At 48.6% G+C, this 455,327-nt stretch overlaps 3 protein-coding genes across 6 annotated transcripts; 2 read left to right on the forward strand and 1 right to left on the reverse strand.

The window, feature by feature from the left end:
* The first annotated feature begins 10,846 nt into the window (after window positions 1-10,846).
* On the forward strand, window positions 10,847-15,484 carry klhl26 (kelch-like family member 26). The gene has a single exon (XM_068015949.1). The coding sequence runs from the start codon at window positions 10,847-10,849 to the stop codon at window positions 12,422-12,424; it is 1,578 nt and encodes a 525-aa protein (XP_067872050.1). The 3' UTR covers window positions 12,425-15,484.
* Window positions 15,485-34,328: 18,844 nt separating this feature from the next.
* Window positions 34,329-153,738, forward strand: LOC137351499 (CREB-regulated transcription coactivator 1-like). 4 transcript variants are annotated; one of them, XM_068015950.1, is made up of 14 exons: window positions 34,334-34,532; window positions 57,882-57,998; window positions 59,319-59,399; window positions 60,423-60,560; window positions 62,224-62,285; window positions 63,818-63,918; window positions 76,821-76,906; window positions 96,519-96,562; window positions 96,793-97,013; window positions 99,717-99,871; window positions 106,681-106,893; window positions 133,751-133,831; window positions 134,157-134,334; window positions 141,438-153,738. In XM_068015950.1, the coding sequence occupies exons 1-14, from the start codon at window positions 34,407-34,409 to the stop codon at window positions 141,647-141,649; spliced, it is 1,815 nt and encodes a 604-aa protein (XP_067872051.1). In that variant the 5' UTR covers window positions 34,334-34,406; the 3' UTR covers window positions 141,650-153,738. The 4 variants fall into 4 exon arrangements, with proteins under 4 accessions (XP_067872054.1, XP_067872051.1, XP_067872052.1 ...); XM_068015953.1 differs by lacking the exon at window positions 106,681-106,893 and having other exon boundaries at window positions 34,329-34,532; XM_068015951.1 differs by lacking the exon at window positions 59,319-59,399 and having other exon boundaries at window positions 34,338-34,532.
* A 14,503-nt stretch (window positions 153,739-168,241) lies between these two features.
* On the reverse strand, window positions 168,242-311,519 carry comp (cartilage oligomeric matrix protein). Its single transcript, XM_068015956.1, has 19 exons — window positions 311,154-311,519; window positions 262,904-262,983; window positions 254,022-254,073; window positions 252,903-253,075; window positions 252,401-252,538; window positions 244,629-244,706; window positions 230,349-230,501; window positions 228,268-228,372; window positions 228,038-228,145; window positions 226,749-226,908; window positions 225,724-225,842; window positions 225,076-225,128; window positions 215,650-215,843; window positions 203,272-203,450; window positions 196,701-196,749; window positions 179,307-179,503; window positions 174,642-174,814; window positions 173,869-174,008; window positions 168,242-171,645 (listed from the first exon to the last, which is right to left on the reverse strand). The coding sequence occupies exons 1-19, from the start codon at window positions 311,233-311,235 to the stop codon at window positions 171,596-171,598; spliced, it is 2,283 nt and encodes a 760-aa protein (XP_067872057.1). The 5' UTR covers window positions 311,236-311,519; the 3' UTR covers window positions 168,242-171,595.
* Between the last annotated feature and the right edge of the window lie 143,808 nt (window positions 311,520-455,327).

Genomic DNA, 455,327 nt, shown 5'->3' on the forward strand with positions numbered 1-455,327 from the left:
ACAACAGCACTTCTGATATGTCTTTTTCCTCAAACCGAGATTGACAAGGCCCTCGACTGTGTCCAACCCATTTCCCGCGCATCTTCCCTTCCCTTTCCGCGTTCCAAAGGGACCATTCCCTCCTGAACACTCTGGTTCACTCCTCCATCGTCCCCGACACATCATCCCGTTCTCACGGAACCTTCCATACAAGCGTAGGAGGTGTAATACCTGCCCATTTACCTCCTCTCTCTTCACCATCCAAGGCCCCAAACACTCCTTCCAGGTAAAGCAGCAATTTACTTGTACTTTCAATTTAGTCTCCTGTATTTGCTGCTGACAATGTGGTCGTCTCTACACTGGGGAGACCAAACACAGATTGGGTGACCGTTTTGCAGAACACCTCCGCTCAGTCTGCAAGCATGACCCCAAGCTTCCGGTTGCTTGCCATTTTAATTCAGCACCTTGGTCTCACACCCACATTTCTGTCCTTGGCCTGCTGCAGTGTTCCAGTGAAGCTCAGCTTGAGGAACAGCATCTCATCTTCTGCTTAGGCACTTTACAGCCTTCTGCACTCAACATTGAGTTCAAAGCTTTCAGACCATGACCCCATTTTGATGGTTAAAAACAAACAATGTGCCAGTCTTAGACTTGTTTTTCATGTTTTTACTTTCAGACAGAGCTGTTCATTATTGTGCCATTAATGCGCTCTCTGGAGAAATGCTTTGTCTTTTACTACAGCTATTACCACTCCTTTTGCCTTGTCTTTCATGACACCTTTGTCATTTAATCTCTCCTGCCCTATCACAGACCTTCCCTTTTGTTCTTCCTCCCCCACGTCCCTTTGGCATAAAACTCATCACGTTTCTACCTTTGGTTCCGAAGAAGAGTCATGTCCAACTCGAAACGTCAACTCTGCTTCTCTCTCCACAGATCCTGCCAGACATGTTGAGTGTTTCCAGCACTTCCTGTTTATATTTCAGATTTCCAGCATCCACAGTATTTTGCTTTTACTTCAGCTTTGAGATGGACCTGCTCACTGATGCTCCATTTGGGTTTTAGTGCCGCTCGCAACTCCTCAGATAATGAAGCAGTCCATGCCATTATGCAGCAAGACCTGGACAACATTCAGGCTGAGGTTGATAGGTAGCTAAGGACATGTGTGCCACGCAACAACCATCTCCAACAAGAGGGACTCTAGCCATCTCCCCCACTTTCAAAGGCATTACCATCATCGACTCACCCACCATCAATATCCTGGGGGTTACCATTAACAGAAACTGAACGGCACGAGTCACATAAGTACCATGGCGACAAGATCACATCAGAGGCTGGGAATTCTGTGATGAGTAACTCACCTCCTGACTTCCCAAAACCTTTCCACCATTTAGAAGGCACAAGTGGTGCAATGGTTAGCACCGCAGCCTCGCAGCTCCAGCAACCCGGGTTCGATTCTGGGTACTGCCTGTGTGGAGTTACGAAGAACAAAGAACAGCACAGGAACAGGCCATTCGGCCCTCCAAGCCTGCGCCGATCTTGATGCCTGCCTAAACTAAAACCTTCTGCACTTCTGGGGACTGAATCCCTCTATTCCCATCCTATTCATGTATTTGTCAAGATGCCTCTTAAACGTCGCTATCGTACCTGCTTCCACCACCTCCCCTGGCAGCATGTTCCAGGCACTCACCACCCTCTGTGTAAAGAACTTGCCTCGCACATCCCCTCTAAACTTTGCCCCTCTCACCTTAAACCTATGTCCCCCAGTAACTGACTCTTCCACCCTGGGAAAAAACTTCTGACTATCCACTCTGTCCATGCTGCTCATAACTTTGTAAACCCCGATCATGTCGCCCCTCCACCTCCGTCGTTTCAGTGAAAACAATCCGAGTTTATCCAACCTCTCCTCATAGCTAATGCCCTCCAGACCAGGCAACATCCTGGTAAACCTCTTCTGTACCCTCTCCAAAGCCTCCACGACCTTCTGGTAGTGTGGCAACCAGAATTGCACGCAATATTCTAAGTGTGGCCTAACTAAGGTTCTGTACAGCTGCAACATGACTTGCCAATTTTTATACTCTATGCCCCAACTGATGAAGGCAAGCATGCCGTATGCCTTCTTGACTATCTTATCCACCTGCGTTGCCACTTTCAGTGACCTGTGGACCTGTACGCCCAGATCTCTGAGCCTGTCAATACTCCTAAGGGTTCTGCCATTTACTGTATACTTCCTACCTGCGTTAGACCTTCCAAAATGCATTACCTCACATTTGTCCGGATTAAACTCCATCTGCCACTTCTCCGCCCAAGTCTCCAACCGATCTATATCCTGCTGTATCCTCTGACAATCCTCATCACTATCCGCAACTCCACCAACCTTTGTGTCGTCCGCAAACTTACTAATCAGACCAGCTACATTTTCCTCCAAATCATTTATATATACTACAAAGAGCAAAGGTCCCAGCACTGATCCCTGCGGAACACCACTAGTCACAGCCCTCCATTCAGAAAAACACCCTTCCTTCCACTGCTACCCTCTGTCTTCCATGACCGAGCCAGTTCTGTATCCATCTTGCCAGCTCACCTCTGATCCCGTGTGACTTCACCTTTTGTACCAGTCTGCCATGAGGGACTTTGTCAAAGGCTTTACTGAAGACCGTATAGATAACATCCACTGCCCTTCCTTCATCACTCATCTTTGTCACTTCCTCAAAAAACTCAATCAAATTAGTGAGACACGACCTCCCCTTCACAAAACCATGCTGCCTCTCACTAATAAGACCATTTGTTTCCAAATGGGAGTAAATCCTGTCCCGAATAATCCTCTCTAATAATTTCCCTACCACTGACGTAAGGCTCACCGGCCTATAATTTCTTGGATTATCCTTGCTACCCTTCTTAAACAAAGGAACAACATTGGCTATTCTCCAGTCCTCTGGGACCTCACCTGTAGCCAATGAGGATACAAAGATTTCTGTCAAGGCCCCAGCAATTTCTTCCCTTGACTCCCTCAGTATTCTGGGGTAGATCCCATCAGGCCCTGGGGACTTATCTACTTTAATGCTTTGCAAGACACCCAACACCTCCTCCTTTTTGATAATGAGATGACAGACTATCTGCACTCCTTTCCCTAGACTCATCATCCACCAAGTCCTTCTCTTTGGTGAATACTGATGCAAAGTACTCATTTAGTACCTCGCCCATTTCCTCTGGTTCAACACATAGATTCCCTTCTCTGTCCTTGAGTGGGCCAACCCTTTCTCTAGTTATATACGTATAAAAAGCCTTGGGATTCTCCTTAATCCTGTTTGCCAATGACTTTTCATGATTCCTTTTAGCCCTCCTGACTCCTTGCTTAAGTTCCTTCCTACTGTCTTTATATTCCTCAAGGGATTCGTCTGTTCCTAGCCTTCCAGCCCTTACGAATGCTTCCTTTTTCTTTTTGACTAGGCTCACAATATCCCGCGTTATCAGTGACCCGAAACGTTAACTCTGCTCTTTCCACAGATGCTGCCAGACCTGCTGAGTGGTTCCAGCATTTCTTGTTTTTATTACCAATTTAGTAAATCTTGGCTGCACCGTCTCCAAAGCATGTATATCCTTTCATAAATGTGGAGACCAACACTACGCTCCGTATTCCATATGTGGCCTCACCAAAGCCCTACACTTGTAGCAAGACTTCCTTATTCCTGTACTCCAATCCCCTTGCAATAAAGGCCAACATGTCATTTGCCTTCCTAATTGCTTGCTGCACCTGTCTCTGCAGCTATCTCTTTTAGAACCCTAGGGTGTAGGCCATCAGGTCTCGGGAATGTCAGATTTTAGTCCCTTAAGTCTCTCCAATACTTTTTCTCTGCTGATATGAATTTCCTTAATTTCTTCACTCTTTTTAGCCCCTAGGTTACTGACTATTTCTGGTATGGAACTTGTGTCTTCTACTGTGAAGACATTCACAAAATATTTGTTCAATGCCTCTGCCATTTCCTCATTCCCCATGATAAGTAAACTAAAGCGTAAATATCTCTATATATGTCTCACGGATCCCACTGTGTGCTGCTGGGTTAATGCTGGTGTCTTTCGGAAGTGGAATTGTTATTCGACTGCCTTACTGGGTTTAAAATGGAGCAGATTAAACGTAACTGAGCCACTGCGCAATTCTGTAGATGCAGCACTGGGTGGAGGGGTGGGGGGGTGGTAGAATGGGATTGAAAGCAAGAATAACTTGCATTTGTAAAGTGGCTTTCATGACTTCAGGACATCCCAAAGAACTTTACAGCCAATGAAGTGCTTTTAAAGTGCAGTCAGTGCTGTAATATTAGAAATGCAGCAGGCAATTTGTGCACAGAAAGCTCCCACAAACAGCAATGTGATAATGACCAGATAATCTGTTTTCAAGTGTTGATTGATTGAGGGATAGATATTGACCAGGACACTGGAGAGAACTCCCTGGCTCTTCAAAATAGTGCTATGGGACCTTTTACATCCACCTGAGACAGCAGACAGGACCTCAGTTTAACACCTTGTTCAAAAGACAGTACCTCCAACAGTGCAGCTCTCCCTTGGCACTGCACTGGGATTGTCAACCTGGATTATGTGCTCAAGTCTCTGGTTTGGGAGTTTTGACTCGGAGGCAAGAGTGCTACCCACTGAGCCACAGCTGATGCTGAGGTCAATGCCTGGTTCATCTGAGCGTTTCACTTCTTAACTTCAAGTGTTTGCTGCTACTCAGGATAGAGTTGACCATTAATCTGCTGTGTTGCGTGTTGGTGAGACAGAATTACCCTGACGTCTGTTGACACGAAATCACAGCAGCATCGGAAATACGACTGAGCATTGAGCAATCCCTGTCAGTGTCACTGACCTTCAGTCCTGTGTCTTCACCGGGCCAGTGTCTCCGCTACTTGCCATTGATCCTGTGTTTCCGCCACTGACCATTGCACTGGCACGATCTCTGTCACTGAGCAGTCAGTCTCCTTCCTACAGCAGGGATATCTGATCATTTGTGTTAAATAGTTTGAGAGGCGATCAACTTTCTATAGAAAAGAGATCAGCAAGTTCTGAAAACAAACCGATTTCTGCTAGCAGTATATTTTGAAGAGTTAGATTAAGTTCTGATTTTTATTGTTTTAGGAAGAGAGCAAGCCAGAGAAGGCATGGCAGGTCTGGTTGAACAGTAAGCTTGTAGCCGAGGCAGGGAATGCTGGAGGTGATTCGTGTAGGCAGTGTTTACAGAACGTATTGGTATCAGTATCACAGATTATGTGTCACGCACCTCTAAATCAAGGCCACAGGGGGAGTCGGATTGAAGACACCGGTGATGGACATTAAAGGTCTGTGGTACCCCGGGAAGTGGGAGGGGAATTAAACACAAATAAATGATGCATGGCAGGTCAGAGGCATTACAAAAAGCAAGATGTAACATCAGTGTTGGGAAAATTACTGGAGTTGAAGGGCAAAATTAATTCTCATTCGGGAAGCATGGGTTAATAAGGGGCAGCCAGCATGGAGTGCAGTCCACAGAAATTGGTATTGGCAGCATTGTTTTTAAGTAATAAATGGATTTGGGTATAAGGAGTAAAATTACAAAATTTGTGAATAATATGAAATTTGACAATGTAGTAATTAGTGAACAGCATAGTAGCAAACAACAGAAGGACGGAGACTGATGGAATGGGCAAACACAAGGCAAATGCAAATCAATGCAGATAAGTGTGAAATGATGTACTTTGGGAGAAACAATATGGAGAGGCAGTAGAATGTAAATGGTATTATTTTGAAAGGGGTGCAAAAGCAGAGGGAACTGGGGGTGCATATTCATAAATCTTTGAAGGTGGCCGAGCAAGCTGATAAGGTGATTAAGAAAGCATGTGGGATACTTAGCTTTGTAAATAGGGGCACTGAATACAGAAACAAGGAAGTCATGCTCAACCTTTACAAATCTCTGGTTAAGCCTCAACAACTTGTATTTATGTAGCGCGTTTAACGTAACAGAACATCCCAAGGTGCTTCTCAGAGGCATTAAAAAACAAAATATGACACCGAGCCAAATGAGATATTAGGTCGGATGACTAAAACCTTGGTCAAGGAGGTAGATTTTAAGGAGTGTCTTAAAGGAGAAAAACAAGGTAGAGAGGTGAAGGTTTAGGGAGAGAATTCCAGAGCTTAGGGCCTAGACGGCTGAAGGCACGGCCACCAATGGTGGAGTGATTAAAATCGGGCATGTTCAAAAGACCAGAATTAGAGCAGTGCAGATATCTGGAGGGTTGTAGGACTGGAGGAGATTATAGAGGATATCCCGGGGGGAACGTCCAGCGAGGCCAAATGGGTAGAACTTCGAAATAAGAAAGGGGTGATCACTTTGATGGGATTATACTATAGGCCCCCCAATAGTCAGAGGGAATTGGAGGAGCATATATGTAGGGAAATCACAGATAGGTGTAGGAATTATAAGGTTGTAATAGTAGGTGATTTTAACTTCCCTAATATTGACTGGGACTGCCTTAGTGCTAAGGGATCAGATGGAAAAGAATTTGTTATGTGTGTCCAGGATAGTTTTCTGAAGCAGTATGTGGATGGCCCTACTAGAGAAGGGGCTACACTCGACCTCCTGTTAGGAAATGAGGATGGGCAGGTGGTTGATGTGTCAGTGGGGGAGCACTTTGGGACCAGTGACCATAACTCTATTAGCTTCAAGATAGTTATGGAAAAGGATAGGACTGGTCCTCCGGTTGAAGTCCTAAATTGGGGGAAAGCTGATTTTGATGGCATCAGACAGGAACTCTCAAAAGTTGAATGGGAGAGGCTGTTTACAGGTAAAGGGATGTCTGGCAAGTGGGAGGCTTTTAAAAGTGAGATAGGAAGAGTTCAGGGCCGGCATGTTCCTGTTAGATGGAAGGGCAAGGCTGGCAAGTTTAGGGAACCTTGGTTGACGAGGGATATTGAGGGTCTGGTCAGGACAAAGAAGGAGGCATATGTCAGGTATAGGCAGCTGGGATCGAGCGTGTCCCTCGAGTATAGGGGATGAAGGACTACACTTACAGGAAATTAGGAGGGCGAAAAGGGGCCATGAGATTTCCCTGGCAGATAAGATAAAGGAGAATCCTAAAAGATTCCATAAGTATATTAAGAGTAAAAGGGTAGCTAGGGAGAGAGTAGGTCCCCTTAAGGATCAGTGTGGCAATCTATGTGTGGAGTCACGGGAAATGGGCGAGGTCTTAAATGAATACTTCTTGTCTGTATTTACCGTGGAGAAGGTCATGGAAGCTAGTGAGTTTAAGGGAGGGAACAGTGATATCCTGGAGCATATCAACATTACAAAGGAGGAGGTGTTGGAGGTTTTGAAGTGCATTAAGGTGGATAAATCCCCAGGGCCTGACCAGGTGTATCCTAGGATGCTATGGGAAGCAAGGGAGGAGATTGCTGGGGCCCTGGCAGTGATTTTTGTATCATCGTTAGCCACGGGTGAGGTACCGGAAGACTGGAGGATAGCTAATGTTGTGCCTTTATTTAAGAAGGGCAGCAGGGATAAGCCAGGGAACGACAGGCCGGTGAGCCTGACGTCAGTGGTGGGAAAGTTATTGGAAGGGATTCTGAGAGACAGGATTTATATGCATTTGGAAAGGCAAGGTCTGATTAGGGATAGTCAGCATGGCTTTGTGTGTGGGAAATCATGTCTCACGAATTTGACTTTTTTGAGGAGGTGACCAAGAGGATTGATGAGGGCAGGGCGATGGACGTTGTCTACATGGACTTTAGCAAGGCCTTTGACAAGGTCCCACATGGTAGGCTGATCCAGAAGGTTCGAACACATGGGATCCAGGGTGAGCTAGCAAATTGGATACAAAATTGGCTTGGTGATAGGAGGCAGAGGGTGGTAGTGGAGGGTTGTTTTTCAGATTGGAGGCTGGTGACCAGTGGTGTGCCGCAGGGATCAGTGCTGGGACCTCTGTTATTTGTCATATATATTAATGACTTGGATGTGAATGTAGGGAGCATGATTAGTAAGTTTGCAGATGACACCAAAATTGGTGGTATAGTGGACAGTGAAGAAGATTGTCTAAGGTTACAACAGGATATAGATCAACTGGGAAAGTGGGCAAGAGATTGGCAAATGGAATTTAACGCAGACAAGTGTGAAGTGATGCATTTTGGAAGTTAAACCAGGGCAGGACATATACAGTGAATGGCAGGGCCCTGGGGAGTGTTGTTGAGCAGAGAGACCTTGGGGTGCAAGTACATAGTTCCCTGAAAGTGGCAACACAGGTAGACAGGGTGGTGAAGAAGGCGTATGGCATGCTTGCCTTCATCGGCCGAGGCATTGGGTACAAGAGTTGGGATGTCATGTTACAGTTGTACATAACGTTGGTTAGGCCGCATTTGGAGTACCGTGTGCAGTCCTGGTCACCGCACTACAGGAAAGATGTGATTAATCTAGAGAGGGTGCAGAAAAGATTCACAAGGAAGTTGCCTGGTTTGGAGGGCCTGAGTTATAAAGAGAGAATGGATAGGCTGGGTCTGTTTTCCCTGGAGAGAAGGAGGCTGAGAGGGGACATGATAGAGGTATATAAAATTATGAGAGGCATAGATAGGGTAGATAGCCAGAGTCTGTTTCCCATGGTAGGGGTGACTAAAACTAGAAGGCATAGATTTAAGGTGAGAGGGAGGAGGTTTAAAGGGGATCAAAGGGGTAAATTTTTCACACAAAGAATAGTGGGTATCTGGAATGAGCTGCCTGAGGAAGTGTTGGAGGCAGGAACAGTAGCAACATTTAAGAGGCATCTGGACAGGTACTTGAATGAGCAAGGCATAGAGGGATATGGAATTAATGCAGGCAGGTGGGATTAGTATAGATAAGCATTATGGTCGGCATGGACGCGGTGGGCCGAAGGGCCTGTTTCTTTAAAGATCTCAGCCAGGTTTCCGTCAAGGCAGTGATGTTGCATCATCCACAATAAGCTCATTGATGGCAAAGGCCTTGTTCATGAGTGAACGGACATTCTGGAGGGAGATGTGGAGAGAGACAGTGAGAGCCGATGCATTGGCAGAGTCCACAGGGTCAGATCTGAAAAGGGTGAGTTGGACAGGGAGGAGATTAGTAAGATTAATCCCCATTTTGTGCACTGGGTGGGAAGGTCGAACAGAGAGTGGCATGAGGCAGTTACGGTTGCTGCTCGGGAGGTAGTGATGAGTGCTTCGATGGGCCCCTTAGGTGGAATGCAAGAGAGGCGCAGAAGGAAGCTGCAGGCTTATCTAAGAGGGATTCAAGGCTGGGACAGTGGCAGGAGAGTAGAAGGTCAAGGAGTACTGAAGAGTTGCGATAGGGATTTGGGAAGGCAAAGTGCCTGAGAACGGAGGAATGAAAGGAATAACAATAGAAAAGAAAGCTCTAGAAGGGGTTGAGACAAAAGAAGCAAAAAGAGAGTGGAAAATAATAAAGTGGAAATGGAAGTGATGGGTTCGGGTCTGGAAAGGCAGCCAAAGTGTAAATGGACTTGGGGAAAGCTTGTTACATAGGGGTGGTAATGTAGCATTAATTAGAATGCATATATCTTAGTAGTAAATGGAGAATGAAGACGAGACAATAGGAGAGAGTTCAGAGTTAAGTCATAATCCCTGTATCTCATAACTCAGCTGGTGTATTGTGTACGATTCTTGGGACCGAACTTTAGGAATTATGTCAAGGTCCTGGAGAGTAAAGGCCTGCTCAAATCACAAAAAAAATCCCGACCCGAACCACATGGGACTTGAGCCCGACCCTGCCCGAGTCCCTCCATTTCCCCCCCTGAGCCCGACCCGGCCCGAGTCCCTCCATTTTCCCCCCTGAACCCGACCCCGCCCGAGTCCCTCCATTTTACCCCCTGAGCCCGGCCCGAGTCCCTCCATTTCCCCCCCTGAGCCCGACCCGGCCCGAGTCCCTCCATTTTAACCCCCGAGCCCGACCCGAGTCCCTCCATTTTCCCCCCGAGCCCGACCCGAGTCCCTCCATTTTCCCCCCGAGCCCGACCCGAGTCCCTCCATTTTCCCCCCGAGCCCGACCCGAGTCCCTCCATTTTCCCCCCGAGCCCGACCCGAGTCCCTCCATTTTCCCCCCGAGCCCGACCCGAGTCCCTCCATTTTCCCCCCGAGCCCGACCCGAGTCCCTCCATTTTCCCCCCGAGCCCGACCCGACCACCGCAATGTTCCCTTCACTTATCTTCTGACTCCCAATCTGCCGGAAGCTGCAGCATGAGCGTGATGACGTCATAGAGATGCTCACTGCGCAGACTCAGTTTCCCTGCTTCACGTCCCCGACTCGCAGCTCAAGTAAGTTTTTAACAACACTTACCTTGCTGTGTGTGTCTGACCCAGACCTGACCCTAGCCCGACAGGGTCCCGTCAGGTTTGGGTCGGGTAGCAGACCTTTACTGGAGAGGGTGCAGAGGAGGCTTCCCAAGAATTGAGGGATTGAGAGGAAAAATTCTGGAAATACTCAGCTAGTCCACCATCGTCTGTGGAGCGAGAACTTTTCAGGAGTTAACTTTTCAGGTCTGTGATTTTTCTGAGAGCTCTGATAAACGGACACGGACCTGAAGTGTTAATTCTGTTTATCTCCACAGATGCTACCAGACCTGCTGAGTATTTCCATCATTTTCTGTTTTTATTTCAGATTTCCAGCACACATGCTATTTTACTTTTGTAACAGGAGTGAGGGAGTGCAGAGACTGGGATTATTCTGTTTAGAGCAGAAGAGGTTTGGAGGAGTTACGAGTAATAATACAGGAAACGTGGAGCCAGTTTGTGGGATCCCACATAGGCAATGTGATAATGACAGGGTCATACATCTGCATGTGTTTGGTTGATTTCTTGTATGTATTTCTTCTTTTGTAGGGCAATGTTCACCGGGGGAATGCGGGAAGCAGTCCAGGATGTCATTGAGTTGAAGGGTGTGTCTGCCAAGGGCTTGAAACACATCATTGATTTTGCGTACAGTGCTGAGGTGACCTTGGACCTCGACTGTATCCAAGATGTGCTGGGAGCTGCCGTCTTCCTGCAGATTGTGCCTGTGGTGGAATTGTGTGAGCAGTTCCTGAAGTCAGCCATGAGTGTGGAGACCTGCCTCAACATTGGGCAGATGGCCACCACATTTAGCCTTTCCTCCCTGAAAGAGTCAGTGGATGTCTTCACCTTTGCTCACTTTCTGCAAATCGCAGAGGAGGAGGATTTTCTGCACCTTCCCCTCGAGCGACTTGTCTTCTTTCTGAAGAGCAACAAGCTGAAGAACTGCAGTGAGGTCGACCTGTTTCACGCTGCCATCCGCTGGTTGCAGTATGATGAGTCACGACGAGCTAGTGCCAACCTGGTCCTCTGCCACATCCGCTTCCCCCTGATGAAATCCACTGAACTAGTGGACAATGTCCAGACGCAGGCTGTGATGGTGGAAGATGCTATGTGTCGTCACTATCTGCTGGAAGCCTTCAACTACCAGATCCTACCATTCCGACAACATGAGATGCAGTCTGCCCGCTCCAGAATCCGCTCAGACACCGTCTCCCTCGTCGCCTTTGGTGGCACTCCCTACACTGACAACGACCGGACGGTCAGCCGCAAAGTCTTTGCTCTTGCCGATGGGAATGCACGTCAGTTCGTAGAGAGACCAGAGATGGAGGTAGGATGCAGTCATGCCTGCGTCGCTGTCTTGGATAACTTTGTATATGTGGTGGGAGGTCAGCACCTACAGTACAGGAGTGGGGAAGGGGCAGTCAGCTGGTGTTTCCGCTACGACCCCCACCTCAATCACTGGCTACGGATTCGGTCCATGCAGGAGGCTCGCATTCAGTTCCAGCTGGACGTGCTGCAGGGAATGTTGTTTGCCACTGGAGGCCGCAATCGGTCTGGGAGCCTCTCCACAGTCGAGCGTTACTCTCCGCGAAGAAATGAATGGACGAGCGTGTGCTGCCTGAAACGTCGCACTTGGGGACATGCGGGAACGTCCGACGGGAGCAAGCTCTATATCTCTGGGGGCTATGGCATCACCATTGAGGATAAGAAATCTCTACACTGCTATACTCCCGAAAGCGACCTGTGGGAATTCAAAGCTCCAATGAACGAGCCACGGGTCCTACACTCAATGGTCGGAGCCAATGGGCGGATTTACGCAATAGGCGGCCGTATGGACCATGTTGATCACTGCTTCGATGTTCTGGCTGTTGAATATTACATCCCTGAGACTGATCAGTGGACCAGCGTCAGTCCGATGAGGACCGGCCAGTCTGAGGCTGGTTGCTGTGTGTTACAGAGAAAGATTTATGTGGTGGGAGGTTATAACTGGCACTTGAACAACGTGACCAGTATCGTGCAGGTTTATAACATCGGCACAGACGAGTGGGAGAGGGACCTACATTTCCCTGAATCCTTTGCAGGGATCGCCTGTGCTCCGCTCATCCTCCCACAGCTCTTGGTGCAGAGATAGCAGTGACACTGCCCGCATGACGGGACAGAAGAGTAGGGAGCCCTTGCCCACAGGATGGGAGGGAGGACCGGGGGAACCCATTGGTATCTCCACTTCCACTTGTCGCACACAGTAGAGAGTCAGGATAAAGATAAGGTCAAGTTAATAGAAATACGTAAAAGTTTTAATAACCCTTAACTACCTATAGGAGAAGGAGCTGATTGGTGATTGAGGGTCTGTAATTTTACATTCTACTAGTGACTAGTTTAAAAGTAAGATTAAAGTACGGCAGGGCCGTTCGGCCGAGTGGAATGTGCTTCCTGTGGTATGTGGGAGATCGTGGACGCTTCAGGTGGTCTTAACAAACACGTCTGCAGGAAGTGCCACCAGTTGCAGAAACTTGAGGTCCAGGTTTCGGAACTCGAGCGGCGGCTGGAGTCACTGGCGCATCCGCAAGGCAGAGGAGTACGTGGATAGCACGTTTAAGGAGGTGGTCTTTTATATTCGTTCAGGGTATGTGGGCATTGCTGGCTAGGCTGGCATTTATTGACCATCCCTAATTGCCCTTGAGAAGGTGGTGGTGAGCTGCCTTCCTGAACCGCTGCAGTCCATGTGGGGTAGGTACACCCACAGTGCTGTTCGGAAGGGAGTTCCAGGATTTTGACCCAGCGGCAGTGAAGGACGGCGATATAGTTCCAAGTCAGGATGGTGTGTGGTTTGGAGGGGAACTTGCAGGTGGTGGTGTTCCCATGCACCTGCTGCTCTTGTCCTTCTAGTTGGTAGAGGTAGCAGGTTTGGAGGGTGCTTTCGAAGAAGCCTTGGTGCATTGCTGCAGTGCATCTTGTAGATGGTACACACTGCTGCCACTGTGCGTCGGTGGTGGAGGGAGTGAATGTTTGTGGATGGGGTGCCAGTCAAGTGGGCTGCTTTGTCCTGGTTGGTGTCGAGCTTCTTAAATGTTGTTGGAGCTGCACTCATCCAGGCAAGTGGAGAATTTCCATCGCACTCCTGACTTGTGCCTTGTAGATGGTGGACAGGCTTTGGGGAGTCCGGAGGTGAGTTACTCGCCGCAGAATTCCCAGCCTCTGACCTGCTCTCGTAGCCACAGCATTTATGTGGTTGGTCCAGTTTAGTTTCTGGTCAATGGTGACCCCCAGGATTTTGATAATGGGGATTTAGCGATCGTAATGCCATTGACTGTCAAGGGGAGATGGTTTGATTCTCTCTTGTTTGAGATGGTCATTGCCTGGCACTTGTGTGGTGCGAATGTTACTTACCACTTATCAGCCCAGGCCTGGATGTTATCCAGGTCTTGCTGCATATGGACATGGGCTGCTTCAGTATCTGAGGAGTCATGAATGCTGCTGAACATTGTGCAATCATCAGTGAACATACCCACTTGTGACCTTATGATGGAGGGAAGGTCATTGATGAAGCAGCTGAAGATGGTTGGGCCTGGGACACTACCCTGAGGAACTCCTGCAGTGATGTCCTGGGACTGAGATGATTGACCTCCAATAATCACAACCATCTTCCTTTGTCATGCCGCAAGTTAGGAGCATGCAGGCATAGAGGGAATGGGTGACCACCAGAAAGTCTAGGAGGACCAGGCAGGTAGTGCAGCAGTCCTGTGAGTCTATCTCGCTTACGAACAGGTTTTCCATTTTGTATGCTGGTGAGGGAGATGATTCCTCAAATGTGTAGCATGAGCCAGGTTTGGGGCACCATGAGTGGCTCAACTACATGGGTGGGAAGGAAGAAGAATCGAAGAGAAGTAATGGTTGGGATTAGATAATTAGGGGAACAGACCAGCATTTCTGCAGCCATCGACGTGGACTCCAGGATGGTATGTTGCCTCCCTGGTGCCAGGGTCAAGGATGTCACAGAGCAGCTGCAGAACATTTGTAAGGGGAAGGGTGAACAGTCAGAAGTTGCAGAAAAGCAGTTCCTCGGAGGTAATAATCTCTGGATTACTCTCAGTGCCACACGCTAGTGAGCATAGAAATAGGAGGATGAATGCGTGCCTGGAGAGATGGTGCAGGAGGGAGGGCTTTAAATTCCTGGGGTATTGGAACCAGCTCTAGGGGAGGTGAGATCTGTACAAGCTAGACGGTTTGCACCTCAATAGGGCCGAGACCAATATCCTTGCCGTGAGGTTTGCTACTGCTGTTGGGCAGGGTTGAAACTAGTTTGGCAGGGGGTTGGGAGCCCTTGGGTAGACTGATGGGCCAAAATCAGAAATGGAAATGGAAGGCAGAAAATTAATGGATGAGTCTGGAAGACAGAGGAAACAAAGGATAGAAAATTTAAAAAAAAAACGAGTTTGGCAGTGCTCAAGTATATATATATTTCAGTGCAAGGAGTGTCACAAATAAAGCAGACAAGCTGAGGGCATAGAGAGAAACGTGGCAGTATGATATCATAGCTGTTACAGAAACATGGCTTAAAGAGGGACAGGAATGGCAGCTCAATGTTCCTGGTTATAGGGTTTTCAGACGAGATAGAGAGGGGGATTAAAAAGGGAGGGGGAGTGCCAATTTTGGTTAGAGAAGCAAATACAGCTGTGAGGAGGGATAATATCATAGAAGGATCATCAAATGAGGCCATCTGGATTGAGCTTAGGAACATTCACCTAACCTATCCATATGTAAATTTATTATTTCTTTATTGCAGCTTACTATCCCACCTATTTTAGTGTCATCTGCAAATTTGGCTATAGTACCTTCTATCCCTGCATCCAAGCCATTAATATAGATTGTAAATAGTTGGGGCCCGAGGACTGAACCCTGTGGCACCCCACTAGTTACATCTTGCCAACCAGAAAAGGACCCATTTATCCCAATTCTCTGTTTTCTGTTGGTTAGTCAATCCTCTATTCAAGCTAAAAAATTGCCCCTAACCCCATGTGATCTTACCTTGTGTATTAACCTTTTGTGCGACACCTTATCATATGCCTTCTGGAAGTCCAGATATACTACATCTACAGAATCCCCATTATCCACTTTACTTGTGACATCTTCGAAGAACTCTCGCAAATTAGTCAAATGTGATTTACCGTTCATAAAACCATGCTGACTCTGATGGATTGCGTTTTGATTTTCTAAATGTCCTGTTATTACTTTCTTAATAATGGATTCTAACAATTTCTCAACGACAGATGTTGAACTAACTGGTCTGTAGTTTCCTCTTTCTGCCTCCCTCCCTTTTTGAATAAGGGCGTTATATTAGCATTTTTCCAATCCACTGGAACCTTCCCCGCATCCAGGGAATTTTGGAATATTATAACCAATGGATCCACTATCTCCTCTGCCACTTCCTTTAAGACCCTAGGATGTAGGCCATCAGGCCCTGGGGACTTGTCTGCCTTCAAGCGAGAGTAACAGGGTAGTTGTTATGGGGGACTTTAACTTTCCAAATATTGACCGGAAATACTATAGTTCGAGTACTTTAGATGGGTCAGTTTTTGTCCAGTGTGTGCAGGAGGGTTTTCTGACACAGTATGTAGACAGGTCAACCAGGGGCGATGCCACATTGGATTTGGTACTGGGTAATGAACCCGGCCAGGTGTTAGATTTAGATGTAGGTGAGCACTTTGGTGATAGTGATCACAATTTGGTTAGGTTTACCTTAGCGATGGGCAGGGACAGGTATATACCGCAGGGCAAGAATTATAGCTGGGGGAAAGGAAATTATGATGCGATTAGGCAAGATTTAGGATGCGTAGGATGGGGAAGGAAACTGCAGGGGATGGGCACAATTGAAATGTGGAGCTTATTCAAGGAGCAGCTACTGCGTGTCCTTGATAAGTATGTACCTGTCAGGCAGGGAGGAAGTTGCGAGCGAGGGAGCCGTGGTTTACTAAAGAAGTTGAAGCGCTTGTCAAGAGGAAGAAGAAGGCTTATGTTAGGATGAGACGTGAAGGCTCAGTTAGGGCGCTTGAGAGCTACAAGCTAGCCAGGAAGGATCTAAAGGGAGAGCTAAGAAGAGCAAGGAGAGGACACGAGAAGTCATTGGCGGATAGGATCAAGGAAAACCCTAAGGCTTTCTATAGGTATATCAGGAATAAAAGAATGACTAGAGTTAGATTAGGGCCAATCAAGGATAGTAGTGGGAAGTTGTGTGTGGAATCAGAGGAGATAGGGGAAGCATTAAATGAATATTTTTCGTCAGTATTTACAGTAGAGAAAGAAAATGTTGTCGAGGAGAATACTGAGATTCAGGCTACTAGGCTAGATGGGATTGAGGTTCACAAGGAGGAGGTGTTAGCAATTTTGGAAAGTGTGAAAATAGATAAGTCCCCTGGGCCAGATGGTATTTATCCTAGGATTCTCTGGGAAGCCAGGGAGGAGATTGCAGAGCCTTTGTCCTTGATCTTTATGTCGTCATTGTCGACAGGAATAGTGCCGGAAGACTGGAGGATAGCAAATGTTGTCCCCTTGTTCAAGAAGGGGAGTAGAGACAGCCCTGGTAATTATAGACCTGTGAGCCTTACTTCGGTTGTGGGTAAAATGTTGGAAAAGGTTATAAGAGATAGGATTTATAATCATCTTGAAAAGAATAAGTTCATTAGCGATAGTCAGCACGGTTTTGTGAAGGGTAGGTCGTGCCTCACAAACCTTATTGAGTTTTTCGAGAAGGTGACCAAACAGGTGGATGAGGGTAAAGCAGTGGATGTGGTGTATATGGATTTAAGTAAGGCGTTTGATAAGGTTCCCCACGGTAGGCTATTGCAGAAAATACGGAAGTATGGGGTTGAAGGTGATTTAGAGCTTTGGATCAGAAATTGGCTAGCTGAAAGAAGACAGAGGCTGGTGGTTGATGGCAAATGTTCATCCTGGAGTTTAGTTACTAGTGGTGTACTGCAAGGATCTGTTTTGGGGCCACTGCTGTTTGTCATTTTTATAAATGACCTGGATGAGGGTGTAGAAGGGTGGGTTAGTAAATTTGCGGATGACACGAAGGTCGGTGGAGTTGTGGATAGTGCCGAAGGATGTTGTAGGGTACAGAGGGACATAGATAGGCTGCAGAGCTGGGCTGAGAGATGGCAAATGGAGTTTAATGCGGAAAAGTGTGAGGTGATTCACTTTGGAAGGAGTAACAGGAATGCAGAGTACTGGGCTAATGGGAAGATTCTTGGCAGTGTAGATGAGCAGAGAGATCTTGGTGTCCAGGTACATAAATCCCTGAAAGTTACTACCCAGGTTAATAGGGCTGTTAAGAAGGCATATGGTGTGTTAGCTTTTATTAGTAGGGGGATTGAGTTTCGGAGCCACGAGGTCATGCTGCAGCTGTACAAAACTCTGGTGAGGCCGCACCTGGAGTATTGCGTGCAGTTCTGGTCACCGCATTATAGGAAGGATGTGGAAGCTTTGGAAAGGGTGCAGAGGAGATTTACTAGGATGTTGCCTGGTATGGAGGGAAGGTCTTACGAGGAAAGGCTGAGGGACTTGAGGTTGTTTTCGTTGGAGAGAAGGAGGAGGAGAGGTGACTTAATAGAGACATATAAGATAATCAGAGGGTTAGATAGGGTGGATAGTGAGAGTCTTTTTCCTCGGATGGTGATGGCAAACACGAGGGGACATAGCTTTAAGTTGAGGCGTGATAGATATAGGACAGATGTTAGAGGTAGTTTCTTTACTCAGAGAGTAGTAGGGGCGTGGAACGCCCTGCCTGCAACAGTAGTAGACTCGCCAACTTTAAGGGCATTTAAGTGGTCATTGGATAGACATATAGATGAAAATGGAATAGTGTAGGTCAGATGTTTTCACAGGTCGGCGCAACATCGAGGGCCGAAGGGCCTGTACTGCGCTGTAATGTTCTAATTCTAATCCCAATAGTTTGCTCAGTACTTTTTCCCTAGTGATGATTGTTCTAAATTCCTCCCTTTTTATAACCTCTGCATTACCATTTACTATTGGGATGGTACTAGTGTCCTCCACCGTGAAAACTGAGGCAAAATACTGATTTAATGTCTCTGCCATTTCTGTGTTCCTCACTATTAACCCCCCAGTCACCTCCTCCAAGGGACCAACATTCACTTTAGCTACTCTCTTCCCTTTTATATACTTGTAGAAGCTTTTGCTATCCGTTTTTATATTTTGCATTAGTTTTCTTTCATAATTTACCTTTGCTCTTTTTATTACATTTTTAGTAACCGTTTGTTGATCTTTCTAAGTTTCCCAATCTTCCAGCCTGCCACTGGCCTTTGCAACATGGTATGCCTTAATTTTTGTCTTTATGTTATCCTTAACTTCCTTGCTTAGCCATGGCTGCTTTCCCACCCCCACCCCCGCCTTAGAATCTTTCTTCCTCTCTGCAATGTATTTTAGTTGGGAGGAATTGAATATCTCCTTAAACATCTGCCACTGCTCATCAACTGTCCTACCTTTTAGTCTTCCTGCCCAGTCCACTAGGGCCAAATCTGTCCTCGTGCCTATGCAATTACCTTTGTTTAACTCCAGAAGGCTAGTCTGGGGCTCTAGTTTCTCGCCCTCAAGCTGAATTTGAAATTCTAGCATGCTATGATTACTCTTCCCTAGAGGATCCTTAACTATGAGATCATTAATTAATCCCACCTCATTACATAATACCAAATCTAGAATAGCCTGCTCCCTGGTTGGTTCCACAACATATTGCTCCAAAAAACAATCTCTAATACATTCAATGACTCTCCCTTGAGGCTACCCTTGCCAATTTGATTAATCCAGTCTACATGCATATTAAAATCATCTATGATTATTGCCGTACCTTTCTTACAAGCCCCCAGTATTTTCTGGTTTCTACTGTTTGGGGACCTGTAGATTACTCCCACCAGGGATTTCTTTCCCTTGCTATTTCTTACTTCTAGGCAGACTGATTCTAGGCCCTGATCTCCAGTGCCGATATCGTTTCTCACTACTGCACTGATCTCTTCCTTTACTAACAAAGATACACCTCCTCCTTTTCCTTCCTGCCTATCCTTCCAAAATACTGAGTACCTTTGGATATTCAATTCCCAAACCTGGTTTCCCTGCAACCACGTCTCAGTAATCGCCACTAAATCATATCCATTCGTCTCTATTTGTGCTGTTAACTCATTTATTTTATTCCGAATGCTTCGTGCATTCAGATACAAAGCCTTTAAGTTTGTTCTATTATCAAATTTCCCACTCTGGGACGATTCCTTGGTGGAATATGACATTCACATGTTCTGTCCCTACCTTTTTTCTGGTAACAATCAGCCTCATCACTAACCTGCACTCCTACCTTCTCGAACTTTAACCCTGTTTTTCCATGCAACTGAACCCTCCCCCCCCCACTATTTAGTTTAAAGCCCTATCTATAGCCTTAGTTATGCGATTCACCAGGACTCTGGTCCCAGCAGGATTCAGGTGGAGCCTGTCCCATCGGAACAGCTCCCTCCTTCCCCAGTACTGGTGCTAATGCCCCATGAATTCGAACCCCTCTTTAATCTTATTGACCCTGTGCCAATTAGCTCGTGGCTCAGGTAGTAAACTGGAGATTATTACCTTTTTGGTTCTGCTTTTTAATTTAGCCCCTAGTTGCTCATATTCCCTCAGCAGAACCTCTATCCTCGTTCTACCTATATTATTGGTACCTACGTGGACTATGACAACTGGATCTTTCCCCTCCCACTCCATGTTCCTCTGCAGCCTAGATGAGATATCCTGAACCCTGGCACCAGGTAGGCAACAGAGCCTTCGGGACTCTCGATCCTGGCCACAGAGAACAGTGTCTATGCCCCTAACTATACTATCCCCAGTTACAACTACATTTCTCTTTTCTCCCTCCACTTGAATGGCTCCCTGTACCACGGTGCTGTGGTCAGTTTGCTCATCCTCCCTACAGTCCTTGCTCTCGTCCACACAGGGAGCAAGAATCTCAAACCTGTTGGACAAGGACAATGGCTGAGGCTCCTGCAGCACTACCTCCTGGATCCCTCTACTTGCCTCACTCATAATCACACCCTCCTGCCCCTAACCACTGGCCAAATTCAAGGTAGTTAATCTAAGGGGTGTGACTGTCTCCTGAAACACAGCATCCAGGTAACATTCCCCCTCCCTGATGTGTCGCAGTGTCCGAAGCTCAGACTCCAGATCATAAACTCTGAGCCGGAGTTCCTTGAGCAGCCAACACTCGCTACAGATGTGGTCACTAGGTACCACAATGGGGTCCACTAGCTCCCACATCATGCAGGTACAACACGTCACCTGGCCCTGCATCTCTATTTAATTAGATTTTAATTTGTTTTTCAAATTTCTGACTGGTCTTTAGTTTTTAATCTGTAAAAATATTTCTCCTATTCACCTTTAATCTGAAATCAATTTAGAATAGGTAATTTAAATTAGCAGTTACTTGCCAACCAATGAACTTATGATTTTCCTGTGATGTTACTCTGTTTTTACTCCCTTAAAATACCTTCTCTCTCTCTCTCTCTCTCTCTCTCTCTGTGGTGTCCGACTGTTGCTTTTGGTGTGCTTTTTAAAGCTCTGCTCCCCTGGTGTTTTCTGTCTCTCTCTCTCTCTGATCGATAAGGTCATTAAGAAGGCATATGCAATCCTTTCCTTTGTTAGCCGAGGCATAGAATATAAGAGTAGGGAGGTTATACTGGAACTGTTCTGGTCACCTCATTACAGGAAGGATGTAATTGCACTAGAGAGGGTACAGAGGAGATTTACGAGGATGTTGCCAGGACTGGAAAAATGCAGCTATGAGGAAAGATTGGATAGGCTGGGAACAGAGGTGACTGAGGGGAGATTTGATGGAGATGTACAAAATTGAGAGGGGCCTGGATAAAGTGAATGTGAACGGCCTATTTACCTTATCAGTGACTCGGGGACATGGATTTAAAATGATTGGTAGAAGGATTAGAGGGGAGATGAGGGAAATCTTTTTCATCCAGAGGCTGGTGGGGATCTGGAACTCGCTGGTAAGGGGTCTGGATCTCACTGCCGAAAAGGGTGGTAGAGGCAGAAAACCTCATCTCATTTAAAAGGTGCCACGATATGCACCTGAAGTGCTGTAACCTGTAGGGTTACGGACCAAATGCTGGAAAGCGGAATTAGACTCGGTGACTCTTTTTTTCGGCTGGCACAGACACGATGTGCCAAGTGGCTTCTTTCTGTGCCGTAAACTTTCAATGATTCTATGAAAGAGCGAGTTTTACGCAGCAGCCCACAAAGCTCCGCAACTGCAGCCATTTTTCAGTAGGGCCCCCTGAGTGGTTGCAGAGAGGTGAAAGAGGACTGGCAGCTACCAGTCTGACCCTTCAATGATTTGTTTTATTTAGAGTCATAACTGCATGGATGGAGGCTGTTTGGCCAGAGAATCCATGCTGGCTCTCTGTAGATCAATCCATTCAGTCCCACTCCCCGACTATATCCCTGTAGCCCTGTAAGTTTTTTCCTTCAAGTTAGCATCCAATTTCCTGTTGAAATCATTCATTGTCTCAGTTTCCACCACCCTTGTAGGCAGCGAGTTCCAGCTCATTACCACTTGCTGTGTAAAAAAAATTCTTCCCCGCATGCCCCCCTGCATCTCTTGCCCAAAACCTTCAATCTGTATCCCTTAGTCCTTGTGCCATCAACTATTGGGCTCAGCTTTTCTTGGTCTACCCGATTCAAACCTCTCAGAATCTTCTACACCTCTCTAAAATCTCCCCTCGATCTCCTTTGCTCCAAGGAGAACAACCCCAGCTTCTCCAACCTAACCTTGTAATTAAAATCCCCCATCCCTGGAACCATTCTGGTAAATCTCCTCTGCACCCTCTCAAGGATCCTCACATCCTTGCTAAGTGTAGTGACCAGAACTGGACGCAGTACTCTAGTTGTGGTCTAACCAGAGGTTTATAAAGGTTCAGCATAACTTACCTGCTTTTGTACTCACTATCTCTGTTTATGAAGCCCAAGATCCCATATGTTTAACTAATCATTCTCTCAATATGTCCTGCCACCTTCAAAGATTTATGCAGATGAACCCCCTGGTCCTTCTGTCCCTGTACACTCTTTAAAACTGTACCATTTAGTCGATATTGCCTCCCCCTATCCCCTTTGCCAAAATGCATCACCTCACATTTCTCTATTAAATTCCATCTCTTACTTGTCTGCCCATTCTGCTAGCCTATCTGGCCTGTTGCAATTGATTGGTATCATCCTCACTGTTTGTCACACCTCTGAGTTTGATATCATTGGTAAATTTTGAAATGTTACTTTGTATTCCAGTATCCTAGTCATTTATATATATATATGAAAAAAAGCAGTGGACCCAGCACTGACCCTTGGGGAACACCACTGTCTACCATCCTCCAGTCTGAAAAGCAACCAGTTACCGTGACTCGCTGTTTTCTGTCCTTAAGCCAATTTTTATCCAAGCTATCACTAACCCTCCTATTCCATGAGCCTCAATTTTGTTAACCAGCCTTTTATGTGGTACTTTGTCAAAGGTTTCCTTAAAATCCATATAGGCAATATCCATTGCTCTCCCTCAACAGCATTGCAGCATATTTAAATTCAGCTATTCCGCCATGCTCCCTCCTCTTCTTTGGCCTCCTTATCTCGAGAGACAATGGGTAAGCGCCTGGAGGTGGTCAGTGGTGTGTGGAGCAGCGCCTGGAGTGGCTATAAAGGCCAATTCTAGAGTGACAGACTCTTCCACAGGTGCTGCAGAAAAATTTGTCGGGGCTGTTACACAGTTGACTCTCTCCTTGTGCTTCTGTCTTTTTTCCTGCCAACTGCTAAGTCTCTTTGACTCGCCACACTTTAGCCCCGCCTTTATGGCTGCCCGCCAGCTCTGGCGAACGCTGGCAACTGACCCCCACGACTTGTGATCAATGTCACAGGACTTCATGTCGTGTTTGCAGATGTCTTTAAAGCGGAGACATGGACAGCCGGTGGGTCAGATACCAGTGGCGAGCTCGCTGTACAATGTGTCTTTGGGGATCCTGCCATCTTCCATGCGGCTCACATGGCCAAGCCATCTCAAGTGCCGCTGACTCAGTAGTGTGTATAAGCTGGGGGTGTTGGCCGCCTCGAGGACTTCTGTGTTGGAGATACGGTCCTGCCACCTGATGCCAAGTATTCTCCGGAGGCAGCGAAGATGGAATGAATTGAGACATCGCTCTTGGCTGACATAGGTTGTCCAGGCCTCGCTGCCATAGAGCAAGGTACTGAGGACACAGGCTTGATACAATCGGACTTTTGTGTTCCGTGTCAGTGCGCCATTTTCCCACACTCTCTTGGCCAGTCTGGACATAGCAGTGGAAGCCTTTCCCATGCGCTTGTTGATTTCTGCATCTAGAGATAGGTTACTGATGATAGTTGAGCCTAGGTAGGTGAACTCTTGAACCACTTCCAGAGCGTGGTCGCCAATATTGATGGATGGAGCATTTCTGACGTCCTGTCCCATGATGTTCGTTTTCTTGAGGCTGATGGTTAGGCCAAATTCGTTGCAGGCAGCCGCAAACCTGTCGATGAGTCTCTGCAGACACTCTTCAGTGTGAGATGTTAAAGCAGCATCGTCAGCAAAGAGGAGTTCCCTGATGAGGACTTTCCGTACTTTGGTCTTCGCTCTTAGACGGGCAAGGTTGAACAACCTGCCCCCTGATCTTATGTGGAGGAAAATTCCTCCTTCTTTAGACTTGAACGCATGTGAGAGCAGCAGGGAGAAGAAAATCCCAAAAAGTGTGGGTGCGAAAACACAGCCCTGTTTCACGCCACTCAGGATAGGAAAGGGGTCTGATGAGGCGCCGCTATGTTGAATTGTGACTTTCATATTGTCATGGAATGAGGTGATGATGGACATGATGATAGCTTTGGTGGACATCCAATCTTATCTAGTAGTCTGAAGAGACCACGTCTGCTGACGAGGTCAAAGGCTTTGGTGAGATCAATGTGAGCAATGTAGAGGGGCATCTGTTGTTCGCGGTATTTCTCCTGTATCTGACGAAGGGAGAACAGCATGTCAACGGTCGATCTCTCTGCACGAAAGCCACACTGTTCCTCAGGGTAGATGCGCTCGGCCAGCTTCTGGAGCCTGTTTAGAGCGACTCGAGCAAAGACTTTCCCCACTATGCTGAGCAGGGAGATTCCACGGTAGTTGTTGCAGTCACCGCGGTCACCTCTGTTTTTATAGAGGGTGATGATGTTGGCATCGCGCATGTCCTGGGGTACTGCTCCCTCATCCCAGCACAGGCATAGCAGTTCATGTATTGCTGAGAGTATAGCAGGCTTGGCACTCTTGATTATTTCAGGGGTAATGTTGTCCTTCCCAGGGGCTTTTCCGCTGGCTCGAGAATCAATGGCATCACTGAGTTCCGATTTTGTTGGCTGTACGTCCAGCTCATCCATGACTGGTAGAGGCTGCGCTGCATTGAGGGCAGTGACAACATTCTCCTTGGAGTACAGTTCTAGGTAGTGCTGAACCCAGCGGTCCATTTGCTTGCGTTGGTCAGTGATTATGTCCCCTGATTTAGATTTGAGGGGGGTAAACTTCTTGATGGTTGGCCCAAAAGCTCTCTTAATGCCATCATACATTCCTCTGATGTTTCCGGTGTCGGAGGCCAGCTGAATATGACTGCATAGGTGTTGCCAGTAGTCATTTGCTCAGCGCCTGGCTGTTCTTTCTGCAGCGCTTCTGGCTGCTTTATGTGCTACGGATGTTAACTCGCTGGGGGCTTTCTTGTATTTCAACAGTGCAATGCGCTTAGCAGCTATGACAGGTTCCAGCTCTTCAAAGTGAGATTGAAACCAGTCTGCATTCCTCTTCGCACGTTTGCCGTAGGTGGTCAAAGCTGACTCCTAGATGGCGTCTCTGATGTGGGCCCACTTGGTCTCAGCATCCCCTGTGGGAGTGTTTTGAAGGGCTGTTACAAGTGAATTTAGAAATTTTTGTAACAGCTGTGGATGAGAAATTCTGCTCGTGTTGATGTGCGGGCGGCCCTTCTGCTTGGAATGATGCAACTTCTTTGGTCTGAGTCTAACCTTGCTGCACACCAGGGAGTGGTTGGTGTTGCAGTCTGCACTGCGGAAGCTGCGTGTGATTTGAACACTGTTTAAGGAGGCTCGCCTTGTGACGATGAGGTCTAGCTGGTGCCAACGATGCGATCTTATGTGCCTCCATGAAACCTGGTGACAGGGTTTAGTGTGAAAGAACGAGTTGGTGATGCAGAGGTTATGATAGGTACACAACTCAAGCAGTCTCTGCCCATTCTCATTCATCCTTCCAACGCCATAGTGCCCAAGGCAGGAGAGCCATGAGTCATGGTGGGCCCCAACCCTGGCATTAAAGTCCCCCAGCAGGAACAGGTGTTGGGGATGCTACTAATGATATTATGGAGTTCCTCGTAGAACTGGTCTTTAGCTTCAGGTGGGGAGCAGAGTGTTGGAGCATCGATGCTGAGTAGGTGTACTGGACCAGAGGTGGTGAGCAGTCGGATGGACAGTATGCATTCCGAGCCATTTGAGGGAGGCTCTATCATGCTGAGCAAGGAGTTTCTGATGGCGAAGCCCACTCCATGCTGTCTTGGTTCTTCAGGATCCCTGCCCTGCCAGAAGAAGGTGTAGTCTTGCTCTGCTAGAGATCCACTCGCAGGGAGGTGTGTCTCCTGAAGTGCTGCAATGTCTACATTGAGTCTACTGAGCTCATTGTTAATGATGGCGGTCTTCCGAGAATCGTTGATTTGTGTAAGGTCTTCCGACAGGCCAGGACACACGGTTCTGACGTTCCAGCTTGCAAAGCGAAGGGCTGGTACCTTCTTTACTTTTTTCATGTTGTTTGGTGCGGTGTATCAGTCCACCTTTCGGGCAATGACCCTGAGCTCCAAGCACCCATTGAAGCAGGTGGACTGTGGCGGGATGTATGGAGGTTGAGAGTTGCCCAAGCGTCAAAACGCCCTCTCGGCCTTTCTGGTGGGGTCCAAAGGAGTGTAGAGCATGACGTTTGGCACCGGTATGGCTGCAGGAACTGCCGGAAACATGCCAAAGGTGACACATGACCGCCTACGGGGTTCTGCTCCGGATTTTCTGTTAGGGTTTACTCCCTGAGCCTTGGTCTCTCCCGAGACGCCCACAAGGCAGTGGGGTTGTTAGGGCCCCTACACAGGTGTAGGAGGATGCCAGTGGGAGGAGGGGGTGCGAGGGGGAGGGGTGGAGGGAAGGGGGCTGTAAGGGGGTGGGTGCAGGGGGAAGATGGTGCGAGGGGGGTGCTGGGAAGGGGTTGTGAGGGGGGATGGGGGTGGTTGGTGAGCTGAGAGTGTGGAGAGGGGAAGGGGGGGTGGAAAGTGGGTGCAGGTAATAAGCCATTTCCTCAGTTCCCACCATTGACGCCTGGAAATCTCGTCCGCGTCCTTCGGGAGGTGAGTGACATCCTCGGGTGCCGGTACCAGCATTGCCGACAGTGTGCTGCAGATGCTCTCCGAGCCATCTCCCGTGGGCACTTTGAAGTTGCAGCCGAGGAGCCGTTCGTGGCTTTTTGCGTGTTCGGGGCTTCCCCTCTGTGATAGACTTATTTCCCTAGGGTCCCGCTGCTCCTTCTTCTCTACAATGGACTTACCGCACGCCGTGGCCGCGGACACTCTGGACGGTGAAGACAGCAGGATCGGAGATCAAAGTATCACCAGCTGTACTTTGCAGTTTTGTCCGGGTTACATTCAATTTCATTGAGAAAACAAAGAGCAGGTATGGCTAGGGGAGGGCAGTGGGCCCAGGTAACATAAACTAGCTGTTAGCTTGTAGTTAGGGCTAAAATGAACTGATTAAAGAGCCAGGAGAGTTTAAACAGTTTAAGAGGGTAGATTGGGGGAGAAAACACTTAAGAATGGGAGCAGATGGCCATGGATAGAGTTGAAAAGCAAGGGAACTTCCTAGGGAGCTTACAGACCAGGAGCCATCTATATGCAATTAGGCAATATAAAATAAAGAATACAATTCTAAAGTGGGCACAGGAACAGAGAGACCTGAGGGTATATGTGCACAAATCTTTGAATTCCCTCCACATTCACCTTGTCAAGTCTGTTCAGGATCTTGTATACTTCAATCAAGTCTCCCCTCACTCTTCCAAACTCCAGTGAAAACAAGCCCAGTCTGTCCAACCTTTCCTCATAAGACAACCTGCTCATTCCAGGTATCAATCTAGTAAACTTCCTCTGAACCGCTTCCAACGCATTCACATCCTTCCTTAAATAAGGAGACCAAAACTGCAAATAGCTCTGTATAACTGAAGCATAACATCCTTACTTTGATTTTCAATTCCTCTCGTAATAAAGGATAGCATTCTATTAGCCTTCTTTATTACTTGCTGTACCTGCATACTAATCTTTTGTGACTCATGCACTAGAACACCGAGATCCCTCAGCACCTCGGAATTCTGCAGCTGTTCTCTGCTTTTTTTATTCTTCCTGCCAAAGTGAGATACTTCACATTTTCCCACATTCTACTCCATCAGCCAAATTTTTGCCCACTCACTCAACCTATCTATATCGGTCTGCAACCTCCTTGTGTCCTCTTCACTGCATACTTTCCTACCTATCTTTGTGTCATCTGCAAATTTAACTACCATGCCATTGCTCCCCTCATCTAAGTCATTGATATAAATTGTAAAAAGTTGAGGCCCCAGCACAGACCCCTGCGGGACTCTGCTTGTCACATCCTGCCAATCGGAAAAGGACCCATTTATGCATACTCTCTCTTTTCTGCCAGCCAGCCAATCTTCTATCCATGCTAATATTTTATCTCCTACACCATGAGCTCCTACTTTGCACAATAACCTTTTATGTGAGACCTTGTCAAATGCCTTCTGGAAATCGAAGTACAGTACGTCAACGGGCTCCCCTTTATCCACAGTGCATGTTACTCCTTCAAAGAACTCCAATAAATTGGTTAAACATGATTTCCCATTCACAAAACCATGCTGACTATTCCCGATTACCGTGAGTTTTTCTAAGTGCCCAGCTGTAGCCTCCTTAATGATCGATTCTAACACCTTCCTCACGACAGACGTCAAGCTAACTGGCCAATAGTTACCTGTTTTCTGCCTCCCCCCACATCTTGAATAGCGGGGTTATATTTCCTACTTTCCAGTCTAATGGACCCTTTCCAGAATCTACCGAATTTTGAAAAATTAACACCCAACGCATATACTATCTCATTAGCCACCTCTTTTAAGACCCCAGGATGAAGCCCATCAGGACCCGGGGACTTATCAGCCCGCAGCTCCATCAGTTTGGTCAGTACCGCTTCCCTGGTGATTGTAATTTCACCAAGTTCCTCTCCTTTCCACCTCCTGATTTGCAGCTATTACTGGAATGTTTTTAGTATCCTCTATAGTGGAGACAGAAGCAAAATATTTGTTCATTTCATCCGCCATTTCCTTATTATCTACTATTAATTCCCCATTCTCACTTTCTAGAGGATCAACACTCACTTTACTTAGTCTTTTCCTTTTTAAATACCTGTAGAAACTTGCTATCCATTTTTACATTTCCAGCTAGCTTCCTCTCATACTCTAATTTCTTTCTCCTGCCATTCTTGATATTCTCACCAATCATCTGACCTGCCACTCATCTTTGCACAATTGCGTGGCTTTTTCCTTAAGTTTGATGCTTTCCTTAACTTCTTTAATTAACCATGGATGGTGGGTCCTCCCCTTAGAATTTTTCTTTATAGTAGGAATATACTTATTCTGAGTTTTCTGAAATATCATCAATGCTTCTCTCTTGATCTATCTCCTAGCCTAGTAACCCAGTTCACTTTAGCTAGCTCAGCTCTCATGCCTACATAGTTGCCCTTATTTAAGTTTAAAATACTAGTCTTAGACTCACTCTTCCCTCTTTCAGACTGGATGTAAAATTCAATCATATTGTGGTCGCTGCTACCTAGAGGTGCCTTTACTCTGAGGTCATTAATTAATCCTGTCACGTTACACCATACCAAGGCTAATATAACCTGCTCTCTGGTTGGTTCCAGAATGTGCTGCTCTAAGAAACTATGTCAAAAGCATTCTATGAACTCTTCATCCAGGCTACTATTGCCAATCTGATTTTTCCAGTTTATATTTAGATTAAAATCACCCATGATTATTGCCATCCCTTTATCACAAGCACCCAATATTTTTCTTGGATACTTCGTTCTACATTGTGGTTACTGTTTTGGGGCCTGTAGACCACTCCCACTAGAGACTTCTTTCCCCTACTATTCCTGATCTTCACCGAAATCAATCCTACGTCCAGATCTCCTGAACCAAGGTCATCTCTAACTATTTGCACCAATGCCATCGTTGATTTAGCAGTGCAACCCTTCCACCTTTACCTAACTTCCTATTCTTCTTGAATGTCATATACCCCTCACTATTCAGGACCCAATCCTTGTCATCCTGCAGCCATGTCTCCTTAATGGCTATCAGATCATATTTATTTATTTCAATGTGCGCAATCAGTTTGTCTACTTTGTTATGAATACTACGTGCATTCAGATACAGAGCCTTTAGGTTTATCTTTTTGTTATCTTGGTAACATCTAGTATTGACTGTTGGTGTGGTCTTAGTTTTTTTTCTCTGTCCCTTCCTGCCATTCTCTGACCTTCATTTCCCATATTACTATTCTGCTCTCCTGCCTTGACTCTACCCCTTGATCTGCTACATCTACCCTATTTTGATCCCTCTTTCTCCCCCCCCCCCCCCCCCCCTTGTTTAGTTTAAAGCCCTCTCTACTTCCCTAGTTATATGGTTTGCAAGAAGACTGGTCCCAGTGGCACAGCCCCCACTTTCCCCACTACTGGTGCCAGTGCCTCACGAACCGAAACCCACTTCTCCCACACCAGTCTTTGAGCCACGTATTCATTTCACTAATCTTATGTGCCCTCTGCCAATTGACATGTGGCTCAGGTAATAATCCAGAGATTATTACCCTTGAGGTTCTGCTCTTCAATTTGGTGCCTAGATCCTCATACTGTCTAAGCAGAACCTCTTTCCGAGTCCTACCTATGACATTGGTACCTACTTGGACCGTGACAACTGGATCCTCCCCCTCCCATTCCAATTCCTGTCCAGACCGGAGCAGATGACCCGAACCCTGGCACCAGGCAGGCAACACAGCCTTCTGAACTCACGCTCCCGGCTGCACAGAACAGTGTCGATCCCCCTCACTATACTATCCCCTACTACCACTGCATTCCTTTTAGCTCCCCCCACTTGAATGGCTTCCTACCACAGTGCCATGGCCAGTCTGCTCATCAACCCTGCAGACCTCGCTTTATCCTCACAGGTTGAGAGCACCTCAAACCTGTTTGACAATTGTAAAGTTTGAGGCTCCTCCACTGCTGTCTGCTCAGTCCCTTTATCTGCCTCACTCACGGTCACATTCTCCTGTCCCTCACTGCAGACCAAAACAGATGACCTGTTCTAAGAGGTGTGACTGTCCTCCAGAACAAAGTGTCCAGGTATTTCTCCCCCCTCCCTTATGTTGCGCAGTGTTTGCAGTTTGGCTTCCAGATTAATAATCCTGATCTGGAATTCCTCTAGCTGCTCACACTTTCTCCAGATGTTTGTCCTGGATCACCTTGGCATCCAGGTGCTCCCGTATACCACAGCTGCAACCTATTACCTGTCCTGCCATTGTTAATTATGCTATTAGTTAATTTACTTTAATTACTTTCTTAATTAACTTCGAATAATTCCTACGTATCGTAGAATTTACTGTGCTTATTAAATGTTAGTACCACCTTCAACTAAAGTTATACTTTTCTTGATTACACAGATATGTAGACGTTCCTACTCGTAATAGACCTTCCCAATGCGAATAAAGCTTGCCAATTCTAATAAACCTTACTACTAATAGTAAACTTTACGAATACTGATAAACCCTAATAATACTTAATAGAGCTAATGTATTTTGAATGAATATACTCCCTGCTGGTCTGTCTCTCTCTCACTCTGATAAATTATCAAGTCCGCTTTAGTTTTTAGTTTATATATTAATGAATCGATCAAGTCTTATTTTATATTTGATTGCTTTAGATGAAATTAAAAGCTTACCTGTATACTCACAGCTTTCTGTTTCCCTGCTCTCTCTCTTGGCTGTGACGTAACTCTGATGTCACTTTTCAATTTATTTATTTTTTCCCCCGCTTTGCTTCCGCTGTGTTCTCTCTCTCTCTCTCTCTTTCTCTCTGATCTCCGATTTATCGGCCGCTTTTTAAATCTCTGCTCCCGCTGTGTTCTCTCTCTCTCCTGCCACCTTCAATGACTTTTGCACATATACCCCCAGGTCTCTCTCCTCTTGCACCCACTTTAGAGTTGTACCCTTTATGTTATATTCTCTGTCCATGTTCTTCCTACCAAAATGAATGACATTACATTTCCCCGCATTGAACTTCATCTGTCACCTGTCCGCCCACTCCACCGACTAGTCTGTGTTCTACACTATCTTCCTTGCAGTTCACAATGCTTCCAAGTTGCATATCCATAGAGTCATACAGCACAGAAATAGGCCCTTTGGCCCATCGTGTCCGTACCAGCCATCAAGCACCTATCCAATCTAATCCCATTTTCTAGCACTTGGCCCGTAACCTTGTATGCTATGGCATTTCAAGTGCTCATCTAAATACTTCTCAAATGTTGTGAGGGTTCCTGCCTCTACCACCCCTTCAGGCAGTGCGTTCCTGATTCCAACCACCCTCTGGGTGAAAAATGTTTTCCTCAAATCTTCTTTAAACCTCCTGCCCCTTACCTTAAATCCATGCCCCCTGATTATTGAAACCTCAGCTAAGAGAAAAAATGTCTTCCTATCTATGTCCCTCATAACTTTGTATACCTCAAATCATGTCCCCCCTCAGCCTTCTCTGCTCTAAGGAAAACAATCCAGTCTTTTCAGTCTCTCTTCATAGCTGAAATGCTCCAACCCAGGCAACAGTGGCGCAGTGGTTAGCACCGCAGCCTCACAGCTCCAATGACCCGGGTTCAATTCCAGGTACTGCCTGTGTGGAGTTTGCAAGTTCTCCCTGTGTCTGCGTGGGTTTTCTCCGGGTGCTCCGGTTTCCTCCCACAAGCCAAAAGACTTGCAGGTTGGTCGGTAAATTGGACATTATAAATTGCCACTAGTATAGGTAGGTGGTAGGGAAATATAGGGACAGGTGGGGATGTGGTAGGAATATGGGATCAGTATAGATTAGTGTAAAATGGGTGGTTGATGGTCGGCACAGACTCGGTGGGCCGAAGGACCTGTTTCAGTGCTGTATCTCTAAACTAAACTAAACATCCTGGTGAATCTCCTCTGCACCCTCTCCAGTGCAATCACATCCTTCCTATAGTGTGGTGCCCAGAACTGTACACAGTATTCCAGCTGTGGCCTAACTAGTGTTTTATACAGCTCCATCATAACCTCCCTTCTCTTATATTCTATGCCTCGGCTAATAAAGGCAAGTATCCCATATGTCTTCCTAACCACCTCATCTACCTGTGCTGCTGCCTTCAGTGATCTATGGACAAGTACACCAAGGTCCCTCTGACCCTCTGTACTTCCGAGGGTCCTACCATCCATTGTATTTTCCCTTGCCTTGTTAGTCCTCCCAAAATGCATCACATCACACTTTACAGGATTCTATTCCATTTGCCACTGCTCTGCCCATCTTACCAGCCCATCTATATCGTCCTGTAATCTAAAGCTTTCCTCCTCACTATTTACGACATCACCAATTTTCATGTCATCTGCGAACTTACTGATCATACCTCCTATATTCACATCTAAATCATTAATGTACACTACAAACAGCAAGGGTCCCAGCACCGATCCCTGTGGTACACCACTGGTCACAGGCTTTCACTCACAAAAACAACCCTTGACCATCACCCTTTGCCTCCTGCCACTAAGCCAATTTTGGATCCAATTTGCCAAATTGCCCTGGATCCCATGGGCTCTTACCTTCTTAACCAATCTCCCATGTGGGACCTTGTCAAAAGCCTTGCTGAAGTCCCTGTAGACTACATCAACTGCTTTACCCTCATCTACACACCTAGTCACCACCTCGAAAAATTCAATCAAATTAGTTAGACATGATCTCCCCCGACAAAGCCATGCTGAGTATCCTTGATTAATGCCTGCCTCTCCAAGTGGAGATTAAACCTGTCCCACAGAATCTTTTCCAATAGTTTCCCAACCACTGATGTTCGACTCACCAGCCTGTAATTACCTGGTTTATCCCTGCTACCCTTGAATAATGGTACCACATTCGCTGTCCTCCAGTCCTCTGGCACCTCTCCTGTGGCCAGAAAGGATTTTCAAATTTGTGTCAGAGCCCCTGCAATCTCCTCCCTTGCCTCACATAACAACCTGGGATACATCTCACCTGGGCCTGGGGTTTTGCCCACTAAAACTACCAATACCTCCCCCCTTTCAATGCTAATATGTTCAAGTATATCATAATCCCCCTCCCTGATCTCTCCACCTACATCGTCCTTCTCCATAGTATCATCCACAAATTTTGAAATTGTGCCCTGTATGCCAAGGTCTGGGTCATTAATATATCAGGAAGAGCAAGGCTCCCAATACTGACCCCTGAGAAACTCCACTACAAACCTTTCTCCAGCCTGAAGCACATCCATTAACCACTACTCTCTGTTTCCTGTCACTCAGCATATTTCGTATCCATGCTGCTACTGTCCTTTTTATTCCATGAGCGATAATTTTACTCACAACTCTGTTGTACGACATTGTATAAAATGCTTTTTGACAGTCTATGTACACCACATCAACAGCATTGCCCTCATCAACCCTCACTGCTACCTCCTCAAAAAAAGTCCAACAAATTAGTTAAATGTAATTTTGCCTTAATGAACCTGCATTTGTCCATGTGAGAATTAATGTTGACCCAAATTAATCTTTCTGAAGTTCCCCTGCCCAAGTTAAACTGACTCGCCGATTGTGTGGCACAACTGGGGGCGGGGCCACAGCCCTACGTGCTGACGCAAGGGACGCTCCGTGCGTGCTGACGTACGATGAAGGTGGCGATTCAGGAAAATGGCGGCGTCGAACAACCCGCGGAAATTCAGCGAGAAGATCGCGCTCCACACCCAGAAACAGGCTGAGGAGACGGCGGCTTTCGAGGAGGTGATGAAGGACCTGAGCATCACCCGGGCGGCCAGGGTGAGTGAGCGCGGCTGTGGGCCGATCCGCGGCCTCTCCTGTCAGCGGGAGGCTGCAGCCGGGGGTCGGGATGCTGCAGGGCCCAGGCCTAGGCCTCTGGAGTGTGGGGCAGGAACGGAGTGTCCACGGACCCCGGCATCTGTCCACCTGAAGGTGCTGAGCCGCTGGGACAATTGCAGGAAAGCCGGTCATTGGACTCTGTCCCAGTGCTGGTATCTATTCAACTGCAGAAGGCAGCACATCCTAGGCACCCCCACGAGTCCTCCCACCCCCCAGACCCCCCGAGTCCTCCCACCCCCCCACCCGAGTCCCCCCACCCCCCCACCCGAGTCCCCCCACCCCCCCACCCGAGTCCCCCCACCCCCCCCCCGAGTCCCCCCACCCCCCCCCCGAGTCCCCCCACCCCCCCCCCGAGTCCCCCCACCCCCCCCCCGAGTCCCCCCACCCCCCCCCCGAGTCCCCCCACCCCCCCCCGAGTCCCCCCACCCCCCCCCCGAGTCCCCCCACCCCCCCCCCGAGTCCCCCCACCCCCCCCCCGAGTCCCCCCACCCCCCCCCCGAGTCCCCCCACCCCCCCCCAGTCCTCCCACCCCCCCCCGAGTCCTCCCACCCCCCCCCCCGAGTCCTCCCACCCCCCCCCCCGAGTCCTCCCACCCCCCCCCCCGAGTCCTCCCACCCCCCCCCCCCGAGTCCTCCCACCCCCCCCCCGAGTCCTCCCACCCCCCCCCCGAGTCCTCCCACCCCCCCCCCCGAGTCCTCCCACCCCCCCCCCCGAGTCCTCCCACCCCCCCCCCCGAGTCCTCCCACCCCCCCCCCCGAGTCCTCCCACCCCCCCCCCCGAGTCCTCCCACCCCCCCCCCGAGTCCTCCCACCCCCCCCCCCGAGTCCTCCCACCCCCCCCCCGAGTCCTCCCACCCCCCCCCCGAGTCCTCCCACCCCCCCCCCGAGTCCTCCCACCCCCCCCCGAGTCCTCCCACCCCCCCCCGAGTCCTCCCAGACCCCCTGAGTACTCCCACCCCCCCTGAGTACTCCCACCCCCCACACCCCCTACACCCCCTGAGTACTCCCACCCCCCACACCCCCTGAGTACTCCCACCCCCCACACCCCCTGAGTACTCCCACCCCCCACACCCCCTGAGTACTCCCACCCCCCACACCCCCTGAGTACTCCCACCCCCCACACCCCCTGAGTACTCCCACCCCCCACACCCCCTGAGTACTCCCACCCCCCAGACCCCCTGAGTACTCCCACCCCCCAGACCCCCTGAGTACTCCCACCCCCCAGACCCCCTGAGTACTCCCACCCCCCAGACCCCCTGAGTACTCCCACCCCCCAGACCCCCTGAGTACTCCCACCCCCCAGACCCCCTGAGTACTCCCACCCTCCAGACCCCCTGAGTACTCCTCCCACCCTCCAGACCCCCTGAGTACTCCTCCCACCCTCCAGACCCCCTGAGTACTCCTCCCACCCCCCAGACCCCCTGAGTACTCCTCCCACCCCCCAGACCCCCTGAGTACTCCTCCCACCCCCCAGACCCCCTGAGTACTCCTCCCACCCCCCAGATCCCCTGAGTACTCCTCCCACCCTCCAGACCCCCTGAGTACTCCTCCCACCCCATTCCTTTCGCTCCATCATTGGTGGCCGTGCTTTCAGCTGCCTAGGCCCTAAACTCTGGAATTCCCTTCCTCTCTCCACCTCTCCCAAGCTGCTTATTAAAGCCTTCCTGTTTAACCGAGCTTTTTGATCGTCTGCCCTAATATCTCGTGTGGTTCAGCTTCAGATTTTGTTTGACGCTCCTGTGAAACATCTTAGGACATTTTGCTACTGTAAAGATGTTATACAGCGAGATAAATGCAAGTTGCTGTTATCTGCCTGCCGGCTGTTTCATTCAGTCACTGTTCAGTGAGGGTCTAAACGCTCAATTTACTCACCCTAGTGTAAGTGACTGACATTGTGCTGATCGTGATGCTTTAAAAAAAAACTTAAGTTCTCAAGATTTTACATTCTAAACTCATTGTATATTTAGTTACACAGTGATTACAATTGATGTATTTGAATTTCTTGGTGTGGTAATTGTTTCATTATACTGAGTGAAACAGGCTGTTTTATCTCCAGATGGAGGAATATAGTGAGATGTGTAAACAGATTCCCAGATCTAGTCATTAAATGAGTTGGTAGTTTGTTGACAGTAAAAGAGCTTGTGCTGTTTTCCTGCAAACCTGCCACCCAGCGAGCTAACAGATTTTGTTTGTGTCAGACATTAGTTGGACTTTTGGCTTTGTGTTTTGGGAAATATAAAATTTCTCAACAGAACATTGATTCCCTGTGAATGGCCAATTATATTTCAGCAACCAACTAAATTGTCAAGAACAAAATTGATGATTTTCAGTGTGCAGTGTATCTAGTGTGATCACAGGTGCTTAATTTGAAGTCTTGATGGGCCGCGATGGGTGTGGAGAGCGGGATAGACAGAGTGGTTTGATCCATATTGGATTAAAGGACAAACTGTTTACACTGGGAGATGGGTTGGTAACCAGAGGAGACAGTTTTAAAACAATTAGCTGAAGGAGAGAAACAGGGGGAGGCATTTCAGCCTCTCTAACCTTTCCTGCCTTTCAACTAAATCACAGCTCATCTGTATCTTTACATCCATTTACCTGACTTGTTTCTGTAACACTTAATACCATTGCGCAACAAAAATCAATCAATCCCAATTTTAACATTTTTAATTGGCCCCCAGCCTCAGCAGCTTCTTTGGGAACAGAGTTCCAGACTTCCACTACCTTTTGTGTGAAGAAATGCTTCCTGACTTCACCCCTGAATGGCCTGGCTCTAATGTTAGGGTTGTGTCCCTTTGTTCCATGCTTTCCCCACCAGAGGAAATACTTTCTATCCATCTACCCTTTAATCATCTAAGCATCTCAGTTAGATCACATTCTATCTTCTATACCATGAACAGAAATAGGCCATTCAACCCTTCAAGCCTTTTTTGTCATTTATACAATGATACAATCTAAGAGGAGGCCATTTGACCCATCGTACTGTGAATTTTTTCCTTCAAGTATTTAGCCACTTCCCTTTTGAAAGTTACTATTAAATCATCTTCCCCTGCCCTTTCAGGCAGCGCATTCCAGATCATAACTTGTGCAATTAAAAAGTTTCCTCAAGTTACTGCTGGTTCTTTTGCCCATCACCTTGTACTGGCGTCTTCTGGTTACCCTCCTGCCACTGGAAACAGAGTAAATAAGGAGAAACTATTAAAACCATTCATGATTTTGAATATGTCTGTCAATCTCCTTGTAACTTTCTGTACTCTAAGGAGTACAACCACACCTTGTCCAGTACCTCCACATAACTGAAGACCCTCATCTCTGGTATCATTCTAGGAAATCTCTTCAATACTCCAGCTGAGGCCTAACCAGCATTGAAAGATTTCAGTTTATATACCCCTAGTTCCTGCATTCCCATGAAAATGGTACCGTTTCTTTTAGAATAAAAAGAGAAAATGCTGGCACTTCTCAACAGGTCTGGCAACATCTGTGGAGAGAGAAACAGCATTTCAGGTCGATGTCCATTCATTGGAACCTGTTGAATATTTCCAGCATTTTCTGTTCTTATTTCTGATTTACAGTATTTGCAGTATTTTGCTTTTGTACCATTTGGTTTATATTGCCTCATTCCGACCAAAATGTATCAAAGAACAGTACAGCACAGGAACAAGCCATTCGGCCCTCCAAGCCTGCGCCGATCTTGATGCCTGCCTAAACTAAAACGTGATCACTTCACAATTCTCTGCATTAAGTTAATCTGTCGCATTTTACCAGTCTTTCTTTGTTCTCCTGAAGTTTGTTATTCTTCACAATGTTCACTATATTTTTGAGTTTCATATCATCTGCAGACTTTGAAATGTTGCCCTGTATGTTCAAGTCCAGGTCATTCATATATATCAGAAAGACCAGTGGTCCTAATACTAACCTCTGGGAACACCACTGTATACTTCCCTCCAGTCTGAAAAACAACCATTCACCACTACTCTCTGCTTTCTGCCCCTTAACCAATTTTGGAAGCCAGAGCCTCCGCAATTTCCATCCTAACTTCCTTGAGTAAATAAGAATGTATCCCATCAGAACACGAGAAATAGGAGCAAGACCCATTGAGCCTGCTCCACCATTCAGTACGGTCATGGCTGATCTTGGGCTTCAATTCCATTTTCCTGCTCGCTCCCCATATTCCTTGATTCCCTGAGAGACCAAAAATCTGCCTATCCCAGCTTTAAATGTATTCAATGATGGAGCCTCCACAACCCTCTGGGGTAGCGAATTCCAAAGATTTGCAACCCTTTGAGTGAAGTAATTTCTCCTCATATCAGTCCTAAACGATCTATGTCTATTTTTATCCTATCCAATATTGCTACTGTCTCCTCCTTTACTGCTGCATTGGCAGCATAATCTTGTCTAGTAAAGACAGATGCAAAGTATACATGTACTACCTCAGCCATACCCTCTGTCTTCAAAAGAAGATCTCCCTAATCAGCTCCACCCTTCATTTGATTACCTTTTTATTATTTGTTTATAAAAAAACTTTTTAGTTACTTTTGTGTTAGCCACTAACCTATTCTCATACTCTTTGTCCCTTTTATTCCCTTTTTTTAGGTCTCCTCTGTACAATTCTGTATTATGAACCTTATAAGAACATAAGAAATAGGAGCAGGAGTAGGCCATTCAGCCCCTCAAGCCTGCCCCGCCATTCAGCAAGATCATGACTGATCTGTCCCAGGCCTCAACTCCTCTTTCGGGCCTGCTCTGCCTAGCCCTCGACTCCCCGAGATTTCAAAAATCTATCTACCTCCTCCTTAAATACAGTTAGTGACCTAACCTCCACAACTCTGAGGCAGAGAATTCCAGAAATTCACCACCCTCAGAGAGAAGAAATTCCTTTGCATCTCAATTTTAAATGTGTGCCTCCTTATTCTGTAACTATGTCCCCTAGTTTGAGATTCCCTCACTAGTGGAAACATCTTCTCAACATCTACCCTGTCGAGCCCCCTTAAAATCTTATGTTTCTATAAGATCACCTCTCATTCTTCTAAACTCCAATGAATAAAGGCTTAACCTGTTTAGCCGTTCTTGATCAGACAGCCCCTTCATCCCAGGAATCAACCTAGTGAACCTTTTCTGAACTGCCTCCAATGCTAGTATATCCTTCTTTAAATACGGGGACCAAAACTGTATGCAGTACTCCAGGTGTGGCCTCACCAACACCCTGTACAATTGTAACAAGACTTCCCTATTTTTAAACTCTAACCCCCCAGCAATAAAGTCCAAAATTCCATCTGCCTTCCTAATTACTTGCTGCACCTGCAGGCTAACTTTTTGTGTTTCCTGTACAGGAACACCCAGATCCCTCTGTACTGCAGTATTTTGTAGTCTTTCTCCATCTAAATAATCTGCCTTTTTATTCTTCCTACCAAAGTGGATGACCTCACACTTTCCCACATTGAACACCATCTGCCAAGTTTTTGCCCACTCACTTAACCTATCTATATCCCTTTGCAGATTCTTTGTGTCCTCATCACTACATGCCTTCCTTCCCACCTATTTTTGTATCGTCAGCAAATTTGGATACACAACACTCTGTCCCTTCCTCTAAGTCATTAATGTAGATAGTAAATAGCTGAGGCCCTAGGACCGATCCTTGTGGCACCCCACTAATGATGACTTTCCAGCCTGAAAAAGACCCATTGATCCCGACTCTCTGCCTTCTGTGTGTTAGACAATCCTCAAATCATGCCAACACACAATCCCCAATACCTTATCGACTCCTGATTCCAATCCACCTTTGCCAGATTCTTTTTCAACTCACTGAAATTAGCCCCCGCTTCAGTTAAGTATTTTAACATTTGATTGCACCTTCTCCTTTTCCATAACTATTCTAAACCTGCTGTCTTGTTCATGAGACCCACCTCCTATTCCCTCAACCCTATTCTCAATAAACAGTTGACCACCCAGTTTCCGTGTTTAGTCCCTATGTTAGCTGATATAGTTAACAGTTCTTTCTTTTCAGGTGTTGTCCCGTTCTCCTTGAAATCTGCCATCAAATTTAACATGGTGCTTGAAAGGGACAAACATGAAACAGCTACTAAGATTCTAGATTTTGGTAAGGCAGACTTTAATGTGATGACACAGTGGCGCAGTGGTTAGCACCGCAGCCTCACAGCTCCAGGGACTCTGGTTCGATTCCGGGTACTGCCTGTGTGGAGTTTGCAAGTTCTCCCTGTGTCTGCGTGGGTTTTCTCCGGGTGCTCCGGTTTCCTCCCACAAGCCAAAAGACTTGCAGGTTGATAGGTAAATTGGCCATTATAAATTGTCACTAGTATAGGTAGGTGGTAGGGAAATATAGGGACAGGTGGGGATGTTTGGTAGGAATATGGGATTAGTGTAGGATTAGAATAAATGGGTGGTTGATGTTTGGCACAGACTCGGTGGGCCGAAGGGCCTGTTTCAGTGCTGTATCTCTAATCTAATCTAATCTAATCATCACCCCATCCTCAAAAAAACAACACTTGACCCCACTGCCCTTGAAAGCTACCGTCTCATCTCCAACCTCCCGTTCCTCTCCACATCCATGCCCATCTTTCCCCGAACTCCATGTTTGAATCCTTTCAGTTAGGTTTCCACCCCTGCCACAGTACTGAAAAGACTCTTATCAAAGTCACATAACATCCTGTGTGACTGTGACGAGGGTAAACTTTACCTTCTCGTTCTCCTCAAACTGTCTGCAGCCTTTGTCTTTTAAAGGGATAGTATTCCCAATAGCAACTAATTAGTTGCTGGACAAACGGAAAATGTGGCCCGGTATGGGGGGGGGGGGGGGGGAGGTGCTGCGTCCCACATACGGTTGAGGTGGTGTTGCCCTTGGGTTTCAGGCCCCCTGCCACTCCGACAAAATTCCAGTCAATATGTGCAAGCCCACTATAAGTGCACTGATTCTCACGACTACGTCCATTACACTGCTCACACCCGACTTCTTGTAAGGACTCCATTCCATTCTCCCAGTTTCTCTGCCTCCGTTGCATCTGTTATGATGCAACCTTCCATACCAGTGCTTCTGATATGTCTTCCTTTTCCCTCAGCCGAGGATTTCCCCTCTTTCGCCCCCCCCCCACCCCTGTGGTTCACAAGGCACTCAATCATGTCCATCCCATTTCCCGTATTTCTGCTCTCGCCCCTTCCCCTTAAAGGCCGGCTCGGGTCTGCAAATGAAAACCGACCCGAGTTCGGCGGAACCACATCCGACCCAGCCTGAATCCTTTCATTTTTTCCCGCGCCCGACCAGACCATTAGTTAACCTACCTTCTGTTTTTCACTTTGTTACTTATCTGCACAAGCTTAAAAAAACTAACTAAACAACCTTTCTATTTCTAGTCCAAAAAGTACATTAACATTGGAGCCGCTTACCGGAGATAGTGTGTGTTCGACCCGAGCCCGAATGCCGGACCCGGAAGAGCGACCTGACCCGATCCTGACACATGTCATCGAGTCCCTTCGGGTCAGGTATCCATGCTCTACTTCCCCTCCCCCCAGAACCATGATAGGATTCCCCTTTTCCTCACCTTCCACCACAACAGCGTCCGTGTTCAATCGATCATCCAATGCAATTTCTGCCACCTCCTTCATGACAACACCACCAAACACCTCTTCCCCTCCGCTCTTTCAGTATTCTTAAGGGACCATTCCCTCTGCAACATTCTGGTCCACTCCTCGATTACTCCCAACACCTCCTCCCCTTCCCACGACACCTTTCCATGTAAACATAAGAGTTGTAACATCTGCCCTTTCACCACCGCTCTCTTCACCAACCTAAGCCCCAAACATTCATTCCAGGTGAAACAGTGATTTCTGTGCACTTCTTTGAATTTATTATAATGTATTCACTGTTCGCAGTGTGATCTGCTGTACACTGGGGAGACCAAACACGGACTGAGTGACCGCTTTGCAGAACACCTCCATTCAGTCCTCAAGGTGAAGTCTAGCTTTCGGCCGCCTGTCATTTTAATTCTGCACCTTGCTTTCACTCTGCCCTCTCTCCTTGTCCTACTGCAGTGTTCCAATAAAGCTCAAGGTAAGCGCGAGAAACAGTCTTCTGGACTCAACACTGAGTTCAACAATTTCAGACTGTAACCTCTCCCCATTTTCTTGGCCTTTGCAGGTTTTAGTTTTTACTCTCATTTTTGCTTTTGGAAGCCAACTGTTCTTCATTCTGCCATTCACACCTCTTCCAGACACATCTTATGTTTCAGAGGAGCATAGGAAGCAGGAGCAGACCATTAGGCTCCTCGAGCCTGCTCTGCCATTCATCTAGATCATGGCTGATCTTGTACCTCAATGCCATTTTCCTGCACCAGAACAAGAACAAAGAACAGTACAGCAAATTATAGGCCAGTGAGCCTTACGTCAGTGGTAGGGAAACTATTAGAGAGGATTCTTCGGGACAGGATTTACTCCCATTTGGAAACAAACGAACTTATTAGCGAGTGACAGCATGGTTTTGTGAAGGGGAGGTCGTGTCTTACTAATTTGATTGAGTTTTTTGAGGAAGTGACGAAGATGATTGATGAAGGAAGGGCAGTGGATGTTATCTATATGGACTTCAGTAAAGCCTTTGACAAGGTCCCTCATGGCAGACTGGTACAAAAGGTGAAGTCACATGGGATCGGAGGTGAGCTGGCAAGATGGATACAGAACTGGCTCGGTCATAGAAGACAGAGGGTATCAGTGGATGGGTGTTTTTCTGAATGGAGGGCTGTGACTAGCGGTGTTCCGCAGGGATCAGTGCTGGGATCTTTGTTGTTTGTAGTATATATAAATGATTTGGAGGAAAATGTAGCTGGTCTGATTAGTAAGTTTGCGGATGACACAAAGGTTGGTGGAGTTGCGGATAATGATGAGGATTGTCAGAGGATACAGCAGGATATAGATCGGTTGGAGACTTGGGCGGAGAAATGGCAGATGGAGTTTAATCCGGACAAATGTGAGGTAATGCATTTTGGAAGATCTAATGCAGGTGGGAGGTATACAGTAAATGGCAGAACCCTTAGGAGTTGTGGATAAGGTAGTCAAGAAGGCATACGGCATGCTTGCCTTCATCGGTCGGGGCATAGCGTATAAAAATTGGCAAGTCATGTTGCAGCTGTACAGAACCTTAGTTAGGCCGCACTTAGAATATTGCGTGCAATTCTGGTTGCCACACTACCAGAAGGACGTGGAGGCTTTGGAGAGGGTACAGAAGAGGTTTACCAGGACGTTGCCTGGTCTGGAGGGCATTAGCTGTGAGGAGAGGTTGGAAAAACTCAGATTGTTTTCACTGGAACGACAGAGGTGGAGGGGCACATGATAGAGGTTTACAAAGTTATGAGCGGTATGGACAGAGTGGATAGTCAGAAGCTTTTTCCCAGGGTGGAAGAGTCAGTTACTAGGGGACATAGGTTTAAGGTGAGAGGGGCAAAGTTTAGAGGGGATGTGCGAGGCAAGTTCTTTACACAGAGGGTGGTGAGTGCCTGGAACTTGCTGCCGGGGGAGGTGGTGGAAGCAGATACGATAGCGACGTTTAAGAGACATCTTGACAAATACATGAATAGGATGGGAATAGAGGGATACGGTCCCCGGAAGTGCAGACGGTTTTAGTTTCAGCAGGCATCAAGATCGGCGCAGGCTTGGAGGGCCGAATGGCCTGTTCCTATGCTGTACTGTTCTTTGTTTGTTGATTTGTTGATACACAGGAACAGGCCATTCGGCCCTCCAAGCCTGCGCCAATCTTGATGCCTGCCTAAACTAAAACCGTCTGCACTTCCAGGGACCGTATCCCTCTATTCCCATCCTATTCATGTATTTGTCAAGATGTCTCTTAAATGTCGCTATCGTACCTGCTTCCACCACCTCCCCTGGCAGCAATTTTCAGGCACTCACCACCCTCTGTGTAAAGAACTTGCCTCACACTTCCCCTCTAAACTTTGCCCCCTCGCACTTTACACCTATGTCCTCTGGTAACTGACTCTTCCACCCTGGGAAAAAGCTTCTGACTATCCACTCTGTCCATGCCGCTCATAACTTTGTAAACCTCTATCAATACGCCCCTCCACTTCCGTCGTTCCAGTGAAAACAATCAGAGTTTATCCAACCTCTCCTCATAGCTAATGTCCTCCAGACCAGGCAACATCCTAGTAAACCTCTTCTGTACCCTCTCCAAAGCCTCCACATCCTTCTGGTAGTGTGGCGACCAGAATTGCACGCAATATTCTAAGTGTGGCCTAACTAAAGTTATGTACAGCTACAGCATGACTTGCCAATTTTTATACTCTCTGTCCCGACTGATGAAGGCAAGCATGCCGTATGCCTTCTTGACTACCTTATCCACCTGCGTTGCCACTTTCAGTGACCTGTGGACCTGTACGCCCAGATCTCTCTGCCTGTCAATACTCCTAAGGGTTCTGCCATTTACTGTATACTTCCCACCTGCATTAGACCTTCCAAAATGCATTACCTCACATTTGTCCGGATTAAACTCCATCTGCCACTTCTCCGCCCAAGTCTCCAACCGATCTATACCCTGCTGTATCTCTGACAATCCTCATCACTATCCGCAACTCCACCAACCTTTGTGTCGTCCGCAAACCTACTAATCAGACCAGCTACATTTTCCTCCAAATCATTTATATATACTACAAACAGCAAAGATCCCAGCACTGATCCCTGTGGAACACCACTAGTCACATCCCTCCATTCAGAAAAGCACCCTTCCACTGCTACCCTCTGCCTTCTATGACCGAGCCAGTTCTGCATCCATCTTGCCAGCTCACCTCTGATCCCGTGTGACTTCACCTTTTGTACCAGTCTGCCATGAGGGATCTTGTCATGGACTTCAGTAAAGCCTTTATAGACAACATCCACCGCCCTTCCTTCATCAATCATCTTCGTCACTTCCTCAAAAAACTCAATCAAGTTAGTGAGACACGACCTCCCCTTCACAAAACCATGCTACCTCTCGCTAATAAGTTCGTTTGTTTCCAAATGGGAGTAAATCCTGTCCCTAAGAATTCTCTCTAATAGTTTCCCCACCACTGACGTAAGGCTCACCGGCCTATAATTACCTGGATTATCCTTGCTACCCTTAAACAAAGGAACAACATTGGCTATTCTCCAGTCCTCTGGGACCTCACCTGTAGCCAATGAGGATACAAAGATTTCTGTCAAGGCCCCAGCAATTTCTTCCCTTGCCTCCCTCAGTATTCTGGGGTAGATTCCATCAGGCCCTGGGGACTTATCTACCTTAATGCTCTGCAAGACGCCCAACACCACCTCCTTTTTGATAACAACATGACCCAGACTATCTGCACTTCCTTCCCTAGACTCATCATCCACCAAGTCCTTCTCTTTGGTGAATACTGATGCAAAGTACTCATTTAGTACCTCGCCCATTTCCTCTGGCTCCACACATATATTCCCTCCTCTGTCCTTGAGTGGGCCAACCCTTTCCCTGGTTACCCTCTTGCTCTTTATTAACGTATAAAAAGCCTTGGGATTTTCCTTAATCCTGTTTGCCAATGACTTTTCATGAACCTTTTTAGCCCTCCTGACTCCTTGCTTAAGTTCCTTCCTACTGTCTTTATATTCCTCAAGGGCTTCGTCTGTTCCCAGCCTTCCAGCCCTTACGAATGCTTCCTTTTTCATTTTAACTAGGCTCACAATATCCCGCGTTATCCAAGGTTCCCGTTCCTTCCTACTGTCTTTATATTCCTCAAGGGCTTCGTCTGTTCCCAGCCTTCCAGCCCTTACGAATGCTTCCTTTTTCATTTTAACTAGGCTCACAATATCCCGCGTTATCCAAGGTTCCCAAAACTTGCCAAACTTATCCTTCTTCCTCACAGGAACATGCTGGTCTTGGATTCTAATCAACTGGCATTTGAAAGACTCCCACATGTCAGATGTTGATTTACCCTCAAACAGCCGCCCCCAATCTAAATTCTTCAGTTCCTGCCTAATATTGTTATAATTAGCCTTCCCCCAATTTAGCACCTTCACCCGAGGACTACTCTTATCCTTGTCCACAAGTACCTTAAAACTTATGGAATTATGGTCACTGTTCCTGAAATGCTCCCCTACTGAAACTTCGACCACCTGGCCGGGCTCATTCCCCATTACCAGGTCCAGTACGGCCCCATCCCTAGTTGGACTATCTACATATTGTTTCAAGAAGGCCTCTTGGATGCTCCTTACAAATTCTGCCCCATCCAAGCCCCTAGCACTAAGTGAGTCCCAGTCAATATAGGGGAAGTTAAAATCACCCACCACTACAACCCTGTTACCTTTACATCTTTCCAAATTCTGTCTGCATATCTGCTCCTCTACCTCCCGCAAGCTGTTGGGAGGCCTGTAGTAAACCCCCAACATCGTGACTGCACCCTTCCTATTCCTGAGCTCCATCCATATTGCCTCGCTGCTTGACCCCTCCGAGGTGTCCTCCCTCAGTACAGCTGTGATATTCTCCTTAACCAGTAATGCAACTCCCCCACCTCTTTTACATCCCCCTCTATCCCACCTGAAGCTTCTAAATCCCGGAACATTTAGCTGCCAATATTGTCCTTCCCTCAACTAAGTCTCTGTAATAGCAACAACATCATATCCTATCCCCATATCCCTTGATATCTTTAATATCTAGAAATCTGTCGATCACTGTCTTGAACATAATAACTGAACCTCCACAGCCCTCTGGGGTACAGAATTCCACAGATTCACCACCCTCTGAGTGAAGAGATTCCTCCTCATCTCGGTCCTACCTCTTATTCTGAGACTCTGTCCCTGGTTCTAGACCCCCCCCCAAGCCAGGGGAAACATCTTTCCTGCATCAACCGCATCAAGCCCTGTAAGAATTTTGTATGATTCATGAGATCACCTCTCATTCTTCTAAACTCTAAAGAATATAGGCCCACTCTCCTCATAGGACAATACCACCATACCAGGAATCAGTCTGGTGAACCTTCGTTGCACTCCCTCTATGGCAAGTATATCTTTCCTTGGGTAAGGAGACCAAAATTGTACACACTACTCCAGGTGCAGTCTCACCAAGGCTCTGTACAGTTGCAGCAAGACATCTTTACTCCTGTATTCAAATCCTCTTGCAATAAAGGCCAACATTCCATTTGCCTTTCTAATTGCTTGTTGCACCGCATGTTAGCTTTCAGTGACTTATGAACAAGGACACCCAGGTCCCTTTGGACGTCAACACTTCCCAGTCTCTCACCATTTAAGAAATGCTCTGCATTTCTGTTTTTCCTACCAAAGTGGATAACTTCACATTTTTACACATCATATTCCATCTGACATGTTGTTACTCACTCACTTAGCCTGTCTAAATCCCCTTGAAGCCTCTCTGTATCCAGCTCACAACTCACATTCTCACCTAGTTTTGTGTCATCAGCAAACTTGGAAATATTACATTTGGCCCCCACATCAAAACATTGATATATATTGTGAATAGCTGGGGCCCCAGCACTGATCCTTGTGATACCGCACTAGTCACAGTCTGCCAACCTGAGAATGACCCTTTATTCCTACTCTCTGTTTTCTGTCCATTAACCAATTCTCAATCCATACCATTATATTATACCCAGTCTCATGTGTTCTAATTTTGCTTACTAACCATTTGTGTGGGACCTTATTGAAAGACTTCTGATAATCCAAATACGCCACCACCACTGGTTCCCCCTTCTATTTTGCTAATTACATCCTCAAAAAACCCTAACAGGTTTCTCAAACATGATTTCCCTTTCATAAATCCATGTTGACTCTGTCCAATCCTACCATTATTTTCTAAGTGTTCAGTTATAACATCCTTTATAATAGATTCTAGCATTTTCCCTACCACTGATGTTGGGCTAACAGATCTGTAGTTCCCTGTTTTCTCTCTCCCTCCTTTCTTAAATAGTGGGGTTACATTTGCTACCTTCCAACCTTTAGGAACCATTCCAGAATCTATAGAATTTTGGAAGTTGGTCACCAATGGATCCACAGTCACGACAGCCACCTCTTTTGACACTCTGAGATGTTAATCATCAGGTCCAGGGATTTGTCAACTTTCAGTCCCATTAATTTCTCCAGTACTACTTTTTTACTAATACTAATTTCTTTCAGTTCCTCATTCTTGCTAGTCCTTTGGTTCTCTAGTATTCCCGGAGGTTTTTTGTTTCCTCCGTGAAGACAGACACAAAGTATTTGTTTAGTTTTTCTGCTATTTCCTTATTCCCCATTATAAATTTCCCTGTCTCTGTCTGTAATTGGCCCACATTTGTCTTTGCTAATCTTTTTCCTTTTTGCATACCTATAGAAGCTTTTGCTGTCCATTTTTGTATTTCTGGCTAGTTTACTTCCATATTCCATTTTCTCTTTTCTTTATAAGTTTCTTGGTCCTCCTTTGCTGAATTCTAAAATGCTCCCAAACCTCAGGTTTACTACTTTTTTGGCATCTTTATAAGCCTGTTCCTTTGATCTAATACAATCTTTAACTTCTCTTGTTAGCCATAGTTGTATCACCTTTCCTGTAGGGTATTTGTGCCTCAAATGAATGTAAATTTGTTGTAAACCATGTATTCTTTAAATGCTAGCCATTGCCTGTCTAACATCATACATTTTAATGTTGTTTTCCAATCTACCGCAGCCAACTTGCCCCTCGTACCTTCGTAGTTTCCTTTGTTTAGATTTAATACCCTTGTCGCGGATTGAACTGCATCACTTTCAAACTTAAAGTAAAATTCTATCATGTTATGGTCAGTCTTCCCTAGAGGCTCCTTTACAATGAGATTATTAATTAGCCCTTTCACATTGCAAATATGTTGTCCCATTGCCACTCCCTTTATTTCTAACTTTTCCCATTTCTGATGAAAGGTCATCGACATGAAACGTTAACTCTGTTTCTCTTTCCACAGATGCCGCCTGTCCTGCTGAATAATTCCAGCATTTTCTGTTTTTATTTGATTTCCAGCATTCGCAGTATTTTGCTTTCGTATTATGTGCAAGAAAAGTGTTCCTCCTGATGCTTTTGCTGTTTATTTTATTGAACAAGAAAAATGTTGCACGCCATTGGGAAGAGGTGGGGGAGTGGGACTAGATGAGTTGCTCTTGCAGAGAGCTGGCACAGATAAAATGGGCCAAATGGCCTCCTGTGCTGTAACCATTCTATGATTCTATGAAATTCTGGAACATTGGAAGGTCCCAAACTGTCTGAACCAAACTTCAACCATTAAAGCATAATTGCATCAATCGTCCAGTGGTTGATTTAACCATATATGACCTGGAAGCTGTACTGGACGATGCCCACAAACTCTAGGAGAATACATGCATCAACCGTTCACAGTTCAATGCCGATGAGATTCCTACTCTTGTTATTGACACAAAAAATGACGAAGAGAAAACCAAGACCTTTGGATTCAATACATGCGAACCAAAAGTCTCTATTGCCAGTGTCAATGACCAAACTAACTTCTTGGGTAGACCTCAGAACATTTGTCATTTCCAGGGTACAAATGGCCTGATATAAGCCACCACATTTGTGGCTGCCAGCTTAGGAAGCTAATCATTGCTTGTATAGGCAGACAAAGAGTGTAATATATGTTTAGAGGCATAGGGCAAGGCGAGAATACCTAATGAGTGCTTTGTATCAGTGTTTACTAAGGAGGTTGAATCCGACAAATATTGGTCGAAGCAGAGTGGGTAGAGGCAATGGATAAGATAAAATTGAGAGTGAGGAGGCACTGGAAAGACTGGCTATGTTTAGGGTAGATAAGTCACCTGGTCTGGATGGTTTGCATCCCAGGTTGCCAAAGGAAGTAGGGATGGAGATAGCAGAACGGCTTGCCATAATCTTCCAATCTTCCCTAGATACGGGGGAGATGCCAAAGGATTGAAGAGTGGCAGATGTGAAACCCTTATTCAAGAAAGGGTGTAAGGAAATTCCTAGCAACTACAAGCCAGTTAGTTTAACATCAGTGATGGATAAGGTTTTGGAAACAATGATCAAGGAAAAAAATCAACAGGCACTTGGAGAGGTTTGAGTTAATTAAGGATAGCCAGCATAGATTTATAAAAGGCAACTCATGCTTGATTAATCTAATTGAATTTTTTGATGAAGTAACAGCGAAGGTTGATGAAGGGAATGCAGTGGATGTTGTCAAAATGGATTTTAAGAAAACCTTTGATAAAGTACCACATAAAAGGCTGGTTAACAAAATTGGGGCTAATGGAATAGGAAGGTCGGTGTCCAATTGGATAAAAAAAAATGGCTCAAGGACAGAAAACAGCGAGTTGTGTTAAATGGTTGTTTTTCAGGGTGGAGGATGGGAAACATTATTTTCCCTAAGGATTAGTGCTGGGACCACTCCTTTTTTTGCTGTATATAAATGACATGGATCTTGGAATACAGAGGAGAATTTCATAATTTGCCAATGATGCCAAACTTGTAGAAGTGGCAAACAATACGAACCGCCTACAATGGGGCACAGATTGGCTAGCGAAATGGGCAGACAAGTGGCAGATGGAATTTAATACAGACAAGTGTGAGGTGATGCATTTTGGCAGAAAGGATAGAGTGAGACAATATATACTTAATGGCACAGTTCTAAAGAGTGTGCAGGAACAGAGGGACTTGGGGTGCATATGCATTGATCTTTGAAGGTGGCAGGACAGATTGAAAGAGTGGTTAGTAAAGCATATGGGATCTTGGGCTTCATAAATAGCAGCATAGAGTACAAAAACAAGGAAGTTATGCTGAACCTTTATAAAGCTCTGGTTAGGCCCCAACTAGAATATTGCATCCAGTTCTGGTCACCACACTTTAGGAAGGATGTGAGGGTCCTTGAGAAGGTGCAGAGAAGTTTTTTTTTTTAACTCATTCATGGGATGTGGGCATCGCTGGCTAGGACAGCATTTATTGCCCATCCCTAATTGCCCTTGAAATGGTGGTGGTGAGCCGCCTTCTTGAACCGCTGCAGTCCATGTCGGTTAGGTACACCCACAGTGCTGTTAGGAAGGGAGTTCCAGGATTTTGACCCAGCGACAGTGAAGGAACGGCGATATAGTTCCAAGTCAGGATGATGTGTGACTTGGACGGGAACTTGCAGGTGGTGGTGTTTCCATGCATCTGCTGCCGTTGTTCTTCTAGGTGGTAGAGGTCGTGGGTTTGGAAGGTGCTGTCTAAGGAGTCTTGGTGCGTTGCTGCTACGCATCTTGTAGATGGTACACACTGTGGGTCAGTGGAGGGAGTGAATGTTCGTGGATGGGGTGTCTGTCAAGTGGGCTGCTTTGTCCTGGATGATGTCGAGCTTCTTGAGTGTTGTTGGAGCTGCACGCATCCAGGCAAGTGGAGAGTATTCCATCACACTCCTGACCTATTCCATGTAGATGGTGAACAGACTTTGGAGAGTCAGGAGGTGAGTTACTCGCCGTAGGATTCTTAGCCTGGAATCTGAGATACTGGGGCCCTCAGGAGAGACCGAAATGGATCATCTGCTCGGCACTTCTGGCTGAAGATGGTTGAAAATGCTTCAGCCTTGTCTTTTGCACTGGCACGCTGGGCTTCCCTAACGTTGAGGATGGGAATATTTGTGGAGCCACCTCCTCCTGTTAATTGTTTAATTGTTCACTATTCATGACTTGATGTAGCAGGACTGCAGAACTTAGATCTGATCCGTTGGTTGTAGGATTACTTAGCTCTGTCTGTCGCATGCTGCTTCCATTGTTTAGCATGCATATAAACCTGTTATAGCTTCACCAGGTTGCTATCTGTTTCAGGTACACCTGGTGCTGCTCCTAGCATGCTGTCCTACACTGCTCTTTGAACCCGGGTTGGTCCCTCGGCTTGATTTTTTTAAAAATTCATTTTTTTATGGGATGTGGGCTTCACTGGCCAGGCCAGCATTTATTGCCCATCCCTAATTGCTGTTGAGAAAGTGATGGTGAGCTGCCTTCTTGAACCGCAGCAGTCCATGTGAGGTAGGTACACTCACAGTGCTGTTAGGAAGGGAGTTCCAGGATTTTGACCCGGCGACAGTGAAGGAACGGCGATCTGGGTTTGCTGTTGTCGTTGCCGGGTGGTCCGTCCGGTTTCATTCCTTTTTATTGACCTCGTAGCGGTTAGGTACAACTGAGTGGCTTGCTGTGCCATTTCAGAGGGCATGTAAGAGTTTATTTTATTTTTATTTAGAGATACAGCACTGAAACAGGCCCTTCGGCCCACCGAATCTGTGTCGACCATCAACCACCTATTTAAACTAATCCTACATTAATCCCATTACCCTCTCACGTCCCCACCTTTCCTCAATTCCCCTACCACCTGCCTGTACTAGGGGCAATTTGTAATTTACCTATCAACCTGCAAGTCTTTGGCTGTGGGAGGAAACCGGAGCACCCGGTGAAAACCCACGCGGTCACAGGAAGAACTTGCAAACTCCGCACAGGCAGTACCCAGAATCAAACCCAGGTCGCTGGAGCTGTGAGGCTAACCACTGCGCCGCCCTCCCAGACCAGGTAAGGACAGCAGATTTCCTTCCCTAAAGGACCTTGGTGAACCAGATGGGTTTTTACAACAATCGACAATGGTTTCATGGCCATCATTAGACTAGCTTTTAATTCCAGTTTTATTAATTAAATTCAAATTCCACCTTCTGCTGTGGTGGGATTCGAACCCATGTCCCCAGACAGTACCCTGGATCTCTGAGTTACTAGTCCAGTGATAATACCACTGCGCCACCTTCTCCCCTGATGATGGTATTGAGGGATATGCCGGGCTATGAGGATACAGATTGTGGTTGAATACAATTCTGCTGCTGCTGATGGTCCACAGGGCCTCATGGATGCCCAGTTTTGAGCTGCTAAATCTTTTCTGAATCTATCCCATTTGGCACAGTGGAAGTGCCATACAACATGATGGAAGGTATCCTCAGTGTGAAGATGGGACTTTGTCTCCACAAGGACTAAATGGTGGTAACTTGTACCAATACTGCCATGGACAGATGCATTCTGACAGGTAGATTGGTGAGGACAAGGTTGAGTAGGTTTTCGCCTCGTGTTGGTTCACTCACCCCCTGCTGCAGGCTCAGTCTGGCAGATATGTCCTTCAAGATTCAGCCAGCTCGGCCAGTGGTGGTGCTACTGAGCCACTTTTGGTGATGGACATTGAAGTATCCTATCCAGAGTACATTCTGTGCCCTTGCTACCGTCAGTGCTTCTTCCAAGTGGTGTTCAACATAGAGAAGTACTGATTCATCAGCTGAGGGAGGGTGGTAGGTGGAACACATAGGACTACGGTGTAGGCATTTCGGCCCTTCGAGCCTGCTGTGCCTTTCGGTAAGATCCTGGCTGATCTAATTGTGGTCACAACTCTACTTTCTTGTCTAACCCCCGTAACCCTTGACTGTCTTGTCTATCAAAAATCTAACCTTCAAGCCTTGAATAAATGTAATGACCCAGCCTCCACTGCTTTCTGGGGAAGAGAATTCCACAGATTAATGACCCTTTGAGAAAAAAATTCTCCTCATCTCCGTCTTAAAAGGGAGACCCTTTATTCTTAACCTGTGTCCCCTAGTTGTAGTCTCCCCCACAAGGGGAAACATCCTCTTGGTATCCAGTCTTTCCAGTCCCCTCAGGATCTTGTATGTTTCAATACGATCACCTTTCATTCCTCTTAACTGCAGCGAGTATAGGACCCACCTGTTCAACCTTTCTTCATAAGGTAAGCTCTTCATCCCCAGAATTAGTCGAGTGAATCTTCTCTGAACTGCTAACGCAATTATATCCTTTTTCAAATAAGGAGTCCAAAACTGAACAGAGTACTCCAGATGTGGTCTCACCAAGGGCCTGAACAGCTGCAGTATAAAACATCCCTACTTTCATATTTGATTCCTCTTGCAATAAATGCCAGGATTCCATTTGCCTTCCTAATTGCTTGCTGTAGCTGCATACTAACCTTTTGTGACATGTACCGGAACACGCAGATCCCTCTGTAGTACCGCGTTCTGCAATATCTCTCTCCATTTAAATAGTATACAGCTTTTCTATTCTTCCTGCCAGAGTGGACAAGTTCACATTTTTCCACGTTATACTCCATCTGCCAAATTTTTGCCTAGTCACTTAACCTATCTATATCTTTTTGTAGACTCTTAACCTCCTCTTGACAACTTACTTTCCTTCCTCTCCTGGTGTCATTGGCAAATTAAGCTACCATATATTCGGTACCATCATCCAGATCATTGATATAATTTGTAAATAGTTGAGGCCCCAGCACTGATCCCTGTAGCACTCCACTAGTTATAACTTGCCAACCCAAAAATGATGCATTTATCCCTATTCTCTGCTTCCTGTTAGCTAACCAGTCCTCTATCCATGCTAATATGTTACCCCTACACCATGTGCTCTTATCTTGTGTAGTAACCTTTGATGTGGCACCTTATCAAATGCCTTTTGGAAATCTTAAGTACATCACATCTACAGGTTTTCCTTTATCCACCTTGCTATCTTGCTTGTTACTTCCTTCAAGAACTCTAATAAATTAGTTAAACGTGATTTCCCTTTCACAAAACCATGTTGGCTCTGCCTGATTGCGTTATGATTTTATGAGTATCCTGCTATAACCTCAATAGTGGATTCTAATAATTTCCCTATGACAGATATTAGGCTAACTGGCCCATAGTTTCCTGCTTTCTGTCCCCTTCCTTTCTTGAATATAGGTGTTAGATCAGCAGGAGGTTTCCTTGCTCGTGTTTGACCTGATGCCATGAGACTTTATATGGTCCAGAGTCAGTGTTGAGGACTCCCAGGGCCACTCCTTTCTGATTGTATACCACTGTGCCGGCACCAGGAATGGTGTTAAAGGAGTCTGGGACATTGGCTGTAAGGTATGATTCGGTGAGTATGACTATGTCGGGCTGTTGCTTGACTAGTCTGTGGGACAGCTCTCCCAACTTTGGCACAACTGCCCAGATGTTAATGAGGAGGACTTTGCAGGTTCGATTGGGCCTTTGTTCCCGTATCTAGGTCGATGCTGGGCGGTCCATCCAGTTTTAGTCTTGTTTGACTTTTCTGTAGCGGTTTGATACAACTGAGTGGCTTGTTAGGCCATTTCAGAGGGCAGTTAAGAGTCAACCACATTACTGTGGGTTTGGAGTCTCATGTTGGCCAGACCGGGTAAGGAGGCAGATTTCCTCCCCTGAAGGAGATCAGTGAATCAAATGGGTTTTTAATGACAATCTGGTAGTTTCATGATTATTAATGAGACTCACATTTTATTCTAGATTTTATTAATTAATTGAATTTTAAATTCCCCCAGTTGCCATGTTGGGATTTGAACTCATGTCTCCGGAGCATTAGACTGGGCCTCTGGGATTATTCGTCCAGTAAAATTATCACTACACTACTGTCCCCTACTCACCTTTTCCCTCTCACTTAATCTCTCATTGTCTTTGTAATTTTTGCTCCCATCTGCACTACTTGCCATGCCACCCACCAGTACTGCAGAAAATACAGGCCTAGTCTATGGAAGAGCTGGAAACTGGAAATCTGAAATAAAAACAGAAAATGCTGGAAATACTCAGGTTTGGCAGCATCTGTGGAGAAACCGAATTAATGTTTCCCGTCAATGTCCGTTCGTCAGAACTGACTACTTAGAGATGTAACAGTTTTTAAGCGAGGCAGGAGAAAGAGGGAGGGCGGAAATAACAAAAGGGAAGGTCTGTGATAGTGTGGAAGCCAGAAAGAGATGACAAAAAGGACGATGGCACAAGACAAAAGGAGATGGTAATGGGGCAAGTAAAGAAACAGAAAATGTGCCTAGAGGAGGTGTAAATGGGAATAGCAAAATCATCACCAACAGCTGCTGTTCGAAAAAATGGGAGTGGTGATTATCTGAAATTGTTGAGCTCATTGAGTCAGGAAGGCTGAAAAGTGCCTCATCGAAAGATGAGGTGCTGTTCCTCGAGCTTACGTTGTGCTTTATTGGAACAGTGTAGGAGGCCAAGGTCTGTGGGAGTTGGAGGAGAATTAAAATGACAGGTGGCTGGAAGCTTGGGGTCACATTGGACTGAACAGACGTGCAGCCACCCAATCTGCATTTGATCTCCCTGATGTAGAGACCACATCGTGAGTAGTGAATACAGTATATTAAATTGAAAGAATTATGAGTAAATTGCTATTTAATCTGGAAGAAGAGTTTGGGGCCTTGAATGGTGAGAAAGGAGGAGGTAAAAGAAGGCATCCCAAATGACTCTTTCCCCCGCAACACTCTGGTCCATTCCTCAATCACTTCTGGCAACCCCTCCCCTTCTCACGATGTCTTTCCAGGCACAGGAGATGCAACACCTGCCCTTTTACCTCCTCTCCTCACTGTCCGAGGCCCCAAACGTTTCTTGCAGGTGAAACAGCGATTTACTTGTACATCTTTCAATTTAGTATACTGTATTCGCTGCTCACGATGTGGTCTCGGGCAGACCAAATGCAGATTGGGTGACTGCTTTGTGGGATACCTGATCAGTCCAGTCCGCAACGTGAACCCGAGCTTTCGTTCGCCTGTCACTTTAATTCTCTGCCTCACTCTCATTCTTACCTCTGTGCTTGGCCTCCTACACTGTTTCAGTGAAACTCAATGTAAGCTCAAGGAATGACACCTCATCTTTCGATTAGGCACTTCACAGCCTTCTGGACTGAACAGTGAGTTCAACAGTTTCAGGTCTCAGCCTCTGTCCCCATTTTTTGGACTACAGCTGTTGATGATTATTTCCCATTTCCACCTCCTCTAGATCTTTTGTTTCTCTACTTGTCCCATTAGCATCACCTTTTGCCTTGTACCATCATCCCTTTTGTCATTTAATCTCTCCCTTTCACAGGCCTTTTTTTTTGTTCACTCCTACCCCCACTCCCTTTCTCAGCCTTGCTTAAAAACTGTCACATCTCTAAGAATTCTCAATTCTGATAAACGGTCATCATCTTGAAACATTAACTCTGATTCTATCTCCACAGATGTTGCCTGACTGGCTGAGTATTTCCAGCATGTTATGTTTTTATTCTAGTCTATACAACCTGCCCTCGTTATTTAATCTTTTAGTTCAGTTATCTTTCCAGGTGCCTGTTTTTATGCTGTCCACTATTGTGCGAGTTTTTGTGCGAGCAATAGCTGTCTGGAGACCAGCCGCTGTTGGTATGTGATAGTGATGGTGCTGTCGTACTTTGCTAGAGAGGTTTTAGAAGGTTCTGTGGCCGGTGTCTCGGCTCCTGTTAGTTTGTTTGTAACAGGCCTGTTTTTCTTTGTTCTCAGTTACAGTTGCAGAAATCTCAGTATTTACAGTTGGGACAGGGCCGGGGTCAGTACTATGGAGGCTCCCTTCCCAACGTCAACCAGATTGGGAGCACCACTCTGGACCTCCCTTTTCAGGTGAGTTTATCTTTAGGTTTAAAAATCAGTACAATAAATACTGGAAATAAAACAGGGGAAGTAGAGTAAATACACAGCAGGTCCCTCAACATTGTAAAGGAGAAAGAGCAAAGAATAGGGCTAATGCTTCACAGAAGCTGTTGTCCTGATCATTAGACCAAGCTTACACTTGATTTGAATTCACAGAATTCATCCACATGGATTAAATAATGAGGTAGAGATCAAATCAGGATTTAATTTTTTTTCAATTCAACATGTATGGAAATTCTTATAAAGAGCCCCATATAAAGTCCTCTTTTGTTCTCACTCAGTGCTAATACAAGAGGGGCTAAAGACCACTGTTTATCTGTTGATGATCTCTACAGATCTGTGGCAGATCCAGTGTGTCTCAGCAAAATTAAAGTTGGGGTTAGGGTTCAGATGCCAGTATCCTGGATCACCTGCAGCATCTGTGCTCCCTTCTGACCCAGTGGATCATGAGCATCAGGTAATAGAGTTGCCTATACAACCATTGCGAGGGGCAGCCCATTGTGAATCTCTGTTCGCTTGTTAGTGGTATACTTTCTAGAGGTTGGAGCTTTGTCTGTGATAAGATTTACTCTTAGGGAGGAGAGAAGGGATTTTATTAAGAATTAACAAAACCGTTCACAGCAAGCAATTAAAGAGTAAATGAGAACTGAGGAACTGGTCCATTCTGTGTTGGTCACAAGCTGTGTATGTGTGTGTGTGTGTGTGTCCCTAATTCCTTCAATGCAATATAAAATAAGGGAGATATATATTGTCTTTTTAAAAACAAAAGCTCCACAATTTTCTGTGTTGTGCCTCCCACCCACATTCAACCAACACACCGTCATCCCCCTTTACCACCTATCACCCGTCAGGTAAGCTAAATCCAGGTCTGTGTCAGTGCTGCTCTTGATTAAGTTGAGAGTCTTGGGGATTCTCAGCTACTGATTGCTCCCACCTACAGGCCTGAGTGTTCTTTGCTCAGCACCTGCCCTGGGATTGCGTTGTGATGTAGCAGAGTAGGATTACTGATCCACCCAAATATAGTGCAACTCATTAATGAGCTGATTATTGCTTATTCACTAAATTGGTAACTGTTAAAATCGACTGACTACAAAGTTCAGTTTTCAAGCAGAATTTGAACTCAGAATGAGCATCTCACATACAGGAGAGCACAGAGTTGGAATAGTGTTGTGAGGGAGTGAGTGAATTTCCCTGTGTTACAGATGCTGTTTGTAAGTGCATTATTGCTTTTTATTTATACAAGTGAATACTTTTCCCTCTCTTTCTTGACATGTTTCTTGGGCCACGCAGCACCCAGTGCCAGTGAAGGGAGTCAACACCATCTTCCCAACAAGAAGATGCCCAAGAATTTGGGCTGTCCCATTATGCATGGTATGAGTGAGAAAGGGGCCACTGTTTGTAGATTTAATTGGATCTCTTCAGTTGCACTGTGGAGGATGCAACAAACTTGCCTCTTCACTGAAGAGTAACTGAGGAGTAGCAGTGAGCAGACGCAGTGGAGTAGAGGCTGGTGTGGGAGGCCGGGAACAAAATGAAACAGCCCCTGTTTGTGTTGAATTCCTGTTTGATAGTCGACTTGGAAACAAGTAAGCTTGACTACATGAAAGCAAAATACTGCAGAACATGGAAATCTGAAATAAACACAAAATGCTGGAAACACTGGTCAGGCAGCATCTTTGGAGAGAGAAACTGATTATTGCTCAGTTAATGTTTCATGTCATTGAGCTTGACTACAGCTGAGATCTGGGTTTATGTTGTAGATCCTTCAATACTCAAGAGTTATTCTCAATCTCCTCTTTAGTCCCTCCTTCCATTCCAGACGTAAGTGCAGCAGGCAAGGGGCCTCAATTCAATTCCATTCTGTGTCTGAATACTGGCAGTCTGCTCATATGGCTTGTAGAAACTTTGCCACGAGTGCAGAGGTTCCTGCTCCATCTGCCATTAGTCAATCTTGGCAGCTACTTCAATCAATTTCAGTGTCCCTGGGTTGACTGGAGAAATAGTCAATGTTAATGTTACTGATCATGATGTAGTGCTTGCTCCATGTGTTAACCTCCCCTGTTAGACTTGTCTAAATGTGCACTATATAGGACCCAACATTGACTGAAGATGTGCTATAGCAATCTACCTGGTTTTATAGTAAACTGTCAGGTTAAAACAAACTCCTAACTTCCACAGGTGGGGCCCATCATCAGGTGAAACCTAAAACTAATTGCTATGGGGCAGATTCTGGGCTAAGTACTTGATGCATAAAAGACTAAACCCTGCACTGTCAGTCTTTCTAACAAAGTGGAAAATAAACGGCAATTCTGAATTAGTACTGGACATGCAGAGTGCAGCATGTCTGAACCAGGTGTGCACAATACTGAAGGACTCATCCTGTTTGTGTTGCAGACTCCGTTCCAGTCATCTGCCTTGGACACGAGTAGATCGACCAGGCATCATGGCTTGGTCGATCGGGTCTACAGGGACAGAAACCGACTGGGATCACCACACCGCCGTGCCATTCCTGTTGACAAACATGGGCGTCAGATATCCTTCCTTTGTCAGTGTGGTGTGGATGCTGAAATGTGGTCCAGAGCATGAAGCATAGAGGAAAAAGACCTGTGGTGAGGATCTCTCACCAAGAGTGCCAGGTAAAGCCTCACAAGACGGATTAGAAAATCCACGTTGCTTCGATGTGTTGGGGTCTACTCATGAAGACCCCTTTGACAATGTTTTCAAGCAAAGTATTCGTGCCATTTCCTGACCAACCTTTTGTTCTCAAAGAAACATAAGTGGCTGTGCTCCTCAGTATCAGCACACACTCATTTCAGTGTGTCTTTAATATGCACTATATAATTAAGGATTATTGGTGATGTCTTGTATTATAAATGTACGGTATTGAGTTATGCACATGAAATTGTCAGGATATTGTCAAATCAGTAATCATTAGATTTATATAATATAAATTTGATATGTATGTACATGTGTGTATATATAGGTATGTGTGGGTGTACAAACACCACGTGGACTGCAGCAGTTCAAGAAGGTGGCTCACTACCACCTTCTCGAGGGAAATTCGGGATGGGCAACAAATGCTGGCCTTGCCAGTGATGCTCACATCTCAGGAACAAATAGAAAAATAGTAAGGATTATTGATTTGACGACAAAAACTTGCATTTAGATAGTTTAAGGTAGTAGCCCAAGGTGCTTCACAGGCATTAGCAAACAAAATTTGACACCGAGCCACAAAAAGAGGTGTTAGGACCAGTGACCAAAAACTTGGTCAACAAAGCAGGTTTTAAGGAGCATCTTAAAAGGAGGAGGGAGAGATGGAGAGGTTTGAGACAATGCAAGCTAATGGTACCGTTTTAAAGGAGGTGCAAGGAGAGTACAAAAAGCAGGACATTAAACTAAATCTATCTAAAATACTCGTACAGCCTCAGCTGGAGTATTGTGTCCAATTCTGGGCACCACGCTTTAGGAAGGATGTGAAGGCTTTGGAGAGGGTTCAGAAGAGATTTACTAGAATGGTTCCAGGAATGAGGGATTACAGTAAAGTGGATAGACTGGAGAAGCTGGGGTTGCAAAGAGGAGATTTGATAGACACGTTTAAAATCATGAGTGGTTTAGATAAAGCAAATAAGGAGTCAATAGAGTGCACAGATTTAAGGTAATTGGCAAAAGAATCAGGTGGCGTGAAAAAATAAATTTTTACACACTACGCTGTTAGGATATGGATTGCACTGCTGGATAGAGTGGTGAATACAGATTCAACAGGAGCCTTCAAAAGGGAATTGGATAAATACTTGGAGGAAAAAATATAGGGATATGGGAAAAGAGTGAGGAAATGGGACTAACTAGATTATTCTTTGAAAGAACAGATGCAGTCTCGATGGGCTGAATGGCCTCCTGTGCTGTATCATTCTATAAAGCCATGGATGAGGATTTCAGCAGCAGATGAGCTGAGACAGTGACAGAGTCAGGGAGTGATACAGCGGTGGAAGTAGACGTTCTTGGTGATGGAGAGAAAATGGAGTTGGAAGATTAGTTCAGGGTCAAGTGAGACATGAAGGTTTTAATTGGATTATTACTACAGTAGGTGTTGCTCCACAGGACAGGAGCTCTGTGTAAAATATTAATTTTCTGCACAGTTTAACAGTTTGTTGCAGAATCCGTTCTGTTCTCTGAAGTTTCCTTGACTCCGTAGCACGCAGACAGCTGTCCATATGGTTCGGTCTATCTGTCGCCCCCAGCTGACACCAGCTGGAGAAGGTGAGTGACACTTTTCCTAAATGAAATCTCCAATCTCAGTGTATCTGTTGGAACCCATTCATTGTAACAACAAAAGGCTCACGTGATCTGTGTTAAGAATTTAAGAGATCAGCGTGTTTAGACCTTGTGCCACCTGGGAGATGGGGAGTGAGGCCGCTCCCAGACGCAGTGAGGGGAGGGACAGGAGGGAGCTAAGCTGTCCTCGGGGAGCAAGGGCAGGTGGGTGGGCAAGGGGCAGTGGGATGAGGTTTGGTAGGGAGCGGGTGAGGAGGGGGCAGTTGGGTGGGCTGGGGCATTGGAGAGGGAGTGTTGGGGCAAGGGCAGTGAGGTGGGAGTGGGTAGGTGAGGACGGTTGGGAAGGGGCAGCTGGGAACTGTGTGCAAAAGCAGGCAATGCTCACAAGACAGATAGACGTAAATGATCTATTGATTTTACAAGCACATAAATAGTGTAGATTATTTAATAATTTTGTACTTTTTCTCATCCACCTTTTCAATGTCGAGTCGGCACTGGACATTAAATTGAGCACCCCTCCTCCCAAAATAAAGTACATAGACAGAATTTGTTGGGTGTTTGAAAAGGAATGATAAAGTGGTAGCAGGACTGTTATTGTTCTGTAATACATGCTCAGGGATTGTCATTGTCCTCTAATATGTACATGGGGAGTCAATAAGTCACTGAAACCTCACATGCAGATGCAGCAAGCAACTAGGAAGGCAAATGTTAGCCTTTATTGCAAGAAGATTTGAGTACAGGAGTAGTGAAGTTTTGCTTCAATTGTATCGGACCTTGGTTAGACTGCACCTGGAGTACTGTGTGCAGTTTTGGTCCCCTTACCTTAGGAAGGATATTATTGCCATAGAGGGAATGTAACAAAGGTTCACCAGACTAGTTCCCGGGATGGCGGGACTGTCCTATGAAGAGAGATTGGGGAAACTGGGCCTGTATTTGCTAGAGTTCCAAAGAATGAGAGCTGATTTCATTGAAACCTGCAAAATACTGAAAGGGATAGACAGGGGAGATGCAGGTAAGATGCTTCCTGTGGCTGGGGAGTCTAGAACCAGGGGACACAATTTCAAAATAAGGGGGAAGCCACTTGGGACCGAAATGAGGAGAAATTTCTTTACTCAGAGGGTTGTGAATCTTTGGAATTCTCTACCCCAGAGGGCTGTGGAAGCTCAGTCATTGAGTATGTTTAAAGCAGAGATTGACAGATTTCTAAATATCAATGACATAAAGGGAAAAAAAAAAGGGATAGTGTGGGGGGAAAAGGCATTGAAGTGGATGCCATGAATATATTGAATGGCAGAGCACGCTCAATGGGCTGAATGGCCTACTCATGCTGCTATGTTTCTTGCTGACCTGTAATACATGGACTGTACAGAAGTGTTTCACAGTTTTTAGGATTAAGCCCTTTTAACCTTTTTTCACTGAACTGTTTTATAATCTGTCTTGTTTGCTGTCAGTCTGCCACACTTGTGGCTGGTGATTATCACAAGGTTGAGTAAATGATGCGTATATTTTGATTTCAGGACCAATTCAGACTCTGCTCTGCACCAGAGTACGATGAATCCCACCGCACAGGATCCATTTAACGGGGCTTCCCAAGAAACACAAGAGCAGCACAAACGAGGTGAGAAGAGTGATTAAACAGAGGGTGCTAACCCTTCAATCATGAGCTGAAACTCACTCGAGTTACCCTGACGGGCCTGTCATGCAGAAAGTTAATGCACTCAATATTTCTAACAATTTGTCTCGGATACACACACTGGCAAACACATTCCCTGCATTCAAAACCACAGAATCATGAAAGCAGCACCTCCAAGGAGGAGGAGATGGTTGTGTTTTTATTACGAATACTACTGCTGTGTTTTGTGTAGTGATAATATCACTGGACTAGTAATCCAGAGACCCAGGCCAATTCCTGGGGACATGCATTCAAATCCCACCATGGCAGCTGGTGGAATTTAAATTCAATTCATTAATAATTCACAAAATTTTAAATTGAAAGCTGGTCTTGGTAACGGTGCCATAAAACTATCAGCAATTGTCATAAAAACCCGTCTGGTTCACTTATGTCCTTTAGGGAAGGAAATCTGCTGTCCTTACCTGGTCTGGCCTACATGTGGTTCAAGACCCACAGTAATGTGGCTGACTCTTAACTGCCCTCTAAAATGGCTGAGCAAGCCAATCAGTTGTCAAGGGCAATTAGGGGTGGGCAACAAATACTGGCCTTGCCAGCAACGCCCACATCCCATGAAAGAATAATTCCTTAAAAGCATTAGCAGCGGTCCCAGTGTTTGTATCATTACCATTTTTTACCCAGGGAAGTAGCGCCAGCAAATGGATTCCATTAAGAATTCGACTGTAGGAGTTTGCCGGCCAGTCAATGTGGATCAGTATGGCTGGATTGTACATGGAGCAGATGTTGATCGGGTTTGTTTTTATTTGTTCATGGGATTTATTGCCCATCACTAATTGTCCTTGAGAACGTGGTGGTGAGTTGGGGGTGGAAGGTTATCGGGGTAGGTGGAAATGTAGAGTAATCAGTTCAGCCATGAACTTATTGAATGGTGGAGCAGGCTCAAAGGGCCGAGTGACCTACTCCTGCTCCTAATTCAGATGTTCTCGAACCACTGCAGTCCATGTGATGTAGGTAGATAGAAGGTTCAGGGGGAAGTAAAAAAGTAAATAAGAGAAGCAAAGTGAGAGTATGAAAAGAGATTGGCAGCTAACATAAAAACGAAGCCAAAAGTCTTCTATAGGCTTATAAATAGTAAAACGGTGGTAAAAGGAGGAGTGGGGCCAATTAGGGACCAAAAAAGGCATTTATGCATGGAGGCAAGGGGCATAGCTGAGGTATTAAATTAATACTTTGCATCTGTCTTCATCAAGGAAGAAGGTACTGCACAGGTCATGGTGATAGAGGAGGTAATTCTGACATTTTAAGGATTTAAAATTGATGAGGTATTGGATAGGCTGTCTGTACTTGGCCCCATTCAACCTTTTACCATCCTTTTACTATTTATATGCCTCTAGTAGACTTTTGGAAACCCTTCTGTGTTAACTGCCACTCTCTTTTCATACTCTCTAGCACAAAGGAAGATGGTTTTTGTAGTTGTTAGAGGTCAATCATCTCAATCCCAGGACGTCACTGCCGGTGTTCCTCAGGGTAGTGTCCTAGGCCCAGACATTTTCAGCTGCTTCATCAATGACCTTCATAAAGTCAGAGGTCGGGATGTTCGCTGATGGTTGCACGATGTTCACCATTAATGACTCCTCAGATACTGATGCAGCCCATGTCTAGATGCAGCAAGACTTGCACAACATCCAGGCTTGGGTTGATAAGTGGCAAGTAACATTCATGCCACATAAGTGTCAGGCAATGACCATCTGATACAAGAGAGAACCTAACCATAGAATAATTACAGCATAGAAGGTGGCCATTCAGCCCATCGTGTCTGCACCAGCTGAAAAAACTAGCCGCCTCATCTAATCCCACCTTTCAGCACCTGGTCCATAGCCTTGCAGGTTACAGCACTTCAGGTGCATGTCCAGGTACCTTTTAAATGAGTTGAGGGTTTCTGCCTCCACCGCCGTTCCTGGCAGTGAATTCCAGACACTCACCACCCTCTGGATGAAAAAGTTTTTCCTCATGTCCCCTCTAATTTTCTACCAATCACCTTAAATCTGTGCTCCTGGTAATTGACCTCTCCACTAGGGGAAACAGGTCCTTCCTGTCTATCTAGGCCCCTCATAATTTTGTATACCTCAATTAAGTCACCCCTCAGCCTCCTCTGTTCTAAGGAAAACAACCCTAGCCGATCCAATCTTTCCTCATAGCTGCCACTTGCAAGCCCTGGCAACATTTTTGTAAATCTCCTCTGTACTCTCTCCAGAGAAATATATCCTTCCTGTAATGTGACCAGATCTGTATGCAATACTCCAGCTGTGGCCTAACCAGTGTTTTATACAGTTCCAGCATTACATCCCTGCTTTTGTATTCTATACCTCGGCCAATAAAGGAAAGCATTCCATATGCTTTCTTCATCGCTCTGTCTACCTGTACCTGCCGTCTTCAGGGACCTGTGGACATGCACTCCAAGGTCTCTCACTTCTTCTACCCCTGTCAATATCCTCCCGTTTATTGTGTATTCCTTTGCTTTATTGTCCTTCCCCAAATGCATTACCTCACACTTTTCTGGATTGAATTCCATTTGCCACTTTTCTGCCCACTCAACCAAATCATTGATATCATTCTGGAGTCTGCGGCTATCCTCTTCACTATCAACTAATTGGCAAATTTTTCTGTCATCAGCAAATTTCCCAATCATGCCTCCCACATTTAAGTCCAAATCATTAATATATACCACAAACAGCAAGGGACCCAACACTGAGCCCTGTGGAATGCCACTGGAAACAGCTTTCCATTCACAAAAACATTGGTCGACTACTGCCCTTTGTTTCCTGTCACTGAGCCAATTTTGGTTCACATTCCTGCCACATTCCCCTGTATCCCATGGGCTTTTATTTTACTGACCAGTCTGCCATGCGGTACCTTGTCAAATGCCTTACTAAAATCCACGTAGACCACATCCACTGCACTACCCTCATCAATCCTCGTTACTTCCTCAAAAAACTCAATCAAGTTAGTAAGACATGACCTTTCCTTAACAAATCTATGCTGACTATCCCTGATTAATCTGTGCTTTTCTAAGTGGCAGTTTATCCTGTCTCTCAGAATAGATTCTAACAATTTACCCACCACCGAGGTCAGACTGACTGCCTATAATTATTTGGCCTATCCCTCGCACCCTTTTTAAACAATGGTATAACGTTTGCAGCCCTCCAATCCTCTGGCTTCTCGCCCGTATCCAGTGAGGATTTGAAGATGATCCTCAGTGCAATTTCCTCCCTGGCTACATTTAACAACCTGGGATGTAATTCATCCGGCCCTGGCGATTTATCCACTTTCAAGGATGTCATACAGGAGCAGGTCAGAGGCTAGGAATTCTGCAGTGAGTAACTCAGCTGTTGTCTCCCCAGTGCCTGTCCACCATCTACAAAGCACAAGTCAGACGTGTGATGGAATACTCTCCACTTGGCTGGATGGGTGCGGCTCCAGTAACACTCAAGAAGCTCCATATCATCCAGGACAAAGCAGTCCACTTGATTGATACCCCATCCACCACCTTTAACATTCACTTTCCACCACCAATGCACAGTGGCAGCAGTGTGTACCATCCACAAAATGCACTGCAGCAACTCACCAAAGGCTCCTTCAACAGCACCTTCCAATCCCGCGACCTCTACCGCCTAGAAGGACAAGGGCAGCAGATGCATGGGAACACCACCACCCGCAAGTTCCCCTCCAAACCACACACCACCCTGATTTGGAACTATATCACCATTCCTTCACTGTCAGTGGGTCAAAATCCTGGAACTTCCTTCTTAACAGCACTGTTGGTGTACCTACCCCCCAGGACTGTCGTAGTTCAGGAAGGCAGCTCACCACCACCTTCTCGAGGGCAATTAGGGATGGTCATAAATTCTGGCCTAGCCAGCGACACCAACCTTCCACGAACGAATAAAAAAATAGTTGATACAGTATCAGGACCGGATGAGATGCATCCGAGCATACTGAGGGAGGAGAGAGTGAAACTTGTAGAGGCGTTGGCAATAAGTTTCCAGACTTCCTTAGACTCGGGTTGGGAGAGAACTGGAGAATTGTAAATGTTATACCCCTGTTCAAAAAAGGGTGTAAAACTAAGCTCAGCAACTACCGGCCAGCCAGTTTAACCTCAGTGGTGGGGGAAGCTTCTTGAAATGATAATTTGGGACAAAATTAATAGTCACTTGGGCAAATGCAGGTTAATTAAGGAAAGTCAACGTGGAGTTGTTGAGGGAAAATAGTGTTTAACTATCTTGCTTGAATTTTTGATGAGGTAACAGAGGGTTGATGAGGGTAACGCTGTTGATGTGGTGTACATGGACTTTGAAAAGGCATTTGATAAAGTGCTGCACAACAGACTTGTGAGCAAAGTTTTAGCTCATGGAATAAAAGGGACGGTACAACATGGATAGGAAATTGACTGAGTGACAGGAAGCAGAAAGTAGTGGTTAATGGATGTTTTTTGGACTGGAGGAAGTTTTGTAGTGGAGTTCCCCAGGGAGCAGTATTTTGGACCCTTGCTTTTTTTGATATATTAATGACCTTGGTGTACAGGGCACAATTTCAAAATATGCGAATGATGCAAAACTTTAAAGCATTATGAACAATGAAGAGGATAGTGTAGAACTTCATAAGGACATAGAAAGTTGGTGGAAAGTGGCAGATGAAATTTAATGCAGTGAAATGTGAAGTGATTCATTTTGGTAGGAAGAGCATGGAGGGACAATATAAAATAAAGGGTACAATTCTAAAGGGGGTGCAGGAGCAGAGTGACCTAGGTGTATATGTACATAAGTCATTGAAGGTGGCAGGAGAGGTTGAGAGCACAGTTAATAAAGCATACGGCATCCTAGGCTTTATTATTAGGGGCATAGAGTACAAAAGCAAGCAAGAACACAAGAAGCAGGAGTAGACCATTTGGCTCATTGAGCCTGCTCGACCATGCAATACGATCATGGCTGATCTAAGGCTTCAACTCCACTTTGCCGCCCGCTCGCCATATTCCTTGATTCCCGGAGGTAGCAAAATCTCAGCCTTAAATATACTCACCGATGGAGCAGCAACAACCCTCTGGGGTAGAGAATTCCAAAGATTCATAATCCTCTGAGTGAAGAACTTTCTCCTCATCTCAGCCCTAAATGATTGACCCCTTATCCTGTGCCTCCATGTTCTAGATCCACCAGCCAGCAGAATTAATCTCAGTGTCTACCTCGTCAAGCCACTTCAGAATCTTGTATGTTTCAATGAGATCACCTCTCATTCTTCTTAACGCCAGAGAGTATAGGCCTAATTTACGCAGCCTGTCATCATAGGACAACCCTCTCAACCCAAGAACCAATCTAATGAACCTTCGCTGTACCGCCTCCAATACAGGGGCGGCACAGTGGTACAGTGGTTAGCACCGCAGCCTCACAGCTCCAGCGACCCGGGTTCAATCCTGGGTACTGCCTGTGTGGAGTTTGCAAGTTCTCCCTGTGTCTGCGTGGGTTTCCTCCGGGTGCTCTGGTTTCCTCCCACATGCCAAAGACTTGCAGGTTGATAGGTAACTTGGCCTTTATAAAAATTGCCCCTAGTATAGGTAGGTGGTAGGGAAATATAGGGACAGGTGGGGATGTGGTAGGAATATGGAATTAGTGTAGGATTAGTATAAATGGGTGGTTGATGGTCGGCACAGACTCGGTGGGCCGAAGGGCCTGTTTCAGTGCTGTATCTCTAAAAAAAAAAACAAGTATATCCTTCCTTAGATATGGAGACCAAAACTGCACACAGTATTCCAGGTGTGATCTCACCAAAGCCCTACAATTGTAGCAAGACTTCCTTATTCTTTTACTCCAATCCCCTTGCGATAAAGGCCAACATGCTATTTGCCTCCAAATTGTTTGCTGTATCTGCATGCTAACTTTCTGTGTTCCTTGTACGAGTACACCCAAGTCACTCTGAGCATCAACATTTACAAGTTGCATGCCATTTGAAAAAATTCTGCTTTTCTGTTCTAAGTACCAAAGTGAATAACCTCACTTTTCCCCACATTACACAGTGGCGCAGTGGTTAGCACCGCAGCCTCACAGCTCCAGCGACCCGGGTTCAATTCTGGGTACTGCCTGTGTGGAGTTTGCAAGTTCTCCCTGTGTCTGCGTGGGTTTCCTCCGGGTGCTCCGGTTTCCTCCCACATGCCAAAGACTTGCTGGTTGATAGGTTAATTGGCCTTTATAAAATTGCCCCTAGTATAGGTAGGTGGTAGGGAAATATAGGGACAGGTGGGGATGTGGTAGGAATATGGAATTAGTGTAGGATTAGTATAAATGGGTGGTTGATGGTCGGCACAGACTTGGTGGGCCGAAGGGCCTGTTTCAGTGCTGTATCTCTAAACTAAAAAAAAATTAAACATTATACTCCATTTGCCACCTTGTTATCCACTCACTTAACCTGTCTATATCTCTTTACAGCCTCTTTGTGTCCTCCTCACAGTTTATATTCCCACCCCTGCTGATTACCAGCTACTGCCCCCCCTCAGCTGATGAATCAGTACTTCTCCATGTTGAACACCAATTGGAAGAAGTACTGAAGGTAGCAAGGGCACAGGACTCTGGGTGGGAGTCTACAATGTCCATCACCAAAAATGGCTCGGTAGCACCACTGCTGACCGAGCTGTCTGAGTCATAAAGGACACAGGTGCTAGACTGGGTCTGCGGCAGGTGGTGAGGGAACCAACAATAGGGAAAAACCTACTTGAACTCGTCCTCACCAGTCTACCTGTTGAGATGCATCTGTCCATGACAGTGTTGGTAGGAGTGATCACCACACAGTTCTTGTGAAGACAAAGTCCCGTCTTCACATTGAGGATACCTACCATCATCTTGTGTGGCAATACCACCGGGCCAAATGGGATAGATTTCAAACAGATCTAGCGGCTCAAAACTGGGCATCCATGAGGTGCTGTGGGCCATCAGCTGCAGCAGAATTGTCTGTAACCTCATGCCCGGCATATCCGCCACTTTACCATTACCATCAAGCTGAGGGAGCAACCCTGGTTCAATGAAGAGTGCAGTAGGGCATGCCAGGGGCAGCACCAGGCATGCCTAAAAATGAGGTGTCAGCCTGGTGAAGCTACAACACAGAACTACAGGCGTGCCAGACAGTGAAAACTGCATGCGATAGACAGGACTAAGCAATCCCACAACCAATGAGTCAGGTCTAAGCTCTGCAGTCCCACCGCATCCAGTCGTGAATGGTGGTGGACAGTTAAACAACAAACAGGAGGAGTTGGCTGCACAAATATTCCCATCTTCAATGATGGGGGAGCTCAGCACATCAGTGCAAAAGAAAAGGCTGAAGCATTTGCATCCATCTTTACCTAGCAGTGCCAAGTGAATGATCCATCTTGGCCTCCTCTGAGGTCCCCAGCATCACAGATACCAGCCAGTCTGATTCATTCCATGTGATATCAAGAAATGGCTGAAGGCACCGGATACTGCAAAAGCTATGGGTCCAGACAACATTCTGGCAATAGTACTAAAGACTTGTGCTCCAGAACACGCCGGGCCCCTAGCCAAGCTGTTCCAAGACAACTACAACACAGGCACCTACCCGGCAGTATGGAAAATTTTCCAGATCCATTCCACCAAAAGCAGGTCAAATCCAACCCGGCCAATTACTGATCTATCAGCCTACTCATGATCATCAGTAAAGTGATGGAAGGGGTTGTTAACAGTGCTATCAAGCAGTCCTAGCTCAGCAATAACCTGCTCACTGATGCTCAGTTTGGGTTCCGCCAGGTCGACTCAACTCCTGACCTCATTACAGCCTTTGTCCAAACATGTAAAAAAGAGCTGAACGTCAGAGGTGAGGTGAGAGTGACTGCCCTTGACATCAAAGCAGCATTTGACTGAATATGGCATCAAGGAGCCCAGCAAAACTGGAGTCAATGGGAATCAGGGAAACTCTCCACTGGTTGGAGTAAAATCTAGCACAAAGGAAGATGGTTGTGGTTATTGGAGGTCAATCATTTCAATCCCAGGACATCACTGCAGGAGTTCCTCAGGGTAGTGTCCCAGGCCCAACCATCTTCAGTTGCTTCATCAGTGACCTTCCCCCGCCCCATCATAAGGTCAGAAGTGGGGATGTTCACTGATAATTGCACAATGTTCAGCACCATTCGCCACTCTTCAGATACTAAAGCAGCACCTCTCCAGGTGCAGCAAGACCTGGACAACATCCAGGCTTGGGCTGATGTGTGGTGCGAATGTTACTTGCCACTTAAGTGCCGGGCAATAACCATCTCAAATAAGAGAGAATCTAACCATCTCCAGTTGATGTTCAATGGCATTACCATCACTGAATTCCCCACTATCAATAGCCATGGGGTTATCATTGACCAAAAACTGAACGGGACCAGCCACTTTAATGCTGTGGCTACAAGAGCAGATCAGAGGCTAGGAATTCTGCAGCAAGTAACTCCGCTCCTGTCTCCCCAATGCCTGTCCACCATCTATAAGGCAGAAGTCAGGAATGTGATGGAATACTCTCCATTCGCCTGGATGAGTGTGGCCCCACCAACACTCGAGAAGCTCAATGCCATCCAGGACAAAGCAGCCCGCTTGATTGGCACCCCACCTTCAACATTCACTCCCTTCACCACCGACTCACATTGGCAGCAGTGTGTACCATCTACAAGATGTACTGCAACAACTCACCAAAGGCTCCTTCGGCAGCACCTTCCAAACCCCCGACCTCTACCACCTAGAAGGGCAAGAACAGCAGATGCATGGGAGTACCACCACCTGCAAGTTCCCCGCCAAGCCGCACACCATCCTGACTTGGAACTATATGGCCGGCCGTTCCTTCACTGTCACTGGGTCAAAATCCTGGAACTGCCCCCACCCCCCCCAACAGCACTGTGGGTGTACTTACACCCCAGGGCCTGCAGCTGTTCAAGAAGGCAGCTCACCACCATCTTCTCAAGGGCATTTAGGGATGGGCAATAAATGCTGGCCTGACCAGTGACTCCCACATCCCATGAATGACTTAAAAAAAATTATACCATCAGCAATTTTGATACATTACTTTCTGTCTCTTCATCTAAGTTGCTAATATAAATTGCTGATCCTTGTGGCCACTAGATATGGCATTCCAACTTGAAAATGCCCTGTTTATCCCTAATAAAAACAAGAAATGCTAGAAATACTCAGCAGGTCTGGTAGCATCTATGGAGAGAGAAGCAGAGTTAATGTTTCAGGTCAGTGACCCTTCATCAGAACTGGCAAATGTTAGAAATGTAAAAGGTTTTAAGCAAGTAAAGCAGGGGTGGGGCAAGAGATAACAAAAGAGAGGGTGTTGATGGGGCAAGGTCACAGAGAATAACTGACCAGAAGGTCTTGGAGCAAAGGCAAATGGTATGTTAATGTTGTGGTGGAAGACAAAGCGTTAGTACAGAGAGGGTGTTAATTGTCATACAAATGAACAGCCTGGCCCCAAGCACAAACATGAAAAAAACAGTGGGTAGGCACAGTAGAAACAAACTAAATAAATTAAAATAAACTATTATTAGCCCCTTGGTTACCCTCTTTCTGGTATATGATTTGTGTCTTCTACTGTGAAGACAGACACAAATTATTTGTTCACCGTCTTCCCCCATTTCCTTATACCCCATGATAATTTCTTCTGTCTCTGCCTATAAGGGACCAATGTTTGCTTTAGCTACTTTCTTCCTTTTTATATGCTTGCCAAACCTCTTGCAATCTGTTTTTACATTCCTGGCTAGTTTACACTCATACAATTTTTTCCCTTATCAACTTTTTGATGGCCCTTTGCTCGTTACTAAAACACTCCCAATCCGCCGGCTTACTCTTGTTCTTGGCAACATTATTTCTCTTCCTTTAATCTAATATTATTGTTCCAGCCAGGCGTGGAGGTTAAAATTATTAAAATATGCTATGCATTCACGCGCACATTTACACAAGAGTCACACACACCCAAATAGAGTACAAAGGGAAAACAGCTTTGGTGGTTGGAGTAGAGTCTGGAATAAGTGGAATTTAAATACAGTTTTAAACCTCAAGTCCCCAGCTAAAGTTGTATTCCTGAAGTACTCGCTGGGCCACATACACAGTGGTGGGCTTGTTTTTCTCCGGGATCCTGAAAGCAGAAGAGGGGTTGGATCCTTGTCTCCTAGTTGCTGCCTGTGGCGGTCTGTAGGCTTGACAGCCTTTACCAACCAGTTGCAGCTGGGGCCCCTCTTGATCTTTACTTGGGGTGGTGGGGGGGGGGGGCGCGGGGTGTGGAGTGGAGCAGAGAGAGAGAGAGTTGCTTCATTGATGGCTTTTCAGTTACACTTGTCTGCTTTCTGTCTGACAAAGCTTCAAGTCTCTCCAGAGCTATGCAGGCAGTCACATGACACCATCAGGCCCCCTTGGTGTTGTAATGAGGTCTTTCTGGGATCTTCTCTGAGATTCAAGGCGCTACACCTCAAGCTGTCCAGTCACACTCGGAGGGGGTTGGCTCTTTCAAAGTCAGTGGATGTAGATGGCCCGACGATCGTGCTGATAAGGCCATTCCAGGTAATTTAATCAGAGAGCACCCCTTTACTCTGGCTAGGTTGAGTCAGACGTGTCGTCTCCAGTCTGATGTTTTGGTGTTTCAGATGTAAATTGCAGTAGCCATCTTGGCTGCCAGTTTACTTTTTTTAAAAAGTTACTTGTAAGCATTTCCAGTAGAAATCTAATGCAAGGTTCCAACTGTTAAAATTAATATTTCCCATTTGGCATATAGGGTTTTCATGAGAATTATCCTTAATTTCCCAAGGAACATAGAAAATAGAAACAGGAGTAGGCCATTCAGCCCTTCGAGCCTGCTCCGCCATTCATTATGATCATGGCTGATCATCCAACTTCCTGCTTTCCCCCATATCCTTTGATCCCTTTCGCCCCAAGAGCTATATCTAACTCCTTCTTGAAAATATACAATGTTTTGGCCTCGACTGCTTTCTGTGGTAGTAAATTCCACAGGCTCGACACACTCTGGGTGAAGTAATTTCTCTTCATCGCAGTCCTGAAAGAGTAAGCCACAGATAAATCTTTCTTGCTGTGTTTTTATTTTTGAATGGAATATTTGTTGTAACATTTTGAATGTTTCTTTAAATGTTTCGCACTGTTTATTTATTAGTGCTTTTTTTTTTAGTCTATTTAGCACCCAACCTTAGCCAGCTTTCCACCTATTTCATACCTATTTAATTGACTTTAAGTTCAAGATTCTTGTTTTGAGCTGGAGTATGTCACTCTCAAACTTAAATGGAATTCAGTTGTATTATGATCACACTCCTCACTGAACCAGAGTAGGTCCCTGGCTTGAAGGTAATGGTAGCGTGAAGGATATGCTGGGTCATGAGGTTACAGATTGTGGTAGAATATAATTCTGCTGACGGTTCGTATCACCTTATGAATGCCCACTTTTGAGTTTCTAGATCTGTTTTGAATCTATTCCATTAGCAAGGGGGTCGTCAGTGTGAAGATGGGGCAACATCTCCACATGGACTGTGCGGTGGTCACTTCAACAAATACTGTCATGGACAGATGCATCTGCAACAATTGGTGAGGACGACCGGATTGAGGGTGAAGTTGGCAGACTTACACATGAGCGGACAATGATCAGTTTGGCAGGGTTACATACGGAGCCGATATTGTGTATATGCCTCAATATTTCTAATGTTCCTGTAGTGCAGGAGGTGATTTGGAGAGCTGGTGCAGACACGATGGGCTGAATGGCCGCCTTCTGCGCTGTAACAATTCTGTGTTTCTGTGATCTGTCTGAGTTGCACCACCTGGTTTATTGAGAGTGGAGCTATGCTGGGCTCACTCCTGACAGCGTAAGTACAGCGTTAGCATTTTGTTAAGTGGTACTCAGTATGTAACTCTCTAACATGCCTTGGACAAAGCTCACAGTTTAGTTCCATTTGGATTTCTCACCTAAACTTAAATTCAGGAGACCAGGCTCTTGAATTGTTCTTGGATTCACAATATCCTAACAGATGTACTTGATACAGATCTGAATAATGCAAGTTTGTCCCTCTCAGCCTTTGCCTCCTGTTAAAGAGCCTGATATTTAAGTTGTCGTGAAAGAGCAGAAATCACAGTGGATCAGGGTAAATGTGCTGCCACCCAGGAGAGTCCCAGTTTCCTCTCTGGTTTGTGCCTTTAGGACACTAAAATTAACCTCAACCCCTGCACTAGGAAGGGGGGGAAATTTAATTCATATTCTTATCCAGTCACCCTTGCTGAAAAGTGCACATGAGGACTGGATTAGCCTCGGCTGTGATGTACCCTCACTGCCTTGGCTGGAGGAAGAGTTAGATTAGAGACTGAGAGGAAGAGTTATTGTGCTGCAGTTGTCAGGGGCCAGGTGCAGGATGTGGAGGGAACATAAAGCCAACAGACAAAACTAAATTGATGACACAATATATGAACAAGGGAGAGTTCCCAGTGCTTGGAGTAGCAGCATGATGTGCCCTATTGGACCGAGGAATTTTCTGGATTCAGTCCTTTCCTGGCCGCAATGTTCTCTTTATAACTTTATTTTGATTTGAAACAAGAGACCTCAATCCCAGCTCCTGCCATTGCTGGCTCCTAGCTGGCATTGTTCATTGGGCTACAATGGCCATGCCTCCAGCACCAATGCCCCTCCCTCCAGTAGGATCAGCCAATGATAAGCGGGTCCAAAAACATCTGGCAGTGTTTTAAGTATGCTAGAGACACCTGGTGGTACTGGGAGCAGTGCATCATTTCCCTGATTTTTTTTTTTGTCTTTCCAGTTCTTGAACCATTTATTGTGTGTGTATCTCTCTCTCTCTCTCTCTCTCTCACACCTCTCAGTGTTACTGTTAACGGTTCCCGGGATGGAGGAAAATACGTCTGAGACTGATAAATCCCTAACCAAACAGCTGTGGGACAACAAAAAGGTACTGTCGGACATTTAATGACTAATTTGTCTTAGGTGGGTGTGGAATTCGTGAAAGTGACCTGCTCGCCCATCTCATGTCACGTGTAGGTCCATTAGACATCCTGCTTCTGTTCGGATACATTGTGTAACCTCTTCATCTTCAATTGCAGTGCCTGTCACAACTTCTCATCCTTAATTAAGCCCCTTTTGTTCCTTTTCTTCCTACTGTTTTTGATGCGCATCAATCTTTGTAATATTTTTGTGTCAATCTTAAATGAGATATTCTAATTTTCTCCCTCCTCACTGAAAATGCTGCCTGCTGCACTGGCATGTGCTTCAGGAAGGAAGAAAACATTTGTGTTTTTATAATGCCTGTCACAGCCTCAGGACATCCAAAACACATGGCCATTGATTTAATTTTAGAATTGTAATAGGTGTTGTGATGTAGGGAACTGTGGCAGCCAAATTGCACACAGCAAGATTCCTCAAACAGCAATGAGATAAATAATCACTTAGTAATGTTGGTTGAAACTTTGACCTGAACTCGGAGAACTGCACTGCTGTTTGAATAGTGCCTTGGCCTCTGAAGGATAGTACCTCTGGCAGTGCAGCACTCCCTCGATACTGCACCAAAGTAGCAGCCTGGATTCTGTGCTCAAGAATCTAGAGGGAAGTGGTTAGCACCGCAGCCTCACAGCTCCAGCGACCCGGGTTCAATTCTGGGTACTGCCTGTGTGGAGTTTGCAAGTTCTCCCTGTGTCTGTGTGGGTTTTCTCTGGGTGCTCTGGTTTCCTCCCACAAGCCAAAAGACTTGCAGGTTGGTAGGTAAATTGGCCATTATAAATTGCCCCTAGTATATAGGTAGGTGGTAGGGAAATATAGGGACAGGTGGGGATGTGGTAGGAATATGGGATTAGTGTAGGATTAGTATAAATGGGTGGTTGATGGTCGGCACAGACTCGGTGGGCCGAAGGGCCTGTTTCAGTGCTGTATCTCTAAAACTAAAAAAAAACTAAACTGCCTTAAATCTTGCAGAGTTATGGTCACTATCCCTGAAATGTTCCCCCACTGACACTTCTACCACTTGTCCAGCTTCATTCCCTAGGATTAAGTCCAGTACCGCCCCTTCTTTAGTAGGACTCTCTACATACTGGCTCAACAGGCTCTCCTGTATTCGTTTTAAGAATTCCGCCCCCTTTAAGCCTTTTGCACCAAGACTATCCCCTCTAATATTGGGGAAGTTGAAATCCCCTACTATTATTACCCTATTATTTTTACACCTCTCTGAGATTTGAGTACATATCTGCTCCTCTATCTCTCCCTGACTGTTTGGAGGCCTTTAGTACACTCCCAGCCAAGTGATTGTCCCCTTTTTGTTTTTAAGTTCTACCCATATGGTCTCATTTGAGGAACCTTCTAAGATATCATCCCTCCTTACTGCAGTAATTGACTCCTTAATCAACAGTGCAATGTCACATCCTCTTTTACTCCCTGCCTGATCACGTCTGAAGATTCTATGCCCTGGTATATTGAGCTGCCAGTCCTGCCCTTCCCTCAACCATGTCTCAGTGATAGCAATAATATCATATTCCCATGTGTTAATCAATGCCCTCAATTCATCTGCCTTACTAGTAAGACTCCTTATATTAAAATAGATAAATCCAGCCTTGCATTATTTGCTTGAGCCTTAACAGGTCTATATTTACTTTGCCCTCCAGACTGACTTAGCTTCTCTTCCATATTTGATTGGATATCACCGCCCACTGTGTATCCCATCCCCCTGCCAAGTTAGTTTAAACCCCCCCGCCCCAACAGCACTAGCAAACCTCCCAACAAGGTTGTTGGTCCCATTCCGGTTCAGGTGCAACCCGTCCAACTTGTACAGATCCCACCTTTGCCAGAAACAGACCCAGTGATCCAGGAAACTAAAGCCCTCCCTCCTGCACTATTTCTTCAGCCATGCATTCATCTACTCGATCCTCCTATTCATTTACTCGCTAGCACGAGGCACCAGAAGAAACCCAGCGATTACAATCTTTGAGGTCCTAGCTCCCTAAATTCTTTTTGCAGGACCTCATCCCTCTTTCTACCTTTGTCATTGGTACCAATGTGGACCACGACCTCTGGCTGTGCGCCCTCACCCTCCAGAATACTCTGTAACTGCTCGGTGATATTCACGGTCCTTGCACAAGGGAGGCAACATACCATCCTGGAATCACGTCTGCGACCACAGAAACGCCTATCTGTTCCTGTAACCATAGAATTCCCTACCACTATTGTCCTCTTGTCCCTTTTTCTCCATCCCAGTACAGCTGAGTCACCCATGATGTTCCAGTTGTGACTCTCAGTGTATTCTCTAGAGGAACCCTCTTTCCCATCGGTACTTAGAACTGAATACCGGTTAGAAAGTGGGATGCCCTCTGGGAACTCCTGCACTACCTGCCCTGACTTCTTTGTCCGTCTGGCAGCCACCCAGTCCCCCTCCATCTGCGACTGTGCTTGCCTAGGCACCCGGTTGACTACCTCCTGAAACGTGCCATTCGTGTAGTTCTCCAACTTGCGGACACGCCACAGTCTTGACGGAGGAAAGCAAGGTGGAGAGGTGTAGGGAGGGAATTCTAGAGCTTAGGGCCTAGGCAGCTGAAGGCATGGACACCAATGATGGAGTGATTCAAATCAGGGATGCTCAAGAGACCAAAGTTAGAGGAGTGTAGATATCTTGGAGGGTTCTGGCCTGGAGGAGATTACAGAGATAAGGAGGGGCAAGGCCAAGGAGGGATTTGAAAAGAAGGATGAGAATTTTAAAGTCAAGAAATAAAAACAGAAAGTGCTGGAAATAATCAGCATATCAGGCAGCATCTGTGGAGAGAGAAGCAGAGTTAACATACCAGTTCATCAGAACTGGCACAGGTTAGAAAAGTCAGGTTTTAAGCAAATGAAGGGGGTGGTGTGGTTTGGTGGGGAAAGAGAACAAAAGGGAAGGTGTATGATAGGGCAGGAGAGATTAAATAACAAAGCTGTCATGGGACAAAGGCAAAGAGTGTGTTCATGCTTGTGGTGAAAGACAAAGCATTAGCGTGTGTTAATGGCCGAATAATGAGCGGTTCTGTCCACATGAAAACCAGGCACATGGTTAAAAAATAAAATAATCAAAAATAGAAAAATATAAAGAAAGGCCAGTCATGCTCTGAAATATATTTTTTTAGTTTTGATTATTTTATTTTTAACTATGTGCTTGGTTTTCATGTGGACAGAGCTGCTCATTATTCAGCCATTAACACACGCTAATGCTTTGTCTTTCACCACAAGCATTAACATGCTTTTTGCCTTTGTCCCATAACAGTTTTGTCATTTAATCTCTCCTGCCATCTGCCTTATCACACACCTTCCCTTTTGTTCTCTTCCCTGTCAAACCTCTTCACTTGTTTAAAACCTAATTCTTTTGTAACCTGTGCCAGTTCTGATGAAAGGTCACAGACCTGAAATGTTAACTCTGCTTCTCTCTCCATAGATGCTGCCTGACCTGCTGAGTATTTCCAGCACTTTCTGTTTTATTTCAGATTTCCAGCACCTGTAGTATTCTTTTTATTTTAAAGTCAAGAAGTTGCTTGACCGGGAGCCAATGTAGGTCAGTGAGCACAGGGGTGATAATGAAACAGTTGAACATGACTTGGTGTGAGTTAAGACACAGGAAGCTGAGTTTTGGATGACCTCAAGTTTACTGAGAGTAGAGTGTGGGAGACCAGCCAGGCATGCATTGGAATAGTCAAGTCGATAGGTAACAAAGGCATGAATGAGCGTTTCAGCAACAGATATGCTGAGGCAGGGGTGAGGTCAGGCAACGTTACGGATGTGAAAATAGGTGGTCTTAGTGATGGGAAGCTCATCTCGGTGTCAAATGTGACACCAAGAATGCAAACAGACAGGCTTAGTTGCAGACTGTTGCCAGGGAAAGGGATAGATTCGGGGAGACGATGGCGTAGTGATAATATCACTGAATTAGTAATCTGGAGGCCCAGGCTAATGCCCTGGGACATTGGTTCACATCCCACCACTGCAGCTGGGGGAATTTAAATACACTTAATAAATTCAATTAATAACAATCTGGAATTGAAAGCTAGTCTCAGTGATGGTGCCATGAAACGATCATCGATTGTCGTTAAAAAAAAAAAATTGGTTCACTAATGTCCTTTTTGGAGGGAAATCTTCGTGTTTACCGAGTCCTGCCTGCATGTGACTGCAGGCCCACAGCAATGTGGTTGACCACAATATAGAATTCTTCATCAAGATGGAGTGTGACGTAGTTGATTCTGAGACTAGGGTTCTGAATCTTAGTAAAGGAAACTCCGAAGGTATGAGGAGCGAGTTGGCTATGACGAATTGGGAAACATTACTTAAAGGGATGATAGGCAGTGGCGCAGTGGTTAGCACCGCAGCCTCACAGCTCCAGCGACCCGGGTTCAATTCTGGGTACTGCCTGTGTGGAGTTTGCAAGTTCTCCCTGTGTCTGCGTGGGTTTCCTCCGGGTGCTCCGGTTTCCTCCCACATGCCAAAGACTTGCAGGTTGATAGGTAAATTGGCCATTAGCAATTGCCCCTAGTATAGGTAGGTGGTAGGGGAATATAGGGACAGGTGGGGATGTGGTAGGAATATGGAATTAGTGTAGGATTAGTATAAATGGGTGGTTGATGGTCGCACAGACTCGGTGGGCCGAAGGGCCTGTTTCAGTGCTGTATCTCTAAATTAAACTAAACTAAACATTTAAAGAGCGCATGGGTGAACTGCAACAATTGTTTATCCCTGTCTGACGCAAAAGTAAAATGGGAAAGGTAGCCAAACCATGGCTTACAAGGGAAATTAGAGATAGCATTAGATCCAAGGAAGAGGCATATAAATCTGCCAGAAAAAACAACAGACCTGAGGATTGAGAGCAGTTTAGAATTCAGCAAAGGAGGACCAAGGGATTGATTAAGAAGAGGAAAAGAGAGTACGAGAGCAAGCTTGCGGGGAACATAAAAACTGACTGTAAAAGTTTCTATCGGTATGTGAAGAGAAAAAGATTGGTGAAGACAAATGTTAGGTCCCTTACAGTCAAACAGGGGAATTTATTATGGGGAACAAAGAAATGGCTGACTAACTAAATGCATACTTTGGTTCTGTCTTCTCAAAGGAGGACACAAATATCATACCAGAAATGCTGGGGAACGCAGGGCTTAGTGAGAGAGAGGAACTGAAGGAAATCAATATTAGTAGAGAATTGGTGTTGGGGACATTGATGGGATTGAAGGCTGACAAATTCCCAGGGCCTGATGGTATGCATCCAGAGTACTTAAGGAAGTGACCCTAGAATTAGTGGATGCATTGGTGGTCATCGTTCAAGATTCTATAGACTCTGGAACAGTTCCTACAGATTGGAGGGTAGCTAATGTAACCCCACTATTTAAAAAGGGAGGTTGAGAGAAAGCAGGGAATTATAGACCAGTCAGCCTGACTTCAGTAGTGGGGAAAATTCTAGAGTCCATTATCAAAGATTTTATAGCAGAGCACTTAGAGAACAGTGGTAGAATCGGGCAGAGTCAGCATGGATTTACGAAAGGGAAATCATGCTTGACAAATCTGCTAGAATTGTAGAGTTGATGAGGGGGAGCCAGTGGATGTGGTTTATTTGGACTTTCAGAAGGCTTTCGACAAAGTCCCACATAAGAGATTAGCGTGTAAAATTAAAGCGCATGGGATTGGGGGTAGTGTATTGCGATGGATAGAAAATTGGTTGGCAGACAGGAAACAAAGAGTAGGGATAAATGGGTCTTTTTCCAAATGGCAGGCAGTGACTAGTGGGGTACCGCAGGGATCGGTGCTAGGATCCCAGCTATTCACAATATATATTAATGATTTAGATGAGGGAACTAAATGTAATATCTCCAAATTTGCAGATGACACAAAACTGGGTGGGAGGGTGAGTTGTGAGGGGGATGCAGAGAGGCTTCAGGGTGATTTGGACAAGTTGAGTGAGTGGGCTAATGCATGGCAGATGCAGTATAATGTGGATAAATGTGAGGTTATCCACTTTGGTAGCAAAAACAGGAAGGCAGATTATTATCTGAACGGCTATAAACTGAGAGAGGGGAATATGCAGTGAGACCTGGGTGTTCTCGTACACCAGTCGCTGAAGGTAAGCATGCAGGTCCAACAGGCGGTAAAAAAGGCAAATGGTATGTTGGCCTTCATAGCGAGAGGATTCGAGTACAGGAGCAGGGACATCTTGCTGCAATTATACAGGGCCTTGGTGAGGCCACACCTGGAATATTGTGTGCAGTTTTGGTCTCCTTATCTGAGGAAGGATGTTCTTGCTATAGAGGGAGTGCAGCGAAGGTTTACCAGACTGATTCCTGGGATGGCGGGACTGACGTATGAGGAAATATTGAGTCGGTTAGGATTATATTCACTGGAGTTCAGTAGAGTGGGGGGGGATCTCATAGAAACCTATAAAATTCTAACAGGACTTGACAGGGTAGATGCAAGAAGGATGTTCCCAATGGTGGGGGAGTCCAGAACCAGGGGTCATAGTCTAAGGATACGGGGTAAACCTTTCAGGACTGAGATGAGGAGAAATATCTTCACCCAGAGAGTGGTGAGCCTGTGGAATTCGCTACCACAGAAAGCAGTTGTGGCCAAAACATTGTATGTTTTCAAGGAGTTAGATATAGCTCTTGGGTCTAAAGGGATAAAAGGGTATGGGGCGAAAGCGGGAACAGGTTACTGAGTTGGATGATCAGCCATGATCATAATGAATGGCGGAGCAGGCTCGAAGGGCCGAATGGCCGCCTCCTGCTCCTATTTTCTATGTCTATGACTCTTAACTGCCCTCTGAAATGGCCTAGCAAGCCACTTAGTTGTCAAGGGCAATTAGGGATGGGCAACAGATGCTGGCCTTGCCAGCGATGCTCACATCCCACGAAAGGATAGACAAAAAGCTAGGGAACAGAGTTTGGAGGGGGGACCAAAAACAATGGCTTCAGTCTTCCTAATATCTAATTGGAGGAAATTTCTGCTCATCCAGTACTAGATGCCAGTTAAGCAGTCTGATAATTTAGCAACAGCGGAAGCGTCGAGAGAAGTAGTGGTGATGCAGCGCTGGGCGTCGTCAATATACAGGTGAAAACTGATGCTGTGCTTTCAGATGATATTGCCGAGGGGCAGCATGTAGATGAGAAATAAGAAGGGACCAGGTATAGATCCTTGGGGGGCACCAGCGGTAATGGTGCAGGAGCAGGAAGAGAAACCAATGATTCTCTGGCTACGATTAGATAGATAAGAATGGAACAAGGTGAGAGCAGCCTCACCCAGTTGATGACAGTGGAGAGGTGATGTAGGTGGATGGTGTCAGTCGTGTCAAAGACTGCAGACAGATTGAGAAGGACGAAGCAAAAGTTTGTTTACCTTTGTCACAGTCACACAGGATGCCATTTGTGACTTTGATAAGAGCTGTTTCAGTACTGTGGCAGGGACGGAAACCTGATTGGAGGGATTCAAGCATAGAGTTTCGGGAAAGATGGGAACAGATTTAGTAGGTGACAACACATTTTTGGAGAGAAAAAGGTTAGAGATGGGTCAAGGGTTTTTTTTTGAGGATATGGGTGATGACGGCAGATTTGAAGGAGAGAGAGAGAAAACCTAAAGAGAGCGAACCGTTTACAATATCAACTAATGTGGGCACCAGGACATGAAGTTGTGTGATCAGTTTAGTGGAAATAGGATCGAGGGAATCCTCACCCGATGTTCACATGCACCCATTCAACAGTGGTCACAGGAACAGGGAGCCTCTCTCCAACTCAGGAACAGCATCACCTGCAAGTCACACACCATCCGGACTTGGAAATATATCTCCTTCCTTCATCACTGGGTCAAAATCCTGGAACTCCCTCCCTGGTGGCATTGTGTGTGTACCTATAGCACACAATTCAAGAAGGCAGCTCAGCAGTACTTTCTCAAGGGTAAATAAAGTTGGGCAACAAATAATGGCCTTAAAAAAAAGACTTCTATTGGGTCTCCCCTCAACCTTTTCTAGAAAGGAGGTTCAGCCTGTTCAATCTTTCCTGATTGGTATAACCTCTCAGTTCTGGTATTGTTTCAATAAATGTGTTTTGCACCTTTTCCAGTGCCTTAATATCCTTTTTATAATATGGAGACCAGAACTGATACCAGAATCACAGAATAATACAGTGCAGAAGAGGCCCATCGAGTCTGCACCGATGCATTAAAACACCTGACCTGTCTACCTAATCCCATTTGCCAGCACTTGGCCCATAGCCTTGAATGTTATGACGTGCCAAGTGCTCATCCAGGTACTTTTTAAAGGATGTGAGGCAACCTGCATCTACCACCCTCCCAGGCAGGGCATTCCAGACCGTCACCACCCTCTGGGTAAAAAAGTTCTTCCTCAAGTCCCCCTTAAACCTCCCGCCCCTCACCTTAAACTTGTGAACCCTCATAACTGACCCTTCAACTAAGGGGAACAGCTGCTCCCTGTCCATGCTCCTCATAATCTTGTACACCTCGATCAGGTCACCCCTCAGTCGTCTTTGCTCCAGTGAAAACAATCCAAGCCTATCCAACCTCTCTTCATAGCTTAAATGTTCCATCCCAGGCAACATCCTGGTGAATCGTCTCTGCACCCCTTCCAATGCAATCACATCCTTCCTATAATGTGGCGACCAGAATTGAACACAGTACTCCAGCTGTGGCCTTACCAAAGTTCTGTACAACTCCAACATGACCTCCCTGCTTTTGTAATCTATGCCTCGATTCATAAAGGCAAGTGTCCCATATGCCTTTTTCACCACCCTATTAACCTGCCCTTCTGCCTTCAGAGATCTATGGACAAACACGCCAAGGTCCCTTTGTTCCTCAGAACTTCCCAGTGTCAGGCCATTCGTTGAATATTTCCGTGTCACATTACTCCTTCCAAAGTGTATCACCTCACACTTTTCAGCGTTAAATTCCATCTGCCACTTTTCTGCCCATTTGACCATCCCGTCTATATCGTCCTGTAACCCAAGACACATAACCTCACTGTTAACCACTCGGTCAATCTTTGTGTCATCCGCGAACTTACTGATCCTACCCCCCACATAGTCATCTATGTCGTTTATATAAATGACAAACAATAGGGGACCCAGCACAGATCCCTGTGGTACGCCACTGGACACTGGCTTCCAGTCACTAAAACAGCCATCTGTCGTCACTCTCTGTCTCCTACAGCTAAGCCAATTTTGAATCCACCTTACCAAGTTACCTTGTATCCCATGTGCATTTGCTTTCTTGATAAGTCTCCAATGTGGGACCTTGTCAAAGGCTTTGCTGAAATCCATGTAAACTACATCAACTGCACTACCCTCATCTACACACCTGGTCACATGCTCAAAAAATTCAATCAAATTTGTTAGGCATGACCTCCCTCTGACAAAGCCATGCTGACTATTCCTAATCAAATTTTGCCTCTCCAAGTGGAGATAGATTCTCTCCTTCAGAATTTCTCCAATAGTTTCCCTACCGCTGACGTGAGACTCACTGGTCTATAGTTCCCTGGCTTATCTCTACAACCTTTCTTAAATAGTGGGACCACATTAGCTGTTCTCCAGTCCTCTGGCACCTCCCCTGTGGCCAGAGAGGAATTAAAAATTAGGGTCAGAGCCCCTGCAATCTCCACCCTCGCCTCCCACAGCATCCTGGGACACAAAACCTCCAATACCTTGTCACTCCCTGTGACAATTTGCTCAAGTACCTCACAGTCTCTCTCTCTAAGTTCCATATCTACATCCTCCTTCTCTTGGGTGTAGACAGATGTGAAGTATTCATTCAACACCCTACCAATGTCCTCTGGCTCCACCCACAAATTTACCCCTTGGTCCCTAATGGGTCCTACTCTTTCCCTGGTTATCCTCTTCCCATTGATATACTTATAGAATATCTTGGGATTTTCTGATACCAGAACTGATACTGTGGTCTAACCCAGGTTTGATACAAGTTTAACATAATTTCCCTGCTTGGTTTGTTTTTTCAATGACCTTGCTAACCTGCATCACTACTTTTAGTGATTTGTGTATCCGTACCCCTCCAGATCGCTGTGCTTCTCTACCACGTTCATTCTTATTTTCCTAGGAATATGTGGCCTCCTTATTCTTCCTACCAAAATGTATTACCTATATTGAAATTTATTTACCAATTACATGCGCACTCTGCAAACTTATTAATGTTTTCCTGTATTCTTTCACAGTTCTCCTCTATGTTAACTACACTCTCCCCCACTCCGCCCCCCCCCCCCCCCCCCCGCCCCCACTATGGTATGTACAAATTTTGGAAGCGTACCTTCGGTTCCCAAGCCCAAATCATTTATGTAGATGACAAACAACAGTGGTCCCAGCACTGATCCTTGTAGAACACCACTTTCCACTTTTTGCCAGTCTGAGTAGCTACCCTTAACCCCTACTCTCTTTTGTTTTGTAGCTAACTTTCTATCCATTCTGCTAATTGTCCCCTGACTCATCATCGGAACATAGGAGCAGGAGTAGGCCATTCAGCCCATCGCACCTGCTCCGCCGTTCATCTGAATCATGGCTGATCATCTACCTCAAAGCCACTTTCCCGTGCTGTCCCCATATGCGTTAATGTCATTAGTATCCAGATATCCATCGATTTCTGTCTTGAACGTGCTCAATGATCGAGCTTCCATAGCCCCCTCGGGTAGAGAATTCCAAAGATTCACCACCCTTTGAGTGAAGAAATTCCTCCTCATCGCAGTCTTAAATGGCCGACATCTTATTAGACTATGTCCCTGGTTCTAGACTCGCCAGCCAGGAGAAACATCCTATCTACATCCAACCTGTCATGCCTTTGTAAGTTTCAATGAGATCACCTCTCATTCTTTGAAACTAGCGAATACAGGCCCAGTTTCCTCAATCTCTCCTTATAAGACAATCCTGCTATCCCAGGGATTAGTTTGGTGAAACTCTGTTGTACTCCCTGTATGGCAGGTATATCCTACCTTTGCTGAGGTGACCAAATTGTACACAATACTCCAGGTGCAGTCTCACCAAGGTGCTATACAATTGCAGCAAGACTTCTTTACTCCTGTACTCAAAACCCCTTGTGGTGAAGGCCAACATACCATTTGCCTTCCTAATTGCTTGCTGCACCTGCATGCTAGCTTTTAGTGATTCATGAACAAGGACACTCTTTGGACAGCAACACTTCCCAACCTCTCACCATTTAAGAAATGCTCTGTCTTTCTGTTTTTCTACTGAAGTGGATAACTTCACACTTATTCACATTCTGTTCCATCTGTCATGTTCTTGCCCATTTACTTCGGCTGTCCATGTCCCCTTGAAGCCTCCTTGCATCTTCGTCACAACTTACATTCCCACCTAATTTTGTGTCATCAAATTTGGAAATATTGCATTTGGTCCCCACATCCAAATCATTTATATGAATTGTGAACAGCTGTGGCCCCAGCACTGATCCTTGTGATACCCCACCAGTAACAGCCTGCCATCCTGAGAATGACCTGTTTATTCCTACTTCTCTGTCTGTTAGCCAGTTCTCAATCTATACCAGTATATTACCCCCAATCCCATGTTCTGACCATATTCTTGAGTCTACTATTGTGGTACCTTATCAGTGGCTTTTTGGAAATGCAAATATATATCTACAACATTACCCTTGTCTGCCCTTTGTGTTACTTGATGGTAGTGATCACTCTGCTCCTTTTATAAAGGCCAAACTTTAACAAATAGTTCTGACTTTATCTTTCTTTCCCCTCCTAGCTCTTCCTGGGATACAATGCCACAGGACTGGAAGCCCTCTGATAGCTTGCCCAAGTGGCTAAGCACTGTGTGTCACCCTAGATGGTGAGTGCTGGCAGGCAGTTTGATTGTGGGGCATCATAAACAAGCCTGTCCTGTTGTGTCTCAGCTTCCAAACACACACACATTCCATTAGAGGTCGAAGGACAGTGACCTCCAGGGGCAGTAGAGTAGATTAAAGCCCCACAGTTGCTGCCCCCTGCCCTCCCGCTTGATCAGCTGATTAGTGCAGGGACAAAACCTGGCTCCTCCTTGTCTATGGTTCTCAATGCTGTACTGGACCAATTGGATCAGTGAGGGCCATAGAGTTTGATTGCCTGAATAAAAACAGCCTTTAAATCTTTAAACTCCAATGTGCAAGCAGCAGCATGGGGCCCAGAAAGGATAAAGCAACAGATTCAGCATTACAATTTTATTACACTGGAGCTAAACTCCAAAAGAAAGAAATATTCACCAAACAGAACAAAATAAATAGATAGATATACTAAAATAATTTTTCAAGAAGTATTTGCTGAAGAGGAAACTTAACTCCCCAACCGCTTCTCCACACACAGGAACTAACTCCCCAACCGATTCTCCACACACACAGGAACTAACTCCCCAACCGATTCTCCACACACAGGAACAAACTCCCCATCCGATTCTCCACACACAGAGGAACTAACTCCCCAACCGATTCTCCACACACAGGAACTAACTCCCCATCCGATTCTCCACACACAGGAACTAACTCCCCATCCGATTCTCCACACACAGGAACTAACTCCCCAACCGATTCTCCACACACAGGAACTAACTCCCCATCCGATTCTCCACACACACAGGAACTAACTCCCCAACCGATTCTCCACACACAGGAACTAACTCCCCATCCGATTCTCCACACACAGGAACTAACTCCCCATCCGATTCTCCACACACAGGAACTAACTCCCCAACCGATTCTCCACACACACAGGAACTAACTCCCCAACCGATTCTCCACACACATGAACTAACTCCCCATCCGATTCTCCACACACAGGAACTAACTCCCCATCCGATTCTCCACACACACAGGAACTAACGTCCCATCCGCTTCTCCACACACACAGGAACTAACTCCCCAACCGATTCTCCACACACAGGAACTAACTCCCCATCCGATTCTCCGCACACAGGAACTAACTCCCCATCCGATTCTCCGCACACAGGAACTAACTCTCCATCCGATTCTCCACACACACAGGAACTAACTCCCCATCCGATTCTCCACACACACAGGAACTAACGCCCCATCCGATTCTCCGCACACAGGAACTAACTCTCCATCCGATTCTCCACACACACAGGAACTAACTCCCCATCCGATTCTCCACACACACAGGAACTAACTCCCCATCCGATTCTCCACACACACAGGAATTAACTCCCCAACCGATTCTCCCCACACAGGAACTAACTCCCCATCCGATTCTCCGCACACACAGGAACTAACTCCCCATCCGATTCTCCACACACAGGAACTAACTCCCCATCCGATTCTCCACACACAGGAACAAACTCCACATCCGATTCTCCACACACAGGAACTAACTCCCCATCCGATTCTCCACACACAGAGGAACTAACTCCCCATCCGATTCTCCACACACAGGAACTAACTCCCCATCCGATTCTCCACACACAGGAACTAACTCCCCATCCGATTCTCCACACACAGGAACTAACTCCCCATCCGATTCTCCACACACAGGAACTAACTCCCCATCCGATTCTCCACACACAGGAACTAACTCCCCATCCGATTCTCCACACACAGGAACAAACTCCCCATCCGATTCTCCACACACAGGAACAAACTCCCCATCCGATTCTCCACACACAGGAACTAACTCCCCATCCGATTCTCCACACACACAGGAACTAACTCCCCATCCGATTCTCCACACACAGGAACTAACTCCCCATCCGATTCTCCACACACAGGAACTAACTCCCCATCCGATTCTCCACACACACAGGAACTAACTCCCCATCCGATTCTCCACACACACAGGAACTAACGTCCCATCCGATTCTCCACACACAGGAACTAACTCCCCATCCGATTCTCCACACACACAGGAACTAACTCCCCATCCGATTCTCCACACACAGGAACTAACTCCCCATCCGATTCTCCACACACACAGGAACTAACGTCCCATCCGATTCTCCACACACACAGGAACTAACTCCCCATCCGATTCTCCACACACACAGGAACTAACGTCCCATCCGATTCTCCACACACACAGGAACTAACGTCCCATCCGATTCTCCACACACAGGAACTAACTCCCCATCCGATTCTCCACACACACAGGAACTAACGTCCCATCCGATTCTCCACACACACAGGAACTAACTCCCCATCCGATTCTCCACACACACAGGAACTAACGTCCCATCCGATTCTCCACACACAGGAACTAACTCCCCATCCGATTCTCCACACACACAGGAACTAACGTCCCATCCGATTCTCCACACACACAGGAACTAACGTCCCATCCGATTCTCCACACACAGGAACTAACTCCCCATCCGATTCTCCACACACACAGGAACTAACGTCCCATCCGATTCTCCACACACACAGGAACTAACTCCCCATCCGATTCTCCACACACACAGGAACTAACTCCCCATCCGATTCTCCACACACACAGGAACTAACGTCCCATCCGATTCTCCACACACACAGGAACTAACTCCCCATCCGATTCTCCACACACACAGGAACTAACGTCCCATCCGATTCTCCACACACACAGGAACTAACGTCCCATCCGATTCTCCACACACACAGGAACTAACGTCCCATCCGATTCTCCACACACAGGAACTAACTCCCCATCCGATTCTCCACACACACAGGAACTAACTCCCCATCCGATTCTCCACACACACAGGAACTAACGTCCCATCCGATTCTCCACACACACAGGAACTAACTCCCCATCCGATTCTCCACACACACAGGAACTAACGTCCCATCCGATTCTCCACACACACAGGAACTAACGTCCCATCCGATTCTCCACACACAGGAACTAACTCCCCATCCGATTCTCCACACACACAGGAACTAACGTCCCATCCGATTCTCCACACACAGAGGAACTAACGTCCCATCCGATTCTCCACACACACAGGAACTAACTCCCCATCCGATTCTCCACACACACAGGAACTAACGTCCCATCCGATTCTCCACACACACAGGAACTAACTCCCCATCCGATTCTCCACACACACAGGAACTAACTCCCCATCCGATTCTCCACACACACAGGAACTAACGTCCCATCCGATTCTCCACACACACAGGAACTAACTCCCCATCCGATTCTCCGCACACAGGAACTAAATCCCATCCAATTCTCCACACACAGGAACTAACTCCCCATCCGATTCTCCACACACAGAGGAACTAACTCCCCATCCGATTCTCCACACACAGAGGAACTAACGTCCCATCCGATTCTCCACACACACAGGAACTAACGTCCCATCCGATTCTCCACACACACAGGAACTAACGTCCCATCCGATTCTCCACACACACAGGAACTAACTCCCCATCCAATTCTCCACACACAGGAACTAACTCCCCATCCGATTCTCCGCACACAGGAACTAAATCCCATCCAATTCTCCACACACACAGGAACTAACTCCCCATCCGATTCTCCACACACAGGAACTAACTCCCCATCCGATTCTCCGCACACAGGAACTAAATCCCATCCAATTCTCCACACACAGGAACTAACTCCCCATCCGATTCTCCACACACACAGAGGAACTAACTCCCCATCCGATTCTCCACACACAGAGGAACTAACTCCCCATCCGATTCTCCCCACACAGGAACTAACGTCCCATCCGATTCTCCACACACACAGGAACTAACGTCCCATCCGATTCTCCACACACACAGGAACTAACTCCCCATCCAATTCTCCACACACAGGAACTAACTCCCCATCCGATTCTCCGCACACAGGAACTAAATCCCATCCAATTCTCCACACACAGGAACTAACTCCCCATCCGATTCTCCGCACACACAGGAACTAACTCCCCATCCAATTCTCCACACACACAGGAACTAACTCCCCATCCGATTCTCCACACACACAGGAACTAACTCCCCATCCGATTCTCCACACACACAGGAACTAACTCCCATCCGATTCTCCACACACACAGGAACTAACTCCCCATCCGATTCTCCGCACACAGGAACTAAATCCCATCCAATTCTCCACACACAGGAACTAACTCCCCATCCGATTCTCCGCACACACAGGAACTAACTCCCCATCCAATTCTCCACACACACAGGAACTAACTCCCCATCCGATTCTCCACACACACAGGAACTAACTCCCCATCCGATTCTCCACACACACAGGAACTAACTCCCATCCGATTCTCCACACACACAGGAACTAACTCCCATCCGATTCTCCACACACACAGGAACTAACTCCCCATCCGATTCTCCACACACACAGAGGAACTAACTCCCCATCCGATTCTCCACACACACAGAGGAACTAACTCCCCATCCGATTCTCCACACACACAGAGGAACTAACTCCCCATCCGATTCTCCACACACACAGGAACTAACTCCCCATCCGATTCTCCACACACAGGAACTAACTCCCCATCCGATTCTCCGCACACAGGAACTAACTCCCCATCCGATTCTCCGCACACAGGAACTAACTCCCCATCCGATTCTCCGCACACAGGAACTAACTCCCCATCCGATTCTCCACACACAGGAACAAACTCCCCATCCGATTCTCCGCACACAGGAACTAACTCCCCATCCGATTCTCCGCACACAGGAACTAACTCCCCATCCGATTCTCCACACACAGGAACTAACTCCCCATCCGATTCTCCACACACACAGGAACTAACTCCCCATCCGATTCTCCACACACAGAGGAACTAACTCCCCATCCGATTCTCCGCACACAGGAACTAACTCCCCATCCGATTCTCCGCACACAGGAACTAACTCCCCATCCGATTCTCCGCACACAGGAACTAACTCTCCATCCGATTCTCCACACACACAGGAACTAACTCCCCATCCGATTCTCCACACACACAGGAACTAACTCCCCATCCGATTCTCCGCACACAGGAACTAACTCTCCATCCGATTCTCCACACACACAGGAACTAACTCCCCATCCGATTCTCCACACACACAGGAACTAACTCCCCATCCGATTCTCCACACACACAGGAACTAACTCCCCATCCGATTCTCCCCACACAGGAACTAACTCCCCATCCGATTCTCCGCACACACAGGAACTAACTCCCCATCCGATTCTCCACACACAGGAACTAACTCCCCATCCGATTCTCCACACACAGGAACAAACTCCACATCCGATTCTCCACACACAGGAACTAACTCCCCATCCGATTCTCCACACACACAGGAACTAACTCCCCATCCGATTCTCCACACACAGGAACTAACTCCACATCCGATTCTCCACACACAGGAACTAACTCCCCATCCGATTCTCCACACACACAGGAACTAACTCCCCATCCGATTCTCCACACACAGGAACTAACTCCCCATCCGATTCTCCACACACGGGAACTAACTCCCCATCCGATTCTCCACACACACAGGAACTAACGTCCCATCCGATTCTCCACACACACAGGAACAAACGTCCCATCCGATTCTCCACACACAGGAACTAACTCCCCATCCGATTCTCCACACACACAGGAACTAACGTCCCATCCGATTCTCCACACACACAGGAACTAACTCCCCATCCGATTCTCCACACACACAGGAACTAACGTCCCATCCGATTCTCCACACACACAGGAACTAACTCCCCATCCGATTCTCCGCACACAGGAACTAAATCCCATCCAATTCTCCACACACAGGAACTAACTCCCCATCCGATTCTCCACACACAGAGGAACTAACTCCCCATCCGATTCTCCACACACACAGGAACTAATTCCCCATCCGATTCTCCGCACACAGGAACTAACTCTCCATCCGATTCTCCACACACACAGGAACTAACTCCCCATCCGATTCTCCACACACACAGGAACTAACTCCCCATCCGATTCTCCACACACACAGGAACTAACTCCCCATCCGATTCTCCACACACAGGAACTAACTCCCCATCCGATTCTCCACACACACAGGAACTAACGTCCCATCCGATTCTCCACACACACAGGAACTAACGTCCCATCCGATTCTCCACACACACAGGAACTAACTCCCCATCCGATTCTCCGCACACAGGAACTAAATCCCATCCAATTCTCCACACACAGGAACTAACTCCCCATCCGATTCTCCACACACAGAGGAACTAACTCCCCATCCGATTCTCCACACACACAGGAACTAACTCCCCATCCGATTCTCCGCACACAGGAACTAACTCTCCATCCGATTCTCCACACACACAGGAACTAACTCCCCATCCGATTCTCCACACACAGGAACTAACTCCCCATCCGATTCTCCACACACAGGAACTAACTCCCCATCCGATTCTCCACGCACAGGAACTAACTCCCCATCCGATTCTCCACACACAGGAACTAACTCCCCATCCGATTCTCCACACACAGGAACTAACTCCCCATCCGATTCTCCACACACACAGGAATTAACTCCCCAACCGATTCTCCCCACACAGGAACTAACTCCCCATCCGATTCTCCGCACACACAGGAACTAACTCCCCATCCGATTCTCCACACACAGGAACTAACTCCCCATCCGATTCTCCACACACAGGAACAAACTCCACATCCGATTCTCCACACACACAGGAACTAACTCCCCATCCGATTCTCCACACACAGGAACTAACTCCCCATCCGATTCTCCACACACAGGAACTAACTCCCCATCCGATTCTCCACACACAGGAACTAACTCCCCATCCGATTCTCCACACACAGGAACTAACTCCCCATCCGATTCTCCACACACAGGAACTAACTCCCCATCCGATTCTCCACACACAGGAACAAACTCCCCATCCGATTCTCCACACACACAGGAACTAACTCCCCATCCGATTCTCCACACACAGGAACTAACTCCCCATCCGATTCTCCACACACAGGAACTAACTCCCCATCCGATTCTCCACACACAGGAACTAACTCCCCATCCGATTCTCCACACACACAGGAACTAACTCCCCATCCGATTCTCCACACACACAGGAACTAACGTCCCATCCGATTCTCCACACACAGGAACTAACTCCCCATCCGATTCTCCACACACACAGGAACTAACTCCCCATCCGATTCTCCACACACAGGAACTAACGCCCCATCCGATTCTCCACACACACAGGAACTAACGTCCCATCCGATTCTCCACACACACAGGAACTAACTCCCCATCCGATTCTCCACACACAGGAACTAACTCCCATCCGATTCTCCACACTGAGAATAATGCAGAGACTGGACATAATTTACTAACAATCTTTTTTCATTCAGAGGGTGATAAGTGTTAGCATCACCTTTGCAAGGTATTGGAGAGAAAAACACTGGGACACTCCAAACACCGAGAGTTTAAGTACTGGAGGAATAAGGATTGATGGGTTGTATGGCTTTCCTCATAACAGATTTTTCCATAGTAATGCATGTTTTAATTTGCTTCTCATTTTAACCTGTTTCTGTTCACAGTCTGCACCATCACGGCCTAAATCATGTGAAGTCCCAGGAATCAAGTGAGTAGACTTTTGGAATGTGTTGGCTATGTATCTAAGAGAGAGAAGCAGGTGAGTGCATGAATGGGTGGTGGGGCAGGGCATTGGTATGTTTGTATATAGTCTCAATATTTAAAACCTGCTGAACTCCTGGTCTTGCCCAACTACGTGTGTAGAAGAACTGTGAGGTTGTGAGCTGGCTCTATCGTATTATACAAGTCAAAGCTTACATTTTCCTTTTTATTTTACAGTATATTCCCATCTGCAGAGCAGGAAAGTAACACATCACTGATTCCTGTTGCCCACAACACTGGAGGATCCCTGCCAGACCTCACAAACATCCACTTCCCACCGCCCCTCCCTACCCCACTAGATCCAGAGGAGTCGACATTCCCGACCCTGGGCAGCGCAAACAGCACTGGAAACCTGGCAGCAAATATGAACCACCTGGGCCTCAACACCAACAGTCAGGGTATTTATTTTTATTTTTCATTTTATTTAGAGATACAGCACTGAAACAGGCGCTTCGGCCCACCGAGTCTGTGCCGACCAACAACCACCCATTTGTACTAACCCTGCAGTAATCCCATATTCCCTACCACCTACCTATACGAGGGGCAATTTACAATGGCCATTTTACCCATCAACCTGCAAGTCTTTGGCTATGGGAGGAAACCGGAGCACCCGGAAAACCCACGCAGTCACAGGGAGAATTTGCAAACTCCGCACAGGCAGTACCCAGAATTGAACCCGGGTCCCTGAAGCTGTGAGGCTGCGGTGCTAACCACTGTGCCGCCCTATGTGAAGGGACATTAACACCAACAGCCAATGTATGTGAGGGGGCATTAGTACCAACAGCCAGGGTATGTGAGGGGGCATTAGTACCAACAGCCAGGGTATGTGAGGGGGCATTAGTACCAACAGCCAGATTATGTGAGGGGTCATTAATACCAACAGCCAGGGTATGTGAGGGGTCATTAGTACCAACAGCCAGGGTATGTGAGGGGGCATTAGTACCAACAGCCAGGGTATGTGAGGGGGCATTAGTACCTTCAACCAGGGTATGTGAGAGGGCATTAACACCTTCAACCAGGGTATGTGAGGGAGCATTAGTAACTACAGCCAGGGTATGTGAGGGAGCATTCGTACCAACAGCCAGGGTATGTGAGGGGGCATCAACACCTTCAACCAGGGTATGTGAGGGAGCCTTAAGACCTATGGCCAGGGTATGTGAGGGGGCATTAGTGCTTAAAACCAGGGTATGTGAGGGGGGCATTAGTACCTACAGCCAGGGTATGTGAGGGGGCATTAGTACCAACAGCCTGGGTATGTGAGGGGGCATTAACACCGACAACCAGGGTATCTGAGGGCGCATTAGTACCAACAGCCAGGGTATGTGAGGGAGCATTAACACCTACAGCCAGGGTATGTGAGGGAGCATTAGTACCAGCAACCTGGGTATGTGAGGGGGCATTAACACCTACAGCCAGGGTATGTGAGGGAGCATTAGTACCAACAGCCAGGGTATGTGAGGGGGCATTAACACCTGCAGCCAGGGTATGTGAGGGGGCATTAGTACCAACAGCCAGGGTATGTGAGGGGGCATTAACACCTGCAGCCAGGGTATGTGAGGGAGCATTAGTACCAACAGCCAGGGTATGTGAGGGGGCATTAACACCTACAGCCAGGGTATGTGAGGGGGCATTAGTACCAACAGCCAGGGTATGTGAGGGGGCATTAACACCTACAGCCAGGGTATGTGAGGGAGCATTAGTACCAACAGCCAGGGTATGTGAGGGGGCATTAACACCTACAGCCAGGGTATGTGAGGGGGCATTAGTACCAACAGCCAGGGTATGTGAGGGGGCATTAACACCTGCAGCCAGGGTATGTGAGGGGGCATTAGTACCAACCGCCAGGGTATGTGAGGGGGCATTAGTACAACAGCCAGGGTATGTGAGGGAGCATTAGTACCAACCGCCAGGGTATGTGAGGGGGCATTAGTACCAACAGCCAGGGTATGTGAGGGGGCATTAGTACCAACCGCCAGGGTATGTGAGGGGGCATTAGTACAACAGCCAGGGTATGTGAGGGAGCATTAGTACCAACCGCCAGGGTATGTGAGGGGGCATGAACATCTACAGCCAGGGTATGTGAGGGGGCATTAGTACCTGCAGCCAGGGTATGTGAGGGGGCATTAACACCTGCAGCCAGGGTGTATGAGGGGGCATTAGTACCTACAGCCAGGGTATGTGAGTGGGGCATTAGTACCAACAGCCAGGTATGTGAGGGGGCTTTTACACCTACAACCAGGGTATGTGAGAGGGCTTTAACACCTAAAGCTCGGATGTGTGAGGGGGCATTAGTACCAACAGCCAGGGTATGTGAGGGGACATTAGTACCGACAGCCAGGGTATGTGAGGGGGCATTAGTACCGACAGCCAGGGTATGTGAGGGGGCATGAACACCTACAGCCAGGGTATGTGAGGGGGCATGAACACCTACAGCCAGGGTATGTGAGGGGGCATGAACACCTACAGCCAGGGTATGTGAGGGGGCATTAACACCTACAGCCAGGGTATGTGAGGGGGCATTAGTACAAACAGCCAGGGTATGTGAGGGGGCATTAACACCTACAGCCAGGGTATGTGAGGGGGCATTAGTACAAACAGCCAGGGTATGTGAGGGGGCATTAACACCTACAGCCAGGGTATGTGAGGGGGCATTAGTACTAACAGCCAGGGTATGTGAGGGGGCAATAGTACACAGAGCCTGGTTGTGTTCAAGGACATCACGTAGAACCAGGATTCTTGAGGTGGAATTCGTATAACCAGGGTCTGTGCAGAGGCCTGCATCGGGAGAATGATTTTCTGGAAGAGCAGCTCGTGAAGGCTTTAGAGGGATGTGAGTTAGTGGAAGACCGATTTCTGTTTTGAGGCATCCTGATGACCCTTGATTGTTGGGCAGTTATTATTTGTACTGTTTGCAAATGCAAAGAGATCTGGTACCTGATTTGCGACCCCTCACTCACTGAGAAGCCGCTGAGGAACAGCCTGTGATTGGGCAGCTTGCTTCTATTTGAGCAGGGGATAGAGACACGGACAGAAATCCCACAAAATGATTCTGATCGCTCCATCAATTTTCCAAACTCAGCGACGTCTTGGATTGTTTGCAGGCTTGACATCATCACAGGGGTCACTGACAGCGTCCCTCCAGAGCCGGCAACCAACTGTGACACCCCTTACCTTACCAGTCAGCACGGACTCGCGAAGACAGCAGCAACAACTTCAGCTATCACCAGCTCTCTCCCCGCTCTCTCCAATCACACAGGTACTGCCAGCAAACAATGAGATCCTATGCCTGAAATATAACATGCTTTTAAAATGGATATGTTAATAGGACAATTAGATGTACACAGCCCAAGCAGCTAGAGTTTAAACTATTCAGAAACTTAATTGACTTAATCTCATGAGGTCAGTCATTAAAGGGTCAGTGTTACACGCCTGTAACACTCACTCCCAGTGCTGCATTCTACCACAGTATTGAGTCAATGTTACATTCCTGTTCATGCTCGCTCCCAGTGGTGCTTATCCGCTATCCAGTTATAGAGAAGTTGTATTTTCCTTCAGCTAACATTGGGCAGATTGAATTATTGTCTTCAGGCCCCACCAAAAATTCTGTCCCTCATCACCAACTCCATCCCTCTCCCTGGCCACTGTCTGTCTGGACCAGACTGTTGGAAACTTGGCGTCCTATTTGGCCTGAGTTGAGCTTCCGACTCCATATCCGCTCCATCACAAGACCACTTACCTCTACCTCCGCTCACCTCTGCCTCTGCCCATCTGCTGCTGAAACCTTCATCTGTGCCTTTCTCACCTCTAGACCTAACTATTATAATGCTCTCCTGGCCATTCTCCCATCTTCACTCTATAAGCTTCAGCCAAAACTCTCTTGCCTGGATCTTACCTTGCACCAAGTCCCATTCGCCCATTACCCCTGTGCTTGCTGACCTGCATAGGTTTCTGATCCAGCAACACCTTCAATTTAAAAATTCTGATCCTTGTGTTTAAATCCCTCCATGACTTGCCCCTTCCTATCACTATTTTCCTCTTGCCCTACAGTGCTCTCCTCCCTCAAGAATCTAGCAAAGGCAGAGTGGTTTTAATGGGGGATTTTAACTTTCATATAGATTAGGATAAGCAGACTAGCTCATATCATACAGATAGTGAATTTCATGAGTGTGCCTGGGATAGTTTCCTATAACAATATGTTCTAGAACCAACAAGGGAACATGCCATCTTAGATTTAGTAATGAGCTAGATTTAGTTAACAGCCTAATGACGTGAACATTTATCCAATAGTGATCATAATGTGATGGAGCTCAATGTAGTATTTGAAAGGGAGAGACACAAAACAGTTACTAAGAATCTAGATTTAGGTAAGGCTGATTTCATTGCAATGCGACGGAGACTGTTCACTGTAAATTGGGCAAGTCCGTTAATGGGTAAGAAGAGGAGATCAGTGGGAGGTGTTCAAAAAATATGCAGAAGTATTTCATACTCCTAACGGAAAAGATTTCCTCCTGCTTAAAAAAAAAAGACATGGACAACTAAAGAGGTAAAACTAAAAGAAAAATCATACAAAAATGCAAAAGATAGCACAGATGCTGGTGAAAGGGAAAGATGCAAAGAACAGTAAAGGTGACAAAGCAGATCGAAAAAGCTACAGAAAGGGAGTGTGAAAAGAAACTTGCAAGGAATATCAAAATCAACACAAAATTTTTACAATTCGTAAGTGCAAATGTGGACTGCTTGAAAACTGATATTGTCAGTGAAAATAAGGAAATGGTGGACATGTGGAATTAATACTTGCCTCAATATTTACAGTTGAGGAAGAAGTCAGCATGGCAGACATCCCAAAGAAACTAATATTGAATCAGAGATAGGGACCCACCAAAATTAATGTAAGCAAAACAACAGTAATGAAGAAAATAATTACTCTGAATGTGTTGAATCCCCAGAACCAGATAGTTTCCATCTCAGTATTTTAAAGGAAGTAAGTGTTGTAAATTTTCTGTGTAACTATAATCTTCCAAAGTTCCCTTGATTTGGGATCTGTTCCTTTAGATTAGAAAATTGCACAAGTCACTAGCCTATTTAAGAAAGGTGAGGGGGTAAAACTAAGGATAGGATAGCTTAGCACAGAGCTAAGCGATATAATGCTGCAGTGCAAATATCTATGGCTTCCTTAAGTGATACATTGGTGAATAGGCTAGCAATGTCAATTGAGCACATGGACAGGGCATTGCTATTGATATGCAAATCCTGAATGGCCTTTGCAAATGTGAATCCTTCACCGTGTACATGGAGAACTTGCTCAAAACTGGTTGTAACAATTCGCCCAACCATTTGGACAATTTGGAAGGGTAACGTATCACAAAAATTTGAGCAACAGGTGAAGCTATCTGTTTCATGCTGCTACTATGCAGTAGCAACACATGTGGTGTTCACCACTAACAGGATGCTGCTGTCAAGCCAAAAGAATGTTCTGTCTATTACACAAATGATTAATGTGATTATGAATTTCAATGCCAGTGTGATGCTAGGTATATAGGCCGTACACCCCAAAGACTGGCGGATCGTATCAAACGACATGTTCACAACAGGCATGGTGCAGCCAACCCGCCCATGTTTGCAAAACTCAAAACAGTGTCTAACATTAGACGTGATTCTGCGATTGGATAACATATTCTAAATAATCCTCAGTGTGCTAAGAATTACAATGACAACCAATTTAAGATTGTCAGTAGGGCTCGCAATGTGGCACACTTGTGCATACTGGAAACTACATATATTAATACACAGGGCCCTATTCTTTGCAGACAGAAAGAACATGTACAAACATTGTGCCTGTTTCAGCTGAACAAAATAAGTGAGAGCCATTCACTGGTTCGTTCCTCAGGGCAATGCCTTAAGCAATCAGAGTCAAGCTGCCTGGTTTAAATTTCAAACAAAGCTTGGCAGTTAACTGTCAGTCACCGTAAACTGGTGCGTTCTCCATGACAACATCTCTACCAATCAGAGTTCACTTGCCAACCAATCAACACTTTCTTCTCGTACAGTATAAAGTTGTTGTTTTCCCTTACATTGGCATTCTTGCGGATTGTCCTGATGAGTATAAGACGAAAAGCTTCGACATGTCTCTATTTTCGGCAATATTTATTAACGCCTTAGATGATGAGATAGAAAGCTACATATCCAAACTTAGCAATAACACAAAGATAGGTGGCATTGTAAGCAGTGTAAATGGAAGCATAAAATTACAAAGAGAAATTGATAGATTAATTGGAGAGGCAAAACTGTGACACATTGGATTTCAAAGTCGGCAAATATGAGGTTATCCACTTTGGACCTTAAAAGGATAGAGCAGGGTACTTTCTAAATGGTGAAAAGGGAGAAACAGTGGAAGTCCAAAGAGACTTGGATGTCCAGGTACAAAGGTCATTAAAATGTCATGAACAAGTAGAGAAAATAATCAAAAAGGCTAATGGAATGCTGGCCTTTTATATATTTTGCTATCCTGTTAGGGACCATTAACTTTTAAAAAGAGAATGTTGAATTCCCAGTTATTACTGAAAGAATTATGCCACAAAATTTCATGTTTTAAACAAAAAACCTTACTGTATGAGTGTTAAAGCAAACACTACTAACAACAGCACAACTTGGCAAAACATATTTTAAACTTAAAATGTTAATAGAACATGAAAATGTATACTTCGAACTCTTAACTCTCAATCGAACACTCCTATTTGACTATTACTTCCACCCCAAGAGTGTCCCTATACGTTACAGGATCTTGGCAGTTTGTTCACTTCGATTTCCTTAAGCTACCTTCTGAGGTATCAGATCTCCCAGATCTGGACTTCCCAGTTTGAACACGGGCCTTACTTAAAACAGAAACACTCCTGGTTCCCGATGACTTCTTTGCTCCTGAGTCCAACTGACCTCTAAAAGCCAACTGAAACACTTTGTCAGCGAGCACACAGATTAAAAACCCAACAGGCATCCCCTGCATCATTTATCTCCATAGCAATGTGGTACATATGGGTTATGCCAGAGAGTAATTTAAACTAATTATTTCCAACTCTAAATCTTTGTTCTGCAAGATCATATGAATAATTTAAACCCCTGACTGAGGTGGCTGCAGACACATTGTCTCCATCAAGACGTTCAAAAAGGTTCCCATTGTGTAGGGTCGTCACGCTTCCCATTATGACCTTACTAAATAAACATGGGCCACCCTTTGATTTGTAACCACCCTAGGTTTGTTTGCCAGTTTCTGAAACTGTGTGTTTTTGTTTGTCTTAAATTTTTAAAAAATTCAATTCCCAAATTAAAAGTTACCTTTAGAAAATCAATACAAACCATGAACCAGGTGATCGTAACAATCTAGAGAACCTAGAATACAAAGCAGTCAAAGTCATGTTTCAGCTATACAAAGCCCTGGTTACACCACACCTGGAGTACTGTAAGCAGATATAGACACCACATCTTAGGAAGAGATACTGGTCTTCAAGGGAGTGCAACGTAGATTTACCAGAATGATACCCAGACTCCAAGGGTTAAATTATCTGGGGAGATTACATAAACTAGTGTTGTATTCCCTGGAATTTAGACGATTAAGGGACTATTTAATTGACACTTTCATGATATTAAGGGGAATAGCGGGTCGATAGAGAGAAACTATTTCTGCTACTTGGTGAGTCTAGGACAAGGGTACGTAGGTCTGGCTTTAATTTTTAAACTTTCAGGAGTGAAGTTAGAAAACACTTCTGCACACAAAGGGTAGTAGAAGTTCGGAACTCTCTTCCACAAAAGGAAATTGGTGCTAGATCAATTTTTAATTTTAACCCTGATAGATTTTTGTTACCTGAAGGTATTAAGGGATATGAGGCAAAGGTGGCTATATGCTATATGTTAGGCTGTCGGCTGTGGCTCAGTTGGTAGCACTGTCACCTCTGAGTCACAAGGTTCCAGGTTCAAATCCCACTCTGGGGCTTGAGCACAATAATCAAGGCTGGCACTCCAGTGCAGTACTGAGGGAGTGCTAGAGAACCATAGAAAAATTACGGCACAGAAGGAGGCCATTCAGCCTGTTGTGTCCGTGCCGGCCGAGAAAACTAGCCACCCAGTCATAGAGAGATACAGCACTGAAACAGGCCCTTCGGCCCAACGAGTCCGTGCCAACCATCAACCGCCCATTTATACTAATCCTACGTTAATCCCATTTCCCTCTCGCATTCCCACCTTCCCTCAATTCTCATACCACCTACCTACACTAGGGGCAATTTACAATAGCCAATTTACCTATCAACCCGCAAGTCTTTGGCAGTCTAATCCCACTTTCCAGCACCTGGTCCATAGCCTTGCTGGTAACAGCAGTTCAGGTACCTTTTAAAAGAATTGAGGGTTTCTGCCTCCGCCACCGTTCCTGGCAGTGAATTCCAGACACCCACCACCCTCTGGGTGAAAAGTTTTTTCCTCGTGCCCTATATAACCATACACTGTTGGAGTTGCTGTCTTTTGGATGAGCCATTAAACCAAAGCCCCATCTGCTTGCTCCGGTGGATGTAAAAGATCCCCCATGGCACTATTTCAGAGAGGAACAGGGGAGTTCTCCCTGGTGTCCTGGTCAATATTTATCGCTCAATCAACATCACCAAAACAGATTATCTGGTCATTATCAAATTGCTGTTTTTGGAAGTTTGCAGTGCGTATCCTTGCTGTCACGTTTCCTGTGTTACAACAGTGACTACACTTCAAAAAGTACTTCATTGGCTGTAAAGCGCTTTGCGACATCCAGTGGTCGTGAAAGGCACTATATAAATGCAAGTCTGTCTTTTCTTTTTACGGAGGTAAATCACAGCTTAGCCATGAACTCTTAAATGGCAGAACAGGCTCAAGGGGCTAAATGGACTCCTGTTACTAAGTTCCTCCCTATCTCTGTAACCTCCTCCAGACCTCCACCCCTCTCCCCTCCCACCCATCTCTATAACCTCCTCCAGACCTACACCCCTCTCCCCTCCCCCCAATCTCTGTAACCCCCTCCAAACCTACACCCTTCACCCCCTCCCCCTATCTCTGTAACCTCCTCCAGCCTTCTGAGAACTCTCTGTTCCTCTTATTTTGTTTTTATACATCCCATTGGTAGACTTAATTCTCCCTTCCTCATCTCTCCTTATGTCTCAACGCAGCACTTTCAGGCAAGATTTCTGTACAAGTTGTCGTATCAAATCAAAGTGATCAAACTCATCCCATTTACTCCCATGATATATCATTAGCACAAAAACATACCCAAGCTAAGAGTAAAACCTTTATAAAATGAAACTACAGATTGGGAATTATAGCATTCTATTTTGCTTGGACCAAGATACGTTACTTTTGACCGAGTATTTATCCCTTTGAAATTTATTATTGAATCTGCTTCTACCAACTTTTCAGGCAGCACATTCCAGATTACAACATCTCGCTGCATTAAAAAAAAAATCCTTATTTACCCTTTTTGCCAATCACCGTAAATCTGTGTCCTCTGGCTGCTTACCCATCTGTCACTGGAAACAATTTCAATTCATTTACTCATCAAAACTATTTTATTAAATCTCCCCTTAACCTTCTATTTAAGGGCAGCAACCCCAGTTTATCCAGTCTCTTAACATAACTAAAGCCCCTCAACCATGGTACCATTCTAGTAAATCTCATCTACACTCTCTCCAAGGCCTTGACATCCTTCCTAAAGGGTGGTGCCCAGAACTGAAAACACTTTTTCAGCTCGCCTGACATCTGCGCATGTACCTCTCAGCAGGAGTCTCTCTATTGGTTAGATCCTGTCTGGTTTTCTTTCTGTAGCCAGAGGCCTCAAGACCAGCAGTCAGCTTCCCAAGCACTTCCCAGTGAAATCAACTAACTCAAAACAGATCAGCAATGAAACTTGTAAGCTTTCCGGTGAGTGACTTAGTACCATACCAATCAGAGTATTCACTCTCTGAGCTACCTTGTAAAAGCTGCTCCTTATATCTTCTTATGTGTAATGTGGCAGTTTGTGCAAAGAGCTAGCTAATAGGGATGTGATTTTTATTGTAGGCTGTTGCTATGGATGCATTGGCATTGGAGCAGCATCTTCCTGCATATCCATTTTTCACGCAGCAGACCTCGCAGCCACAGTCCCAGAGCTCCAGCAACCTGGCTCAGAGCTCACAGGCACAGCAGAGTAGTAGCCAGCAACAGGCAGTCACAATGCCACAGTCCCCTCCAATGAACCAAACGCAGGCATCGATGGGAATGGATATCAGCACGGTAAGTGGGCAAGGGATATGGCAGAGCCAGTAAAATCATCATTTCAAGACCTTTGACTGACTAACCTGTTCTTTGTGCATGTGCATATTGAAAAGTGTTTCAATGAAAGTGGGATACTTATAAAAAGTTCAGTCAAAAGCAGCATTTAATTGTCCGTACGTTTTGCAGGTCATTGCTCATTGGATACCTCGTGAACTGAATAAAAATCCATAATCATTCTTCGTCTCAGCTGGAGTAATTCACAGGCACAGTGAGTCCTATCTCACTGCAGAGGCATCACTTTCATAGTGCAGGTTGATAGGTAAATTGGCCACTATAAATTGCCCCTAGTGTAGATAGGAGAATGGTGGAGATGTGGTAGAGAATTGGGGTTAATGTAGGATTAGTATAAATGGGTGGTTGTTGGTCGGCACAGACTCGGTGGGCTGAAGGGCCTGTTTCGGTGCTGCATCTCTTTTTTTAAAAAAAAAATATTCTGGAGCTCTGCTCTACTACCTTGGGCAATCAAGCAATATATTCATGTAGAGACCGTCCCTCCGCAGTCCGATAGAGTCTTTGACCTGCCTTCCATTTTGGGAGTGCCTTCAAAGGACTCCGAGTTGCTTGGTTCCCACCCATGGGTCTGGAGTGCAAGAGGAAGCCTCATAAAGGCTGTCGACACAGGGAGTAAGTTCTGCTCTAGGTCGTATTGTGATGTTTTCTTCCTGTGGCTCTGTTGCTTGGGTACTTTGGGACTGTAATGGGCTGCTGTTCTAGTCTCTAGTTATGGTTATTTTTGGGAATTAATTTTTCCCGAGATTCTCTATTGTGTGTTGTGGTTTGGCGGGTTGATACTGATTTCCTTTAAGAACAAAGAACAAAGATAATTACAGCACAGGAACAGGCCCTTCGGCCCTCCAAGCCTGCGCCGATCCAGATCCTCTCTCTACACATGTCGCCTATTTTCTAAGGTTCTGTATCTCTTTTCTTCCTGCCCATTCATGTATCTGTCTAGATACATCTTAAAAGACTCCATCGTGCCCGCGTCTACCACCTCCGCTGGCAACGCGTTCCAGGTGCCCACCACCCTCTGCGTAAAGAACTTTCCACGCATATCCCCCCTAAACATTTCCCCTTTCACTTTGAACTCGTGTCCTCTCGTAATTGAAACCCCCACTCTGGGAAAAAGCCTCTTGCTGTCCACCCTGTCTATACCTCTCATGATTTTGTACACCTCAATCAGGTCCCCCCTCAACCTCCGTCTTTCTAATGAAAATAATCCTAATCTGCTCAACCTCTCTTCATAGCTAGCGCCCTCCATACCAGGCAACATCCTGGTGAACCTCCTCTGCACCCTCTCCAAAGCATCCACATCCTTTTGATAATGTGGCGACCAGAACTGTACGCAGTATTCCAAATGTGGCCGAACCAAAGTCCTATACAACTGTAACATGACCTGCCAACTCTTGTACTCAATGCCCCGTCCGATGAAGGAAAGCATGCCGTATGCCTTCTTGACCACTCTATTTACCTGCGTTGCCACCTTCAGGGAACAGTGGACCTGAACACCCAAATCTCTCTGGACATCAATTTTCCCCAGGACTTTTCCATTTACTGTATAGTTCACTCTTGAATTGGATCTTCCAAAATGCATCACCTCGCATTTGCCCTGATTGAACTCCATCTGCCATTTCTCTGCCCAACTCTCTAATCTATCTATATTCTGCTGTATTCTCTGACAGTCCCCTTCACTATCTGCTACTCCACCAATCTTAGTGTCGTCTGCAAACTTGCTAATCAGACCACCTATACTTTCCTCCAAATCATTAATGTATATCACAAACAACAGTGGTCCCAGCACGGATCCCTGTGGAACACCACTGGTCACACGTCTCCATTTTGAGAAACTCCCCTCTACTGCTACTCTCTGTCTCCTGTTGCCCAGCCAGTTCTTTATCCATCTAGCTAGTACACCTTGGATCCCAAGCGCCTTCACTTTCTCCATCAGCCTGCCATGGGGAACCTTATCAAACGCCTTACTGAAGTCCATGTATATGACATCGACAGCCCTTCCCTCATCAATCAACTTTAGATCTGTAACATCAACTTGCGAGGTTGCTTGGTGAGTGTGCCTCATTACTGCTTCACTTAGCTATTTGCTTTGTGGTTAAGTGAGGCTACATCAGAATGAAAATAAAAGAAGAACCTTCAGCTTCCAAAATCTGTTACATACAACACACCAACTTAACAAAATTTTATTTTCTCACTAACTTTATAAGAACTAACTGTGATTTCAGTGCAGAAATATTTCATACAGAGGAAATTCTCTCCCTTTTGAAGATTTTAGCTTGGGCCTGTGTCAAGGAATCTACCCAATGAGGAAGAGAAGCCAACCTTGGGGGAGAGCAAGGGAACACTACTTGTGACTGAAGTATTGAATCACTTGAATTTTATAGCACAGGAGAAAGCCATTCAGCCATTGCATTTGTGTTGACTCTCTGAAAGGACTCTGCCTTCAGTCCCATACCCCTGCTCTTTCCCCTTATGCTTATAAGTTTGTCTTTTTCACATATTTCTTCAGTTCCCTTTTTAAAACCTATTATTACAAAAAAGGACATAGAGACACTGGAGAAGGTGCAAAAAATATTTTCAACAATGATACCAGAACTGAGAAGTTATATCTATCAGGAAAGACTGAACAGGCTGGGGCTCTTTTCTCTAGAAAAGAGGCTGAGGGTTGGCCTGATAGACTCTTTCATAATCTTAAAGACCTCTAATAGGATAGATGTAAAGAAGATGTTTCCACTTATGAGGGAGACCAGAATGAGGAGTCATAAACAGATAGTCAACAATAAATCTAAGAGAGTGGTGAGAAGATGGAACTTGCCACCACAGGGGGTTGTTGAGATGAAAAGCATAGTTACGAGAGCAGAGTGGGGCATAAAGAGCCCAGGAGCGAGTGAGACTTCACTCAGAGAGTGGCGGGAAGGACCGAGAGCGGGGCTTAAAAATAGCGCAGAGGGGGTGAGACTACACACGAAGAGTGGCGGGAAACAGCGGGAGTGGGGCTGGGCTAACCGCTGCCAGTCTATAAGTTCATAACTGGCATTCGGACAGAAAAATAGAGTTGTAACATCACAGGGAAGCAGGTAGGTGATTGGCTTGTGAGTATTTCCTATTTATCTTGTCTAAACTAGGGAATAAACTGGTGACTCCTATTTTTGTTTTAAAGTAAGTTTTATTACTACTAGTAAGGTGTATTACTTATTAGAATTTATCAGTATTAATAAGGTTTATTAGCATTAGTAAGGTTATTAACTAATAGAGGAATGGCAGGGCTGCTCCAACCTCTAGAGTGCATGTCTTGTACTATGTGGGAACTCCAGGACACTCCTCATGTCCTACATAACCATATGTGCAGGAAGTGTAGTCAGTTGCAGCAGCTTGAGCTCCAGGTTTCGGAACTCGAGCAACAGCTGCGCGTCACGTCGGAGCATCTGTAAGGTCAAGAGCTTTGTGGACAGTGCATTTATAGATGTGGTCGCCTCGCAGCTTAAGAGTATGCAGGGAGAGAGCGAATAGGTGACTGCCAGTCGAGAAGAAACGGGCAGGTAGTGCAGGAGACCCCCGAATGCATTTCACTGTCCAACCAGTATTCAATTCTGAATACTGAGGAAAGTAATGGTTCATCTGGGGAGTGCAGCTACAGTCAGGGCCATGGCACCACGGATGGCTCAGCTGCATAGGGGGACACAAAGAATACTGGAAGATTGAGAGTGATAGGAGGTTCAATAGTCAAGGGAACGGACAGGCATTTTTGTTGCCGCAGACGTGAATCCAGGATGGTGTGTTGCCTCCCTGGTGCCAGGGTCAAGGATATCACTGAGCGGCTGCAGAGCACCCTGAGGGGGGAGGGTGGCCAGCAGTTGTGGTCCACGTTGGTACCAACGACATAGGTAGGAAGAGGGATGTGGTAAGAAATTAGCAAGCAGGACCTCAAAAGTAGTAATCTCCAGATTACTCCCAGTATCACGTGCAAGTGAGAATAGAAATAGAAGGATAGTGCAGAGATGAATGCTTGGCTGAAAAGATGGTGCAGGAGGGAGGGCTTTAGATTCCTGGGACACTGGGACCAGTTCTAGAGAAAGTGGGACCTGTACAGAGCTGGGACAAAAGTCCTTGCAGGATGATTTGCAAGTGCTGTTGGGAGGGTTTAATCTAACTTGGAAGGGGGTGGGAACCAAGAGAAAATATCAGGGAGGAATACTAAGATGCACAGAATATTGGGCGAGATAGATAGCACTAGAGTAGGGAATAGTAAGTTATCAGGTGGGGTCAGAGTAAGGGAGAAAGTAATAAAGTCTAAATCAAGGTTAATGTGAATGCACAGAGTGTTGTTAATAAGGTTGGTGAGTTACAGGCGCAGATTGACATGTGGAAATATGATGATGTGGCTATAACAGAGACCTGGCTCAAAGAAGGGTAGGACTGGGTGTTAAATATTCCTGGATACAAGGCATTCAGGAAAGATAGAAAAGGGGGAGGAGTGGCAGTATTGATTAAGGAGAGCATTGCAGTGCTGGAGAGAGAGGATATCCCTGAGGAATCGAGGACGGAATCTATTTGGCAAGAGCTAACGAACAAAAAGGGTGCAATTACAGTGCTCGGTGTAGTCTATAGGCCACCAACTAGTGAAAGGATAAGAAGGAACAAATTCGCAAGGAAATTAGAGAGATGCAAGAATTATAGAGTAGTTATAATGGGGGACTTTAATTATTCAGATATAGCCTGGGATAGAAGTACTGCAAAGGGCAAAGAAAGGCAAGCTTTTCCAGCGTGTGTTCAGGAAAATTTTCTACAGTATGTTTCCAGTTCAACGAGAGGGGAGGCACTGCTGGACCTGGTTCTTGGGAATGAGATGGGCCAAGTGGGTCACACATCGGTAGGAGAGCATTTAGAGGACTGTGACCATTGTATCATAAGGTTTAGGTTGGTTATGGAAAATTACAAAGAGCAATCTGGAGTAAGAATAATTAACTGGGAGAAAGCCAACTTCAATGGGGTAAGAATGTATCTGGGCCAACTAAATTGAATCAAAGATTGAAAGGAAAAACAGTAGTTTTTCAGTGGGCTACCTTCAAAGGAGAGAGAGTTCGGGCACAGTCAACGTATATTTCCTTGAAGGGGAAAGGTAGAGCAAATAAATCTAGAATTCCCTGGATGACAAAAGAGATAGAGATGAACAAGAAACATAGGAAGATAGGAACAGGAGTAGGCCATTCAGCCCCTCGAGCCTGTCCCACCATTTAATGAGATCATGGCTGATCCGTGGCCTAACTCCATATACCTGCCTTTGGCCCATATCCCTTAATAACTTTGCTTAACAAAAATCTATCGATCTCAGATTTAAAATTAACAACTGTTCTAGCTTCAACTGCTGTTTGTGGGAGAGAGTTCCAAACCTCTACCACCCTTTGCATGAAGAAGTGCTTCCTAACAACTCTCCTGAACGGTTTGGTCCTAATTTTTAGACTATGCCTCCTAGTTTTAGAATCTCCAACCAGTGGAAATAGTTTATCTTTATCTAGCCTGTCTTTTCCTGTTAATATTTTGAAGACTTCGATCAGATCACCCCTTAACCTTCTAAATTCTAGCGAAAACAGGCGTAATTTGTGTAATCTCTCCTCGTAACTTAACCCCTGTAGTCCAGGTATCATTCTTGTAAACCTACGTTGCACTCCCTCCAAGGCCAATATATCCTTCCTAAGGTGTGGTGCCCAGAACTGCTCACAGTATTCCAAGTGGGGTCTAACCAGGGTTTTGTACAGCTACAGCATAACCTCTGTGTCTTTATACTCCAATCCTCTAGATATAAAGGCTAGCATTCCATTAGCCTTTTTGATTATTTTCTGCACTTGCTCGTGGCATTTTAAAGATCTATGCACCTGAACCCCCAAGTCTCTTTGGACATCCACTGTACTTAACCTCTTCCCATTTAGAAAGTACCCTGCTCTATCCTTTTTTGGTCCAAAATGGATAATTTCACACTTGCCCACATTGAAATCCATCTACCACAGTTTTGCCCACTCACCTTGTCTGTCAATATCTCTTTGCAATTTTATGCTATCATCTAGACTGTCTACAATGCCGCCTAACTTTGTATCATCAGCAAATTTGGATATATGACTTACTATGTCATCATCCAAGTCGTTAATGAATAATGTGAATAATTGAGGCCCCAACACAGATCCCTGCGGGACACCACTAGTCACATCCTGCCAATCAGAGTACTTACCCATTATCCCCACTCTGGCGCCTACCACTCAACCAACTTACTAACCATGTCAATAATTTGCCCTCAACCCCATGGGCTTCTACCTTAGTTAACAATCTCTTATGTGGGACTTTATCAAATGCCTTCTAGAAGTCCATATAAATAACATCCATAGACATTCCCCTGTCCACTACCTTCGTCACCTCTTCAAAAAATTCAATGAGATTTGTCAAGCCTGACCTTCCAGTCATGAATCCATGCTGGCTGTCCCTGATTCACTGAAATTTTTCTAGGTGTTCAGTCACCCTATCCTTGATTATAGACTCCAGTAACTTGCCCACCACAGATGTCAGGCTAACTGGTCTGTAATTTCCTTGGTTCCCCCTTTCACCCTTCTTAAAAAGTGGAGTGACATGTGCAACTTTCCAATCCAGAGGGACCACTCCTGAATCTAGGGAACTCTGAAAGACTATAGTTAGGGCATCTACGATGTACTCCCCTACTTCCTTTAACACCCTCGGATGGAAACTGTCAGGTCCTGGGGATTTCTCTGTCTTTAGTTCCATTAATTTCCTTGTTACTGATATTTTACTTACCTTAATTGTATTAAGTCCCTGTCCCCTATCGGCTATTAATTTTTTCAGGACTTCAGGCAAGTTATCTTCCTTTTCAACTGTAAATACTGAGGCAAAGTAATTGTTCAACATGTCTGCCATTTCCCCATTATCAATGACAATATCTCCATTTTCACGTCTGACCACTGGTCGAATTCATGGTAGTTAATCTAAGGGGTGTGACTGCCTCCTGAAACACAGCGTCCAGGTAACTCTCCCCATCCCTGATGTGTCGGTGTCTGAAGCTCAGACTTCAGATCATCAACTCTGAGCCGGAGTTCCTCGAGCAGCCAACACTTGCTACAGATGTGGTCACCAGGAACCACAATGGGGTCCACTAGCTCCCACATCATGCAGGTACAACACATTGCCTGGCCCTGCATCTCTATTTTATTTAATTAGATTTTAATTTGTTTTTTTATTTTCCGACTGGTCTTTAGTTTTTAATCTGTAAAATATTTCTCCTATTCATCTTTGATCTGAAATCAACTTCGAATAGGTAATTCAAAGAATAAGAAAAAGTGTGCTTATTACAGATGTCAGGTAGATAATACAACGGAAAACCAGGCTGAATATAGAAGGTTCAGAGGGGAAGTGAAAAAGCAAAGAAAGAGTATGAAAAGAGACTGACAGCTAACATAAAAGTGAATCCCAAAGTCTTCTATAGGCATATAAATAGTAAAAAGGTGGAGTAAGGCCAATTAGAAAGGGGGATTTACACACGGAGGCAGGCAGAACATCTGAGATATTAAATGAATATTTTGCATCTGTCTTTACCCAGCAAGAAGATGCTACCCTGGTCACAGTGAAAGAGAAGGTAATTAATACACTAGAAGGTTTTAAACTTGATGATGAGGTATTAGATAGGCTGTTTATACTTAAAGTTGATAAAGCACCAGGGCCAGATGAGATGCATCCAAGGATACTGAGGGAAGTGAGAGTGGAAATTGTGGAAGTACTGGCCATAATTTTCCAGTCTTCCTTAGACGCAGGGATGATGCCAGAGGACTGGAGAATTGCAAATGTTGCACTTTGTTCAAAAAAGGATGTAAAGATAAGCCCAGGAATTACAGGCCAGTCAGTTTAACTTTAGTGGTGGGGAAACTTCTAGAAACAATAATTCAGGACCAAATTAATAATCACATGGACAAATGCAGGTTAATTAAAGAAAGATGGCATGGATTTGTTAAGGGAAAATCGTGTTTAACTAACGTGCTAGAGTTTTTTGAAGAGGTAACAGAGAGGATTGATGAGGGCAATGCTGTTGATGTGGTGTACATGGACATCCAAAAGGCATTTGATACAGTGCCGCACAACAGACTTGTGAGCAAAATTATAGCTCATGGAATAAAAGGGACACGAGCAACATGGATATGAAATTAGCTGAGTGACGGGAAACAGAAAGTAGTGGTTAATGGATGTTCTTCGGTCTGGAGGAAGGTTTGTATTGGAGCTCCTCAGGAGTCAGTGTTGGGACCCTTGCTTTTCCTGATATGTTAATAACCTGGACCTTGGTGTACAGGACACAATTTCAAAATTTGCAGTTGATACGAAACTTGGAAGCATTGTGAACTGTGTAGAGAATAATGTAGAACCTCAAAAGGACATAGAGAAGTTGGTGGAATGGGTAGACAGGTGACAGATGAAGTTCAATGCGTAGAAATGTGAAGTCATTCATTTTGGTCGGAAGAACATGGACAGACAATATAACATAAAGGGTACAACTCTAAAGGGGGTGCAAGAGCAGAGGGACCCATTTGTGCATAAGTCATTGAATGTGGCAGGACAGATTGAGAGCGCAGTTAAAAAAGCATACAGTATCCTGGGCTTTACTAATAGGGGCATAGAGTACAAGAATAAGGAGGTTATGTTAAACTTGTATAAGACACTAGTTTGGCCTCAGGTGGAGTATTACTTCCAGTTTTGGGTGCTGCCCAGTTTAGGAAAGATGTAAAGGCATTGGAGAGAGTACAGAAAAGATTCATGAGAATGGTTCCAGGGATGAGGAACTCAGTTATGAAGACAGATTGGAGAAGTTGGGACTGTTTTCCTTGGAGAAGCGAAGGCTGAGAGGAGATTTGATAAAGGTATTAAAAATTATGAGGGGTCTGGACAGAGTAGATAGAGAAAAACTGTTCCCACTCGTGAAAGGATTGAGAACAAGAGGGCACAGATTTAAAGTGATTGGCAAAAGAAGCAAAAGCGACATAAGGAAAAACTTCTTCACGCAGTGAGTTGTTAGGATCTACACTGCCGGAGAGTGGTGGAGGCAGGTTCAATCGAGGCATTCAAAAGGGAATTAGACTTTTATCTAAAAAGGAAGAGTGGCGCAGTGGTTAGCACCGCAGCCTCACAGCTCCAGGGAACCATGTTCAATGCTGGGTACTGCCTGTGCGGAGTTTACAAGTTCTCCCTGTGACCGTGTGGGTTTTCGCCGGGTGCTCCAGTTTCCTCCCACTGCCAAAGACTTGCAGGTGATAGGTAAATTGGCCATTGTAAATTGCCCCTAGTGTAGGTAGGTGGTAGGGAATATGGGATTACTGTAGGGTTAGTATAAATGGGTGGTTCTTGGTCGGCACAGACTAGGTGGGCCGAAGGGCCTGTTTCAGTGCTGTACCTCTAAATAAATAAAAAGACAGGGTTACGGGGAGCAGGCAGGGGAATGGCATTAAGTGAATTGCTCTTTCCGAGAGCTGGTGCAGACACGATGGGCCAAATGCGCTGCAACAATTCTGTGATTCTGTGCATTTAAGGGGAAGCTAGATAAATGCGTGAGTGAGAAAGGCATAGAAGGATATGTTGATAGAGTGAGATGAATGGGAAGAGTGGAACGTAAACACTGGGCCAGTTTTGCCAGATGGCCTGATTGTGTGCTGTATATTTTATGTAATTCTGGTCTGTCCTCATAACTAAAACCTCTCATTCCAACTATCCTCTCCGAGAATATATTCTATGTTGTCTAGAACTGCACACAGTATTCTCACTGCATCACATCTCTCTCTCTCTTTCTCACTCCCTCTCTCTGTCTTTTGGCTGCACAGCTAACTGCTGGTCTTCGTTTCTTCCTTTCAACCTCCAGATCTAGGAAAGCCTTTTGAATTTATCCAGCTCACAATTCAATAGTCATTTGCCTTTTATAATTCTCAGAGACCATAAAGTCTAACTATAGCAAAACCACCTGGGGCTTCTTTTGTTTCCAGGTGTTAAAAATTGAAACTCGAGTTTGCATTTTAGAGCCCCTGGCTCCCTGTTTACAATCTGAGGGTCCAGGAGAACGAAACCCATTTCCTCTAGGTGTTACAACCTTACACCCTGCTTTCAAAAGGGTTTTTGATTTGGGTTCCTAGTTCTCATAGTAACCAAAACCCCCTGGTTTGTCTCTGGGCAGATTTTACACTGCATTAAAGATCACTGTTTTTAAAACATAACCATGCTACAAAGTCCCGTGTTCATAATACTAATGAAAACAGAAATTGCTGGAAATACATAAGAACATAAGAAGTAGGAGTTGGGAGTAGGCCATTCAGCCCCTCAAGCCTGCCCCGCCATTCAATAAGATCATGGCTGATCTGCCCCAGACCTCAACTCCTCTTTCATGCCAACTCCTCATAGCCCTCTACTCCCCGATATTTCAAAAATCTATCAACCTCCTGTTTAAATACTTTCAGTGATCTAGCCTCCACAACTCTCTGGGGTAGCGAATTCCAGACATTCACTACCCTCTGAGAGAAGAAATTCCTTCGCATCTCAGTTTTAAATGAGTGTCCCCTTATTCTGTAACTATGTCCCCTAGTTCCAGATTCCCCTACTAGTGGAAACATCTTCTCAACAGCTACCCTGTCAAGCCCCTTCAGAATCAGTACATTTCAATAAGATCACCCCTCATTCTTCTAAACTCTAATGAATTAAGGCCTAACCCATTTAGCCATTCTTAATAAGTCAACCCCTTCATCCCAGGAATCAGCCTAGTGAATCTCTTTTGAACTGCCTTCAATGCCAGTATATCCTTTCTTAAATACGGGGACCAAAACTGTACACAGTACTCCAGGTGTGGCCTCATGAGCACCATGTATTGTTGTAACAAGACTTCCCTATTTTTAAACTTGCCTTCTTCCATTTGCCTTCTTAATTACTTGCTGCACCTGCATGCTAATTTTTGTGTTTCATGCACAAGAACACCCAGGTCCCTCTGTGCTGCACTTTTTTGGAGTCTTTCTCCATTTAAATAATAGTCTACCTTTTGATTCTTCCTACCAAAGTGCATGACCTCAAACTTTCCTACATTAAACTCCATCTGCCAAGTTTTTGCCCATTCACTCAGCCTATCTATATCCCCTTGCACATTCCTTATTGCACATGCCCTCCCACCTATTTTTGTATCGTCAGCAAATTTGGATATATTACACTCTGCCCCCTCCTCCAAGTCATTAATATAGATAGTAAATAATTGAGGCCCTAGGACTGATCCTTGTGGCACTCCACTAGTTACGTCTTTCCAACCTGAAAAAGACTCATTAACCAATCCTCAATCCATGCTAATACATTACTCCCAATACCGTAAGCTCCTATCTTGTGCAATAATTTTTTATGTGGTACCTTATCGAATGCCTTCTGGAAATCTAAATACACTACATCTACCGGTTCCCCTTTATCAACTCTGCTTGTTATATCCTCAAAGAACTCTAGCAAATTTGTCAAACATGATTTCCCTTTCACAAAACCATGTTGACTCTGTTTGATTGTGTTAAGCTTTTCTAAATGTCTTGCTATTTCTTCCTTAATAATGGACCCTAGCATTTTCCCAACGACCGATGTTAGTCTGACTGGTCTATAGTTTCCTGCTTTTTGTCTCCCATCCTTCTTGAACAGGGATGTCACATTAGCGGTTTTCCAATCCACTGGGGCCCTCCCGGAATCCAAGGAGTTCTGGAATATTTCAACCAATGCCTCCACTATCTCTGCAGCCACTTCCTTTAAAACCCTTGGATGTAGGCCATCAGGTCCTGGTGACTTGTCTGCCTTTAGTCCCATTTAGTTTGTCAAATACTTTGTCCCTCGTGATAGAGACTGTTACAAGATCTTTCCTCCCATTAGCTCCTTGCTTATCTGATATCTGTGGGATGTTTATAGTGTCCTCCACCGTGAAGACCAAAGCAAAATATTGGTTAAATTATCTGCCATTTCCCTGTTCACTGTTAACAGTTCGCCAGTCGCATCCTCCCAGGGTCCCTCGCTCACTTTAGCTATTCTCTTTTTATTAACCCGTAGAAGCTCTTGCTGTTTGTTTTTATATTATATGCCAATTTACTTTCATAATCAGTTTTCTCCCTCTTTATTAGCTTTTTAGTCATCTACTGCTGGTTCCTAAAAAAAAAATTCCCAATCCTCTGGCCTGCCACTAGTTTTCGCTGCTTTGTATGCCTTAGTTTTTGATTGGATACTCTTCTTGACCGCCTTTGTTAACCACGGGTGGTTCATCCTCCTCATCAAGTCCTTTTTGACCGGGATAAATTTTTGCTGAGCATTATGAAATATCTGTTTAAGTGTCTGCCACTGCTCATCCACTGACCTTCCCCTTAGTCTATTTTCCCAGCCCACTTTAGACAACTCGTTCTTCATACCTCCGTAATTGCCCTTGTTTAAGTTGAGGACATTGGTTTGAGACCAGAGCTGCTCGCCCTCAAACTGAATTTGTAATTCTACCATGTTGTGATCGCTACCCCATAGAGGATCCTTAACTATGATATCGCTTATTAATCCGACCTCATTACACATTACTAGATCTAAAATAGCCTGTTTCCAGGTAGGTTCTGCAATGTATTGCTCTAAGTAACCATCCCTGATGCACTCTACAAATTTGTCTTCCATGTTACCTCTGCCAATCTGATTTGTCCAGTCAATATGCAGATTAAAATCACCCATGACAATTGTAGCGCCTTTCTTACACGCCTCCATTATTTCCCGATTTATACTTTGCCCTACAGTGAGACAACTCTTTGGGGACCTATAGACAACTCCCACCCGTGACTTCTCCCCTTTGCTATTCCTTATTTCCACCCAAACTGATGCCACATCACGATCTATTGCACCTATATCACTACTCACCACCACACTGATACCTTCCTTTATTAACAAAGCCACCCCACCTCCTTTTTCCTTGTTGCCTATTTTTCCGGAACATCGAATACCCTTGAATATTGAGTTCCAGTCTTTGTCACCCTGCAACCATGTCTCTGTGATAGCTATCAAGTCATATTCATTTCTATTTGTGCCGCCAACTCATCTATCTTGTTATAAATGCTGTGTCTATTCAAATAAAGAGCTTTAAGCTTTGACATTTTACTGTTATTACTCATTCTGGTTCTAATTTCTGCTGCACTCTTCTCATATTTTCTGCCCCTTCCTGTCACACTTTGATTACCGTTTGCCTCTTCACTACCCTGCACCTCTGTTCTCTTTTTTCTTTTTGATTTTTTTTAAACTTCCCTTCAATTGAACCCTCCCCCCCCCCCCCCCAAAACTAATAAGCAGATCTGGCAATATCTGAGAGATACAGAGTTAACTTTTCAGATTGATGAGCTTTCATCAGAACTGGATTAGAGATGTGACTGATTTAAAGCAAGAATAGAGACAAGGGAAGGGCAGGAAAGAACAAAAGGAAAGGTCTGTGATCAGCTGGAATACAGGAGAGATTAAATGACACGAGGGATGATAATGCAAGGCGAAAAGGGGTGATAAAGAATTTGTATGGAGGAGGTGTAAATGGCAAGGCAGAATCATTGCCAACTTCTGCTGTGCAGAAACAAAACCAAATAACACAGAACAAAATGGGGCAAAGGTTATCATCTGAAATTGTTGAACCCAGTGTTGAGTCCAGAGGGCTGTAAAGTGCTCAGTTGAAAGAAAAGGTGCTGTTCTTCGAGCTTACGTCAAACTTCATTGGAATGGTGTAGGAGCCAAGGTCAGAGTGGGACGGGGGCTGAGAAATAAAATGACAGGCGACGGGCAGTTCAGGGTTATGTTGTGGACTGAACAGAGGTGCTCTGCAAAGTGGTCGTTCAATCTGCGTTTAGTCTCCCTGATGCAGAGGAGACAGCAACATGAGCAGTGAATACAGTATACTAAATTGAAAGTAGTGCAGGCACATTTCTGTTTCACCTGGAAGGATTGTTTGGGGCCTTAGATGGTAAGAAAGGAAGAGGTCAAAGGGCAGCTATTGCATCTCCTACGCTTGTATTGCAAAATGCCATGCGAAACGGATGTTGGAGATGATAGAGGAGTGAACCAATTACTTGATTTAGTTTTAAGCTATTGGTAGATTAAATTAAATACTTATCTGTAACACACACCACTACAAGTACTGGAGGCAAAAAGCAACACCACCTTCCCCCTCCGAACCAAATTCCCACTTCTGCCAAGTTTCCATCTTTTACACACTGTTTCCGATGCACTCTTCTGCAATCACTCTGTGTCCACTCCCTTGAGTATTGAAGATTAAGCAGTGATCTAATCAAGGTGTTTAAGTTAATTAAAAGAGTTATAGAATGGTTACAGTCATTTGGCCTGTGTTGTCCGTGCCGGCTCTCTGCAAGAGCATTTCGGCTAGTCCCACTCCCCTGCCTTTTCCCCATAGCCTGTAAATTTTTTCTCTTCAGATAACTATCCAGTTCCATTTTGAAATCCACATTTCAATCTGCCTCCACCACACACTCAGACAGTGCATTGCAGATCCTAACCACTTGCTACGTAAAAAAATTTCCTCATGTCGCCACAGGTTCTTTTGTCAATTAACTTAAATCTGTATCCTCTGGTTCTCGATCCTTCTGCCAATGGGAACAGTTTCTCTTTATCTACTCTGGCCAGACCCTCATGATTTTGAACACCTCTATCAAATCTCCTCTCCACCTTTAAGACGAACAGTCCCAGCTTCTCCAATCTATGCCCGTAACTGAAGTCCTTCATCCCTGATAACATGGTAAGTCTCCTCTGCATCCTCTCCAAGGGCTTGACATCCTTCCTAAGTGGTCCTCAGTATTGGGCACAATACTCCAGTTGGGGTCGAACTAGTGTTTTGTAAAGGTTCACCATAACGTCCATGCTTTCGTACTCTGTGCCTCAATTTATACAGCCCACGATCCCATATATCTTTTTAACTGCTTCGTCAACCTCCCCTGCCACCTTCAACAATTTGTGCACATTGCCTCTCCTCGTTCTTCCGACCAAAATGTATCACTTCACACTTCTCTACATTAAATTTCATCAGGTACATAGCTGCCCATTTCACCAGCCTGTCTGTCCTCCTGAAGTCTATCACCATCCTCCTCACAGTTCACAATGCTTCCAAGTTTTGTGTCATCTGCTGATTTTGAAAGTGTGCCCTGCACACCCAAGTCTAGGTCATTAATATAGATCAAGTTAATGGGGTAGATAGAGAGAAACTATTTCCTCTGGTGTGGAGTTCAGATCAAGGGGGCATAACCTTAAAATTAGGGCTAGGTGTTTAGGGATGATGTCAGGAAGCACTTCTTCACAAATGGTGGTGGAAATCTGGAAACCTCTCTTTCAAAAAGCTGTTGAGACTGGGATCTGTTGCAAAAACTAAGATTAATAGGTTTTTGTTAGGTGAGGATATTAAGGGTTATGGAACCAAGGCAAGTGGATGGAGTTGAGGTACAGAACAGCCATGATCTGATTGGTGGAACTGGCTTGAGTGACCTCCTCTTGTTCATAACTAGAGCCTAGTTAATATGATGCCAGTTGTTGAAAAACTTGCAGAATCTGTAATACGGGGGTGAATTCAGTGAATGTTTAGAGATGCGTGGGTAATCTAGGACAGCCGGCATGAATTTGTTAAAGGCAAGTTGTGTTTGACATAAGTTTTTTTGTGAAGAAGCAAGTGATGGGAAGCAGAGCCATGACGGTGGTTGGCGAGGTGGGTGGGGTGGTGGGAGAGGGAGGGGATATTAGTGCGGTGGGCAGTGCCTGGTAAGGGAGCGTTGGAGCATGGCCTGTGTAGGGTCAGTGCCAGGTGGGGTACTTCTGTACTCAGGAGATAGGCATGATTTTGACATAGGGAGCAGAATCTCAACTAAAGACATAAAAACAATGGGTTTGGCAAAGCTTTAGGAAGTCAGTGATAAGCACAGGCAGGTTTGTAAAGTGGTAAGGCAGACCACAGCTGGTGCTACACCTTGGGAAATAAAGCAAAGGATAGAACATAAACCCAGATGTTGATTACAACTGTGTCATTTCCCAAGAGAACAGGTAATTAACCATAAAATAAAATCAGGAACATTTTGGGTTTATAATCAGGGGCATGGAGTACAAGAGAAAATCAATTCCCCTCCAAAACCCCTCCACCCCTCTCCTCCTTTAAGATACTCCTTAAAACCTCCTTTGACTAATCGTTTGGCCACCTTTCCTTATGTGGCTTGGTGTTAAATTTTGTTTGATAATCACTCCCGTAAAGCATCTTGGCATTTTTTTTAACCACATTAATTGGCACTATGTAAATGAGTCATAGAGTCTTTATGACTGTGACTCTATGACTATAAATGCAAGTTACTGTTATTGCAGAGAGGTAATAAATTTGTACACAACAGTGGTTAGACCAGTATAGATTCACCAGAATTGTTACAGCACAGAAGCAGGCCGTTTGGCCCATCGTGTCTGCACCGGCTCTATGAATGAGCAATTCACCTGATGTCATTCCCCTGCCTGCTGCTGCTAACTGCTACTCTGTTTCCTGTCACTCAGCCAATTTCATATCCGTGTTGCTACTGTACCTTTTATTCCATGAGCTATAATTTTGCTCACAGGTCTGTTGTACAACATTGTATCAGATGCCTTTTGGAAGTCCATGTACACCACATCAACTGCATTGCCCTCATCAACCCTCTCTGTTACCTCCTCAAAAAACTCCAGCGCGTTAGTTAAACATGATTTTCCTTTAACGAATCTGTACTAGCTTTCCTTAATTAACCTGCATTTGTCCATGTGACTATTATTTTGGTCCGGAAGTATTGTTTCTAGAAGTTTCCCCACCACCAAAGTTAAACTGACTGGCCTTTAGTTGCTGGGCTTATCTTTACATCCTTTTTTGAACAAGGGTGTAACATTTGCAATTCTCCAGTCCTCTGGCACCACTCTGAGTCTGAGGACTGAAAAATTATCGCCCAGGACCATTTCTAAAATGGAAATACTAAACCTGAGGAGAGATACTGGAACTGTTGCCACTGGTACAGATATTGTCAAGGAGATTTCACAGTTTTTGAAATGATGATGGGTTCTGATGGTCTTTTCCAATTCACTCTATTTTCTTTGGTTGGGGAGTCAGCAGTGGGTCATTAATTTAAAATTGAGTGACCAGCAAAAGCTTGACATATATGATTCTGTGCTTTTTTTTTATTCATTCATGGGATGTGGCGTCTCTGGCCAGGCCAGCATTTATTGCCCATCCCTAATTGCCCTTGAGAAGGTGGTGGTGAGCTGTCTTCTTGAACCGCTGCAGTCCATGTGAGGTCGGTACATCCACAGTGCTGTTAAGAAGGGAGTCCCAGGATTTTGACCCAGCGACAGTGAAGGAACAGTGATATAGTTCCAAGTCAGGATGATGTATGACTTGGAGGGGAACTTGCAGGTGTGGTGTTCCCATGCATTTGCTGCCCTTGTCCTTCTAGTTGGTAGAGGTCGTGGGTTTGGAAGGTGCTGTCTAAGGAGCCTTGGTGCGTTGCTGCGGTGCATCTTATAGATGGTACACACTGCTGCCACTGTGCGTCGGTGGTGGAGGGAGTGAATGTTTGTGGATGGGGTGCCAATCAAGCGGGCTGTTTTGTCCTGGATGGTGTTGAGCATCTTGAGTGTCGTTGGAGCTGCACCCATCCAGGCAAGTGGAGAGTATTCCATCACGCTCCTGACTTGTGTGTTGTAGATGGTGGACAGGCTTTGGGGAGTCAGGAGGTGAGTTACTCGCCGCAGGATTCCTAGCCTGCAACCTGCTCTTGTAGCCACGGTATTTATATGGCTATTGCAGTTCAGTTTCTGGTCAGGATGTTGATAGTGGGGGATTCAGTGATAGTAATGCCATTGAATGTCAAGGAGAGATGGTTAGGTTCTCTCTTGTTGGAGATGGTCATTGTCTGGCACTTGCGTGGCGCAAATGTTACTTGCCACTTATCAGCCCAAGCCTGGATATTGTCCAGGTCCTGCTGCATTTCTACACGGACTGCTTCAGTATCTGAGGAGTCATGAATGGTGCTGAACATTGTGCAGTCATCAGTGCACATCACCACTTCTGACCTTATGATTGAAGGAAGGTCATTGATGAAGCAGCTGAAGATGGTTGGGCCTAGGATACTACCCTGCGGAATTCCTGCAGTGATGTCCTGGGACTGAGATGATTGACCTCCAACAACCACAACCATCTTCCTTTGCGCTAGGTATGACTTCAGTCAGCGGAGAGTTTTCCCCCTGATTCCCATTAACTCCAGTTTTGCTAGGGCTCCTTGATGCCATACTCGGTCAAATGCTGCCTTGATGTCAAGGGCAGTCTCTCTCACCTGTTGTAAACTTCTATAGTGCTGTGCCTCTTTATATTTCTCTCTCTTCCCCTCCCCCTCTTGATCTCTCTGCCCCCTCTCTTTCATCCTGTCTCCCTTAACCTCCCCCTCATACACACACTCGCTCTCTTTCTCTGTCCTGTTTGTTCCCCCTCATTGTATACTGTCGTACCCAAATATTTTTCTTTCTTATAGATTTGTTGTTTGAAAATTCCAAATGGATAGAGTTGATAGTGTAGTTACTGCCATATCATATACCAACTGGTGGTGGCACTTTCGGAACAATCATCCATAATAACCCTCAAATGGAGCATTGTGCTGGGTCTGTTGTAATGTGTGAAATATAATCCACAGGGTCAGCACCCCCAAGTGTTTGGTCCTTTGCCATGTACTTGGGATTGAAAGCATCTCTTATTGTGCAGGTGGCTTATTTGGAAAGTGGCTTAAACTATTGATGAGACCAGGAGTTTTGTGGCAATAGGATAGTGATGCCATTCCAGGAGCCATTGTACTAGATATCCATTGTAGTAACGGCTGTGCCCCTTGGGTACTGCACTTCTTTATTGATATTGTGAGTGTTCCTGAATTCTGATCGGTAATACTTCGGAGAGTTTCTCTCCCTTGGCAGGCTTGTTTATTAAATCTCTATGTAAAGAGAACAGTAACTCTGCAATAACAGGCCCTGAATGTAAACAAGTGCCTACAAAATAGCTGAAGTGTTCCTGTCTGGTTCTTGGGTTGCAGGCTGATAAACTGTGAAAACAGAAACACAATTGTTAGTGCAGAAGGAGGCCATACGGCCCGTCGTGTCTGCACCAGCTCTCCAAATGAGCAATTTACCTAGTGCCACTCCCCCGTCTTCTCCCCGTAACCCTGCACGTTCTTCCTTTTCAGATAAGTCTAATTCCCTATTTGAATGTTTCAATTGAACCTGCCTCCACAACACTCTCAGACAACGCATTCCAGATCTTAGCCACACGCTGCGTGAAAAAGTTTTTCCTCACGTTGCTTTTGGTTCTTTTACCAATTACTTTAAATCTGTGCCCTTTCATTCCCGATCCTTTCACGAGTGGGAACAGTTTCTCTCTATCCGCTGTGTCCAGACCCCTCATGATTTTGAATACCTCTATCCAATCATCTCTCAGCCTTCTCTTCTCCAAGGGAAACAGTCCCAACTTCTCCAATCTATCTTCATAACTGAAATTCCTCATCCCTGGAACCATTCTCGTGAATCTTTTCTGCACCTTGTCTAAAGCCTTCATATCCTTCCGAAGGCGCAGCACCCAGAACTGGACGCAGCACTCCAGCTGAGGCTGAGCTAGTGTCTTATACAAGTTCAAGGTACTCTATGCCCCTATTAATAAAGCCCAGGATACTTTATGCTTTATTAACCGTGCTCTCAACCTGTCCTGCCACCTTCAATGCACATATACACCCAGGTCCCTCACATCTGCACCCCCATTAGAGTTGTACCCTTTATTTAATATTGTCTCTCCATGTTCTTCCTACCAAAATGTATCACACCAGATTTCTCCACATTGAACTTCATCTGCCACCTGTCTGCCCATTCCACCAACTTGTCTATATCCTTTTGAAGTTCTACACTATCTTCCTCACAGTTCACGATGCTTCCAAGTTTTGTATCATCCGCAAACTTTGAAATTGTGCCCTGTACACCAAGGTCTAGGTCATTAATATATATCAGGAAAAGCAAGGGTCCCAACACTGACCCTGGGGAACAACACTGCAAACACTCCTCCAGCCTGAAAAACATCCGTTAACCAATACTCCTTGTTTCCTGTCACTCAGTCAATTCTGTATCCATATTGTTACTGTCCTGTTTATTCCATGGGCTATAACTTTGCTCACAAATCTGCACTGTATCAAACGCCTTTTGGAAGTCCATGTACACTATATCAGCTGCATGCCCTCATCAACCCTCTCTGTTACTACCTCAAAAAACTCCAGCAAGTTAGTTAAACATGATTTTCCCTTAAGAAAGCCATGTTGGCTTTCTTTAATTAACCTTCATTTGTCAATGTAACTGTTAATTTTGTCCCGAATTATTCTTTCTAGAATTTTCCCCAGCACCGAAGTTAAACTGACTGGCCTGTAGTTGCTGGGCTTAATTTACACCCTTTTTTGAACAAGGGCGTAACGTTTGCAGTTCTCCAGTCCTCTGGCACCTCCCCTGAGTCTAAGGAAGGCATAAAAATTATAGCCAGTGCCTCCACAATTTCCACTCTCACTTCCCTCAGTGTCCTTCGATGCATCTCATCCGGCCTTGGCGTCTTGACTGCCTATCTAATACTTCCTCATCAATTTTAAACCCTTCTAATGTTTGAATTATTCCCTCTTTCACCATTGCCTGGGTTGCATCTTCCTTGGTAGAGACAGCTAAAGGCCTGCTCAGGTCTGCAAATGAGACCCACCCAAGCCCGAGCCCAACCCGGCACGAGTCCTTCTATTTTTCCTGTGCCCAACCCGACCCGACCATCAGTTAACCTACTTTCCGTGTTTTACTTTGTTCCTTACCTGCATAAGCTTAAAATAACTGTAGCAAAACCCCCTTTAAAGTCCAAAAAGTAAATTAACATTAAAGTCACTTATCTGAGGTTGTGATAGATCCGATCCAACCCGACCCGAGCCCCAATGCCGGACCCGGAAGTGCGACCCGACCCGAACCCGGCACATCGTCGGGTCCTGTCGAGTAGCAGGCCTTTAAAGACAGATGCCAAGTATTTATTTAATACCTCAGCTATGCCCTCTGCCTCCATGCACAAATCCCCTTTTTAGTCCCTAATCGGCCCCACTCCTCCTTTTACCACCTTTTTACTATTTATATGTCTATAGAAAACTTTGGGATTCCCTTTTATGCTAGCTGCCAGTCTCATTTCATGCTCTCTTAGTTTCTCTTATTTGCTTTATCACTTCCTCTCTGAACCTTCTATATTCAGCCTGGTTCTCAATAGTGTTTTCTCTCTGGCATCTGTAAGCACATGTTTTTTCTTCTTTATCTATCTCTTTTGTCATTCAGGGGGCTCTGGATTTGTTTACCCTACCTTTCCCCTTCGAGGGAACATACCTTGACTGTGCCCGAATTATCTCCTCTTTTAAGGTAGCCCATTGTTCAGCTACCATTTTACCCCATTGAAGTTGACCTTCCCCCAGTTAATTAATCTTACTCTGGATCGTTCTTTATCCTTTTCCATAATCAGCCTAAAGCTTATGATACAATGATCACTGACCCCTAAATGTTCTCCCGCTGATACCTGATCCACTTGGCCCACCTCATTCCCAAGAACCAGGTCGAGCAGTGCCTCCTTTCTCATTAGACTAGCAACATACTGCTGTAGAAAATTTTCATGAGCACACTCTAGGAACTCTTGCCCCTCACTGCCCATTACACGATTATCCCAGTCTATGTTTGGATAATTCAAGTTCCCTATTATAACTGCCCTTAATTTTTGCAGACTGGTTCTTCACAAGGCCTGGATAGCATTAAAAAACTCCCATTTACATAGCTTCTATCACAACCTCAGGATGCCCCAAAGCACTTTACAACCAATTAAAGAAAGAAAGACTTGCATTTATATAGTGCCTTTCACAATCAATCATGAAGCACTTTACAGCCAGTGAAGTACTTTTGAAGTGTAGTCACTCCAATTTGCACACAACAGGTTCCCACAAACATCAGTGTAATAATGGCCAGATAATCTGTTTATATGATCATTGAGGGATAAGTATTGCCCAGGGCATTGGGAATAACTCCCTGCTCCTCTTCGAAATAGTGCCATGGGATCTTTTACATACACCTGGGGCCTCGGTTTAACATCTGATCTGAAAGATGGCACCTCCAACAGTGCAGCACTCCCTCGGTACTGCATTGGAGTGTAAACCTAGATTTTTGTGCTTAAGTCCTGAAGTGGAACTTGAACCTGGAACCTTCTGATTCAGTTGGAAATGCTCCCAACTGAGACTCAGCATTTTTGAAGTGTAGTCACTACTGTAAAGTAGGAAAGCAGCAGCCAATTTGCACACTGCAAACTCCCACACACGGTAATGAGGTAAATAACCAGATAATCTGCTTTAGTGAAGTTTATTGAGGGATAAGTTTGTCCCAGGACAGACCTCGCCTGCTCTTCTTGGAATAGTGTCCTGGAAGTGTGGGAAAGCGGGAGTGAGCAGGCAGGAACCCTACAGGAGCAAGAGTATGAGTGGGAAGAAGCCCCAAAGGGGTGAGAGGGAGCAAGCACAGGTGAACATTGGGTGGGGAGGCTGCAAAGGAGGGGCGAAGGGGAGATCGGAAGTGAGCAGCGGAGTAAGTGGGAACCAGGGTTGATGAGCAGAAGAGAACGGAGAGTGGGAGTGAGAAGGACAGAGGGGGCAAGTGGGAGAGAACAAGGGAGAGACAGCAGGAGATGGGGAGTGAGCAAGCAGAGAGACAGAGAGAGACTGCAAATGGGAGGAGAGGGAACAAGTAAGTGGGGGAGAGGAGAGTGGAGAGCAATTAAGTTACACGTGAATGAGGGGGAGATCGAGTAAAGAGTGATTAAGTGAGTGGGGAAGGGAACAAATGTGGAGAGTGAGCGCAGAGGGAGGGCGCATGTGCGGGGTGAGAACAAATGAGCAGAGCGAGTAAGAGGGTGGGTGTGAGCATGAGGAGTGAGTGAGGAAGAGAGGGAGCAAGGGCCACGAGCGTGGAGATCGAACAAGCCAGGGGAGAGAGAGCTCGAGATCATTGCACCAGATTGTTCCACAGCTGACCTGTTAGTGCACTTGGGATCTTGGAATCCAACCTCTGACACCTTCACAAAAAAAGGACTTGGCATCCCAAGTATCTCCTAGTTTCAGCATCTTGGATCCAGCATTGGTCTCAGCCGTGAACTGATTTGAGTGGAAACGAGAGTTGAAATAGTTAGAACGGCATTGTTACCTGCATCCACTCAGAGCCTCCCAAGTTGCTATGCTCTGCAGTTGCTCTTAACTCTGTGTTGTTCTGTAGGCTTCCCTCCAGCAGTACCGCAGTAATGCTGGGTCTCCAGCCAACCAGTCTCCCACCTCCCCAGGCTCCAATCAAGGCTTCTCTCCAGGCAGCTCCCCTCAAGTAAGGGAACCTTTGCTTCCAGTGCTTGTCTTGTTGTTGTGACTAATTCATGGTCTGCAATGGCCCTATCCCATCCTTGCCCGTGTCATACTTTGCTTCATCACCTGACATCGCCACATGCCTCTCTGTTTAACCAATAACTGTTGCTGAGCCTTTTTAATGCTTCCATTACCACCGTCTGTTAGTGTGTGTTTGTGTATCTGCATGCTGCTGCTTAGTTGTGTGTGTGCATGCATGTCACTGTGCATGTGTCTGTGTGAGTTTTGATCAGTCTGTGTTTAATTGATTGCTGGTTCTCGGGTGTATGGCAAAATGTCGCAATCTCTTCAAATCAGGAGATGGGTTATGCCAAGGGGATGACCTTAAGAATTGGGAGCCTGGAATTTATTGTAACTTTATCTGTTTCACTTCTGAAGGAAGCATTCCCTGGGAGGAGAGAGTGTGAGCGGGAAAGAGCAGAATGCATTAGCTGCGAGAGAGTAGAGTGAGCAGGAGGCATCAGCTTTGGGTGTGATTAAGTTGAGAAGCAAGAAATGTATGAACATGCTAATTGGGGTATTCTCTAGACCTCCAAATAGTGAGAGAGAGATGGAGGAACAAATCTGCAGGGAAATCAGAGATGTGCACGAACTATAGAGTGATGATACTGGGGGACTTGAATTATCCAAATATCGATTGGGATAATTTTAGAGTAAAGGGAAAGGAGGGGAGGAATTTCTGAAATCTGTTCAGGAGAGTTCCCTTGACCTGTATATTCTCGGTCCAACTAGGAAGGAGGTATTGCTGGATCTGGTGCTAGGGAATGAGTTGGGCCGATGGTCTGTGCGGCAGCACTTGCATAAGAGTGATCATCGGATCATAAGGTTTAGATTAGTGATGGAGCAAAGGAAGGAACTTGCTTCATAGGATGAGAAGGGATCTAGCCAGGGTAAAATGGAACAAGGACTGAGGAAAAACTGTAACGGAACAATGAGTGATCTTTAAGGAGGAAATGATTCAGGTACAGACTAGGTACATTCCAGCAAGGGCGAAAGCCAGGGCTCCTTGGATGACGAGGGAGATGGGGAATATGATGAAACAAAAAAAACAGTATTATGCATGTTGGGTGAATTCTTCAAGCGAGAACATAAGAAATAGGAGCAGGAGTGGCCATTCGGGCCCTCGAGCCTGCTCCGCCATTCAATAAGATCATGGCTGATCTGATTAACTCCACTTTCCTGCCATTCCCCCCCACGCCCATAATCCTTGACTCCCTTGTAGATCAAAAATCTGTCTGACTCAACCTTGAATATATTCAATGCTCTCTGAGGCAGAGAATTCCAAAAATTAATGACCCAGTGAGAAAAGAAATTCCTTCTCATCTCTGCCTTAAAAGAGAGACCCCCTTATTCTGAAACTGTGCCCCCTAGTTCTAGATTCCCCCACGAGGGGGCACATCCTCTCAGCATCTACCCTGGCAAGCCCCTTCAGAATCTTACATATTACATAATAAGGTCACCTCTCATTCTTCTAAATTCCAATGAGTATAGGACCAACCTTTCCTCATAAGAGAACCAGGCTAGATATAATAAGTTGAGAGGGGAAGTGAAGAGGAAAATAAGACTGACAAAGAGAGAATATAATGGCAGGTAACATAAAAGGGAACCCAAAAATCTTCTACCGGCATATAAATAGCAGGTAGTAAGAGGCAGGGTCGGTCCTATTAGTGACAAATAGGATGATATATACTTGCAGGTGCAGGGCAAGGCTGGAATATTTTGTATCGGTGTTTGCTAAGAAAGAGGATGCTGACAAACTATTGGTAGAAGGTGAGATGGTAGAGGTAATGGATGGGGTGAAAATTGATACTGGAAAGGCTGGCTATGTTTAGACTGGATAAGTCACCTGGTCCGGATGGCTTGCGTCCCAGGTTGCCCCAGGATGTGGGGAAGGAGATAGTGGAAAGGCTTGCCAGAATCTTCCAATCTTCCCTAGATATAGGGGGAGATGCCAGAGAATTTGAGAATGAGCAGATATGACAGCCTTACTCAAGAAAGGGTGTAAGGATAGTCCTAGTAACTATAGGCTGGTCAGTTTAACATCTGTGGTGGGAAAGGGTTTAGAATCAATAACCAGGGGAAAAAATCAACAGGCACTTGGAGAGATTTGCGTTAAAGGAGAGTAAAAGGCAGATCATGCTTGACTAATCTAATTGAATTTTTGATGAAGTAACAGAGAAGGTTGATGAGAATGCACTGTATGTTGTCTATATGGATTTTAGGAAAATATTTGACAAAGTACCACATAAAAGGCTGATAAAATTGAGGCTCATGGTATAGGAGGGTCAGTGTCAGCTTGGATTAAAAAAAAGTCGTGGTAAATGCTTGTCTTTCAGACTGGAGGATAGTAGACAGTGGAGTTCCCCAGGGGTCAGTGCTAGGACCATATACAAATTTGGAGATGTGGCAGGCATTGAGGATGATGATACGATTCAACTGCAACAGGACATTGATAGGCTAGCAGAATGAGCAGACAAGTGGCAAGCGGTGAGGAGAGCAGGCCCGGGACGGTGGTGGAGGGAGGAGAGCAGGCCCTGGCAGGGAGAGGAGAGCAGACATGATGGTGAAGCTGGATTAAGTGCTTGCTGTTTGGACCCAGTCTGTTTAGTCCTGTACATGTTGGAGGTGCTGTTCCTGGTGTTGTGCCCTGCAGCTAATGTATGGCGTGTTTTCACTGTGAATCCTGTTTTGAAATTCAAGCTTAACCTGACAAAGCCTTTCCGAAAGCTGGACCAGCAAGCTTTGCCACCTGATAATACACCATGGGTGAAAGCTCAGTGGCAGCCTCTGCTTGGTGCAGCATCATAAATATACATGGAAGTTACAACATGGAAGCAGGCCATTTAGCCCAACCAGTCCATGTTGACATTTACCCTCCACACAAGAAACTAGTTCTCATCACATTTACCCTCCCTTTCCTGTCCCATCTAACATTTTAGGAGTGGAGGATGTGATATCCAGGGAGGGGCAAAATAAGTGTCCCTCCCTGACCAGCTCCATGTCCTGTCCAGTGGCCAAGTACAGAGTCAATGAGGCCAGAAACTGGATGCAGGTGAGAAATGATTGGTCCACCGGGCACAGAGCGCTAGGTGGTGTGAAGAGGAGGTCTGGGACACCACAGTACAGCTTCTTGCCCGAGGATTGCATTTGCAGACTGTAACTGAATGAAGCAGTGTCGGGGAAGAAGAGAAGCATTTGTGTATGCATGTGCTGTCAGTCACAGGAAGATCAGTCTACGCTAAATGTCGCATCTCTGAGCAATAAACTTTCTGCGCTCTTTCCAACAGACATCCATACTTGGGACTGTTTTTGGGGATTATTACGATCAGCAGATGACAAACAGACAGGCCAACTCCCTGTCACACCAGGTAAGGACCCAGGCCTAACTCCTTGTCACAGTGGGAGAGCAGGGTGTCAAACTGCAAAGTTTTAAAAATTGGCCCAATATTTGGAACTTCTGTCTTTTACCTTTATTATTCAGTTTTGTTCTGTATTTAACATTAATTTAATTTAATGTTTAGATTAGTTCCCACTGGGTTGCAGGTGTGATGTCTGGATATGTATTGTGGCTGAAATCTTGCTGCTGCAAGATTGGTCTGGAGCAGAGGATCTAGGGCCCCCAGAAGGATGGGCCTAGGGCTGCAGGAGGATGGGTCCAGGGTAAGCTCCTAACTATTATGTTTTTTATTTTAGCTTGAACAATTTAATATGATTGAGAGCCCGAACAGCACCAACAGCCTGTACAACCAAATCTCAACTCTGAACTACTCGCAGGCAGCAATGATGGGACTGACAGGGAGCCACGGGAGTCTGCAGGACTCACAGCTTAGTTATACCAACCACGGAAATATCCCCAACATCATTCTGACCGGTGAGCATCTCACAACATCACTGTACTAAACCTTTCCTCACACTGCCCATCCCATCACTTCATTACATCACCATGTAACCGGGTCATAGTTGGAACATGAGCCACAGCAATAACTTTGCAAACATGGCCCAGGCACAATGGACCGATTGGCCACGTTCTATGCTGTATCACTATATGATTCCATGATCTGTTACTCTGCTTGTCTTGTGTAGAAAATGAAATGTCGCAGTGGAGTGCAGGCACACTGCTAGGCAGTATAAAGGGAAAGTGGGAAGGACCCCTGTGCCCCATACTGCCATCTTGCCATGTTAACCTACCTTCCTCCCGCAATCACTCCCTGATGCTATTCCCCAGTGTAAATCTGACTCACCGGTGTAAGATGCTGCCTCCCCAGTATAGTGATTGCTGGAAACAGCTCTATCCCTCTGAATTTATAAAGCACCTTTAATGTAGCAAAACATTCCAAGGCACCCATAGAAGGGTAGGAATGGCAGTTCAACATTCCTGGTTACAGGATTTTCAGATGAGATAGAGGGGGGATAAAAAAGGAGGGGGAATGTTCACAATCTTGATTAATGAAACAGTTAAAGCTGTGAAGAGGGATGATATGTTAGAAGGATTGTTAAGTGAGGCCAAAACAAAAAGTGCTGGAAATACTCAGGTCTGGTAGCCTCTGGAGAGAGAAACTGAGTTAAATGTTTCAGGTTGATGACCCTTCATTAGAAGTGGAAAAGCTTAAGAAAGGTAAGGTGTTTTAAACAATTACAGAGGCAGGGAAGAGAAGGTGGAGGAGAACAAAAGGAAAGGCCTGTGATAGGATGGAAGGCAGGAGTGATTAAGTGACAAAAGGATGATGGTGCAAGGCAAAAAGAGGGTGGTAAAGGATAGGTAAAGAAACAAAAGATGTATCCAGAGGGGTTGTAAATGGGGAAAGCAGAATCCAAAAACAAAAGAACACATAAAAGGGGGCAGAGGTTATGATCTGAAATTGTTGAATTCAGTATTGATTCCGGAAGGTTGTTAAATGACCAGTCGAAAAATGAGGTGCTGTTCCCCTAGCTTATGCTGAGATTAATTAGAACACAGGCAGGAGGCTAAGGACAGAGAGATCAGTGAGAGTAGAATAGACAACAAAAGAGTTAATCAGTGATTAATGGTATATACTTCATTGGAAAAGTCTAGTGAATAAGCCAAATGAGCTGAGGGCACATAGACACTTGGAAGTATATCATAGCTATTACTGAAACATGTCTTAAAGAAGGACAGGAATGGCAGCTCGATATTCCTGGTTCCAGGGTTTTCGGGTGGATAGAGAGCGGGATAAAAAGGAGGGTGTCATAATATTGGAGGGATGACATGCTAGAATGATCATCAGTGAGGCCACATGGATCGAACTGAGATTGAAAAGGAGCAGTCACACTGCTGGGAGTATACTATAGACCCCAAACAGGCAACGGGTGATAGAGCAAATAAGTAGGCAAATTGCTGAGGACAGCAGGATCAGTAGGGCAGTAATAGGGGATTTCAACTACTCTAAAAACTGGGATAAAATCAGTGTAAGAGATATAAAGGGCACAGAGTTCTTAAAATGCATTCAGGAGGGGTGGCGCAGTGGTGAGCACCGCAGCCTCACAGCTCCAGCGACCCGGGTTCAGTTCTGGGTACTGCCTGTGTGGAGTTTGCAAGTTCTCCCTGTGTCTGCGTGGGTTTTTGCCGGGTGCTCCGGTTTCCTCCCACAAGCCAAAAGACTTGCAGGTTGGTAGGTAAATTGGCCATTATAAATTGCCCCTAGTATAGGTAGGTGGTAGGGAAATATAGGGACAGGTGGGGATGTGGTAGGAATATGGGATTAGTGTAGGATTAGTATAAATGGGTGGTTGATGGTCGGCACAGACTCGGTGGGCCGAAGGGCCTGTTTCAGTGCTGTATCACTAAACTAAACTAAAGAACTTTTTTATGTAGCAAGCCCAACAAGAGAAGGGGCAGTTCTGGACATAGTTTCAGGGATTGAAGCTGAGCAGGTGGAAGGGGTATCAGTGAGAGTGTATCTTGGTGGTCGTGATCATAATTCAATTAGACTTCGAGTAGTTGCGGAAAAGGATAAAGGCAGACCAAGAGTATAAGTTTTAAGTTGGGGAAAGACCAGTATTACCAAGCTGAGATGTGATTTGGCAAAAGTGGACTGGAAACAGCTATTTGAAGGTGATCAGTGTCAGAGCATTCGGAGGCATTTGAGTTGGGGATAGCGAGGGTGCTGTATTTAGAGTTGATAAATCACCAGGACTGGATGGGATGAATTGAGGAGACTGAGGGAAGTAAGGAAGGAAATTGCGGCGACACTGACCTTAATCTTCCAATCCCCCTCATATAGGGGTGGCGTTAGAGGACTAGAGAGTTGCAAATGTTACACCCTTGTTCAAAAGGTGTAAGGATAAACCCAGCAACGACAGGCCAGTCAGTTTAACCTTAGTGGTGGGAAAGCTTTTGGAAATGATAATCCAAGACAAAATTAACAGTAACCTGGACAAATTTGGATTAATTAAGGAAAGCCAGCACGGATTTGTTAAAGGCCGATCATGTTTAACTAACTTGATTTTTTTTGTTGAGGCAACAGAGAGGGTTGATGAGGGTAATGCAGTTGATGCGTACATGGACTTCCAAAAGGTGTTTGATAAAGTGCAGTATAGTAGATTTGCCAACGACGTCTAAGCCTATAGAATAAAAGGGACAGTAACAATATGGATATTGTTGGCTGAGAGAGAACGGTTGATTTACAGACTGGAGGCAGATGTACAGTGGGGTTCCCCAGGGGTCAGTACTAGGACCATCACTTTTCCTGATCTGTATTAAAGACCTAGACTTGGGTGTACAGCGTACAATTTCAACATTTTCAGATGACACAAAAGTTGGAAGTACTGTGAGGAGTGTAATGATAGACTTCAACAGGACATAGACTGGCTGGTGGAATGGGCGTACATGTGGCAGATGGAATTTAATGCTAAGAAGTGTGCAGTGATATATTTTGGTAAGAAGTGCAAGGAGAGGCCATATAAAATAAAGGATACAATTCTAAAGTGAGCACAGGAGCAGAAGGACATGGGGGTATATAGAATCATAGAGATATACAGCACCGAAACAGGCCCTTCGGCCCACCGAGTCCACACCGATCATCAACCACCCATTTATACCAATCCTACATTAATCCCATTTTCCCTCTCACATCCCCACCTTCCCTCAATTCTCCTACCACCTACCTACACTAGGGCCAATTTTTTTTTTTACAATGGCCAATTTACCTATCAACCTGCAAGTCTTTGGCATGTGGGAGGAAACAGGAGCACCCGGAGGAAACCCACGCAGTCACAGGGAGAAGATGCGAACTCCGCACAGGCAGCACCCAGAACCGAACCCGGGTCGCTGGAGCTGTGAGGCTGCAGTGCTAACCACTGCGCCACTGTACCAACCACTGCGCCACTGTACCAACCACTGCGCCACTGTACCATTTGTTCACAACTCATTGAAGGTGGCAGGGCAGATTAAGGCATTCGGGATAAATTGAGGCATAGAGTACAAAAGCAAGGAAGTTATAATGAACCTTTATAAAACACTGGTGCGGCCTTAACTGGAATATTGTGTGCAATTCTGAGCACCAGTAGGAAGGATGTGAAGGCATTGGAAAGGGTGCAGAAAAGATTTACAGGAATAGTTCCAGAAAAGAGGGACTTCAGTTACTTGGATAGATTGGAGAAGCTGGAGCTGTTCTCCTTAGAGAAGAGAAAGTTGAGAGGAGATTTGATAGAGGTGTTCAAAATCATGAGGGGTCTGGACAGAGTCAATAGAGAGAAAGTGCTCTCATTGGCAGAAGGGTCGGAAATCAGAGGGCACCGATTTAATATTTCTCTTTTGAAAGGGGAAGCTGTCTAAGTATATATACCAGGGGGCATAGATTTAAGGTAAGGTGCAGGAGGTTTAGAGGGGATTTGAGGAAAAGTTTTTTCACCCAGAGTGTGTTTGGAATCTGGAACACACTGCCTGAAGAAGTGGTAGAGGTAGGAACCCTCACAACATTTAAGAAGTATTTAGATGAGCACTTGAAACGCCATCGCATACAAGGCTACGGGCCAAGTGCTGGAAAATGGGATGAGAATAGTTAGGTGCTTGATGGCCAGCACAGACACGATGGGCCGAAGAGCCTGTTTCTGTGCTGTATGACTCGATGACAACACGAGGGAAATTTTTTTACGCAGCGAGTGGTTAGGATCTGGAATGCACTGCCTGAGTGTGTGGTGGAAGCAGATTCAATCATGGCTTTCAAAAGGGAATTAGATAAGCACCTGAAGGGAAAAAAAGTTTGCAGGACTACAGGGAAAGAATGGGAGAGTGGGACTAGCTGATTTGCTCTTGCAGAAAGCCAGCACAGACATGACTGGCTGAATGGCCTCCTTCTGTTCTATAACCATTCTATAATTCTATTATATGTTCCCAGCAAGAAAGAGTGGATCTCCCAAATCTGGATCCCCTGGATGTCCGAGCATACAGGGTAGGATAAGGCAAAAACGGGAAACTGATGTCACATACTGAGAGTTCACAACTGTAGACAGCCTGGAAGAGTATTGAAAGTGTAGGTGTGAAATTAACAAGGATATTAGGAAAACAAAGAGGGGGCATGAAAAATTATTGGCCAGTAAAATCAAGGAAAATCTGAAGATGCTTTTTTTAAATACAAAAAGAGCAAGAGGATAACAACGCAAAGAGTAGGGGTGATTAGAGAACAAAAAGATAACTTCTTTGTAGAAGCGGAAGATGTGGGTATGATTCTTGATGAATACTTTGCTTCTGTCTTCACAAAAGGTGGGTGGGGGTGTTGTTGCAGACATTGTAGTTAAGGAGGAGTGAAATATTAGATGGGGTGAACATAGTTAAAGAAGAAATATTAAACAAATTAGCATCTATGAAACTAGATAAATCTCCAGGCCTGGATAAAATGTATCCCAGACTATGAAGAGGTCTGAGGGAGGAAATAGCAATGGCTCTGACTAACATGTGCCAATCCTCTCTGCTACAACATGGTGATGGAAGGCTGCTAACGTTGTACTGTTGTTTAAAAAGGGAGGAAGGGATAGACTGAGTAATTATTGGCCAGTCAGCCTAACCTCAGTGGTGGGAAAATTATTTGAAAAATTCGAGTGACGGCGTGGATTTGTTAAGGAAAGGTCGTGTCTTACTAACTTGATTTGAATTTTTTGAGGAGGTGACGAGGAGGGTCAATGAGAGAAGCACATTTGATGTATTCTACATGGATTTTAACAGGCTTTTGACAAGATCCCATATGGCAGACTAGTCAGAAAAGTAAAAGTCCATGGGATCCAAGGTAAAGTGGCATTTTGGATCCAAAATTGGCTCAGTGGCAGGAAACAAAGGGTAATGGCTGATGGGTGTTTTTATGACTGGAAGGCTCTTTCCAGTGTGGTTCTGCAGGGCTCAGTATTTGGTCTGTTGCTTTTCATGATATATATCAATGATTTAAACTTAAATGTTGTGGGTATGATTAAGAAGTTTGATGATGCAAACGTTGGTACTGTGGTTATGGTGAAAAAGAAAGCTGCAGACTGCAGGAAGATATCAATGGACTGGTCAGGTGGGCAGAAAAGTGAGTGAAGTGAGAGATAATACATTTGGGGAGGACAAAAATAGCAAGGAATACACAATAAATGGTAGGATACTGATATGTGTAGAGGAATAGAAGGACTTGGATTGCATATTCACAGATCCGTGAAGGTAGCATGGAAACACAAAAATATACAGCATAGAAGGAGGTCATTCGACCAATCATTATTCAGTGTGAATGGAGGCGCAAACAATGCAGAAGTCCCTGATTCAGCGGGGAGTAGAGTGCGGCAGGGTTTGGAGCAGAGAAAGTGGCTGGTCAGGTGACAAACAGTGGCAAGTAGTGCTCCGATATGGTCCAGTGGAATAGAAGGAATGTAAAATAGGAGAAATGTTAACCTGGGGCACTGCAGCACTCTGGCAGAGATCAGTAATGATGAGGCTTCTCCCCAGCTGCCTGCTAAACAGCCCTTCCAGACGCTGTATAGGCCTCTTACAGCAACCTATTTGACAGCCCTCCGCACTGAACACTTCCATCTACAAGGCGCATCAGGAGTGTGCTGGAATAATCTCCATTTGCCTGGATGAGTGCAGCTCCAACAATGCTCAAGAAGCTCAACACCATACAGGACAAAACAGCCGTTTGATCAACATCCCATCCCCCACCTTAAACGTTCACTCCATTCACCACCAACGCACAGTGGCAGCAGTATGTACCATCTACAAGATGCACTGCAACACCTCACCAAGGCTCCTTCAACAGCACCTTCCAAACCCACGACCTCTACCACCTAGAAGGGCAAGGGAAGCAGATACATGGGAACACCATCGCCTGGAAAGTTCCCCTCCAAGCCACACACCATCCTGACTTGTAACTATATCGCCGTTCCTTCACTGATGCTGGATCAAAATCCTGGAACTCCCTCCCTAATAGCACTGTGGATGAACCTATACCAGATGGACGACAGCAGTTCAAGAAGGCGGATCATGCATATTAATTGTGTTTAATTAATTGTATGCAGCTGGTGCGCATTAACTGGGGTTTCACTTGAGCCCATATAAATAGACACCTATTGAAACTGGTGTGGTTGGGTTAGGAAGTGGTCCTTGTAATGTTTAGCTTTGTAAATAAATATAAGACTGAGTAAAGATTGGCTCCAGTACTATCCTTCACCAACTGGCTTTCCAGAGTATAACACTCACCACCACATTGTCAAGAGCAATTAGGGGTGGGCAATAAATGCTGCTCTTACTAGCGACGCTCACATCCCATGAATTGACATCAGTGGTCTTACTACAGTCCTTCAAAGTCTTGGAGAGGGAAAAACTCAGAGCAGTGTGAATTATTCAGTAAGAAATCTAAACTATTTTTAAAAATAAAGCTGGTTGGCTGAAGCCTGGAGAAGAGATTAAAGGGGGTGTTTGATACTGATGCCTGTGTACAGCTGCTGTATGTTATGTTAACCTGGCCTGCCTTTTCTGTCTTTCCCACCCAGTGACAGGAGAGTCTCCCCCGACTCTGTCCAAGGAGCTGACCAATTCACTCGCGGGTGTTGGAGATGTGACCTTTGACACCGACTCCCAGTTTCCTCTCGATGAACTGAAAATTGACCCCTTAACGCTGGATGGTCTGCACATGCTGAATGACCCGGACATGGTGCTGACAGATCCCGCTACAGAGGATACTTTCCGCATGGATCGTCTGTAGAAGGGGACACTCGGACCCAAGACAAATCGGGGAAGCCGGCCAAAAACCCGCCAGGGAGCGGAAATTGAGCGACCGAGTGTGATTGATGGAATGATGTTAGCGTGAGAGCGTAACGTGCAATGAATTCCGCTTCTTGTTCCGAGCTTGCAACTCTGCAATCCTGAATGAACCAAGTATAGCGCTTGCAGCTATGTGGCGCACTTCTCCATTGCTGCGTTTCATTGACTCCATCACATCCCTGGGCCTCTTGTTTAATTTTCCGTTTTCCTGTTAATATTGTCCTCATGACTCTGGTGGGCTGTCAGTGTGTCATTATCATTGGCAGATTTACAAGTAGTTTGGAATCTTCCTGTGAGGTAACAATTGACAGCAACACTCTGTAGCTGCAGGCCAACAGTATGGTGACATTCTCGTTTAGCCTGAAGTCACCTCTTCGAGACTCCCCTCAGTGCGCTGTTGCCATTGTATTTCTTATGCTGCTCAATTCTTATTTATATTTTTATATTTGTCTGTGATTTCTTTCTCCTGCCCAATTCCCTTCACTGTGCTTGTGTTCAGCAAAAGCCACTGCCTTGTATGATGCTGAGAAAGTGAACAAGAGACTGAACTGACACAAGAGCTAAGTGCATGGACTGAAATTGTATTGCAGCCGATGTTTAACAGGGGCGAGTTCTTGCTCCCGTTTATGTCCCTTTCATTTTTATCCAGCAGCTTTTAAAAAAAGAATCTTGACATTTTGTGCTGGTTGGAGATCAGTCTTTGCTGCCAAGTCCCTCAGTGAGAACCAGAGTGCTCGCACCCTCGCTCCAACCAGCTGTACCCATTCTCATTCAGTCCCTGCAGTTAAGTCTAACTTCAGGTGGCTCTGTAATCATCCCTTTTCCTAACAGAGACACACCCTTCTCTCCAGTGCTTGTGAAGTATGTGTGCTGTAAGCTGCTTAGATGCCTCTCATTCTGTGTGAGTGAAACATTCTCAGTCCTGCAGCCAGTTGTTACTGTGACCAGCAACACTTACTACATTTCAAAGCTCGTCACAGGCCATTGAAATGAGACAGAAGGCAGAAATAGTCATTTGGTGTTCCTGGGAGGGAGAGGTTCAATGGCAGCTGCTGGAGGGGTGTGCAGTAATGGTGCTGCCCACGTCAAGGGGAACCTATGTAGCTTTTCAGAATCTTTGTTATGGTTTTCATACCTGTGTATGGGCAGGAAGGGCTGTCACTAACACTACACGTCGTGGGACCTGCTCCCAACACGCCCACTACAAGTTAAAACTTTTTGTATCAAACTTTATCTGTGCAAGTGAATTATCTTTCACAACAGAATCACAAATATTAGTTCAAGATGCTAAGCTGTACTGGTCTGTCTAGCCACGTGTCACTTCTGGCATATCTGACTCCAGTTAATGTCTCTTAGAGAGAACACTAAATTGCCACTATCTCCTAGCACTAAAGTACAAACTTTATATAAAGTCCCGAGACTGTTTTATCAGCAGTTGCTGGGCAGTTTAATGCTGTAGCAAGTTTCTATCAGTACTGGGAGACACTGCGCGCGGCAAGAAACACCAATTTAGTGTGCAGGTACAGCAAGCAATTAGGAAGCAAATGGATTTTATTGCAAGGGGATTGGAGTACAAGAATAAGGAAATCTTGGTTCAATTGTACAGAGCTTTGGTGAGACCACACCTGGAATACTGTGTGTCGTTTTGGTCTCCATATTTAAGGAAGGAGGTACTTTCATTGGAGGTGGTACAGTGAAGGTTTACTAGATTGGTTTCTGGGATGAGAGGGTTGTCCTATGACATGATGAGTAAATTAGGTCTATACTCTCTGGAATTTAGAAGAATGAGAGATGATATCATTGAAATATACAAGATTCTGAAGGCACTTTACAGAGTAGATACTAAGAGGTTGTTGGGGAATCTTGAACGGGGGCACAGACCCAGGATAGCAGCTCAATCATTTAGGACTGAAATGGTGAGAAATTTCTTCACTCTCAGGGTTGTCAGTCTTAACTGTCCACCCAAGAGGGTTGTGGATGCTCCATCTTTGTGTATATTTAAGGTTGAGATAGACAGATTTTATCCCTCAGGGAATCAAGGGATATGGGGAGCAGGCAGGAAAGTGGAGTTGAGGCAGAAGATCAGTCATGATCATATTGAATGGCGGAACAGGTTCGAGGGGCTGAATGGTCTACTCCTGCTGCTATTTCTTATATTCTCTTTCTCTGCCCCACTTGAAGCAAGGGCAGTATGTTAATCCTCCACCGCACACACTCTTAACACATCTGTGTTAATCCTCTGTCACACCCCACTATGTGGCAGCAACGCTGTAGAATACATTCACCTAAATACTCATTTTTTTTCAATAGTTTCTCCCCAGTGATGTATTCTGGGGCCTCAACTTCTCACCATATTTATTAATCTGTTTGAAGGCATCGGTGCAGACTCGATGGGCCGAAGGGCATCTTCTGCACTGTATTATTCTGTGATGGAGAGTCTGATGGCACAGTAAAGAGTGTAGATTTAGAAGCAGAAAGTTGTGAAGAGACATTGATAGACTAAGTGAATGGGAAAAGCTGTGGCAACTGGAATTCATTGTGGGGGAAAGTGTGAGGTCATCCATCCACATTGGACCTAAGAAAGATAGATCAGAGTATTTTCTAAATGGTGCGAAGCTAGGAATTGTGCAGCAGCAGAGATTTAGGAGTCCACTAAATCAGTAAAAGCTAGTGAACAGGTACAAAAAGCAATCATAAAGGCTAATGGAATGTTAAGCTTTATCTCAAGGGAGCTGGATTATAGAGGGTGGAAATTATGTTACAGTTATACACCATCTTGGTGAGACCCCATGAGGAGTAACTGCATACACGCCTGGGTACCGCACCTCAGGAAGGATATATGCGCCTTGGAGGGGGTGCAGCGCAGATTCACCAGAATGATACTAGGGCTGAAAGGGTTAAATTATGAGGACAGGTTATACAAACCTGGTTTGTATTCCCATAAATTTGGAGTATTAAGCTGTGATCTGATTGAGGTGTTCAAAATGTTTTAAGAAATTGATGAGGTAGATAGAAACTATTTCCTCTGATTGGGGGGAAACTAGAACAAACACCTTAAATGTTTAACCAATTTATTGGAGTTCTTTGAAGGAGTAACATGTGCTGTGGATAAAGGGGAACTGGTGGATGTATTGTACTTAGATTTCCAGAAGGCATTTGATAAGGTGCCACATCAAAGGTTATTGCAGAAAATAAAAGCTTGTGGTGTGGGGGTAACATTTTGGCATGGATAGAAGATTGGCTAGCTAACAGGAATCGGAAAGTAGATATAAATGGGTCATTTTCTAGTTGGCAAGATGTAACGAGTGGTGTGCCACAGGAATCTGTGCTGAGGCCGCAACGTTTTACAATTTATATAAATGACTTGGATGAAAGGACCCTAGGTATGGTTGCTAAGTTTGCTGATAACACAAAGATAGGTAGGAAAGTAACTTGTGAAGAGGACCTAAGGAGGCTACAAAGGGATATGGATAGGTTGTGAGTGGGCAAAGACCTGGCAAATGGAGTATAATGTGGGAAAATGTGAAATTGTCCATTTCGGCAGGAAGAATAAAAGAGAAGCATATTATCTAAGTGGTGAGAGATTGCAGAGCTCGGAGATGCAGAGGGATCTGGATGTCCTAGTGCATGAATCGCAAAAGATTAGTATGCAGGTACAGCACGTAATTAGGAAAGCTAATAGAATGTTATTGTTTATCACGAGGGGAATTGAATACAAAAGAAGGGAGATTATGCTTCAGTTATACAGGGCATTGGTGAGACCATATCTGCAGTACTGTGTACAGTACTGGTCTCCTTATTTAAGGAAGGATGTAAATGCATTGCAAGTAGTTCAGAGAAGGTTTACTAGATTAATACCTGGAATGGGTGGGTTGTCTTATGAGGAACGGTTGGACAGCCCAGGCTTGTATCCGCTGGAGTTTAGGAGAGTGAAAGGTGACTTGATTGAAACATATAAGATCCTGAGGGGTCTTGATAGGGTGGATGTGGAAAGGATATTTCCCCTGTGGGAGAATGTAGAACTCAGGGTCACTGTTTAAAAATAAAGGGTCTCCCATTTAAGACAGAGATGAGGGGAAATTTTTTCTCGGAGGGTCATGAGTCTTTGGAATTCTCTTCCTCAAAAGGCAGTGGAAGCAGTCTTTGAATATTTTTAAGGCAGAGGAAGATAGATTCTTGATAAGCAAGGGGGTGAAAGGTTATTTGGGGGTAGGTGGGAATGTGGAGTTGAGGTTACAATCAGATCAGCCATGATCTTGTTGAATGGCAGAGCAGGCTCGAGGGGCTGAGTGGCCTACTGCTGCTCCTAATTCATATATTCGTAAAATTCAAACTAGGTCATTCAAGGGTGATATCAGGAAGCACTTCATCACACAAAGGCTAGTGGAATCTGGAATTCTCTTCTCCAAAAAGCTGAATGTTAATTGGAGCTTCAAGACTGAGATTGATAGATTCAAGGATCTAGAGCAAATAGGTAAATGGATTTGAGAAACAGATCAGCCATGATCTAATTGAAATGGTGGAGCAGGCTTGAGGGGCTCAAAGTGACTTCTCCTGTTCCACTGTGCTGTGTTAGCAACAAGGCAGGTTTTTCAATGATTTGACTGCTATTTGTGTGTCTGGACTAGTGTGTGGTGAAAAATCTGGTCAGAACCACACAAGCAGAAGCTGGGTCTCCTGAGTGTCAGGGTCCAGTGACACCTTGGGGTGTTGAATGTTTCTGCCCCAGCACAATATCTAGAAACATACTGAGAACTGAACCCAATAGTGCGCCACCTTATTCCAGCCAGGGGAGTCTCCCCAACTTCGCTTCTTCTGGTATCTGCCCTAAAGCCCACACACTACTCCAGCTATAGGAGATGCAGCATGTGCAAACAGCTCTGTGTTTGCATGCTGCCCAGTGTTGGAGCCGTGCCTGAAAGGCTGAGTGAACCTTACAAATCACAGCCAGAGTTACTCTGAGCTCTGTAATATGCAGAATGCTTTTTTAAAATTTATTAGGCTCTTGATATTTGCCTCATTTGATATCAATCAAGTGTTAATTCACTGCCAGTTTCTTTTATGTCAATTCCCTGATCCATTCCCCATAGAAAAGGGAGAGAGGGAGCATGAGTGGAATGTTCCGAGCCCTTTGGGAACAAGCTGGGAGGCAGGAAGACTAGCAAAATGGTACAGGAAGGCGTCGGGAGATATCTCCAATGTCTTCCTACACCATGCCATTTTGCCAGCTGTGGAAAGGTTAGTGGCTTGGAAATAGCCAGGAAGCCAGTAGAGCCACTTACGTGGCCAGTTAAGGGCTATTTCCCCCTCCATAGGCATATTGTCCAAGTTGGGAGGGCTTGTCGCCATGTGGGGAACCCGCTGGCTGACACCTGGTGGGGGGGGGGTGCCCTCCTTTATGGGCACTCCATGGCCCACAGAGGCCCCTGGCGGCAATAGCACCATCAACACTCTGTGACCCCCACCCACCCCGATTGCCAGAGCCTGCCTGCCTGTCTCTGGCATCCCCCAACCCCACTTGCCAGCCCTTTAGACCGCCTGGCCATTGGGGAACCCTCCTTTCAGCTGCTTATTTGGCTGCCACCGGCAAAATATTGCCCCAGGTCCCGCAGCCTGCCAAAGCCGGGTCACTTCCCACTTTCAGTCCCGGTGGCAGGACTTCAACCATCTCCATAACATTGGTCTGTGTTGCAGCTTAACTGCCAATCCTGAAGCTATTGTTTGAACTGTGACCTGACCAGGCTTGCCCAGAATCTCAGTGCTGTTTGCTGCAGATCACAAGAGCCATGTGCTGCTTGAGCAGGACCTTGCTGTACCTCACACTGTCCTACATTACTGCAGTATTTCTCTGCCTGGCATGTTCTGCATTACTGCACAAAGAAAATAAATTAAGTGAATTTCGAAGTTTGTGATGGGAAAATCCAACTCAACAGTATGTGTCATGAGGGTTTCATTTCTAGACCTTTATCAGTTTTCAGTTTAAAATAAAATCAAGTGGTTAGTAGTTATTTCATTATAATTGAGCATAATATTCTGATAATTTATCATTTAAAGTAGAATTCAGAATTTGAAATCTCTGTGGTTTATCATGAACAACTTAATATTCCCACTTGATACAGTAAACAAGAAGTTAGGATGTGAGGTGTGGGTTTGAGAAAAGGTGAAAAATGGTTAGATCAGATTCTGAAACTGCCCAAGCATAGTTATATCAGACTCCGCACAGGTGTTACTACACTGTCAATCTTCAAACCCCTCACCCCCTCAAATAATGTACAGACACACGAGTAAAGTTTAAACAATATGTTTCACATCACTTCTAGTGCACCAACATCATGTACATTTCCATGATGAACTGTGTCTATCAGCCCGATGATTTCACTCTGGACTTTCCTCATTGCAAGGAGCCTGAATCAGTTATAATGTGTTGAAGATAAAGTTGCTGTTTAATTCAGTTCTTTGAAGCCAGATGTTTCTGGTAGCATTTGAAGATGAAATATTGTCCAGGACAGGAATATCGGGAATGCAGCCCTAGGGGAACACACTCGGCATTGGCGCATACGCTGTGAGGGAGCTGAATTAACCCCTACCTGTGTAAGGAGTTATTGAGTTTACTGTTAGTATATTTTTGGATGCCTGTAGTCTGCCTAGGATTTTGCACAAGGGTTAATCCAGAGCCATTGAGTATTAAGGTATCTTCATGTGTTTGTGGGCACGATGCAGGCTTGTGTTGATTGCTGCTGTAGTCAGTTGGGCTCTTAGAAATCATAGAAGGTTGACGGCACAGAAAGAGGCCACTTGGCCCATTGTGTCTGTGCCAGCTGAAAAACGAGCTACCCAGTCTAATCCCATCTTCCAACATTTGGAACGTAACCCTGCAGGTTATGGCACTTGAGGTGCATATCCAAACACCTTTTAAATGAGTTGAGGGTTTCTGCCTCTACTCCCCTTTCAAGCAGTGAGTTCTAGACTCCCATCCTTTGGGTGTAAAATCTTTCCTCATCTCCCCTCTAATCTTTCTACCAATCACTTTAAATCTATGCCCCCCTCATCACTGATCTCTCTGCTAAGGTGAATAGACCCTTCACCTCCACTCTATCCAGGCCTCTCAAAATGTTGTACATTTCAATCACATCTCACCTCAGCCTTCTCTGTTCCAAGGAGAACAACTCCAGCCTATCCAATCTTTCCTCATAGCTGCATTTTTCCAGTCCCAACAACATCCTCATAAATCTCCTCTGTACCCTCTCTAGTGCAATTACATCCTTTCTGTAATGAGATGACCAAAACTGCACACAGTACTCAAGTTTTGGCCTAACCAATGAGTTATACAGTTCCAGCATAACCTCCTTGCTCTTGTATTCTATACCTCAGCTAATAAAGAAAAGGATTCCATATGCCTTCTTAACCACCTTATCGACCTGTCCTGCTACCTTCAGGAATCTGTGGGCATTCACTCCAAGGTCATAAGAACACAAGAAGTAGGAGCAGGGGTAGGCCATTCAGCCCCTCAAGCCTGCCCCACCATTCAATAAGATTGTGGCTGATCTGTCCCAGGCCTCACCTCCTCTACACCTCTCTGTATCCTCCCATTAATCATATATTCCTTTGCCTTGTTTGACCTCCCCAAATGCATCACCTTACACTTCGGGTTGAATTCCATTTGCCACTTTTCTGTGCACCTGACCAGTCCATTGATATCTTCCTGCAGCCGACAGCTATCCTCATCGCTATGTACCACACGGCCAATCTTTGTGTCGTCCGCTGACTTCTTTACCATGCCCACTACATTTATGTCCAAATCGTTATTTGCCACAAAAAGCAGGGGACCCTGCACTGAGCCCTGCGGAACACCATTGGAAACAGCCCTCCAGTCGCAAAAACACCCGTCAACAATTACCCTTAGTTTCCTGCCACTGAGCCAATTTTGTATCCACCTTGCTATATTTCCCTGGATCCCATGGGCTTTTATTTTTTTAACCAGTCTGCCAAGTGGGACCTTGTCAAAAGCCTTGCTAAAATCCATGTAGACCATACTAACTGCACAACCCTCATCTATCTTCCTTGTTACTTCTTCAAAAGATTCAATCAAGTTGGTCAAACAAGATCTTCCCTGAACAAATCCATGCAGACAATCCTTGATTAATCTCTGCCCTTCTAAGTGACAGTTTATCCTGTCTGTCAGAATTGATTCCAATAATTTGCCCGCTACTGAGATTAGACTGACTGGCCTGTAATTATTCGATCTATCCCTCGCTCCCTTTTTAAACAAAGGTTCCTGCTCATCCTGGAGTTGATGAACTGGGTTATTGTCTGACGCACAGTCCACTCAGGCTGTGACACTTCCAGTGAGGTCATGAGTCTTAGGTACCCCTTGTAACTATAAATTGCTGTATTATTCAAAGTAATCTTGGTGTGCAAATGCTTTATTCAGAAGTTCTGCTCATTTATCTTTAGTGAGCAATTTGGTGAGCGTAAAAATCTGATCTTAGGTGTTTGTGGAGGAGTTGAGATCGTGACAAGGTCAAGCTTTTGCTCATAGATATCCAGTATCCTATTTGTAATCTTTTAGTTAGTTAGTTAGCGATACAGCACTGAAACAGGCCCTCCGGCCCACCAAGTCTGTGCCGACCATCAACCACCCATTTATACTAATCCTACACTAATTCCATATTCCTACCACATCCCCACCTGTCACTATATTTCCCTACCACCTACCTATACTAGTGACAATTTTTAATGGCCAATTTACCTATCAACCTGCAAGTCTTTGGCATGTGGGAGGAAACCAGAGCACCCGGAGAAAACCCATGCAGACACAGGGAGAACTTGCAAACGCCACACAGGCAGCACCCAGAATTGAACCCGGGTCGCTGGAGTTGTGAGGTTGCGGTGCTAACCACTGTGCCGCCCTTTCTTCAGGGAGGGGTGGGAGAGGTCGTTTGTGTAATCAGCAAAGGGCTATAATCAGAAGCTAAGGGCTTAACCCACAAGGGGAATATTGAGAGCTGTGTGTATAATCGAGTAAATAGTTTACTGGGGCCAAACTACAGTGCTTGAAATTGTTGATGTGACATCTGGAATATTCTGAAATGGGTGTCAACACAAACATTATGTACAAGGATGAGGGGGCACAGATTTCAGATTTTAGCCAAAAGATGCAGGGGGCTGTGAGGAAGAAGATTTTTACTCTTCAAGTGGTAATGACCTGGAACTTGTTGCCTGTGAGGGTGGTGATGAATGATTTCAAAAGGCAATTCAATGGACACTTGAGCGAAATAAATAAATGACTATAACTGTATAAGAACATCATCTCACAAACAAGCATTTAAAAAGACAAATCCGAGTGAGTGTCCTAGCACTGTGTTGGTCAAATACATTGCACTGGGAAATGAAGAAAAGAACTTGCGTGATCTCAGGATGGTCCAAAATGTTTTCCAATCAATGGATTTCTTTTACATTGCAGTGGCTGTTGTGTAGGCACTGGGGAGTGGGATGGATCACTGAACACCCTCTATAGCAAGTGTCCTCTTTGGATATGGGAGTGGCGGCAGAGGAAAGAGTAATTCTGGTAACTACAGACCAGTCATCCTAGCATCAGTGATGGGGAAACTTAAGAGACAATAACCTGAGATAAACTTAATTGACATTTAGAAAAGTATGGGCTAATACGTGAAACCCAGCACAGATTTGGTAAATGAAAATAATGTTTGATTAACTTGGTTGTGTTCTTTGAAGTAAGGGAGAGAGTTATTGAGGGTATGGCTGATGTGTGTATGGGCTTTCAGAAGGTGTTTGATAAAGTACCACTTAATAGACTTGTCAGCAAAATTAAATCCCATGGGATTAAAGGACAGTGCGTACAGACATGATCACCACAGTATAGGAAAGATGTGATTGCACTAGAAAGGGTACAGAGCAGATTTACGAGGATGTTGCCTGGACTGGAATATTAGTTATCAGGAAAGATTGGATAGACTTTGGAACAGAGGAGGCTGAAAGGAGACATAATTGAAGTGTATAAAATGAAGAGGGGTCTAGATAAAGTGGATAGGAAAGCCCTGTTCCCCTTGATTTGAAGGGTCCATAACCAGGAGGCATGGATTTATGGTAAGAGGTAGGAGGTTCAGAGGCAATTTGAGGGGAAACTTGTTCACCCAGAGAGTGATGGGGATCTGGAAAACTCTGCCTGAAAGGATGGTGAGGGCAGAAACCCTTATAACATTTAAAAAGTCCTTAGATATGCACCTGAAGTGCTGTAACCTACAAGGCTTTGCACCAAGAGTTGGAAAGTGGGATTAGGCTGGATGGCTCCTTGTCCGCCAGCACAGACACAATGGACCAAATGGCCTCCTCCTGTACTGTAAATTTCTTATGATTCATGGCAGCTTGGATACAAAATTGGCTAAGGGACAGAAAGCAGAGAGTAGTTGTGAATGGTTGTTTTTCAGACTAGAGGAAAGTCATAGTTATTTACGGCACAGAAGGAGGCCATTCGGCCTATCAAGTCCAAGATGTGGTATACACAGTGCTGTTCTCCAGGCGTCGGTGTTGGGATCACTGCTCCCTTTGATTTATTTTAATGACCTGTTCTTGGGTGTACAGGGTATAATTTCAGAGATTTGCAGATGACACAAAACTCAGAAATATAGCAAATGGTAAGGAGGACAGTAACAAACTTCCGGAGGACATAGTCTGGTGAAATGGGCAGACACATGGCAGGTGAAATTTAACAGAGAAGTGTGTAGGGACACCTTTTGGTAGGAAGATTGAGGAGCGACCGTACTAAATGGTACCATTTTAATGGGTGCAGGGACAGAGGCGCCTGGGGGTATATGTACTGTTATGAACAGGTGAGAAAGCGGCCTAGGGGTCCCTCTCGGCCTTCACCTGGTCTTACTGTAACAGGATTTAATTTTTAAAACACCGTGTTTTTAGCTCCCCTTGGTGAATCCTTGTTCACCGCTTTCCAATTATAAGGCAAAGAAACCAGCACAAACAGGCTTTCTTAGGTTTAAAGAAAACAGGTTGAAATTTATTAAACTTAAACTCTAATTCGGTTAACGCCTACAGATACACGACACGCCCACACTAGCATGCATACGCGATACACTAATGCAGATAGAGACAGAAAAAAGAAGAAAAATAGTGGAAAAGTTTGAGGCAATCTCTGAAGAGGGTTTTTATTATGGTTCTTAGAGCTCACTGTAGAGTCCTTAATTGTAGGTAGATTTTGCTCTTCGTTGGGGCCTAGTATTCTTCTTAAACCTTGTTTGCTGTAGGAGACCTTTCTTGGAGTTCATGTGTTTTCAGTGGATTTGGAGTTCCATGAGAAAGAGATGGGAGCAGACAGACAGGAGAGGCTGTGCTGAGCCAGTCAGCAGAGGGCTTTCCAGTTCTGATGAAGGGTCATTGACCAGAAACGTTAACTCTGCTTCTCTCTCCACAGATGCTGCCAGACCTGCTGAGTATTTCCAGCATTACTTGTTATTATTTCAGATTTCCAGCATCTGCAGTATTTTGCTTTTATGAAAGGGCTTTTCAATCCAGGAGCAAACAGACAGTCTGAGTTCAAAACGTTTGTACAATTCAGAAAAACCCAGGTTGCCAAGCTGGTTAGTCATGTGACTAACTGGTCTGACCATATCTTGGCTCTGTGGATTGTATCATCTAGTAGGGCGTGGAATGCGCTTCCCTGCCTTCATTGTCTGGTGCTCAAAGTCCATTGTGGGTTCAATGGATAAGGGGAGGAACCTTTCTTGTCCCTATTGGTATGTAAATGTCTTCCAGCCAAGTGTCTGGCAGCCCTTGTAACAGGCCCTTTCTTCTTCCCAGCAACAATTTGAAACTTACTGTCCATGTGGTGAAATTAATATTCCTCATTCTTGGCAGGTGGGGGTCTAGCATGACAGTACACACATTTTCAAGTTCACAAGTCAAGTTGACAAGACTGTTTAAAAAAAAACATAGATTGGTACCCTTGGCTTTATTAACAGAGCAATAGAGTACAAAAGCAAATAAGTTATTACTAAACCTTTATAGATCAGTGGTTTGGTCTAGCTGAAGTATTCTGGACACCACATTTTAGGAAGGATGTAAAGACCTTGGAGAGAGAGCAGAGTAGATTTAGTAGAATGATACCAGGGATGAGGGACTTCAGTTATGTGGAGAGACTGGAGAAGCTGGGACTGTTCTTAGAGCAGAGAAGGTTGAGGGGAAATTTGATAGAGGTGTTCAAAATCATGAATGGTTTTGATAGAGTGAATAAGGAGAAATTGCCAATGACAGAAAGCAGCTCACTACCACCTTCTCAAGGGCAATTATGAATGGGCAATAAATGCTGGCCTTGCCAGCGATACATCCTATGAACAAATGGGGAAAAAAGGGTCAGTCACTAGGGGACACAGATTTAAGGTAATTGATAAAAATCAGAGGTGAAACAAGGAAACATCTTTTATGCAACAAGTTCAAAAGAGAATTGGTTAAATACTTGAAGGGGGAGAAATTACAGGGCAATGGGGAAAGAGCAGGAAGAGTGGGATTAATGGGATTGCTCTGCCATAAAAAATAGGAGCAGGAGAGTAGGCCATTCGGGCCTGTTACGCCATTCAAAAAACATCTGATCATCTAATTCAGTTCCCTGTTCCTGCTTTTTCCCCATATCCCTTGATCCCTTTGGCAGTAAGAAATACATCTATCCCCTTCTTGAATATATTTAATGACTTGGCCTCCACTGCCTTTTGCGGTAGAGAATTCCACAGGTTCACCACCCTCTGAGTGAAGAAATGTCTCCTCATCTTGGTTCTAAATGGCATAGCCCGTATCCTGAGACTGTGACCCCTGGTTCTGGACTCCCCAGCCATCGGGAACATCCTCCCTGCACCTAGCCTGTCTAGTCCTGTTAGAATTTTATAGGTTTCAATGAGATCCTCCCTCATTCTTCTAAACTCTAGTGACGTAGGTACAATGGGCCGAATGCCCTGTGCTGTATCATTCTACCAAAAACTGGCTGCTGATTACTGAATTAGCAAACTGCTTGCTGATGTGCTGCTTGCATTTGGTTGTAATTCTCCCTGCTCCATCCAGCCAATACCTAAATGTGTCGTACCTGTCAGCGCAGAAGCTGGCAGATTGATGTGTCACACCAGCTTTTCCCCTCTTCACACACACCTGGTTACAATGTGCTGTACAAAACTGCCTCCCTGGAACTGTATTCTTTACAGTGACTGACTGGTGCAGTCAGACATCAGCTGGGCTGCTACTCTCACCTTCTGTGAGAGTTTGTTGTAGAGACTGTCACTTTGTAGTTTATCCAGAAAATATTTCTGTGTATCCACTGGCAGGGTGATACAGTACTGCCTGTATTGTACTGCACTGCCAGAGGTTCAGCTATGCAGAGCACTACCTTGCACTGCATTTCCTCAAGAGCCAATATGATATGTACCATACAACATAGAGCAGAGCAGCGTGTGCCTTTAACCCAGATGCTGTGGATAATACCGCAGTATCCAGTTAGAAATAGTGGAAGTGTGATTAATTTCTCACCCTTCCTGTGGTATTTTTGTATTTCTTTCCTTTCAGCCGTTTTGAGTTCACTGCAGTCCCAACGTGTAATGCTGATTTCATTTGTACAGTTTAGACCTATCATTGTAAGTTATTTGATCTGCAGAGGATTGATCTAAATTCAGGGGCCTTTATCAATAAATGATCATTGCTACAAACAATCCTAAGCCACAGTTAGAAATCCACAGTGGAATTCTGTCCCTAAAATACCAAATGAGATTGCTTCTGTTTGCTGAGTGTTGAGAATTGGAAAAGATTCTTGTGCTGATATCTCTGAATTGTTTACAGGGAGTATTTTTTAAAACTGTTCAAAGGATTACAATAAAGGAATCATGAGGCAGCCTTGAATAGAAGGTTTAACATCATGTGGTGTTAATTTTTGATCCAGATTTACTTTAGGTTGTGGGAAGACATGAGGAGATTTACAGATAGCCTAGAATTGAATAATTTAAAAGCTTTTTTCCATCTCCATCTCATTATAAGAAAAAAACATTAGTACCAAACTTGTCACTAGAACTTATGATCTTTGTGAAAGGATGTTTATGAAAATGGAGCAGAACAGTTCAAACCTCACACAGATGCTCAGGTATTAGAAGGTGATTCATTAACCTCCAGTTTCCTCCCCTTAAGTCTAAATGTATTCCTTAATTTAACCTTTTTGAACCATTTGTACTTTCAGGATTCAGTATAATCACTTTTATCCTGAGAAATCTCAAGAAAAGAGTCTTGATAATAAAGGCTAAACGAGCGGCACTTTACAATTACATCACATTGAAATAATTCTGTGAGTTAGCAGAGGCCGAAGCTGGGATCTCCTTGTCCCCTTGCTGAATAATGGGTGTATGCACCAGAGCCTGATTGGTTCACATACTCACTCCCACCATACATACTCAGAAAATTAATTGGCAGCAAAACCTTTTTCTTTTTATAGAGATGCAGCAAAGCAGCTTCCCCCAGACTGTCATTTTAATCAGATTCCTGTCTGCAAACTTGTCAACATTTATTTATTTTTCAATGTCTTGGTTTTTATAAATAAACTTGGAAATTTTGAAGTGGATTTCAGGTATAATGCAAACCATAACTTGTACTGACCGACTGTCAAAGGATCTTCATTTTAAATTGTAAATGTTTTTTAAAGTTTATGTTTGTGTGAGGCTTCTGTCTTTGTAAATGAAATGTAATAAAAGTTCAACGGTTTTCTGCTCGCAGTCCTTTGCACCTTATTCTCACTTCCTTTCTCAAGTCTGAAAGCTGATTCTGGTGTCACATTATGACCACATACAGGTGAGCCCAGAGCAGCAAGTTTTCAGAACATAAAAGACGCAAAGAACAAAAATTTCACAATGTGGGAGCAGTCTTCGGGCACGCCTGAAGAAGATTGTTATGGACAGTGTAGAGGGAACTTTACTGATTTTTATTTCTTTGTTTAGATGAATGCCTTTATACCCCAGGCGGCTTTTATATATTATTTTTCAAGTGGGCCTTTATTCCCCAAACCCCCCTTTATATACATTTTAAATAAATAACTTTATTAAAAGTGAAGAAATTTTTTAAAAACTCAAATTAAAAATGCCATTCTGGGCATCGAGGATGCACTCCAGTCCTCGCGGTGCCCACCGCTGGCAGCAGGGCTCAAGTGTACCAACGGATACTGCATGCTCCTTCGCCAGGGCCACCCGGGCGTGAACGTAACCTCGGAAGAGGGACAGGAAATCAGGGCGGACGGATCCCTGGCCCGCAGCATGGACCTGTGAATTGCCACCCTGGCCAGGCCCAGGAGCAGACTGACAAGGAGGTTTCTTCACAGACCTCCGCACCGGGTGCCCAAAGATCAGTAGCGTGGGGCTGAGGTGCAACCAAATCTTGAGCAGCCCTTTTAAATACTCAAAGAGGGGCTGCAACCTCAGGCATTCCGTATAAACATGAAACACGGACTCCTCCAAGCTGCAGAAACTTCAGGCGCCCTGGGAGTCTGTGAACCTACTTGACAGTCTATTGCACGGGACCCTCCACTCCAGGTCCCCGATGTAAAGGGGGAGGACTTCTGCGTAGACCTTCACTGGGGTTTCCTCTCGCCGCCAGATGGTGACGCAGACCACCAGGGCATGTCCGGGTGGCAGACGAGGGCAAGGAAGTGGAGAGTGTGCAGGAGCAGCCTGTACAGGAAACCCCCTGCGTGCCGTGTGGGATGGCACAGAGGGGAATTGCTGAGAGGTGGCTCAAGTTGTGTGGGACTGGCTCCTGAGGAGGGTTTCGGGGCATAAGTCCAATAATCAGTTCCAGCTGAGCGGTGGTCAGCTCGGCCAGGTGTGTTCCACACTCCCGAGTCCCATCATCTGCAGTGAGGGACGTCCTGGGGGGTTTCAGCTACTCCTCCGCCCATCGGTCCGTTCCCAGAGCCGGACGCCCAGATTGTCGCGGTGGTCTCCTCCACCGGTGGGGAGCACCCGGACTGGAGGTGACCATGTTGCAGACGCTAAATAGATCCCAGTAAAAGACAGGCAATCCCTCAGAGAGGTACAGCTAACATTTTCCGCCAGGAGCTGCGTGTCGTCTTGGAGGCAGTGCCCCGGTGGGAAAAATACATCGCCAGCGCACGCCATCTGGGAGGACGCTCAATGTACAGGTATCTTTGCAGGGTCCGAAGGCGGAGAGTCGCAGCTTGGGTGCGGATGCACACCAGCAACTGACTGCCCTCCTCAGTCGGGAGACTCAGGACTGTGGCAGAGACCCAGTGTTTCCTCTTGCCCCAGGAGAAATCAACGAGCTTCTTCTGGATCTTGGTGGCAAATGCAGGGGGTGGGGCCAAAGTGACCAACTGGTATCACAGTCCTGGTCCAGCACCCCAGCCAAGTGATAGCTTTCGGCTCCCACTCCTGCCAGTTTGCCGACCAGCCTTCCTCAGCGGGGCTTCAGGTCACCCTTAGTGCTAAGGGATCAGATGGAGAAGAATTTGTTAAGTTTGTCCAGGATAGTTTTCTGAAGCAGTGTGTGGATGGCCCTACTAGAGAAGGGGCTACACTCGACCTCCTCTTAGGAAATGAGGATGGGCAGGTGGTTGATGTGTCAGTGGGGGAGCACTTTGGGACCAGTGACCATAACTCTATTAGCTTCAAGATAGTTATGGAAAAGGATAGGACTGGTCCTCAGGTTAAATTGGGGGAAAGCTGATTTCGATGTCATCAGACAGGAACTCCCAAAAGTTGAATGGGAGAGGCTGTTTACAGGTAAAGGGACGTCTGGCAAGTGGGAGGCTTTTAAAAGTGAGATAGGAAGAGTTCAGGGCCGGCATGTTCCTGTTAGATGGAAGGGCAAGGCTGGCAAGTTTAGGGAACCTTGGTTGACGAGGGATATTGAGGGTCTGGTCAGGACAAAGAAGGAGGCATATGTCGGGTAGACGCAGCTGGGATCAAGTGAGTCCCTCGAGGAGTATAGAGGATGAAGGACTACACTTAAGAAGGAAATTAGGAGGGCGAAAAGGGGCCATGAGATTTCCCTGGCAGATAAGGTAAAGGAGAATCCGAAAAGATTCGATAAGTATATTAAGAGTAAAAGGGTAGCTAGGGAGAGAGTAGGTCCCCTTAAGGATCAGTGTGGCAATCTATGTGTGGAGTCATGGGAAATGGGCGAGGTCTTAAATGAATACTTCTCGTCCGTATTTACCGTGGAGAAGGTCATGGAAGCTAGTGAGTTCAAGGGAGGGAACACTGATATCCTGGAGCATATCAACATTACAAAGGAGGAGGTGTTGGAGGTTTTGAAGCACACTAAGGTGGATAAATCCCCAGGGCCTGGCCAGGTGTATCCTAGGATGCAATGGGAAGCAAGGGAGGAGATTGCTGGGGCCCTGGCAGAGATTTTTGTATCATCGTTAGCCACGGGTGAGGTACCGGAAGACTGGAGGATAGCTAATGTTGTGCCTTTATTTAAGGGCAGCAGGGATAAGCCAGGGAACTACAGGCCGGTGAGCCTTACATCAGTGGTGGGAAAGTTATTGGAAGGGATTCTGAGAGATAGGATTTATATGCATCTGGAAAGGCTTGGTCTGACTAGGGATAGTCAGCATAGCTTTGTGCGTGGGAAATCATGTCTCACGAATTTGATTGAGTTTTTTGAGGAGGTGACCAAGAGGATTGACGAGGGCAGGGCAATGGACGTTGTCTACATGGACTTTAGCAAGGCCTTCGACAAGGTCCCACATGGTAGGCTGGTCCAGAAGGTTTGAACACATGGGATCCAGGGTGAGCTAGCAAATTGGATACAAACTTGGCTCGGTGATGGGAGGCCGAGGGTGGTAGTGGAGGGTTGTTGTACAGATTGGAGGCCGGTGACCAGTGGTGTGCTGCAGGGATCAGTGCTGGGCCCTCTGTTTGTCATATATATTAATGACTTGGATGTGAATGTAGGGGGCATGATTAGTAAGTTTGCAGATGACACCAAAATTAGTGGTATAGTGGACAGTGAAGAAGGTTGTCTAAGGTTACAACAGGATATAGATCAACTGGGAAAGTGGGCAAGGGATTGGCAAATGGAATTTAATGCAGACAAGTGTGAAGTGATGCATTTTCGGAAGTTAAACCAGGGTAGGACATATACAGTGAATGGCAGGGCCCTGGGGAGTGTTGTTGAGCAGAGAGACCTTGGGGTGCAAGTACATAGTTCCCTGAAAGTGGCAACACAGGTAGACAGGGTGGTGAAGAAGGCGTATGGCATGCTTGCCTTCATCGGCCGAGGCATTGAGTACAAGAGTTGGGACGTCATGTTACAGTTGTACATAACAGGTATGTCCTGTACACAGAAAGCAGGACATATCCAACCCGGCCAACTACCGCCCCATCAGCCTACTCTCAATCATCAGTAAAGTGATGGAAGGTGTCATCAACAGTGCCATCAAGCGGCACTTGCTTAGCAATAACCTGCTCAGTGATGCTCAGTTTGGGCTCCGCCAGGGCCACTCAGCTCCTGACCTCATTACAGCCTTGGTTCAAACATGGACAAAAGAGCTGAACTCAAGAGGTGAGGTGAGAATGACTGCCCTTGACATCAAGGCAGCATTTGACCGAGTATGGCATCAAGGAGCCCGAGCAAGACTGGAGTCAATGGGAATCAGGGGGAAAACCCTCCGCTGGCCGGAGTCATACCTAGCGCAAAGGAAGATGGTTGTGGCTGTTGGAGATCAATCATCTGAGCTCCAGGACATCACTGCAGGAGTTCCTCAGGGTAGTGTCCTAGGCCCAACTATCTTCAGCTGCTTCATCAATGGCCTTCCTTCAATCATAAGGTCAGAAGTCGGGATGTTCGCTGATGATTGCACAATGTTCAACACCATTCGCGACTCCTCAGATACTGAAGCAGTCCGTGTAGAAATGCAGCAAGACCTGGACAATATCCAGGCTTGGGCTGATAAGTGGCAAGTAACATTCGCGCCACACAAGTGCCAGGCAATGACCATCTCCAACAAGAGAGAATCTAACCATCTCCCCTTAACATTCAATGGCATTACCATCGCTGAATCCCCCACTATCAACATCCTGGGGGCTACCATTGACCGAAAACTGAACTGGAGTAGCCATATAAATACCGTGGCTACAAGAGCAGGTCAGAGGCTAGGAATCCTGAGGCGAGTAACTCACCTCCTGACTCCCAAAAACCTGTCCACAATCTACAAGGCACAAGTCAGGAGTGTGATGGAATACTCTCCACTTGCCTGGATGGGTGCAGCTCCAACAACACTCAAGAAGCTCGACACCATCCAGGACAAAGCAGCCCGCTTGATTGGGACCCCATCTACAAACATTCACTCCCTCCACCACTGACGCACAGTGGCAGCAGTGTGTACCATCTACAAGATGCACTGCAGCAACGCACCAAGGCTCCTTAGACAGCACCTTCCAAACCCGTGACCTCTACCAACTAGAAGGACAAGGACAGCAGATGCATGGGAACATCACCACCTGAAAGTTCCCGTCCAAGTCACACACCATCCTGACTTGAAACTATGTCACTGTTCCTTCACTGTCACTGGGTCAAAATCCTGGAACTCCCTTCCTAACAGCACTGTGGGTGTACCTACCTCACATGGACTGCAGCGGTTCAAGAAGGCAGCTCACCACCACCTTCTCCAGGGCAATTAGGGATGGGCAATAAATGCTGGCCTGGCCAGTGACGCCCACATCCCATGAATGAATTTTAAAAAAACTTTGGTTAGGCCACATTTGGAGTACTGTGTGCAGTTCTGGTCGCCGCACTACAGGAAAGATGTGATTAAGCTAGAGAGGGTGCAGAAAAGATTCACAAGGATGTTGCCTGGTTTGGAGAGCTTGAGTTATAAAGAGAGATTGGATAGGCTGGGTCTGTTTTCCCTGGAGCGAAGGGGACATGATAGAGGTATATAAAATTATGAGAGGCATAGATAGGTTAGATAGCCAGAGTCTGTTTCCCATGGTCGGGGTGACTAAAACTAGATTTAAGGTGAGAGGGAGGAGGTTTAAAGGGGATCAAAGGGGTAAATTTTTCACACAAAGAATAGTGGGTATCTGGAATGAGCTGCCAGAGGAGGTGGTGGAGGCAGGAACAGTAGCGACATTTAAGAGGCATCTGGACAGGTACTTGAATGAGCAAGGCATAGAGGGATATGGAATTAATGCAGGCAGGTGGGATTACTATAGATAGGCATTATGGTCGGCCTGGACACGAAGGGCCGAAGGGCCTGTTTCTATGCTGTACAACTCTATGACTCTAAGGTGGACTCCCAGATAGAGGAGGTGCGTGGTGCTCCACGCAAAAGGTGTCAACTCCTCCAGCAGGGAGTCCACCCACCACTGACCTACCAGGAGTCCGGAACATTTCTCCCAATTGATACTTGCGGAAGACGCGGCAGAAACGGTCTGCTGGCACTCGCGTATCCTCCGCAAGTCAACAGGATCTGTGAGCGTGAGGAGCAGGTCATCGGCGTAAGCAGAGAAGACAACCCGCATGGCCGGCCCTCACAGAGTCAAAACCGTCAACTTGCTGCGAAGCAGGCACAGGAAGAGCTCCACGCATATGCTATGCAATTGGCCAGACATGGGGCATCACTGACGCACTCCTCTCCCAAAGCGAAGGGGCGCAGTTAAGGACCCGCTAACTTTAACCAGACACTCTGCGGCGGTGTAGATACGCAGACCCGGGCCACATAATGTGGCCGGAGTTTGAACATGGGCAGAGGCCCGAAAAGGTATTCGTGATCCACCCTGTCGAACGCCTTCTCTTGATCGAGAGAGAGAAAAGCGAACGACAGACCAGTCCTCTGGGAAAGATGGATCAGGTCCCGGACCAAGTGGATATTGTCCTGGATGGACCTGCCCGGGACCGTGTAGGACTGGTCGGGGTGGATCATGTGGGCCAGCACGGAGCCCAGGCAAAGATCTTATAATCCGTGCTGAGGAGGGAGACCAGACGCCAGTTTTTAAGCAGGCGGAGATCGCCCCATTCGGCAGCAGGACGATGACCGCCCTGCGCCACAAGAGGGACATCTCCCCGGTCGCCAGGCTTTCCCCCAGGACCCGCGTGTAATCATTCCCCAGGACGTCCCAGAACATCCTGAGGAACTCCACGGTCAACCCATCCAGCCCTGGGGATTTGCCCCTCAAGAGCTGGTGGAGGGCGCCAGTCAGCTCCGTTAACGTGAGCGGAGCCTCCAACCCTTCAGTGCCCTCCGGGCTGACCTGCGGCAGGTCCTCCCACAAAACTCTGCGCGCGTCCTCACTGGACGGATCCGGAGAGAACAACGCACTGTAGTAAGTACGGACCAGGAGGCCCATTCCCTCCGGATCCATGACGGAGGATCCGTCGTTGGCCAGCAGCTCAATGAGGACCCCCCGCCATTTTTCCAGCGAGTAGAAGAAGGGTGAGGCACGATCCAAATCTTCCAGGATCTGGATCCGCGACCTCACGTACGTGCCTCGGAACCCTATGAGCTGCAGGTCCCTCAGCGCGCCCTTCTTCTCTTTGTACGCCTGCCACAGGGCCGGGTCCACGACGGCATGACCGAGTCAGGACTCCTCTCCAGGTGGCAGACTTCAGCTTCCCGCTTCTTGGTCGACCCCTTCGCGTACTCCTGACAGAAGATGTGGATGTGAGTCTTGCCCACATCCCACCATAGCCTCAAGGAGGGGAAGCCCCCCTGCTTCCTTCTCCAGTCGGCCTAGAATCGACGGAACGAGTCCCAAAATCGCTCGTCCTCCAGCAGCCGGTTGTTAAAGTGCCAGTACGCGGACCCCGCCCGCGTGCGGAGCGGAGTGAACTCCGCCCACACCAGGTGGTGGTCCGAGCACGGCACCAGCCGCATGGAGGCCGCCGAGACGCGGGAGACGTACGCCTGCGAAAAGTAGAGGCGGTCGATTCGGGACCCTCCTCCTCCAGACCTCCATGTGAAGGCGCTGGAGTCGGGATGGAGATTCCGCCAGACGTCCAACAAGTTAAGGGAGCTGATCAGTCCCCTCAACTTCTCCACCGACGCTTGGCCGCGCTGGGGACCGGAGCGATCCCCTACCTCGAGGGTGCAGTTAAAATCCCCCCCCCGAGGATGATGCACTCGCCGCTATCGATGGAGCTCAAGAGAGTGGACACTTCTTCAAAGAAGCGCGCTTGCAACGCCCCGGGCCTGGGCGCGTACACGTTCACAAAGTGGAGCGGCACGCTACCCAGGCGAACGGCGAGGTGGAGCAATCGGCCCGGCACTAGCTCCTTGACCCCCAAGATCTCCGGCTGAAAAGTCGGGGCCAACAAGATAGCCACCCCACTAGAAATAGGGGTGAGGTGACTCATGTAGACCCCACCCTGTCACTCCAGGAGCCAGGTGGCTTCGTCTCCCGGAACAGTGTGGGTTTCCTGCAGAAAGCTCACCGCGTATCTCCCTTCCCTGAGGACTGAGAGATTGTGAAATCTGCGGTGAGACCCCTCTGCTGTCGTTGATGTTGAGGCTGGCTATGGTTATCTTCATGTCAAAGGTACTTAAAACCCGTCACCAACAGCTCACTGTGAGGAGGGAGTGGAAGTGCACCTGGCCTTCCACTCCCCCAGCAACCCATTGAGGAACACATTAAAACGGCGCCTCTCAACCAGTTTCATGCCCGCGCGCTTGCCCGGACTGTTCTTGAGGGCGGCACGGACGGACTGGATGATCAGCGCCAGACTCAACCAACGGCCGTGGGCCAGCTGAACTTTATTGCGGCAACCCCTGCAAGCCGCGAGGAAATCCCGGAGTTCCGCCGTGGGGATGAGAGGAGACTCGGTGGGAGGCACGAGGGACTCCACCACCTCACTGGTGATGAAATCAAGGTCGTCCTCCGTGCCCCGCACCGAATCCCCATCCTCCTCCGGGTCGTCACCGCCAGCGGCCGACACATCCACCACACTCTGTGGGGCGGACGTCCCGGCCGCGCCAGCTGGTCCCGCCTCCGTCACGATCCCACCCCCAGGATCGATGGCGGAGGAGTCTTCTCTGGGTTCTACAATGCACCTAGAGCCTGTGGGTGCCAGCGGTTCAGGACCCCCCTCCACCCCCGTCCCCAGGCCAATGACTGGTCCAGGGGAGACAGAAGTTCCCGTCTCTGGAAATCCAGCCGGTGCTGAGACCGTAGGTGGAGAGAGGAGGCCATCTCCCGCTCCGCCAGCACCCACAGGCCCAGCACATGGGGCAGCATTCTCGGTTATAACCGGGTCGGGTGTCTCCTGGTGGTGAGTGGATTCTGGCAGGGAGGGCCGACCCTTTGGGGCCTCGCCCTCCCCTTCACTCAGGGAACCCGACCCAGTAGCAGTGGCGGAATGGACGGTTTCCCCAGGCTCCCCCACCACAAGCAGGGCCCCACTTACTCCTTCAGGAGGGGCCTCATGTACTGGGGCCTCCCCCTCCCCTCCATCCTGAGGAATAGGGAGCTCCTGCCCAGACTTTGTAGCTTTGGTGGTGGCAGTAGGGGAAACCTGGGGACCCGAAACAGGAGACAGCTCCCCTCCAACAGATGGGCCCCGTATCTCAGGGCCCTGTGTTAGCTCTGTGGAGGGGTGCCTTCTCCTCTTTTTCCCAGTTGGGTCCGGAGGCTCAGAGACCTCCATGTCATCAGAGGCCTCCGCCTCCGCACTCTTTTTTTATTCACCCTGGGCCTGAGCCCAGCCCTGGGACAAGTTGACTCCCCTAGATCGGGCTTTGTGCTGAGCTCAGACTCGGGTTGTGTCAATATGTCCAGGGAATGCGCCTCTCGATGTTTATTTTTCCTCTGCACCTTTCTTCCACTTGGACGGTCACCCCCCCTCCCTGCCGGAGGCCATGAAAACCACAGCCTCCGGTACCGACTGAATGGTATCTGGTGGAGGTGTAGGGGGGGTGGGAGGAGGTGCAGCAGTGCCACCCTGGGCCACCGAGTTGGAGTTGGCAGCCAGGAGGTTGGGGCAGTTCTTACAAACATGCCCCACCCCCTTACAGACATGGCACCGCACCCCATCCAAGGTCCAGAAGACGCGGTAGGCCGTCCCCTGGAACTCTACATTGAAATGGCCCTCTGTAACCTCCTCCCGCGCCAGCTGCATGAATAGCTGGCGGCGGAAGGAGTACACATGCCGGAGGCTGTTCTCCCGAAGACCGAGCGGGACTGGAGTGAGCCCCGTCTTTACCTCCCCCAGATGGTGCAGGTGGGGAAGGAGGAGCTCACCAGGAATGAAGGGCGGGACATTAGATAGAATGACGCTTTGTGCAGTGGCCTCCAGGGGGTCCACTGGCAGAAAGGTCCCGCCCACGGTGAGCCCCTTGCTCAGAGCCAGGGACACCGCCCACTCGGTCCTCAGGAAAAACACTGCCTTCCCGTACATTTTAGAGGCTGCAACAATGGCCGAAGGGCCGACAACCTCGGCCATTGCTTTCACGCATGCCTCTATAGTCATGTTCGGGTGGACGTAGCTCTTGACCCCATGCTTTGCTGTTATTAATGCAAACGGTGACGGGGCCACAGGTGCAGCTGCAGCAGCCGCAGCAGCATATGTACGGGAAGGCCCCGCCACCGGCGAAAGAGGGCTTGCCATGGGGTCTAAGAGCCACGTCCACCCCCAAGAAACAAAGCAAATTTGCACAGTTGAAACAAAAAAAAATCAAACTTTAAACAAAGTGGAGTGGGAGTAGAGGAGGATGGGGTAGGAAGGTAAAGGAAAAAGGGGGGATAGGTGACTGAGTGGAGGAAGGGAGAGAAAGGCTGAAAAGGATCTTTGATCCAACTGCCAGTTGAGGCACCTTTATAACAATTAGTCCAAAACTGTTTGTTGTCTTCCAGTTGGGGGAGGCTTCTTCGCCCGGGATGGCTGGGGCCACCCGGTACTCTCCTCTTCTGCTTTTAACAAGAAAGTCTTCACCCGGGCAACTCCAGCTGTCCCGAGCAGGCAGTTGGGGTGGGGAGGGAGCTCCCTGTGTGCAAACACCAATACAAATACAAGGGCCCCCTACTGGATTTGGCAGCCCCACCCCTGAGTCTTCAGGCCTCTTCTCTCTCCCCCAAACAGTTCACATTTAGAGTCTTTCAGCTGCCCTGACACCCACCTCTCCAAAACAATTACAGCCTTCCTCGATGGTTTCAATCCACTCTGCAGTTGCTGCAGCACAGGTGCAGCTGCTCCCCCTGATTGCAGACAGGAAGTGCTCCAAATTGCCCAGCCAATCCCCGTGCTGTACCCGTCCTGGGAGTGTTTGATGGGGATAGTGTCGAGGGAGCTTTACTCTGGATCATGTTCTGTTTTTTTTAAATCGACCAGTTGCACATTATCTATACCAAGCTGATTCTCCAGTGGTAGCTGTTTCCCATGTTTTTTTCCCCACTGTCTGTGGAGCCAAGGCCTCAGGTTGTTTAGTCCTCCCCTGGTGGCCTGTCTGAGATTTACAAATTGCCACAGGGAATGGTGAACACAGGAAGAATTGATCGACTGCACTGGGTTAGACCCTGACCATTTGCCTCACAACTCTCAGTAAAAATCCATCGCAGCTAATGAGATGAAGGCTTCCCCTCGCTGTCGGTAACAGAGCACTATCACCAGTTAATTTGAAACAATCACAACTTGAGTTCCAGGTCCCAGAGGTGGGAAGTGGAAGTATTCCATATTACTCTAGTAGGATACAACTGGGACATGTCGTTGGGACAGGGTAAACGGAGCTTTACTCTGTATCTAACTTATGCTGTGTCTGCCATAGGAGTGTTTGTTGGAACGATGTAAAGCTGGGTTGTCCAACATAATAGCCTGCGGGCCAGAATCCCGCCCACTAAAGGTTTCTATTTGCCTGCAGAGGCAGACTTCTCTTCCTCCTCACTGCACGGTTTCTGCCCTCGGCTGATTGCTTTCAGCTTTGAATCGGAATTTCAAGCTTGGCTCAGCTTTAGCAGCAAGCGCCAGCTACAGCGGTCACCTCAGGATCAAACCCAGCATTGCTGGAATGACAGGCACCTCAGGGGTAGGATCGCACTCCCTACACATGGCTGTGCCAAGCAGAGACAGCGTTTGCAGACTGGCTGAGTAAATCACTGGAGGAGCTGAAAATAGACGAGGATGTTTGTGGGTCGTTCATCAAAGGAATCCCGCGGGAAAAGAAAAACAAGGAAAAGTCAGAAGCTCTTCAATGCATATTTATCCACATTTATGCTGAGTGCACCCCTGCCCTATTGCTATGTGGATTCAGTCTGAGCGTGTTTCCATCCTTGCTGTCTGTTATATATATTTTCTCTAGTTTATAATGTTGCTGTTTTTACACATCCCCCATTAAATTCAGAAAACATGCTTGTTTGAGTTCTGATATTACGGTAATTTGAAACATTTGTTGTAATTCTATACAATGCTGAAGTGGCTCATTCTGATACAGTGCACAAAACTGTAAATTTAGCCATGTTCCCTTCCCCAGCTGTCTAAATCATACTTGTATCAGAACAAAAAAAATCATCACTAATGAATTTATTGACGTTTAATTTTATATTCAATAGGCACAAATACAATATGCACAAAAATAATGTATGTCCTGCTGTTATTTATGTCTTCTTTTCTGAAAACTTTACATTAAAGGCAAAAAGTTTGACACATTATACAGAAATGAAAATTGTAAATGCCCCTCTTGGTGGGTCTGTAGCTTGTTTATTTACGGTACTGTTTAAAATAAATGATTTAACTTCCATTGCTCTCACCAATTTTTCTGGGAGTTTTACTGTCCATCTGTGATTGAAATTCACCATACATTGATTACTAAAATGACCATGTTTGCATAATAAACTGCTCTTTAAAAACCGATAGGGAATGTATAACTATGGAGCCATGTTGTAACTGTCTGGTCCAAAATGACAATGACATGAAGAGAGTTTTCACAGAGCATGACCTTCTGACATTTTATAGTCAGTATGTTCTCTCAGGGTCTTATCCAAATCTATCAAAACGTGCCCTTCAATTCATTGCACTGTTTGGCAGCACATATTGCTGCAAACGGCTTTTTCAAGAATGAAAAGCATCAAAGCACGATCACTCCTGACAGGTGACTTCTATCCAGAATACTCCGCATCGCTACATCAAGTGTGCGGGCAAAGACTGACTACATGTGCAAGCAAAAACAATGCCAGGTATCTCAATGAAACAATGTTCAACATAGTGATGAGAAAGTAAGTGAATAAATTAGTCTCTTCATTTAAAGCTTGTTCACAAAAATGCACTTTTTTGTTGATTAAGATAAATTTCTAATGCCTTTATCTTTGCAAAATTTGCTCACAGGCCCCCTGTGTAAGACAAAACCCTTACGCAAAATGGTTAGACACCCCTGGTATAAAGAGGGCTTAACTCTGAATCGAATTCATGCTGAATCTGCCCTGGAAGTGGTTGTGTTCTTAAAGAGTAACGGTGTGTAACTGAGTGGTAGAGTACACATAATAATCTTTATTCGCCTTATCCAGTGCCTCCTGGTACCAGTACTACATCACCAGAAGTACAGTCCCTTTGCTGAAACATGAATTTGAGGGAGGTCCCGGAGGATGGTGTTGAAGACCCTGTGACAATATTGGAAAGAGCAGGGAGCTTGGCACAACATTCCTCCCTCAGACACCACCACGTAATTCAAATTAACTAAATGTTGCTAAATGCTGGTTATAATCTGCCGAGCCACATTTTGAGTTGTTAGAGTTGTAAAATGGTGTTGTACAAATACATTGGTCTCTCCCTCCACGAATCATGCAATGCAGAAGGTCATTCGGCCCAACATGCTGGCTGCTGTACCAAACTCTTAAGAAGAAGAAACAATCTTTGCTCACTAAATGGGAGGAGTATTTATATAGTTTGCTTTTAGACATGCAGGAAAAATTATATTCCGAAAATCTTTGCAGTGAATTAAAATGCTGCATATTATGGTTTATATTTGGGTCACCTTTGATTTAGTAAATTCCATGCTGATAAAGTCCATTTAAAACCAATAATGTGCAAAAATAAGCAAGGCCATTTCGAAACGATGCATCAGTTAAAAGCTGTCAATCTGTCTGTTACTCTGGTTTGTTGCATTGTCCTTATCCACAGGTCCTGTCTGTCACTGAATACTGAGTGTTTCATTAATACTTTCTTCCCAGTGTTGTAGAAGTTTATTATCCTGGGGTTGGCATTTCTCACATGGTAAATGGGGGCATTTGAAAGTCACAACCCAGATTTCTGGAGTTCAGTTGTGGTGACATTTTGATTGGATGTAGTGACACCAGGAGTGAAACATAATTGGGGGGGAGCAAAACACCAATCTCCACAAAACAGCCAGAGACCGCACAGTGGCGCAGTGGTTAGCACCGCAGCCTCACAGCTCCAGCGACCCGGGTTCGATTCCGGGTACTGCCTGTGTGGAGTTTGTAAGTTCTCCCTGTGTCTGCGTGGGTTTTCTCCGGGTGCTCCAGTTTCCTCCCACATGCCAAAGACTTGCAGGTTGATAGGTAAATTGGCCATTATAAATTGCCCCTAGTATAGGTAGGTGGTAGGAAAATATAGGGACAGGTGGGGATGTGGTAGGAATATGGAATTAGTGTAGGATTAGTATAAATGGGTGGTTGATGGTTGGCACAGACTCGGTGGGCCGAAGGGCCTGTTTCAGTGCTGTATCTCTAAACTAAACTAAACCCTGACCCTGGTTATATGTTGAATCTTAATGGAGTTGGCAGCTGAGGGTCTGGGACGAGGGTCCTGTGTATCTTCCCATCAATATTTTGATTTGCCTCTGGAGGTGCAACTACCGTGCCCAGCACCCCTCCACCAACTGCTGACGTCAAGGGCTTGCATCAAATCCTTGCCAAACCCAACAAATGAGGCAAGATTGGCAACTGGGATTTGGTAAAATCAGGCAGGTGAAAGAATGAAAGGCGCTTCAATATCTCAAGACCTTTATAATCTGGGCACCACACTTCAGAAAAAATGTAAATGCCTTTAGAAAGTATACAGTAAAGTTTTACTAGGGAAGAGCAATGTCAGTTATGAGGAGAGGTAAGACTGTTCTCCATGGAATGGAGAAGGTTAAGAGGTGATTGAACAGAGGTTTTCAAGATAATGCATTGGTTTTAAAAGAGTTGATGGAGAAAAACAATTCCCTGTGGCGAATGGATCAATAATCAGAGATTATAGATTTAAAATCATTGGCAAAAGTGGGAAAGTGAGGAGAAATGTTTTCACTGAGTTGTTGGGGTCTGGAACCCTCTACCTGGTGTAGAAGCTGATTTGATAAATTTTAAAAGGGAGTTGGACAGGTATTTGAGGCTGAGGAACTTGCAGGGTTACAGACAAAAAGTGGGGGTGGGTGATGGGACTAAGCACAACTGCTGCAAGATCCAGTAGAGGCATGATGGGTTGAATGGCCTCCTGCTGTGCTGTAAGTTTCAATGATTCTATCTTGCACAGCTCCAACACTGACCAAAAGCAATCACAATTTTATTCAGTTCTGCTCCTCCTTTGCAATCATCTGCAAAGCATCCAATCAGATTGTACTGTTGTAATATTCACTAAACTTATCTGTTTCCTAATCACCAAAGACCTGAGTAAAGAAGAACAAAGTGAAGTTCAGCAACCAATCAATCAGCCATCTTGCGAGTGACTGGGACTTGGTTGAAAGATCGATCACTGAAGATTCATTTAAGATCTGCTCTCCCCCACCCACCCCTCCAATTTATAGAGGGTCCAATTGTTGGAGATGTTAGTTTCACAGTAAAGCTGTGGGGAAGATTCCAGAAATGTTGATTGAAAGTTTGATCAGAGGTTGTCACTTGTCAGGGTTTATAAGTTCTGAAAGCTTTTGTTGGTGCAGGAGTTCAGGTTCCATTCTTCAAAACTGGTACTGAAGTTGTGCAGGGCGGAAATCTTCTGGAATTGTGTCTGAAGGAGATAATAGCAGAGCAGTTAAAAGAAGCTGGAGGCGAGGGAGCAGAGGGTGCATAGAGGGATGGGGAGGGGTGTAGTTAACACAACACATTGGGTAGTTTGAACTACTTGCTCGCAGTCAATGACTGAATCACCACTGGCCATTGCACTGTGACACTCATCAGCTGCTTGAATAAAATAGGAGAGAAAATGGGAAAAAGCCACCTCTCCCCACGCTCCATGTTTGTTTTGGGAGAAGGATCCTGTCCCTTAGATCAGGAATGTGTGTAAGGACAGATAAATCCAGTGAGTGGGGCACAGGGAAGGCTCAGGAACACAGACTGTGGCCCTTCAGGGTCTAGTGCTGTCAACCCATTCCCAGCGTGGGAAGGAGATCAGATATGTCACATGAACAGTGGTCCTTTTCATCCCCTTCGCCCCACCAGGCTGTGTTAGCAAGAACAAGACTGAAGGAAATTCGGAACAGAGGAGTCCAATCTGTGCCTTGATCCTGTTCCTCTATTCAATGAGATCCTGGCTGATCTGTATCTTCACTCCATCTGCCTGCCTTGGTTCTATAACTCTTAATCCCCTCACCCAATAAAAATCTAACAATCTCAGTTTTGAAACTTCCAATTGACCCCCAATCTCAACAGAGTTTTGGAGGATAGAGTTCTAGATTTATGTAAAGAAGGAATGGCCTGGCTCGAATTTCAAGGTTCTGCCCCCTTGTTCTGGACTCCACTCCCATCCCCTCCCCCCACCACACCCCAACCAGAGGCAATAGTTTCTCTCTATCTCATTATCAAATTCTTTAATCATCTTTAACACCTTGATTATTTCATCCCCTAATGTTCGATATTCAAAGGACAGGGAATACAAGCCCAGTCTACGCAGATACAAGCCCAGTCTATGCAAGCTGTCCTCAGTAACCCGAGTATCAGTCTGGTTAATCTGCACTCCACCCCCTCCAAAGCCAATATCTCCTTTCCTGAGGTATAGGACGGAACACAGATCTCCAAATGGGGTCTGACTACAACTTTAGATAAGAAGCACTGTTTCCTCCATTTATATTCCAGTCCTTTTGAGATAAATGCCAATATTCCATTTGCCTTATTAATTATTTTTTGTATCTGTCCACTAGTTTTGAATGATTTGTACATTTGGACCTTTTAAACTTCTCTGCTCCTTTATAATCTGCAGTTTTTTTGTTATTTGTTTCATGGGATGTGGGCATTGTTGGCCAGGCCAGCATTTATTCCCCATCCCTATCTGTCATTGAGAAGGTGATGGTGCACTGCCTTCTTGAACCGCTGCAGTCCATGTGGGGTAGGTATACCCACAGTGCTGTTAGGAAGGGAGTTCCAGGATTTTGACCCAGCGACAGTGAAGGAATGGCGATATAGTTCCGAGTCAGGATGGTGTGTGACTTGGAGGGGAACTTGCAGGTGGTGGTGTTTCCATGCATCTGCTGCCCTTGTCCTTCTAGTTGGTAGAGGTTGCGGGTTTGGAAGGTGCTGTCGAAGGAGCCTTGGTGCATTGCTGCAGTGCATCTTGTAGATGGTACACACTGCTGCCACTGTGCGTCGGTGGTGGAGGGAGTGAATGTTTGTAGATGGGGTGCCAATCAAGCGGGCTGTTTTGTCCCGGATGGTCTCAAGCTTCTTGAGTGTTGTTGGAGCTGCACCCATCCAGGCAAGTGGAGAGTATTCCATCACACTCCTGACTTGTGCCTTGTAGATGGTGGACAGGCTTTGGGGAGTCAGGAGGTGAGTTACTCGCCGCAGGATTCCTAGCCTCTGACCTGCTTTTGTAGCCACGGTATTTATATGGCTACTCCAGTTCAGTTTCTGGTTAATGGTCACTCCTAGGATGTTGATAGTGGTGGATTCAGCGATCGTAATGCCATTGAATGTCAAGGAGAGATGGTTAGATTCTCTCTTGTTGGGGATGGTCATTGCCTGGCACTTGTGTGGCACGAATGTTATTTGCCACTTATCAGCCCAAGCCTGGATATTGTCCAGGTCTTGCTGCATGTGGACCAGGTTGATTCAGTATCTGAGAAGTTAGTTCATCACTGCATTTCCTGGTGACTTTCCCAAAGTCCCTGCGTCAGTCTGGTGTAAAAACAGTGTCCCCTCACTCCTTCCTTCGCTGTCCTTCGCCTGGTTCAATCCCTCCTTCGCTCACTCTCAACATCCCCCCACCCACCCCTTTGTTTCCCCTCACCCCTCTCACCGTTGCAGCGGTAGCGCAGATTTGCCCAGATGATATTTTCCTGCGAAAAGCAGAAGACACCCAGTCTCCCTCCACGCATCGTGGTGTCAATGATTGTCCCGGAATCCGCCACAATCTCCGGCCCTTCGTACAGGCGCACTCTGCAGGAGAAAATCAGAGGCTCAGTGGTTGGGGGTCGAATGGGGAAGGGGAAGGTGGGGAAGGTGTGGGGAGTGAAGGAAGAGTGGGTCAGAGATGAAGCAGTAAGTGCACAAGGGCATCACCCACTTTGTACACACATCCCACCTCACTGAAAATGATGGGTATTGAATGGTACAATGCAACCCTCACCCCAACCCAGGGGACACTGAGTGGTACAGTCTTCCCCAGGCTCCGGGTCCTGAGTGGTACAGTCTTCCCCAGGCTCCGGGTCCTGAGTGGTACAGTCTTCCCCAGGCTCCGGGTCCTGAGTGGTACAGTCTTCCCCAGGCTCCGGGTCCTGAGTGGTACAGTCTTCCCCAGGCTCCGGGTCCTGAGTGGTACAGTCTTCCCCAGGCTCCGGGTCCTGAGTGGTACAGTCTTCCCCAGGCTCCGGGTCCTGGTTTATAACCTGGTGAATGTCTGTCCTCGAGGAGATGATGAGGAAACAGGGTCAAAGATGAGTGTCCCGCCCAACCTCAGGGCATGTGACCCACCTGATATACCCAACCTCAGGGCGTGTGACCCACCTGATATACCCAACCTCAGGGCGTGTGACCCACCTGATATACCCAACCTCAGGGCGTGTGACCCACCTGATATACCCAACCTGGGGCCGATGCTGTAGGAACCAGCGATATGAAGTCTTGTCTTTCCACCCAACATTCCTGGGATCTTTCCAGAGGAGCTTGACCTGATTGCTGGTGTCTCCTGTGTGCCAGAGGGCATTCCGCAGGTGTTCTCCTGGGCCAGTTTGAGATTTCACTGCCTGTTCAAGTCAATAATACAGTAAAACATAATCTCTTACATGCAGTGTATCGGAGTTCAGTATCGATCATAACTCACTTCATCAGCAGATCAAAAGCTTATGCTTACATTCTCCTCAGTAAGACTAGATCAAAAGGAGCTCTGTATCTGTACCTTTAATTAATTAGTTCCTCCTAATGTATTGCTCTTACATTAACGTGTTCTAAGTGTTTGTTTAATCTCCCTTCAACACCTCAGCACAATAACATCTGTCTGCTCACTAATGAGAAACTGTGACAATCAGTTCTGCTCTTCCCAGTTCATCCCACATCACCTCTGGATAGTCACTCAGGTCATTTCTGATACACCTGCTCTGTTTCCTAATCTCTTCTCACAGACAGTTTGTGAGATAATGACACCATTGACCCAGGTCATGCACAGTCAAATATAGAAGAGAAACTGCGTCAGTCTGGAAGGCAGAGCAAATATAGACCTGTTAAGGCACAAGCAAAAAATACAAGGCTGGATTGCATCTATTTCAATGCAAGGAGTCTTACTAGTAAGGAAGATGAATTAAGGGCATGGATTAGCACATGGCATTATGATATTATTGCTATCACAGAGACATGGTTGAGGGAGGGGCAGGACTGGCAGCTTAATATCCTAGGGTATAGAATCCTCAGGCATGACAGGGGAGGGTGTAAAAGAGGAGGTGAGATTGCACTGTTGATCAAGGAGTCAATTACTGCAGTAAGGAGGGATGACATCTTAGAAGGTTCCAAAAATGAGGCCATATTGGTAGAACTTAAAAACAAAAAGGGGGCAATCACTTGGCCGGGGGAGTGTACTACAGGCCTCCAAACAGTCAGGGAGAGATAGAGGAGCAGATATGTAGGCAAATCTCAGAGAGGTGTAAAAATAATAGGGTAATAATAGTAGGGGATTTCAACTTCCCCAATATTAACTGGGATAGACTTAGTGCAAAAGGCTTAAAGGGGGTGGAATTCTTAAAATGAATACAGGAGAGCTTTTTGAGCCAGTACGTAGAAAGTCCGACAAGAGAAGGGGCAGTACTAGACCTAATCCTAGGGAATGAAGCCGGACAAGTGGTAGAAGTGTCATTGGGGAACATTTCGGGGATAGTGACACAACTCTGTAAGATTTAAGCTAGTTATGGAAAAGGACAAAGAGGGACTGGAAATAAAGGTACTGAATTGGGGGAAGGCCGATTTCAATATGATAGAACAGGATCTGGCCAAAGTGGACTGAGAGCAGCTACTTGTAGGAAAGTTACATCAGACCAGTGGGAGTCATTCAAAGAAGAAATAGTGAGGGTTCAGAGCCAACTTGTACCCGTTAAGGTGAAGGGTAGGACCATCAAGTCACACACAAGTCCAGGGAACCCTGGATGTCAAGGGATATAGAGGATTGGATCAGAAAAAAAAAGGAGGCTTATGGCAGATTCAGAGTGCTGAAAACAGCAGAGGCTCTCAAGGAGCATAGAAAGTGTAGGGGGGGTACTTAAAAAAGTAATTAGGAGAGCGAAGAGGGGACATGAAAAACATTGGCGGGCAAAATAAAGGAAAATCCCAAGGCGTTTTATAAGTATATTAAGGGCAAGAGGATAACCGGGGAAAGAGTAGAGCCCATGAGGGACCAAAGTGGCAATCTGTGTGTGTGGAGCCGGAGGACACAGGTGAGGTTTTAAATGATTACTTTTTATCTGTGTTCACTATGGAGAAGGACGATGTAGGTGTAGCGATCAGGGAGGGGGATTGTGATATATCCCAGGCTGTTATGTGAGGCAAGGGAGGAGATTGCAGGGGCTCTGACACAAATTTTCAAATCCTCTCTGGCCACAGGAGTGGTGCCAGAGGACTGGAGGACAGTGAATGTGGTTCCATTATTCAAGAAGGATAACAGGGATAAACCGGGTAATTACAGGCCAGTGAGTCTAACATTAGTGGTTACTATTGGAAAAAAATTCTAGGGACAGGATCAATCAGGGATTATTCAGGGATAGTCAGCATGGCTTCGTCAGGGGGAGATCGTGTCTAACTAACTTGATTGAATTTTTCGAGGTGGTGACTAGGTGTGTAGATGAGGGTAAAGCATTTGATGTATTCTACATGGACCTCAGTAAGGCTTTTGATAAGGTCCCGCATGGGAGATTGGTTAAGAAGGTAAGAGCCCATGGGATCCAGGGCAATTTGGCAAATTGGATCCAAAATTGGCTTAGTGGCAGGAAGCAGAGGGTGATGGTCAAGGGTTGTTTTTGTGAGTGGAAGCCTGTGACCAGTGGTGTACCACAGGGATCGGTGCTGGGACTCTTGCTGTTTGTAGTGTACATTAATGATTTAGATGTGAATATAGGAGGTATGATCAGTAAGTTCGCAGATGACACGAAAATTGGTGATGTCGTAAATAGTGAGGGGGAAAGTCTTAGATTACAGGACGATATAGATGGGCTGGTAAGATGGGCAGAGCAGTGGCAAATGGAATTTAATCCTGAGAAGTGTGAGGTGATACATTTTGGGAGGACATACAAGGCAAAGGAATATACAATGGATGGTAGGACCCTAGGAAGTACAGAGGGTCAGAGGGACATTGGTGTACTTGTCCATAGATCACTGAAGGCAGCAGCTGTATAAAACGCTGGAAACGCTAGTTAGGCCACAGCTGGAGTACTGTGTACAGTACTGGGCACCACACTATAGGAAGGATGTGATTGCACTGGAGAGGGTGCAGAGAAGATTCACCAGGATGTTGCCTGGGCTGGAGCATTTCAGCTATGAAGGGAGACTGAAAAGGCGAGGGTTGTTTTCCTTCGAGCAGAGAGAAGGCTGAGGGGGGACCTGATTGAGGTATACAAAATTATGAGGGGCATTGATAGGTTAGATTGGAAGAGACGTTTTCCCTTAGCGGAGGGGTCAATAACCAGGGGGCATAGATTTAAGATAAGGGACAGGAGGTTTAGAGGAGATTTGAGGAAAAACTTTTCACCCAGAGGGTGGTTGGAATCTGGAACACACTGCCTGAAGGGGTGGTAGAGGCAGGAACCCTCACAACATTTAAGAAGTGTTTAGATGAGCACTTGAAATGCCATAGCATACAAGGCTACAGACCAAGTGCTGGAAAATGGGATTAGAATAGATAGGTGCTTGATGGCCGGCACAGACACGATGGGCCAAAGGGTCTGTTTCTGTGCTGTATAACTCTGTGACTCTATGAGGTCTGACCTGTCTAAAGCTGTTATAGAATGAGTGATAATATGTGGATCTATGGTTTTAAAAGTTTACTATGGATGGTGTTCCTGGTGCACACCAATACTTGCAACCATCACATACAGTTACACTCCGAAAGCTCTCAATGAGTCCTGTGAACTATCAGGATTCTGGGATTATTTGATTACGCTCTCTAGAAGTTGCCAACATCTGGTTTATAATTAGTTTAAAAAAAAATTTTCATGGGATGTGGGTGTCACTGGCCAGGCCAGCATTTATTGCCCATCCCTAATTGCCCTTGAGAAGGTGGTGGTGAGCTGCCTTCTTGAACAGTCCATGTGGGGTAGGTACACCCACAGTGCTGTTAGGAAGGGAGTTCCAGGATTTTGACCCAGCGACAGTGAAGGAACGACCAATATAGTTCCAAGTCAGGATGGTGTGTGACTTGGAGGGGAACTTGCAGGTGGTGGTGTTCCCATGCATCTGCTGCCCTTGTCCTTCTAGGTGGTAGAGGTCGCGGGTTTGGAAGGTGCTGTCGATGGACCCTTGGTGAGTTGCTGCAGTGCATCTTGTAGATGGTACACACTGCTGCCACTGTGCGTCGGTGGTGGAGGGAGTGAATGTTTGTGGATGGGGTGTCAATCAAGCGGGCTGCTTTGTCCTGGATGGTGTCGAGCTTCCTGAGTGCTGTTGGAGCTGCACCCATCCAGGCAAGTATCACATTAGATTCACATCTGTTCCAGGAATCATAGGATGGTACAGGACAGAAGAGGCCATTCGGCCCATCATGTCTGTGCTGGCTGTTTGAAAGAGTTGTCCAATTAGTCCCACTTCCTTGCTCTTTCTGCACAGCCTGGGGAATTTCTGCTCCCAGACTGTATATCCAAGAATGTGAATGGGGACAAAGTCTGGAAATACAGATCAACAAAGGTAGAAACATACAATGAGAGGGTCATAAAGAGTGTGAACAAACACAGGAGTATATTTCTACAGGACCAGAGTAGAAAAGCAGGGAGGTAATGATTGGTTAGATCGCATTTGTTGGTGCATGGCAACACAGAGTTGGGAGGGAAGGGGCAACGTGGACTGGGGGGTGAAGGAGGTAACGCAGAGTGAGGGAGCCGAGCGGGTGACAGATTGGGGGTAGTGGGGGATGACACTGAGTCAGGGGATGAATGGAGAGACGCAGAGTGGGAGTGTGGGGTAGAGGAGGCTCCTGCCCTGCAGTCTGGGTCCAGGGGCCGTGCCTCCAGTGAAGGTGCAGATTGTGCTTCCAAAGCAGTCACTCACCTTGAGCTGGATTCCAGGATCGGCCACAGCACGGAAAGGATTGGCCTGCCAGTATGTTTGTTCCGTCTGTTTCCACATCACCACGTAGAAGCTAGAGCTGTCCTGATAGCCGAAGATAAACCCGGCATAATCATCATCTGTCATCGTATTGACATGAAACGTTCCTTCAAAATCCACACCATTAAAGGCCGTATAACCTGAGGGGGAACAGGCCACTCAGAATAAAGATTCAACAAAGCGGGGGCTAAAAACCCCTTGCTCTCAATTATTGAGGGTCAGCGGAGGGAAAGGGGAGATCAAAAGGGTCGGGGGGGGGGGGAGGGGGGATCTCAGTTCCAGCATCATCTCTGATTCTTAACACCGCAGATGTTGGGATGTGAAGTGGAGAAGGAACAATGTCTATGTGAGAGGATATTACAGCCAGAGATACATAAAGACCTGGTAGGAACACCATCATCACCCAGCATGGGGTTAGATAGAGAGTAAAGCTCCCTCTACACTGTCCCCCATCAAAAACTCCCAGGACAGGTACAGCACAGGGTTAGATACAGAGTAAAGCTCCCTCTACACTGTCCCCATCAAACACTCCCAGGACAGGTACAGCACGGGGTTAGATACAGAGTAAAGTTCCCTCTACACTGTCCCCCATCAAAAACTCCCAGGACAGGTACAGCACAGGGTTAGATACAGAGTAAAGCTCCCTCTACACTGTCCCCATCAAACACTCCCAGGACAGGTACAGTACTGGGGTTGGCTGCTGTCTAATTGGAGTGTTGACTGCTGATTGCAGCAACGAGCCTCAGCTGAGAGTGCTGGTGGCAGTTGGAGGTTGCAGAGGTGGAGAGAGGAGCTACACTGAGCAAGGGAGAGCAGCTACAACGCAGCAGAGGGAAAACTTCAACAACAATTGCCATGAAAGAGACATTTTTTGTTGGAAACAAGGCTTTGTCTGGAGGTGGGTGCTGAACACCAGTAATTTGCTTTGGACTGTTGGGGAAGGAACAAGTGGCCGGAACAACAAGGGGTGGGGCTGCCAATTCAGCAGGAATCTGTGCTGCTGCAACAAGCACACGGGGAAGCTCCCTCCCCACCCCAGCTGAAGCTGACCCAGGTGAAGACGCCTCCCCCAACCAGATGACCGGAAGACGAAGTGCAAAGACTGTTTTAAATGTGCTGTGAGCACCACCTCCAGAAAGCAAGTCATCCCTTACAGCCTGTCTTTACCTCTCCTCTATTCCCTCAGCCTCTCCCCTAACCTGTTGTTTGTTTGTTTGTTTTTTTTAATACATATTCAATATTTTCTGTGAATCTTTTGATATTCGATGTGCAAGCCCACAATTTGGGGTGGGTTTAGCTCTTAGCTCCATGGCAAGCCCTTCATCACAGGTGACGGGGCCCTCTACTACCTATGCAGCTGCAGCCTCTGTGGCTGCCCATGTGGCCCCGTCACCCTTTAAATTGATAACATCCAGCCATGGGGTGAAGAGCTATCCCCACCCCAACATGTCTATTGAGGCCTGTGTAAAGGCAATGGCCGAGGTTGTCGGCCCCTCGGCCATTGTTGCGGCCTCAAAGATGTACGGGGCGCGGTGCCACGTTTGCAAGGGGGTGGGGCATGTTCGTAAGAACTGCCCCAACCTCCCGGCTGCCAGCTCCACCTCAGCGGCCCAGGGTGGTTCCACAGCACCTCCTCCCACTCCCCCCACACATCCAACAGACACAGCTCAGTCGGTTCCGGAGGCTGTGGTTTTCACAGCCTCCAGAGGGGTGGGGAGTGCCCGTCCGAGTGGAAGGAAGACGCGGAGGAAAAAGAAACATCAAGAGGCCCGTCCCCTGGACACATTGACACAACCCGAGCCTGAGCTCAGCCCAAAGTCCGATCTCGGGAAGCCTACTTGCCCCAGGGCTGGGCTCAGGCCCAAGGTGAATAAAAAAAAAAGTGAGTGCGGAGGCGGAGGCCTCTGATGGCATGGAGGTCTCTGAGCCTCTGCACCTGTGAGAATAAGAAATACTAAAATGTTGTTTCTACAGCTTGTGGAAAATTACCGAGAAGTCATTTCTACACAACATAATGAAATCACTGAAAAAGAGTACTGATAAGGGTATGTAAGTAAAGACCTTGAGACAGTACAGCAGTTAAAAATTGTGCTTAGGCAGAGAAAAGAAAAACAGCAAGAGTTAGAACAAAGGATGTAGTGAATGAGAAACTGCCCCACTAAGATAAAGGCTGACAGCTGCAAGTTAACACACACAATGGAGAGCCAAATAAGGTAAAACAAAAACAAGAGTTGGGGCTAGAAAGTTAGAGTAGGGGGAGAAGTAAACAGAGGAGGAGACTGTAGCAACTATAGGATAGGTTAGTGTCATAATACGTTATAACCAATAATGTAAAATAAAGGCGTGGACAAATGGATTTGTATTGTATAAACATGAACTGAATATGTTGATCGGTGTGCCTGCTTGTAGGACACCCGATCTTGCAAGAACGTTAAATAAACTTACTTCTTCAGAGTTTGACTTGGTGTAAATTATTATCAAGTGGGCTACGTTTCTCACACACCCAACTGGGAAAAAGAGGAGAAGGCACCCCTCCATGGAGGTAACACGGGGCCCTGAGGTGCAGGGCCTTACTGTTGGGGGGGAGCTGTCTCATTGTTCAGGAACCCAGGTTTCCCCTACCACCAACACCATCAAGGCTTCAAAGTCTGGGCAGGAGCTCCCTACCCCTTGGGATAGAGGGGAGGGGGAGGCCCCTGTACATGAGGCCCCTCCTGAAACAGTAAGTGGAGCCCTGCTTGTGGTGGGAGAGCCTTGGGACGCCTCCCATTCGGCCACTGGGTTGGGTGCCCTGAGTGGAGGGGAGGGCGAGGCCCCAATGGGTGGGCCCTCCCAGCCAAAATCCACCACCAACCAGGACACACCCGACCCGGTGATAATTGAAAATTCTGCCCCATCTGCTGGGCCTGTGGGTGCTGGTGGAGCGGGAGATGGCCTCCTCTCTCTGCCTCCAGTCTTGGCTCCGGCTGGATTTCCGGAGTCGGAAACTTCCGTCTCCCCTGGATCGCTCATTGGCCTGGGGACGGAGGTGGAGGGGGGTCCTGAACCGCTGGTGCCCACAGGCTCTAGTTTCACAGTAGAACCCAGAGAGGACACCTCCGCCATCGATCCTGGGGGTGGGATCGTCACAGAGGTGGGATCAGCTGCCGCGGCCGGGACGTTCGCCCCCGCAGTGTGTGGTGGGTGTGTCGGCCGCTGGCGGTGACGACCCGGAGGAGGATGGGGACTCAGTGTGGGGCATGGAGGACGACCTTGATTCCATCGCCAGTGAGGTGGTGGAGTCTCTTGTGCCTCCCACCAAGTCTCCTCTCATCCCCACGGCGGAACTCCGGGATTTCCTCACGTCTTGCAGGGGTTGCCGCAATAAAGTTCAGCTGGCCCTCGGCCGTTGGTCGAGTCTGGTGCTAATCATCCAGTCCGTCCGTGCCGCCCTCAAGAAAGCGGGCAAGGGCACGGGCGTGAAACTGGTTGAGAGGCGCTGATTTAATGCATTCCTCAATGGGTTGTTGGGGGAGTGGAGGGCCAGGTGCACTTCCACACCCTCCTCACAGTGAGGTGTGGGTGACGGGTTTTAAGTACCTTTGACATGAAGATAACCATAGCCAGCCTCAACATCAACGGCAGCAGAGGGTCTCACCGCAGATTTCACAATCTCTCAGTCCTCAGGGAAGGGAGATACGCGGTGAGCTTACTGCAGGAAACCCACACCGTTCCGGGAGACGAAGCCACCGGGCTCCTGGAGTGGCAGGGTGGGGTCTACATGAGTCACCTCATCTCTGTTTCTAGTGGGGTGGCTATCTTGTTGGCCCCGACTTTTCAGCCGGAGATCTTGGGGGTCAAGGAGCGAGTGCCGGGCCGCTTGCTCCACCTCGCCGTTCGCCTGGGTAGTGTGCCGCTCCACTTTGTGAACGTGTACGCGCCCAGGCCCGGCGCGTTGCAAGCGCGCTTCTTTGAAGAAGTGTCCGCTCTCTTGAGCTCCATCGATAGCGGCGAGTGCATCATCCTCGGGGGGGGGATTTTAACTGCACCCTCGAGGTAGGGGATCGCTCCGGTCCCCAGCGCGGCCAAGCGTCGGTGGAGAAGTTGAGGGGACTGATCAGCTCCCTTAACTTGGTGGACCTCTGGCGGAATCTCCATCCCGACTCCAGCGCCTTCACGTGGAGGTCTGGAGGAGGAGGGTCGCGAATCGACCGCCTCTACATTTCGCAGGCGTACGTCTCCCGTGTCTCGGCGGCCTCCATGCAGCTGGTGCCGTGCTCGGACCACCACCTTATGTGGGCGGAGTTCATTCCACTCCGCACGCGGGCGGAGTCCGCGTACTGGCACTTTAACAACCGGCTGCCGGAGGACGAGCGATTCCGGGACTCGTTCTGTCGATTCTGGGCCGACTGGAGAAGGAAGCAGGGGGGCTTCCCCTCCTTGAGGCTATGGTGGGACGTGGGCAAGACTCACATCCGCGTCTTCTTTCAGCAGTACGCGAAGGGGTCGACCAAGAGGCGGGAAGCCAAGATCGGGCGCCGAGAGAGGGAGGTGCTCGACTTGGAGTCCCGCCTCGGACATGCGGTCGTGGACCCGGCCCTGTGGCAGGCTTATGAAGCGAAGAAGGGCGCGCTGAGGGACTTGCAGCTCATTGGGTCCCGAGGCGCGTACGTGAGGTCGCGGATCCAGATCCTGGAAGATTTGGACCGCGCCTCACCCTTCTTCTACTCGCTGGAAAAATGGCGGAGGGTCCGTAAGCAGCTCGTTGAGCTGCTGGCCGACGACGGATCCTCCATCATGGATCCGGAGGGAATGGGCCTCCTGGTCCGTACTTATTACAGTGCGTTGTTCTCTCCGGATCCGTCCAGCGAGGACACGCAGAGTATTGTGGGAGGACCTGCCACAGGTCAGCCCGGAGGGCGCCGAAGGATTGGAGGCTCCGCTCACGTTGGCGGAGTTGACGGGGGCCCTCCACCAGCTCTCAAGGGGCAAATCCCCAGGACTGGATGGGTTGACCGTGGAGTTCCTCAGGGCGTTCTGGGACGTCCTGGGGGACGATTACGCGTGGGTCCTGGGGGAAAGCCTGGTGACCGGGGAGATGCCCCTCTCGTGGCACAGGGCGGTCATCGTCCTGCTGCCGAAGAGGGGTGATCTCCGCCTGCTTAAAAACTGGCGTCCGGTCTCCCTCCTCAGCACGGATGATAAGATCTTTGCCCGGGCTATGTCAACCCACCTGGGCTCCGTGCTGGCCCACATGATGCACCCGGACCAGTCCTACACGGTCCTGGGCCGGTCCATCCAGGACAACATCCACCTGGTCCGGGACCTGATCCATCTTTCCCAAAGGACTGGTCTGTCGGTCGCCTTTCTCTCCCTCGATCAGGAGAAGGCGTTCGACAGGGTGGATCACGAATACCTTTTCGGGACTCTGCGCGCTTTCGGATTCGATCCGCATTTCGTGGCCTGGGTCCGACTTTTATACGCCGCCGCAGAGTGTCTAGTCAAAGTTAACGGGTCCTTGACGGCGCCCCTTTGCTTTGGAAGAGGAGTGCGTCAGGGGTGCCCCATGTCCGGCCAATTGTATACCATCTGCGTGGAGCCCTTCCTGTGCCTGCTTCGCAGGAGGTTGACAGGATTGGCTCTGCGCGAGCCGGCCATGCGGGTCGTCCTCTCGGATTACGCCGACGACATGCTCCTCGCGGTCACAGATCCCGTTGACTTGCGGAGGATGCGCGACTGCCAGCAGACCTTTTCTGCCGTGTCCTCCGCGAGGATCAATTGGGAGAAATGTTCCGGACTCCTGGTGGGTCAGTGGCGGGTGGACTCCCTGCCGGAGGAGTTGACACTTTTTGCGTGGAGCACCACGCACCTCCTCTATTTGGGAGTCCACCTTAGCCCCACTGAGGAAGCATGGCCGGCAAACAGGCAGGAGTTGGAGGCGAAATTCACTACTCGGCTGGGGCACTGGACAGGACTGCTCCGAGTGCTTTCCTACAGAGGCCGAGCGCTGGTCATAAACCAACTGGTGGCCTCCATGCTGTGGTACCGGTTGGTCACTTTGGCCCCGCCCCCTGCATTTGCCACCAAGATCCAGAAGAAACTCGTCGATTTCTTCTGGGGCAAGAGGAAACACTGGGTCTCTGCCGCGGTCCTGAGTCTCCCGATCGAGGAGGGCGGTCAGTCGCTGGTGTGCGTCCGCACCCAGGCTGCGACTCTCCGCCTTCGGACCCTGCAGAGATACCTCATACGTCGAGCGTCCTCCCAGATGATTTGCGCTGGCGAAACATTTTTTCCGCCAGTGTCACTGCCTTCAAGACGACATGCAGCTCCCGGCGGAGTCCGTTAGCTGCGCCTCTCTGAGGGAGTTGCCTGTCTTTTACCGGGATCTATTCCGAGTCTGGAACATGGTCGCCTCCAGTCAGGGTGTTCCCCCGCCGGCGGAGGAGAGCGCCTCGGCTGTCCAGGCGGCCGACTCCGGGGACGGTCTGGCGGGCGGAGGAGTAGCCAAAACCCCCGGGACACCACTCACTGTGGGTGGCGAGGGGACTTGGGAGTGCGGAGCGCTCCCGGCCGAGCTGACTCCCGCTCGGCCGGAACTGCTCATGGGACCCAGGCCCCGAAACCCTCCTCGGGAGCCGGTCCCGCAGAACCCAAGCCGCCTCTCGGAAATGCCCGTGCCAGTCCAATCAGCGAGTAGGGGTTTCCTGTACGGGCTGCTCCTGCACACTCTCCACTTCCTCGCCCTTGTCAGCCGGTCGGACACGCCCTGGCGGTCCGCGTTGCCATCTGGCGGCGAGGGGAAACCCTGATGGAGGTCTCTCTATGCGGGAGTCTTCCCCCTTTACATCGGGGACCTGTGGTGGAGGGTGTTGCACAGGGCAGTCCCGTGCAATAGGCTTTTAAGTAGGTTCACGGACTCCCAGGCCACCTGTACTTTCTGCGGCCTGGACGAGTCCGTGTTTCACATATATACGGAGTGTGCAAGGTTGCAGCCCCTCTTTGAGTATCTGAAGGGGCTGCTCCTCAAGTTCTGGCTGCACTTCAGTCCCACGCTCCTGATCTTTGGGCACCCGGTGCGGAGGGGCGTGGGCCGTGAGGAGGATCTCATCGTCGGTCTGCTCCTGGGCCTGGCCAAGGTGGCAATTCACAGGTCCAGGCTACGGGCCGTCGGGGGTTCCGTCCTCCCCGATTGCCTGCCCCTTTTCCGCGGTTACGTTCGCGCCCGGGTGTCCCTGGAGAAGGAGCATGCGGTGTCCGCCGGTACGCTTGAGGCCTTCCGCGACCGGTGGGCACCGCAGGGACTGGAGTGCATTGTCGACGCTGAGAATAGCATTTTAATTTGAGTTTTTGGTTTATTTATCTGTTTTAATAAAGTTATTTTTGTTAATATGTATATAAAGGGGGCCTGAGGAATAAAGGCCACAAAAAAGAAAAAAAAACGGGGGTTAGATACAGAGTAAAGCTCTCTCTACACTGTCCCTCATCAAACACTCCCAGGACTGGTACAGTACGGGGTTAGATACAGAGTAAAGCTCTCTCTGAGTGCATCAATGAGGTGCAGCTGATTGTTGCTGTGTGCAGAGGCTGGAGGCTGTGTGACTGTTGCAAGAGGGAGAGACTGAGATTGAAACAAAGGTTTTTCCACATTGACAACAAAGGAAAGCAGAGAACTGGAAGAACTGGAAGCTCTTCTGTGAGTTTGTTTTATCCTGAAGTCTTTTTCATTGATTGTTGGGGGTGGGGAAAGAAGAGACCTGAAGACCTTGGGTGGGGCTGTATTGTTCAATAGGGAGCTCCTGTGTTTAACATCTTTCGATAGAGAGCTCCCTCCCCACCCCAACTACTAAGCCTGGGACAGCTGGAGCTGCCCAGGTGAAGAGACTTCTCTTATCTGAACATCGAAGGAGGCGTGTGCCTTGGCAGCTTACAGCTGACCCAGGTGAAGACATCTCCCCACCCTCCCAACTGGAAGACCAGCTAAAAGACTTCTTTTAAAATACCAACAAAGACTGATTCCTCCTGGCCTTGCTCTCCCTCAGCCTCTTCCCCTGTGCTACAATCCTTTAAGTGTTTGCATTTTTGATTTATTATTGTATTAGCTCTTTTTTTGCTCTCAACACAGTGCGTGTAACTCTTCTACCCCATGACTTCTCAGTCCTCTCCGGTGGCGGGGCCCTCCTATGTTGCAGCAGCTGTGGCAGCCGCTCCTGTGGCCCCGTCACCATTTAAAATTTTAACATCAAAGCATGGGGTGAAGATTTACACCTACCCTACCATGACTATTGAGGCAATGGCTGAGGTTGTCGGCCGTTCGGCCATTGTGGCTGCCTCAAAAATGTACGGGAAGGCTGTGTTCTTCCTGAAGACTGATCGGGCCGTGTCCCTGGCCCTGAATAAAGGGCTCACAGTGGGTGGGACATTCCTGCCGGTGGACCCTCTGGGGGCCACTGAGCAGCGGATAATATCAAATGTCCCGCCCTTCATTCCTGATGAGCTCCTCCTCCCCCACCTGCACCATCAGAGGGAGGTGAGGTCAGGGATCACCCCAATCCCGCTCGGTCTTCGGCAGCACAGCCTCCGACATGCCTACTCCTTCCGCCACCATCTATTTATGCAGCTGGCGCGGGAGGAGGTCAGGGAGGGCCATTTTGATGTAGAGTTCCAGGGGACGGCCTACCGCGTCTTCTGGACCTTGGACGGGGCGCGGTGCCATGTCTGCAAGTGGGTGGGGCATGTTCATAAGAACTGCCCCAACCTCCCGGTTGTCAACCCCACCTCGGCAGCCCAGGGTGGCACCGCTGCACCTCCTCCCACCCCCGAACACCTCCACCAGATACCGTTCAGTCGGTGCCAAAGGCTGTGGTTTTCACGGCCTCCAGCGAGGAGGGGTTGCCCATCCAAGTGGAAGGAAGGCGCAGAGGAAAAATAAACATCGAGAGGCGCGTCCCCTGGACACCGTGACACAACCCGAGTCTGAGCTCAGCCCAAGGCCTGCTCCCGGGGAATCCACCTGCCCCAGGGCTGGGCTCAGGCCCAGGGTAACCAAGCAAAAGGTGGGTGCAGAGGCAGAGACCCCTGATAACATGGAGGTCTCTGAGCCTCCGCGCCCCCCCGAAATAAGAGGAGCAGACGTCCCTCCTCTGAAGAAGGTCCTGAACCACGGGGTCCATCTCCTGGCGTGGGTCCTCAGGCTCCCCCTGCCACCAGCACGATCAAGGCCTCAAGCCCTGGGCGGGAACCCTCCACCCCTCAGAATGGAGGTGCGGGAGATGCCCCTATGATCTTGTCAACTCCTGAGGTGGGGGTCCGCCCTTGGTAGGACCCCACGGGAGAAATCATTCCTCTGGCTGGTGGGTCGGGTGTTCTGGGTGAGAGCGAGACCTGTGAGGGTCCGCCCTCCCAACAGCCTGACGCTGCTGCCCGGGATGTGCCTGACCCAGAGGCCAATCTGTGTAATTCCCTATCTGCTGGTCCTGTGGGCGCTGGCGGGGCAGGAGATGGCCTCCTCTCTCCGCCTTTGGTTCCGGCTCTGGCTGGATTTCCGGAGTTGAGCACTTCCATCTCTCCTGGACCGCTGATTCGCCTGGGGACGGAGGTGGAGGGGGGGTCCTGAACCGCTGGTACCCACCGGCTCCAGTTCCATCTTAGAACCCAGAGAGGACTTCTCCGCCATTGATCCTGGGGGTGGGATCGTGACGGAGGCTGGACCAGCTGGCGCGGCCGGGACGTCCGCCCCACAGTGTGTGGTGGGTGTGTCGGCCGCTGGCGGTGACGACCTGGAGGAGGATGGGGACTCGGTGTGGGGCACGGAGGACGACCTTGATTCCATCGCCAGTGAGGTGGTGGAGTCCCTCGTGCCTCCCACCGAGTCTCCTCTCATCCCCATGGCGGAACTCCGGGCTTTCCTCGCGGCATGTAGGGATTGCCGCAATGAAGTTCAGCTGGCCCTCGGCCGTTGGTAGAGTCTGGCACTGATCATTCAGTCCATCCGTGCCGTGCTCAAGAAAGCGGGCAAGGGCGCAGGCGTGAAACTGGTTGAGAGGCGCCGATTTAATGCGTTGCTCAATGGGTTGCTGGGGGAGTGGAAGGCCAGGTGCACGCATTTTGTGGCCGGGGTCCGACTTTTATACGCCTCCGCAGAGTGTCTAGTCAAGGTTAACGGGTCCTTGATGGCGCCCATTCGCTTTGGGAGAGGAGTGCGTCAGGGATATCCCACATCCAGCCAATTGTACACCATTTGCGTGGAGCCGTTCCTGTACCTCCTTCGCTGGAGGTTGGTGGGATTGGCTCTGCGCGGGCTGGCCTTGCGGGTCTCCCTCTCGGCTTGCGCCAATGACGTGCTCCTCGCGGTCACAGATCCCTTTGACTTGCCTAGGAGCAAGAGTAGACAATTCGGCCGTTCGAGCCTGCTCCGTCATTCATTACGATCATAGCTGATCATCCAACTCAGTAACCTGTTCCCGCTTTCGCCCCATACCCTTTGATCCCTTTAAACCCAACAGCTATGGCGAACTCGTTCTTGAAAACATACAATGTTTTGGCCACAACTGCTTTCTGTGGTAGCGAATTCCACAGGCTCACCACTCTCTGGGTGAAGAAATTTCTCCTCATCTCAGTCCTGAAAGGTTTACCCTGTATCCTTAGACGATGACCCCTGGTTCTGGACTCCCCCACCAACGGGAACATCCTTCCTGCATCTACCCTGTCAAGTCCTGTTAGAATTTTATAGGTTTCTATGAGATCCCCCCTCACTCTTCTGAACTCCAGCGAAGATAATCCTAACCAATTCAATCTCTCCTCATACGTCAGTCCCGCCATCCCAGGAATCAGTCTGGTAAACCTTCGCTGCACTCCCTCTATAGCAAGAACATCCTTCCTCAGATAAGGAGACCAAAACTGCACACAATATTCCAGGTGTGGCCTCACCAAGGCCCTGTATAATTGCAGCAAGACATCCCTGCTCCTGTACTCGAACCCTCTCGCTATGAAGGCCAACATACCATTTGCCTTTTTTACCGCCTGTTGGACCTGTACGCTTACCTTCAGCGACTGGTGTACGAGAACACCCAGGTCTCACTGCATATTCCCCTCTCTCAGTTTTTAGCCGTTCAGATAATAATCTGCCTTCCTGTTTTTGCTACCAAAGTGGATAACCTCACATTTATCCACATTATACTGCATCTGCCGTACATTTGCCCACTCACTCAACCTGTCCAAATCACCCTGAAGCCTCTCTGCATCCTCCTCACAACTCACCCTCCCACCCAGTTTTGTGTCATCTGCAAATTTGGAGATATTACATTTAGTTCCCTCATCTAAATCATTAATATATATTGTGAATAGCTGGGTTCCTAGCACCGATCCCTGCGGTACCCCACTAGTCACTGCCTGCCATTTGGAAAAAGACCCATTTATCCCAACTCTTTGTTTCCTGTCCACCAACCAATTTTCTAACCATCGCAATACACTACCCCCAATCCCATGTGCTTTAATTTTACATGCGAATCTCTTACGTGGGACTTTGTCGAAAGCCTTCTGAAAGTCCAAATAAACCACATCCACTGGCTCCCCCTCATCAACTCTACTAGTTACATCCTCGAAGAATTCTAGTAGATTTGTCAAGCATGATTTCCCTTTCGTAAATCCATGCTGACTCTGCCCGATTCTACCACTGTTCTCCAAGTGCTCTGCTATAAAATCTTTGATAATGGACTCTAGAATTTTCCCCACTACCGACATCAGGCTGACTGGTCTATAATTCCCTGCTTTCTGTCTACCTTTTCAAATAATGGGGTTACATTAGCTTCCCTCCAATCTGTAGGAACTGTTCCAGAGCCTATAGAATCTTGGAAGATGACCACCAATGCATCCACTATTTCTAGGGTCACTTCCTGAAGTACTCTGGGATGCATACCATCAGGCCCTGGGGATTTATTAGCCTTCAATCCCATCAATGTCCCCAACACCAATTCTCTACTAATACTGATTTCCTTCAGTTCCTCTCTCTCACTAAGCCCTGTGTTCCCCAACATTTCTGGTATGATATTTGTGTCCTCCTTTGTGAAGACAGAACCAAAGTATGCATTTAGTTGGTCAGCCATTTCTTTGTTCCCCATAATAAATTCCCCTGTTTCTGACTGTAAGGGACCAACATTTGTCTTCACCAATCTTTTTGTCTTCACATACCCATAGAAACTTTTACAGTCAGTTTTTATGTTCCCCGCAAGCTTACTCTCGTACTCTATTTTCCCCTTCTTAATCAATCCCTTGGTCCTCCTTTGCTGAATTCTAAACTGCTCCCAATCCTCAGGTCTGTTGTTTTTCCTGGCAAATTTATATGCCTCTTCCTTGGATCTAATGCTATCTCTAATTTCCCTTGTAAGCCATGGTTTGGCTACCTTTCCTGTTTTACTTTTGCGCCAGACAGGAATGAACAATTGTTGCAGTTCATCCATTGCTCTTTAAATGTTTGCCATTGCCTATCCACCGTCATCCCTTTCATTAACGTTTCCCAATTAATCATAGCCAACTCGCTCCTCATACCTTCGTAGTTTCCTTTACTAAGATTCAGGATCCTAATCTCAGAATCAACTACGTCACTCTCCATCTTGATGAAGAATTCTATCATATTATGGTTGCTCATCCCCAAGGGGTTTCACACCACTAGATTGTCAATTATTCCTCTCTCATTACACAATACCCAGTCTAGGATGGCCTGTTCTCTAGTTGCGGAGGATGCGCGACTGCCAGCAGACCTTTTCTGCCGCGTCCTCCGCAAGAATCAATTGGAAGAAATGTTCCGGTCTCCTGGTGGGTCAGTGGCGGGTGGACTCCCTACCTGAGGAGTTGACATCTTTTGCGTGGAGCACCACGCATCTCCTCTATCTGGGAGTCCACTATAGCCCTGCTGAGGAAGCCTGGCCGGCAAACTGGCAGGAGTTGGAGGCTCCGCTCAACTGGGGCGCTGGACAAGACTGCTCCGAGTGCTTTCCTACAGAGGCCGAGCGCTGGTCATAAACCAACTGGTGGCCTCCATGCTGTGGTACTTGTTTGTCACTTTGGCCCTGCCCCCTGCATTCGCCACCAAGATCCAGAAGAAACTCGTCAATTTCTTCTGGGGCAAGAGGAAACACTGGGTCTCTGCCACGGTCTGAGTCTCCCGATCGAGGAGGGCGGCCAGTCGCTGATGTGCGTCCGCACCCAGGCTGCGACTCTCTGCCTTCGGACCCTGCAGAGATACCTGTCCGTCGAGCATCCTCCCAGATGGTGTGCGCTGGCAACATATTTTTTCTGCCAGTGTCACTGCCTTCAAGACGACACGCAGCTCCCAGCGGAGACCATTGGCCGCGCCTCTCTGAGGGAGTTGCCTGTCTTTTACCAGGATCTATTCAGAGTCTGGAACATGGTCGCCTCCAGTCAGGGCGCTCCCCTGCCGGTGGAGGAGAGCACCTCGGCTGTCCGGGCGGCCGGCTCCAGGGACAGACCGACGGGCTTAGGAGTAGCCGAAGCCCCCAGGACGCCCCTCACTGCGGGTGACAAGGGGGCTCGGGAGTGCGGAGCGATCCCGGCTGAGCTGACCCCCACTGAGCCAGAACTGCTCATCGGACCCAGGCCCCGAAACCCTCCTCGGGAGCCGGTCCCGCACAACCCGAGCTGCCTCTCGGAAATGCCCTCTGTGCCATTCCAATCGGCGTGGTGGGGTTTCCTGTACAGGCTGCTCCTGCACACTCTCATTAGAGTTGCCATCTAGCGACGAGGGGAAACCCCGATGGAGGTCTCTCTACGCGGGAGTCTTCCCTCTTTACATCGGGGACCTGGGGTAGAGGGTGTTGCACAGAGCAGTCCCGTGCAACAGGCTTTTAAACAGCTTCAGGGACTCCCAGGCCGCCTGTATTTTCTGCGGCCTGGACGAGTCCGTGCTCCACATATATACGGAGTGTGCGAGGTTGCAGCCCCTCTGAGTATTTTAAGGGGCTGCTTCTCAAATTCTGGCTGCACTTCAGTCCCACGCTCCTGATCTTTGGGCACCTGGTGCGGAGGGGCTTGGGCCGGGAGGGGGATCTCCTCGTCGGTCTGCTCCTGGGCCTGGCCAAGGTGGCAATTCACAGGTCCAGGTTGCGGGCCGTCGGGGGGTCCGTCCTCCCCGATTGCCTGCCCCTCTTCCGTAGTTACGTTCCTCCCCGGGTGTCCCTGGAGAAGGAGCATGCGGTGTCTACCGGTACGCTTGGGGCCTTCCGCGACTGGTGGGCACCGCAGGGACTGGAGTGCATTGTCGATGCCGAGAATGGCATTTTAATTTGAATTTTTTGTTTGTTTATTCCATTTTAATAAAGTTATTTTAAAAATATGTATATAAAGGGGGCCTGAGGAACAAAGACCCCTTCAACATAAAATATATAAAAGGGGCCTGGGGTATAAAGGCCACCTTATGAAAAAAAACGGAGTTAGATGCAGAGTAAAGCTCCCTCTACACTAAAAAAAAAACCGGGATGTTTGGAGAGTTTGGAGCACTTCCTGTGTGTAATCAGGCGAGACAGCTGCACCTATGCAGACTGGTGGGAGCTGGAACTGGAGAGTGGCGAGAGCGGAGAGATTTATAACTTACAAATATGGAACTGTTTCTATTTCGTAGATTGAAAAGAGGACCTGAAGTTATTTTGGAGAGGTGAGTGTTGGAGCACCGGAGAACTGTTTTTGTTTGGACTGTTGAGGGAGGGTGGAGATGCAGGAAGATCCAGGGGTGGGGCTGCCAAATTCTATAAGGAGCCCCTGTATTTTCTCTTGTGCTCTTTTCTTCCATCCTGCACAAACGGGAGCTCCCTCCCCACCACAACTGCGTGGCTCGCCACGGCTGGAGCTGCCCAGGTGAAAACTGTCTTTGTACAACAGCGGGAAGAGAAAAGAACCAGGTGACACCCGCTGACCCGAGTGAAGAACCCTACCCGACTGGCAGACTGGACTTTGGACTCTGCCGTAAGGTGCTCCAACCACAAGACAAGGTGCACTTCCGCTCCCTCGTCCTAGTAAGGTGGATGTGCTGACCGCAGAGTTCTTCAGGGTTTTCTGAGTCTACTCGGGGGCGATAATGCGCAGGGTCCTTCGGGAAAGCCTGGTGGCTGGAGAGATGCCCCTCTCGTGGTACAGGGCGGTCAACGTCCTGCTGCCAAAGAGGGGCAATCTCCGCTTGCTTAAGGACTGGCATCTGGTTGTCCTCAGCATGTATTATAAGATCTTTGCTCGGGCTTTGTCTACCTGCGTGGGCTCCGTGCTGGCCCACATGATCCACTCCGACCAATCCTACAAGATTCCAGGCTGGACCACATCCTGGTCCGGGACCTGATCCATCTTTCCCAGAAGACTGGTCTGTCGGTCGCCTTTCCCTCCCTCGATTAGGAGAAGGCGTTCGACAGGGTGGATCACGAATATCTTTTCGGGACTCCGGCCACATTTTGTGGCCCGGGTCCGACTTTTATATGCCGCCGCAGAGTGTCTGGTCAAAGTCAACGGGTCCTTGACGGTGCCCCTCCGCTTTGGGAGAGGAGTGCGTCAGGGATGACCCATGTCCAGCCAATTGTATACCATCTGCATCGAGCCATTCCTGTGCCTGCTTCGCAGGAGGTTGACGGGTTTGGCTCTGCGCGAGCCGGCCATGCGGGTCGTCCTCTCGGCTTACGCCGATGACGTGCTCCTCGCGGTCACAGATCCCGTTGACTTGCGGAGGATGCGCGACTGCCAGCAGACCTTTTCTGCCACGTCCTCCATGAGGATCAATTGGGAGAAATGTTCCAGACTCCTGGTGAGTCAGTGGCGGGTGGACATTCTGCCGGAGGAGTTAACACCTTTTGCGTGGAGCACCACGCACCTCCTCTATCTGGGAGTTCACTTTAGCCCCGCTGAGGAAGCCTGGCCGGCAAACTGGCAGGAGTTGGAGGTGAAAGTCACCACTCGGCTGGGGCACTGGACAGGACTGCTCCGAGTGCTTTCCTACAGGGGCCAAGTGCTGGTCATAAACCAACTGGTGGCCTCCATGCTGTGGTACTGGTTGGTTACTTTGGCCCCGCCCCCTGTATTTGCCTCCAAAATCCAGAAGAAACTCATCGATTTCTTCAGGGGCAAGAGGAAACACTGGGTCTCTGCCGTGGTCCTGAGTCTCACGATCGAGGAGGACGACCAGTCCCTGGTGTGCGTCCAAACCTGGGCTCCGACTCTCCGCCTTCGGACCCTGCAGAGATACCTGTACGTCGAGCGTCCTCCCAGATGGTGTGCGCTGGTGACGCATTTTTTCTGCCGGTGGGAGGAGGAGTAGCCGAAGCCCCCGAGATGCCCCTCGCTGCGGGTGACGAGGGGGCTCGGAGTGCGGGGTGCTCCCAGCCGAGCTGACACCCGTTCGGCCAGAACAGCTCATCAGACCCAGGCCCCAAAACCTTCCTTGGGAGCCGGTCCCGCACAACCCGAGCTGCCTCTCGGAAATGCCCTCCGTGCCATTCCAATCGGCGTGGTGGGGTTTCCTGTACGGGCTGCTCCTGCATACTCTCCACTTCATCACCCTCGTCAGCCGGACGGACACACCCTGGCGGTCCATGTTGCCATCTGGCGGTGAGGGGAAACCCCAGTGGAGGTCTCTCTACGCGGGTGTCTTCCCCCTTTACATCAGAGACCTGGGGTGGATGGTGTTGCACAGGGCAGTCCCATGCAATAGGCTTTTAAGTAGGTTCATGGACTCCCAGGCCGCCTGTACTTTCTGTGGCCTGGATGAGTCCGTGTTTCACATCTATATGGAGTGTGTGAGGTTGTAGCCCTTCTTTGAGTATTGAAGGGGCTGCTCCTCAAGTTCTGGCTGCACTTCAGTCCCACGCTCCTGATCTTTGGGCACCTGGTGCGGAGGGGCATGGGCCGGGAGGAGGATCTCCTCATCGGTCTGCTCCTGGGCCTGGCCAAGGTGGCAATTCACAGGTCCAGGCTGCGGGCCGTCGGGGGGTCCATCCGCCCTGATTGCCTGCCCCTCTTCCATGGTTACGTTCACGCCCGGGTGTCCCTGGAGAAGGAGCATGCGATGTCCACCAGTACGCTTGAAGCCTTCCGCGACCGGTGGGCACCGCAGGGACTGGAGTGCATTGTCGACACCGAGAATGGCATTTTAATTTGAGTTTTTGTTTTATTTGTCTGGTTTAATAAAGTTATTTTATGAAACATATATAAAAGGGGGTTTGAGGAATAAAGGCCCCCTCGACACAAAATACCACCTTTTAAAAAAAAAGGGGTTACATACAGAGTAAAGTCTCTGGTTTAGTGTGATAATGCTTCCACCTATGATAAATCTCCCCTTCATTTAAAAAGATAAAAAGTGACAATTCTTACCAACAGCGAGCCCGGGATCACTGTTCATTGTCTGGACAATCTCCATCCCCTGCAATATCACATTAACCATAAGTGATATAACACTTTAAGAACACCTTTAAAACAACTCACAAACATTTTAAAATCAAAGTTGTCACATATCTAGAATTTTTTTCTCAGTTGCAACTGCACGGGTCTTAAGAGGGAGAATTGTAAATATTGTGAGAACAGGTTACCCTGTCATGAAACATCACTGCATCAACACAAATCACTGCACTGGTCTCTCAGAATCACAGAATTGTTGCAGCGCAGAATGAGGCCATTCAGCCCATCACGTCTGCACTGCCTCTCTGAAAGAGAAACTCCCTCTGTTCCATTTCCCCGCCTTCTCCCTGTAATCCTGCACATTCTTCCTTTTCATATAACTGTCTAATTCCCTTTTGAATGCTTCAGTTGAACCTGCCTCCACCACTGTTCCTGGCAGTGAATTCCAGACCCCCACCACCCTCTGGGCTTAAATGTTTTCCCTCATGTCCCCGCTAATCCTTCTACTAATCACCTTAAATCTGTGCCCCCTCGTGATTGTCCTCTCCGCTAGGGGGAAACAGATCCTTCCTGTCTACTCTATCTGGGCCCCTCATAATTTTGTCTTCTTCTTTGGCCTCTTTATCTCGAGAGACAATGGATACGCGCCTGGAGGTGGTCAGTGGTTTGTGAAGCAGCACCTGGAGTGGCTATAAAGGCCAATTCTAGAGTGACAGGCTCTTCCACAGGTGCTGCAGAGAAATTTGCTTGTCGGGGCTGTTACACAGTTGGCTCTCCCCTTGCGCCTCTGTCTTTTTTCCTGCCAACTGCTAAGTCTCTTCGACTCGCCACATTTTAGCCCCGTCTTTATGGCTGCCCGCCAGCTCTGGCGAACGCTGGCAACTGACTCCCATGACTTGTGATCAATGTCACAGGATTTCATGTCGCGTTTGCAGACGTCTTTAAAGCGGAGACATGGACGGCCGGTGGGTCTGATACCAGTGACGAGCTCGCTGTACAATTATGTACATAATTTTGTACACTTCAATTAAGTCACCCCTCAGTCTCCTCTGTTCTAAGGAAAACAACCCTAGCCGATCCAATCTTTCCTCATAGCTGCCACTTGCAAGCACTGGCAACATTTTTGTAAATCTCCTCTGTACTCTCTCCAGAGAAATATATCCTTCCTGTAATGTGACCAGATCTGTATGCAATACTCCAGCTGTGGCCTAACCAGTGTTTTATACAGTTCCAGCATTACATCCCTGCTTTTGTATTCTATACCTCGGCCAATAAAGGAAAGCATTCCATATGCTTTCTTCATCGCTCTGTCTACCTGTACCTGCCGTCTTCAGGTACCTGTGGACATGCACTCCAAGGTCTCTCACTTCTTCTACCCCTGTCAATATCCTCCCGTTTATTGTGTATTCCTTTGCTTTATTGTCCTTCCCCAAATGCATTACCTCACACTTTTCTGGATTGAATTCCATTTGCCACTTTTCTGCCCACTCAACCAAATCATTGATATCATTCTGGAGTCTGCGGCTATCCTCTTCACTATCAACTACACAGCCAATTTTTGTTTCATCTGCAAATTTCCCAATCATGTCTCCCACATTTAAGTCAAATCATGAAGCAGCTTGAAGCATTTCTCAGACACGAGTGCAGAAATTTGTCTCACAATAAACCCCAGCCCAATCTCAGTGAATGTTTTACAGATGTGGGCCTCAGGATGGGTCTTATGATAACAAGATTTTTTTTTTTATTCGTTCATGGGATGTGGGCGTCGCTGGCCAGGCCAGCAATTATTGCCCATCCCTAATTGCCCTTGAGAAGGTGGTGTTGAGCTGCCTTCTTGAACCGCTGCAGTCCATGTGGGGTAGGTACACCCACAGTGCTGTTAGGAAGGGAGTTCCAGGATTTTGACCCAGCGACAGTGAAGGAACGGCGATATAGTTCCAAGTCAGGATGGTGTGTGACTTGGAGGGGAACTTGCAGGTGGTGGTGTTCCCATGTAGTTGCTGCCGTTGTCCTTCCGGTTGGTTGAGGTTGTGGATTAGGAAGGTGCTGTCTAAGGAACCTTGGTGAGTTTGTGCAGTGCATCTTATAGATGGTACACACTGCTGCAACTGTGCATCTGTGGTGGAGGGAGTGAATGTTTGTGGATGGGGTGACAATCAAGCGGGCTGCTTTGTCCTGGATGGTTTCGAGCTTCTTGAGTGTTGTTGGAGCTGCACCCATCCAGGCAAGTGGAGAGTATTCCATCACACTCCTGACTTGTGCCTTAAAGATGGTGGACAGGCTTTGGGGAGTCAGGAGGTGAGTTACTCGCTGCAGGATACCTAACCTCTGACCTGCTCTTGTAACCATGGTATTTATATGGCTACTCCAGTTCAGTTTCTGGTCAATGGTAACCCCTAGGATGTTGATAGTGGTGGATTCAGCGATGGTAATGCCATTGAATGTCAAGGGGAGATGGTTAGATTCTCTCTTGTTGGAGATGGTCATTGCCTGGCACTTGTGTGGTGCGAATGTTACTTGCCACTTATCAGTCCAAGCCTGGATATTGTCCAGGTCTTGCTGCATTTCTACACGGACTGCTTCAGTATCTGAGGAGTCACGAATGGTGCTGAACATTGTGCAATCATCAGCGAACATCCCCACTTCTGACCTTATGATTGAAGGAAGGTCATTGATGAAGCAGCTGAAGATGGTTGGGCCTAGGACACTACCCTGAGGAACTCCTGCAGCGATCTCCTGAAGCTGAGATGATTGACCTCCAACAACCACAACCATCTTCCTTTGCACTAGGTATGACTCCAACCAGCTGGGAGTTTTCCCCCTGATTCCCATTGACCTCAGTTTTGCTCGGGCTCCTTGATGCCATACTCGGTCAAATGCTGCCTTGATGTCAAGGGCAGTCACCTCACCTCTTGAGTTCAGCTCTTTTGCCCATGTTTGAACCAAGGCTGTAATGAGGTCAGGTGCTGAGTGGCCCTGGCGGAACCCAAACTGAGCATCACTGAGCAGGTTATTGCTGAACAAGTGCCACTTGATAGCACTGTTGACGACACCTTCCATCACTTTACTGATGATTGAGAGTAGACTGATGGGATGGTAATTGGCCGGGTTTGATTTGTCCTGCTTTTGTAGCTGTACTGGAACAACTTGGCTAGGGGTACAGCCAGTTATGGAGCATAAATCTTCAGTACTACTGCCGAGAGGTTGTCAGGGCCATAGTCTTTGCAGTATCCAGTGCCTTCAGCCATTTGATTGAATTTTACATTCAGTTTGAGGGAGAGAAGAGTGGGTTCAAGACTAGTATTTTAAACTTAAATAAGGGCAATTATGAGGGCATGAAAGCAGAGCTAGTTAAAGTGAACTGGCAAATTAGGTTAAAGGGATAGGTCAATAGAGATGCAGTGGCAGACATTTAAGGGGATATTTCAGAATACACAGAATAGATACATTTCAACGAGAAAGAAAAATTCCAAGGGTGGGACCCACCATCCGTGGTTAACTAAAACAGTTAAAGATAGTATCAAACTTAAAGAAAAAGCCTAAAATTGCACAAAGATGGGAGGCAGGTCAGCAGATTGGACAGAATATAAAAAAAGCAAAGAATGACTAAAAGATTGATAAGTAAGGTAAAATTAGAGTACGAGAGAAAGCTAGCAAGAAATATAAAGACAGTAAGAGTTTCTGTTGATATTTTAAAAAGAAGAGTTAACAAAGTGTATGTTGGTCCTATAGAAAGTGAGTCTGGGGAATTAATAATGGATAATAAGGAGATGGCAGATGAATTGAACAGATATTTTGCATCGGTCTTCACTATTGAGGATACAAGTAACATCCCAGTATTAGCTGCAAGTCAGGAAATGGAAGGGAGGAAGGAACTCAAGAAAATTACAATCACCAGGGAAGTGGAACTGAACAAATTGTTGGAGCTGCGGGCTGACAAGTCCCCAGGTTCTGATGGACTTCATTCTAGGGTGTTAAAAGAAGTGGCGAGTGAGAGAGTTGATGCGTTAGTTTTAATTTTCCAAAATTCCCTAGATTCAGGGAAGGTTCCGTTAGATTGGAAAATAGTGAATGTTTATTCAAAAAGGGAGAGAGACAGAAAGCAGGAAACTACAGACCAGTTGGCTGAACGTCTGTCTTAGGGAAAATGTTAGAAGCTGTTATTAAAGACGTTATAGCAGGGCACTTAAAAAAATTCAAGGTAATCAGGCGGAGTCAACATGGTTTTGTGAAAAGGAAATCATATTTAACCAATTTATTGGAGTTCTTTGAAGGAGTAACATGTGCTGTGGATAAAGGGGAACTGGTGGATGTATTGTACTTAGATTTCCAGAAGGCATTTAATAAGGTACCACATCAAAGGTTATTGCAGAAAATAAAAGCTCATGGTGTAGGGGGTAACATATTGGCATGGATAGAAGATTGGCTAGCTAACAGGAAACAGAGAGCAGGCATAAATGGGTCATTTTCTGTTTGGCAAGATATGCCACAGGGATCTGTGCTGGGGCCTCAAATGTTTACAATTTATATAAATGACAGATGAAGAGAGTGAAGGTATGGATGCTAAATTTGCTGATGACACAAAGATAGGTAGGAAAGTAACTTGTGAAGAGGACATGAGGAGGGTACAAAGGGATATAGTTAGGGTAAGTGAGTGGCAAAGACCTGGCAAATGGAGGATAATGTCGGTGAATGTGAAATTGTCCACTTTGGCAGGAATTTAAAAAAAGAAGCATATTATCTAAATGGTGAGAGATTGCAGAGCTCTGAGACGCAGAGGGATCTGGGTGTCCTAGTGTATGAATCGCAAATGGTTAGTATGCAGGTACAACACGTAATTAGGAAAGCTAATAGAATGTTATCGTTTATTTGCGAGGGGAATTGAACACAAAAGTAGGGAGGTTATGCTTCAGCTATCCCGGGCATTGGTGAGACCACATCTGGAGTACTGTGTACAGTACTGGTCTCCTTATTCAAGGAAGGATGTAAATGTGTTGGAGGCAGAACAGAGAAGGTTTACTAGACTAATACCTGGAATGGACAGGCTGTCTTACGAGGAAAGATTGGACAGGCTGGGCTTGTATTGGCTTGGAATTTAGAAGAGTAAGAGGCGACTTGATTGAAACATATAAGATCCTGAGGGGTTTTGACAGGGTGAATGTGGAAAAGATGTTTCCCCTTGTGGGAGAATCTAGAACTAGGGGTCACTGTTTAAAAATAAGGGGTCACCCATTTAAGACAGAGATGAGGAGAAATTTTTTCTCTCAGAGGTTCGAGAGTCTTTGGAATTCTCTTCCTCAAAAGGCAGTGGAAGCAGAGTCTTTGGATATTTTTAAGGCAGAGGTAGATAGATTCTTGATAAGCAAGGGGGTGGAAGGTTATCGGGGGTAGGTGGAAATGTGGAGTAATCAGTTCAGCCATGAACTTATTGAATGGTGAAGCAAGCTTGAGGGGCCGAGTGGCCTACTCCTGCTCCTAATTCGTATGTTTATATTTCTTGATATCACGTGAAGTGAATCAAATTGACTGAAGACTGGAATCTGTGATGCTGGGGACTTCGAGAGACTGAGATGGATCATCCGCTCAGCACTTCTGGCTGAAGATGGTTGCAAATATTTCAGCCTTGTCTTTGCACGGATATGCCAGGCTCACCCGTCATTGAGGTGGAGATATTTGTGGAGCCACCACCTTCCATTAGTTGTTTAAGTTTCTACCACCATTCACAATTGGATGCGGCAGGACTGCAGATCTTAGATCTGATCTGTTGGTTGTGGGATCGCTTTGCTCAATTGTGTGCTGCTTCCGCTGTTGGCATGCATGTAGTTCTGTGCTGCAGCTTCACCAGGTTGGCACCAGGTATGCCTGGTGCTGCTCGCGATGTGTTCTCCTGCACTCTTCATTGAACGAGGGTTGAACCCCTGGGTTGATGATAATGGTAGAGTGGGGGATATGCCGGGCCATGAGGTTACAGATTGTGGTTGAGTACAATTCTGTTGCTACTGATGGCCCACAGCGCCTCATGGATGCCCAGTTTTGAGCTGCTAGATCTGTTCTGAATCTGTCACATTTAACATGGTGTTACTGCTGCACAACACGTTGGAGAGTACCTTCAGTGTGAAGACAAAATGGTGGGCTAGGATATACCCAGGGATGGTGATGGAGGATCCTGAGACACTGGCTGTAAGGTATGATTGGGTGAGTATGACTATGTCAGGCTGTCGACTAGTCTGTGGGACAACGCACCCAATTTTGCACAAATCCCCAGATGTTAATGAGAAGGACTGGGCAGGGTGTGCCTTTGTCATTTCTGGTGCCTAGGCTAATGCTGGGTTCCATCCAGTTTTAATCTTTTTTTTTGAGTTTTCTGTAGGAGTTTGATACAACTGAGTGTCTTGCTCGGCCATTTCAGAGGCAATTAAGAGTTAACGACATTGCTGTGGGTCTGGAGTCACATGTAGGCCAGACTGGGTAAGGACAGCAGATTTACTCCCCTAAAAGAGCATTAGTGAGGTACTCAGGGTGGGTCGTATACTGACAGGTGAGGTACCTGGTTTAGGACAACCCAGTTTGGGTCAATCTGTGCATCTCCCTCAGGGTCCAGGACCACAGTCTGATAGGCTCGGAAATCAGTGAGCGTAATCTGAGCATTTTCGGGACAAACATCGATAACATCAATGACCTTATCATCATCAAAATCTCCTTCGCAGGCGTCTCCCATCCCATTACCTGTCACATATTTCAAACAAGATGTTTAAGTCAGTGACCTCACATTAACTTAGCAGTTCAAACCATCTCAGTTATTCGTAACCATGCCCTTCAATTCACACATTGTGTCTGTGCAGCTCTTTGCCAGAGCAATCGCAAACTAATCCCACTGCCCCGCACTCTCCCCATAGCCCTGTATCAATCCCAAATTAATCCCACTGCCCCGCACTCTCCCCATAGCCCTGTATCAATCCCAAATTAATCCCACTGCCCCACTCTCTCCCCATAGCCCTGTATCAATCCCAAACTAATTCCACTGCCCCGCGCTCTCCCCATAGCCCTGTATCAATCCCAAACTAATCCCACTTCCCCGCTCTCTCCCCATAGCCCTGTATCAATCCCAAACTAATCCCACTGCCCTGCACTCTCCCCATAGCCCTGTATCAATCCCAAACTAATCCCACTTCCCCGCTCTCTCCCCATAGCCCTGTATCAATCCCAAACTAATCCCACTGCCCCGCACTCTCCCCATAGCCCTGTATCAATCCCAAACTAATCCCACTGCCCCGCACTCTCCCCATAGCCCTGTATCAATCCCAAATTAATCCCACTGCCCCGCACTCTCCCCATAGCCCTGTATCAATCCCAAACTAATCCCACTTCCCCGCTCTCTCCCCATAGCCCTGTATCAATCTCCAAACTAATCCCACTGCCCCGCACTCTCCCCATAGCCCTGTATCAATCCCAAATTAATCCCACTGCCCCGCACTCTCCCCATAGCCCTGTATCAATCCCAAACTAATCCCACTTCCCCGCTCTCTCCCCATAGCCCTGTATCAATCCCAAACTAATTCCACTGCCCCGCACTCTCCCCATAGCCCTGTATCAATCCCAAACTAATCCCACTGCCCCGCACTCTCCCCATAGCCCTGTATCAATCCCAAACTAATCCCACTTCCCCGCTCTCTCCCCATAGCCCTGTATCAATCCCAAACTAATTCCACTGCCCCGCGCTCTCCCCATAGCCCTGTAGATTGGGATTGATACAGGGCTATGGGGAGAGAGCGGGGAAGTGGGATTAGTTTGGGATTGATACAGGGCTATGGGGAGAGAGCGGGGCCGAGGGATTAGTTTGGGATTGATACAGGGCTATACAAGGCCGATTTCAATATGATAAAACAAGATCTGGTCAAAGTGGACTGGGAGCAGCTACTTGTAGGAAAGTCTACATCAGACCAGTGGGAGTCATTCAAAGAGGAAATAGTGAGGGTTCAGAGCCAACATATTCCCGTAAAGGTGAAGGGTAGGACCATCAAGTCCAGGGAACCCTGGATGTCAAGGGATATAGAGGATTGGATATAGAAAAAAAAGGGAGACTAATGGCAGATTCAGAGTGCTGAAAACAGCAGAGGTGCAAGAGGAATGACAGAAAGTGTAGGGGGGGTACTTAAAAAAAGTAATTAGGAGAGCGAAGAGGGGGCATGAAAAAACACTGGCGGGCAAGATAAAGGAAAATGCCAAGGTGTTTTATAAGTATATTATAGTGTACGGGAACACGTTCTTGCTATGGAGGGAGTGCAGCGAAGGTTCACCAGACTGATTCCTGGGATGGCAGGACTGACGTATGAAGAGAGATTGGGTCGATTAGGCTTGTATTCACTAGAGTTTAGAAGAATGAGAGGGGATCTCATAGAAACCTACAAAATTCTAACAGGACTGGACAGACTAGATGCAGGAAGGATGTTCCCGATGGCGGGGGAGTCCAGGACCAGGGGTCACAGTCTAAGGATAAGGGGTAAGTCATTTAGGACTGAGATGAGGAGAGATTTCTTCACCCAGAGAGTGGTGAACCTGTGGAATTCTCTACCACGGAAAGCAGTTGAGGCCAAATCATTAAATATATTCAAGAAAGAGTTGGATATAGTTCTTGGGGCTAAAGGGATCAAGGGATACGGGGAGAAAGCGGGAACAGGGTACTGAGTTTGGATGATCAGCCATGATCGTATTGAATGGCGGAGCAGGCTCGAAGGGCCGAAAGGCCTACTCCTGCTCCTATTTTTCTATGTTTCTATTAAGGGCAAGGGGATAACCAGGGAAAGAGTAGGGCCCATTAGGAACCAAAGTGGCAATCTGTGTCTGGAGCCGGAGGACGTAGGTAAGGTTTTAAATGATTACTTTTCATCCGTGTTCACTATGGAGAAGGACGATGTAGGTGTAGAGATCAGGGAGGGGGATTGTGATATACTTGAACAAATTAACATTGAAAGGGAGGAGGTATTAGCGGTTTTAGCGGGCATAGAAGTGGATAAATCCCCAGGCCCTGATGAGATGTATCCCAGGCTGTTATGTCAGGCGAGGGAGGAGATAGCCGGGGCTCTGACACAAATTTTCAAATCCTCTCTGGCCACAGGAGAGATACCAGAGGACTGGATCTCAGCGAATGTGGTACCATTATTCAAGAAGGGTAGCAGGGATAAAGCAGGTAATTACAGGCCAGTGAGTCAAACATCAGTGGTTGGGAAACTATTGCAAAAAATTCTGAGGGACAGGATTAATCTCCACTTGGAGAGGCAGGGGTTAATCAGGGATAGTCAGCATGGCTTTGTCAGGTGAAGATCGTGTCTAACTAACTTGATTGAATTTTTCGAGGAGGTGACTAGATGTGTAGATGAGGGTAAAGCAGTTGATGTAGTCTACATGGACTTCAGTAAGGCTTTTGATAAGGTCCTGCATGGGAGATTGGTTAAGAAGGTAAGAGCCCATGGGATCCAGGGCAATTTGGCAAATTGGATCCAAAATTGGCTTAGTGGCAGGAGGCAGAGGGTGATGGTCGATGGTTGTTTTTGTGAGTGGAAGCCTGTGACCAATGTTGTACCACAGGGATCGGTGCTGGGACTCTTGCTGTTTGTAGTGTACATTAATGATTTAGACGTGAATATAGGAGGTACGATCAGTAAGTTCGCAGATGACACGAAAATTGGTGGTGTAATAAATAGCGAGGAGGAAAGCCTTAGATTACAGGACGATATAGATGGGCTGGTAAGATGGGCAGAGCAGTGGCAAATGGAATTTAATCCAGAGAAGTGTGAGGTGATGCATTTTGGGAAGACTGAACAAGGCAAGGGAATATACAATGGATGGTAGGACCCTAGGATGTACAGAGGGTCAGAGGGACCTTGGTGTACTTGTCCATAGATCACTGAAGGAAGCAGCACAGGTAGATAAGGTGGTTAGGAAGGCTTATGGGATACTTGCCTTTATTAGCCGAGACATAGAATATAAGAGCAGGGAGGTTATGATGGAGCTGTATAAAACACTAGTTAGGCCACAGCTGGAGTACTGTGTACAGTTCTGGGCACCACACTATAGGAAGGATGTGATTGCACTGGAGAGGGTGCAGAGGAGATTCACCAGGATGTTGCCTGGGCTGGAGCATTTCAGCTATGAATAGAGACTGAAAGGACTTGGGTTGTTTTCCTTAGAGCAGAGAAGGCTGAGAGGGGACCTGATTGAGGTATACAAAATTAGGGGCAGATTGGAAGAAAAGGTTTCCCTGAGCAGAGGTGACAATAACCAGGGGGCATAGATTTAAGGTAAGGGACAGGAGGTTTAGAGGGGATTTGAGGAAAAGAAATTTCACCCAGAGGGTGGTTGGAATCTGGAATGCACTACCAGAAGAGGTGGTAGAGGCAGGAACCCCCACAACATTTAAGAAGTATTTAGATGAGCACTTTTTGAAACACCACAGCATACAAGGCTATGGGATAAATGCTGGAAACTTGGATTAAAATAGGTGCTTGATGGCCGGCGCAGACACGGTGGGCCGAAAGGCCTGTTTCTGTGCTGTACAACTCTATGTAACAATCCCAAACTAATCCCACTGCCTCGCTCTCTCCCCATAGCCTGTATCAATCCCCAAACTAATCCCACTGCCCCAATCTCTCCCCAAAGTCTGTATCAACCCCAAACTAATCCCACTGTCCCGCTCTCTCCCCATTGCCCTGTATCAATCCCCAAACTAATCCCACTGCCCCAATCTCTCCCCAAAGTCTGTATCAACCCCAAACTAATCCCACTGTCCCGCTCTCTCCCCATAGTCTGTATCAATCCCAAACTAATCCCACTGTCCCGCTCTCTCCCCATAGCCTGCATCAATCCCAAACTAATCCCACTGCCCCGCTCTCTCCCCATAGCCTGCATCAATCCCAAACTAATCCCACTGTCCCGCTCTCTCCCCATAGCCTGTATCAATCCCAAACTAATCCCACTGTCCCGCTCTCTCCCCATAGTCTGTATCAATCCCCAAACTAATCCCACTGCCCCAATCTCTCCCCAAAGTCTGTATCAACCCCAAACTAATCCCACTGTCCCGCTCTCTCCCCATAGTCTGTATCAATCCCCAAACTAATCCCACTGCCCCAATCTCTCCCCATAGTCTGTATCAATCCCGGGGCAGTGGGATTAGTTTGGGATTGATACAGACTATGGGGAGAGAGCGGGACAGTGGGATTAGTTTGGGGTTGATACAGACTTTGGGGAGAGATTGGGGCAGTGGGATTAGTTTGGGCGGCACATTGGCGCAGTGGTTAGCACCGCAGCCTCACAGCTCCAGGGACCCGGGTTCGATTCCGGGTACTGCCTGTGTGGAGTTTGCAAGTTCTCCCTGTGTCTGCGTGGGTTTTCTCCGGGTGCTCCGGTTTCCTCCCACAAGCCAAAAGACTTGCAGGTTGACAGGTAAATTGGCCGTTATAAATTGTCACTAGTATAGGTAGGTGGTAGGGCAATATAGGGACAGGTGGGGATGTTTGGTAGGAATATGGGATTAGTATAAATGGGTGGTTGATGTTCGGCACAGACTCGGTGGGCCGAAGGGCCTGTTTCAGTGCTGTATCTCTAATCTAATCTAATCCCACTGCCCCACTCTCTCCCCATAGCCTGTACCAATCCCAAACTAATCCCACTGCCCCGCTCTCTCCCCATAGCCCTGTATCAATCCCCAAACTAATCCCACTACCTTGCTCTCTCCCCATAGCCTGTATCAATCCCAAACTAATCCCACTGCCCCTCTCTCTCCCCATAGCCTGTATCAATCCCAAACTAATCCCACTGCCCCTCTCTCTCCCCATAGCCTGTATCAATCCCAAACAAATCCCACTACCTTGCTCTCTCCCCATAGCCTGTATCAATCCCAAACTAATCCCACTGCCCCGCTCTCTCCCCATAGCCCTGTATCAATCCCCAAACTAATCCCACTACCTTGCTCTCTCCCCATAGCCTGTATCAATCCCAAACTAATCCCACTGCCCCGCTCTCTCCCCATAGCCTGTATCAATCCCAAACTAATCCCACTGCCCCAATCTCTCCCCATAGCCTGTATCAATCCCAAACTAATCCCACTGCCCTAATCTCTCCCCATAGCCCTGTATCAATCCCAAACTAATCCCACTGCCCCGCCCTCTCCCCATAGCCCTGTATCATTCCCAAACTAATCCCACTGCCCTAATCTCTCCCCATAGACCTGTATCAATCCCAAACTAATCCCACTGCCCTAATCTCTCCCCATAGCCCTGTATCAATCCCCAAACTAATCCCACTGCCCCGCTATCTCCCCATAGCCTGTATCAATCCCAAACTAATCTCACTACCTTGCTCTCTCCCCACAGCCTGTATCAATCCCAAACTAATCCCACTGCCCCTCTCTCTCCCCATAGCCTGTATCAATCCCAAACTAATCCCACTGCCCTTCTCTCTCCCCATAGCCTGTATCAATCCCAAACTAATCCCACTGCCCCGCTCTCTCCCCATAGCCCTGTATCAATCCCAAACTAATCCCACTGCCCTAATCTCTCCCCATAGCCCTGTATCAATCCCAAACTAATCCCACTGCCCCGCCCTCTCCCCATAGCCCTGTATCATTCCCAAACTAATCCCACTGTCCTAATCTCTCCCCATAGCCCTGTATCAATCCCAAACTAATCCCACTGCCCTAATCTCTCCCCATAGCCCTGTATCAATCCCCAAACTAATCCCACTGCCCCGCTATCTCCCCATAGCCTGTATCAATCCCAAACTAATCCCACTGCCTTGCTCTCTCCCCATAGCCCTGTATCAATCCCCAAACTAATCCCACTACCTTGCTCTCTCCCCATAGCCTGTATCAATCCCAAACTAATCCCACTGCCCCGCTCTCTCCCCATAGCCTGTATCAATCCCAAACTAATCCCACTGCCCCGCTCTCTCCCCATAGCCTGTATCAATCCCAAACTAATCCCACTGCCCTAATCTCTCCCCATAGCCCTGTATCAATCCCAAACTAATCCCACTGCCCCAATCTCTCCCCATTGCCTGCATCAATCCCCAAACTAATCCCACTGCCCCGCTATCTCCCCATAGCCTGTATCAATCCCAAACTAATCCCACTGCCCCGCTCTCTCCCCATAGCCCTGTATCAATCCCCAAACTAATCCCACTACCTTGCTCTCTCCCCATAGCCCTGTATCAATCCCAAACTAATCCCACTGCCCCAATCTCTCCCCATTGCCTGCATCAATCCCCAAACTAATCCCACTGCCCCGCTCTCTCCCCATAGCCCTGTATCAATCCCCAAACTAATCCCACTACCTTGCTCTCTCCCCATAGCCTGTATCAATCCCAAACTAATCCCACTGCCCCAATCTCTCCCCATTGCCTGTATCAATCCCAAACTAATCCCACTGCCCCGCTCTCTCCCCATAGCCTGTATCAATCCCAAACTAATCCCACTGCCCCAATCTCTCCCCATAGCCTGTATCAATCCCAAACTAATCCCACTGCCCTAATCTCTCCCCATAGCCCTGTATCAATCCCAAACTAATCCCACTGCCCCACTCTCTCCCCATAGCCCTGTATCAATCCCAAACTAATCCCACTGCCCCGCCCTCTCCCCATAGCCCTGTATCAATCCCAAACAAATCCCACTGCCCCAATCTCTCCCCATAGCCCTGTATCATTCCCAAACTAATCCCACTGCCCTAATCTCTCCCCATAGCCCTGTATCAATCCCAAACTAATCCCACTGCCCCAATCTCTCCCCATAGCCCTGTATCATTCCCAAACTAATCCCACTGCCCTAATCTCTCCCCATAGCCCTGTATCAATCCCAAACTAATCCCACTGCCCCAATCTCTCCCCATTGCCTGCATCAATCCCCAAACTAATCCCACTGCCCCGCTATCTCCCCATAGCCTGTATCAATCCCAAACTAATCCCACTGCCTTGCTCTCTCCCCATAGCCCTGTATCAATCCCCAAACTAATCCCACTGCCCCAATCTCACCCCATAGTCTGTATCAACCCCAAACTAATCCCACAGCCACGCTCTCTCCCCATAGTCTGGATCAATCCCAAACTAATCCCACTGCCCCATTCTCTCCCCGTAGCCCTGTATCAATCGCAAACTAATCCCACTGCCCCAATCTCTCCCCATAGTCTGGATCAATCCCAAACTAATCCCACTGCCCCATTCTCTCCCTGTAGCCCTGTATCAATCCCAAACTAATCCCACTGCCCTGCCCTCTCCCCAAAGCCTGAATCAATCCCAAACTAATCCCACTTCCCCAATCTTTCCGCACAGCCTGTATCAATCCCAAACTAATCCCACTGCCCCACTCTCTCCCCGTAGCCTTGTATCAATCCCAAACTAATCCCACTGCCCCGCCCTCTCCCCATAGCCTGCATCAATCCCAAACTAATCCCACTTCCCCAATCTTTCCCCATAGCCTGTATCAATCCCAAACTAATCCCACTGCCCCGCCCTCTCCCCATAGCCTGCATCAATCCCAAACTAATCCCACTTCCCCAATCTTTCCCCATAGCCTGTATCAATCCCAAACTAATCCCACTGCCCCACTCTCTCCCCGTAGCATTGTATCAATCCCAAACTAATCCCACTGCCCCACTCTCTCCCCGTAGCCTTGTATCAATCCCAAACTAATCCCACTGCCCCGCCCTCTCCCCATAGCCTGCATCAATCCCAAACTAATCCCACTTCCCCAATCTTTCCCCATAGCCTGTATCAATCCCAAACTAATCCCACTGCCCCACTCTCTCCCCGTAGCCTTGTATCAATCCCAAACTAATCCCACTTCCCCAATCTTTCCCCATAGCCTGCATCAATCCCAAAATAATCCCACTTCCCCAATCTTTCCCCATAGCCTGTATCAATCCCAAACTAATCCCACTTCCCCAATCTTTCCCCATAGCCTGTATCAATCCCAAACTAATCCCACTGCCCCACTCTCTCCCCGTAGCCTTGTATCAATCCCAAACTAATCCCACTGCCCCACTCTCTCCCCATAGCTTGCATCAATCCCAAACTAATCCCACTTCCCCAATCTTTCCCCATAGCCTGTATCAATCCCAAACTAATCCCACTGCCCCACTCTCTCCCCGTAGCCTTGTATCAATCCCAAACTAATCCCACTGCCCCACTCTCTCCCCATAGCCTGTATCAATCCCAATCTAATCCCACTGCCTCGCCCTCTCCCCATAGCCTGCACCAATCATAAACAAATCCCACTTCCCCAATCTTTCCCCATAGCTTGCATCAATTCCAAACTAATCCCACTTCCCCAATCTCTCCCCATAGCCCTGTATCAATCCGAAACTAATCCCACTGCCCCGCTCTCTCCCCAAAGCCCTGCATCAATCCCAAACTAATCCCACTGCCTTGGTCTCTCCCCGTAGCCTGTATCAATCCCAAACTAATCCCACTACCTTGCTCTCTCCCCATAGCCTGTATCAATCCGAAACTAATCCCACTGCCCCAATCTCTCCCCATAGTCTGTATCAACCCCAAACTAATCCCACTGCCCCACTCTCTCCCCGTAGCCCTGTATCAATCCCAAACTAATCCCACTGCCCCACCCTCTCCCCATAGCCTGCATCAATCCCAAACTAATCCCACTGCCCCGCCCTCTCCCCATAGCCTGCACCAATCATAAACAAATCCCACTTCCCCAATCTTTCCCCATAGCCTGTATTAATCCCAAACTAATCCCACTGCCCCACTCTCTCCCCATAGCCTGTATCAACCCCAAACTAATCTCACTGCCCTGCCCTCTCCCCATAGCCTGCACCAATCATAAACAAATCCCACTTCCCCAATCTTTCCCCATAGCTTGCATCAATCCCAAACTAATCCCACTTCCCCAATCTCTCCCCATAGCCCTGTATCAATCCCAAACAAATCCCACTGCCTCGCTCTCTCCCCATAGCCTGTATCAATCCCAAACTAATCCCACTGCCTTGGTCTCTCCCCGTAGCCTGTATCAATCCCAAACTAATCCCACTACCTTGCTCTCTCCCCATAGCCTGTATCAATCCGAAACTAATCCCACTGCCCCGCTCTCTCCCCAAAGCCCTGCATCAATCCCCAAACTAATCCCACTGCCCCAATCTCTCCCCATAGTCTGTATCAACCCCAAACTAATCCCACTGCCCCGCTCTCTCCCCATAGCCTGTATCAATCCCAAACTAATCCCACTGCCCCACCCTCTCCCCATAGCCTGCATCAATCCCAAACTAATCCCACTTCCCCAATCTTTCCCCATAGCCTATATCAATCCCAAACTAATCCCACTGCCCCGCTCTCTCCCCAAAGCCCTGCATCAATCCCAAACTAATCCCACTTCCCCAATCTTTCCCCATAGCCTGTATCTATCCCAAACTAATCCCACTGCCCCAATCTCTCCCCATAGTCTGTATCAATCCCAAACTAATCCCACTGCCCCACTCTCTCCCCGTAGCCTTGTATCAATCCCAAACTAATCCCACTGCCCCGCCCTCTCCCCATAGCCCTGTATCAATCCCAAACTAATCCCACTGCCCCAATCTCTCCCCATAGCCCTGGATCAATCCCAAACTAATCCCACTTCCCCAATCTTTCCCCACAGCCTGTATCATTCCCAAACTAATCCCACTGCCCTAATCTCTCCCCATAGCCCTGTATAAATCCCAAACTAATCCCACTGCCCCACACTCTCCCCATAGCCTGCATCAATCCCAACCTTTACCACAGTCCCGGGCTATCCCCATAGATTTGAGCTGAATTACAAATCTCATTTTCTATCGAGGATTCTCTATTTCTCTTATTTCTGATTTCCACTGTTTCTCAACCTCTCAACGAAGCTTTTGTCACCTCCAGACACAGCTTCTCACTGCACCACCTGATATACACGAGAGGCTGTACTCATCGCCCAAACATCTAACACATCAACCTCTAACTGCCTGACTGACCTGTAATCCATGGAATCTCCTGCAGGCAGTGATGACACTGTCAGCAACCCTGCACTTCTCACTTCCTTTCAATCAACCGCAATTTCCCATCTCTGCTCCACTCCTACCCTCTCTCTCTCTTCCCCACTCCCTCTCTCTCTCTCTCTGCTCCACTCCCTCCCTCTCTCTCTCTCTGCTCCACACCCTCCCTCTCTGTCTCTCTGCTCCACTCTCTCCCTCTCTCTCTTCCCCTCTCCCTCCCTCTCTCTCTCCCCCACTCCCTCCCTCTCTCTCTCTCTCTGCTCCACTCCCTCCCTCTCTGCTCCACTCTCTCCCTCTCGCTCTCTGCCCCATTCCCTCCCTCTCGCTCTCTGCCCCATTCCCTCCCTCTCGCTCTCTGCCCCACTCCCTCCCTCTCGCTCTCTGCCCCACTCCCTCCCTCTCGCTCTCTGTCCCACGCCCTCCCTCTCTCTCTCTGCCCCATGCCCTCCCTCTCTCTCTCTGCCCCACTCCCTCCCTCTCTCTCTCTGCCCCATGCCCTCCCTCTCTCTCTCTGTCCCACTCCCTCCCTCTCTCTGTCCCACTCCATGCCTCTCTCTTTCTGCCCCACTACTTCTCTCTGTCTCTCTCTCTGCCCCACTCTCTCTGCCCCACACCCTTCCTCTCACTCTCTGCCCCACTCCCTCCCTCTCTCTCTCTGTCCCACTCCCTCCCTCTCTCTCTGCTGCACGCCCTCCCTCTCTCTCTGCTGCACGCCCTCCCTCTCTCTCTCTGTCCCACTCCCTCCCTCTCTCTCTTTCTGCCCCATTCCCTATCTCTGCCCCACTCTCTCTCTGCCCCACACCCTTCCTCTCTCTCTCTCTGTCCCACTCTCTCCCTCTCTCTCTCTCTGCCCTGTTCCATCCCTCTCTCTCTGCCCTGTTCCATCTCTCTCTCTCTCTGCCCCAGTCCCTCCCTCTCTCTCTCTGCCCCACTTCCTGCCTCTCTTTCTCTCTCTGCCCCACTCCCCCCCTCTCTCTGCCCTGCTACAGCCCCCTCTCTCTTTCTGCCCTACTCCCTCTCACTGCCCCACTCCCTCCCTCTCTCTCTCTGCCCCACTCCCTCCCTCTCCCTCTCTGTCACACTCCCTCCCTCTCCCTCTCTGTCACACTCCCTCCCTCTCCCTCTCTGTCCCACTCCCTCCCTCTCCCTCTCTGTCCCACTTCCTCCCTCTCTCTCTCTGCCCCACGCCCTCCCTCCATCTCTACCTGCTCCACTCCCTACCTCCCTATCTCTGCCCCACACCATCCCTCTCTTTCTGCCCCACACCCTTCCACTCTCTCTCTGTCCCAGTCACTCCCTATCTCATTCTCTCTGCCCCACTCCCTCCCTCCCCCTGTCTCTCAGCCCCGCTCCCTCCCTGTCTCTCTGCCCCGTTCCCTCCCTCTCTCTCTCTGTCCCACTCTCTCCATATCATTCTCTCTGTCCCGTTCCCACCCTCTCTTTCTCTGCTCCACTCCCTCCCTCTCTCTCTGTGTCCCACTCCCTCCCTCTCTCTCTGTGTCCCACTCCCTCCCCCACTCTCTCTCTGCCCCGTTCCATCCCTCTTATTCCGCCCCAGTTCCTGCCTCTTTCTCTCTCTGCCCCATTCCCTCCCTCTCTCTCTCTCCATATCTCATTCTCTCTGTCCCGTTCCCTCCCTCTCTTTCTCTGCCCCACTCCCTCCATCTCTCTGTGTCCCACTCCCTCCCTCTCTCTCTCTGTCCCACTCCCTCCCTCTCTCTCTGTCCCACTCCCTCTCTCCCTCTCCCTGTCCCACTCTCTCTGCCCAACTCCCTCCCTCCCTCTCTCTCTCTGTCTCACTCCCTCCCTCTCTCTCTCTGTCCCAGTCACTCCCTCCCTCTCTCTCTCTGCCCCACTCCCTCCCTCCCTCTCTCTCTCTCTGCCCCACTCTGTGATACAGAGAGAGAGAAACAGTTGTCACTCACCATCATGATCTTCTTGTGTTGGATTTACTACAAGACGGCAATTGTCCGGCCCAGGGGAGACAGTGTCAGGAATTCCATCGTTATCATCATCGTCATCACACTCATCACCCAGTCCGTCCCTGTCTGTATCCAGCTGGGCACTGTTAATGACCATTGGGCAATTATCTCTGGTGTCCTGGTGCCCATCACCGTCACTGAGAGCGGAGAGAGAGATAACATCCCAACTGTTCATTTTAACATTAATGCATCGTCCTAACCACGACACCCACCCACTCACCCACCCACCCTCCCTTTCTCCCACCCACTCACTCACTCACACCCTCACACCCACTCACTCACCCTCCCTTTCACCCACCCACTCACCCACCCACCCTCCCTTTCTCCCACCCACTCACTCACTCACACCCTCACACCCACTCACTCACCCTCCCTTTCACCCACCCACCCACACTCTCACCCACTCACCCACACCCACACCCTCTCATCCACCGTCCTCTCACCCACCCACCCTCCCTTTCTCCCACCCACTCACCCACCCACCCACTCACTCACCCTCACACCCACTCACTCACCCTCCCTTTCACCCACCCACCCACACTCTCACCCACTCACCCACACCCACACCCACACCCTCTCATCCACCGTCCTCTCACCCACCCACCCTCCCTTTCTCCCACCCACTCACCCACCCACCCACTCACTCACCCTCACACCCACTCACTCACCCTCCCTTTCACCCACCCACCCACACTCTCACCCACTCACCCACACCCACACCCTCTCATCCACCGTCCTCTCACCCACCCACCCTCCCTTTCTCCCACCCACTCACCCACTCACCCTCCCTTTCTCCCACCCACTCACCCACCCACCCACTCACTCACCCTCACACCCACTCACTCACCCTCCCTTTCACCCACCCACCCACACTCTCACCCACTCACCTACACCCACACCCTCTCATCCACCGTCCTCTCACCCACCCACTCACACTCTCACCCTCTCACCCACCCTCCTTTCACCCACTCACCCACACTCTCACCCACACTCCTCTCACCCACACTCCTCTCACCCACACTCCTCTCACCCACTCACCCACCCTCCTCTCACCCACTCACCCACACTCTCACCCTCTCACCCACCCTCCTTTCACCCTCTCACCCACACTCTCACTCACACTCCTCTCACCCACTCACCCACCCTCCTTTCACCCTCTCACCCACACTCTCACCCACACTCCTCTCACCCACTCACCCACCCTCCTTTCACCCTCTCACCCACACTCTCACCCTCTCACCCACCCTCCTTTCACCCTCTCACCCGCACACTCACCCACCCACTCGCCCACCCACATACACACACTCACACTACTATCCTTACCTGGTCTGGTCGACATGTGACTCCAGACTCACAGTATGTGGTTGACTCTAAAATGGTCTCTGAAATGGCCGAGCAAGCCAGTCATCCATTGTCCCACCACCATCACCATCCCTGGGTATGTCCTGTCCCCCTGGTGGAACAGATTCACCAGAGGTGGCGGCACAGAGATATACAGTTGGGAGGGAGTTGCTCTGGGAGTTCCCAACATTGACTCTGAACCCCATACAGTTTATTGGCATCAGGTCAAACATGGGCAAAGAAACCTGCTGCTGATTACCACCTACCGCCCTCCCTCAGCTGATGAATCAGTACTCCGCCATGTTGAACACCATTTGGAAGAAGCACTGAGGGTGGTAAGGGCACAGAATGTACTCTGGGTGGGGGGCTTCAATGTCCATCGCCAAGAGTGGCTCGGTAGCACCACTACTGACCGAGCTGGCCAAGTCCTAAAGGACATATCTGCTAGACTGGGTCCGCAGTAGGTGGTGAGGGAACCAACAAGAGGGAAAAATTTGCTTGACCTTGTTCTCACCAATCTGCCTGCTGCAGATGCATCTGTGCATGACAGTATTGTTAGGAGTGACCACCGTACAGTCCTTGTAGAGACGAAGGCCCAGCTTCACACTGAGGATACCCTCCATCATGCTGAGTGGCACCGCCACCATGCTAAATACGATAGATTCGGAACAAATCTGGCAGCGTGAAACTGGGCATCCATGAGGCGATGTGGGCAATCAGCAACAGCGGAGTTGTACTCAACCACAATGTGTAACCTCATGGCCCGGCATATCCCTCTCTCTACCATTACCATCAAGCCAGGGGATCAACCCTGGCTCAATAAAAAGGGCCAGAGAATATGCCAGGAGCAGCACCAGGCATACCTAGACATGAGGTGTCAACCTGGTGAAACTACCACACAGGACTACATACATGCTAAGCAGTGAAAACAGCATGCAATAGACAGAGCTAAGCGATCCCATAACCAACGGATCAGATCGAAGCTCTGCAGTCCTGCCACATCCAGTCATGAATGGTCGTGGACAATTAAACAACTAACTGGAGGAGGTGGCTCCACAAATATCCCCATCCTCAATGATGGGGGAGCCCAGCACATCAGTGTGAAAGATAATGCTGAAGCAATTGCAACAATCTTCAGCCAGAAGTGCCGAGTTGATGATCCATTTCGGCCTCCTCCTGAAGTCCCCAGCATCACAGATGCCAGACTTCAGCCAGTCCGATTCACACCGCATGATATCAAGAAATGGCTGAAGGCACTGGATACTGCAAAGGCTATGGGCCCTGACAATATTCCAGCAACAATACTGAAGACCTGTGCTCCAGAACTTGCCGCATCCCTAGCCAAGCTGTTCCAGTACAGCCACAACACTGGTATCTACCCGGCAATGTGGAAAATTATCCAGGTATGTCCTATTCATAAAAAGCAGGACAAATCCAATCTGGCCAATTACTACCCATAAATCTACTCTTGATCATCAGAAAAGTGATGGAAGGGGTCATCAACAGTGTTGTCAAGCGGCACTTAAACAGCAACAACCTGCTTACTGACACTCAGTTTGGGTTCCGCCAGGGCCACTCAGCTCCTGACCTCATTACAGCCTGGGTTCAAACATGGACAAAAGAGCTGAACTCAAGAGGTGAGGTGAGAGTGACTGCCCTTGACATCAAGGCAGCATTTGACCGGGTATGGCATCAAGGAGCCCGAGCAAAACTGGAGTCAATGGGAATCGGGGGAAAACTCTCTGCTGGTTGGGGTTGTATCTAGCGCAAAGGAAGATTGTTCTGGTTGTTGGAGGTCAATCATCTCAGTCCCAGGACATTACTGCAGGAGTTCCTCAGGGTAGTGTCCTAGGCCCAAACATCTTCAGCTGCTTCATCAATGACCTTCCCTCCATCATAAGGTCAGAAGTGGGGATGTTCGCTGATGATTGCACAATGTTCAGCACCATTCGTGACTCCTCAGATACTGAAGCAGCCCATGTCCATATGCAGCAAGACCTGGACAATATCTGGGCTTGGGCTGATAAGTGGCAAGTAATATTTGCGCCACACAAATGCCAGGCAATGACTATCTCTAGCAAGAGAGAATCTAACCATCTCCTCTTGACATTCAATGGCATTACCATCGCTGAATCCCCCACTATCAACATCCTGGGAGTGACCATTAACCAGAAACTGAACTGGAGTAGCCATAGAAATAGCATGGCTACAAGAGCAGGTCAGAGGCTAGGAATCCTGAGGCGAGTAACTCACCTCCTGACTCCCCGAAGCCTGTCCACCATCTACAAGAAATAAGTCAGGAGTGTGATGGAATACTCTCCACTTGCCTGGATGGGAGCAGCTCCAACTCAAGAAACTTGAGACCATCCAGAACAAAGCAGCCCACTTGATTGTCACCCCATCCATAAACATTCACTCCTTCCACCACCGACGTACAGTGGCAGCAGTGTCTACCATCTACAAGATGCACTGCAGCAATGCACCAAGGCTCCTTAGACAGCACCTTCTAAACCCGTGACCTCTACCAACTAGAAGGACAAGGGCAGCAAATGCATGGGAACACCATCACCTGCAAGTTCCCTCCAAGTCACACACCATCCTGACTTGGAACTATATTGCCGTTCCTTCACTGTCGCTGGGTCAAAATCCTGGAACTCCCTTCCTGACAGCACTGTGGGTGTACCTACCCCAAATGGACTGCAGCGGTTCAAGGCAGCTCGCCACCACCTTCTCAAGGACAATTAGGGATGGGCGGACCTGTGGGGAGAACGCCGAGTGCTGAGCCTATAAATCGACCCTGAGGATCGAGGCCCAGTCTCTTACCTTCTGGGAGCGGAGAGGGATGGAGAGGAGAGGAGAGGAGAGGAGAGGAGTGGAGAGGAGAGGAGAGGAGTGGAGTGGAGTGGAGAGGAGAGGAGAGGAGAGGAGAGGAGCTCTTCCAGCGCGCCAGAGTTTTGAAAAAAAAAGCCATCAGTGACATCAAAGGAGAGCTGCAAGGTGATTGGCTGGTGAGTAGCAGCTGTTAGAATATCTTAAAAAAAAGGGGAAAGTTTTTTTGTTGAAAAAAAAATCTCTGGTGATAAAGTGAGTACTACTAAAGTGTTTTTTTTAAGGACTTTAGATTGTAGTGGGTAGAACAAGGCCCCGAGGGTAATTAGTATTTTTTAATTAAGGGAGTAACTAATTAATCTAAGGGTAAATCATGCAGGAGAGCTCAGCCCCGTGATCTGTTCCTCCTGTGCTATGTGGGAAATCAGGGACACTTTCAGTGTCCCTGACGACCATGTGTGCAGGAAGTGTATCCATCTGCAGCTACTGACGACCCGCATTACGGAGCTGGAGCTGCGAGTGGATCCGTGATGCTGAGGATGTCGTGGATAGCATGTTTATTGAGGTGGTCACACCGCAGGTAATGGCTGCAGAGGCAGAAAAGAGATGGGTGACCACCAGGCGGAGTAGTAGGCGCAGGCAGGTAGTGCTGGAGTCCCCTGTGACCATCCTCCTCTCAAACAGATATACCGCTTTGGATACTGTTGGGGCGGGATGACCTCCTAGGGAAAAGCAGCAACAGCCAAGTTCGTGGCACCACAGAAGGCTCTGCTGCACAGCAGGGAAGGAAAAGGGGTGGAAGAGCTATAGTGATAGGGGATTCTATCGTAAGGGGTGCAGATAGACGTTTCTGTGGCCACAAACGAGACTCCAGGATGGTATGTTGCCTCCCTGGTGCGAGGGTCAAGGATGTCTCGGAGCGGCTGCAGGACATTCTGAAAGGGGAGGGTGAGCAGCCAGGGGTCGTGGTCCATATTGGTACTAACAACATAGGCAGGAAGAGAGATGAAGTCCTGCAAAGTGAATATAGGGAGTTAGGCAGAAGGTTAAAAGGCAGGACCTCTCGGGTTGTAATCTCAGGATTACTCCCTGTGTCACATGCTAGTGAGGGTAGGAATAGGAGGATTAGGCAAATGAATGCGTGGCTGAAGAGCTGGTGTAGGCGGGAGGGCTTCAGCTAATTGGATCATTGGGATCTCTTCTGGTGCAGAGGTGACCTGTACAAGAAGGACGGGTTGCATCTAAACTGGAGGGGGACCAATATCCTTGCGGGGAGGTTTGCTTGTACTACTCGGGAGGGTTTAAACGTGTCTTGTAGGGGGGGTGGGACCCAAAGTAGTAGTCTCTCAGATGAGATAGTTGAGGCAAATGTCGAGGTTAAAGCAAGCAAGTCCAGTAGGCAGGCCGGGCAGGGGCAGGACAGGGAGTGTGGAAGGTCTGGTAGGTTAAACTGCATTTACTTTAATGCAAGAAGCCTTACAGGTAAGGCAGATGAACTCAGAGCATGGATCGGTACATGGGATTGTGATATTATAGCTATTACGGAAACATGGTTGAGGGATGGCCAGGACTGGCAGCTCAATGTTCCGGGCTACCGATGCTTCTGGCGTGACGGAGGTGGAGGTAAGAGAGGAGGGGGAGTTGCACTATTGATTAGGGAGGACATCACGGCAGTACTTAGAGAGGATATCCCAGGGGAATGTCCAGCGAGGCCATATGGGTAGAACTTAGAAATAAGAAAGGGGTGATCACTTTGATGGGATTATACTATAGGCCCCCCAATAGTCAGAGGGAATTGGAGGAGCATATATGTAGGGAAATCACAGATAGGTGTAGGAATTATAAGGTTGTAATAGTAGGTGATTTTAACTTCCCTAATATTGACTGGGACTGCCTTAGTGCTAAGGGATCAGATGGAGAAGAATTTGTTAAGTGTGTCCAGGATAGTTTTCTGAAGCAGTGTGTGGATGGCCCGACTAGAGAAGGGGCTACACTCGACCTCCTCTTAGGAAATGAGGCTGGGCAGGTGGTTGATGTGTCAGTGGGGGAGCATTTTGGGACCAATGACCATAACTCTATTAGCTTCAAGATAGTTATGGAAAAGGATAGGACTGGTCCTCAGGTTGAGGTCCTAAATTGGGGGAAAGCTGATTTCGATGGCATCAGACAGGAACTCTCAAACGTTGAATGGGAGAGGCTGTTTACAGGTAAAGGGACGTCTGGCAAGTGGGAGGCCTTTAAAAGTGAGATAGGCAGAGTTCAGGGCCGGCATGTTCCTGTTAGATGGAAGGGCAAGGCTGGCAAGTTTCGGGAACCTTGGTTGACGAGGGATATTGAGGGTCTGGTCAGGACAAAGAAGGAGGCATATGTCAGGTATAGGCAGCTGGGATCGAGCGAGTCCCTCGAGGAGTCTCGGGGATGAAGGACTACACTTACAGGAAATTAGGAGGGCGAAAAGGGGCCATGAGATTTCCCTGGCAGATAAGATAAAGGAGTCATAGAGAGATACAGCACTAAAACAAGCCCTTCAGCCCACCAAGTCTGTGCCAACCATCAACCACCCATTTATACTAATCCTACATTAATCCCATATTCCCTACCACATCCCCACAATTCTCCTACCACCTACCTACACTAGGGGCAATTTACAATGGCCAATTTACCTATCAACCTGCAATTCTTTGGCTGTGGGAGGAAACCAGAGCACCCGGCGGAAACCCACGCGGTCACAGGGAGAATTTACATACTCCACACAGGCAGTACCCAGAATCGAACCTGGGTTGTTGGAGCTGTGAGGCTGCGGTGCTAACCACTGTGCCGCCCAGGAGAATCCTAAAAGATTCTATAAGTATATTAAGAGTAAAAGAGTAGCTAGGGAGAGAGTAGGTCCCCTTAAGGATCAGTGTGGTAATCTATGTGTGGAGCCACGGGAAATGGGCTAGGTCTTAAATGAATACTTCCTGTCTGTAGTTACCGTGGAGAAGGTCATGGAAGCCAGTGAGTTCAAGGGAGGGAACAGTGATATCCTGGAGCATATCAACATTACAAAGGAGGAGGTGTTGGAGGTTTTGAAGCGCATTAAGGTGGATAAATCCCCAGGGCCTGACCAGGTGTATCCTGGGATGCTATGGGAAGCAAGTGAGGAGATTGCTGGGGCCCTGGCAAAGATTTTTGTATCATCGTTAGCCACGGGTGAGGTACCGGAAGACTGGAGGATAGCTAATGTTGTGCCTTTATTTAAGAAGGGCAGCAGGGATAAGCCAGTGAACTACAGGCCGGTGAGCCTTACATCAGTGGTGGGAAAGTTATTGGAAGGGATTCTGAGAGACAGGATTTATATGCATTTGGAAAGGCAAGGTCTGATTAAGGATAGTCAGCATGACTTGGTGCGTGGGAAATCATATCTCATGATTTTGATTGAGTTTTTTGAGGAGGTGACCAAGAGGATTGATGAGGGCAGGGCGATGGACGTTGTCTACATGGACTTTAGCAAGGTCTTTGACAAGGTCCCGCATGGTGGGCTGGTCCAGAAGGTTCGAACACATGGGATCCAGGGTGAGCTAGCCAATTGGATACAAAATTGGCTTGGTGATAGGAGGCAGAGAGTGGTAGTGGAGAGTTGTTTTTCAGGTTGGAGACCGGTGACCAGTGGTGTGCTGCAGGGATCAGTGCTGGGCCCTCTGTTGTTTGTCATATATATTAATGACTTGGATGTGAATGTAAGGGGCATGATTAGTAAGTTTGCAGATGACACCAAAATTGGTGGTATAGTGGACAGTGAAGAAGGTTGTCTACGGTTACAACAGGATATAGATCAACTGGGAAAGTGGGCAAGGGATTGGCAAATGGAATTTAACACAGACAAGTGCGAAGTGATGCATTTTGGGAAGTTAAACCTGGGCAGGACATATACAGTGAATGGCAGGGCCCTGGGGAGTGTTGTTGAGCAGAGAGACCTTGGGGTGCAAGTACATAGTTCCCTGAAAGTGGCAACACAGGTAGACAGGGTGGTGAAGAAGGCGTATGGCATGCTTGCCTTCATCGGCCGAGGCATTGAGTATAAGAGTTGGGACCTCATGTTACAGTTGTACATAACGTTGGTTAGGCCACATTTGGAGTACTGTGTGCAGTTCTGGTCGCCGCACTACAGGAAAGATGTGATTAAGCTCAAGAGGGTGCAGAAAAGATTCACAAAGATGTTGCCTGGTTTGGAGGGCTTGAGTTATAAAGAGAGATTGGATAGGCTGGGTCTGTTTTCCCTGGAGAGAAGGAGGCTGAGAGGGGACATGATAGAGGTATATAAAGTTATGAGAGGCATAGATAGGGTAGATAGCTAGAGTCTGTTTCCCATGGTAGGGGTGACTAAAACTAGAGTACATAGATTTAAGGTGAGAGGGAGAAGGTTTAAAGGGGATCAAAGGGGTAAATTTTTCACACAAAGAATAGTGGGTATCTGGAATGAGCTGCCTGAGGAGGTGGTGGAGGCAGGAACAGTAGCAACATTTAAGAGGCATCTGGACAGGTACTTGAATGAGCAAGGCATAGAGGGATATGGAATTAATGCAGGCAGGTGGGATTAGTATAGATAGGCATTATGGTCGACATGGACGTGGTGGGCCGAAGGGCCTGTTTCTATGCTGTACGACTCTCTGACTCTGAATTCTGGCCTAGCCAGCGACGCCCACATTCCATGAAAGAATTTTTTTTTAAAGTACAAACACACCCTCACACACATACCCACCGACTCACCTTGATGCACCCTCACCCAGCCACCCATTCACTCTCACCCACTCACACCCAAATACACACCTCACCCACTCACACATGTACACACACGTACCCTTGCACACACCCATATATACACATCCTCACCCGCTCCCACACATCTTCACGCTCATACCCTCACACACATTCACACACACACCCTTATCCACCCCACCATACACACTCAAACACACACATACACCAAGACACCCACTCACACCTCTTCCTGCCTTTCATCCCCCAGATCCTGTCTGGTGAGTGACAATGAGTGGATACTTGCGAATGGGGATTGTTGTATTTGAGCTGTGAATAACTTGTATCTCCGGGCTGCTCTGCTTCGCTCCATCTGCTCCTGTCTTATTACTTGGCGTATATACAATGTCCCCAGTCAGTACAAATATGAAGCCTGCACCCCTCCCTGGAGCTGCACCTTACCTGTCTGCATTGGTATCACAGGAATCACCCACAAGGTCATTGTCACCATCCAGCTGAAAAAAATCACAATCAAAATCAGCATCAAATCAGGACCATTAAATCGCACTAGTCCCAGGTCGTGGGGACTGTAGCAAACAGAAATATGGATATCTGCAGAAAGACAGAGAACCCTGCCCCTCCCCACAGTGAGAACCCCAGAGAGAGAGAGATGGACACTTAAATTCGCGGCACCTGGCGCATGAGCCAGGGAGAGGAGAGCGAAGGGTTCCTGGTGGGTGAGAGGGGTCCTGGGAGGAAGAGAGCAAGGGTCCTGGGTGAAGGGCGAGGGGACCCGGGGAGGACGAGGAGTGAGGGGACTGCAGAGCCTATATTACAGGGGAACTATAGAGGAGTCAAGGATTAAGGGAAACAGGCAGGAAAGTGGAGTTGAGGCAGATCAGGCATGATCGTATTGAATAGCGGAGCAGGCTCGAGAGGCTGCATGATCTACTCTTGCTCCTATTTCTTATGTTGTTATGAATGGGACCCTGGGCGGAGGGCGAGGGTCCTGGGCAGAGGGCGAGGACTCCGGGCGGAGGGTGAGGGTCCTGGGTGGAGGACAAGGACCCCAGGCGGAGGGCGAGGGTCCTGGGCAGAGGGCGGAGGTACCTGATCCGGGTTACTGATGTTTGGGCAGCTGTCACAGGCATCTCCAACCCCATCAGTGTCCTGGTCCAGCTGATCCTGGTTTGGAACTCGCTCACAGTTATCCAAACTGTTCCTGATTCCTGGAAAAAGTGGAGTCAAATTAGGAACAAGAAATGGACAACAGCTCCCGATCAGCAGCAACCCCAATCTCTGCAAGTTTACAGAACCTAGTCCATCTCTTGATCTCATCCAATCTCATACCTCACTAGATTGGCTCCTGGGATGAGAGGGTTGTCCTATGATGAGATGCTGAGTAAATTGGGCCTATACTGTCTGGAGTTTAGAAGAATGAGAGGTGATCTCATTGAAAATACAAGATTCTGAAGGGGTTTGACAGGGTAGACACTGAGAGGTTGTTACCCCTGGCTGGGAAATTAAGAACACAATGGGCACAGTCTCGGGATAAAGCGTCAGTTATTCAGGAATGAGATGATGTGAAATTTCTTAACTCAAAAGATTGTGAATCTTTGGAATTCTCTACCCCAGAGGGTTGTGGATGCTCCATCATTGAATACATTTAAGGCTGGGATAGACAGATTTTTGGTCTTTCAGAGAAGGGATATAGCAAGCGGGCGGGAGTGTGGAGTTGAAGCAGAAGATCAGCCATGATTGTATTGAATAGTGGAGCAGGCTTGAGGGGCCGAATGGTCTACTCCTGCTCCTGTTTCTTATGTTCTTCTGTTCTCAGTCTGGGCTGATTCCCACCCCTCCGCCACCGTACACTGCCCCGAGACTGAGGGCACTGAAACTAATGGCTGCCCTACCCTATAATGCCACAAACCAATAACGGGTGGTAGGTTTTAATAGAACTCTTTAGTTTTGCACATACTTTATCTTGCTTTGGGGTGCAGTGAGTGAGGGTCTTCCCATCTGACCCATTCCCTGGACCTCCCAAGTTATTAACATTGGTCGGGAGTAACTCTGGGTAATTAACTGCAAAAGGTTTGTAATCCCCAGGAAACTGCACCTATGCTTGATGCCCATACCATCTCCATCCATGTCCGGATCACATGCGTCTCCTATCCCATCACCATCGATGTCCTGCTGATTGTTATTGGTGGTGAGTCTGCAGTTATCACACAAATCTCCAAAATTATCCCCATCTGTGTTTCTCTGGTCAACATTTGGAAACAGAATGCAGTTATCCTGTGAAAATTAGATTAGATTGGGTAATGTAATCAACTTTACTTCAACAGCACCTTCCAAACCCGCGACCTCTATCACCTCGAAGGACAAGAGCAGCAGATGCATGGGATCATCACCACCTACAAGTCCCATCCTGACTTGGAACTATATCGCCGTTCCTTCACTGTCGCTGGGTCAAAATCCTGGAACTCCCTCCCCAACAGCACGTTGGGAATACCTACATCCCAAGGGCTGCAGTGGGATTATTTTTTTTAAGCATCCATCTGAAAGGGCAGACATTACCTCATTTTCACATTTCATCTGAAAGTCAGTACTTTTGATAGTGTATTTCCTCAGGACTGCACTGGAGTGTCAGTCTGCATTTGAACCACCACCTTATGACTCAGATGTGAGAGTGCTACCAACAAGAAGGCAGTTCACCACCACCTTCTCAAGGGCAATTAGGGATGGGCAATAAATGCTTGCCTAGTCAGTGATGCCCACATCCAAAAAACAAATATTGAAAAAATTCTGAGTATTGAAATAATACAGACCCTAGAGATTGTTGAACTTCTTTCAATTGTTTGTTTTATCAAATTGACCAAAATACATTGTATTTATTTTGAAAGAAAACCAGCACAGACGCGATGGGTTGAATGGCTAACTTCTGTACATAAATTTCTACGATCCCAGAAGTAACTGGCATTTATATAGCACCAATCATACCCTCAGGAAGTCCCAAACAGTTTCAATGAGGTAAAGTGTAGTCAATGTTGTAATGTAGGAAACACAACAGCCAATTTGCACACAGCAAGATCCCACAAACAGCAATGTGATAATGGCCATTAATCTGGTTTAGTGACATTGATTGAGGCATCAATGTTGGCCAGGAGGAAACTTCTCTACTGTTCTTTAAAATAATAGCTGTGGGATCTTTAACGTCCACCTGAGAGATAAGATGGATTTGTAGTTTAACATCTCATCTAAAAGACACCACCACTGACAGTGCAGCACTCCCTCAGCGCTGCACTGGGAGTGCCAACTTGAATTATGAACTCAAGTCTCTGGAATAGAACTTGAGTTTATAACCTTCTCAAAGGCAAGAGTACCCACCCAGCTAAGTTGATATTCTATTTAATCAAAAACTAACCTCAAAGTTTGAAACTCCATCTCCATCTGCATCATCATCACAGGCATCTCCAACCCCATCTCCATCTGCATCTTCCTGGCCAGAGTTTGGCACTGTCATACAGTTATCCTGTTACAGGAGCACAGTACATCAATCAACAAACACTCACTTATCTTTCCATCAGTTTCCCCTCTCTTTTCTTAGTCCCTCCTTCCTCAGTCGCTCTCCCTTTCATTACATTCTATTCATACCTTCTGGCAGTTTCTTTCAAGACATTTGAGTTTCACATCCGGAAAGCCATCAATATCTGTGTCCCTTCCACATCTGTAGCCGTTTCCAGCCCAGCCGATTGCGCACTGTGGCAATTAGAAAATGAAAGACCATCTTAAATAATAACATGATTAGACGTGAAAGATAAAGAGCATGCTAACTTGGGGTGGCACAGTGGCGCAGTGGCTAGCACCGCAGCCTCACATCTCCAGTGACCCGGGTTCAGTTCTGGGTACTGCCTGTGCAGAGTTTGCGAGTTCTCCCTGTGACTGTGTGGGTTTCCTCCGGGTGCTGCGGTTTCCTCCCACAGCCAAAGACTTGCAGGTTGATAGGTAAATTGGCCATTATAAATTGCCCCTAGTGTAGGTAGGTGGTAGAGAATGGTGGGGATGTGGTAGAGAATATGGGGTTAATGTAGGATTAGTATAAATGGGTGGTTGTTGGTCGGCACGGACTCGGTGGGCCGAAGGGCCTGTTTCAGTGCTGTATCTCTAAATATAAAATAAATAACTGATATGGTGCTGGGAGTTTTGTTAATATTGATTGTGTAATGGATTATTGGACAGATGCCTTTAAACCACTGAATCTTTGTAAGTATCTGTGACCAGTAGCTGGATTTATGCCATTGCCTCTCAGCAATTGTTAAACAAATCAACTAGCAGTTCTGATGAAGGGTCATTGACCTGAAACGTTAACTCTGCTTCTCTCTCCACAGATGCTGCCTGACCTGCTGAGTATTTCCAGCATTTCTTGTTTTTAAATCAATTAACACCTTCAGCCTCTCTGAAATTCCTTCTCCAGCATTATCTCACTGAGCATTTGTCCCTTACTTTTTATTTCCGGAATATTCTTTATTCATTAATAATTTGTGTCTGTCTGGCCATATTTCTGTGTAATATATATTTATGTGCATATAGACTTGCATGAGTTGTGTTTGAGTGTGTGGATGAGATTGAGCTGACTGGGACAATATTCCCTACAGTTTCAAAGAATGAGAGGCAAGCTCATCGAAACAGATAAAATTCTGAAGGGGTTTGACAGAGTAGACACTGAGAGGTTGTTCCCCTGGCTGGGGAATCTAGAACATAGGGTCACAGTCTCAGGTTAAAGGGACAATTATTTAGGACAGAGATGAGGAGAAATTTCTTCACACAGAGGGTTGTGAATCTTTGGAATTCTCTACCCCAGAGGGTGGAAGCTCAGTCATTGAGTATATTCAAGACAGAGGTCGATAGATTTTTTGGCCACTGAGGGAATCAAGGGATAGTGAGGGCAAGTGGAGATGAGGTAGAAGATTAGCCATGATCTTATTGAATGGCTGAGCAGATTCGAGGGGCCGAATGGCCTACTACTTCTCCTATTTCTTATGATCTTATTATGTCTGCATATTTTTGTGTCTAACGCAGTCCAGGATTGTCTATTTCCCTTGCCCCACTGTCCTCTCTCGTTCTCCCTCTCCCTGGTTCCTCTCTCCCACTTGCCATAGACCCTCTCTCTCTCCCCCATCCCTCTCTTTCTCCTCATCCCACTCACTACTCGATCCTCTCTCTCTCATTCCCCCCCCCACCACCCGCTCCTCTTTCTCTGTCTCTCCTGGTTCTCTCTGTCCGTCTCTCTCTCCCCCCCATCCCTACCTCTCTCTCTTTACTGAGGCTTTCTCTCCCTGTCTCTCTCCCTCTCTCAACTGTCCCTCTCTCTCTCCCACTCCCCCTCTCTCTGTCCCTCTCTCCCTGTCTCTCTCTCCCCCCATCCCCCCTTCTCTCTGTCCCTCTCTCCCTGTCTCTCTCTCCCCCCATCCCCCCTCTCTGTCCCTCTCTCCCCTACCTCTCTTTCACCCTGTCCCTCTCTCTCTCTCTCCCCCTCCCCATCCCCTCCTCTCTCCCCTGTTCCTCTCTCTCTTCCCTCAGTCCCCCTCCCTCTGTCCCCATTCTGCTCTCTCCTCCCCGGTTCCTCTCTTTTTTTTCCCCATCCCTCTCTCCCGCTGGTCCCTCTCTGTCCCACTCATCCATCTCTGACCCCCATGCCTGTCCCAGGATTGATAAATTACATTATCTTTCCTTACAACGCAAGTAATCTTGTCATGTCGGCCCACGATGCACTGTGCGTCCTCATGACAGGGGTTTAAGACTCCATTTGCACAGCTCCTCTCTGCCCGACACCCCTGGCTCTGGTCTCTGATGTAGCCAGGCTTGCAGGGTCCACATCGAAATGATCCCTGTAAAAATAGAAGGGAGTTTGTTGTCAACATCTGGAATATGAGCAGGAAGGTTCCTTCTTGCTCATGGGTTCAGGTTAAGCGATGCTATCGAAAGTCAAAGACCCAGTCTCGGTAAAGTCGGAAGTCAAGGTTTCAGTCCCTGTGAGGTTAGAGGTCAGGGTTCCAGTCTAAGGATTTTGACATTTGTTTATTTGGCATCAAAGCAAAAACTCAAAGTTTGGATCTTCATTGACTTGACCCCTTACCCTGCTCTTCCATTACTAAATCTTTCACTGTTTTGGATGGATTTTACCAATTGGCTCAAGATCCTGACACCAGTGTCGTTTCTGGCTCACTTGCCGACACGTGTGGAAGGCAGGACTTCTGTAGGTATCTTGTGCAATGCAGGCAATTAACGGCAGGCCTGCGGGGGAGCCAACCAATAGGGGATGGCGGGTGGAAGTTCGTACTGGCAGCGAGATGAAGGGCACCAACTTTAAAGGGCAGCCTTCACACTGCCAACTGCACACAGAGAAGGCTGAAAGAGGGGTGCAGTAGAAGGCATTGTGTGCACAGATGGCTGCAGTTCAAGGAAGGGCCACCTCCCTGGAGGTGCTCCTGCAGGAGGTGCAGGAAAGGAGACAGGTATTATTCCCAGCAGAGGAGGAGGAGGACAGACAACCTCATGAAGAGGGAAGTGGCCGAAGGTTCCTGGCACGAACCTGGGTGCAGTGTCAGAAGCACTTCACTGACTTAGTGAGTGGCAAGGTGGCTGCCCTGCACGCATAATATGACAGTCATGACGTGTAGCGACATGGATCACCCAATGCACAGAGACTTAACAAGGATCAATGTGTGCATCAAGCTGAAGATAGTGTCACAGCAGTGCACCAAGGCCAATCATTATCTCTCCATGCACTGCTTAAGCATAGATGAACGCATGTAGCAGGCCAGAGAGAGTGAGAGATGCAATGGCTGCAGACGCAAATCCTTCTCAGCTGTCTTTTCAGTGGAGCCTCTGTGGTCCATGATGACCATGAAGCTCAGTGCATTCAAAGGCAGGAGGAAGAGGGTGCACATGGATGTTGTTAACTGAGCTGTTGTTTCTCCCGCAGGTCCAGTGGTGAAGTCTACACAGCAAAGGAGCCACCTGAGAGCTCAGAGCAGGGGTCGCCATCTGAGGAAACATCGTCACAACAGCCCAGTGCACTCTCCACCAGTGCAGATACTCTCATGTCTGTAGGACATGATGTGTGGTTAGAACAGGTGGCACCAGATGGTGAGCATGGCACACATGCACAGGAGCGGGTGACAAAGGCAGTGACAGCTGTGGCCAGTCCCCATTGGAGGATTGAGGACAGTCCCAGCAGTGCTCAGCTCCACACAGATGCTGAGCTTCAGGGTGATCAATGGAACGGTACTTTTTGAGCAGCAGCGAGAAACGTGCGGACAATCGTCAGTTCGCTCCCAAGAGTGCACGGCAGAGGAGTCCAACCATGCCATGAGTGACATCATGTATCTGGCTTATGAGTGCATGGCCACCTCCATTGAGAGAGTGGTGACCCTCAGAGAGAGGCACATGCAACAGGCCATCAAGTGGGTACAGGAGGTGCGCACCACCCTCCACAGTTTAGCGTCAAACTTGAGCAGTGTTGAGCACTGGGCTACCATGATGGCTCTGCATGGACCCATTGCCAGGTGGCAGTCCACTCCTGGTAGGTGGGGAAGTGCACGTGGGTCATGAAAGGGTCAAGGAAGAGATGGCTGAAGACGATGGGGTCTCTACTCAAGGCACGTCTGGCGTTGATAGTGACCCCTCTGACCGTGACACGAATGCTACTTCCTGTACTAATGATAGAGGCGTCCCCTGCACAGATGCAGGTGGCCTGGCCTGTGGGGGGGCCCCTCAAGGGGCCCGCAAACCAGAGGTCATCTGCCAAGGGCATCTAATGCACAGTAGCAAGGCCAGCCGCCTGCCGCCAGCTGCAGCCACAGGGGAAGCAAAAACAGAAGAGTCATAGAATCATTTATGGTGGCCATTCGGCCCATCGAGTCCATGCCGGCTCTCCAGGGAGCTATCCAGTCAGTCCCACTACCCCACTCGATCCCGTAGCCTTGCAAGTTTTTTTACCTTCAACTGCCCATCCAATTTCCTACTGAAGTCATTGATTGTCTCTGCTTCCACCATCCTTGTGGGCAGTGAGTTCCAGGTCATTATCACCCGCTGCGTAAAAAAGTTCTTCCTCACATCCCCCCCTGCATCTCTTACCCAAAACCTTCAACCTGTGTCCCCTGGTCCTTCTACCATTAGTTAATAGGAACGGTTTTACCTTGTCTAACTTATACAAGCCTGTCATAATCTTGTACACCTCTATCAAATCCCCCTCAATGTCCTTTGCTCCAAGGAAAACAACCCCAGCTTCTCCAAACTAACCTTGTAACTAAAATCCTCCATCCCTGGAACCATTCTGGTAAATCTCCTCTGCACCCTCTCAAGGACCCTCACATCCTTCCTAAAGTGTGGTGACCGGACTGGACACAATACTCTAGTTAGGGCCTAACCAGAGCTTGATAAAGGTTCAACATAATTTTCCTGTTTTTGTACTCAATGCCTCTATTTATAAAGCCCAAGATCCCATATGCTTTGCTAACCGCTCTCTCAGCATGTCCTGCTACCTTCAAAGATCGATGCACATGCACCCCCAGGTCCCTCTGTTCTTGCACATGCTTTAGAACTGTGTCATTAAGGTGGAAATGTGGAGTAATCAGTTCAGCCATAAACTTATTGAATGGTGGAGCAGGCTCGAGGGGTCAAGTGATCTACTCCTGCTCCTAATTCGTATGTTCATATCAAGTCTATGTTGCCTCACCTTATCCCTTCTGCCAAAATGTATCACCTCACACTTGTCTGAATTAAATTCTATCTGCCACCTCTCTGCTCATTCTGCCAGCCTATCTATGTCCTGTTGAAGGTGGTTCATATCATCCTCACTGTCACACCTCCAAGATTGGCATCATTAGCGAATTTTGAGATTCTACTCTGTATTCCAAGTTTCAAGTCATTTATATATAGCAAAAAAGCAGTGGTCCCAGCACTGACCCTTGGGGAACACCACTATCTATCACCCTCCAGTCTGAAAAACAAACATTTACCATGACTCACTGTTTTCTGTCCTTAACCCAATTTTTTATCCGATTGGACACTGACCCTCCTATTCCATGAGCCTCAATTTTGTTATCTGGCCTTTTATGTGGTACTTTGTCAAACACTTTCTTAAAATCCATATCAACAACATCCACTGCATTCCCTTCATCAACCTCCTCAGTTACTTCACCAAAAACTTAAATTATATTAGTTGCTTAGTCAAGCATGATGTGCTTTTTACAAATCCATGCTGGCTGTCCTTAATTAACTTGAACCTCTCTAAGTGTCCGTTGATATTTTCCCTGATTATAGTTTCAAAAACCTGACCCACTGATGTTAAACTAACTGGCCTGTAGTTGCTAGGACTGTCCTTACACCCTTTCTTGACTAAAGGTGTCACATTTGCCACTCTCCAATCCTCTGGCACCTCTCCCGTATCCAGGGAAGATTGGAAGATTATGGAAAGTCCTTCCGCTATCTTCATCCCCACTTCCTTTAGCAACCTGGGATGCAAACTATCTGGACTAGGTGCCTTTTCTATCCTAAGCATAGCCAGCCTTTCCAGTAGCTTCTCCCTCTCAATTTTTACCCTATCCATTGCCTCTACTCTCTCCACTTCTACTGATATTTTGTTAGATTCCTCTTTCTTGGAAAACTCCGATATAAATTTTTCATTAAGTATATTAGTTTTTCCCTGTGCCTCTAAGCATATATTACCCTCTTTGTCCCTAATAGGCCCCACTCCACCTCTTCTACCCACTTACTGTTTACATACTGGTCGGAGATTTTTATGTTGATGGCATACTATTCTCATATTGTCTCTTTGCCAGTCTTATTTTCCTTTTCACCTCCCCTCTCAACTTATTGCATATGGCCTGGTTCTCACTTGAAGAATTCACCTAGCATGCATCATACGCCCTCTTTTTCTGTTTCATCATAATCTCCGTCTCCCTCGTCATCCAAGGAGTCCTGTTTTTGGTTCCCCCACCTTCCGCCCTTGTTGGAATGTACCTAGCCTGTACCTGAAGCACCTGGTTGCACAAGGGCTCTTACAGGTCTGCCGATATTTCATGCATGAAACATAGAAACATAGAAAAATAGGAGCAGGAGTAGGCCTTTCGGCCCTTCGAGCCTGCACCGCCATTCAATACGATCATGGCTGACCGTCCAAACTTAGTACCCTGTTCCCGCTTTCGCCCCGTATCCCTTGATCCCATTAGCCCTAAGAACTATATCCAACTCTTTCTTGAATATATTTAATGATTTGGCCTCATCTGCTTTCCGTGAAGAAATCCCTCCTCATCTCATTCCTAAATGGCTTACCCCTTATCCTTAGACTGTGACCCCTGGTCCTGGACTCTCCCACCATCGGGAACATCCTTCCTGCATCTAGTCTGTCCAGTCCTGTTAGAATTTTGTAGGTTTCTATGAGATCCCCTCTCATTCTTCTAAACTCTAGCAAATATAAGCCTAATCGACCCAATCTCTCTTCATACGTCAGTCCTGCCATCCCAGGAATCAGTCTGGTGAACCTTCGCTGCACTCCCTCCATAGCAAGAACGTGTTCCCGTACACTATAATATACTTATAAAACACCTTGGCATTTTCCTTTATCTTGCCCGCCAGTGTTTTTTCATGCCCCCTCTTCGCTCTCCTAATTACTTTTTTAAGTACCTCCCCTGCACTTTCTATACTCCTCTCGGGCCTCTGCTGTTTTCAGCCCTCTGAATCTGCCATAAGCCTCCTTTTTTTTCTTTATCCAATCCTCTATATCCCTTGACATCCAGGGTTCCCTGGGCCTGTTAGTCCTACCCTTCACCTTAACGGGTACATGTTGGCTCTGAACTCTCACTATTTCTTTTTTGAATGACTCCCACTGGTCTGATGTAAACTTTCCTACAAGTAGCTGCTCTCAGTCCACTTTGGCCAGATCCTGTTTTATCATATTGAAATCGGCCTTCCCCCAATTCAGTACCTTTATTTCCCGTCCATCTTTGTCCTTTTCCATAACTACCTTAAATCTTACAGAGTTATAGTCACTATCCCTGAAATGTTCCCCCACTGACACTTCTACCACTTGTCCGGCTTCATTCTCTAAGATTAGGTCCAGTACTGCTCCTTCTCTTGTCGGACTTTCTACGTGCTGGCTCAAAAAACTCTCCTGGATGCACTTTAAGAATTCAGCCCCCTTTAAGCCTTTTGCACTAAGACTATCCCAGTTCATATTGGCATGTGTGTTTGATTTGTTTACCTCAACATATGTTTTGTGCCATATTTCAATGTCTTGTGTGATTCTTACTGCAGCAGGGAGGCATGACCAGATGTAGGGGCATGGAGATGAAACCCATAAAGGGGCTCTCGGGACTGTTGAGCAAGGATGGATGATGGATTTGGGATAGGTTGTTCACAGGACCCGTGATATTGTGATGGGGTGGCATTGCCTGCTGCCCGGGCATCCACAGAGAGGAGAATGGCTCTGGTCCCACAACCAGGTCCAGAGTCCGCTCCATTGAGCAGGATGAGATGTGCTCACGTTTCTTCTTCCAGAAGGTACACAGAGAGAGCTCTGTTATCAGCAGCCTGAAGGAAGAGGATGGCTCGGTAACGTCTTCGCAATCTGACTCACTAAGGATCAGCAAATCCTTTTATGCTGGGCTGTACGACGTGAAGCCCACGGACAGCAGAGCCTCCCAGTCCTTCCTGTCATCTATCACAGAGGTCTTAGATGACAGCATGGGGGAGAGACTGGACAAGCCGCTAACTCTGGACAAGCTGACAAAGGCCGTCGAGTCCTTCGAGACGAGTAAAACCCCCGGAAGCGATGGCTTACCGGTTGAGTTGTATTCGGCCCTGTGGGACTGGGTCGGCCCGGACCTGCTGGAAGTATACGAGAGTATGATCCTGGCTGGCAGCATGTCAGAATCCATGAGGAAAGGCATCATCACCCTCATCTACAAGCGGAAGGGGGAGAGGGCAGAAATCAGAAACTGGCTGCCCAACTCGCTGCTTAATGTAGACTACAAGATTCTGTCAAAAGTCGTAGCCAGTCGGGTCAAGTGTGCTCTGGAGTTGGTGATCCACCCCGATCAGACCTGTACTGTACCCGGCAGGAAGATCTCTGATAGTCTCGCGCTACTCAGGGATACGATCGCCTATGTACGGGACAGGAGGGTGGACACCTGCCTCATCAGCCTAGACCAGGAGAAGGCTTTTGACAGGATATTGCACACCTACATGATGGACGTGCTTTCCAAAATGGGGTTTGGGGAGGGAATTCTCAATTGGATCAAACTGCTCTACACAAACATCAGTAGCGCAGTCTCAATCAATGGGTGGGAATCAGAAAGTTTCCTGATCAAATCTGGAGTCAGACTGGGCTGTCCTCTCTTCCCTGTCTTGTTTGTTTGCTGTTTTGAACCCTTTGCTGAGTCTATTAGGAAGGATGCGAGCATAAGAGGGGTGACAATCCCAGGCAGCGGAGGCACTCAGGTCAAAACCTCCCTGTACATGGAGGACGTCGCCGTCTTCTGCTCGGATCCACTGTCTGTTCGCAGACTGATGAGCATCTGCAACCAGTTCGAACTGGCCTCGGGAGCCAAAGTTAACCACGGCAACAGTGAGGCCATGTTCTTTGGGAACTGGGCCGACCAATCCCTTTTCCCCTTCACCGTCAGGTCAGACTACCTGAAGGTGCTGGGGATATGGTTCGGAAGGGCCGGGGCGTGCACTAAAACCTGGAAGGAGCGAGTAGCCAGGGTACAACATAAGCTGAGCATGTGAGAGCAGCAATCTCGCTCCATTGTGGGTAAGAACCTGGTCATCAGGTGCGAGGCGCTCACATTGTTGCTGTACGTGGCGCAAGTCTGGCCCATACCCCACTCCTGCGCTGTGGTGGTCACCCGATCCATTTTACGCTTTATCTGGAGATGCAAAATGGACCCGTTCCAGAGGGACACAATGTTCAAACCTCTCAATAAAGGCCCTCGTCTTGATGATCACCTTCATTCTGATGACACACAGTATCACGCTGTGCGTAGAGCCCCAGTACGCAAACACCAAATGTCACTACGTGCTAAGGTTCTATCTGTCCCCCGTGTTGCGAAGGATGGGCCTGGTCACATTGCCGCGGAACGCTCCATCCAGTTGGACCGTGCCGTACCACCTATCCTTCATGGAAAGGTTTGTGCAGAAAAACACCTTTGACCACCAATCCATCAGGCAGTGGTCTGCACGGAATGTCCTCAAGGCTCCACGGGAAAATGAGACGGTGGATCCTGTCAGATGGTTCCACGAGCAGACTGCCAAAGTCATTTGGCAGAATGCCTCATCACCAGAACTTTCAAACAAGCACCAAGACGTAGCTTGGCTGTGGTGAGAAGGGCTCTCCCCGTCAGATCCTTACTGCATGCCCAGAATCTCACCACCTCCGCACGCTATTGCCCACCTCCTTCTGGAATGTGTCTTTGCAAAGCAAGTGTGGAAAGAGATGCAGTGGTTTTTGTTGAGGTTCATCCTGAGCAGCTCTGTAACACAGGAGTCTGTGCTCTACGGGCTGTTCCCAGGGATGCACACCGAGATAAACATCAACTGTTCAGCACCATTCGTGAGTCTTCAGATACTGAAGCAGTCCACGTAGAGATGCAGCAAGACCTGGACAAAATCCAGGCTTGGGTTGATAAGTGGCAAGTAACATTCGCGCCACACAAGTGCCAGGCAATGACCATCTCCAACAAGAGAGAATCTAACCATCTACCCTTGACATTCAATGGCATTACCATCGCTGAATCCCCCACTATCAACAATCTAAGGGTTACCATTGACCAGAAACTGAACTGGAGTAGTCATATAAATACTGTGGCTACAAGAGCAGGTCAGAGGCTGGGAATCCTGAAGCGAGTAACTCACCTCCTGACTCCCCAAAGCCTGTCCACCATCTAAAAGGCACAAGTCAGGAGTGTGATGGAATACTCTCCACTTGACTGGATGGGTGCAGCTCCAACAACACTCAAGAAGCTTGACACCATCCAGGACAAAACAGCTCGCTTGATTGGCACCCCATCTACAAACATTCACTCCCTCCAACACCGACGCACAGTGGCAGCAGTGTGTACCATCTACAAGATGCACTGCAGCAATGCACCAAGGCTCCTTAGACAGCACCTTCCAAACCCACGACCTCTACCAACTAGAAGGACAAGGGCAGCAGATGTATGGGAACACCACCACCTGCAAGTTCCCCTCCAAGTCACACAGCATCCTGACTTGGAACTATATCGCCATTCCTTCACTGTCGCTGGGTCAAAATCCCAGAAATCCTGGAACTCCCTTCCTAACAGCACTGTGGGTGTACCTACCCTACATGGACTGCAGCGGTTCAAGAAGGCAGCTCACCATCACCTTCTCAAGGGCAATTAGCGATGGGCAATAAATGCTGGCCTAGTCAGTGATGCCCACATCCCATGAATGAATAAAAAAAAACATTTAAATTGCTGCTGGAGAACCATCAATTCGGTGAAAGATGCTCTGGTCTGCCCGAAACCTGCTGGTCTTCCAGTGCAAAGAGTTGTCCACGACTAAGTGTTGCAGACTGGCACATTCCAACGTCGAGGACTATGTGCTGAGGGGCGCACTAAAGCTTGGGGCAGCCGCAGGAAAGGCTCAATGGGGAAAGACCACTGTGTAAGGTCCTTCCGCCACAATGAACTAAGGGGCTGGACCCAGGGAAAACCCCTTGGGCTGTATACAGCAAATATGGCTTTGATGTAAAATGTACATTGTAAAATGGAATAGAAGGGTTGTGAAGCAATTCACTCCTTTATTGAAGAAAAGTGATTTCCTTTGCACTTTCTGGAATGTCAACTTGGTTCTGTTTTGAGCGTTTTGTAATTTATTTTTTAACAGATTTTTATGAATAAGGTATATATTTGAGAGACAAAATCTAGTGAGGCTGAGGGAATCTCGGGTTTCCCTTGTACACATCAGTGGCTGCTGCCATTGGTGCCTCATGTATATGGTCATTGGCTGCTGGGTCCAGCTCCTGTGTATGGTCATTGGCTACCAGGTCTAGCTCCTGTGTATGGCCATTGGATTCTGGGTCCAGCTCCTGTGTATGGTCATTGGCTGCCAGGTCTAGCTCCTGTGTATGGTCATTGGCTGCTGGGTCCAGCTCCTGTGTATGGTCATTGGCTACCAGGTCTAGCTCCTGTGTATGGTCATTGGCTGCTGGGTCCAGCTCCTGTGTATGGCCATTCGCTGCCAGGTCTAGCTCCTGTGAATGGTCATTGGCTGCCAGGTCTTACTCCTGTGTATGGCCATTGGCTGCCGGGTCTAGCTCCTGTGTATGGTCATTGGCTACCAGGTCTAGCTCTTGTGTATGGTCATTGGCTACCAGGTCTAGCTCCTGTATATGGTCATTGGCTACCAGGTCTAGCTCCTGTGTATGGTCATTGGCTACCAGGTCTAGCTCCTGTGTATGGCCATTGGCTGCCAGATCTAGCTCCTGTGTATGGCCATTGGCTACCAGGTCTAGCTCCTGTGTATGGTCATTGGCTACCAGGTCTAGCTCCTGTGTATGGCCATTGGCTACCAGGTCTAGCTCCTGTGTATGGCCATTGTCTACCAGGTCTAGCTCCTGTGTATGGCCATTGGCTACCAGGTCTAGCTCCTGTGTATGGCCATTCGCTACCAGGTCTCGCTCCTGTGTATGGCCTTTGGCTGCCAGGTCTAGCTCCTGTGTATGGCCATTCGCTACCAGGTCTAGCTCCTGTGTATGGCCATTGGCTACCAGGTCTAGCTCCTGTGTATGGTCATTGGCTACCAGGTCTAGCTCCTGTGTATGGTCTTTGGCTACCAGGTCTAGCTCCTGTGTATGGCCATTGGCTACCAGGTCTAGCTCCTGTGTATGGCCATTGGCTACCAGGTCTAGCTCCTGTGTATGGCCATTCGCTACCAGGTCCAGCTCCTGTGTATGGCCTTTGGCTGCCAGGTCTAGCTCCTGTGTATGGCCATTCGCTACCAGGTCTAGCTCCTGTGTATGGCCATTGGCTACCAGGTCTAGCTCTTGTGTATGGTCATTGGCTACCAGGTCTAGCTCCTGTGTATGGCCTTTGGCTACCAGGTCTAGCTCCTGTGTATGGTCATTCGCTACCAGGTCTAGCTCCTGTGTATGGCCATTGGCTACCAGGTCTAGCTCCTGTGTATGGCCATTGGCTGCCAGGTCTAGCTCCTGTGTATGGCCATTGGCTGCCAGGTCTAGCTCCTGTGTATGGTCATTGGCTGCCAGGTCTAGCTCCTGTGTATGGTCATTGGCTACCAGGTCTAGCTCCTGTGTATGGTCATTGGCTACCAGGTCTAGCTCCTGTGTATGGCCATTCGCTACCAGGTCTAGCTCCTGTGTATGGCCATTCGCTACCAGGTCTAGCTCCTGTGTATGGCCATTGGCTACCAGGTCTAGCTCCTGTGTATGGCCATTGGCTGCCAGGTCTAGCTCCTGTGTATGGTCATTGGCTACCAGGTCTAGCTCCTGTGAATGGCCATTGGCTGCCAGGTCTAGCTCCTGTGTATGGCCATTGGCTACCAGGTCTAGCTCCTGTGTATGGCCATTGGCTGCCAGGTCTAGCTCCTGTGTATGGTCATTGGCTACCAGGTCTAGCTCCTGTGTATGGTCATTGGCTGCCAGGTCTAGCTCCTGTGTATGGTCATTGGCTACCATGTCTAGCTCCTGTGTATGGCCATTGGCTACCAGGTCTAGCTCCTGTGTATGGCCATTCGCTACGAGGTCTAGCTCCTGTGTATGGCCATTGACTACCAGGTCTAGCTCCTGTGTATGGTCATTGGCTACCAGGTCTAGCTCCTGTGTATGGTCATTGGCTACCAGGTCTAGCTCCTGTGTATGGCCATTGGCTGCCAGGTCTAGCTCCTGTGTATGGTCATTGGCTACCAGGTCTAGCTCCTGTGTATGGCCATTGGCTGCGAGGTCTAGCTCCTGTGTATGGCCATTGGCTACCAGGTCTAACTACTGTGTATGGCCATTGGCTACCAGGTCTAGCTCCTGTGAATGGCCATTGGCTGCCAGGTATAACTCCTGTGAATGGCCATTGGCTGCCAGGTCGAGCTCCTGTGTATGGTCATTGGTTACCAGGTCTAGCTCCTGTGTATGGTCATTGGCTACCAGGTCTAGCTCCTGTGTATGGTCATTGGTTACCGGGTCTAGCTCCTGTGTATGGTCATTGGCTACCAGGTCTAGCTCCTGTGTATGGCCATTGGCTGCCAGGTCTAGCTCCTGTGTATGGCCATTGGCTGCCAGGTCTGGCTCCTGTGTATGGCCATTGGCTGCCAGGTCTAGCTCCTGTGTATGGCCATTGGCTACCAGGTCTAGCTCCTGTGTATGGTCATTGGTTACCAGGCCTAGCTCCTGTGTATGGTCATTGGCTTCCAGGTCTAGCTCCTGTGTATGGCCATTGGCTACCAGGTCTAGCTCCTGTATATGGTCATTGGTTACCAGGTCTAGCTCCTGTGTATGGTCATTGGCTTCCAGGTCTAGCTCCTGTGTATGGTCATTGGCTTCCAGGTCTAGCTCCTGTGTATGGTCATTGGTTACCAGGTCTAGCTCCTGTGTATGGCCATTGGCTACCAGGTCTAGCTCCTGTATATGGTCATTGGCTGCCAGGTCTAGCTCCTGTGTACGGTCATTGGCTGCCAGGTCTAGCTCCACTTCTCCTTCAACCTCATCCTTGGAGGACGCGGCTCGCTCAAGAGAACCATCCACCGCCTGTTCAATTCCTCGCTGCTGTGCCAGGTTTTGCTGAGAGCAGCAGACCACCATAATATGGGACACCCATGAGATCCATATTGGAGGGCTCCCCCAGAGCAGTCTAAACATCAGAAGCACATTTTCAGAAGGTCAATTGCTGACTCAATGGTCGCCATTGTAGTTAGATGGCTGCAGTTGTATGTTTCTTCTGCCTCGGTGTTGGGTTGCTGCACTGGTGTCAGCAGCCATGTCTTCAGTGGAGACCCCTTGTCACCCAGGATCCATCCACAAAGGCTTTCCAGTGTAGTGAACAATTGTGGCACCTGGGACTGTCTCAGAATTAATGATTCATGTCAGCTTACCAGGGACCTAGCACACACCTGCAGAATTCTTCTGTGGTGGCCGTACCTGATCTGCACATTGAGGGAGTGGAATCCCTTCCTGTTGACGAAAGCACCAGGCTATTCTGAGGGAGCCTGGATGGCCACATGCATGTAGTCAGTGACTCCCCTGAACTTGAGAAAATTCTGCCATAGCTCCAAAGCCAATAGCCCTCTTGACCTGGCTTGCATTATCGCTCTGGAACCTTGTGTATTCCCCAGCCCCTGTGAAGTAGGCAACCTGCCTTAGGCAGTGATGGACGGCAGATTGTGAGATCCCACAAATGTCCCCAACTGCTCTCTGGAATGATCCTACAGAGAAAAAGTTGAGCATTATAGTCACCTTCCCCACTACAGGCAATAGGTGCCCACCACATCCCAGAGGCCTCAACGCCTCCTTCATCATTTCACACAGCTCAGCGAGCCCCTGTCTTGTCAGACACAGTCTTCAGAGATACTGGTGTTCCACCAGGTCCATGAAGCTGAGTTGTTGTCTGTAAACCCTTTGCACTGGGTAGCACCTTCAACAAGCATCTGTCTACTTACTAACCCTATGTACCGTCCACGTGCATGTGCCAGGAGACCAGTATGTTGCTGGTCCTCCCCTGTCTGCTACAGCCTGTTCCCATGTAGCTCCTGAGGTTCCTCTCTCTCACTCTCCCCCTGAGTGTCGGACACCCTTTGCAGCTTTCAACCTTCATTGGGTGTCACCCCTTGCCTTGCCTGGGCTTGCTGCAGAGCTCCTGGGAGAAAACCTTCCAGTTTCTGGCCTCTGCAGGAGGTCTTTCACACAGCAATACCTCTAAATTGCACTGCCTTCCAATGGCAGCCCTGAACCTCACTGCTTGCAAACTTTGTCCTTATTACAGACAACACTTACCTCCCGCTCTGCTCTCACCTCATTGAAGCTGGTGAGTTGCTGAAGCTCCATGGGACCCAGGCACCTTCTATAGGTGACCCTCCTAACTGCCTCAATTGGAAACCCACCCACTGCCAGCAGACTCCTGTTCCCCCTCCCTGGCATCCCTGGGATGTTGGTGAACTTTCTGGAGACGGTCTTCCACTATTTCCCCAGCTCCCCTCGTTTCCATCCCACCCCTGACCTCAACCACCTCCAATCCCATCACCACAAAGCTGGGAAAACTCAGTCCTTAATGTATGCCTCTGACATATTCTTTCTGGCTCCAGCATTTTGCAGTTCGACAAGTGTCAGACCCCAGACCCCAGAACAAGCTTTGTACAAGGGATCATTGGTTAAGCATGAGCTGAGGTTGTCGGTGTTGGCTGGATATTCAACCATGACTGCACCACAGGCTAGCTTGACCCTGTCCTTGTCGAAACCAAGTCGCAGCTGAAGCTATTGAGCAAGAGTAAGGACCCAGGCTGATTCACCACTTACTCACTCGGGCATTGAGGACACCCCTCGCACTCAGCCCTCACACCCCGTCACACTCAGCCCTCAGGCCCCGTCACACTCAGCCCTCAGGCCCCCTCCCACTCAGCCCTCACGCCCCCTCCCACTCAGCCCTCACGCCCCCTCCCACTCAGCCCTCACGCCCCCGCGCACTCAGCCCTCACGCCCCCTCGCACTCAGCCCTCACGCCCCCGCGCACTCAGCCCTCACGCCCCCTCGCACTCAGCCCTCACGCCCCCTCGCACTCAGCCCTCACGCCCCCGTGCACTCAGCCCTCACGCCCCCTCGCACTCAGCCCTCACGCCCCCTCGCACTCAGCCCTCACGCCCCCTCGCACTCAGCCCTCACGCCCCCTCGCACTCAGCATGACACCCCAGGGCTCACTGCCATGTTCCTCTCCATGACCCCCAGTAAAGGGTCTGAGTGACGAGGGATATTTGCTGCTGATTCTCACCGGTGTGTTGGTGCAGATGGAGTTTGGGAAACAGCCTCCGTTATTACCATCCTCACACTCATTGATGTCGTTGCAAATCTGAAAAGTAAACAGAGTCAGTGTGGAGTCGTCACAGCTTAAAACAGCGCATTGTCACGCCCCCTCACGCCCCCTCACACTCAACCCTCACATCCCCTCACACCCCCTCACACTCTACTCTCACATCCCTCACAACCCCTCACACCCCCTCATACTCTACCCTCACATCCCTCACACTCAGCCCTCACACCCCTTCACACACAGCCCTCACACCCCTTCACACACAGCCCTCACACCCCTTCACACACAGCCCTCACACCCCTCAAATTCTACCCTCAAACCCCCTCACACTCAGCTCTCACATCCGCTCACACTCAGCCCTCACGCCTTCACACAAAGCCCTCGCCTCTACTCACACCCAGCCCTCACGCCTCCTCACACTCAGCCCTCACGCCAACTCACACCCAGCCCTCACGCCTCCTCACACTCAGCCCTCACGCCCCCTCACACCCAGCCCTCACGCCTCCTCACACTCAGCCCTCACGCCCCCTCACACTCAGCCCGCATGCCCCCTCACACTCAGCCCTCACGCCCCCTCACACTCAGCCCTCACGCCCTTCACACAAAGCACTCACCTCCCCCCACACCCAGCCCCCACACTCAGCCCTCACAGTCAGCCCTCACACTCAACATAAGAACATACGAAATAGGAGCAGGAGTAGGCCATTCAGCCCCTCAAGCCTGCTCCAGCATTCAATAAGATCATGGCTGATCTATGGTGACCTAAACTCCACTTTCCTGGCTGCCCTCCAAAAACCCTCGACTCCCTTGTAGATCAAAAATCTATCTAACTCAGCCTTGAATACATTCAATGAGCAGCCTCAATGCTCTCTGGGAAGAGAATTCCAAAGATTAATGACCCTCTGAGAGAAGAAATTCCTTCTCATTTAGATCTTAAATGGGAAACCCCTTATTCTAAAACTGTGCCCCTAGTTCTGGATTGTCCCATGAGGGAAAGCATCCTCTCAGCGACTACCATGTCGAGCCCCCTCAGAAACCTATATGTTCCAGTAAGATCAATTTTCATTCTCCTAAATTCCAATGAGTGTAGACCAGGGTTGTCTAACCTTTTCACCTGGAGGGCCACAATATAATTTTTGTCTTAAATGGGGGGCCAGTGAGACAATTTCAGAAAGATGAAGGCATTAAAAAGTTATCTTTCGAAACAATAAATGTGCATTTTTGTGAAGAAGCTTTAAATGAGAAGATTAATTTATTAACTTACTTTCTCATCAATATGTTGGACACTGATTTAGTGAGATACCTGGCTACTTTGCTTGCATATGTAGTCAATGTCAGACCACACACTTATTGTAGTGATGTGGAGTTATCCAGCTTGATGTCCATCTGTCAGGAGTGATCCTGATCTCTCTCTTTGTCTCTCTCTCTCTTCCTATGTTGTTTCTCTGTGTTGTCCTTGCTTTCTGTGTCCCCTCTCTCTCTGTCCCCCCTTTCTTTCTGTTCTCCCTCTCTCTCTGTTTCCCCCTCTCTCTCTGTTCCCCACCACCACCCCCCCACCATCCCCTGACAGTTGCAGGGAGCAGGAGCGCTGGGCACAGCAGCTTTGTGGTTGGTCCGTTTGTTTAAAAAATCATGGTGTCAGTTTCACAGCTGACAGCTGCTGAAGCAGGAACATGCTTCCCAACTTCAGACAGATTTGAGATTTTCTGAAAAAGCCTGCTGGAAAACCCCGAATCTGTCAGACGTTGGGGAGCGTGTTCCTGCTTCAGCAGCTGTCAGCTGTGAAACAGACAGTGTGATGTTTTTAAAAAGGCCACTCTGCAAGGAGAAGACAAAGGGGAATTTCCCATCTCCAGTCACGGAGACCGTGGCGAGGATGAGGAATGGGCCCTGGTGCAGTTTACATCTGTGGGCCAGATTGAAACCTTTGGCGGGCCAGATGTTGAACAACTTGATCAACCTTTTCTTATAAGACAACCCCTTCATCCCAGGAATCAGCCTACTGAACCTCCTCTGAATTGCTTCCAATGCAACTATATCCTTCCTTAAATAAGTAGACCAAAAATGTACACAGTACTCTAGACAACTACCGTGGAATCTCCCTGCTCAGCATAGTGGGGAAAGTCTTCGCTCGAGTCGCTTTAAACAGGCTCCAGAAGCTGGCTGAGCGTGTCTGCCCTGGGGCACAGTGTGGCTTTCGAGCAGAGAGATCGACCATTGACATGCTGTTCTCCCTTCGCCAGCTACAGGAGAAATGCCGTGAACAACAGATGCCCCTCTACATTGCTTTCATTGATCTCACCAAAGCCTTTGACCTCGTCAGCAGACATGGTCTCTTCAGACTACTAGAAAAGATCGGATGTCCACCAAAGCTACTAAGTATCATCACCTCATTCCATGACAATATGAAAGGCACAATTCAGCATAGCGGTGCCTCATCAGACCCCTTTCCTATCCTGAGTGGCGTGAAACAGGGCTGTGTTCTCGCACCTACACTGTTTGGGATCTTCTCCTCCCTGCTGCTCTCACATGCGTTCAAGCCCTCTGAAGAAGGAATTTTCCTCCACACAAGATCAGGTGGCAGGTTGTTCAACCTTGCATGTCTAAAAGCGAAGACCAAAGTACGGAAAGTCCTCATCAGGGAACTCCTCTTTGCTGACGATGCTGCATTAACATCTCACACTGAAGAGTGTCTGCAGAGACTCATTGACAGGATTGCGGCTGTCTGCAATGAATTTGGCCTAACCATCAGCCTCAAGAAAATGAACATCATGGGAAAGGACATCAGAAATGCCCCATCTATCAATATCGGCGACCACACTCTGGAAGTGGTTCAAGAGTTCACCTACCTAGGCTCAACTATCACCAGTAACCTGTCTCTTGATGCAGAATTAAACAAGCGCATGGGAAAGGCTTCCTCTGCTATGTCCAGAATGGCCAAGAGAGTGTGGGAAAATGGCGCACTGACACGGAACACAAAAGTCCGATTGTATCAAGCCTGTGTCCTCAGTACCTTGCTCTACAGCAGCGAGGCCTGGACAACGTACGTCAGCCAAGAGCGAAGTCTCAATTCATTCCATCTTCGCTGCCTCCGGAAAATCCTTGGCATCAGGTGGCAGGACCGTATCTCCAACACAGAAGTCCTCGAGGCGGCCAACATCCCCAGCATATACACACTACTGAGTCAGCGGCGCCTGAGATGGCTTGGCCATGTGAGCCGCATGGAAGATGGCAGGATCCCCAAAGACACATTGTACAGCGAGCTCGTCACTGGTATCAGACCCACCGGCCGTCCATGTCTCCGCTTTAAAGACGTCTGCAAACGTGACATGAAGTCCTGTGACATTGATCACAAGTCGTGGGAGTCAGTTGCCAGCGTTTGCCAGAGCTGGCGGGCAGCCATAAAGGCGGGGCTAAAGTGTGGCGAGTCGAAGAGACTTAGCAGTTGGCAGGAAAATAGACAGAAGCGCAAGGAGAGAGCCAACTGTGTAACAGCCCCGACAAACCAATTTTATCTGCAGCACCTGTGGAGGAGCCTGTCACTAGAATTGGCCTTTATAGCCACTCCAGGCGCTGCTTCACAAACCACTGACCACCTCCAGGCGCTTACCCATTGTCTCCTGAGACAAGGAGGCCAAAGAAAGAAAGAACTCTAGATGTGGTCTCACCAATGCCCTGTACAATTGTAGCAAGAATTCCCTACTTTTATACTCCATTCCCCCTTGTAATAAAGGCCAACATTCCACCTACCTTCCTGATTTCTTGCTGTACCTGCATACTAACTTTTTGTGATTCATGTACAAGGACACCCAGATCCCACTGTACCGGAGCATTCTGCAGTTTCTCTCCATTTAAATAATATTCTGCTTTTCTATTCTTCCTGCCAAAGTGGACAACCTCACATTTTCCCACATTCTACTCCATCTGCCATATTTTTACTCACTCCCTTAACCTGTCCATATCCCTTTGCAGAGTCTCTGATTGGAATTCAACAGAAGCAGTGGCCCTGCCCACTGACTGGAAAGTCAGGAATGACCTAACCTGTGCCACCCCTGGAAGCCATGCTGCTATTTTTCATGGCTCAGGCCCTTAATTGGCTATAGTCATGGTCCCGCCCCTCTGAGGCAGGATGTCCCACCTCCCAGAGCTGATGGCCAATCAGCGGGCTGGCAGCACTTCCGTCCCAGCTGCGACACCAGGAGCGGTGGCCACTGCTGGGACTGCACTCAGCCCTGAAGAGGAACATGGACATCAACCTTGGAAAAGGTAATTGGGTCAGGCTTGGCTGGGGCCTATTGGCTAGGCCCCGGTGAGGGAGGGGCAGTCACGGTATAGGGCAGGGGAGTTGTTTCAGCGGAGCGGCCCATGCTGCTGGGGGTGCCCTCCACCAGGAACAGGGTGCCCGATCAGGAGGGCCATCACCCCCAGCCCTCAAGGAGGCTGCCAGGTATTACTGGGCGGCCTCCTTAGGTACTGAAGTGCCCATCCTCTGCTAGTAAAATACCAGCAGCAGTGGGAAAAGGCCTTTAATTGAACACTTAAAGGCCTCAATTGGCCTAAAGACAGGCAACACGCCTGCTACCTCCCCCACCGCTATTAAAATAGCAGCCGGGGGGAGGGTAGGCAATGGGAACAGCTCCCCCACCATCCCACTGGATTTTACGCACCACCCCACCTCCTAGACCACCTGGGGAGGTGCATAAAATTCCAGCTTCTGTGTCCACCTCATGACTTGCTTTCCCATCTATCTTTGCAACGTCAGCAAATTTGGCTACAATACACTCGGTTCATTCATCCAAGTCATTAGTATAATTATAAATAATTGAGGCCCCAGCACTGATCCCTGTGCCACTTCACTAGTTACAGTTTACCAGGCTGAAAATAACCCATTGATCCCGAGCCTCTGTTCCCTGTTAGCCAGTTCTCTATCCATGCTAATATATAACCTATATTACATATATTCCTACGCAGTGACCTGTCCTCTGCAGACAAAAGGAACATGTCCAGACATTATGCCTCTTTTTAAAATTAAACAAAAGCGTGGAGGACAATAGTTCCTTGGTGCATTCTCCACGGCAACACCTCAACCAATCAGAGTCGATTTGCCAACCAATCAGCATCCTTTTCTCATGCAGTATAAATTGTTGCTCCCTTTGAAATTTAGCATTCTTGTGTCTGTCCTGATGAGTGCAAGATGAAAAGCTTTGACAGCCTGTCTCTTTTTTCAGCAATAATATATTATCCCCAACACCAGGAGCTCTTATCTTGTGTAGTAACTTTTTATGTGGCACCTTATCGAATGCCTTTTGGAAATCCAAATAGTACATCTACTGATTCCAGTTATCCACCTGCTTGTTACATTCTCAAGGAACTCTAATAAATTTGTCAAACACGATTTCCCTTTCATAAAGCCATGTTGATTCCGCCTGATTATATTGTGATTTTCTAAATGTCCTTCTACTGCTTCCTTCATAATGGATTCTAGCATTTTCCCAATCACAGATGTTAGACCAACTGGCCTATAGTTTTCTGATTTCTTTCTCCCTTCTTTTTTGAATAGAGGTGTTACATTTGTGGTTTTCAAATCCGTTGGGACCTTTCCAAAATCTCGGGAATTTTGGAAGATTATAACCAATGCATCCACTATCTCTGCAGCCATTTCTTTTAAGACCCAAATATGCAGACCATCAGGTCCAAGGGACTTGTCAGCCTTTAGTCCCATTAGTTTTGCTAGTATTTTATCTCTAGTGATAGTGATTGTTTTACGTTCCTCCCTCCCTTTTCTTATCTCCACCCAAACTGATTTTACATCTTGATCTTCCGAGCCAAGATAATTTCTCACTGCTTTACTGATCTCATACTTAATTAACAGAGCTATCCCCAGCTCCTTTTCCTTTCTTTCTTCCTATTCTTCCGAAATGTCAAGTATCCCTGAATATTCAGTTCCCAGCCTTGGTCACCTTGCAACCAAATCTCTGTAATGGCGATCAGATCATACTCATTGATTTCTATTTGTGTCATCAATTCACCCATCTTGTTACAAATGCAGCATGCGTTCAGTAAAGAGCACTCACACTCCCCTCACACTCAGCTCCTCACACCTCCTCACACTCAGCACTCACACTCAACCCTCACACCCCCTCACACTCAGCCACACAAAAGGTTAATATGCAAGATAAGGGCTCATGCAATTGGGGGTAATATATTAGCACAGATGGAGGATTGGTTAACAGACATGAAGCAGAGAGTAGGGGTTTTCAAGTTGGCAGGCTGTAACTAATGGAGTGTCGCAAAGGTCAGTGCTGGGGCCTCAGCTATTTAAAATAACTAATGACTTCGAGAAAGAGGCAGAGAGTAACGTATCTAAGTTTGCTGATGATACAAAGCTAGTTGGGAATGCAAGATGTAACGGGGTCAAAAAGAGGCTACAAAGAGATATAGACAGATTAAGTGACTGGGCAACAAGGTAGCAGGTGGAATATAATGTGGGAAAGTTTGAGCTTATTCACTTTGGCAGTGAGAATAGAAAAACAGAATATTTTTTAAAAGGCGTGAAACTTGTAAATGTTGATGTTCAGAGTGACTTGGATATACTTGTACAAGTAACACAGAAAGTTAGCGTGCAGGTACAGCAAGCAATTAGGAAGGCAAATGGCATGTTGGCCTTTATTGCAAGGGGATTGGAGTACAGGAATAAGGAAATCTTGCTACAATTATACAAGGCTTTGGTGAGACCACACCTGGAATATGTGTGCAGTTTTGGTCTCCATATCTTAGGAAGGATGTACTTGTCTTGGAGATGGTACAGTGGCGGTTCACTAGATTGGTCCCTGGGATGAGAGGCTGAGTAAATTGGGCCTATACTTTCTGGAGTTTAGAAGAATGAGAGGTGATCTCATTGAAACATACAAGATTCTGAAGGGGTTTGACAGGGTAGGCACTGAGAGATGGTTTCCCCTGGCTGGGGAATCTAGAACACGGGGTCACAGTCTCAGGATAAAGGGCCGATCATTTAGGATTGAGATGAAGAGAAATTTTTTCATACTAAGAGTTGTGAGTCTTTGAAATTCTCCATCCCAGAGGGTTGTGGATGTTCCATTGTTGAGTATTTAATGCTGAGATAGACAGATTTTTGGTCTTTCACGAATTAATGGCTATGGTGAGTGGGTGAGAAAGTGGAATTGAGGTCGAAGATCAGTCTTGATCGTATTGAATGGCAGAGCAGACTCGAGGGGCTGAATGGTCTACTCCTGCTCCAATTTCTTGTTTTCTGATGTTCTTACTCGACCCTCACACCTGCTCATACTCAACTCACACACCCCTCAGACTCAGCACTCACATTCCCCTCACACTGAACCCTCAAACTCAAATCTCACACTCAGCACTCACACCTCCTCATACTCAGTGAGCTCAAAACCCAACCCGATGCCACTTCACTAGGTCCCAGTCCCACCACAGGGACGCTGCCACACTATAGGACTAGAAACCCAACCTGCTGCCAGAGGCAGTGCCTTCCCCATCACCACAGCCAAGTCCAGCTCAGTCCACTGTCAGATTTGGAGCAGGCACTACAGCCCTGGGAATGTCAGTTCAGCCCAGTCACACTGCGAGCATTGAGCTCAGTCCAGCCCAGTGTGAGTGGGTGGCACTGACACACAGTGTTTACAGTGATGGTCGAGATACAGAGGACACAGTGGGAAATGTTCTGCCCAGTTCTGGTGTTGGATCCTCACCTGCCTGTGTGTTCTGGCAAACATCTCTCCCACTCCATGGATTCTTGGGCCAGTGTAACCAGTCGGACAGGGCTCGCATTGAAAACCAGGAGACGAGTTAATGCATCGGACCCTTTGGAAGCAGGGACGTGTCCGGCACTGGAGGAAGAGAGAAAGATTGGCTCAAAGCCTAGTGCCTGCTGGTGAGGTCTGTAAATGCTTCACCCTCACTGGTCCAGGAATGTCACTTTACTTTCAAATTATTTCTTTTTGGGATTTGAGGAAGATTGAGCAAATTAACAACAGCATTCCACCAATCAGATCCCGCTGTTACTCTTGCCCATGCTCTGTTGATTGGTTATTACATTAACTAATCTGACATCATTTTAGAACAATTTCGACCAGGGAGAGCCGGCTCAGAGTCACCTCCCACCCTCCTGCCCCCACTCTGTCCTCCTTCCCCACCCCCCCCCCCCCCTGCACTCTGTCCCATCCCCTCCTGCCACCACCCTCTTGTACTGACCTCATCTACATCGATGCAATGTGTTCCATTCCCTGTGAAGCCACTGGGACAGGCCCCACATTGGAATCCATCAGCTGTCTCTGAGCACAGCACCCCAGGGAAACAAGGATTGGGAACACACCTTCCAAATGGATAAACAGTGATTGGCAGCTGCTTCCCTTCACTTTGGATACCTGGGGATGTGAGAGAGGAACAAAACCATCAACAGGACCTGAAACGTCAAATGTACCAGAGCCTTTACCCCAGAAACGCAGCGACAGAACATCCAAAGCAGAGTCAGACACAAGGTTCAACCCAGGAGAGGGATATGGCCCTGGGAGAGGGTTCTGGATCTGGGAGAGGGTTCTGGATCTGGGAGAAGGTTCTGGATCTGGGAGAAGGTTCCAGCCCTGGGAGAGGGTTCCAGCCCTGGGAGAGGGATCCAGCCCTGGGAGAGGGTTCCAGCCCTGGAAGAGGGATCCAGCCCTGGGAGAGTGTTCTGGATCTGGGAGAGGGTTCCAGCCCTGGGTGAGGGTTCCAGCCCTGGGAGAGGGATCCAGCCCTGGGAGAGGGATCCAGCCCTGGGAGAGTGTTCTAGATCTGGGAGAGGGTTCCAGCCCTGGGAGAGGGATCCAGCCCTGGGAGAGGGTTCCAGCCCTGGGAGAGGGTTCCGGATCTGGGAGAGGGTTCTGGATCTGGGAGAGGGTTCCAGTCCTGGGTGAGGGTTCCAGCCCTGGGAGAGGGATCCAGCCCTGGGAGAGTGTTCTAGATCTGGGAGAGGGTTCCAGCCCTGGGAGAGGGTTCCAGCCCTGGGAGAGGGTTCTGGATCTGGGAGAGGGTTCCGGATCTGGGAGAGGGTTCCAGCCCTGGGAGAGGGATCCAGCCCTGGGAGAGTGTTCGGCTCTGAGAAAGGGATCCAGCTCTTGGAGAGGGAAGTGGCTCCGGGACAGGGTTCCGGCTCCGGGACAAGGTTCCGGCTCCGAGAGGGGATTCCGGCTCTGGGAAAGGGAACCGGCCCAGCCATCGGAGCACTGAGATATCGTGGTGCTCTAGCTCAAAGAAAGCTCCTGCCCTTTCTAAGCACTGTCCACTGTGCCCGTGTTTTCAGAATTCCTGTTGATTCTGAGTCGGTTTACTCACCACAGATATCACACTCTGCCAGCGTGTTCTTCAGAAAGATAATCTCCTTTATCTGTGAGGCAGTACAGCAAAGTTAGTAAAAGAACAAAAGACATAGAGTCATAGAGTTATACAGCACAGAAACAGGCCCTTCGGCCCATCATGTGCGTGCCAGCTATCAAGAACCTAACTATTATAATCCCTTTTGGCACTTGGCCTGTAGCCTTGTATGCTGTGGCATTTCAAGTGCTCATCTAAATACTAAAATGTTGTGAGGGTTCCTGCCTCTACCACCTCTTCAGGTAGTGCATTCCAGATTCCAACCACCCTCTGGGTGAAAACATTTTTCCTCAAATCCCCTCTAAACCTCCTGCCCCTTACCTTGAATCTATGCCCCCCAGTTATTGCCCCCTCCGCTAAGTGAAAAAGTTTCTTCCTATCTAACCCATCAATGCCTCTCATAATTTTGTAAACCGCAATCAGGTCCCCCCTCAGCCTTCTCTGCTCCAAGGAAAACAACCCCAGCCTTTTCAGTCTCTCTTCATAGCTGAAATGCTCCAGCCCAGGCAACATCCTGGTGAATCTCCTCTGCACCCTCTCCAGTGCAATCACATCCTTCCTATAGTGTGGTGACCAGAACTGTACACAGTACTCCAGCTGTGGCCTAACTAGTGTTTTATACAGCTCCATCATAACCTGCCTGCTCTTATATTCTGTGCCTCGGCTAATAAAGGCAAGTATCCCATATGCCTTCCTAACCACCTTATCTACCTGTGCTGCTGCCTTCAGTGATCTATGGATAAGTACACCAAGGTCCCTCTGACCCTCTGTACTTTCTAGGGTCCTACCATCCATTGTATATTCCCTTGCCTTGTTAGTCTTCCCAAAATGCATCACCTCACACTTCTCAGGATTAAATTCCATTTGCCACTGCTCTGCCCATCTTACCAGCCCATCTATATCGTCCTGTAACCTAAGGCTTTCCCCCTCACTATTTATTACACCACCAATTTTCATGTCATCTGCGAACTTACTGATCATACCTCCTATATTCACGTCTAAATCATTAATGTACACTACAAACAGCAAGGGTCCCAGCACCGATCCCTGTGGTACACCACTGGTCACAGGCTTCCACTCACAAAAACAACCCTCAACCATCACCCTCTGCTTCCTGCCACTAAACCAATTTTGGATCCAATTTGCCAAATTGCCCTGGATCCCATGGGCTCTTACCTTCTTAACCAATCTCCCATGCGGGATTTCCTGTACCGGCTGCTCCTGCACACTCTCCAATTCTACGCACTTGGGACCTTGTCAAAAGCCTTACTGAAGTCCATGTAGGCTACATCAACTGCTTTACCCTCAGCTACACATCTAGTCACCTCCTCCAAAAATTCAATCGTTAGTTAGACACGATCTTCACCTGACAAAGCCATGCTGACTATCCCTGATTAATCCCTGCCTCTCCAAGTGGAGATTAATCCTGTCGCTCAGAATTTTTTCCAATGGTTTCCCAACCACTGATGTTCGAGTATTTGTGTCGCACCTCTGTATCTAACCAGTTTATTTTATCAACGCGTATTTTTTCTGTTTTTAAACTTTTTTTTTGAAGGCAGCCTTTATACCCCAGGCCCCTTTTATATATTATTTGTCGAGGGTCCCTTCGTTCCCTAGGCCCCTCTTATATACATTTCATAAAATAACTTTATTAAAATCAAATAAATAAAACAGAACTCAAATTAAAATGCCATTCTCGGCGTCGACAATGCACTCCAGTCCCTGTGGTGCCCACCGGTCGCGGAAGGCCTCAAGCGTGCAGGCGGACACCGCATGCTCCTTCTCCAGGAACACCTGGACGTGAACGTAACCTCGGAAGAGGGGCAGGCAATCAGGGCGGATGGACCCCCCGACGGCCCACAGCTTGGACCTGTGAATTGCCACCTTGGCCAGGCCCAGGAGCAGACCGACGAGGAGATCCTCCTCCCGGCCCAAGCCCCTCCGCACCAGGTGCCCAAAGATCAGGAGTGTGGGACTGAAGTGCAGCCAGAATTTGAGGAGCAGCCCCTTAAGATACTCAAATAGGGGCTGCAACCTCGCACACTCCATATAAACGTGGAACACGGACTCGTCCAGGCCGCAGAAAATACAGGCGGCCTGGGAGTCCGTGAACCTACTTAAAAGCCTATTGCACGGGACTGCTCTGTGCAGCACCCTCCACCCCAGGTCCCAGATGTAAAGGGAGAAGACTCCAGCGTAGAGAGACCTCCATCGGGGTTTCCCCTCACCGCCAGATGGCAACGCGGACCGCCAGGGCGTGTCCGGCCGGCTGACGAGGGCGAGGAAGTGGAGAGTGTGCAGGAGCAGCCCGTATAGGAAACCCCTCCGCACCGATTGGAATGGCACGGAGGGCATTTCCGAGAGGCGGCTCGGGTTGTGCGGGACCGGCACCCGAGGAGGGTTTCGGGGCCTGGGTCTGATGAGCAGTTCCGGCCGAGCGGGGGTCAGCTCGGCCGGGATCGCTCCGCACTCCCGAGCCCCCTCACCACCCGCAGTGAGGGGCGTCCCAGGGGTTTCGGCTACTCCTCCGCCCGCCGGACCGTCCCCGGAGTCGGCCGCCCGGACAGCCAAGGCGCTCTTCTCCGCAGGCGGGGGAGCGCCCTGACTGGAGGCGACCATGTTCCAGACTCGGAATAGATCCCGGTAAAAGACAGGCAACTCCCTCAGAGAGGCACGGCTAACGGACTCCACCGGGAGCTGCGTGTCGTCTTGAAGGCAGTGACACTGGCGGAAAAAATACATCGCCAGCGCACACCATCTGGGAGGACGCTCGACGTACAGGTATCTCTGCAGGGTCCGAAGGCGGAGAGTCGCAGCCTGGGTGCGGACGCACACCAGGGACTGGCCGCCTCCTCAATCGGGAGACTCAGGACCGCGGCAGAGACCCAGTGTTTCCTCTTGCCCCAGAAGAAGTCGACGGGTTTCTTCTGGATCTTGGTGGCAAATACAGGGGGCGGGGCCAAAGTGACCAACCGGTACCACAGCATGGAGGCCACCAGTTGGTTTATGACCAGCGCTCGGCCCCTGTAGGAAAGCACTCGGAGCAGTCCTGACCAGCGCCCCAGCCGAGCGGTGACTTTCACCTCCAACTCCTGCCAGTTTGCCGGCCAGGCTTCCTCAGCGGGGCTAAGGTGGACTCCCAGATAGAGGAGGAGCGTGGTGCTCCACGCAAAAGGTGTCATCTCCTCCGGCAGGGAGTCCACCCGCCACTGACCCACCAGGAGTCCGGAACATTTCTCTCAACTGATCCTCGCGGAGGACGCGGCAGAAAAGGTCTGCTGGCAGTCGCGCATCCTCCGCAAGTCAACGGGATCTGTGACCCCGAGGAGCACGTCGTCGGCGTAAGCCGAGAGGACGACCCGCATGGCCGGATCGCGCAGAGCCAATCCCGTCAACCTCCTGCGAAGCAGGCACAGGAAGGGCTCCACGCAGATGGTATACAATTGGCCGGACATGGGGCATCCCTGACGCACTCCTCTCCCAAAGCGAAGGGGCGCCGTCAAGGACACATTAACTTTGACTAGACACTCTGCGGCAGCATACAAAAATCGGACCCGGGCCACAAAATGCGGCCCAAGTCCAAATACGGCAGAGTCCCGAAAAGGTATTCGTGATCCACCCTGTCGAACGCCTTCTCCTGATCGAGGGAGAGAAAGGTGACCGACAGACCAGTCCTCTGTGAAAGATGGATCAGGTCCCGGACCAGGTGGATGTTGTCCTGGATGGACCGGCCCGGGACCGTGTAGGACTGGTCCGCGTGGATCATGTGGGCCAGCACAGAGCCCAGGCGGGTGGACATAGCCCGGGCAAAGGTCTTTTCATCTGTGCTGAGGAGGGAGACCGGACGCCAGTTTTTAAGCAAGCGGAGATCGCCCCTCTTCAGCAGCAGAACGATGACCGCCCTGCGCCACGAGAGGGGCATCTCCCCGGTCGCCAGGCTTTCCCCCAGGACCCACACGTAACTGTCCCCCAGGACGTCCCAGAACGCCCTGAGGAACTCCACGGTCAGCCCGTCCAGCCCCGAAGATTTGCTCCTCGAGAACTGGTGGAGGGCGCCGGTCAACTCCACCAACATGAGCGGAGCCTCCAATCCTTCGGCGCCCTCCGGGCTGACCTTCGACAGGTCCTCCCACAAAACACTGTGCGCATCCTCACTGAACGGATCCGGAGAGAACATCGCACTGTAATAAGTACGGACCAGGAGGCCCATTCCCTCTGGATCCGTGATGGAGGATCCGTCGTCGGCCAGCAGCTCAACGAGCTGCTTACGGACCCACTGCCATTTTTCCAGTGCGTAGAAGAAGGGTGAGGCGCGGTCCAAATCTTCCAGGATCTGGATCTGCGACCTCACGTACGTGCCTCGGGACCCTATGAGCTGCAGGTCCCTCAGCGCGCCCTTCTTCTCTTTGTACACCTGCCACAGGGCCGGGTCCACGATGGCATGACCGAGGCGGGACTCCAAGTTGAGCACCTCCGTCTCTAGGCGCCCGATCTCGGCTTCCCGCCTCTAGGTCGACCCCTTCGCGTACTCCTGACAGAAGATGTGGATGTGAGTCTTGCCCACATCCCACCATAGCCTCAAGGAGGGGAAGCCCCCCTGCTTCCTTCTCCAGTCGGCCCAGAATCGACGGAATGAGTCCCGGAATCGCTCGTCCTCCAGCAGCCGGTTGTTAAAGTGCCAGTACGCGGACCCCGCCCGCGTGCAGAGTGGAGAGAACTCTGCCCACACCAGGCGATGGTCCGAGCACGGCACCAGCCGCATGGAGGCCGCCGAGACGCGGGAGACGTACGCCTGCGAAATGTAGAGGCGATCGATTCGTGACCCCCCCTCCTCCAGACCTCCACGTGAAGGCGCTGGAGTCGGTATGGAGATTCCGCCAGACGTTCACCAAGTTAAGGGAGCTGATCAGTTCCCTCAACTTCTCCACCGACGCTTGGCCGCACTGGGGACCGGAGTGATACACCACCTCGAGGGCACAGTTAAAATCCCCCCCGAGGATGATGCACTCGCCGCTATCGATGGAGTTCAAGAGAGTGGACACTTCTTCAAAGAAGCGGGCTTGCAACGCGCCAGGCCTGGGCGCGTACACGTTCACAAAGTGGAGCGGCACGCTACCCAGGCGAACGGCGAGGTGGAGCAAGCGGCCCGGCACTAGCTCCTTGACCCCAAAGATCTCCGGCTGAAAAGTCGGGGCCAACAAGATAGCCACCCCACTAGAAATAGGAGTGAGGTGACTCATGTAGACCCCACCCTGCCACTCCAGGAGCCAGGTGGCTTCGTCTCCCGGAACGGTGTGGGTTTCCTGCAGAACGCTCACCGCGTATCTCCCTTCCCTAATGACTGAGAGATTGTGAAATCTGCGGTGAGACCCCCTGCTGCCGATGTTGAGGCTGGCTATGGTTATCTTCATGTCAAAGGTACTTAAAACCGTCACCAACATCTCACTGTGAGGAGGGAGTGGAAGTGCACCTGGCCTTCCAGTCTCCCAGCAACCCATTGACGAACCGGCGCCTCTCAACCAGTTTCACGTCCGCGCCCTTCCCCACTTTCTTGAGGGCGGCACGGACGGACTGAATGATCAGCGCCAGATTCGACCAACGGCCGAGGGCCAGCTTTATTGCGGCCACCCCTGCATGCCGCGAGGAAATCCCGGAGTTCCGCCGTTGGGATGAGAGGAGACTCGGTGGGAGGCACGAGGGACTCCACCACCTCACTGGCGATGGAATCAAGGTCATCCTCCGTGCCCAATACCGAATCCCCATCCTCCTCCGGGTCGTCACCGTCAGCGGCCGACACATCCACCACACACTGTGGGGCGGATGTGCCGGCCACGCCAGCTGGTCCCGCCTCCGTCATGATCCCACCCCCAGGATCGATGGCAGAGGAGTCCTCTCTGGGTTTTACTGTGAAACTGGAGCCTATGGGTGCCAGAGATTCAGGACCCCCCTCCACCTCCATCCCCAGGCCAATGAGTGTTCCAGGGGAGATGGTAGTTCCTGATTCCAGAAATCCAGCTAGATCCAAGACCGGAGGCGGAGAGAGGAGGCCATCTCCCACCCCGCCAATGCCCACAGACGCAGCAGACAGGGAATTACACAAATTGCCTCTGTTTCGGGTACATTCCGGGCGGTAGCGTCAGGCTGTTGGGAGGGCGGACCGTCACAGGTCTCGCCCCCACCCAGGACACCCGACCCATCGGCCAAAGGAATGATTTCTCCCGTGGGGTCTACAGGCTCCCCTACCACGGGCGGGCACCCTTTCAAGAACTGACAAGATTACAGGGGCATCTCCCCCACCTCCGTTCCGAGGGGTGGAGGGTTCCCGCCCAGGGCTCGAGGCCCTGATTGTGCTGGTGGCAGGGGGAGCCTGAGGACCCACGCCAGGAGATGGACCCCGGGGTTCAGGGCCTTCTTCAGAGGAGGGATGTCTCCTCCTCTTATTTCAGGGGGGCGCAGAGGCTCAGAGAACTCCATCTCAGCAGAGGGCTCTGCTTCACCCTCCGTGCCCTCCTGCCCAGGTTCCTTGTGCCCGAGTTCAGCCGTGGGGCAGGTGAACTCACCTGGATCAGTCGTAGGACTGAGCTCAGGCTCAGGACTTTTGTCCATGTCCGGGGGCACGCCATCAGGTGTTTTGTTTTGCGCTGTGCCCTCTTTCCACCCAGACGGGACGCCACCTCCCCACTGGGCAGCTGTGAAAACCACAGCCTCAGGAACCACCCGAGTGGCAGATGTTGCAGGTTTTGGGGGAGGAGGGAGGAGGTGTAGCAGCGCCACCCTGGGCCACCGAGTGGGAATTGGCGGCCCAGGGGTTGGGGCAGTTCTTCCGAACATGCCCCACCCCCTTACAGGCGTGGCACCGCACCCCGTCCGCGGTCCAGAAAACACAGGCCGCCCCCTGGAACTCAACACTGAATTGGCCCTCTGTGACCCCCCTCCCGTGCCAGCTGCATAAAAAACTGGCGGCGGAAGGAGTACACATGCCAGAGGCTGTTCTCCCAAAGACTGAACGGGACTGGGGTGAGCCCTGTCTTTACCTCCCCCAGGTGGTGCAGGTGGGGAAGGAGGAGCTCACCAGGAATGACGGATGGGACATTTGACAAAATGACCCATTGTGCAGTGGCCTCCAGGGGGTCCACTGGCAGAAAGGTCCCGCCCACAGTGAGTCCCTTGCTCAGGGCCAGGGACACCGCCCGCTCGGTCTTCAGGAAAAACACAGCCTTCCCGTACATTTTAGAGACAGCAACAATGGCTGAAGGGCTGACAACCTCAGCCATTGCTTTCACACATACCTCTACTGACATATTGGGGTGAACGGAGCTCTTGACCCCATGATTCAATGTTATCGGTGCAAACGGTGACGGGGCAACAGGTGCAGCTGCAGCAGCCACAGCAGCATACGAGCAAGAAGGCCCGCCACCGGTGAAGAGGGGCTTGCTATGGGGTCGCAGAGTCACACCCACCCCTAAGAAACAAATAAAACAACAGTTTCCTTTTTTTTTAAACTTAAGCAATATGATGGGGAGGGGGTTGGGTGGTGGGAGTAGAGGAGGATAGGGGTGAAAAGGAGAGGAGAGGACAAGTGGCCGAGTGATGGAAGGGAGAGAAGGTCTGTGAGGATGTTGCTGTATGATCGGTGGTTGGAGCACCTTACATCAGAGTCTACAGTCCAGTCTTCCAGTTAGGGGAGAGCTCTTCGCCCGGGTCGGCTAGAGCCGCCCGGTTCTCTCCCTTTTCTGCTGTTGTATAAAGATAGTCTTCAGCCGGGCAGCTCCAGCCGTCCCAAGCCACACAGTCGGGGTGGGGAGGGAGTCCCCTTTTTGTGCAGGATGGAAGATAAACACAAGAGCAAGTACAGGGGCTCCCGATAGAATTTGTCAGCCCCGCCCCTGGATCTTCCGGTGCCTTCTCCCTCCCCCAACAGTCCAAACAACAAACAGTTCCCTGGTGCTCCAACACCCACCTCTCCAAAATTACTTGCAGGTCTTCTCTGTTCTTGAAAAATAGCAAAAGTCCCACATTTGAAGCTGTAAGTTTCAGCTCTCTCCGCTCTGCTCTCTGCTCTCTCCACTCTGCTCACTCTGTTCTCTCCACTCTGCTCTGCTCTCCTCTCCTCTCCAGTTCCAGCTCCCACAGCCTGCTCAGGTGCAGCTGATTCACCTAATTGCAGACAGGAAGTGCTCTCCAGCCAATCCCAGTGCTGCACCTGTCCTGGGAGTGTTTGATGGGGACAGTGTAGAGGGAGCTTTACTCTTTATCTTTCTTTCATGCACAAGGGGTGTAGCATAAAACTAAGTGTAGGCAATTTTAACCTCTTCCCTGCTATCACATCATATCATGGAATATACTCAGCGACAGGACCAGTTTGAAAAAAACTGCAGATCTCAGTCTCCACAATTCAAAAATAATAGCTGACAGACAGTAAGTAATAAAAAGGTTTCTAGGGTTCCAGGTGGGTGTTGAGGGAAGTTATGGTTGGGCGGCGGGGTCAGGGTCAGGTGGTGGATTTCATGGTCAGACCGAGCAGGGCCAGGGCAGGGTGAGTATAGGTTGTGCAGGGTCATGGTTGGACTGACTGTAGTCAGATTGTATGGTGAGAGTTTGTGTCAAGTGGGTGAGGTCAGGGTCAGGATCAGGGTCAGGTAGGTGGTGTCAGGTTTGGGTGCACAGCGACAGGGTTGAGTTCAGAGTTAGGTTGAGTGAGCTGTCTCACACCCTTACAGTGGGGTGACTGTCCTGTTTGCTACCAGAGATTGCCAGTCACAGGTAGGAATGTACATTAGTACCTTCAGGAGAGAAGAGCAAAAGGAGTTGGGGACTCAGAGGCATGTATGAGCCTCACTTACCTGCTGTTTTAGGAGATGCTTGATTTCGGCCAGTTCCTTGTTTGTTTCCATCATCCGAGAAAGCATCTGATGGTTAATGTCTAAACTCAGATAATATAGACAGCAGCATCAGTCACACCAAACAATGGCACGCAATCACACGCTGCCTGATGTTAATCCAGCTCTCCCATCCTGTCACTCAGTAACCCCTCTCCCCCCAGCGCCCTGTGTTACTGACTGTATCTCTACTGATGTTAATCCATCTCCCTCACACTGTCACTCAGTAACCCATCTCCCCACAGCGCCCTGTGTTACTGACTGTATCACTACTGATGTTAATCCAGCTCCCTCACACTGTCACTCAGTAACCCCTCTCCCCCCAGCGCCCTGTGTTACTGACTGTATCTCTACTGATGTTAATCCATCTCCCTCACACTGTCACTCAGTAACCCCTCTCCTCCCAGCACCCTGTGTTACTGACTGTATCTCTACTGATGTTAATCCAGCTCTCCCATCCTGTCACTCAGTAACCCCTCTCCCCCCAGCGCCCTGTGTTACTGACTGTATCTCTACTGATGTTAATCCATCTCCCTCACACTGTCACTCAGTAACCCATCTCCCCACAGCGCCCTGTGTTACTGACTGTATCTCTACTGATGTTAATCCAGCTCCTTCACACTGTCACTCAGTAACCCCTCTCTCCCCAGCACCCTGTGTTACTGACTGTATCTCTACTGATGTTAATCCAGCTCCCTCACACTGTCACTCAGTAACCCCTCTCCCTCAGCACCCTGTGTTACTGACTGTCTCTCCTGATGTTGATCCAGCTCCCTCACACTGTCACTCAGTAACCCCTCTCCCCCCAGCACCCTGTGTTACTGACTGTATCTCTACTGATGTTAATCCAGCTCCCTCACACTGTCACTCAGTAACCCCTCTCCCCCCAGCGCCCTGTGTTACTGACTGTATCTCTACTGATGTTAATCCAGTTGCCTCGCACTGTCACTCAGTAACCCCTCTCCCCCCAGCACCCTGTGTTACTGACTGTATCTCTCCTGATGTTAATCCAGCTCCCTCACACTGTCACTCAGTAACCCCTCTCCCCCCAGCACCCTGTGTTACTGACTGTATCTCTACTGATGTTAATCCAGCTCCCTTACACTGTCACTCAGTAACCCCTCACCCCCCCCAGCACCCTGTGTTACTGACTGTATCTCTACTGATGTTAATTCAGCTCTCCCATCCTGTCACTCAGTAACCCCTCTCCCCCCAGCGCCCTGTGTTACTGACTGTATCTCTACTGATGTTAATCCATCTCCCTCACACTGTCACTCAGTAACCCCTCTCCCCCCAGCGCCCTGTGTTACTGACTGTATCACTACTGATGTTAATCCAGCTCCCTCACACTGTCACTTAGTAACCCCTCTCCCCCCAGCACCCTGTGTTACTGACTGTATCTCTACTGATGTTGATCCAGCTCCCTCACACTGTCACTCAGTAACCCCTCTCCCCCCAGCACCCTGTGTTACTGACTGTATCTCTACTGATGTTAATCCAGCTCCCTCACACTGTCACTCAGTAACCCCTCTCCCCCCAGCGCCCTGTGTTACTGACTGTATCTCTACTGATGTTAATCCATCTCCCTCACACTGTCACTCAGTAACCCCTCTCCTCCCAGCACCCTGTGTTACTGACTGTATCTCTACTGATGTTAATCCAGCTCTCCCATCCTGTCACTCAGTAACCCCTCTCCCCCCAGCGCCCTGTGTTACTGACTGTATCTCTACTGATGTTAATCCATCTCCCTCACACTGTCACTCAGTAACCCATCTCCCCACAGCGCCCTGTGTTACTGACTGTATCACTACTGATGTTAATCCAGCTCCCTCACACTGTCACTCAGTAACCCCTCTCCCCCCAGCGCCCTGTGTTACTGACTGTATCTCTACTGATGTTAATCCATCTCCCTCACACTGTCACTCAGTAACCCCTCTCCTCCCAGCACCCTGTGTTACTGACTGTATCTCTACTGATGTTAATCCAGCTCTCCCATCCTGTCACTCAGTAACCCCTCTCCCCCCAGCGCCCTGTGTTACTGACTGTATCTCTACTGATGTTAATCCATCTCCCTCACACTGTCACTCAGTAACCCATCTCCCCACAGCGCCCTGTGTTACTGACTGTATCTCTACTGATGTTAATCCAGCTCCTTCACACTGTCACTCAGTAACCCCTCTCTCCCCAGCACCCTGTGTTACTGACTGTATCTCTACTGATGTTAATCCAGCTCCCTCACACTGTCACTCAGTAACCCCTCTCCCTCAGCACCCTGTGTTACTGACTGTCTCTCCTGATGTTGATCCAGCTCCCTCACACTGTCACTCAGTAACCCCTCTCCCCCCAGCACCCTGTGTTACTGACTGTATCTCTACTGATGTTAATCCAGCTCCCTCACACTGTCACTCAGTAACCCCTCTCCCCCCAGCGCCCTGTGTTACTGACTGTATCTCTACTGATGTTAATCCAGTTGCCTCGCACTGTCACTCAGTAACCCCTCTCCCCCCAGCGCCCTGTGTTACTGACTGTATCTCTACTGATGTTAATCCATCTCCCTCACACTGTCACTCAGTAACCCCTCTCCTCCCAGCACCCTGTGTTACTGACTGTATCTCTACTGATGTTAATCCAGCTCTCCCATCCTGTCACTCAGTAACCCCTCTCCCCCCAGCGCCCTGTGTTACTGACTGTATCTCTACTGATGTTAATCCATCTCCCTCACACTGTCACTCAGTAACCCATCTCCCCACAGCGCCCTGTGTTACTGACTGTATCTCTACTGATGTTAATCCAGCTCCTTCACACTGTCACTCAGTAACCCCTCTCTCCCCAGCACCCTGTGTTACTGACTGTATCTCTACTGATGTTAATCCAGCTCCCTCACACTGTCACTCAGTAACCCCTCTCCCTCAGCACCCTGTGTTACTGACTGTCTCTCCTGATGTTGATCCAGCTCCCTCACACTGTCACTCAGTAACCCCTCTCCCCCCAGCACCCTGTGTTACTGACTGTATCTCTACTGATGTTAATCCAGCTCCCTCACACTGTCACTCAGTAACCCCTCTCCCCCCAGCGCCCTGTGTTACTGACTGTATCTCTACTGATGTTAATCCAGTTGCCTCGCACTGTCACTCAGTAACCCCTCTCCCCCCAGCACCCTGTGTTACTGACTGTATCTCTCCTGATGTTAATCCAGCTCCCTCACACTGTCACTCAGTAACCCCTCTCCCCCCAGCACCCTGTGTTACTGACTGTATCTCTACTGATGTTAATCCAGCTCCCTTACACTGTCACTCAGTAACCCCTCACCCCCCCCAGCACCCTGTGTTACTGACTGTATCTCTACTGATGTTAATTCAGCTCTCCCATCCTGTCACTCAGTAACCCCTCTCCCCCCAGCGCCCTGTGTTACTGACTGTATCTCTACTGATGTTAATCCATCTCCCTCACACTGTCACTCAGTAACCCCTCTCCCCCCAGCGCCCTGTGTTACTGACTGTATCACTACTGATGTTAATCCAGCTCCCTCACACTGTCACTTAGTAACCCCTCTCCCCCCAGCACCCTGTGTTACTGACTGTATCTCTACTGATGTTGATCCAGCTCCCTCACACTGTCACTCAGTAACCCCTCTCCCCCCAGCACCCTGTGTTACTGACTGTATCTCTACTGATGTTAATCCAGCTCCCTCACACTGTCACTCAGTAACCCCTCTCCCCCCAGCGCCCTGTGTTACTGACTGTATCTCTACTGATGTTAATCCATCTCCCTCACACTGTCACTCAGTAACCCCTCTCCTCCCAGCACCCTGTGTTACTGACTGTATCTCTACTGATGTTAATCCAGCTCTCCCATCCTGTCACTCAGTAACCCCTCTCCCCCCAGCGCCCTGTGTTACTGACTGTATCTCTACTGATGTTAATCCATCTCCCTCACACTGTCACTCAGTAACCCATCTCCCCACAGCGCCCTGTGTTACTGACTGTATCACTACTGATGTTAATCCAGCTCCCTCACACTGTCACTCAGTAACCCCTCTCCCCCCAGCGCCCTGTGTTACTGACTGTATCTCTACTGATGTTAATCCATCTCCCTCACACTGTCACTCAGTAACCCCTCTCCTCCCAGCACCCTGTGTTACTGACTGTATCTCTACTGATGTTAATCCAGCTCTCCCATCCTGTCACTCAGTAACCCCTCTCCCCCCAGCGCCCTGTGTTACTGACTGTATCTCTACTGATGTTAATCCATCTCCCTCACACTGTCACTCAGTAACCCATCTCCCCACAGCGCCCTGTGTTACTGACTGTATCTCTACTGATGTTAATCCAGCTCCTTCACACTGTCACTCAGTAACCCCTCTCTCCCCAGCACCCTGTGTTACTGACTGTATCTCTACTGATGTTAATCCAGCTCCCTCACACTGTCACTCAGTAACCCCTCTCCCTCAGCACCCTGTGTTACTGACTGTCTCTCCTGATGTTGATCCAGCTCCCTCACACTGTCACTCAGTAACCCCTCTCCCCCCAGCACCCTGTGTTACTGACTGTATCTCTACTGATGTTAATCCAGCTCCCTCACACTGTCACTCAGTAACCCCTCTCCCCCCAGCGCCCTGTGTTACTGACTGTATCTCTACTGATGTTAATCCAGTTGCCTCGCACTGTCACTCAGTAACCCCTCTCCCCCCAGCGCCCTGTGTTACTGACTGTATCTCTACTGATGTTAATCCATCTCCCTCACACTGTCACTCAGTAACCCCTCTCCTCCCAGCACCCTGTGTTACTGACTGTATCTCTACTGATGTTAATCCAGCTCTCCCATCCTGTCACTCAGTAACCCCTCTCCCCCCAGCGCCCTGTGTTACTGACTGTATCTCTACTGATGTTAATCCATCTCCCTCACACTGTCACTCAGTAACCCATCTCCCCACAGCGCCCTGTGTTACTGACTGTATCTCTACTGATGTTAATCCAGCTCCTTCACACTGTCACTCAGTAACCCCTCTCTCCCCAGCACCCTGTGTTACTGACTGTATCTCTACTGATGTTAATCCAGCTCCCTCACACTGTCACTCAGTAACCCCTCTCCCTCAGCACCCTGTGTTACTGACTGTCTCTCCTGATGTTGATCCAGCTCCCTCACACTGTCACTCAGTAACCCCTCTCCCCCCAGCACCCTGTGTTACTGACTGTATCTCTACTGATGTTAATCCAGCTCCCTCACACTGTCACTCAGTAACCCCTCTCCCCCCAGCGCCCTGTGTTACTGACTGTATCTCTACTGATGTTAATCCAGTTGCCTCGCACTGTCACTCAGTAACCCCTCTCCCCCCAGCACCCTGTGTTACTGACTGTATCTCTCCTGATGTTAATCCAGCTCCCTCACACTGTCACTCAGTAACCCCTCTCCCCCCAGCACCCTGTGTTACTGACTGTATCTCTACTGATGTTAATCCAGCTCCCTTACACTGTCACTCAGTAACCCCTCACCCCCCCCAGCACCCTGTGTTACTGACTGTATCTCTACTGATGTTAATTCAGCTCTCCCATCCTGTCACTCAGTAACCCCTCTCCCCCCAGCGCCCTGTGTTACTGACTGTATCTCTACTGATGTTAATCCATCTCCCTCACACTGTCACTCAGTAACCCCTCTCCCCCCAGCGCCCTGTGTTACTGACTGTATCTCTACTGATGTTAATCCAGCTCCCTCACACTGTCACTCAGTAACCCCTCTCCCCCCAGCACCCTGTGTTACTGACTGTATCTCTACTGATGTTGATCCAGCTCCCTCACACTGTCACTCAGTAACCCCTCTCCCCCCAGCACCCTGTGTTACTGACTGTATCTCTACTGATGTTAATCCAGCTCCCTCACACTGTCACTCAGTAACCCCTCTCCCCCCAGCGCCCTGTGTTACTGACTGTATCTCTACTGATGTTAATCCATCTCCCTCACACTGTCACTCAGTAACCCCTCTCCTCCCAGCACCCTGTGTTACTGACTGTATCTCTACTGATGTTAATCCAGCTCTCCCATCCTGTCACTCAGTAACCCCTCTCCCCCCAGCGCCCTGTGTTACTGACTGTATCTCTACTGATGTTAATCCATCTCCCTCACACTGTCACTCAGTAACCCATCTCCCCACAGCGCCCTGTGTTACTGACTGTATCTCTACTGATGTTAATCCAGCTCCTTCACACTGTCACTCAGTAACCCCTCTCTCCCCAGCACCCTGTGTTACTGACTGTATCTCTACTGATGTTAATCCAGCTCCCTCACACTGTCACTCAGTAACCCCTCTCCCTCAGCACCCTGTGTTACTTACTGTCTCTCCTGATGTTGATCCAGCTCCCTCACACTGTCACTCAGTAACCCCTCTCCCCCCAGCACCCTGTGTTACTGACTGTATCTCTACTGATGTTAATCCAGCTCCCTCACACTGTCACTCAGTAACCCCTCTCCCCCCAGCGCCCTGTGTTACTGACTGTATCTCTACTGATGTTAATCCAGTTGCCTCGCACTGTCACTCAGTAACCCCTCTCCCCCCAGCACCCTGTGTTACTGACTGTATCTCTCCTGATGTTGATCCAGCTCCCTCACACAGTCACTCAGTAAACCCTCTCCCCCCAGCGCCCTGTGTTACTGACTGTATCTCTACTGATGTTAATCCAGCTCCCTCATACTGTCACTCAGTAACCCCTCTCCCCCCAGCACCCTGTGTTACTGACTGTATCTCTACTGATGTTAATCCATCTCCCTCACACTGTCACTCAGTAACCCCTCTCCTCCCAGCACCCTGTGTTCCTGACTGTATCTCTACTGATGTTAATCCAGCTCCCTCACACTGTCACTCAGTAACCCCTCTCCTCCCAGCACCCTGTGTTACTGACTGTATCACTACTGATGTTAATCCAGCTCCCTCACACTGTCACTCAGTAACCCCTCTCCTCCCAGCACCCTGTGTTACTGACTGTATCTCTACTGATGTTAACCCAGCTCCCTCACACTGTCACTCAGTAACCCCTCTCCCCACAGCGCCCTGTGTTACTGACTGTATCACTACTGATGTTACTCCAGCTCCCTCACACGGTCACTCAGTAACCCCTCAGCTCCCAGCACCCTGTGTTACTGACTGTATCTCTACTGATGTTAACCCAGCTCCCTCACACTGTCACTCAGTAACCCCTCTCCCCACAGCGCCCTGTGTTACTGACTGTATCACTACTGATGTTAATCCAGCTCCCTCACACTGTCACTCAGTAACCCCTCTCCCCGCAGCGCCCTGTTACTGACTGTATCTCTACTGATGTTAATCCAGCACCCTCACACTGTCACTCAGTAACCCCTCTCCCCACAGCGCCCTGTGTTACTGACTGTATCTCTACTGATGTTAATCCAGCTCCCTCACACTGTCACTCAGTAACCCCTCTCTCCCCAGCACCCTGTGTTACTGACTGTATCTCTACTGATGTTAATCCAGCTCCCTCACACTGTCACTCAGTAACCCCTCTCCCTCAGCACCCTGTGTTACTGACTGTCTCTCCTGATGTTGATCCAGCTCCCTCACACTGTCACTCAGTAACCCCTCTCCCCCCAGCACCCTGTGTTACTGACTGTATCTCTACTGATGTTAATCCAGCTCCCTCACACTGTCACTCAGTAACCCCTCTCCCCCCAGCGCCCTGTGTTACTGACTGTATCTCTACTGATGTTAATCCAGTTGCCTCGCACTGTCACTCAGTAACCCCTCTCCCCCCAGCACCCTGTGTTACTGACTGTATCTCTCCTGATGTTAATCCAGCTCCCTCACACTGTCACTCAGTAACCCCTCTCCCCCCAGCACCCTGTGTTACTGACTGTATCTCTACTGATGTTAATCCAGCTCCCTTACACTGTCACTCAGTAACCCCTCACCCCCCCCAGCACCCTGTGTTACTGACTGTATCTCTACTGATGTTAATTCAGCTCTCCCATCCTGTCACTCAGTAACCCCTCTCCCCCCAGCGCCCTGTGTTACTGACTGTATCTCTACTGATGTTAATCCATCTCCCTCACACTGTCACTCAGTAACCCCTCTCCCCCCAGCGCCCTGTGTTACTGACTGTATCACTACTGATGTTAATCCAGCTCCCTCACACTGTCACTTAGTAACCCGTCTCCCCCCAGCACCCTGTGTTACTGACTGTATCTCTACTGATGTTAACCCAGCTCCCTCACACTGTCACTCAGTAACCCCTCTCCCCGCAGTGCCCTGTTACTGACTGTATCTCTACTGATGTTAATCCAGCACCCTCACACTGTCACTCAGTAACCCCTCTCCCCACAGCGCCCTGTGTTACTGACTGTATCTCTACTGATGTTAATCCAGCTCCCTCACACTGTCACTCAGTAACCTCTCTCTCCCCAGCACCCTGTGTTACTGACTGTATCTCTACTGATGTTAATCCAGCTCCCTCACACTGTCACTCAGTAACCCCTCTCCCTCAGCACCCTGTGTTACTGACTCTCTCCTGATGTTGATCCAGCTCCCTCACACTGTCACTCAGTAACCCCTCTCCCCCCAGCACCCTGTGTTACTGACTGTATCACTACTGATGTTAATCCAGCTCCCTCACACTGTCACTCAGTAACCCCTCTCCCCCCAGCGCCCTGTGTTACTGACTGTATCTCTACTGATGTTAATCCAGTTGCCTCGCACTGTCACTCAGTAACCCCTCTCCCCCCAGCACCCTGTGTTACTGACTGTATCTCTCCTGATGTTGATCCAGCTCCCTCACACAGTCACTCAGTAAACCCTCTCCCCCCAGCGCCCTGTGTTACTGACTGTATCTCTACTGATGTTAATCCAGCTCCCTCACACTGTCACTCAGTAACCCCTCTCCCCCCAGCACACTGTGTTACTGACTGTATCTCTCCTGATGTTGATCCAGCTCCCTCACACTGTCACTCAGTAACCCCTCTCCCCCCAGCACCCTGTGTTACTGACTGTATCTCTACTGATGTTAATCCAGCTCCCTCACACTGTCACTCAGTAACCCCTCACCCCCCCCAGCACCCTGTGTTACTGACTGTATCTCTCCTGATGTTGATCCAGCTCCCTCACACTGTCACTCAGTAACCCCTCTCCCCCCAGCACCCTGTGTTACTGACTGTATCTCTACTGATGTTAATCCAGCTCCCTCACACTGTCACTCAGTAACCCCTCTCCCCCCAGCACCCTGTGTTACTGACTGTATCTCTACTGATGTTAATCCAGTTGCCTCACACTGTCACTCAGTAACCCCTCTCCCCACAGCGCCCTGTGTTACTGACTGTATCTCTACTGATGTTAATCCATCTCCCTCACACTGTCACTCAGTAACCCCTCTCCCCACAGCGCCCTGTGTTACTGACTGTATCTCTACTGATGTTAATCCAGCTCCCTCACACTGTCACTCAGTAACCCCTCTCCCCACAGCGCCCTGTGTTACTGACTGTATCTCTACTGATGTTAATCCATCTCCCTCACACTGTCACTCAGTAACCCCTCTCCCCACAGCGCCCTGTGTTACTGACTGTATCACTACTGATGTTAATCCAGCTCCCTCACACTGTCACTCAGTAACCCCTCTCCTCCCAGCACCCTGTGTTACTGACTGTATCTCTACTGATGTTAATCCAGCTCCCTCACACTGTCACTCAGTATCCCCTCTCCCCACAGCGCCCTGTGTTACTGACTGTATCACTACTGATGTTAATAAAGCTCCCTCACACTGTCACTCAGTAACACCTCTCCCCACAGCGCCCTGTGTTACTGACTGTATCACTACTGATGTTAATCCAGCTCCCTCACACTGTCACTCAGTAACCCCTCTCCTCCCAGCACCCTGTGTTACTGACTGTATCTCTACTGATGTTAACCCAGCTCCATCACACTGTCACTCAGTAACCCCTCTCCCCACAGCGCCCTGTGTTACTGACTGTATCACTACTGATGTTAATCCAGCTCCCTCACACTGTCACTCAGTAACCCCTCTCCCCGCAGCGCCCTGTTACTGACTGTATCTCTACTGATGTTAATCCAGCACCCTCACACTGTCACTCAGTAACCCCTCTCCCCACAGCGCCCTGTGTTACTGACTGTATCTCTACTGATGTTAATCCAGTTGCCTCGCACTGTCACTCAGTAACCCCTCTCCCCCCAGCACCCTGTGTTACTGACTGTATCTCTCCTGATGTTGATCCAGCTCCCTCACACAGTCACTCAGTAAACCCTCTCCCCCCAGCGCCCTGTGTTACTGACTGTATCTCTACTGATGTTAATCCAGCTCCCTCATACTGTCACTCAGTAACCCCTCTCCCCCCAGCACCCTGTGTTACTGACTGTATCTCTACTGATGTTAATCCATCTCCCTCACACTGTCACTCAGTAACCCCTCTCCTCCCAGCACCCTGTGTTCCTGACTGTATCTCTACTGATGTTAATCCAGCTCCCTCACACTGTCACTCAGTAACCCCTCTCCCCACAGCGCCCTGTGTTACTGACTGTATCTCTACTGATGTTAATCCAGCTCCCTCACACTGTCACTCAGTAACCCCTCTCCTCCCAGCACCCTGTGTTACTGACTGTATCTCTACTGATGTTAACCCAGCTCCCTCACACTGTCACTCAGTAACCCCTCTCCCCCGCAGCGCCCTGTTACTGACTGTATCTCTACTGATGTTAATCCAGCACCCTCACACTGTCACTCAGTAACCCCTCTCCCCACAGCGCCCTGTGTTACTGACTGTATCTCTACTGATGTTAATCCAGATCCCTCACACTGTCACTCAGTAATCCCTCTCTCCCCAGCACCCTGTGTTACTGACTGTATCTCTACTGATGTTAATCCAGCTCCCTCACACTGTCACTCAGTAACCCCTCTCCCTCAGCACCCTGTGTTACTGGCTGTCTCTCCTGATGTTGATCCAGCTCCCTCACACTGTCACTCAGTAACCCCTCTCCCCCCAGCGCCCTGTGTTACTGTCTGTATCTCTACTGATGTTGATCCAGCTCCCTCACACTGTCACTCAGTAACCCCTCTCCCCCCAGCACCCTGTGTTACTGACTGTATCAATACTGATGTTAATCCAGCTCCCTCACACTGTCACTCAGTAACCCCTCTCCCCCCAGCGCCCTGTGTTACTGACTGTATCTCTACTGATGTTAATCCAGTTGCCTCGCACTGTCACTCAGTAACCCCTCTCCCCCCAGCACCCTGTGTTACTGACTGTATCTCTCCTGATGTTGATCCTGCTCCCTCACACAGTCACTCAGTAAACCCTCTCCCCCCAGCGCCCTGTGTTACTGACTGTATCTCTACTGATGTTAATCCAGCTCCTTCACACTGGTCTCAGTAACCCCTCTCCCCCCAGCACCCTGTGTTACTGACTGTATCTCTCCTGATGTTGATCCAGCTCCCTCACACTGTCACTCAGTAACCTCTCTCCCCCCAGCACCCTGTGTTACTGACTGTATCTCTACTGATGTTAATCCAGCTCCCTCACACTGTCACTCAGTAACCCCTCTCCCCCCAGCGCCCTGTGTTACTGACTGTATCTCTACTGATGTTAATCCAGTTGCCTCACACTGTCACTCAGTAACCCCTCTCCCCCCAGCACCCTGTGTTACTGACTGTATCTCTACTGATGTTAATCCAGCTCCCTCACACTGTCACTCAGTAACCCCTCACCCCCCCCAGCACCCTGTGTTACTGACTGTATCTCTCCTGATGTTGATCCAGCTCCCTCACACTGTCACTCAGTAACCCCTCTCCCCCCAGCACCCTGTGTTACTGACTGTATCACTACTGATGTTAATCCAGCTCCCTCACACTGTCACTCAGTAACCCCTCTCCCCCCAGCGCCCTGTGTTACTGACTGTATCTCTACTGATGTTAATCCAGTTGCCTCGCACTGTCACTCAGTAACCCCTCTCCCCCCAGCACCCTGTGTTACTGACTGTATCTCTCCTGATGTTGATCCAGCTCCCTCACACAGTCACTCAGTAAACCCTCTCCCCCCAGCGCCCTGTGTTACTGACTGTATCTCTACTGATGTTAATCCAGCTCCCTCACACTGTCACTCAGTAACCCCTCTCCCCCCAGCACACTGTGTTACTGACTGTATCTCTCCTGATGTTGATCCAGCTCCCTCACACTGTCACTCAGTAACCCCTCTCCCCCCAGCACCCTGTGTTACTGACTGTATCTCTACTGATGTTAATCCAGCTCCCTCACACTGTCACTCAGTAACCCCTCACCCCCCCCAGCACCCTGTGTTACTGACTGTATCTCTCCTGATGTTGATCCAGCTCCCTCACACTGTCACTCAGTAACCCCTCTCCCCCCAGCACCCTGTGTTACTGACTGTATCTCTACTGATGTTAATCCAGCTCCCTCACACTGTCACTCAGTAACCCCTCTCCCCCCAGCACCCTGTGTTACTGACTGTATCTCTACTGATGTTAATCCAGTTGCCTCACACTGTCACTCAGTAACCCCTCTCCCCACAGCGCCCTGTGTTACTGACTGTATCTCTACTGATGTTAATCCATCTCCCTCACACTGTCACTCAGTAACCCCTCTCCCCACAGCGCCCTGTGTTACTGACTGTATCTCTACTGATGTTAATCCAGCTCCCTCACACTGTCACTCAGTAACCCCTCTCCCCACAGCGCCCTGTGTTACTGACTGTATCTCTACTGATGTTAATCCATCTCCCTCACACTGTCACTCAGTAACCCCTCTCCCCACAGCGCCCTGTGTTACTGACTGTATCACTACTGATGTTAATCCAGCTCCCTCACACTGTCACTCAGTAACCCCTCTCCTCCCAGCACCCTGTGTTACTGACTGTATCTCTACTGATGTTAATCCAGCTCCCTCACACTGTCACTCAGTATCCCCTCTCCCCACAGCGCCCTGTGTTACTGACTGTATCACTACTGATGTTAATAAAGCTCCCTCACACTGTCACTCAGTAACACCTCTCCCCACAGCGCCCTGTGTTACTGACTGTATCACTACTGATGTTAATCCAGCTCCCTCACACTGTCACTCAGTAACCCCTCTCCTCCCAGCACCCTGTGTTACTGACTGTATCTCTACTGATGTTAACCCAGCTCCATCACACTGTCACTCAGTAACCCCTCTCCCCACAGCGCCCTGTGTTACTGACTGTATCACTACTGATGTTAATCCAGCTCCCTCACACTGTCACTCAGTAACCCCTCTCCCCGCAGCGCCCTGTTACTGACTGTATCTCTACTGATGTTAATCCAGCACCCTCACACTGTCACTCAGTAACCCCTCTCCCCACAGCGCCCTGTGTTACTGACTGTATCTCTACTGATGTTAATCCAGTTGCCTCGCACTGTCACTCAGTAACCCCTCTCCCCCCAGCACCCTGTGTTACTGACTGTATCTCTCCTGATGTTGATCCAGCTCCCTCACACAGTCACTCAGTAAACCCTCTCCCCCCAGCGCCCTGTGTTACTGACTGTATCTCTACTGATGTTAATCCAGCTCCCTCATACTGTCACTCAGTAACCCCTCTCCCCCCAGCACCCTGTGTTACTGACTGTATCTCTACTGATGTTAATCCATCTCCCTCACACTGTCACTCAGTAACCCCTCTCCTCCCAGCACCCTGTGTTCCTGACTGTATCTCTACTGATGTTAATCCAGCTCCCTCACACTGTCACTCAGTAACCCCTCTCCCCACAGCGCCCTGTGTTACTGACTGTATCTCTACTGATGTTAATCCAGCTCCCTCACACTGTCACTCAGTAACCCCTCTCCTCCCAGCACCCTGTGTTACTGACTGTATCTCTACTGATGTTAACCCAGCTCCCTCACACTGTCACTCAGTAACCCCTCTCCCCCGCAGCGCCCTGTTACTGACTGTATCTCTACTGATGTTAATCCAGCACCCTCACACTGTCACTCAGTAACCCCTCTCCCCACAGCGCCCTGTGTTACTGACTGTATCTCTACTGATGTTAATCCAGATCCCTCACACTGTCACTCAGTAATCCCTCTCTCCCCAGCACCCTGTGTTACTGACTGTATCTCTACTGATGTTAATCCAGCTCCCTCACACTGTCACTCAGTAACCCCTCTCCCTCAGCACCCTGTGTTACTGGCTGTCTCTCCTGATGTTGATCCAGCTCCCTCACACTGTCACTCAGTAACCCCTCTCCCCCCAGCGCCCTGTGTTACTGTCTGTATCTCTACTGATGTTGATCCAGCTCCCTCACACTGTCACTCAGTAACCCCTCTCCCCCCAGCACCCTGTGTTACTGACTGTATCAATACTGATGTTAATCCAGCTCCCTCACACTGTCACTCAGTAACCCCTCTCCCCCCAGCGCCCTGTGTTACTGACTGTATCTCTACTGATGTTAATCCAGTTGCCTCGCACTGTCACTCAGTAACCCCTCTCCCCCCAGCACCCTGTGTTACTGACTGTATCTCTCCTGATGTTGATCCTGCTCCCTCACACAGTCACTCAGTAAACCCTCTCCCCCCAGCGCCCTGTGTTACTGACTGTATCTCTACTGATGTTAATCCAGCTCCTTCACACTGGTCTCAGTAACCCCTCTCCCCCCAGCACCCTGTGTTACTGACTGTATCTCTCCTGATGTTGATCCAGCTCCCTCACACTGTCACTCAGTAACCTCTCTCCCCCCAGCACCCTGTGTTACTGACTGTATCTCTACTGATGTTAATCCAGCTCCCTCACACTGTCACTCAGTAACCCCTCTCCCCCCAGCGCCCTGTGTTACTGACTGTATCTCTACTGATGTTAATCCAGTTGCCTCACACTGTCACTCAGTAACCCCTCTCCCCACAGCGCCCTGTGTTACTGACTGTATCTCTACTGATGTTAATCCAGCACCCTCAAACGGTCACTCAGTAACCCCTCTCCCCCCAGCACCCTGTGTTACTGACTGTATCTCTACTGATGTTAATCCAGCTCCCTCACACTGTCACTCAGTAACCCCTCTCCCCCCAGCACCCTGTGTTACTGACTGTATCTCTCCTGATGTTGATCCAGCTCCCTCACACAGTCACTCAGTAAACCCTCTCCCCCCAGCGCCCTGTGTTACTGACTGTATCTCTACTGATGTTAATCCAGCTCCCTCACACTGTCACTCAGTAACCCCTCTCCCCCCAGCACCCTGTGTTACTGACTGTATCTCTCCTGATGTTGATCCAGCTCCCTCACACAGTCACTCAGTAACCCCTCTCCCTCAGCACCCTGTGTTACTGACTGTCTCTCCTGATGTTGATCCAGCTCCCTCACACTGTCACTCAGTAACCCCTCTCCCCCCAGCACCCTGTGTTACTGACTGTATCACTACTGATGTTAATCCAGCTCCCTCACACTGTCACTCAGTAACCCCTCTCCCCCCAGCGCCCTGTGTTACTGACTGTATCTCTACTGATGTTAATCCAGTTGCCTCGCACTGTCACTCAGTAACCCCTCTCCCCCCAGCACCCTGTGTTACTGACTGTATCTCTCCTGATGTTGATCCTGCTCCCTCACACAGTCACTCAGTAAACCCTCTCCCCCCAGCGCCCTGTGTTACTGACTGTATCTCTACTGATGTTAATCCAGCTCCCTCACACTGGTCTCAGTAACCCCTCTCCCCTCAGCACCCTGTGTTACTGACTGTATCTCTCCTGATGTTGATCCAGCTCCCTCACACTGTCACTCAGTAACCCCTCTCCCCCCAGCACCCTGTGTTACTGACTGTATCTCTACTGATGTTAATCCAGCTCCCTCACACTGTCACTCAGTAACCCCTCTCCCCCCAGCGCCCTGTGTTACTGACTGTATCTCTACTGATGTTAATCCAGTTGCCTCACACTGTCACTCAGTAACCCCTCTCCCCACAGCGCCCTGTGTTACTGACTGTATCTCTACTGATGTTAATCCAGCACCCTCACACGGTCACTCAGTAACCCCTCTCCCCCCAGCACCCTGTGTTACTGACTGTATCTCTACTGATGTTAATCCAGCTCCCTCACACTGTCACTCAGTAACCCCTCTCCCCCCAGCACCCTGTGTTACTGACTGTATCTCTCCTGATGTTGATCCAGCTCCCTCACACAGTCACTCAGTAAACCCTCTCCCCCCAGCGCCCTGTGTTACTGACTGTATCTCTACTGATGTTAATCCAGCTCCCTCACACTGTCACTCAGTAACCCCTCTCCCCCCAGCACCCTGTGTTACTGACTGTATCTCTCCTGATGTTGATCCAGCTCCCTCACACAGTCACTCAGTAACCCCTCTCCCTCAGCACCCTGTGTTACTGACTGTCTCTCCTGATGTTGATCCAGCTCCCTCACACTGTCACTCAGTAACCCCTCTCCCCCCAGCACCCTGTGTTACTGACTGTATCACTACTGATGTTAATCCAGCTCCCTCACACTGTCACTCAGTAACCCCTCTCCCCCCAGCGCCCTGTGTTACTGACTGTATCTCTACTGATGTTAATCCAGTTGCCTCGCACTGTCACTCAGTAACCCCTCTCCCCCCAGCACCCTGTGTTACTGACTGTATCTCTCCTGATGTTGATCCTGCTCCCTCACACAGTCACTCAGTAAACCCTCTCCCCCCAGCGCCCTGTGTTACTGACTGTATCTCTACTGATGTTAATCCAGCTCCCTCACACTGGTCTCAGTAACCCCTCTCCCCCCAGCACCCTGTGTTACTGACTGTATCTCTCCTGATGTTGATCCAGCTCCCTCACACTGTCACTCAGTAACCCCTCTCCCCCCAGCACCCTGTGTTACTGACTGTATCTCTACTGATGTTAATCCAGCTCCCTCACACTGTCACTCAGTAACCCCTCTCCCCCCAGCGCCCTGTGTTACTGACTGTATCTCTACTGATGTTAATCCAGTTGCCTCACACTGTCACTCATTAACCCCTCTCCCACAGCGCCCTGTGTTACTGACTGTATCTCTACTGATGTTAATCCAGCACCCTCACACGGTCACTCAGTAACCCCTCTCCCCCCAGCACCCTGTGTTACTGACTGTATCTCTACTGATGTTAATCCAGCTCCCTCACACTGTCACTCAGTAACCCCTCTCCCCCCAGCACCCTGTGTTACTGACTGTATCTCTCCTGATGTTGATCCAGCTCCCTCACACAGTCACTCAGTAAACCCTCTCCCCCCAGCACCCTGTGTTACTGACTGTATCTCTACTGATGTTAATCCAGCTCCCTCACACTGTCACTCAGTAACCCCTCTCCCCCCAGCACCCTGTGTTACTGACTGTATCTCTCCTGATGTTGATCCAGCTCCCTCACACTGTCACTCAGTAACCCCTCTCCCCCCAGCACCCTGTGTTACTGACTGTATCTCTACTGATGTTAATCCAGCTCCCTCACACTGTCACTCAGTAACCCCTCACCCCCCCCCAGCACCCTGTGTTACTGACTGTATCTCTACTGATGTTAATCCAGCTCCCTCACACTGTCACTCAGTAACCCCTCACCCCCCCCCCAGCACCCTGTGTTACTGACTGTATCTCTACTGATGTTAATCCAGTTGCCTCGCACTGTCACTCAGTAACCCCTCTCCCCCCAGCACCCTGTGTTACTGACTGTATCTCTCCTGATGTTGATCCAGCTCCCTCACACAGTCACTCAGTAAACCCTCTCCCCCCAGCGCCCTGTGTTACTGATTGTATCTCTACTGATGTTAATCCAGCTCCCTCATACTGTCACTCAGTAACCCCTCTCCCCCCAGCACCCTGTGTTACTGACTGTATCTCTACTGATGTTAATCCATCTCCCTCACACTGTCACTCAGTAACCCCTCTCCTCCCAGCACCCTGTGTTCCTGACTGTATCTCTACTGATGTTAATCCAGCTCCCTCACACTGTCACTCAGTAACCCCTCTCCCCACAGCGCCCTGTGTTACTGACTGTATCTCTACTGATGTTAATCCAGCTCCCTCACACTGTCACTCAGTAACCCCTCTCCTCCCAGCACCCTGTGTTACTGACTGTATCTCTACTGATGTTAACCCAGCTCCCTCACACTGTCACTCAGTAACCCCTCTCCCCCGCAGCGCCCTGTTACTGACTGTATCTCTACTGATGTTAATCCAGCACCCTCACACTGTCACTCAGTAACCCCTCTCCCCACAGCGCCCTGTGTTACTGACTGTATCTCTACTGATGTTAATCCAGATCCCTCACACTGTCACTCAGTAATCCCTCTCTCCCCAGCACCCTGTGTTACTGACTGTATCTCTACTGATGTTAATCCAGCTCCCTCACACTGTCACTCAGTAACCCCTCTCCCTCAGCACCCTGTGTTACTGACTGTATCTCTACTGATGTTAATCCAGCTCCCTCACACTGTCACTCAGTAACCCCTCTCCCTCAGCACCCTGTGTTACTGGCTGTCTCTCCTGATGTTGATCCAGCTCCCTCACACTGTCACTCAGTAACCCCTCTCCCCCCAGCGCCCTGTGTTACTGTCTGTATCTCTACTGATGTTGATCCAGCTCCCTCACACTGTCACTCAGTAACCCCTCTCCCCCCAGCACCCTGTGTTACTGACTGTATCAATACTGATGTTAATCCAGCTCCCTCACACTGTCACTCAGTAACCCCTCTCCCCCCAGCGCCCTGTGTTACTGACTGTATCTCTACTGATGTTAATCCAGTTGCCTCGCACTGTCACTCAGTAACCCCTCTCCCCCCAGCACCCTGTGTTACTGACTGTATCTCTCCTGATGTTGATCCTGCTCCCTCACACAGTCACTCAGTAAACCCTCTCCCCCCAGCGCCCTGTGTTACTGACTGTATCTCTACTGATGTTAATCCAGCTCCTTCACACTGGTCTCAGTAACCCCTCTCCCCCCAGCACCCTGTGTTACTGACTGTATCTCTCCTGATGTTGATCCAGCTCCCTCACACTGTCACTCAGTAACCTCTCTCCCCCCAGCACCCTGTGTTACTGACTGTATCTCTACTGATGTTAATCCAGCTCCCTCACACTGTCACTCAGTAACCCCTCTCCCCCCAGCGCCCTGTGTTACTGACTGTATCTCTACTGATGTTAATCCAGTTGCCTCACACTGTCACTCAGTAACCCCTCTCCCCACAGCGCCCTGTGTTACTGACTGTATCTCTACTGATGTTAATCCAGCACCCTCAAACGGTCACTCAGTAACCCCTCTCCCCCCAGCACCCTGTGTTACTGACTGTATCTCTACTGATGTTAATCCAGCTCCCTCACACTGTCACTCAGTAACCCCTCTCCCCCCAGCACCCTGTGTTACTGACTGTATCTCTCCTGATGTTGATCCAGCTCCCTCACACAGTCACTCAGTAAACCCTCTCCCCCCAGCGCCCTGTGTTACTGACTGTATCTCTACTGATGTTAATCCAGCTCCCTCACACTGTCACTCAGTAACCCCTCTCCCCCCAGCACCCTGTGTTACTGACTGTATCTCTCCTGATGTTGATCCAGCTCCCTCACACAGTCACTCAGTAACCCCTCTCCCTCAGCACCCTGTGTTACTGACTGTCTCTCCTGATGTTGATCCAGCTCCCTCACACTGTCACTCAGTAACCCCTCTCCCCCCAGCACCCTGTGTTACTGACTGTATCACTACTGATGTTAATCCAGCTCCCTCACACTGTCACTCAGTAACCCCTCTCCCCCCAGCGCCCTGTGTTACTGACTGTATCTCTACTGATGTTAATCCAGTTGCCTCGCACTGTCACTCAGTAACCCCTCTCCCCCCAGCACCCTGTGTTACTGACTGTATCTCTCCTGATGTTGATCCTGCTCCCTCACACAGTCACTCAGTAAACCCTCTCCCCCCAGCGCCCTGTGTTACTGACTGTATCTCTACTGATGTTAATCCAGCTCCCTCACACTGGTCTCAGTAACCCCTCTCCCCTCAGCACCCTGTGTTACTGACTGTATCTCTCCTGATGTTGATCCAGCTCCCTCACACTGTCACTCAGTAACCCCTCTCCCCCCAGCACCCTGTGTTACTGACTGTATCTCTACTGATGTTAATCCAGCTCCCTCACACTGTCACTCAGTAACCCCTCTCCCCCCAGCGCCCTGTGTTACTGACTGTATCTCTACTGATGTTAATCCAGTTGCCTCACACTGTCACTCAGTAACCCCTCTCCCCACAGCGCCCTGTGTTACTGACTGTATCTCTACTGATGTTAATCCAGCACCCTCACACGGTCACTCAGTAACCCCTCTCCCCCCAGCACCCTGTGTTACTGACTGTATCTCTACTGATGTTAATCCAGCTCCCTCACACTGTCACTCAGTAACCCCTCTCCCCCCAGCACCCTGTGTTACTGACTGTATCTCTCCTGATGTTGATCCAGCTCCCTCACACAGTCACTCAGTAAACCCTCTCCCCCCAGCGCCCTGTGTTACTGACTGTATCTCTACTGATGTTAATCCAGCTCCCTCACACTGTCACTCAGTAACCCCTCTCCCCCCAGCACCCTGTGTTACTGACTGTATCTCTCCTGATGTTGATCCAGCTCCCTCACACAGTCACTCAGTAACCCCTCTCCCTCAGCACCCTGTGTTACTGACTGTCTCTCCTGATGTTGATCCAGCTCCCTCACACTGTCACTCAGTAACCCCTCTCCCCCCAGCACCCTGTGTTACTGACTGTATCACTACTGATGTTAATCCAGCTCCCTCACACTGTCACTCAGTAACCCCTCTCCCCCCAGCGCCCTGTGTTACTGACTGTATCTCTACTGATGTTAATCCAGTTGCCTCGCACTGTCACTCAGTAACCCCTCTCCCCCCAGCACCCTGTGTTACTGACTGTATCTCTCCTGATGTTGATCCTGCTCCCTCACACAGTCACTCAGTAAACCCTCTCCCCCCAGCGCCCTGTGTTACTGACTGTATCTCTACTGATGTTAATCCAGCTCCCTCACACTGGTCTCAGTAACCCCTCTCCCCCCAGCACCCTGTGTTACTGACTGTATCTCTCCTGATGTTGATCCAGCTCCCTCACACTGTCACTCAGTAACCCCTCTCCCCCCAGCACCCTGTGTTACTGACTGTATCTCTACTGATGTTAATCCAGCTCCCTCACACTGTCACTCAGTAACCCCTCTCCCCCCAGCGCCCTGTGTTACTGACTGTATCTCTACTGATGTTAATCCAGTTGCCTCACACTGTCACTCATTAACCCCTCTCCCACAGCGCCCTGTGTTACTGACTGTATCTCTACTGATGTTAATCCAGCACCCTCACACGGTCACTCAGTAACCCCTCTCCCCCCAGCACCCTGTGTTACTGACTGTATCTCTACTGATGTTAATCCAGCTCCCTCACACTGTCACTCAGTAACCCCTCTCCCCCCAGCACCCTGTGTTACTGACTGTATCTCTCCTGATGTTGATCCAGCTCCCTCACACAGTCACTCAGTAAACCCTCTCCCCCCAGCGCCCTGTGTTACTGACTGTATCTCTACTGATGTTAATCCAGCTCCCTCACACTGTCACTCAGTAACCCCTCTCCCCCCAGCACCCTGTGTTACTGACTGTATCTCTCCTGATGTTGATCCAGCTCCCTCACACTGTCACTCAGTAACCCCTCTCCCCCCAGCACCCTGTGTTACTGACTGTATCTCTACTGATGTTAATCCAGCTCCCTCACACTGTCACTCAGTAACCCCTCACCCCCCCCCAGCACCCTGTGTTACTGACTGTATCTCTACTGATGTTAATCCAGTTGCCTCACACTGTCACTCAGTAACCCCTCTCCCCACAGCGCCCTGTGTTACTGACTGTATCTCTACTGATGTTAATCCATCTCCCTCACACTGTCACTCAGTAACCCCTCTCCCCACAGCGCCCTGTGTTACTGACTGTATCACTACTGATGTTAATCCAGCTCCCTCACACTGTCACTCAGTAACCCCTCTCCTCCCAGCACCCTGTGTTACTGACTGTATCTCTACTGATGTTAACCCAGCTCCCTCACACTGTCACTCAGTAACCCCTCTCCCCACAGCGCCCTGTGTTACTGACTGTATCACTACTGATGTTGATAAAGCTCCCTCACACTGTCATTCAGTAACACCTCTCCCCACAGCGCCCTGTGTTACTGACTGTATCACTACTGATGTTAATCCAGCTCCCTCACACTGTCACTCAGTAACCCCTCTCCTCCCAGCACCCTGTGTTACTGACTGTATCTCTACTGATGTTAACCCAGCTCCCTCACACTGTCACTCAGTAACCCCTCTTCCCACAGCGCCCTGTGTTACTGACTGTATCACTACTGATGTTAATCCAGCTCCCTCACACTGTCACTCAGTAACCCCTCTCCCCGCAGCGCCCTGTTACTGACTGTATCTCTACTGATGTTAATCCAGCACCCTCACACTGTCACTCAGTAACCCCTCTCCCCACAGCGCCCTGTGTTACTGACTGTATCTCTACTGATGTTAATCCAGCTCCTTCACACTGTCACTCAGTAACCCCTCTCTCCCCAGCACCCTGTGTTACTGACTGTATCTCTACTGATGTTAATCCAGCTCCCTCACACTGTCACTCAGTAACCCCTCTCCCTCAGCACCCTGTGTTACTTACTGTCTCTCCTGATGTTGATCCAGCTCCCTCACACTGTCACTCAGTAACCCCTCTCCCCCCAGCACCCTGTGTTACTGACTGTATCTCTACTGATGTTAATCCAGCTCCCTCACACTGTCACTCAGTAACCCCTCTCCCCCCAGCGCCCTGTGTTACTGACTGTATCTCTACTGATGTTAATCCAGTTGCCTCGCACTGTCACTCAGTAACCCCTCTCCCCCCAGCACCCTGTGTTACTGACTGTATCTCTCCTGATGTTGATCCAGCTCCCTCACACAGTCACTCAATAAACCCTCTCCCCCCAGCGCCCTGTGTTACTGACTGTATCTCTACTGATGTTAATCCAGCTCCCTCATACTGTCACTCAGTAACCCCTCTCCCCCCAGCACCCTGTGTTACTGACTGTATCTCTACTGATGTTAATCCATCTCCCTCACACTGTCACTCAGTAACCCCTCTCCTCCCAGCACCCTGTGTTCCTGACTGTATCTCTACTGATGTTAATCCAGCTCTCTCACACTGTCACTCAGTAACCCCTCTCCCCACAGCGCCCTGTGTTACTGACTGTATCACTACTGATGTTAATCCAGCTCCCTCACACTGTCACTCAGTAACCCCTCTCCTCCCAGCACCCTGTGTTACTGACTGTATCTCTACTGATGTTAATCCAGCTCCCTCACACTGTCACTCAGTAACCCCTCTCCCCCGCAGCGCCCTGTTACTGACTGTATCTCTACTGATGTTAATCCAGCACCCTCACACTGTCACTCAGTAACCCCTCTCCCCACAGCGCCCTGTGTTACTGACTGTATCTCTACTGATGTTAATCCAGCTCCCTCACACTGTCACTCAGTAACCCCTCTCTCCCCAGCACCCTGTGTTACTGACTGTATCTCTACTGATGTTAATCCAGCTCCCTCACACTGTCACTCAGTAACCCCTCTCCCTCAGCACCCTGTGTTACTGACTGTCTCTCCTGATGTTGATCCAGCTCCCTCACACTGTCACTCAGTAACCCCTCTCCCCCCAGCACCCTGTGTTACTGACTGTATCACTACTGATGTTAATCCAGCTCCCTCACACTGTCACTCAGTAACCCCTCTCCCCCCAGCGCCCTGTGTTACTGACTGTATCTCTACTGATGTTAATCCAGTTGCCTCGCACTGTCACTCAGTAACCCCTCTCCCCCCAGCACCCTGTGTTACTGACTGTATCTCTCCTGATGTTGATCCTGCTCCCTCACACAGTCACTCAGTAAACCCTCTCCCCCCAGCACCCTGTGTTACTGACTGTATCTCGACTGATGTTAATCCAGCTCCCTCACACTGTCACTCAGTAACCCCTCTCCCCCCAGCACCCTGTGTTACTGACTGTATCTCTCCTGATGTTGATCCAGCTCCCTCACACTGTCACTCAGTAACCCCTCTCCCCCCAGCACCCTGTGTTACTGACTGTATCTCTACTGATGTTAATCCAGCTCCCTCACACTGTCACTCAGTAACCCCTCTCCCCCCAGCGCCCTGTGTTACTGACTGTATCTCTACTGATGTTAATCCAGTTGCCTCACACTGTCACTCAGTAACCCCTCTCCCCACAGCGCCCTGTGTTACTGACTGTATCTCTACTGATGTTAATCCAGCACCCTCACACGGTCACTCAGTAACCCCTCTCCCCGCAGCACCCTGTGTTACTGACTGTATCTCTACTGATGTTAATCCAGCTCCCTCACACTGTCACTCAGTAACCCCTCTCCCCCCAGCGCCCTGTGTTACTGACTGTATCTCTACTGATGTTAATCCAGTTGCCTCACACTGTCACTCAGTAACCCCTCTCCCCACAGCGCCCTGTGTTACTGACTGTATCTCTACTGATGTTAATCCAGCACCCTCACACTGTCACTCAGTAACCCCATCTCCCCAGCACCCTGTGTTATTGACTGTATCTCTACTGATGTTAATCCAGCACCCTCACACTGTCACTCAGTAACCCCTCTCCCCACAGCACCCTGTGTTACTGACTGTATCTCTACTGATGTTAATCCAGCTCCCTCACACTGTCACTCAGTAACCCCTCTCTCCCCAGCTCCCTGTGTTACTGACTGTATCACTACTGATGTTAATCCAGCACCCTAACACTGTCACTCAGTAACCCCTCTCTCCCCAGCACCCTGTGTTACTGACTGTATCTCTACTGATGTTAATCAAGCTCCCTCACACTGTCACTCAGTAACCCCTCTCCCCCAGCGCCCTGTGTTACTGACTGTATCACTACTGATGTTAATCCAGCTCTCTCACACTTTCACTCAGTAACCCCTCTCCCCACAGCGCCCTGTGTGACTGACTGTATCTCTACTGATGTTAATCCAGCACCCTAACATTGTCACTCAGTGACCCCTCTCTCCCCAGCACCCTGTGTTACTGACTGTATCTCTACTGATGTTAATCCAGCTCCCTCACACTGTCACTCAGTAACCCCTCTCCCCCCAGCGCCCTGTGTTACTGACTGTATCTCTACTGATGTTAATCCAGTTGCCTCACACTGTCACTCAGTAACCCCTCTCCTCCCAGCACCCTGTGTTACTGACTGTATCTCTACTGATGTTAATCCAGCTCTCTCACACTGTCACTCAGTAACCCCTCTCCTCCCAGCACCCTGTGTTACTGACTGTATCTCTACTGATGTTAATCCAGCTCTCTCACACTGTCACTCAGTAACCCCTCTCCCCACAGCGCACTGTGTTACTGACTGTATCTCTACTGATGTTAATCCAGCTCTCTCACACTGTCACTCAGTAACCCCTCTCACCCCAGCACCCTGTGTTACTGACTGTATCTCTACTGATGTTAATCCAGCTCCCTCACACTGTCACTCAGTAACCCCTCTCCCCCCAGCACCCTGTGTTACTGACTGTATCACTACCGATGTTAATCCAGCTCCCTCACACTGTCACTCAGTAGCCCCTCTCTCCCCAGCGCCCTGTGTTACTGACTGTATCACTACTGATGTTAATCCAGCACACTAACACTGTCACTCAGTAACCCCTCTCTCCCCAGCACCCTGTGTTACTGACTGTATCTCTACTGATGTTAATCAAGCTCCCTCACACTGTCACTCAGTAACCCCTTTCCCCCAGCGCCCTGTGTTACTGACTGTATCACTACTGATGTTAATCCAGCTCTCTCACACTGTCACTCAGTAACCCCTCTCCCCCCAGCGCCCTGTGTTACTGACTGTATCTCTACTGATGTTAATCCAGTTGCCTCACACTGTCACTCAGTAACCCCTCTCCCCCCAGCACCCTGTGTTACTGACTGTATCACTACTGATGTTAATCCAGCTCTCTCACACTGTCACTCAGTAACCCCTCTCCTCCCAGCATCCTGTGTTACTGATTGTATCTCTAATGAAGTTAATCCAGCTCCCTCACACTGTCACTCAGTAACCCCTCTCCCCCCCGTGCCCTGTGTTACTGATTGTATCTCTACTGATGTTAATCCAGTTGCCTCACACTGTCACTCAGTAACCCCTCTCCCCTCAGCGTCCTGTGTTACTGACTGTATCTCTACTGATGTTAATCCAGCACCCTCACACTGTCACTCAGCAACCCCTCTCTCCCCAGCACCCTGTGTTACTGACTGTATCTCTACTGATGTTAATCCAGCTCCCTCACACTGTCACTCAGTAACCCCTCTCTACCCAGCGCCCTGTGTTACTGACTGTATCACTACTGATGTTAATCCAGCATCCTAACACTGTCACTCAGTAACCCCTCTCTCCCCAGCACCCTGTGTTCCTGACTGTATCTCTACTGATGTTAATCCAGCTCTCTCACACTGTCACTCAGTAACCCCTCTCCCCCCAGCGCCCTGTGTTACTGACTGTATCTCTACTGATGTTAATCAAGCTCCCTCACACTGTCACTCAGTAACCCCTCTCCCCCAGCGCCCTGTGTTACTGACTGTATCTCTACTGATGTTAATCCAGCTCCCTCACACTGTCACTCAGTAACCCCTCTCCCCCCAGCACCCTGTGTTACTGACTGTATCACTACTGATGTTAATCCAGCTCTCTCACACTGTCACTCAGTAACCCCTCTCCCCCCAGTGCCCTGTGTTACTGATTGTATCTCTACTGATGTTAATCCAGCTCCCACTCACTGTCACTCAGTAATCCCTCTCCCCCCAGCGCCCTGTGTTACTGACTGTATCTCTACTGAAGTTAATCCAGCTCCCTCACACTGTCACTCAGTAACCCCTCTCCCCACAGCTCCCTGTGTTACTGACTGTATCTCTACTGAAGTTAATCCAGCTCCCTCACACTGTCACTCAGTAACCCCTCTCCCCCCAGTGCCCTGTGTTACTGATTGTATCTCTCCTGATGTTGATCCAGCTCCCTCACACTGTCACTCAGTAACCCCTCTCCCCCCAGCGCCCTGTGTTACTGACTGTATCTCTCCTGATGTTGATCCAGCTCCCTCACACTGTCACTCAGTAACCCCTCTCCCCACAGCACCCTGTGTTACTGACTGTATCTCTACTGATGTTAATCCAGCTCCCTCTCACTGTCACTCAGTAACCCCTCTCTCCCCACAGCTCCCTGTGTTACTGACTGTATCTCTACTTATGTTAATCCAGCTCCCTCTCACTGTCACTCAGTAACCCCTCTCCCCCCAGCACCCTGTGTTACTGACTGTATCTCTACTGATGTTAATATGGCTCTCCCATCCTGTCACTCAGTAACCCCTCTCCCCCCAGCGCCCTGTGTTACTGACTGTATCTCTACTGATGTTAATCCAGCTCCCTCACACTATCACTCAGTAACCCCTCTCCCCCCAGCGCCCTGTGTTACTGACTGTATCTCTACTGATGTTAATCTAGTTGCCTCACACTGTCACTCAGTAACCCCTCTCCCCCCAGCGCCCTGTGTTACTGACTGTATCTCTACTGATGTTAATCCAGCACCCTCACACTGTCACTCAGTAACCCCTCTCTCCCCAGCACCCTGTGTTACTGACTGTATCTCTACTGATGTTAATCCAGCTCCCTCACACTGTCACTCAGTAACCCCTCTCTACCCAGCGCCCTGTGTTACTGACTGTATCACTACTGATGTTAATCCAGCACCCTAACACTGTCACTCAGTAACCCCTCTCTCCCCAGCACCCTGTGTTACTGACTGTATCTCTACTGATGTTAATCAAGCTCCCTCACACTGTCACTCAGTAACCCCTCTCCCCCCAGCGCCCTGTGTTACTGACTGTATCTCTACTGATGTTAATCCAGCACCCTCTCACTGTCACTCAGTAACCCCTCTCCCTCCAGCGCCCTGTGTTACTGACTGTATCTCTACTGAAGTTAATCCAGCTCCCTCACACTGTCACTCAGTAACCCCTCTCCCCCCAGCGCCCTGTGTTACTGACTGTATCTCTACTGAAGTTAATCCAGCTCCCTCACACTGTCACTCAGTAACACCTCTCCCCCCAGCACCCTGTGTTACTGACTGTATCTCTACTGAAGTTAATCCAGCTCCCTCACACTGTCACTCAGTAACCCCTCTCCCCACAGCGCCCTGTGTTACTGACTGTATCTCTACTGAAGTTAATCCAGCTCCCTCACACTGTCACTCAGTAACCCCTCTCCCCACAGCGCCCTGTGTTACTGACTGTATCTCTACTGAAGTTAATCCAGCTCCCTCACACTGTCACTCAGTAACCCCTCTCCCCACAGCGCCCTGTGTTACTGACTGTATCTCCATGATGTTAATCCAGTTGCCTCACACTGTCACTCAGTAAACCCTCTCCCCACAGCGCCCTGTGTTACTGACTGTATCTCTACTGATGTTAATCCAGCTCTCCCATCCTGTCACTCAGTAACCCCTCTCCCCCCAGCGCCCTGTGTTACTGACTGTATCTCTACTGATGTTAATCCAGCTCCCTCACACTGTCACTCAGTAACCCCTCTCTCCCCCAGCGCCCTGTGTTACTGACTGTATCTCTACTGATGTTAATCCAGCTCCCTCACACTGTCACTCAGGAACCCCTCTCCCCACAGCACCCTGTGTTACTGACTGTATCTCTACTGATGTTAATCCAGCTCCCTCACACTGTCACTCAGTAACCCCTCTCCCCACAGCACCCTGTGTTACTGACTGTATCACTACTGATGTTAATCCAGCACCCTAACACTGTCACTCAGTAACCCCTCTCTCCCCAGCACCCTGTGTTACTGACTGTATCTCTACTGATGTTAATCAAGCTCCCTCACACTGTCACTCAGTAACCCCTCTCCCTCAGCACCCTGTGTTACTGACTGTATCTCTACTGATGTTAATCCAGTTCGCTCACACTGTCACTCAGTAACCCCTCTCTACCCAGCGCCCTGTGTTACTGATTGTATCTCTCCTGATGTTGATCCAGCTCCCTCACACTGTCACTCAGGAACCCCTCTCCCCACAGCACCCTGTGTTACTGACTGTATCTCTACTGATGTTAATCCAGCTCCCTCACACTGTCACTCAGTAACCCCTCTCCCCACAGCACCCTGTGTTACTGACTGTATCTCTACTGATGTTAATCCAGCTCCCTCACACTGTCACTCAGTAACCCCTCTCCCCACAGCACCCTGTGTTACTGACTGTATCACTACTGATGTTAATCCAGCTCCCTCACACTGTCACTCAGTAACCCCTCTCCCCCCAGCGCCCTGTGTTACTGACTGTATCTCTACTGATGTTAATCCAGCTCCCTCACACTGTCAATCAGTAACCCCTCTCCCCCCAGCACCCTGTGTTGCTGACTGTATCTCTACTGATGTTAATCCAGCTCCCTCACACTGTCACTCAGTAACCCCTCTCCCCACAGCACCCTGTGTTACTGACTGTATCTCTGCTGATGTTAATCCAGCTCCCTCACACTGTCACTCAGTAACCCCTCTCCCCACAGAACCCTGTGTTACTGACTGTATTTCTACTGATGTTAATCCAGCTCCCTCACACTGTCACTCAGGAACCCCTCTCCCCACAGCACCCTGTGTTACTGACTGTATCTCTACTGATGTTAATCCAGCTCCCTCACACTGTCACTCAGTAACCCCTCTCCCCACAGCACCCTGTGTTACTGACTGTATCTCTACTGATGTTAATCCAGCTCCCTCACACTGTCACTCAGTAACCCCTCTCCCCACAGCACCCTGTGTTACTGACTGTATCTCTGCTGATGTTAATCCAGCTCCCTCACACTGTCACTCAGTAACCCCTCTCCCCACAGCACCCTGTGTTACTGACTGTATCTCTACTGATGTTAATCCAGCTCCCTCACACTGTCACTCAGTAACCCCTCTCCCCACAGCACCCTGTGTTACGGACTGTATCTCTGCTGATGTTAATCCAGCTCCCTCACACTGTCACTCAGTAACCCCTCTCCCCCAGCACCCTGTGTTACTGACTGTATCTCTACTGATGTTAATCCAGCTCCCTCACACTGTCACTCAGTAACCCCTCTCTCCCCTAGCACCCTGTGTTACTGACTGTATCTCTACTGATGTTAATCCAGCTCCCTAACACTGTCACTCAGTAACCCCTCTCTCCCCCAGCGCCCTGTGTTACTGACTGTATCTCTACTGATGTTAATCCAGCTCCCTCACACTGTCACTCAGTAACCCCTCTCTCCCCCAGCGCCCTGTGTTACTGACTGTATCTCTACTGATGTTAATCCAGCTCCCTCACACTGTCACTCAGTAACCCCTCTCTCCCCCAGCGCCCTGTGTTACTGACTGTATCTCATCTGATGTTAATCCAGCTCCCTCACACTGTCACTCAGTAACCCCTCTCCCCACAGCACCCTGTGTTACTGACTGTATCTCTACTGATGTTAATCCAGCTCCCTCACACAGTCACTCAGTAACCCCTCTCTCCCCCAGCGCCCTGTGTTACTGACTGTATCTCATCTGATGTTAATCCAGCTCCCTCACACTGTCACTCAGTAACCCCTCTCCCCACAGCACCCTGTGTTACTGACTGTATCTCTACTGATGTTAATCCAGCTCCCTCACACTGTCACTCAGTAACCCCTCTCCCCACAGCACCCTGTGTTACTGACTGTATCTCTACTGATGTTAATCCAGCTCCCTCACACTGTCACTCAGTAACCCCTCTCCCCACAGCACCCTGTGTTACTGACTGTATCTCTGCTGATGTTAATCCAGCTCCCTCACACTGTCACTCAGTAACCCCTCTCCCCACAGCACCCTGTGTTACTGACTGTATCTCTACTGATGTTAATCCAGCTCCCTCACACTGTCACTCAGTAACCCCTCTCCCCACAGCACCCTGTGTTACGGACTGTATCTCTACTGATGTTAATCCAGCTCCCTCACACTGTCACTCAGTAACCCCTCTCCCCCAGCACCCTGTGTTACTGACTGTATCTCTACTGATGTTAATCCAGCTCCCTCACACTGTCACTCAGTAACCCCTCTCTCCCCTAGCACCCTGTGTTACTGACTGTATCTCTACTGATGTTAATCCAGCTCCCTAACACTGTCACTCAGTAACCCCTCTCTCCCCCAGCGCCCTGTGTTACTGACTGTATCTCTACTGATGTTAATCCAGCTCCCTCACACTGTCACTCAGTAACCCCTCTCTCCCCCAGCGCCCTGTGTTACTGACTGTATCTCTACTGATGTTAATCCAGCTCCCTCACACTGTCACTCAGTAACCCCTCTCTCCCCCAGCGCCCTGTGTTACTGACTGTATCTCATCTGATGTTAATCCAGCTCCCTCACACTGTCACTCAGTAACCCCTCTCCCCACAGCACCCTGTGTTACTGACTGTATCTCTACTGATGTTAATCCAGCTCCCTCACACTGTCACTCAGTAACCCCTCTCCCCACAGCACCCTGTGTTACTGACTGTATCTCTACTGATGTTAATCCAGCTCCCTCACACTGTCACTCAGTAACCCCTCTCTCCCCTAGCACCCTGTGTTACTGACTGTATCTCTACTGATGTTAATCCAGCTCCCTAACACTGTCACTCAGTAACCCCTCTCTCCCCCAGCGCCCTGTGTTACTGACTGTATCTCTACTGATGTTAATCCAGCTCCCTCACACTGTCACTCAGTAACCCCTCTCTCCCCAGCACCCTGTGTTACTGACTGTATCTCTCCTGATGTTAATCCAGCTCCCTCACACTGTCACTCAGTAACCCCTCTCTCCCCCAGCGCCCTGTGTTACTGACTGTATCTCTACTGATGTTAATCCAGCTCCCTCACACTGTCACTCAGTAACCCCTCTCTCCCCCAGCGCCCTGTGTTACTGACTGTATCTCATCTGATGTTAATCCAGCTCCCTCACACTGTCACTCAGTAACCCCTCTCCCCCCAGAGCCCTGTGTTACTGACTGTATCTCTACTGATGTTAATCCAGCTCCCTCACACTGTCACTCAGTAACCCCTCTCCCCCCAGCGCCCTGTGTTACTGACTGTATCTCTACTGATGTTAATCCATTCTGACTCATCAGCATATACTGTTGACACAAAAATGTTTTGAAAAGCAAAATAAAGTACTGTAGAAGTTTCACCGCAACTACTCTTAATCCTGCATCTTAAATGTTTGTTTGCAACTGGATCCTCGATGATGAGTCACACATTCTACTGAAGAATGTCAGAGGTGAGATGGATCCAGGAATTAATAAATAGAAGGGTGTGATGAATCCAGAAGTGAGAGTTGGGAGTGAAGGAGCAAAGGATCCAGGAGTGACAGAGTCAGGAAAAGAAAAAGAAAAGACTTGTATTTTTTAGCCCGTTTCATAGTATCATAGTTACATGGTAACTATGGTTACAGCACAGGAAGAGGCCATTCAGCCCGTCCCATCCTTGCTGACTCTCTGAAAGAGCAAATCACATGGTCCAAATCCTCCCGCCTTTTCCCCCAGCCCTGCAAATCTTTTCTTTCCATTCAATTATCCAATTCCCTTTTGAAAGCCATGTTGAACCTGCCGCCACCACACTCTCAGACAGTGCATTCCAGATCCTAAACACTCACTGAACCTGCCTCCACTACACTCTCAGACAGTGCATTCCAGATCCTAAACATTCATTGAACCTGCCTCCACCACACTCTCAGACAGTGCATTCCAGATCCTAAACATTCATTGAACCTGCCTCCACCACAGTCTCAGACAGTGTATTCCAGATCCTAAACACTCACTGAACCTGCCTCCACCACACTCTCAGACAGTGCATTCCAGATCCTAAACACTCACTGAACCTGCCTCCTCCACACTCTCAGACAGTGCATTCCAGATCCTAAACACTCACTGAACCTGCCTCCGCCACACTCTCAGACAGTGCATTCCAGATCCTAAACACTCACTGAACCTGTTTCATCACACTCTCAGACAGTGCATTCCAGATCCTAAACACTCACTGAAACTGCCTCCAACACACTCTCAGACAGTGCATTCCAGATCCTAAACACTCACTGGACCTGCCTCCACCACACTCTCAGACAGTGCATTCCAGATCCTAAACACTCACTGGACCTGCCTCCACCACTCTCTCAGACAATGCATTCCAGATCCTAAACACTCACTGAACCTGCCTCCGCCACACGCTCAGGCAGTGCATTCCAGATCCTAAACACTCACTGAACCTGCCTCCACCACACTCTCAGATAGTGCATTCCGGACCCTAAACACTCACTGAACCTGTTTCACCACACTCTCAGACAATGCATTCCAGATCCGAAACACTCACTGAAACTGCCTCCGCCACACGCTCAGGCAGTGCATTCCAGATCCTAAACACTCACTGAACCTGCCTCCGCCACACTCTCAGACAGTGCATTCCAGATCCGAAAAGCTCACTGAACCTGCCTCCACCACACCCTCAGACAGTGCATTCCAGATCCTAAACACTCACTGAACCTGCCTCCACCACACTCTCAGACGGTGCGTTCCGGATCCTAAACACTCACTGAACCTGCCTCCACCACACTCTCAGACAGTGCATTCCAGAAACTAAACACTCACTGAACCTGCCTACACCGCACTCTCAGACAGTGCATTCCAGATCCTAAACACTCACTGAACCTGCCTCCACCACACTCTCAGACAGTGCATTCCAGAAACTAAACACTCACTGAACCTGCCTCCACCACACTCTCAGACGGTGCGTTCCGGATCCTAAACACTCACTGAACCTGCCTCCACCACACTCTCAGACAGTGCATTCCAGAAACTAAACACTCACTGAACCTGCCTCCACCGCACTCTCAGACAGTGCATTCCAGATCCTAAACACTCACTGAACCTGCCTCCACCGTACTCTCCGACAGAGCATTCCAGATCCGAAACACACATTGAACCTGCCTCCACCACACTCTCAGACAGTGCATTCCAGATCCTAAACACTCACTGAACCTGCCTCCACCACACTCTCAGACACTGCATTCCAGATCCTAAACACTCACTGAACCTGCCTCCACCACACTCTCAGACAGTGCATTCCAGATCCTAAACACTCACTGAACCTGCCTCCACCACACTCTCAGACAGTGCATTCCAGATCCTAAACACTCACTGAACCTGCCTCCGCCACACTCTCAGACAGTGCATTCCAGATCCTAAACACTCACTGACCCTGCCTCCACCACACTCTCAGACACTGCATTCCAGATCCTAAACACTCACTGAACCTGCCTCCACCACACTCTCAGACAGTGCATTCCAGATCCTAAACACTCACTGAACCTGCCTCCCCCACACTCTCAGACATTGCATTCCAGATCCTAAAAACTCACTGAACCTGCCTCCATCACACTCTCAGACAGTGTATTCCAGATCCTAAACACTCACTGAACCTGCCTCCACCGCACTCTCAGACAGTGCATTCCAGATCCTCAACACTCACTGAACCTGCCTCCACCGCACTCTCAGACAGTGCATTCCAGATCCTAAACACTCACTGAACCTGCCTCCACCGCACTCTCAGACAGTGCATTCCAGATCCGAAACACACATTGAACCTGCCTCCACCACACTCTCAGACAGTGCATTCCAGATCCTAAACACTCACAGAACCTGCCTCCACCACACTCTCAGACAGTGCATCCCAGATCCTAAACACTCACTGAACCTGCCTCCACCACACGCTCAGACAGTGCATTCCAGATCCTAAACACTCACTGACCCTGCCTCCACCACACTCTCAGACACTGCATTCCAGATCCTAAACACTCACTGAACCTGCCTCCACCACACTCTCAGACAGTGCATTCCAGATCCTAAACACTCACTGAACCTGCCTCCCCCACACTCTCAGACATTGCATTCCAGATCCTAAAAACTCACTGAACCTGCCTCCATTACACTCTCAGACAGTGTATTCCAGATCCTAAACACTCACTGAACCTGCCTCCACCACACTCTCAGACAGTGCATTCCAGATCCTCAACACTCACTGAACCTGCCTCCACCGCACTCTCAGACAGTGCATTCCAGATCCTAAACACTCACTGAACCTGCCTCCACCGCACTCTCAGACAGTGCATTCCAGATCCGAAACACACATTGAACCTGCCTCCACCACACTCTCAGACAGTGCATTCCAGATCCTAAACACTCACAGAACCTGCCTCCACCACACTCTCAGACAGTGCATCCCAGATCCTAAACACTCACTGAACCTGCCTCCACCACACTCTCAGACGGTGCGTTCCGGATCCTAAACACTCACTGAACCTGCCTCCACCACACTCTCAGACAGTGCATTCCAGAAACTAAACACTCACTGAACCTGCCTACACCGCACTCTCAGACAGTGCATTCCGGATCCTAAACACTCACTGCACCTGCCTCCACCGCACTCTCAGACAGTGCATTCCAGACCCTAAACACTCACTGAACCTGCCTCCCCCACTCTCAGACAGTGCATTCCAGATCCTAAAAACTCACTGAACCTGCCTCCATCACACTCTCAGACAGTGCATTCCAGATCCTATACACTCACTGAACCTGCCTCCACCACACTCTCAGACAGTGCATTCCAGATCCGAAACAGTCACTGAACCTGCCTCCGCCACACTCTCAGACAGTGCATTCCAGATCCTAAACACTCACTGAACCTGCCTCCCCCACACTCTCAGACAGTGCGTTCCGGATCCTGAACACTCACTGAACCTGCCTCCACCGCACACTCAGACAGTGCATTCCAGATCCTAAACACTCACTGAACCTGCCTCCCCCACACTCTCAGACAGTGCATTCCAGATCCTAAACACTCACTGAACCTGCCTCCCCCACACTCTCAGGCAGTGCATTCCAGATCCTAAACACTCACTGAACCTGCCTCCCCCACACTCTCAGACAGTGCATTCCCGATCCTAAACACTCACTGAACCTGCCTCCCCCACACTCTCAGACAGTGCATTCCAGATCCTAAACACTCACTGAACCTGCCTACCCCACACTCTCAGACAGTGCATTCCAGATCCTAAACACTCACTGAACCTGCCTTCACCGCACTCTCAGACAGTGCATTCCAGATCCTAAACACTCACAGAACCTGCCTCCACCACACTCTCAGACAGTGCATTCCAGATCCTAAACACTCACTGAACCTGCCTCCCCCACACTCTCAGACATTGCATTCCAGATCCTAAAAACTCACTGAACCTGCCTCCATCACACTCTCAGACAGTGTATTCCAGATCCTAAACACTCACTGAACCTGCCTCCACCACACTCTCAGACAGTGCATTCCAGATCCTCAACACTCACTGAACCTGCCTCCACCGCACTCTCAGACATTGCATTCCAGATCCTAAAAACTCACTGAACCTGCCTCCATCACACTCTCAGACAGTGTATTCCAGATCCTAAACACTCACTGAACCTGCCTCCACCACACTCTCAGACAGTGCATTCCAGATCCGAAACACACACTGAAGCTGCCTCCCCCACACTCTCAGACAGTGCGTTCCAGATCCTAAACACTCACTGAACCTGCCTCCAACACACTCTCAGACAGTGCATTCCAGATCCTAAACACTCACAGAACCTGCCTCCACCACACTCTCAGACAGTGCATTCCAGATCCTAAACACTCACTGAACCTGCCTCCCCCACACTCTCAGACATTGCATTCCAGATCCTAAACACTCACTGAACCTGCCTCCACCGCACTCTCAGACAGTGCATTCCAGATCCTAAACACTCACAGAACCTGCCTCCACCACACTCTCAGACAGTGCATTCCAGATCCTAAACACTCACTGAACCTGCCTCCACCGCACTCTCAGACAGTGCATTCCAGATCCTAAACACTCACTGAACCTGCCTCCAACACACTCTCAGACATTGCATTCCAGATCCTAAACACTCACTGAACCTGCCTCCACCGCACTCTCAGACAGTGCATTCCAGATCCTAAACACTCACTGAACCTGCCTCCAACACACTCTCAGACAGTGCATTCCAGATCCTAAACACTCACAGAACCTGCCTCCACCACACTCTCAGACAGTGCATTCCAGATCCTAAACACTCACTGAACCTGCCTCCCCCACACTCTCAGACATTGCATTCCAGATCCTAAACACTCACTGAACCTGCCTCCACCGCACTCTCAGACAGTGCATTCCAGATCCTAAACACTCACAGAACCTGCCTCCACCACACTCTCAGACAGTGCATTCCAGATCCTAAACACTCACTGAACCTGCCTCCCCCACACTCTCAGACATTGCATTCCAGATCCTAAAAACTCACTGAACCTGCCTCCATCACACTCTCAGACAGTGTATTCCAGATCCTAAACACTCACTGAACCTGCCTCCACCACACTCTCAGACAGTGCATTCCAGATCCTCAACACTCACTGAACCTGCCTCCACCGCACTCTCAGACAGTGCATTCCAGATCCTAAACACTCACTGAACCTGCCTCCACCGCACTCTCAGACAGTGCATTCCAGATCCGAAACACACATTGAACCTGCCTCCACCACACTCTCAGACAGTGCATTCCAGATCCTAAACACTCACAGAACCTGCCTCCACCACACTCTCAGACAGTGCATCCCAGATCCTAAACACTCACTGAACCTGCCTCCACCACACTCTCAGACGGTGCGTTCCGGATCCTAAACACTCACTGAACCTGCCTCCACCACACTCTCAGACAGTGCATTCCAGAAACTAAACACTCACTGAACCTGCCTACACCGCACTCTCAGACAGTGCATTCCGGATCCTAAACACTCACTGCACCTGCCTCCACCGCACTCTCAGACAGTGCATTCCAGACCCTAAACACTCACTGAACCTGCCTCCCCCACTCTCAGACAGTGCATTCCAGATCCTAAAAACTCACTGAACCTGCCTCCATCACACTCTCAGACAGTGCATTCCAGATCCTATACACTCACTGAACCTGCCTCCACCACACTCTCAGACAGTGCATTCCAGATCCGAAACAGTCACTGAACCTGCCTCCGCCACACTCTCAGACAGTGCATTCCAGATCCTAAACACTCACTGACCCTGCCTCCACCACACTCTCAGACAGTGCATTCCAGATCCTAAAAACTCACTGAACCTGCCTCCACCACACTCTCAGACAGTGCATTCCAGATCCGAAACACACACTGAACCTGCCTCCCCCACACTCTCAGACAGTGCATTCCAGATCCGAAACACACACTGACCCTGCCTCCACCACACTCTCAGACAGTGCATTCCAGATCCGAAACACTCACAGAACCTGCCTCCACCGCACACTCAGACAGTGCGTTCCGGATCCTGAACACTCACTGAACCTGCCTCCACCACACTCTCAGACAGTGCATTCCAGATCCTAAACACTCACTGAACCTGCCTCCACCACACTCTCAGACAGTGTATTCCGGATCCTGAACACTCACTGAACCTGCCTCCACCACACTCTCAGACAGTGCATTCCAGATCCTAAACACTCACTGAACCTGCCTCCACCACACTCTCAGACAGTGCATTCCAGATCCTAAACACTCACTGAACCTGCCTCCACCACACTCTCAGACAGTGCATTCCAGATCCTAAACACTCACTGAACCTGCCTCCACCACACTCTCAGACAGTGCGTTCCGGATCCTGAACACTCACTGAACCTGCCTCCACCACACTCTCAGACAGTGCATTCCAGATCCTAAACACTCACTGAACCTGCCTCCACCACACTCTCAGACAGTGCATTCCAGATCCTAAACACTCACTGAACCTGCCTCCACCGCACACTCAGACAGTGCATTCCAGATCCTAAACACTCACTGAACCTGCCTCCACCACACTCTCAGACAGTGCGTTCCGGATCCTGAACACTCACTGAACCTGCCTCCACCGCACACTCAGACAGTGCATTCCAGATCCTAAACACTCACTGAACCTGCCTCCCCCACACTCTCAGACAGTGCATTCCAGATCCTAAACACTCACTGAACCTGCCTCCCCCACACTCTCAGGCAGTGCGTTCCGGATCCTGAACACTCACTGAACCTGCCTCCACCACACTCTCAGACAGTGCGTTCCGGATCCTGAACACTCACTGAACCTGCCTCCACCACACTCTCAGACAGTGCGTTCCGGATCCTGAACACTCACTGAACCTGCCTCCACCACACTCTCAGACAGTGCGTTCCGGATCCTGAACACTCACTGAACCTGCCTCCACCACACTCTCAGACAGTGCATTCCAGATCCTAAACACTCACTGAACCTGCCTCCACCACACTCTCAGACAGTGCATTCCAGATCCTAAACACTCACTGAACCTGCCTCCACCGCACACTCAGACAGTGCATTCCAGATCCTAAACACTCACTGAACCTGCCTCCCCCACACTCTCAGACAGTGCATTCCAGATCCTAAACACTCACTGAACCTGCCTCCCCCACACTCTCAGGCAGTGCATTCCAGATCCTAAACACTCACTGAACCTGCCTCCCCCACACTCTCAGACAGTGCATTCCCGATCCTAAACACTCACTGAACCTGCCTCCCCCACACTCTCAGACAGTGCATTCCAGATCCTAAACACTCACTGAACCTGCCTACCCCACACTCTCAGACAGTGCATTCCAGATCCTAAACACTCACTGAACCTGCCTTCACCGCACTCTCAGACAGTGCATTCCAGATCCTAAACACTCACAGAACCTGCCTCCACCACACTCTCAGACAGTGCATCCCAGATCCTAAACACTCACTGAACCTGCCTCCACCACACTCTCAGACAGTGCATTCCAGATCCTAAACAGTCACTGAACCTGCCTCCGCCACACTCTCAGACAGTGCATTCCAGATCCTAAACACTCACTGACCCTGCCTCCACCACACTCTCAGACAGTGCATTCCAGATCCTAAACACTCACTGAACCTGCCTCCACCACACTCTCAGACAGTGCATTCCAGATCCTAAACACTCACTGAACCTGCCTCCACCACACTCTCAGACAGTGCATTCCAGATCCGAAACACACACTGAAGCTGCCTCCCCCACACTCTCAGACAGTGCATTCCAGATCCTAAACACTCACTGAACCTGCCTCCACCGCACACTCAGACAGTGCATTCCAGATCCTAAACACTCACTGAACCTGCCTCCCCCACACTCTCAGACAGTGCATTCCAGATCCTAAACACTCACTGAACCTGCCTCCCCCACACTCTCAGACAGTGCATACCAGATCCTAAACACTCACTGAACCTGCCTCCCCCACACTCTCAGACAGTGCATTCCAGATCCTAAACACTCACTGAACCTGCCTCCCCCACACTCTCAGACAGTGCATTCCAGATCCTAAACACTCACTGAACCTGCCTCCACCACACTCTCAGACAGTGTATTCCAGATCCTAAACACTCACTGAACCTGCCTCCACCACACTTTCAGACAGTGCATTTCGTATCCTAAACACTCACTGAACCTGCCTCCACCACACTCTCAGACAGTGTATTCCAGATCCTAAACACTCACTGAACCTGCCTCCACCACACTCTCAGACAGTGCATTCCAGATCCTAAACACTCACTGAACCTGCCTCCACCGCACTCTCAGACAGTGCATTCCAGATCTTAAACACTCACTGAACCTGCCTCCACCACACTCTCAGACAGTGCATTCCAGATCCTAAACACTCACTGAACCTGCCTCCACCGCACTCTCAGACAGTGCATTCCAGATCCTAAACACACACTGAACCTGCCTCCACCACACTCTCAGACAGTGTATTTCGTATCCTAAACACTCACTGAACCTGCCTCCACCACACTCTCAGACAGTGTATTCCAGATCCTAAACACTCACTGAACCTGCCTCCACCACACTCTCAGACAGTGCATTCCAGATCCTAAACACTCACTGAACCTGCCTCCACCGCACTCTCAGACAGTGCATTCCAGATCTTAAACACTCACTGAACCTGCCTCCACCACACTCTCAGACAGTGCATTCCAGATCCTAAACACTCACTGAACCTGCCTCCACCGCACTCTCAGACAGTGCATTCCAGATCCGAAACACACACTGAACCTGCCTCCACCACACTCTCAGACAGTGCATTCCAGATCCTAAACACTCACTGAACCTGCCTCCACCACACTCTCAGACAGTGCATTCCAGATCCTAAACACTCACTGAACCTGCCTCCACAACACGCTCCGACAGTGCATTCCAGATCCTAAACACTCACTGAACCTGCCTCCACCACACTCTCAGACAGTGCATTCCAGATCCTAAACACTCACTGAACCTGCCTCCACCACACTCTCAGACAGTGCATTCCAGATCCTAAACACTCACTGAACCTGCCTCCACCACACTCTCAGACAGTGCATTCCAGATCCTAAACACTCACTGAACCTGCCTCCACCACACTCTCAGACAGTGCATTCCAGATCCTAAACACTCATTGAACCTGCCTCCACCACACTCTCAGACAGTGCATTCCAGATCCTAAACACTCACTGAACCTGCCTCCACCGCACTCTCAAACAGAGCATTCCAGATCCTAAACACTCACTGAACCTGCCTCCACCACACTTTCAGACGGTGCATTTCGTATCCTAAACACTCACTGAACCTGCCTCCACCACACTCTCAGACAGTGCATTCCAGATCCTAAACACTCACTGAACCTGCCTCCACCACACTCTCAGACAGTGCATTCCAGATCCTAAACACTCACTGAACCTGCCTCCACCGCACTCTCAGACAGTGCATTCCAGATCCGAAACACACACTGAACCTGCCTCCACCACACTCTCAGACAGTGCATTCCAGATCCTAAACACTCACTGAACCTGCCTCCACCACACTCTCAGACAGTGCATTCCAGATCCTAAACACTCACTGAACCTGCCTCCACCACACTCTCAGACAGTGCATTCCTGATCCTAAACACTCACTGAACCTGCCTCCACCACACTCTCAGACAGTGCATTCCAGATCCTAAACACTCACTGAACCTGCCTCCACCACACGCTCCGACAGTGCATTCCAGATCCTAAACACTCACTGAAGCTGCCTCCCCCACACTCTCAGACAGTGCGTTCCGGATCCTAAACACTCACTGAAGCTGCCTCCCCCACACTCTCAGACTGTGCGTTCCGGATCCTAAACACTCACTGAACCTGCCTCCACCACACTCTCAGACAGTGCATTCCAGATCCTAAACACTCACTGAACCTGCCTCCACCTCACTCTCAGACAGTGCATTCCAGATCCTAAACACTCACTGAACCTGCCTCCACCGCACTCTCAGACAGTGCATTCCAGATCCGAAACACTAACTGCACCTGCCTCCACCACACTCTCAGACAGTGCATTCCAGATCCTAAACACTCACTGAACCTGCCTCCACCACACTCTCAGACAGTGCATTCCAGATCCTAAACACTCACTGAACCTGCCTCCACCACACTCTCAGACAGTGCATTCCAGATCCTAAACACTCACTGAACCTGCCTCCACCACACTCTCAGACAGTGCATTCCTGATCCTAAACACTCACTGAACCTGCCTCCACCACACTCTCAGACAGTGCATTCCAGATCCTAAACACTCACTGAACCTGCCTCCACCACACGCTCCGACAGTGCATTCCAGATCCTAAACACTCACTGAAGCTGCCTCCCCCACACTCTCAGACTGTGCGTTCCGGATCCTAAACACTCACTGAAGCTGCCTCCCCCACACTCTCAGACAGTGCGTTCCGGATCCTAAACACTCACTGAAGCTGCCTCCCCCACACTCTCAGACTGTGCGTTCCGGATCCTAAACACTCACTGAACCTGCCTCCACCACACTCTCAGACAGTGCATTCCAGATCCTAAACACTCACTGAACCTGCCTCCACCACACTCTCAGACAGTGCATTCCTGATCCTAAACACTCACTGAACCTGCCTCCACCACACACTCAGACAGTGCATTCCAGATCCTAAACACTCACTGAACCTGCCTCCACCGCACTCTCAGACAGTGCGTTCCGGATCCTAAACACTCACTGAACCTGCCTCCACCACACTCTCAGACTGTGCGTTCCGGATCCTAAACACTCACTGAACCTGCCTCCACCACACTCTCAGACAGTGCATTCCAGATCCTAAACACTCACTGAACCTGCCTCCACCTCACTCTCAGACAGTGCATTCCAGATCCTAAACACTCACTGAACCTGCCTCCACCGCACTCTCAGACAGTGCATTCCAGATCCGAAACACTAACTGCACCTGCCTCCACCACACTCTCAGACAGTGCATTCCAGATCCTAAACACTCACTGAACCTGCCTCCACCACACTCTCAGACAGTGCATTCCAGATCCTAAACACTCACTGAACCTGCCTCCACCACACTCTCAGACAGTGCATTCCAGATCCTAAACACTCACTGAACCTGCCTCCACCACACTCTCAGACAGTGCATTCCTGATCCTAAACACTCACTGAACCTGCCTCCACCACACTCTCAGACAGTGCATTCCAGATCCTAAACACTCACTGAACCTGCCTCCACCACACGCTCCGACAGTGCATTCCAGATCCTAAACACTCACTGAAGCTGCCTCCCCCACACTCTCAGACTGTGCGTTCCGGATCCTAAACACTCACTGAAGCTGCCTCCCCCACACTCTCAGACAGTGCATTCCAGATCCAAAACACTCACTGAACCTGCCTCCACCGTACTCTCCGACAGAGCATTCCAGATCCAAAACACTCACTGAACCTGCCTCCACCACACTCTCAGACAGTGCATTCCAGATCCTAAACACTCACTGAACCTGCCTCCACCACACTCTCAGACAGTGCATTCCAGATCCTAAACACTCACTGAACCTGCCTCCACCGCACTCTCAGACAGTGCATTCCGGATCCTAAACACTCACTGAACCTGCCTCCACCACACGCTCAGACAGTGCATTCCAGATCCTAAACACTCACTGAACCTGCCTCCACCACACTCTCAGACAGTGCATTCCAGATCCTAAACACTCACTGAACCTGCCTCCCCCACACTCTCAGACAGTGCATTCCAGATCCTAAACACTCACTGACCCTGCCTCCACCACACTCTCAGACAGTGCATTCCAGATCCTAAACACTCACTGAACCTGCCTCCCCCACACTCTCAGACAGTGCATTCCAGATCCTAAACACTCACTGAACCTGCCTCCACCACACTCTCAGTGCATTCCTGATCCTAAACACTCACTGAACCTGCCTGCACCACACTCTCAGACAGTGCATTCCAGATCCTAAACACTCACTGAACCTGCCTCCACCACACTCTCAGACAGTTCATTCCAGATCCGATACACACACTGAAGCTGCCTCCCCCACACTCTCAGACAGTGCATTCCAGATCCTAAACACTCACTGAAGCTGCCTCCCCCACACTCTCAGACAGTGCGTTCCGGATCCTAAACACTCACTGAACCTGCCTCCACCGCACTCTCAGACAGTGCATTCCGGATCCTAAACACTCACTGAACCTGCCTCCACCACACGCTCAGACAGTGCATTCCAGATCCTAAACACTCACTGAACCTGCCTCCACCACACTCTCAGACAGTGCATTCCAGATCCTAAACACTCACTGAACCTGCCTCCCCCACGCTCTCAGACAGTGCATTCCAGATCCTAAACACTCACTGACCCTGCCTCCACCACACTCTCAGACAGTGCATTCCTGATCCTAAACACTCACTGAACCTGCCTGCACCACACTCTCAGACAGTGCATTCCAGATCCTAAACACTCACTGAACCTGCCTCCACCACACTCTCAGACAGTTCATTCCAGATCCGATACACACACTGAACCTGCCTCCCCCACACTCTCAGACAGTGCATTCCAGATCCTAAACACTCACTGAAGCTGCCTCCCCCACACTCTCAGACAGTGCGTTCCGGATCCTAAACACTCACTGAACCTGCCTCCACCGCACTCTCAGACAGTGCATTCCGGATCCTAAACACTCACTGAACCTGCCTCCACCACACGCTCAGACAGTGCATTCCAGATCCTAAACACTCACTGAACCTGCCTCCACCACACTCTCAGACAGTGCATTCCAGATCCTAAACACTCACTGAACCTGCCTCCCCCACGCTCTCAGACAGTGCATTCCAGATCCTAAACACTCACTGACCTTGCCTCCACCACACTCTCAGACAGTGCATTCCTGATCCTAAACACTCACTGAACCTGCCTGCACCACACTCTCAGACAGTGCATTCCAGATCCTAAACACTCACTGAACCTGCCTCCACCACACTCTCAGACAGTTCATTCCAGATCCGATACACACACTGAAGCTGCCTCCCCCACACTCTCAGACAGTGCGTTCCGGATCCTAAACACTCACTGAACCTGCCTCCACCACACTCTCAGACAGTGCATTCCAGATCCTAAACACTCACTGAACCTGCCTCCACTGCACACTCAGACAGTGCATTCCAGATCCTAAACACTCACTGAACCTGCCTCCACCACACTCTCAGACAGTGCATTCCAGATCCTAAACACTCACTGAACCTGCCTCCACTGCACACTCAGACAGTGCATTCCAGATCCTAAACACACACTGAACCTGCCTCCACCACACTCTCAGACAGTGCATTCCTGATCCTAAACACTCACTGAACCTGCCTCCACCACACTCTCAGACAGTGCATTCCAGTTCCTAAACACTCACTGAACCTGCCTCCACCGCACTCTCAAACAGAGCATTCCAGATCCTAAACACTCACTGAACCTGCCTCCACCGCACTCTCAGACAGTGCATTCCAGATCCTAAACACTCACTGAACCTGCCTCCACCGCACTCTCAGACAGTGCGTTCCGGATCCTAAACACTCACTGAACCTGCCTCCAACATACTCTCAGACAGTGCATTCCAGATCCTAAACATTCACTGAACCTGCCTCCACCTCACTCTAAGACAGTGCATTCCAGATCCTAAACACTCACTGAACCTGCCTCCACCACACTCTCAGACACTGCATTCCAGATCCTAAACACTCACTGAACCTGCCTCCACCACACTCTCAGACAGTGCATTCCAGATCCTAAACACTCACTGAACCTGCCTCCACCACACTCTCAGACAGTGCATTCCAGATCCTAAACACTCACTGAACCTGCCTCCACCACACTCTCAGACAGTGCATTCCAGATCCTAAACACTCACTGAACCTGCCTCCAACATACTCTCAGACAGTGCATTCCAGATCCTAAACATTCACTGAACCTGCCTCCACCTCACTCTAAGACCGTGCATTGCAGATCCTAAACACTCACAGAGCCTGCCTCCGCCACACTCTCAGATAGTGCATTCCAGATCCGAAACACTCACTGAACCTGCCTCCACCACACTCTCAGACAGTGCATTCCTGATCCTAAACACTCACTGAACCTGCCTCCACCGCACTCTCAGACAGTGTATTCCAGATCCTAAGCACTCATTGAACCTGCCTCCCCCACACTCTCAGACAGTGCATTCCAGATCCTAAACATTCACTGAACCTGCCTCCACCACACTCTCAGACAGTGCATTCCAGATCCTAAAAACTCACTGAACCTGCCTCCACCACACTCTCAGATAGTGCATTCCAGATCCGAAACACTCGCTGCGTAAAAAAGATTTTTCTTATGTCGCCTTTGCTTCTTTTGCCAATCAGTTTAAATCTGTGCCCTCTAGTTCTCGATCCTTTCATGAGTGGGAACAGTTTCTCTCTATCTACTCTGTCCAGACGTCTCATGATTTTGAACACCTCTATCAAATCTCCTCTTAATCTTCACTTCTCCATGCAGAAGAGCCCCAGCTTCTCCAATCTATCCATGTAACTGAAGTTCCTCATCCCTAGAACCATTGTCGTGAATCTTTTCTGCACCCTCTCAAATGCCTTCATATCCTTCCGAAAGTCCGGTGGCAGAATTGGACAGAATACTTCAGTTGAGGCTGAACCAATATTTTATAAAGGTTCACCATAACTTCCTTGTTTTTGTACTCTATTCCTCTATTTATAAAACCCAGGATCCCGTATACTTTATTAACCTCTTTCTCCACCTGCCCTGCCACCTTCAGTGATTTGTGCACATGTACCCCCAGGTCCTTCTGCCCCTGCACCCCTTTTGGAATTGTATCCTTTATTTTATATTGTCTCTCCTCATTCTTCCTAACAAAATGAATTACCTCACACTTTTCGGCATTAAATTTCATCTGCCACTTGTCCATCCATTCATACAGCCTATGTATTCTTGAAGTCTATCACTATCCTTCTACAGTTCACAATACTTCCAAGTTTTGCGTCATCTGCATTGAAATTGTGCTCTGTACACCCAAGTCTAGGTCATTAATATAGATCAGGAAAAGCAGGGGTCCTAATATGACACTGGGAACTCCACTAAATACCGTCCTCCAGTCCAAAAAACAACCAGTCACCACTACTCTGTTTCTTGTCCCTCAGCCAACTTTGTATCCATGTTGTTACTGTCCTTTTTACTCCTTGGGCTCTAACTTCACTGAGAAGCCTGTTGTGTGGCACTTTATCAAATGCCTTTTGGAAGTCCATGTACACCACATCAACCGCATTGCCCTCAGCAACGCTTTGTGATCTCAAGACCTCACAACAGCCAGATGTGGATCCAGGATGACAGGGTGGTGGGTTTGGGTCTTCTGATGGAAGGGTGTTTAAGGGGCTGGAATCTTTACATTGGGGGGTACAAAAGCACAATTTAAGGGTGTTACTTTGAAAGCTGCAACACTGTCACCCAGAAACACACCAGGAATTCTTGTGATCTACTATTTCCTTATCTTTGTGTTGCAGAGAAAGTTTTAAACAAGGAGGCAGTGGTTCGAGGAGGTTGTGTACGGTTGAGAACACAAAGTAGCTGTTGGGATCTGATACAGTCCTTTAAGTGACTGCGGTTGGAACACACTGCCTTAGACCCAGAAGCTGGCAAATCCTGGGAAAATTCTGCCAAAAATATAAGAAAATTAATAAAAATGGAACAAGATTCTTACCTCCGGTAGCCAATCGCTGACAGGAGCTGAACTGACACAAAAGGTGCATAATCATAATCAATAAAAATGTGTTTGGAATCATTTTGTTTCTGATGGTTTCTGTTGGAGTGAGATCTTCTCTCGCCTGCCCCAGCTCTCAGCTAACTGCTAACTCCTGAAAGCAACGACTGGCCAGTCTCCAGATCTCTCTCTAAGCCTGGTCCACTTCTCTGTCTTCTGCTCTCCGTCTCTAAGCCTGTTTCTGCCCTTTCTCTCTAAGCTTGTACCTGCTCCCTCTCTCTAACCACTAAGTGGTTGCTGCTGCTTACTCTCAGCCTTTTAAATCACCAATGGTTTCTGCCGGAGTGACATCATGTGTTGGCATTCCATCCTGTGTAGCTTTCCCAAAACAACAACAAAAGCAGTTTGAAAGCCTCTGGAATGATGACAAGCTCAACTTTCACTTCCTGCCTATCACACCAGCCCTCTCCTCTCTTTCATTAAAGATACACTCCCTGTTGTTTGCTCAGAATGTGGCTCTCACTCCCTCATTCACTCCTTCTATTTCTTTCATCCTCGAAAAACAATAATAATTTTGGAATGTTTGTAGTTTGCTTTTTGTAAATAATTCTGGACTGATCAATCCACATGTCTCTCCGTCTGTCTCTCTTCCTTTCTCATGTGGTTGACACTGTCAGTTGATATTTACAGGAGCTGTACCTGTCACATGAGACTAGGGGCAAGTCCATGTTTTAATCCCACTTCCCTATTCCGTTGCAGCTGATGGAATGATTGTGAGTTGTTTGTACTTAGCATAGTTAAAGCCCATGGAATAAAAGGAACAGTGGCAACATGGATACGAAGTTGGCTGAGTGACAGGAAACAGAGTAGTGGTGAACGGTTGTTTTTTGGACTGGAGGAAGGTGTATTGTGGGGTTTCCAGGGATCGGTATTAGGACCAGTGTTTTTCTTCATCTATATTAATGACCTAGACTTGGGTGAGCAGGGCATAATTTCAACATTTGCAAATGACACAAGACTTGGAAGTATTGTGAACTGTGAGGATAGTGATAGACTTCAAGAGGACACAGACAGACTGGTGGAGTGAGAGGACACGTAACAGATGAAATTTAATGCAGAGAAGTGTGAAGTGATGCACTTTGGGATGAAGAATGAGGGGAGGTCATAATAAAAAAAAATTACAATTCTAAAGGGGGTGCAGGGGCAGAGGGTCCTGGGGGTATATGTACATAAATCATTGAAGGTGGCAGGGCAGGTTGAGAAAGTGGTTAATAAGGCATACAGGTTCCTGGGCTTTATCAATAGAGGCATAGAGTACAAAAGCAAGGAAGATATGTTGAACCTTTTATAAAACATTAGTTTGGCCTCAACGGGAGTATTGTGTCCAATTCTTTAGAAAGGATACGACGATATTGGGTGCAGAAAAGATTTATGGGAATGGGTCTAGGGATGAGAGATTTCAGTAACATGGCAAGCAAGAGGATTCGAGTACAGAAGCAGGGATGTCTTGCTACAATTATACAGGGCCTTGGTGAGGCCACACCTGGAATATTGTGTGCAGTTTTGGTCTCCTTATCTGAGGAAGTATGTTCTTGCTATAGAGGGAGTGCAACAAAGGTTTACCAGACTGATTCCTGGGATGGTGGGACTGACGTATGAGGAGAGATTGAGTCGGTTAGGATTGTATTCGCTGGAGTTCAGAAGAGTGAGGGGGGATCTCATAGAAACCTATAAAATTCTAACAGGACTTGACAGGGTAGATGCTGGAAGGATGTTCCCGATGGTGGGGGAGTCCAGAACCAGGGGTCATAGTCTAAGGATACGGGGTAAACCTTTCAGGACTGAGATGAGGAGAAATTTCTTCACCCAGAGAGTGGTGAGTCTGTGGAATTCGCTACCACAGAAAGCAGTTCAAGCCAAAACATTAAATATTTTCAAAAAGGAGTTAGATATCGCTCTTGGGTCTAAAGGGATCAAAGGGTATGGGGTGAAAGCGGGAACAGCTAACTGAGTTGGATGATCAGCCATGATCATGATGAATGGCGGAGCAGGCTCAAAGGGCCGAATGGCCTACTCCTGCTCCTATTTTCTATGTTTCTATGTTTTTATAGATTGGAGAAGCTGGGGCTGTTCCCCTTATAGAAAAGAAGGCTGACAGGATCTGGAATGCACTGTCTGAGGGTGTGGTGGAGGCAGGTTCAGTGAGTGTTTAGGGTCTGGAATGCACTGTCTGAGAGTGTGGTGGAGGCAGGTTCAGTGAGTGTTTAGCATCTGGAATGCACTGTCTGAGAGTGTGGTGGAGGCAGGTTCAGTGAGTGTTTAGGATCTGGAATGCACTGTCTGAGAGTGTGGTGGAGGCAGGTTCAGTGAGTGTTTAGGATCTGGAATGCACTGTCTGAGAGTGTGGTGGAGGCAGGTTCAGTGAGTGTTTAGGGTCTGGAATGCACTGTCTGAGAGTGTGGTGGAGGCAGGTTCAGTGAGTGTTTAGGATCTGGAATGCACTGTCTGAGAGTGTGGTGGAGGCAGGTTCAGTGAGTGTTTAGGATCTGGAATGCACTGTCTGAGAGTGTGGGGGAGGCAGGTTCAGTGAGTGTTTAGGATCTGGAATGCACTGTCTGAGAGTGCGGTGGAGGCAGGTTCAGTGAGTGTTTAGGATCTGGAATGCTCTATTTGAGAGTGCGGTGGAGGCAGGTTCAGTGAGTGTTTAGGATCTGAAATGCACTGTCTGAGAGTGCGGTGGAGGCAGGTTCAGTGAGTGTTTAGCATCTGGAATGCACTGTCTGAGAGTGTGGTGGAGGCAGGTTCAGTGAGTGTTTAGGATCTGGAACGCACTGTCTGAGAGTGTGGTGGATGCAGGTTCAGTGAGTGTTTAGGATCTGGAATGCACTGTCTGAGAGTGTGGTGGAGGCAGGTTCAGTGAGTGTTTAGGATCTGGAATGCACTGTCTGAGAGTGTGGTGGAGGCAGGTTCAGTGAGTGTTTAGGATCTGGAATGCACTGTCTGAGAGTGCGGTGGAGGCAGGTTCAGTGAGTGTTTAGGATCTGGAATGCACTGTCTGAGAGTGTGGTGGAGGCAGGTTCACTGAGTGTTTAGGATCTGGAATGCACTGTCTGAGAGTGTGGTGGAGGCAGGTTCAGTGAGTGTTTAGGATCTGGAATGCACTGTCTGAGAGTGTGGTGGAGGCAGGTTCAGTGAGTGTTTAGGATCTGGAATGCACTGTCTGAGAGTGTGGTGGAGGCAGGTTCAGTGAGTGTTTAGGATCTGGAATGCACTGTCTGAGAGTGTGGGGGAGGCAGGTTCAGTGAGTGTTTGGGATCTGGAATGCACTGTCTGAGAGTGCGGTGGAGGCAGGTTCAGTGAGTGTTTAGGATCTGGAATGCTCTATTTGAGAGTGCGGTGGAGGCAGGTTCAGTGAGTGTTTAGGATCTGGAATGCACTGTCTGAGAGTGCGGTGGAGGCAGGTTCAGTGAGTGTTTAGCATCTGGAATGCACTGTCTGAGAGTGTGGTGGAGGCAGGTTCAGTGAGTGTTTAGGATCTGGAACGCACTGTCTGAGAGTGTGGTGGAGGCAGGTTCAGTGAGTGTTTAGGATCTGGAACACACTGTCTGAGAGTGCGGTGGAGGCAGGTTCAGTGAGTGTTTAGGATCTGGAATGCACTGTCTGAGAGTGTGGTGGAGGCAGGTTCAGTGAGTGTTTAGGATCTGGAATGCACTGTCTGAGAGTGTGGTGGAGGCAGGTTCAGTGAGTGTTTAGGATCTGGAATGCACTGTCTGAGAGTGTGGTGGAGGCAGGTTCAGTGAGTGTTTAGGATCTGGAATGCACTGTCTGAGAGTGCGGTGGAGGCAGGTTCAGTGAGTGATTAGGATCTGGAATGCACTGTCTGAGAGTGCGGTGGAGGCAGGTTCAGTGAGTGTTTAGGATCTGGAATGCACTGTCTGAGAGTGTGGTGGAGGCAGGTTCAGTGAGTGTTTAGGATCTGGAATGCACTGTCTGAGAGTGTGGTGGAGGCAGGTTCAGTGAGTGATTAGGATCTGGAATGCACTGTCTGAGAGTGCGGTGGAGGCAGGTTCAGTGAGTGTTTAGGATCTGGAATGCACTGTCTGAGAGTGTGGTGGAGGCAGGTTCAGTGAGTGTTTAGGATCTGGAATGCACTGTCTGAGAGTGTGGTGGAGGCAGGTTCAGTGAGTGTTTAGGATCTGGAATGCACTGTCTGAAAGTGTGGTGGAGGCAGGTTCACTGAGTGTTTAGGATCTGGAATGCACTGTCTGAGAGTGTGGTGGAGGCAGGTTCAGTGAGTGTTTAGGATCTGGAATGCACTGTCTGAGAGTGTGGTGGAGGCAGGTTCAGTGAGTGATTAGGATCTGGAATGCACTGTCTGAGAGTGCGGTGGAGGCAGGTTCAGTGAGTGTTTAGGATCTGGAATGCACTGTCTGAGAGTGTGGTGGAGGCAGGTTCAGTGAGTGTTTAGGATCTGGAATGCACTGTCTGAGAGTGCGGTGGAGGCAGGTTCACTGAGTGTTTAGGATCTGGAATGCACTGTCTGAGAGTGTGGTGGAGGCAGGTTCAGTGAGTGTTTAGGATCTGGAATGCACTGTCTGAGAGTGTGGTGGAGACAGGTTCACTGAGTGTTTAGGATCTGGAATGCACTGTCTGAGAGTGTGGTGGAGGCAGGTTCACTGAGTGTTTAGGATCTGGAATGCACTGTCTGAGAGTGTGGTGGAGGCAGGTTCAGTGAGTGTTTAGGATCTGGAATGCACTGTCTGAGAGTGTGGTGGAGACAGGTTCACTGAGTGTTTAGGATCTGGAATGCACTGTCTGAGAGTGTGGTGGAGGCAGGTTCAGTGAGTGTTTAGGATCTGGAATGCACTGTCTGAGAGTGTGGTGGAGGCAGGTTCACTGAGTGTTTAGGATCTGGAATGCACTGTCTGAGAGTGTGGTGGAGGCAGGTTCAGTGAGTGTTCAGGATCTGGAATACACTGTCTGAGAGTGTGGTGGAGGCAGGTTCAGTGAGTGTTTAGGATCTGGAATGCACTGTCTGAGAGTGTGGTGGAGACAGGTTCAACATGGCTTTCGAAAGGGAATTGGACAATTATCTGAAGAGAAAAGATTTGCAGGGCTAAGGGGAAAAGGTGGGGGGCTGGTGGTGAGACTAGTTGAGTTGCTCTTGCAGAGAGCTAGCATGGACATGATGGGCAGAATGTGCTTTAACCATTCTATGATTCTATGATCAGGTCACACGCCCAGTAGCCGCCGGAAGATAGCTTCTAAAAAGTTACAGGTAAATATGATAAATTTTCCTTTTCAAGTATTTATCCAATTCCCTTTTGAAAGTTATTATTGAATCTGCTTCCACCACCCTTTCAGGCAGCACATTCCAGATCACAACAACTCACTGTTTGAATTTGTTTTTCCTCATGTTGTTTCTGGGTCTTTTGTCAATTACCTTAAATCTGTGTCCTCTAATCACCAACTCTTCTGTCAGAAGTTTCTTCTTATTTACTTTACCAAAACCATTCAAGATTTTGAACGCTTCTATTAAATCTCCTCTTAACCTTCTCTGCTGTAAGGAAAACAATCCCAGCTTCTCCAATCTCTCCATATAATTGAAGTCCCTCATATTACCATATTAGTAAATATCATCTGTACCCTCTCCAAGGCTTTGCCATCCTTTCTAAAATGCAGTGTGCAGAACTGAACACAATAATCTAGCTGGGGTCTAACCCACGCTTTATAAAGGTTTAGCATCACTTCCTAACTTTTGTACTCTATATCTTTAACAAAGCCAAGGACCCTGTTTGCTTTTCTAACAGCTTCTCAATTTGTTCTGCTGCCTTCAAAGATTTGTGCACATATACTCCCCCAGGCCTCTCCGTTCCATTTATTTCATATTGTCTCTCCTCATTCTTTCTCCCAAAATCTATTTCTTTACACTTCTCTGCATTAAATTTCATCTGTTATGTGCCTGCCCATTTCACCTGAGAGGGTTTTAATGATGAGTTAACAGAAATGGTGATGTGGGATTCTGTAGATTATTCATAGCCAGAGAGACAGACACCTGGAATGGAAAGGTGGAAAAAAGAATCAATAGATGATCGACAGCAAGGAAAAGAGAAACTGCTGGAAATCCTCAGCAAGACAGTCAGTGAGTCTGGAGAGAAAAGAGGCAGAGTGTATCATTCTCAGGAATACTTTCTCTCTGCACACTACCTCCACACATGAACAGCCCTGCTGTGTATTTCCAGCTTTCTCCCATTTTAGTTCACATTTCCAGTATTTGCAGTTTTGCCTGATTGTCTTATACCTGATTAACTGTAGCAAATTAACAATTCCATGCACTCCTTCCAAATACTGCCTCCCAAAAGTTGGGATTGAGAGGATGGGGGAGCAACAGCAATTCCCTGACCAGGACCATTGGGACAGTCAATCTGCTGCTGGACTTGGCCTCGCAGATTTGCAGGAATGTGTCTGCCTGACTTCAACTGATTAGACTTCAGACAGTGACAAACCCTTATCAGGCTCTGCCCCGCATTGTGCCTGACTAGTCCGTGTCCTGACCAGACTGCATCCTGACTAGTCTGTGTCCTGATCAGACTGTATCCTGACCAGACTGTATCCTGACTAGACTGTATCCTGATCAGACTGTATCCTGACTAGACTGTATCCTGACTAGACTGTATCCTGACCAGACTGTATCCTGACTAGACTGTATCCTGATCAGACTGTATCCTGACTAGACTGTATCCTGACTAGACTGTATCCTGATCAGACTGTATCCTGACTAGACTGTATCCTGACTAGACTGTATCCTGATCAGACTGTATCCTGACCAGACTGTATCCTGACTAGACTGTATCCTGATCAGACTGTATCCTGACTAGACTGTATCCTGACTAGACTGTATCCTGACCAGACTGTATCCTGACTAGTCTGTGTCCTGACCAGACTGCATCCTGACTAGTCTGTGTCCTGATCAGACTGTATCCTGACCAGACTGTATCCTGACTAGACTGTATCCTGACTAGTCTGTGTCCTGACCAGACTGCATCCTGACTAGTCTGTGTCCTGATCAGACTGTATCCTGACCAGACTGTATCCTGACTAGACTGTATCCTGATCAGACTGTATCCTGACTAGACTGTATCCTGACTAGACTGTATCCTGACCAGACTGTATCCTGACTAGTCTGTGTCCTGACCAGACTGCATCCTGACTAGTCTGTGTCCTGATCAGACTGTATCCTGACCAGACTGTATCCTGACTAGACTGTATCCTGACTAGTCTGTGTCCTGACCAGACTGCATCCTGACTAGACTGTATCCTGATCAGACTGTATCCTGACTAGACTGTATCCTGACCAGACTGTATCCTGACTAGTCTGTGTCCTGACCAGACTGCATCCTGACTAGTCTGTATCCTGACTAGACTGTGTCCTGACCAGACTGCATCCTGACCAGACTGTATCCTGACTAGACTGTATCCTGACCAGACTGTATCCTGACTAGTCTGTGTCCTGACCAGACTGCATCCTGACCAGACTGTATCCTGACCAGACTGTATCCTGACCAGACTGCATCCTGACCAGACTGTATCCTGACTAGACTGTATCCTGACCAGACTGTATCCTGACTAGTCTGTGTCCTGACCAGACTGCATCCTGACCAGACTGCATCCTGACCAGACTGTATCCTGACTAGACTGTATCCTGACCAGACTGTATCCTGACTAGTCTGTGTCCTGACCAGACTGCATCCTGACCAGACTGTATCCTGACCAGACTGTATCCTGACCAGACTGCATCCTGACCAGACTGTATTCTGACTAGACTGTATCCTGACCAGACTGTATCCTGACTAGTCTGTGTCCTGACCAGACTGCATCCTGACCAGACTGTATCCTCACCAGACTGTATCCTGACCAGACTGTATCCTGACCAGACTGCATCCTGACCGGACTGCATCCTGACCAGACTGTATCCTGACCAGACTGTGCCTGACTAGTCTGTGTCCTGACCAGACTGCATCCTCACCAGACTGTATCCTGACCAGACTGTATCCTGACCAGACTGTGCCTGACTAGTCTGTGTCCTGACCAGACTGCATCCTCACCAGACTGTATCCTGACCAGACTGTATCCTGACCAGACTGTGCCTGACTAGTCTGTGTCCTGACCAGACTGTATCCTGACCAGACTGCATCCTGACCAGACTGTATCCTGACCAGACTGTGCCTGACTAGTCTGTGTCCTGACCAGACTGCATCCTCACCAGACTGTATCCTGACCAGACTGTATCCTGACCAGACTGTGCCTGACTAGTCTGTGTCCTGACCAGACTGCATCCTCACCAGACTGTATCCTGACCAGACTGTATCCTGACCAGACTGTGCCTGACTAGTCTGTGTCCTGACCAGACTGTATCCTCACCAGACTGTGCCTGACTAGTCTGTGTCCTGACCAGACTGCATCCTCACCAGACTGTATCCTGACCAGACTGTATCCTGACCAGTCTGTGCTCTAGCCAGATTGTGCCATGACAAGTCTGTGCCCTGACTAGACTATGCTGTGTCGTGACCAGACTGTGTCTGATCGGAGTTAGGTAATTACTGCCAAGTCGTGTCTACAGACTTCACAGGACAGGGTCGATAATCCAGTGTCTCTGCTTCACATCGCCAACCAGTGCAATTTAAGTTAAATACTGCAGACGCTGGAAATACTCAGCATTTTCTGTTTTTGATGCAATTTAAGAGCTTGGTGGGTAGAGACTGATCCAGTTTACTCATCAAATAACTTGCTGTCCTAACCTGATGGGCAGAGATCAGCATGGGACTCCAGACTGATTTTCCCCTCTATAGTCCAAAGATGCTGAAGACAACTGTAGCTGAGGCCGAGATCAGTGATCAAAGCACAGACCAGGAGCTGATTCTTGCCTCTGTGCGGCTCATCAGGAAGAACAGCTCCGGCAAGTCAAGCTGGAGGGAGGTAGGAATCGACAGGAGATTAGAGTCATAGATTAAAGGGGCGTAGCATGGAAAGTAAATCTGGAGCAGGTTTAGTTTTAGTTTAGTTTAGAGATACAGCACTAAAACAGGCCCTTCGGCCCACCGAGTCTGTGCCGACCATCAACCATCCATTTATGCTAATCCTACACTAATTCCATATTCCTACCACATCCCCACCTGTCCCTATATTTCCCTACCACCTACCGATACTAGGGGCAATTGCTAATGGCCAATTTACCTATCAACCTGCAAGTCTTTGGCATGTGGGAGGAAACCGGAGCACCCGGAGGAAACCCTCGCAGACACAGGGAGAATTTGCAAACTCCACACAGGCAGGACCCAGAATTGAACCCGGGTCGCTGGAGCTGTGAGGCTGCGGTGCTAACCACTGCACCACTGTGCCGCCCAGTGGTTGCAGAGGGAGTGTACTCAAAGAAGCCAGCACAGGTCAGCACTGACCAGGGTAAGTGAGGCAGGGGGTGATAGGCAGGGGTGGTCAGCATAGGCTATGTTCAGAGAGGTAAAACAGAACTATCCAGAGGCTGGACAATGAAGGAGAGGCAATGGAGAAGGAAAGCATGTTTGACCATGTGAGCTGTAGAAAGGTCAAGGGGGCCAAGAAAGGTCGGCATACCATGGTCAGTGTCACAGAGAATATAATTCAGGATGTTGGTTAGAGTGGACTCAGCAGATGCCAGAACAGACGAATCTCAAATGGAGATGGGCATGGAGCTGAGAAGTGATGACACAAGCACCGCCTCCCCTCGGGCATTCGTAACATAGTAAGGTTAACTATGACTGGTACAATTTTGTGTCTTACATTATCATACAATTGTTCACCTTCCGTAAATAATACTAGTCCATTTTGTGGCCCTTGGGTCAGTTCCGGGCATTTTAAGTCCTTAGGTGTCGTCGTTACCATAGTTGGTGATGGTGGTGTTGTTTGTCGCTTTGGTAGGTTCCCATATACAGCCCATCGTCCATTAGGTATTGGCGAGTACTAGGCAAACTACCACAAGCACGGCCTGTAACATCTTGTTCTAGTTAGTCTTCAGGGTTAAAACACATTGCTGGTCATCACCAGCAGTTAGTTTAGTTCAATGGTTACCTGTTACCGATTCCTTCGCTAGTTCTTAGGGTTTGGGGTAAATACTTAGTTAGAGTTAGTTCATAGATTAGTGTTATTTCCGAACCACGTTATTTGGGATACTAGGCTTGAGGCCTATTAGGATGTGATTGCACCGGAGAGGGTGCAGAGGAGATTCACCAGGATGTTGCCTGGGCTGGAGCATTTCAGCTATGAAGAGAGACTGGAAAGGCTAGGGTTGTTTTCCTTAGAGCAGAGAAGGCTGAGGGGGGACCTGATTGAGGTATACAAAATTATGAGGGGCATTGATAGGAAGAAACTTTTTCCCTTAGTGGAGGGGTCAATAACCAGGGGCATAGATTTAAGGTAAGAGGCAGGAGGTTTAGAGGGGATTTGAGGAAAATCTTTTTCACCCAGAGGGTGGTTGTAATCTGGAACACACTGCCTGAAGAGGTAGTAGAGGCAGGAACCCTCACAACATTTAAGAAGTATTTAGATGAGAACTTGAAACGTCATAGCATACAAGGCTACGGGCCAAGTGCAGGAATATGGGATTAGAATAGTTGGGTGCTGTATGGCCAGCACAGAGACGATGGGCTGAAGGGCCTGTTTCTGTGCTGTATAACTCTATGACTCTATGACACAGAGCAAAATGTTAGAGAGGAAAAAGAGAGAGAGCAGAGAGATGACAGAAGAGTGGGTTTTATGAATAGGCATGATGTCAGCAGTTTGCAAGGAGCGATGCATGGTGCCAATGTCAGCTCGCATGCAGGCCAGGAATGGTAGCTAGGGAGGGGTTAAGAGGATGGAAGGTGGGTCTGATGGAAGAGATCAGTTTGAAGAGGGCAAGGGGGGAGATGGATGAGAAGCTGCTTAGTGATGAGGGATGGGGGAAAGAATGGTTGGCAGTCCGGGGGAAGATAGTGAGAGGAGAACAGTAAGGATAGAGGCAACAGCAGGGGGGTGGGGTTCACGATCTTGGGGGCAACAGTTCATGAGGTCCTCCAGTACTGGAGGTCAGGATGGGGCAAACAGAAGGAGCTTTGATTGGTCATGGAGGAGAGGAGCCTCAGACCATGCTTGCCCTCCAGGATAACTGTGGAATAGAAGGAGTCTGTCAGGAGAGCAAATGAATGTTCCGCTCCATACAGTTAATCCAGATTAAATCATGGATGAGACCAGTCGTGTTCTTCTGATTTAAGAGAGCAGGAATGGAGATGAGCTGTACAGGGGGAGCAACAGAATGAATGTTGTGTCAAAGGTAGAGGGGACAGAAAGCAGCTTAGGGAACAGCAGTTATAGCAGGTGAAGGGTGAAGAGTTCGAGGGACAAGTGACAATGGAGCTGGTGGGAAGTTTTGGAAGGGGTGGGGAAGGAGATTTAGTTCCCTGAGTAAAACCTCGGATGTGGAAAGATTGCAAGAGACAGCAAGGGTGTGGAGGGTGAAGAGAGGTTCGGGAGAATCTGCTACTTCCATTGCAACTGTTAAACCTTCCTGAAATCTATTCTGCTCCAGTCCGTGCCTGAGATTCCTGAGTGTTTAGCTGGCTGTTCTGCATAATGCCTCTTGGCCATTGTGTAGTGTGTGCCTCATTCGCTTAATGAAGTTTCCAGACACCTGAAGAATTTTCTGGAAGGAGTTTGCGGCGAGCACTCGAGAATCCAGAATGGCCACATCACGTGGGCTTCACAATCTGTGCCATGCCCCAGAGACGGATAAATTCCAGGGCAGGAAGAGCCAGACAGTCTGCGTCCGCTCTGCCAGTGCCAGGATCTGGGTAAAAGCAGCAAGCAGCCAATCCCTGAAATAAACACATTGCCGGTGCAGCAAGAGCCCAGTTAACCCCAGTAGTGCTGGATCCAGTTAATCCCGGCAGTGCAGGATCCGGTTAATCCCGGCAGTGCTGGATCCGGTTAACCCTAGCAGTGCTGGATCCGGTTAATCCCGGCAGTGCTGGATCTGGTTAATCCCGGCAGTGTTGGACCTGGTTAACCCCGGCACTGCTGGACCCGATTAATCCCGGCAGTTCTGGATCCGGTTAATAACGGCAGTGCTGGACACGGTTAATCCCGGCAGTGCTGCATCTAGTTAATCCCGGCAGTGCTGGATCCGGTTAACCCCGGCACTGCTGGATCCGGTTAATCCCGGCATTGTTGGACCTGGTTAACCCCGGCAGTGCTGCATCTAGTTAATCCCGGCACTGCTGGACCCGGTTAATCCCGGCAGTGCTGGATCCGGTTAATCCCGGCAGTGCTGGACCCGGTTAATCCCGGCACTGCTGGACCCGGTTAATCCCGGCAGTGCTGGATCCAGTTAATCCCGGCAGTGCTGGATCCAGTTAATCCTGGCACTGCTGGACCCGATTAATCCCGGCAGTTCTGGATCCGGTTAATCCCGGCAGTGCTGGACCCGGTTAATCCCGGCAGTGCTGGACATGGTTAATCTGAGAAATGTTGGACCTGGTTAACCCCAGCAGTGCTGGATTGAGGTAATCCTGGCAATGCAAGACAAGTTAACCCTGGCAGTGCTGGACATGGTTAATCCTGGCACTGTTGGGCCTGGTTAACCCTGGCAGTGCTGGACCCAGTTATCCCTGGCAATATAATAAAAGCAAAATACTGCGGACGCTGGAAATCTGAAATAAAAACAAGAAATGCTGGAACCACTCAGCAGGTCTGGCAGCATCTGTGGAAAGAGAAGCAGAGTTAACGTTTCGGGTCAGTGACCCTTCTTCGGAACTCATATCCCTGGCAATGTTGGACATGGTTAACCCTGCAGTGCTGGATCCAGTTAATCCCAGCAATGCAAGACAAGTTAACCCTGGCAGTGCTGGACCCGGTTAACCCCAGGAGTGTTGGGTACTTCTGTACATCCCAAAGACTGGCGGATCATATCAAACAGCATGTCTCTTCTGCTGTTCACAATGGGCACGGTACAGGCTGTAACCAACCAGCAATTTAAGAAGTGTGGTGCATTTGCACGTACTAGAAGCTACATATTTTAATACACAGGGCCCTGTTCTTTGCAGACAGAAAGAACATGTACAAACATTGTGCCTGTTTCAGCTAAACAAAATAAGTGACAGCCATTCGCTGGTTCATTCCTCAGGGCTATGCCTTGACCAATCAGAGTCAAGCTGCCTGGTTTAAATTTTAAACAAAGCTTGACAGTTAACTGTCGGTCACCGTAAACTGATACATTCACCATGGCAACACCTCTACCAATCAGAGTTCACTTGCCAACCAATCAGCATTCTCTTCTCATGCAGTATAAGTTGTTGTTTTCCCTTACATTGGTATTCTTGGGATTGGCCTGATGAGTGCAAGACGAAAAGCATGTCTCTATTTTCAGCAATACTCAAGTTCTGTATTACTAAATGACTATTAGTTCAATTAACAGTAATTACATTTCCAGAAAGGGACACACACCCACACTTTGTTTCACTGTATAACGCAACTGCCCTTCCAAACATCATATCCTTGTAACCCCTATGGGGATCAGAGCAGCCTTGTTGTTATTGTTAACTTAGTGTCACACTACACTGCTCTCTGAGGTCAATATGGGCTACCTGACTATAAAAACCTGAAGGTAAAAACCTAGCTTCCAATTTGGCTGATGACAATTAATGGGGATCAGATAATTCACCTTAATCACTGGAACTGATATTGTCCTGTCATTAGTCAGAGAGCCACAATCACAGCTCCAGATTGCAACTTGATTTCAGTGTGAACAGAGGATGATAGGACATTACACCTCTCTGATGTGTCAGAGAGGTTCTGAGAATGCGCAGATCCCATTCCCTGTCTATGCTGAATTAGCTCATCCCAGCCAATGCAGGGGTTAAAGAGCGACATTTGGGGTCAGTGCCTCTTGCATTTAATGAAGAGAAACCCAACTGAGCTTTGTGTTAGAGAGTTGCTCCCTGTATATATCAGAAGACAGCAAAATCAGGCTCCCCTATGATGCCCTCCAAAGTTGAATATGCTGCCAACCACCACACAGGAAGAATGGTCATGTAGGTCATTACAAAACAGTGAAGGAGAGAACTGGAGCCAGCTTTTATTTACAGAGACACACATCACATATTGTGCACCTCTACTCAATAACCATAGTTTTAGCCTGCTCCTGTATATAAATTGAGCACAGGTTAGTCCCCAATTAATGATCACAACCTGAATACAATTAAACACCAATTACTGTACAATTAACATGGATGAGGTATCAGAGGGCACCCAGTGCCTGCGGAGCCCAGTCCAAAGTCAGAGTCATAGAAACAAAGAATGAATGCAACACAGAAGGAGGCTGTTTAGTCCATCGTGCCCATGTCGGCTATTTGATAGAGCTTTCCAATTAGACCCACTCCGCAGCTCTTCCCAATAACCCTGTAAATTTTACCCTTCAAGTATTTATCCAATTCGCCTTTGAAAAGTTACTTTTGAATCGTTTTCCACTGCCTTTTCAGGCAGCGCATTCCTGACCACAATAACTTGCTGTGTAAAGAAATGTTTCTTCATGCCACCTCGAATTCATTTGCCACCTACTTTAAATCTGTGTCCTCTGGTTACCGACACTCCTGCTACTGGAAACAGTTCCTCCTTATTTACACTATCAAGACCCTTCAAGATTCCTTCAATGGGATCATTCTTGTAAATCTCCTCTGCATCCTCTCCAAGGCCTTGACATCCTTCATAAAGTATGGTGCCCAGAATTGAACACAATACTAGGCCTAACCAATGATTTATAAAGGTTTAGCATAACTTCTGTACTCTATGCCTCTATGACCCCAAGAATGGCTGTATGGCTTTTTAACAACCTTCCCAACTTGTTCTGCTACCTCAACGATTTGTGTACAGACACCCCAGGTCTCTCTGTCCCTGCACCCCCTTTAAAATTGTACCATTTTGTTTATATTGCCTCTCTCAATCTTCCTACCAAAATGCAAAATGTCACACTTCTCTGTGTTAAATTGCATGTGCCGTGTGCCTGCCCATATCACCGTCTGTCCCCGTCCTCCTGTTCCTATCCTACTAAATGTTTACTACATTTCCAAGTTTCGTGTCATCTGCAAACTTTGAAATTATGCCCCGTACACCCAAACCCAGGTCATTAATATATATCAAAATATATCACAACACTGACCCCCGGGGAACAGCACTGTATACCTTACTCCATAAATATATCCCAACACTGACCCCCGGGGAACAGCACTGTATACCTCACTCCATAAATATATCCCAACACTGACCCCCGGGGAACAGCACTGTGTACCTCACTCCATAAATATATCCCAACACTGACCCCCGGGGAACAGCACTGTATACCTCACTCTATAAATATATCCCAACACTGACTCCCGGGGATCAGCACTGTATACCTTACTCCATAAATATATCCCAACACTGACCCCCGGGGAACAGCACTGTATACCTTACTCCATAAATATATCCCAACACTGACCCCCGGGGAACAGCACTGTATACCTCACTCCATAAATATATCCCAACACTGACCCCCGGGGAACAGCACTGTATACCTTATTCCATAAATATATCCCAACACTGACCCCCGGGGAACAGCACTGTATACCTCACTCCATAAATATATCCCAACACTGACCCCCGGGGATCAGCACTGTATACCGCACTCCATAAATATATCCCAACACTGACCCCCGGGGAACAGCACTGTATACCTTACTCCATAAATATATCCCAACACTGACCCCCGGGGAACAGCACTGTATACCTCACTCCATAAATATATCCCAACACTGACCCCCGGGGAACAGCACTGTATACCTCACTCCATAAATATATCCCAACACTGACTCCCGGGGAACAGCACTGTATACCTCACTCTATAAATATATCCCAACACTGACTCCCGGGGATCAGCACTGTATACCTTACTCCATAAATATATCCCAACACTGACCCCCGGGGAACAGCACTGTATACCGCACTCCATAAATATATCCCAACACTGACCCCCGGGGAACAGCACTGTATACCTTACTCCATAAATATATCCCAACACTGACTCCCGGGGATCAGCACTGTATACCTCACTCCATAAATATATCCCAACACTGACTCCCGGGGAACAGCACTGTGTACCTCACTCCATAAATATATCCCAACACTGACCCCCGGGGATCAGCACTGTATACCTTACTCCATAAATATATCCCAACACTGACTCCCGGGGATCAGCACTGTATACCGCACTCCATAAATATATCCCAACACTGACTCCCGGGGAACAGCACTGTATACCTCACTCCATAAATATATCCCAACACTGACCCCCGGGGATCAGCACTGTATACCGCACTCCATAAATATATCCCAACACTGACTCCCGGGGAACAGCACTGTATACCTTATTCCATAAATATATCCCAACACTGACCCCCGGGGATCAGCACTGTATACCTCACTCCATAAATATATCCCAACACTGACTCCCGGGGATCAGCACTGTATACCTCACTCCATAAATATATCCCAACACTGACTCCCGGGGATCAGCACTGTGTACCTCACTCCATAAATATATCCCAACACTGACCCCCGGGGATCAGCACTGTATACCTCACTCCATAAATATATCCCAACACTGACTCCCGGGGATCAGCACTGTATACCTCACTCCATAAATATATCCCAACACTGACCCCCGGGGATCAGCACTGTATACCTCACTCCATAAATATATCCCAACACTGACCCCCGGGGATCAGCACTGTATACCTCACTCCATAAATATATCCCAACACTGACCCCCGGGGATCAGCACTGTATACCTCACTCCATAAATATATCCCAACACTGACTCCCGGGGATCAGCACTGTATACCTCACTCCATAAATATATCCCAACACTGACCCCCGGGGATCAGCACTGTATACCTCACTCCATAAATATATCCCAACATTGACTCCCGGGGATCAGCACTGTGTACCTCACTCCATAAATATATCCCAACACTGACTCCCGGGGATCAGCACTGTATACCTCACTCCATAAATATATCCCAACACTGACTCCCGGGGATCAGCACTGTATACCTCACTCCATAAATATATCCCAACACTGACCCCCGGGGATCAGCACTGTATACCTCACTCCATAAATATATCCCAACATTGACTCCCGGGGATCAGCACTGTATACCTCACTCCATAAATATATCCCAACACTGACTCCCGGGGATCAGCACTGTATACCTCACTCCATAAATATATCCCAACACTGACTCCCGGGGATCAGCACTGTATACCTCACTCCATAAATATATCCCAACACTGACCCCCGGGGAACAGCACTGTATACCTCACTCCATAAATATATCCCAACACTGACCCCCGGGGATCAGCACTGTATACCTCACTCCATAAATATATCCCAACACTGACTCCCGGGGAACAGCACTGTATACCTCACTCCATAAATATATCCCAACACTGACTCCCGGGGATCAGCACTGTATACCTCACTCCATAAATATATCCCAACACTGACCCCCGGGGATCAGCACTGTATACCTCACTCCATAAATATATCCCAACACTGACTCCCGGGGAACAGCACTGTATACCTCACTCCATAAATATATCCCAACACTGACCCCCGGGGATCAGCACTGTATACCTCACTCCATAAATATATCCCAACACTGACCCCCGGGGATCAGCACTGTATACCTCACTCCATAAATATATCCCAACACTGACTCCCGGGGAACAGCACTGTATACCTCACTCCATAAATATATCCCAACACTGACTCCCGGGGATCAGCACTGTATACCTCACTCCATAAATATATCCCAACACTGACTCCCGGGGAACAGCACTGTATACCTCACTCCATAAATATATCCCAACACTGACTCCCGGGGATCAGCACTGTATACCGCACTCCATAAATATATCCCAACACTGACCCCCGGGGATCAGCACTGTATACCTCACTCCATAAATATATCCCAACACTGACCCCCGGGGATCAGCACTGTATACCTCACTCCATAAATATATCCCAACACTGACTCCCGGGGAACAGCACTGTATACCGCACTCCATAAATATATCCCAACACTGACCCCCGGGGATCAGCACTGTATACCTCACTCCATAAATATATCCCAACACTGACCCCCGGGGATCAGCACTGTATACCTCACTCCATAAATATATCCCAACACTGACCCCCGGGGATCAGCACTGTATACCGCACTCCATAAATATATCCCAACACTGACCCCCGGGGATCAGCACTGTATACCTCACTCCATAAATATATCCCAACACTGACCCCCGGGGATCAGCACTGTATACCTCACTCCATAAATATATCCCAACACTGACTCCCGGGGATCAGCACTGTATACCGCACTCCATAAATATATCCCAACACTGACCCCCGGGGATCAGCACTGTATACCTCACTCCATAAATATATCCCAACACTGACCCCCGGGGATCAGCACTGTATACCTCACTCCATAAATATATCCCAACACTGACTCCCGGGGATCAGCACTGTATACCTCACTCCATAAATATATCCCAACACTGACCCCCGGGGATCAGCACTGTATACCTCACTCCATAAATATATCCCAACACTGACCCCCGGGGATCAGCACTGTACACCTCACTCCATAAATATATCCCAACACTGACCCCCGGGGATCAGCACTGTATACCTCACTCCATAAATATATCCCAACACTGACCCCCGGGGATCAGCACTGTATACCTCACTCTATAAATATATCCCAACACTGACTCCCGGGGAACAGCACTGTATACCTCACTCCATAAATATATCCCAACACTGACCCCCGGGGATCAGCACTGTATACCTCACTCTATAAATATATCCCAACACTGACTCCCGGGGATCAGCACTGTATACCTCACTCCATAAATATATCCCAACACTGACCCCCGGGGATCAGCACTGTATACCTCACTCCATAAATATATCCCAACACTGACCCCCGGGGAACAGCACTGTGTACCTCACTCCATAAATATATCCCAACACTGACTCCCGGGGATCAGCACTGTATACCGCACTCCATAAATATATCCCAACACTGACTCCCGGGGAACAGCACTGTGTACCTCACTCCATAAATATATCCCAACACTGACCCCCGGGGATCAGCACTGTATACCGCACTCCATAAATATATCCCAACACTGACTCCCGGGGAACAGCACTGTGTACCTCACTCCATAAATATATCCCAACACTGACCCCCGGGGATCAGCACTGTATACCTCACTCCATAAATATATCCCAACACTGACCCCCGGGGATCAGCACTGTATACCTCACTCCATAAATATATCCCAACACTGACTCCCGGGGATCAGCACTGTATACCTCACTCCATAAATATATCCCAACACTGACTCCCGGGGAACAGCACTGTATACCTCACTCCATAAATATATCCCAACACTGACCCCCGGGGATCAGCACTGTATACCTTACTCCATAAATATATCCCAACACTGACCCCCGGGGAACAGCACTGTCTCCCTCACTCCATAAATATATCCCAACACTGACCCCCGGGGAACAGCACTGTATACCTCACTCCATAAATATATCCCAACACTGACCCCCGGGGATCAGCACTGTATACCTCACTCCATAAATATATCCCAACACTGACTCCCGGGGAACAGCACTGTATACCTCACTCCATAAATATATCCCAACACTGACTCCCGGGGAACAGCACTGTATACCGCACTCCATAAATATATCCCAACACTGACCCCCGGGGAACAGCACTGTATACCTCACTCCATAAATATATCCCAACACTGACCCCCGGGGAACAGCACTGTATACCTCACTCCATAAATATATCCCAACACTGACTCCCGGGGATCAGCACTGTGTACCTCACTCCATAAATATATCCCAACACTGACTCCCGGGGATCAGCACTGTATACCTCACTCCATAAATATATCCCAACACTGACCCCCGGGGATCAGCACTGTGTACCTCACTCCATAAATATATCCCAACACTGACCCCCGGGGAACAGCACTGTATACCTCACTCCATAAATATATCCCAACACTGACTCCCGGGGATCAGCACTGTGTACCTCACTCCATAAATATATCCCAACACTGACTCCCGGGGATCAGCACTGTATACCTCACTCCATAAATATATCCCAACACTGACCCCCGGGGATCAGCACTGTGTACCTCACTCCATAAATATATCCCAACACTGACTCCCGGGGAACAGCACTGTATACCTCACTCCATAAATATATCCCAACACTGACCCCCGGGGAACAGCACTGTATACCTTACTCCATAAATATATCCCAACACTGACCCCCGGGGAACAGCACTGTATACCTCACTCCATAAATATATCCCAACACTGACTCCCGGGGATCAGCACTGTATACCTCACTCCATAAATATATCGCAACACTGACCCCCGGGGAACAGCACTGTGTACCTCACTCCATAAATATATCCCAACACTGACCCCCGGGGAACAGCACTGTATACCTCACTCCATAAATATATCCCAACACTGACCCCCGGGGATCAGCACTGTGTACCTCACTCCATAAATATATCCCAACACTGACTCCCGGGGAACAGCACTGTATACCTCACTCCATAAATATATCCCAACACTGACCCCCGGGGATCAGCACTGTATACCTCACTCCATAAATATATCCCAACACTGACCCCCGGGGAACAGCACTGTATACCGCACTCCATAAATATATCCCAACACTGACCCCCGGGGAACAGCACTGTATACCTCACTCCATAAATATATCCCAACACTGACCCCCGGGGAACAGCACTGTATACCTTACTCCATAAATATATCCCAACACTGACCCCCGGGGAACAGCACTGTATACCTCACTCCATAAATATATCCCAACACTGACTCCCGGGGATCAGCACTGTATACCTCACTCCATAAATATATCCCAACACTGACCCCCGGGGATCAGCACTGTATACCTCACTCCATAAATATATCCCAACACTGACCCCCGGGGAACAGCACTGTATACCTTACTCCATAAATATATCCCAACACTGACTCCCGGGGAACAGCACTGTATACCTCACTCCATAAATATATCCCAACACTGACCCCCGGGGAACAGCACTGTATACCTCACTCCATAAATATATCCCAACACTGACTCCCGGGGATCAGCACTGTATACCTCACTCCATAAATATATCCCAACACTGACCCCCGGGGATCAGCACTGTATACCTCACTCCATAAATATATCCCAACACTGACCCCCGGGGAACAGCACTGTATACCTTACTCCATAAATATATCCCAACACTGACTCCCGGGGAACAGCACTGTATACCTCACTCCATAAATATATCCCAACACTGACCCCCGGGGAACAGCACTGTATACCTCACTCCATAAATATATCCCAACACTGACTCCCGGGGATCAGCACTGTATACCTCACTCCATAAATATATCCCAACACTGACTCCCGGGGATCAGCACTGTATACCTTACTCCATAAATATATCCCAACACTGACCCCCGGGGATCAGCACTGTATACCTTACTCCATAAATATATCCCAACACTGACTCCCGGGGAACAGCACTGTATACCTCACTCCATAAATATATCCCAACACTGACTCCCGGGGATCAGCACTGTATACCTCACTCCATAAATATATCCCAACACTGACTCCCGGGGATCAGCACTGTATACCTCACTCCATAAATATATCCCAACACTGACCCCCGGGGAACAGCACTGTATACCTTACTCCATAAATATATCCCAACACTGACTCCCGGGGAACAGCACTGTATACCTCACTCCATAAATATATCCCAACACTGACTCCCGGGGATCAGCACTGTATACCTCACTCCATAAATATATCCCAACACTGACTCCCGGGGAACAGCACTGTATACCTCACTCCATAAATATATCCCAACACTGACTCCCGGGGAACAGCACTGTATACCTCACTCCATAAATATATCCCAACACTGACTCCCGGGGATCAGCACTGTGTACCTCACTCCATAAATATATCCCAACACTGACTCCCGGGGAACAGCACTGTGTACCTCACTCCATAAATATATCCCAACACTGACCCCCGGGGATCAGCACTGTATACCTCACTCCATAAATATATCCCAACACTGACTCCCGGGGAACAGCACTGTGTACCTCACTCCATAAATATATCCCAACACTGACTCCCGGGGATCAGCACTGTATACCTCACTCCATAAATATATCCCAACACTGACCCCCGGGGATCAGCACTGTATACCTCACTCCATAAATATATCCCAACACTGACCCCCGGGGATCAGCACTGTATACCTCACTCCATAAATATATCCCAACACTGACTCCCGGGGATCAGCACTGTGTACCTCACTCCATAAATATATCCCAACACTGACTCCCGGGGATCAGCACTGTGTACCTCACTAAATAAATATATCCCAACACTGACTCCCGGGGAACAGCACTGTATACCTCACTCCATAAATATATCCCAACACTGACCCCCGGGGATCAGCACTGTATACCTTACTCCATAAATATATCCCAACACTGACCCCCGGGGAACAGCACTGTATACCTCACTCCATAAATATATCCCAACACTGACTCCCGGGGAACAGCACTGTGTACCTCACTCCATAAATATATCCCAACACTGACTCCCGGGGAACAGCACTGTATACCTCACTCCATAAATATATCCCAACACTGACTCCCGGGGAACAGCACTGTGTACCTCACTCCATAAATATATCCCAACACTGACTCCCGGGGATCAGCACTGTATACCTCACTCCATAAATATATCCCAACACTGACTCCCGGGGATCAGCACTGTATACCTCACTCCATAAATATATCCCAACACTGACTCCCGGGGAACAGCACTGTGTACCTCACTCCATAAATATATCCCAACACTGACTCCCGGGGATCAGCACTGTATACCTCACTCCATAAATATATCCCAACACTGACTCCCGGGGATCAGCACTGTATACCTCACTCCATAAATATATCCCAACACTGACTCCCGGGGATCAGCACTGTATACCTCACTCCATAAATATATCCCAACACTGACTCCCGGGGAACAGCACTGTATACCTCACTCCATAAATATATCCCAACACTGACTCCCGGGGAACAGCACTGTGTACCTCACTCCATAAATATATCCCAACACTGACTCCCGGGGATCAGCACTGTATACCTCACTCCATAAATATATCCCAACACTGACTCCCGGGGATCAGCACTGTATACCTCACTCCATAAATATATCCCAACACTGACTCCCGGGGATCAGCACTGTATACCTCACTCCATAAATATATCCCAACACTGACTCCCGGGGAACAGCACTGTATACCTCACTCCATAAATATATCCCAACACTGACTCCCGGGGAACAGCACTGTATACCTCACTCTATAAATATATCCCAACACTGACCCCCGGGGATCAGCACTGTATACCGCACTCCATAAATATATCCCAACACTGACTCCCGGGGATCAGCACTGTATACCGCACTCCATAAATATATCCCAACACTGACCCCCGGGGATCAGCACTGTATACCTCACTCCATAAATATATCCCAACACTGACCCCCGGGGATCAGCACTGTATACCTCACTCCATAAATATATCCCAACACTGACCCCCGGGGAACAGCACTGTATACCTTACTCCATAAATATATCCCAACACTGACCCCCGGGGAACAGCACTGTATACCTCACTCCATAAATATATCCCAACACTGACTCCCGGGGATCAGCACTGTGTACCTCACTCCATAAATATATCCCAACACTGACTCCCGGGGATCAGCACTGTATACCTCACTCCATAAATATATCCCAACACTGACTCCCGGGGATCAGCACTGTATACCTCACTCTATAAATATATCCCAACACTGACCCCCGGGGAACAGCACTGTATACCTCACTCCATAAATATATCCCAACACTGACCCCCGGGGAACAGCACTGTATACCTCACTCCATAAATATATCCCAACACTGACTCCCGGGGATCAGCACTGTATACCGCACTCCATAAATATATCCCAACACTGACCCCCGGGGAACAGCACTGTATACCTCACTCCATAAATATATCCCAACACTGACTCCCGGGGATCAGCACTGTATACCTCACTCCATAAATATATCCCAACACTGACCCCCGGGGATCAGCACTGTGTACCTCACTCCATAAATATATCCCAACACTGACCCCCGGGGATCAGCACTGTATACCTCACTCCATAAATATATCCCAACACTGACTCCCGGGGATCAGCACTGTATACCGCACTCCATAAATATATCCCAACACTGACTCCCGGGGAACAGCACTGTGTACCTCACTCCATAAATATATCCCAACACTGACTCCCGGGGATCAGCACTGTGTACCTCACTCCATAAATATATCCCAACACTGACTCCCGGGGATCAGCACTGTATACCTCACTCCATAAATATATCCCAACACTGACTCCCGGGGATCAGCACTGTGTACCTCACTCCATAAATACATCCCAACACTGACTCCCGGGGAACAGCACTGTGTACCTCACTCCATAAATATATCCCAACACTGACTCCCGGGGAACAGCACTGTATACCTCACTCCATAAATATATCCCAACACTGACTCCCGGGGAACAGCACTGTGTACCTCACTCCATAAATATATCCCAACACTGACCCCCGGGGAACAGCACTGTATACCTCACTCCATAAATATATCCCAACACTGACCCCCGGGGATCAGCACTGTGTACCTCACTCCATAAATATATCCCAACACTGACTCCCGGGGAACAGCACTGTGTACCTCACTCCATAAATATATCCCAACACTGACCCCCGGGGAACAGCACTGTGTACCTCACTCCATAAATATATTCCAACACTGACCCCCGGGGAACAGCACTGTATACCTCACTCCATAAATATATCCCAACACTGACTCCCGGGGAACAGCACTGTATACCTCACTCCATAAATATATCCCAACACTGACTCCCGGGGAACAGCACTGTATACCTCACTCCATAAATATATCCCAACACTGACTCCCGGGGAACAGCACTGTATACCTCACTCCATAAATATATCCCAACACTGACTCCCGGGGAACAGCACTGTATACCTCACTCCATAAATATATTCCAACACTGACTCCCGGGGATCAGCACTGTATACCTTACTCCATAAATATATCCCAACACTGACCCCCGGGGATCAGCACTGTGTACCTCACTCTATAAATATATCCCAACACTGACCCCCGGGGAACAGCACTGTATACCTCACTCCATAAATATATCCCAACACTGACTCCCGGGGATCAGCACTGTATACCTCACTCCATAAATATATCCCAACACTGACCCCCGGGGAACAGCACTGTGTACCTCACTCCATAAATATATCCCAACACTGACTCCCGGGGATCAGCACTGTATACCGCACTCCATAAATATATCCCAACACTGACTCCCGGGGATCAGCACTGTGTACCTCACTCCATAAATATATCCCAACACTGACTCCCGGGGAACAGCACTGTATACCTCACTCCATAAATATATCCCAACACTGACTCCCGGGGAACAGCACTGTATACCTCACTCCATAAATATATCCCAACACTGACTCCCGGGGAACAGCACTGTATACCTCACTCCATAAATATATCCCAACACTGACTCCCGGGGATCAGCACTGTATACCTTACTCCATAAATATATCCCAACACTGACCCCCGGGGAACAGCACTGTATACCTCACTCCATAAATATATCCCAACACTGACTCCCGGGGATCAGCACTGTATACCTCACTCTATAAATATATCCCAACACTGACCCCCGGGGAACAGCACTGTGTACCTCACTCCATAAATATATCCCAACACTGACCCCCGGGGAACAGGACTGTATACCTCACTCTATAAATATATCCCAACACTGACCCCCGGGGAACAGCACTGTGTACCTCACTCCATAAATATATCCCAACACTGACTCCCGGGGATCAGCACTGTATACCTCACTCTATAAATATATCCCAACACTGACCCCCGGGGAACAGCACTGTGTACCTCACTCCATAAATATATCCCAACACTGACCCCCGGGGAACAGCACTGTATACCTCACTCCATAAATATATCCCAACACTGACTCCCGGGGAACAGCACTGTATACCTCACTCCATAAATATATCCCAACACTGACTCCCGGGGAACAGCACTGTATACCTCACTCCATAAATATATCCCAACACTGACCCCCGGGGAACAGCACTGTATACCTCACTCCATAAATATATCCCAACACTGACTCCCGGGGAACAGCACTGTATACCTCACTCCATAAATATATCCCAACACTGACCCCCGGGGAACAGCACTGTATACCTCACTCCATAAATATATCCCAACACTGACTCCCGGGGAACAGCACTGTATACCTCACTCCATAAATATATCCCAACACTGACTCCCGGGGAACAGCACTGTATACCTCACTCTATAAATATATCCCAACACTGACTCCCGGGGAACAGCACTGTGTACCGCACTCCATAAATATATCCCAACACTGACTCCCGGGGATCAGCACTGTATACCTCACTCCATAAATATATCCCAACACTGACCCCCGGGGATCAGCACTGTGTACCTCACTCCATAAATATATCCCAACACTGACCCCCAGGGATCAGCACTGTGTACCTCACTCCATAAATATATCCCAACACTGACCCCCGGGGAACAGCACTGTATACCTCACTCCATAAATATATCCCAACACTGACTCCCGGGGATCAGCACTGTATACCTCACTCCATAAATATATCCCAACACTGACTCCCGGGGATCAGCACTGTATACCTCACTCCATAAATATATCCCAACACTGACCCCCGGGGATCAGCACTGTGTACCTCACTCCATAAATATATTCCAACACTGACCCCCAGGGATCAGCACTGTGTACCTCACTCCATAAATATATCCCAACACTGACCCCCGGGGAACAGCACTGTATACCTCACTCCATAAATATATCCCAACACTGACTCCCGGGGATCAGCACTGTATACCTCACTCCATAAATATATCCCAACACTGACCCCCGGGGAACAGCACTGTATACATCACTCCATAAATATATCCCAACACTGACTCCCGGGGAACAGCACTGTGTACCTCACTCCATAAATATATCCCAACACTGACTCCCGGGGAACAGCACTGTATACCTTACTCTATAAATATATCCCAACACTGACTCCCGGGGAACAGCACTGTGTACCTCACTCCATAAATATATCCCAACACTGACCCCCGGGGATCAGCACTGTGTACCTCACTCCATAAATATATCCCAACACTGACTCCCGGGGAACAGCACTGTATACCTCACTCCATAAATATATCCCAACACTGACTCCCGGGGATCAGCACTGTATACCTCACTCCATAAATATATCCCAACACTGACCCCCGGGGAACAGCACTGTATACCTCACTCCATAAATATATCCCAACACTGACTCCCGGGGATCAGCACTGTATACCTCACTCCATAAATATATCCCAACACTGACCCCCGGGGAACAGCACTGTGTACCTCACTCCATAAATATATCCCAACACTGACTCCCGGGGAACAGCACTGTGTACCTCACTCCATAAATATATCCCAACACTGACCCCCGGGGAACAGCACTGTGTACCTCACTCCATAAATATATCCCAACACTGACCCCCGGGGATCAGCACTGTATACCGCACTCCATAAATATATCCCAACACTGACTCCCGGGGAACAGCACTGTATAACTCACTCCATAAATATATCCCAACACTGACCCCCGGGGATCAGCACTGTATACCTCACTCCATAAATATATCCCAACACTGACCCCCGGGGAACAGCACTGTATACCTCACTCCATAAATATATCCCAACACTGACTCCCGGGGATCAGCACTGTATACCTCACTCCATAAATATATCCCAACACTGACTCCCGGGGAACAGCACTGTATACCTCACTCCATAAATATATCCCAACACTGACCCCCGGGGATCAGCACTGTATACCTCACTCCATAAATATATCCCAACACTGACTCCCGGGGATCAGCACTGTATACCTCACTCCATAAATATATCCCAACACTGACCCCCGGGGATCAGCACTGTATACCTCACTCTATAAATATATCCCAACACTGACTCCCGGGGATCAGCACTGTATACCTCACTCCATAAATATATCCCAACACTGACTCCCGGGGATCAGCACTGTATACCTCACTCTATAAATATATCCCAACACTGACCCCCGGGGATCAGCACTGTATACCGCACTCCATAAATATATCCCAACACTGACCCCCGGGGAACAGCACTGTCTACCTCACTCCATAAATATATCTCAACACTGACCCCCGGGGAACAGCACTGTCTACCTCACTCCATAAATATATCTCAACACTGACTCCCGGGGATCAGCACTGTATACCTCACTCCATAAATATATCCCAACACTGACCCCCGGGGATCAGCACTGTATACCTCACTCCATAAATATATCCCAACACTGACCCCCGGGGATCAGCACTGTATACCTCACTCCATAAATATATCCCAACACTGACCCCCGGGGAACAGCACTGTATACCTCACTCTATAAATATATCCCAACACTGACCCCCGGGGAACAGCACTGTATACCTCACTCCATAAATATATCCCAACACTGACCCCCGGGGAACAGCACTGTCTACCTCACTCCATAAATATATCTCAACACTGACCCCCGGGGAACAGCACTGTATACCTCACTCCATAAATATATCCCAACACTGACCCCCGGGGATCAGCACTGTATACCTCACTCCATAAATATATCCCAACACTGACCCCCGGGGATCAGCACTGTGTACCTCACTCTATAAATATATCCCAACACTGACCCCCGGGGAACAGCACTGTATACCGCACTCCATAAATATATCCCAACACTGACTCCCGGGGATCAGCACTGTCTACCTCACTCCATAAATATATCCCAACACTGACCCCCGGGGAACAGCACTGTCTACCTCACTCCATAAATATATCTCAACACTGACTCCCGGGGATCAGCACTGTCTACCTCACTCCATAAATATATCCCAACACTGACCCCCGGGGATCAGCACTGTATACCGCACTCCATAAATATATCCCAACACTGACTCCCGGGGATCAGCACTGTCTACCTCACTCCATAAATATATCCCAACACTGACCCCCGGGGAACAGCACTGTCTACCTCACTCCATAAATATATCTCAACACTGACTCCCGGGGATCAGCACTGTCTACCTCACTCCATAAATATATCTCAACACTGACCCCCGGGGAACAGCACTGTATACCTCACTCCATAAATATATCCCAACACTGACTCCCGGGGAACAGCACTGTATACCGCACTCCATAAATATATCTCAACACTGACTCCCGGGGATCAGCACTGTCTACCTCACTCCATAAATATATCTCAACACTGACCCCCGGGGAACAGCACTGTATACCTCACTCCATAAATATATCCCAACACTGACTCCCGGGGAACAGCACTGTATACCTCACTCCATAAATATATCTCAACACTGACTCCCGGGGATCAGCACTGTCTACCTCACTCCATAAATATATCTCAACACTGACCCCCGGGGAACAGCACTGTATACCTCACTCCATAAATATATCCCAACACTGACTCCCGGGGATCAGCACTGTATACCTCACTCCATAAATATATCCCAACACTGACCCCCGGGGATCAGCACTGTATACCGCACTCCATAAATATATCCCAACACTGACCCCCGGGGATCAGCACTGTATACCGCACTCCATAAATATATCCCAACACTGACTCCCGGGGAACAGCACTGTATACCTCACTCCATAAATATATCCCAACACTGACCCCCGGGGAACAGCACTGTCTACCTCACTCCATAAATATATCTCAACACTGACTCCCGGGGATCAGCACTGGAAACCTCACTCCATAAATATATCCCAACACTGACCCCCGGGGATCAGCACTGTATACCTCACTCCATAAATATATCCCAACACTGACCCCCGGGGATCAGCACTGTGTACCTCACTCTATAAATATATCCCAACACTGACCCCCGGGGAACAGCACTGTCTACCTCACTCCATAAATATATCTCAACACTGACTCCCGGGGATCAGCACTGTCTACCTCACTCCATAAATATATCCCAACACTGACCCCCGGGGAACAGCACTGTCTACCTCACTCCATAAATATGTCTCAACACTGACTCCCGGGGATCAGCACTGTCTACCTCACTCCATAAATATATCTCAACACTGACCCCCGGGGAACAGCACTGTGTACCTCACTCCATAAATATATCTCAACACTGACTCCCGGGGATCAGCACTGTATACCTCACTCCATAAATATATCCCAACACTGACCCCCGGGGATCAGCACTGTATACCGCACTCCATAAATATATCCCAACACTGACTCCCGGGGATCAGCACTGTGTACCGCACTCCATAAATATATCCCAACACTGACTCCCGGGGATCAGCACTGTATACCGCACTCCATAAATATATCCCAACACTGACTCCCGGGGAACAGCACTGTATACCGCACTCCATAAATATATCCCAACACTGACTCCCGGGGATCAGCACTGTATACCTCACTCCATAAATATATCCCAACACTGACCCCCGGGGATCAGCACTGTATACCTCACTCCATAAATATATCCCAACACTGACTCCCGGGGAACAGCACTGTGTACCTCACTCTATAAATATATCCCAACACTGACTCCCGGGGATCAGCACTGTGTACCGCACTCCATAAATATATCCCAACACTGACTCCCGGGGATCAGCACTGTATACCGCACTCCATAAATATATCCCAACACTGACTCCCGGGGAACAGCACTGTATACCTCACTCCATAAATATATCCCAACACTGACTCCCGGGGATCAGAACTGTATACATCACTCCATAAATATATCCCAACACTGACTCCCGGGGAACAGCACTGTATACCTCACTCCATAAATATATCCCAACACTGACCCCCGGGGAACAGCACTGTATACCTCACTCTATAAATATATCCCAACACTGACCCCCGGGGAACAGCACTGTATACCTCACTCCATAAATATATCCCAACACTGACCCCCGGGGAACAGCACTGTCTACCTCACTCCATAAATATATCTCAACACTGACTCCCGGGGATCAGCACTGTATACCTCACTCCATAAATATATCCCAACACTGACCCCCGGGGAACAGCACTGTCTACCTCACTCCATAAATATATCTCAACACTGACCCCCGGGGATCAGCACTGTATACCTCACTCCATAAATATATCCCAACACTGACCCCCGGGGATCAGCACTGTATACCTCACTCCATAAATATATCCCAACACTGACCCCCGGGGATCAGCACTGTGTACCTCACTCTATAAATATATCCCAACACTGACCCCCGGGGAACAGCACTGTCTACCTCACTCCATAAATATATCCCAACACTGACCCCCGGGGATCAGCACTGTATACCGCACTCCATAAATATATCCCAACACTGACTCCCGGGGATCAGCACTGTCTACCTCACTCCATAAATATATCCCAACACTGACCCCCGGGGAACAGCACTGTGTACCTCACTCCATAAATATATCCCAACACTGACTCCCGGGGATCAGCACTGTCTACCTCACTCCATAAATATATCCCAACACTGACTCCCGGGGATCAGCACTGTGTACCGCACTCCATAAATATATCCCAACACTGACTCCCGGGGAACAGCACTGTATACCGCACTCCATAAATATATCCCAACACTGACCCCCGGGGATCAGCACTGTATACCTCACTCCATAAATATATCCCAACACTGACCCCCGGGGATCAGCACTGTATACCTCACTCCATAAATATATCCCAACACTGACCCCCGGGGATCAGCACTGTGTACCTCACTCTATAAATATATCCCAACACTGACCCCCGGGGAACAGCACTGTCTACCTCACTCCATAAATATATCTCAACACTGACTCCCGGGGATCAGCACTGTCTACCTCACTCCATAAATATGTCTCAACACTGACTCCCGGGGATCAGCACTGTCTACCTCACTCCATAAATATATCTCAACACTGACCCCCGGGGAACAGCACTGTGTACCTCACTCCATAAATATATCTCAACACTGACTCCCGGGGATCAGCACTGTATACCTCACTCCATAAATATATCCCAACACTGACCCCCGGGGATCAGCACTGTATACCGCACTCCATAAATATATCCCAACACTGACTCCCGGGGATCAGCACTGTATACCGCACTCCATAAATATATCCCAACACTGACTCCCGGGGAACAGCACTGTATACCTCACTCCATAAATATATCCCAACACTGACTCCCGGGGAACAGCACTGTGTACCTCACTCTATAAATATATCCCAACACTGACTCCCGGGGATCAGCACTGTGTACCGCACTCCATAAATATATCCCAACACTGACTCCCGGGGATCAGCACTGTATACCGCACTCCATAAATATATCCCAACACTGACTCCCGGGGAACAGCACTGTATACCTCACTCCATAAATATATCCCAACACTGACTCCCGGGGATCAGAACTGTATACATCACTCCATAAATATATCCCAACACTGACTCCCGGGGAACAGCACTGTATACCTCACTCCATAAATATATCCCAACACTGACTCCCGGGGAACAGCACTGTATACCTCACTCCATAAATATATCCCAACACTGACTCCCGGGGATCAGAACTGTATACATCACTCCATAAATATATCCCAACACTGACTCCCGGGGATCAGAACTGTATACATCACTCCATAAATATATCCCAACACTGACCCCCGGGGAACAGCACTGTATACCTCACTCCATAAATATATCCCAACACTGACTCCCGGGGAACAGCACTGTATACCTCACTCCATAAATATATCCCAACACTGACTCCCGGGGATCAGCACTGTATACCTCACTCCATAAATATATCCCAACACTGACTCCCGGGGATCAGCACTGTATACCTCACTCCATAAATATATCCCAACACTGACTCCCGGGGAACAGCACTGTATACCTCACTCCATAAATATATCCCAACACTGACTCCCGGGGAACAGCACTGTATACCTCACTCTATAAATATATCCCAACACTGACCCCCGGGGATCAGCACTGTATACCTCACTCCATAAATATATCCCAACACTGACTCCCGGGGATCAGCACTGTATACCTCACTCCATAAATATATCCCAACACTGACCCCCGGGGAACAGCACTGTATACCTCACTCCATAAATATATCCCAACACTGACCCCCGGGGATCAGCACTGTATACCTCACTCTATAAATATATCCCAACACTGACCCCCGGGGAACAGCACTGTATACCTCACTCCATAAATATATCCCAACACTGACTCCCGGGGATCAGCACTGTATACCTCACTCTATAAATATATCCCAACACTGACTCCCGGGGATCAGCACTGTATACCTCACTCCATAAATATATCCCAACACTGACTCCCGGGGATCAGCACTGTATACCTCACTCCATAAATATATCCCAACACTGACCCCCGGGGATCAGCACTGTATACCTCACTCCATAAATATATCCCAACACTGACTCCCGGGGATCAGCACTGTATACCTCACTCCATAAATATATCCCAACACTGACTCCCGGGGAACAGCACTGTATACCTCACTCCATAAATATATCCCAACACTGACTCCCGGGGAACAGCACTGTATACCTCACTCCATAAATATATCCCAACACTGACTCCCGGGGAACAGCACTGTATACCTCACTCCATAAATATATCCCAACACTGACTCCCGGGGATCAGCACTGTATACCTCACTCCATAAATATATCCCAACACTGACTCCCGGGGAACAGCACTGTATACCTCACTCCATAAATATATCCCAACACTGACTCCCGGGGAACATCACTGTATACCTCACTCCATAAATATATCCCAACACTGACTCCCGGGGATCAGCACTGTATACCTCACTCCATAAATATATCCCAACACTGACCCCCGGGGATCAGCACTGTATACCTCACTCCATAAATATATCCCAACACTGACCCCCGGGGATCAGCACTGTATACCTCACTCCATAAATATATCCCAACACTGACTCCCGGGGAACAGCACTGTGTACCTCACTCCATAAATATATCCCAACACTGACCCCCGGGGATCAGCACTGTATACCTCACTCCATAAATATATCCCAACACTGACTCCCGGGGATCAGCACTGTATACCTCACTCTATAAATATATCCCAACACTGACCCCCGGGGATCAGCACTGTATACCTCACTCCATAAATATATCCCAACACTGACTCCCGGGGAACAGCACTGTATACCTCACTCCATAAATATATCCCAACACTGACTCCCGGGGAACAGCACTGTATACCTCACTCCATAAATATATCCCAACACTGACCCCCGGGGATCAGCACTGTATACCTCACTCCATAAATATATCCCAACACTGACCCCCGGGGATCAGCACTGTATACCTCACTCCATAAATATATCCCAACACTGACTCCCGGGGAACAGCACTGTATACCTCACTCTATAAATATATCCCAACACTGACCCCCGGGGATCAGCACTGTATACCTCTCTCCATAAATATATCCCAACACTGACTCCCGGGGAACAGCACTGTATACCTCACTCCATAAATATATCCCAACACTGACTCCCGGGGAACAGCACTGTATACCTCACTCCATAAATATATCCCAACACTGAGTCCCGGGGATCAGCACTGTGTACCTCACTCCATAAATATATCCCAACACTGACTCCCGGGGATCAGCACTGTGTACCTCACTCCATAAATATATCCCAACACTGACTCCCGGGGAACAGCACTGTATACCTCACTCCATAAATATATCCCAACACTGAGTCCCGGGGATCAGCACTGTGTACCTCACTCCATAAATATATCCCAACACTGACTCCCGGGGATCAGCACTGTGTACCTCACTCCATAAATATATCCCAACACTGACTCCCGGGGATCAGCACTGTGTACCTCACTCCATAAATATATCCCAACACTGAGTCCCGGGGATCAGCACTGTGTACCTCACTCCATAAATATATCCCAACACTGACTCCCGGGGATCAGCACTGTATACCTCACTCCATAAATATATCCCAACACTGACTCCCGGGGATCAGCACTGTATACCTCACTCCATAAATATATCCCAACACTGACTCCCGGGGATCAGCACTGTATACCTCACTCCATAAATATATTCCAACACTGACTCCCGGGGATCAGCACTGTGTACCTCACTCCATAAATATATCCCAACACTGACTCCCGGGGATCAGCACTGTGTACCTCACTCCATAAATATATCCCAACACTGACTCCCGGGGAACAGCACTGTATACCGCACTCCATAAATATATCCCAACACTGACCCCCGGGGATCAGCACTGTATACCTCACTCCATAAATATATCCCAACACTGACTCCCGGGGAACAGCACTGTATACCGCACTCCATAAATATATCCCAACACTGACCCCCGGGGATCAGCACTGTATACCGCACTCCATAAATATATCCCAACACTGACCCCCGGGGATCAGCACTGTATACCTCACTCCATAAATATATCCCAACACTGACTCCCGGGGAACAGCACTGTATACCGCACTCCATAAATATATCCCAACACTGACTCCCGGGGATCAGCACTGTGTACCTCACTCCATAAATATATCCCAACACTGACTCCCGGGGATCAGCACTGTATACCTCACTCCATAAATACATCCCAACACTGACCCCCGGGGATCAGCACTGTATACCTCACTCCATAAATATATCCCAACACTGACTCCCGGGGATCAGCACTGTATACCTCACTCCATAAATATATCCCAACACTGACTCCCGGGGATCAGCACTGTGTACCTCACTCCATAAATATATCCCAACACTGACTCCCGGGGATCAGCACTGTATACCTCACTCCATAAATATATCCCAACACTGACTCCCGGGGAACAGCACTGTGTACCTCACTCCATAAATATATCCCAACACTGACCCCCGGGGATCAGCACTGTGTACCTCACTCCATAAATATATCCCAACACTGACTCCCGGGGATCAGCACTGTATACCTCACTCCATAAATATATCCCAACACTGACTCCCGGGGATCAGCACTGTATACCTCACTCCATAAATATATCCCAACACTGACTCCCGGGGATCAGCACTGTATACCTCACTCCATAAATATATCCCAACACTGACTCCCGGGGATCAGCACTGTGTACCTCACTCCATAAATATATCCCAACACTGACTCCCGGGGATCAGCACTGTATACCTCACTCCATAAATATATCCCAACACTGACTCCCGGGGAACAGCACTGTATACCTCACTCCATAAATATATCCCAACACTGACTCCCGGGGATCAGCACTGTATACCTCACTCCATAAATATATCCCAACACTGACCCCCGGGGAACAGCACTGTGTACCGCACTCCATAAATATATCCCAACACTGACCCCCGGGGATCAGCACTGTATACCTCACTCCATAAATATATCCCAACACTGACTCCCGGGGATCAGCACTGTGTACCTCACTCCATAAATATATCCCAACACTGACTCCCGGGGAACAGCACTGTATACCTCACTCCATAAATATATCCCAACACTGACTCCCGGGGAACAGCACTGTATACCTCACTCCATAAATATATCCCAACACTGACCCCCGGGGAACAGCACTGTGTACCGCACTCCATAAATATATCCCAACACTGACCCCCGGGGATCAGCACTGTATACCTCACTCCATAAATATATCCCAACACTGACTCCCGGGGATCAGCACTGTGTACCTCACTCCATAAATATATCCCAACACTGACTCCCGGGGAACAGCACTGTATACCTCACTCCATAAATATATCCCAACACTGACTCCCGGGGATCAGCACTGTATACCTCACTCCATAAATATATCCCAACACTGACTCCCGGGGATCAGCACTGTATACCTCACTCCATAAATATATCCCAACACTGACCCCCGGGGATCAGCACTGTGTACCTCACTCCATAAATATATCCCAACACTGACTCCCGGGGAACAGCACTGTATACCTCACTCCATAAATATATTCCAACACTGACCCCCGGGGATCAGCACTGTATACCTCACTCCATAAATATATCCCAACACTGACTCCCGGGGATCAGCACTGTATACCTCACTCCATAAATATATCCCAACACTGACCCCCGGGGAACAGCACTGTGTACCTCACTCCATAAATATATCCCAACACTGACTCCCGGGGATCAGCACTGTATACCTCACTCCATAAATATATCCCAACACTGACCCCCGGGGATCAGCACTGTATACCGCACTCCATAAATATATCCCAACACTGACCCCCGGGGATCAGCACTGTATACCTCACTCCATAAATATATCCCAACACTGACCCCCGGGGAACAGCACTGTGTACCTCACTCCATAAATATATCCCAACACTGACTCCCGGGGATCAGCACTGTATACCTCACTCCATAAATATATCCCAACACTGACCCCCGGGGATCAGCACTGTATACCTCACTCCATAAATATATCCCAACACTGACCCCCGGGGATCAGCACTGTATACCGCACTCCATAAATATATCCCAACACTGACCCCCGGGGATCAGCACTGTATACCTCACTCCATAAATATATCCCAACACTGACTCCCGGGGAACAGCACTGTATACCTCACTCCATAAATATATCCCAACACTGACTCCCGGGGAACAGCACTGTATACCTCACTCCATAAATATATCCCAACACTGACCCCCGGGGAACAGCACTGTGTACCTCACTCCATAAATATATCCCAACACTGACTCCCGGGGATCAGCACTGTATACCTCACTCCATAAATATATCCCAACACTGACCCCCGGGGAACAGCACTGTATACCTCACTCCATAAATATATCCCAACACTGACCCCCGGGGAACAGCACTGTGTACCTCACTCCATAAATATATCCCAACACTGACCCCCGGGGAACAGCACTGTATACCGCACTCCATAAATATATCCCAACACTGACCCCCGGGGAACAGCACTGTGTACCTCACTCCATAAATATATCCCAACACTGACTCCCGGGGATCAGCACTGTATACCTCACTCCATAAATATATCCCAACACTGACCCCCGGGGAACAGCACTGTATACCTCACTCCATAAATATATCCCAACACTGATTCCCGGGGATCAGCACTGTATACCTCACTCCATAAATATATCCCAACACTGACCCCCGGGGAACAGCACTGTATACCTCACTCCATAAATATATCCCAACACTGACCCCCGGGGAACAGCACTGTGTACCTCACTCCATAAATATATCCCAACACTGACTCCCGGGGATCAGCACTGTGTACCTCACTCCATAAATATATCCCAACACTGACTCCCGGGGATCAGCACTGTGTACCTCACTCCATAAATATATCCCAACACTGACTCCCGGGGATCAGCACTGTGTACCTCACTCCATAAATATATCCCAACACTGACCCCCGGGGAACAGCACTGTATACCTCACTCTATAAATATATCCCAACACTGACCCCCGGGGAACAGCACTGTATACCTCACTCCATAAATATATCCCAACACTGACTCCCGGGGATCAGCACTGTGTACCTCACTCCATAAATATATCCCAACACTGACCCCCGGGGATCAGCACTGTATACCTCACTCCATAAAAATATCCCAACACTGACTCCCGGGGATCAGCACTGTGTACCTCACTCCATAAATATATCCCAACACTGACTCCCGGGGATCAGCACTGTGTACCTCACTCCATAAATATATCCCAACACTGACTCCCGGGGATCAGCACTGTATACCTCACTCCATAAATATATCCCAACACTGACTCCCGGGGATCAGCACTGTATACCTCACTCCATAAATATATTCCAACACTGACCCCCGGGGATCAGCACTGTATACCTCACTCCATAAATATATCCCAACACTGACTCCCGGGGAACAGCACTGTATACCTCACTCCATAAATATATCCCAACACTGACCCCCGGGGAACAGCACTGTATACCTCACTCCATAAATATATCCCAACACTGACCCCCGGGGAACAGCACTGTATACCGCACTCCATAAATATATCCCAACACTGACCCCCGGGGAACAGCACTGTATACCTCACTCCATAAATATATCCCAACACTGACCCCCGGGGAACAGCACTGTATACCTCACTCCATAAATATATCCCAACACTGACCCCCGGGGAACAGCACTGTATACCGCACTCCATAAATATATCCCAACACTGACCCCCGGGGAACAGCACTGTATACCTCACTCCATAAATATATCCCAACACTGACCCCCGGGGATCAGCACTGTATACCTCACTCCATAAATATATCCCAACACTGACCCCCGGGGATCAGCACTGTGTACCTCACTCCATAAATATATCCCAACACTGACCCCCGGGGAACAGCACTGTATACCTCACTCCATAAATATATCCCAACACTGACTCCCGGGGATCAGCACTGTGTACCTCACTCCATAAATATATCCCAACACTGACCCCCGGGGATCAGCACTGTATACCTCACTCCATAAATATATCCCAACACTGACTCCCGGGGATCAGCACTGTATACCTCACTCTATAAATATATCCCAACACTGACCCCCGGGGATCAGCACTGTATACCGCACTCCATAAATATATCCCAACACTGACCCCCGGGGATCAGCACTGTATACCTCACTCCATAAATATATCCCAACACTGACTCCCGGGGATCAGCACTGTGTACCTCACTCCATAAATATATCCCAACACTGACTCCCGGGGATCAGCACTGTGTACCTCACTCCATAAATATATCCCAACACTGACCCCCGGGGAACAGCACTGTGTCCCTCACTCCATAAATATATCCCAACACTGACTCCCGGGGATCAGCACTGTATACCTCACTCCATAAATATATCCCAACACTGACTCCCGGGGATCAGCACTGTGTACCTCACTCCATAAATATATCCCAACACTGACTCCCGGGGATCAGCACTGTGTACCTCACTCCATAAATATATCCCAACACTGACCCCCGGGGAACAGCACTGTGTACCTCACTCCATAAATATATCCCAACACTGACTCCCGGGGAACAGCACTGTATACCTCACTCTATAAATATATCCCAACACTGACTCCCGGGGAACAGCACTGTGTACCTCACTCCATAAATATATCCCAACACTGACTCCCGGGGAACAGCACTGTGTACCTCACTCCATAAATATATCCCAACACTGACTCCCGGGGAACAGCACTGTATACCTCACTCCATAAATATATCCCAACACTGACCCCCGGGGATCAGCACTGTATACCTCACTCTATAAATATATCCCAACACTGACTCCCGGGGAACAGCACTGTGTACCTCACTCCATAAATATATCCCAACACTGACCCCCGGGGAACAGCACTGTGTACCTCACTCCATAAATATATCCCAACACTGACTCCCGGGGATCAGCACTGTGTACCTCACTCCATAAATATATCCCAACACTGACCCCCGGGGAACAGCACTGTATACCTCACTCCATAAATATATCCCAACACTGACTCCCGGGGAACAGCACTGTGTACCTCACTCCATAAATATATCCCAACACTGACTCCCGGGGAACAGCACTGTGTACCTCACTCCATAAATATATCCCAACACTGACTCCCGGGGAACAGCACTGTGTACCTCACTCCATAAATATATCCCAACACTGACCCCCGGGGAACAGCACTGTATACCTCACTCCATAAATATATCCCAACACTGACTCCCGGGGAACAGCACTGTGTACCTCACTCCATAAATATATCCCAACACTGACCCCCGGGGAACAGCACTGTATACCTCACTCCATAAATATATCCCAACACTGACCCCCGGGGATCAGCACTGTATACCTCACTCCATAAATATATCCCAACACTGACTCCCGGGGATCAGCACTGTGTACCTCACTCCATAAATATATCCCAACACTGACTCCCGGGGATCAGCACTGTGTACCTCACTCCATAAATATATCCCAACACTGACTCCCGGGGATCAGCACTGTGTACCTCACTCCATAAATATATCCCAACACTGACCCCCGGGGAACAGCACTGTATACCTCACTCCATAAATATATCCCAACACTGACTCCCGGGGAACAGCACTGTGTACCTCACTCTATAAATATATCCCAACACTGACTCCCGGGGATCAGCACTGTGTACCTCACTCCATAAATATATCCCAACACTGACCCCCGGGGATCAGCACTGTGTACCTCACTCCATAAATATATCCCAACACTGACTCCCGGGGAACAGCACTGTATACCTCACTCCATAAATATATCCCAACACTGACTCCCGGGGAACAGCACTGTATACCTCACTCCATAAATATATCCCAACACTGACCCCCGGGGAACAGCACTGTGTACCTCACTCCATAAATATATCCCAACACTGACCCCCGGGGATCAGCACTGTATACCTCACTCCATAAATATATCCCAACACTGACCCCCGGGGATCAGCACTGTGTACCTCACTCCATAAATATATCCCAACACTGACTCCCGGGGAACAGCACTGTATACCTCACTCCATAAATATATTCCAACACTGACTCCCGGGGAACTGCACTGTATACCTCACTCCATAAATATATCCCAACACTGACCCCCGGGGAACAGCACTGTATACCTCACTCCATAAATATATCCCAACACTGACTCCCGGGGAACAGCACTGTATACCTTACTCCATAAATATATCCCAACACTGACCCCCGGGGAACAGCACTGTATACCGCACTCCATAAATATATCCCAACACTGACTCCCGGGGAACAGCACTGTATACCTCACTCCATAAATATATCCCAACACTGACTCCCGGGGAACAGCACTTTGTACCTCACTCCATAAATATATCCCAACACTGACCCCCGGGGATCAGCACTTTGTACCTCACTCCATAAATATATCCCAACACTGACCCCCGGGGATCAGCACTGTATACCTCACTCTTTAAATATATCCCAACACTGACCCCCGGGGAACAGCACTGTGTACCTCACTCTATAAATATATCCCAACACTGACCCCCGGGGAACAGGACTGTATACCTCACTCCATAAATATATCCCAACACTGACTCCCGGGGATCAGCACTGTGTACCTCACTCCATAAATATATCCCAACACTGACCCCCGGGGAACAGGACTGTATACCTCACTCCATAAATATATCCCAACACTGACCCCCGGGGATCAGCACTGTATACCTCACTCCATAAATATATCCCAACACTGACCCCCGGGGATCAGCACTGTATACCTCACTCCATAAATATATCCCAACACTGACCCCCGGGGAACAGCACTGTGTACCTCACTCTATAAATATATCCCAACACTGACCCCCGGGGATGAGCACTGTGTACCTCACTCCATAAATATATCCCAACACTGACCCCCGGGGATCAGCACTGTGTACCTCACTCTATAAATATATCCCAACACTGACCCCCGGGGAACAGCACTGTATACCGCACTCCATAAATATATTCCAACACTGACTCCCGGGGATCAGCACTGTGTACCTCACTCCATAAATATATCCCAACACTGACCCCCGGGGATCAGCACTGTATACCTCACTCCATAAATATATCCCAACACTGACCCCCGGGGAACAGCACTGTGTACCTCACTCTATAAATATATCCCAACACTGACCCCCGGGGATGAGCACTGTATACCTCACTCCATAAATATATCCCAACACTGACCCCCGGGGATCAGCACTGTATACCTCACTCCATAAATATATCCCAACACTGACTCCCGGGGATCAGCACTGTGTACCTCACTCCATAAATATATCCCAACACTGACCCCCGGGGATCAGCACTGTGTACCTCACTCTATAAATATATCCCAACACTGACCCCCGGGGAACAGCACTGTATACCGCACTCCATAAATATATTCCAACACTGACTCCCGGGGATCAGCACTGTGTACCTCACTCCATAAATATATCCCAACACTGACCCCCGGGGATCAGCACTGTATACCGCACTCCATAAATATATCCCAACACTGACCCCCGGGGATCAGCACTGTGTACCGCACTCCATAAATATATCCCAACACTGACTCCCGGGGAACAGCACTGTATACCTCACTCCATAAATATATCCCAACACTGACCCCCGGGGAACAGCACTGTGTACCTCACTCCATAAATATATCCCAACACTGACCCCCGGGGATCAGCACTGTATACCTCACTCCATAAATATATCCCAACACTGACTCCCGGGGATCAGCACTGTATACCTCACTCCATAAATATATCCCAACACTGACCCCCGGGGAACAGCACTGTGTACCTCACTCCATAAATATATCCCAACACTGACTCCCGGGGAACAGCACTGTATACCTCACTCCATAAATATATCCCAACACTGACTCCCGGGGAACAGCACTGTATACCTCACTCCATAAATATATCCCAACACTGACTCCCGGGGAACAGCACTGTATACCTCACTCCATAAATATATCCCAACACTGACCCCCGGGGAACAGCACTGTATACCTCACTCCATAAATATATCCCAACACTGACCCCCGGGGAACAGCACTGTGTACCTCACTCTATAAATATATCCCAACACTGACCCCCGGGGATCAGCACTGTATACCGCACTCCATAAATATATCCCAACACTGACCCCCGGGGATCAGCACTGTATACCGCACTCCATAAATATATCCCAACACTGACCCCCGGGGATCAGCACTGTATACCTCACTCCATAAATATATCCCAACACTGACTCCCGGGGATCAGCACTGTGTACCTCACTCTATAAATATATCCCAACACTGACCCCCGGGGATCAGCACTGTATACCTCACTCCATAAATATATCCCAACACTGACCCCCGGGGATCAGCACTGTATACCTCACTCCATAAATATATCCCAACACTGACCCCCGGGGATCAGCACTGTATACCTCACTCCATAAATATATCCCAACACTGACTCCCGGGGATCAGCACTGTGTAACTCACTCTATAAATATATCCCAACACTGACTCCCGGGGAACAGCACTGTATACCTCACTCCATAAATATATCCCAACACTGACTCCCGGGGAACAGCACTGTGTACCTCACTCCATAAATATATCCCAACACTGACCCCCGGGGATCAGCACTGTATACCTCACTCCATAAAAATATCCCAACACTGACTCCCGGGGATCAGCACTGTGTACCTCACTCCATAAATATATCCCAACACTGACTCCCGGGGAACAGCACTGTATACCTCACTCCATAAATATATCCCAACACTGACCCCCGGGGAACAGCACTGTATACCTCACTCCATAAATATATCCCAACACTGACCCCCGGGGAACAGCACTGTGTACCTCACTCTATAAATATATCCCAACACTGACCCCCGGGGATCAGCACTGTATACCGCACTCCATAAATATATCCCAACACTGACTCCCGGGGATCAGCACTGTGTACCTCACTCCATAAATATATCCCAACACTGACTCCCGGGGAACAGCACTGTATACCGCACTCCATAAATATATCCCAACACTGACTCCCGGGGAACAGCACTGTATACCGCACTCCATAAATATATCCCAACACTGACTCCCGGGGATCAGCACTGTATACCGCACTCCATAAATATATCCCAACACTGACTCCCGGGGATCAGCACTGTGTACCTCACTCCATAAATATATCCCAACACTGACTCCCGGGGAACAGCACTGTATACCGCACTCCATAAATATATCCCAACACTGACTCCCGGGGATCAGCACTGTGTACCTCACTCCATAAATATATCCCAACACTGACCCCCGGGGATCAGCACTGTATACCTCACTCCATAAATATATCCCAACACTGACCCCCGGGGATCAGCACTGTATACCTCACTCCATAAATATATCCCAACACTGACCCCCGGGGAACAGCACTGTATACCGCACTCCATAAATATATCCCAACACTGACCCCCGGGGAACAGCACTGTATACCTCACTCCATAAATATATCCCAACACTGACCCCCGGGGATCAGCACTGTATACCTCACTCCATAAATATATCCCAACACTGACCCCCGGGGATCAGCACTGTGTACCTCACTCCATAAATATATCCCAACACTGACCCCCGGGGAACAGCACTGTATACCTCACTCCATAAATATATCCCAACACTGACTCCCGGGGATCAGCACTGTGTACCACACTCCATAAATATATCCCAACACTGACCCCCGGGGATCAGCACTGTATACCTCACTCCATAAATATATCCCAACACTGACTCCCGGGGATCAGCACTGTATACCTCACTCTATAAATATATCCCAACACTGACCCCCGGGGATCAGCACTGTATACCGCACTCCATAAATATATCCCAACACTGACCCCCGGGGATCAGCACTGTATACCTCACTCCATAAATATATCCCAACACTGACTCCCGGGGATCAGCACTGTGTACCTCACTCCATAAATATATCCCAACACTGACTCCCGGGGATCAGCACTGTGTACCTCACTCCATAAATATATCCCAACACTGACCCCCGGGGAACAGCACTGTGTCCCTCACTCCATAAATATATCCCAACACTGACTCCCGGGGATCAGCACTGTATACCTCACTCCATAAATATATCCCAACACTGACTCCCGGGGATCAGCACTGTGTACCTCACTCCATAAATATATCCCAACACTGACTCCCGGGGATCAGCACTGTGTACCTCACTCCATAAATATATCCCAACACTGACCCCCGGGGAACAGCACTGTGTACCTCACTCCATAAATATATCCCAACACTGACTCCCGGGGAACAGCACTGTATACCTCACTCTATAAATATATCCCAACACTGACTCCCGGGGAACAGCACTGTGTACCTCACTCCATAAATATATCCCAACACTGACTCCCGGGGAACAGCACTGTGTACCTCACTCCATAAATATATCCCAACACTGACTCCCGGGGAACAGCACTGTATACCTCACTCCATAAATATATCCCAACACTGACCCCCGGGGATCAGCACTGTATACCTCACTCTATAAATATATCCCAACACTGACTCCCGGGGAACAGCACTGTGTACCTCACTCCATAAATATATCCCAACACTGACCCCCGGGGAACAGCACTGTGTACCTCACTCCATAAATATATCCCAACACTGACTCCCGGGGATCAGCACTGTGTACCTCACTCCATAAATATATCCCAACACTGACCCCCGGGGAACAGCACTGTATACCTCACTCCATAAATATATCCCAACACTGACTCCCGGGGAACAGCACTGTGTACCTCACTCCATAAATATATCCCAACACTGACTCCCGGGGAACAGCACTGTGTACCTCACTCCATAAATATATCCCAACACTGACTCCCGGGGAACAGCACTGTGTACCTCACTCCATAAATATATCCCAACACTGACCCCCGGGGAACAGCACTGTATACCTCACTCCATAAATATATCCCAACACTGACTCCCGGGGAACAGCACTGTGTACCTCACTCCATAAATATATCCCAACACTGACCCCCGGGGAACAGCACTGTATACCTCACTCCATAAATATATCCCAACACTGACCCCCGGGGATCAGCACTGTATACCTCACTCCATAAATATATCCCAACACTGACTCCCGGGGATCAGCACTGTGTACCTCACTCCATAAATATATCCCAACACTGACTCCCGGGGATCAGCACTGTGTACCTCACTCCATAAATATATCCCAACACTGACTCCCGGGGATCAGCACTGTGTACCTCACTCCATAAATATATCCCAACACTGACCCCCGGGGAACAGCACTGTATACCTCACTCCATAAATATATCCCAACACTGACTCCCGGGGAACAGCACTGTGTACCTCACTCTATAAATATATCCCAACACTGACTCCCGGGGATCAGCACTGTGTACCTCACTCCATAAATATATCCCAACACTGACCCCCGGGGATCAGCACTGTGTACCTCACTCCATAAATATATCCCAACACTGACTCCCGGGGAACAGCACTGTATACCTCACTCCATAAATATATCCCAACACTGACTCCCGGGGAACAGCACTGTATACCTCACTCCATAAATATATCCCAACACTGACCCCCGGGGAACAGCACTGTGTACCTCACTCCATAAATATATCCCAACACTGACCCCCGGGGATCAGCACTGTATACCTCACTCCATAAATATATCCCAACACTGACCCCCGGGGATCAGCACTGTGTACCTCACTCCATAAATATATCCCAACACTGACTCCCGGGGAACAGCACTGTATACCTCACTCCATAAATATATTCCAACACTGACTCCCGGGGAACTGCACTGTATACCTCACTCCATAAATATATCCCAACACTGACCCCCGGGGAACAGCACTGTATACCTCACTCCATAAATATATCCCAACACTGACTCCCGGGGAACAGCACTGTATACCTTACTCCATAAATATATCCCAACACTGACCCCCGGGGAACAGCACTGTATACCGCACTCCATAAATATATCCCAACACTGACTCCCGGGGAACAGCACTGTATACCTCACTCCATAAATATATCCCAACACTGACTCCCGGGGAACAGCACTTTGTACCTCACTCCATAAATATATCCCAACACTGACCCCCGGGGATCAGCACTTTGTACCTCACTCCATAAATATATCCCAACACTGACCCCCGGGGATCAGCACTGTATACCTCACTCTTTAAATATATCCCAACACTGACCCCCGGGGAACAGCACTGTGTACCTCACTCTATAAATATATCCCAACACTGACCCCCGGGGAACAGGACTGTATACCTCACTCCATAAATATATCCCAACACTGACTCCCGGGGATCAGCACTGTGTACCTCACTCCATAAATATATCCCAACACTGACCCCCGGGGAACAGGACTGTATACCTCACTCCATAAATATATCCCAACACTGACCCCCGGGGATCAGCACTGTATACCTCACTCCATAAATATATCCCAACACTGACCCCCGGGGATCAGCACTGTATACCTCACTCCATAAATATATCCCAACACTGACCCCCGGGGAACAGCACTGTGTACCTCACTCTATAAATATATCCCAACACTGACCCCCGGGGATGAGCACTGTGTACCTCACTCCATAAATATATCCCAACACTGACCCCCGGGGATCAGCACTGTGTACCTCACTCTATAAATATATCCCAACACTGACCCCCGGGGAACAGCACTGTATACCGCACTCCATAAATATATTCCAACACTGACTCCCGGGGATCAGCACTGTGTACCTCACTCCATAAATATATCCCAACACTGACCCCCGGGGATCAGCACTGTATACCTCACTCCATAAATATATCCCAACACTGACCCCCGGGGAACAGCACTGTGTACCTCACTCTATAAATATATCCCAACACTGACCCCCGGGGATGAGCACTGTATACCTCACTCCATAAATATATCCCAACACTGACCCCCGGGGATCAGCACTGTATACCTCACTCCATAAATATATCCCAACACTGACTCCCGGGGATCAGCACTGTGTACCTCACTCCATAAATATATCCCAACACTGACCCCCGGGGATCAGCACTGTGTACCTCACTCTATAAATATATCCCAACACTGACCCCCGGGGAACAGCACTGTATACCGCACTCCATAAATATATTCCAACACTGACTCCCGGGGATCAGCACTGTGTACCTCACTCCATAAATATATCCCAACACTGACCCCCGGGGATCAGCACTGTATACCGCACTCCATAAATATATCCCAACACTGACCCCCGGGGATCAGCACTGTGTACCGCACTCCATAAATATATCCCAACACTGACTCCCGGGGAACAGCACTGTATACCTCACTCCATAAATATATCCCAACACTGACCCCCGGGGAACAGCACTGTGTACCTCACTCCATAAATATATCCCAACACTGACCCCCGGGGATCAGCACTGTATACCTCACTCCATAAATATATCCCAACACTGACTCCCGGGGATCAGCACTGTATACCTCACTCCATAAATATATCCCAACACTGACCCCCGGGGAACAGCACTGTGTACCTCACTCCATAAATATATCCCAACACTGACTCCCGGGGAACAGCACTGTATACCTCACTCCATAAATATATCCCAACACTGACTCCCGGGGAACAGCACTGTATACCTCACTCCATAAATATATCCCAACACTGACTCCCGGGGAACAGCACTGTATACCTCACTCCATAAATATATCCCAACACTGACCCCCGGGGAACAGCACTGTATACCTCACTCCATAAATATATCCCAACACTGACCCCCGGGGAACAGCACTGTGTACCTCACTCTATAAATATATCCCAACACTGACCCCCGGGGATCAGCACTGTATACCGCACTCCATAAATATATCCCAACACTGACCCCCGGGGATCAGCACTGTATACCGCACTCCATAAATATATCCCAACACTGACCCCCGGGGATCAGCACTGTATACCTCACTCCATAAATATATCCCAACACTGACTCCCGGGGATCAGCACTGTGTACCTCACTCTATAAATATATCCCAACACTGACCCCCGGGGATCAGCACTGTATACCTCACTCCATAAATATATCCCAACACTGACCCCCGGGGATCAGCACTGTATACCTCACTCCATAAATATATCCCAACACTGACCCCCGGGGATCAGCACTGTATACCTCACTCCATAAATATATCCCAACACTGACTCCCGGGGATCAGCACTGTGTAACTCACTCTATAAATATATCCCAACACTGACTCCCGGGGAACAGCACTGTATACCTCACTCCATAAATATATCCCAACACTGACTCCCGGGGAACAGCACTGTGTACCTCACTCCATAAATATATCCCAACACTGACCCCCGGGGATCAGCACTGTATACCTCACTCCATAAAAATATCCCAACACTGACTCCCGGGGATCAGCACTGTGTACCTCACTCCATAAATATATCCCAACACTGACTCCCGGGGAACAGCACTGTATACCTCACTCCATAAATATATCCCAACACTGACCCCCGGGGAACAGCACTGTATACCTCACTCCATAAATATATCCCAACACTGACCCCCGGGGAACAGCACTGTGTACCTCACTCTATAAATATATCCCAACACTGACCCCCGGGGATCAGCACTGTATACCGCACTCCATAAATATATCCCAACACTGACTCCCGGGGATCAGCACTGTGTACCTCACTCCATAAATATATCCCAACACTGACTCCCGGGGAACAGCACTGTATACCGCACTCCATAAATATATCCCAACACTGACTCCCGGGGAACAGCACTGTATACCGCACTCCATAAATATATCCCAACACTGACTCCCGGGGATCAGCACTGTATACCGCACTCCATAAATATATCCCAACACTGACTCCCGGGGATCAGCACTGTGTACCTCACTCCATAAATATATCCCAACACTGACTCCCGGGGAACAGCACTGTATACCGCACTCCATAAATATATCCCAACACTGACTCCCGGGGATCAGCACTGTGTACCTCACTCCATAAATATATCCCAACACTGACCCCCGGGGATCAGCACTGTATACCTCACTCCATAAATATATCCCAACACTGACCCCCGGGGATCAGCACTGTATACCTCACTCCATAAATATATCCCAACACTGACCCCCGGGGAACAGCACTGTGTACCTCACTCTATAAATATATCCCAACACTGACCCCCGGGGATCAGCACTGTATACCGCACTCCATAAATATATCCCAACACTGACCCCCGGGGATCAGCACTGTATACCTCACTCCATAAATATATCCCAACACTGACCCCCGGGGATCAGCACTGTATACCTCACTCCATAAATATATCCCAACACTGACTCCCGGGGATCAGCACTGTATACCTCAGTCCATAAATATATCCCAACACTGACCCCCGGGGATCAGCACTGTATACCTCACTCCATAAATATATCCCAACACTGACCCCCGGGGATCAGCACTGTATACCTCACTCCATAAATATATCCCAACACTGACTCCCGGGGATCAGCACTGTATACCTCACTCCATAAATATATCCCAACACTGACTCCCGGGGATCAGCACTGTATACCTCACTCCATAAATATATCCCAACACTGACCCCCGGGGATCAGCACTGTATACCTCACTCCATAAATATATCCCAACACTGACTCCCGGGGATCAGCACTGTGTACCTCACTCCATAAATATATCCCAACACTGACTCCCGGGGATCAGCACTGTGTACCTCACTCCATAAATATATCCCAACACTGACTCCCGGGGATCAGCACTGTATACCTCACTCCATAAATATATCCCAACACTGACCCCCGGGGATCAGCACTGTGTACCTCACTCTATAAATATATCCCAACACTGACCCCCGGGGATCAGCACTGTATACCGCACTCCATAAATATATCCCAACACTGACCCCCGGGGATCAGCACTGTGTACCGCACTCCATAAATATATCCCAACACTGACCCCCGGGGATCAGCACTGTGTACCGCACTCCATAAATATATCCCAACACTGACCCCCGGGGATCAGCACTGTATACCTCACTCCATAAATATATCCCAACACTGACCCCCGGGGAACAGCACTGTGTACCTCACTCTATAAATATATCCCAACACTGACCCCCGGGGATCAGCACTGTATACCGCACTCCATAAATATATCCCAACACTGACCCCCGGGGATCAGCACTGTGTACCGCACTCCATAAATATATCCCAACACTGACTCCCGGGGAACAGCACTGTGTACCTCAGTCCATAAATATATCCCAACACTGACTCCCGGGGAACAGCACTGTATACCTCACTCCATAAATATATCCCAACACTGACCCCCGGGGATCAGCACTGTATACCTCACTCCATAAATATATCCCAACACTGACCCCCGGGGATCAGCACTGTATACCTCACTCCATAAATATATCCCAACACTGACCCCCGGGGATCAGCACTGTATACCTCACTCCATAAATATATCCCAACACTGACCCCCGGGGATCAGCACTGTGTACCTCACTCCATAAATATATCCCAACACTGACCCCCGGGGATCAGCACTGTATACCTCACTCCATAAATATATCCCAACACTGACTCCCGGGGATCAGCACTGTATACCTCACTCCATAAATATATCCCAACACTGACTCCCGGGGAACAGCACTGTGTACCTCAGTCCATAAATATATCCCAACACTGACTCCCGGGGAACAGCACTGTATACCTCACTCCATAAATATATCCCAACACTGACCCCCGGGGATCAGCACTGTATACCTCACTCCATAAATATATCCCAACACTGACCCCCGGGGATCAGCACTGTGTACCTCACTCCATAAATATATCCCAACACTGACCCCCGGGGATCAGCACTGTGTACCTCACTCCATAAATATATCCCAACACTGACTCCCGGGGAACAGCACTGTGTACCTCAGTCCATAAATATATCCCAACACTGACTCCCGGGGAACAGCACTGTGTACCTCACTCCATAAATATATCCCAACACTGACTCCCGGGGATCAGCACTGTATACCTCACTCCATAAATATATCCCAACACTGACTCCCGGGGAACTGCACTGTATACCTCACTCCATAAATATATCCCAACACTGACTCCCGGGGATCAGCACTGTATACCTCACTCCATAAATATATCCCAACACTGACTCCCGGGGAACAGCACTGTGTACCTCACTCCATAAATATATCCCAACACTGACCCCCGGGGATCAGCACTGTATACCGCACTCCATAAATATATCCCAACACTGACTCCCGGGGAACAGCACTGTATACCTCACTCCATAAATATATCCCAACACTGACTCCCGGGGATCAGCACTGTATACCTCACTCCATAAATATATCCCAACACTGACTCCCGGGGAACAGCACTGTGTACCTCACTCTATAAATATATCCCAACACTGACTCCCGGGGATCAGCACTGTATACCTCACTCCATAAATATATCCCAACACTGACTCCCGGGGAACAGCACTGTATACCTCACTCCATAAATATATCCCAACACTGACTCCCGGGGAACAGCACTGTATACCTCACTCCATAAATATATCCCAACACTGACCCCCGGGGAACAGCACTGTATACCTCACTCCATAAATATATCCCAACACTGACTCCCGGGGAACAGCACTGTATACCTCACTCTATAAATATATCCCAACACTGACCCCCGGGGAACAGCACTGTATACCTCACTCCATAAATATATCCCAACACTGACTCCCGGGGAACAGCACTGTATACCTCACTCCATAAATATATCCCAACACTGACTCCCGGGGATCAGCACTGTATACCTCACTCCATAAATATATCCCAACACTGACTCCCGGGGAACAGCACTGTATACCTCACTCCATAAATATATCCCAACACTGACCCCCGGGGAACAGCACTGTATACCTCACTCCATAAATATATCCCAACACTGACTCCCGGGGAACAGCACTGTATACCTCACTCCATAAATATATCCCAACACTGACTCCCGGGGAACAGCACTGTGTACCTCACTCTATAAATATATCCCAACACTGACCCCCGGGGAACAGCACTGTATACCTCACTCCATAAATATATCCCAACACTGACTCCCGGGGAACAGCACTGTATACCTCACTCCATAAATATATCCCAACACTGACTCCCGGGGAACAGCACTGTATACCTCACTCTATAAATATATCCCAACACTGATCCCCGGGGATCAGCACTGTATACCTCACTCCATAAATATATCCCAACACTGACCCCCGGGGAACAGCACTGTATACCTCACTCCATAAATTTCTCCCAACACTGACTCCCGGGGATCAGCACTGTGTACCTCACTCCATAAATATATCCCAACACTGACCCCCGGGGATCAGCACTGTATACCTCACTCCATAAATATATCCCAACACTGACCCCCGGGGATCAGCACTGTATACCGCACTCCATAAATATATCCCAACACTGACTCCCGGGGATCAGCACTGTTTACCTCACTCCATAAATATATCCCAACACTGACTCCCGGGGATCAGCACTGTATACCTCACTCCATAAATATATCCCAACACTGACTCCCGGGGATCAGCACTGTATACCTCACTCCATAAATATATCCCAACACTGACTCCCGGGGAACAGCACTGTATACCTGACTCCATAAATATATCCCAACACTGACTCCCGGGGATCAGCACTGTATACCTCACTCCATAAATATATCCCAACACTGACCCCCGGGGATCAGCACTGTGTACCTCACTCTATAAATATATCCCAACACTGACCCCCGGGGATCAGCACTGTATACCTCACTCCATAAATATATCCCAACACTGACCCCCGGGGATCAGCACTGTATACCTCACTCCATAAATATATCCCAACACTGACCCCCGGGGATCAGCACTGTATACCTCACTCTATAAATATATCCCAACACTGACCCCCGGGGATCAGCACTGTATACCTCACTCCATAAATATATCCCAACACTGACCCCCGGGGATCAGCACTGTATACCTCACTCCATAAATATATCCCAACACTGACCCCCGGGGATCAGCACTGTATACCTCACTCCATAAATATATCCCAACACTGACCCCCGGGGATCAGCACTGTGTACCTCACTCTATAAATATATCCCAACACTGACCCCCGGGGATCAGCACTGTATACCTCACTCCATAAATATATCCCAACACTGACTCCCGGGGATCAGCACTGTATACCTCACTCCATAAATATATCCCAACACTGACCCCCGGGGATCAGCACTGTGTACCTCACTCTATAAATATATCCCAACACTGACCCCCGGGGATCAGCACTGTATACCTCACTCCATAAATATATCCCAACACTGACTCCCGGGGATCAGCACTGTATACCTCACTCCATAAATATATCCCAACACTGACCCCCGGGGATCAGCACTGTATACCTCACTCCATAAATATATCCCAACACTGACTCCCGGGGAACAGCACTGTATACCTCACTCCATAAATATATCCCAACACTGACTCCCGGGGAACAGCACTGTATACCTCACTCCATAAATATATCCCAACACTGACTCCCGGGGAACAGCACTGTATACCTCACTCCATAAATATATCCCAACACTGACTCCCGGGGATCAGCACTGTGTACCTCACTCCATAAATATATCCCAACACTGACTCCCGGGGAACAGCACTGTATACCGCACTCCATAAATATATCCCAACACTGACTCCCGGGGAACAGCACTGTATACCGCACTCCATAAATATATCCCAACACTGACTCCCGGGGAACAGCACTGTATACCTCACTCCATAAATATATCCCAACACTGATTCCCGGGGAACAGCACTGTATACCGCACTCCATAAATATATCCCAACACTGACTCCCGGGGAACAGCACTGTATACCTCACTCCATAAATATATCCCAACACTGACTCCCGGGGATCAGCACTGTGTACCTCACTCCATAAATATATCCCAACACTGACTCCCGGGGAACAGCACTGTATACCGCACTCCATAAATATATCCCAACACTGACTCCCGGGGAACAGCACTGTATACCGCACTCCATAAATATATCCCAACACTGACTCCCGGGGAACAGCACTGTATACCTCACTCCATAAATATATCCCAACACTGATTCCCGGGGAACAGCACTGTATACCGCACTCCATAAATATATCCCAACACTGACCCCCGGGGATCAGCACTGTATACCTCACTCCATAAATATATCTCAACACTGACCCCCGGGGATCAGCACTGTATACTTCACTCTATAAATATATCCCAACACTGACCCCCGGGGATCAGCACTGTGTACCTCACTCCATAAATATATCCCAACACTGATTCCCGGGGAACAGCACTGTATACCGCACTCCATAAATATATCCCAACACTGACCCCCGGGGATCAGCACTGTATACCTCACTCCATAAATATATCCCAACACTGATTCCCGGGGAACAGCACTGTATACCGCACTCCATAAATATATCCCAACACTGACCCCCGGGGATCAGCACTGTATACCTCACTCCATAAATATATCCCAACACTGACCCCCGGGGATCAGCACTGTATACCTCACTCCATAAATATATCCCAACACTGACCCCCGGGGAACAGCACTGTGTACCTCACTCTATAAATATATCCCAACACTGACCCCCGGGGATCAGCACTGTATACCTCACTCCATAAATATATCCCAACACTGACCCCCGGGGATCAGCACTGTATACCTCACTCCATAAATATATCCCAACACTGATTCCCGGGGATCAGCACTGTATACCTCACTCCATAAATATATCCCAACACTGATTCCCGGGGAACAGCACTGTATACCGCACTCCATAAATATATCCCAACACTGACCCCCGGGGATCAGCACTGTATACCTCACTCCATAAATATATCCCAACACTGATTCCCGGGGAACAGCACTGTATACCGCACTCCATAAATATATCCCAACACTGACCCCCGGGGATCAGCACTGTATACCTCACTCCATAAATATATCCCAACACTGATTCCCGGGGAACAGCACTGTATACCGCACTCCATAAATATATCCCAACACTGACTCCCGGGGATCAGCACTGTATACCGCACTCCATAAATATATCCCAACACTGACTCCCGGGGAACAGCACTGTATACCTCACTCCATAAATATATCCCAACACTGACCCCCGGGGATCAGCACTGTATACCTCACTCCATAAATATATCCCAACACTGATTCCCGGGGAACAGCACTGTATACCGCACTCCATAAATATATCCCAACACTGACTCCCGGGGATCAGCACTGTGTACCTCACTCCATAAATATATCCCAACACTGACTCCCGGGGAACAGCACTGTATACCGCACTCCATAAATATATCCCAACACTGACCCCCGGGGATCAGCACTGTATACCGCACTCCATAAATATATCCCAACACTGACCCCCGGGGATCAGCACTGTATACCTCACTCCATAAATATATCCCAACACTGACCCCCGGGGATCAGCACTGTATACCTCACTCCATAAATATATCCCAACACTGACCCCCGGGGAACAGCACTGTATACCGCACTCCATAAATATATCCCAACACTGACTCCCGGGGATCAGCACTGTGTACCTCACTCCATAAATATATCCCAACACTGACTCCCGGGGAACAGCACTGTATACCGCACTCCATAAATATATCCCAACACTGACCCCCGGGGATCAGCACTGTATACCTCACTCCATAAATATATCCCAACACTGACCCCCGGGGATCAGCACTGTATACCTCACTCCATAAATATATCCCAACACTGACTCCCGGGGAACAGCACTGTGTACCTCACTCCATAAATATATCCCAACACTGACTCCCGGGGATCAGCACTGTGTACCTCACTCCATAAATATATCCCAACACTGACTCCCGGGGAACAGCACTGTATACCTCACTCCATTCTGAAAAATAACTATTCACCGTAACTGTCTGCTTTCTGTCCCTTAGCCTAGTTTGTATCCGCACTGCCGCTGTCCCTTTAATCAGAGGGCCTTTAATTTTGCAAACAACTTTATTATGGGATACTTTGTCAAATACCATTCGAAAATTCATATACACAATATCAATGTGCTCAGTAGAGAAAAAACTACAGCTGGCTGATTATTAGCAAAGACCAAACACAGCTTTTTCCTCAGTCGGCTGCTCAAATCCAGCCTTTGTTCCTCAAACAGCTACAAACCAAAAACATACTTCATTCCATGCCCATGACAGAGTGTCAGGAGGAAGTGAGTAAGAGGTGCAGGTAATTTTCAAATGCTTGTGGTTCCTGAAAGTTGTTTTGCACAATGTCTGATCTCAGCCTCCCCAGAGAATATCAGAGGTTTGGTAATTGTCTCGTTTGTAAGTACACTGTGTGCTGGTATAGACTACACTGGCATCAGCATTCCCGCAAAAATGGAAAACACAAAAATTCTGGTGGGATAGTAGGACTGAATTCAGCAACATTCCTGAAAGTATCAGGATCAAATGACAAAGCTCCATAAACTACGCTGATATTTCTGAGGGAGTGCTGCACTGTTGGAGGGTCAGTGCTGTGGGAGTGCTGCACTGTCAAAGGGTCAGTACTGAGGGAATGCTGCACTGTCAAAGGGTCAGTACTGAGGGAGTGCTGCACTGTTGGAGGGTCAGTACTGAGGGAATGCTGCACTGTCAAAGGGTCAGTACTGTGGGAATGCTGCACTGTCAAAGGGTCAGTACTGAGGGAATGCTGCACTGTCAAAGGGTCAGTACTGAGGGAATGCTGCACTGTCAAAGGGTCAGTACTGAGGGAGTGCTGCACTGTTGGAGGGTCAGTACTGAGGGAATGCTGCACTGTCAAAGGGTCAGTACTGAGGGAATGCTGCACTGTCAAAGGGTCAGTACTGTGGGAGTGCTGCACTGTCAAAGGGTCAGTACTGAGGGAATGCTGCACTGTCAAAGGGTCAGTACTGAGGGAATGCTGCACTGTCAAAGGGTCAGTACTGAGGGAGTGCTGCACTGTTGGAGGGTCAGTACTGAGGGAATGCTGCACTGTCAAAGGGTCAGTACTGTGGGAGTGCTGCACTGTCAAAGGGTCAGTACTGAGGGAATGCTGCACTGTCAAAGGGTCAGTACTGAGGGAATGCTGCACTGTCAAAGGGTCAGTACTGTGGGAGTGCTGCACTGTCAAAGGGTCAGTACTGTGGGAGTCCTGCACTGTCAGAGGGTCAGTACTGAGGGAGCACTGCACTGTCGGAGGGTCAGTACTGAGGGAGTGCTGCACTGTCAGAGGGTCAGTACTGAGGGAGTGCTGCACTGTCAGGGGGTCAGTATTGAGGGAGCACTGCACTGTCAGAGGGTCAGTACTGAGGGAGCACTGCACTGTCGGAGGGTCAGTACTGAGGGAGCACTGCACTGTCGGAGGGTCAGTACTGAGGGAATGCTGCACTGTCGGAGGGTCAGTACAGAGGGAGTGTTGCACTGTCCGAGGGTCAGTACTGAGGGAATGCTGCACTGTCAAAGGGTCAGTACTGTGGGAGTGCTGCACTGTTGGAGGGTCAGTGCTGTGGGAGTGCTGCACTGTCAAAGGGTCAGTACTGAGGGAATGCTGCACTGTCAAAGGGTCAGTACTGAGGGAGTGCTGCACTGTTGGAGGGTCAGTACTGAGGGAATGCTGCACTGTCAAAGGGTCAGTACTGTGGGAATGCTGCACTGTCAAAGGGTCAGTACTGAGGGAATGCTGCACTGTCAAAGGGTCAGTACTGAGGGAATGCTGCACTGTCAAAGGGTCAGTACTGAGGGAGTGCTGCACTGTTGGAGGGTCAGTACTGAGGGAATGCTGCACTGTCAAAGGGTCAGTACTGAGGGAATGCTGCACTGTCAAAGGGTCAGTACTGTGGGAGTGCTGCACTGTCAAAGGGTCAGTACTGAGGGAATGCTGCACTGTCAAAGGGTCAGTACTGAGGGAATGCTGCACTGTCAAAGGGTCAGTACTGAGGGAGTGCTGCACTGTTGGAGGGTCAGTACTGAGGGAATGCTGCACTGTCAAAGGGTCAGTACTGTGGGAGTGCTGCACTGTCAAAGGGTCAGTACTGAGGGAATGCTGCACTGTCAAAGGGTCAGTACTGAGGGAATGCTGCACTGTCAAAGGGTCAGTACTGTGGGAGTGCTGCACTGTCAAAGGGTCAGTACTGTGGGAGTCCTGCACTGTCAGAGGGTCAGTACTGAGGGAGCACTGCACTGTCGGAGGGTCAGTACTGAGGGAGTGCTGCACTGTCAGAGGGTCAGTACTGAGGGAGTGCTGCACTGTCAGGGGGTCAGTATTGAGGGAGCACTGCACTGTCAGAGGGTCAGTACTGAGGGAGCACTGCACTGTCGGAGGGTCAGTACTGAGGGAGCACTGCACTGTCGGAGGGTCAGTACTGAGGGAATGCTGCACTGTCGGAGGGTCAGTACAGAGGGAGTGTTGCACTGTCCGAGGGTCAGTACAGAGGGAGTGCTGCATGGTCAGAGGATCAGTATTGAGGGAGTGCTGCACGGTCAGAGGGTCAGTACTGAGGGAGTGTTGCACTGTCAGAGGGTCAGTACTGAGGGAGCGCTGCACTGTCAGAGGGTCAGTACTGAGGGAGCAGTGCACTGTCGGAGGGTCAGTACTGAGGGAGTGCTGCACTGTCAGAGGGTCAGTACTGAGGGAGTGCTGCACTGTCAGAGGGTCAGTACTAAGGGAGTGCTGGACAGTCGGAGGGTCAGTACTGAGGAAGCGCAGCACTGTCAGAGGGTCAGTACTGAGGGAGTCCTGCACTGTTGGAGAGTCAGTACTGAGGGAGTGCTGCACTGTCCGAGGGTCAGTACTGAGGGAGTGTAGCACTGTCGGAGGGTCAGTACTGAGGGAGTGCTGCACTGTCAGGAGGTCAGTACTGAGGGAGCGTAGCACTGTCGGAGGGTCAGTACTGAGGGAGTGCTGCACTGTCAGAGGGTCAGTACTGAGGGAGTGCTGCATTGTCACAGGGACAGTCCTGAGGGAGTGCTGCACTGTCGGAGGGACAGTCCTGAGGGAGTGCTGCACTGTCGGAGGGACAGTCCTGAGGGCGCGCTGCACTGTCGGAGGGTCAATACTGAGGGAGCACTTCACTGTCACAGGGACAGTCCTGAGGGAGTGCCGCACTGTCGAAGGGTCAGTACTGAAGGAGTGCTGCATTATCAGAAGGACAGTCCTGAGGGAATGATGCACTGTCGGAGGGTCAGTCCTGAGGGAGTGCTGCACTGTCGGTGGGTCAATACTGAGGGACTGCTGCACTGTCAGAGGGACAGTCCTGAGGGAGCACTTCACTGTCACAGGGACAGTCCTGAGGGAGTGCCGCACTGTCGGAGGGTCAGTACAGAGGGAGTGCCGCACTTTCAGGGGGACAGTACTGACTGTAACAATCCTCAGTATTCCAAGTGCAGCTTACACATAAATTCACTGCTTTTGAATTCTATACTCCTGGCGATCAATACCAGCATTTGTTTTGGAATTTTTAATTGCTTTGTTGGCCTGTGATGTTGCTTTTAATAAGTTGTTGACCTGCACCTCTGGATCCTTCTACACTTCCAGCCCATTCTAAACTCAAGGAAATACAAACTTCCTCTGTTCTCTAAACCACTGCCAGTGGGGTTGCCAACTCTGGTTGGAAATATTCCTGGAGGCCTCATCACTTGAACTCCTGCCTCCAAGCATCTTGAAACTCCGGCTATCGGCCATCCAACATACATTCATGGTGACCCTTCCTCCCCTCCCTCCCTCTCCTACCCCTCCCCTTATCCCTCCCCGATCTTTTTTTATTCGTTAATGGGATGTGGGCATCACTGGCTAGGCCAGCATTTGTTGCCCATCCCTAATTGCCCTTGAGAAGTTGGTGGTATATATTAATGACCTAGACCTTGGTGCACTGGGCACAATTTCAAAGTTTGCAGGTGATTCGAAACTTGGAAGCATTGTGAACTGTGAGGAGAACAGTGTAGAACTGCAAAAGGACATAGACTAGTTGGTGGAATGGGCAGGCAGGTGGCAGATGAAGTTCAATGCAGAGAAATGTGAAGTGATTCATTTTGGTAGGAAGAACATGGAGAGACAATATAGAATAAAGGGTACAATTCTAAAGGGGGTGCAGGAGCAGAGGGACCTGGGTGTATATGTGGATAAGTCATTGAACGTGGCAGGACAGGTTGAGAGAGCGGTTAATAAAACATAAAGTATCCTATGCTTTATTAATAGGGGCATAGAGTACAAGAGCAAGGAAGTTTTGTTCAACTTGTATAAGACACTAGTTCAGCCTCAGCTGGAGTATTGTGTCCAGTTCTGGGCATCGCACTTGAGGAAAGATGTGAGGGCATCAGAGAGAACAGAAAAGATTCAGGAGAATGGTTCCAGGGATGAGGAATTTCAGTTATGAAGATAGATTGAAGAAGTTGGGACTGTTTTCCTTGGGGAAGAGAAGGCTGAGAGGTGACTTGATAGAGGTATTCAAAATCATGAGGGGTCTGGACAGAGTAGATAGAGAGAGACTGTTCCCACTCGTGAAAGGATCGAGAACGAGAGGGCACAGATTTAAAGTGATTGGTAAGAGAAGCAAAAGTGATATGAGGAAAAACTTTTTCACGCAGAGAGTGGTTAAGGTCTGGAATGTACTGCCTGAGAACATGGTGGAGGCAGGTTCAATTGAAGCATTAAAAACGGAATTAGACAGTTATATGAAAAGGAAAATGTGCAGCATTACAGGGGGCAGGCAGGGAAACGGAACGGAGGGAGATGTTCTTTCAGAGAGAGCCAGTGCGGACATGACGGGCCGAATGGCCTCCTTCTGACCTGTAACGATTCTGTGATTCTGATGAGCTGCCTTCTTGAACCGCTGCAGTCCATGTGGGGTAGGTACACCCACAGTGCGGTGAGGAAGGGAGTTCCAGGATTTTGACCCAGCGACAGTGAAGGAACGGTGATATAGTTCCAAGTCAGGATGGTGTGTGACTTGGAGGGGAACTTGCAGGTGGTGGTGTTGCCATGCATCTGCTGCCCTTGTCCTTCTAGATGGTAGAGGGTGCAGGTTTGGAAGGTGCTGTCGAAGGAGCCTTGGTGCATTGCTCTTGTAGATGGTACACACTGCTGCCACTGTGCATTGGTGGTGGAGGGAGTGAATGTTGAAGGTGGTGGATGGGGTGCCAATCAAGCGGGCTACTTTGTCCTGGATGATGTCGATCCTCTTGAGTGTTGTTGGAGCTGCACCCATCCAAGAAAGTGGAGAGTATTCCATCACACTCCTGACTTGTGCCTTGTAGATGGTGGACAGGCTTTAGGGTGTCAGGAGGTGAATTACTCACCTCAGAATGTTTTTTCTTTCTTTATTCTTTCATGGGATGCAGGCATCATTGGCAAGGACAGCGTTTGTTCGCCCATCCCTAATTGCCCATGAACTGAGTGGCTTGCGAGGCCATTTCAGAAGACAGTTATGAGTCAACCACATTGCTGTGGGTCTGGTGTCACATGTAGGCCAGACCAGATAAGGACAGCAGGTTTCCTTCCCTAAAGGACATTAGTGAACCAGGTGGGTTTTTACAACAATCGACAATGATTTCATGGTCATCATTAGATTAGCTTTTAATTCCAGAATTTTATTAATTGAATTCAAATTTCACCATCTGCCTCAATGGGATTTGAACCCATGTCCCCAAAGCAATAGCCTAGGCCTCTGGATTACTAGTCCAGTGACATTACCACTACGCCACTACCTCCCCTATAACTCCCAGTCTCTAACCTGCTCTTGTATCCATGGTATTTATATGGCTAATGCAGTTCAATTTTTGGTCAATGGTAACCCCTAGGATGTTGATAGTGGGGGATTCAGCGATGGTAATGCCATTGAATGTCAAGGGGAGATGGTTAGATTCTCTCTTGTCAGCGATGGTCATTGCCTGGCACTTGTGTGGCGCGAATGTTACTTGCCACTTATCAGCCCAAGCCCGGATGTTGTGCAGATCTTGCTACATCTGGACACTGGCTGTTTCAGTATCTGAGGAGTCATGAATGGTGTTAAATGTTAAACTCCAGGAAGTTTGCTATGGAAGAATAATGCTGGAGCCTATCTTTACTCAATTTCACATTTATTGTACAGAGTAAAAGGATTATAAACATGTAGCTCCTCACTCAAACCCTCCACCAGTCTCAGTGGGTGTCTGCTCCGAGAGAGCAGCGGACTTGCGGGAAGAACATGGAGCGAGGAGCGGATAAATACAGCCCGAGGATTACGGCCTACAGCACTTACCTTCCGGGAGAGCAGCGGAGAGGAATGGACCTGCGGGAAGAACACGGAATGAGGAGCGGATAAATAGAGCCCGAAGATCGTGGCCTGGAACAGTGACGTCACAGGAAAGCTGCAAGGTGATTGGTTGGTGGGTAACTGCTATAAGGCAATAACTCTGAATAGTTGAGTTGGTAAACTACTGTTAGGGTGCGTGTGTAAATAGCTTAATAATAAGGAACAAGTGAGTAGCTTTTTTTTGGATTAAGTTTTATTTTAACTAGTGAACTGTATTGATTTTCAGTAGGATTTATCAGTACTAGAAAGGTTTTATTGATAATTCTAAGCTGTTGTAGTATTGGTAATGCTTTTTTTTAGCAGTAGCAAAGGGTAAACTCATCAATAAAGGAATGACAGGGATGCTTCAACCTCAAGAGTGCACCTCCTGTGCTATGTGGGAGCTCCAGGATGCTTCCCATTTCCTGGAGAACCATTTGTGCAGGAAGTGTCATCAATTGAAGCAGCTTGAGCTCCAGGTTTTGGAACATGAGCAGCAGCTGGCAACACTGCGGTGCATTCATGAGGATGAAAGCTATGTGGATAGCATGTTTATAGATGTGGTCATCCCACAGCTTTAGAGTATGAAAGGACAGAGGGAATAGGTGACCGCCAGGCAATCAAAAAGAATCAGGCAGGTAGTGCAGGAGATCCAACAGGTATTCAGTTCTGAATACTGAGGAAAGTGATGCTTCACCTGGGGAGTGCAGCCAGAGCCAGGTCCATGGCACCACAGGTGGCTCAGCTGCACAGGGGGTACAGGGAAGACTGGAAGAGCCAGAGTGATAGGTGATTCAATAGTCAGGGGAACAGACAGGCATTTCTGTGGCTGCAGATGTGAATCCAGGACTGTGTGTTGCCTCCCTGGTGCCAGGGTCAAGGATGTCACTGAGCGGCTACAGAGCATCCTGAAGGGGGAGGGTGAACAGCCAGCAGTCATGGTCCACATCAGAACAACAACATAGATAGAAAGAGGGATGTGGTCCTGCAGTCAGAATTTACGGAGCTAGGTAAGAAATTAGCAAGCAGGATCTCAAAAGTAGTAATCTCCTCATTACTCCCAATGCCATGCGCAAGTGAGTATAGAAATAGAAGGATAAGACAGATGAATGCGTGGCTGGAAAGACGGTGCAGGAGGGAGGGCTTCAGATTCCTGGGACATTGGGACCGGCTCTGGGGCAGATGGGACCTGTACAGGATGGACGGGTTGCACCTGAACAGAGCCGGGACTGAGTTCCTTGCAGGATATTTTGCTAGTGCTGTTGGGGAGGGTTTAAATTAGTTTGGCAGGAGGAGGAGAACCTGAGGGTAGACTCAGCTGGGACAAAATCAGAAATGAAAATGGAAGGCAGAAAATTAATGGATGAGTCTGGAAGACAGAGGAAATGAGGGTTAGAAAAATTTTTTAAAGGAGTTTGGCAGTTCTCAAGGGTATCTATTTCAATGCAAGGAGTATAACAAATAAAGCAGATGAGCTGAGGGCACAGATAGACACGTGGCAGAATGATATCATAGCTATTACAGAAACATGGTTTAAGGAGGGACAGGAATGGCAGCTCAATGTTCCTGGTTATAGGACTTTCAGATGCGATAGGGAGGGGGATAAGAAAGGAGGGGGAGTGGCAATTTTGGTCAAGGAAACTATTACAGCTGTGAGGAGGGATGATATGTTGGAAGGTTCATCAAATGAGGCCGTATGGATTGAGCTAAGGAACAAAAAAAGGGGCAATCACACTGCTGGGAGTGTACTACAGACCCCCAAACAGTCAGAGGGAGATAGAAGAGCAGATATGTAGGCAAATCTCTGAGAAATGCAAGAACAATAGGGCAGTAATAGCAGGGGATTTTAATTACCCCAATATTAACGGGGATAGTTTTAGTGTGAAAGGAATTGAGGGAGCAGAATTCTTGGGGTTCATTCAGGAGAACTTTTTTCCCCAGTATGTAGCAAGTCCAACAAGAGAGGGTGCAGTTTTACTTAGTTTTAGGAAATGAAAATGGGCAGGTGGAAGGAGTGGCAGTGGGAGAGCAGTTTGGTGATAGTGATCATAATTCAGTTAGTTTTAACATAATTATGGAAAAGGACAGAGATAGAAAAGGAGTTCTCAATTGGGGCAAGGCCAATTTTACTGAACTGAGGAGTGATTTAGTGAAAGTGAACTGGAAACAGCTACTTGAAGGTAAATCAATGTCGGAGCAGTGGGAGGCATTCAAAGGGGAGATTCAAGGGGTTCAGATTAAACATGTTCCCACAAAGAAAAAGGGTGAGGCGGCCAAATCTAGAGCCCCACGGATGTCAAGGAGCTTACAGGGTAAGATAAGGCAGAAAAGGAAAGCTTATGCCCAACACCGAGAACTCAATGCTATAGAAAGCCGAGAGGAGTATAGAAAGTGCAGGGGTGAAATCAAAAAGGAAATTAGGAAAGCAAAGAGAGGGCATGAAAGAATATTGGCAAGCAAGATCAAGATGAAGCCAAAGATGTTTTATCAATACGTTAAGAGTAAGAGGATAACTAAGGAGAGAGTAGGGCCCATAAAAGACCAAAAAGGTAACCTATGAGTAGGGGCAGAAGATGTTGGTATGGTTCTTAATGAATACTTTGCATCTGTCTTCACAAAAGAAGGGGAAACATAGAAAATAGGAGCAGGAGTAGGCCATTTGGCCCTTCGAGCCTGCACCGCCATTCAATACTATCATGGCTGATCGTCCCGACTCAATACACTGTTCCTGCTTTCTCCCCATATCCCTTGATCCCATTAGCAGTAAGAACTATATCTAACTCTTTCTTGAATATATTTAATGATTTGGCCTCAACTGCTTTCTGAGGTAAAGAATTCCACAGGTTCACCACTCTCTGGGTGAAGAAATCCCTCCTCATCTCAGTCCTAAATGGCTTACCCCTTATCCTTAGACTGTGACCCCTAGTCCTGGACTCTCCCACCATCGGGAACATCCTTCCTGCATCTAGTCTGTCCAGTCCTGTTAGAATTTAGTAGCTTTCTATGAGATCCCCTCTCATTCTTCTAAACTCTAGCGAATACAAGCCTAATCGACCCAATCTCTCTTCATGTGTCAGTATGCAGATATTGTAGTTAAGCAGGAAGAGTGTGAAGTATTGGCTGTGATAAACATAGGGAGAGAGGAACTATTAATGGGATTAGCATCCTTGAAAGTTGATAAATCACCAGGGCCAGATGAAATTATCCTCGGCTGTTAAAAGAAGCAAGAGAGGAAATAGCGGAAGGTCTGACCATCATTTTCCAGTCCTCACTGGATACAGGTGTGGTGCCGGAGGATTAGAGAACTGCTAACGTTGTACCTCTGTTTTAAAAGGGAGCGAAGGATAGACCGAATAATTACAGGCCAGTCAGTCTAACCTCAGTAGTGGGCAAATTATTGGAATCTATTCTAAGAGACAGGATAAACTGTCACTTAGAAAGGCTCAGGTTAATCAAGGATAGTCAGCATGGATTTGTTAAGGGAAGATCTTGTTTGACCAACTTGATCGAATTTTTTGAAGAAGTAACAAGGAAGATAGATGAGGGTAGTGCAGTTGATGTGGTCTACTTGGATTTTAGCAAGGCTTTTAACAAGGTCCCACATTGCAGACTGGTTAAAAAAATAAAATCCCATGGGATCCAGGGAAATGCAGCAAGGTGGATACAAAATTGGCTCAGTGGCAGGAAACAAAGGGTAATTGTTGGTGGGTGTTTTAGCGACTGGAGGGCTGTTTCCAGTGGTGTTCCACAGGGTTCAGTACTGGGTCCCCTGCTTTTTGTGGTGTATATTAACGATTTGGACATAAATGTAGGAGGCATGATCAAGAAGTTTGCGGATGACACAAAGATTGGCCGTGTGGTAGATAGCGAGGAGGATAGCTGTAGGCTGCAGGAAGATATTGATGGTCTGGTCAGATGGGCAGAAAAGTGGCAAATGGAATTCAAGCTGGAAAAATGTGAGATGATACATTTGGGGAGGTCAAACAAGGCAAAGGAATACACGATTAATGGGAAAATACTGAGAAGTGTAGAGGAAGTGAGGGACCTTGGAGTGAATGTCCACAGATCCCTGAAGGTAGCAGAACAGGTCGATAAGGTGGCTAAGAAGGCATATGGAATCCTTTCCATTATTAGCCGAGGTACAGAATATAAGAGCAGGGAGGTTATGCTGGAACTGTATAGCTCATTGATTAGGCCACAACTTGAGTACTGTGTGCAATTCTGGTCACCTCATTACAGAAAGATATGTGCACTAGAGAGGGTACAGAGGAGATTTACGAGGATGTTGCCAGGACTGGAAAAATGCAGCTATGAGGAAAGATTGGATAGGCTGGAGTTATTCTCCTTGGAACAGAGAAGGCTGAGGGGAGATCTGATTGAAATATACAAAATTTTGAGGAGCCTGGATAGAGTGGAGGTTTTAGATTAGAGATACAGCACTGAAACAGGCCCTTCGGCCCACCGAGTCCGCGCCGAACATCAACCACCCATTTATACTAATCCTACACTAATCCCATATTCCTACCAAACATCCCCACCTGTCCCTACACTTCCCTACCACCTACCTATACTAGTGACAATTTATAATGGCCAATTTACCTATCAACCTGCAAGTCTTTTGGCTTGTGGGAGGAAACCGGAGCACCCGGAGAAAACCCACGCAGACACAGGGAGAACTTGCAAACTCCACACAGGCAGTACCCGGAATCGAACCCGGGTCCCTGGAGCTGTGAGGCTGCGGTGCTAACCACTGCGCCACTGTGCCGCCCTTGACATCAAGGAGGTGAAGGGTCTATTCACCTTAGTAGAGAGGTCAGTGACGAGGGAGCATAGATTTAAAGTGATTGGTAAAAAAATTAGAGGGGAGATGAAGAAAAACTTTTTCACCTGGAGGGTGGTGATGGTCTGGAACTCACTGCCTGAAAGGGTAGTTGAGGCAGAGACCCTCAACTCATTCAAAAGGAGTCTGGATATGCACCTCAAGTGCCGTAATCTGCAGGGCTACGGACCAAATGCTGGAAAGTGGGATTAGAATAGGTGGATCGTTTTTTGGCCAGGGCAGACACGTGTGGCCTCTTTCTGTGCCTTAAACTTTCTATGATTCTAAGTGCTCAAGTAAAACCCTAATTAACAGCCTCCACCTGCATATAATAAACAATTGATACACAATTAACAGATTAACACTGAACATTGTGCAATCATCAGTGAACATCCCCATTTCTGACCCTATGATGGAGGGAAGGTCATTGATGAAGTAGCTGAAGATGGTTGGGCCGATGACTCTGAGGAGCTCCTGCAGTGGTGTCCTGGTACAGAGATGATTGACCCCCAACAACCACAACCATCTTCCTTTGCGCTAGGTATGACTCCAAACAGTGGAGTACTTAGAACATTACAGCGCAGTACAGGCCCTTCGGCCCTCGATGTTGCGCCGACCTGTGAAACCATCTGACCTACACTATTCCATTTTCATCCATATGTCTATCCAATGACCACTTAAATGCCCTTAAAGTTGGCGAGTCTACTACTGTTGCAGGCAGGGCGTTCCACGCCCCTACTACTCTCTGAGTAAAGAAACTACCTCTGACATCTGTCCTATATCTATCACCCCTCAACTTAAAGCTATGTCCCCTCGTGTTTGCCATCACCATCCGAGGAAAAATACTCTCACTATCCACCCTATCTAACCCTCTGATTATCTTCCATGTCTCTATTAAGTCACCTCTCCTTCTCCTTCTCTCCAATGAAAACAACCTCAAGTCCCTCATCCTTTCCTCGTAAGACCTTCCCTCCATACCAGGCAACATCCTAGTAAATCTCCTCTGCACCCTTTCCATAGCTTCCACATCCTTCCTATAATGCGGTGACCAGAACTGCACGCAATACTCCAGATGCGGTCTCACCAGAGTTTTGTACAGCTGCAGCATGACATCGTGGCTCCGAAACTCGATCCCCCTACTAATAAAAGCTAACACACCATATGCCTTCTTAACAGCCCTATTAACCTGGGTAGCAACCTTCAGGGATTTATGTACCTGGACACCAAGATCTCTCTGTTCATCTACACTACCAAGAATCTTCCCATTAGCCCAGTACTCTGCATTCCTGTTACTCCTTCCAAAGTGAATCACCTCGCACTTTTCCGCATTAAACTCCATTTGCCATCTCTCAGCCCAGCTCTGCAGCCTATCTATGTCCCTCTGTACCCTACAACATCCTTCGGCACTATCCACAACTCCACCGACCTTAGTGTCATCCGCAAATTTACTAACCCACCCTTCTACACCCTCTTCCAGGTCATTTAGAAAAATGACAAACAGCAGTGGCCCCAAAACAGATCCTTGCAGTACACCACTAGTAACTAAACTCCAGGATGAACATTTGCCATCAACCACCACCCTCTGTCTTCTTTCAGCTAGCCAATTTCTGATCCAAAGCTCTAAATCACCTTCAACCCCATACTTCCGTATTTTCTGCAATAGCCTACCGTGGGGAACCTTATCAAACGCCTTACTGAAATCCATATACACCACATCCACTGCTTTACCCTCATCCACCTGTTTGGTCACCTTCTCGAAAAACTCAATAAGGTTTGTGAGGCACGACCTACCCGTCACAAAACCGTGCTGACTATCGCTAATGAACTTATTCTTTTCAAGATGATTATACATCCTGTCTCTTATAACCTTTTCCAACATTTTACCCACAACCGAAGTAAGGCTCACAGGTCTATAATTACCAGGGCTGTCTCTACTCCCCTTCTTGAACAAGGGGACAACATTTGCTATCCTCCAGTCTTCCGGCACTATTCCTGTCGACAATGACGACATAAAGATCAAGGACAAAGGCTCTGCAATCTCCTCCCTAGCTTAAATCTTGTATTTGGTCACTTTTTAAGATTCTGAAAACATCCCTAGCTGCACTCATTTCCTTTCTGTGGATCTTCTACTCATCTCAAAACATTTACTGAGTGTTTTCCCCCTGATTCCCATTAACTCCAGTTTTGCTACAGCTCCTTAATGCCATACTCAGTCAAATACTGCCTTGATGTCAAGGGCAGTGACTCTCACTTCACCTCTGGAATTTAACTCTTTAGTCTATGTTTGGACCAAGGCTGTAATGAGGTCAGGAGCTGAGTGGCCCTGGTGGAACCCAAACAGAGCATCAATGAACAGGTTATTGTTGAGCAAATGCCACTTGATAGCCCTGTTAAGGACATCTTCCATTACTTTGCTGATGATCGAGAGAAGACTGATGGGGCGGTAATTGGTCGGGTTGGACTTGTCCTGCTTTTTGTGGGCAGGACATACCTGGGCAATTTCCCATATTGCCGGGTAGATGCCAGTGTTGTAGCTGTACTGGAACAGCTTGGTTAGGCGTGCAGCTAGTTCTGGAGCACAAGTCTTCAGTACTATTGCCGGAATATTGTCAGGGCCCATAGCCTTTGCAGTATCCAGTGCCTTCAGTCGTTTCTTGACATCACGTGGAATAAATCGAATTGACTGAAGACCGGCATCTGTGATTTTTGGGACCTCCGGAGGAGGCCAAGATGGATCATCCATTCGACACTTCTGGCTGAAGATTGTTGCAAATGCTTCAGCCTTTTCTTTTGCACTGATGTGCTGGGCTCCCCCATCATGGAGGATGGGGATATTTGTGGAGCCTCCTCCCCCTGTTAGTTGTTTAATTGTCCACCACCATTCACAGCTTGATGTGGCAGGACTGCAGAGCTTAGATCTGATCTATTGGTTGTGGAATCGCTTAGCTCTATCGTATACTGCTTCCGCTGTTTGGCATGCAGATAGTCCTGTGTTGTAGCTTCACCAGGCTGACACCTCATTTTTAGGTATGCCTGGTGCTGCTCCTGTCATGCCCTCCTGCACTCTTCATTGAACCAGGGTTGGTCTCCTGGCTTGATGGTAACGGTATAGGTATGGGGAAGAGAGGGACGGGGAGAAAGGGGATGGCAAGAGAGAGGGGGGAGGGTGTAGGGAGGGATGGGAGAGGTAGGGAGGAGGAGACAGGGAGAGGAGGAGAGAGGGAGAGGGAGGGAGAGAGTGAGGGGGAGAGGGAGGAAGGGAGTGGGAGGGGGGAGACAAAGTGAAGGAGAAGATAGAGAGGGAGAGGAAAGAGACAGGGAGCAGAAAGTGAGAAGGTGCAATGAGAGAGAGAAAGAGAAGGGGAAGATGAGAGACAGGGAGAGGGAGAAGGGGTAATGTCAGAGAGAGAGAAGTGGGGAGATAGAGAGACAGACAGAAAGTCAATTCCACATGTGTACAGCACTGCTACAGATATACCAAATGTAAAAGCTCCTTGTGATGTTTTTCTATGTTTTTAACTGATCTGTAATTTTCTTTTGCTGAAATTAAACATCCTTTAAAAGTATAGCCACGGGGCAGGAATGTTTGAAGTGCTCGTCTGTTTTTGGGTGGGTGATAATGATGGGAGCGGTTTGATCTAAGACTGATCACCATGTTCCACTCATCCCAGCTTCAGTTCATTGCCAGGATTAGCACCGTAACAAGCTTTACATTCAAACGGACAATTATGTGAAGAATTCAGATACGTTGCAACATGACAGTTCTGTACAAGCACAAGTATTTATCATCCTAAGAGCTACAGCACATAAGGAAACAAACTTGTATTTATATTGAAATAAAAGCAAAATACTGCGGATGCTGGAAATCTGAAATAAAAACAAGAAATGCCGGAACCACTCAGCAGGTCTGGCAGCATCTGTGGAAAGAGAAGCAGAGTTAACGTTTCAGGTCAGTGACCCGAAACGTTAACTCTGCTTCTCTTTCCACAGATGCTGCCAGACCTGCTGAGTGGTTCCGGCTTTTCTTGTTTTTATATTGTATTTATATTGTATTTTTCTCATCCTCAGGACATGCCAATACACTTTACAGTTCCTCAGAGTCGTCGGCCCAAAGAATCACTTTCAAAGTGTTGCCCCTGTTATAATGTAGTGAAATGCAGCAGTCAATTTATGCACAGCAAGATCCCACAAACAGCAAATAGTGAGCAGAGCATTTCTTTTGTAGTGATGTTGGTTGAGTGAGGAATATTAGCTGGGACACCAAGGAATTTCCTCCTCTCGTTCAAAATAATTGCTGTGGGTTTTTACATCCACCTGATAAGGCAGACTGGGCCTCGGTTTAACGTCCCATCTCTGAAAGACGGCACCTCCGATAGTGCAGCAGATCCCAGTACTGGTACTGGGATTGCCTGCTTGGATTATGAGGCTCAAGTGTATAGCAAGGATCAAACCTCAACTTTCTAAGTCAGAGGAGAGACTCCTACCAAATTCTCAGATAACATTCTATGCTGTAATAACCCTCAGTATCAGAAATGTTTTCTAACTTCCTTGTGGTGATCCTCAGTCTAAGCCCCTTGTTACTATTTTGCCAACCACTGGAAACAACTGTACACTATTCACTCTTGCAAAACCTTTCAAAATTTAAAAATCTTCCTTTAAGCTTAAGAGCCCTTGTACTCCGGTTGGCTCAGACTGAAACCATTCTTGTTGCATGGTCAGAGTTTATGGAGACAATTATTTGTTCAATTCCTACAAGACTTGAAAGGATGTTCATGGAATTTCATTAAAGGGCTCATGGGAGGTAGAATCACAGGAAGTAGTAAAAAAAGCCACATCAAATGAATTCCCCCCACCAAACATAACGCTGTGCCGTTAAATGAACGCAATGTTTGGGATGCACTCAATACCTGAAATGAGATCCTTAACTACCCAGACAGCTGCAAGCACTTTCAACAAAACAGGCGATAAATGTTCTGCATTACCAAACCAGAACTCCAAAACAACACTGACTCATCCCCAAATCACACCAACACTGTTACCAATGGCAACCACAGCACTGCCTCCACAACCTCTGTTATATCTTTATACACAGTGCAGGTTTCAACTTGTCTTTCAGTTGTAGTGTCACAGAGTAATTAAGGTACAGAATGAGGCCAATCAGCCCACTGAGTGCATGCTGACTCTCTGTCGAGCAATCCAATCAGCCCCATTCCCCTGCTCTATCCTCGTTGTACTGCAAGTTTATTTCCCTCAAATGCCCATCCAATTTCCTTTTGAAATCATTTATTATCTCCGGTTCCACTGCCCTCATTGACAGCAAGTTCCAGATCATTACTACACAGTGCGTAAACATTTTCTTCTTCACATCCCCACTGTACCTCTTGGCCAAACCCTTAAATCTGTGTCCCATAGTTCTTATACCATCAGCTAATGTGAACTGCTTTTCTTTGTTTAGCTCAGGGGTCGGCAACGTGTGGCTCCTGTGCTCCCTGTGGCTCTTTAACATCTTATTTGCAGCTCCCAACCTTTCCCAGTTGAATCGTATTAACATGAAAAAAGCCGGAAAAAAATTAAGTCAAGGAAAGAAAGAGCTGTGTATTTATTGTAGGGATGAAAGGCTAATCATTATGCTGTACTTTACAGTTTCAAATGATTATTTTATCCAAAAATATTATGCTCTAAACAAACCCATTCGAGTGGTAGAGCGACACAATGATGAGAGATGATGCCTTTGGTTTGAGGAGCAGGTTGTATGGTAGTGACTGTTATTGTTTCCAGTATAGCTGCGATGATACATTATTCTGAATGTGCTATTAGAAGCTATTTTGTATCACGAGAACCAATAGCTGGAAAAATTGTCTTATTTCTACACACCTTAAGTTATAATTTGCTTTAAAGATGACTTTACTGACAAAATTATAATTTAAAAAATACAAAAAATGCTATAATTCAGTTAGGTCTATATTAATTTAGATTTTTTCAATTGATAAATAAATTCAATAGTTGTATTTCATTAATTATCTTTGCAAATTATGCATTCTACCCGAAACACTTGGCAATTTGCCAAGTATTTGATTCAGAAATGCTTAAATTTTCACTTTCGGCTCCCAATAGTTTTTATTTTAGCAAACTACTTTAAAAAGGTTCTTCAGGAAAGAAAAGGTCACTGGCCCCTGGTCTACCTTATCTAAACCTGTCACAATCTTGTACACTCTATCATATCTCCCCTCAATCTCCTTTGCTGCAAAGCAAACAACCTCAGCTTTTCTGACCTAACCCTATAACTAAAATCCCCCATCCCGGAACCATTCTGTAAATCTTCTCTGCACCCTCTCAAGGATCCTCACATCCTTCCTAAAGTGTGAACTGGATCCAAACTCCAGTTGTGGCCTAACCAAAGCTTTATAAAGGTTTAGCATAACTTCCCTCCTTTTGTACCCAATGCCTCTATTTATGAAGCCCAAGATCCCACATGTTTGTTAATCGCTCTCTAGGGGTGGCACAGTGGCACAGTGGTTAGCACCGCGGCCTCACAGCTCCAGCGACCTGGGTTCGATTCTGGGTACTGCCTGTGCGGAGTTTGCAAGTTCTCCCTGTGACTGCGTGGGTTTCCACCAGGTGCTCCGGTTTCCTCCCACAGCCAAAGACTGGTTGTTAGGTAAATTGGCCATTGTAAATTGTCGCTAGTGTAGGTAGGTGGTAGGAGATTGGTGTGGATGTGGTAGGGAATATGGGATTAATGTAGGATTGGTATAAATGGGTGGTTGTTGGTCAGCACAGACTTGGTGGGCTGAAGGGCCTGTTGCAGTGTTGTATCTCTCTAATATGTCCTGCCACCTTCAAAAATCTATGCACATGAACTGCAGGTCCCTCTGTCCATGTACACTTTCTGGAACTGTGCCATTAAGTCTATATTGTCTCTCCCTATCCCTTCTACCAAAATGCATCACCTCACACTTCTCTATATTAAATTCCATCTGCCCATTCTGCTAGCCTATCTCTGTCCTGTTGCCTGTTGCAGATAGATTGTATCATCCTCACTGCCACACATCCAAGTTTGGTATCATTGGCAAATTTTGAAATTTTACTCTGTATTCCAATATCCAAGTCATTTATATATAATCAAAAAAGCAGTTGTCCGAGCACTGACCCTTGGGGAACACCACTGTCTACAACCTTCTCATGAGAAGGGCAGCGATGAAAATACACAACCAAACTGAAGAGTTATAAAAATTGGAACAATTTTTTTTAAACTGGTACATGTGCTGTCAACAAAATGGAGGACAAGACACATGACCCTCAGCATCTGTTGCCCTCAAATTCTCATTCATACTAAGACTGAAATCCAATTAAGCCCCATCTGCATGGAAATGCGACAGATAATCACACCTGGATGTGAGCTATTTTCAAACCTTTCTTAGACTTCCCTTCTCCAAATAACCTTCATTACAATGGGGTGTGAACCACCCTCACCTCCTCAGAATGGGACCATCATTCAGGCCATTTTACAGCCCAGCAAGGACTGAAAGCTGAAGTCACATGGGTGAAACTAATCCTTGTAAAATTCACCTTAACAAGGTAATCTTCTGGAGGAACAAAGGGGGGAGTCTTTTCAGGATAGGACTGGAGATGACAACCTCAGTCTGGCCTGTCCTCAGCTCTCACAGTACAACAACAAAAAAGTCATTTTGAATTCCAGCAGAGAGAGAGAGAGAACATGTCCAGCTAATACTGTTGAACCCTGCTGAGACAAGTTGGAAGTTAGCTACAGCACAGACAGGAGAGTCACTTTGCCATAACGACTTTTCTACTGATGAGAATTGACCTAAGTCATCAGCACTATCTTCAACCCAAAGTGAACCGCTAGGATACTGCAAGAGCCCAACGAATACCAGACAATCAGCAAACAGACCTGCAACTTTAAAAACTCACCTTCAGGGGATCCCACAGAATATTCCTGAAACAATAGACTTTTACAACCTGAACTCTGAACATCTTTTAGCTTGTTCTTTTCTATCTATCTTCTCTTCAGAGTGCATGTGAGAGTGAATGCGTGCGTGAGTGATGTTGCGATCATTTTAGCATTTGTTTTAAAATAAATAGTTTTTTTTAACCTACGAGAAAACCTGTCTCTATTTATTTGGCAAATAAAACACAAGGGGTTAAAATACTAGTAACAAAGACACTTGCTGTTGTCAGTTGGGAGATGAACAGTGGAAACTAACCACACCATCACCCACCTGGCCAGAACAAACCATTTACCACGAATCGCTGTTTTCTGTTCTTAAGCCAGTTTTTTATACAAGTTGACATTAACCTCCTATTTCATGAGCCTTTTATGTGGTATGTTGTCAAAGGCTTTCTTAAAATCTGTCCAGACAAAATCCATTGCCTCAGCTATTTACACTCGATATTAATGACTTGGATGAAGAGACAGAGAGTAATGTATCTAAGTTTGCTGATGATACAAAGCTCGGTGGAAAGGTGAGCTGTGGGGAGGATGTAGAGAAGCTGCAAAGAGATATAGACAGGTTAAGTGAGTGGGCAACAAGATGGCAAATGGAGTATAATGGAGAGAAGTGTGAAGTTGTTCACTTTGGTCATAAAAATAGAAAAGCAGAATATTTTTTAAAAGGTGTGAAACTGGTAAGTGTTGATATTCAGAGAGACTTGGGGATACTCGTACAAGGAACACTCAAAGTTAACATGCAGGTGCAGCAGGCTATTAGGAAGGTAAATGGTAAGTTGGCCTTTATTGCAAGGGGATTGGAGTACAGGAATAAAGAAGTCTTACTAAAATTGTACAGGGCTTTGGTGAGACCACACCTGGAATACTGTGTGCAGTTTTGGTCTCCACATTTAATAAGGATATACTGGCACTGGAGGCAGTGCAGTGAATATTTACTAAATTTACTTGTATAAAAAACTGGCTTAAGGGATGAGGGGGTTGTCGTATGCTGAGAGGCTGAGTAAATTGGCCTATATTCTCTGGAGTCTAATTGAGACATGCAAGATTCTGAAAGATCTTGTTAGGGTAGAAGCTGAGAGATTGTTTCCACTAGCCAGGGAATCTGGAACACGGGGACACAGTCTCAGGATAAGGGGCCAATCATTCAGGACTGAGATGAGGAGAAATTACTTCACTCAGAGGGTTGTGAATCTTTGGAATTCTCTACCCCAGAGGGTTGTGGATGCTCCATCATTGAATATATTTAAGGCTGGGATAGATAAATTTTGGTCTCACAGGGAATCAAGGGATATGGGGAGTGGGCAGGAAAGTGGAATTGAAGCCCAAGATCAGCCATGATCGTATTGAATGGCGGAGCAGACTCGATGGGCCGAATGGTCTACTCCTGCTCCTATTTCTTGTGTTATTTCCCTTCATCAACCTTCTCTGTTACTTCATCAAAAAATTAAATTAGTCAAGCATATGATCTGCTTTTTACAAATCCTGTGCTGTCTCTCCTTAATTAACTCAAACCTCTCCAAGTGCCTGTTAATTTTTTCCCTGATTATTGTTTCTAAAACCACATCCACCACTGATGTTAAACTAACTGGCCTGTAGTTACTCGGAATGTCTTTACATACTGTCTTGAGTAAGGGTGTCTGTCACATTTGCCACTCTCCAATCCTCTGGCACCTCCCCCATAACCAGAGCCGATTGGAAGATTATGACAATCACTTCTGCTATCTCCACTCACATTTCTTTTAGCAATCTGGGATGTAAGCCATCCGGACCAGGCGACCTAGCCACTCTAAGCATAGCCAGCCTTTCCAATACATCCTTCCTATCAATTTTCACCCCATCCATTACCTCTGCCATCTCCGCTTCTACTGATATTTTATCAGCATCCTCTTCCTTAGTAAACACCGATACAAAGTACTGATGAAGCATTCCAGCCTTGCCCTGTGCTGCTAAGCATAAGTCACCCTCTTTGTCCCTAATAGGATCCACACCACCTCTTACTTCCTGCTTTCCTATCCTGAGTGGTGTGAAACAGGGCTGTGTTCTCGCACCCACACTTTTTGGGATTTTCTTCTCCCTGCTGCTTTCACATGCGTTCAAATCCTCTGAAGAAGGAATTTTCCTCCACACAAGATCAGGGGGCAGGTTGTTCAACCTTGCCCGTCTAAGAGCGAAGTCCAAAGTACGGAAAGTCCTCATCAGAGAACTCCTCTTTGCTGACGATGCTGCTTTAACATCTCACACTGAAGAATGCCTGCAGAGTCTCATCGACAGGTTTGCGTCTGCTTGCAATGAATTTGGCCTAACCATCAGCCTCAAGAAAACGAACATCATGGGGCAGGATGTCAGAAATGCTCCATCCATCAATATTGGCGACCACGCTCTGGAAGTGGTTCAAGAGTTCACCTACCTAGGCTCAACTATCACCAGTAACCTGTCTCTAGATGCAGAAATCAACAAGCGCATGGGTAAGGCTTCCACTGCTATGTTCAGACTGGCCAAGAGAGTGTGGGAAAATGGCGCACTGACACGGAACACAAAAGTCCGAGTGTATCAGGCCTGTGTCCTCAGTACCTTGCTCTACGGCAGCGAGGCCTGGACAACGTATGCCAGCCAAGAGCGACGTCTCAATTCATTCCATCTTCGCTGCCTTCGGAGAATACTTGGCATCAGGTGGCAGGACTATATCTCCAACACAGAAGTCCTTGAAGCGGCCAACATCCCCAGCTTATACACACTACTGAGTCAGCGGCGCTTGAGATGGCTTGGCCATGTGAGCCGCATGGAAGATGGCAGGATCCCCAAAGACACATTGTACAGCGAGCTCGCCACTGGTATCAGACCCACCGGCCGTCCATGTCTCCGTTATAAAGACGTCTGCAAACGCGACATGAAATCGTGTGACATTGATCACAAGTCGTGGGAGTCAGTTGCCAGCATTCGCCAGAGCTGGCGGGCAGCCATAAAGACAGGGCTAAATTGTGGCGAGTCGAAGAGACTTCGTAGTTGGCAGGAAAAAAGACAGAGGCGCAAGGGGAGAGCCAACTGTGCAACAGCCCTAACAAACAAATTTCTCTGCAGCACCTGTGGAAGAGCCTGTCACTCCAGAATTGGCCTTTATAGCCACTCCAGGCGCTGCTTCACAAACCACTGACCACCTCCAGGCGCGTATCCATTGTCTCTCGAGATAAGGAGGCCCAAAAGAAAGAAAAGAACTATTTACATGCCAGTTAAAGATTTTTGGATTCCCTTTTACATTAACTGCCATTCTATTCACATATTTTTTCTTTGCCAGTCTTAATTTCCTCTTCGTTTCCCCTCTCAACTTATTGTATTGCCTGGTTCCCGCTGTAAGAATTCACCTGACATGCATCAAACATCTTCCTTTTTTGTTTCATCATATTCGCTATCCTCTCTCATCGTCCAAGGCATCTTGGCTTTGGTTTCCTTACCTTTTACCCTTGCTGGAATGTACCTAGTCTGTACCGGAAACATTTCCTCCTTAAATATCACCCATTGTTCTGTTACAGTTTTTCCTGTCAATCTTTGGTTCCATTTTTCCATTTAAGTGAGTAGTAACCAATGGAGTAGATCCTATTAAGGACAAAGAGGGTGATATATGTGAGATCCCCTCTCATCCCATTGAAGTTAGCCCTCTTCCAATTTAGAAGTTCTACTTTAGACTGTTCCTTGCTCTTCCCCATTACTAATGTAAATCTTATTATACAATGATCACTCTTACCCAAGTGCACCCCCACAGACACTTGGTCCACTTGGCCCACCTCATTCCCCAGCACCAGATCCAATGCCCTCTTCCTACTTAGACCAAGAACAGCCAAAAGACTTGCAGGTGATAGGTAAATTGGCCATTGTAAATTGCCCCTAGTGTAGGTAGGTGATAGGGAATATGGGATTACTGCAGGGTTAGTATAAATGGGTGGTTGTTGGTCAGCACAGACTCGGTGGGCCGAAGGGCCTGTTTCAGTGCTGTATCTCTAAATAAATAAATTAAATAAATAAATAAACAGACTGGTCAAGGAAGTTCTTCTGAACACATTTCAGAAATTCCTCCCCCTCCTTACCCTTTACTGTAAAACTATCCCAATTGATTTTTGAGTAATTAAAGTCCCCCAATATCAGGGTGGCACAGTAGTGAAGTGGTTAGCACCACAGCCTCACAACTCCAGCAACCTGGGTTCAGTTCTGGGTACTGCCTGTGTGGAGTTTGCAAGTTCTCCCTGTGACCACGTGGATTTTCGCCGGGTGCTCCAGTTTCCTCCCACAGCCAAAGACTTGCAGGTTAATAGGTAAATTGGCCGTTGTAAATTGCTCCTAGTGTAGGTTGGCGGTAGGAGATTGGTGTGGATGTGGTAGGGAATATGGGATTAATGTAGGCTTAGTATAAATTGGTGGTTGTTGGTTGGCACAGACTCAGTGGGCTGAAGGGCCTGTTTCAGTGCTGTATCTCTAAATAAAAAAAATACATAGTTCATGCACATTTCTGTGATTTCCCTGTAGATTTGCTCCTCTATCTCTCTATTTAGAGGCCTTTGGCAAACCCCCAGTAGAGTGATGACCCCTTTTAGCTTCTCAACTTTAAACAAATGGATTCTGTCCATGCCCCCGCAAGGACATCCTCTCTTTCCAACACTACAATGTCTTCCCTAATCATTACTGCCACCCCACCTAGGAACTTAGGAAGGAACATAGGAACAGTAGTAGGCCATTTGTACCTTCGAGCCTGCTCCGCCATTCGATAAGATCATGGCTGATCTGATTGTGGTCTCAACTCCACTTTCCTGTCTGCCCCCCACAACCCTTGACTTATTTGTCTTTCAAAAATCTATCTAACTCAGCTTTGAATAAATTCAATGACCCAGCCACCACTGTTTGCTGAAAAAAGAATTCCACAGACTAACAACCCTCTGAGAGAAAAAAATTCTCCTCATCTCCATCTTAAAAAGGACACCTCTTATTTTTAAACAGTTTCCCCTAGTTCTAGTCTCCTCCACAAGAGGAAACATCTTCCCGGTATCCACCCTATCAATACCCTTCAGGATCTTATTTGTTTTTATTTATTCGTTCATGGGATGTGGCCATCACTGGCTAGGCCAGCCTTTTTGGCCCATCCCTAATTGCCCTTGAGAAGGTGGTGGTGAGCTGCCTTCTTGAACGCTGCAGTCCTTGGGGTGTAGGTAAACCCACAGTGTTGTAAGGAAGGGAGTTCCAGGATTTTGACCCAGTGACAGTGAAGGAACGGCGATATAGTTCCAAGTCAGCATGGTGTGTGACTTGGAGATGAACTTTCAGGTGCTGGTGTCCCCATGCGTCTGCTGCCCTTGTCCTTCGAGGTGGTGAAGTTCGTGGATTTAGAAGGTGCTGTCGAAGGAGCCTTGGTGAGTTGTTGCAGTGCATCTTGTAGATGCCACTGTGCAGGCAGTGAATGTTTAAGGGGGTGGATGGGGTGCCAATCAAGCGGGCTGCTTTGTCCTGGATGGTGTTGAGCTTCTTGAGTGTTGTTGGAGCTGCACCCATTCAGGCAAGTGGAGAGTATTCCATCACACTCCTGACTTGTGCCTTGTAGATGGTGGACAGGCTTTGGGGAGTCAGGAGGTGAGTTACTCGCCGCAGAATTCCCAGCCTCTGATCTGCTCTTGCATCCATGGTATTTAAGTGGCTGGTCCAGTTCAGTTTCTGGTCAATGGTAACCCCCAGGATGTTGATGGTGGGGGGTTCAGTGATGGTAATGCCATTGAACATCAAGGGGAGATGGTTAGATTCTCTCTTGTTGGAGATGGTCATTGCCTGGTACTTGTGTGGCGTGAATGTTACTTGCCATTTATTAGCCCAAGCCTGGATATTGTCCAGGTGCTGTTGCATCTGGACATGGGCTGCTTCAGTATCTAAGGAGTCACGAATGGTGCTGAACATTGTGCAATCATCAGTGAACATCACCACTTCTGACCTTATGATTGAAGGAAGGTCATTGATGAAGCAGCTGAAGATGGTTGGGCCTAGGATACTACCCTGAGGAACTCCTGCAGTGATGTCCTGGGAACCAGAGGATTGACCTCCAACAACCAAAACCATCTTCCTTTGTGCTAGGTGACTCCAACCAGCAGAGAATTTTCCCCCCGATTCCCATTGACTCCAGTTTTGCTAGGGCTCCTTGATGCCATACTTAGTCAAATGCTACTTTGATGTCAAGGTCAGTCACTCTCACCTCACCTCTGGAGTTCATGCTTGGACCAAGGTTGTAGTGAGGTTGGGAGCTGAGTAGCCTTGGTGGAACCCAAACTGAGCGTCAGTGAGCAGGTTATTGCTGAGCAAGTGCTGCTTGATAGCACTGTCAATAACCCCTTCCATCACTTTGCTGATGATTGAGAGTAGACTGATAGGGCAGTAATTGGCCGGGTTGGATTTGTCCTGCTTTTTGTGGGTAGGACATACCTGGGCAATTTTCCACATTGCCGGGTAGATGCCAGCTGTACTGGAACAACATGGCTAAGGACGTGGCTAGTTCTGGAGCACAAGTCTTCAGTATTAGTGCTGGAATGTTGTCAGGGCCCATAGTCTTTGAGGTATCTAGTGTCTTCATCCATTTCTTTATATCATGTGGAGTGAATCAGATTGGCTACAGACTGGCATCTGTGATGCTGGAGACCTTAGGAGGAAGCCAAGGTAGATCATCCACTCGGCATTTCTGGCTTAAGATGGAGGCAAATGCTTCAGCCTTATCTTCTGCACTGATGTGCTGGGCTCCCCATCATTGATGACGGGGATATTTGTGGAGCCTCCTCCTCCTGTTAGTTGTTTAATTGTCCACCATCATTCATGACTGTTTCAATAATATCACCTCTCATTCTTCCAAATTCCAATGGGTAAAGGCCCAATCTGTTCAACCTTTCTTCATAAGATAAGTCCTTCATCCCAGGAATGAGTCAAGTGAACCTTCTCTGAACTGTCTCTAATGCAATTATATCCTTTTTCAAATAAGGAGACTAAAACTGTACACAGTACTCCAGATGTGGTCTCACCAAGGCCATGTACAGTGACAGTACAACTTCCCTACTTTTATATTCCATTCCCCTTGCAATAAATGCCAAAATTCCATTTGTCTTCCTAATCACTTGCTGTACCTGCTTTTTGTCCCTACAAACTTTTTGTGATTCATGTTCCAGGATACCCAGATCCCTCTATAGTACCGGGTTCTGCAATCTCTCTCTATTTAAATAGTATACAACTTTTCTATTCTTCCAGCCAGAGTGGACAAGTTCACATTTTCCCACATTATACTCCATCTGTCAAACTTTTGCCCACTCACTAACCTATCTATATCTCTTTGTAGACTTTGTAGCTTTACCTCCTCTTAACAACTTACCTTCCTACCTACCTTGGTGTCATCGGCAAATTTAGCTACCATACATTCTATTCGGTCCCTTCATCCAAGTCATTTATATAGATTGTAAATAGTTGAGGCCCCATCACTGATCCCTGTGGCACTCCACTAGTTACAGCTTGCCAACCCGAAAATGACCCATTTATCCCTACTCTCTGCTTCCTGTTAGCTAACCAGTCCTTTATCCATGCTAATATATTCCCCCTACGCTCTTTTTTTCTTCCCTTTCTTTTCTGAACAGTATATATCTTCGTATATTAAGTGTCCACTCCTCACCACTTTTAAGCCATGTTTCTGTAATTGGCACTACATCATATTCCCACATGGCTATTTGTGTTTGCAGCTCACCAATATTATTTACCACAGTTTGTGCGTTTACATACATGCAATGTAAACCTGTCTTTGTATTGTTACGACCAAGGCAGGAGTAATGAACTGTTAATTCAGTCCCACTACTCCACAGGTCACAGCATATCAAGAAAGCTTTTTCACCGAGACCAAGGTGGACCTGCGAGGAGACAGGCACCAGCGAGCGGGAGTTCCAGCAGCTTAAAAGAGGCAAACTCTCACTGGGACAGCGAGAGAGTTGCACGACTGACGTCACAGTTCAGAAAGTGACGTGTTGCAAGGGAGGCAGCTGATTGGTAAGTAGGAACAGGTGGGTATTTCTACCCTGTTTTACTACTTTCAATAGCTGAAGTAAAAGTAACGGTAGAGAATTTAGATTGTAATAGGTAGTGTTTGGAGTAGAATAAGGTCCCTATCGTAATTAGTACTCTAAATTAAAGGGAGTAACTAAGGAGCTTAATCTAAGGCTAAGTCATGGCAGGAGAGCTCAGCCCCGTGGCATGCTCCTCCTGTGCTATGTGAGAAATCAGGGACACTTCCAGTGTCCCTGGCGACCATGTGTGCAGGGAGTGTGTCCAGCTGCAGCTACTAGCTGACTGCGTTGCGCAGCTGGAGTTGCGGATGGACTCACTGTGGAGCGTCCGCAATGTTGAGGACGTCGTGGATAGCACGTTTAGTGAGGTGGTCACACCGCAGGTAATGGCTGCAGAGGCAGAAAAGGGATGGGTGACCATCAGGAGGAGTAGTAGGCGCAGGAAGGTAGTACAGGAGTCCCCTGTGGCCATCCCCTCTCAAACAGATATACCGCTTTGGATACTGTTGTGGGGGGGGCGGGGGGGTTTGGCCTCCCGGAACGGGACCAACATCCTTGCTGGGAGGTTTGTTAGTGCTGTTGGGGGGGGGGGGTTTAAACTAATTTGGCAGGGGGATGGGATACAGAGTGGAGGTACAGTAGGGGGTGATGCACAGTCAAATATAGAAGAGAAACTGCGTCAGTCTGAAAGGCAGAGCAAATATAGACCTGTTAAGGCACAAGTGAAAAATACAAGGCTGGATTGCATCTATTTCAATGCAAGGAGTCTTACTAGTAAGGAAGATGAATTAAGGGCATTGATTAGCACATGGCATTATGATATTATTGCTATCACAGAGACATGGTTGAGGGAGGGGCAGGACTGGCAGCTTAATATCCTAGGGTATAGAATCCTCAGGCATGACAGGGGAGGGTGTAAAAGAGGAGGTGAGATTGCACTGTTGATCAAGGAGTCAATTACTGCAGTAAGGAGGGATGACATCTTAGAAGGTTCCAAAAATGAGGCCATATTGGTAGAACTTAAAAACAAAAAGGGGGCAATCACTTGGCCGGGGGAGTGTACTACAGGCCTCCAAACAGTCAGGGAGAGATAGAGGAGCAGATATGTAGGCAAATCTCAGAGAGGTGTAAAAATAATAGGGTAATAATAGTAGGGGATTTCAACTTCCCCGATATTAACTGGGATAGTCTTAGTGCAAAAGGCTTAAAAAGGGCAGAATTCTTAAAATGCATATGGGAGTACGTAGAAAGTCCTACAAGAGAAGGGGCAGTACTGGACCTAATCCTGGGGAATGAAGCTGGACAAGTGGTAGAAGTGTCAGTGGGGGAACATTTCGGGGATAGTGACCATAACTCTAAGATTTAAGGTAGTTATGGAAAAGGATAAAGATGGACCAGAAATAAAGGTACTGAATTGGGGGAAGGCCGATTTCAATATGATAAAACAAGATCTGGCCAGAGTGGACTGGGAGCAGCTACTTGTAGGAAAGTCTACATCAGACCAGTGGGAGTCATTCAAAGAGGAAATAGTGAGAGTTCAGAGCCAACGTGTACCCGTTAAGGTGAAGGGTAGGACTAACAGGCCCAGGGAACCATGGATGTCAAGGGATATAGATGATTGGATCAGGGAAAAAAAGGACGCTTATGGCAGATTCAGAGCGCTGAAAACAGTGGAGGGACTAGAGGAGTATAGAAAGTGTAGGGGGGTACGTAAAAAAGTAATTAGGAGAGCGAAGAGGGCACATGAACAAACACTGGCGAACAAGATAAAGGAAAATCCTAAGGTGTTTTATAAGTATATTAAGGCTAAGAGGATAACCAGGGAAAGAGTAGGGCCCATTGGGGACCAAAGTGGCAATCTGTGTGTGAAGCCGGAGGACACAGGTGAACTTTTAAATGATTACTTTTCATCTGTGTTCATGATGGAGAAGGACGATGTAGGTGTAGAGATCAGGGAGGGGGATTGTGATATACTTGAACATATTAGCATTGAAAGGGAGGAAGTATTAGCTGTTTCAGCGGGCTTAAAAGTGGATAAATCCCCAGGCCCAGGTGAGATGTATCCCAGGCTGTTATGTGAGGCAAGGGAGGAGATTGCAGGGGCTCTGACACAAATTTTCAAATCCTCTCTTGGCCACAGGAGAGGTACCAGAGGACTGGAGGACAGCGAATGTGGTAACATTATTCAAGAAGGGTAGCAGGGATAAACCAGGTAATTACAGGCCGGTGAGTCTAACATCAGTGGTTGGGAAACTATTGGAAAAAATTCTGAGAGACAGGATTAATCTCCACTTGGAGAGGCAGGGATTAATCAGGGATAGTCAGCATGGCTTAGTCAGGGGAAGATCGTGTCTAACTAACTTGATTGAATTTTTCGAGGAGGTGACTAGATGTGTAGATGAGGGTAAGGCAGTTGATGTAGTCTACATGGACTTCAGTAAGACTTTTGACAAGGTCCCGCATGGGAGATTGGTTAAGAAGGTAAGAGCCCATAGGATCCAGGGCAATTTGGCAAATTGGATCCAAAATTGGCTTAGTGGCAGGAGGCAAAGGGTGATGGTTGAGGGTTGTTTTTGCGAGTGGAAGCCTGTGACCAGTGGTGTACCACAGGGATCGGTGCTGGGACTCTTGCTGTTTGTAGTGTACATTAATGATTTAGACGTGAATATAAGAGGTATGATCAGTAAGTTCGCAGATGACGCGAAAATTGGTGATGTCGTAAATAGTGAGGAGGAAAGCCTTAGATTACAGGACGATATAGATGGGCTGGTAAGACGGGCAGAGCTGTAGCAAATGGAATTTAATCCTGAGAAGTGTGAGGTGATGCATTTCGGGAGGACTAACAAGGCAAGGGAATATACAATGGATGGTAGGACCCTAGGAAGTACTGAGGGTCAGAGGGACATTGGTGTACTTGTCCATAGATCACTGAAGGCAGCAGCACAGGTAGATAAAGGTGGTTAGGAAGGCATATGGGATACATGCCTTTATTAGCCGAGGCATAGAATATAAGAGCAGGGACGTTATGATGGAGCTGTATAAAACGCTAGTTAGGCCACAGCTGGAATACTGTGTACAGTTCTGGGCACCACACTATAGGAAGGATGTGATTGCGCTGGAGAGGGTGCAGAGGAGATTCACCAGGATGTTGCCTGGGTTGGAGCATTTCAGCTATGAAGAGAGACTGAAAAGGCTAGGGTTGTTTTCTTTGGAGCAGAGAAGGCTGAGGGGGGACCTGATTAAGGTGTACAAAATTATGAGAGGCATTGATAGTTTAGATAGGAAGAAACCTTTTCCCTTAGCGGAGGTGTCAATAACCAGGGGCATAGATTTTGGGTAAGGGGCAGGAGGTTTACAGGGGATTTGAGGAAAAGAAATTTCACCCGGAGGGTGGTTGGAATCTGGAACACACTGCCTGAAGAGGTGGTAGAGGCAGGAACCCTCACAACATTTAAGAAGTATTTAGATGAGCACTTGAAATGCCATAGCATACAATGCTATGGGTCAAGTGGTGGAAAATGGGATTAGTATAGTTAGGTGCTTGATGGCCGGCACAGACACAATGGGCTGAAGGGCCTGTATAACTCTATGACACTTTATTTGTCCCCCAGAATACAGCACACCAAACTAGGTTTCTTTCAACAACATTAACTATTTATTATTAAAAAATAAATAATAAGTTTTAAATACTAACAAGATAAATCTACATATATGAAAAGCTCTTTAGTTCCTTAGCCCTTATGCACACACACATACATTTTTTAAAAAAACGATTAACTGGGAAAAGGATTTTTTGTTTACAGCTATATCTTAGGAATATGAAGAAAAAAAATGATTGAGTTTATCTCATTCTGGTAGGATGTTATCGGTATAGTGAGGTGTCCCAGAGTCAAATAGTCAGATGCCACTTGAAGTCTCACCAGGCAAGGTTGTTGCACAGTCTGTGATGGGTAGGCAATCAAGGCAACTTGTCTGCAGCAGGTATCACACAGGTCTTTCAGCAAAGGTGTAGCAACAGGTCTGCTTGGTGTTTGAAGCAGCAGTCTAGCCGTAGAAGCTTTCTTGAGATTTCACGATCTCCAAAAACACAGGAGGCAACAGGAACCACTCTGGGTGCAGGAATTCTTAAGAGACTGGAGGCAGTAGGAATCTGCTACCTCTGACATACAGGAGTTTGTTCTTTGAAAAACAGTCTTCCTCTACCGAAAGAAGTAACTATTTTTTCCCTGGGTCCCCTGGGTAAAGGGAATCAGTGTGTACGGGGTGGGGGGGGGGGGGGGGGTGGTCAGTGTGTACAGGGGTCAGGGTGTACAGGGAGACAGTGTGTAAGGGGGTCAATGTGTACAGGGAGTCAGTGTGTACAGGGGGTCAGTGTGTACAGGGGGTCAATGTGTACAGGGAGTCAGTGTGTACAGGGGATCAATGTGTACAGGGGGTCAATGTGTACAGGGGGTCAATGTGTACAGGGGGTCAGTGTGTAAGGGGGGTCAATGTGTACAGGGGGTCAATGTGTAAGGGGGTCAGTGTGTACAGGGGGTCAATGTGTACAGGGGGTCAGTGTGTACAGGGGGTCAGTCTGTAAGGGGGTCAGTGTGTACAGGGGGTCAATGTGTACAGGGGGTCAATGTGTACAGGGGGTCAATGTGTAAGGGGGCCAGTGTGTACAGGGGGTCAATGTGTACAGGGAGTCAGTGTGTAAGGGGGTCAATGTGTACAGGGAGTCAGTGTGTACAGGGGGTCAGTGTGTACAGGGGGTCAATGTGTACAGGGGGTCAGGGGGTACAGGGAGACAGTGTGTAAGGGGGTCAATGTGTACAGGGGGTCAGTGTGTACAGGGAGTCAGTGTGTACAGGGGGTCAGTGTATACAGGGGGTCAGTGTGTAAGGGGGTCAGTGTGTAAGGGGGTCAATGTGTACAGGGAGTCAGTGTGTACAGGGGGTCAGTGTGTACAGGGGGTCAATGTGTACAGGGGGTCAATGTGTACAGGGAGTCAGTATGTACAGGGGATCAGTGTGTACAGGGGGTCAGTGTGTACAGGGAGACAGTGTGTAAGGGGGTCAATGTGTACAGGGGGTCAGTGTGTAAGGGGGTCAATGTGTACAGGGAGTCAGTGTGTACAGGGGGTCAGTGTGTACAGGGGGTCAATGTGTACAGGGAGACAGTGTATACAGGGGGTCAGTGTATACAGGGGGTCAGTGTGTAAGGGGGTCAATGTGTACAGGGAGTCAGTGTGTACAGGGGGTCAGTGTGTACAGGGGGTCAATGTGTACAGGGAGTCAGTATGTACAGGGGATCAGTGTGTACAGGGGGTCAGTGTGTACAGGGAGACAGTGTGTAAGGGGGTCAATGTGTACAGGGGGTCAGTGTGTAAGGGGGTCAATGTGTACAGGGAGTCAGTGTGTACAGGGGGTCAGTGTGTACAGGGGGTCAATGTGTACAGGGAAACAGTGTGTACAGGGGGTCAGTGTGTACAGGGGTCAATGTGTACAGGGAGACAGTGCGTAAGGGGGTCAATGTGTACAGGGGGTCAGTGTGTAAGGGGGTCAATGTGTACAGGGAGTCAGTGTGTACAGGGGGTCAGTGTGTACAGGGGGTCAATGTGTACAGGGAGTCAGTGTGTACAGGGGGTCAGTGTGTAAGGGGGTCAATGTGTACAGGGGGTCAGTATGTAAGTGGGTCAATGTGTACAGGGAGTCAGTATGTACAGGGGGTCAGTGTGTACAGGGAGACAGTGTGTACGGAGGGTCATTGTGTACGGGGGGGGGGGGTGTCAGTGTGTACGGGGTGGGGGGGGGGTCACTGTGTTCGGTGGGGGGTCAGTGTGTAAGAGGGTCAGTGTGTACAGGGAGTCAGTGTGTACAGGGAGTAAGTGGCTGCAGGTAGTCAGTGTGTACTGATCACCCTGTGGACCAAACTGCAGATACTACAAGCTCCACCACAAACACTGTAAGACCAGAAATATCATAAATACAGAACCAGTCCAACCAGTCCGTGTCAAGGTTTACCTTCCACGAGAGCAAATAAACTGAACTACGTGTCCCTGTGCTGTTCTCATAACTATTCTGCCACCTATCGGATCCAATTTTATTATTGACAGATTGTGTGGGTGGGGGAGTACAGAGAGAGAGAGAAACAGTGGGGTGGGGGAGTACAGAGAGAGAGAGAGAAACAGTGGGGTGGGGGAGTACAGAGAGAGAGAGAAACAGTGGGGTGGGGGAGTACAGAGAGAGAGAGAGAAACAGTGGGGTGGGGGAGTACAGAGAGAGAGACAGAAACAGTGGGGTGGGGGAGTACAGAGAGAGAGAGAAACAGTGGGGTGGGGGAGTACAGAGAGAGAGAGAAACAATGGGGTGGGGGAGTACAGAGAGAGAGAGAGAAACAGAGGGGTGGGGGAGTACAGAGAGACAGAAACAGTGGGGTGGGGGAGTACAGAGAGAGAGAGAGAAACAGTGGGGTGGGGGAGTACAGAGAGAGAGAGAAACAGTGGGGTGGAGGAGTACAGAGAGAGAGAGAGAAACAGTGGGGTGGGGGAGTACAGAGAGAGAGAGAAACAGTGGGGTGGGGGAGTACAGAGAGAGAGAGAAACAGTGGGGTGGGGGAGTACAGAGAGAGAGAGAAACAGTGGGGTGGGGGAGTACAGAGAGAGAGAGAGAAACAGTGGGGTGGGGGAGTACAGAGAGAGAGTGAAACAGTGGGGTGGGGGAGTACAGAGAGAGAAACAGTGGGGTGGGGGAGTACAGAGAGAGAAACAGTGAGGTGGGGGAGTACAGAGAGAGAGAGAAACAGTGGGGTGGGGGAGTACAGAGAGAGAGAGAAACAGTGGGGTGGCGGAGTACAGAGAGAGAAAGAAACAGTGGGGTGGGGGAGTACAGAGAGAGAGAGAAACATGGGCTGGGGGAGTACAGAGAGAGAAGCAGTGGGGTGGGGGAGTACAGAGAGAGAGAGAAACATGGGGTGGGGGAGTACAGAGAGAGAAGCAGTGGGGTGGAGGGAGTACAGAGAGAGAGAGAAACAGTGGGGTGGGGGAGTACAGAGAGAGAGAAACAGTGGGGTGGGGGTGTACAGAGAGAGAGAGAAACAGTGGGGTGGGGGAGTACGGAGAGAGAGAGAAACAGTGGGGTGGGGGAGTACAGAGAGAGAGAGAGAAACAGTGGGGTGGGGGAGTATAGACAGAGAAACAGTGGGGTGGGGGAGTACAGAGAGAGAAACAGTGGGGTGGGGGAGTACAGACAGAGAAACAGTGGGGTGGGGGAGTACAGAGAGAGAAACAGTGGGGTGGGGGAGTACAGAGACAGAGAGAGAAACAGTGGGGTGGGGGAGTACAGAGAGAGAGCCAGTGGGGTGGGGGAGTACCGAGAGAGAAACTGTGGGGTGGGGGAGTACAGAGAGAGAGAAACAGTGGGGTGGGGGAGCAGAGAGAGAGAGCAACATGGTGGGGGGGAGGAGTACAGAGAGAGAGAGAGCAACAGTGGGGTGGGGGAATACAGAGAGAGAGAGAAAAACAGTGGGGTGGGAGAGTACAGAGAGAGAGAAACAGTGGGGAGGGGGAGTACAGAGAGAGAGAAACAGTGGGGTGGGGGAGTACAGAGAGAGAAACAGTTGGGTGGGGGAGTACAGAGAGAGAGAGAAACATGGGCTGGGGGAGTACCGAGAGAGAAACAGTTGGGTGGGGGAGTACAGAGAGAGAGAGAGAAACATGGGCTGGGGGAGTACAGAGAGAGAAACAGTGGGGTGGGGGAGTACAGAGACAGAGAGAGAAACAGTGGGGTGGGGGAATACAGAGAGAGAGCAACAGTGGGGTGGGGGAGTACAGAGAGAGCGGAACAGTGGGGTGGGGGAGTACAGAGAGACAGAAACAGTGGGATGGGGGAGTACAGAGAGAGGGAGAGAAACAGTGGGGTGGGGGAATACAGAGAGAGAGCAACAGTGGGGTGGGGGAGTAGAGAGAGAGAGAAACAGTGGGGAGGAGGAGTACAGAGAGAGAGAGAGCAAGAGTGGGGTGAGGGAGTACAGAGAGAGAGAGAAAAACAGTTGGGTGGGGGAGTACAGAGAGAGAGAAACAGTGGGGAGGGGGAGTACAGAGAGAGAGAAACAGTGGGGTGGGGGAGTACAGAGAGAGAGAAACAGTGGGGTGGGGGAATACAGAGAGAGAGAAACAGTGGGGAGGGGGAGTACAGAGAGAGAGAAGCAATGGGGTGGGGGAGTACAGAGAGAGAGAAACAGTGGGGTGGGGGAGTACAGAGAGAGAGAAACAGTGGGGTGGGGGAGTACAGAGAGAGAAACAGTGGGGAGGGGGAGTACAGAGAGAGAGAAACAGTGGGGTGGGGGAGTACAGAGAGAGAGAAACAGTGGGGAGGGGGAGTACAGAGAGAGAGAAACAGTGGGGTGGGGGAGTAGAGAGAGAGAGAAACAGTGGGGTGGGGGAATACAGAGAGAGAGAAACAGTGGGGAGGGGGTGTACAGAGAGAGAGAAACAGTGGGGTGGGGGAGTACAGAGAGAGAAACAGTTGGGTGGGGGAGTACAGAGAGAGAGAAACAGTGGGGTGGGGTAGTACAGAGAGAGAAACAGTTGGGTGGGGGAGTACAGAGAGAGAGAAACAGTGGGGTGGGGGAATACAGAGAGAGAGAAACAGTGGGGTGGGGGAGTACAGAGAGACAGAAACAGTGGGGTGGGGGAGTACAGAGAGACAGAAACAGTGGGGTGGGGGAGTACAGAGAGAGAGAGAGAAACAGTGGGGTGGGGGAGAACAGAGAGAGAGAGAAACAGTGGGGTGGAGGAGTACAGAGAGAGAGAGAAACAGTGGGGTGGGGGAGTACAGAGAGAGAGAGAAACAGTGGGGTGGAGGAGTACAGAGACAGAGAGAGAAACAGTGGGGTGGGGGAATACAGAGAGAGAGCAACAGTGGGGTGGGGGAGTACAGAGAGAGCGAAACAGTGGGGTGGGGGAGTACAGAGAGACAGAAACAGTGGGGTGGGGGAGTACAGGGAGAGAGAGAGAAACAGTGGGGTGGGGGAATACAGAGAGAGAGCAACAGTGGGGTGGGGGAGTACAGAGAGAGAGCAACAGTGGGGTGGGGGAGTACAGAGAGAGAAACAGTGGGGTGGGGGAGTACAGAGAGAGAGAAACAGTGGGGTGGGGGAGTAGAGAGAGAGAGAGAAACAGTGGGAGGCGGAGTACAGAGAGAGAGAGCAAGATTGGGGTGGGGGAGTACAGAGAGAGAGAGAAAAACAGTGGGGTGGGAGAGTACAGAGAGAGAGAAACAGTGGGGTGGGAGAGTACAGAGAGAGAGAAGCAGTGGGGTGAGGGAGTACAGAGAGAGAGAGAAAAACAGTTGGGTGGGGGAATACAGAGAGAGAGAAACAGTGGGGAGGGGGAGTACATAGCGAGCGAAACAGTGGGGTGGGGGAGTACAGAGAGACAGAAACAGTGGGGTGGGGGAGTACAGAGAGAGAGAAACAGTGGGGTGGGGGAATACAGAGAGAGAGAAACAGTGGGGAGGGGGAGTACATAGAGAGCGAAACAGTGGGGTGGGGGAGTACAGAGAGACAGAAACAGTGGGGTGGGGGAGTTCAGAGAGAGAGAAACAGTGGGGTGGGGGAGTACAGAGAGAGAAACAGTTGGGTGGGGGAGTACAGAGAGAGAGAAACAGTGGGGTGGGGGAATACAGAGAGAGAGAAACAGTGGGGTGGGGGAGTACAGAGAGATAGAAACAGTGAGGTGGGGGAGTACAGAGAGAGAGAGAGAGAAACAGTGGGGTGGGGGAGTACAGAGAGAGAGAGAAACAGTGGGGTGGAGGAGTACAGAGAGAGAGAGAAACAGTGGGGTGGGGGAGTACAGAGAGAGAGAGAGAAACAGTGGGGTGGGGGAGTACAGAGAGAGAGAGAAACAGTGGGGTGGGGGAGTACAGAGAGAGAAAGAGAGAAACAGTGGGGTGGGGGAGTACAGAGAGAGAGTGAAACAGTGGGGTGGGGGAGTACAGAGAGAGAGTGAAACAGTGGGGTGGGGGAGTACAGAGAGAGAAACAGTGGGGTGGGGGAGTACAGAGAGAGAAACAGTGAGGTGGGGGAGTACAGAGAGAGAGAGAAACAGTGGGGTGGGGGAGTACAGAGAGAGTAAGAGAGAAACAGTGGGGTGGGGGAGTACAGAGAGAGAGTGAAACAGTGGGGTGGGGGAGTACAGAGAGAGAAACAGTGGGGTAGGGGAGTACAGAGAGAGAAACAGTGAGGTGGGGTAGTACAGAGAGAGAGAGAAACAGTGGGGTGGGGGAGTACAGAGAGAGAGAGAAACAGTGGGGTGGCGGAGTACAGAGAGAGAGAGAAACATGGGCTGGGGGAGTACAGAGAGAGAAGCAGTGGGGTGGGGGAGTACAGAGAGAGAGAGAAACAGTGGGGTGGGGGAATACAGAGACAGAGCAACAGTGGGGTGGGGGAGTACAGAGAGAGAGAAACAGTGGGGTGGGGGAATACAGAGAGAGAGAGAAACAGTGGGGTGGGGGAGTACAGAGAGAGAGAGAAACAGTGGGGTGGGGGAGTACAGAGAGAGAGAGAGAAACAGTGGGGTGGGGTAGTACAGAGAGAGTGAAACAGTGGGGTGGGGGAGTACAGAGAGAGAGAAACAGTGGGGTGGGGGAGTAGAGAGAGAGAGCAACATGGGGGGGGGAGGAGTACAGAGAGAGAGAGAGAAACAGTGGGGTGGGGGAGTACAGAGAGAGAAACAGTGGGGTGGGGGAGTACAGAGAGAGAGAGAGAAACAGTGGGGTGGGGGAGTACAGAGAGAGAGAGAAACAGTGGGGTGGAGGAGTAGAGAGAGAGAGAAACAGTGGGGTGGGGGAGTACAGAGAGAGAGAGAGAAACAGTGGGGTGGGGGAGGACAGAGAGAGAGAGAAACAGTGGGGTGGGGGAGTACAGAGAGAGAGAGAAACAGTGGGGTGGGGGAGTACAGAGAGAGAGAGAGAAACAGTGGGGTGGGGGAGTACAGAGAGAGAGTGAAACAGTGGGGTGGGGGAGTACAGAGAGAGAAACAGTGGGGTGGGGGAGTACAGAGAGAGAAACAGTGAGGTGGGGGAGTACAGAGAGAGAGAGAAACATGGGCTGGGGGAGTACAGAGAGAGAAGCAGTGGGGTGGGGGAGTACAGAGAGAGAGAGAAACATGGGGTGGGGGAGTACAGAGAGAGAAGCAGTGGGGTGGAGGGAGTACAGAGAGAGAGAGAAACAGTGGGGTGGGGGAGTACAGAGAGAGAGAAACAGTGGGGTGGGGGTGTACAGAGAGAGAGAGAAACAGTGGGGTGGGGGAGTACAGAGAGAGAGAGAGAAACAGTGGGGTGGGGTAGTGCAGAGAGAGAGTGAAACAGTGGGGTGGGGGAGTACAGAGAGAGAAACAGTGGGGTGGGGGAGTACAGAGAGAGAAACAGTGGGGTGGGGGAGTACAGAGACAGAGAGAGAAACAGTGGGGTGGGGGAATACAGAGAGAGAGCAACAGTGGGGTGGGGGAGTACAGAGAGAGAGCCAGTGGGGTGGGGGAGTACCGAGAGAGAAACTGTGGGGTGGGGGAGTACAGAGACAGAGAGAGAAACAGTGGGGTGGGGGAATACAGAGAGAGAGCAACAGTGGGGTGGGGGAGTACAGAGAGAGAGCCAGTGGGGTGGGGGAGTACCGAGAGAGAAACTGTGGGGTGGGGGAGTACAGAGAGAGAGAGAGAAACAGTGGGGTGGGGGAGTACAGAGAGAGAGAGAAACAGTGGGGTGGGGGAGGACAGAGAGAGAGAGAAACAGTGGGGTGGGGGAGTACAGAGAGAGAGAGAGAAACAGTGGGGTGGGGGAGTACAGAGAGAGAGTGAAACAGTGGGGTGGGGGAGTACAGAGAGAGAAACAGTGGGGTGGGGGAGTACAGAGAGAGAAACAGTGAGGTGGGGGAGTACAGAGAGAGAGAGAAACATGGGCTGGGGAGTACAGAGAGAGAAGCAGTGGGGTGGGGGAGTACAGAGAGAGAGAGAAACATGGGGTGGGGGAGTACAGAGAGAGAAGCAGTGGGGTGGAGGGAGTACAGAGAGAGAGAGAAACAGTGGGGTGGGGGAGTACAGAGAGAGAGAAACAGTGGGGTGGGGGTGTACAGAGAGAGAGAGAAACAGTGGGGTGGGGGAGTACAGAGAGAGAGAGAGAAACAGTGGGGTGGGGTAGTGCAGAGAGAGAGTGAAACAGTGGGGTGGGGGAGTACAGAGAGAGAAACAGTGGGGTGGGGGAGTACAGAGAGAGAAACAGTGGGGTGGGGGAGTACAGAGACAGAGAGAGAAACAGTGGGGTGGGGGAATACAGAGAGAGAGCAACAGTGGGGTGGGGGAGTACAGAGAGAGAGCCAGTGGGGTGGGGGAGTACCGAGAGAGAAACTGTGGGGTGGGGGAGTACAGAGACAGAGAGAGAAACAGTGGGGTGGGGGAATACAGAGAGAGAGCAACAGTGGGGTGGGGGAGTACAGAGAGAGAGCCAGTGGGGTGGGGGAGTACCGAGAGAGAAACTGTGGGGTGGGGGAGTACAGAGAGAGAGAAACAGTGGGGTGGGGGAGCAGAGAGAGAGAGCAACATGGTGGGGGGGAGGCGTACAGAGAGAGAGAGAGCAACAGTGGGGTGGGGGAATACAGAGAGAGAGAGAAAAACAGTGGGGTGGGAGAGTACAGAGAGAGAGAAACAGTGGGGAGGGGGAGTACAGAGAGAGAGAAACAGTGGGGTGGGGGAGTACAGAGAGAGAAACAGTTGGGTGGGGGAGTACAGAGAGAGAGAGAGAAACATGGGCTGGGGGAGTACAGAGAGAGAAGCAGTGGGGTGGGGGGAGTACAGAGAGAAAGAGAAACAGTGGGGTGGGGGAGTACAGAGAGAAAGAGAAACAGTGGGGTGGGGGAGTACAGAGAGAGAGTGAAACAGTGGCGTGGGGGAGTACAGTGAGAGAAACAGTGGGGTGGGGGAGCACAGAGACAGAGAGAGAAACAGTGGGGTGGGGGAATACAGAGAGAGAGCAACAGTGGGGTGGGGGAGTACAGAGAGAGCGGAACAGTGGGGTGGGGGAGTACCGAGAGAGAAACAGTTGGGTGGGGGAGTACAGAGAGAGAGAAACATGGGCTGGGGGAGTACAGAGAGAGAAGCAGTGGGGTGGGGGAGTACAGAGAGAAAGAGAGAAACAGTGGGGTGGGGGAGTACTGAGAGAGAAGCAGTGGGGTGGGGGAGTACAGAGAGAGAGAGAAACAGTGGGGTGGGGGAGGACAGAGAGAGAGAGAGAAACAGTGGGGTGGGGGAGTACAGAGAGAGAAACAGTGGGGTGGGGGAGTACAGAGACAGAGAGAGAAACAGTGGGGTGGGGGAGTACAGAGAGAGAGCAACAGTGGGGTGGGGAGTACAGAGAGACAGAAACAGTAGGATGGGGGAGTACAGAGAGAGGGAGAGAAACAGTGGGGTGGGGGAATACAGAGAGAGAGCAACAGTGGGGTGGGGGAGTACAGAGAGAGAAACAGTGGGGTGGGGGAGTACAGAGAGAGAGAAACAGTGGGGTGGGGGAGTAGAGAGAGAGAGAAACAGTGGGGAGGAGGAGTACAGAGAGAGAGAGAGAAACAGTGGGGTGGGGGAGTACAGAGAGAGAGAGAGAGAGAAACAGTGGGGTGGGGGAGTACAGAGAGAGAAACAGTGGGGTGGGGAGTACAGAGACAGAGAGAGAAACAGTGGGGGGTGGGGGAGTACAGAGAGAGAGCAACAGTGGGGTGGGGGAGTACAGAGAGACAGAAACAGTGGGATGGGGGAGTACAGAGAGAGGGAGAGAAACAGTGGGGTGGGGGAATACAGAGAGAGAGCAACAGTGGGGTGGGGAGTACAGAGAGAGAAACAGTGGGGTGGGGGAGTACAGAGAGAGAGAAACAGTGGGGTGGGGGAGTAGAGAGAGAGAGAAACAGTGGGGAGGAGGAGTACAGAGAGAGAGAGAGCAAGAGTGGGGTGAGGGAGTACAGAGAGAGAGAGAAAAACAGTTGGGTGGGGGAGTACAGAGAGAGAGAAACAGTGGGGAGGGGGAGTACAGAGAGAGAGAGAAACAGTGGGGTGGAGGAGTAGAGAGAGAGAGAAACAGTGGGGTGGGGGAGTACAGAGAGAGAGAGAGAAACAGTGGGGTGGGGGAGTACAGAGAGAGAGAGAAACAGTGGGGTGGGGGAGTACAGAGAGAGAGTGAAACAGTGGGGTGGGGGAGTACATAGAGAAACAGTGGGGTGGGGGAGTACAGAGAGAGAAACAGTGAGGTGGGGGAGTACAGAGAGAGAGAGAAACAGTGGGGTGGGGGAGTACAGAGAGAGAGTGAAACAGTGGGGTGGGGGAGTACATAGAGAGAGAGAAACAGTGGGGTGGGGGAGTACAGAGAGAGAGAGAAACAGTGGGGTGGGGGAGTACAGAGAGAGAGTGAAACAGTGGGGTGGGGGAGTACATAGAGAGAAACAGTGGGGTGGGGGAGTACAGAGAGAGAAACAGTGAGGTGGGGGAGTACAGAGAGAGAGAGAAACAGTGGGGTGGGAGAGCACAGAGAGAGAAAGAAACATGGGCTGGGGGAGTACAGAGAGAGAAGCAGTAGGGTGGGGGAGTACAGAGAGAGAGAGAAACATGGGGTGGGGGAGTACAGAGAGAGAAGCAGTGGGGTGGAGGGCGTACAGAGAGAGAGAGAAACAGTGGGGTGGGGGAATACAGAGACAGAGCAACAGTGGGGTGGGGGAGTACAGAGAGAGAGAAACAGTGGGGTGGGGGTGTACAGAGAGAGAGAGAAACAGTGGGGTGGGGGAGTACGGAGAGAGAGAGAAACAGTGGGGTGGGGGAGTACAGAGAGAGAAACAGTTGGGTGGGGGAGTACAGAGAGAGAGAAACAGTGGGGTGGGGGAATACAGAGAGAGAGAAACAGTGGGGAGGGGGAGTACATAGAGAGCGAAACAGTGGGGTGGGGGAGTACAGAGAGAGAGAAACAGTGGGGTGGGGGAGTACAGAGAGACAGAAACAGTGGGGTGTGGGAGTACAGAGAGAGAGAAACAGTGGGGTGGGGGAGTACAGAGAGAGAAACAGTTGGGTGGGGGAGTACAGAGAGAGAGAAACAGTGGGGTGGGGGAATACAGAGAGAGAGAAACAGTGGGGTGGGGGAGTACAGAGAGATAGAAACAGTGAGGTGGGGGAGTACAGAGAGAGAGAGAGAGAAACAGTGGGGTGGAGGAGTACAGAGAGAGAGAGAGAAACAGTGGGGTGGGGGAGTACAGAGAGAGAGAGAAACAGTGGGGAAGGGGAGTACAGAGAGAGAAAGAGAGAAACAGTGGGGTGGGGGAGTACAGAGAGAGAGTGAAACAGTGAGGTGGGGGAGTACAGAGAGAGAGTGAAACAGTGAGGTGGGGAGTACAGAGAGAGAGAGAAACAGTGGGGTGGGGAGTACAGAGAGAGAGAGAAACAGTGGGGTGGGGGAGTACAGAGAGAGAGATAGAAACAGTGGGGTGGGGGAGTACAGAGAGAGAGAGAAACAGTGGGGTGGGGGAGTACAGAGAGAGTAAGAGAGAAACAGTGGGGTGGGGGAGTACAGAGAGAGAGTGAAACAGTGGGGTGGGGGAGTACAGAGAGAGAAACAGTGGGGTAGGGGAGTACAGAGAGTGAAACAGTGAGGTGGGGGAGTACAGAGAGAGAGAGAAACAGTGGGGTGGGGGAGTACAGAGAGAGAGAGAAACAGTGGGGTGGGGGAGTACAGAGAGAGAGAGAAACATGGGGGTGGGGAGTACAGAGAGAGAAGCAGTGGGGTGGAGGGCGTACAGAGAGAGAGAGAGAAACAGTGGGGTGGGGGAATACAGAGACAGAGCAACAGTGGGGTGGGGGAGTACAGAGAGAGAGAAACAGTGGGGTGGGGTAGTACAGAGAGAGAGTGAAACAGTGGGGTTGGGGATTACAGAGAGAGAGAAACAGTGGTGGGGGGAGTAGAGAGAGAGAGCAACATGGGGGGGGGGGGGAGGAGTACAGAGAGAGAGAGAGCAACAGTGGGGTGGGGGAGTACAGAGAGAGAGAAACAGTGGGGTGGGGGAATACAGAGAGAGAGAGAAAAACAGTGGGGATGGGGGAGTACAGAGAGAGAAACAGTTGGGTGGGGGAGTACAGAGAGAGAGAGAAACATGGGCTGGGGAGTACAGAGAGAGAAGCAGTGGGGTGGGGGAGTACAGAGATAAAGAGAAACAGTGGGGTGGGGAGTACAGAGAGCGAGAGAGAAACAGTGGGGTGGGGGAGTACAGAGAGAGAGACAGAAACAGTGGGGTGGGGGAGTACAGAGAGAGAGAGAAACAGTGGGGTGGGGGAGTACAGAGAGAGAGAGAAACAGTGGGGTGGGGGAGTACAGAGAGAGAGAGAGAAACAGTGGGGTGGGGGAGTACAGAGAGAGAGAGAAACAGTGGGGTGGGGGAGTACAGAGAGAGAGCGAAACAGAGGGGTGGGGGAGTACAGAGAGAGAAACAGTGGGGTGGGGGAGTACAGAGAGAGAGAGAGAAACAGTGGGGTGGGGGAGTACAGAGAGAGAGTGAAACAGTGGGGTGGGGGAGTACAGAGAGAGAAACAGTGGGGTGGGGGAGTACAGAGAGAGAAACAGTGAGGTGGGGGAGTACAGAGAGAGAGAGAAACAGTGGGGTGGGGGAGTACAGAGAGAGAGAGAAAATTGGCTGGGGGAGTACAGAGAGAGAAGCAGTGGGGTGGGCGAGTACAGAGAGAGAGAGAAACATGGGGTGGGGGAGTACAGAGAGAGAAGCAGTGGGGTGGAGGGAGTACAGAGAGAGAGAGAAACAGTGGGGTGGGGGAATACAGAGACAGAGCAACAGTGGGGTGGGGGAGTACAGAGAGAGAGAAACAGTGGGGTGGGGGTGTACAGAGAGAGAGAGAAACAGTGGGGTGGGGGAGTACGGAGAGAGAGAGAGAAACAGTGGGGTGGGGGAGTACAGACAGAGAAACAGTGGGGTGGGGGAGTACAGAGAGAGAAACAGTGGGGTGGGGGAATACAGAGAGAGAGCAACAGTGGGGTGGGGGAGTACAGAGAGAGAGCCAGTGGGGTGGGGGAGTACCGAGAGAGAAACTGTGGGGTGGGGGAGTACAGAGAGAGAAACAGTGGGGTGGGGGAGTACAGAGAGAGAGAAACAGTGGGGTGGGGGAGCAGAGAGAGAGAGCAACATGGTGGGGGGGAGGCGTACAGAGAGAGAGAGAGCAACAGTGGGGTGGGGGAATACAGAGAGAGAGAGAAAAAACAGTGGGGTGGGAGAGTACAGAGAGAGAGAAACAGTGGGGAGGGGGAGTACAGAGAGAGAGAAACAGTGGGGTGGGGGAGTACAGAGAGAGAAACAGTTGGGTGGGGGAGTACAGAGAGAGAGAGAAACATGGGCTGGGGGAATACAGAGAGAAAGAGAAACAGTGGGGTGGGGGAGTACAGAGAGAGAGTGAAACATGGGCTGGGGGAATACAGAGAGAAAGAGAAACAGTGGGGTGGGGTACTACAGAGAGAGAGTGAAACAGTGGCGTAGGGGAGTACAGTGAGAGAAACAGTTGGGTGGGGGAGCACAGAGACAGAGAGAGAAACAGTGGGGTGGGGGAGTACAGAGAGAGAGCAACAGTAGGGTGGGGGAGTACAGAGAGAGAGTGAAACAGTGGCGTAGGGGAGTACAGTGAGAGAAACAGTGGGGTGGGGGAGCACAGAGACAGAGAGAGAAACAGTGGGGTGGGGGAGTACAGAGAGAGAGCAACAGTGGGGTGGGGGAGTACAGAGAGAGCGGAACAGTGGGGTGGGGGAGTACCGAGAGAGAAACAGTTGGGTGGGGGAGTACGGAGAGAGAGAGAAACAGTGGGGTGGGGTACTACAGAGAGAGAGTGAAACAGTGGCGTAGGGGAGTACAGTGAGAGAAACAGTGGGGTGGGGGAGCACAGAGACAGAGAGAGAAACAGTGGGGTGGGGGAGTACAGAGAGAGAGCAACAGTGGGGTGGGGGAGTACCGAGAGAGAAACAGTTGGGTGGGGGAGTACGGAGAGAGAGAGAAACATGGGCTGGGGGAGTACAGAGAGAGAAGCAGTGGGGTGGGGGAGTACAGAGAGAAAGAGAGAAACAGTGGGGTGGGGGAGTACAGAGAGAGAGTGAAACAGTGGCGTGGGGGAGTACAGAGAGAGAGAGAAACAGTGGGGTGGGGGAGGACAGAGAGAGAGAGAGAAACAGTGGGGTGGGGGAGTACAGAGAGAGAGAGAAACAGTGGGGTGGGGGAGTACAGAGACAGAGAGAGAAACAGTGGGGTGGGGGAATACAGAGAGAGAGCAACAGTGGGGTGGGGGAGTACAGAGAGAGCGGAACAGTGGGGTGGGGGAGTACAGAGAGACAGAAACAGTGGGATGGGGGAGTACAGAGAGAGAGCAACAGTGGGGTGGGGGAGTACAGAGAGTGAAACAGTGGGGTGGGGGAGTACAGAGAGAGAGCAACAGTGGGGTGGGGGAGTACAGAGAGAGAAACAGTGGGGTGGGGGAGTACAGAGAGAGAGAAACAGTGGGGTGGGGGAGTAGAGAGAGAGAGAAACAGTGGGGAGGAGGAGTACAGAGAGAGAGAGAGCAAGAGTGGGGTGAGGGAGTACAGAGAGAGAGAGAAAAACAGTTGGGTGGGGGAGTACAGAGAGAGAGAAACAGGGGGGAGGGGGAGTACAGAGAGAGAGAGAAACAGTGGGGTGGGGGAGGACAGAGAGAGAGAGAGAAACAGTGGGGTGGGGGAGTACAGAGAGAGAGAGAAACAGTGGGGTGGGGGAGTACAGAGAGAGAGCGAAACAGAGGGGTGGGGGAGTACAGAGAGACAGAAACAGTGGGGTGGGGGACTACAGAGAGAGAGAGAGAAACAGTGGGGTGGGGGAGTACAGAGAGAGAGAGAAACAGTGGGATGGAGGAGTAGAGAGAGAGAGAAACAGTGGGGTGGGGGAGTACAGAGAGAGAGCAACAGTGGGGTGGGGGAGTACAGAGAGAGCGGAACAGTGGGGTGGGGGAGTACAGAGAGACAGAAACAGTGGGATGGGGGAGTACAGAGAGAGAGCAACAGTGGGGTGGGGGAGTACAGAGAGTGAAACAGTGGGGTGGGGGAGTACAGAGAGAGAGCAACAGTGGGGTGGGGGAGTACAGAGAGAGAAACAGTGGGGTGGGGGAGTACAGAGAGAGAGAAACAGTGGGGTGGGGGAGTAGAGAGAGAGAGAAACAGTGGGGAGGAGGAGTACAGAGAGAGAGAGAGCAAGAGTGGGGTGAGGGAGTACAGAGAGAGAGAGAAAAACAGTTGGGTGGGGGAGTACAGAGAGAGAGAAACAGGGGGGAGGGGGAGTACAGAGAGAGAGAGAAACAGTGGGGTGGGGGAGGACAGAGAGAGAGAGAGAAACAGTGGGGTGGGGGAGTACAGAGAGAGAGAGAAACAGTGGGGGTGGGGGAGTACAGAGAGAGAGCGAAACAGAGGGGTGGGGGAGTACAGAGAGACAGAAACAGTGGGGTGGGGGACTACAGAGAGAGAGAGAGAAACAGTGGGGTGGGGGAGTACAGAGAGAGAGAGAAACAGTGGGATGGAGGAGTAGAGAGAGAGAGAAACAGTGGGGTGGGGGAGTACAGAGAGAGAGAGAGAAACAGTGGGGTGGGGGAGTACAGAGAGAGAGAGAAACAGTGGGGTGGGGGAGTACAGAGAGAGAGAGAACAGTGGGGTGGGGGAGTACAGAGAGAGAGAGAGAAACAGTGGGGTGGGGGAGTACAGAGATAGAGTGAAACAGTGGGGTGGGGGAGTACAGAGAGAGAAACAGTGGGGTGGGGGAGTACAGAGAGAGAAACAGTGAGGTGGGGGAGTACAGAGAGAGAAACAGTGAGGTGGGGGAGTACAGAGAGAGAGAGAAACAGTGGGGTGGGGGAATACAGAGACAGAGCAACAGTGGGGTGGGGGAGTACAGAGAGAGAGAGAAACAGTGGGGTGGGGGAGCACGGAGAGAGAGAGAAACAGTGGGGTGGGGGAGTACAGAGAGAGAAACAGTGGGGTGGGGGTGTACAGAGAGAGAGAGAAACAGTGGGGTGGGGGAGTACGGAGAGAGAGAGAAACAGTGGGGTGGGGGAGTACAGAGAGAGAAACAGTTGGGTGGGGGAGTACAGAGAGAGAGAAACAGTGGGGTGGGGGAATACAGAGAGAGAGAAACAGTGGGGAGGGGGAGTACATAGAGAGCGAAACAGTGGGGTGGGGGAGTACAGAGAGACAGAAACAGTGGGGTGGGGGAGTTCAGAGAGAGAGAAACAGTGGGGTGGGGGAGTACAGAGAGAGAAACAGTTGGGTGGGGGAGTACAGAGAGAGAGAAACAGTGGGGTGGGGGAATACAGAGAGAGAGAAACAGTGGGGTGGGGGAGTACAGAGGGATAGAAACAGTGAGGTGGGGGAGTACAGAGAGAGAGAGAGAGAAACAGTGGGGTGGGGGAGTACAGAGAGAGAGAGAAACAGTGGGGTGGAGGAGTACAGAGAGAGAGAGAAACAGTGGGGTGGGGGAGTACAGAGAGAGAGAGAGAAACAGTGGGTGGGGGAGTACAGAGAGAGAAAGAGAGAAACAGTGGGGTGGGGGAGTACAGAGAGAGAGTGAAACAGTGGGGTGGGGGAGTACAGAGAGAGAAACAGTGGGGTAGGGGAGTACAGAGAGAGAAACAGTGAGGTGGGGGAGTACAGAGAGAGAGAGAAACAGTGGGGTGGGGGAGTACAGAGAGAGAGATAGAAACAGTGGGGTGGGGGAGTACAGAGAGAGAGAGAAACAGTGGGGTGGGGGAGTACAGAGAGAGTAAGAGAGAAACAGTGGGGTGAGGGAGTACAGAGAGAGAGTGAAACAGTGGGGTGGGGGAGTACAGAGAGAAACAGTGGGGTAGGGGAGTACAGAGAGAAACAGTGAGGTGGGGGAGTACAGAGAGAGAGAGAAACAGTGGGGTGGGGGAGTACAGAGAGAGAGTGAAACAGTAGGGTGGCGGAGTACAGAGAGAGAGAGAAACATGGGCTGGGGGAGTACAGAGAGAGAAGCAGTGGGGTGGGGGAGTACAGAGAGAGAGAGAAACATGGGGTGGGGGAGTACAGAGAGAGAAGCAGTGGGGTGGAGGGCGTACAGAGAGAGAGAGAAACAGTGGGGTGGGGGAATACAGAGACAGAGCAACAGTGGGGTGGGGGAGTACAGAGAGAGAGAAACAGTGGGGTGGGGGAATACAGAGAGAGAGAGAAACAGTGGGGTGGGGGAGTACAGAGAGAGAGCAACAGTGGGGTGGGGGAGTACAGAGAGAGAAACAGTGGGGTGGGGGAGTACAGAGAGAGAGAAACAGTGGGGTGGGGGAGTACAGAGAGAGAGAAACAGTGGGGTGGGGGAGTAGAGAGAGAGAGAAACAGTGGGGAGGAGGAGTACAGAGAGAGAGAGAGCAAGAGTGGGGTGAGGGAGTACAGAGAGAGAGAGAAAAACAGTTGGGTGGGGGAGTACAGAGAGAGAGAAACAGTGGGGAGGGGGAGTACAGAGAGAGAGAGAAACAGAGGGGAGGAAGAGTACAGAGAGAGAGAGAGAAACAGTGGGGTGGGGGAGTACAGAGAGAGAGAGAAACAGTGGGGTGGGGGAGTACAGAGAGAGAGCGAAACAGAGGGGTGGGGGAGTACAGAGAGACAGAAACAGTGGGGTGGGGGACTACAGAGAGAGAGAGAGAAACAGTGGGGTGGGGGAGTACAGAGAGAGAGAGAAACAGTGGGGTGGAGGAGTAGAGAGAGAGAGAAACAGTGGGGTGGGGGAGTACAGAGAGAGAGAGAGAAACAGTGGGGTGGGGGAGTACAGAGAGAGAGCGAAACAGTGGGGTGGGGGAGAACAGAGAGAGAGAGAGAAACAGTGGGGTGGGGGAGTACAGAGAGAGAGTGAAACAGTGGGGTGGGGGAGTACAGAGAGAGAGAGAAACAGTGGGGTGGGGGAGTACAGAGAGAGAGTGAAACAGTGGGGTGGGGGAGTACAGAGAGAGAAACAGTGGGGTGGGGGAGTACAGAGAGAGAAACAGTGAGGTGGGGGAGTACAGAGAGAGAGAGAAACAGTGGGGTGGGGGAATACAGAGACAGAGCAACAGTGGGGTGGGGGAGTACAGAGAGAGAGAAACAGTGGGGTGGGGGTGTACAGAGAGAGAGAAACAGTGGGGTGGGGGAGTACGGAGAGAGAGAGAAACAGTGGGGTGGGGGAGTACAGAGAGAGAGAAACAGTGGGGTGGGGGAGTACAGAGAGAGAAACAGTTGGGTGGGGGAGTACAGAGAGAGAGAAACAGTGGGGAGGGGGAGTACAGAGAGACAGAAACAGTGGGGAGGGGGAGTACATAGAGAGCAAAACAGTGGGGTGGGGGAGTTCAGAGAGAGAGAAACAGTGGGGTGGGGGAGTACAGAGAGAGAAACAGTTGGGTGGGGGAGTACAGAGAGAGAGAAACAGTGGGGTGGGGGAATACAGAGAGAGAGAAACAGTGGGGTGGGGGAGTACAGAGGGATAGAAACAGTGAGGTGGGGGAGTACAGAGAGAGAGAGAGAGAAACAGTGGGGTGGGGGAGTACAGAGAGAGAGAGAAACAGTGGGGTGGAGGAGTACAGAGAGAGAGAGAAACAGTGGGGTGGGGGAGTACAGAGAGAGAGAGAGAAACAGTGGGTGGGGGAGTACAGAGAGAGAAAGAGAGAAACAGTGGGGTGGGGGAGTACAGAGAGAGAGTGAAACAGTGGGGTGGGGGAGTACAGAGAGAGAAACAGTGGGGTAGGGGAGTACAGAGAGAGAAACAGTGAGGTGGGGGAGTACAGAGAGAGAGAGAAACAGTGGGGTGGGGGAGTACAGAGAGAGAGATAGAAACAGTGGGGTGGGGGAGTACAGAGAGAGAGAGAAACAGTGGGGTGGGGGAGTACAGAGAGAGTAAGAGAGAAACAGTGGGGTGAGGGAGTACAGAGAGAGAGTGAAACAGTGGGGTGGGGGAGTACAGAGAGAAACAGTGGGGTAGGGGAGTACAGAGAGAAACAGTGAGGTGGGGGAGTACAGAGAGAGAGAGAAACAGTGGGGTGGGGGAGTACAGAGAGAGAGAGAAACAGTAGGGTGGCGGAGTACAGAGAGAGAGAGAAACATGGGCTGGGGGAGTACAGAGAGAGAAGCAGTGGGGTGGGGGAGTACAGAGAGAGAGAGAAACATGGGGTGGGGGAGTACAGAGAGAGAAGCAGTGGGGTGGAGGGCGTACAGAGAGAGAGAGAAACAGTGGGGTGGGGGAATACAGAGACAGAGCAACAGTGGGGTGGGGGAGTACAGAGAGAGAGAAACAGTGGGGTGGGGGAATACAGAGAGAGAGAGAAACAGTGGGGTGGGGGAGTACAGAGAGAGAGAGAAACAGTGGGGTGGGGGAGTACAGAGAGAGAGAGAAACAGTGGGGTGGGGGAGTACAGAGAGAGAGAGAGAAACAGTGGGGTGGGGTAGTACAGAGAGAGAGTGAAACAGTGGGGTGGGGGAGTACAGAGAGAGAGAAACAGTGGGGTGGGGGAGTAGAGAGAGAGAGCAACATGGGGGAGTGGGGTAGTACAGAGAGAGAGTGAAACAGTGGGGTGGGGGAGTACAGAGAGAGAGAAACAGTGGGGTGGGGGAATACAGAGAGAGAGAGAAAAACAGAGGGGTGGGGGTGTACAGAGAGAAAGAGAAACAGTGGGGTGGGGGAGTACAGAGAGCGAGAGAGAAACAGTGGGGTGGGGGAGTACAGAGAGAGAGACAGAAACAGTGGGGTGGGGGAGTACAGAGAGAGAGAGAAACAGTGGGGTGGGGGAGTACAGAGAGAGAGAGAAACAGTGGGGTGGGGGAGTACAGAGAGAGAGAAACAGTGGGGTGGGGGAGTACAGAGAGAGAAACAGTTGGGTGGGGGAGTACAGAGAGAGAGAGAAACATGGGCTGGGGGAATACAGAGAGAAAGGGAAACAGTGGGGTGGGGGAGTACAGAGAGAAAGAGAAACAGTGGGGTGGGGGAGTACAGAGAGAGAGAGAAACAGTGGGGTGGGGTACTACAGAGAGAGAGTGAAACAGTGGCGTGGGGGAGTACAGTGAGAGAAACAGTGGGGTGGGGGAGCACAGAGACAGAGAGAGAAACAGTGGGGTGGGGGAATACAGAGAGAGAGCAACACTGGTGTGGGGGAGTACAGAGAGAGAGAGAAACATGGGCTGGGGGAGTGCAGAGAGAGAAGCAGTGGGGTGGGGGAGTACAGAGAGAAAGAGAGAAACAGTGGCGTGGGGGAGTACAGAGAGAGAAACAGTGGGGTGGGGGAGTACAGAGAGAGAGAGAAACAGTGGGGTGGGGGAGGACAGAGAGAGAGAGAGAAACAGTGGGGTGGGGGAGTACAGAGAGAGAAACAGTGGGGTGGGGGAGTACAGAGACAGAGAGAGAAACAGTGGGGTGGGGGAATACAGAGAGAGAGCAACAGTGGGGTGGGGGAGTACAGAGAGAGCGGAACAGTGGGGTGGGGGAGTACAGAGAGACAGAAACAGTGGGGTGGGGGAGTACAGAGAGAGAGAGAAACAGTGGGGTGGGGGAGTACAGAGAGAGGGAGAGAAACAGTGGGGTGGGGGAATACAGAGAGAGAGCAACAGTGGGGTGGGGGAGTACAGAGAGAGAAACAGTGGGGTGGGGGAGTACAGAGAGAGAGAAACAGTGGGGTGGGGGAGTAGAGAGAGAGAGAAACAGTGGGGAGGAGGAGTACAGAGAGAGAGAGAGCAAGAGTGGGGTGAGGGAGTACAGAGAGAGAGAGAAAAACAGTTGGGTGGGGGAGTACAGAGAGACAGAAACAGTGGGGTGGGGGAGTACAGAGAGAGAGAGAAACAGTGGGGTGGGGGAGTACAGAGAGAGGGAGAGAAACAGTGGGGTGGGGGAATACAGAGAGAGAGCAACAGTGGGGTGGGGGAGTACAGAGAGAGAAACAGTGGGGTGGGGGAGTACAGAGAGAGAGAAACAGTGGGGTGGGGGAGTACAGAGAGAGAGAAACAGTGGGGTGGGGGAGTAGAGAGAGAGAGAAACAGTGGGGAGGAGGAGTACAGAGAGAGAGAGAGCAAGAGTGGGGTGAGGGAGTACAGAGAGAGAGAGAAAAACAGTTGGGTGGGGGAGTACAGAGAGAGAGAAACAGTGGGGAGGGGGAGTACAGAGAGAGAGAGAAACAGAGGGGAGGAAGAGTACAGAGAGAGAGAGAGAAACAGTGGGGTGGGGGAGTACAGAGAGAGAGAGAAACAGTGGGGTGGGGGAGTACAGAGAGAGAGCGAAACAGAGGGGTGGGGGAGTACAGAGAGACAGAAACAGTGGGGTGGGGGACTACAGAGAGAGAGAGAGAAACCGTGGGGTGGGGGAGTACAGAGAGAGAGAGAAACAGTGGGGTGGAGGAGTAGAGAGAGAGAGAAACAGTGGGGTGGGGGAGTACAGAGAGAGAGAGAGAAACAGTGGGGTGGGGGAGTACAGAGAGAGAGCGAAACAGTGGGGTGGGGGAGTACAGAGAGAGAGAGAGAAACAGTGGGGTGGGGGAGTACAGAGAGAGAGTGAAACAGTGGGGTGGGGGAGTACAGAGAGAGAGAGAAACAGTGGGGTGGGGGAGTACAGAGAGAGAGAGAGAAACAGTGGGGTGGGGGAGTACAGAGAGAGAGTGAAACAGTGGGGTGGGGGAGTACAGAGAGAGAAACAGTGGGGTGGGGGAGTACAGAGAGAGAAACAGTGAGGTGGGGGAGTACAGAGAGAGAGAGAAACAGTGGGGTGGGGGAATACAGAGACAGAGCAACAGTGGGGTGGGGGAGTACAGAGAGAGAGAAACAGTGGGGTGGGGGTGTACAGAGAGAGAGAAACAGTGGGGTGGGGGAGTACGGAGAGAGAGAGAAACAGTGGGGTGGGGGAGTACAGAGAGAGAGAAACAGTGGGGTGGGGGAGTACAGAGAGAGAAACAGTTGGGTGGGGGAGTACAGAGAGAGAGAAACAGTGGGGAGGGGGAGTACAGAGAGACAGAAACAGTGGGGAGGGGGAGTACATAGAGAGCAAAACAGTGGGGTGGGGGAGTTCAGAGAGAGAGAAACAGTGGGGTGGGGGAGTACAGAGAGAGAAACAGTTGGGTGGGGGAGTACAGAGAGAGAGAAACAGTGGGGTGGGGGAATACAGAGAGAGAGAAACAGTGGGGTGGGGGAGTACAGAGAGTGAGAGAGAGAAACAGTGGGGTGGGGGAGTACAGAGAGAGAGAGAGAAACAGTGGGGTGGGGGAGTACAGAGAGAGAGAGAAACAGTGGGGTGGGGGAGTACAGAGAGAGAAAGAGAGAAACAGTGGGGTGGGGGAGTACAGAGAGAGAGTGAAACAGTGGGGTGGGGGAGTACAGAGAGAGAAACAGTGGGGTAAGGGAGTACAGAGAGAGAAACAGTGAGGTGGGGGAGTACAGAGAGAGAGAGAAACAGTGGGGTGGGGGAGTACAGAGAGAGAGAGAAACAGTGGGGTGGGGGAGTACAGAGAGAGAGATAGAAACAGTGGGGTGGGGGAGTACAGAGAGAGAGAGAAACAGTGGGGTGGGGGAGTACAGAGAGAGTAAGAGAGAAACAGTGGGGTGGGGGAGTACAGAGAGAGAGTGAAACAGTGGGGTGGGGGAGTAGAGAGAGAGAAACAGTGGGGTAGGGGAGTACAGAGAGAGAAACAGTGAGGTGGGGGAGTACAGAGAGAGAGAGAAACAGTGGGGTGGGGGAGTACAGAGAGAGAGAGAAACAGTGGGGTGGCGGAGTACAGAGAGAGAGAGAAACATGGGCTGGGGGAGTACAGAGAGAGAAGCAGTGGGGTGGGGGAGTGCAGAGAGAGAGAGAAACATGGGGTGGGGGAGTACAGAGAGAGAAGCAGTGGGGTGGAGGGCGTACAGAGAGAGAGAGAAACAGTGGGGTGGGGGAATACAGAGACAGAGCAACAGTGGGGTGGGGGAGTACAGAGAGAGAGAAACAGTGGGGTGGGGGAATACAGAGAGAGAGAGAAACAGTGGGGTGGGGGAGTACAGAGAGAGAGAGAAACAGTGGGGTGGGGGAGTACAGAGAGAGAGAGAAACAGTGGGGTGGGGGAGTACAGAGAGAGAGCAACATGGGGGGGGGGGAGGAGTACAGAGAGAGAGAGAGCAACAGTGGGGTGGGGGAGTACAGAGAGAGAGAAACAGTGGGGTGGGGGAGTAGAGAGAGAGAGAAACAGTGGGGAGGAGGAGTACAGAGAGAGAGAGAGCAAGAGTGGGGTGAGGGAGTACAGAGAGAGAGAGAAAAACAGTTGGGTGGGGGAGTACAGAGAGACAGAAACAGTGGGGTGGGGGAGTACAGAGAGAGAGAGAAACAGTGGGGTGGGGGAGTACAGAGAGAGGGAGAGAAACAGTGGGGTGGGGGAATACAGAGAGAGAGCAACAGTGGGGTGGGGGAGTACAGAGAGAGAAACAGTGGGGTGGGGGAGTACAGAGAGAGAGAAACAGTGGGGTGGGGGAGTACAGAGAGAGAGAAACAGTGGGGTGGGGGAGTAGAGAGAGAGAGAAACAGTGGGGAGGAGGAGTACAGAGAGAGAGAGAGCAAGAGTGGGGTGAGGGAGTACAGAGAGAGAGAGAAAAACAGTTGGGTGGGGGAGTACAGAGAGAGAGAAACAGTGGGGAGGGGGAGTACAGAGAGAGAGAGAAACAGAGGGGAGGAAGAGTACAGAGAGAGAGAGAGAAACAGTGGGGTGGGGGAGTACAGAGAGAGAGAGAAACAGTGGGGTGGGGGAGTACAGAGAGAGAGCGAAACAGAGGGGTGGGGGAGTACAGAGAGACAGAAACAGTGGGGTGGGGGACTACAGAGAGAGAGAGAGAAACAGTGGGGTGGGGGAGTACAGAGAGAGAGAGAAACAGTGGGGTGGAGGAGTAGAGAGAGAGAGAAACAGTGGGGTGGGGGAGTACAGAGAGAGAGAGAGAAACAGTGGGGTGGGGGAGTACAGAGAGAGAGCGAAACAGTGGGGTGGGGGAGAACAGAGAGAGAGAGAGAAACAGTGGGGTGGGGGAGTACAGAGAGAGAGTGAAACAGTGGGGTGGGGGAGTACAGAGAGAGAGAGAAACAGTGGGGTGGGGGAGTACAGAGAGAGAGTGAAACAGTGGGGTGGGGGAGTACAGAGAGAGAAACAGTGGGGTGGGGGAGTACAGAGAGAGAAACAGTGAGGTGGGGGAGTACAGAGAGAGAGAGAAACAGTGGGGTGGGGGAATACAGAGACAGAGCAACAGTGGGGTGGGGGAGTACAGAGAGAGAGAAACAGTGGGGTGGGGGTGTACAGAGAGAGAGAAACAGTGGGGTGGGGGAGTACGGAGAGAGAGAGAAACAGTGGGGTGGGGGAGTACAGAGAGAGAGAAACAGTGGGGTGGGGGAGTACAGAGAGAGAAACAGTTGGGTGGGGGAGTACAGAGAGAGAGAAACAGTGGGGAGGGGGAGTACAGAGAGACAGAAACAGTGGGGAGGGGGAGTACATAGAGAGCAAAACAGTGGGGTGGGGGAGTTCAGAGAGAGAGAAACAGTGGGGTGGGGGAGTACAGAGAGAGAAACAGTTGGGTGGGGGAGTACAGAGAGAGAGAAACAGTGGGGTGGGGGAATACAGAGAGAGAGAAACAGTGGGGTGGGGGAGTACAGAGAGAGAGAGAGAAACAGTGGGGTGGGGGAGTACAGAGAGAGAGAGAAACAGTGGGGTGGGGGAGTACAGAGAGAGAAAGAGAGAAACAGTGGGGTGGGGGAGTACAGAGAGAGAGTGAAACAGTGGGGTGGGGGAGTACAGAGAGAGAAACAGTGGGGTAAGGGAGTACAGAGAGAGAAACAGTGAGGTGGGGGAGTACAGAGAGAGAGAGAAACAGTGGGGTGGGGGAGTACAGAGAGAGAGAGAAACAGTGGGGTGGGGGAGTACAGAGAGAGAGATAGAAACAGTGGGGTGGGGGAGTACAGAGAGAGAGAGAAACAGTGGGGTGGGGGAGTACAGAGAGAGTAAGAGAGAAACAGTGGGGTGGGGGAGTACAGAGAGAGAGTGAAACAGTGGGGTGGGGGAGTACAGAGAGAGAAACAGTGGGGTAGGGGAGTACAGAGAGAGAAACAGTGAGGTGGGGGAGTACAGAGAGAGAGAGAAACAGTGGGGTGGGGGAGTACAGAGAGAGAGAGAAACAGTGGGGTGGCGGAGTACAGAGAGAGAGAGAAACATGGGCTGGGGGAGTACAGAGAGAGAAGCAGTGGGGTGGGGGAGTACAGAGAGAGAGAGAAACATGGGGTGGGGGAGTACAGAGAGAGAAGCAGTGGGGTGGAGGGCGTACAGAGAGAGAGAGAAACAGTGGGGTGGGGGAATACAGAGACAGAGCAACAGTGGGGTGGGGGAGTACAGAGAGAGAGAAACAGTGGGGTGGGGGAATACAGAGAGAGAGAGAAACAGTGGGGTGGGGGAGTACAGAGAGAGAGAGAAACAGTGGGGTGGGGGAGTACAGAGAGAGAGAGAAACAGTGGGGTGGGGTAGTACAGAGAGAGAGTGAAACAGTGGGGTGGGGGAGTACAGAGAGAGAGCAACATGGGGGGGGGGGAGGAGTACAGAGAGAGAGAGAGCAACAGTGGGGTGGGGGAGTACAGAGAGAGAGAAACAGTGGGGTGGGGGAGTAGAGAGAGAGAGCAACATGGGGGGGGGGAGGAGTACAGAGAGAGAGAGAGCAACAGTGGGGTGGGGGAGTACAGAGAGAGAGAAACAGTGGGGTGGGGGAGTACAGAGAGAGAGAGAAACATGGGCTGGGGGAGGACAGAGAGAGAAGCAGTGGGGTGGGGGAGTACAGAGAGAAAGAGAAACAGTGGGGTGGGGGAGTACAGAGAGCGAGAGAGAAACAGTGGGGTGGGGGAGTACAGAGAGAGAGACAGAAACAGTGGGGTGGGGGAGTACAGAAAGAGAGAGAAACAGTGGGGTGGGGGAGTACAGAGAGAGAGAGAAACAGTGGGGTGGGGGAGTACAGAGAGAGAGAGAGAAACAGTGGGGTGGGGGAGTACAGAGAGAGAGAGAAACAGTGGGGTGGGGGAGTACAGAGAGAGAGCGAAACAGAGGGGTGGGGGAGTACAGAGAGAGAAACAGTGGGGTGGGGGAGTACAGAGAGAGAGAGAGAAACAGTGGGGTGGGGGAGTACAGAGAGAGAGAGAAACAGTGGGGTGGAGGAGTAGAGAGAGAGAGAAACAGTGGGGTGGGGGAGTACAGAGAGAGAGAGAGAAACAGTGGGGTGGGGGAGTACAGAGAGAGAGAGAAACAGTGGGGTGGGGGAGGACAGAGAGAGAGAGAAACAGTGGGGTGGGGGAGTACAGAGAGAGAGAGAGAAACAGTGGGGTGGGGGAGTACAGAGAGAGAGTGAAACAGTGGGGTGGGGGAGGACAGAGAGAGAAACAGTGGGGTGGGGGAGTACAGCGAGAGAAACAGTGAGGTGTGGGAGTACAGAGAGAGAGAGAAACAGTGGGGTGGGGGATTACAGAGAGAGAGAGAAACATGGGCTGGGGGAGTACAGAGAGAGAAGCAGTGGGGTGGGGGAGTACAGAGAGAGAGAGAAACATGGGGTGGGGGAGTACAGGGAGAGAAGCAGTGGGGTGGGGGAATACAGAGACAGAGCAACAGTGGGGTGGGGGAGTGCAGAGAGAGAGAAACAGTGGGGTGGGGGTGTACAGAGAGAGAGAGAAACAGTGGGGTGGGGGAGTACAGAGAGAGAGAGAGAAACAGTGGGGTGGGGTAGTGCAGAGAGAGAGTGAAACAGTGGGGTGGGGGAGTACAGACAGAGAAACAGTGGGGTGCGGGAGTACAGAGAGAGAAACAGTGGGGTGGGGGAGTACAGAGACAGAGAGAGAAACAGTGGGGTGGGGGAGTACAGAGAGAGAGAGAAACAGTGGGGTGGCGGAGTAGAGAGAGAGAGAAACAGTGGGGTGGGGGAGTACCGAGAGAGAGAGAAACAGTGGGGTGGGGGAGTACAGAGAGAGAGTGAAACAGTGGGGTGGGGGAGTACAGAGAGAGAAACAGTGGGGTGGGGGAGTACAGAGAGAGAGAAACAGTGGGGTGGGGGAGCAGAGAGAGAGAGCAACATGGTGGGGGGGAGGCGTACAGAGAGAGAGAGAGCAACAGTGGGGTGGGGGAGTACAGAGAGAGAGAGAAACAGTGGGGTGGGGGAGTACAGAGAGAGAGCGAAACAGAGGGGTGGGGGAGTACAGAGAGAGAAACAGTGGGGTGGGGGAGTACAGAGAGAGAGAGAGAAACAGTGGGGTGGGGGAGTACAGAGAGAGAGAGAAACAGTGGGGTGGAGGAGTAGAGAGAGAGAGAAACAGTGGGGTGGGGGAGTACAGAGAGAGAGAGAGAAACAGTGGGGTGGGGGAGTACAGAGAGAGAGAGAAACAGTGGGGTGGGGGAGGACAGAGAGAGAGAGAAACAGTGGGGTGGGGGAGTACAGAGAGAGAGAGAGAAACAGTGGGGTGGGGGAGTACAGAGAGAGAGTGAAACAGTGGGGTGGGGGAGGACAGAGAGAGAAACAGTGGGGTGGGGGAGTACAGCGAGAGAAACAGTGAGGTGTGGGAGTACAGAGAGAGAGAGAAACAGTGGGGTGGGGGATTACAGAGAGAGAGAGAAACATGGGCTGGGGGAGTACAGAGAGAGAAGCAGTGGGGTGGGGGAGTACAGAGAGAGAGAGAAACATGGGGTGGGGGAGTACAGGGAGAGAAGCAGTGGGGTGGGGGAATACAGAGACAGAGCAACAGTGGGGTGGGGGAGTGCAGAGAGAGAGAAACAGTGGGGTGGGGGTGTACAGAGAGAGAGAGAAACAGTGGGGTGGGGGAGTACAGAGAGAGAGAGAGAAACAGTGGGGTGGGGTAGTGCAGAGAGAGAGTGAAACAGTGGGGTGGGGGAGTACAGACAGAGAAACAGTGGGGTGCGGGAGTACAGAGAGAGAAACAGTGGGGTGGGGGAGTACAGAGACAGAGAGAGAAACAGTGGGGTGGGGGAGTACAGAGAGAGAGAGAAACAGTGGGGTGGCGGAGTAGAGAGAGAGAGAAACAGTGGGGTGGGGGAGTACCGAGAGAGAGAGAAACAGTGGGGTGGGGGAGTACAGAGAGAGAGTGAAACAGTGGGGTGGGGGAGTACAGAGAGAGAAACAGTGGGGTGGGGGAGTACAGAGAGAGAGAAACAGTGGGGTGGGGGAGCAGAGAGAGAGAGCAACATGGTGGGGGGGAGGCGTACAGAGAGAGAGTGAGCAACAGTGGGGTGGGGGAATACAGAGAGAGAGAGAAAAACAGTGGGGTGGGAGAGTACAGAGAGAGAGAAACAGTGGGGAGGGGGAGTACAGAGAGAGAGAAACAGTGGGGTGGGGGAGTACAGAGAGAGAAACAGTTGGGTGGGGGAGTACAGAGAGAGAGAGAAACATGGGCTGGGGGAATACAGAGAGAAAGAGAAACAGTGGGGTGGGGGAGTACAGAGAGAAAGAGAAACAGTGGGGTGGGGTACTACAGAGAGAGAGTGAAACAGTGGCGTGGGGGAGTACAGTGAGAGAAACAGTGGGGTGGGGGAGCACAGAGACAGAGAGAGAAACAGTGGGGTGGGGGAATACAGAGAGAGAGCAACAGTGGGGTGGGGGAGTACAGAGAGAGCGGAACAGTGGGGTGGGGGAGTACCGAGAGAGAAACAGTTGGGTGGGGGAGTACAGAGAGAGAGAGAAACATGGGCTGGGGGAGTACAGAGAGAGAAGCAGTGGGGTGGGGGAGGACAGAGAGAGAGAGAGAAACAGTGGGGTGGGGGAGTACAGAGAGAGAAACAGTGGGGTGGGGGAGTACAGAGACAGAGAGAGAAACAGTGGGGTGGGGGAATACAGAGAGAGAGCAACAGTGGGGTGGGGGAGTACAGAGAGAGCGGAACAGTGGGGTGGGGGAGTACAGAGAGACAGAAACAGTGGGATGGGGGAGTACAGAGAGAGGGAGAGAAACAGTGGGGTGGGGGAATACAGAGAGAGAGCAACAGTGGGGTGGGGGAGTACAGAGAGAGAAACAGTGGGGTGGGGGAGTACAGAGAGAGAGAAACAGTGGGGTGGGGGAGTACAGAGAGAGAAACAGTGGGGTGGGGGAGTAGAGAGAGAGAGAAACAGTGGGGAGGAGGAGTACAGAGAGAGAGAGAGCAAGAGTGGGGTGAGGGAGTACAGAGAGAGAGAGAAAAACAGTTGGGTGGGGGAGTACAGAGAGAGAGAAACAGTGGGGAGGGGGAGTACAGAGAGAGAGAGAAACAGTGGGGTGGGGGAGTACAGAGAGAGAGAGAGAAACAGTGGGGTGGGGGAGTACAGAGAGAGAGAGAAACAGTGGGGTGGGGGAGTACAGAGAGAGAGCGAAACAGAGGGGTGGGGGAGTACAGAGAGACAGAAACAGTGGGGTGGGGGACTACAGAGAGAGAGAGAGAAACAGTGGGGTGGGGGAGTACAGAGAGAGAGAGAAACAGTGGGGTGGAGGAGTAGAGAGAGAGAGAAACAGTGGGGTGGGGGAGTACAGAGAGAGCGAGAGAAACAGTGGGGTGGGGGAGTACAGAGAGAGAGAGAAACAGTGGGGTGGGGGAGTACAGAGAGAGAGAGAAACAGTGGGGTGGGGGAGTACAGAGAGAGAGAGAGAAACAGTGGGGTGGGGGAGTACAGAGAGAGAGTGAAACAGTGGGGTGGGGGAGTACAGAGAGAGAAACAGTGGGGTGGGGGAGTACAGAGAGAGAAACAGTGAGGTGGGGGAGTACAGAGAGAGAGAGAAACATGGGGTGGGGGAATACAGAGACAGAGCAACAGTGGGGTGGGGGAGTACGGAGAGAGAGAAACAGTGGGGTGGGGGTGCACAGAGAGAGAGAGAAACAGTGGGGTGGGGGAGTAGGGAGAGAGAGAGAAACAGTGGGGTGGGGGAGTACAGAGAGAGAGAGAGAAACAGTGGGGTGGGGTAGTGCAGAGAGAGAGTGAAACAGTGGGGTGGGGGAGTACAGACAGAGAAACAGTGGGGTGGGGGAGTACAGAGAGAGAAACAGTGGGGTGGGGGAGTACAGAGACAGAGAGAGAAGCAGTGGGGTGGGGGAATACAGAGAGAGAGCAACAGTGGGGTGGGGGAGTACAGAGAGAGAGCCAGTGGGGTGGGGGAGTACAGAGAGAGAGAAACAGTGGGGTGGGGGAGCAGAGAGAGAGAGCAACATGGTGGGGGGGAGGCGTACAGAGAGAGAGAGAGCAACAGTGGGGTGGGGGAATACAGAGAGAGAGAGAAAAACAGTGGGGTGGGAGAGTACAGAGAGAGAGAAACAGTGGGGAGGGGGAGTACAGAGAGAGAGAAACAGTGGGGAGGGGGAGTACAGAGAGAGAGAGAAACAGTGGGGTGGGGGAGTACAGAGAGAGAGAGAGAAACAGTGGGGTGGGGGAGTACAGAGAGAGAGAGAAACAGTGGGGTGGGGGAGTACAGAGAGAGAGCGAAACAGAGGGGTGGGGGAGTACAGAGAGACAGAAACAGTGGGGTGGGGGACTACAGAGAGAGAGAGAGAAACAGTGGGGTGGGGGAGTACAGAGAGAGAGAGAGAAACAGTGGGGTGGGGGAGTACAGAGAGAGAGAGAAACAGTGGGGTGGGGGAGTACAGAGAGAGAGAGAAACAGTGGGGTGGGGGAGTACAGAGAGAGAGAGAGAAACAGTGGGGTGGGGGAGTACAGAGAGAGAGTGAAACAGTGGGGTGGGGGAGTACAGAGAGAGAAACAGTGGGGTGGGGGAGTACAGAGAGAGAAACAGTGAGGTGGGGGAGTACAGAGAGAGAGAGAAACAGTGGGGTGGGGGAGTACAGAGAGAGAGAGAAACATGGGCTGGGGGAGTACAGAGAGAGAAGCAGTGGGGTGGGGGAGTACAGAGAGAGAGAGAAACATGGGGTGGGGGAGTACAGAGAGAGAAGCAGTGGGGTGGAGGGAGTACAGAGAGAGAGAGAAACAGTGGGGTGGGGGAATACAGAGACAGAGCAACAGTGGGGTGGGGGAGTACAGAGAGAGAGAAACAGTGGGGTGGGGGTGTACAGAGAGAGAGAGAAACAGTGGGGTGGGGGAGTACGGAGAGAGAGAGAAACAGTGGGGTGGGGGAGTACAGAGAGAGAGAGAGAAACAGTGGGGTGGGGTAGTGCAGAGAGAGAGTGAAACAGTATGGTGGGGGAGTTCTTTTGGGCCTCCTTATCTCGAGAGACAATGGATACGCGCCTGGAGGTGGTCAGTGGTTTGTGAAGCAGCGCCTGGAGTGGCTATAAAGGCCAATTCTGGAGTGACAGGCTCTTCCACAGGTGCTGCAGAGAAATTTGTTTGTTGGGGCTGTTGCACAGTTGGCTCTCCCCTTGCGCCTCTGTCTTTTTTCCTGCCAACTACTAAGTCTCTTCGACTCGCCACAATTTAGCCCTGTCTTTATGGCTGCCCGCCAGCTCTGGCGAATGCTGGCAACTGACTCCCACGACTTGTGATCAATGTCACACGATTTCATGTCGCGTTTGCAGACGTCTTTATAACGGAGACATGGACGGCCGGTGGGTCTGATACCAGTGGCGAGCTCGCTGTACAATGTGTCACAGTGGGGTGGGGGAGTACAGAGACAGAGAGAGAAACAGTGGGGTGGGGGAATACAGAGAGAGAGCAACAGTGGGGTGGGGGAGTACAGAGAGAGAAACTGTGGGGTGGGGGAGTACAGAGAGAGAGAAACAGTGGGGTGGGGGAGTACAGAGAGAGAAACAGTTGGGTGGGGGAGTACAGAGAGAGAGAGAAACATGGGCTGGGGGAATACAGAGAGAAAGAGAAACAGTGGGGTGGGGGAGTACAGAGAGAAAGAGAAACAGTGGGGTGGGGGAGTACCGAGAGAGAAACTGTGGGGTGGGGGAGTACAGAGAGAGAGAAACAGTGGGGTGGGGGAGCAGAGAGAGAGAGCAACAGGGTGGGGGGGAGGCGTACAGAGAGAGAGAGAGCAACAGTGGGGTGGGGGAATACAGAGAGAGAGAGAAAAACAGTGGGGTGGGAGAGTACAGAGAGAGAGAAACAGTGGGGAGGGGGAGTACAGAGAGAGAGAAACAGTGGGGTGGGGGAGTAGAGAGAGAGAAACAGTTGGGTGGGGGAGCACAGAGAGAGAAACAGTTGGGTGGGGGAGTACAGAGAGAGAGAGAAACATGGGCTGGGGGAATACAGAGAGAGAGAGAAACATGGGCTGGGGGAATACAGAGAGAAAGAGAAACAGTGGGGTGGGGGAGTACAGAGAGAAAGAGAAACAGTGGGGTGGGGGAGTACAGAGAGAGAGAGAAACAGTGGGGTGGGGTACTACAGAGAGAGAGTGAAACAGTGGCGTGGGGGAGTACAGTGAGAGAAACAGTGGGGTGGGGGAGCACAGAGACAGAGAGAGAAACAGTGGGGTGGGGGAATACAGAGAGAGAGCAACAGTGGGGTGGGGGAGTACAGAGAGAGCGGAACAGTGGGGTGGGGGAGTACCGAGAGAGAAACAGTTGGGTGGGGGAGTACAGAGAGAGAGAGAAACATGGGCTGGGGGAGTACAGAGAGAGAAGCAGTGGGTGGGGGAGTACAGAGAGAAAGAGAGAAACAGTGGGGTGGGGGAGTACAGAGAGAGAGTGGAACAGTGGCGTGGGGGAGTACAGAGAGAGAAACAGTGGGGTGGGGGAGTACAGAGAGAGAGAGAAACAGTGGGGTGGGGGAGGACAGAGAGAGAGAGAGAGAAACAGTGGGGTGGGGGAGTACAGAGAGAGAAACAGTGGGGTGGGGGAGTACAGAGACAGAGAGAGAAACAGTGGGGTGGGGGAATACAGAGAGAGAGCAACAGTGGGGTGGGGGAGTACAGAGAGAGCGGAACAGTGGGGTGGGGGAGTACAGAGAGACAGAAACAGTGGGATGGGGGAGTACAGAGAGAGGGAGAGAAACAGTGGGGTGGGGGAATACAGAGAGAGAGCAACAGTGGGGTGAGGGAGTACAGAGAGAGAGCAACAGTGGGGTGGGGGAGTACAGAGAGAGAAACAGTGGGGCGGGGGAGTACAGAGAGAGAGAAACAGTGGGGAGGAGGAGTACAGAGAGAGAGAGAGCAAGAGTGGGGTGAGGGAGTACAGAGAGAGAGAGAAAAACAGTTGGGTGGGGGAGTACAGAGAGAGAGAAACAGTGGGGTGGGGGAGTACAGAGAGAGAAACAGTGGGGTGGGGGAGTACAGAGAGAGAGAAACAGTGGGGTGGGGGAGTAGAGAGAGAGAGAAACAGTGGGGAGGCGGAGTACAGAGAGAGAGAAACAGTGGGGTGGGGGAGTACAGAGAGAGAGAAACAGTGGGGTGGGGGAATAGAGAGAGAGAGAAAAACAGTGGGGTGGGAGAGTACAGAGAGAGAGAAGCAGTGGGGTGAGGGAGTACAGAGAGAGAGAGAAAAACAGTTGGGTGGGGGAGTACAGAGAGAGGGAAACAGTGGGGAGGGGGAGCACAGAGAGAGAGAAACAGTGGGGTGGGGGAGTACAGAGAGAGAGAAACAGTGGGGTGGGGGAATACAGAGAGAGCGAAACAGTGGGGTGGGGGAGTACAGAGAGACAGAAACATTGGGGTGGGGGAGTTCAGAGAGAGAGAAACAGTGGGGTGGGGGAGTACAGAGAGAGAAACAGTTGGGTGGGGGAGTACAGAGAGAGAGAAACAGTGGGGTGGGGGAATACAGAGAGAGAGAAACAGTGGGGTGGGGGAGTACAGAGAGATAGAAACAGTGAGGTGGGGGAGTGCAGAGAGAGAGAGAGAGAAACAGTGGGGTGGGGGAGTACAGAGAGAGAGAGAAACAGTGGGGTGGAGGAGTACAGAGAGAGAGAGAAACAGTGGGGTGGGGGAGTACAGAAAGAGAGAGAGAAACAGTGGGGTGGGGGAGTAGAGAGAGAGAGAGAAACAGTGGGGTGGGGGAGTACAGAGAGAGAAAGAGAGAAACAGTGGGGTGGGGGAGTACAGAGAGAGAAACAGTGGGGTAGGGGAGTACAGAGAGAGAAACAGTGAGGTGGGGGAGTACAGAGAGAGAGAGAAACAGTGGGGTGGGGGAGTACAGAGAGAGAGATAGAAACAGTGGGGTGGGGGAGTACAGAGAGAGAGAGAAACAGTGGGGTGGGGGAGTACAGAGAGAGAGATAGAAACAGTGGGGTGGGGGAGTACAGAGAGAGAGAGAAACAGTGGGGTGGGGGAGTACAGAGAGAGTAAGAGAGAAACAGTGGGGTGGGGGAGTACAGAGAGAGAAACAGTGAGGTGGGGGAGTACAGAGAGAGAGAGAAACAGTGGGGTGGGGGAGTACAGAGAGAGAGAGAAACAGTGGGGTGGCGGTGTACAGAGAGAGAGTGAAACATGGGCTGGGGGAGTACAGAGAGAGAAGCAGTGGGGTGGGGGAGTACAGAGAGAGAGAGAAACATGGGGTGGGGGAGTACAGAGAGAGAAGCAGTGGGGTGGAGGGCGTACAGAGAGAGAGAGAAACAGTGGGGTGGGGGAATACAGAGACAGAGCAACAGTGGGGTGGGGGAGTACAGAGAGAGAGAAACAGTGGGGTGGGGGAATACAGAGAGAGAGAGAAACAGTGGGGTGGGGGAGTACAGAGAGAGAGAGAAACAGTGGGGTGGGGGAGTACAGAGAGAGAGAGAGAAACAGTGGGGTGGGGTAGTACAGAGAGAGAGTGAAACAGTGGGGTGGGGGAGTACAGAGAGAGAGAAACAGTGAGGTGGGGGAGTAGAGAGAGAGAGCAACATGGGGGGGGGGGGAGGAGTACAGAGAGAGAGAGAGCAACAGTGGGGTGGGGGAGTACAGAGAGACAGAAACAGTGGGGTGGGGGAATACAGAGAGAGAGAGACAAACAGTGGGGTGGGAGAGTACAGAGAGCGAGAAACAGTGGGGAGGGGGAGTACAGAGAGAGAGAAACAGTGGGGTGGGGGAGTACAGAGAGAGAAACAGCTGGGTGGGGGAGTACAGAGAGAGAGAGAAACATGGGCTGGGGGAGTACAGAGAGAGAAGCAGTGGGGTGGGGGAGTACAGAGGGAAAGAGAAACAGTGGGGTGAGGGAGTACAGAGAGAGAGAGAAACAGTGGGGTGGGGGAGTACAGAGAGAGAGAGAGAAACAGTGGGGTGGGGTAGTACAGAGAGAGAGTGAAACAGTGGTGTGGGGGAGTACAGAGAGAGAAACAGTGGGGTGCGGGAGTACAGAGAGAGAAACAGTGGGGTGGGGGAGCACAGAGACAGAGAGAGAAACAGTGGGGTGGGGGAATACAGAGAGAGAGAAACAGGGGGGTGGGGGAGGACAGAGAGAGCGGAACAGTGGGGTGGGGGAGGACAGAGAGACTGAAACAGTGGGGTGGGGGAGTACAGAGAGAGAGAGAGAAACAGTGGTGTGGGGGAATACAGAGAGAGAGCAACAGTGGGGTGGGGGAGTACAGAGAGAGAGCAACAGTGGGGTGGGGGAGTACAGAGAGAGGGCCAGTGGGGTGGGGGAGTACCGAGAGAGAAACTGTGGTGGGGGAGTACAGAGAGAGAGAAACAGTGGGGTGGGGGAGTAGAGAGAGAGAGCAACATGGGGGGGGAGGAGTACAGAGAGAGAGAGAGCAACAGTGGGGTGGGGGAGTACAGAGAGAGAGAAACAGTGGGGTGGGGGAGTACAGACAGAGAGAGAAATACAGTGGGGTGGGAGAGTACAGAGAGAGAGAAACAGTGGGGTGGGGGAGTACAGAGAGAGAAACAGTTGGGTGGGGGAGTACAGAGAGAGAAGCAGTGGGGTGGGGGAGTACAGAGAGAAAGAGAAACAGTGGGGTGGGGGAGTACAGAGAGAGAGAGAAACAGTGGGGTGGGGGAGTACAGAGAGAGAGAGAGTGAAACAGTGGCGTGGGGGAGTACAGAGAGAGAAACAGTGGGGTGGGGGAGTACAGAGACAGAGAGAGAAACAGTGGGGTGGGGGAATACAGAGAGAGAGCAACAGTGGGGTGGGGGAGTACAGAGAGAGCGAAACAGTGGGGTGGGGGAGTACAGAGAGACAGAAACAGTGGGTGGGGGAGTAGAGAGAGAGAGAGAGAAACAGTGGGGTGGGGGAATACAGAGAGAGAGCAACAGTGGGGTGGGGGAGTACAGAGAGAGAGCAACAGTGGGGTGGGGGAGTACAGAGAGAGAAACAGTGGGGTGGGGGAGTACAGAGAGAGAGAAACAGTGGGGTGGGGGAGTAGAGAGAGGGAGAAACAGTGGGGAGGAGGAGTGCAGAGAGAGAGAGAGCAAGAGTGGGGTGGGGGAGTACAGAGAGAGAGAAACAGTGGTGTGGGGTATACTGAGAGAGAGAGAAAAACAGTGGGGTGGGAGAGTACAGAGAAAGAGAAACAGTGGGGTGAGGGAGTACAGAGAGAGAGAGAAAAACAGTTGGGAGGGGGAGTACAGAGAGAGAGAAGCAGTGGGGTGGGGAGTACAGAGAGAGAAACAGTGGGGAGGAGCAGTGCAGAGAGAGAGAAGCAGTGGGGTGGGGGAGTACAGAGAGAGAAACAGTGGGGTGGGGTAGTACAGAGAGAGAGAGAAACAGAGGGGTGGGGGAGTACAGAGAGAGAGAGAGAGAAACAGTGGGGTGGGGGAGGACAGAGAGAGAGAGAAACAGTGGGGTGGCGGAGAACAGAGAGATAAACAGTGAGGTGGGGGCGTACAGAGAGAGAGAGAGAAACAGTGGGGTGGGGGCGTACAGAGAGAGAGAGAAACAGTGGGGTGGCGGAGTACAGAGAGAGAGAGAAACATGGGCTGGGGGAGTACAGAGAGAGAAGCAGTGGGGTGGGGGAGTACAGAGAGAGAGAGAAACATGGGGTGGGGGAGTACAGAGAGAGAAGCAGTGGGGCGGAGGGCGTACAGAGAGATAGAGAAACAGTGGGGTGGGGGAATACAGAGACAGAGCAACAGTGGGGTGGGGGAGTACAGAGAGAGAGAAACAGTGGGGTGGGGGAATACAGAGAGAGAGAGAAACAGTGGGGTGGGGGAGTACAGAGAGAGAGAGAAACAGTGGGGTGGGGGAGTACAGAGAGAGAGAGAGAAACAGTGGGGTGGGGTAGTACAGAGAGAGAGTGAAACAGTGGGGTGGGGGAGTACAGAGAGAGAAACAGTGGGGTGGGGGGGTACAGAGAGAGAAACAGTGGGGTGGGGGAGTACAGAGACAGAGAGAGAAACAGTGGGGTGGGGGAATACAGAGAGAGAGCAAAGTGGGGTGGGGGAGTACAGAGAGAGCGAAACAGTGGGGTGGGGGAGTACAGAGAGACAGAAACAGTGGGGTGGGGGAGTACAGAGAGAGAGAGTGAAACAGTGGGGTGGGGGAATACAGAGAGAGAGCAACAGTGGGTTGGAGGAGTACAGAGAGAGAGCAACAGTGGGGTGGGGGAGTACCGAGAGAGAAACAGTGGGGTGGGGGAGTACAGAGAGAGAGAAACAGTGAGGTGGGGGAGTACAGAGAGAGAGCAACAGTGGGGAGGAGGAGTACAGAGAGAGAGAGAGCAACAATGGGGTGGGGGAGTACAGAGAGAGAGAAACAGTGGGGTGGGGGAATACAGAGAGAGAGAGAAAAACAGTGGGGTGAGGGAGTACAGAGAGAGAGAGAAAAACAGTTGCGTGGGGGAGTACAGAGAGAGAGAAACAGTGGGGTGGGGGAGTACAGAGAGAGAAACAGTGGGGAGGGGGGAGTACAGAGAGAGAGAAACAGTGGGGTGGGGGAGTACAGAGAGAGAAACAGTTGGGTGGGGGAGTACAGAGAGTAAGAGAAACATGGGCTGGGGGAGTGCAGAGAGAGAGAAACAGTGGGGTGGGGGAGTACAGACAGAGAAACAGTGGGGTGGGGGAGTACAGAGAGAGAAACAGTGGAGTGGGGGAGTACAGAGAGAGAAACAGTGGGGAGGGGGGAGTACAGAGAGAGAGAAACAGTGGGGTGGGGGAGTACAGAGACAGAGAGCAAAACAGTGGGGTGGGGGAGTAGAGAGAGAGAAACAGTGGGGTGGGGGAGTACAGAGAGAGAGAAACAGTGGGGTGGGGGAGTACAGAGAGAGAGAAACAGTAGGGTGGGGGAGTACAGAGAGAGAGAGAGAAACAGTGGGGTGGGGGAATACAGAGATAGAGCAACAGTGGGGTGGGGGAGTACAGAGAGAGAGAGAAAAACAGTGGGGTGGGGGAATACAGAGAGAGAGAGAAAAACAGTGGGTTGGGGGAGTACAGAGAGAGAGAAACAGTGGGGTGGGGGAGTACAGAGAGAGAGAGAAGAACAGTGGGGTGGGGGAGTACAGAGAGAGAGAAGCAGTGGGGTGGGGAGTACAGAGAGAGAAACAGTGGGGAGGAGCAGTGCAGAGAGAGAGAAGCAGTGGGGTGGGGGAGTACAGAGAGAGAAACAGTGGGGTGGGGTAGTACAGAGAGAGAGAAACAGTGGGGTGGGGGAGTACAGAGAGAGAGAGAGAAACAGTGGGGTGGGGGAATACAGAGAGAGAGAGCAACAGTGGGGTGGGGGATTACAGAGAGAGAGAGAAACAGTGGGGTGGGGGAGGACAGAGAGAGAGAGAGAAACAGTGGGGTGGGGGGTAAAGAGAGAGTGAAACAGTGGGGTGGGGGAGTACAGAGAGAGAAACAGTGGGGTGGGGGAGTACAGAGAGAGAGAAACAGTGGGGTGGGGGAGTAAAGAGAGAGTGAAACAGTGGGGTGGGGGAGTACAGAGAGAGAAACAGTGGGGTGGGGGAGTACAGAGAGAGAGAGAGAAACAGTGGGGTGGGGGAGTACAGAGAGAGAGAGAAACAGTGAGGTGGGGGAGTACAGAGAGAGAGAAACAGTGGGGTGGGGGAGTACAGAGAGAGAGAGAGAAACAGTGGGGTGGGGGAGTACAGAGAAAGAGAAACAGTGGGGTGGGGGAGTACAGAGATGAGTCTGAATCCTGTCCTGTTGGACAATTTGCTCCCAACAGAAGCTGGGGTAAAATCAGAAAATTCTGGAAATACTCATATTCGGTGAAGAGAGAAAGTTAATGTTTCAGATCAGTGACCTTTCATCAAAAGTGGGAAAAGTTAGAAATGTAATAGGTTTTGAGCAACTGAAAGGGCGGGGAAGGGTTAAGGTTAGGGTCTGTGATGTGGTGCACGGCAGGAGAGATTAAATGACAAAAGGTTTCATGGTGCAAAGCCAAAGGGAGTGGTAATGGGAGAAGTAAAGAAAGAAAAGACGTGTCTGGATGAAGTGAATGGCAGGACAGGTGGAGGGATAGAAGCAGGGAATGACACCCGCCCCTTTAAAGGAGCAGCACCACCACCTGCTGGTTAGGTACTGACCTGTCTGGGCACAAAACCACTCCCTCTGCTCATTACAAATACAAAGCTTGCCCAGGTTAGAAAAGCACAAGCAGAATTGTAATGTGCAAGAAGTCAATTCTCTTAATTTTTTCACAAACAATGAGCTATTTCATTATCCACAGGATTAACAGAGGCACCTGATCTTCCAGCCCATGCTTTGGGACTAGTAGAAATAAACAGATCTTATGTTTGCTCCCAGATTGGTCCTGGATAGTGAGTAAGTGGTTTGGCAGAAGTCTGATAGCCACATCTGAGGGCTGGATAGATTAACCAGTTGTGTGCCAATTGTACTCAAGTCTGTGCCTCTCGGATTTGAGGGTGTGTAAGGACCTTACACACAATTGAAAGCCACAACTGAGCCTGCCTCCACCTCACTCTCAGACAGTGATTTCCAGATCCTAAACACTCACTGAACCTGCCTCCACCTCACTCTCAGACATTGATTTCCAGATCCTCAACACACACTGAACCTGCCTCCACCACCCTCTCAGACAGTGCATTCCAGATCCTAAACACTCACTGAACCTGCCTCCACCACACTCTCAGACAGTGCATTCCAGATCCTAAACACACACTGAACCTGCCTCCACCACACTCTCAGACAGTGCATTCCAGATCCTAAACACACACTGAACCTGCCTCCACCACACTCTCAGACAGTGCATTCCAGATCCTAAACACTCGCTACGTAAAAAAGTTTTTCTCAAGCGCTTTTGCTTCTTTTGCCAATCACTTTAAATCGGTGTCCTCTGGTTCTGTATCCTTCCGCCAATGGGCACAGTTTCTCCCTATCTACTGTGTCTAGACCGCTCATGATTTTGAACACCACTTTCAAATCTCCTCTCAACCTTCTCTTCTCTATGGAGAACAGACCCAGCTTTGCCAAGCAACAAAACTAACGTCTCTCATACCTGGAACCATTCCTTTAAATCTTTTCTGCACCCTCTCCAGTGCCTTCACATCCTTTCCAAAGTGTGGTGCCCAGAATTGGACAGAATACTCTAGCTGAGGCCGAACCAATATTTTATAAATGTTCACCATAACTTCCTTGTTTTTGTACTCTATTCCTCTATTTATAAAGCCCAGGATCCCATGTGCTTTATTAACCTCTTTCTCAACCTGTCCTGCCACCTTCAGTGATTTGTGCACATATACCCCCAGTCCCTCTGCCCCACATTCCTTTAGAATTGCACCTTTTATTTTCTGTTGCCTTTCCTCGACCTTCCTACCGAAATGAATCAGTTCACACTTCACAATGTGTTAAATTTCATCTGCCACTTGTCCGCGCCCACACCACCAGCCTGTCTATGTCGACTTGAAGTCTATCACTATTCTCCTCACAGTTCACAATACTTCCAAGTTTTGTGTCATCTGCAAATTTTGAAATTGTGCGCTGTACACCCAAGTCTAGGTCATTAATATAGATCAGGAAAACGCAGTGATCCTAATACCGAGCCCTGGGAACCCCATTACATACCTTCCTCAAGTCTGAAAAACAAACAGTCACCTCTACTCCCTGTTTCCTGTCACTCAGTCAACCTCATATCCCTGCTGCCACTGTCCCTTTTATTCCACACGTGAATTCTGGGTGATAGTCTGGTGATCAGGGAAATGCCCCTCATTGAGTGCAGGACTGTCATTGTCCTGCTGCCCATAAGAAGGGATCTCACCTGCTTAACAACTGATGCCTGGTCCATCTCCTCAGCACAGACTACAAGATCTTTGCCAGGGCCAGGTCTGCTCAGTTCAGCACTGTGATGGCCCACATGATCCACCCTGACCAGTCCTAGATGGTCCTGGGCCAGACAATCCGGTTCCCTGGACTTATTGGTCCTACCCTTCACCCTTACAGGAACATGTTGGCCCTGAACTCTCACTATTTCCTTTTTGAATGACTCCCACTGGTCTGATGTAGACTTTCCTTCAACTTTCTGCTCCCAGTCCACTTTGGCCAGATCTTGTTTTATCATATTGAAATCGGCCTTCCCCCAATTCAGTACCTTTATTTCCGGTCCATCTTTGTCCTTTTCCATAACTACCCTAAATCTTACAGAGTTATGGTCACTATCCCTGAAATGCTCCCCTACTGACACTTCTACCACTTGTCCGGCTTCATTCCCTAGGATTAGGTCTAGTACTGCTCCTTCTCTTGTAGGACTTTCTACGTACTGGCTCAAAAAGCTCTCCTGTATGGACTTTAAGAATTCCTCCCCCTTTAAGCCTTTTGCACTAAGACTATCCCAGTTGATATTGGGGAAGTTGAAATCCCCTACTATTATTACCCTATTATCTTTACCCCTCTCTGAGATGGCCTAATTTGAGGAACCGTCTAAGATATCATCCCTCCTTAATGCAGCAATTGACTCCTTGATCAATAGTGCAAAACCACCTCCTCTTTTACACCCTCCCCCACCCCCGTCACGCCTGAATATTCTATACCCTGGAATATTGAGCTGCCAGTCCTGCCCTTCCCTCAACCATGTCTCTGTGATAGCAATAATATTATATTCCCACAAGAATGTATAATTATAATTTTAATTATACAGTGACCCGGGTTCAGTTCTGGGTACTGACTGTGTGGAGTTTGCAAGTTCTCCCTGTGACCGCGTAGGTTTCCGCCGGGTGCTCCGGTTTCCTCCCACAGACAAAGACTTGCAGGTTGATAGGTAAATTGGCCATTGTAAATTGCCCCTAGTGTAGGTAGGTGGTAGGAGAAATGTGGGGATGTGGTAGGGAATATGGGATTAATGTAGGATTAGTATAATGGGTGGTTGATGGTCGGCACAAACTCGGTGGGCCGAAGGGCCTGTTTCAGTGCTGTATCACTCTACGATCTAAGAGGGAAAGGTAGGGCAACCAAACCCAGAGCTCCCTGGATGATGAAAGAGATAGAGACTAAGATGAAGCAGGAAATGGTGGGGTGGGATGTGGTATGACAGATTTCAGATTGCTAATACAAGAGAGAACCAGGCTGAATATAGAAAGTTCAAAAGAAAGCTGAAAAACGAAATAAGAGGGGTAAAAAGAGAGAATGAGAAGAGACTGGCAGCTAACATAACAGGGAATCCAAAAGTCTTCTATCGGCATATGAATAGTAAAAGGGTGGAAAGAGGAGGGGCGGGGCCGATTAGGGACCAATAAGGAGAACCATGCATGGCTGTGGTACTAAATGAGTGCTTTGCATTTGTCTTTATCAAAGAAGAAGATACTATCATATACATAAAATTCAGCCCATTATCTTGACCTAGAAATGTATCACCATTCCTCTATTGTCACTGGGTCAAAACCCTGGAACTCCCCACCTAACAGCACTATGGGTATACTTTCACCACACGAACTACACAGGTTCAAGAAGGTGGCTCTCCACCAAAGAGTGGGCATGGAAAAAGCATGAGCAAGTCTAACCAAGGAAAACCCAAAGATGTTTTATAATACATAAAGAGCAAAAGGGTTACTAAGGAAAGAGTAGGGCCTATTAGAGACCAAAGAGGTAATATCTGTGTGGAGGCAGAAGTAGTGGGCACGGTACTTAATGAATACTTCGCATCCGTCTTCACAAAAAAGGGGACGATGCAGTCATTGCAGTTAAGGAGGAGGAGTGTGAAATATTGAATGTAATAAATATAATGAGAGGAACTATTCATGTGTTCAGCATCTTTGGAAGTAGATAAATCATCAGGCCATGATGAAACGCATCCCAGGCTGCTAAGAGAAGCAAGAGAGGAAATAACGAAGGTTCTGACCATCATTTTCCAATCCACTCTGGCTACAAACATGGCTTCTGGAGAACTGGAGGACTGCTAACGTTGTACCATTGTTTAAAATGGGAGTGAAGGGATAGACCCAACAATTACAGGCCAGTCAGCCTATCCTCAGTGATAGAAAAGATTTCTGGCGGACTGTACAAATTGTCATTTAGAAAGACATGAATTGAACAAGGATAGTCAGCATGGATTTGTTCAGGAAAGAAATGTCTGACTAACTTAATGGAATGTTTGAGGAGGTTACAAGGAGAGTCGATGAGGGTAGTGTGTTTGATGTCGTCTACATGGATTTCTTTTGGGCCTCCTTATCTCGAGAGACAATGGATACGCGCCTGGAGGTGGTCAGTGGTTTGTGAAGCAGCGCCTGGAGTGGCTATAAAGGCCAATTCTGGAGTGACAGGCTCTTCCACAGGTGCTGCAGAGAAATTTGTTTGTTGGGGCTGTTGCACAGTTGGCTCTCCCCTTGCGCCTCTGTCTTTTTTCCTGCCAACTACTAAGTTTCTTCGACTCGCCACAATTTAGCCCTGTCTTTATGGCTGCCCGCCAGCTCTGGCGAATGCTGGCAACTGACTCCCACGACTTGTGATCAATGTCACACGATTTCATGTCACGTTTGCAGACGTCTTTATAACGGAGACATGGACGGCCGGTGGGTCTGATACCAGTGGCGAGCTCGCTGTACAATGTGTCTTTGGGGATCCTGCCATCATGGATTTAAGCAAGGCTTTTGACAAGGTCCAACATAGCAGACTGGTCAGAAAAGTAAAAGCCCATGGGATCCAAGGGAAAGTGACAAATTAGTTCCAAAATTGGCTCCATGGGAGGAAGCAAAGGGTAATGGCTGATGGGTGTTTTTGTGACTGGAGGACTGTATCCAGTGGAGTTTTGCAGGTATCAGTACTAGGTTCTGTGCTGTTTGTGGTATATATCAATGATGTAGACTTAAATGTAGGGAGAGTGATTAAGAAGTTTGCTGATGATACTAAAATTGGCTATGTACTTTATAGTGAGAGAAAACGCTGTAGATTGCAGGAAGATATTGATGGGCTGGTCAGGTGGACAGAAAAGTGGCAAATGGAATTCAATTGAGAAGTGTGAGACAACACATTTGGGGAGGGAGGGCAAACCAGACAAAGAAATACACAATAAATGGTAGGATACCAAGAACTGTAAAGGAAGAGAAGGATCTTGGAGTGCATGTCCACAGATCCCTGAATGTAACAGGACAGGTAGCCAAGACGGTTAAGAAGGCATACGGGATACTTATCCTTATTAGCCAAGGCATTAAACATAAGAGCCATGAGGTTATGCCAGAACTATATAAAACACTAGTTAGTCCACAGCTAGAGTACTGCGTACAGTCCTGGTCACCACATTACAGGAAGGATGCGTTTGCATTAGAGAGAGTATCAGGGAGATTTATGAGGATGCTGCCAGGGATGGAGGTTTGTAGCTGAGGAAAGATTGGATAGGCTGGGTTTGCTTTCTTTAGAACAGAGGATGGTGAGGGGAGATTTAATTGAGGTGTATAAAATTATGAGGGGCCTAGATATTGTGGATAGGAAGGACCTATTTCCTTTGTCAAAGAGGCCAATAATCAGGGGGCAGAGATTTAAAAGTAAGGATTGGAGGGGAGTTGAGAATTGTTTTCACCCAGAGGGTGGTGAGAAACTTGAACACTGCCTGAAAGGGTGGTAGAGGCAGAAACCCTCACTGTATTTAAAAAATTCTTGGATATGCACTTGAAGTTCTGTCATCTACAAGCCTATGGACCAAGAGCTGGATGGTGGACTTAGGCCGGATAGCTCATTTTCAGCTCACACAGACACGATGGGCTGAATGGCCTCCTATGTGTTGTAAATCTTTTTTTTTTACCAAAGTCACAATAAAAGAGGAGTTGAGATACTGGATGGGCTAAAAATTGATAGAAGAGGTATTGGAAAGGCTGGCTATACTTAAAGTAGATACGTCACCAGGTCTGAATCAGATGCATCCAAGGATGCTGAGGTATGCAGGCGTGGAAATTGCAGAGGCCTGGCCATATTCTTCCAATCCTCCTTAGATATAGGGGGTGGAGCCAGAAGACTGGAGAATTCCAAATGTTCGCACCCTTGTTCAAAAAAGGGTGTAAAGTTAAACTCAGTCAGTTTAACCCCAGTAGTGGGTAAGCTTTTAGAAACAATAAGAACATAAGAAATAGGAGCAGGAGTAGGTCATTCAGCCACTTCAGCTTGCTCCGATATTCAATAAGATCATAGTTGATCTGATTATGGCCTTAACTTCACTTTCTTGTCGGCCCCCCATAACCCTCGACTCACTTGCAGATCAAAAATCTGTCTAACTCAGCCATGAATATATTCAATGACCCAGCCTCCATTGATCATTGGGGAAAAGGATTTCAAATACCAACCTCCCTCTGAGAGAGGAAATTCCTCCTCATCTCCAACTTAAATGGGAAACCCGTATTCTGAAACTGTGCCCCCTAGTTCTAGATTTCCCCCACGAAGGGAAACATCCTCTCAGCATCTGTCTGTTCAGCCCCCTCAGAATCTTATATGTTTCAATAAGATCACCTCTCAATCTTCTAAACTCCAATGAGTATAGGCCCAACCTGGTCAACTTTTCTTCATAAGACAAACCCCACATCCCAGGAATCAGCCTAGTCTGAACTGCTTCCAATGCAAGTAAGTCCCTCCTTAAATAAGGTGACCAAAACTGTACACCGTTATCTCACAGTTGTAGCAAGACTTCCCTACTTTTATACTCCATCCCCTTGCAATAGAGGCCAATATTCTATTTGCCTTCCTAATTACTTGCTGTACATGCATACAGACTTTTTTGCAATTTGTGTACAAGGACACCCAGGTTCCTCTGTACCACAGCATTCTGCAGTCTCTCTCTATGTAAATATTCTGATTTCTATTCTTCCTGCCAAAACGGATAAGCTCACATTTTCCCACATTATACTCCATCTGACAATTTTTTGCCCACTCACTTAACCTATCTATATCCCTTTGCAGACTCTTTGTATCCTCCTCACAACTTGCTTTCCTACTTATCTTTATATCGTCAGTAAATTTGACTACAATATAGTCGGTCCCTTCATCCAAGTCATTAATATAGATCGTAAATATTTGACACCCTGTGGCACTCCACTAGTTGCAGTTTGCCATCCTGAAAATGACCTATTTATTCTGACTCTTTCTTTCCAGTTAGCCAGTTCTCTATCCATGCTAATATATCATCCCCAATACCATGAGCTATTAGCTTGTGTAATCACCTTTTATGTGGCACCTTACTGAATGTCTTTTGGAAATCCAAATACACTACATCTACTGGTTCCCCTTTATTCACCCTGCTTGTTACATCCTCAAAGAACTCTAATAAATTTGTCAAACACAATTTCTCTTTCACAAAACCATGTTGACTCTGCCTGATTGTACTGTGATTTTCTAGATGTCCTGCTACTACCTCTTTAATAATGGATTCTAGCATTTTCCTAATGATGGACGTCATGGTAACTGGCCTGCAGTTTGCTGCTTTCTGCCTCCCTCTTTTCTTGAATAGAGGTGTTACATTTGTGGTTTTCTAATCTGTTGGGAACTTTCCAGAATCTCTGGAATTTTGGAAGACTACAACCAATGCGTCCACTATCTCTGCAGCCACTTCCTTTAAGACCCTTGGATGGAGACCATAAGGTCCAGCCTTTTGTCCCATTAGTATTCCCATTACTTTTTCTCCAGTGATTGTTTTAAGTTCCTCCCTTCCTTTTGCCTCCTGATTTTCTACTGTTTTGGGATGCTTTTTGTGTCTTGTACTGTGAAGATGGATACAAAATAATTATTCAAAGCCTCTGCCATTTCCTCGATTCCCTTTATTAACTTCCTGGTCTCACCCTCTAAGGGACCAATGCTCACTTTAGCTACTGTTACAGCCATGTGGTAAGGCATGTGGGTTCAACACCCAATTGACCACAGCAAGTGTTTTTTGTTACTAGGGTTTTAACCCCTTTGTGTTTTATCTGTCAAATAAACAGACATTGACAAGTTTTCTTGTAGGTTTAAAACAGAAGATTAATTATTTATTGAGCAATATTCATTCCCGAAATGGTCTCAACTGCACCCACACAGGCATTCACCCGCATGCACACACAGAAGAGATAGAGAGGAAAAGTAGAAGTGGTTTGAAATGTGGTAGGTTTTCGGGGTTCACGGTAACGTGTTGAATTTTCTCGAAGGTCAATTTCTTCTTTAAAGTTGCAGGCCTGGGTTTTGTAGATTTCTTTGGTAGCTGGATCTCCAATCGAGAGATGATAGATCACTTTCAGTTCTCTGCTGTACAAGTTGAAGTGCAGAACTCACAGCAGGGCACCTTCTTTGGCTTGCTGAATTTTCTCCCAACTCTCAGCTGGACAGGTTTTCGTGATGTTTTTTCTGGGTCTCTCTCTCTCTCTAGAGAGCTACTTTTAATATCAAAATGGTCTCACATCTTGCCTCTGTTGGGAAATATAGATCTTCCTCCCTGTGGTGACCGATAATGGCCTAGGATGTAGCTACTTCACACCTTCTTTGTTTCAGAAGAACCTATTCAATTCAAACATGTCTCTTGCTGGGTTCAGGATGGGTATAATTGAAACCTCTTAGCTTTGAATGTATCCTTTTGTTCTTACCAGACAGTAAAACATTTTGAATATACAGGTTTGACCTTCAGCGGCCATTTTTCCAGCACATTGTCCACTTTTTAAAAGAAAAGTCCATTTTATAACTCTTCAGTTTGAGTTCTTGTATTTTCAATTGCTGCACTCTTTTCCTTTTTATATATTTGTAGAATCTTTTACTGTCTAATTTTATATTTCTTGCTAGTTTTCTCTAAGACTCCAATTTCTCCCTCATTATTCCTTTTTGTCATCCATTGCTGGTTTCTAAAATTTTCCAATCTTCTGGCCTACCACTAATCTTCGCAGCATTATACGCCTTTACTTTCAATTTGATACCACCCTAAACCTCCTTAGTTAGCCACTGATGCTGCAAGCATCTAGTAGAGTTTTTCTTCTTCGATGGAATATATCTTTGTTGAGTTATGAAATATCTTTTTAAATGACTGCCACTGCTTCTCTACCATCATACCTTTCAACCTATTTTCCCAGTCCACTTTAGCCAACTCTGTTTTCATATCCTTGTAATTACCTTTAGTTAAGTTTAAGACATTACATGGACCTAACATTTCTCACCCTCAAACTGAATATGAAATTCTATATGTTATGATCACTGTTGCCTAGAGGATCCTTTACTATAAAGTCTTTAATTAATCCTGTCTCCTTACACATTACCAGGTCCAAAATAGCCTGGTCCCTGGTAGGTTCTAGAATGTATTGTTCTAAGAAACTGTCCCGAATACACTCTATGAACTCGTCCTCCAGGCTACCTTTGCCAATTTGATTAGTCCAATCAATGTGAAAATTAAAATCACCCATGATTATTGCCATACCTTTTTTGCAAGCCCCCATTATTTCATGATGTAAACTTCGTCCTACTTTGTAGCTATTGTTTGGGGGCCTATAAACTGCTCCCACTACTGACTTCCTTCCTTTGCTAGTTCTTATCGCCACCAAAACTGATTCTATATCTTGACCTTCTGAACCACTGTTGTATTCTCACTATTGTACTGATCTCATCCTTTATTAACAGAGCTTCCCCACCTCTTTTACTTTTCCTCCTGTCCTTCTGAAATGTCAAATACTCTTGAACATTCAGCCTTGGTCACCTTAGGAACATAGGAGCAGGAGTAGGCCATTTAATACGATCATGGCTGATCATCCACTTCAATGCCTTTTCCCCCCACACTATCCCTTTATGTCATTGGTATTTAGAAATCTGTCAATCTCTGCTTTAGACATACTCAATGACTGAGCTTCCACAGCCCTGTGGGGTAGAGAATTCCAAAAATTCACAACCCTCTGAGTAAAGAAATTTCTCCTCATCTCTGTCCTAAGTGGCTTCCCCCTTATTTTGAAATTGTGTCCCCTGGTTCTAGACTCACCAACCGGGGGAAACATCTTATCTGCATCTCCCCTGTCTATCCCTTTCAGTATTTTGCAAGTTTCAATGAAATCAGCTCTCATTCTTTGGAACTCTAGCAAATAAAGGCCCAGTTTCCCCAATCTCTCTTCATAGGACAGTCCCGCCATCCCAGGAACTAGTCTGGTGAACCTTTGTTGCACTCCCTCTATGGCAATAATATCCTTCCTAAGGTAAGGGGAGTCCTTGAAACATTTGCATGGGGCCCCTCTTTTCCTTTTACCCGCAGTCAGCTCCCCATATAACACAATCTTGGGCAGGCGACTGTTGTCCATCTGGGCAATGTGACCCGCCTAACGCCGTTGGCTTTGCCGGAGGATGGCCTCGAAGCTGATGATGTTGGCTGTTTCCAGGACTTCAATGTTTGTGATGCAGTCCTGCCATCTTGAGGATCTTGAGGATGCTGCGGAGGCAGTGCTAATGGAAGCGCTGTAGAAGGAGTACATGATGGCGGTATAGGTCCCATGACTTGGTGCCATACAGAACTAAGGCTTTGGACACTTTGAGCTTGGTCTGTGTTCTGAGGCACTGGTTGCTTCACACTCATTTGTAGAGTCTGTCGAATGTACTGTTTGCTTTTGCGAGCCTATTGTCCACTTCCTTGTCTATGGTGGCATCAAACGAGATGACGCTCCCCAAATAAGTAAATTGCTTGACGGCATTCAGCTCGGTTCCCTCGATGACGATGCTTGGTGGGTCTATATTCTTCTTGGGGTGCAGGCTGATGCAGGACTTCAGTTTTCTTTAAATTGATTTTTAGTCTGAAGAGATGTGCTGCCTCGGGAAAATGTGTTGTTATACGTTGCAGGTCTGACTGACTGTGGGCCAGGAGAGCACAGTCATCAGCGAAAAGAAGTTCACGGATGAGTTTTTCTTGTTCTCCCTGAAGAAGTCCCTCTCTCTGTGCCACGTCGACCATCGCCAGTGGGAAGCGCAGCCATGGATCGTGATGCCTGGAGATGCTTTATCAGGAGGGCTACAGACACCTTTGAGACAGGGCGAAGAAGAAGCATCAAAGACAAAACGAGGAGAAGGATAGATCCAATTGCCCCCAGCAACGACTACATCTTCACTTGCACCCACTGTGGGAAAATCTGCCAGTCATGGATAGGCCTGACTAGTCACCAGCGGGCCTGCAACCGATGAGTACAACCTTCCCAAAATCTTTGTCCGTGAAGAAATGCCAAGAGAGAAGGTAAGGGGACCAAAATTGCACACTGTACTCCAGGTATGGTCTAACTAAGGTTCTATACAATTGAAGCAAGACTTTGTGACGCCTGTACTCAAATGCTCTTGCGATAAAAGCTAACATACCATTAGCCTTCTTAATTGCTTGCTGCACCTGCATGTTAGCTTTCAGTGATATATTGACAAGGGCACCCAGGTCCCTTTGTACATCGACACTTTCTAATCTCTTACCATTTAAGAAATATTCTGCACATCTATTCCTCCTACTAAAGTGGATAACCTCACATTCGTCCACATTGTGGGTGGCACAGTGGCGCAGTGGTTAGCACCGCAGCCTCACAGCTCCAGTGACCTGGGTTCAGTTCTGGGTACTGCCTGTGCGGAGTTTGCAAGTTCTCCCTGTGACCGCGTGGGTTTCCGCCGGGTGCTCCAGTTTCTTCCCACAGCCAAAGACTTGCAGGTTGATAGGTAAATTGGCCATTGTAAATTGCCCCTAGTGTAGGTAGGTGGTAGGAGAATGGTAGGGATGTGGTAGAGAATATGGGATTAATGTAGGATTAGTATAAATGGGTGGTTGTTGGTCGGCACAGACTTGGTGGGCCGAAGGGCCTGTTTCAGTGCTGTATCTTTAAATAACTTATATTCCATCTGCCATGTTCTTGCCCACTCACTAAGTCTGTCCAAATCCCCTTAAAGCCACTTTGCACCTTCCTCACAACACAAATTCCCACCTAGTTTTGTGTCATCCGCAAATTTAGAAATATTACATTTGGTCCCCATATCAAAATTATTGATATATACTGTGAACAGCTGGGGCCCAACCACTGATCTCTGCGGCACCCCATTAGTCATAGATTGCCAACACGAGAATGACTCATTTATTCCTACTCTCTGTTTTCTGCCTGTTAACCAATCCTTAATCCATGCCAGTATATTATCTCCAATCCCATGTGCTTTAATTTTGCTAACCAACCTCCTGTGGGGGACTTTATCAAAAGCCTTCTGAAAATCCAAGTATACAACATCCACCAACTCCCCTTTATCAATTCTGTTAGTAACATCCCCAAAAAACTCCAAAAGGTTCATCAAACATGATTTCCAATTCATAAATCCATGTTGACTATGCCCAATCAGATCATTATTATCCAAGTGTCCATTTATCACATCCTTTAGAATAGATTCTTGCAACCATGTCTCTGTAATGTCTATCATATCATACTCATTTATTTCTATTTGTGCTATCAGTTGATCCATCTTGTTATGAATGCAGTGAGCATTCAGATAGAGCCTTTAATTCTGTCTTCTTACCATTTTTCCCTTCTCTGACCTTATTGCTGGTGCATTTTTATGTTTATATGCTCTGTGCCTTCCTGTCACACTCTGGTTCTCATAACCCATATCATTACCCTGCACTATTTCCATGTTCTTTCTCTTAATCTTTCCAAATCTCCCCTCACATGACTCCTCCTACCCACTACTTAGTTTAAAGCCCTCTCTACAGCCCTATTTATACGATTCGCAAGGACACTGGTTCCAGCGGGGTTCAGTTGAAGGCCATCCCAACAGTATAGCTCCCTCTTTCCCCAGTCCTGTTGTGAGTGCCCCATGAATCGAAACCCACTTTTCCTAACCAATCTTTGAGCCACGCATTCAACTCTCTGATCTTATTAACCCTATGCCAATTTTCTCATGGCTCAGTTAGTCATCCAAAAATTATTACCTTTGTGGTTCTGCTTTTTAATTTAGCCCCTAGCTCCTCATACTCCCTCAGCAGAACCTCTTTCTTAGTCCTACCAATGTCATTGGACCCATGTGGACCACAACTGGATAATTCCCCTCCCACTCCAAGTTCCTCTCCAGTGCCAAGGAGATGTCCTTAACCCTGGCACCAGGCAGGCAACACAGCCTTCGGGACTCTTGCTCTCAGCTGCAGAGAACAGTATCTATCCCCCTAACTATACAGTCTCCTACTACAACTACATTTCTTTTAACTCCCCTCACTTGAATGGCCCCCTGTTCCACAGTGCTGTGGTCAGTTTGTTCAACCTCCCTACAGCCCCTGCTCTCATCTACACAAGCTGCAAGAACATCGAACCTGTTGGACAATTGCAAGGGCTGAGGCTTCTCCAGTGCTACCTCTGGATCCCCATACCTGCCTCTCTTGCAGTCACACCCCCCTGTCCCTGACCACAGACCAAATCAGAAGTACCTAGCCTAAGGGGTGTGACTGCCTCCTGGAACAAAATGTCCAGGTAACTTTCCTCCTCCCTGATGCATCGCAGTGCTCGAAGCTCGGACTCCAGCTCATCAACTCTGAGCCACAGTTCCTCAAGTTGCAGACACTTACTGCAGATGTGGTTGCTCTGGATCATGCAGGTGTTCACCAGCTCCCACATGCTACAGCTGCAACACATCACCTGCCCTGCCATCTTTACTGTGTTTTATTTAACAAGTTAGGTTTAGAAATATCACTGAAGAATTATCTATAGTTATATCAATTGGTTTAAGTGGTTAAGCTATAAATTTAATGGACTACTTATATCTCCCCAGTACCAGTTAAACTACTGCCGCTGTTTAGAGAGAAGAAAAACCTTAAAACTCACCAACCACTCACCTGCCTGCTCACTTAATTAATGCTTCCGACCTTCAGCTCTCACATCTCGCTGCTGCTCTCCAGCTCCCTTTCTCAGACCACTCCATTTTTGTAAAAGGTCAGAACAGCACCTCTTCCCTCACTGCACTGAATTCCCACACTCACCAAATTCCCAAGTTCACACTCTGTCTCGAGCTGCACTCAGTCATGAGCTGCTAATTTCATGCCTGTTTACTTAATCCAGGACAAGATTAATAATTACTTGGGCAAATGCAGATTAATTAAGGAAAGCCAACATGGATTTGTTAAAGATAAATTGTGCTGAACAAACTTGTTTGAGTTTTTTAAAAATGAGGTAATAGAAAAGATTGATGAGGGCAATGCGGTTGATGTGGTGTACATGGACTTCCAAAAGACATTTGATAAAGTGCCATATAACAGGCTGGTCAGCAAAGTTAAAGCCCATGGAATAAAAGAGACAGTGGCAGCATGGATATGAAGTTGGTTGAGTGACAGGAAACAGAGAGTACTGGTGAATAGTTGTTTTTTGGACTGGAAGAAGGCATACAATGCCGTTCCCCTGGGGTCAGTATTAGGACCACTGCTTTTCTTGATATATATTAATGACCTAGACTTGGGTGTACAAGGCACAATTACAAAATTGCAGATGACGCAAAACTTGGAAGTGTACTGAACAGTGAGGAGGATAGTGATAGACTTCAAGAGGACATAGACAGGCGGGTGAAATGGGTGGACACATGGCTGATGAAATGTAATGCAGAGAAGTTGGAAGGGATACATTTTGGTAGAAAGAACAAGGAAAGGCAATATAAAATAAAGGATACAATTCTGAAGGGGGTGAAAGAACAGAGAGACCTGGGTATATGTGTACAAATCACAGAATTGTTACAGCGCAGGACGCCTTTCGGCCCATTGTGTCTGCACAGGCTCTCCATTCCCCCACCTTCTCCCCATAACCCAGCACATTCTCCTTTTTCAAATGCCTTGATTGAATCTGCCTCCACCACACATTCAGGCAGCGCATTCCAGATCCTAACCACTCACTGCGTGAAGAAGTTTTCCTCATGTCGCTTTTGCTTCTTTTGTCAATCACTTTAAATCTGTGCCCTCTCGTTCCCAATCCTTTCATGAGTGGGAACAATTTTTTCCTATCCAGTCTGTCTAACCCCTTCATGACTTCCTCATCCCTGGAACCATTCTTGTGCATTGTTTCTGTACTCTCGCCAATGCCTTCCCATCTTCCTAAGATGCGGCGCCCAGAACTGGATGCAATACTCCAGCTGAGGCTGAACTAGTGTCTTATACAAGTTCAACATACCCTCCCTGCTCCAGAACGCTATGACCCTTTTAATAAAGCCTAGGATACTGTATTCCAGCCTTCTTGAGATAAAGGCCAACATTCCATAAGCCTTTTAAATTATTTTTGTATCTCTCCAATAGTAATTTCTGTACCTTGGACTCCAAAATCTTTCTGTTCCTTCATAGTTTCTAGCCTTTTGCCATTTAAAAAATATTCTGATCTATCTTTCTTAGGTCTAA

This window comes from Heterodontus francisci, chromosome 36 (assembly GCF_036365525.1).
Source record: "Heterodontus francisci isolate sHetFra1 chromosome 36, sHetFra1.hap1, whole genome shotgun sequence".
In the NCBI taxonomy this organism is placed as follows: domain Eukaryota; kingdom Metazoa; phylum Chordata; class Chondrichthyes; order Heterodontiformes; family Heterodontidae; genus Heterodontus; species Heterodontus francisci.

Coding starts and splice junctions, on each gene's coding strand:
- comp (XM_068015956.1), bottom strand. CDS start 311,235: ATGATTCCAAACACATTTTTATTGATTATGATTATGCACCTTTTGTGT. Junction 228,146..228,267: donor TTGAAAGAAACTGCCAGAAG/GTATGAATAGAA, acceptor CTCCTGTAACAG/GATAACTGTATGACAGTGCC. Junction 171,646..173,868: donor TCTGCGCTACCGCTGCAACG/GTGAGAGGGGTG, acceptor TATCTCCTTCAG/ACACAATTCCAGAAGATTTC.
- LOC137351499 (XM_068015950.1), top strand. CDS start 34,407: ATGGCGGCGTCGAACAACCCGCGGAAATTCAGCGAGAAGATCGCGCTC. Junction 34,533..57,881: donor GCATCACCCGGGCGGCCAGG/GTGAGTGAGCGC, acceptor CTTTGTTCTCAG/TTACAGTTGCAGAAATCTCA. Junction 62,286..63,817: donor GCTGACACCAGCTGGAGAAG/GTGAGTGACACT, acceptor TTTTGATTTCAG/GACCAATTCAGACTCTGCTC.
- klhl26 (XM_068015949.1), top strand. CDS start 10,847: ATGTTCACCGGGGGAATGCGGGAAGCAGTCCAGGATGTCATTGAGTTG.